Source organism: Accipiter gentilis, chromosome 18 (genome assembly GCF_929443795.1).
Source record: "Accipiter gentilis chromosome 18, bAccGen1.1, whole genome shotgun sequence".
NCBI classification, from domain to species: domain Eukaryota; kingdom Metazoa; phylum Chordata; class Aves; order Accipitriformes; family Accipitridae; genus Astur; species Astur gentilis.
The window spans coordinates 26138822-26656161 of record NC_064897.1 but is presented as its reverse complement, the minus strand read 5'-3'; the positions used below and the strand labels follow the sequence as shown (position 1 = coordinate 26656161).

At 46.4% G+C, this 517340-nt stretch overlaps 11 protein-coding genes and 1 long non-coding RNA gene across 34 annotated transcripts; 11 read left to right on the top strand and 1 right to left on the bottom strand.

Annotated features, from left to right (window-relative positions):
- The first annotated feature begins 11458 nt into the window (after positions 1–11458).
- PVALB (parvalbumin) lies at positions 11459–24201 on the top strand. 2 transcript variants are annotated; one of them, XM_049821732.1, is made up of 5 exons: positions 11459–11522; positions 15183–15250; positions 17189–17321; positions 17735–17844; positions 23222–24201. In XM_049821732.1, exons 2-5 carry the CDS (start codon positions 15190–15192, stop codon positions 23248–23250), a joined length of 333 nt encoding a protein of 110 aa, XP_049677689.1. In that variant the 5' UTR covers positions 11459–11522; positions 15183–15189; the 3' UTR covers positions 23251–24201. The 2 variants fall into 2 exon arrangements, with proteins under 2 accessions (XP_049677689.1, XP_049677690.1); XM_049821733.1 differs by lacking the exon at positions 11459–11522 and adding an exon at positions 14857–14875.
- A 10404-nt stretch (positions 24202–34605) lies between these two features.
- Positions 34606–42189, top strand: IFT27 (intraflagellar transport 27). 2 transcript variants are annotated; one of them, XM_049822108.1, is made up of 8 exons: positions 34606–34691; positions 38101–38180; positions 39246–39305; positions 39970–40029; positions 40922–41039; positions 41351–41460; positions 41672–41782; positions 42096–42189. In XM_049822108.1, exons 1-7 carry the CDS (start codon positions 34658–34660, stop codon positions 41768–41770), a joined length of 561 nt encoding a protein of 186 aa, XP_049678065.1. In that variant the 5' UTR covers positions 34606–34657; the 3' UTR covers positions 41771–41782; positions 42096–42189. The 2 variants fall into 2 exon arrangements, with proteins under 2 accessions (XP_049678065.1, XP_049678063.1); XM_049822106.1 differs by lacking the exon at positions 42096–42189 and having other exon boundaries at positions 41672–41804.
- Positions 42190–42912: 723 nt separating this feature from the next.
- CACNG2 (calcium voltage-gated channel auxiliary subunit gamma 2) lies at positions 42913–112080 on the top strand. Of its 3 annotated transcripts, none has more exons than XM_049822104.1 (5): positions 42913–42949; positions 60443–60588; positions 107139–107222; positions 110903–111043; positions 111500–112080. In XM_049822104.1, exons 2-5 carry the CDS (start codon positions 60447–60449, stop codon positions 112033–112035), a joined length of 903 nt encoding a protein of 300 aa, XP_049678061.1. In that variant the 5' UTR covers positions 42913–42949; positions 60443–60446; the 3' UTR covers positions 112036–112080. The 3 variants fall into 3 exon arrangements, with proteins under 3 accessions (XP_049678061.1, XP_049678062.1, XP_049678060.1); XM_049822105.1 differs by lacking the exon at positions 42913–42949 and adding an exon at positions 59241–59899; XM_049822103.1 differs by lacking the exon at positions 42913–42949 and having other exon boundaries at positions 59241–60588.
- A 14203-nt stretch (positions 112081–126283) lies between these two features.
- Positions 126284–134052, top strand: EIF3D (eukaryotic translation initiation factor 3 subunit D). 4 transcript variants are annotated; one of them, XM_049822155.1, is made up of 16 exons: positions 126284–126416; positions 126774–126908; positions 127225–127270; positions 127660–127796; positions 127895–127980; positions 128452–128524; positions 128664–128776; positions 128994–129126; positions 129753–129900; positions 130155–130285; positions 130749–130834; positions 131062–131191; positions 131678–131820; positions 132630–132910; positions 133170–133268; positions 133933–134052. In XM_049822155.1, the coding sequence occupies exons 2-16, from the start codon at positions 126786–126788 to the stop codon at positions 133944–133946; spliced, it is 1743 nt and encodes a 580-aa protein (XP_049678112.1). In that variant the 5' UTR covers positions 126284–126416; positions 126774–126785; the 3' UTR covers positions 133947–134052. The 4 variants fall into 4 exon arrangements, with proteins under 4 accessions (XP_049678112.1, XP_049678113.1, XP_049678111.1 ...); XM_049822156.1 differs by having other exon boundaries at positions 128661–128776; positions 133173–133268; XM_049822154.1 differs by having other exon boundaries at positions 128661–128776.
- A 193-nt stretch (positions 134053–134245) lies between these two features.
- Positions 134246–144537, top strand: FOXRED2 (FAD dependent oxidoreductase domain containing 2). Its single transcript, XM_049822359.1, has 9 exons — positions 134246–134345; positions 134925–135470; positions 137057–137308; positions 137800–138069; positions 138776–138942; positions 139599–139764; positions 140295–140536; positions 141431–141601; positions 142382–144537. The coding sequence occupies exons 2-9, from the start codon at positions 134947–134949 to the stop codon at positions 142645–142647; spliced, it is 2058 nt and encodes a 685-aa protein (XP_049678316.1). The 5' UTR covers positions 134246–134345; positions 134925–134946; the 3' UTR covers positions 142648–144537.
- A 271-nt stretch (positions 144538–144808) lies between these two features.
- TXN2 (thioredoxin 2) lies at positions 144809–153119 on the top strand. 2 transcript variants are annotated; one of them, XM_049822360.1, is made up of 4 exons: positions 144809–144907; positions 145672–145871; positions 147510–147633; positions 152376–153119. In XM_049822360.1, exons 2-4 carry the CDS (start codon positions 145672–145674, stop codon positions 152490–152492), a joined length of 441 nt encoding a protein of 146 aa, XP_049678317.1. In that variant the 5' UTR covers positions 144809–144907; the 3' UTR covers positions 152493–153119. The 2 variants fall into 2 exon arrangements, with proteins under 2 accessions (XP_049678317.1, XP_049678318.1); XM_049822361.1 differs by lacking the exon at positions 144809–144907 and adding an exon at positions 144960–145019.
- A 3788-nt stretch (positions 153120–156907) lies between these two features.
- LOC126047999 (uncharacterized) lies at positions 156908–171138 on the top strand. The gene is made up of 4 exons (XM_049822362.1): positions 156908–157401; positions 165082–165157; positions 167731–167815; positions 168266–171138. The coding sequence occupies exons 1-4, from the start codon at positions 157128–157130 to the stop codon at positions 168533–168535; spliced, it is 705 nt and encodes a 234-aa protein (XP_049678319.1). The 5' UTR covers positions 156908–157127; the 3' UTR covers positions 168536–171138.
- Positions 171139–175735: 4597 nt separating this feature from the next.
- On the top strand, positions 175736–248156 carry MYH9 (myosin heavy chain 9). The gene is made up of 41 exons (XM_049822358.1): positions 175736–175901; positions 191668–192020; positions 197711–197867; positions 208242–208269; positions 209074–209167; positions 214408–214500; positions 215191–215254; positions 215811–215909; positions 216786–216929; positions 219116–219211; positions 220290–220408; positions 221521–221673; positions 223512–223685; positions 224487–224660; positions 225244–225358; positions 227737–227930; positions 228268–228389; positions 228772–228841; positions 229798–229958; positions 230687–230795; positions 231776–231907; positions 232581–232787; positions 233290–233427; positions 233932–234055; positions 234923–235094; positions 235683–235895; positions 236345–236489; positions 237017–237223; positions 238203–238307; positions 239546–239698; positions 240052–240300; positions 240917–241129; positions 241843–242055; positions 242411–242572; positions 243248–243376; positions 243714–243802; positions 244005–244128; positions 245190–245398; positions 245832–245940; positions 246290–246462; positions 246636–248156. Exons 2-41 carry the CDS (start codon positions 191688–191690, stop codon positions 246751–246753), a joined length of 5883 nt encoding a protein of 1960 aa, XP_049678315.1. The 5' UTR covers positions 175736–175901; positions 191668–191687; the 3' UTR covers positions 246754–248156.
- Positions 248157–264612: 16456 nt separating this feature from the next.
- On the top strand, positions 264613–437937 carry RBFOX2 (RNA binding fox-1 homolog 2). Of its 11 annotated transcripts, none has more exons than XM_049821574.1 (15): positions 264613–265119; positions 302159–302209; positions 378729–378953; positions 389456–389602; positions 403681–403734; positions 412972–413064; positions 415818–415878; positions 418257–418310; positions 418470–418562; positions 419677–419809; positions 427847–427889; positions 430282–430358; positions 433387–433475; positions 434434–434506; positions 435667–437937. In XM_049821574.1, exons 1-15 carry the CDS (start codon positions 264874–264876, stop codon positions 435719–435721), a joined length of 1494 nt encoding a protein of 497 aa, XP_049677531.1. In that variant the 5' UTR covers positions 264613–264873; the 3' UTR covers positions 435722–437937. The 11 variants fall into 11 exon arrangements, with proteins under 11 accessions (XP_049677531.1, XP_049677532.1, XP_049677533.1 ...); XM_049821575.1 differs by lacking the exon at positions 427847–427889 and adding an exon at positions 425181–425220; XM_049821576.1 differs by lacking the exons at positions 418257–418310; positions 427847–427889 and adding an exon at positions 425181–425220.
- Positions 437938–463972: 26035 nt separating this feature from the next.
- On the top strand, positions 463973–469601 carry MB (myoglobin). The gene is made up of 3 exons (XM_049821587.1): positions 463973–464137; positions 467825–468047; positions 468745–469601. The coding sequence occupies exons 1-3, from the start codon at positions 464043–464045 to the stop codon at positions 468889–468891; spliced, it is 465 nt and encodes a 154-aa protein (XP_049677544.1). The 5' UTR covers positions 463973–464042; the 3' UTR covers positions 468892–469601.
- An 8794-nt stretch (positions 469602–478395) lies between these two features.
- LOC126047660 (uncharacterized) lies at positions 478396–488352 on the top strand. 5 transcript variants are annotated; one of them, XR_007508661.1, is made up of 7 exons: positions 478396–478539; positions 478639–478817; positions 478938–479156; positions 482102–482190; positions 483444–483548; positions 483758–483962; positions 485228–488352. It is a non-coding gene; the product is annotated as an uncharacterized LOC126047660 (long non-coding RNA). The 5 variants fall into 5 exon arrangements; XR_007508660.1 differs by adding an exon at positions 482351–482500 and having other exon boundaries at positions 483444–483962; XR_007508658.1 differs by having other exon boundaries at positions 478396–478511; positions 483444–483962.
- Positions 488353–499437: 11085 nt separating this feature from the next.
- Positions 499438–509552, bottom strand: RASD2 (RASD family member 2). The gene is made up of 3 exons (XM_049821586.1): positions 508113–509552; positions 503803–504082; positions 499438–502266 (listed from the first exon to the last, which is right to left on the bottom strand). The coding sequence occupies exons 2-3, from the start codon at positions 504071–504073 to the stop codon at positions 501737–501739; spliced, it is 801 nt and encodes a 266-aa protein (XP_049677543.1). The 5' UTR covers positions 504074–504082; positions 508113–509552; the 3' UTR covers positions 499438–501736.
- Positions 509553–517340: the final 7788 nt, after the last annotated feature.

Here is a 517340-nt window from a genome sequence, read left to right as displayed (position 1 = left end):
ATCTTCCTCCTCAACCTACTTTCCTCTCCACATCACCTTCTTTTGTCTTTTTTTGATCCCTATCTCACCCTTTATTCTTCTAGTCCTAATGATCCTGAGTTGGAAAAGAATTCTTCAAGGCACCTCCCCTAAAGAGCAGCTAATGATTTGGCTTTGGGCCTGTTCCTGCTTTGTCAGCTCTCTCTTGTCAACAGGTCTATCAAGTGTGTGGGGAAGCTTTCGAATGACCAAGAAACCCATAAACTGACCTGGTAATCCCAGGCAAATCCTGGTCTGCATTCATGATTCTTCTAAAATAAACAAGAGAATTTGATGCCTAAAATACCTTAGAGCAGCCTTCCTCAAACGTTGCCTGAGACTTCAAATATTCAGTGCTTGAAATGGGAGGTGGAGGGGAATATGGCTATCATGAAAATGGACAGAGAGACTAAACTTATGCACCACACAAGCACTAGACCTGCAGTAATTTTATTAGCAATAAATACAGTTCTTGAGGTTTTCTTTTGCCTTAGTAGCTTGGCTTCCATTACCCTCAGTCTCTTTATTCTTGTTAGTACTGTGTCCTTTAGACCCCAAGAGTCTTACTGTAAGAAATAAAATGGTTACAGAAACTCAGCATGCCTGGCTGTATGTCTGAGACAGTGAAAAAAAAGGATGAAGAAAAATTTACACAAGGTGAAACTGGACTCTTAAGATCATTAACTAGTGAGTAATCAGAAAGGCTGAAGACTTTTATAAACATACCTGGTTCAGAGAACAAGAATCACAGAAGATAACAATTTTACCACATAACTACGTAAGTCCAATTAGTATTTCAGAGATATAATTTGAAAATTCAGAGTAATTTTGCTTTCAGTTATGGAAGAGTCACTGTTCACGTATGTTTGAATGCCAGACATAATGCTTACCAGTCCACCTATGTCATGATGTAACTATACAAAGAGTTTATGAACATCAGAAATTTTTATACTAGAAAATTTGTTAGTTTCTCTCACTCTTGAATCCATATTTTGATTCATCAGAGCAGATCTGTATTCCTACTCTGAACACTTTCTTTCCAATAATGCTTTATTCCATATGTTGCAGAAAAAAATTGAATACAAAATACGCTTGCCTTGGCAATATAGTTCACATTCTTACTCCTACTGATGATTGTCTTATGCTTTCAGAGTCTATCAGATTGAGCTAGGCTAACAGCAGATACTCTACTTTTACATATAATCCTTCTTCAAATCTCAATAAACTCTTTGCTGAAATAATAGCCATCCAGCTGCTAAACCCACAAGATAATTAAACCCTGTGTGAAAGGACATTTCTTTTTAAGCAGATTTAAATTTTATCAAATGATTACTCCATCTTAATTTGAATAATAATTATTCAAATACTTTTTTCTTTCTAACCTTTTCTCACCTAAGTCCTTTCCTGGGCCCTTGGGCAATAGAAAAACTAAAAAATGTAACTGTGGGATAGCAGAAGGCGGCACGAAAAGGGCAAGGAAAAAAAAGGCATTAAATAGTTACTGGATTCTCATTTAGGCTCCAAATCTGGCTTCAGAGGGACTGTTCAAGTTTAAAAGTTAAGCATAAAGCAGAACACTGCAAGATCACAGTGCCTTTGGCACAAGAATTGTTTCTCACTATGAGGCATATTAGTACAATACTTATGAAAGGCACTAGTTACAATTGGATGTACAAAATTTGATGCAGTATAAAAACAAGTGAGAAAGAAGCATCTCAGAAAAGAAATGTCTACTAATTTCTAGTAAGTCTATTCTCCAATTAAATATCTGACTGGGTTTTCTTGTATTGATTTGGTTTGAGTCTCCATTTTTGACTGCACATTTGAAGTACTGATCAACAGGTCTACTTTACTATCCACAGACAGCGTTAAGATGCGGTAGCCATGCTTAACAATTCACACTTGAATTAATGCTGCCACAGAAGTGCAAAGACTCTATCTAAACATGACAGTCTATAAAAAGATGTAATGGGGAAAGGACTTAACAATAGCTATTTTCTATAGGCTAGCAAACTATCTGGAACTACAGGAGAGGGGTGTTTGCTATATGCTAGTGATTCCAAACAGGATATCCTTTCCTTCACTTTGTAAAGGGAACAACTCTGAAATACTCACATATTTGGTTTTCTTTCTCCAAGTGTCTATATCTACAAAAATCCCTTCTCATCCAAAAACAACCTATTTATTTCCCTAAACTATGACTGTGTGATGTGCTACCATTCTAAGTGAGACTTTAGCAGATGTTTTTGTTTTGCTGTCTCATCTTCAGGCTCCTTTTAAGGAGCTATTAGTCTTTAAGGTTCCCTAATCCCCCAACTAAATTTACCAGCAGTTGATTGCAGCCAAGAGTTAAGCTAAATTAAACTTTGAAATCCCTGTACAGTGTATCAGATGCACTTCTGGTAGGAGAGGTGAAGCAGAAAGCTCCAAATGTTCCACTTAACAAGAGGCAGGAGAACCATGCTTTTCTCTCAAGGTTTCTCAAAGCTTCCACATGGTTTTCAAAATGACCACAATTTCCCTGATTTTATAAGAGCAAGAACTCAACTATTGAAACAACTTCTCATTTAACTCCATATCAGATGTGTGCATGCATACTTGTGTGCATAAATTTGCACACAGGTACATACTTTCCTCTACAAGGGTGTATATTATATATGGAGGAGTATGTGTACACACACACTTAGGTTAAGGCTGCATGCACATGTGGTGAAAAGGTATTTATCTACATATATACACACATATCTCACATACGAACACATGTATGTGTGTGTATGTATGTACGTGTCTGTTCCCCACTCTTTGCCCTCACACTATCATACCCTTGTTTGCTACTCTCACTCACACTCGTAAGTAATTATCAGAACAGATATCACTCCTGCTCTCACTCCTGCTCGTAGTAAGTAGTAAAATACACAGTGCCTTAAATAATTTGCCTGTCAACATCAATAGTTGGATAGTTTTGATGACAATATATGATAATCCCTTACTATTCCAGAACTGTGAACCTCTATGGTACTTCTATGTCAGAAAAGGGACAATAATGTATCCTTACCAAAAAAAAAAAACAAACCAAAAACAACAAAAAAACTCCACACAGAACAAAACATAAAAAGGGACAGTCCAGTATGTACTCTTTCTTAAAAAGAAAAAAGCACATACATAGAAAAAATACGGATACTTAAGAGGAAATGGCATAAGACACAGATTTTTACCTGTGGCCCAGTAAGTGCAATCTAAACCATCGGTAGTTTTCAGAAGTCACTGATATCTAACAAGGGATCAGTACCCACATCGATTGATGGTGTCAATCAAACGCCTAGCAGATTGGCCTTCTCTCTACAAAGTAATTATTCCATGGTACTGACTGATCCCCATCTCTGCAATTTCTGTAAAAAGCTCTAGAAGAGGCACGTGGTGAAATCTCCATTAAAAACACCAGAAAGAGTCCCAATGACAACAAACTTCATCTCCAAAGACTTCATAGCCTTTACTCTGAGGACACATCAAAGATTTGTTTCCAAAATCATTTGTCTATCATTTTCACCAGTTTTTTTTTTCAGGAGAGAAAGTGTGTGTGAGAAGTGTGATTTCTGCTGTCTGTATCCCCATGGCTACTAGAAACAGCTAGAAAGGGAATTGGGCACATCACAGCACACAAAATGTCAGGTTAACAAATTCCAACACAACAGCTCACAGAAACAGACGCTTGCTTTCTCCCACCTTCATCCTCCCATATCACATTAAAAGAAAAGAAAAAAAAAAGTCAACAACAGAAAACTAGCCAAAGCCATGTAAGGGAATCAAGTATGTCCTTCAAAAACATAAACCTCTCTAAAAATAGGACGAAAGGCTAAACAAGCCACTTGTTTTTTACTCATAACAGTAATAAAGGTTCTTTGCAAGGGATTCACACAAGTTCTGTGCTGTTACAGTAGCATCTGTCTCCTCATTGCTGGAGAGGAATGGTGAAGAGGATTTAGAGTATGTGTAACCTGAGAGAGAAATCATCTGTCATTCCCTCACAGGGCATTAGCAAACTTTCCCTCTCCTAGGAGAAGGAAGACCCACTCTCCTTCCCCTGCCTCTTGACAGCTTTTAGCATTATTATAATACAGATGCTTATGAATAATATGAATAATTAGAAAAAATCGAGTTCTATTACAAAAGCATAAGAAAAGCCTAGTTGAAAAGAGACCACATTCTATGCAATACACAAGGTGAACCTGGTAGCAAAGAAGAGGTCAAGTAACAAACAGATCCTCTCCGTGAAAGGGATGATCCCTTTGCTCCACCCAAGTGAAACTGCTATCACAAGCTATACTTCTCACAATCAAGATCTAGAGCAACAAAAAAAGAAAAGGGTGGTCCATTTTGGGAGATATTATCCCAGAACAGGATGCAACATGCAATTTCTTGTGCCACTATATTGTGTGGTCTCATGCAAACAGTTGGTGTTTCAGTCATCTGCCCTTTAAGAGGATAAAGTGTTGCTGGAAAAATAAATCCCAAGACAGTCAGACAATAGTAATGGAAGACATGGAGGTACACTACCTCACAGATCGATGAGGTTTTTAGTATGCCCTGCTACTTGTTTTTATTTTCCCAAATTAGAGTGTAGAAATGTCAACAGAAGTCCAAAAAAATAACAGAGATGATACATTTCAAAGAGGTAAAATGCTGCCAATCAGTACATCACTTGTATCTTGCGAGTCTCTGCTTCATCCAAAAGCAAGATATTAATGATCCATTTACTGAAATACCTCCTTCTTCTGTGAAGCTGTGAAGCTTCTTCACAGCAGGTTCTGTGTCCCACTGAGATCAAAACTCAAAAGGCTTGGGAGGTACTGCCTCTTAAAAATAACTGTCAAAATACGATAGCATGAGCTAAAAGTGCTGTTGCATATCATTCAGATCTGTACCACATGCTATGTTGATGCTCCACTTTTAGATTACAACATTTCTTTTACCTACACAAGGAATATTCACAAAGATTTGAAAGAAGGAATGCAAAAATGCCCCGCAATAAGGTGATTTATGTAAGCGATTGCCCCTGCAAGCCTTTTTAGGAAGGAGAAACAATACAAACATCCAAGAAAAAAAAAATGTGCCCATAATAAGCATCAATTCAGATGTGCAGAATATAAAAAAATGTAATGTAAGTTTCTATAAAACTATTCCATTTTTTGCAAGTAATGTTTTAAATCATGGGAATAAACTTTTTCACATTGCCTAGGGAAAAAAAGAAATCCCCATACATAAGATTATGAAAAAGAAGGAATATCTAAAAGGGAGTTGTAAGAAGAAATTGTGGTACGCTGGTAATGGCAGGGAAAATATATTTTCCTTAGGAATATGCCAGTGAGTCTTTCTTTAAGAAAATTCTCTCCAGAAGATAGAGGATAAGGATGTTTCAAAAGATAAGCTTAAATTTTCAGTTTGACATTTACCTGAGGGAATCCCAGATAAAGCAGAAGTGAATGCTGCTGTATAAGCTAACACTTGAATGTCCATCCATTCTCTTAAGAAGTTTAGCATAGGTAACAAGAGGGGAGATTTCCTTCCTGCAGTCCTCCCTTTAGGCAACCTAAAGAGATAAAAAAGAGGAAGTACAGGAGAATTCAGTGTTTGGCTCTGATTCAGGCTGTGAACTACATGGAAGTATTCTTTTAGTGCCAGTAAGTTTTGTTTTGTGTGTATCTGTTTATTAACAACTGGACTGGGACTGTTCAACTCATTTCATGAGGGCAACTGAAACAGTACTACAGAATAATGACTTATTTACTGATATTCTCCTTGGCTGGAATCAAATCATGACCTAAGTGTGAGAACGTATCTCATTTACTAATTGTGTAAGTGGAAGAATTGTTTTCTAATGAAATATTGACAATAAATAAACAGCTGACAGAACCCTGCTCCTTTTCTGCTGCTAGTTATAGACTTTCTTAGCCAGCAATTTCCACTTGGGAGGTTGGCAGGAAAAGCCCCAACTTGCCATTTGAGCATCACTGCTATAAAATTCTTCCCACTCACTATTTACCCAGAAAGATATGACTCCTTTACAAACCTCTGACTTTTAAATCCATCTCACTGTGCACTAACAGCTCTGAAACATATTATAAGAGCATAAGAAAAAAAAACCAAGAGATTCATTAAAGAATAACTATCAAAATTTGGGTTACCACAGGATTCCAACTGCTAAAACTAAAGGCAAATTTCCCCCAAAGCTGTTTACCCTGATCTAAATGCTTTGACTGCTCTCCTACCAGCAGCCTAGTATAAATGGGAATAAGTAATGAAGCTATCTTTCTGCTGTGATAGTTTTCTGGAATATAACCCCTGTGGTAATAATTACATGGGCTTAGCCATCCCAGTGTGAACAACACCAGAGTGTCAATTATGACAAATGTCTGATACCCACAAATGTCTGTTGTAAAGAAAACCAACTGTTTCCATTCTCTTAACCTTGGGGTCAGGGTTTCCCACTGGGACTAACAGCTTTTTTTCCTGCTGCAAGTATCCATTTGAGAGTTGCTGGGAGGTGTTAGGATACACAGACCTACTGTTTCAGCACTAGCTTTTTTCTTGTTTGGTAATCTGAGCCTAACTCTCACCAGGGGTTTACACAGAAAACACCTATTGCTGTTTTTCATTTGTATCATCTCCTTTGGGTGACACTGTTCAAGACATTTCACTTTCTTTTCCACACCATTTGCAATACAAGCTGGAGAGTCCCCAAAGCCCACTGGTAGCATGGACTATTAGTGACCTACTTCTTGCCTCTGGGGTATCTCTTGTAGTCACTTTCTATTTCCAGCTTTTGAGCCAATTATCAGAGGAGTCGTATGTAAAAATGGAACCACTAAGCTTTGATCCTAGGAGTACAGTCTTCTCTCAGGCAAACCAAAGAATAGTCCACTGCATGAACTGTGAAGAAGCGATGGAACCTAAAAAGCCTGAATCAGTCTCATATACTCGATCTGGCAGAAGGAAATGATAATTACTATATACAAAACAAGGGACATTTTCAGTCACAGAGTAGTAGTGTAAAATATATGTATACCTGAACAAATACGCTCCTATGCAGCCTAAAGAGGGCATATATGAACTGAAGAGCAGCATATAAGCGAAGAATCACAGTAAACATGGACTCAAGTTTCCTGTTTTATATTAGCAAAGAAAAAGTTTTTTTTCCTATGGGTTCTGTGAGTTGTTCTTGTAACTGATTTATTTTTCATGTACATTCTGTCCAGCTGATTCTTCCGCTTTTCACACGTGTGTGGTATTATAAACTACACTGAGGAAAATAAGTTAAAAACCACCACACCAGATCAAAAAAAGTTTCCTCTAGTCCACTAACCCAGTATCCTGTCCCCAACAGTGGCCATAGACAAAAGCCTTTCAAGGAATGTAAGCACAAGGCAATCACATTATAACACTTTCTCCTAATCCCCCAATCCCAGCCACTTTAGCTCAGGAGCTTCACAAACTGGATGTGGCTTGTATGAGTTTGGTAACCTGCAATGGATCTCTCTTCCATGAATTTGCCCATTCTCCTCTGCAACACATAAAAGCTCTCAACATCACAACATCCTTGGCAGACTAAATTTAATAGGTGCTATACTTATTACGATGTAAAACTATCTTTTGAAAAAGCTACAAGTTGTACTCACCAAGATGAAAGGTTTAGCGGTACTTTTGCCAGGAGAGGTTTATCCTAAAATTCTGGACAACTTCTAATGTGAGTATTGACATTTCATCTTCCTAATAATTCCCAATTGTGTTATATTAATTAAAACTCATAATTACTCCTAATTCTCCAAAAGTCTTTTGGTACAGGGTTTCTGGAATCCTGAATCACAGCATTGTATAGCTTATAGTTATACAGAGCACCTACAGCATGTCATTTCAGCTAAGGATAGCAATGTGATATTTCTTCCTTTTCTAAGAAGATGAAAGAGGACAATATAGCTAGGACCTTGTAAGAAGGGGCAAGTCTGATAGCAGGAGGAAGAAACATACATTTATATCATAACTTACAGGAAAAACACCAAAGAAAATACTGCCATTGTAAGGATTTCTATCCTGCCTCTAAACATAGGTGAGACCAGCACTGAGCTTTGCCTTAGAGGAAAATGAAGGAGTTCCTATATAATGAATGTTGGATATAAAACGCTTCAAAATGTTTTTAATCAAAATATTTTAATACATTTAATACTTAATTATTGAATACAAAATATTTTTAAAAAGACTTTAAACTGTTGCATGAATTCTTTCCAAATCAAAATGCAATGTGGATGGGTACTAGATTGTATATACATCTTGGACTGCAGCAAATTCAACCTAATTTGTCATTCTTGTCTTATATAACAGGTTGGAGACTATAATAGATACTTTAGAACACTCTACAAGCTCAGACAGCAAAGAAACTCCATATTATGCTGGGCACCACAATACCAAGAAGATGCCAACAAAATCAAAAGAATACCAAAAACAAGTAAGAAAAAATGATTACAGGTCTAGAGAGGCTGATTCATGAGAAAAGATGTAAAATAAATAATTCTATATAGGTTGGCTAACCCAAGGACTGGAGGATATTATAACTGTTTGTAAAATCAAATGAAAGGCATAAGCACCAAGATGACAGTGAAAAAAGATGGCTGGTCCAGAGACTTATTTGAAATATTGATGAGATGAAAATATGTAAGAGAAATTTTAACTGGCGACCAAGAAACATTTCTTATGAAACCTCTAAATTTTAGAATATGCTTTCAAATAAAGGAAGTCATATGGCTTCTTTAACAACTAAGTAGGAAAAGAAATGCACAGCGAGTGAAAGATGGCTGACTGGTATCCCTGAAGACTGAAGTTGCTTGTCACAACACATGTACTAGACATGGGAGATAGCAGCAGGACAAGCTTTCTTTTTAAAGTGCTATGCTAGCACTATGATGATAACATCAAAAATTTATGGTACATTGGCTGATATGGACCTGGAGCACCTTATTATTCAGATTAAAGTTGTTTATGTGTGGTGGGAAAGAGAAAAAGAAATTATAATGGATGAGCATCCCAATTAACTCTGTAGTATATATGTATCCTAAAGGGAAAGCCCAGTCCTAATCTTTTCCTGAATGAACCTGACTGAGATGATAGCAAATATGTAACCACATTACTGAAACTGATGAGTGCAGTAACACAAACTTCCTTCCTAAATTCTGTCACTTCACATAGGTGAACTCTCAGTGATCCTGTTGCCACAACACTTTTGCTTCAGGCAGATTTGTACGAATAGCCTAGAAGTGTCAGATTTTGATGGTAGTATTCATACCACAAAAAAAACCCAACAACAAAACCCCTTTTAATGAATTAAATACTTGACATGTAACAAAGACCTCACTGTATGCCTGATGAGGTCATAAATCTGCTTCTCTCTTTGTAAATAAGCCTTAGGAACTAACTAAAAGGATAAGAACGGATTTCCACTAATCAGGATTTCTTTCACATGGCTGAATTACACAGAGGAATCACAATGACTAGCCCTGCACTGGCTCTCCTTTCACCAGCAGACAAATGCACTCATTCCAATGGAGCAGACAGAAATGGAAGTCACACTCCAGTAGCCAAAAAGACAGTCCTAACAATCCTTATCCTCTCTAAGCTGCCAGAAGAAGGTAAAAGAGAAAAGTTGTTCTGCCAGCTACCAAATGGAAATAGAGCATCCAGCAAACAACCACAAGATACTGGTATCTCTAAACCAGAATCTAATCTTGGTACTACATCAAGAGTATATTTTATGTGAAAGTGTAATGCAAACCCCACATCACTGAATTTAGTGAACAGCACACTATGAATCATACTGTTCCAAAGGCAACACATCAGTTGGTTGAAACATTTGGACCCACAAGAGTCAGCTATCTCACACTGTAAGTAAATACAAAGTCTCACCTGCTCTGAGCTAGGGCACAGACACAGTCTTTGTGAGAAATAAAGGAGGCTACCTGAAAAGTAGTATTACTTCCCCTACTACTGTAGCACACTGAAAATTCAAAAACCACTACAGGAAGTCTAATAAATAAGAGAGAGAACATTAAACTGATTGAATTAACCTTTGTCATGTTTGATTCAATAAAGCTTCCTCTTCAGAAATTATCTAAAGCTGCTGGAGAATTTCCAATTTATCACAGAACTCAGCATCAAAATGATACTGGCAATAAAGAAACATTTTAAAATATTCTTATCCCACAAATAGCTCAATTAGCTTTCCTCCCTTCTAGGATCAATTAATCAAGCTAGAAAAAACCAAATCTCCCTTTTCCAGCACCCGCCTTTCCCAAAAGACAATTTCAGTTGTATCACAACAGCCTTGGTTGCTTTTTAACCTAAGAACTGTTGGGTTTGAGTCCTGAAACAGAAAAGATTTTTTTTTACTCACAGATATACTCCAGATAAATGCGATTCATAGTCCTTTATAAAATGTTTCCTCTTGCCAGAAAAACATTAAGTATCAGGAAAAGCATCCCCAGATGGATTACAGAATGGCAAATAGGTCTCAATGGCATTTTTATTGTTGTTATTATTGCTTGACAGAGTAAAAATAGAGGTGTCTTCAAAAGTGTCTTTGCCTGGAATGAGCAACTCAGCATAAAGAGAATTTATATGCTGAAAAGGTTACAGTCAATGTATTATGACTGTATGTATAGTTTCTCTTCATTTACAATGCCCCGCCTCTCCTAAGAAAGCTCAGGTTGTAAATTTTTTAGACTTCTACAGCGCCTTGCCCAATGCAGCCCAGAATGGAGATTTTTTTTTTTTATCCGCCTTTAAGTGTGAGCAACCAGAATTACACAACTGAGTTTGCTGTTACCTGCAGGAAAAAATATTTCTGCCTTCCTTCAAGGCCAAGAAGTAAAGCTGAATGTTGCAGCTTTGGGTGCAGGAGGCAGTTTACAGCTGTTCTCTCGTTTCGAGTAGTATCTGCCAGGGCTAAAGAGAGAAAAGGACAAACTCCTAAGCGTGTCTTCACTTTCCCCCACTCTGATGAGGAGGTTGCATCTTCCTATTCCCTTCCTTCTGAGCAGGCTCCCATCTCTCAAACTGAACCTCCTGATACATTGTGATCTCCCCGATGCCACCTGCATCTGATGAAAGATGAAGCACCTATTTGCCCCCAAATAGTTCATTCACATCACCTGCCTCCCCCCGTAACAATGGAGTTTCCAGCAGACCGCCAGTTTGCCGAGGTAATAGGTTTTCACAGCCAGGGGAAGGTGAGCGCCAAGGATTATTAATAGTGTTTCTTGATAAGTTAAGGGAAGGATAAATGTGACACCGCCACCAAAATCCCTGAATATCTGATACCAGTGAGGAGTGGGCATCACCTGCCAAAAATAGAGAGAGCAAGAGAGATTATATAAGTGGGTTTCCTACCCTGAGTTCCACCTCTTTTTGACCACCTCCATATCTAACACCCTTTTCAAGCGTGCTTAGGAGAGATCCAAAAGGTAAGTAGCAAGAAAATGTTCAAACTTCCACAGCAAACGTAGATTCGCCTGCTCCTGGCAGGAACCCAGGATGTTCGCCTGAAGGAAAGCAGATAAGGATATCTTCCATCGCTCTGACCCTATCCCCCTTCCCACAAACAAAAGCCCAGAGACACAGAGGTGCAAATCTCCCAAACAGTGAGGCATGGCTTCCCACAGAGAAGACTCCAAAGGAGAAGAAATGGCCATTAAAAGGAGGAAATGTGTTAACACAATGAGGGGCAATAAGGAGAAAAGGAGGGGAGAAAGTGAGAAAATGGAAATAACAGGGAAGGGGAGGGGAGAAAGTGAACGAGAACAGGAGCAAGGACTCAGAGAACAGAATTTATTGAAATGCTCAGTTGTGAACCAAAGGCAAAAAAAACCCCTTCAGAAATGACATCTCTCTTTATGCACAGACGATCGTAAGCGATGGAATGAAGTTGCTCTCTTTGGTGTGGCGATTAGGAAGATAAAGGCAATGCGTCACCCTGTTTTGCAAAGGACCCCCGGCTTTCTGCTTCAAGTTTTGGCGTGGGGGGCTTCTCGCTGTTCATGAAATTCTCCCTGAATTGTTTGCTTTTGACAAGGGCGGGTTGATTTCTACTTAATTTACTTAATCGTTTACTTAGTAAGAATATCATCATTCTGGTGCTGGTGGAAGGGGGAGTTGATCTATATGAAAGCTTCTGTGCAGACAACTTGGAAATTCCACGGTGTGGATTTTGCAAATAGTTCGGGCAGGAAAATTGGCAAAATCTCAGAAATAAAGAAAAACGCGTCATTCATCTCACAGGGATGATGAGAAAAAGGTGAAGGGTCGAGCGTGAAACTGCCAATTCGTGAAACGCCTTTTACATTAGAATAACATAACAGTTTTGACTAAAGCTTGGTGATTAAAAGCTTCTAGAAGATTGCTAGCTGTCCTTAAAACATATGCACTGCTGAGATTAGAGACAGGCCTCGGCCACTCATCCATGTTAGACCCCAACTCTCCCCTTCGTAAACCTGTATTGTCGTTGCTTTCACTCTTCTGGCCATGGATGGTACGGCCTCTCCACTTAGGAACAGGGGACGGGAAGCCGGGAGAAATGTTATTTACGCTATAGGAATGGCTCCACCTGATCTGAAGCCTCGTTTTTCTGGCGCCTCTCACTTTTCGCCTTCACAGCATTATTAGGCCATAGCAGCCTGACAGATCCGATGACGAGGGAAAGCGGGGCAGTTCGCGCATCGTTAGGGATGTGGAGGGACCTACCAGGCTCCCAGCCCCAGGACAGGGGCACGGAATGGGCCTCCCACGCTGGGTAACGACGCGCCTCTGGCCGGTTTGCTTGGCATGAGGCTAGTTAACCTGATCGGTGTCTGCCAGCACAGCAGGCAGCCCTGCGCATTGCCTCTGCCAGCTCCCGGCTTGAGTTCCCTCCGAGGGCAGCCTTCCAAATGTGCTCTGCACTGTCAGCAGAGCGGGGTTGACACCGAAACACGAGTCACCCGCAATGACAGCATCTTCACTGGCCGATGGTCAGGAGCGTTCCTGTTTTTAGGGAGCTAAAAGGAGGCTCTTGTGGCTCCGAGAGCGACAATGCCTCAGCAATGGGTTTGCAAAAGGTTCGTCAGAAAGAAAAGAAACCGGGGAGACTGAGGCCCAGCTCCTTTGCAGGCTGCACCGATGCTGAACTTGGCAAAGCAGGGAAGCGGACAGCAATGTCGTATCAGGCCAGAGGTGTCTGCACTGGAAACAAGAAGGGACTCTTCTCTCTTCCGCCAGTTAAGGAAAAGTAAAGGGACACCAATTACATAAGATCGTGCACATTCGTTTCTCTTGTAAATACCGATGGGTCTACACTTCACCTAAAACAGACTAATGATTGGCTTTTAACCTGTGCTACACCAGGCTTTTTCAGCTTGGTTCTCCGAGCTGAACTCCGCTAAAGCAAGAGACCCGAGTACTCTCTGTACTGCACCCTTTCACCTCCCAGCTCCAAAACAGGGCAACTGGGCTAGAACTGCCCCTGTGGGAAGGTGCTCGAAGCCCTTCTGTGGGGCTGCAGTTCATCTCGGGTCAGCATCCTAGCGCACAGCTCCTCTTTCCTTGTAGATCAGGGAAAGATGCGTTCAACCTAGGGAGAGGGATTCAGCTCCCCCATCTGTCTCCTTGTTTGTCCTTGGTGAAAACTAAGCCTCTCTTGTACCTCAGGAAATACACGGAAATGGCGTGATGGGTGATGTTCCAACGAGAGAAAAACGACAGTCCCTCCCACAGTGAAGAGTCCTTGTTTAAAAAAGAAAAGGGGGAAAAAAAGGGAGGGGGAGGGGGACACCCCAATGTCACCTCCTCCTCCATCCTTCTGCGCTCAGTGGCATGCTAATGACTCACCCGTTACAGCTCAACTTGGGCCGGGGAGAAAAGGATGGGGGCTCGAACTTTTAAAAGCGCCAAGGAATTACTGTCAGAGCGAGCTGAGTTTCTGCAGCAGCCCCCTCCTTGGTGAGGCCGCTCTCTCGCGGTCCCCGCTCAGGATAAGGGTGCAATTGCGTCAGCAGGATCGGGCTGTACCCGTTGATGGCAGCGTGGGGATCTCGCTGCCACTGCTCTGCCCTCCCCCGTCTTTCCTGAGGCAGAGATGCCAAAGCTCCTGCAGAGATCTGCCCTACTACTGGGCCCTAACCTGCGCTATCTCAGTCTAATGGCTCCTGCCCAAACTCCGAGAACGAGTTGGACTGCTTGCCATATTTCATGTGAAAAATGGGCACAGGTCCTTGGCAAAAAAAACAACCCTAGAAAATAACATTACAATTCTCAAATCTTTTCTGATGATGTCGGGAAGTGCCCGGTCCCGCCTGAGAAGCCCACCGCTGCACAGGAACTCCGCACGAGCATGTTGTCACCCCGCACCTCGTTTCCCATATCATATCGTGGAAGATTCTGCAGCATATTGTGCATTACAAACGGGATCTGTAGGATTCGCAGGGATGTGATAATTAATTCAGTGAGGATGATGCTTAATATGGACTGGCCCAAAAGAAACGAGGTCTAAAAAGAGTATGTGTGTGAAGGGGAGGGGGGAGGGAGAAGGGGGATGTTTCAAGTGTTTGAACGGTAATGTTCAAAAGCTACATTACACTTGCCTCCCGACCTCAAGAGCAGCTTGAAGCTTGGCATATGCTGCAGTTCCTTACTCATCACCGAATGGAACTGGTAAAGCTCGTCCTGACTTACTAAAGGAAAAGGCTCTGCTCTGCACCACCAGCTCTTCCACCGCACCCGAGAACTTGACCTTGGCACAACTCTTTCTCCAGCCAGTATCACGACAGACTCTGGCACTGCTCCAGTAAGGCTTAGGCTCCAACCTCCCAGGGAGCGACCCCCACTCCCATCTTCCCCCACCCCTGTCCCCGCAAAGGCATCCCCATACCCTCTCTTTTAGCCAAACCCTCGCGTCTGTGGACTACTTGGTGCTCTGCAAACTGGAGAGCGACAGCCCATGGCACTTATCCACGCAGAGCTATAGAGCTGGCTCGGGTCCAGCCTCTCCCGGTGTGCCATCCCCACACAGCACTGCAGCTTTGGTCATATGAGCAGAAATGATGAGAAAAGCACTTTTTAATCTTTTCGCACTTGCTTCCCTGTTCAAACAGTTGCAGGATGGCTATGACTGATGTGCTCAGCGCTGAGGATATCAAGAAGGCTGTGGGAGCCTTTTCAGGTGAGTGCCTTTTTTTTTTCCCCTCCTCTTTTCCCCTCTTTCGTCTCTTCAGCTTAGGATAGCAGTGCATTTATTTAAGCTCAGGGAAGATTAGAGGATACGACTAGACAAAATATCAAAGGAGGACGCGTTTTCAGAAGTGCAGTGAAAGCCTGACAGGTTTATCAAGTACAGGGCTGCATCCTCAGCAAAGTTGCCCTGCACATTACGGAGGTGAAGTATTTATTTTAAAGGAAGGCAAGCAGTAACTGCAGACAGACTTTGCTTCTACCGAGAGGATACTTTCAAAAGGAACAAAACCCTCGCAGAACCAGGGGGGATTATATCTTGATGTGGGATAGGGAAGTCAGCCGTGGATGTCAGCAGCTTCCCTCTCCCCCCTGCCATTCAGTTTCAGGTATTACAGAACTGCTGTTTCTCATTTCAAGGACATGAGAAACTGCTCTTTTCCCACTTCCTATGCTGGAGTCCCCGGGTGGGCTTTGCTTTTCAGGATGGAGCAGAAGGCAACAGTAGAGCAAGTGGGTGCACTGCTTGACTGCAGAAGCTTTCTGCAGGACGAATGGCTGCAGCGGTCCATACTTCCCTCTCAGACTCCTCCGGGTTTCGGATAGTCCCTACCCCTCTAATTCATCGTGACCCCTAAACTGACAGCAAACCCTCTTCGTGCTTACAGAGATTCAAGTAGTTAAGGTTGCTCTCAAAGAAACGCCAGAAATCCTGCTCCAGGATGCACATTATCTCTCCCCTTCCCCCCAAACTACCTGCCTGATCGCACCACCCAGGAGAGCCGCCTCTTTCTGCCCTGGTCTGTGCGATGACCTTCCCAAACAGACAGAAGCGCAAAACCCGCTGAGCCCGACTAAACTCAGCAGCCGGGGAGTTGAAGGGACCAACAAACTGCTTTGCTCGATCCAGCAGCTGTTTTTCTCATTAGCTTCCATTGTTCTAGGGCCATCTCCGAGTCCCGGAGCAGATGCAATTAGCAGCAACTAATGACAGATCTCAGTCAGGCAGATCCCGAAGGACTGAGCCTCCTTAATTTTATGTAATAGGAAAAGCTGCGGCGGGAATAAGGATGCATGGGGAAGGAAAAAAAAAAGTCCATAGCACGTTTTGGAGGTCACTGTATTGGATTTCTAATCCACACCACAGTCCTTAGGCTACAGGGGCGGGACAAAAGCGGGTGCGGTAAAGGACGGGAGAGGTGGAGCAGGTAAACTCATTTATCTCGGCTCCGATTTCAAGGGCTCGGGGGTTCCCCCCCCCCCCCCCGCCCCGGCGATCGTGCCTCACAAGGTCTTGCAGGCAGCGTACAGTACAGCACTCCCTTGCAGCATCTGAGCTTGCGAATCACGACTGCACATACCTTTAGCGGTCGAAATGCAACACTGATTTCTAGTAAGTCTTCAGGAAATAGCCATGTGCTCCGGAACACTCCTCATCAGTGCAAGGCTCCATGGTTGAGCAAAAGCGGGTTGTTTTTTTCCAGGGCTGGAAATGTCAAAAAGTGACAGCGATCTAATAGTCACAGTCTGCTCTCAGATGGCTGTTTTAGCGTAAAACTTAGCAAAAAAAAAAAAAAGGGGGGGGGGGGGGAGGGGGCGGTAAGGCACTGAAATGAGACCAAGCAGGTTAGACTTCAGCTCCCAACACTATCACAGACTTCCTGTGTGACCTTGGGCAAGTCTCCATCCCTCTGTAGCTCAGCTCTCCCTGCAAAACGGAGACACTGCCCCTCTCCCCCTTTGTTTATTTCAATGAGTGTCTGTGAAGCGTGGACGATTACAATGCGCACATCTAGCTCCTACCAGAGCTGCGCTCGACTGTGCCTCCCAGGGTAGGACACCCAGCAGTATGGCAGAAAACTACGGGTATGTGTTGGTATATGTTTCAATGATTTTTGTAAGCAGTTCTCTGGCTTTTCATCTCCTATAGCGGCTGAATCTTTTAACTACAAGAAGTTTTTCGAGATGGTAGGACTGAAAAAGAAGAGCCCAGAAGATGTGAAAAAGGTTTTCCATATTCTTGATAAAGATCGAAGTGGCTTCATTGAAGAGGAAGAATTAAAGTAAGTAAAGATACGTCCTTTCTCAAATAACCTCGCCTTAAGAGTCTAATCTCCTGTTTTCTTTTTTTTTTTACAAGACTCTAGGTATTTGCATACAATTCAATCTCTTGACTAGTATTTGTGTGCAATAATCAGTTGTTTGCTGATTATATGATTTAAAGTGTGTTGGATGTAGCTAGTTGTAACTTTTATTGCAGGATCCCTGGAACACATGAATGATCAATACCTTACAGATAGTTCTCCAGTCAAATGCAGTTTCAGAGTAAAGCGCTCCTCCTGAATGTTAAAGAAGGTCAACAACAGAAGATACAGCCCTGGATTCCAACTCACATATCAAAGTAGTGGTACAAATAAATACAAAGTAAAACTGTTCTGGAATAAAAACTTTCTTTTTTTCCATGCCTCCTCTTTAGGTTTGTACTGAAGGGCTTTACCCCAGATGGAAGAGACCTATCAGACAAAGAAACGAAAGCTCTTCTGGCTGCTGGAGATAAGGATGGTGATGGTAAAATCGGCGCTGATGGTATGTGATTAGAGGAGTAAACTTTGACAGTAACAATCGAATATTACTCTTGCATACAAGAACTGAGGAAATCTAGGAATCACTGGGGGCTGTGACCTTCTGAAGGGCACAATTTGGATTTTATGAAATACCAAGTCCTGCTACATTTGCCATACCTTGCTTGCAGGCTTTAGGGGAAACAGCAGCCGAGTTCTGACACTAGAGGGGGCAAGAGTTTACAGAAACCGAGATATAGTTAAGGCACACTACAACTCTATAGTACAGGACTAAGTACCAGTCCAACTTCTACTTCATTTAGTTTAATTTTTCTGATTTCAGTGGGGAGAGGATCAGGACACTGAGAGTTCAAAGACCCAGGCTTGACTATAAAGCTTAGAAAAGACAAAGAAAAAAAGCTGAGTACCAGCGTTTCTGCTTGATGATTAGTAAATAGGAAAGTAATGCACGACTTAGCAAAGCGATGCTTTTAAAATTCAAAGTACCGTCAGTCTGCTACAGAATTTCTATACAATAACTGTCCATCCAGCTTTTGCTAGAGTTTATGTGGGTCTTCACAGCTAAGAAAGCTTGTCATTCCCTTCTACTAAATACAAGAACTACAAGAAAAGAACAACTTTTCCTCTCACAGCATTGCTTAAAAAATTACTGCTGTTTTCTATTCCCCCTTGGGATGAATCAAAGTAGCCCACATACAAAATTTCTCCTTTTTCCTCTTTCTGTATCCCTGAGACACACTGGAAGAGGCATGAAGAGATGCATTTCTGAATTAAATCTTTCTTCATTGCAGGAGGTAGTAGCAGAAGTTTGTGGCCAGGGTACTGAATCACCTAGCAGGCAATTGCTAAGTTTTCACCATATTGATAAGCCATATGATAGGTTGAAATCTGAAAAATATCTAAAAACCCTCCTATCTCTCTGTCTTACGTGATCTCTGGGATTTGTAAAAATCATTGTTTCCAAAAAAAAAAAAAAAAAATTAAAAAAGGAATAAAAAGCAAAATGCAACTAACATAGTCTCCTAATTTAGAAGCTGAAAAAATGACACACAAAATCAGACACTGACATATTAGTCAGGTGATATATTAGCTAAACTGTCTGTTCATAGTGCACTGGCATTATCAGTGACTATAACCCTGTTTCTAGACTGAAGACTCTTAATTTCTCAGATCATATTATGGTTGCAGAGGAACAGCTGCGAAGCATGTAGGGGAAGTTCCTGCTAAACTTTAGCAGTGCTACTAAACCCAATGAGTGTGTCATTATTTGAAATTTCATATGCTTTATTATATGGGTCCTCCTTATTCCCATTAAAATTAGTGGCAGTGGTACTAAGATCAGTGGGCAAGATTTTCAGAAGAAAACTTGATTCAGGTAAGTAAGCTTACAGCTGATCCACCAATCTCGTATCAGTTATTTTCAATTATTCCCAGAAGGCTGCAAAACAAAAGCAGCATCAATTGGAATAAAAGAACTATATTGCAGAATGATTTTGGCTTACACAAAAGAATACAGCATTAACTTTTTTATTTATGATTGGCCATAACTTAAAAAAAAAAAAGTTGAAACAATGCCTGAAAGCCAGTACATTGTAATAAAGCAGTATGAAATGCCTCTTCTCCTTATCTCTTTCTTCTGCAGCTTTTACCCTTCCTTAACTTTGAACTGGAATTACTCTGAATTTATACTCAATAATGAGAATAGAATGAAGGGCTTTTTTTTTTGATTCTTCTGGCCATATCCCTACTGTACAACATTATTGGTTGCTTTCCCATTTCTTAAATTTGACTCCAACAGTAAATTGTTACACCAGAAAGGCTTGAAATACATGCAAATTAACAGCTGGGACTGTGACCAAAGGATGAGGATGACAGGTACTTTCCAGCTTTTCCTTTGGTTCATAAATCCAATTCCAGATTAGAACCGCCTATGTAAATAAAATGTAAAGTCATGAATGTACGTCACATTCATATTCAGTATTGCAATGCTGTGTTTCTGTTGCAAACCATTTGTTTGTTTCCCTGTAACTGAATTGTCAGGCATCACTTCGTACATCACTAAATGATCACAAACATGCAGCCTTTCACAGGGGTTAATGTGAATTCACTAGATGGCCCTTGAACGCCGTCCCTTAGGAGCCCATAGCAGTTGTAAGAACTGATTTTCATGGATTTTTAATACCACAGAGCCATCTTTCTCAGACGCATCATCACTAACGTTAATCCCAACCTAATCAGCGTTTTTCCAGTTAGGGTCTCACATTACAAATTTTCTCTTAGGTCTCCTGCTTTAAACCTTTATCATTCCTGCAAGACCGTTCAGCTCAGAAGTAGTTTCACCAGCTTACCTCTTGTCCAATCAAGATTTGTAATTTGTGGCTGATCTGCCAGTTTCAAACAGGCGAAAATTTGCAGTCTCTCCATGCAAGACATGACCATCTTCTGTGTGATGTCAAGCCCCCTACATCTTCCACTGATGTGAACAGAAGATGATGAATCTGAAAAAAATTGCAGGTCAAGGCCAGGTTACCTAATAAAACTACAAACATTAGCTTCCAGATTGGATTGGGAAGTGATGCTGAAGCAGCTCTGTCAGCTTCAGGAGAACGTTTATAAGAAAGAGAAGAAAAGAAAATTAAGATTTCTGCTCACAATGGTTTTTTAAATCTATTTTGTGTATTAGCACTGGACATGCACATCATGCCTTTCAGTTTCTTGATATTAATAGACTTGAGAAAGTCCATAGAGAATTTTCAAAGATCATGCACTATAGACAGAACAAATCCAAATTTTTATCCCACTAAGTCAAAAACTTTTCTTGATACAGCTCAACTTCTGCAAATATTTTAAAATGTTTCAATTATTTTCTTTAAATGTTGTAAAAATGAGACATCAAGCATTCAAAATTACAACTGATAAGTCATGACCTTGCCACAGGTAAAAGTCATGACAAAAAAGAAAAACCTTTTGGAAGTCCTTCTTTTCTTATTCCTCTTTGTGCTCTTGTATCTTCTAAAATAAAGTAACGTAAGTCATTACTTATGAAATTTCCTAAACAGATTTGCTATTGTACAGATAACATCAAAAACACCATCTGATGAGAGAAATCATTAGCCTACATGTTCTCTGTAATTATTTCTGTTATTTCAGTAAAATACTACAGGGTATGCATTAGGCTGGTATATACTACTAAACTATAGTGAATATAGTGAAAGAGCCTTCTTTTAAGTCAGAGCTTTGACACAAGACAGCTAGTAAATTATTTTACAGGACAAAATAGTCTAAATCATTGTTATTTAAAACTGTTGTTTGTGCAAAGAAAGATGTAACTTAATTTTGTTTGGAAGGAGAATTACAACTGGAAAAGAAGATGTAGTCAATCACAAGGACTCTCTCACTAACAGGCCAGTCAGGGGCAATAACCATTTACAAAAATGACCAACAGGCAGGGGCTAATACACAGTGCTTTATTGCAGAAGTTTTGCATATATGAATACACTTTGTAACAATGCCTCCACAAGCCACCTGTGGTTGGGCTAACCTTCATATAAAAATACATAGTGAACTAGTTTACAAGATTATTCAACTGGAAGATCTTTAAAATATTTAAAGTATATTGAAAATCCTGGAAAAAGTATAAAGCATATAGCATGAAGGAATATTTTATGGTTTGCTGGCTATCAGAAAGTACCCGTGAAATATATTGCCATTAAGTGATAATATCACTATCATAATGTATTCTAGAAAATATTTGGCTGCAAATCTGAATTACCTTTTCCAAATATATTCTGTAGATACAAATTATTAGAAAAAGGATTTAATTTAGTTGTAGCAACTATGACAACTTGTTCTAATAGCATATGCATAGTTAGTTTTCCCTTTTGGAAAGGTTTCATCCATTGGAGTTCATGTTTCTCTCTGCAGGATTTATTCACACAGTGATTTAATAATCATAGCCTTTTTCCTTTTCTGCCCAGAATAGTCTGGGTTTCTATCACAAGCACTTTATGTTATCTCTTAAATTCAGTTTGCAACACTTTCGATCTATGTACCCACCGTGTACAGGATTTATACAGGTTTTAAGTAATCTGCATCACTAATCCTAATTTGGATTTACATCTTTCAAAATGATGGATAAATTTGGATTTCATTTAAACCCTCTGATGCTTTTATTTCTCAGTCTGGTTTGTCAGCATTTGGCAACATGGTTTTTGGACACGTCATCAAAAGTGCTATCTGTTTGCATACACCAGTCAGTAAAGATCTCACTTGTTTAGAGTTTAGCATTTTGCCACTGAACATTAGAATGTTCTTTAAAATGCCTAATTTTCATCTTCTATCTTTTTTCAGTTGCAAGACATTACTCTTCATTATGTCAAACTTCAATAATTTTCTCTTGAGCCTTTACAGATGACTGCCTCCCCTATTTGTCATTTTCCTCTCAACTGATTATGTTAAACCCATAAACCCCTCTCTCTGTATACTCTCTAATCCTTTTATCGTCTTTGTTGCCCTTCTTGGGATTCCCTCCAGTCTGTCATTTTTAACGCTCTGAGGCACACACAACTGTGCAAGGTATTCTCATGTGTAACTGCTCCAAGGTTAGATGGAGTTAGGAATTATAACCTCCTTGGGTAATAGAGTATTCAGAGTGCAGTATGCCAGCCAGCTATTCACCAGGATACAAATGTGCCTTTTCCGTGCTTTATCACCCTATGAAAGGCATTATATATACCAAAGCATAAAATAACCCCAAACTGCAGATAGATACATTTATGTAAATATTATGGATGTAACACTAATAAAAGCCACAGGGTAAAATCCCAGCCCTCTAAGCTCACAGGAATTTTTCTCATTATCACCAATGTGGTCAAGATTGCTATGTAGGTAGGTGTCAGCCTTCTGTTTTTGTAATGTGTCATTTTCAGTCAATTTGCCATTACAAAATTGAGTTTAAATGTAATATATTTATAATATAGGGACATGAATACTCTGAAAGACTCATTAATGAGTCTCTTTGCCAAACTCTGATATAAAGGAAATTTATCTCACTGCAAAATTAAATTTCTAGTTCTTGCCTTCATCCCATTGAGATTTACAAAGGAATAACAGGGAACTAATCAAGTTCTTCAGATGAATAGCGGTGGACAGTCTTGACAATCTCGCATGTATAGCATTTCTGCCCAACCCTCAAAAAATCCTTTCATTTCACTGTAAGATTTCCCAAGTCATACTTTCCCTTTAATTAACTTGGATTTCTTTGTTCTTCTGTTATTGTGATGTTTCTGCTACACCAGTGACTCTGTAATCAATCTAATATGCTTCCTCCTTCTTTACATTTTCTTTTTTTAATATTTTAAAACAATTTTTCCCTTCTCCAGAATTTGCAACTATGGTGGCTGAATCATAAAGGCTTTGACCAATGCAAACCCTTCACCCATCCTTCACTGCCCAATTCCAACCACCTCCTGCTGACTGCTTTGGCTCCTGTTCTATTTATTTATGTTATTTTATACTCCAGCTCTGTTCTCTGCAATCCTGCAACTCTGTAATTGTGCTGAAAGACACTGTTAAAATAATAAAGGTCACATCAATCTGGGCTTTATTCTCTCTCACTATAACTTGTTTCTTATTTCATGTAGGCTTGGCACACACTGAGAGAAAATTTTACTCTTTTTTGCTGACATCCCTGCTGCTTTATCCCTAGCTAGGGTAAAGTGGGAAGAAATTTAAAAAATTATTTGGGATAAAACATGCATATAATGAGTCATTCAGTCCAACTTCTGAACTGTGGCAAAACTGACTGCATTATTTTTAAGCCATCCCTGCTAAATGGATGCATACTCATAGCCTGGAAAATCTCTAGTGATGGCAATTACCCAACTTCATTTGGCAGTTTGTTCTTTCAACTTAATCAGCGTTATAGCTTAAAAGTATTTCCTAATATTTAACCTACATCTCCCCTGATGCATTTTGGTGATCACTAAACTGATTCTTGTCTGTATCATTTGTTAAATTTGCCTGGTGCAGGGGGATTTTTGGATAAAAGGTTTGACAGGAATATCAGTTGGTGCCAATCATGCATGGGGATAACTTCGTAAACTATTAAAAAGCGGTCACTTCTGAAACACAGTGTATGTTTACTAGCAATGTTACACAACTATCTAGGACAGGAGGAATGGAATACTTGCAACAAACAACAGTATGAATTTCAGGAAAGGGGACACCAAGATTCAGGTGTGATGCTGCTGTTGACACTCCCACTGTTAAAATAGTATCTCAAAAAATCCCAGCAAAAAACATTTCTCCTAAAACTTCACCAGAGAAGTGAGTATCTTTTCTTTGAGTTACATAGAAGAAACTGAGACTCAAGCTAAGGAAATGACTAGCCAACAGTAAGCCTATGACAGAGCCAAGAGCTACTTGTTTCCCAAATCCTGTTCGGTAACTTTGGCACCAAGCTCATGCTTTTTATCTTGTTTTGTTTTGCTTTGTTTAAGCAAAGATTAAAGGGGGGAGGGAGGGGGGAGGGAATCCTTTTAGACAACATCTTCCCCACATCTTGACAGAACATTGATTACTACTGCAATAAAAAGGAAGGATATTTGCTGTTTCTAGATTCCAAACTATTCCCTGCAGCAATAATACCTTATTCCATTCAGATTTACTATCACTAATTTAGTATAAACAAAAAGATAAGGCTGAAACCCTGTCACCATCACGTTGTACAAAATACCATTCTCTGCCACAGCGATTACCCAGTGCTACCTGGGAAGCCAATATACACTCCCTAAACCATTCTAGATTTTCACTCTGTAGTAACTTACAAGGAAGACTTTTTTCTGAAGCTGCTGTGCGTTCAAAAGAAATGCTTTGGTTTTGCACAATGTATATACGGATCTGAAGAATGTATTGATTTTTAAGTATTCTAAATAAAGCAAATGAAAACGGATTGCAAGGAAGCGAGTCTATTTACTTCTTTTTCTCGGCAGCTGCTGACCTCAAGTGGCAATAAAGCGTAATTACAGGAATATACAGGGCTACAAAGAAAACATTAGGAGCCCAGCTATTGAAGTATCACGAAGGATCCACAGAATCAGAGAATCGACATAAAAATCGCTATATAAACAAAGCCCTTCATAGTCTTTCTCTGTTCTTTGAACCTACAAGGATTTATATTTTAATGCTTCTCTGGATGGCACGAAAGCTGAATTTTTTTCAGGGCTTTAACAAAAATAGCACAATCGAACAAATACCAGATAAACACAGACATTAATGAGTCTAAAAAATTATTTATACTACATTATGTGAAATAAAGTATGTTACAGCAACATTAATAAGGACATTTTATTGGCATAAAAGTCTAAAGACTCCGATGATTCCTATATCAGTCTTTCTTCACATTATTCCCTCAATCACTCCTGAACAAGCAACGCTGAGTGCCTAATTTGGCCTGAAATTTTTCAGCTATATGGTAATGGGTAAGATGAAAAGAAATATCCTTTACTTTCAAAGTGAAAAAGTTACAATGGGTAGAGACACCTCCAAAACACCATCTTTACTTTTCATGCTAACAGTACCTGATATTCCACACATGCATTTGGTCAGTTTATTCAGATACGCAACTGGTATACTCAGAACCTATGTGATCAGAAGTCTCATAAAATCTGTTTCGAACCACTTTTTTTCCTAACTGTATGTTAAATTCAAAGTTCAAGTTTCAATATTTCATGCTTCTATCACTGAAGAAAAAAAAAAATCAAATGTGTGTAATATAAATAAATCTCTGCCCAAACATAAAATTACTTTTTATCAATTATCATCAAACTATTACTTTTTTTCACTGTTGGCTCTTCAATGTTTATCTTAGACTCTTACTTTTCCCTCCCAAATTCCTTCCAAACCTTCCCCAAATCTTGAATGTTTTCATTTCCAATTAATAAAAATTCTCACAATTTTCCTGTTAGGTGGAATTTATCTAGTTGTGGCTCAAGATGCAGCAAACAAATGCAACATTTTAAGTTACAATAAAATATAAAATAAAACATTATACATACAATATATTAAATTATCCATTTTCATATCACTCATTTTAAGGTCTTTAAGACTGTCACAGAAACTACTGTAAAGAATGAAGAAAGCAGAATTTGCTACAAATTTAATCAGGCTTTCAGCAGAGTGTGGATTATAGTACGCTTGACAAATACAAGAATCCACATTACCCTGCAATGTACTATTTCATGAAGGAAGATGTTTTAATTTTCACGTGCATAAGCAAGGGAGCAAAACTAAGTTTCTCCAAGAAACATTTACCTTAAATTTCTTTATTGGCATCTTACATCTTCTTTGTCCTGAACAGTAAGTGTTCTGTTATTTTCTCCCCTGTTGTAATGCAGTAGAAGTTATGAAAAAAACCCAACTCCAGCCATCATGCTGAAGACAAAATTTTAAATCATCAGTACACATCCTTTCTTTAGATTCATAGCCACTGGTTTGTAATGAAACACAACTGGATGATTTAAGATATGTAAATTATGTTTACACATGCAAAAAAAAGACACTACTTGTTCACATTGGTATTATATATTGCTAGGAAAGAAATACAGCTTGCTCTCAGCTACAACTCAAAAGGAAGAAGAGCCAAATCCTCAAGTTACAAGACAAACCATCATCTCCTGACAAATTACATTAGCATTTAACAGAAAGTGTTTGTACCAACAGACCATCACCAAATCTTAAAATTTCTCTGATCACCATTTACCATTATCAAACCCTTAACCAACAAATCCATAATTATTTGTGCTTTAGGGGTCCTGCCAACCTCTTAATGGAGTTTCATGGATCAACAATTTTCCACATGTCTTATTTTGGGAATCAATGGACTGGAGGCCATAACACCTGTTCACTTTGCAGAAGCTGAGCTGGGATTTATATTTACAGTCTATCCACCAGTCCTGAGCTCAACACTGCCTAACGTCCTATGATTGCTTCCACGCTTTGTTCACTCCATCAAAGCAAAAACTTGCTTGTTTGCTTCTTTTGCCTTTTCTGACTTTGCATATTTTGAGGGGAAGTAAGGACACTTTTATCTAGTTTCTAAATACTTTCAAAGACTGGAGATGCAGTTCATGTTCTCCTTTCCAGCAACACACACATAGTTTTATTAAAGCCTCTGTGCTATAGTACCTAAACATTAACAATATGCTGTCCAAAACAGAGTTAATATTGTTATGGAATTAAAAAATGCAGCATTGCACAACATTTGCAAGAAGTTCTGCCTCAACAAAATAACATCAAGGATTACGAATTTACACAAGGTTCACTGAAGACACAAATCAGTCCACAAAATTTTTATTAATGAGCATAAAGCACAAAAGAACTTCATTTGACTCTAAAATCTCAGATTGAGATTTAAGTGGTCAGTGCATAAAGAACACATTCTTTTATTTATAAATCAATTGCAAATGAAAATGAAATTATATGGCATGCATTAACACACCAAAATTCAGCTGTGGTTAAAGCATGCGCTGACATTCTTGTTCTAATACCACCCAGGAACCATTGGCAACACAGACACAAGAGCACAGGCTTTAGCATGTGCAAGTGATTAAAATACCTCCTCTAGGACCAGGACTCTCATTGCTAACATGTGCTTAAACCTGAGCTGCTGCACCTTCATTCTGAGAGAGTATTTTAGCAGATTCTCTTTTCCAGAGAGATACACTCTTTAGAAATCCCAACACTCTCTAGGGCTCCAACATTTAAAACAGCTTTTCTCCTAAACAAGAGACAGTGAAGCCAAACGTTTCTAAAGGGGGTTAGCTGTGTGCATGAGAGATAAATCGTCAAAACTTTCCCAGACCATAGGATCTCCTAATGTGGGAGAATTACTTCACAAGGGAGGAAGTACAGTTCTGGTTAATAAAGTAATAAAACTTAACAAAGGTTGATACGCTTTTAAAGAGAGAAGTTAATATAAATACAAATACCAGAGTCCCTTCTCCAGCCACCAGAAAAATAGACAGGACTGCATGAGCTACAACAATAAATGGATCAGAAGATCCAAATAAAAATACTGAAAGGCACTTAACAAGCCTATGGAACATGCAGCTAGAAAAGATGTTTTTTTCACAAACTCATTCAATCTTCCACCTAGGAAAATCTAAGTGAAAGGATCTTGCCAGTGTCTGAATCAGAATGCCCAACTCTTATTGCAACAACAGTTCTTAATTCTAGGAGATGCTTGTCTGAGCAATTAATGGTTTATGTACAAAAATACAGTCAGTTTCACTGATGTTACAGTGGCACAACACTGGCATTAACAAATGGATACATAGGCCTTCAGGTGTGTAAGAACACAGTAACTCCCCCAACTTTGCCACTAGAGCTTCCAGACAGGCCGTAAGAGGCACAGGACCAGAGGTCAAATGCTTAACTGTTGGCTACTGGAAGGAAGGTCCATGGGTTGCTGAAAAGCCAAATGGTTCAGAGACATTTTCAGGTTTTGGAAACGTTGCCTAGAAGGATTTTTTTTTAATTCTAACATTTGAATTTTTAACAAACTCCACCTCCTGTATTTTCATAGTGCAATGCAGTTTAAAAAAATGTATCACTAGAAAGATATTAAAATATATAGGTAATAGCAAATTGTCAAGCACTTATTGCTGTTTTAATATAAAGAGGAATAAGAATTATGTGGCTGTGCTAATTTTGTGCTTCCTTCTGCAGATGAATGAAGATTTTGTGTCTTAAAACATTTGCATTCCGCCCCCCCCCCCCCCCCCAAGTAATTTTCAATTCTGCTGGATACAGCACAATTGCATCTACTCTTTCAGCTGCAATGGGTTGTTGAAATTGAGCTATTGCCCAGCACCTGCTCTTAGTCAGACAGCTGAAATCAGAGGTTAGAGGAAAAAATAAAGATTTTATGTCATTGTAATGCAAGTCTCCTTTTAGCTTTGCTGCAGTCAGTGTTCAATTATGCTCTGTAACAATCTCCATTACTAGAGCCAGTGTTTTTCTGTTCCTCTCTGCATGTATTAACTTTCTTGTTCACACGTGATAGCCTTCTTAGCAAAGCAAAGGTGTCTTAAGAGACATTTGCCCACAGATTTAATAAATCTACATCTTTTTTAGCCTGTTGAGGATCCTAGGGTTCAAATGTATCTTCATCTTGAATGTTCCAAAGGAAGATAACTGATACAATAGAACTTAAATTATTCCTCACTGAAGGCCTGATAGGTCAAAATTAACCTGAAATTTCATCTAGTCTACTGAATACAAAACACAGAACACGTAACAATGAAAGACTCCCACATAATTTTTTTTCCTGGGTGTATCCTAATTTTTAAAAGCTCAGGATCCTTCTCATTCAGAATTTTTATAAGTTCACTGCATAGCCCAGATGTTTAAGGCTTCATCAGAAGCAGGAACCAAGGCCCTAGATCTGTAGGAAGAAAGCTACAGAGATTTTGACCAGCAAGACTGAGCAGCAAATGGGAAGGAAGTAGCTGGTGTGAACAAAAAGGATACTGCAAAAATTTAATTAGGAGTCTCAAATATGTCTCTTATTTCTCCATTAAACCTTCAGGTGCTGGAGTCACATGGCTGACTCAGTTTTCAGCATGGGGAAAAAAATTCCAGCTGTCATGCCTGCAGAGAAAACCTTGAACATTCACACCCTAAAACCACAAACAGAATATAAATCAAAACATAACCTGTTATTAATAAATCTCATGAGTTGAACGTAGTCTGTCTTACAGTTCTTAACACAAGATATAGCATCAATATAAACCTAGGAGCTGCTTTCTAAGCAGACAGCAGCTAGAGATCCAAAAAAAGATTCCCAGCTGATATTATAGTCATCATCACCACATAATGACTGGCATGCTGGAATTATGGGTAGCTCATTTAAAGATGCCATGTATTCATATATTCTGTATTCGACAGATTAACCCCTTCCCTGTGATGCAGAAGCATACTCAACACTCACTTACCAGCATCCAATCTCCCTTTGCATGACTCTGTGCAGAAGAGCATGACAATGATTGTTCCAACAATAGCATACTCACAGCTGGGAAAGGTTCAGGCCATGCACAAAGCCACAGCAAGTCCTCAGCCTGTCACAGATACTCCCCCATGAAGAGATCTATACAACAGTAAGACTTTCTGTATGAAGTTCCAGATCCCTGATCAACTATCCACGTCTAATGCTTTGGGGTATATTGTTAAAAACTAAAGATTTAGGTTTTGTTCCCAGCACTCTTCCTAGCTTCCATGTGCAAGAACACACAAAGATTCAAGCTGGAATTTTTCCAGACATACACAGAATAATTATTTCTCCAAAATTCTCATCTTTATCCTTGCGGATTCAAATGCATCCTTCAGAAATCTATCCCTCATTCCATATTCATCGGAAGAGAGGACATAACAGTTACAATTAGCATACTTCAACCAAGTTTACAGCCTTGTAGGGGTACCTACCCTACATCCAGTAATTTACCACTTTTCATTAATGCCACAACTGCCATTCATTTCTAACTTCCACTTTCCCAACGTAGTAGATCAGAAACAACTGATGGATATGCCAGATCAGTCAGAAGCGCTGTTGTAACTGCCAACAAATACTTTGGCTGATACAACCATTTCATAATCATCTTGCATTTCAGTGCACCAAGCCTCAGCCAAAAAGCCGTTGTATCTGTGTCTCAGTTCCTACCACAAAAGAGCAAACTCTGAAGACCTGGAACTATAATGCTGTTATCAACAGTGATACAGAAAGCATCCAAATTCATACTTCTATGCCAATAGCCCCACTCTGAAGAGAAACAAAAGGCAATTTTGGGTGATGCCAAATGAAGTCACCCTCAAAACAGATCAAGTTTCTATTTATTCTACTGGTTGGGGAAACTCTAAAGAACAGAAATCTACAATAAAATTTACCCATCCATTCTTGCAGTTTTCAAAGCTCTCCAGACATATGAGTAAACACTTGTAGTCAATTCTGTAAGAATCTATACAATTTCAAAAGCTGCATGAACTGTGAATATTCATCCATTTGCAAGATTTCTGATGTTGTTTTGTCACACTGTTTCATTTTAGTAACATAAGATTTTAAAAACCCCGATGAAATGCTTTGTATTTAAGGGATTTCTTCCAGAAAGATCTACTCATTCCTTTCCTTAACATTAATGCCCTCCTAAGAGGCATTGCTTACTTGAAGGAAAGCTACATTACTTCCTCAGTAGCTTTTATTAGGCAGTACGTTCAAGTTACAGGTTGTAATGTGCTCAACCCTGAACATATCCAGAATGTTTGCATTTATACATGAATAACTATAAAAGCAAGTCCTAGGAATATTAGTGAATTCTGTATCACAAAAATCACTTTTTAACCAGTGTATGTTGTGAAGGAGACAATGAAGTGACCTCCACAGTGCCCAAGAGAATCTGAAGCACAAGCCATATATCAATCTAAAAGACTGTATGACCTTGGTTTAATCCTCATGGTAAAGGCTTACCTTGCTTCTGAAATTCCTTGCTCCTACTGGAGCTGCAGTTCCACCATCGCTGCCTTCTGTAGTCTGATGAAATGCGAGCCGCACATAGACCCGTGCAGTTTAACTGCTGTTTTGTGACCATTGCCTAGACGAATGTGACTTCAAATTTCAGGGTCTTGTGGCTGTCAGGGCAACTTATCCTGCTCACACTACAGAAGGGGCGCTTCCCACTCACAGGAATCTTGCTTTATTTGAGGAAGAAATGAAATGTGTGAATAAAAAGAGTGCTCTATTTCTCCTTAGCTGGTAAATACAGGATTTAACCTAATAAACACTTCTCTAGGGTAAAAACATCATCCTCTATTGTTGGGGTTGGTTTTTTTTTTAAATCCACAGGGTTTCTCTTCCCCTCTTTCTCACATATTCAAGATGAGAAAAGCTTCAGTGAGCACAGCTACCAGATTCCAATTTATTCAGCAGCAACCCCTGTGGACTGCTAACAGCAGACTGTGATTCTGTTTGGATTACAAGGTGTGGATAAGTAATTCCATCCTTAATCTATCACTGTCAATGCCAGTAAGGGAACAACTTTTACCTGCAAGAAGTCAGGCAGAGGAAAAGATTGAGATTGGAAAAAAAAAAAAAGCACGGGGCAAAAGGACAGCAGAAATAGAGAGGACACAAGTCCATTAAGAGCTCTATGTGCAAGTGCATGCAGAGGTAACTAGGAAATGAGGGAATGGGACAAATGACCAGGGTGCTAATAGGAAAGTAGCAAACAGAAAGGAGATAGTCAGATTTCAAGCAGAATTTTTCAATAGCAATGAAAAAATCTCACTTCCAACATAATCTATGCTTTGTATTACACGGATCCCAGTGTAAAATGGTAGAGATGTTTGCAACCTCAGTAAATGCTGATGGATACTACTACATTACAGCCACGATCAATAAATCTCAAGTTCATCATAATGGAGCCTCAAAGCCTTTGCATACAGACCTGTCAGTAAACTGGGACAATATTACAAATAGACAACAAAGGATACTGCAAAGATCACAAAAATGGAACAACACAGAGACAAGGGAATTTCTTGGAGGATGGAGTGGAAGGCAGAAAAGATGAAAAAGGAGGTAAGCTATTTAGACATAAGTGATGGAGAACATCAATAACCGCACACCTGGTTTATATGATGGAGGATTCAGGAATGGAAGAGAAAACAGTGAAAGCAATAATGAGACCAAGGATTAATCTTTCTTTTCCTTTTTAAAGGAACCCCTAGTAAGTGACTCCATCACTATACTTCACTACAGTCATCATCTACAATTAAAGTCTCTGCCCACTCAGTCTAGAGAAGTCCCTTCCATATCTTTATCACAGAAAAAATGTTTTTTATGTGCATATAAAAGACTCCCTTGATTTTGCTATAGGTACTTATTATTTTTATATTATTTGCTTGCCCGGCTACGTATCTGGCAGATACGTCACATAATCTCAAACACATAAAATGGGGCGTTCATACTAGAAAAGACCAAAAAAGCTGCTTCTAAGCAGGCACTACCTTGTGGTTAAAATAAAACTTGGAAAAATTTATTTTCAACCAACTCTACTCTTGGAACATCCAAACTTAAACCCCAAATACAGATGCATTATTCTCTTCTTCCCAAGCTTACATACTGCTTTTCATAGCAAGCAGATTCTGTGTTCCACAGTAAACAACCTAAAGTGTAGCCAAACAAAGTGTATACCCCTAGAAAGTATTGGGTGGGTTTTATTAATGACACGCTTTCTAACAGCTTAAGATCTTTCAAAGAAATGGAAGGAGGGGAAAAAACAGGAAGATTCACAGTCTGCTTTTTCAGCTCTAACCCAAACCCATTAAGTTTGACTTGGACTGCTTAAGGAAGACAGAAGATCAGTTTAAAGATTAAGAATAGGGCATAGAAATAGCTTAAGAGTAGTTAAGGAAGATCTTAGTAAAAATATTTGAAAAAGAAGAAAAACAAATAATTAAAGGAACCAACCTACTGCAGTGTGAAAGACTAGAAAAATGTAACAAAGAGAAAAAAAACAGAACAAAATTCTTGAGATACTAAGAAGAAAGCAACTAATAAGTTGGTGAACAAGAAGAGAGGTCTCCCTCGGAGAACAGTAACATTAACATAGTCAAAAGCAAGAAGCATGAACTGGAGGAAAGGATAACCGCATCAAATGCTGGGCCAGGTTGAGGAGAAACATTGCTCAATTTCCACACTGGACACACAGGCCTCATAAACGGGCTATTTTAGACATGTTGACCCAACCGACACCGTGGAATTCAGATTTTTGGCCGATTTACAAACAGCAAAGAACAAAGAGGGGCGCAGCTCCAACTCCCGCTCCGATCTGACTCCAGCTCTAAGCCCTGAGGTAAAAGTGACCCAAATCACGGGACTCCCACAGCCGCTGACAGGACACAAACCCCCTGACCTCTCCTTGTGTGAGCCCCACAGCCAGCCCGCTCCTCACACCTGCAGGACAGACAGACGGACACCAGCCTGCCGCTAACGGCCAACAGCACGCGCAAAGCCCGCGCCCCTCATTCCCCGCCCCCCGCCGTTAAGCCGTCTGCGCAGGCGCAGAGCAGCCCGCGCGGGGCGGGTGAGAGGAATAGCGCGTTCCCGCTCCGCAGGACAGGAGGGCCGCGGGCGGGCGCGGGGGGTGGGGTGGGCAGAGAGGAGCGTGTGCTCGCGCGCATGCGCAAGGAGACACTCAGCCAGGCGTGCAGGGGAGGCCGCCTGCGCACGGACGATCGCATTCCGTGGGATCATAGGCGGGAAATGGCGGCTTCTCTCTCTCGCTCTCACTTGTGTTTTCCTTTCTGGGTGCTGCCGCGTCCCTATTACACAGTTCTTTGCCCGTAACTTTATTATTTTCTGCCCTGTCCGCAGTGGGTCAATTACGGCTCCGTGGTACGGTCCCCTGTGTTCTACCCAATAACAAGCCGCCTCCTGAAAACGCACTTAGTTGCTGGGCAGAAGCTACTCCGTTGTCCCCGTAACGCCACGGCGCCAGCCGCTGAGCGCGGGGCCCCGCCTTAGCTACCAGAAGGGGCGGGGAGGCTCGGGTTTGAATGACAGGACGCTTGGTGGGCGGGAAAAGACAACAGAACCAATAACAACCCCGGGTAGCATTGATGAGCAGAGCTCACAGCCAACCGAGCTGGGCGGGCGGTGGCCTCCTCAAGGAGGCGGGGCGCTCGGTTGCTATGGCCGCGCCGTTGCTAAGGCCGCCGCAGCCGCTGCCGCCATTCCGGCCCGCCGCCGCCTTCCCCGGGCCGGGGCGATGGTGAAACTCGCTGCCAAGTGCCTACTGGCAGGTGAGTCCGGCCCGTCCGGTCCCATCCGCCTCGCTGGCTTTAGGGGCCTAGAGCGGGCTCCGTGGGGTGGGGCGAGGCCAGCAGCGGGGGCGGCGCTGGGACGCCCGGCTCCCCTCAGAGAGGAGGGAGCCCCGGAGCGGGGCCGCGCCGGGAGGCGGCCTGGTTTCTCTCAGCCCCTCGTCGAGGGATCGCCCCGACGGAGAAGAAATGGGCAAAGAGGCGACAGGAGAGGGGTGGGGACCTCAGCTCCCTCGGGACGGGAACGGTGGGAATGGTGTTTGTCGTTACCCACCCCGTACCCTCTCCCTCCTACGACATGTGGAGAATCAAGAGCTGTGTTCAGGGAGGGTGTGAAGCGTAGTCGGACCAGCTCAAATGCAAGGACAAGATCTGAAAGAAGGAAAGGAGGGGAAAAAAAGAGTATTTCTGCAGTGTGGAAAGGTGGGCTGAGGATGGGGAAAGTGTGAAGGGAGCAGGGTAGGCAGCCCAGTCCTGTCTCATACGGGAGGCTCCTTTTGTGCTGGAGGAAAAATTCACGTCAGAAATGGGGATGATTCTGAGAGGGTGATAGGAGGGCAGAGTCTTAGCAAAGAGTAGAAGGATGAAGCATGTGCGGTTCACAGAGGCGTCTTTTTCCCCAAGCAAACCAGAGGTTAACCTGAAAAAAAAGTGAGGTGAAGACACCAGTCTATTTAGTCAGGATGGATTATGGAGGTGCTAAAAGTAAGTACAGCTGACTGTTAACACTGCGGGAAGAAAAGGTTTTCTTTTTTTTTTTCCCCTCCCTCTACATTGAAGCTCCATGCAGCCTCAGCCAAGAAGCACAAATCCATAAAACCTTTGTGTGCAGACAACTCCCAAGTTTAACTCTTTGCTCCAAACCTGTTTTGTTTCATCCAGAATAAGATGTTTGCCTTTTTTTTTTAACCTCAGAATTAGCTAACCATCAACTCGCACAAAGCCAGGTGTGATCTTTGGCAAATGCAAAAGAATTAATCTCCCTTGTGCCTCTGTTGACAGTTACTGTGGACAGCACGAGCATCTTGCCTGTCTTCTAGATTTGAAACTTACACATTGTTTCCAATTTGGAAGTTCCCAGGTCCCAAAACATAGGTTTTGCTTAAGTCTTTCAAGTTTTGTCGTTTAGTGTTACCAAAGGCCAATTCGATGACCCTTTTAAATTCATATAGGTTTTCTTTGGATGACCTAGTTATGTGCTTAATCCTAATGGGGTCCGGAGCTGCCTTTTCAATTCTGTTCACAATGCAACAGGAAGGTTCTGTCCCATATGTAGTTCTCCTAAGTGCTACAATAATATCCATGTATTATTAAAAATAATAAATTAATGAAGCAGACCAGGCAAAATAACTTCCCTCTTGCAGAATAGACCAATATAGTGAAAGAGGCATAAGAGATGAGTAACCACAACAACCTAAAGGGAACAAGGAAATGCAATTAAATAGGTAGGAGCAAAAACATCAGAGATGGAACAGGGAACTCTTGCCTACCTAAGGAAATGGTTAGGAAGAATAGAGTAGCTCACAATATTGGGAGCTGCACCAAGGTCAAAGAGAACAACAGGGGAAAAGGGCTTTTATTAGCAAAAGAAAGTCTACTAACTTGACAATAGAAAACAATTCCTGTATTATCTCAAGGATGATTTACAGACACACAGTAGAAGATATTATTGTTTAAGCTTTACTATGGAGACACTCTGAAAAGGTTTTCATTGTAGAAAGACAGTTGGCAGTAGCAGGCATTTTAGAGACACACTACAGATTCTGGCAGAGTAACAGAAATATGGATGGAATAAATACTGTGGGATGCAGTACTGGCAGATGAGACCAAACTAAATGAAAAGGGCAAGGAAACTTACTTTGAGAAAGTGTAGTGATGTAATGGGCTAAGAGGATGACAAACAGTAAGAAGAGGGAAAGAACAACTGGGGCTGGCAAATTGAAGAAAGGCAACACATTAGTTAAAAATTTGCACTGAATGATGCCTGCACAGTTTGGAGCAATGTATGCTTCTCTATCTCATTTTACAAAGACGGATCTAATTGTCTATTGAAACACAGAATAGCTTCCACTCAGAACAGAGTGTTGTCTTCAGCACAAGCTTGAACTGATCAGGGAACAAACAAGCTGACTTACCAGATTTTCCTGTCTAAATATTATGAGCCCAACTCAGCTCAAAGTAAGCAAGCATGCTAAAAATGTTTAAACAAGAACTACATTTGGTTAATGCATCTAGGAGCAATTGTCACTATCCAAAACACCCTTTCTCCTCTATAATATTACATGAGCAGATAGCTTTACCAATTTCCTTCAAAACACCATCTAGGAAGCTGTAATAGGGTCAAAATATACCCATTTCTTGGTTTATGTATTAACAACATAAGGTAAAAGACTTGTATTCCAGGCTTGGCTGTCATGAGTGTTCCTCTAAGGGTAAAGCTAGAACCACTGAGGTATTTAATTCCTGGTTCCTGTCCTTTGAACTATCCAGGCTACTGAGACAGTATGTGAAGAGTGGATAAGCCCTTTGGGAACATTAAGTTAAGTCTTTGTTTTGCAAGGATTATGATATTTTTCATGGAGTGATATGGGCATATATGAATTCTGCAGTCCTCTGCCATTGCTTTGGATCTTACAGAGTTTTGTAATGGTGGGCCAAAGCAGGCAGCTGCCAGGTTTGCCCGAAATGTTGTGCAAGCCGTACCAGAAAGCCTTGGCTCTAGAAGAGCAAAAACTAAAGTCCTTTGGTTTTCCTTCCATATAGGGATGAATCAGCAGGCTCTTTCTCTCCAGCCAAGTGACGTTTGCTTCTGTTATGCCCAGGATGCAACTAATGAGCCACCAGCAGCATTGAGTCAGCAAGAGTTGCTCTCTTAGCAGGGTCAGCAGGAAGAGTTCATCGAGGAATGTTACCAGCTTAAGCAGCTTTATAGTATATAAATGACCTGTCTCTTCCCTAAATTCAGTATATAACAAGGATTTGAATCTGGAGAGATGGATAATCTAAGGAGAGAAAGTAGCTTCCTCTGCAGCCTAGTCTCCCTTATCACACCGTGTTTTTCTCTACATGACAACATACCTGGGAAATTTTAATTCTTAGGTAAAGACTATAGGGTAGGCATGAATTTTAGGACAAACAGCAGTTCCACCCTGATCTGGGGGCCCTTTACTGTCGTTCATAGAGCAGAAATCTGATGTCAACACCATTATGCATAATGGCAATATTAATTTCCTCACATGGGTATTACCTTTTAGATTGTTTTGTGCTTATTGTGACAGTTATTTTGCCTGTATTCAGAGTTACAGCATTGAAACTCTTACAGCAATAGAACTGAGGGAAAATAAGATTCTGTAAGATGAAACAAAAATCTTGTATGTTTTTGGTTTTGCAGGAGATCCAGCTGTGGGGAAGAGTGCTTTAGCCCAGATGTTCCGCAATGATGGGGCTCATTTTCAGAAGAACTACACACTGGTAAGCATACAACGGGCTCAAACTGCTATCCAACACTTTTCTAAGTTGCATGAGAAAACTAAGAAGGTCTAGAACAAAATAAATAATATGATTTTAAGTTGAGGCATTCAAGATACGGTCTTACAGGGTTTTCTTTCTCTTACACCCTAGATTCTGAAGAGAAACCATTTACTATTCTGTAAGTCTTTACATTACATGAGTGCTGGTTTTGAAACTTAATGCAGCGTAATTTACTTAATTTTATAATTTTCCTGCTGAACCAATGTTTTCACAAGCTTTTGTGGTGTTAGAGAGCTTCCCTCTTTAGGGAGTGCTCTATGAAAAAGCATTGCTGAAGGAGAAAGCTTTTAATTCCAACTATTAAGTGTGCATGTGGACAGTGCGCTTATCACTATGCAAACATGAAGATGTGCTGCATAGCCCCAAGATAATTATAATCTACAGAAACTGTTCCCAGATGAAGAGGATACAGTTTGCAGTCTTTCAGTGTGAGAATCAATGGTGATGACTAATCAGAAGCAGGATAAAAATAAAAGTAAATATAAGTAAAGTAAAAAAAGGAAAATATGAGTGTGGAGAAAAAATCCCCTGAAATATGTTTATTCATTCAAATAAGAAGGAAACCAGAAGTTAAGGATAGAAATAGAACAAACAAACAAGCTACAAAGCAGAATAAGATAAAAGGTGGAAGAGGCACAAATAACCTCAGTCCCATATGTTAGCTGATCACATGTTTGGTGCAAAACGTTGTAAGGCATGCTTTAGAGCAGCAATGTGATAGTGAACGTAGCCCTGCAGATTTCAGCTAGTACCCTTAGTTATGTATGAGCAAATCTCTGGATGTTGGTTCTTCTCTGTCTTTTTCCTCCATCAGAGCAGATCTGCGTGGCTTTGACATGTAGGTGGGAGTATGTTACCAGCGTTATGAGGAGTTCCCAGCAGTCTATGTTTGATGGGATTGTAATGATTCACAAGAATTGCCTCAGTCCAATGCATAGTTGGTATACAGTCGGACAGGCTCTTAAAAACTCCTCTGATCCTTGTTTTCCTGATTTTTCTTGACAGACAACAGGCATAGAACTGTTGGTGAAGGCTGTATCAGTTCCGGAGACAAGTGATAGTGTGGTGAGTTTTTCTGTGACATAAGTTGGGTCAGAAAGACATCCAGAGCTCAAACCTCACTTCAGTCTCATTCTGGTGGAAGATTGCTCTGCATGTTCATAAAGCCATTAAGTTGCATTAAGGAAATGAGGCTGATCATGTACAATTGCTGATATTCCAGGGTTAGTTTAATCTTAAAAATAGAAGTTTTACATACTTTTATCCAACATGACATCTTAAACCAAAGCTGTTGCCAGCTTTGTTATGAATCTGTTCTGTCCTTTGGGGCACTCAGGTTTAGTTCATGTTTCTTAGAACTACAGAAGCTGGAACTTACCTGTTAGGGTCTCCCTTAATGCCCTATACTCCCACTAGTGGAATGTGGACCACGTGTATAATTTTGTATAAATAGCACAGGTTACTTTCCTGCTCCACATATTCTGTCTCCAGTAGGGATGGAAACCAGACTTGGAGCCTTGGAGGTAACCCTTTTATTGGTTATACATGAAAAATAGCTATTTCTTTTCTCATACTATCTGGAGTATTGTCAGTGCGGGGAAGTTGTCCCTTAGGGACACAACACTGCTGTACTGAATGCAGGAGTTACAAGTTCCGGTATTTACTTTCAAAACCTTTCCCTACACTGCATTTTTCCTGGCAAGAGCCTTCTTTCTGCTTCTGCTTTCAGGAATTCTTCATTTTTGACTCTGCAGGAAAAGATCTATTTTCTGAAATGCTGGAGAAACTGGTAAGTCTTATGTAACTGTCCTCTTCTTCCAAAGAAGTGCTTTTGCTTTGAAGATCTGAACTCCCCAGTCTGGCAGATGTAGCAAACTTTGTCTTCAGTGTAAATGGGAGCAATTACCTCAGTTGCCAATGCATCCTGTTCTACCTCTCTAAAACTTGTAAAAGTACTAGAATAAATACTTTACAGAGGAAGGAAAGCAGACAGTCATTCAGTTTTCTTACAAAAGAAATAGGAATGTTTAACAGAGAATTGCTGTGTATGGTTGGTTAAAGTTATTTTTATTTCTTAGAAAAACATCTATTTTGATGCTATGCCAACAGTGGGGTTTTTTTGTGTTATAGTGATGTGTTTGATCCAACAGGGCTCATTTTTGTCCTTGAGTATAACACTGCCCTTGGTTGTTTCCTTCACACATTTGTGTCCTTACCTGTACAGTTCTCTATTGTGTTATCTCATTTTGAGAGGTAGAATCAATTAATTGATGTGAGGTTTCATAGGATGGCTAAGGCAACCTAATGGTTCATTGCTCTACAAGAGGTAATTCCACTTTTGCCCTTGCACTACGTCTGGTTTGCAAGGGACCCCCCTGTAGAAGCCGATTCAGCATGAAGAATCAGCTTCCCCAGGGATCAGATGAGTGCCAGAGCCAATACAAATAAAGGAACAGGACCATGCAGACAGGAATGGGGAAAGAGATCAAGACTACCTCTCCCAGTGCCAGCTATCCATTTAGTCAGCTCAACTGAAATGTGAAACCTCAGCCAGGGCATAGGATTCCTGTATGTTAGGCTTTTTATTTTTGTCTTAGCATCTGTGTTTGCTGTGTTCACGGACTGGCTGTTGACCACATCAGTTTCATTAGAGCTGACAATGTTCCTTTCTTGCTGTGCAGTGGGAGCAACCCAACGTCCTGTGCCTTGTGTATGATGTCACTAATGAGCAGTCTTTCAACAACTGTGCCAAGTGGTTGGAGAAGCTGAGGGCTCAAGCAGTTGGAGTGCACATCCCAGGTAAGAAATGAGTGAGGTTCTTGTTATCTGCTCCCCTCTTGTACGACAGCTGTTGTTCCCATTGAGATGTGGCCTAGAGCATTTATTTTAAGCCAAGGGCAGGCATGGCTTTTTCCAACCCATTTGCTTTTATCACAAAGCAGATAAGGCATGAGTATGTTTCCTTTGTGGAACCTTTTCTAGGTGGTTGTAGACTGTTCTCCACACCTCCAGCTTTTTCAGCTACTTCTGCAAATGTTCCAGCCTTTATTGTTAACAAGTCAGCATTTCTGGGTTGTTGTTTTTCCTGTTTCATGGGTTTTTTTCTGTAGGTGTCTTAGTGGGGAATAAAACAGACCTGGTTGGTCGTCGAGTTGTGGAGCAGAAACAAGCACAGGAGTGGGCTGAGAAACATGGCCTGGAATACTGTGAGATGTCAGTGGTGAGTATCTGCTCCTTCCACCATCTGTGGAAGTGGGTGTTTGTAAAGTTAAGTTCTCTTTCAGGTAAAGAAAGATAATTGGGGGGTCTCTTCCACTTGTTTGTTGTCTAACTCACCCTCAGTTGTAATCTCTCTTTTGTGAAGCCGTTAGAGCAGAAATAGTCAAATGCTTATTCCATCTGTCATTCACAATTTTCTTATTTCTTTACAGAAGGAGATGAAAAATTTTGAGGCCCCTTTCCACATCCTGGCAAAGTCATTCCACCAACTGTACAAAGAGAAAGTGGAAACTTTTCACTCACTAGCTTGAGGGCCATGACTGGTATGACTGATTTACCCTCTAAGCTTCTTCTAGAGCCCAGAATCCTGCAGGATGGAATACAGAGAGAAGAAAAAAAGATGAGCTATTTACTTCTTTATGGTCATCTTCTGGTAATTCAAAATAAACTCGAAATAAGCAAGTGGAAAGACACTCTTCTGAAGCTGCTACCTCAGCATTCCTTTCATGTCCTCTAACTTGGTTCTCTGCTCACTGAAAGTCTGCTAGGTTGAAGGGGGCGGGGAGTAAAAGGGGAGGGCAGAATGGAAATTGCCAGCTCTTTGCTTTGATACTGTCATGTCTCTTGTCTGAACAGACTTCCTGCTGCTACAGGCAAGGATTTAGAGGTTTGGAGAAGAAGAGAGGAAGCTGACAGGATGTTTTTCAACTTAAGCAGCCCAACCTTGATATGTATGTTGCAGGGCAGGACTGATTTGGCCATGCTGCTTGAAAAGCATTTTTGGTAGGAGGCCTGTGCCCTACAATTAACACATGGAGACTGAGATGTGTGGGGACCAAGCTGGATTTAGGTGTGTTTCTAGGAGTGCCCAGAGTTTGAGGCCTGTTTTAACAGTGTTATTCTTATCAGTTGCAGGACTGATAAGCTGATGACTATTATGTGTTTCTGACTTCCAGAATCTGGTTTCTTTTCTTCAACGTGGCTCACTTTCACAGCCTGGTAGGAGCCGTCTTGCATCTGTACCGCTGTCCCTTGGTAACGCAGTGCCCTCTGCTGGTCTCAGCGTTTCTCAAGAAGCTACCTCTCCTGAAGTGAGCAGGACTTCCTACAGTCACATCCAGATTGGCTTATCTGCAAAATGGGGTTAGATAGCAAGAATACCTCTCTTATTCTAAAGACGAGTCCAAAATTTAAAACAAATTATCTATCTTTTCTTCTTCATGTCTTTGTCATCTTATGTGGTTCTGTGTCATTTTTCTTTTCGTCAGCTGGATTTGGCAATACTGTGTTCTCATTAAGTTCACTTCTCAATCCCTTTCTAGAATCAGAGTCCTCTTTGTTGTTAAATTTTCCCTGCTTGTCCTTGAATTTCGGATTAAAGACCACCACTCTGATGTTGCTAGTGGAAACAGGACTAACGAGATGAAAGACAGCCTGGCTAAGTTACTCTGACTCAGCTGTGTCTGGCTACAAGTTTCGTATCAGAAAAGGTAAAAACCTAGAGAGAACTGCTCTTTTGTGTGGAGTACTGATGTTGCATATGTAAGAGTCTTTTTGCTAATGCAGTATGTGAAAGCATCCATGGTGAGGTACTGCCTTGTAACTGAGCCTAACACTGAGAAGTTCAACACTGTAACCTTTCTCTTCTCCCAGATTATGTTAGCCTCCCTTGGGCAAGGGAAGCTGAATTCTGTAGAGAGCAAGCACTGAGTGATTTTTCAGGCAGGCTTTTCAGGAATCTGTGTTTCAAGTCTTTTATATGTGCGTTTTGAAACCATTTTTATGCCTAGTGCTAGGAAAAAGTACATTGGATTGAACATAAGAAATATGGCTGCAGATGTTGTAGCAGAGTTTATGAAGCACTTCAAGAATCTGGAGAAGCAGCTGGGCTCATTGCACTGGCAACAGTGTGTTGATGCTGGGAATTAGCTAGGGAGCATGAATACCAGCTAAAGAGGTTAAGTAGGAGCTCAGCCCACAAGAAGAGAAAACGAATAGGTTCTCTTGCTAGAAGCCACCTCAAAAAATGACAGAAACAGCTGGGAAAGCCCCTGCTTCCTCCATGGGCTTAGGGTGACTAGGAGACTCCCTCTTTTTTGAATTGGATTAGCATTACTGACATTTGTATCTTACATGGGTTGTCTTGTTAATCCTGGGGGGTGTCTGTTGATTTACATGGGCTGAGTGGAGTCTTGCCTGCAGGTGCTAGTACCTCTATTAAGAATAAAAGTTATTTCGGATGCTGTGCTGATCTAGTTAAAGGTCTGAAGAAGGTTTGTTTTGATTTGGTAGCTCATTTCCCCCTGGTTCTATTGATGATGTGATTACAACACAAGACAGATATTTTTCCAAATTGAAAATAGCATGCCAGGTGTGTATGCCGCCTGTGACGTGGTATGTGGGGGGTATGAACGCCTTGGGAATGGGTGATAAAGTGGATCCTATGCAATCTTTAGCCAGGGAGTTCAATCTCTCTGCACCAGAAGAACCTCCCATAACTTCAAATAAACAGTCTAAATGCACCAGTAAGATGAAGATTGGTGAACACTGTTTTATGAAATGAATGCAAAAGCTGGAGGATCTCATTAAGGGAATGCTTGCAGTGGTGATTTGTGATTTATAGGGAAGCTGCTTTTGAGAGGTTAGTGAAGAAAAATGCATCCCATGCAGGGAAAGATGTATTGCCTGAGAGAGGAAATGTATGATCTAATTAGCTAGCAGTAGGGATTCACCCACTGCCCCTTTCCCTGTTTCCACAGGCCATGACTAGAATTAGAAAAGAGGTTGTGTCTAAAGCATGTTGCCCAACTTGCTTTTTATAGGACTATTTCAAGCACTAATGTAGACACAATTTAATGCCCTTCAAAATGGTATGTTTGACAACAACCATCTCAGTCCTTCCAAATGCATTTTAAAAGCATAATATATTGTCCTTCCTGGCTAATGTCCTATATAATACCAGCATGATGCAGGTGATGCTTATTGCTGTTTTCCTAGCTCATTTGTGACCTTGATTGTGGAGTCTAGTAGTGAAGAGTGGGTAGAGAACATGGAAGCCAGATATGGGAAGGCTGTGGAAAATAGTTTTGTGTCTATGTGAAGGAGTTTAGGGTAGTGAGTAGGTGAGCTGGACAAGCAGGATGAGTAAGAGTCTGAAGTAGTTATTAAGTTCCTCTTACTGTGTTCAGTAACTGTTGCGGTAATGTCTGTAGGGTGAGGATTCATGTTTGCTGCTTATAGCCTTAGCATCACTCTGAATTACAGACACCGTGGAGAACAGTAGGAGGAAGGCAGAAAGACTGTCTGCTGACCAGGAAGCTTGTCTTCTTATAGCTCCCCTACTTTGTCCAGCTGTGCAGTGCTGCAGGTGCTCAGCATGGGTGTTTACAACCCAGAAGAGATCCAGCTCAACCAGAACTGAAATTTCAAAAGAAGGGGGAGGAAGCAAACAGGCCTTTAACCATTTTTAAGAGATACATAGTCCTTTTTCCTCCTTGCTTTTTTGATTAGATAAAAACATTCTTTCCTTCTTGAAGTCCCTCCTTCTTACCTTTCCTTTGGTCCTCCTGGTTCTGCTGCACAGAATCCCTGTTACACTTGTGCCCTGCTTTACTTAGCTTGATACATCACCAGATGATTTTTTTTATCCTTCTAATTTCTGCATTATCTATTCCCAAGGCTGCAAGACATTTCTTCTTGGAGAGATTAATAGACGAAAGAAAACAAAAGTGGAATTTTTAGCTAAATTGTCTTGGAAGAAAAAACCTTAAGAAGCTGACTGACATTCTGAAATTTTACTGGAAATTCGTTTGTGTAAAGTTGTCATATTAAAGACGCTTTAATGGTTTTGTTTTGTCTTGCCAGACATATTCTACTGTGGAGTGAAATGCAGAAAGACCAGGTTTTATTGTGGGAGTTAATAGGAGTTTCAAAGCTGATCATACTGTGATAAGATCTGTTCAGTCTTAACAATGGAGTGGTCACTGCTGTTCATAATAAAGCATTAAATATACTGAAATGGGGCTGTCAGAACAGTTTCTTCTAGAGATTTGTTCATTTTAGAGACTTAAAACTTAAGAAAGGACATCTTTCAGAAAACTAATCTGATAAATGACACCATTTGGACCAGGGTTATTTCTGATACAACTTCAGTGACTTAAAGGGCTGGATTTAGTCTTTTATGCCAATTGACTCCCTTGGGTAAGCTTCATTTCTTTACCCGCTATACATCTTGGACCGATCTGACCTGATAGCAAAAGACACATGATGTTGTTGAAAATGAAATACTGCCTTGGGGCAGAAGGATAAACTGTGTGGCCTCCTGAGGTCCTCCCAGCAATACTTTCTATAATTCTATTAGATTAAGTGGGGAAAGAAGTAGCGTGGAAAGCACAAAACAGGCTAAGTCATAAACTAGCAATTAAACTGGGAGCTGGGCTGGGCTACAGCAGAAAATGTACACTCTATCCCAATTAAGAGCTGTATCTCAAGAGAAACCAGGAGTCTGACGCAGGTGCTGACAGCAGGGAAAACACTGCATTTCTGTTCTGTAGGCAGCAACTGCTTTCTACTGGTGCTTACACAGATCCATGGGGGTCCATACCCCGCTCAAGACTCTGCTCTGCTTTTAATAATTACCGTATCTATGATGTTCAGGTGGCAACTGCTTGCAGTTGTCTCATCTGCCTATATAAAGCCAGCAGTGTGATGGCAGATTATCTGCTACTAGCAGGAAGACCTTCCCATTCCTGCCACCTGCATGATGGGGCCCCTCTCTCCCCATGCATTCTCAATCCTTCTTTTCCTATCTCATATCCACTTCTTGACGGAGAATAGCCACCTCTGCTTGTTCTTAGCAAGTAATTTTTCCATCTTCCAGATGGTACTCCATGGAAGCTAGAGCTAAGGGACTTCTAGGACCTTCTGCAGCAGAGGTGGAGTCTGAGCAGGAGCTCTTCAAGGGCCATGTTGGCCCCCCGCAACGTCTCTCTTAGCCTAAGGGCACATCATCTCGCTGCTTCTCGCATCCTATTTCCTCCTCCTGCTGTCATCTTGCCTTGAGAACAATATCTTCTGTGCCAGTTGCCCTTGGCTCTGTTGACCCGGAACAACAATGCTTGGGGGAGGGAGAAAGAAGAGAGCTACTTAGTCTCGAGTCTTTTCAGGGCTCTTTAGCTGTTGTGACTCCCTGTCGAAGCCACCTGAGAGATGGGGATGTTGCTCAGTCTAGAGTGTAATTTCCTGGCAGGAGACCCCCAGCTGAGTCCTGGCAGCCTCAGCTTGGCTCTTCAGAGCTTGCCGCAGTGTAACTTTCACAGACACTGGCTGTTCTTGTTCTGATTTGAAGTTTTGGTGGTTTTTTTCACTCCTTGGGGGTCTTTCTCTCATTCTTCTGTCACAGCTTCACATATTTCCTCCCCTAGAGCTGTTTGTTAAGAGAAGCCTGGAATTGCTCTCTTTCCTAGTCTCTGAGATCAAATCCAAATCTGGCAATGTTTAAAAGGGAAATGTGACAGACCCTACATGTCAAGCTGGGGTCAAGGATGGGGTCAGTTTGATGAGTTTCCCTCCAGCCAGATATGCATCAATTGGAGAAATGTGGAGCCTGTAATCTTCTTGAACAAGTACTGGAAAAATACACAATATGAGGACTTTGAGTTAGGGACTGTGAGCAGAGTAGGTATATCAGCAGAACTGGTCAGCTGCTTTGTCCCCAACAGGACAAATGCAGGAGCAGGAGGGGAATAGGAATATGTAGGAAAGAGCGGGGTTTATATCCCTTCTTGAAGAGCCCAAAGGATTAGCTGAGGTGGAGTGGGAGGGTGGGGAATCAGCAGTGGAAAGACGTAAGGCTTTTCCTGGCTTGTAGAATGATGTATGGAAATAAAGTGGGAGGAAAAGTAATTTTTGCCTGAGCCATTGAGGGAAAATGAGGATAGAGGGTAGAGCTGGATGACACTGCAGGTGGGAGGGCAGGTAGTAAGAATAAATAACTGAACAGAGATTTTTGAGGGCCAAGATCTTGGAGCCAAGGTTGGTTTGGGGAATTCAGAGCCATGATGAGTAAGGTCAATGGTGGCCATCAGTTTCGGTTCAAGATGTAGGGCCTGCATTAGAAGAAGGGTGGGTTAAAGTCTGCATGACAGGGTTGACGTTGGGATTTGATAGGGCAATGGCGAGAATCCAGAATGACAAGCCCAGGAGTAGTGTGGGGAGATAAGAACAGCAAGCTGTGATGCTGTGAGGAGCAGTGGCTGGAGTCAGCATATCCAGGTGAAACCAGAAAAAATAGAGTAGGTAAGCTAAGGACACTATCAGACTATCAGGGTGGAAGAGTGTAAAGAGATGTTGGAAATTCAGATTGAGTACAGTTCTTCCAAGGGGATTTCTGAGTGGAGGGAAATAGACGCCTACAATTGTTACCTACACATCTTTGTATCATTTAAAACACAAATTAGTTCCAGCGCTATGTCTATTTTCTTTTGCCAGAAAGTGGGGTGACCTATTTGCTTAAACCTTCTTTTCTTTTTTTTTTTTTTTCCTGCGGGGGGAACAACAACACATAAACTTATGCCTAATTGTGCTGCAGCATCCTGAATACATTATATTCATCTGCTCACCTGACCAAGCAGAATTGTCCACTGCAACTTGACATCTCACAACAAAAACTTCATGATCAGTTCATACTGTGGAAGACATCCCCAGAATATCAATATTTAACCTCAAAAAAATAGAAAAATGCAATGTGTGTGAGGTCAATGTAAAGCAGATAGAAATCACTCTGTTCACGAATAAATTTACCTACAATAAAAAATGCCTTCAGCTCTGCATGGGAGGAATCTCTTTTCTGTGTTGGTTTCCTTTCTCTGCTTTTGCTAATTTATTTTGATTCCTGTGAAGCATCACTTTCTCTTAGTCTAACAGCTGTGCATGGCCACTGTGTGCTATTTCTAGGACTTTGTTTTCGTGATGTTGGGTGGCTTCAGTTTGGGGACAGTGAAACTCAAGTTTTGGAATTCAGGTTGCAGCTGAAGCATCAGGCATAAAATCAGCTTGTAAGGACAGCAGAACAGAGTGTCTAGGAAAGACGTCTTACAGGGTTAAGATGATGCTTCTCAGTGCTGTTGTCAGCAGAGAGAGATCAGGCTGCAATGAATGTGAAAACATTAGATGGGCAGGGAACGCTGGTGGGTAACAAGTATGGGTTTCTTGTAACTGAGGTAAACGCAGAGGAAAGGATGCTGCAAGTCTCTGGTTGCAGATGTCTAGGAAGGTAGCAGAGGAGGTAAAGGAGCATTCTTGGACAGTGTCATGAAACTGGGTAAGGGCAGGAGGACAGTTCTGGTATGAGCAAAAGCAGAGTAATGCAGACCGTCCTCTAGGTTCTGCACCTACTGAGACCTGGGGATATTTCCCTTAGGTGGACTAAGTCATTGCTCTGTATGGCCCTCCCAGCTAAGACTGCCAGTCGGGTGGCTTTCCTTCTTCGCCAAGACAGAAGTGATCGCTGGATGCCATCTTGGTCCACAACCATTTTGATATCTGATTCTTCTACTGTCTGTAGAGAGGCTGTCCATGCCTCTTGCCTTTTTCCTCCTGACTGTCTCTGCGCATGGGGGGCTTATAACCATATGTCTCCACAATTCTGCTACACCTCCCATGCTAATAGCTCTCCCCATTACCTTAAGGCTGCTTTGATCCCCCCCATGTACTGGGGTTATAAGCTGCTATCAGAAAAAAACCCACTGGTCTTTCTATCCATTACCACCCTCTCCTACCCCTCTCCTCTCCATCTGGTACTGCGGTAGAGCTTGTCCCTTGTTCAGCTGGCTAGTTCTGGCATGAAACTGGACTGGTATAGGAGCGAAAGAGCGGTGCCCATGTTGGATGTGTGTCTCTGCACGGGCGAGGGGCATCCGAGGCAGGCACCCTTTCCTCCTTTTATCAGACTGCGCTCATTTATTATACCATCTGTTTTCCCAGTGCCGAGATGATGCTGGGGATATGTGACTTGGGGCACTCAGGCAGAAACTGGCCTGCACAAGGCCGGCCATGTGTTTGCCTCCTAGCAATGCAGCGGTCAGCAGCAAATTCTTTGCTGCCGCCTCCTCTCAGTATGGGAGAGAGCAAGCGTGGGTCTGGGTGTGTAGGAGACACAAAGAGATGAAGTGTGTGAAGGGGGGGGAGAAGGCGAGAGAGGTGGACTGGGGTACATATGCATCAGCTGGAGAGAACTGTGGGAAGCGGGGACGGACAGACAGATGGGCAGAGTGGGGGAGAAGGAAAGAGGAATGGATTGTAGAGAGGGAAGGACAGAAGAGCTGGGCAGGGGGAGACAAAGAAATGGACTGGCTGGGGGACAGCGAGAGAAAGGCCGTGGAGGAAGGAAAGACAGGCAGATTTGGCAGGTGTGTGGTGTGGAGGTAGGTGGGTAGGTGGGAGAGAGGTGTGTGGCAGTTAGGTAGTACAGTAATAGGTAAGTGGATAACTACAGAGATGGAGATAAGGGGGGGTGTGGGGGTGTTTATATAGGCCTGTGTAAGGGGGAGCTGAATGAATGACAGTGAGGAGGAAATAGAGAGAAAGCAAAGGAACAAAAGAGCAAGGCTAGAGGTGAACCATGGGGAAAAGAGGGGCACGGGAAGGCAAGGCAGCCCTCGGAGCGCAAACGAGAACTGGGATCAGGCAGAGGGAAGGAAGCGGATCCATACGAGAAGAAGGGAGACCAACAGCGCTTGTGTTTGGGGGTGAGGTTTTTTTACTGGGACCTGAGAGATGATGCAGGGCAGAGATCAGAGCGCAATTCCCCTGTACTAAACAGAAGGATTTTTATGTGTGCAGGGCTCACTGCCAGTGCACAGACAGACCCAGTGGACCGAGGAGTGTAAATGCCACTGTGCTAGTGCAGACTGCTTCCTGCCTGCTGAACTGCAATGTGTACCTGAGCGTTTGCAACCTGTGGACTGCCTATTTCCAGTGTACCTGCTTGACTACTAGGAACTGTTTAAGATGGCAGCTCAGGCATTTATTTATCTTTTTCTACCCCCTCCTCTTGCCCTTTTCCTCACAGTGTAGTCTCAGTGGAAAAAGAGACGTGAAAAAGCAGCGCCCAAATTCACAGGCACCTTAATTCTTTCACCTCGCGTCTTAGACACCACCTTGCTTTGCTGCCTGACTGGACCTCCCCCTCTTCCCTTTGACCATTTCTTTCCTCTTCTGTTCTTTCCTCTGCCTTTTTCATCTCCTTCTTTCTCTCTGCCTTCAACTTTCTATCATTTTAAATTTTTACTCTTCCCTGTAACTCCATCCCCCTTTCTCGGTTGTGTCCTAGACTCCTAGTTTACATGCTTTCCCTTGTTGTTGCGACTTATTCTTTCTGGTTGCCCTGTTTCTTTTCTTCTGCTCCTTTTTATCTCTCCCGGATTCCTCTGTCTCCTCCCGTCTGTGCCTGTCTGCCTGCTTTCTCTCACTCACTGTCTGTCTCTCTTGAACTGGGTTGTGAATTCTGTTGGCATCAGAGCGGGACAAACTGTAAAACCGAGGTTCCCGGAGGGCCAGGTTGTGATCATTTTATTTTTACAATGTCCTTGGATGTGTAAAGGTGTTTGTTTGAGGGGGAGGAGCAGTGCATGTGCTCCATGTGGGAGAAGAGAGCGGAGTGCAGGCCAGAACGAATGAAGCTTATAACTAATATAGGTCAGTTGCAGAGAAGAGTCCCAGTGGTCTGTGAAATAGAGAAGTGCTTTGTAGCTTCAGACTGGCTACTGGAAAGATGGCAACCGACTAGTTTTATCTAACAGACACAAGCAGCCTGGAAAAGTGTCCTGTCAAAGAATGCGGTAGTGGCCATAAGGGGAGGAGGACCAGCTCTGCACTGGGGACTGCTCGTCTCCCAGCCACCCCCTTAACCCAGGGAACAACCGGCCTGAGATTCCATTTTCCTGCTCTGAGCTGCCTTCTCCCGTGCATGTTCCTGTGTCCCTGACAGGGAGGGGGGAGCATGGCTGAGATACGCTTCCCTGTGCCTCCTGCCAGACTTACTGTGTCAAAGCGGACAGCAACAGAGCAAAAAAATTAGAGAAGCACAAAGGAGAACCATAACTCCACACCCTTGGAGGACGGGCTGGAATGTTTGGCTGGTCGGTGACCCACATAGCCAGCAGAAAGGCATCATCAAGGTCCTGAGCTTGGGCTGGTGGAGCTGCATGAGTCAAGTACGCTGCTGGGAATTGCTTTGCTCTGCAGTCCATTCCTCACTTCCCATGATTTTCCATTGTATGAGTAAACTCTGCTTTCAGACCGTTCCCAGAAATTTTCACAAGTGGTCAGTAGCTGCAGTGAATGACTGAAAGTGGTCAATCCCGATGAGCCCAGCATTTGGCCTTGGGACTTCTGATTTCATTTCTATTAAGAGTTTTGTTGTTATATGAGGTCAAAATCAATCTGCTAAGATGACATTAAGACATCAAAACAGAAATCCAGATTTCAAGAGGTATTTGGAGCCTCTACATCCTTGCAAAACCAATGTGAGATGCTGACTGCTCAGCACAACTGAAAATCAGGACAGTTCTTCGATGTCTAAACACGGAGTTAGAAGCCTAAATAGACGTATGTGTGTTGCTTTCTTTTTAAAATAGGCCTCTATTCCCAAGGCAGAGAATATCACCTCTCTACAATTTCTATCCATGGTATACTCTTCCATGCACCACCATAATGCTCCAGTCTAGCGTCTGACCAGCTTAATCTCGTGTGTTTAACCTACTTCCTCTATAGGAATTCACATTGGGGATCCTAAACCGTTACAATGGTAATGTAAAACCAAATCCTAGGAATTCATACAATAGCTCTGTGGACACAACACACCAGCTGGCTTCCTCTGAAATAGTGTCTAAAGTACAAGTACAGCTCATGGGATGCCTCCCTGACTATGTGGGACTACAGAAAGAAACCCTTCTCACATTAAAATTGGTGGCCTGTCACTGCCATCAGTGGGACCTGGTGTTTTTGAATTTTCTAAGATTTCCCACTCACTGAACTCCTGAACAGGTGTTGGGATACATGCTTCTCTTGATGTGTCCCACTGAAAAGTCAGAGGGGCTGAATAACCTATGCCAGAGACTAAACATTTATCTTGTTTTTCTTAGGGTGCTCCTTCAAGAGTCTCTTTTAACCCTGATTTATTACGGAGCATCAGAGAAATTAGAAGTTCAATATTCCTCTCCTGATACCCTAAACTATCTGACAGAAGAAGAGCTAGGGATGTCCTAAAGAAGACAAAAGTGTGTATCACTGGCTTGCAGAAAGGTTACCTGTGTCAGTACCAGCAGACCTGGGAGAGCAAGTCTGCCCGTACAGGGAGCCCCAGGGATGCCTCTGTGGCTGCTGAGGACCAGATGGCAAAAGCTCATGTTTGGGCTGGATTGTGGCTTTAAATGGTGATACTGAATAGATGAGGCTGCACAGGATCCTCTTCTCTGTCCCCATCTGTGCCCTTAACACTGGAAGAAAGCCTGATATCACAGAATATCGATCAGTGTCAACACAAACCATCCCCACTGTAGGCCTCACCTCTTCCTCAGCATTTATGATTGTGCTGATGCTACCAGGAAGATTCCGAAAACCTTCAGTTCAGAAAAAAACCCAAGGCCTTTCTCTTTCTTGCCTTATTCTTTCCTCACAGGAGTTTCATAAACTGGTTTGCCAAGAAACGATGAGGTTTTTGACTCTTGGATTCTGAAGTTGACCAGGAGGGACCATTCTTTCCATGCGAGGCAGATCAGGAGTGAGAGTCTATTCTAGTTATAGGCAGTGGATGGATGGACAAAGGCTTTATTGGGAGCAAGGCAGTTATTTGTGCCCATATTTCATGCACAATGGGCAGTGAGACCCATTGCTTCTCTGATCCATTCTGGAGACCCCCTCTCTGTGCCCTGACCTTAGAGCAGATTCTGATTACAAAACCTGTGCCATAACCTTTTCACCAACTTTTTGTTTCCTGGAATATGCTTCCAGGGTTGGATATATATGGATGTCAGTGGGAACTATCTGTGCCTGGTTTTGGATATGAATGGGAAGAAAAGAAAAGGATTTCCATGAAGGATCTGGGGATACAGCAAAGGAGAAGGAATGGCTGTATGCTTGTGAATAATGAGTCTCAAACTGGATTTCTATGGTGTATGGTTTATGCAGGGGTAAGGGTGTGTAGAGGCATGTATTTATTTATATACAAGAGTGTCCAGCACAAAGGTAGCCTGGGATTGTAGATCAAGTGTAGAAAAATGTGTGAATTGGAGTGGAAAAGTATGAGGGATAGGATTGGGGTGGGGTGGGGGGGGGGGTGGATAATATCTTTAGTTTAACATAGTTACGCAAATACATGGGGATAGACATGCTGGTGGGAGGGGGAATGTTCTCACAACTTATTTTCTCTACTAGTCTTATTCAGTAAGTTTGTAGGTATATGTATCCATATATCCTCACTGAGGATGCTTTACCAAATACTGGAATTTCAGCTAGAGTGACTTGTTATCAGCCTGCTCTCTGTTAGAACTAATGGGTTGCAAGCATTGATTTTTTTTTTTTTTCTATTCCTATTGATTAGGAGGCTGCTGTACATATAAACTTCAGCACAGCATGGAAAGAGAAAGGGAGGCAAAACAGTTCACATCCCAGCTATTCATCATGGTGGAAAATTCATCCTGGGAATCCCAGCTTTCTCCCACTATCTCTTTCAAGTAAAGAAGGAAGCGTTTCCCTTTCTGAAGAAATAAACCCTCAGGGCTCATCAGACGACACTTTTTTTCCCCAACCATCTTCAAGTAGCAAACATTTCAAAGGTTACCATTCAATGGAAGAAAAGGTTGCATGAGAAAAAGGAATCTTGCATGGAAAGGAAAGGAGTTCTAGCTTCAAGACTCAGTCTGGAACAGATTTCTTGGGTATCCATGGGTACACAACTCATTTCTAGCAGCCCCCAGCTCCCACTAATATCAGTGCAAATACTTTTGCTTTGCTGGGCTTTGCGATTTTGTTCTGCATTTTTCAGTGCCTCAGTGCCTTTGCAAACTAATGAACATGTTACTTTGTAAGAGTGTTATGAGGCTAAATGAATTGTTTGCACAACAGTTAGCTTGGAAGAGGATATAGGTCAGAAACTGAGGGAGTTATGTATTGCAGCCTTGTAACCTCATACTTGGTCCCTGCCAGCGTTCCACTCCTGTCTAACACAGGAGATTTTTATGCACTCCCAGGGCAGCATGAGCACCACTTTTGCATGGAAACCTACTCATATTAATTGTTAGACCTCTGTGCCTGTATCTCCCTTCTTCTTTCTTCCTTTCTAGTCACAGTGTTACACTAGAGATGACTCTCCTGTAGTATTTGAATATTTGATGTTTAAACTGTCTTTTATGTTGATCCTCAAGTTATATGAACCTGAAGATAAGAAGAGAGGACCACTGAGGCTTTTTCCATCTGTATTTATCTCCCTATCTCTATCTCATCTCCATCTCCATCTCTGTCTCTATCTCTGTCATCCCCACCTGTGATTTTCTGGCAAACCCACAAATCTTCTTTCCTTAGTATGCTAGTTTGTTGTACTGGTCTAGGAAAACCACCAGCATGCAGATATGATGTGAATAATGTTTCTTAAGTGCTTTGGGACTCTCAGCTTTGGATACTGGTGATGACTGCTCTGATCACCCCCTCTGCTTGTCTATCTGTACAGATACGTGACTTTTTTTCAACTTTCTCTAGTGAAATCTCTTAAATTTTCATTCTTTTTCTTCACCATATCTCTCTTCTATCTTCTCTGCCCCATTGGGCAGAGAACTGATTCCAGTTCTATAATCATCACCCTAACCCAAATTTATTTTTCCTAACATCTCCTCTGCTGGTGCATCTGTCTATTAACACCTCTGCTCTGCCTGCGAATACAGCTGCATCAACTCTCTCTCTTTTACATCTCATTACAGCAGCTTCTTCTGAGCTGGCCTCCCCAGGATGAAGATTCCTAGATACCAGTTTTCATATATTATTGCTGTCTGATTTTCTCCTATGTGCCAAAAACTCCACTGCAGCACTCAATCCACAAACACTTTATTTAGTTCTGTTACCATCCCATGGAGTTGCTTCCGACTTCGTGCCCTTCATCTCCCTTCCTGCATCTTTCTTGTGCCCCTTTTTTTCCTACAGCACTGCCCCTTCTCTCCACAAATAGCAGCACTCTTGGTTTGCCATTGGAAGCAGACTTCCTGCGGCTCCCTGTCTCATCAGCTTCTCATTTCAAGTAATTTAAAATGTAATTTAAAATCTCTCTATTTCCTCCAGACTATTAATTTCTCTCTCCTTACTCTTCTATGGATGTCATTCTGTGTTGCGCTATTCAGTAAGATGCGACTGTTGTAAAAATCTGCCACAGTGTTTTTATTCCATATTCTTGTTTTGTATTATCATTTTTAATGATTCTTTGTAGGAAAGATGAAATCTCAGCGCAGCATCTAGCCACAGCGCAAGCAGTCACACAGGACATTCTGGCATTTGCATTGCCTTTGTTCCATTCTTCTCCTGTGGCATTTAGAACTGTAGAGGGATTATTGTGAATGGCCTAAGAGTATATAAGTAGGGTAGCAGGAAGAGAATTATTTCTGGAAATTGGGAAGTGTGAGGCAGGAAGCCGTGTTTAGTCCTGATCCTGAGATGTGCTGAGCCCTCATAGGTCTCAGTCCTCTTAGCCAGAGATGAAAGAACTCACTGCCCTGCAAAACTGGCCTTCTGACACTGGCAATTTCTTTGGGGAGAACGTGCCCCTCTCCTGTTGCTGTCATCACTTGAACCCAAACTTATCAAAGCTGTAGAAATATGTAATAAAGGCAACAGTTCTGGACTGGTTTGAGGGACTCTGTTTTGGCCCAGCTGCTGCGTCATCCTATGCATCTGACTGGATCCGTTAAATGTAAAGATAGCTAATCCTGCTATTTCAGCAAGATTTTTCTTGTTATAGATGAAATCTGTAATTTCTCACCGTGTCGGGACTCCCGGCAAACCCAAATCCACAACCTCTGCAGTGACTGCTTGCTCACCCTGCTAGTCTCACGAGACTCAGACACCAACAGAAGCAAGCTCCTCAACCCAGAGACAACCCCAGTCTGCGCAGCCCAGCCTACCCTGACCCAAAGCAATTTGTAACAGTAAAATAAACACTTAACCGCATGGGCTAGACAGGTGAGCCCTGAGTGAAAACACATGGCATCACCCCTTCTCTCCTTCTCCTCTTTGAACGACCCTGGTGTGTAAGGATGGGTGAGTTTTCAGAGGGCCTAAGCCCTTTTCACTTCCACTCACTCCAGCCAGGTTGCTTGTGTGGCATCACTGGAAGAGCTGTGCTACACTTTTTTGAGAGGACAGAGTAACTGAGGAGCCCACCTTCCTTGGAGCCACGAGCTCCACAGATTTCCAGAGTGCCTTTCCCATCCACACATGTGATGTTGGTGCCTGATGGGTTTCAGTGCCAGAATAGCCGGCTGAAGTTTTTTCCTCTTCAGAGTCTTTCAGGCTCCTGGCCCAGCTTTTGTACCTTCCTTTGAAGAATGAGAAGACTTGAATACTGCGGTAGGGTTGGAGGAGAACCACCACCAAGACAGAAAGAAAATGGCTCAGAGTCCCAAGAATTACTTATTCCTCCCTTAAGCCTTCCTTCAAGGCTCCTTCCTTCTTTCAGTAGAAAGCTCTTGGAAGGGAAGGAGAGGTCCTCGAGTGACCTTCTCTAGCTTCCCCAGTTAAGACCCTCAGAGAGCCTCCTCCTCACCACAGGCCATCCCTGTAGAGCCATAATCTCCCACCAGCTTAGGGGGGTTCTCTGCTTCTTTCTGCCTCTCAAATTCCTTTGAACGAAGAGCAACAATTCAGAGAACCTGTCCACAGCTACCAGCCTCCACACACTTGCAGCAGGCTGTACTCAGAGTGCTAAAGGTGCATTGGGGCCACCTCCCCCCTTGCCCTTCCTCAGCTCTTTGGCAGCTCCATGAGGCTAGAAAGAGACCCCCAGCTCCTGTGGCAGAGCGCAAAGCCAGGAGTCCCCCAGGCGAGGCTGGGGACTGTGTTTGTCCCCCCCAAAATGTCTCAGGGGTCTCAACCTGCTCTGTCTCCTACCACCCCGCCCTCCATCCCTTCTGCTGGTGGTGATCTGCATACGGCCGATGCCAACACCATGAGTGCTTGCTGGTAAATACCTCTGTCTCGGTCTCAGCTGTAGGGGCAGCCCGGTCTGTGCCCTCCAAATGGGGGGGATGAGCAGTGGTCCGTAGGGCAGCCAGCGGCCCCCATGCTGCTTCCTATAGAGCCCTTCACGTCCAACAGTTCTGGGGCAGATTGTCCTGAAATGGCAGTCCCGGTCTGTGCCCAGAGAGGGATGAGGGAGGACAGATAAATGGAGTTAGGAAATTGCAACGTGGCTGAAACCCTCCGACTGGTTCAACTTCGCAGCACCCACTTCCCTCGGCCCCGCTCCCCCGCACGGAACAGCAGTGAACCTAAAGCAGCTTTTCTGGTCTCTCTTTCACAGAACAATGAATCCGATCAGAGAGAAACAAAATCGGTAGCATCAAGAATTAGATTGTTTCTTTTCTTTATGATTGTGGCATTAATGAGCAGCTACATGTATAGAACCAGGAGGTGACTAATGTAATTAACCTGGTGTAATGATATTGCTGAGGAAGAGAGAGAGGATTATGACACACTTAGAGGCCGGTATTGCACAGTTTTGTATATGTTCCCGGTACTATCAGGTTTTGTCTGACACAGGAAACTTAAGCAGTGATAGATTTCAGTCTGCATCCATTCAGCTCACGCGTCTTTCTGTGTAAAACGAGGATGTGAGAGGTGGATTGATTTCTGGGGGTTGGGGGGGGGGAAGGGATTCAGTTTTGGTGGTTCCTTTCCTTAACAAAATCATAGTAGTAATAATAAATCGTCCTTCCACGTGAAGAATCTTCCCAAAATGTCTGCTTCTTGGAGCAAGCACTGGGGTTTCAGAGAAAGCTATAGAGACAAAGTCAGGGCGCAGGGATTCACATGACACTGGTCAGGGGGAGACAGAGGGACGGGAAACGAGCAACACCAAAACACATGCAACTTGCAGCGAACCTGAGAAGAGTGAAGAGCAAGCCCTTCAAAACCCGTAACCCCGCCGATAAGAACAGCAACGCGCCCTTTATCTTGAAACGACCCTTCCACGTTACGTTTCACCCGTCACCCGGGGAGAGCTAAATGGCTGACCCAAGTTTTCGTGCGGGTCTAAACCGCGGCGCGCGCGGGCTTGCGCTTGCGGCTCTGGGGCGCGTACGGCGGGGGCTGCGAAGGAGGCTGAGTTTTGGGGGTGGGGGGCAGCGGCGGGGAGAGAAAGCCAGAAAGCGAGAAAAGGGGGAGACCCCCAACTACGCCTTCCTCCGGGCGGCTGGTGGGGGGAGGGGGGGTGGCAGGGACCCTTCCCGGGGCTGGCAGCTGGTAGGGAGGGGGGAGGCTACCCCCCCCCCCCTCCGCCCCTCCCTCTCTCCCTCCCTCCCTCCCTCCCTCCCCGCCCGCCCAAACCCGCGCAGAGCGGAGGAGGGCGGCCGCCGGCCGCGGATGCTGGGGCGCGGGCGGCGGCGCGGCCAGGGCGGGCGGCGCGGGCAGGGGAGCTGTCCTTCAGCACCGGGGACCCGGCCGAGCTCCTCCCGCACCGCCGCCCGGGGAGCTGTCCTTCAGCACCGCCCGCCGCCCCCACCGCTACCGCTACTACCGACCCCGCGGGGGAACCGGCCGGCTCCGCGTCCCCGTCCCCGCCGCCGCCGCCACCACCGCCGCCGCCGCCGCCGTCGCCGCCGCCTCCATGCCGTAGCGGCGTCCGGGAGTCGCCGGGGAACGCCGCGGGGCAGGGGGTGCAGCAGCCGGGCTCCGCTCCGCACCCCCCGCCCGGGAGGGGAACAGCGCCTGTCCCCCTCCTCCTCCTCCTCCTCCTCCTCCTCCTCCTCCTCCTCCTCCTCTTCCTCCTCCTCCTCGCCGGTCTTCTTCTTCCCCCCAAGCCGCCTCCCCCCTCCTCCTCCTCCTCCTCCTCCTCCTCCTCCTCCTCCTCCGCCCCGCCGCCGCCGCCCCCAGGAGCCCCCCTCTCTCCTCGCCCACCTCCGCCGGGAGCGAGCGCCGCGGCTGTGCGGGAAAGCCATGGGAGGCAAGACCTCGGCACCTGTTCAGCTGAAATCAAGGGCTTACAGTATACTGGGCGGTCTGGCTTGGTGGTAGGAGCGAGCGAAAGGAAGGAGAAGCAAGCGAGAGAAAGTGAGAGAGGATTGGAGCGACTGCCGCTGCCGGGAAAAAAAAAAAAAAAATCATAAAAACCCAAGGAAGATAACTGGGAAGGAAAAGGATTTTCATGGCGCAGGCTGCAGAGCTAAGCAAGAAGACTGAAGGTTGCATCTCTGCTCTTACAGTCTCTAACTGTCTAGGTCCAGATAATGAGAGATTGTGTTGAGGATGCTGCTGCTGCTCCCCTGTTCACTGTGGAAGCCATCTCCAAATTAGCCATTACATATGGAAACTGGAGACCAGAATTTTAGAAAAAGGGATTAAGGCGTCTCGTTTTGGGGGGGGTTCTCTCTTTATTTGTTTGGTTTTTCTTGGTTCTTTTCTCTCTTTTTTTTTTTCTTTTTCCTTTTTCCTTTTTTTATATTTCAACCAGAACGTTTCCGATTTAAAAGGCAAGCCTCTTCCCGTGTGGTCTTTCTAATTTACACTCTTTTCCGTGGGCTTTCTTACCTCCCTTTTTTGATATCTATCTCTCTATATATACCCATTATATTATTAGTCGGAATTATTATTCTTTTATTTTATTAAACACACACACCCCAAGAATCAGAAGGCGGTTGGGTATTTGTATAATGAAGAATTATGGGGCTCTTTGACAGAGGTGTTCAGATGCTTTTAACCACCGTTGGTGCTTTCGCTGCCTTCAGCCTGATGACCATAGCTGTGGGGACCGACTACTGGCTTTACTCCAGAGGGGTTTGCAAGACTAAAACTGTCAGTGAGAACGAAACCAGCAAAAAGAACGAGGAAGTCATGACCCATTCTGGATTATGGAGAACCTGCTGCCTGGAAGGTATTTGATTCTGGATCTCCACACCCTCCCCCTTTCCTCTCCCACCACCCCACGTTTCTCCCCCCCCCCCCCCCCCCCCAATAAATCCCTCCACATTCCACCATTTTCTCACTTCATTCCTTTCACCACGGATCAGGAACGGTGGGCTCAGTTACTCAGGGCACAGAGGCAAGAAGACAGGCAAAACATTCTCTGCTCCGTTCCCTTCTTCCTTACTCTTCCCCACACTCCCCCCCCCTCCCCTTCCCACCAAATTCACTTCCCCCCCCTCCAACTGGAATAATGTGTGCGTTACAAAAACACCGGGAGACCCTTTCAAACAGCAACTGTGGGGTCTGCCTGTCTTCAGCTTGTTTGTATTGCCTGGGAAAGCAATGCCCAAATGCTGTATTATTGCTGTGCTCCGGCTGTAACCACAGAGTGAAAGAATTGCTCTCTTTGCAAATGGCTTATTTGCAAAGACAAGACCGGGAGTGAGGGGTGATGTGGGGAGGGGGTGAGTGCAAAGCACTTTGGATGCAATTATCAGTTCACTTTAGGAGGGAAAAAGAGAGAAAGGCAAGCAACCCTGTTATGTCCAAAATGCCTCATACAGTAAAGCTAACGATTCCAGTCATCTCGAGCCAGAGTTCAGAGCATTTCGTAATGTCTGTAAGCAACCACATCTCACTGGGCTGGGTGCAGAGGGGTCTAGTTGGCGGCTGATCAGTTTGGTTTGGGGCTGGGATTTTCCCCCCATTTCTTTGTTGCTGGGGGGGCTGGGTTTTTGTTTGGGGCTTTTTGGTTTTGCTTTTCTTTTTTTTTTTTTCTTTTTTTAAGATTTATGGTAAAGGCTAAAAATAAACAAGTCTCTGAATGGAAAAATCAGCCTAAGTCTGATGTGGTGAAACTGAACAGCAACTCAGTGACATGTCTGATGGCAGAAGAGACACCGCCGCAGCCAACTTCTGGAATCAGACGTTCCTAAGGGAGGGGGAAAGAAAAGAGGGGCCAGTGATTCGCTTTTAAATATGTGTTGCTCAGTACTGCTATTGGCGTACGTGTGGGCTGGGGAGGTGGTCTTCAGCCTGTGCTGGAGGGATAGGGGCAACCGATGTAAATGCGTGGTTTATGTTACACACATAGCGAGAAGGAGCGAGCGAGAGCAGAAGAGCGCACATTACAGCCTATTGTAAAAGCCCTGTTTATGAATCAGCTCCCAGCCGGAGGGGTGGGCTGCCGGGGGTTTTATGGACATCCAGGGATAATTTCTGCGTCTGTCAGTGTCCACCAGAGCTGGGTGTGCCTGGAGCTCCCCGATGGGAGAGAACGGGGAGTGGGTACCGCAGAACTGGTTTTCTAAGACCGGCACTGGGAGATGGAAGGCAGGGGGGGGGAGGGGGGAATAAACTATGTATGTTCTGATGTCTCTCACCAAAGCGAGCTAAAGCTGCTGTTTGGAAATGGTTGTGTCCGGGAAGAAGCGCGAATTTCCCCCCCGTTCTTGGTGCAAACGGTTGAGTGATGGCTGGACATGTTTTGAATAGCTAAGTGACTTCATTGAGCGATGGTCTATTTGACGCATACTGCATTTAGTGCCCTTTGTCAACCCAAACTGCTGCCTTTTAACATATCCTGCAGAGGAGCTCTATGCTGAATACTATATGCTGTCTCCACGCCAGAAAATCAATAGCAGTAAATTAATGGGGGATATTTTAAACACACTCGCTCACACGCACGCACACATTTCCTCCAAATAGATAAATATATAGAGGTATATATTAACAAAAAATGAAAAGCCTTTCACACAGCTATTCATTACAACCGGGGAAGGAGACGTCTCCTTAATTAAAAATTAATGAGAGAGGGAAGGGGGGGGGGGGGAGGAGGAAAAAAAAAAAAAAAAGGAAGCCCAAACGCAAAGCCATGCGGGGAAGGGAGGCTGCGGGGAAGAACTCCCTTCCTGAGCCGTGTCCCCAGGCTGGAGGGTGGAAGGATGCTGGGGTGGAGGCAGGAGATATGAGGACCCCGGCCGGGAGAGGCAGTGAATTCAGATCATGCCTATCTGCCCAAGGAGCCGTACCCAGAGGGACGCGGTCTGAGGGGGAGGAGGAAGGGGCGGGTGAGGTTTGTCAGATCGGAGGAGCTCGGGGCTCCTTCTCCTTTACATCTGACAGGACCCCACAGGCACTCTGGAGAAGTGGCTTGCACTGCAAAGGAAAGCGCCAGGATGCTTCCAATTAAAAGCTCCAAAGTGCCCCCGGCCCCCCCTCGATGCTGTGCCGCCAGCCCAATCCCCCTGCCCTCCCTGTTGATGCTCTCCAGCGGGCTCCGACTGCAGCCTTGCACGAGGGGTGTGAAATGCAGCCTGAGCACAAGCTGCATGGCCCTGGCAGCCTTTTCCAGCTGTGTAAATCTTGAGCTGGCCCCTTCCTCCAGCCCCTGGGTGCCGGGCAGAAGTGGCGAGAGTGGGGGGGTAGGAGGGTGCAATGCACCACACCGGAGCTGAGCCCAGCTCTGAGTTCCTAGCCCGAGGGCACAGGTTGCACCAAAACTTGGATAAAGGCTGGGTAGCAAGAGTATCTCAGCAGAAAGCGACACCAGCCCTACGGCCACATGCCGAGCAGGGCCTGAGCACGGGTTTTGCTTCGCTGGGGGGGGTACGGCACAGGTCTGGCACCGGGATGCCTCCGTTTGGCTTCCCGCAGCCCCACAGCCTGCATGGGCTTGTGGCTGGCATGTTCTTGCTCCCAGAACAGCACAGCCAAATATCCCCACCGGCCCCTGGACAGCGGGTCTCTTACTGTCACGTCTGATCCCCTTAGAGGGGGGGTTATCTTCTTTCTCAGCAGAAGGAATCAGAAAGGTGTCCCTGGTTGACTCGCTTTCCCTGGTGAAAGCTGCCTGCTTGGTGAGCTGGAGGGAGAAGGGTGCAGCAAAGGCTCGTTTCCCCCGTGATACAGAGCGGGGGCAGATTTGTGGAGGGAAGGGCTTGGTCCCAGGAGGCTGTAAAAACGGCAAAACCCTCGGACTTTGCCACAGGGTGGCAAAGACACCTGAGAAAGCGGGTGGGACAGACGGGCTTCCGCTGCCTGGGGTGGGTGTCAGAGCAGGTCTATAGGGTGAGGGGAGGTAGTGAAGGCAGGAGGCTTTGTAACGAGAAACTAATCAAAGAAAGAGCCCAAACTGCCTCTTGCTACCGGTAGGAAGCCTCTGATGAGGTTGCCTTCATTTCTGGGGATGCGGGGGAACGCTGGCATTAGTCAACACTGTAGGCTGTCAGAGATGGTGGGCTCCTCGTGTTCAAAATACGGTGCTAAATTGTCTTTTGTCTTCTTGGCCAAGATATCCAGTAGCAAAAATGGACGTGGGGACTCGGTCTCAGGCCGTACACACAGATACGCTGCGGTCAGAATTGCAAGTTCCTCTTAGAGAATTTGGTCCCTGGAATTTTGGGGTTCCTTCTCTTCAGTCATCCTGTTCCCCACAGTGGATGTCAGTCAGCGTTTTCAGATCTTTGTGTTGCTCCACAAAGGAGTGTCATTTATGATGTTCCTCCTCTGTCAGGATTTCTTTCCCCCCTTTCTTGTGCCCTACAGTGAGCCCCTGCGCCATGGCGGGGCCAAAGCAGCAAGGTGGTGTTGGTTCCCATTACTGCAGATCACACTTCTGATTTTTTTTTCCTCGTCTTCCTTGAGATAATCCTTTCTCAGACTTTGGGGTTGCCCAGATGTGTCCCCGGGCCATTCAAAAATCTTTGCCCTTCAAGAAAAATGGCCTTTCCCAGCCCTTTAACTGCGTAGGCACAAAACACACACGTACACCAAGCAATTGAGATCTGCAAGCTCATGCCACACATGGATACTGCACCTCTTACAACTTCGAAATGGCTGCGGATCTTCCAGCCTAATTCCTTCTTGGCATCCAATGTTTTAAAACCACTTTTTATTATGAGTGATGCCTTGTCTAATTCTTTCATTAGCTCCTGTAGATCTCCTGCAGGATCTCAAAAAGTGAGCGACGATGCCTTATCAGGGTCTTACGAAGCAAGCAAATGAAATGTATTTTATATCTGTAGGTTATTAGTTTTGTCATGTTGTCATTATTATTAGGAAAGGGATAGGTCTGGGAGGCTTTTATACCGAGAAGGAGGGAGAGAAGAGTCCAGGGCAGGCAGGCATGAGTGATGCGCATGGGGTTAGACATCCCTGTAGATCTGACTGGTGTGAAGGCAAGTAATTGAATGGATGTTGGTGCAGAAAATAATTCCTGCCTAGAGACCCTTCCCAAGGAAAATTAATGAGCTGATCTGTTCCCTTTCCAGCTTGTTATATCTGAACAGCGCATGAGAGTTAAGTGCAGTTTCAGTGTTTGCAAAAATGAAGAGCTGACAGCAAAGTGAGGCAGGGCACAGGCAGTGGACAAGCTTCTGCCAGACAATTCTGGCGCTGCGTCGCTTCCTCGCACTGCTTTCTCCCACTGCTCTTTGCTCCCGGGGCACCTCTTTCCTTTCACGCCCATCTTATGAGTGGGTTTTTTCCTTATCTTCCCTCTTACCTTTCCCGATTTCCTTTCTTTTATCCTTCGTTTCTCTCAGCATCCCTCGTTTTGCACTGCGGAATTGCCTGCCGTCCTACTTCCAAGGATCCACAAACCTACCGGGGTCCTTTCCCCGACTCTTGCTGTCCTAATCCAGGGGCTTTTCTGAACTCGTAGTGAGAACAGCAGTAGATTAAGTCGGGGTCTCCGTGTCTTCACGGTTCAGGACCAGGAGCAGCCTAGCACAGCCGCGAGATGCAGCAGGAGGCAATGGCCCGGCACAGAGCTGATTGCTGCCGGCATTGCATCTGCCGGGGAGAAGGAGGATGCAGAGCCGGACAGGCCTTGGATGAAGAGGAAGACAAAGGATTTTAAAAAGTGGGGTGGCAGACGGTGAGGGAGAAAGACTCGGGATCCCGGGCTTGGGTGGGTTTGGTTTGCAGCTTGAATTCACACCTGACTGTAAGTCACCGAGAAGGCAGGGATTTGAGGGGCTGAGACCTGCAAGCTCAGTTCCTTTGTAAGATTTGACAAGGAAATGCTGTTCCTCACCAGAGAGTTGCTAGAACGGACTTTTAAATTGCTTTTAGATGACGAATCTTCCTACTGACAGAGAAAGAGGAATGGGTTAATATTGTCCTGAAATGCACCAGAAATTGCCTTGCTGAAGAGAGTGAGAGCGAAATGCAGTGGGAGGGACATGGAGATGCAGTGTGGCAGCAGTAATGTATAAAGAAATTACACAGAGACAGAACAAATGTCTCTTTGCCAGGAAGACCAGGAGCTATTCCCATCCAATGGTTCCTTTTTAACCCATCCCTTTCCCCACGTAGCCCTCCGAGCCCCCGTCTCACTTCGCTGCGCTTTGGTACGATCTAAGCCAGAGTTTGGGGGGAGGAGGACGGCTGAGGTTTGACAGCAGAATCTCCATATTTATTTAATTTAAAAGCAGTAGCGAGGAGGTTGCCGGGGGGAGCAGGGAACATTTCAGGCTCTCAGATGGCTCTGCCCCCTGCCCCTGTTTTAAGAGCAGATTCCCAATCAAGCATACCCGGTTTATCCCAGGGGGGAGCCCTCGCTGCTCCATTCTGCTTCTCCCTTCCATATTGCACTCGTTGTCAGGGGATGTGCCGCTGCCTTTCGGGGGCAAGAAACCTTCTCCCTTGCAGGGGGCTTTCGGGGAGGGAAGGGGGCTTCTGCCGGTGGAATGGGTTAGCAGTGGGGTTCTTGCTCCGTCTCCTTCCCCCGCAGCCTCCATCCCAAGGCGACAGCTACCCGGCAGGGGAAACGCAGAGCACAGAACAGGTCGGGCATATGCAGAACGTATTGTAAATACAGTGCACCTAAAAGTTATTTTTCCCTTGCCTGTATGACCCCAGCTTTTTCCTCACCCTCCATCTTTGACTCATTCTATCCATCTCCATTTTAATTTGTTCTCGTTTCCCTCCTCTGTTTTTCCTCTTTGTTTTTCTCTTTCATCTTCATGTCTCTTCTGTGCTTTCTCTCAAAAGCAGCTTCTCCTTCATTATTTCTGCCTGTTTCTCTCCAAGTTCTCTGAGGCCCATCCCCCTTGCTCTTTCCTCTGTTATATTATCTTGCCCTTGCTCTCCTCTGTCCCCTTTGCTCCTGCCGCCTCATCTCTCTGTCCTCTTTCCTGCCATCGCTTCCCCCTGGCTTTCCCCCATCTCCCGTAGGGTCATTCCCCCCCCCCGGCTGAAGGACCCCGTCCTTCTGGAGCCGTGCCGCTTCCACGCTCTAAAGCAACTCTTTTCCATCCCCTCTCCAGCTCTCCCCCTCCTCCTTTCTCTGCCCAGTGTTCCCCCTCCTCGAAGCAGCGTATGACACCAGTTGCTGTCACTGTCTTCTCTTGCCCCCCAGGACAGCCCGGCTGCCTCTGAGGGGGGGTGAGACCCAAGCGCCTCCTTCTGCTCCCCTCATTGCTCGTTGCCTGTGGTCAAGCCGACATCCCTCCACTTTGCTGCCTCCAACCTCCCGTGGCCGGAGGGCTCACTGGCAGCTCAGTTGATGAGCTGGCTCATCTGCATGCAGCCAGCTAACTGGGCTGGAAGGAGCTCACAGCAGCCCTAAATACCCTCCCTGGCAACTCTCAGACATGGATCAGGCCAGGATCCAAATGGAAAATAAGGGTCTCTGTAGCCATAACCCTGGGGCAGTTGTTGTGCACTACAGTGAAGGCTCTCCGGTTGTCAGGAAGAAGTGGCTCAGCAAGCAGTCATCCTTTTCAAGCTATTTACAGGGGGGTGGTTTTTCTCTGAGATGCTCAGGAACGCCTAAGGGGGTGAAACGGATGGGGCTGGGGTCTCCAGGCCCCGTGGATCACAAAGATCAGCTGAACGAACCTCAGTGAGTCAGGTCAGAGGGTGCCTGTTGGGAAAAGGGGGATTGCGTACCGTGCAGGGCTCTACGTGAACCACGGCGGCTCACTGGATGCCAGAAACCGGGCTATTGCTGCTAGCGGCCCAGCGCAGCACATGGCTGTAGACAGAAAATTCACCGCCAGCAAGTCCCCGGGCGTAAAGGATAGAGCAGGGGGGACAGCAGAGAGTGCAGGAGCAAGGGCCATCCAAGGGGGGGGGGGGGTGTTGCAAAGTCAGAAGAGGGTTCGTAAAAGGGGGACAGGGAGGAGGAGGAGGAGGGAAGACCGTGCGTATGAAGGCAGCCTGCAGGACTAGACATGTTTGCCTGGAAAAGGAGGTGAATGAGAGGGAAAGCGATTGGATTGTATTGAATAATGAATGGGCTAGAGAAGATGGATCAGTAGCTCTTGATTTCCCCATTTTGTAGCACACAGACAAGAGGACCTGACGTGAGTCACCGGAGACCCAGTTAAAGCTTTCTCATTTGATGCGTATCAGGGCTGTGGAGCTCATTGCCACCGGAGCTCCCGTGGCCAAGATTTTAACAACATTTAGCAAGCAAGTGGGCATTTACGACAGAGTTCACGAAAATTAAGCGTCCTCCTAATGGATGTGAACAGCATTTTGGGTGTTTCATAATTCAGCAATTAAGCCAGTCGCCATAAAAACTAGGATAACATTTCACAAGGGCAGTCTATCCCCTATCTGACTGCCATGTGGTTCTTGCCTCTTCCCTGAAACATTTGTCAGGGATTAAACGGAGCTCAGATTTACTTAGTCTGGCATTTCTTTTGTTTCTAGATGTTATGCTACACAGTTGCAATATAAGATGCAAACTAGGCCTACGTTTCTGCTGGTGTCAATGACTGCCCTAATTTGACAAATTAACAACGAGTTTAGGTATTTCTATCATATTTTGCTGGGAAGGATCTGGGATAGAGAGCAATTAAGAGCATATGGAATTAAGTGGAGTCCTTTTTCTTCACACCCCAGGGTATAAAGTAAGTAGTTAGCAATGAAGGTGCTATATATGTGCGAAGAATTATTATTGTTGAAGTCCCTGCTTCCCAGAAAGCAATAGGCTTTGGGTCTCTTTGATGCTATCATGACTAAATTAGAAACAAGGTTGTCTCGTTTCTCTTGTATCTGTGGAAATGATTACTGAACTGGCATCTGATGACGTACAATACTGTAGTGTTTCTATGCACAAGAGATGAAGGCCTGATCCTCCCCTCGTTTGCACTGATGCAACCTCACTGACTGGGATGGAGCCACGCTGCTCACGCTGGCCGTGTAGGCAAGGGGAGAATGAGGCTGAGAAAGGGCTGTGCGTGCTTTAAACAGCCGTGCCCCCAAGGTCACTGCATGTCCCTGCTTTGCCAGTGCCGTACCTGACAAACCAAGGGCTAAATTCACTTCCAGCGTGAGTGAGTGAGCCCCAAAGTTAATGAGATTCTGCACTTCTTGATGGCAGCGGTTCATCCAGTCCAGCAGCTCCTTTTTTAACTATTTCCATTGTCATCGTCTTTCACCCTCGTTAGAAAAATTCAACCTGGCTGCCCTCCCTGAGGGGCAAAAATCCTCTTACGGACTTCCTCACCTTGGATCGGTGAGCGTGTAAAATGGCAGAGGTGCCCATGAAGCCCCTGGCATTCACCCTTCTCTTTTTCTTCTTTCTGCATTTCTATCTTTCATTGCATCTCTTTTATTTACTGACAGCTTTCTGTCTCCCAGCCCCATTTATCCTCTTTGTGTTACAGAAAAGCTCTCCCATAAAATTCCAAACGACACAATCAGAGTTTTCATAACAAGCCCTGCAGGATAGGTGAAATCCGCTTCTGTTTCTGTGGCAGAGGCCGCTGAAGTTTTTATACTAGCTTCCTATCAAATCTATAACTCCCCAGAGAAGCGTATGGCCTTTATCCTGCAGCTCCTATTCCCCCAGAGCATATACCCCTACAGGCTAGCTGTGAAAAACAGAAAATGAGGAAGGTATACAAAAACTTGTGAATGCAATGCCATCCTATCCACGGGTAGGATTTTTTCTGATGTGTGTTTTTTGCTAGAAGCAAACAACTATAAATTTCCGATTTAGCTTGTTGTAGAAAGTATACATTCTGTCAAATAAAGAATAACACTATCCACCTCCGTTCCCTGGATTTTCTATCCCTTTCTGATTTTTCTCTTCCTATTTCTCAGTTTTCATTCTCCTGCTGAACATGATTTTTTTTTAGTGTCTGTTTTATTTTCCTCCTCCCACTGCTTCATAACTACATTTCATTCTTAAATTTGCTATCGCTCAGAGAGCTTCTCTTTCTTCAGGTCTTGTTTATACACCAGTGTAGCTGCAATGCAATGGATCACACTTGAACACTGAATATTTCCCAGGTTTATGGTCATGTTCATTCAGTATCATAGACCAAGCACTGTCAATCAAACCACTTTTGATCCAACCCTATTTGCCGACTCCTGCAACCTTACTGTGACCTGTCCATTGTAACCAGTAAATTTCTGAGAACCTGTTCCTGGACCTTTATTTCCTCCTGAAGATGTGGCCTAATAACTTTCTTTCTTAGTGTCAATTTTTTTTTTTTTCGTTCTTGGTTTCAATTTTTCTTCATTCTCTCCATCAGTCACCTTCAGAATTCACTGTTTCTTCTTTTCTTCCCTTTTTTCTCCACATTATCTCTCATGTCTTCCATTTTCTCCCCCAGCCCTTCCCGCGATGACATTTCTTCTCTTTCCTTTACATTTCTAGCCCATAGTCCTCCTGGGTAGGAACTACTCCCCTTGATCCCATCCCATTCAACCTCTATGGGGAGGTGGTGGAAAAGGATTGACAACTAAGTGTGTTGGGGTGTGGGTGTGTGCACCCGCACACACGTGCGCACGTGCGTCTCCGTTCAGACGTGGTCGGTATGAAAGCGTGGTGGTTGAGATGAAGTGGCCTGGCTCTGACTTTTGCCTTTCAGCCAGCCATGAGGAGTCATTTCCAAATGCAGATGCCTCCCAGAATTGCCTTCAGAGTACAGGGTCTCAAGGGATCAATCATCACGAATTTCTGCTGCTTCCTTTTAGATTCAAGCATTGCCCTTTTCCTTAGGCTGAGGGTCATGGGTTTTTGAAGGGCAGTGGCAGAATCATGAAAGTAGACATTTTTCTCTTGCTCATTTTTGAGTGAGGAAGTGAATGTACTGTGATAAATATTTTTCTGTATATAGCTAGAGCTGTCTCAAAGAAGTGGCAGAGGAAACAGATGGCAGAGGCCCTTTATAGGCAGCTGCTGTTGTCTCTTAAGGTGTCACCATCACAAGAAAAGTGGTTGTAATTGGGGAGCTTCAAGATCAGTAGCGCCTGAAAGGACTCGAGCAGAAAAGAATGTCATCTCCCGTGAAGGCGGGGGTTGGAGACAGAAATCAAATACTCAGAGACTAAGGAATGGTGCTTGAGAGGTGAAACAAAGTACAGGTTGAAGCAACTATGAAGTTTTACTGAATGACATGACTGCAGGATGGATGGTTTCCCTGCGTTTGGGCGTTAATGCTTGGCCACAGACAGTGGGAACATTGTAGGAAGGGTGAAGAGCTGGTTTAGAGTCTTTGGGGGATAGAAAGAGAGGCTGGTGTCCAGAAAAAACAACTGAGTGAGAGACAGAGATCCCCCAACACACTCTGGAAAGGCAGCTGGGGGAGAGGAAAGGTCCAGCAATAGCTGTCTCCAGGCTCCTACCTCCTCCAACTCCCCTCAGAGCATCCCTGCAGTGTATGCTTTTGGGATGAGGGGGTGCTAGTTTGGTGTTGAAGCCTCTGTCCCAGATATTCCTCAAATAATTTGCCTGCCTGGAGCCCTATCACCTCAGTGTGTGCAGCACAAAGAGAAATTGTAAGTTGACCTGTAAAACAACAGAAGTGGAGACGTGTAGCTGCTCCCTCAAGAAATAACCAGGGCTAGGTTCCTTCCTATCTTCCAGGCTGGGAGGTACTGCACAGTGGGCTAGACCCCTAAGTCTTTCGATCGTGGAGTTTTTTAAATCTCTCCTGCTTCCTTTGTGTCTCCAGAAGTAGGAGCCGTGTATGCCTTTCAAGGAAGAGAAAATTCATAGAAAAGTTCAATAGGAGGTTTGGGAGGAAAACAGCGAGGATGAGAGGGTCTATCATGAAGTGCAATGGTTTGGGGTAACAGAGCAGCTGTGAACAGGCTTGATGCTGGAGATTAATTGGAGCTGAACATTGCACAGTGTCCTCTAGCTGAGACCCCTCCACTGCAGCCGTACTCAATAGTCTGGAAGGAAACAACTGCCAAGAGCAGAGCAGTGCAGCTGTTTTGCTGTTGGGAAGGGGAGCAACAGAGAAACGAACATGTCTACCCTGCCGAGCGAACTGCAACGCAAACAGCAGCACAGCACACAGGAAAAGCACGGGATCGACAATTTTCCTAAATTTCAGGTGACCACCTAATTGTTGCACTACCCTTCCCCAGTCATCGCTCCGCTCTTCCCCGCTTCAGTCATCACTTTGTCCACGTGTTCGCAGGAAAGCGTAACTCAGAAAGGCCAAGAATGGCTTTCCAGGAATTAATTCCAGGGGCTGTCTAAGATCACAGGAGAAAGGTGTTTTTCTGTGTGCTGCATCATTACAGCTTGGCCCACATTTACAAGAACAGCGAGGGGGAAAGCATTCAGAGCAAAGCAAGACTGCGAGAAAGAGCACTGTGAGGATGTAAAGGCACCAAGGCCAGGGAGGATTTGTACTCTTATGCAGAAACTGAAGGGATGGGTTGTTTCTGGGAGTAGACTAACTCGGCTGTGGAAGAAAGCACCTCTGCATGCTGGAAACAGAGGGACGGTTGGGGCTGGAAGGGTCTGTGGCAGCTGGAAAGCACAGCTGGCCAGAAGGAAACACTAGGCAAGAGAGGACCCAGGACCTGGCCACGGCACGCCACGGGGAGGTGGTAAGAGGAATGCAGCATGAGTGCTAGGAGGAGGTAATTGAGAAATATGGTCTGAAAGAGGAGGGCGAGTCAGGAGAAACCCCGGGACTCAGAGGTAGGAGAGACTTGAATTGCTGAGAGAAGCAGGAATATCAGCTGGAGCTGGTGGATGGAGAGACAGACCTCCTCATCCATCTTCTCTGCCTTGTGAAATGGGATGGATTTTCTCTTGTCTGATGCCAGCATCTGCCACCCCTAAAGGCCTTTTCTCCCTCTCACTCCTCCTCCAGCCTGTGGGAGAAAGAAGGGCTTAGACACACATAGACAGGGCAGGATCGATCACACAGGCCAGCCAACCACGGACCTGCAGCAATTTGGAAAGTGTGACCAGTGGTCATGGCTTCATGCTGTAAAGTCTGACAAAGGAAAGCTGGGGAGAGGAAGAACCAAAGGATCTGGGGTATAAGATTTTTGTCAGGACTCGATGGTACCGAGAAATTTATCTATATCAGCAACTCAAGACAGATACGGCCGCCTCCTTCCCTGAGGCATCTCTGCTGGTCTCACAGCTGTAAGCACATGAATTTGTCCTTCTTCTGGAGGCCTGAGGTACAGTTTTCAAACCCGTGGTTTGGCCAGATTATCCTTGGTAAAGCAGGGGAACCAAAACTTAATGTTCCTCTCTGGCTGCTGCTCTTCGGCAGAGGGTTTCTGAGTATTTCACCTCTTATTGCCATTACGCCATTGCGTCTGCATCAAAATGCTTCACGTAGGGTGGGAACACCTTTATGCTAGACACTGTGCATACAGAAAAGCTGTCGTCCCTACATCAAAGAAGTGACAATCTAAGATGACAAATGACATATGAAAGGCAGCAAAGCAGAAGACAGCAAGCGTGTAGAACTTGTTTCTGCATTGTTGCTTTTGACATCGGTAAGAGGGTATTACACCTAGAATTGACTTCACCTCCTTCTCCAGGCAGAGCAGAATGCCAAACAGGGCACGTCTGCCCAGCACCAGAAGGAGATGCTACCCAAATAACTCCAAGCAAGCTCGCTTAGGTATTTCAAGCCCTAATGGCTACTCAAGCATGGTGCTCTGCACGGGCAAATTAGCAGTGTGTCTGGGAGCTGTCAGGACGCAGCGCTTACTCAGGTGTGCTGCTTCCAAGACCCATGCAAGGTCACATTACCTTGTGCCATGGAGATTTATAGTAGCAGCCTCTCTCAGCTCTCAATCCAAATCTAATTCCCGTATCCCTGGACGGGCACGCCTGTGTGGTTGGAGGGGTTTTTTTCCCCCCATACTTGGTAACCACAGGTGGTCTGAGAAGAATGAATGATCGCATCTCATTCTGTTCCTATGGGAGGGGTATTGTATTATTTGGGCTTCTGAAAGGGAGCTTGGTCCCAGACATGTCTCCGAGTGCTTGAGAAATCTGGAGCCAGAAGATGCCATCACAGCTGGATTTCTCCTTTGCAGTTTTAGCAGGCAGGGCTGGAGGACACAGAGACTAATCTCCGTGTGACCTGCAGATCCTGTCCTTTCACATGAGGGCTGAAGCTTGCTGAAGAGGCAATGCTGGAATGCTTTTGCCCGTGTGGTATCTGCCCTGGGGATACACGGCCACTTCTGTCTCTAGGGTTGTCGCTTACCAGGGAAAATTCATTGGATTCATAACAAAACTGCAGGATTTACCAGCAAAGAAATAGTTTGTTCTGAAAATAAATAAAATCTGATCTGGAGGTGGTAATTTACTCAGACACCCAAGAGATCACTTATTTTGAGTAGCTTGTTTAATTCTCACTGAGACTGCTAGTTTTCTGTCATTCTTGATCTTAGTTTTCTTGGAAAAAGGTGTAATGTGGTACATGGCTTCTTCCCCGCAATACAAACAAAGGGAAGGACTCAGGGAGAGGAAAGCTCCATGGCCATCACTTCACTGAGCTGCACCACAGCAGGGACAGAGGTTCAACCCACATCCAAACAAATTCTTGAGACCTATACGAAGCCCTGCTCTTCTTTAGAATCCACGTGAAGAATTAGATGTCTGCAGCAGATACACAGTCAGTAGCTTTTCCCAAATAATGAACCAATCAGAAATACTAAAAATAGGCTGCATTGGAACATCAGTTCAGCCATTTGGAATGTAGAGCAAACGGCTCTGAATGTGTTTAATGAAGCGAAAGAGCTTTGTTTTTGATCACTGAGCTATTGATAAATTGTTGATAGGTGATCAAATGTGGACTTTGCTTTCAAATATTGTGACTTTATGAACCTGTCAAGACCCTCTGAAGCCACCCTTGCTCCATCCATTGCTAATGTAGCAGGACTTCCTGCCCTTTTCAGGACCTAAAATAAGAATAATTGTAATGTCGTCTTTTTTTTTTTTTTTTTTTTTTTTCCCCCGGATAACAAACATTTAGCCTCTGGGCCAGTGATCAATTTTCAAGAATAAATGTTCATAGTTGTACAAAATCAGACCCTGGGAACTGGGTTGGATATGTGAGAGGAGATGACAAGATAGGAGGCAGATCAGTTCACATCTCTACATGCTGTTATAACACCAGGGCATTAGATTAGGAGGGTGGTGAGAGCAAATGAAGGAGAATCTGTTTTTTAATTGTACAGCAGCAAAATGAGTGGGGAATTGGGGTAGAGACTACAGCTGAGGGGAGATTTAATTTTCATGCAGGGAAGGAAGTGAGCTGGGACCTCATGGATGTTAGACCAAGGGACATGCAAAAGAAGTAAGGGAAACTGAGGTTCTAACAGGAAAAATCAGGTCTATCATGAGGGCTGAGACAAAACTATTGAACCAGTTTAGTTCATGACAGACCCTATTGGCTGTTCTTCACGTGTGGACTAGATCTTCCAGCATGTCTGGATTATAATCGGTCCAGAATGACAGAGGAGAAAAGAGTCTTAAACTACCATCGCATTCATATGTGCCTGAACTTATGTCATTCAGGATTTCCCCTACATACAGAATGTCTTCAGGTGAAATTTAAGCAAAATTCTTTGCTGTTTTGTGCTATTAAATGGGGTAAAACAACTGGAATGAATTTGAGGACCAAACTATAACTACGCTCTGGCTGACATATGCTAATACATTGGTGATGTTAGTGGGCAGTTTGCTATGCACCTTGAAGTTGTCTTGTCCTTCCAGTGGAGAAGAACCACAGTGTCTCTCTCATGGTCTGCAGGAAAGCTCAAACCATATTTGAGACATAGCTGACACGCTTTAGAACAATGCTTTAACACTAGTTTGCTTAGTACACACAGTCCTTAACAATTCTATGTTAATGTTATTGGGGTGGGGGACATCATCCAACCTGTGCTAAGCCAGTATGGTAATTAATTAGCTGATTGAACATTTGTATTCTGATTATAAACTCACAAATTATTCAACTCTGTCCTATTAGGAACCAGGTTTTCCTTTTAACCTCAACTGCAAACCAGCTGTCCATCAATTACAATGTGCTCATACCTTAGGGTGATGAGAGCAGCAGAAAAGCCTAAGTGGGTTGCTAGAAAGTGCTACAAGTAAAATAGAGATGTATTTCATTAGCGTTGGGAGGATTGGCCGCTCTTTAATTGGATGAATCACCCAATGGGTGTGTTGCCGAAGCCAATCAGAGCATGCCAGTTCAGTAGAGCCACAGTGAGCAACGCTGTGCTGCGTCATTCGGCATTCTCCGGTGAGTGATTAAATCCATGTCATTTGTAATAAGTCAAACGTTGTCACAGGGTCAATCTTGTGGGTCATGCCAGGTTATCGTGGTGATTTTGCAGTGGTTATATCAGGTACTGCTGTGTCATACGGGTTTTTGCTGGGTCATGGGGTCGTGCTGGGTTCCTCAGATACCATCTCTTGAACTCACCAGGAGCCTGCGTAGCCTTCTAGTGCACCCGGTTACGGCCTCTTCTCAGGGCTGAAGTATCTCTTCCCTGAAAAACGCGCATTTGTCTCGTTTATTAGTTTAAACAGACACGGTGACTTTTGTGATTTGTCCCCTCCAAAAGAACGCCCGCCCAAGGCCCAAAAGAGGCAAGATCTAGTCTTGAAGCCAGTGACTGCTTTTCTTCAGAACAGAAAACATCATGCCGTTTCAGTTAGTTGTATTGCTGCCTGACTCCATAGAGCCAGAAGGAGATCCTGCCCTCTGCTAACATCGCTGGGCATTGCTGGTTTAAGTTCCCTGCTATATGGAAACCCCCACATAGCCAAGAAATGCATAAACCTCCCCTCAATTAGCAGATGTGGCCAAAGGACGAATAGTACAAGTAACAAGACATCATGTTCCAAGAGTCCCCTGCTTCAGTGAGACCTGGTTTTGAATTATGATTTGGTCAGGTATATATGTTAGAACAGCCCTGAGGTGGCTATAACTTGCATCAGAGACTAAGCTAATCTCTTCTGGTCTGATGGTCAGAAAAATACAAACGCAGCACAAAGCCACCTTTAACCCTCACACCATCCACCCTGTTTCAGATATCACTGAGAAAGCTGGAAATCCACAGCTTCGCTATAGAAGTTTCTTTGAATGGCAAGAGTTTAAAATGTTGACATTTTTATGCATAGAAAGACTAGTCTAGTATTTTTTTTAAAGATCATTATGGCCTCCTGTGAGGCCTGTGTGGTTAGTTGAGTAGTAACTGATGCTTCTTTTCACAGAGGAGGAACATAAGAATGGTCTCAATAACACTTTTAAACCTCTCAAAATAAATTTATTTTCCATTACACACATGGCACCTCCAGGATAAGGAGTGGCAGATCGTGGTATGAACGTTTTACTGGTACCAATCAGGACGACATTCCCAACCCACTAGTGCCATCACTGGTCAGGTAAACAAAGACTAACAGATGATTTACTGAAGGAAATGTCCCATTTTTCATCAGCAAAACCGATGCTGCTGGTGAGGTTTCAACTTGTGCTTTCTATGCATGCCATCGCCGTCCTCTGCTCACAGCAACAGCAGTCATTCTGCCAGTGCATGGTTTTTCACTCCTTGATGGATTTCATCACCCAGTGTCCCTGGAGCACAAGAAAATGCTCCCATGCCCATTCTATATGTGGAAAATTTCAGACACGGGAAGGTTAAGTGGTTAGCCGAGTATACACAAAGACTGCGGCAGAGCTGAAGTCACTTTTCGCCAAGTCTTAAGTCCGTATCCAGATCACTCCACCATCCTTCCAGCGTGCTATTACCTGGCCCCATTGCCTATCTATCACACCATAGAAGGGTATTGCCTGTTTTCCAGGTGTGAAGTACAAAGATGATCTCTAAAGCACTGCGGAGATGTCACGGATTGCAATCAGTAACGTATTAGAGCCGATTCAAGCTCTACAGTACTTCTTGCAAGCTCCCAGATGCTTTGAACATGGGAGGTCTCTGCAGGAGTCGCATCAGATCTTGCTGGTCTTCTATTGGAGTCAGTGAGTGAGCCAGGAAAAAAGTTATTCCCTCTGCAGTTGAAATCAAACTTATATTTTCCTCAGCAGAGTTATTTTAAGTCATTCATTATTATCTTTTTTCTCTCCAAAGCAAAGCCCGTTTGATACTCAGATGTTGTTAGAACCAAAGGGGAAAGAGAGAACACTGGGGTATTGTTCTTGCTGCAACTGCAGACTTACTTGGTACCTAAAAAAGATTTTATTAAAAAACAAACCAACTCTACAATGCTTTGAGTGAGAAGAAGAAAACAGCAAAGGAAAAAAAGCAAAAGAAACTCCATGCTGTTGAAGTCTTGGGCAGTGTCAGGGAAGTACAGCCTGAAGTTGATATGTTGGATCAAATCCACAGCTACTACAAGTGAGCATAAGCCACTGATCCTGACGGTCAGCGACGATGCGTGTGAGGCTAAGATGCAGATTATCTCATTTAACCTTTGTGGTGTAAGAAGGATCCAATAGTGAGTTCCTGTGTACATCTGTGACAGATGGTGTTTAATAGCAACAACAGTCACCGTGGGTATGCCTTTCCACGTCTTGCTGGATTCCAGGTTTCTCCTCAGGCTTTCCATGTCAGTTGTAACTCACCTGCAGAAATCTTCAGGTGTGTTTTTCTACTGCGAAAGCAAGACATGGAAATGCATCCATCCACATTAACTCGCCGCCGCAGCGCAGCCTCATGTGTGCTACGTGATGCAGGCAAAGACACAGTTTGGCACCTCACATTGCTTGCTTTCTTCCACACACCAGCACAAAGAATCATCTCACCATCATCCATTCATTTCTTTCCCCACCTGCCTGCCTGTGGGGTTTTTTTGCTTTCTCATTCATGTTCAGCAGGTGCCTTCAATTCCCAAGCATGTTCCCAGATCTTTTCCAATGTCAGCTGTGGAGCTAAAAAGGGATTTTCTGAATTTGATTGATCAGGTTGTCACAAACCTGGCCGGGAGCCATTTGTTGGACACTAATCAGATTGCTGCCGCAGAATCCAGCTGCTGAGTTTCCAATGTGCTTTTAGCCTCTGGAGCGTAAAGAGAGACAAAAGCACTGCACCTGACTGGGCATCTCCAGGGATATTTGAGGGGTACGGAGCCTCTATCGACCATCCCTTCCTGCGAGCTTGACCTCCTGCTGCAGTTGCCTCTCCCTGCAGGCTTGCACAACTTCCCCAGGTAGCTTAAGTGCAGCCTTTCACAGAATCCTATCATGAGGCACAAGCCTCCTGGCTTACACTTTAATTCATCAGGCGCCGCTAGATGCAACACATGTGTGATAAAGATGAACTTCGCACATAATGTCTGAACCCAGCATCTCTCAGAAAATAGAGATCATGAGAAAACAACAAACACAATGTGCCCACCCGCTGCTCCCTCTCCCTTTGACTCAGTGGGGGATCTCCTGCCTTCAGATTGCCAGCTCATAATTTGTCTTTTCTGAATGTGGTTGTTCCCTTCGCTAAATTAGGCTTTTTTCTTTCAAAAACCATTCACTCCCCTCTCTGTCATCCATTCTTTCCTGTCTTTTGATGAAGTTCCCTGTTTTGTTCCCTGCCCAAGTCTTTCTTTAATCCTTTCCATCCTCACCTGGCTTTGTTCGGCTTTTCGTAATGTGCATAGGGCTCAGCGATCCCACCCCGTTCAGTCTCACTCATCACCCACCAGGGCTCAAGGACCAGCTACTGTCAATGATGTATGAAGAACATCTGCCTAACAGTGAGCAGACACCCGCACTGAGGCTACTTCCATAGTTACAGCGATGTAGTAACACCGTGACATCAAGAAGAGCGTGCAACTCATGCAGAGGTCCCACATCAACATGAGGCTCAGGACCAGCTGTTCAACAGCTGGCACCCAGAGAAGAGGCATCGAAACCTAGCGCTATTCTAGGAGCATTGCAGGCTCACTAAGTGCAATGACTTTGAAAGAGGTAGAGAGATTTATCCCAACAAGCGAGTGGGACCTTCAGCTGCTCATCTGGCAAGTGTTCAGAGCTGCTGGTTCTGGAGGACACCTGCCCACCTGGATCTCCTCCACCCATTCAAGTTCCCTGCGCAGGAGCTCAGAGCAAAAAAGACGAGATCAGGACACGGGTTATCTTCTAGCTGTTCCATGAGTCAGGGACCCAGCACGCAGCATGACCTGCTTGTTTTTCTAAAAGGAAATAGGTGGAAGCATCACGTTATCTGTGGCTGCAGCTCAGCAGATGCTCCGTTTGCACACTACAATTTATGAGCCATGCTGCGGTATGATTTACAGGGTAGAGGACGGAGTGCTTTGGTTTCATCGGGGACGTGGAGGTAGGGGAAGGCTTCCCATGAACGGGCTGTGAGTACAGCTTGGGGTATGAGACAGTCTTCCTACGCTGACATGCCCACACACAGACCAATGCACAGATCACCCTTGGAGTAAGGATGACTCGATGGGCTATTATTATAAATGATCCTTGGCTAACAACATAGACAAAGTAATTTATGGCTCTTCCTGCATTTCTGAATAATCTTTAGTAGGTTGAATTGTCCATAAATCTATTGCTGTTCTTTGGATACAGGTGTGAATCCAAGGACTCTCTGACTCTTAAAATGATGAAGTTTGGCAAGCAGAAATCACTTTTTAAATCAAGGATTCGCTCTTCTCTCATTTAAATACTGCAGGAAGTGGTGACACACTTACAGGAAGTAAAGTCTGATTCTGGTAAACTGGGCTGAAATAACTTGCCATTTTCAGAGCGGGATGAAACACATGGCAATTATAACGCAAGAAGCTTTATGAGGATGTAACTGTTTAAAAGCTGATTAGGAAAAAGAGGGACTTGGCATCCAATCTGGAAGGGTAGTAGAGGGAGGGATGGCTGCATGGCAGGACTCCTGTTGCTGTATGAATGTCTGCGCCATGGTGGCATTGTTATCCCCTTCTTGTCCTGACAATATACAGTCAATGGCACTTCAGGAGGTGGGTGGGGGACATCTGGTTAATGAGGAACAGATGGACATCATCGGACGTGCGCTATACCTGCTCTTTCCTTTGCTGCTGCCTCCCTCGCTCTCTGATTTCTCTATTCTCCCCTGCAGCTGAGCGCTTCCTTCTCCTTCCTTTTAAATGGGAGGGAATGTTTGTGTGCTCCTGAGAAAGTGCAACGAACGGTTCTGCTCAGAGCCAAGTGCAGTACCAGCAAATGCAGTTAGGAAATGTCTCGGCTGTAGCGTGTGCCTTCCTCTGGGATCCCTACGTGCCGTGTGGGTCCCCACTGACCGCGTCCCCTTCCCACTCCAGTTCCCAGAGCCATCATGACAGTGGGCAACAGAGGCCACTTTCTCATGTGCCATTTCTTTGATATGGCCTGTTTAATGATTTGACAAGGACTTTCTTGAAGCCCATTCTTTGGGACTTGGCAGTTTACCCACTGTGAAAAGGTGTTTGTTCATCCACCCAGGCTCTCTTCTCCTTAGCTCGTGGGGGTGATTTTTAGAAGAGGTGCAGTGATTAATGCGGCAAACCTGAATTTCCCTTCCATCCTTCTGGTTTCCTCACAGCACGTAGGTAGGATTTGTGTCTGTGCTCATGTATTCTCATCCAGTTAACAGGTGCCAGTAAAGTGGGTTCGTTGGTCTCCCATATAAATCTGAAAAGCTGAATACAAACCAGATCCTGAGAGAAATACAAATTCCCAAAGGCTTGTGCATCTCACAGCTCAGAGGAGACAGCACGGCATTCCTAGATGTGCTTCTACAAAGGAAATCTTCCTAAATCCCTGTATTCCAACCAACGCTGACAAAATGGCAAAATAACTCCTATCAAGTTCCAGTTGGCTTTCATTAATACTGGTGGCTTTCATTGAGATTTTCTCCCTGAGAGATATGACAGAAAAGTCAGTCCCCTAAACCCCTTCTCACTCCTTCTTGTAACAATTTTAATTCACTACAGTTATGCCTGCTCACAGTTACAGAGTTGAACTGATCCCTCAGTTTAAGTTACATGATGTGCTTATGCAACATCAGGACCAGGTTTTCCACCTTCCTCTAACTCACCAGGTATTTTAGTGTGGGTGAGCAAAGTCCCCTGAATCAGTCCTTTTCAAGGGCAGCAAGCAGAGGTATAGTCAGCAGTCCAGCCGTGCTACCTTCTCTGTCTCTCTAATCTGAGAGCTGTTACAGTGTCCAAAAATGGGATTAATTTACGGTGCAGGTCTGTTTTGGATAAAAGGCCTCTGTGTCCCTTCTGTGGTTTCTACTCCAGCTGCCTTTGAGACACATTGGATTTTATATATATAGGGCACAAACAAAGCGTGAATGAGGAAGGAGAACTTCAAAGGAGGATGATTTAGGTTGGGTGAGGTGGAAACCAAGTTAATTCACTTGAGTTGATCATTTCAATGAGGAAAATGGACCGAGTCCCCGTGGTATTCTCACCACAGCACACAAATGCTGAGTTAGCATCCAGGTCCATCCTCTGCCAGGATCTTGACTTTATGGGCAACTCGGAAGTATTATTCAATATACATCCCAGCCAAAGCATCATGACTATATCTGATTGTCCTTGGCTTTCCTTCCAAAATCTTTTCCGTACTCCCTCTCTTTCTGCCTTTTCCCAAACGAGCCCTCACCTCTCTCTTATATCCATGGGGAGTTAACGAGCAGATTCTAACACCGTGAGTTAGCAATACCTCAGCAGCCTTACAGAGTCCAATAGCTACTGGCAGGATGGGGCAACGAAAGGAAAAGCCTGTCCATCCCTCTCCTTTTGCCATTCATCAGAAGCTGAAGCACGCCCGTCTTTTAGCTTTGTTCTGTATGACCCCCCCCCCGGGACTTTATTCCTGCCTGGGACATTCCCTTCGTTACAGCGGAGGAGTGAAGATCCTGACCCCCGCCAGAGTAACCTCTGAAGTCCAGAGTGGCAAGACTGTCTTTAAAATACTCCTCTCCCACAAGCTATTGAGCATGGCAACACAGTCTGGAACTGGTGTATGCTTCATTGACTTCGCAGGGAGATCCCAGTCTAAGGATCCCATCCAGAAGTCCTCGGGGAGAGAATGTGCTCAGCCATCCCTAGCAGCTCATCTCCAGGCTTCACCGTGCACATACAAACGAGCCTGTCAGGCCAGTCAGTGCTACCACTTTCCATCTGCTTGGATGGCTGTACACTTCTTGTTTCATCTTAGATTCTTTCCTCAGACACATCTCCTATCTCTCCTTGGACACATTCCACAGGGGCAACAATTCTTCATGAAGCCCTCCTCCCCTATAAAAGAAGTATCTGCTCAAGGTCACTGATCATTCAGTCCTCCTGCTGCAATGGAGTTGGGGTGGTCTGGGAGTTTCTTACCAGCATAAGCTCTCTGTTTGACAGCTCCTTTCCCTTCAACCCCAGGGTGCAAGTCTTGGCAATAATGCCATTTTCAGTGTTCCACCTCTAAATAGCCTTCCATCTGCTGAAGAGTGAAAAATCGGTGTCGGTGCACCTGAACTTGTTCCCTTGCAGGGAGATTTTCTATGCACTGCCCCAGATTTGTCAAGTCCATTATGAAGAATCCTGTTGTGCAGAACTTCGATTCGAGACACACTGCTTTGTAAGATAAATGCAGGTTGAAAGCGTGCAGCTGCATTCCTAGAGAAAAGGGCTACAGTTCCCCGGAGACCCTCGAAGGTCCAAGGTAACTGCAGTCATGACCTCATTGCCTGCACCACTCTTATCAGTACAGTAACGTTATGAACTTGTACAAGCCCCACTGGAGAAGGGACAAAACTAATAATCCCGATCCTCTCTTTTACAGCAAGTGCATGCCCAGAAATGACCTGGCATGCCTCTGAGGAAACCTTATGCCCAGGGCTGGAGAGGGAAGGAACTGGGGTTTACTGATGGTTTTAAAAGTCAGTGGATCGTGGATTCTTGCTGCAATTCCTTGTGAACTACAAGCTGATTTTTTACTTTCCACCAGAATGCAGCAACATCCAGCGAAGGGCATTGCTTTTTGGTTGTTGAGACTGTTTCGTTGGGACTTCAGTGTTCCAATTTCCCTGCTCTGCGCACAGCAGTTCTCAAATGTGGTGGGACGCATGGTTACCCCAAGGAAATCAAACTCCCCTGGCCTGAGTTAGAGTTCAGTCTCAGTCCTTTTTCTCTGATTCAGTTTCACTGGTAAGTTGGAAATAATAATGCATTATAAATCTTAGCTGAAGTCTGGGCTTCCATCCCAAAACATTCTCAGAGGCTTACCAGTTATGAAGAACACCGTGACCAGGCGATGGGGTGGATCTGCTGGAGAAATTATCCTTTCCTATCTTTAGACTAGCATGGAAGTTTCTTTTACCTTAATATACGATGCACTGACAGAAGTCTGTCAATATGTTGCCAGTCTGAGAAAGTCTGTTTTCCCTTGTACATGTTCTTCAGTCATCTGATTGCTTTTCTCCTTGTAAGTTCTAGTTATAACACAAGTCTCAGCAGCTGGATCCTGTGGCAGGATGAAATTTTACAGTTGCTCTGTAGGTATTTTTAGTCTGGTTGTTACTGTGCTGCATATGTATTTTAGCGGTGGCTTGCTGGGCTTTGCAATGACATAGCACTGACTTTCACCTCCGTTTGTGCTTGTTTATATACACCCTCCCATCGCAGGGCAGGGGGTGTTGGTAAAGAAAAAGTCAGTCAGCCAGTTGTGTTAGTGAAGTTTGAATCATAGGATAACTGAAGCGTTCAGGTGAGAAGGGACCTCACGGAGTCTCGAGCCCAAGCTACTGCTCAAAGCAAGGTCAGCTGTGAGGTCAGGCCAGTTTGCTCCGGGCTTTATCCAGCCGGGGCCAGGTTTGATATTATATCCCAGCAGAACTTCAAATGAACGTGGTATATCACTGAAGAACAGCCATGCCCAAACTTCCAGAGGCATATGGCTTTTGAAAAATCAATACTTCGGCCTTAGTGGTTTGTGCATCACACTTTTGAAACTTATCCCAGCTCCTCACTCTAGCAGTCCTCAGTAGGTTCTGATCAAGAACTGAAAATAGCCCATCTTAGATCTCAAATCAATACAAGCTGTAAGCCCTGCTTGGGCCATATACTTGTAAGAAAGCCAAAGGGAGCACCTTGTATGACTTTTCCTAGGTGGTGCACACAAGTAGAGAGAAAGCAGTGCCTCATCAATCTTATCACAATAACTCAAGAGTAACCAGAGAGTAAGAGATGTTGGAAAACGTGATATGCAGTATCAAGTTCCTTGGGAGCTCACTGTGCGCACGTTGGAGGCTGTGAACCCATGGGAACATCTCTGATGCCTCTCTGCACCAGTAGGTGAAATTCCACGTACCCTATTTTTGGTCCCTGCGGTCAGATGCCCATGGGGCTCCCCTCTGTCCTGGGGATGAATGGGCTCCTCTTTGTGAGCCATCTCTTACAGGCTTTTGCTCACCTAACAGGAACTTACGCCTTTCTGTTGGCAAAGGGTTAGGCTGGAGGAATCACCATATCATAACCCACGCGGGCCACCCTCAGGGTCCTGGAAACAAGGGCGGGTGTATGAACCCCCTGAAGCTGTCTCTGGTCAGCATGGATGCTACTGGATTTTGGGATTCCTGCACCAAGGTATAATGACCTATCGTGAGGGACAAGGAGAAAAATATCCCTCTGAAATCTCATTTATTTGGCTTCTTATTCAGGAAATTGTACAATAGCTCAGGGAGTATACTACTCTCATTGCACAGTGCAAAGTGGACAGGAAAGTTTTAATAGCAACACCAACCCATTTAGCTGGTTCAGATAAAAACTACTTTTTTTTTTTTTTCCTAAACATGACAAGGGATCATAATCCCCATGTGCTGAGGATCTACTGCTGTAGGTCTCAGAGCTGCAAAAATGTGTCAGCCAGGGCTGCTCAATAGTTCAATGGTCTATTGGACAAATGAGAGGATGAGAAACAGTAAAAGGCAATGTGAGACCACGTGAATGTCTGCCAGCCACCGCCACCGTTCTGGAAAACCCTGGGTTGTAATTAGAAACAATAAGTATTTCATAAAGCAGTATCTCCTACTGTGACGCATGTTAGATAAACACACAAAAAGGGCTTTAGGCTGGCCCACTGGATCTAGTCCAGTCAGAGCAGTCAGACCTGCAGCCCGAGGAGCCTTCCCAAACTCCGGGCTCCCGGGAGAGGCTGCAGTTCTGGGTGGTACCGCACGCCGATGCTTCGGAGACACCGGCCGTAGGGCTGCAAACAGCTTTGTGCAGACCCCTGCTAACAGCCTGGGCCTCTCGTAGGATCGGGACCTTTCCCCCTTGGCCATACCAGTGGCTGCACTGGTCGCAGGCATCTCCTCTTTACCGTCACCTCCAGTAATTCCTTGCACGCACATGTAGCGGTCGCTGTTAATCCCATTTTCCTGGGGCTGACTGCCCAGGCCAGCTAGGAAACAGAGCTACGTTAGAGATACTGTACTCCAAACCGAATGCTGTGCAGCCAGAGGAACGCGGTCAAATGACTTTGCAAACAGCCCCAAATTTGCTTGCTCGTATTCACCAGTACGCCCCATGGCACAGAGTGTCACTGCGCTACATATGGTAGATGAGCACTCGGTGTTTTGTTGGGTTTGAAATGCCTGTGATTCCCAGGGCTGCTTATCGGTTTTATAGCTGGTTTACAATCTATATGTTAGGCATGTAATGGTGTACAGTAGCATCATTGATCCAGAGCTAGATGTGGTGACACTGTCATCTCTCTTTTAAAGAGTTCATCAGATGTTTGCAATGTAAGTTTCCAATACCAACTTTATTTACCCGAAGCCATTACTTTGCAGTGCAGCCATTTCACTGCGCACAACATCTGGGGTTTAATTTCAGGACTTCTCCACTCAGGAGCAAAGCCCTTTCATCCAGCTAGCTGCAAGAGCAATTTCACTGGCTCAGATGGAGAAGATGGAAGTTTATAACTAATAAAAATGCTGGCAAATTGTATATATTTGGCTGCATTCACAGCTTGAGCTGAGTGAATTGGAAGCAGTGTGAACTGCTGTAATGTGTCATTTTCTCTGTCCGGCCAGCACATAACTCACACAACTTAAACTATCTTAACTACCGCTGGACTCCCCCGCACTTGTCCCTTGCTGCCCAATAAAGAGGATAGTGATGTGGTGCTCCTAATAGCACCTGTAGGACTACCCTGTACTACAACAGTAGCGTTCCTGGAGCAGCCAAGAAAAGAAACATAGCTGGACAGACCAGTAATTGAGAAAGCTGATATATTTCCACCAGGAGAAGGTAGCAATTCATACCCTCTACCTATCATTACCTTTAAGTATTGATTCTCCAGTCACATTTTCTTTGTTAAATGGCTTATTTCATCAAGGAGGGATTCTGCGGTTGCAGTCAAACCAGGACTGAGCGTATACGTGCATTTGGAGTGAAAAGCGTATGTGACCTGAATTTTAGACTAACCTCTAAGACTGCCCTTTTAATGAAAACTCAGCATGCTGCATCTCCCACTGTTGGTTAACTCCTACCATTTGGAGGGACAGGTTACGCTCTGATGGGCCTGTTGTCGGGATGTTGTATCTTACTTTGCAAAAATTACGTGGTGGTTATCAGATGGGCAAGGGAATAGGTTTCAGTAAATATCACATAAAATATTTGTGTGTGATCATTCAGTTTACTTTAAACAAATTTGCTTCAATTGTGTTCCCACTCCATTTGTCTGCCTTCTGTGACTGTTCCAGCAACATATTTACTGGCACGGAGTTTCACTCAAACAGCAACATTTAAGTGAACATGTTTGTAAAAAGCAAATGTTGAATCTATAATCAAAAAGTATTCACTCTGATGAGACACTACTATTAATGAGTTAAAGCCACTACCAAATTGTTACTGGAAATTTTTGTCTGAGGGAAACTTAGAATTTACACACAATGACAAAACCTGCAAAAATATCCGGTTTTCTGGGTATATTTTTGATACGTTCTTCCTTTGGGGGGGGGGCGGCAATGGAAACTAAAACATTTTCCGTTTCCAGTTGGTGGCATAGGATAAAAGTCATTTAATATGTGTTCAGTCAGAAAAGAACTGATTTTTCACACCTCATATACTTAAAGCAATGCTGGCAGAAATGAATTAGCAAACAAATCAGAGGTTGAATTGCCCTTGTGTTGTCAAAAGATGTCAATCAACAAACAAATTAAGGGAAATTATTATCTTTCTCCAAGAATTATTTGAAAACAGGTGGGAGTGAGTGTTAATAGTTTTGAGGGAGTGGATGTCTCCCAGGTTCTTCAAAAGAGAGAAGGGCTTTCTGTTGATCATGCGTGGAATTGTACTTTTACATTGCTTTTCAGTCCCATCTTTTGTAACATCTGTACCGTGTGCTAGAAGAACGCAGGCTGGCCTGGGTTCACAGTGGAAAAATACAAGACTAAGGTTTTAAAAAACAATTCAAAACAAATCTGAGATCAATTGAAATCAAGACAGAGGGGAAAGAGAGAGAGTCCAAAAAGCAGAGAGACGGAAACATTAGTCCAGGCTAAGGAAGCAGTATTGGAAAAAATGTGTCAACAGCTATTGCTGTGGGACGCTGAGGAAGCCGGTGCTAGCAGAGAAATGGGAGTAAGGGCACAGACTGGAGCAAATCAGCTTGGAAAATAAAGGAGAGGAATTTGAAAAATTGCCCCGAAATGAATGGGAAACCAAGAGTTTGAGATTAAAAGGCAAAGATGTAATACCAGTTGTGTTTAGTTTAGAAAAGCCCTGAGTAAGAACATTTCAAAGGTCAGACCACACTGTAGACATTATGACTAGTAGATTTGCTGTTGTGACATACCTAGGTAGAGAAGATAACTTAAAAATTGCCAAAAATGCTCAGGTTATGCCTAGCATATGCAGAATGGGTTTCAAAGAGGGACAGGAAAGAAATATGGATTATTTGAAGCATTTTAGATTAAGAGGAACTATTCTACCTGTGGAGGAGTTAACTGAGAAAAGCTGATAGAAATCCAGAAGCTTTCCTAGGCAAGAGAGGCTGCAGGTAAGCAGGGAAGAGCCAGTGCAGTTATGAAAGGTATGTGTGTTTGAGTACTATTGACATTAAAGTGGCTAGTAGAGCTCACAGGAATTTTTTACTGAAACACATTTTTTGACTGCGAATGCCAGTTTGTTGAAGCTGACACTCTGCAGGAACATACTTCCTAGTCTCAGCGGAAAAGATTGCTTAGATCTGAGATGGGATCACTAGTCAGAAGGAGAGAAAGAGAAGAGGCAATCAGAAGAGCCAAACAATTAACTCATCTAGAATAGAGGAGATGCAGGGTGAAGTCTTTGCTGGGTGAGAAGAGGAATTTTGAACCAGTCTCCACCATTTTAATATTAAGCCTAGCTGCTAGACCACTAGTTTTTCTAGGGCAGGGTTGTTTTTTCCTTTGCTCACAGAGAAAAACCTGAGGAGGTATGGATATGTCACAGTACGAACTGCAGATTTATTCTGAAACTTCTAAAATAGCCTGATGTGTTGCACCATCACATCTCTCCACCACTTAAGGCAGAAAGAAGACCCTGAAGCAGTAGTATTCTCATGAATGGAGGTCTCTGGCTCTGATGCCAGAAGTAACTGAGCTCTGTGTGGTCTTGATCAGATGGTATACAAGTATATTTTGATGGGTACTCATTTTTCAGAGCCTCATCTGAGATATTTTGCTCCTACTGTTCTATTCTGTAGTGTTCAAAGGTGCTGAAGACCTACTGCTCCCTTTCAAGTCCTACAGCAAAGCAATTAGGTTAAGTTATTTCAGACTGGGTTCCCAGAAATGAAGATGCATAAAATGAATGAACACATGGAAATATTGGCCCTAATATCTCTGTGACTCAGCTTTTCCATCTCTACAGTGGAGAAAATGATGCTTACTGATTTTGCAGAATGTTTTGAGCTCTATGGATGAAAGCAGTATGAATGTTAAGTATGATTATAAGTTTTGTTAGAAAAAGATTTAAAGGATCGTTTATCCCCGGAGAAGGGATCCCAGCACAGAAGAGGCATCCCTGTCCGAAGAACTACTTGAAAGTTGAGCAGTTGCTTAGAAACCAGAGTACCTTCATCGCAATGAATACCCCGAGACGGATGGAGTGGGCAACCCTTTCACAAGGCTGCCACGAGGTAGAAAAGAAATGGGACCAGGCGTCATTAGCAGAAAGGAGATCATTAGATTTCTGCACTACGGTCTGCATGAACCTACAGCGAAAATGGACGAGGACAGTCATGTAGGAGAGATAAGAGAGAGTGACTCTCTTAAGTGCTCTATGAAGAATAAGGAGGCTCTGGGTGCTTGTTAAATGGAACGGCGGTGTCGATGGAGGAGCCTGAGGACACAGCAACTAATGGCTTATTTTCAAAGAGCTGAGCAGAGTACCAGAAGCTAAGGAATTACTGGAAACGGGAGTAAAGTAAAAAGCTGGAGTAAGGAGATAGGCCTAAATGATGAGAGGTACCAGGGTCAAGAGAAGTAGTTGTTTTCTTGAGCGACTGAATTATGTCAGATGTTTCCAGGGCTGCAAAAAGAGTAGGAGGAGAGGCATGAGAAAGGCTCAGGAAAGGGGGGTGTTAAGTCTAAGTGAGATAAATCAGGGCAATCTGTGATTGAAAGATGAAAAAAGTATATCGTACTTGTCTGGAAAAGGGTTAGGAGGTGACAACAACATGGGTGTGCTGGGAAGAATACCAGTGTCAGAGACACAGGCAGGAAGGGCTAATAACAGCCTGAGAAACAAAAAAGGAATAGGAACAAGACTATCCGTAATAAACTGCCCTAAGTCTCCTGCTGGACATGGAGGAGGGATTCATACTGTTGTTTCTGAAAGTATAACCCAAATGATTGAAAATCAGAGGCTGGACAAAGTATCCTGAAGAAGATCTTCAAGTGATGGATTTTGTTTGCGTTTGGTTTTTGGTTTTTAATGCGAATGGTGTTGGACAGAAACAGAGATTAACACAGCATTGCAGGTATCGCCATAATGGACTGAGAGAGGAAAGGAGGGAGCCAGTCAAACTGCAGATGAGCACTAAAAAGCACATGGGGAGAATGCTTGAAGGGGATCAAAGGTTTAGCGTAATCCTGAGGTGAAGACACAACAGGGAGCGGTGCAGATTAAGCAAGGCAGCACTGGGTAGGGAGGGAAATGTTGGGCTCATTAGATCTGAGTCCCAGAGATCAGGAAGCTGAAGGTGAGAAACTGCATGCCAATAGTTGGGAAAGAAGGAGAAGAAAGGGGAAGGGACAGCATGAAGAAGTCACCACAGTTGGAGTAATAAAGCAAAGACTGTAAGAAGTCTGAAAGATCACAGAAGATAAGAAAATAGAAGAAATTCACATGCAGAAAATTGCTTCAGGAGTGAAAGGCGAGATCAGCAGTTTAAAAAAAAAAAAGACATAGGATCTATTCAGAATTTCAGAGATGGGAGATGGGGCTTCTCCCGGGAGGGATCCACAGGAACAGGAATGTTTCTTGCTCGTGCCAGCAGTTCTGTCCTGCAGAAACTACCCTTGGTAGGACACGATCTAGGGAAGCTGCAATAAACAACAGAGACAGTGGTATTAGCATAGAATCATCGAATGGTTTGTGTTGGAGGGGACCTTAAAGATCGTCTAGTTCCATCCCCCGTGCCACGGGCAGGGACACCTTCCGCTAGACCAGGTTGCTCAAAGATTGATCTCCTTGGGAACCTGCAGAGTCTGGAAAATGCTCAGCTCCTGGGATTATCCCCTCGGTCGCCTTTTCGGGAGGTCCTGAGGTTGGAGGCGATCCCACTGCTTTCTTCTCTGTAGAAATGCTCCGCACCCTACAACCTCTGGGCCAGGATGGGAGACCCTCGGTGTCCTGTTGTTCTGCTGCTGCGATGGCACCCATCCCACCGCCCGCAGACAGCCCTTTCCCTGCGACTGCCTCCCCTGACAAATTAACACTCCTGATGGGTGGCTGATTGATTAGGCAAAAGCAATACAGAGACAATGCTTTACCAAGCTATTTAGACCAGATCACGAAAGCACAAACCCACTCAATTCTCAGAGCCAGAGAGGCCCAGCAGGACTATCGGGGAGGCTTAATACTCACACTAAAACACCCAGCGTGCAGCAGCTACATTATCTTTTCCTTACCTGCTGTTCCACTTGTGTCACTCTTTCTCCTCGAATGCCCATGCCGACTCCCAGCCTCCTTCTGCATCAAAGTTCAGTTCCTCATTTCATCTTCAAGGCCTCACGTGGCTCTGTCGGAGCTCGCTCCCTCCTTCCTCTCCCACCCTACTCAGTGCTTACTCAGCACATCTCCCCCTCCCCAGCCCCCCTCCGCCTCCCCGCAGCCATGACTCTGCTCCTCCTCCTCTCCTTTCGCCGCACAACCTTATTCACCTCCCTCGTGCCTGCCCTCAGGACTCATTTACTGCAGCTAGTCTTCCCGCGTTAATGACTTCCACTTCTCCTACGCCCTTGGCAAGCTTTGCCCCTTCTGACTATTAACGTTGTTTACTATATTACGTCTTTAGAATGAGGAATGATTCAGAGATACCCAGCCAAAGCCAGGAGCAAACAAGACATGAACATGCCATAGCTCAGCTTGTGACCTTTCTCAGGCACTTCCTTCCCTCATTCCAGCCTGCACGTCTCAGACCTAATCTCATCCCTACTGGTTTCCCGCTGACCTCACCAGAAGCAGGAGCCAGGCCTTGTTGTTGCTGCCTAACGGCTGCCGAGAGCCTCTCCTGAAGAGCTGAGCATCCTCGCTTGCTAGTGCCCCAAATCCTGGGGGGGGCAAGGTCCTGCCTTTTTAGCTGCTAGTAAAACGCCGTGTACACACGATGGCATGTGGAAATACATAATAACGCTTAACGCTACGAGCAGACAGCATTAGCAGGGAAAGGCTTTCCCCTCCCACTCACCCTTTGTCTATCTGTTTCTTTCCCGTTGTCAAAATTTAGCATCCTCCACTGAGAGACTCAGTTTTGCTCTGATGCTTGGAATGCATCCAGTCCCAGCTCGCTCGCTTTCCCTGCCAGTCTCCACAGGTATTCGGTACACAGGGCTTCCAGCTAGTCAAGAAATGCTCTCTCTTCTCCACCCCGCAGGGGGAATCTCCGAGTGCCGGGGTTGTTACAGGATCCCGGTGGTTAGGCAAAGTCATTCATTCTTGCTGTGATGTATTAACCACCACTGCTCCGCCGCACACCATGAAGTGCGCTACAGCAAGAGACGAGCCCTTCAGTAGGAATGGAGGGCAGCCCTGAAGAGGCATTTACACAACGCATGTGTTATGTCAGGTCACAGAGGAAGCGAGAGGAAAACCTGCACGGTTTTGGTTCTAGCTTGGCCAAAACTCATTCTGGTGCTCACTAAAAGTGGCTCCAGGAGAGACGGTTTGGACCAGAAACTAACGCATAGTCTGAATTTCACGTTTGAGGTTGACACGACTCTAAAGTTGGCTTGGCTAAACCAAGACCACAGCCTTCCAAGGCTGTGCCGATCAAGAGGGCGTAGAGGACGAGGTCTTGGTGCACAATGTATCTCAGAGGTCGGTTTTGAAGAAACAGACTGATAGACTGAGATGTGGCAACGGCGGGTAGAGTTAAGTGGACAAGTGGTCCCCAAGGAACAGCTGGCCAGCTGTGCCTTCAGCAGCCACAGCTGTCCCAGCAGGACCCAAAGAGAAGATGCAAACATATGCTAAGTAAGGTGCATGGTAGCTGACGTGAAGTCAGGTAGGTGCAGAGACCAGGCTGGAAAAATACAGAGAACTATTTTCCTGTCCCACAAAACTCTGAAATTACAAAGCTTCCAGTTCTACATCGGGGTGGGACAAAAATGGGTTTTAAAGGCTTTCTTTTAGACCACAACCATGAGTTAGATGCACTGAAATTGTCAGGAAGCCAAGAGTTCAGGTATTCACCTTATTCAAATGGGATTCAGGTGATCAGGTCAAAGTCTTTGTATCCCTCTGGGGAAATTTTCATTGAAAAACTCTGACCAACTTCAAAGGAGAAAGATTTTCAGCAGTGGCTGTAGCATGGGCAAAAAAAGGATTTACTCACGGAGAGACAAACACACAGTGAGACTGAAATGCTGCCGTTCTTTGATCACGGCACATTTCCTGACTGGCAACTCCAGTTCAAAGGTAAGATAATGAGGTTAAGATCTAAGATGCAGCACAACAGTTGTTGTTGCTTCACAGTCTGCTGTAAATTAGAAACTAGCAGTAAACTAGAAACTGAGGAAGGGGCTGGAATTTCAGACTGGTGATTTCAGTGAAAAACTGGTAATTTTTTCCAAGGAAAAGTGGGCTAATCTGGAAGGAGTTTGGGGTTTGGCAGTCTTTAGGAGACAAGTTCTTGGTTTACAGACTTTGAAGCAGGGAAGTTTCAGTTCTGAGACCTACGTTACTCCGTGTCTGGGGTAGGTGGGGAGATTTGGTATAAGAAGGTCTGATGGGCTTGTCTCCAGGTAATACAATCCTGGCCACAGAAGGTGGCTTGCTACCTGTCTTGGACATGATTCAAAACCCTGAAACGGCCTTTCAGGTTTCTAACTGAGTGTAACTGGACCAGATGACATTAGAAATAATATTCCCGAGTCTAGTATTGTGAGTAAATTTTATCCCATTATGAATAGCCTCCTCCCCAGGACGCAAGAGTAATGTTATGTGTAGAGTAGCTCAAAACGCTTCAGAGATTAGCCCTAGCACATAGCTCACACCTACAGACTCTTCCGTAATAAATTAGCGTGCTCAATGGATGAAAAAATATTGGTGCAGCAGCACGGCTTGCAGTCAAGCTTCAAAGGGGTTATTATGACTGAGCAGCAGTACCTGCTCCCCTGCCTGCCTTCTCTGGCTGTGCCACAGGTAGTTTCACACTCCTCCTTTGCAGCCTCCCCTTCAACCTCCCCTTTCGAAATCATCCTTCCCTCGCTGACCTCCGCTCACCTTTCTCGCAGGCACCGTCCCTAAATCTAGCGCACTTTTCCCCTCCACGGTCTTCTTTTTAAAAGCCGGCATAAACTAACAGGATACACAAGTACCCACAACCATAAATGTCTCATGATCCTGTGCTGCTATAAACCTCCCTCTTCCAAACACCCTGCTGGCACTGTTTGCTTGTTAAATAAGCCCAGTGCTGTGCTTAAGTCTAACTTTTGTTGTAAGCACTTCAGGAGAGGGCCAAGTCACTTTGTTTCCTTGTAAATCACTGGGGTACCTGCAACCCAGAGGAAATAACAATAATAAAATTATTAATGTGCTAATCGCAGCCTCTAAAAGCTAACACCACTTGCAAGGCTTGGTATTTGTTTCTTGCTCAGCTGCATAGAAAGGGGCCTAAAATCAAATCTGTGCAATATCTACTTTAACACCCAATGTTTGATATGGATTATGAATAAAGCAGCAAGTTGGAACAGCAGCAGCTCGTCTGGAGACATTGAGAGCCACAGCGTAGCTGTGCTAATGCAATTTGATCAGACTCACGTGGGCCAGCTACCCTGTTTGGCCCTGTGGGATATAGACTGTGTTTACCAACACTTTCTGAACTGCAGCGACCCAAGGGAAAAATAAGCATGACGTTCGTTTTGTGTGTAACAAAGCAAACTCTGTGTCCTGGCTCTTTTAGCACAGAGCGCACTGCTTTCCTACAGCTTTCACAGACCAGTCTGGTTGTTACTCCGGATTTTTGCCCTGCCAGCAATTGCACCAAAATAATCCCAGGGAAGCATGAGCCTAAAATTGTTCGGGAGGTGTACACACAACCCGCACGCCTCTTCAAATCCCGAATCCCAGCATAGCTGGGAAATGCAAGAAGGGGCTTGCTGTACATCAGGTCAGCCCTCCACTCTTCCCACCCTGTCTTCCCTCCGGTTTCTTATTCTTTATTGCTTTAGGAGCGTTTGGGAGGCTTTGGATCGTTTTCTGAGCGAGGTCCAGGACAGGAGTGCATTTACCGGGGGTGAGCATCCTAAAGAGGGTCGGCACGCCCCCCCGTTCCCCCATCCCAGGGTGCTCCCCGAAGCACAGCGCTGGGTAGCCCTGACCCAACTGGGAAGCTGCTCCGGGTTGGGCTTCTCCCGAAACACCAGTGCTGCAGGGCGAGACGTGGCGACTGCTAGAGGAAATTGCAAAATTAGCAAGTCCTGACCTCTTCCTCGGGGTTTTCATTTTCTGATTGTGGGTGGTGCATTTCAAGGCAGAAAAGGGCACAGGGCAGAAAAGCTCCGCGAGTGCGTGGCCCTGCACGTTGCAGCTCAGCCCGAAGCGCTGCAGTCAGCAGGGCTTTCTGCCAAGGAAATCCTATGCCGAGTTCCCTCCTGGCCATCTCTGGTGGGCTGCCTGAAGGGACAGCAAAAATCTCAGCACGCTGTCTGAACGGAGTAAGGGATAACCAATATTCCCTGCCTGGGTAAAGCCGCCTCCGCTCTCCGAGGGCAAGCGTGTGCGAGCTCAGTGAGCACGTAATGGCTGCCATGCTTGTCTGCGGAGCCACTGCGTTGGGGGATCTTTCTCAGTGTTGCATGAAGGGCTTTGGGTTCCCTGGGGTATAAAAAGTGCTAGAGAAAACCCAGCCCTTCCCTTGTTCCATTTCCTGGCCGAAAATAAACTTCACACTCTTCTGCTGGGCTGCAATAGCCAAAACCGGTGGTACATCCCCAGTGGAGCCACTCACCCCGACTCAGGCGACCATGGTCGGACCCCCAGTTTTCACTCAGAGATTATTAAAGAAAGCAAGCGGAGCCTACCTGCCCAGTCCTTTTCCGAGGGGCAGGGAGAGCAATGAGATGAAAGGCCCTGAAGACCACCAGGGCAGAGTTGCAGTTTTCCCATGGGAAGCAAGCTGAGGAATTCCCACGCCTTGCTATTCCCCAAAATTGCTACTGCTGGCTGTCAATTACGTTACAGATTTGACAAGTCCTACTGCCGGCTGACGATGTTGTGTGGGAGAACACAGGAGACTTGCTGAGACTGCCAAATCGCTAAACACGTGCGAAGGGGGTCTCTCCCTTCCTCCGTGTGTCTGAGCCTTGGAGAAGAAGGGGGAGGAGAGCTTAAGTGGCGCAGAAGAGGGAGGATGGATTGAAAACTGCCTCTGTCATTGACTTGCTCCATTCTTTGGATTATTTCCCTGAGGTTCTCAGTTATTTTTATTATTAATAACTAATAATAATTTTTATATAGCGCTTTGCATCCTGAAGGACCCTAAAGCACACCACATAATTCATAAGCTAATTACCAGCTGTGAGCCTAATTCCTCTCTTGGTTGTGACCATAGCTGCTGAAGGAGCAGCTCAGAGTCACACTAGATTTACACCAGTTTAACTGAGGACAGCGTCTCCCTATAGATCCGGCTGGGTATGTCAGAGACAAATGCAGTGTGGAGTTGGAGATGAAAGATTTGAATTGCCTTTTCTCCTCCTTCGTAATTTAAAAATGACTAAGGAAATTGCACTCCAAAAGCCTTGTGAACACGGCGTTACAACTGCAAGATTCAAGATTAGGAGTTTGGGAATACTCAAGCCCAAGTTCCCACCTGAGTAGGAGCTCAGCCTGCCTCTGAACCGAGGCACTGCACAGCTCGTGGCTGTGTCCCAGGCTGCGCAGGCCACTTTTTCACGGTGTAAGGAGGGCTGGGTTTCCCTCTTTTCTTGCCTGGTAAATCCGTGCCTGTGTGCAGTAACTTCCAATCACCCCTAGAGTTATAGTCTCAGCACTGACCCAAAACGTGACCTACTGTACAAGGTGAGCCTGGCTCTGTCTTCTGATGCATGCTCATAGATCAGCAACACCCTTATATCTGAGAAGAAAAATGCAACCCAATAAGATGAGCTGAAATTTTCTGGCTCATGGATTTCCTCTGTGTACTTCTGGGGAGAGACTAACCCACCTGAATTCTGGGTCTTAGAGTTCAAGTTCAAGATAGTTCAGTCCTTATGCCCTCATCCAGCTAGGATGTTGTTTACATGCTCTAATTTCTGAGAGTTTGATGGTGTAACCCTATATGCAAAACCTGTCCTAGTTACAATATTGTTGCCATGATAGGGAAAAAAAAAAAAAAAAAGAGAGAATCAACAGCTCTTAAATACTCCCTTCATCCCATCTACCCCTTTCTCTCCAAGCTTACATCAGTATCTCCCTTCCTCTGACATCTGGATGTGCAGCCGTGGATTGGGATTGCCTGTGATAGCTATGGAGCATCTCCTCTCCTCCCACACCTTATGCACATCATTTTTCTCTCACTGCAGATAATTGCATCACCCTTCCCGTCACCCGGCTCACAGTTGTAGTGTCACATTTGACTCGTTACACACACACACAAATGTTCTCGCTACAAATTGCCAGATTTGTTTTTTTTAAATCCTCTGTAATATCTTGATTTCTTTCACTCGCCCTTTCTGTTTTGCTTGGACTTCTCCCCATGTCCTGATCAACTTCTGCCTTCACTTTTCCATCCTCCACCCCAGCAGCTCCAGTACTTAAGTTGTGCTCCTGGAGTTTAAAACCCAACATCATGCTACAACATCCGACCACAACTATTTACAAACCCTTTTCTCAATTCTTTTTCCAGTTCCGAGCTCATTTAAAGACCAGTTCTGCCTCTTCTTGCAAGGCAAAGGCAATAGCTTTTACTGACTGAGCTGATACACCTTGAAAACTATGCAACAGGGCTCATATGCCAGAAAGTTCATGTTTTTCTTACCTGGAGTGACACTAGTCACTCTAACAATTGTAAAATAGTTTCTAACCTCTCTGCTGAAGAAGCAGAGGTATTGTCAATGCTTTACACATTCACTGAATCACACAGGAAAATATCAGTTAGAAAAATTATTTCATTGACATATACATGAAATCATAACATGCATTTGTTATATATGTATATATAAAACTATTTTCAATTCCAGAATGCCAGCACAGACGGGAAATGTGAGAAATACAACATTAGGAGGAGCAAAGTTACCCACAGCTTTAGATGATTTAGATGAGCCTAACACATTTTTGTGTTTAGTGCTATATTCAGAAGAAATTCAATTCAGGTTTGATTCTGGCAAAGTCTAGAAAATAGAGGCAATGGTTTACCAGGGGAGGTGTTTGTACTGGATGTATGCAAAAAGGATTTTTTGAATTATTTTTATTATTGCTTTGTTGAGGTTTTTCATTTATAACTTGGACTGATCTCTAGCAGTCCCTGAAAACCAGCCACCCACAATGTTTCAGCTTGTAAAGCTCAAACGTGCCGGATTTGTGTTTGCACCAAAACGCGTTCAAGAGCCTTTGCCCAATTTTCCCAGCCAATCTCACTCTCTGCCTGTGACAAAGCACGGGAAATTTCGAGCCGCAGCGGGGATATTTTTGAAAGTTACAACCCTGTAAAAAGAAGGTGTTTATAAATGGAAATCTTCATATAATCTTAATAATAGGTTTTGCTACCACTGCATCTCCACCCACGTACAAGGAATAGCTATAGCCAGCTCTGAAGGCAGAGTCTACCGGCGACTTAGCAGCACGCCGCAGCGTTACGGAGCGGGGTGGGAAGGCGAGGAGCCTGCCACCCCCAAGGAAAAATGCAAAGCGATTCAAGGCTGAGAAGCAGGCACAGGGTCCGGCCGTCACGCAGCGCGATTCCCCCCTCCGCCGCCGCAGCCGCGGCACCGGGCAGGCGGAACGCTGCGGGGGAACCGGGTGGGAAACGCCGGGACGTGATGGGGATCTTCACGGCGGGGACCCAAGCCGCCTCCGGTGGCACACGTGGTGTCTTCTGCTGTCGTTAGGGCCCTCTCCTTCGCTGGGTGACCGTCAGGGAGGGCTGCAGGGAGCAAGCGAGGAGGAAAAGCTGAAAAAAAAAGGCAGAAGAGGAGCCTGGTGTGGACTTGGATGGGACTTCTCTCCCCCGGTGCTCGGTGGCCGGTCGCTCTACCTCTCTCCTGCCACCTTGTCATCTCCTCCTCAGTGCTACCCCAAACAGGCTTCTCCCACTTTCTTCTCCCCTGCCCATCTATGTCTGCGTTTCTTTTTCTATTTATTAACCACCTCCTGACTCAACTCACCTCTCCAGAATTGGTATTGTCAGGCCATTTTACTGCTGTTGCCTTGGTCATTGCTAATGCGCTGCGATATAGCCCTTCATTTGTGCTCGTCAAGGCAGCAACGGTCTGTAAGGCAGTGTTTGTACCATTTTTACTGCAGTAAACTCCCTTTATCATCCGGTCCTTGGCAACAGCTGTAGTAAACATGATTATTAATAATAAGGTGAGGAGAGCTGGTATAATGGTTCTACCTTGTAGGCAGGGGGAATATTCTTTCATAACTATAAGATCAGTTTCTATTTTGCATCAGTTCTTTTACAGGCTTCTTCACCACAATATCTGAATGATTTCCAGTGGCACATTAAGTGATGGGGCTTGATATCAGTCACATGCGGTTTGTTCTTTTATCCTCTCCCCAGGGAGAGAATTATGTATGCAACATACTGGTTATGTTGCTAGGGTTTTGTTTGGTTTTTTTAACATATGCACTGCTGCATGTTTATGTTGGAGAACACCACATCAAAGCAGGTGCCTTGCATTTGGACAGGAAGGTGGCGAGATTTCTGATGGTCCTTTGTTCCCATCCGATCCCTGCTATTGTCCCAGGCTTATCCCCGCAGACCCCACTGAGTTTCACCTCGTAGTGGAAAGTTCCTCTGTCCCTAAGGAGAGCTGTGGACTTCTCGGTCTTAAAATTACCCGCCTGAGGCAAAAGGTATTGCCGGTAGCAGAGCATTCCCTGCCGCTGTGCAGCTTCAGAGCTGCTAGAGCAGCACCTGCTCAAGCCCCAAAATGACCAACCCTTGTGGCACAGTGGCTATGTTTGCTGGTATAACCCTACACCCTGTCACCAAGGCCTTTAAATGCGTACCGAGGCACGTGAAAAGATGGCCTCATTTTTGTAAGGTGCTATCCATGGAGAGATTCCCCAAGAGGGATACTGAGCACTTCTGAAAATCCAGCCTTTCTTCTGGGCATGTCAGCACATGTGGGTAAGAGCAGATGCCCGCGAGCACTGTCTGTGCTCCCTGCCACTGTGCTCTTCATCAGCTCCAAATTCCCCAAAACGATGAGTGCACTCAAGTGCTTCATTCTCGGAAGGGTGGAGAGCAATCAAAATGCCTTTAAAGGGTTTTTCTTGTGCTCCTCTTGGCGCTTCATGAAACCTCAGCCCTTCCTCTCGAAGTCGTGTCAGGTTGGGCATTAGCAACTCAGTGTTACTAGTGTCATTTTTTGACAGGGACAGCAGACCTCCTCTCCCAGTTTGGAGACCCTTTCCAATACGTGTAAGAAAGATACGCTAACAGTTTGCCATGTAGCTATGGAATTTGTCTTCCCAGCTCAGAGGCTGGCTCTGAGCCCCACTTCACCACCTGGTACCAAACGGACTCTGCTCAGAAACAGGGTCCTGGAGCAGAAAGAAATGTTTGTATTTGTGTCTGACTACCTGCCCTTTGTGCGCCGTTTCTTGCATTTCTTTCATGGGTAGATAGCAAATATTAGTTTAATCTGCAAGGAAGATGACTTCTAAGGCAGGAATCACAAGTGTGATTTTGGGAGAGCTTTCATGTGCACGCAGCCTTCATGTTTATCTGGGAGCGGGTCATATCAAAGATGAGCACGTTACGTCTGAACTGGAAGGTGGGGAGAATCATCTGGCCCAAATGATCCAGTGTGTGATCATTTTCATATTTTTAATATAAATATCCTCAGGCTTTTTCCCTGAGGCAGGCAAATACCACTATTCCCATTTTGAGTGAAAGAAGAGGGGGGTTAAGTGACTTGCCTAAAATGATAGAGGGAGCGGGTGGTGGAAAGCGGTACTGAAACCTTGGCCAACACCAAGCCATCTTTCTGAGCTTTTAGAGACCACAGCTATATCCAGCCCCCTTTATTTATTTCCCTAGAAGCCACCATGCCAAAACCTCTTCTAAATTAGAGAGTGAGACTGAAGGAAAGCTTTCAGTGGATTGCTTTTTTCCATAAATGGAAATATCACAAATCATTCTGGGAAAACAGGTCTTTCTGTTCTCGTCCCTCTTTGTCTGCTTCTCTCCTTTTGGACGTCTTTTCCTCTGCCTCTGGCTCCCAGTTTTCAGATGTACAGTCCTGACCATTTAAAAGTGTTCCTACCCTGCAGGAAGGGAGTAGCTTTTCATTCTTTGGAACTTACTATTTTGCGATGGATTGCACTCTGCAGGCAAGCGAGACTTCTGAAAAGAGACAGGGCTGCACAAAGCCGCACAAAAATAAACCGTATCACCAACAATACCAAGCCAGGTTCTCATCAGGGGTAAAACTCGGTCTGACTCTCACTGCAGCAGAGCTGATGGCTGCCAGCTGTCCTGGATAGACAGCATGTACCCAAACGATGACCTGGCCACGTTGGAGGAGGTCTCTCTGGGGGCTGAACGTGCAATTAACGTTGATTTTCATGCGTCTTAGACATTCAGTCCCTCTTGGCAGTATGGCAGGTTGTCTCTGCTCTTAATGCGCCAGCTGGGCAACTTCTGTCCTGGTCCAGGCGCTGAGCAGGGTGCCTGTTGCACCAATCCTAGCTCCTCCAGACTGCATTTTCCAAAGCTTGGGCAGGCGACAAGCAAAAGATGGGGAATCTCATCTAAGAACTCCCAGTAATACCCAGGGGACCTGGGGGGCTGCTCAGAGATTTTCCATGGACTGGGGCACCCCCAGCCTTTCTGTCCTGAGATGAGCCAGAGCTCCTCCCCACCTCCTTCCCAGCCTGCGCATCCCGAAGCGGGATGCTCGAAGGATGCCAACACCAATACGCCAGAGAGGGGGAGGTGGCTGCGATGAATGAGAGAGACTGAGAAACAGGAGGAAGATCTGGTGGGTGAGCACGAGGAAGAGGATGAGGGGAGAGCCCGAACTGCGCTGGGAGAGCTGCAGGGAGGAGGTGGAAGCGTCTGGCTGAAGTTTCTCAGAGATGCAGGAGAAGCCAGAGAGCTCAACACCTGCCTGTTTCAGGGTTCGCAGCATGAAGTAGCTCAAGTTGGGAAGAATGAGAAGGGCAAAGGGACACAAGTACAGAGGACACACATTGCTCTTACTCCCTTCAGGGGCTCTCAGAGCCCTACACGCCCTCCCAAATAATGATTTGCTCTTGCTCAGGCATTCAGGGCTATTAACTAGAGGGTGGCACACGGCTTTTCCCTCCCTGGCTCCCCAAGCCACACGTGCAGCACAGAAAAAGGATGTTGTGTCCATCCCTCCTCTCCCCGCGTGTGGCCGCGGCTTTTCCACCAGCACAGGTGCCGGGGAGGCTGCTGCACCGTCTCAGCAGACGTCTGTCAGAGAATCGCCGAGTGACCTTGGCGCAAGAAGTGACATCGAGGCCTTCCCCTCACCGAGCGGGCGCCTGAACCGCCGCCATCCGTCGCTCACCTCCTCCGTGTGCTTGCTCAGCCGCTGGCGCCGGCGCACCCACGCCGTGCCCTCTTTAACACGTCCCCGTACGGCACGAGGCAGAGGAGTGCCGTCACCCCCGCTTTACAGGGTGGGACTCTGAGGCAGGGAGAAGAAGTGGTTTTAACAGCACGCCTGTGGCAGAGCAAAAACCGACTCTCGTTCTCCTATATTCCCAGTTAGCGCGTTAATGACCTAAATTCTGCATCCTTTCCCCATCCGTTGCCCAGAGGAGCTAGGAGGCATTGGAGGAGAGGGTGCGGTAGCACAAGAAGAATAGTCAGCATCCAGCGTCACGGCGGTCTGTGCTCAGCACAGGCAACGCAGGGGCTACGGTGGGACCAGCACTGCCCACCCTGCTCTCACGAACGCCGAGCAGGGTTGAGCCAGGGAGGAGGATCAGCCTGGCGCAACGTATCAGCCTGCGGTGAAGGGCAGCTCCTCAATACCACAGCATTTTAAGCAAGCCAAGGCTGGCCACCCCAGTGGCCAAGCACCCTGCTGAGTCAGATCAATGCCTTTTGGAGACTCAGCACCAGGAACAGATTTGCAAAGAGCCTGCATGTCCCCTCACCCTGTCTAAGTGGCTGAACCTCTAACTAGCTTTCCCACACAAGTCCATGTAGACGACACCCTGGACAAGATGCGGCATCTTTCCCAAGCAGCTTGATTCTTCACGTAGGAATTAATCAGGCTGAAATACCGCAAGAAACGAAGCAGGGGAGAGGGAGAGGGAGCAGGGAAAGAAAGGATGGCACAGAGTCAGGGGGGGTCCAGTTGCAGTGCCTCTTCCCTCCCTGGCTGATTCCAACTGGGGGGCTTTGGCTGCGCTCCGGCAGCCTCACCTGGGGGGTACACGCAGGCTGTGCCTCCTTCCCCAGCGTGTACGGGCAGGAGGCACTCAGCGTTCGGGATCTGCTGGGCAAGGAGCAGAAATCTGGGGCTGGAGAGCAGCAGCGTTCACATGCACCGTTGTCATGGTTTAACCCCAGCCGGCAACTCAGCCCCACGCAGCCGCTCGCTCACTTCCCGCCAGTGGGATGAGGGAGAGAATGGGAAGAGTAAAAGTGAGAAAACTCGTGGACTGAGATAAAAACAGTTTAATAGGTAAAGCAAAAGCCACGCACGCAAGCAAAGCAAAACAAGGAATTCATTCCCCACTTCCCATGGGCAGGCAGGTGTTCGGCCATCTCCAGGAAAGCTGGGCTCCATCACGCGTAATGGTGACTTGGGAAGACAAATGCCATCACTCCGAACATACTGCCTTCCTTTTCCTTCCCCCAGCTTTATATGCTGGGCATGACATCCTATGGTCTGGAATATCCCTCGGGTCAGTTGGGATCAGCTGTCCCGGCTGTGTCCCCTCCCAACTCCTTGTGCCCCCCCAGCCTGCTCGCTGGTGGGGTGGGCTGAGGAGCAGAAAAGCCCTTGGCTCTGCGTAAGCACTGCTCAGCACTACCGAAAGCATCTCGGCATTATCAACAGTTTTCACAGCACAAATCCAACACAGAGCCCCATACTAGCTACTATGAAGAAAAATTAACTCTATCCCCACCAAAACCAGCACAACTGTACAGCAGTGACCGCAGCCAAAGGTGGTGAGCTGCTCGTCTGCTGTGGGCAGATGGCCCCAGGCAGTCAGGGACAAGCAAGGGAAAGGAGCCCCTTCATGCTGTATCTGCCTTCCTCACAGGTATTTAAGTGGGCAAGTAGCAGGGTGGGACTGTGGCAAGGGAATTTGCTTGGTTATGAGGCTTTCCTTCCAGAAAAGCCATGACTGAGAAGCAGATGCTTCTTGAACGAGGTAATTGGATTGGGGATGGGTGATTAATAACCTCCTTTCCTAAACCACAGTTTCAGTGCGGGAATAACACTTCAGAGGTACATGGAGAGGCTTTGTTTCTGCTTTTTTCTCCTATTGCTTACCTCCTACATACACACACACTCCTCTCTGCTGTCTCTAGCTTCTTCATGGAAGCTCTTTGAACTAGTAGTTAACGGTGATAGGTATCTCAGAAGCATCAGACACAAGCCCACTGGATGCAGAAGGAGCTGAGCTTGGGGGCTGACCTAGAGGAACCCACCTACCTGCCTTCTATAGCTCTTTGCTCAGCACTGCCTCCCAAAGCATCCCAAACCTTGATCCAGCAAGGCTTGGCCCCGAGAAGAAACTCAGGGCTTGAGCTTGGTCCTTCTTCCAGCTATTCCCAAATACCTGAAAGATCATTGGAATTCATCTGGAATAAACCTTCCAAGACATGACTTGGGGACTTGACATGGTCTCTGCAGGTCTCAGCCTGGGTAGGGTTGGCCTGGAAGAGCTCTGGGTTCCTCACAAGCAACCCTTCCCAGAGGCAACAACCACAAGTGTGGTGGCTTCATTGTCCCCTCAACCCGTGCACCCAGTTGCTCCAGTGGCAGGGCCAGGGCGGCAGGTGGCTTTCCCGGGTTGCCGCAGCATTTGTCACTCTCCAGACTCAGGCCCCAAACACTTCTGCTGATGGGTCAGTCAGCATCAGCCACTTTGGTGGCTGATGTCTGGTGAGGGGGCCCATGGGATCACCATGCCTATCCACACATGTCATGTGGACACTGCATTCCTCCTTTCTGGACAGATTGTGTCCATCAGTTCTGTGCTAATGGAGAGCCAGTGCAAGAGTCCAGAAGGAAATGTAAGGAAAGGTGGAAGAAAAAGTTTGGGGGAACTCCAGGAGGTATAATGGAATTGCCTGCCATATGGTCACCCCTGTACAAGCATGAACAACCTGATCCTTTGAGATACTAGTCAACCGGTGGTCATGATGATGACGTGGCTTGAAGATTACCTCTCTGGAGTGGTATTTCTGATTTCAAGAGGAGAGAGACATGAATGACAAAAATAAGAGCCTGGTAGACATCCTAGATGACAAAAGACTGAGAAGATGTCACTGGCCTCCTGCTGGGATAGCTTTGTTAGCCGTGGGGTGTGTGAAAAGGGTGCCCCATGACTAAAGCTAGCAGAAGGCCCTGTACATAAACCAGCTGGGCAAAACTGAGGGTGACCAGCCCAGCTTCCCTCACTTACGGTGGAAGATTTTTCTCCCCCAGTGCAAAGGGTGTTTTGCGGCTGAGCTGCATATGCACGCTTGCACCAAGCTTCTTGTAGCCTTAGTCTGTCAGAGGACACAAGAGGAGGCCTGATAAAGGTATGCAAAACCGAGCAGTCATACAGAGAAAGTAGATTAAGAGCTTTTGTTCTTCTCATACCGCAGCAGAACAATGGGATGTATCCTGCCCATGAAACGAATAGGCAGCAAACTCACAGCTGGGAGAAACAAACGCTTTTCCTCCCAAACCTGATCACCCCACCGGTGGTACACAGCACTGCCGGGATCCACCAAGGCCACGCCAGGTGAAACACAAACACCCACAGTTACGCCGGCCAATGCTGAGGGAAGGGACCCCAATCCTCTTGCTTCGCAGCGTGACCCAGTCTCCAGCTCCTCTTCCCATCCCACCTCCTCCGAAGCGGGCAGCGCTCTCCTGTCCATCTGCGGCAGGAATCGTGCCGGCCGGCCAAAGCCTCTGGTGCTCTCCAGCGTCGAGCGAGGGGTGCTGGGCTAGGTGGGCATCAGGCTGGATCCAGATGGCAAATCCCACGTTCCTCCGCAAATAAGAGGGAGATACGTGTGCGAGAGTGCGAGGGGAGTACGTGGGCATTTAATGGGCATCCATACAGGAGCGGGCGTGCTGCCTGGGAGGAAGGCAGGGCGGGCACAGAGGGCGATGCAGAGGGCAGCTGTTTCTGCGAGGCAGGATTTGGTGTTCTCATTTGTTCTTTTTTTTTCTCTTGTTCCCTAGGGAATTTTAAAGGTCTGTGTAAGCAAATCGATCACTTCCCTGAGGATGCAGATTATGAAGCCGATACAGCAGAATATTTCCTCCGTAAGTCCGCAGGCTCTTCTTGCAATGGCTTGTAGGTGCTAGCGTCGGGTGCCTTTTGCTTTCTGCAGGTAGGGTGGTGGAGAGGCTGGGACCCGTGAGGCTCAGCGGGCCGGAGGAGGTGACCCCAGAGCCTCACCACCCCCAAAAACGGCTCCACTCTCACCTCCCTGGGCTCTGCCCATGAGAGAGTGCAAGGTGTGAACTCATAGTAACAACCAGTGGCATTTTTCATTAACGGCAATTAATTAGGATATAAATCCAGAGGCTTCAAATCCATCAGAGAGCTGCTGAGTGGCCATAAGGTCAGGACTGCGCTGGCTGGGGCAGTGTGAGTGTGCGTGAGTGTGTGTGTGTCCTCCTAAAGCAGAGGAAGTTTGTATTTCCTTACCTGATACTCCAGTTGTATCAGATTTAAGACATTAGCCGGATGGTGTCCAAGGAGCGCCTATTTCTGTCTTCACCTTTCCCCAAACACCGCTTGCCTACAGAGGCTGCAGACCTGATCTTTGCTGGTTTTAGCGATTTTAGTGATGGGAATGGGAAGGAGGAATAAGGACAGTCAGAGCCCTTTGAAGAAAAGACCTGATGCTCACCCAGAGCCCCTTGGGGAGGTGCTGTACCCCAGGTACACGGCGTCTCCATAAAGAAACCTAACCTAAGCTCCGAGTCCAGCCTGGGACGTGCAGGTAAAGCTTGCACAGCTTCACACATGGGGACAGGGAAGGCAGCCTGGCCAGCAGGACAGATCCACATCATGTGTTGCCCTCCCTGATCGCAAGTCAGCATTTCCACCTGCCCCAGAAGCAGGAGCTTGCTCTTCCTTTGGCACAGCTGAACAGGGATCACTCCTCCTCTTAGGTCCCCACCTCGCTATCCTGCCCTCCCTTCACAAGCCCAACGCGTTTTGGCATCATGAGATCTTCTCCTTTCAGAAATCTGAGATAAGAGCTTTTGACCTCCCAAGGTTAAGCATCAGAGGTCTCCAAAGGCCGGGAGTCTTTCAGAATAGCTCCTTGTCATCTGGGCATGCTCCAAGCCAGATGTAGAGACCCAGCCCTGCAGCAGGGATGAGAGAGATAATTTAGGCTCTGTGAGGCTCATTTGTATGTGAAAAGAGGCAGATCTTATGCTGCTTCCTCTCGGTTTCTCAAACAGTTCTTCATCCACTGTAAATTGTAAATAACCCAGGGAGATTGCTTCTTTCAGATGCCTTTCTGCAGCATTGGTCTCTTAATCGCTGCGTGGCCCCTGAAGAGCAGAGCTGAAGACTGGGGTTTGATCCAGTTTGGCACAGCGACTGTGGAGGCTGCCTCTGAGGGCAAACCAGCTCTTGCAGAGTTGTTTGGGAGCGAGGAAGCTGCCTGCAGCGTCAGCTGCACTTCAGAAAGAAGAGTTGGAGGAAGGGGGCGAACATCTCAAGAAGGATGGGTCTGTTCCCTCAGAGGGAACAAGATCTGAAGACGACGACTGGCCCAACGTCAGGACCTGATGGTGTCCCCAGGGTAGCGCCCTTTTTAAGAAAGAACGAGGTTCAAAGAGGGATTTGGCAAGTCAGTAAAGGACTATTTGGGTCACTTCTGAGGGAAGTGGGATTTCTGCCGGCTTAGACCTAACTGGAGAGGGACCCCACTGAACAGCTTCTTCCCAGGATTTCTGCCAAACCGGAGTCCCTGGGCGCTCTGCATGGGTACTGGCAAGAACAGCTAGGAAGTTGTTTATTAGTATCAGACTAGGCAATTCCCACATTCAGGGGACCAGGACGATCATGGGGCAGTGTCCATGGCCTGGCTAGAAGGGCTTAGACTTTATTTCTGCCAGCCATCCACATAAGGTGCCTTAGGCTTTTCGAATCAAATGCCTGTTGTCAGAGAGGAAGCAGAAGCATCCCTGCATTTCTTTGCTAGAAGACACTTGAGTTAGAAAGTAGACAGATGATATGATATGAGGGAGCATCCAAACACCATCATGAGTCCCCTTCTCTTTAGACCAAAGGCTCCAGACCCAGGAAGGCTGGATGAGATTCTGCCCCTCTCTTGCTGGTGTGGTCCTCCTGAGGGACAGAAAGCGGGGGCTGAGGGAGGCTGCTGTCCTCCCCCATCACATAACGCCCGCAGCTCCCCATGTCAGCCAGCAACTTTGTGTTCTCCCAACAGATATCAATTTCGGAATTAAGACCCAGATAAAACTGATGTGCTCAGGGCCAAGCTGTGGGACTGACCGACCATCCCTCTAGAAACCCTCTGAACAGCGGATGTCTGCTCGATGTTTGCTTTCTGCCATTCAAGCTTCCCATTGTCAAATCCCACCTTGCTTTCCAGAAGCTATTAAGATGGTTATTATCACTATCCTGTTCCCTGAAACATAGCCAGGCAGAACTGGAAAGCAAGCAAGAGAGGTTTCGCCCTGCCTTTTGCACTCCCCACGCACAGGCAGTGGGCTAGGGCCCCCCTCAAAGAGCCGATTGCTTGTGCGTGGTAGGATCCCGATGCTGACAGGGTCTCTGCCTGCTTAGGAAAAAGTCCTGTGCTTGCTTCAGTAGGGTTCATTCTTACAGGCGAGGAGGGATTAGCTTTCATCCCCCCTTCCAGGTCTTTGCTCCACAAGCAGAATTGCACCAGCCCATCTGATACCTTTCTTTATCAAGCAAGGCTTCATTTCACACTTTAACAGCTTACTTTCTCTCGGGAAGGGAGGAAGGAAGGCCTTCCTAGTTAAAAAACGTGAATACTGGCAACATGAATTCAGGCAGATTGTTGGTACCCGCTGAACAGCCCACGAGCAGTGTGTGCGTGCGTGGGTGTACGTTTACACAGTCCTGGCCTTTTGCAGTGTGAATACAAGAGAGTCACCCCAGAAGCTTTGGGGTATGTTTTGCACGTGTGTATGAGCATATACGTGCATCTATACCCTTGCCCTCTGCTGGCTGAGCTCTTCCCGTATCGACCGATGGAGAGTGTGCGTGTGTGGGAGCTGGCACATCCGAACCCATCACTGCCCTCTGGAAGGAGCCCAGCCGTTTAATCACTAGGATAAGCCCCACGATTCTGCACGCAGGGCTGGGACTTTCGCTTCTCAGTCCTCGCTGCAGCCGCAGAGCAGTGCACAGCACCGGGAGCTCCTTCCCAGCCCTAAAAAAAAAAAAAAAAAAATAAATTCTCTCCTTGAGATGCTCATGCCCTTTCAGGAGGATTCGAGATTGAGCAGCTCCACGGGAAGCATTTGGGTTGCTGCTCTTTGAAGAGCAGGCTTGAGTGGCAGCACCCTGCAGGAGGAGAGACGGGATGGTGCTGGGGCTCCCCCTCCAGCCCATAGTCCCCCCAAAAGCAGAGGAAAAGACAGCGCGAGGGGGGACAGGCAGCACGGGCAGGCTCCCAGCTCAGCCACCAGCCCCACAGCCCCCACCAGCAGCAGTAGCCAGGACACAGTAGAGTTGCTTCGGACCGCTCTCTTTTTCTGACGCACTTTGTTTCTCTCTCCTTCCCTCCATCCCCCAACACCTTTATCCCTCCTCGAATTACTCCCCCCCGACACGTTGCCCTCCATCTCTGCCCTTCACCCCCACCCACGAAACGTGCTCGCTTCCCCCCGTCCCCTCGCCCCGGCACCTTTTCCGTGCCCTTTTTTTCCTCTCTCTCACACCTGCGCTGTTCTTTCTGCCCCTGTCCCTCTCTCCTCCGCAGGGGCTGTTAGAGCCTCTAGTATTTTCCCGATCCTGAGCGTGATTCTGCTTTTCATGGGTGGACTCTGCATTGCAGCCAGCGAGTTCTACAAAACCCGACACAACATCATCCTTAGTGCCGGCATCTTCTTCGTGTCTGCAGGTAAAGGGATGCAGAGGGCCTGATGCCCCGGAGATGGGCTCCGGGGCAGGGGGGTGGGGGGGGGGAACCTGCCCAGCTGGAGCATCCAGCAGGAGCATCCTGCTGCCTAGGCAGGAGCACGTATGTTTCCCAGCCTGGATGAGCCTTAATTGGGGTGAAAGCAGCCTCCCAAGGATGCCTCTCCACCCTGCCTGCTGCTTGGGAGCTGCTGGAGGGAGAGGGTTTCCCTACATCCAGGGACCAGCCAGGAGCGCAGTCCAGGGATGCAGCAGGCACGCGAGGAGGGTCTTGCCCCATTTCCCCAAGGAAAGCTGCCCACCGGGAGGGGATGGGTGGCTGGGGGACCTCCCGTCCCTAACTCCTGGGGGCAGGGGCCCAACCCCACGGCCCCCGCTGCTTCCATGGGTGACCCTCCTGACATCTCCCTCTCTCTCTCCTCCGCCGGCCGGCTGGCAGGTCTGAGTAATATAATTGGCATCATCGTATACATATCAGCCAATGCTGGAGACCCCTCCAAGAGTGACTCCAAGAAGAACAGCTACTCCTACGGCTGGTCCTTCTACTTTGGGGCCCTGTCCTTCATTATAGCTGAGATGGTGGGAGTGCTGGCCGTCCACATGTTCATAGACCGGCACAAACAGCTGCGCGCCAACGCTCGTGCCACGGACTACCTCCAGTCCTCCGCCATCACCCGCATCCCCAGCTATCGGTACCGCTATCAGAGACGCAGCCGCTCCAGCTCCCGCTCCACCGAGCCTTCACACTCCAGGGATGCCTCTCCCGTCGGGATCAAAGGGTTCAACACCCTCCCATCAACAGAGATCTCGATGTACACCCTGACCAGGGACCCGCTGAAGGCAACCACCACCCCCACCGCCACCTACAACTCCGACAGGGATAACAGTTTCCTCCAGGTTCACAACTGTATCCAGAAAGAGAACAAGGACTCTATCCACACCAACACAGCCAACCGCCGGACCACCCCGGTATGAAGCCGTCGCCAGGAGCTGAAAATGGGGCAGGAGCGGGCAGGAGGAGATGGGGTGGGCTGCGGGGTGGGGAGGGTGGAAGGGAGCAGGGGGCAGGAGGGGGGTGGGAAGGAGGAGGTGGAAGAGCCCCTTGGGGGGGTGGGAACCTTCCCAACGCAAAAAAAAAAAAAAAAAAAAAAAAATCCACAAAAAAAACAACAAAAACCAACAAAAAAAAAAACACAACAAAAAAAACAACCAACGAACAAGCAGATAAGCAGACAAACAAGCGAGCGAACAAAAAAAACAAACAAACAAACAAAAAGGAAACGCGAGGAAAGAGACGACAGTGAAAAAAATTGTTTAAAAAAAAAAAGAAAAAGAAAAAAGGAAAAAAAAGAAAAACTTTAAAACCGAGAGAAAGAGATTTAAAAAATAGAAATAAATTTAAAAGAAAATGCATGATTTCCCATGTACCATTATTTTAACATTTAATAAAAACAGACTTAAAAAAAAAATAAAAGGGAACCAAGAAATAACAAACGACAATAAATCAAGTGGGAGGAGGAGGAGGAGGAGGAGGAGGAGAAGGAAGAGGAGGAGGCAGCTCTTTGGATTTTGGGGGGTTTTATTATTTAATTTTACTGTTTGTTTCCCACTTACCTTTAACCCAGCATTGGCTCCTCAGGCGACAGGGGATGGGGGTTCAGGTGGCAGCCGCCTGGTGTCCCTGGGCCAGTTATGGAGGATCCTGGGGTGCCGGGGTCAACCGCGACCCGCTCCGTTCCCCCGGGATCCGTGGGGATCCGCTCTGTTCCCCTGGGATCTGTGGGGATCCGCTCCGTTCCCCCGGGATCTGTGGGGATCCGCTCGTCCCCTGCGGGTCCGTAGGGGATAAGAGTGACTCCTGTCCCTAGGGATTCCAGGAGCCGATGCTGAGTCACCCCTCTGCAGTGTCCCCGGGGGGGGGTCCCCACTTCCCTGGCCGTGGGGACCCTGGGGTTAACGGTGACAGTACAAAAAGCAGACACAGTAAATAAAGATACACACACACACACACACACACACAGAGACAAAAAAAAAGGACAAAAAAAGGTTTCTTAAAAAAAAAAGTGGCAATTTTTTTAATAAAACAACAGCTATAAATAAATGTAAATATAATAAGTGGATTTACTTGCAAGAAAAACAGACAGTATTTTTTTCTTTTCATTTTTGTTTTCTCCAGCTTTAAACTGTGAAAAAAAAAAAAAAAGAGAAAAGACAGCGGGGAGCGGGGTGGGAGGCGCAGGCAGAGGGTGGGGAGCTGACGGAGGGGAACGGGGGCTCCCATCCCTTCGGGATTCTGCTGCTGCGGCGGGAAGCGGCGGGGGGAACGCGGGAGGCCAAAGCCGAGGGCAGCGTGCCGATGGCGGGGAGGGCGGCACTCGTGCAGACACGCTCTCCTGTGAATGCTCCGGAGGCTCCCCAGGGCAGACGCGTGCCCCCCCCGGTCCCACAAATTTGCCTGCAATCCCCCTTAGGTCCTGCCAGCGGGGCTGCGGCCATGTCGGGGTACGGCGAGGCCCACCCAGCTGCCCCACAAAATGGCTCCTCGCCCACCCTGGCCATGGCCAAGCCCCCCCCGCCCCCGACCCAAAGCTGGCCGCCGGCTGCTCGGCCTCGACACACGAACCCCCTCCGGCCTCCATCCTGGGGAGACCCCCGCTCTGGGCCTGAGACCCCCCCACAAGTCGTGGCGGCCATGCCAGGGAGAGGCGCGAAGCCGTCGGGCATCTCCATGTCCGCTGGGTTTTACCCTCCTCCCCCACCTCGCTGGGGTCCCACGCCGGGACCCCTGGCCTGGCTGCAGCCCCCCTGCCTCCCTGCCATGCCTGGGGGGGTGGAAAACGGGGTACCGGGGGTGCCAGGAACCGCTTTTAATCCAGCTCCCCCTACAATGGCCGCCGTGGATACAAGCGGAAGGGGAGACAGCGGCAGGGGAGCGTGGAGGGGGGGACCCCACTATGACACCCCCATGAGCCGCCGCAAGGACGGGACCCCTTTTGGGGCTGCTCCCCAAAAGCAGCAGCACCCCGGGGGCAGGCGCGAGGCCGAGGGTTTGCAGGATGGGGCCGCCGAGCCCTTGGGCAGCTCAGACCCACTTTTTGACTGGTTGTTGGGTTTTTTTTTTTCCGTCCCCGTTCCCGCTGCTCCAGTTTTAGGAGCTGCGCAGTCCCCCGCTTCGCATCCCAGCGGGTTTTTCTTCTTAAAAGCAGCCTGATCCTCCCTGCAACCCCCCCGCCGCCACTGCTTTAACCCCCCTCCCCAGGTACAGGGCGGGGGGGGGGGGGCAGCCTTGGGAAGGGGGGGCCACCCCCAAAAAACGGCATCACAGGGCAAGAGGAGGATGCGAGCGGCTCGGCTGGGTGTCCAGACCCCCGCGTCACTGAAATCCCCTCCCGTGACCCCTCCAGCCCTTTAAAAAAGATTCACAGGGAACCATCCCCCCACTTTCCGATGCCCACCAACTTCCCCAAGGAATAAGTTAAAGCTGGTTTCCCGGACCCCGGCATCGAGGGAGAGCGGCGTTGGGGTTTCCATCCCCAGCCGCCCTCGCCCGTCCGACGCCGCGTGGAGCTGGGGAGCATTCACAGGGCCGAGCGTGCCCCCCCGGGGCCAGGTGGGAAAGGGGGAGAGCGCGTGCGGGAGGTGAGGGCTGGCGGGGAAATTTATTTTTTTTTTTTCCGAGGGTGTCGCTCATGTCCAGCTCAAACCAGTACGAGAAACCAACCTCCATTTTCTTTATTTTGTGGTTTTTTTCAGACTGTTAAAAAGAAAAAAAATTTTAAAAAGAGAAAATGACAAAAAAAAAAAAATCCTGGTACATGAAATAAAGATTTTTTTTTTTTATAACTTGGTCCTCGTTTATGTGGATTTATTGGGGGCGGGATTTATTGTTCTGCTGTGACAGAGGAGCACCTGGAAACCCAGCAAGAGAATCAACCATTGCCGACAGTTTTGTCCTCTTCGGCGACTCAGTGGACGGTCTTGCTTCAACCGCTCTTCTCAAGCCGGTCTTCGAGGTACAAGCAGGAAGATAAGGCAAGAGGAGAGGGCTTTGCCACAATTGTTTTTTGAAGTAAGTGCGGGTAAACCCAAGTCACGCCTGTGGGCTTTCCCTGCTGCCCTCCAAAACATCTGCTCCAGCCCCCGTTTAGCCCCCAGCGTCACTCCTCTTGTCCCGTTCCTCCCACGGTGGTGTTACCATGAAGCATGATGCCCCAACTCCCACCCAAAACCAGCAGCTCTTGTGGCGGCAAGCCAAGAACCGCCAGCAAGCTCAGAATTCCCACAGGCTTGAGGGCTCAAAAAAGAAAAAAGAACGTGGGCTTAATGTCATTTTGGGGTTTTGTTCAGCCACTCATGGGATTTCTGGTGATTTTCCTCAGTAGCTGGGTTGGAAGTAGCTGCCTGGTGGAAATGCTCGGCATCGTGCCAAGATCCCCGTGCTCTCCACTGGGGTCCCGCTTGCTGTGGGACCCTCCGTGGCTTTCTGGAACGGACCAGGATCCCCACCAGACCCTGTCGGCACTGGATTAGAGGGGTGACAGGGAAGGGCAGACACCTGAGTGACAAAGCCCATCCGAAGTGCGGCCAGGGTCTGACCCGTGATGGGCCAGCGAGACCACGAGCTGAACAAGCAGGTGGGACCAGGGGGGTTAATTCGTCAGTGGCAGGGGGGCAATGGGGTGAAGGCACACCCGGCTCCAGATGTCCCGGCAGACACCCACGGGTTGCAGCGCGATCACGGCACCACGGTCCTCCCCGCTGTCCGATGAACCTCGTGGGATCCCACAGCCGGCACCAGTGGGTCCCCACTCTGACCCTCCCAGACCAACCCCTCCTCCAGCCCAGCCCCTCTCCAGCTCACCCCTCTCCTTTGGGACCCCGGTAGCACCTCGCAGCACCCCCCAATGCCTGCCAGCACACCCCTTTCACGGACCAGCCGGCGGGAGGCTTCACCGCCTGGGTAATTGGGGGCACCCGCCGCCCCATTTCTGCTCCCCCTCCGGGGACCCTTCCCGGGAGCAGCAGCCTTGCCAAGAAGGAGGGCGCGAGGAGGGGAGAGGCAGCAAAGCGGGCCAGGCGCCGGCTCCGGGGGACGCCGGGGAGCTCCCGACCCTGCCACGTGCACGTCTAGGACGCCGCTGCCTCCCCGCCTCGTCTAGCTCAGAGACCCCAAAAACCTTCTCACCCCCTCCTCGTCCCCTTTGCCTGAAGCTGCCACCATGGGTGGGATGAGCTGGAGAAACACCCCCCCTGCATCTTCTCCATCCTCCCGATGATATTTCCAACCCTGGCTCCGCTGCAGAGCTGGGGGCAAGAGGGTGCTCCCTCGTGTCCCCCCCCATGCCAGTGGCGCACTGGGGAGATGCAGCTCTGGTTCCCACACGATGCCCTGTCTGGAGCGGAGGGGGTACATGGCTCAGCCCCCCCAACACGATGCAGATGGTCCTACTTTTTCCTCTCTGCTTCTCCCTTTCTCCCTCTGGCTTTTACAGGATGGGGCAACAGAGGGGGAGAGGCGGCGAAACAGCACCGGCCTGAAATTAGCCGTGGGGAATGCTGCTCAGATGGGGCCAGCCTCCATGCCATAATAATTAATACTAATACTCAGCACTTATACAGCACTTTTCATGTTCAAAGCACTTTACAAACATTAACTAATTAATCTGTCATATTAAGTGATGTCTTAAAGGGGCAGCATTGAAAGCAAAGGCCTTGTGCGTGGGCGGGAGCCCTCATTCCCCCTCTCTCCCAGGGCACATTAATGCCTGGCTGGGTGCGAGACCCTAAAATGTTACCCTGTGCCCCTCCTGGGTCTCGGTGCTCCCCGTGCCACTTACTTGCCTCTCCCAGTGCTGGCTCTGTTCTCTGGCAGGGCCTGGGTATACCAGGGGTGAGCAAGGCACCAGGGTCTTCTCCTCCACAGCACTGAGCCACTGAGGTCCTGAGGATGCTGGAGACTCGGGACAGAGAGCTCAGTTAAAATATTTGGGTTGGAAAAGTCCCCCTGCACCAGTCAGAAGTCCCAGCAGTGGAGGAGGAGAACCAGCAGGGCCTTTGCAGTGCAGCAGGAGCAGAGATGCAGCAGGAGCAGAGATGCAGCAGGCAAAGCCTGATCTGATGCCTTCAGCCAGGTCCCCGTCACACCCCAGCCCTGGGACCTCTCTGGGGGGCAATGGTCATTCCTTGATTTCATGAAAGCAGCACCCAACCCTTCATAGGGCTGATTTCTGACAGCCACCCCACCTCCAAATCTGAGGACACACTCTCAACTGCTGGCTGGGGATGGGTGGAAGGCAGGCAGGGCATCTGCCAGGGACAACAATCCCCTAGGATGGCTCTGGCGAGGGATCCAAGCGCAAGAGAGCACGCTCTGCCCAAGAAATGCTGGCCAGAGCTGGCAGCGGTGCGAGGTCTTCCATAGCTGTGGAGGCAGCGTGGATGAAGAGGGGGGTCCCTTTGCGGGACGGTACGGGGCGAGGGAGCGATTCCTGCTGAGTAATGCCCGGCTCCTGGCGCTGGTGGGTCTGTCGTTAACGTTGTGCTCACCGTTCCTCTGCTGCCTCTCTCGTATGGACCACAGCCAGGGCTGGCTGGGTTCTGCTTCTGTGGGAGATGCTCTGAGAGCTCCTCATGTGGGGAAACCCAGATACTTGGCTATTAAATTAACGCCGGGCATTTAACAGCATCATTGAAATGGTTTAAACACCTAGGAGCCATAATTAGTAATAATGGTTTCGTGAGGGAGGAAATTAAGACCCAGGTATGGAGCCCAGTACTTTTCTCTGCAGATAATTTTTAGTGCCAAATGACTACAGAGAGAGGCCAAGCGTCAGACACACAAGTCTACTGTCTTGCTTGCGTGTGAGGAATGACACGGGGGAGGAAGACAGACACATATCTCACCTTTCAAAAGCCCAGCACCGAGGCCAAGGATGGAGAGTGGCTCGAGAAGGAGAGCTGATGGAGAAAGGGGGTCTGTGAGGAGGTACAGTCAACCTAACAAAAGCCGGTAGGTGAGCAAAGCTGGCAAAGGACAGGCCAGCTGAATGTCCTGGAGGTCTGTCCAAGAGTAGAGGTGGCTCCAAACGACTCGGCATTCCCTCCCCGGGTGCCTTCCAGCTGCTGGGGGCTTCTCCCCTCCTCTCCCCAGGCCCTTCTGGACACCCCCTGGAGAGACAGAAAGAAGAGGCAACAGTTTTGGTAGGGAAGGGAGGCAGAGGGAGGGTAAATTTTAGGAGTAGCCAAGGACCTGTACAGATTAAGGGGATAAGAATTAAATGCCACCAACCTGAGTTTTCCCTCCAAGAGTGGAGAACAAGCCATCACTCTCGCGAAGCTAAAGCATGGAGCTGGACTGTGCGGGGGCTGCTGCCCACTATGCTGCTCCTCATGCAGGCAGGGCATTTACAAGAGCACCGAGCACACCCATACCACATTTCGGTGGCTCCGCAGAGCTCCAGAGCAACTGTGCAGCCAAAATGCCCCATGGAGAGGAGAAACTCCTCTCCAGCCTGGGAGAGAGGAAAGGGACTTGTCCCCGGGACATGGGACAGGTCCTTAAAAGACCTTTTCCTGGGGATCTGTGCCCACAAGGGTAGGGCAGACATCTGTGATGTCCCAGTGTCCATGGTGGCTACTCCATCCTAAAGCCAACAACCACGGGCTGGTAAAGGGGTGCCGAGGACCTGCTGAGCATGGAGCTGCAGTGAGGACCCTGCCAGAGAAGTCAGGACCCCGATGGGCCATGCTGCTTCCCATGGGCACAGCCAGCAGAGGCAGGAGACTGGCGGCTGGGTGCTCGCTCACCCCTCGTCTTCCCAGGCTGCAAATCCCAGCTTTGACCTGGCTCCGGCAGAGCCAACGCAGATGTGAACCGTTCTGGCAGAGCGTTGTCATTTGTGCCAGTTTTACGCCGCAGAGAGGAGTAACGTGCGAATGACGCCAAACCCTGCTGGCCTCATTTCGCTTGCCCTTTATTGAAACCCCCGGGCCTTGCACCCTGGGCATGGAGCGATGAGGGTGCAGCGGCTCGCGTGTGCAACGAGGGCTCGGACCAGGCGGCCTCGGCATCCTCCGCAGCGGTCGGCTCTTGACATTGCGGAAAGTCCGCGGTGAAGGAGCTGGCTGGCCCGGCACCGGCAGCTTTAGCAAAGGGGTCAAGATATACGGATATGGGCTGAGTCCCAAAAACAGATCTGCAAGGGCAAAGCGCTGGGCTTGGGAAAGGGTTTTCTCTGCTGCTGCTCCTCCTGCTGCTCATGATCCCCTCAGGGATGGAGAAAACAAGGGACTTTGCTCTCTAGGGACCTGTCAATCAGAATCTGCCACCACCGTTTAATTTGCTGAATTTATGCCTGCCAGGAGCGCCGGCCTGGCTGCCCGTTCCTGAGCAGGCAGTGCCATCCCGTGGGACGAGCTCGGCACAGCAGCGGAGTCTCAAAGCTGCACATTGCAGGAGCTGGAGCATCCACACAGCTCCCACAGGAGATGCAGCTGTGGGACCCTTGCCCAGTGTCCCACTGGTGCACAGGGGTGGCCAGGGACAATTTCCAGCCTGCGGGGGCTCTTCACTACCTGCTTCCCCTCATTCCCATTTTTCTTCCAGCAGGGAAGCTCAGAGGGGACAGAACGATATAATTCACCTGGACGTGGGGGTTCAGCTCGCTCCCACCCGGGACAGGCTCCAGCCAGCCCACAGGCAGGTACGACTTTAGGATGGGAGGGCAGACCACAAAGCTCCTACCCTGAGCTTGGTGTGGCCGTGAAGTTCAAGGCGGCATGTACCAGCAAGCTGCCTGCCAGCCATCAGCAAGTCTCCCCACCTCTCCTCCCCAAAATTTTGCAGCTCCTCTGGTCTCCGGCTGGTGCCGAGCCAGGGATCATCCAGGAGTGTCTAGCAGGGAGATACTTCACGCATGCAGAGGAAAGAACATTCCCACGGAGCAGTTCCCAGGTCAGGGAGCCCCACGGCTCCCCCACATCTCCCCCTACCCCTGCTGCTCTCCCCTGGGGGTTTGGCACTGCTCGTGGACCCTTTTGGGGAGTTAGCGGTGCTGGGAAGGTCCCTTCCCTTCCCAGTCCCAGCCCCTTCCCATCCCCTCCTGCAGAGGCCACAGCAAAGCCTGGACACGACCTTGGGAGTCAGCTGCGACCTTGGGAAGTGCCTGATCCAGAGGGACAGGCTGCGGACAGGAAAGAGGAGAGAAAGAAAGACCTTGGGCTGCTGCAGTGGGAGCTTTCTGGAGCAAGGCTGGGAGCGTGCATCCTTCCCGGCTGCCTCGGGGTGCCTGACGCCCGATGGGGGACATACGCAGCACGGCTTTGCCAGAAGGGACAAAAGCGCCCGGCTGACTCCTCCAAAGACAGAAGAGAGCAGATGGTGCTGAAATCTGCTCAAGAGGAGAGGAAGAAATAGCCCCGAGGCTCCGTACTCCCTGTACCCCGAGAGGCACATTTGTCCCCGGCCAAGCGTGTCAGCCAGCCCTGTCTCTGACTTACCGAGGGGCAGGGAAGGGAATGGCGACCGCGGGCTCGCTGGGCTGCTGCATGTCCCTTGCCACTGTTCTCTTTTGTGGGGACTTTCCTGAGAGTCCCTGGGAGGGAAACAGCATGTTATACATAGGTAGCATCTGCATTCGGCTCCTTACTGCCTTGATAACTAGGTGTTGCGCAACCAGGGTTCGGCTGTGCTCCCTAGCAGAAATCTCCTGGACTCTCTTTCTGCCCCCTGACGTCCTGCTCAGACCTCTTTGCCTGGCTGGCATAAAACAGTAAGCTTTCCAGAGGAGGGACCAGGCAGGCAGGAGCATTTGCAGAGCATGTTTAGCCCCAGAAGATTCTGATTTTTCACAGAGGTTATCGTAACACCGATGATGTTGAAGGAAATAACTGTGGGCGCTTCTGTGCTGAGCAAGGGCCCTTGCAAAGAAAGCCCGTGTTGCCTGCGGTTCTGCTCACACACACCAGGATCTTTTTCAGGGCAGCGCTGAATATAACTCAGGCACTGGAGAACCGCAGGGCACGGAGCGGGGCTCCCGCAGCTGAAAAGCAAACCGCTAATTCGGTGGTGAGAAGGCACGGTGCGTCTCACACCCTCCATCACCCCGGGGCTCGTCCTCTTCCCCGCCGTTGGTCCGGCTGGATCTATGCAGCATTTCCCAGATGCTGCTTCTGCCTCTGTTGACACAGTTCCCCATCACCGCGGTAGCTTGCATCTCTAATGTATTTCTCCTCCGGTGAGGCAGGGAAAATGTTGTCCCTCCCTGTGCAGCATGGAGGTGCTGAGCTCCCACTGGGGAGGCTTACTGGGGTGGCCTGGAGGACACAGCCGCAGAGTGGGGGTTTGCAATTCAGCCTGTGGACGCCGAAGCTCATACCCCAGCCACTGCACCAGCCTTCCTCTCCTTCCGCAGGCTCGGAGCCAGCAGGGACGCTGCCGGCGCCAGCTGCTCTAATTGAGCTTTGTAGAATAAACTTGTGGAATTAGCCTGTTGGCTGCTGGGATAAAATCCAGTGCTGAGCGCAGATCAAAGGAGGCAATCTTGCTGACGGTTTGCAAGGAGACAGCGGGACCCGGGCTCCTTCTACAGCTCTGGAAAGGGCAGCGTTCGGCAGCCGAGGATGAGGACGGAGCGTGACACACGCTGCCTCTTCGACGATACACGTGGTCCAGGCCCTGACAGTCAAAGCTACGGAAGCCTTGGGAGAGATCTGACACTGGTGATAAAAGTGGTCAAAGCCAGGCAAGAGACAGCACTAATTCAGAGAAAGACAATTTTCGGGTGCACCATAAATTCGTGGCTTTTCCTGGTAGCATGGAAGGAGCAGACAACACAAGGCCAGGCTCTGAGCCCAGCCTACAGAATCAACGTGGTTCAAGAAGGAGAAGCCTGCCCTTGCCAGGTTTCTGTCCGTCCTCGAGGGCGAGACACTCCGGCTGAGCAGCCGTGGGGAGAGCTCAGCATGGCAGGAGGAGGAAGAGGGAGAAAGGCTCACAGAGAAAGCACTATCTGCTGGCAAGCATAATAAGCTCAGCACATTCCCTGTGTGGACCTTACTGTATGGACATGGCTGGTCTGAACACACGCAGCAAATCTGCCAGGTGCCACCTGCTCCCACCCCTGCCAGATCGCACAGGCAGCAAATTAAAAATCAGATTCGCAGCACGTGCACAGTAAAGTTGCTTTATGGCCGTTTTTCCAGGGTTCCTGAATATCCAATCAAGCACTTCCCTGAAAAAGCTAGCGAGCAACTGCCACGCGAGGAGGGCAGGTTTATATTTCAGCCTCCAAGACACCCAGGAGAGGGATGAAGGTGCTGGAAAGGAGGCCACGCGTCACACCGAAGCACCTGGCCGGGGAGAACAGCAGACTGAGAAGGCAGATGAAAGTGCAATGGGAAAGATGGGATGCGAAGAGGAAGGCCAGGGAAGGATGGAGGGCTTCCCAGCCTGTGAACACCGGCCTGTGGCAGGAGCCAGTTCACATACGGCCAAGGTTGCTTGCAATGAGAGCCCAGGAGCCAGCAGTGAGTTTTGCTGCTTTAAAGACGATGACGATGACTTCGGAAGAAGAGTCTGACCTGAAGAGGTGTGTAAACATCAGGTGTCTCCGCCGGAGGAAGGCGTTAAGGCTGAAGACTATTTCCTTTGGTTTCTGGGTTTGTCAAGAGGCGCAGGGCAGCAGAGACTAAGCATATGGCATAGGCATACGGTGTGTTTGTTGTTTAGTGAGGAAAACGAACCCAGCTGGCTATTTTTGATGCATTTGTTATAAGAGTGAGAAAAGAAACTGCTGGAAAATAGTGTTTTAATGTGAACATTAGTCTTCCAATCCTCAGCTGCCTCTCTGAGTGGAAGTACAGTCACCCAAGCTGGAAAGCAACCCCTGTTTTAAGGCTTTCCAAGGCATCTTCAGCCAAGGCAGAGGTGATCTATTTTCTAAGGAAAGGTCCCTAACGGGTTGGGCACTCAGACTTGCTTTCCTTCATCTAAACCTGTCAAACCTCTGGGAACACTGCCTGAGCTGCATCTTGTCATCACTCAGGAGGAGGAGGCTGCTGCTCAACGCGGAGCCAGCTCACAGCAACAGCTCTCCAACAAACCCCAAACCATGGTGGAGGCTGATGGTGGTGAAGGCTTTGGACTGGAACGAGCCCCTCTTTTATGGATCTGCTAACACCAGCACAGAGCCCAAAACCAGAGAAGTGGAAGACAAGAACAGAAAACCAGATGCGAGCAATTTATCCTGGCTGTTCTCACGAGCGTCTTCCAGGGAGGAGTGATTAGCCTTATTAACTGATTAAGTGATTAATTAACTGATGAACTGAAATTATGGATCAAGGATCAAATGATTGCAAGCAAGTGTATTTTGAGTACTTTTCCGGGAAACGACGTATCTCACGTGCCTTTAACGAAGGCTGGAGGCCGGGCAGCGGTATGCGGGGCCAGCAAGACGGGACAAGAGTCGCAGCACGGCACAGGAGACGGGAGGTGCGGTGCCTGGCGTGAAGCAGAATGCGAGACAGACCCGCTCCCTCCCCTCTTGAGTAAATTTGACCTAAATGTGGCAGCAAATCTCACCTGCTTCAAGACTGGATTTTTTTCTTAGAACCTTTCTTCCCCTTGATAAGAAACTGGAAAGTTATGTCCGTGCCCAGGGGACCATTTATCCCGCCCCGGGCACTCCCTACTCATACCCTTTCCTCCAACCCATTCCTATACCCAACTCTGTCCCCAGAAAAGGTAGTTTGATGGGCTAAGCCCAAATTGCACATGGTCCAACGTCTCTGGGAGACAGTAGCAGCATTACATCCTCTTGTAAGCACCTCATGCAGGCTCAGGAGCAAAGAGGAAGCCATGGAAAGGATGGGATTTTGGTTTATCAGTCCATTTGTCATTGCTTCTCTTCATTCACTCCTTAGTCTAGTTTTCTCTTCAGAACTTCTTGGTCTTTTTATCACCATCTCCTAAGCAGTCAGCCCCTCTGAGCTCGTTGCCCTGCCTCGGGAGGGCGAGCGATGGGCACTGTGGGGGTCACCTGGAGCTGTGATCGCACTGAGCCACCGCCAGCAACCAGCGAGGCAGTTCCAGCACTAATGGTGTTTGTCTCCAAAAAGGCTGTTTAGGTGAGACAGTTACAAATTGTATTTTATAAACTGTATTTCTATAAGTGGGTTTTTTCGCTAGCGGGGAAAAGTGCTTTAATAATCCCACTTCTGATTAATGGCAGGGTGTCTTGGCAAAGCAAAGACTGCTGCGGCTTCGATTCTTTCCCAAGGAGGAATTACAAGCGGTAAATAAAGAAGAAAATGCACACCTCTCTGCCTGGAAAATATTGATCTAGACTCTTCTTAGGTAAAAGATACCCAGTAAAATTCTCTAAAGAGTTAGTTTTTAGCTGAAGAGATGTGTAAACTGGATCCTGCTCTTTTTAGGGGTAGAGAAAATTTCAATCACTCTGGCATGTGAACGTCTGAGATTTAATGATTTATTGCCCTCACTCCCTGCGAAGAAATACTATGCCAATTATAGAGACAGGGATCTGAGACACATGCTGTATTAAATTGCTGGTTCATGGTCTAGAGAGGCCGCAGGGCTGAATCCTAACTTCCAGCCCCAGGTCTCCCCTCCAGCAGGACAAGGAAAACCATCAGGGACAATGCAAAGACCTTGAATACCACACTGCGAATACAGCAAGGGCAACTGCAATTCTCATTCTTTGCACATCTTTACCTCTCAGAGTAAGACAAGTGTTTTGTAACAACCTCTAAACGCAAAGTCAGTTGAATGATCATGCAACTACTACCTGAAAAGTACTTGCTTTTCTACAAAACCATTGCAGAGTTTGGAATATATTTTTATTTCAGGAGGCTGTGTGCGTGTGAGAAAATTAAGAGGCATAGCATTAAGTCATGTTTCCTGTCCTGACACATGGCTTTATTGATAGACGCCTTGTCCAGAGCCCTGTAAGTCTGTTCTCTATCAAAGCCATAAATCTCTTAACTTCCATCTCCATTTTTATCTGTCAAAACAGGAATTTACCTGCCAGACTTTACAGTAACTCCATATCATGTCTGTAGAGCAACCTGGCACAACTAGACGGGGACTGCATGCTAATAGTTGAAACCATCATTTGACTAAGCTGAGGATCAGCATTCTTCCAATACACGATTTTAGGCCATGTAATTCGAATTTAAGTTCTTCCAAAGGAAAAAAAAAATATTCTTGAGATTGGGCTGTCCTTTGTGTGGTCGCGAAGCCCAATTTACCTTCATAAGAGTAGAGGATAGACGGGAGGAGGAAATTTGTTAAAACAACTTATCCCATCCCGTTGCCGTCGGGCGAGTCATTTACACCAAAACCATTCCCAACAGACATTTGCCTACCATGGGCTTAAATACTTCTGCTAAGAGAAGCTCCACATTTCTAGAAAGTTTAATCATTACCACTGGAGAAGATGTTTCCAACACCTCGCCGTCGTTTGTTTGAGCTGCCGTGCTTTCAGCAGGCGCAGAAAACACTGTTTTCTTCCTCTTTGTGACAGCCGGGTGCAAAGTAAATGGTTTTGTCATGTGTCACCCCCAGCTTTTCTACTCAAAAGCCGAACCCAAGCTTTTCAATCAACAGAGCAAATTAACTATCATTAACGTCACTCTCTTCCCACTCCTACGCGGTTTTGGTACCAAGCGCTCATTAAGAGGGAGCGAATTGTCAGGAAATGATACTGTCACGACAGAAGGCACAATAAAGGGGGAGACACACGACAGACAGACAGACAGACGGGACACACACCCTCACGGCCTGCGTGGGCCCCCGCGCCCTCCCCGCCGGGCCGCCACCCGCGGGCCCTCAGCAGCAGGGACAGGCGGTTCCAACGGCCTCGCCCACGTAAACCGAACACGGAAAGAAACTCCGGCGGCCACGGATGGCGTGACCGGAGAAGGAGACACGGCCACGGGCACCGCCGCCATCCCAGGCCCGGCCCGGCGGTCCGCCGGCGGAATGGATCATAGAGACGCTCGCATCCACCCGCCGAGCACCGCGGCTTTTCTAGCCCGACCCTCCTGCACCTCTATGGTCGTAACGTACTGCGCACCCTGCGGGCGGGGGACGCTTTACGGCAGCCGCGCTCCCCTTCTTTGCGGTTTGGTTGTCGGGTGGGGTTGGTTGGGGGGGGGGGGGGGGTCCCCTTTCTAATTTTACGACGGCGGCGCTTGGCGGCACCGCTGTCGCGCGGCGCTGACGCAGAAAGGGCGGGCCGGGGCTGTGTGAGGCCTCTTTTCTCGCCCGCTGCCGCCGCCGCCTCATCATCCTCATCATCATCCGCTGCCATCGGCGCCGTGACGGGGCCCCGCAGGTAAGGGGGGGTGCTGGGGCCGTCCTCCGGTCCTTACCGCCTCCTTCCCGCGGGTATCGGGACCCCCGGCCCCGCCCCGGCGCTGCCATCGGTTCCGGTGGGGGCCGGCTCCCCGTCCCTCCCCCTACACACGGGTCTCCCCGTCCCAGCCGCGGCCGATCCACTCGGTACGGGCCCGGCGGGCAGAGGTGGCCTCCCCGCTTTCCCCTCACGGTGGCACCGCGCCTTGGTCTTTGCCGGGACAAGGCCGCGGTCCCCGGTGACCCAACTGCAGCGGGTGTCACGGCGTGCGGCAGCTGAGGGTTTGGTTTGGCTTCTTGTTTTGGGGGTTTTTTTTTGGCTTTTTCTTCTCTCTAGAAGTTTAAAAAAATGGCGAAGTTTGTGACACCCGTGATCCAGGACAACCCCTCCGGTTGGGGCCCATGTGCTGTGCCCGAGCAGTTCAGGGACATGCCCTACCAGCCCTTCAGCAAAGGAGACCGCCTGGGAAAGGTACCTCTGTCGTGCCACAGCACGTTGGGCTGCTGCCGAACGAGCCCTGTGTGCCTTCTGCGCGCTGCTGCCGGTTCTTGCTTCTTACTCCTGTGGCTGCTCATTTGACACCCTTCGTAGTGCGTCCTGACACATAGCACAGTTGTGAACGATTAGCAGGGCTGGGGAGCGGAGGTGGGAGTTGAAAAGATTAGTTCTGGAGCGTATGGCGGTGTTTGCTTCCACCTTCTTGAAGTCCTGCATAAATAAAGTCAGAGCTGGGGGGGGAGATGTCACATTTGACTTGCTCATTTTGACTGTTTATGCTTGTCCTTAGGTGGCTGATTGGACAGGAGCCACATATCAAGATAAAAGATATACGAGTACGTGTTGTGTGGTGGCTGCTCCCGTGGTTTATTTCCTACAAAGTTTTCTTCGAGTGTCATTCCTGCTTTCATGGCTCACACCCACTCTGGTGGTTACCTGTGCACCTCAGCAAGAGAGGCTGCTTAAATGAGGAAGTGTGCCTCACGCTTGGGAGAGCTCTCCCTGTCCTTAGGGCTTACTCCTGATTTTTGTACTGCCTCATGACTGGGGCTTCTCAGGGAGAGGCTTGGAGGGGGGAGAAAATATGCTGGCGTAAGGCAGGAGTGCCGATTTGTGCATCAGACTTAGGTGAAGGCAGTTGGAGGCAATTCCAGGGGATAAAGGGGCAAAGTGTCAGGGTTTTTTCCTAGAAGCTTGGTGTCAAGATGCTTTGTTTTATTTCCAGACAAGTACTCATCGCAGTTTGGTGGCGGAAGTCAATATGCCTATTTCCACGAGGAGGATGAGACTAGCTTCCAACTGGTGGATACAGCACGAACGCAGAAAACAGCGTACCAGAGGAATCGTATGCGATTTGCACAGGTAATGTCTTTTCAGAAACGGGCTCAAAGGAGAGCCTCAGCAGCACAGAATTATTTTGCAACTAAAATATTCTTGTTTTCTTTCCTTTATTTCTGCAGAGGAACCTCCGGAGAGACAAGGACCGTCGGAACATGCTGCAGTTCAGCATGCAGACGCTGCCGAAGAGTGCCAAGCAGAAGGAGAGGTGGGACTGCAGACATAAGCGTACTGTACTTGGGTTGGAGTCCGTGAGCAGACTGTTGATAAATTTAGGAAGTTACTGTAACAGAACCCACTAGAGTGAACAGTCAGCAAAGAGGAATTTCAGGACTTTTCAAGCCCGACATTCTGCTGATGTCAGCGATAGTTACAAGCATGGACTTCAAACAGCTATCTAAGAATTTAGGGGAATTTTTTAATCATATTTAGAAAGTAAATACAGCATTTTAAACTTCTGAAAACTGCGCTGCAATATTTAGAGATGAATATATTTGAAGAGTAAAGAACAGAGCTTTTAATGCCTTGAGCATCTTGATCAACAGCTCAATAAGTGTTTCAGCAGCTCAGTGCCTAAAAGCATTGCTCCTCTGATGGTAATTTGGAAGCATAGGAATGGTTGTGGCGTCTAGGACTCAAGAACTTCTCTTCATGGCTTTTCTCATATTTCTCATTTTAGAGATCGTTTACGCCTACAAAAGAAGTTTCAGAAGCAGTTTGGAGTGAGGCAGAAATGGGACCAAAAATCACAGGTAAACTAGCAAGCTTTCTGCCCCCTGTGATGGTTTGGTTTTTCTGGCTGCGCTTACGGGGCAGCTGTTCTTGCACAAATCCTGATGTGCTGCGTCTCTGTTTCTCTCTCTATCTGTCCTACCTCTGGCCGCACAGCAGAAGCCTCGTGACTCCTCTGTTGAAGTTCGCAGTGATTGGGAGGTGAAAGAAGAGATGGATTTCCCTCGGCTGATGAAGATGCGCTACCTGGAGGTGTCGGAGCCACAGGACATGTGAGTTCCTAAGATAGCTGTTTGCTTGCTGCCTGAACTGACCAGATTTTTGGAAGGCAGGAAGGCAAGGGCCTCCTGACCTGGTCCCAATGTTCTCCTTGAGGTACCCAAAGGAGGGGAAGATAGTGGAACACCCAACAGGCCCCTCAGTTCCCTGTGATTCATGGGTGGTGGTCGCTGTAGGGAGGGTATCGAGATGGTTCTCTTATCTCTGCAGAGAGTGCTGTGGAGCCCTAGAGTACTATGACAAAGCCTTTGACCGCATTACAACAAGGAATGAGAAGCTACTGAGGAGTATTAAGCGCATCTTCCATACCGTCACTACTACTGATGACCCAGTTATCCGAAAGGTGTGTTTACTGGTTTGTAAAACCCAATAGTGTTATTTCTTAGTGCATGCTGTTGTTAGAGACCAGCTGTTGCCATCAGACCAAAGTTAAGGGCAGAAAAATTCCAGATCCCTAAGCTTGCAGAGGAGAAGAAACATTAGCTGGTATAGTTATTTTTCTTATGTCCAAGGCAGAGCTAGGTTAATGCCAAACTAGGAATGCTGGCCAAGGAAAAGCTGTAATTCTGGAAGGGCAAGCAGACTGGTACTTGAGCTGTGTTGGGAAAGAAACTTCCATGTCGGAGACCTGTTTCTTGAGGTTTCTGCTTTTGGAGATGAGGAAGGCTTGGAGATTTCTCTCTGTGACCCGATTGGCAATAAGGAGCCATGCCTTTTCCCAACAGAATTAACTTTTTGTAATAGTAGTTTCTTAGTTTTTCCTTGTTTAGGTGAGGGTGGGCCTGGATTGCTGGGTAGTACCTCACACTTTGTCTAACAATCGGTGGTGTACCTACCAGTCTAGCTTTCTCACCATGGGAGAAGAAATTAATAGTCTGGTTTGCTAACGCTTCTTGTACTGGCTGGGGAAGGGAAAGGGTGTCTGTTCTTGTTGCTGAAACAGTTTTTCTTCTCCTCCTTTATCTGTAGCTGGCCAAGACCCAAGGGAATGTGTTTGCCACAGATGCCATCCTGGCCACACTGATGAGCTGCACTCGCTCTGTCTATTCCTGGGACATCATTGTCCAGAGAGTTGGATCCAAGCTTTTCTTTGACAAGAGGGACAATTCAGATTTTGGTGAGGAAAAGTCCTTAAAGAAATTTCTGTTACAGTAGGTAAAGGGTCTGATTTTCTTTACTCTTTTTTGAGTTTATTTTATGTCTCGGTGTCAGAAGACTGAGACCCATGGAACAACCCGATTGCTGCAGTACACTTGCTAGCTGTGAGCGTAACTTCAGTATTGATCTGCTGAACTGTGGGGCTAGAGACTCACTGAAGCTGACGTGGTTACTCCCCCAGGTATAACCACTTGCGTCTGGTTTTCTTCCCAGACCTCCTGACAGTGAGTGAAACAGCCAATGAGCCCCCCCAGGAAGAGGGCAACTCCTTTAATTCTCCACGCAACCTTGCCATGGAAGCTACCTACATCAATCATAACTTCTCCCAGCAGTGTCTGAGGATGGTAAGGTCGAGCAGTGCTGGGTGGTAGGGTCTGTGTTTCAGAGTCTCAGGAAGAGACATCACTAAGGCTGCTTTACTACAGCATAGAAGCGTTTCAGTTGACAGAAGTATGTTGCACTGATGTTCTTTCGGTTTTGGAAGAGGTGGGATTACTTCTTGTGAGCAGTGTGACTTTGTTGTTGAAAGATTTTCACCTTTATTCCGCAAAGAAGCAATCCCACTCCTGTTGGTGAAGCAGGCAGGCTTCGAGTACACTTTGTGAAGCTGAAGTGCCAGTAGGAGTACCGCTTACAGCAAAGTGACTAACATGAAGATGAGGCTTCTCATCAGCTGTCTTTTAATATTTTAGTGGTTTTCTACATAAGGGAAATTAGCTACTGGTGCTATAAGAGAATATTTGTCCAGTGGGGGAGAGCTCTCTCAGGTTTCGTCTCCTAACATTGCCCTTCCGTTTTCTTCTGTAGGGAAAGGAGAAATACAAGTTTCCCAACCCAAATCCCTTCGTGGAGGACGACATGGATAAAAATGAAGTAGCCTCTGTTGCATACAGGTATGTTGACCTCTCTGATGCCCAGGTTTGGCAGGGGGGCAGGATGTCAGGGTTATACAGAGGCAAAACAAGTTAGGAGTCTTATTGATAGAAGCTTCACCGTGAGAGGCATTCCTGGACATCCTCACAGTGACCTGATAGAGGGGGGAAAGGATTTTGCTGAGGGCTTGCATGGATCTGGAAGAGAACAAGGGTCAGAAATAACCAGCTGGATTGTTTGTTGGCAGATACCGAAGGTGGAAGCTGGGAGATGATATAGATCTCATTGTCCGCTGTGAACATGACGGAGTGATGACAGGAGCTAATGGAGAAGTGTCATTCATCAACATCAAAACACTGAACGAGTGGGATTCCAGGGTGAGGAAGAACGAGATCCCAAAGCTAGCTCTAACTGCTTCACTGCTGCCTGACATGCCAGGTACAGCAGGCAAGATGAGACAAACATCTGGCGGTGTTCCCCGGGTGCTTACCTTCCACCAAAGGAGCATAACTTTGGTGGACAAGCCGTGCTGATGGGATTCTCCCCCAGATGCAGGGTAGCTGGTTTGAACCCTCTTGTCCCCAGGTGTCTAGTACAGTAGCCAGTCTGTTCCCATGCTTCCTTCGTGAACTCTTCCCTCACAAACTTCTCTTCCTAACCAGTGCCGCAAACGTTGGCCAGTCCCCACTCTTTGCCCTTCTCCCTTTCCGGTGCAAGGGCTTTCCCTGTAGGTTGCTGTTCGCGTTCCCTTTTATGGGATTGTAAGGTAGACAGAAGGAACTTCCCTGCGTGATGTCAGGATGGCTGAAGAGATGACTGCTGCTGGCTTGTTGGGTTGACCCTCGTTTTGATTCTCCCCTCAGTATTGCAATGGAGTAGATTGGCGCCAGAAGCTTGACTCTCAGAGAGGAGCTGTGATTGCCACCGAGCTGAAAAACAACAGCTATAAATTAGCTCGCTGGACATGTTGCGCACTGCTGGCTGGATCAGAATATCTTAAACTCGGGTAAGATGGCATTTTCACACCAAACATCTTTCAGGTGCATTTTCCATGATTTAACCCAGTATATGTCAAAGCAAACCACTTGTAGAATGAGTAACCATAAAATCACCCCGCATTTTGAGTGGCCAAGAGGGGAAAGCTTGCGATGAGCACACCAGCCTTGGTGTAAGCTGCATCCCCTCAGCATCTGGCTGATGTCCCCCCCATCATGACTGACCTTGTGAGACCTCAGCATGTGACAGGCAGGTGGCCTCCACAGCGCTCTCGGCCTGTTTGCTGAGATTGCCAACAAGGGAAATAAATGCAGTGACTGTGCTACCTGTCAGGAATTTGATTTGAGATGCTTGGTGCCCTGTTACTGAGAAATTGGGTGAAGGGGAGGTATGACCACAGCCCTTTTTGAACTGTCGGCTTAAAATCAGTTACGCCTGTGCGGTCGATAATGAACAAGAGGCATTTGCTAACTCGGTTCTGGTGGTTCTGCAATCCCAGGTTCCGTCCTTGGGTGTGGGACTGATGCATTTGCATCTGTTTAATTCCAAACTCCCAGCTAATCATGCTGTCGCTTAATTTTTATCTGTGGGACTAACCTGTATCGTTCATAGCATCCCATCTGATTTGGGGTGGTGGAAGGATTCCAGGTACATTAATGATTGACAGCTTGTAGCCAGGAGGTCCTCTTAGCTTTCAGTGTTGGATTTTTCAGCCCAGCAAACAAAACTAAGATGATCACGCTGCTTTTCTTGGAGTTGTTCTTCTGCTGGCTGGGCTTAACCTCCTGACACCCCTGTGGTTTCTCCTTGCCCCCCTAGGTATGTATCTCGTTACCACGTGAAGGACTCTGCCCGCCACGTGATCCTGGGCACGCAGCAGTTCAAGCCAAATGAGTTTGCCAGCCAGATTAACCTCAGCATAGAGAACGCCTGGGGCATCCTGCGATGTGTCATCGACATCTGCATGAAGCTGGATGAGGGGAAGTATCTCATCCTCAAGGACCCCAACAAGCAGGTGATCCGGATCTACAGCTTGCCTGACGGCACCTTCAGCTCTGATGAAGATGAGGAGGATGAGGAGGAAGAAGAGGAAGAGGAAGGTTCGTAGCATACATGGTGATTTATGCTTTTCATTCTTCTGCTGGTCCGGATGATAAAAACCAGATCTAAAGAGTGAGATCTGACTAGTGCAATGACAAGAGGGGAGCGAGGCTGGAGGATGCGTGGTCCCGAGGATGGGCGCTCGGTGGTGGAAAAGGCGTGGGTGACGCTGGGAGTAACGCGGAAGCAAACCGAGCGGAGAGTTGGAAATGCGGATGTTGTGCCTCTGTATGGATACTGAGCCAGGACTGATTTTAGCAGGGGTGGGGGAGAGGACCCAGGTCCAGAGCACCGACTGGGAAAACGAAGCCTGCCAAGGAGCCCTTCGTTCAACGGCCCCAGGATTTGGGGGAGTGGGTGGGTGCCGATTTCTATTGGTACTGGGGTATTTTTTTGTACTACAGTTTTAGAAACGGGAATGACTATAAGATTAAGACATATTTAAAATGCGTGGGGACCTAGCCTGACTGAGGTAACTCGGTGAAGGCTTTTACCAAGTGACTGTTGGAGTGGAGCGATCGCTAGTCGGTCAGTCGCGGGGTTCGGAGGGTTGGTGGTGCCGCAGCGGAGAACCGCTGCCTTTGCTTTGCTGCCGAAAACCGTCTGCGCTCCCCGACGCGTGACCTGCATGTGCTCTGTCAACAGTGGGAAACCGCTGGGACCTTGGAGCTCTTGCTTCTGTGATAGGGAAAACACCTTCCAGCTTTTTTTTTTTTTTTTTTTTTTTTTTAGGCTGTAAGCTTAGCCTGGCTGCTCTGGGTTTTATGGGAATTTTAGGTCGTTGCGTAATTTGCTCTGGAATATAATTTGTGTAATTCCAAATGACACATGTGTGGTCTTGGCTGATGGACAGGTCTGTAGGTGGGGGGGGACAGGTACAGTGAGGTGGCAAGCTTGGTTTTTTTTTCTCATTCTTTGTGGCATTTCCTTGACAGAGAGGGATTATTTGGGTGGGTTTGGGGTGGTTTTCTTTCCCCAGCCGCACTCCACTAACTCCATTCCTGTTTCTCTTCTCTTGCAGAGGAGGAGAGCTGAACCCCGCGGGCCGAGCTGCGCCTTCGCACCCGCCTCTTCTGCAGAGAAATCTTGAAGGGGGTCGGGGGGGAGGTGGAGAAAGCCCAATAAAGTCACTTTTGCTCAGCGGCGCGATGTCGTTTGTGCCTGGGGGAGGGTTACGGGTACCCGGCCCCGGGGGCGGGAGAACCTGCTGGAGCCGCTGTGCGGCTCTGCCCGCCTGCCCCTTTAAGAGCGCAGCCCCGCCCACCACCCTCCCCCAGACACGTGGTACGGTGCGGGCGGCGGGAAGCGGCGGCGCCGTTGTCATGTGACGCGGGGTGGTGGCTCGGCGGGCGGCCCTGCTCGCTCCTCCCCCCTCCCCCCCGCCCCCTCTTCCACCGGCGGCGCGGGAGGAGCGGCGCGAGCTCTATGCTGCAGGTGCGGCCGTTGGCGGGACGGGGCCGGCGGGCCCGCGCCTCACGTGCGGCGCCTCGCGGGTGGCGGCCACGCCCCGCACGCCATTGGGCTGGGGGGGGGGGGGGTGGGGAGAGAGAGAGAGAGAGAACATCGAGGCCGAGACCGGTCCCTATTGGCGGGGGAGTGAGGGCAACGCGTGGCACCCCATCTCCCATTGGCCGATGGGCTTGCGCCTCCTTTCCCATTGGTTGTTGGGGCGCAGAGGTACTGCGGGGGGCTGGTGTCCCACAGGTGTTGCCCTGCCTTCCCACCTGCTGGCCCCACGCTGTCTGCTATTGGCTGGGGCAGGGAACCCTGTGTGCCCATTGGCTGGAAGACCTGGGACCCCTTTTGCTATTGGCTGGTAGGGAGCAGGGCCCCGCCTCAACATCCCCACCCAGGCTTGGGGCCCTGAGGGGCTGTGGTGGCAAAATGGCGGCCAGGCCTGGGCAGGGACTGGCTAGGCTGGGGGGGGGGGGGGGGGGGTCTCTTGTGGGGAGGCCTGCGCCCACCGGGCCCGCTTGCCCCTGGGTGACACCTCCCCGGTCCTCTCCCCCACAGGGGCGGCTGTCCCGGCCCCGTTATGGCCCCGGCGGTCTGCGGGATGCTCCTGGGGCTGGCCTTGTACGCCGGCAGCCTGCGTGTGGTGAGCGGCACTGCTTTCCTCTACCACGACTACTGCATCATCGGGGCCGGCCCCTCGGGTTTGCAGGCGGCCTATTTCCTCCAGCAAGCCAGCCGGGATTACGTCGTCTTCGAGCGGAGCCACTCTCCCGGCAGCTTTTTCGCCCTCTACCCTCGCCACCGCAAGCTCATCAGCATCAACAAGCGGTACACGGGCAAATCCAACAGCGAGTTCAACCTCCGCCACGACTGGAATTCGCTCCTCAGCCACGACCGCCGTCTGCTTTTCCGACGCTACTCCCGCGACTTCTTCCCCGACGCTGATGAGATGGTGCGTTACCTGGAGGATTTCGCTGCCCTGCTGAAGCTGCGGGTTCAGTACAACACGGCCATTGTCCATGTGACGCTGGAGAGGAACGCGCAGGCCTGGAACGGCCACTACTTCCTCCTCACCGACCAGGACAGGCAGAACTATAAGTGCAGGTAATGGGCAAACCCGGGCTAGCCATGCTGCTCTCCACAGGTGTCTTTGAAGTCGCAAAAGCGCAGAATAAGTTAGATTGGAAGAGACCCATAACGGTCATTTCGTCCAAGCCCCCTGCCCAAAGCAGGACCAGTGATGTCGCATTGCTCAGAGCCTTGCCCTGTTGAGGCATGAGTATCTCCAGGGATGGAGGTTTCACAGCCTCTTAGAGCTTTAACAACTATCACAGGGGAAAAACGTTTTGCAGGGATCAGCGGGGTGGGTGGGTGGAATAACTGCTCCTGGGAAGGCATTGCCTTTCACAAGCCACTTTATGCCTCGGACAGCTGAGGAGCTGGCAGGGCCGACACAAACTAGCTGTGATTGCCATCACCGCAGGTTCTATCCTTGATAGGTGAGCTTGAAATCACTTTTGGTTTGGCACTAGATAATTGCTCTCTGTGGAAAAAAAAGTAACGTGGTCGTACTTGTTGTAGCCACTGCTGCCTTTGTTACAAATTTGAGTGAGTCAGTGCGGGGACACCTCACCTCCGTTAACCCAGGTGTGCTTAGACGTATGCCCCAGCCAACCGAAGCCCTGGGCTAGCACAGAGCTGGCAGGGGGGAATGAGAGAAAAGTGGGGCTGTTGCAGCAGAGGGAGCCCACTGGGAGAAAAAAACCTTTGAGGCTGCTGGTCCCTGAATTCCCCTTCCCCTTGTCACACTTACGCGTGTGTATCCCGTACCGCCACTGAGCTACGTTCCTAAAAACCTAGAAGTTACTCGTGTGAACATATGGAGTATATTTCTCACCTCTCCTGAGAACCTCAGCTCTACAACAGCAGGTCGTGCTGGCTGTCACTTGGAGGTGTGCTGGCTGGCAAGCTTGGAGGGGACAGAAGGCAATCCAGGACACCCACGCACTGCAAGCGAGTTGCTCTCAGGAGCTGTGTGAGCAAGGCTGGGACAGCAGACAGTCGCTAGCCTCGGCTGCCTGGTGTTTCTGTCTAAGTCAGAAAAATTTCCTTAAGATTCAAGTAAAAGTTCTTGGAGAGATATAAAAAGATTACTGTATTTAATTTTAGCATTAACAATTAGTGATGTTTTTAATGTGTTTTTGTGACTGAGAGTTACATTTTAAAATACCAAAACCATTTTCTATCCCTCTTAAAAATTACTTTTGTTCTGTTGCATTAAAAGGCAACATAAATTTTAAATCAAAGTAATTTTTTATGCAAAATATAATCAACCTGTGAAACTTTAGTATTATATATATTGTCAGTAAGTACGTATGAGTCGTACTTGCACATTTATGAACAAAGGAGGGAGACATATATGTACAGCACCCACACTGACTTTTGCTTTATATAATGACACTCCTAGTTGTCTTTGCTGGCCTGAGGATAGGGAAGAGAGGAGCAGGTCATTAGGTGAAGCTGGGGAGAAGTTTCTTTTGAAACCATAACCTGTGCAGCTGACCCAGTGTGGCTGCAGGGGGCACATCACAGCCATCTTCCACAGTGGGAGGAGGAAGGAGTGATGAGAGGGAACGATGGCCCCATTCCTGTAATTCCTGCATTTGCTAGTGCTATCCCTGTTTTCGCAGCTCTTTGTTGGTCGCCACTGGGACATGGGTCCCCAACGTGGTAAACTTTCCTGGTTCAGAATATGTTGAGGGTTACGAGACCGTGTCCATCAGCCCGGAGGATTTTGCTGGTCAAACCGTGTTGATCTTGGGCCGAGGGAACTCGGCCTTTGAGACGGCAGAGAATATTCTGGGTGTCACGAATTTCATCCACATGGTGAGCCGGTCCCGTGTGCGCCTCTCATGGGCCACCCACTACGTCGGGGATCTGAGGTAGGAAACCACTCCTTTTCCTCTTTCTAACGCAGCTGCAGTGCGAACAAGGAGAATTGCTTCTTGCCCAGGCGATATGCCACACTGGCACAGGAGAGGCCGTGGTCCTGGGGGTGGCAGAGGAAACATAGGGTGTTCTACCTTTAGGCCCTTGGTTTAAAGCAGTCCAGGCTGCAGTTGCTGAACACAGGAACTTGATGAGAGCTCTTCAAGGTCTGTGTGAAACAGGAAAATGTCCGCTTGGAAACTGTATCATTAAAAAGTGCCAGCTCCCAAGTTGTTCACTTGCTTGCAGTCACAGAGGAGAGCTGAGAGGTTGTGTTACCTGTGCTGTTCCTGTGAGCCCTGAGGCTCTGGGGATAACCTTTGCACTGAAGGGGAGTGTGGGATGCCTGGTGAAGGTGTCCCATTTTCAGCAGCTGAGACAGAATCATGGATCCCACCTCTCCTCCTTTCTTTTAGCCATTCTTACATTCTCCTTTTTTTCATAGAGCAATTAACAATGGCCTGCTGGACACCTATCAGCTGAAATCTCTGGATGGGCTTCTGGAGGGTGACCTGGAAGATCTGGCTATCATCAAGGACAACAAAGGGAAGCTGCACATCACGCTCCGGTTCTACATGGAGAACAGGAACACCAGCGCAGGCATCGACTCCATCACCCTCCCACAGGACGAACTGGATAATTTTGCCACCCGCGCACCTTATGACCGTGTCATCCGCTGCCTGGGCTGGAAGTTTGACTTCTCTATCTACAACAGGTGAGGGAGAAGCAAGATCTCCAGGGAAGCAGGTGTTTAGAGTGAAGGGCCTGAGTGGGGAGGAAAGGGAAGGTCAGGTCCTCTCCTGGCAGCATTGCCCGGATCTCCATGTGCTCAGAGCTACCTGGTGCTGCTCAGTCCTTTGTTTACCCTGCAGCTATGGCCATGTCCCAGTGCGAATGTGTGTGCCGCTGCTCTCTGACTGACAGGCTCTAGAGCTGAGCAAATGGCAATGTTGGGACCTGGATGACACAGAAAAACTTGTGCCTTTTAGAACTTAACATCCTGACCTGCCAGATCAGATGGAGAAAGGCTAGCAATGTTTTGTGCTGGTTTTGGAATGAGCATGGTACAGGTACATACCACTACAGAAAGGTTTTGTCTGCTTATTTTCCCTGAGGATGCAACCTTCACTCCACCTTGGTTTGTCTACTAGTACATCCTGCAGTTGAAAATGGTACTGCTACCTTCGCTGTCTCCAAAATTCACTGTCAGCTGGAATTTGATCTTGTCCAGAGCTACCTTGAGATGAGCACTCTTATCTTCTGGAAGATCCTTGCTGTAGTAGTAAATCCCACTGAAGGCTGTGGGGGCATGAAGCAATGTCTTAGAGTGGCTGGAATATAATGTGTGCCTTATCAGAAACCCTTTTTATTTTTCCTCCCCCGCCTTTCCTGACAGCATGCTCTTCTCTTTTGCACATCAGATCCCTTAGAATGATGCCGGGAAAAGGGAATAAAAAGAAGTATCCTCAGATCAAACCCAGCTACGAGTCCAGGGGCACTCGGGGGCTCTTTGTTCTTGGCACTGCTAGCCATTCTGTTGACTTCAGGAAATCTGCTGGGGGCTTCATCCATGGATTCCGGTATACGAGTGAGTACTAGGCTGTACAGAAAGGGCAGAGGTGGGAATTGTTCCTCCCTTCGAAGGAAAAATTCATAGCTTGCTGCTAGAAAGAGATTACCCTTAGTCTTGTGCTGGCAGTAAGAACGGCAAAACGCAGCCAAGCTGCAGCTGCATCATCTAAAGTGGAGGAGAAGTGACTTGGGGTCATATCTGAAGTTTTTGGTTGTCTGTCTTTGTTTTGTCTTGTGTCTCTCTTGCCCATTGTCTCTTATTTATGTAACAATAGATTTCTGCCTGCCAGATGCGCTGCCTCGTGACAGGCTGTGGGTGAAAGGTCTGTGCTGTGGAGTTAAAACCCAGCGGCTTTGGGCAGTAGAGAGAATTTCCATCTTTATGTGTGTGTGCCCATCCTTATCATTAAAGGACTGCTCAGAAGTAATGAAATATCCCCGAGGACCCCCCCACCCCCTCAGCAACCACTTAGCATCACATCAGCTTTCAGAGGGCATCTCCACTGCAGTTACCAGTGCTTGGGGTGGGAGATCCTGAGCAGGGATGAGCTGTAAAGCTTATTTATTGTGTCCTGCAAGTATCTGTGTGTGCCGCAGCAGAGCGATCAGATTTCTTAAAAGTGTAAGCTTAGATTTTTAAATAAGCTGTCTTTGTTTCTCTCAATGTCTTAGCTCGTGCAGTCCACCGCCTATTGGAAAACCGTCACCATGGTGTCCCCTGGCCATCCACAGTCTACCCTATTACACAGCTGACCAATTCCATCATCAAGCGGGTGAACGAGGCCTCAGGCCTCTACCAGATGTTCAGTGTCCTGGCTGACATCATACTGCTGAGAGAGTGAGTGAGTAATTATTCCCAGCACTGCACTCCATCATTTCATTCCTTTTTCTTTACCATTGCTTCCTGTGGTGCCACCGCACAAATTGTTCTGTTGCTGCCATTACTGTCACATAGACAGCCACCTCAAAACCTGTACCACTGCTGCAGCTGGTGCCGGTACACCCAATTGTGCCAATTACTTCTCTCTCTTAAAGGGCTGAAATGGTCCAGACCTTCCCTCTAGGCTCAGGGGTGTAGTACCCTTTTACTGTCCCCAGGGAAAAGCTTTCCTTGAGCAGTGCTAATGTAGAGAGGAATCCCATAATCCGGGAAAATAATGGAATCTTGTGACAGTATCGGCAGCCTTTGTAAGCTCTGTGGCAAGCCCAGGCCAGATCTGTAATGACCAAAAATAATTACTATCTGATGGCTCTTTGGCCTTAGCCTCAACCAGCTGAGGAGGTGTTAAATCTCAGCTGAGGGGGTGTTAGATCCCAGCTGGCTTTTCTCTGGTGGAAAAGTCCGGTGGTTTTGGTTGCAATTCACAGGAATGCCACAGCATTTGAATACCTGGAAGAGTACCCGGTTGGAGTCCTGGCCGAGCTGGAAACGCAGACGGGAAGAAAGGCTCCCAATGGGCTGTTTGTCGTCATCATGGAGTATGGGAGGAATTTCTCTGGGGCTGACAAGGATGTCTTCTACTACAACCGAGCTGTGGGAGAGGCACAGCATGCCTGGCAGTCCAACTTTTTGCACCCTGTTATTTATTATTACAAACGCCTCCCAACAGGTAAGCTTTCCTGCATCTCCCTGCTAATTATCTGATACGAGCAAAACGGAGAGGGATGAAGATACTTCAGAGCCAAAGGGGAGGGGGGGCTGGTACCTGAAGACATTGTACACCCTTCTCCTCCACTTCCTTTGTGTCTGTCCTCTGGGGCATCTGCCACCGCTGGGTGAGCTGAAAAAAAAGCTGGGAGTTAGCAAGAAGTTTCCATCAGTCAAACTGATACGGGAAGAGCTGGCGGGGGTGGGGGGGGTGTTGTACCAGAGACCTCACATTTGAGACTAGGAACAAACAGGCCTGCTGCGAATTTCCCCATTCCCAAAAAGAGGAACGTTGCTTCCCTTTGGCTGGCATCCTGCGTGTATTTTGCAGGGTCCCAGTGAATGAGGCTGGCTTATCGCCAAAAGAAAGTTGCTCTATGTGGCCGGCCCAGGTCTGAGAGGTCACACAGCGATAGAGGCAGCCAAAGGCAAGGGTTTGAAGATGAGTGTTACATCCAGCAAACAAATACGCTCAGAACAGATTTCCTTGGGAAATGAGCGTGCTGAATCTTCATCTCCAGAAACCTAGGGTCAGCGTCCAGCCTGCCTTGCGCAGACAGAAGCGTGATGGGTAGCAGCATTAAAGCTTGAACGCGGCTCAGCCCGTCTGGCAGTCCTTGCCCAGGGGGAAGGGGAGTGAAGTGACAGGAGGTACTGCGGGCAGGGACAAGGGGCAGCTGTGCAGTGGCAGGGCTGTTGAGGACAGAGCTAGCAGAGGGGATTGCAAATGAAAGTAAGGTAGGGATTAAAAGGTCAGGACAAAAGCTGAAACAGCTGTCATAGCTGCTTTCCACTCCCCGAGCTCTTTTTAATACCATTTTGATTCTGAGAGATTCCCTTAATGTTCTCTTGGCAGAGCGCGAGATGAGACTTCGGCCCCCAGATTGGCCTCTCCCCCGCCCAGATGCCGTCCATCACATTGTGGAGGACTTTCTGACAGACTGGACGGCCCCGAACGCTCACATCCTGCCACTGAGGCGGTTTTTGGAGAACTGCCTTAGCACTGACCTGCGCAATTTCTTTGCAGGTAATTTGAGCACAGGGTCGAGGTGGCAGGAGGAGGAGGAGGGATGTGAGGGACAAGCGACGGGAGCGATCTCTTCTGCAAATAGCCGAGATCTCCCTGTGGCGAGGTGGTGGTGTCACCATCAGTCACACCTCTTTGGTGCAATGCCCAGATGGTAAAAAGTGCCGGTGCTGTGTGTATGTTCCCAAATAGCCTTTGTTCTTGCTTACTACCAGAAAGAGACTGCCCCAGGCACACCTGGATTTAGGGAAAGGTGTATGACATTGGGTTCTATCCCTTTTCTAGCTGTAGCTTTCTTGCTTCCTCCATTATCTGAACGTTCCTTTGTGCCATCAGGTACCAGATCTCTTTTCGGGTACTGATGATGGGATTGCTTTCCCATGAGAAATGGGAGTGCTGGCATGTGAGAGCTGAAGAGCCTCTGCTGCCTCCCTTCCTGGTCTGAAGACTGGTGTGGGAACCTCCTGCAGAAACCTCACGTGGCACACAGAGGGAAGTGATCCTTTGGTACGAAGAAGATGCCAGAGGGCTGCAAGTTCAAATCCAGCTCCTTTTCCTCTCGGAGTGCAGACTGGAGATCCCACCCTGCATCTCCTGAGCTTTGCAGAATTAAGTCAATTACTCTGCTGCCACCCAGGGCAGGGTACTGGGTGGGAAACTCCAGTCATCTTCCCTCACCCTCTCTGCCTTTTGTTTTCAATGAGTCCTCAAGAGTTTATGGGAATTTTTCTCTGGAGGGTACCTCTGCTTGAGCCTGATTTTTGATCCTTTCCCCCACAGAGTCCTGTTTCCTCTTTGCCTTCACTCGTCAGAAGCTGCCTCCCTTCTGCCAGCAGGGGTATGTGAGAATGCAAGGGCTCGTGGGGAGCGAGAGGCTCCGGCGCCACGCGGTAGATGCCGGCCTGCTGGAGGATTACACTCCCACAGACTTTTTGGGCGACAGCCCTCCTGACAGCCAGGAAGGGTCACAGGACCAGCTGCTGAGAGATCACACAATACCGGTTCGTCCGCTGCAGCATCTTGTCAACAGCAAGGACGAGCTTTAACCTTTCTCACTCCACACTGAAACCCATAGGTGCTGTTGTGACAATATTGTAACGGAGATCCACGGCAGGATTCTACCCTTTCCCGTGCACCTTTTCCATCCCCACGCCTTCCACCGACCGCGAGTTGCCAAAGACCTGCTCGGATCTTGCTGTTACGAAGAGGACCAACGTGCTCTGAGGAATAAGCGAGGGGCCAGAATCCAGTGACGCTGAGGCTCCTGCGTTGTCCTTGCAGGGTTCAGAGTTGCCTGAAGATGGTGTTTGTGTTTATCTTGCAGACCAATATCTGCAGCGACGTCCAGGGGTCACACGAGAGAGTGCAGGAACCCCTGGGTAACTGAAAATGTCACGTCCCTCTTCGGAGGTGACCCGCTCACGCCCCACGGCAGCCCGGTGCAGGCTCTCTGCTCCCTGGATGCTGTATGCTGCGTATACTTGAAGATTGTTTGTGCACCGAATCCCGAAGTGGTACTCCAGGCAAACTTCCTGGTATTTTTGCTGCATTTGAGTTAGGGCAGCTGTGTGGCTTGAGTGGAGAGGGGTGTTTTTTAGTTACTGTATAGGTTGGATAATTTGTCATTTCCCAGAGAGCACTACAAGGGACCCTTCCCTCCATGAAGGAGGAGCAGCTTGCCTGGAATGCCTGGGACACAGAGAATTACGCTGAGTTCGGCTCTACTGTCCTCACGTTTTTCTTCTCCCGCACCAAGCAGCCTGAAAGGTTAGCCCCTGTCTTTTATAAAGCATGACCAATATTTCTCCTATTTGCACTATGTCCCGTCAAGAAAGTTTTGGGTGGACTTTGATGTTGTTAAAATGCTCGTTCTCTTATTTGATTCCCCTCCCGTCACCTTGAGATCTTACCAGCAGTGACTGGGAGGCCGTCTGCACTTTATTGCTCCCCTCTCAGCCCCATGTGTTTGTCCGTCGCCTCCCTGCGGGCTCCTTCCACGGCCCTGGAGTTGCAAAGCAAGAGCGGTTTTGAGCTTGACCTTAACAATGTCCCTGTGATTTCTAGGAAATAGAGGAAGGGCGAGAGGGAATCGGCTTTTAACTCCACACACATTTTCCAACCCCTTAGCATGTAGAAGAATGTACCCCTCTGCACTTGTGCTTCCCGCTACCCCTGATTGTGGGGCAGGGGGCTGTACCTACATGTACCTAAAACTCTCCCAATCCTTCAAATTCAGCTGCTGTTTCTGTAAAGCCCTGGTTCCTACCCCGCCTCTGCTTCATCCTTGGAGAGGCTGGGGAGCAGAAGAGGTGGAGGAGATGACAAACGAGTTCTTGCTCCTCTTTGGGAGTAGCGGGCTACCCTAGCGATGCTGCTGCCAGAAGATCTTGCACATTGATGTGCAGCTGGAAAGGGGAAACGATCACCTCCTCCACTGGCGTCGATCAGCAGCCCTCTGTGGGCATTACATCCCATTGCCCCCGCTCCAAGGCCAGCCTGGCAATGGCTCTCGTGGCCTGTAGTCATCTGGGTGGTGGTGCCGTGACTTGCTCCATCCTTGGCAGCGTGGGCTTTTTATTTTGGGATTGTCCAGAGGAGGAGAAGGGCCTGTGACTGAACTGGGCTGACTGGCTGTCACCAAGAGCCTGCACATGCCTTCTCTGGCTATTTCCGCTTCCATCCTCGGATTCCCACGCAAGATCTGCAGGCTCGTTGGCCGCATACGTGCTGCCTTAAATTGCGATTTTTCATAAAAAAAGTGAAGATTTTAAAAAAAAAAAATCAAATAGCACCTGCCAACTCTGTCAGCGTGCTCGGCACCGGTGCCAGCAGCTCCCAGGGAGCAGGAGCTGAGCCCTCAGCCTCGCTCCCGCCGGGCCCGGTGCCGTCGGAGCGATAATCCCCGTCCGGTTTGTACTCGCCCCCGCCGGGAGCCGGGGTTGCAGGTTGCTCCCGGTGCTTCTTCGCTCTGTCGTGCGGACCGGCTGGCCACGGGGCCGGGTTGGCAGGGCTGTGTCTTCCCAGGAAAGCTGACAGAAGCGGTCCTTCGCCCGGTTCCCAGCCGACGGGAGCCGCTGACCGCGGGCGACAGGCACCGGGACCGGCACCACGTGTGGGAGGCGCGCCACGCCAGGCCCCGCCCCTAGCCCCGCTCGCGGCGCCCGTTGGAGGGCGCCGCCGTCAATCAGCACCCAGGGCTCGCCCCGCCTAGAAACAACCTGCCGATCCCCCTAGAGGGAAAGGGATTTGAAGGACGGCAACGGGCCACCAGTCAGAGATCGGCGTTTGGTAGGCGGCAGCCAATCGGTTAGTTCCGTTATTCGCAGCCTTCCTGCGGTGGAGGCCAATCAGCGCGCGGGTGGGCGGGGGCACTAAGCGGAAGTCAGGTTGGGCGGGGGTCACCTCCGGGCCCGGGAAGGTGCGGGATGGCGGCTGGGCCCCTGGATTTTGGGGGGGGGGGGGGGGGGTGTCCCGGATCCGTCCTGTGGCGCTGGGGGAAGGGGACCATCCCGGCTAGGGTGTCCTGCCCTCTGGGGCTGGAGCGGGGAGTCGGGCTTCCGTGGTTGCGGAGGCGGTTCCTGCCTTCTGGAGAAGCAGCGGGGCCCCCGCGGCCTGGCAGGGGTGTCCTTCCCCACCGGGCTGGGGGGGGAACCAGTGGCTCTGGGGGTCCTGTCTCACTGATGGGAGCTGCTGGGACCCTCTGGCTGAAGGAGCCGTGCCCCGTGGTGTCAGGGGAACGGGGATCCCGTGGCTGGGGTGGGGGGACTCTGCCCCGTAGAAATGGGGAGGAAGCTGGAGGGCTTTATAGCGGGTGGGACCCCGCGGCTGTGGGGCTGGAGCTGCAGTGGGGTGGCAAGGGCTGGGCGTAGGGGCAGCAAGCACTCCCGTGTGAAGCCCCTTATGTTTCTATCTAGGGCATCTCCTGGCTTGGGGGCTGCCCCACCGAGGGCACTCTGCTGCAGTGGGACCAGCTGTAGGGTCCCCACATACGTTCTTCTCCCCCCTTCCCCCCCCCCCCCCCCCCCCCGAGTATGTGTACCCAGTCCACATACGTTCTTCTCTCCCTACAGATGGCCCAGAGGCTGGTGCTCCGGCGGCTGCTGTCCCTCACCCCCAGGACGCTGTCCCCACAGGGCCCCCCGGCACCCCACGGCAGGGCCTTCAGCACCTCAGCAGGCTGCAGGAACACCTTCAACGTGCAGGACGGCAGCGACTTCCAGGACAGGGTGGTGAACAACCCCAAACCCGTTGTGGTGGACTTCCACGCGCAGTAAGTTCCCCCGTGTGGCTCTTGCAACCCCTCTGCCGTCCCATGTGCAGGTGTGTCCCTTTCCTCACACGGTGGCACTCTGGGCGCGCCGGGGAGGTGAGTATGCCCCAGGGTTTCCCAAACTGTGGAGCTGCCGACCGCCCTGCTGAGCGTCTGGTGTTAAAAGGTGCTTCTGCCCCTATGGCACAATCCGTAGAGGTTTCACTTGTCGGGTTGCACGGCTGTAGGTGTAGGTACACCCTGTAGGAGAATAAAACACAAGTGCCAGGAAAGCATTCCCCAGGGCAGCAGAGCTGCACCTCCCAAGTACTTGGGTGTCACCCTGGCCCCAGCGTTGCATCATCCTGCAAAAGACACTTCAAGAAAAAACTCTGATATCTCCCTTTTTTAGCTTTGTGGATTAAATGTCCTCTTAAAAACACTAAATGATGTTAACAGCCGTGGGAGAACGCTGCGCTTGGTAGGCCCCTGCACTGTCACATTGTGTCTTTCCAGTTTTCTTACGCTGTGTGCTCTTGAGGCAGGGCTCTTGACAGCAAATGCCTTTATATATTAATAACAGCCATGTGATACCAACGGCAGCAGTTGCCATCGATAAAAACGTTGTCATCCTCTCACCAGTAAAAATATTCCTAGATGTTATCTGCTGGATTAAGGATGCTGCTTATCTTTGTTTTCTCACATATTTTCATAGTCCCACAGTGCTGTCACGTGAGCCTGTTGTGGCTGATTCTGGGCAAACAGAGTATGAAACAGCCCAAAAACTTCTGCTTTAAATAGACCAAACTGACAAACCAAAGTGAATGTTCATGGGGATCATCCAGGGAGGAGAGGACAAATAACTGAAAGCCTGAAACCTGATGCAGAGGGAGGCTGAGGAGGAGCAAAGTTTACCAGAGCTTCAATTTTAAAAGAAAAGGGCACTTAGAGCTTTAACTCTTGTTTTTCTTGAACTGAGTAAGTTCATGCCATCCTAACTGGTGCAGTTAGAGGATGCAGGGGGTGTTTTCTGTATACGGGGCCTCACAAAGTCTGCTGTTGCTGCACCTGGGTTTGGAATAGGTGGTCTGTCTTTGAACAGATGGGATGTCGTTGCAAGTTTTGCAGCTAAAGGGAAATTTCTGTAAACCCTGTTATGAGTGCAGAGAGGAAGTCTATGATCTGATGATTGACATAACGTGATTTGAGTGTGGGCTGTGGCCCCTGCACCCGGCAGCAACACTTGCTCTAGGGCAGCTTTGTGGTCAGCAGGGTCACAGCTCTGCACGAACACACCAGCGAGGACGCAAAGCCAGGTAGGAATGAACAGGCAAGATGAGGGGGCAGGAGGACCACCAAGGCTGGCAGAGCAGACTGCGGTGTGATCGAAATAACACCAAAAGCACCACGAATGCTGAATGGTGACCTCTTCTTCCACTCAGGCCCTCCCCACCACACATGCATACGCAGAGAAAAAACCCTTTGACAGCTCCTTTGTGAGAGAAACGTTTTTCTAAGCTGTGGTTTGGGAATGGTGTTTCCAGGCTGGCTCTCAAATGGAACGGTGATGGTGGTAAAGGCAGTGGCGTACCAGCAAGCCTTCCATGGCTGCTGCTGCGCTTGCCTCCTCTAATGTCCCCTCTCCTCTTTCTCCATCAGATGGTGTGGCCCCTGCAAGATACTTGGCCCCAGGTTAGAGAAGATGGTGGCCAAGCAGGAGGGAAAGGTGCTGATGGCCAAAGTGGACATTGACGATCACACAGACCTTGCTATTGAGTATGAGGTAGGAGCCAGAAGAGTGCGGACTTTCTTTTGCTGGCAGTGCAAAGAAGGTCCCTCCCTGGGGAGAGGTGTGCCTGCATGGCAGCGACATTGGTGGGGAGGGGAAGCCCAGTGCCTACAGGTTCCTGATCCCTCAGGTCACTCATTAGTAGGTGGATTTCGCTGCTTGGCTCTCCTCCAGCTCTGCTGCTAGTGTTCAGCATCCCCACTTCTAATTCTGCAGAAAGGTGTACTCTAAGCCTTGCAGGTGTCTGTCAAAGTGAACGCTTGTCTGGCTTCAAGGAGCCTGCGGTTTTACTGTGTGCGTGGGCTGCCCAGGTGCAGGGCAAGAACATGAAGTAACAAGCCCCAGTCTGCTCTGCTCTTGAACGTGGTTTTTTGTGCAGCCAGCCTGTTGTTTCTTACCCTTCCTTGTTCAGTATTTCCTGATGGGTGATAATGTCCTGTCCTTCAGGCACAGCATAAGCAGACACTGTGAGTTTTGTTTGGACAAGTAGAAGCCAGGTCGGAGAACACACATAAGCAACAGGAGCATGCATCCCCCTCTTGACAAGCGCGGACCTTGCTGCTTACACTAGTGTTTTACACGCCTGTTGGGTGTGTTCCCTTTGCTGCCTTGCTCCCAGGAAGGAGCAGAGTGACTGGAGAAGGCCACAGCTTTGGTTTACATGATTCATTTATTTTTACCCTGTGTCAGTGATTGGGTAGTTTAAGAAATGCAAAAACTTTTCTGACTGTGCTTGCCTCTGTTGTCTCTCCTTGTAAACAACAACTCAGTCTATGAAGTCAGGGCGTCCTGCTGCTGTGTTTTACAGGGAAGAGAGTGCTTAATTTTCACTCGCATATCATGCAGATGGATCTGCTCCCCTCTGCAGATGAAGCCCTACTCCCAGGGCGCAGGCTAGCACAGGAAGCTCCTCAAGTTGCCCAGCAAAGTGCGAACCATCTCCCGAGCGAGCTGTCATTTTGTTGAGCCTGGAGGACATGCTCTGTGCTGTTCCCACACCCTGCCGAGCCGGAAGGAGAAGGAAGCAAAAACAGCTTGTTCCCTCCCACTCTTTCCCAAAGAGACCTTTCTGCCTGTGCTGTGGTGGTGTTCTACCCAGCTGGCGCCCACAAATGGGACTTGCAGCTTCCACAAGCTGAGCATGAGAGCCTCCGGTGCTCTCCTCGGTGGTGACGTGCTGGCAGATACGCCCCAGGTCAAGGAAGATGGCTGCTGGCTCCTGAGCAGGGCTGTGTGTTGCAAGCCCGAAAGCTGCGTAGCTTGAGGGTGCTGGTGAGAAGAAGTTGAAGAGGGTGAGGTTGTTTCAGTGGTGGTCAGAAAGTGCGTAAATCCTAATAGATGCAGGCAAGGTTCTGGTAGCAACCACCCTAAGGAGTAAAGGAGAGGAGAACAGAGATTATTAGCTTAGCTCTTATATTGTTCCAAGCCTTCCAGTAGATCAAATTAGCCGGGATTACAAGAGGATAATCTCAGAAGGTTGGAAAATGGCAAACAAGAGTGTGTGCATGTGAGGAAAGGTCTTTAAAAAGAGGCTGAATGTTCCCGAGTTGTGCGGGTTTGACATGCCACGTGTGCTCTCCCAGTAGATGATGAGTGGGCAGCTGCACAGCCAGCTGTGTACGTGCATTCGTCTTCAGGGTCGGCCTGTCCTGCAGCCCTGGTGGCATAGGTTCAGGCACGGTTGAGGCTGCAGGCAAGGGCCAGCTTCCAGCAATTCATTTTGGAGCCTTATGTACAAACATGTTGAAGTTTTTGTTTTGCAGGAGGGCCTGGGGATCGTTGCTGTGTCCTCCACTCTGAGTGATCCGTGTATCTGATCTTGACCGTTATCCCCATGGCTAAAACCCCATCTCTAGGCAGTGTCTGTGAGTAGGATAGCTGCAAACGGGTAGGGGTAAAGAAGAAATTTTTGCTCTGATCTTCATAGTTTGGGGCATCCTTTTCAAGGCAGAAATTTGGTTCATGTGCTGAGTGTGTGCTTGGTTTTGCTTCGTCTTGGGGGAAGTTGTCATGTAAGAAGATGTGAGCATAAGGGCTGATGGGAAGACGCCAAGTCAAGATCAAAGAGGGACCAAAGGTAGTGTTTGGGAGAGATCAGGAAAACCAAAGGTGGTATTTGGGAGGGATCAGGGAAGATTTATTTGTTTTAAAGCCATTCCATTGGGGATCAGATGTCTGCAGGCTCAGAAAGTTTTTGTTTGGGGGGGTTTCAGCATCTATGCCACCCCTGGAACTCCTCCACTAGCTGCCAGGAAGTCTTCTTCCATCCATGTTTATTCCCCTACCCACACAGCCCCTGGCTTGTTGCCCAATTGCACAACATCCTCTTCAGCAGCCTCCTTGGCTTCGGGGAGGCAAGGCGAGGGGGAGAGAAGCCCTGGAAGAGCCGAGGAATGCCGGCACATTCCTTCACATGCGCTGCAGTCTGCCCTTGGCTCCCAGCCGTCCCGGCTTAGCACGAAGCGGGGACGCATTTCCTGGGACTAGAAACATTCCCGGCGCCCTTCCCTGTCCGGTTATGCCCAGCACAAAAGTTGTTTCTCTAGGGATTCCTCTTTTTATCTAACACATTTCATCTCTGGTTGTGGCCTTTCTCCGCTGCTCCAGCCCGCTCCTGACCTCTTGCCCTGAGAGCAGAATGGGAGAAGGAATACTTTTGTTTAATCTGCTGTCTCTTAAAATTCTTTAGATTCATCTCTTGCCTTGGCCTGTTGCCCGCACGCGTGGCCACTGGGAAAGGGCAGCCCCTTCTCTGGCTGCTGCGGGTGGGCAGCTCCAGAGAGCTGCTGGATACAGGGATGGTCGTTCATCAGCGGAGCTCGGTCCTGTGTTACACCTCGTTCTGGAGCCTGGGTGAAATCCTTCCCCCTGCTTCATTGTGTGGCATCTGAGCTTGTATAGAAGCCCCAGTTTCAGATGGCAGAGAATTCCCTCAGTACGGGTGCTGCCAGGAATAGGCTGGATGGCCACGTTTATTTATTTATCTCTGTGGTCAGTACTGATCAAAAGCAGCCTGACTTTTTCTCTAGAAATGCTCTTCAGGGAGGAGGAGGGTTTATTTAGGTTCAGTGCAGATGGGACCCAAAAAAAAGGGGGAAAAAAAAAAAAGCCCCAACTTTGCATTCTAGAAATTCCTGTGACATTTTCTTCTCAAGCAGCAAAACAAAGTATGTGCTCTGTAACTCAGTGTTAGCTGCTTCTCTGTAGCGCTTCGAAGAGTCGCCTGTTCCTCACCCAGGCCATAATGGCCTGATGCTTGCTGTTGCTGGTTGGGTGTGCTGGTTTTTTTGGTTGGAGCTGGGGCAACTCTGCTCATTATTAACCCACTTTGCAAACCAGAGAGGAGGCTCAGTGGAGCTTTGCCCTTCTCGGGGAGAGACCAGTTGAATGCAGTGCTGGTACTGTCCTTTCTCACCCTTAATATCACAAGGGAGCATGTTGGTGGCACCATCCTCAGCGCTGGGGCCCGGAGGCCTCCGGATCTGCTCCCACCAGTCACTAGGAGGAGCTGAAGATCGTGTGTTGCAGCAACCCCAGCGCTCCCATCCCTTCAGATGAAACTGCACAAGCCCTGGAGAACAGGCTGCGGGGAGCCACGCTGGACTTGCCAGCTGGGACCCAGTGGGAAGGGAAGCACAAAATGTCCCTTTCATCTCAGGCTCCCTATGGGAGAAAAGCTAGCCCTCTCGAGGGTTTCCTGAGGAAGGATTTGCAGATCCTTGCTGGCAGTGGGGCTGACAGTACATGTGGGAAGGCCCAGCAGGCTAGCGGGGAGGCAGCAGGTGACATAAGGACAGGACGTGTTTTGAGTGGGAGGCTTTGCAGAGATAAGGGCACCGAAGCTGTGGGGTCAGAAACACAACCAGATCTCTCTGCCAACGCAGCTCTCCAAGCTCTGGTTGCTCCTTCCCTCAGTTTTGTCCCAGGGGTCTCTTCTGTCACCAGCCAGCCATCAAGTCCCTGGGGAGCATTGTCATCTCCACCGCTGTTCTCTTGGATAATTCCCAGAAAATTTTGTTCTGGGCTAAAAAAGCAGCGCCCAGAGCAGTGCAGCTGCCTGCTGTCTCTGGTCAGAGGGACTTTTTCACTTCTCACTTAATCATCAGGGTTCTGTAGTGGACAGCCACTGGTGTCTGACCAGCTAAACCACTGAAAACAGAAGCAGAAAAGGAAAGATGGGTTGGAGGGCGTTGTCATTACCACGATAAGATGGAACAGGAAATCTGCCTGTGCAGTGATGCGGGGGGTGAACCTCCTCCAGTTCCAGTCCTGTCTGGGGAAGAACATGGTCCAGTCCGATACCACCCTGGCCATAAAAAGTCCAAAGGTTGTCATGTCTGAGAGGTGCCCTGGTAAAAGACTGGGTTTGTTTGCTTATGATAGGACAAAAGGGAAGGAGAATAGGAATTTGTACTGGAGAGGGGAGAAAAGCTTTGCCTTGGTTTTATATTAGCTTTGGTTTTGTCTTTAAAATTTTGGGTCTGTCTTAAACTCAAAAAGCTCAGCCTTGACTTAAGCAGTGTGACGTAAGTCACTGCAGAGATGAGGCCACGGGGAGAGGAGGAACACAGAGCTCAGCTGGCCTGCGTTTTGCGGGTGGACATGTTACCCTTGAGCAGCGTATGCTCAGCTCCCTTGTAGCCACTTCTTCTGTAGAGCTCCATTTGGGGCCTGGGTGCAGATGGGCTTCCCGCAGCCTCTGCTTACCTGTGTCTCCTTATTTCTCTTGCTCGCAGGTGTCAGCAGTGCCAACCGTGCTGGCTATGAAGAACGGAGACGTTGTGGATAAGTTTGTGGGGATAAAGGACGAGGATCAGCTGGAGGCATTCCTCAAGAAACTCATCGGAGCCTGAAGTACAAGGGTGGCTGTACCCCTGCCTCTGGACACGTCCATGTCCTTGCCTGAGAGAGCTGAGGGGCACATGAACTGTTTGCCTTGTACAACCTGGGGTTTTCTTCTGGTTTGGGGTTTTTAGGAGATGGACAGTGTTGTAACCCTTCCTTTCCACTCCCCCTTCTCTTGAGCAGCAGTAGTTGTAAAGGGCACAGAGGAGCGGAGCTGCTTATTCTCAAAATGGGGAATGCAGCTGGAATTAGGGGCCTGTGTTTATCAGCAAAGAGCTGACGTGCGGTGCTGCTGCTGAGTTAAGAGGAGGAATGTTTTTCTCTTTGCCTAGCATCTGATAGCCCAGAGCAGAGGGCAGCTGCTCCCTGCAAGATGTGGGTACATACCTGCCCTGGGTGGGTTTGTTTAAAGCTGAGAATGCCTCTGCCTTGTCTGTGAAACCTGTCTCTCTGTCCCTCTGTCCTCGTGTTGCTGGGACAGGTACAATTCCTCTACCAATCCATGGGCTCCTGTCATGATTTTATAAGAGAAAATAGAAGTAGTTTATGGATCTCCTTTTGTAGGTCTGTAATAAAGAGAACTTTATTGGTTGCTGCTGTCTGGCTGGAGAATAAAACTTGATTCTCAGAAATCACAGGAAAGTCCCTTTTCTGTCCAGAGAGGTGAGAGGGAGTATCAGCAGCACAGTGGCTGGTTTCTAATGATGGGCTGGGAGAGCGCAAGTTGTCACTTGATCCTTACTAAAAGGTAATGTGCTGAAAAACAAACAAGTGGATAACTTTCACAGGGCTTTCAGTGCTGCTTCTAGGACCCCCTCTGGGTGCTGTGGGATGCCGGAGGAAGGACACGGCTCATTGCACACAAGGACCTTGAGGTGTGCTTGCTCCCCACCCCCACCCCCGGTGTTTTTCTCACTCCTTTCTTGCCCAAGGAGCCTGAGAGCCTCCTCCTCCCTTGCGTGAATGATTAAATCTGCTCACGCAGGTGAGCCCTGCCAACAGGCGGTCTTTTGACTTCAATTGCCCTGACCTTTAGACTAAGGGAGGCAGTTGTGTGCTCAGTATCACAAGCAGCCTTCAGCTCTTCCCTTCTCTTCCTCCTCCTCCCCATATACACCTGTTTCCAGTCAACCTGGCTTCTAAGTGCTCCCGGCCTCCTCATGCGCTTGTAGGCAGAGTACAGCACCAGGGCTGATGCCTTCTGTAATGCTTAATTCCACTTTGCTTATCTAAGCTGCATGAGAACATTGTAAGTGCTTAATAACCATGTACAAGCTGCTTTTCTTTTTTTCATTCCCAGCTTCTGTTTCCTTCAATCACTCTTAACCCTGCTTTGGCTCTGCTCCATTTCACCTCCCTGGCATAGGTTGCTACGAACGGCGAGGCAATTTTTTTTTTCTGCACCTTTGCAATAACAATTTATGACCTTTGAAAGAGCAGGGAAGTGGCGATCCAAGTCCTGCGTGTCCTTCCGCAACGGCAGTGCTGCAGGCATCGCTGTGCCCACCTATTTCCATCGCCCCTGGGGCCTGGGCAGCAGCACGAGGTGGTGCTGGTTCCCTGAGATGGGCACCTCCCTGTCCAGGCTGGGCTGATCTCACCCCCGGTGTGCTGCTAGAGGTGATGTCATTTGGATGTAACACGGTAAAGAACTGTTGGTTGGTTGTGATCAGCAAAAACCAGCATTTTATTTTATTTGGGAGACCACAGAAGCTATGCTGTTCATGTCCTGCTCGTGTTTCAGGCTGGGCAATTTGCCCTGCAGTTTCAGTGTTCCTGCTCTGTAAACACTTCTAGTAAAGACTCCCCATTTTCCTGCATGAGCAGGAAAAGTAGGGGAACAGCGTCACATACCCGACAATAGTCAATTTTCATGCTTCACCATCCTACAGAACAGGAAAAAACACAGTGACTTTGCATTGTGTAATGAAGAGGCAGTATAAATTAGCTATTTTATCACTTCCTTCTAAGGAAAAGTGGAGCTGAGGTGCCATTCAGCTATTAAAGTGCCAGCACGCTTTAGGGTGCATTATGTGAAAGCCACAACTGTTCCTTTGAGATAAATGCTTAAGACCCACCTACGTGGTGCCCTGTGGAAATCCTTCAGAAACAGCGTAACTGGTGGAGAGGAGGAGGGGTTTGGGGGCAGCTTGAGATTCCTCGAGCGCTTTGCCCGGTTTTCACCACAGGACAGGGCTCAAAGCACAAGGATGTTTTTTGTGGCAGGATCCTAATTCAGCTCCCTGTTTGCTGACTGCTGGGGGAGGCTTCAGGGATTCCCACAGCTGCTGTTAGTAACAGAGGAGGTGCAAGTGGGAAGCACTACCAGCCCTGTATTTACTTAGCGGTTAAAAGAGGGGTTGCACAGCAATTTTCGTGCCACCTGAATGTGATGTTGGTCTTTCCTGAGAGAAGAGAGCTGAAGCAATAGGTAATTCCTCAGCAGTAGCTGCTTTCTCCACGTCAGCTGCGAAAATGTTTCCTCTCTGCTCGCTCCAGCAAGGATGCCTTTCGGAGTTAAGCACATCGAATGCTCCTCTGCTCTGTTAAGCATTTGCTCTCTCCTTTCCGAGGCTGCCTATATTACAGCAGCTTTCTCAGCTTCTGGTGTTCCTGGTTTCTATTTTAAGAGGACGTGGTGGTTGGAGCCTTCCCGAGGGGAGCAAAGCTCAGCTAAACCCGCTTCTCCCTCCCCAGGTACGTTCTGAACCCGACATAAGGTCTGAACCCTTGCAAAGGTCAGGCGCAGTGCCTGCATCCTCACAGTCTTGGCCAAGGTGCCCGATTCCAGGCAAGCGGAGGTTTTCCTTTTGTTTCTGTTGTCTTTACGCTTGCATCAAGCCCTAACGCAGCTGCTCCTTCCCCCAGGACGTTTGTGCCTGCCTGCTGAACTCCACGTTCGCCTCCCACCGCTCCGGGCCACGGCGAATGCCTGCAAGGAGGGAGAGCTGCACTACCTTCTCTGCTAGGGGTGCTACGCCGAGACCAGCTTCGAGTGCTGGAGGAGGATGGAAAATTCAGGTTGCCTGGCTTGCAGCGCACAGGGGGCTGCGTAGAGGTGGTCCTCTACAGCTTCGAAGGGGACGGTTTTGGCCACGGTTGGCTCCAATGAGGTCTGGCCTCAGCAGCCCGGCCACCCAGCGCTGACAGTAAATCCTTTGCTTTATCAACATACGATGCGATTCCTCCCCTGCAAAGAACGAAACAAAGACCGGCTCCGTGTCAACAGGGAAGCGGCCGCCCCTGACGCTGCCATAGGCAGGGCCTTTCACCAGCCCGGCCAGGCTGTTTGCCCTAAACAGTTTGTTAAATCACTTTGAGCTTCCCCCCACAAGCCCACCTCATTTTTCTCAACTAAGTAATTATTGCCGATTCTGTCCGAATCCTATTAAATTCTCCAACCCTGCAAGGCTGTTAGCAGCGACGTTAAACTCAGCGTTGTTCAAAACCGTTGCTGAATAGTGTCAAGTGCTCGGTCGGAGTTTCAGCGTCCTGCAAGTTAAGGAATAACAGCTTGCACAGCTGCAATATCCTAAGCAATAAAAAGATAAGATAAAAACTACCATAGGCTTGACTGCCAGACCAAAACCAAACCAGATCACCTGTTACGCAGTCCCGGCCTCGTTACCTGCCCCTGCAACCCACCCAGGCTCAAGTCCATCACTGCACAAGGGTGCTTTCCTGCCGTTCTCGAGGAACACGGGGCACGGTTGTGAGCTTCGTGGTTTCTCTGCCTCTACAGCTTTGTAACTTCAGCAACACTTTCCCTCTTAAAACCTTTCTCAGACAAAAAACAGAGGCTGCAACTCATGGCAAGAGCAGTAGCTGCAGGCTGGGTGCGATGCCGGAGGTGGCTGCTGTGCTGAGCGGCTTTTTTCGTTGCTTTTTTCCTCACTGTGCGTTCTACCATCGAGGGACGGATGGAGGCAGGAACAGCAGGGGAAACCCCGAATTTTTTACACCCAGAGGAGCCAAATGGGTGGAAAGCAGAGACCTCCAGAGAGCTTGAAAATGTGACACCCCGCATCCCAGCGGGGATGGAGCGAGGAGAAGCCCTGTGGCTGCCTTACTGGTGGCAAGAGGTCCCCCCGGGCCCTGAGATGGGGGAACTGGTCCTGTGAGGAGAGGCCGGAGAAGGATGCTGGAGCTGCTCCTCATGGCCAACATCCCACCTGCCTGCATCGACTTCCTAGGCCCTCATAATCCAAAGAGTCGCGATAGAAATGCACTAAAATTTATTGGGTTTTCTCCATAGCCTGCAGCTTTTGTGAAGTAATGTCCCTGCACATATATATATATATATATATGTGTGTGTGTTTATCCACTCCCATACTTTTGTTCTCTGTTGTGGAGAGTGCCAGGAGCTTCTGGGGCTCACAGATGTCCCCAGCAGCTGTAGCTGCTGACAGAATTCCAAGGACAGGAGCCAGCCTGCTCGCTTTCCCACTCGAGGGTACCCTTCTCGGCACACGCCGCTCATCCCTCTGCTGCTGAAAGCACCCCGGCTCCATCTCTCCTATGAGCAGAGCGGTTCAGCAATACTGAAAACCAGGACATTTTTGCAGCGCGAGTCCTCACAAACATCCACGTCAAGTTGTCCAGAGGGTACAAAATACACAAGAATTCGGTGGTTTCCGGAGAAGATGGTGATCTCCGGCCGCCCGCGTGGTTGCAACTCCTCCACGCCGGTCCCACGCAGCTGGCAGCGAGAGGGTGTTTGTCCCGGCCGGTTCTGCACGCACAGCTTCATGGCCTCGGGACCGAGAGGAGCTGCATCTCCCGAGGTTGCTTTCTTGCTCCGTCACGAGGCAATAACGTTTCCCCGCGGGGCCCGTAGCCGTGGGCGCGGGGACTGTGTGGCTGCTTTCCTTGCAGGTGGCTTTAACCGCAGGGCCGTGCCACACCGCAGCCAAGCAGGTAACGAACGCCCTGGGTCTGGCTAGCACAGCGGCTCCGACCGAGCCGTGTACTGCATGCAAGCTGCAGCACGCCCGCCGGTATTTGTAAAACATTGTTTTGCTTTAATCTGGCTTTTTAAGTAAATTGTCAAAGCCCTTTCTGTTCACTAGGAACCTTTTTCTTTTCTTTTTTTTTTTTTTTTTTGACTGCAAAGTTTTGTCTTTCAAAGCTTGGCTAGTTTTGAGTGATGCTGAAAAACCCCATTTGCAGTGGCTTTTTGTTCCGTGCTGGTATTGTTCAAGCAAAAGTGGTTGTTTTCTTTTCGTCCTGGCATAGCTCAGGAGTGACTGCATGGTCTGAGCTCAAACTTTCTAAAAATACTCACCCGTGAGGAGAGATCCAGCACGGCAGTGTTCAGACCCAGAGATTAACGCCTTGGAAAGGTGCAGTGGTCTGAAAAAGAAGCCGGTGGCAGCGTCGTGCCAACTCTGGGCGCCGAAAGCCCCGGAGCTGCGACGCGTGGCAGGCAGAGAGGATCTGCCAGAGTGCTGCGGGTCTCTCTGCGACGCCGAGACCCAGGTACGGGGGAAATCCACGCAGCGCCTGCAGAACCAGCCCAGGGGAACTACTGTTTGTGGGAAGGCTGTCGGGTGATTCAGAAGTCATAAAGAAAAGCACTTCTTGCTGCTTGGAGAAGCAAGGGTGAAGGATGAGCCTGCTCCTCACCAGAGGCTGGTCTTGGTGACCACATCCTCTTGTCGGAGCGTGAGACGGGCGGCTCTGGGGGAAGGGAGGATGGCAGGGACTGAGCAGAGCGGAGATCAGGCATATGACAAATTGCAGGAAAGCATGTGGGAGCTCCTTTTTGTCCTTCCACTGGCTGATTGCAGGAAGCTCCCCAGGTGACGGCTTTAGCAGCTGCTGGGACAGGAGACCTTATTGTTCTGCGCTGGCGTTTACAGCCGTGCCAGTTTTTGGCAGGAAGCTACAAGACAAAACCCTCGCGGTCTTCTTTCTCGCTCGCCGGGTTTGCTCTCAAGGGGCTGATCCCTCAGCTCGGCTTTTTCAGCTTAGCTCGCCACCTGAGGAGGTCCAGCTTCCCCTTCGCAGCCGGGCCAGTCCCATGGGCTTCATCCTAAGATCCTGGCAGGAGCATGGAGGCTTTTCACAGAGCTTGGCCAATATTAAAGGTTGTCATGCCTACCACTGCATTTCTAATGCTAAACTATGCGGTCACCCAGCATACCAACCCCCCCTTGTACCTGTCTGGGCCCTGTTCAGTTCCCGTTCCCTTTTCCCTGGCCTTGGGCTCAAGTTCTGTTCTCAGTTTGGGTTTTCTCGGTGACGCGCAGAAGAAGAACATTTGGGGTTTTCTTAATCTGTCTGGCATCGCATAGGAAGGCAGAAGCTGGCAGTGCCCTTGAGATGAAAGGATGTGGGAACACGAGGGAACCGTCACTGCTGGTCTCACTGGAGCTTGCAGCGCGGAAACTGGCAGCACGTGGCCGTGTCTGCAAGCGAACTCTTTAGGTTGCTGCCATCTACCCTGTTCTGCCTCTCCCCCACGGTGCTGTACCTCCCCGTGACACTGTGCCCAGCCCGTGGTGGCCAGCAGCACGTGGCTGACCAAGGGCACCGTTTCCAGCCCCTTCTTCTCCAGCCTGTGGCTAGGGGCACGGCAGCTGAGCTCTGCCGGTGTTAAATCCCGAGCCTTGTTCCTCTGTCTCCTTTTTCCTCCCCTCCGTGGGGTTTTATACCGAAGACGGGAACGACGGTCACGTCCCCTCCGAGGAATCACCAGGCTGCGGCATTTCCAGCCAGGGCGGCTGCGCGTCGGATGCTGCCGGCAGCAAATCTCCTCTCCGCGGGGGTGATGGGGCAGGCAGGTTGGTGTGTCGCCGGCTCTGCTGAGGGGTGTCAGCCGGGGTTTTGCACGGAGTGGATGCGCCCGGTGTTGTAATCTCACCTGGAGAGCACCTGGCTGCGGTTCAGCCCCCACCACGCTTGCCTGCGCCCGTGATCTCACGGGGTTTTGCAAGCCCAGCCAGCCCACGGGGAGCCTAGGGGTGATTCAGCCGGGGAGCCTCTCTCCCAGCTGAGTCAGGCTTTAATTCCTGCGTCTCCGTGCCCCGCTGCGGGGAGGGGGATAGGTCTACAAATTGCAGGAGCCCTCACAAGCTGGGGTCTCCGCAGCACTGCTGCCCTTTTGCCCCCCTCCCAGCCCAGCATCCCGGCCAAAGCTGGCTCCCGCTGTAGCTCCTTCTTCTCCGCGGTACTGCTGTGCCGAAACAGCTGCATCGTGTCAGCCCATCGGGCTGCGCCGGCCCGGTAAATGACCCCGTTCCCGAGAAACGGGGATGGAGCTGCCAATGTACAGCTCCCTAGATTGAGGAGAGGGCAGCGGACGGCCCAGCTGTGCTCTGGGGACCTCACCGTGCGTCTCGTCTGTGTCTCCCACCACCATCACATCTTTCGCCGCGCATACGGCAGTGTGGGTAGCGCCCAGGGTGTTTAAATCCGTAACCCCTGCTTTGCAGAAAGGGCGAACGGGCTTGCGGGGTGATTGGCAGCACCGTCGGCACTTTGGAAAGCCGCGGCCAATTCCTTGGATAAAGAGGCTGAGCGCCTGCAAATGGTGCCCACGCAAGGATGAAGGAGGGGCCGTCGCCCACGGGCCCCTATCAGCAGCCCCCCGAGCTCGGTCTGGGGGCACTAGGAAACAAAATGCCATTTAACGGGGCGTTCTCCTGCCCCGTTTCTGCCCCAGCCTCCGCCAGTTCTGCCCTCTCCCATCCTGGGGCAGGGGGATGGGACAGGAAGGCCCTCGTTATTCAGGGCTTGCTAATTAGACGGGAATGTTATCTCCAGCCCAGATGTCAGCTCTGACCTCCCTCTAACCTTCTGGAAATCAAAACAGATGCAACTCTGTTTGTTTTAAAATAATAAAAATAAGCATTTGGGGTGAAGCAGGAAAACCTGGCCCTGGGGGTACGGCTGGGGAGGGAGGAGGGCACGCGACCAGATAAGCCTGGTGAGATACGCCAGGCTGCAGAGCTGGGAGGGACAGGCCACCCTGCCCTGGGCAAAGTCCCATGGCTTACGGTGGCTGTGCACGTACTTTGGGGCCTCTAACCTATATCCAGCTGTGGCGGTGGTGCAGACACAGCTTCCCTTCCCATCCCATCCCGGCTGGGACCAGTAGATCCAGAGGTGGAACTGATGAGGAAGGTCAGCTGAGTTTGTATTTTACCTCCCTGCCTTGGCTTCGGGATTTATCAAAGGGTCTCAAAGGGAGATGTTGATCCCTGGAATGAGCTCTGCCTTTCAAACCTGACCGCCTTTTGGTCGTGCCACCTAAGGCAGTCCCCAAATTGTTTTGGACTAAAGGGAACTGGGTGACGTGAACAGCTGGTGATTCTTGTCCTTGGCTTGTAGCAAAAACTTGTTTTATTGCATTTCTGTAATAACCTTCTGTAGTTGGGGAGCAAACTTTGTCTGGCTCTGAATTGGGCTGGTCCTTTGAGCACCTCACCCTACATTAACCCAGGTTTACACCTCTGTTCCCCGTAGCAGACTACATCACTTTGCTTCCTCTTCTTTGTAAACCCACAGCTCCGGTCTGGAGCTTAACACCCAGGAGGTCTTTACCCGGCACCTTCTGTGTCGGACATCCAGGCACCCTGAGCTGCAGCACCTAAATTCCTGATGCCGGAGGCTTGACGGCAGTCCTTGCTGCAAAATGAGGATTGGATGTGACCGGATAGCCGCTGGTCCAGCCTTGGCTTTATCCTGCCCGGGCCATCTACACCGCAGAACGGGAGCGTGGCCCGCACGGAACTGCCTCAAGCCCCCTCTCCAGGGACTCTTCCCGATGGGATTTTCAGCTGTGTAAGGTAGACTGGGGAGAGCTGAGCTGCACACTCAGGCGGCAGAGCTGAGGTGCCCTCTCCCTGCCTCCCTCCTCCCTCCCTGCCCGCAGATCGTGTCCATGACCTATTTGTCAGCCTCGTACCTGACATCTCATATCCTTGCGTAGCGCTTCCCCCATCCAAAGCCTGGAGCTCCTCTCGGCTCTCCCCATTTCCCATCTTTTATGAATACTTCAGAGGGATTGCTCATCACGCAGCAATCCTGATATTGCAAAAGGCACCGCTGATTTGCAGTCACACGTCATTTTGCCTACCATTATCCCCAAGACAGCAAGCAGGTAAAAGTTTGGAGGTTTCCCTTCTCACTTGCCTTCTGTGAAATCACCTGCTGGCCCACTGAGTAATGGGTGGTTTTTTTACGCTCTGAAGGTTGTGCCTCACAGTTATGACATCACGGCAGTGATGCATTGCCCTCCAGCAACATCACCAGAGCAGAACATGATTTCTGTTGTCTTCCAGCCCTAGCTACCGCCTGGTACGCCCTGTCTCCCCGAGCTTCAGGGTTACTGAAGCAGAGTAATAGCTGACAGGTGAGTAATCGAGAAGCTACCTGACCAGATTTAGACCTGACTGTAAACATCGTCTCCGATAACAATGCGAAGGAGGATCCGTGCCTGCTAAGGTGCAGAGCTGCTGAAGGAGAAGGACGGTGCACAGACATCCCCGGACACGCACACGGACAGCATTCACGCAGCACACCTGCAGTACAGCTCCGCTCACAGAAACCAGCACAGCTCCCTGGACTTGAGTGAATTTGCACCCATTTTTATGACCTAAACTTCTGAGCCAATATTTACATGATAGGCGGACACACCAACTCGCTGCGTGACACTGCGTACGCGCACTGACGTGCGCTGGTACGGTGCACGCAGACGCCAACAAACGCACTCGCAAAGGCTCGTGCTTTTACAAGTAGGCAGAGACACCTTCTCTCCTCCAGGAGGTGAGACGGACAATTCCTCAGGCTGCTTCAGGATGGTCCTTTACATTTGCAAGAGGGACATTAACAAACTGGAGCAAGTCCAGTGGAGGAGCACGAAGCTGGCACGGAGCATCTGATGCGTGAGCAGGGGCTATGGGAGTTTGCAGAGGTTTGTCTTCTACTACCCAAATGGGGGTTATGCAGAAGGTAGAGCCAGATTGCCAGAGGTGCTCAGTGAAAGGACAAGAGGCAAGAACAGAGACTGTGGATTTGCCATCCTCAGAGATTTTCAGAACCCAGCTGGATATGGCCCCGAGCGCCCTGACCTAACCTTAAGGCTGGTCCTGCTCTGAGCAAACGCTTGGACTGGAGACCTCCAGAGTTACCTCCTACACTAAACGATGCTGTGATTTTGGTAATCCTACAAGTCTGGCAATAGACATTCCTTAATTCAGATACTGATTGCAACCACTTGCATGTGGGAATGCTATAACAACCCCTGTGACCAGCCACGCAGCTGGAATAAATTCATTCACAGTATCACTGGAAAGGAGGCTTTCTGGCCTCTCCTGGGCGGCGATTCCCTCATAGTTTCTGACCAGCTTACATCTGGCTGCCCATGACCGTGCATTTCCAGCACCTCTCTAGCACTCAGGCAGTCAAATGGACCAAGGAAATGATCAAGCTGGAAACATCTTTCTTTTGGTTCAAGTTTTTTTCCAGCTGGATCAGCTGGCTGTGTCATCTGGGACTGGCAGTGGGAGTGTGAAGATCAGACGAGGGAGAGGAACAGCCCCCCTTCGGGGACCGCTCAGGCTTGGGTTGACCTAATGCAGTCATCAAACCCTGACCCTTGTGAGGCTGAGGAGGAACACGATGTTCCACCCTTGCAGGTTAACCTAACTCGTGTCACTCCTCCCGGGGGAAAGGGTGCACAGCTTTTCTTTCTTGAGCCACAAACAGCCTGCAAGTAGTTGAAGGGTGGCTGTTGTGATAAGCTCAGGAGAGGGGGGATCACCTGAAATCACTCCCACAGCTCCTGCCCCCCCCCTTGGCTCTTAAAATATGTGGCTTGAGAACTACAAAAACTCTGTATGCGGTAGGGAAGGTCATTACATCTGGCAGCTCATGCACCTCTCCGCAGACCTGGGTGTCTGAGAACTGGTTAACCCCCGTAGTAGCATCCAGCCCACCCAACCCTGCGTTTCTGCGACTTGAACATAGCCACGACTACGAGAAGTGTGCTACAGAGGAAGCTCTCGGCGCCTGTTTCCTCTCTTATAAAACAGAGATAGCTGCCTCCCGGAGTGCTAAATATGGCTGGTTTTGGTAAAGATTGCTGAGGGCTGGCGGTCAGCGCGTGTTTTATCCTCTGGAAGGCCAGCCTTCTGCAGCTCGCCTGCTGCTCCTTCCCGAAACATGCCAGTGTTCGCAGAAGGAGGTGGGTTCTGTGACATCTTCTTTTTTTCTTTTTTTCCCCCTCCTATTGGGATAAATTGAGTCACGCTGGGATGATGTCCTACAGGCTGGCAGCAGGCCCAAACCCAGAGTTACAGCCTGAATCCTGCTCGCCGTACCCCCCTCCCCATCCCAGGCACCATATGCGTGTGGCTTAACTTTTCATGTCCTTGGTTTAATAAACTCGTGTCAGGAATTTTATGTGCATAGCAACCTTATCTGATGACAGTGACATTTTTAGCATGTTTATGCTTGGTTTTATTTGTAACCAGTTTCCAGCGCAGTTCAGCCGGGTGGATTGAAGGGGGTTGAAAAGTGTAAGAACCCAACGCGCACACTGACAACTCAGCCAGAATTACTGGGGGGGCTCCGAAGCACATCCAGAGGCAAAAGGATCTGCAATGGAGTTTGTGCACCAGATTTGCCAGCTGCAGCCTTTCACACAGTCGCTAGAGTCTGACAAGCAACACTGGGGGGGCCGAGGGGAGGGTTGTTTGTTTTTCCTTTCTTTTTTTCTTCCGGTTCTCAGTACTATCACAACCAGATGGGAATAGGATTCCCACGTCGGATGCGGGGGACTCTCCAACCCAGTGCTCCCAGATACCCACAACATGACAAATACAGACGTTTCTGCTTCACCACAGCTCCAGCTAATAGGAGTTATGGGGGTGGGAAGGGGAGGGGGGCCGGGTCGTTTTGTAGTTTGAAATTTAAACAGCTGGATTCAGCGAGGGTTCCCAGGGTTTTTCCCAGGAAGGAGGTCAGTGGCTCGTGCAGGCAGATAGCCTGGGAGCAAGCATCAGGAGTGCCCCTCGAGGCTCCACCTCCGCAGCTCTGCCTCGAATGGAGCACTCTTGCCCGTATAAGGCTGTGGTTGTCGCAACGAAAAACAACCATAAATAGTCGTGTGATTGTTACCTGCCTCGCTCTGTGCAAGATTGGGCACCTTCCCAAGTCAGACTCTTCCTGCCTGCGGCTTCCAGCGCTCCCCTCCCCACTTCAGCTCCAGAAAGGCAGTGTTTCCCATGTCTCTGCTCACGGATGTACAAGCCCAGGACACGAGGTCCAATTTCTCCAGGTGCTTTGCCCTTGGACTGTTCGAAGTGTAGAAAGCCTCCTGCCCGAGGCTATTCACTTGCTTTGCAAAGTGCTCCGGGAGGGGGGCTGTGGCTCATACGTCTGCGTGCCTTTCTTCAGCAGCTCGTGGGCCAAAAGTTTCTTTAGTTTGAAGGAACTCGTTCTTCATCTTCTCTCATTCTTCAACTGAGAGTGTACGTACCAGGGAAGCTGTAGGAGGAGAAAGAAAATTAGTACAGCAGGGCAAAACAGGACACTAGCAGAGATGGTAAACAGCCCTACGCAAGTTGTTTCTGTTTTCTTCTTTTCCAGGGTGTGAGATCCCACAGGAGAGGACGCATCCAGGCAGAGGACTGCATGACAGGGAAGGAGCTGTGCTGACCAGCATGTAGGCAGGGATTGTACCACCTTGCTGGGCTTGATCCTAATCCCATAGCATGGCTGTGGTACTTCTCCTGGGGGGGGGTCCCCTGCACCCTGCGCAGCCCCTGGGGACCTGAGGCACATGGGGACACGCAGTGTGGGAGACTTTGCTGAGCCGTGCAGCTCCTGCTGTCGGCGTCGAGGGAAGAGGCTGTCCTCAGGGTCTTATGCTTAGCATGTGAGCCTTCAAATGGCCACCTTCCCCCCATCTTTTCTCTCCAGGAAAATGATCTTTCTTTCTGAGATGCAGGGCGTTCCCATGGGGAATACCTAAATGCAGAGGAGACTTTGCTGTCTCCTGGAAGGAGAAGCTTATCACAGTGAGCCCACACTGTGGGCTAAGCAGCAGCAAAGTCCTAGAGCAGCAGACCTGGTGTATCCGTCAGACAATTATTTGCCTGTTTCCTGATGTGGCTGGGTTTTACTCCCTCCCCCCTTCTCAATTTTTCTCTAAGTAATGAAGCAATTCATTGTCAGTGCATATTTTAAACACTGACTCTCTTCGTTCCTGTCTTAGACCCGGCACACACTTCCCAAAAGTTTCCTGTGGGCCCCAACTACAGCAGTTTAAACATTTTCCATCGTACGTGAAGCAGCTCTGTGCTGCCACGGGGTCCTTGGTTCCCTGACTTGCCTGGTCAGTCGGGGTAGTATCCTGCACCCAGGTCCTGCCTGGGACCTGCTGCAGGCATTGGGGCCAGTCTCAGCCCTTCTTCACTTCTGATTGCTCTCTCACACTGAATTTCTTTGGTCTGTTTGAGCTTGAAAGCTTTTGGGGGAAGGCAACAGGAGCTGATCTTGGCTTGAGAATCAGTCTTTGCTACCGCAACGCAGTGACAGAGGAGGACTGTGGTTTGATGTGCAGCAATAAAGGGGGGAATGCCTATCTTTGCTAGATGTCTTCACTAGACTATCAGTCTCTTCCAGAGAGGAGAGGCAAGGTTGTTCCCAATGAGACTGCTATACTTGGGAAGCTGCCACTGAGAATTATGAGTTTTCCCCTAGACAGTCTTTTCCAGGTCTGCTGGCAGGCCAGGAGACACAGACCCTGGTGGGACTGTAGCTTGAGCTACTCTTTCCCCAGTCCCACATAAACACTGCTCCACTGCTTTCTGGGCAGCTTCTTGGACGCAAAGGCAACCTTCATGGAACGCACATGTAGCCCCTTGAATATCTGGGTGCCTTCTACATTGAGAAGGTCTTGGGCAAGCAGCACTGTCACAGGTGACGAGAAGTGTGACACTGACTGGAGACTGAACCGTAACAGCCTTCTCCTGGTACTGTGGGTTAAAGTACCTCGCTCCCTTTCTCCAGAAGTTCAACAGAGAACAAGATTAGACAGCAGCAGCGTGAAAGGTTTCAAACCAATGCAGGGTGTAAAACTTTTAGCATTAAGACAGCGCTTGCCCTTAGAGTACAGTTTTCCATCATTGGGATTGCCTTTTTTTGAGGCAGAAGGACTGCCCCAAGCCCCTGGGGTTTTTCCTTCCCGTGCCGGGAGGCAGAGGGAGGAGAAGGGTACCAGTGCCAGGGTGGCTGGCACTCCCTTTTGGGACAGCTCGGTGCCAAGAGGTGAGGTCATTGCCATCGGGACCAAGCGTAGCGTTGGCAGGGAGCAGGGCAGGGGCCTCTGCCTTCCCAGCTGTTGTGTGTCTCCGGGGCTGAGCAAAAAGATGTCCCGCAGGGCAAGCGGGGCCCTCTTTTTAAAGCAAATTTTGCTTTGCAGATGGAATGGATGGAGAGGGTCTGGAGGAATTGCAGCTCGCAGCCCCTCTCCGCTTTCCTCTGTTTCATCCTCTTGCGGGTGTGAAGGTAGCACTCATTTCAGGGCACACGAACCCACGTCAGATTCTTTCCCCGTCCCCAGGCTTTTACACCCAGAGTCACTTGCAGGGGACCATAATCTAGATTTTCAGTCTTAAAGGAGACTTTACAGCGATCCAAAAAGACCTTGGACTCATATATCCTGAAGAAGCACAAAAAAAGGCATCTTTAAGTGCTCCTAATTATATCTTTTTTTTTTTTCTTCTCCTCCTGCCTTACACATTTTCCTGCTTAGGTTTTTTTTTCTTGTCTTTGCTAATTAGAAGACTAATTTTAGAAATTAGTCTTGTCCACTCTGGAAAACTAATAGAAAATTAGTAAAAACACAGTAGCATGAAAATGAAAGCAAGCCTGGGGAAAGGTAATTGTTTATAACTGAGGGGTTTTGTTAACTCCTGTGCCTAATTAACACACTACAAAGGGGAGCCTTTGTTGAAACTTCCACACCCTGCTTTCTCAATTAAGGTACAAGAGAGATCATAATAAAAAGAACTTGGAGACAGCTGGTATGTCCCCTAGCAAAGCTAAACCTGATTTAGCATTCCTTAAATTAAAAAAAAAGTAAAAATCAAACAAACAAACCCAAACATACACATATCTTCTTTTCCTGCATGTGATTCTTTTTTTCTCCATGTAATGCAAAGCTCTTTCTCATGGATACCTAGTAGGAACAAAAAACTTAAATTATGATCCTCATTGCTGATGTGTTTTTAGCCGACAGGAAAAAAGGGCTGGGATGATTATTTTCAGGGTTATGATGGCTGTTAGAAGAAACTTTGCAGGAAAGCTGAATCATCGGGTGAGCATCTTGTTTTCATCTTTTTGTGTTTTGCTATCCCACATCTAAGGGGCGGCTTATGAAAATTCAAAAGGCTTTTATACATGTACATTCCTCTATAAAGAGTCAAAGAATTATAGGCCTCTGTGCTGTCTCGCAATTAGCCGCAAACTTATGTAGAGGTGTGTGTTTCAAGTTCAGTGTTAGATGCATCTGTAATCAGGAGAAGGGTAGAGTAGCAAGAGGTTTAAGGATGCTTTTACTCCATGTGTAAACAGAAAAGACAAGGAGGGAGTGGACAGGATTTACCCTGGGTTGGTTGCCTTGACCCACTAGGTAGAAGAGAGCAGAGCTATCTTCTTATTTTGTGTTTTAGATTTGTATCACGCTTGGGTCTGTAAGTCAAAGTCCAAATATTCTCTTCACAAAAAACCTTTTAACCTCTTCTTTTTTTTTTTTTTCCTGAGCCAGTGCAGAAGGCAGCAGTGCTTGCAGGACTCCTTACATCCCAGCCCAACACAAGCTGCTACCTCATGTCAAGGAATTTCAGAAGAAGCCCCTGAGCACCTCTGTCCTGTGGGTTTGATTCCTCTAACACTTTCCTGTCTCCTGGTAGCTGAGAAATATTGCAGAGCAGGTACTAGCCTGCAGTTGGGCAGCTCAGTAGCCTGCTACTCCTCAGTGAGGTATCGATTTTCGACAGGAACTTTGTGTTATGCAAACATGCAGGGTGCCCAGTGAGTTGCTTTCTTTGTTCCAGAATAATCCCAGGAAACGATGCTCTGATATATGGGAAAGAAGATGACTGTGTTAAGTGGAGCTCATCTGCACCTCGGCTAAAAGGTGGTTTCCCACAGCGGTGGCACCTCATCTATCTCTCTTGGTATTTTCTCCCATCCTACAAAGCTAATGCCTCAGTAAGTCCCGGCTAATTTTCTGCCTTCTGTGCCAGCGCTGTCAGTTCGGTCTCCTGGTCCGTTCACCTGACCCAAACGCAGGGCTGAGAATAAGGGCAACGCACGGATCTTTTTTGCGTCCTGCACTGGCCCATATGTTTCCGAAGGCAGAGCGGACTGGCAAAGCTCTACAGAACAGTCCACGCGGACAGTGGGAGGCCGGAGGAGCTGGGAGAATTGAGGAGGCTCTCAAGGGAGCAGGAAAAAAGTCCCAAATGTGGGAGGGAATCTTGGCAGAAATGAAAGGGGGGTTGTTGAGCAAAGCATGCACTGGCTCCAGACGTACAGAGCTTGCAATATGTTACGCTGAGAATCTGTGGGTGTGTTTATAAGACCTGCCGCTGACTTGCAAAGCACAAAGGATGTAGCCTCCTCTTATCAGAAAAATGTGGCTTCAGTCTTGCAGAAGAGGGAGAACGAACGCTTGCATAACTTCATATTGAGTCTTCTTTCTGGTTGTAGCCCGACAGAATGGTCCCGAAGTTTGGCTTTGACTGGACCGACTTTGGTTACTGGCAGACAAAAGTGGTGTCTTTAATTGTGGCAGGCTATAAACGAGTTAGTTCCCCTGCAGTTCCCACAACAAAGCTACAATGAGAAACTGCATGACTTTCTACAGCACTGGAAAAATCCCTTGTTCCTAGCATCTCTTGGGCATACTAGAATATTTCAGGCTAGTTTCACTTTGTCCTCAGCCAGTTCCCTGGAACGAAAACCACAGAGCCACTTCATTTGAGCAAATATTTGGCCTTGATTACTATTGCAGCCTGAGCCCAAAAACAAACAGCAAACATGAGGTAAGCAGAGAGGCACCATTAGCAGAGCAAAAGCTCACACGGTAACCTCAAGAAAGGCAGCAAGCTGAAAGTAGGGGTGCTCTCTTTTTTTTTGGGGGGGGGGGGGGGGGAGACTAAGATCCTGCTGGCAGAGGAAGAGGGAAATGAACATCCAGATACACGCCTTTCATTTAGAGGTCTGTTAAAGGTGACCGATGCTGAAAAGTAATTAAAACAATGAAAAAAATTGCAAAGTAGTTAAACACTATCACCTTTACGTATTCTCTGAACTTAGTCCCGTTTTCCAAATAAAACAGTCACCCTGCTACTGAATTCTTGGTTCTGTGAAAACACAGCCCAGCCCGAGACCTACGGAAGGAAAAGAGAAGCAAAGATGCCATAAAGCTCTCCACAGCCCTACCTTATCAGGATGAATTAAACAGCGTTTAGATGGATTTGTCAATCTCTTTAAAGTATTTTTGCCTTATCAATAGCTGACCCAAGCCTGGTGTGTTTGCTACCTGAGCATCACAAGCATGACAGGTGCAGGGTGACAGAGGGGCTGGGGAGGGATGTTATTCTCCTTTCAGCTTATCCTCTGCCGAGTAAGAAGAATGCCCCCAAGCCCTTTTAAACTCAGGAATCTGAAGCATTTCTTGCCCCCTCTGAGAAAAGGAGAAGGAAAAGGAGGTATTTGAGATGTTAATAAAGGCTCCTTAGCAATTGTTGAACCTGGGAGCTGTGAGGCCAGGACAGACAAGCCTAAAATTACATGCATCGTACTGGCTGAATTATCACTGAAGGAGCCAAGCTGTAACATTGTGTGAAAATGGTTATTTTCTGCAGCAAAGAGTTGCCATGCTTATTTAAAGCAGGTAACAGGATATGTTCTGCTGGCATTTTGGACAAGTCTGGGTAGGCCCAAGGTGGAAAACTCAGATTCCAAATCTTGGTTTTGGGGCAAAGATACTTTTGCTGGATGGCTTGTATAACGGTGTTGGATGCCAGCTTTCTCCAAATTTAAAGCTGAATAGAAAATAGTGAGCAGCAAGAGAACAGCGCTAGAGGAAACAAGGTTAGGAAGGAGATATACTGAACTAAAAATGTCTGTTGCTTAGCATTGTGCTTGCATTTAGTTGCTAGAGATGATTATATTAGAATTCCTTGGAGGTAAAGAGCTCTGGGCCATTATTCTTAGTATGCCGGATCAGGAATGTGGTGTCTCTAACCATGCATAATGGAGCTGTAACCTCATCTTAGGGTTTGGAGGGACTCGCAAGCTCCAAGAAGTTTTCCTCTGCCTAAGACAGAAGTTTTCATTTAGGTGTGTTTCTGAGGTTACTTCCATGTCTGTCTTCAGACGGAGCGCAGCTGTTTGATACCCTGCTTCCCCAACAAAGGTCCCTTCTACAAGATTGTGTCACTCCCATTTTATTGAAAGCAGGGACTTTGCACAAGACAAATATACTTACAGTGCTACATAACCAATGGGCAGAGATTTATGCCTCTGAATGGTATCCCAAATGAGCAGAGATGCTGTATGTAAATGCTTTGTTTTTCACCTGAGGATCTTGTCATTAATGTGTTAGGGAAGTAAAACCATGTTCCTCTTTTTGCTGTATGTAAATGCTTTGTTTTTCAGCTGCAGATCTTGTCATTAATGTGTTAGGAAAGTAAAAACATGTTCCTCTTTTACTAAAGCTGAAGCAAGAACCACAATGAGGGAGCAGGAGTTCAGCGGGTTGTTCACACGGGCCTGTGTGGGTGGAGGGTTGGGGAGAGGTGAAAAGTAGAATAACTGTTTTAAATGCTAGAGTATGCCAGGTACGGCTCCTCCCCCGTCTTGGGGTGCAGGTATAGTTCCCTCTTAAATTTTCTCCATCAGCAGTCAATTTGAAAGACTCCTATCCCAGTGCCTCAGTTTAATCCCTTCAGTTGTGCTGATGCATCTCTCTGTGGGCCTATAAACTAGATCAGCGAACTGATCTTTTTTCATAACCTTCTTTTTTAACTCTACTTCAGTGATCCAGTTTACAATATGGCTTTTGGAACATCTGCATCAGCACCACTGGAGCAGTGGTAAGCTATGACACAGCACTAGGAACAAACGGCTACTGGGAGAATAGAGACAACATCTTAAACCAGCTCTGCTGATAAAGAGGGCATGACGGAATCGCACCCCGCCATAGGAGAACGAGCCAATTAAGCCGGACCTTTCCCACAGCCATGCCAGAAGTTGGGTAGTCATGCTATGGGTAACATCATTCTGTAAAAGGGCTACTCTCCTCCTAGTACCTGCTACTGGCTGCTTCTGAGACAGGTTACCGGGCCACGTTTCCCTTACTCTGGTCCAGTGCAGCACTTTTATGTCAGCTGCTCCTGGTGGAAATTGGATGAACAGAGCTAGAACTTGGGTTTAAATGGTTATTCACTAAATTTGTAAGCTCTGACCCCCCCAGTGGAAACATCACTTGCTTTCACCCCTTCCATGTCTTGAGTTCATGGTTTTCCACCTTCTTACAGTTTCAATTTGGCATTCGTTACGGGAGCAGAACAATAAAGAATCGGTATAAGGGGAAAAGGAAGTTGTGTGCTAATAGATGGTGCCTAAATTGCAGACAAATTTCAGATTGGACAGAGGACATAGGTGTTAAGTCCACAGACATATGCAGCTTTCTTCTACAGACCCACTGCCAAAGAGTCATTTCGTTTTGTTACAGTACATGAATACCCTTCAAGTTCTCATCTCCATTTATAGCTGCTCCTTTGTATGGGTGTATGTATTAAAGCCACTCCAGGGCTGCTTTTTTTGAGAAATTCTAATTATGAATCTGCACTGAAACTAGTGATGTTTCAGGCTTTTGCAAAAGCAGAGCTCAGGCTTCTTAGCAATACCAGATTGTGACATTCTCCAGATCTGTACAACGTGTGGTTTCTGTCTAAACCCACTGTGGTTAACATTTAGCAATGTGACTTCTCCAATGAAGTAAACACCTTTTGTCTCTGTCACTCTTCTTGTTTCACTCTCTCAAGCTTGTCAGTAAGAAATTGGTTTTGGAAGAGATTTCTTCTGCCTCAGCAAAACATTGGAAATTATTCACCAAAATGAATTTAGCCACTTTGTTTGTCAGATACAGAAATCAAATGTCCCTGCATTTATTGTTGATCACAGAAATCCAGGCTTCTCCCAGGGACTGCTGTTTGCCAAAAAACATAAACCCAATTGCCTTGGATTAGACCAGTGTAGGGGAAAACACTGTAGTACAGCAAAGTAGTCTGCAGTTAAGGCTGGAAAATTGAAGAGGCATCTCTGGATGCTCACAGCTTAGTAGATCCCCCCGAAATACTACAATGCCATTAACTTACTCCCACCGAACTGGTAAATGTGTCTGCTGTTGACATGATTTTTTTTCAGAATTCAATGACCAGTACAGGTTTGTTCTTCCAAAGGATGCTGGCTTGCAAACATTGATGGAAAATGTGAGTGAAGTTGATCAGAAAGATCCAAATAAACATCCTGTGAATTTTTAGAAAGTAACAGATGTATAAAATTAATATGATAGCTTTTTTAGTCATACTTGTTTCTCTCTGAGGTGTGTCTCCTTTCCTGGGTAACTTCCTGCTACTGGATCAACATAACAACCTGTTGCTCTTACTTTCAAAGTAATCAAGGTATGGAAAACAGACATTTCCAATCTGACTTGCCTCAACTACCACCCATCTACAAATCTGACCATGAGGGAAATACAGTGAGTTTTCAAAAGAGTTGGGATACACTTTTTATTAAGGGAAAGGATGGTGTAAACCTGCAGCACTCTTTGTTCTGAACTCAGTTTTGACACTTTACTGCTGAAGTCATCAAGAAAGTTTTGATTTTGACTAAACAGGAGTGGGAGCAAGTTCTCAAATTTAAAAAAAAAAAAAAAAAACAAAAAAAAGAAAAAAATTGCCAAACCTTAAGAAGACAGTCCAGCCTGACCTTAGACTTAAATCTTAGAATCAGGAAAAGCAGAGTACACATGAAAGTATGAGAGTCAGGAAAGAATAACAAAATTTTAAATGCCCAGTATCATGTACGCTCTTCAAAAAAGACTTTGTGGCAGCCTTTTTATGTCTGCATTTCATGGTTGCAGTCATTATCTTTTATTTCCCACATCACTACTGCTGTCAGTTCATTCTGCCTTATGTATTTGCTTTCCCAGCTAAGATCTGCTATTCCTCTCCTTTAAAAGCTTCATTTAGACTTGATATTGACTGCTTTCCTTCGCTTACCTTTCCTTTCTCAGTCACTTGGCCGAAGAGGCAGCCTCTGCTGTTCTTAAAAAGCTTTTGATATATGTAGTTACCTCCACTATTTTCGTTCTGCTTCATTTTCGTGGGAGAAGTTAAAACCCTGTTGTTCAACCAGTAGATATCCTTTCCATATGTTAGTCACTTTTTTTCATGGATCAGAATGAGTCACTGGATACTGCAGATCATTTCACCATCTAAGGTATCTGATTTTGTAGGTATCTCTGGTTGTCACAATTCCAGCTTCCTTTAATTTTCTGCCTTGATGTACTAGTGAAGACCTACCCTGTATGTTCCCTTCCCACTGCCAACTTAAATTCTCATTTCTATTTTGTACCTGTATTTACATTCCTCATCTCTGCCTTTAACAATGACACCTCTGTATCCCCGATACTCAGCTATACAAACCTTTCAGTGATTTCTCCCACTGCCTTTTGTGTCTTGAGATACAAAGGTCTAGCATTGTTTCCAAATGGCTGCAGTGAATCTTTCTAAGCCTGAAGTGTTATACTTGGGCAAGAGATGCTTACTCGAGACACTTCTCTGCTAACTTCTCTCTTTATTTAAGCCTCTCTCACTTCATTCGCCTCATCCACTTGTAACTTTCGGTATTGCCATCGGTAAACCTCACCTTGCATTTTCTGTCACTGGTGCCTACATCTGCAAATCTGCCCTCCTTGCAGAAGGCAGGAAGCCCCAAAGGGAGGGAGCCTTGTATTTCTGCCTGCTTGTAAAACGTGCAATAAACCTCATCTGCATAGCTGGATCCGACACATGGACTTGTATACGCTGTAGTCTTTTCAGAAGGACTTTTGTCTTACATCTTGGCTGCTGCTACCTCCTGTTACTCATCCCGAAGTTCAGCCTCGAAGAGCGCTGTAGCAACTGCAAAGAGGCAGAACTACACCACCCACCTCCACCTTTTCACACCTCTACTGTTTTGGCGTGCCTTTTTTCAATGCATTTTGAGCCTCCTGTAACGCACACACTGGCTGTTTGGACACCTCAGCAGCATCAGGGGCTGCTTACACCGACGCTTCTGCTTGCGCTTGCCTCAGTTCTGCCCCTTTATCAGATGAACTTCAGTTCCGACTCCCATCTTCCTATCGCGGTCATGCTGCACTGCGAGACAACAAGGTTGGGCGGGCAACTTCTCGACCGGCTGGGGAATTCCCTCCCTTCCCCGTTACCGAGGCCTTCAGGCACGGCCGCCGGAGAACGACGCCTCAGCCCACCGCCCTGCTCCCGGAGGCTGACCCCGAGCTCCCTTCTCCCAGGCTAAGGCCAAAAACCCGAGGCCCCTCCGTCGTGCACAGACGAGCCAAACCTCTCCTGAGGGGGCGAGAGGCTGGCGCGAGCCGCCGGTACCCGCCCGGCGCGGGGCATTGTGGGGTTTAGTCAGGGCACGGCCTGGCGCGGGGGGTTGTGGGAACGGCTCGGTACCGTTCGACCCGGGACGGGGAAGAAAGGGGGGGGGAGGGGAAGGATGTGTGGGAGGGTGTGAGGGGGCTCGGGGGCTCGGTCCGGCCCGGGGGTCGGCGGGGAGAGATCGGCCGCCCCTCCCGAACCCGTCGGCGGCCGCTGGGCTGGGCTGGCCCGGCCCGTCCCGTCCCGCCGAGGGGCGGGGCTCCGCGCGCGCCCAGGCGTTGCTAACGGCAGAGGGCGCGAGGCACCACCCCCTTCTCCCCCCTCCCTCCCTCAACGGCTCGCCGCTTCCTCAACGGTTCGCCTCCGCCTCCTGCTGCCGGCTCCTTATTGGCAGGGGAGGCCGTCAGCTTTCCCTAACCGGCGTCTCTGATTGGTTGACGGGTGATCGGCGGCGGGGTGAGAGGCGGGACGGTGGCGTTGCTGAGCGGCGGCTCCTCCTCCTCCTCCTCCTCCTCCTCCTCCTCCTCCTCCTCCTCCTCCTCCTCCTCCTCCTCCCCGGCCGGGCGCCTCGCAGTGCCGGTAAGCGAGGAAGGCGGTCGCGGTGCCTGCGGGAGGAGCCGGCAGCGTGAGGACGCCGATTCTCTTCTCCGCGAAGGAGCGCAGCCGCCGCCGCGGCGTTTCCCTCTTTTCCCTCCTTCCTGCCGGAGCCGGGCTCAGGTGAAACCGGTCGGGTGGGGCGGTGGGCGCGGGTGGTCCCGGTTTGTTCTCCTCACACACACCCCGCTCGCGGGTTTCGCGCCTTTTTGTCCAGCCGGGTGAGAGGATACCGCTCTCCTCCTCCTTCCCCGCCGAGTCGGGCGGCAGGAAAACCGGCCGGGAGCCGACCTGCCGCGCCCGGGGTGTTCCCCGTCGTCCTCCTTCCCCCCCCCCCCCCCCCCCGCCCCGTCCTCCCCCTCTCCTTCGGGGGCGTGTGTGCCGCCGCAGGGTTGCATTATGCCCAGGGAGTTGCCTCTCTCCTCCCTCCACGCCCTGGTAACTGGCCTCCTCTGAGGTGGCGGGGTAGCGTTATCCCCGCTCTTTTTCCCCGGACCGTCCTCTTTCCCTTCCCTCCGGTGCGTCTCCCCGATCCCCCCCCCCCCCCCCCCCCCCCCGCCCCTTCTTCGCCTTTAAGTGTCCCTCCTTTGGAAGTAACGGGCAGGGGAAAATGGGACCGTTTGGCAGCTGTCAGGGCTGTAGCCTGAGTCACAGGCTGACAATCCTCCTGCAGACATTGCGCTGGGCTTGGCTTCCGCCCTCAGATCTCGACTTCCTCGTTCGGTTTGGTCTGTAGAGTGAAGCCAGGAGAGAGGGAGGAGGGAGTGACAGGGCAAGATGAAGCTTGCAGGGAAAACTCTTGTAGATAGCTTGCGCTTTCAGGCATCACCTCCAACCGAGTAGGAAAAGTACTCCGGCTTTTAGGGATATGGTTACCAACCTGTCTGCAGTAGGTGTGGAAAGTAACAAGTTCCATAGCCCCCGAGGGTGGTGTGTACCCAGGGGGTTTAATAAGGATTGCTCCTAATTTGCCTAAACACAGGGTGAAATGAGTTTTAAAGCAGTAACGTGCTTCTGGCAATAAAGTGGAATTTTTCAGAAGTAAACTGCATCGGTCAGGAAGCTCTTCATGCCATGGCTGTTAAATTCCCCCCGCCCCTTACAGTTCCTTTCCTTCCTCCTTCCCTTCCGCCTTTTTTTATTCTTGAAACACCGTTTGTGTTCGTCATCTTTCTTCTTCCACAGGTTTTTCTTCTGTATCCTATGTCATCCTGTCCTGAGCCACAGTCCATCAGAGCGGACTAAGAACCTAAGCTTTTTTCTAAGTGAGCAGGTCTGTCCTAAACAGAGCAATCTCTCAAGTAATGCGTAAGAAATTTGTGCTTCAAACTTGAAGAGATATTTTAGTAGATGGACTTTGCCCTGCAGACTATGATTTCTGTGCCTCTGCCCTACACTATAAAGAAATATAAGCTAATTTGCATGGAGGCTGTTGAACCATGGTTTGAAAGATTAAATTACACATCCTTAACTCTCATATATGTCTCCTGTCTGTAAGGCTAGATAGGGTAAAGTTTTAACTCTAAAGTAACAGCGCTCTAATCAGTTACTGCTTGTGTAAAGATGCTTTTGAAATTACTCACTAGGTAACAATGTGACTAAGTTCACTTATCCATGGCATTCCAGTAAAAATGGCAAATCATAGTGCAGATACGTATTGACTCACAGATGCACTGTCTGCAACTGTAGTGCTCTCTCCCGAAGTTTAAATGAGATAAGCAAATATTTTTGTTAACTAGAAAGTTGTAATGAGGAGGAAGCAATTGATAAATGTAAGTGGAGTTGTCTTTAGCACAAAAGAGTTTTGAAGTTGTTAATTGCAATTGCCAAAACTGTATAAACACCAGATTATGCTGCTAATCTGACCTTGTAAAAATAACTAAAGTGAAATCATGCAACAGTTCCGTGAAGCTCTGTGTCAGGTGGAACTGTTTAAATTGATGTGTTCTGCTTCTTGACAGCTTTATTTGTTGCGCTTATTCATAGTGTGCACACTGTCTTTCTGGAGGTGGACAGGCAAAATTTTCACTAACCCTAAGGTAGCTGCAAAACTGCTAGTAGTGGATAGAAATGGGGGTCTCAACATCTCATATTTACTGACCTGGAACCTCAAAGTGAGTATGACCAGCACCAAGCTGGTGAGTTACGTGGTTCTTTTTGTAATACGGGGTCATCTCTTGGATACTTGACTTGTATAGCCAAGATCTGGTTTTGGAAGTTCTCTGGAGAAGAGACTTCGACCTCAAAAGTTTGCTCTGCCAGGTAGCACGTGGCTCTTTCTGTATAAACAGGAAGGCTAAATAGTTAGGTTCTGTCCGTCCCAGAAGAATGGGTGTAGAAACTGATGGCCTTTTATTGGACTTTGTTTGCATAGATTGTTAGATATTTCTGCTATGGTTCTGGGATTATTTTTTTTCTTTCAGGTCATTCTCATAAGAAAAAAGTTGCCAGGGTGATATTTTTGTCTGAAGAGAAAAAGAAAGAATAAGCTTTTTTCATTATTTCCTCTAGGTGGATTTTTGATATGCTTCAGAACGTTTTAAGACAAATGGGTTGTAAGAGGTACACTTTAATCTTTTAAGTGAATCAGTAATGAATGATTAATAATAATACAAAAAAAATATAAAAATTACTTGTCCAGTAAAGTTGTAGGAAAGATTAGAAGAATTTCTCACTTAGGAGGCTGAAATAATCTATGTTGTCCAGCACATTACTTTGGTATTATGAAAAAGTTGGCGAGTGTTCAAACTGTGTAGCGGGTGGTAGCTCTAATACTCATCTTTGAGTTGAACACTGTGGTGGAGTCAGATGCCACAGGTGCTTAAATCTCTTTGTAACAGTACTTGGCACTGCAAATATTTCTACTACAAATGCGGAGACTTACATTTACCACTGCAACAAACTATCTTGAAAACTTGAACCACTACTATCTTGGCAGGTCTTGAAAAATAATGTGCTAAATGTTTATAATAATTAATAATTCACAGTTTAGTCCTCTGTCAGACCGTTCACATGCAGGCACAAGGAAGTGTATGTGTATCCGCATGGCTACTAACTACATGAAAATATACTTCAGTTGTACTGGGAGATTAAAGTAGTCTGTCTATACCCAAAAATTCAGGTTTTGTTCTGTTAATCTCCAGGATACCGAACAGACGGGACAGGACACGTGTCAGAGGTATTGTGATTTCTGAGCTGATTCTGCTGAATCTTCTGCTTCTACCCCCCATCCCTAGGCCTGTGTCTTGCCCAGATTCATGTTGTTTGTGACTTTGTGTGGCTATAATAGGGTGAGATTATAAGCGGACCCACTGGAGGTACAGGAACCCATCTGGTGAATGCAAGGTTTACTGAAAAGGGAAGTCAAAGTTAAGGTTGTCTTATCCCCCGCCCCTGTGCACTACATCTGCTTTCTTGCATGGTAACTTCAGGTTATTGGGTAATGTGCTGAAGCTCGCTGATGGCTAAAGTGCATTTTAGAGGCTTAGAGTTAGTGTGCACACCTACTAAAAGGTGTCCAAAACTTTAATCCTGAGTGTATGATTTAATATGTTTTTGTTTGACTCAATAATGCACTCGGTGCCCTCTAACATCCATTTTTGTCTTTGATTTCTTGTATAAATATCTTACTAGTCTTTGTTTTCGTAGTTTGTAATTGAGGCACAGCTGTTTGCATGTTAAGTACAGAAATTGTGCGCCTGATGTTAAGTCTTCTGTGGGTTGGAACAAAACTATAATAGCATAGGATTGCCTACAGCGGCATTGTTTTTGCTGGCAATTGCTCTAGCTTAATGGTGGCTTGGTGACCTTGTACCTTAAATTTCTTTTCAGTTAAAGCACACTGTGGTTCTAATTGAATTTCCTAGTGTAGAAAGAGATGGAAACTAGCAACCTGATTTAAATAGAGTGTGAGGAGACAAAAACACAAATGCAACTTCTGCCCTGGAAGCTAATGCAAATGGGTGTTGTCCAACTAAATGAAATGCATCAATTTACAAGTTCATCTTAATTATGGTTTATCCGCTTCACTTTTTTCTTTAGTGGCTGTGAGAACTTGTTCTGAGTACTTGAAGTAATAATCTCAACACCGATTTGTCTTGCAATCCTAGGCTACTGTAGTGGCTTAACATCTTCTGACCTCATTCCAACCCAGTCATGTTCAGCGTAATGGACTAGTCCCTGTTTTTGGTTAATGACCCTTTGCCGGTTACTATTCAGCACAATATATTGCCTCTCTGAACATCCTAAAAAGTCTAAAGAAATAATAGTGTCTACAATTTTCCAGTGGTGGAACTGTGATTGATTTCACTGTATGATACTTCCAGAGCCACTACTGCTAAGTCATGTTCTTTTTAAACATAGCAAAGTGGAAACTCTAAAATTGATCTGGCATGCTTGTCTACTGCAAATTATTTCTTATAGAAGTATCACAAATGTATTGCTGTTGGATGCAGAGAGGTATAATGAAATATAGCTCTGCATACTGTGGTTTGATTCCATGACCTCTTTATGAAACTTATGCCTCTAGAGTTTTGTACATAGGGTTTGGGTTCTGCTTGTCTTCATGACTAGAAATTTAAATTTCTCCTAATGCATGTATGCTGACTCTACTGAGAGTGGTAAATAAAACCACATGGATGAGTGATTTCAGTAAATTCAAGCTAATAATTAATATATGTTGAGGGGAACTTAACTTGGAAATCTGTATCATAAAGTGTCCTTAACTGATGAATACTTCTATTCATCAAGCACTACCATTTTAATGAGTCTTGGCAGGAAGTCCATTGTGATATATGCCTCAACGCAGAACTGGAGTTCTGATTTGAATGAAAGCAAAGTAGGCGTTCAGATTCGTAAGAAAAGAGGTTTAGAGAAACTTTACAGCTCAACTTTGACAGTCCTGTGCAGTCAGGTATTTTTTTTTCTTCCTGTTGGGCAGCTTTCTGTTTAAAATGTAAGATTTAAAGCATGCTCTTATAATAGTTTACTTCCCTTTTTATTGTTTGTAGTGATGAGCGTATGCTCATCGGTGTTTTTCTTTTAAGGTCAAGACTTCCCCAGTTTGCTCGAATTTAGGCTTTTCTAATCCACGTTGGAAGTGCAGTAGATTTGACTTTGGTTAAAGTCCGTTTTGGCCAACACTTGATCCAGCTAGTTTTACTGACGTACATAGAGTTGATTTAAATATCCAAGGAAAAAAAAAAAAGGAAACCTACAGTGAAATTTCCATGAAAAAAAATTAATTTCAGTTGCTTCTGTCTTTTTCTCCAAATGTGACTGACTTGAAACAACTGTTGTGTCAGTTTGTAGGTAATTTTTTAGTCAGTAAGCTCTTTTTGGCAGGAACTGTTACACTGTAGGTCTGCTTGCCATTTAGTGCAAGAGATTCTAGTCTTGCTGTGCTCAGAATCGATAAAATCAACTATTTTGAAATGTGTGAGTATAAATTAATTTTCACTGATAGTGTTTCTTTTTCTTAAATTGGTAGCCCATCTTAGGACTTAGGCATATTTGAATGAATACAAGATGCTCAAATGTTAAGAATTTGACAACAAATACTGAATGTAAATCTGAAGTCAAACCAATGAACTGGATGAGGAAAGTTCCTGGCTAAGCACTTAGAACTAGTTGATTGATGAGGTAAATTGACTTTTGACAGTTTTTTAAATGTAGATGAAGAAAAATACTCTGACTTCCGTTTTGGCCATGTCATTCATAGTTTAAAACGTAGAGGAAGGTATTGACATTCTTTGGTCTTTTTTCTTCCTCTTTTTGGGTGGTTGGGGAGGTAGGTAGTTGCGTGTTTCACAATTAGTGGAACAGACCAGAAGGGGTGGATTTGAGATGAAGGTGTCCAGAAACAGGCAACTTAATTCATAAATTCCTGATTGCAGGTAACTACCTAGAAAACAGTTTTCGTTACTTTTTGCTTGTAAATGCATCTGAAGTGGTCCAAGAAATAATTTTTTTTATTAATGAATTTTATTTTTTTAGCAGAGTACCACTTAATGTATTTTATTCTTCATAGGTGTTCAGATGTCGTTGTTTCTTTTGTTCAGAGATAGGGATGTTTTTATCTCTTTTTGACATCAAGCAAAATGTGTTCAGGTTTTACAGGATTGTTTACATAATTGGATATGGGAGTGTGGATACAGGTATATGGTAGACTATTTACAATAGTTAAGTAATTGGATACTTGAAACTGTCATGTTTCAAATGGATGTGTCTGTTTACTGACAAAGGAAATTTTCTTTCTTAGATGAGCATAAGTATAAAATAAGATTTCTCCACAGGCAGAAAAACTCTTTAAACTGTGACTTAACATTTGTGATTTAAACCAGTTCACTTAGCTTTTATCATCTGGGTTATATTGCAGTATGAATGTTTATAGCAGATACTGAAGTCTTTGACCTTTCATTACGCAGTAAATTATTCTGAATTGTTTTAATGGCCCTTCCCAAGTCAAAGTTTTGTGCAGGTGAACTTGAGTTTGCAGTTTAATGCGTATATGATGAGAAAGGAGAACGCACAAATGGCATGGGGAAGGTATATTAGTCATAATTTTTCTTTAAAAAAGGGATTGCCAATTTATTAGACAAACCGGTGTAACTTCTAAAAATTATCTACATATTGTCTGCATAGCGCTGTCATATACATGTGCACAGTCAGTTTATCTTTTCCTCCACATAGTGGGAGTTAATAATTTTTGCACATGGCAGATTTTAAGTTTTGGGTTTTTTTTCCTAAGGGACAGGACTATATAGGCAGATTTTTAGTTCTAAAAACTTGATGTAGATTTAACTGATAAATGTTACCATGCTGTATTATACCAATTCTATCAGGAAAAAGTACAATAGCAGTAATGGTTCAGCTCTTGCTTGTGTGGATAACGAGAACATCATAGAATCATAGAACAGTTTGGGTTGGAAGGGACTTTAAAGATCATCTGGTTCCAACCCTGCTGCCACAGGCAGGGACACCTTCCACTAGACCAGGTTGCTCCAAGCCCCATCCACCCTGGCCTTGAACACTGCCAGGGATGGGGCAGCCACAACCTCTCTGGGCAACCTGTTCCAGTGCCTCACCACCACCGCACCGTAGTGTATACGGTTGTGGAGAAGTTAACAACTATGGTGGAGGCGCATGAAACAGTTCTGCTACTCTGTGGTCAGTGTTTCCTCAATGTTGTTTTTTATCCTTTTATGCCAGATAGCAAAACTTTGTTGGAAACTGCCAAATTATATTTGCCTCCTCTTATTGGTACTGTAGAATGTCATAGTATGTCAGTTGCCTACCAGAAGGGGATAATTTTTTTTTTTTTTTTTTTTTTTTTTCCAAAAAAAGTCTTTTCCTGTAATGCCAGAACGGAGAAAATTTTATATGCCATATAGCCATGATTGTAACAGTTCAGACTAGGTTCCTGCTATCAAGTGCCCCTGCTTTTACTCATTTGAGATTGAAAGATGAGTCCTTTCTTCCCCTTTATTACAAAAATCAGCGCTTCAGAACATCCAGACAGGAGGGCATGGTTGGCTGAATTCTAAAATAAGAGATGCCTAATGCTGTTCCTTTTTAAAGACTGATATATTTGACATTTAGGGAAGAAAGCACATGTCAGGAAAGGAACAAGCTAACCAGAAAAAAAGCATGAGGCTGAGGTGTACAGACCAGACAAGCGTTCCTTGTGCGCTCCACTGAACCGGGGGCTTTCTCTAGAACATTGGTTATAATGGATAGCTATGTAAGGAGCCATGAAGCTGTGCAAGACCTTGAACGCAATAGGGAAATGTCGCAGTTGGAGTGTTTCAAAGTTTTTCAGACCATCTTGAACTTGATATTTATTTTCTGTGAGGTTGTTCTCAACCCGGCCTCCTTATACAACCTGGAGCTTAAGGCTATGTAGCTTTTCCTTCAGTGCAGGAGTTGCTGTTGTTCCATGTCCAGAGTGAGTCACTCTCCTCCTTCCCCCCAACTCCAAGATCACCTTAATAGACAGAGGTAGGTCCTCTTAATGAATCCCTGAGTATAGCTAGAAGAGTTGAGAATCAAAGTTGGACCCCGTAAAGGTGGTAGACTTCTCTGTGCCAGGGTTTTTGCCTACCATCCCCACAGCTGCTGTTAATGGTGCAGCAGAACTATTTGAAAAAAGAACAAAAATATGAGATGTAGCAGAAGGCTGTTTGTGCATGATCATAGTTTGGCACAGTAGGTTGAGCTGTAAGTGCCTAGAGAAACTTGGTTCCCTGCTGCAATGTAAAAATAATCTTTTTTTTAAAATGGTTTGCCAGACATATTTGCATTTGGTTCTTTCCAATATGAGCTGGAAGAAAATTAGTATTATTGATGCTGAGATCAAAGCAATTTCTCAGTTAATGTAAGTGAGAATAATTGCTCCTGTGACTTTATCTTAGCCACATGTGTGCTAAATATTTGTCTCTAAAAGAGTGAACCGGAATTGTATTTTTCTTCTCTGTATTTCGGTGTAATTGTTTTGTTCCCTGTTCCCTCCTGTGATGAAATGAAACCTGGAGCTGACAAAGACGACAGGGAGTGCTAATTGATATAGAACTGTGTACTGGAAGAGCTACCTTACACTTCAGTGCCCCAGAGAGTTCTTGGAAGTTACCTTCTTAGCCTTAAATCAGAATATTAGGGAAGGAATGAAAAGTGACCCTGAGATAACAAGGACAGGCTGAAACTTTCCAAGCTCTTCCTCCTCTTTCATGCAATGGCCCTAGGGAATTCTGCATGCCTGATCAGAACTTCTGCAGTCCATTATGCCTCCTGAAAACAAGTCTTCCAGCAAAACAGTTTGAACAGCAGGGATGGGCTGCAGTTTTCTGAACTACAGCTGTCTCCTTAAGTGGGATTACTTTGCTGAGTGGTCACGAAGAATGTGTTCTCCCCCTGGAATGTTTTCCTTGTGGGCACACTGTCTCTGGAAGAGGAATTCTCTCCTCTGCTGAGAAGGCATGTACTGTACGAGCACTAATGAGAAACAACAGTTGCAGAAAGTGTATTATGCAGGATTGTAAACTTTGAATATTTATTCAAAGTGAATGGGGTTGGGTGGCAGCCAGCCTAGCTTTGTCATGCTAAAGACTGGACTTGAAATCAACAGAAGCCTACCCTCCCCCTCCCTAAACCAGTGTTTGGTGTGTTTAAACAATGTGCACAGGCTTCATAGAACTGATTAACTTTATTGGTGCCATGTACATGATAACGTGTCTTTGTGTCTCACTGAACTGAGAAGGTGCAATTAAAATAGGGGCAAGCATACCCTCCCTAGCATTAACTTAGGGAAGCTATGCCTGGCCATATTTGCCCATAACCTACAGTGGTTAATTTCTTTACAGCATGCAGTGCAGTTGCCCAAGATCATTTCTGTGCATGTATAGCCCATGGTGAAGCCTGCGCTATCCCATTTTCGCTCTTTGGTACCCAAAACTAGCCTCTTCAGATTGGCATTAATTTACGTTACATTTACATGTGCTGTGCTTGTAGCTTCTGTTCTCCCAATCTTGCCTTACTTGTATATAGCTTTGTGGCCTTGCAATTTGCCATGGAAAGTCCCAGCTTCACAGAGCAAACCTCCTGTGTCAGCTGTTACAGTAGAATATGCAAGTGCTGCTTCACACATACCAGAAAGTGGTGCTTGACAGATGATGAAAAGAGCTGGACATGCAGAAACTGAGAAACATTTATTCTATGTTTGTTGTTCTGAGGATGCGTGCCAGGTACCTTTAGGCCACCTGGAAGATACAGAATACCCTTCAACTTCTTTCTTCTGTCTTACGTGTAGTCTGGTCACTTGATCACCTCTGTGTAATACAGGCATCATTTATATGTTAGATAATTAGATTCCTCCTTCTTGATTCTTGGAGCCCTGTGCATACAGAGAAGGCGCTTTAGTGCTCTACCTTTGAGTTTAACTTACAGTAATAAACATGGTAGCTGGCAAGTCTGGGCAGCACTACAGTCAAACTGAATATGCAACAATAATTGCCAGCAATCTGCATTCCAGTTGTGAAATAAATCTTTCAACAATGTATTGTGTGCGTCAGACTGTGACTAGAGAGGAAAGCAGTTAACTACAGTAAGCCTAATAGCAATCATTATGAATCCCAAATAAAGCTGAACTAGATGAAATGAGTCTGCGTGGTGGCACGGCATTCTGAACAAAAAGGGTAAGTGTAGCTGAATGCCTTCAGCTTGGGGGACTATCAGTGAGGGAGTATTAATTGCAAACTTGTGTGCTTGCCTGATGTTGTATTCTCTAGTGGGATAACTGAAATTCATGATTCTTCAGTCTGAAGCATCAAGCACTGATGTGTCACAATATACTGAACTTGAGAAACGAGCAGATAATAACCAGTCCATCAGTTCAGCTTCCTGCCAGCTTTTCCCCTTCCCTTCCTCTCGCCCTCCCCCCTGCGATTCATTTCTCACCCTTAGTGATTCAGACTTCAGTTTTGATATAGGTGTTACTTCAAAGTTGGAACAGTTTGTGCTAACAAACTTTGCAGTTTTCTTTCCCATAAACATCCTGGCATGTGGAGCTGTGAAGTGTCAGCATAGTATGTCCTAAACAGATGAGATCTGACTGGTTTGTCAGTGAATACAAGAGAATTATAGGGAGGGTTTTTTGGTGGGTTAGGTTTTGGGTTTTAATGTTGTCTGTTCATGGTCACTGTAGGCAGTCTGGCCACTAAAGTCTGCTTACTGTGCTTTCTAGCTGCACTTAATGCAACTGTTTCTGTTGATTTGATGAACTGTATTCAGCTGGCTGGGGAAAGTGAAATAGTTGAGTTTGCAAAAATAATGCAAGTATTAGCTGTTCAGATTGTACGTGTAACAGATTCCCATCGTATGAATGTTACTGACCAAACTTAGTTTGAATCGTTAGCTGCTTCTCAAAGTCAGATTATTGTTTAAATGCTGTGTATTAACAAAGAATCCAGTTTCTTCACTGAGGACACTTTAGTTGTAACTGAAATGGGACTGTAAGTGACCAGTAGTGCTGCGATTTTCTAGTGTAAAAGTCTTGTCTTGCCTGTAGAAATAGTGTACATTCCTTTTGCTCTGTGAAAGGGCCTTTTGTCTTGTATGCCATTCTCTCACAACCTGCTAAAGGTAAGCCAGTTTGGAAAATGGCATGAGAGTTGTGTTCCTGAAATACTTTTAAAATGTGAACTGTATAAACAAAGGAAATTAACTTGTTTTAGTCTAAATGTGTTTACTATTTATTGTCCATTCTTTTTGTCACCCTGATCTTTAGGGTAGTTCCTCTTGCACTGCTAGTATAAAGGTTACTAGACAAACCCTGTGGGGGGATCATGTCATGTGAAATCACAGAAAGTTTTTATAACAGTGCCTTACTGGTGGATATGAAGCAGAAGAAACTTCTAGTAATTACCCACATATGTCCCTTTTCATGCAGGCTCAGTCTTACAGCAAAGTTCTGAAATGGTGATCTGAATCAGCAAGTATACAGTACATGTATCTAGCTATCTTATGTTCTCTGTAGCCCAGTACTTCACAAACTTCTCATAATTCATTAAAGTAAGGAAATGGTTTGTGATTAAAGCTGTCTATTCCAATGTAGTAAATGCATCTTTGCTAATGATGAGGTTGAAGCCTAAAAAGAACAGTGTGGGGATCCCTACTTTAATGGTGGTTCAGATAAACTAGAAGTGCTTTCCTTGCCTAGCTAGTGCTCTAATACTTGTTAGCAAGTGTGATGCTTTAACTGTTGCCATTAATGCTCTTCTGAATATATTCTGTTTCTACTTCAGGCTGTTACCTCGACAGTTTAGCATAGCCCAAGCTCATCTTACTGAGCAGTGGCTCAGTCCCAGAATTATGTGGCTGCTGACAGAGTAAACATTTGGGGGGGGGGGGGGGCGGCGAATAATACAAATAGTTCTGGAAAATTAAATTGCAAACAGATAATGTTCTATGCTTTAGCAGTTGCAAAATGCTGTAATTGAAAGGAAGGGAACTTATAGCAGAGGTAGCTTTTAGACCTTTCCAAGACAGACAAGGTGTTTGTTTCCAGGTTTTGGGGAAGCACTTGATGGTTTAAGTAGGGAGAGGAGTGTGTGAAGTGTCTTGTAATTCAAGCCTTAAGGCTATGAAATTGTAGGAGGCTAAGGCGAACTTCTGTCCATATGATTGTATTCAAACGAGCGTTTGGGATAATTCTGCCTAGTTCAAAGGTAGTACATGGCATCTTAACTTAGAGCCAGTGTTTAACTTGTTCATCTCAAAAGAATCTACAGGGAAGTATGTATGTAAAGCATTATTGAAAAATTTTTTAAGGCTGGACTACATATTATTTATGTCTTGGTCCTGTCCTATTCATGGCTGTAGAGATCGCTTTGCATCCATCTGTAACTGTATGGCATCTTTGTGGCAACTATGTAGTTAGTTAAATGGCAAGAGAATGTCTTTTGGCACCTGAAATAATGAAAAACAAGCAATGTTTGACTAGTCTGTTCCTCAGACTGCTACAAACCACAATAAGGGAGCATACTGGGTTAACAGGGAAGTGACTGCAATATTTCATTTTTGGAAACAATACTAGGAAGGAGGCATTTAAACTCAAAACAAGGATGGTCTGTCTTCCTTCTGGATTTTTTTTGGTCTTCTTGCCTGTAGACTGGTGTTGCATCAAAAAGAATATTGTTAACGGTATTCTCATCTGACAGTTGCACAATAGCCATGTAAAGATAAATGTCCTTGCTCCACGTAATTATCTACACCCGAAATGCAAACTACTAGGCAAACAAATTGCTTCCTAATTTGTTCCTAAAATGGTAATGACTTGCATTCGTTGAGAGTAGCTGTAAGGCTGCAAGAGCTTACTGGGCTTGCTTCCTTGACCACTTAAGGCGTTTTTAGAAGTGCCCAGTGAAATGTGGCATAAGCTAGGAAGATAAGTTTTGGAGCCCATGAGTTGGAACTTGCTGAATCTGATTCCTCTGGTACTGTTCTTGTGGAGAAGGCAAATTAATGGTTGGTTTGTGGTATTGCTAGTTTAGAGGCCCTGTGGGTTAGAAGTCAGCCTTGAGAATAGCACTAATACCATGTTATCTTAGCATGATCCTCCATTTTTTTAGTTCTAGTACCTGATGATTCTGTTCTGGAGCACATGAAAACTAGTTTGAGATGGTGATGCTTGCTGCTTCCATGCAATAGGGTAATTTTCAAGTCCGTTTAAAGTTGGAGGTGCAGACCATCTTTGAACCTCCTCACTATTTGGTACTACTGGCATAAAAAACCCTAGTGTTTGGTGAGATTTTAGAATGGCCGTGTTAGGCTATTTCTCTTCTTACTGTAAAAGTTGTTGTTTTCAGTCCTGGGAATAAAAAGGGGTAGATGCTATAGAATGATCCCTTACTGGCTGAAGAATGCAGTCTTGCTGTATGTGAGATAATTCAGGTTTCTCCTCCTGTGAGGAATTTGATTAGCCTCTCTGTGGCTATCTTCTTCCCTTAGTTCTCTCCAGATCTAGAACTGGCTGGGGATACCCCTTGAAAGATTTCATGTGGTCTTACATATTTCTTATCCAAAAAAAATTAGTCTTTATCCCAGAATAAATCTCCAAGGTGTGTTGAATGCATGTACTCTTAACAGTAAGGAAGTGAGGAATATGTTTCAGTGTAATACAGGACACTTCAGATGGCTGGTTACTTCGGATTCCTCAGGAAATGATGAAACTGAATTTAGCTGAAGCATACTGCCTCTGTGTCCTGCCTGATTATAGCCAAAAAAGGCAACTGGTTAGATTCTGGGAGTTGCATAGGCAGGAAACTGTGTAATGGAGGGTAGAGCACAGCTGTTGCCTTGCCAAACCTGATACAACTCTGAACACAATTGAATATTTATTTCTTTTTTTTTCCCTTTTCCCCCTCCTTCCCTCCACTCCCTTTTTTTAACTGTTTGACCACAACCTGCAGATGATACTCTGCAATGTCATAGAGTCTCAATATCTTTTGTTGAATTGTTAGTTTTCTCTATTTCCTACGCACTGTCAGGCTAGCTGTTGTAGGGTGGTCTTGGAGCTCTCTTGACAGCTCAAATTTTTCATGGCAGTCTTCTGATTGCTACATCTTATCTCTGCAATAAACCTCTTCATCGTGTACCCATTAAAATCTGGGTTTTCAATAAAAATACAAAAAGCCAGGGAGGAGGAGCTGCTCTGAGAATCACTGTTGTGGTTATTGAGGTGGAAGTGTCAGTGACCCTGTGGGGAAGGAAAGATGAGATAGAGTGTGGAGTAGCTGCTTGGCATATCCTATAAGGCTTAAGACAAAGATTTTAAACTTACTTTATAAATAATCATTTCCTTTAGCTTAATTTTCTCTTTGTTTGCTAAAGAATTTCTGACTGTGAATATACAGCTATCCATACAGTATCTGGCACAAAGTTGCATACCACCGACAGTGATACATTTGTTGAAAGGAATTTCCCTACATGCTTACAAATGACTGGTGTGGGCATTTGTGCCCATGGTTATTATAGCTGATGTTTTTCTGGCATCATTCACTGCTTGCTAATGCTGGGACTCAACATCTATTGTTGCTCTCATGCATATTTTGAGAATTGAACTGCTTCTGTCCTGCTCTCAATCACTTTTTGTCTGCGGTATCTATAGTCAGACTTCACCTATTTGATTTGCAGGCTGGTTTGTAAATATGGGTATGGTCTGTAGAAAATTTATCTCTGTAGATCCTGACAGCCTGCCATGACATGAATATTGATATTTTCATTTCCTGTTCTTTTGGTGGTAAAGAGCTCTAACTTCTATCCAAGTTACAAAAAACTTATATTGAGGACACTGGTATCTTTGTGAGGAAGGATCCAAGAAGTAATGTTTATGGGACCTTGTAAAGAGGCTGCTGCTACGTGGTTAATGAGCCTTGACGCATGCAGTCCTTTCTTCTGATTGAAAGGATTTCTGAGTGGCACCAATAAAATTGCTGCCTTATAAACTGGAAAATCCCTGGCGGTAGTGTTCTGGTTTTGATGAAACACTAAATCTAGGGTGCCATTTTCTGAGCATGCTGCCTACATCTCCCTCTTGTAGGGGTGGTACTCTCTCCTCTACCTGACCACAGCTTCATAGAAGGATTCCAATAGTGGATTTTTGGCTGTAAAATTTGCTGACCACAGGTTTATTCTGTTACTGCCTTGGAGGTATTTTGCTACTGAACATTATCTAGAAAAAAGATACAAACTGGTGGGCTGGGTGTTGCTACTAAGCTGGTGATGGAAAGTATCTAATGTCGGTCTTAACTGGTATCCACAAATTATCGATGATGTCTTTTAGAAGCAAAGTATGCCTCATGTATTGTCTAGGCTGGTATATGGCATTTCTAAGAAGTTGCAGTATTTGATTTGTAGCTTATCAGAACAAGGAGATAGGAAGTGAAAGCGTTGATTAAACATTTATGATTATATTTCTGACCTAATATCTCTACCAAGTAGAGCAGTGAAGGGCTAATCTTGACTTGAACATTACTGACATAGTATCTGATGCTATGAGTATTGGCACATCTTACAAATTGTTTGATGCTTGCCACTTTAATGTGCTTTCTCTTTTCTGCCAAATAATGGCTTCCAAATGCTTAACGGTCAGTGTTTTGTTGTAGGGTTTTTCTTAACTGCTTGCTAGTTTGTTTTTTTTCATCCTCTTGGCAAGCCAAACCGTGACCTTATTGGAAGTTTGACAACTTACCAGTGCTTACTAACATGAAACTAAAGGAGGGGGAGGCATGCTCTGATGACCAGGGCCTCAGAGTACTTAGCGTGTGCCTGTCTGCCTCTAGGAATTTGCAAGGCAACTTGAGGCTTTAAAAATATTCTCCCCCTTCTCTTTTTGCAGGTCCCCAATTCTAAAACACAATGTCACAAAGAGATGCAGATAAGTACCTTTATGTGGACAAAAACATCATTAATAACCCCCTGACTCAGGCCGACTGGGCAGCTAAGAAGCTGGTATGGGTTCCCTCAGAGAAGAATGGGTTTGAGGCAGCTAGCCTGAAGGAAGAAGTAGGAGATGAGGCCATCGTGGAACTGGCAGAGAATGGGAAGAAAGTGAAAGTAAATAAGGATGACATCCAGAAGATGAACCCCCCCAAATTCTCTAAAGTGGAAGATATGGCGGAGCTGACATGCCTGAATGAGGCTTCTGTGCTTCACAACTTGAAGGAGAGATACTACTCGGGACTGATCTATGTAAGTAATCTTGTCTATTGGGGTGAGAGTTCTTGATTACATAGTATGTGAACTTACTGTAATCACTTTGCTTCTAAAATGTGTATGTTAACCTTCCATTGCCCCTATATGCAACTCTCATGTGACTTAGCTTCTTCCCTCTACTTAAAATCTTTTCACTAAACTATGCCAATCCCCCTCTAGTTAATGTTGAAGCTTTCAAGGAATGCTGTGGTAAATCTGTCTTTAACATTTTAATGTCTTCATTTGCAGGATGTTTTGAATGCCATTTAACTTTCTTTTAGCAAGAAGTGAGAGCAGTTGGAAAGCGGTAAATGGGGAGTCTGATCTGGACTGAACCAAATAATAATAAAAACACAGTCCTGATATACCTAACATCTGAACTGCATTTTCCCACGTCTGGAGCTTCAGTGGGAAAGAATGCTAATGCCAAGCTTTGTGTTACAAAAATTCTGGATCTCGGAGTGTTTTACTAGAGAAGGCACATATGTGCCTGCGTGTGCTTAGACATAGGAAATACTTCCTTTTCTTTCTACCCCAAAATGGACAAGAGCAGAGATTCCTGCTTCTTATTGCTGTGGAAATGAGAAAGCTACCATTTATGGGACCAATGGTCCTACTAATGAAGCATGCAGTAACTACTTGTGAATACCAAAAGCAATGAATAGGAAAGGTGAGGAAGGAGAATTTGGAACCTTGACCTGGTTCTTCAGTTCCCTTCTGATTTTCCTCTTCCTGTGGCCTGTGTTTAGCCAGCAGATGTTGGTTGTGATAGCGCCTATTTTATTGATACTCTGCGGGCATAGAATGAATGATTAAACTCAGCGGTAATGTAAAATTTGGGTGCAGTGACTAGTTGAAACAGGAACGAGTGTTTCTTGGTTTGTTTATTCTCAGGCTAGCCTCTGCTTACATAATTAAAATGGGACTGCCTGAGATGGAATCCTGCAGGATGTAGAAATGCCGGATGTTCAGTATTTTTGGGCACTATGAAATCTTCACAGTAGATTAGAAGATCTATTAAAATAAAATGTATTAAAGAATAAATTTAGTATGTAAACATATATATTAATACAGTCCTTGAAGAAAGTCTGTCTGCATTTCCTCTCTCCCCTCTTTTTGTGCTGCCAAAACCCAAAAGCTGCCTCTCTTGTCATGTGGAGAAGACAACATAAATAAAAGCTCTCTGCAATATCCATCTGTATGTTTGGGGTTTTTCTGAGTGCTTACTACTTTATCATACCCATAGGGATATAGTCTTTTATGCAGTCATCTTACATGGCAAGCTATAGATGATCTGCCCTAACAGGGACTGGTGGTATCTAAGACACCACATAGCAGAAAGTCACCCTAGCTATCCACCTTGGGTAGAAACCTTTGTGAACTGTTGCCTTCTAGGTTAACAGAGCATGAACACAAGCTAGCAACTCCCACTCTGGCTAGTGCTGTGACCACTACTCTTCCGGAGCGGCACAAAGGCATATAGACAACTGTCGCAGAAATTAACAGAGAACATCTGAAGGATGCAAAGCTGATATAAATTTAGTCTGACTCCCACTGTCTGATCTCAAAATTTTGAGAGCTAATGTGGTTGGAGGTTGATGCAGTTAATTATTCTGTGTAGTCAATAACTCCTCTGACTATTGGTCAAAATCTATTCTCAAGAGGGAAGAATCTTGGTATTGAGATGAAATAGGATGTGCAAGATCACATGTAACATTTTTAGAACAGGAAACATTGCTAGGTTATGTAATAAGTTGTTGAAAATAATTCAACAGCATCTTGAAGTCTGTTGTGCACTCTGCAACAGGCTGTTTCATGTATCTTGCGAGATACTCTCTGAAATTTCAGACATAGTCTGTGACTGTAATAAATTGAGTTCTTCTAACTGGTTTGTAAGAAGTATTAAAAAATCCCCACACCCTTCACCTAAGCAAGTAAACCTAGCATAGTAATTCTCTATTACAGAATCTTAGTCTTGCCAAAACTGTTTCTGTGCACTTGTGAAATGGACTGATCTCACCTGTCAGCAGTTCTCAGCAAGTCAGAAGATTAATGCAAAGGCTTAAAATACTTTTATTGGAGTGGCTGTTGATCATTAATCCTCTTGAAAGAGAATACATGCAATGTATCTCTAGCACAAATGTCTCTGGAAAGATCATAAGCATAATTTAGTTCTGCTCTTGTCCTTTCTCTCTTCTTTGCCAGCGGGGCTGTGTTTTTGTGTCTTTTTTCTTTTTTTTTCTTTTTTCAAACTTTATTCTTCTGTCTACCCATCATATAAACGGAAGGGGAAAATCTTACGGCTGGTGCAGACAAATTTTGAGCAGGGAGTGTCAAACATTTCAAGAACTAAGAGCTTGAGTCTGACACCAATTTGCTGTGTCCATGTGCTGATTGGTTCTGCACTGAGGTGACTTGCTAATAGACTGGCATTCATATTAACCCTTTCTATTTAGAATGCTTCACCAGAAGATCATTTTCAGCTTCTGTGTTGCTTACCTGAACTGCCTTGTTTGTCTTCAGTGTGAAACTCAAAACTCAACCTTACATGTTCCAGTTATTTCATTGAAGTTAACAGTTCCTGGAAAATAAACTTTTTGATGCTGTCAGCTTTATGCCATACTGCAGATGGTCCTTTCAGCTCTTCAGAGCTAGTTTAGCAGTTAAAAAAATAAAGCTAGTTCCAGTTTGGCCCATGTGTTACTTGAAACAGTTAGTGAAAGGTAATGCCAGAATTCTATTTTGAGATAGTAATGTCTGAAACAAAGTACAGAATTCCAAGCCAGCTACGCTTATAATAGATTAGCCTTTCAATTGGAGCCTTGGGTTCAATTCAGAGGTTTATGCATATAAGTCTTTAGTTGTACTTTAATAAGATGAGGATGACGCTTGTCTTCACTGTGGTAGGGCTGGCAGCTTTTGCTCAGTATATTTCAACTTGCTTGCTATATAAAACTCTGTCATTGTGCTTGACCAGCAGTTGTGACATGGTGGTCTAGCTCAGTTGCCTATCCCAGCCATGATTAGTTGCCTCTATTAGACAAAAATATCACCTCACACATCTGACTGAGATCATTATACTGCAAAGAAACTTCCCTTAGGTATTTCTCCTGGCAACCAGAATGCTGGAAGGAGGTGATGGCTTCTTCCTGCATACCTGCTTCATGGCTTCATCACTGTAATTGAAATTAATGTCTTCCGTTTTCTAAACTGCTGCTTTTGCCCATAAGACTGCTTCAGCCCAGCTTCAGACTTTTACACTACTCTTACTTAAAAAGCAACAATTCTAATTTGTTCAGTACACATGGCCATAAAAAGTCACACAAATACATACAAGTAAACTTTACATTCCTTGTGGAATATTGCCACAGTAGTTGCTACTGCTACCACTTTTTTTTTGCTCTCACTTCTAATTCCCCAACAGCAGCGAACAGGCATTTAGCTGTATTAACCTCTTCAAAGGAGAGGAAGGTTCAGTCTGTGGCCTGAGTTAGTTTTGTTGCAGAGGGGAACAGGGACAATATAGGGCATCTTCTTTTGATTAATATGTGCAGGTTGCTGCTGCCATGGGATTTGAGGCAAGATGGCTGCTAATACAGACAGCTGGAACTGGCAGCCTAGAGGGTTTTTGTTTACTTGTTTTCCAGAACTCAGATAAAATTATAGCTTTCCTTCTAACAGTTCATTTGATTCCAATGTCAATTATTCCCACACCAGCATAAGGAAAAGGTGTACTGCATGTACTGTGAATGTGCTGCTCTTGAGTCGACTCCTTTCTGCCTCTTGGTCCTACTGTGTCTTCCACTAGTGTAGTCAAAGATCAGGAAAGCATGACCCAGTCTTTCAGCTGCTGTTCTGTGCTGTAAAAGTACTGTCTGATATGATGGAGAACTAAGGCTGAGGCAAAAGGAACTAGCATTGCCAAGTTGGTTTCTGCAAACTCCTTAAACTTCCTTTCAAGCACTACCTCAAACCTAACCTGACTAGAATGTCTCACTGAAGTTTAGCTTCCTAAAACTTTAGAAGGCCTATGCTAAAAGGTTTTTAGCCAACTTTTGTAGTTTCCCAGTTTGGAAAGAGATTTAGTATTTTCTGTAAGCTATTCAGATATTCCTCAAATATTAGAAAAATAAAAAAGAAAGTAGGTCTGGAAACATACCCTGATAGTTTATGCTGGGGTGTGGAAAAGGAACCTTAAATACCTATAAAAATTTTGCTTTCTGGGAGACATAGGGTGAAAGCTGTATCTGAATCTGCTGCATATAAGAGTGGGCTGATTACTTAATGTTAAGCCAGCGTGTAGAAAATTTGGATATAAGACCATAAACTCTGTAGTAGATGCTATTTTCACCCTTCTGATCACTGTAGTCTAATCCTTACCTTTATCTAGCTAAAGAGGCTAAATCTGATTAAGTACTCTGTGCTCATTGTGGAGAACTCTTTACCACTCCGAAGCACTCCTCATTGAGCAAACAATAGAAAAGATGGTAGCAATAGAAATAAAAAGTGCCAAATGTACTCTCTTCTGGTAGCACTGCAAGTTGCTGTAGAAAGCTGCTCCTCTCTAGATGTTTCAAACAGCTGCCTCTAAAATTGACAGGGAACTAGGGTAGCTCTAAACCCCAGGAGCAACACTTGGAATGCTATTCTTAGAATATCTAGAAAATATCTAAGAAACCTCTGCTCCTTCTATTCCCTTTGCAAGTAAAATGTTTGTTGAGGGAGGGCGGGGTTTAGGTATTCAGATCTCAAAGATTTTTTTTTTTAATTTCTTCTTTTTTCTTTTGAGAAACTTAATATTTTCACTAGAAGTATTTTGACAGTTGTCTTCCATTAGAACTGTAAAATATAAGCCAGTGGAAACCAATTGAGAAATTGAGGTTTGCTGTCACAGATCAACCAATTAACCACTTGAGATGAATTAGAAGTAAACTTTGGCAAATGTTGCTGACTCTTCGAGCATGGAATACATTAGAATTGTTTCCTATATTGACTAGTTCAGAACTATACTACATTAATGACCTTACAGTTTTGAGTCTAGTTCTAGTTACACTTGTTACTTTATAAATCATGACAGCTTTCAGGCTGGAAGGGCCTTTAGGAGGCCATCTAATCCAAGTTTCTGTTCAGAGTAGGGTCAACACTGAATTCAGCCTAGTCCAGTGGTCTTGAAAACCTCTAAGGAGTACACTGGTCTTATTTTTCTTTCAGTAACTATTTTGGCTTGAAGTTTTATGTTGTAGTTGATCAATTACTGGATAAATCCATAGCAAACATGAGGCAGAAGATAATAAAATGCATGTTTCTAGGGGCTGAGCACCTACCTTATAGAGTGAAATAGACGCTTGACTTGAATATAGGAACTTTGAAGGGAAGAAAAGCCAGTCCTAGTGGACTGTTAATTAGCCAGGGAGCAGGCCAGTTTGATATCAGTGTGACTAATGTGTCAGCTGATGCTCTGTGCATATTTGGAAAGGTTGAGTACTAGTCAAGTTGATATGACTTTAGCTGTTGCTCAGATTCTAATATTGCTTAGTGGGAAGCATCCCACATGGCATCACTGAAAGGAGCACTTAAAAAAGGACTGGTTGGTTTGTTTGTTTTTTCCAAGTAATATACTGTTAAAATGTGGAACTATACAACATTTTTAATTCCTGTCTTTATTTGTTGGGGTATTTTCTTTCCAGACCTACTCAGGCCTGTTCTGTGTGGTGATCAATCCTTACAAGAACCTGCCCATATACTCAGAAGAAATAGTGGAGATGTACAAAGGCAAAAAGAGACATGAGATGCCCCCTCATATCTATGCCATCACAGACACAGCCTACAGGAGTATGATGCAAGGTGAGTGCTGAGATAATGACTCTTGTTGAAATCGCAAATCAAGGTTGCAGTCAAAACACTGTAAGAGAACAACTCACTGCTATCAAAAGGCACTGTTGCCCCTTCTGTCCTTGCTTACAGACACCTGACACCTACTTGGTACCAGCTTTTTTGTTCAGGTGAATGGCTTTCTCCTGCTCTAGTGGCTTGAAGAACCTTACAAAGAGTCTGGCAAGAGCTAAACTTGACAAAGAACAGACTGGTGTGAACGCACAGGGTTCAGAGAAGCAGGCAAGGACAACCGAGGTAGTGAACTTCCCCCTCTCAACGATGAGCCTATGGAATGATAGCTGTAAATGGTCAAGTCCCTGTATTGGTTGATAGAGGCTTTTAACAAAAGTATTTAAAATCCAGTTATATAGTCTGGTTGGGTGAAACAAGCTTAGTATAACCTGCATTTTGAAGTGTGATGATCAGTGGTAGTTTTACTGATCAGGAGTTGTTTGGTTACATTCTTATTCTGTTAAGAATAAAACTTACTATCAGGCAATATTAAATACATCTCTTGGCCTTTCATAGAATAAAAGAAAGCAAGATTGACCTTCCCCCCCCCCCCCCCTCCCCCCGTATACAAATGAGAAGTAAAGAACCATATATATTATCTGCTGCTTGTTTGTCACTTGAGGACTTTTATATATGGAACTCTGAATGTCCTGTGCATATGTGCATATCCCCCCTTCTGAGAGAAGGTCTTTCACAGAGTCAGTGCTTGCATTTGGGATGCTTGGAGAGTGTTCAGGTATGGAGGTATTTTGTGCTTTTCTTCCTGTTTGTAGCTGGGTTATATGAAGAGGCATGCTTTGTAAGGTTTAAAGGATGTAATGGACAGTTTGATTTGGCATGGCTTGTATGAATTTGATTGCTCCTTTATTTTCTGATGACTAGCAATGATTAAGGGGTTTGCCTCTCCTAGGTCTTGTCATTAGCCTAGCTTTTTTTGAACAAAGGCCAGATACAATAAAATCGTGCTTTAAAATTCTAATTAGACTCAATTTTAAAGAGTTCTGCTTTTCCCCTGGCCTGGCTACAACTTGCACTTCCAAGAACAGGAGGACTATAACAATATGGTTCCCCAGAGTGGAAAGCGAGCAAGAAAAATTCCTTCCACTTACCTTTGTTAGTGACTTTAAACAAATTTTACATGTGAAGAATGCTGAGAAAGGTTGCTGAAGTGTGGTGCATGCAGAGCAGAGCATATGGGAGAGCTAACATGATGGGTCGATTAAGCTATATTTGTAAAAGCCTTGGGTGGGGAGAGGTGAGCCAGAGAGACATGCTGGAGTGGACTGGTGGCAGGGTACTGATGGCAATTTGTTGAAGATGTGGCAGGTCTTGAAGAAATACAGCTGATATACTGATGGTTACTCTGAAAGGAATGTTGTATCCAGAGGAAAAAACCTATGAACCTGGACCCATACAGGACCTCACTTCCCTCAGACAAAGACTGGATCTGCCATGAAAGACAAGGACAGATGCACTGCCTGTACTATATGTGACAGCATGGTTGTCCATAAACCTCACCACTGTTTTGCTTCCTTTATTACTTCCTTCTCTACCTTGCCTACTCCTTGTCAGCTCAAGTACCAACGCACATTTTTCTTAAACACTGTCAGAGTTACTCTTCCCTAAAAAGAAATCTTGTCTACGTCAAATGAGAAACAGTTTCTTTGGCGTTGTTGTAAGGAGACTGAAGAAGTCTTTTTCCCCTCTATAGACAACAGTTAAACCATTTGGAACTGCACGTGCATGCATCTTGTCCTTCATCCCTCTCAGATATATCAGTACGTGGCAGCGGATATCCAGACAGCTGTAATTCTGCAACAAGGGACAGGTGACCTTTCCTGGTCTGATGGTGGTTCAGAGCTAGTGAATAATCTACATGGATATTTTCTTTCCTTTTGAAAAGAGAAGGTGTTTTCATCAGACCACTGCTTGAGTGATGTCTAAAACTCAGAAATCCCACTTGAATTGCTTTGGTGTACAAAGCTAAAGAATGGCAGCCCTGCCTCTGTTTTCCTAGCACAGGAAAGTTGCTGTGAGCTCAGCTGGAGTGTTTACCTTTCTCAGAACAATTCCAGCTATGCAATATTCTCAGCGGAATTGACAGTCTAGAGGTTTACCCCAGCTCTTCTTTGCCTGGTTTGAGATATCTTGTCGCTGACTTTTTTGAATGCTTGTTGGATGTGAATATCATTCCCAGTTAGCTTTTGAACTAGCCTGCTTTGACCTGTTTAACTAGGTTTGGTTTTGTGTGTGTGTTGCTTCACATGTCTGTATGTGTGCTAGCAAGAACCCTAGAGATCGTTTTAGGGTTATTTGCTGCCTTATTTCCTTATTGTAAAGGATAACAGTAGCATTCCAATGTCTGCTACTGGGAGTGAAGGTGAAGTAGTTGTTGCAGTGTCTGTGGTCCTGGCTAGCCTCTAGGGCAATGGAAAGCAACATTCCTATTCCACTTTCTCAGTTTTGCTTAGCAGTGGGGGAGGCTTGGTGCAGCAGCCCGTGGTATGGCAGGAATCTGTACAGAGAATAGAAGATGAAAGGGTCCAGTGCTCCACATGAGCCGGAGGCATTTAGGATTAGGCTGCCTTCCCTAGGTTACTTTCAGAGCCCTGAAGACCGGGAATCCTTCATGGTCTGGAGAAGGATAGCAAGCTGTTGACTCTGACTTCTGTCAGCATGGGGTATAGTTATCTCTTAAGCTGACAGAGCGGAAAAGCCTTGCATGTTAATTGATTTGGACTCTGAATTTTTTTTTTGCTTTTCAGTCAATTTATGGTATTCTAATAAGCAGGCCATTCAAAGGGACATTCATCAGGAAAGGAATGGGGAAAAGAGAGGAAGATGAGAGCTTTATTTCAACCTCTGCTAATCCAGAAACTATTTAACCCTTTTCAGGCATCTATGCTGATGCGCTATGGGTGAGCTTGGTCCTCTTTTTGTGTCTACTTTGGTTACTCCATTCACGAAAATGTCATGTGGCATTTATTTATTCCAAGAGGTTAAATTGCTTTTTGTTATATTTCATCAGAAGTACTTCCTTTGAAGCAATAACATGGTGGAGAACATGTTCAAAGCAATTTCTTTCTTTTTTTCCTCCTTTCTCTGACTGAAGACGTAAAGTCTTGGAACTGAGACAAAACATTATTTTGCTGCATGGTACTTGGAGAGACTTCCTGTGCTTCAAGAGCAGAACTCTGAAAAAGTGTAACATTTTTGTTTTCGGAGAAAGCAACCATTTGTCTTAATGTTTCGGTTCCCTGGGTAACCTGAATGCCCGAAGCCTCAGGTCGGACAGCTTTCAGAAGAATTACTCTTCTGGTGCTGATGATTGAAGCACAGTGCCTGCAAGTGGAGTGGTGTCTTGAGCAAACAAATCATTCTTCTAACGCAACAGATGTACACTGAAGGGGTACATTCTTTTACTCAATTCATAGTCTCCAGAGGATCTATTTAGAAAAACATATTTTAAAGCTGTTAAACAGCACCTGTTTGTCCATTTGGAACACATACAGGGAATTTTCTGTGTCAGAGACTGATAGAAGCTAGAAATGTCATTGGTATCTGGAGCATGATGGCTGTTTTAATGCCAGTGTCTGAAACTTCTGTACTAGGTTAGATCAGAATGGTTATTCTGGTCTCCAAAGCTCAACCTCCTCAACTAAGAGATAGGTGGGAGAGGAAATAGACAGCACATTGCTAATGAATGTACTCCATCTTCTTTCTCATCCAGTTTCTCCACCTATTAGTGTAGGGATCCTAACGGTTCACTGAACAAAACTCTTAAATCATTGTGCAGTGATTAAACCCTCCTTGACCTTGATGGATTAGTCTGCAAAGGAGCCTGTGCAGCCAGCAACTTGCTGGTATTGGGAGCTAGGTAGTCTCTGGGTTTGGTGATTAAAAGAAAAAATGCTGAAGCGTAGTAACTTCATGATTTTTATTTGCCTTGTTACATTAAGGGAGGAAACAGTGTTAGCTATTGTAAGACAAATCATTTGCTGTTGTAGATCTTCACATGGACCTCAGGCCCAGTTGTGATTTTCACAGTCCTTAGGTCTGCTTCTATAGAACATGACCTTGAAGTATTTTATTTTTAATCCTTAGACATTTACATAGTTCTTAAGTTTCTGAGCTAGTAGAACACTTCTGTTTTAACTTCCTTGATCTCAAGTCTTTCTCATCTTGCTTCTTAGCATTGGTCTGCTATGCTGCACTGTATATCGCACTGTTCCAAAGTGCATCTTTATTTTCTGTACGGTATTCTGTGTGTGCTTACCAGTTCAGGGATACTTGATTGACAGAGCTGTTCAAATTATGTAGAGGCACAGATGTCTTTCGAGTTGCGTATATAGGTCAAGTTCTGTTTCCACTAAACTCAAAAGAATATAGCCTGTGGTTTCACTAGTTTGTTTCCAAGATTTGTCCAAATTTCTGATGCAAAGGGCAATGTTAAGTTTGGATACTAATTATGGAGGATGTTCGTTTTGATGGTCTTTGGGTCTTTGTATACAAATGGCAAGAAAAGATGTACGTAGTTTCTGATTGTCTTAAGAAATGTTTTACATGCTTTGAATAACTTGAGATTTCTAAATGCAGCTCTCAAAATCTGTGTCTCACTCAATGTGGTTTTCAATAGAACAAGGAGCTAAAAAAGAGTCCGTTGCCCACTTGTTTTTTAGTAGTTACCACACCCTTTTTGCTTCATTCCTGTAAACCAAAGCAGGAGCTCTCTGGCAGTCACTTGTGTAATGGTTCAGCCCTTGCTGTCAGTCTTCCTACAGTTCACTGTTTCAGTGTGATGAGCTGCCTGAGCTTTTGCAGGCTATATACCAGTTTTTCTTTCGTGTCAGAACTTCATAAACATTTGTGTAACGTAAAATTACAGCCTAACTTGTTTTCCTGTTTTGCTATCTCCAGATTCAGTTGAGGAATGATAGAGAAAGGGGTATGGGCTCTAGTCCAAAAATGGCTTGGGGAAATAAACATTTGCATTTGACCCAGTAGGATATACTTCATTTTTCAAAATGAGACTTTCTTTTCTTCTTGTGACTGTCCTCAAACTTCAGCTAATGCAAAGCTGAATCTTGGCACTGCAGTGTTCCTGCCAGCTCAAGTGATTTTTCTCTGGGTTTTGTTGTTGGTGATGGTGGTGGTTTTTTTGTTTTTTTTGGTTGGTTTTTTTTGTTTTATTTTTACATCTTGAAGTTCTATTGTTGAGAGCTGTCTTGGATATGCTATGTTTGTCCTTAGTTTGATTTCTTTTTTTTTTCCTACTTGACGATAGGTTATTAGCATTTTGAAACTTCTCTGTAATGCGTTCCTTAAATGATAATGCAGAAACAGGCTCTCAGGCTCTGTTCTGGTGTTCCCCTGGAGTGTTTTTGATCCTACTCAAACCAACATGTAGGTTAAAGCACCATGGTGAATGTATTTGATTAGAGTTTATGCCAGTGGGGTGGTTGCGAGTAGCACAGTGTGTCAAGTGCCTGGGGCTCCTCCTGCATTAGAGCCCTGAAGGAGCGACACTGGTTGTAAGATTTATGTTGAGGTCAGAAGAGAAGTTTGAGGAGAGATTGAGGAACTGAAACGATTGCACAGTTGAAGCACTTAAATGCATTTAAGACTAATTCTTGCTTTAGGTCAACTCTCACTTGGTCAGCCAGCTAGTTGCCTAAGTTGGGCTAGAGGCATTCACCGCGATGCTGGGGGAGCAGTATGGTAACGGAAACCTAAAGGGCCAGGCTGCTCAGTTCTGCCAGACGCTTGGTGGTTAGGAGGTGGGTGGTACCATCGAGCTATGGTTAAGCTTTTAGCCTTAATGAGTCAGCTATAGGCAGGGGACTGCAAGCCAACCAAGCCTTTGCCTTTCAGCTACACTTCCTCTTAGCCGGAGAGATGATGTCACCATTGTGAATGCTATATTACTTCTCCTTTTATGGAGATGAACGGGCTTGAAACTGGAGTCACTCATGCAGAGGAAGTGGGTGATAAAGGCCTGCTAGGATGTTCTGAAACTGAGATGTGGAGCTTAAATCGCACATGCTCTTCCAGCCTCCCAACCTTTTTCTTCTCCCATCCCAAAACATCTAAAAACAAAATTCAAGAGTTTGGAGCTCTGTTAATTTATCGATTACGCCAATATATTCGACCACAGTAGTTCAGCATTCATTCAGATTCGTTGTTTTGCAGTAGAATCTTTGGCTGAGGACTTTTTATGTACAAGATGTCTCTCTTGTGAAAACAAATTTTGGTCGAATTAATTTTTTAATGTATGTCAAAGGTCCTGGAAGCAGTCTAAAATGTGGTTTTTTATTTTTGGACTGAAGAAAGTCAAGAATGAGTTAGTTACTATGTTCTTGTTATATAGTAAAATTAATCTGCTGATCTTACTATACCATACTGCTGTATAGCTTAAATTTGAAGGATGTTTTACTTCCTGAATTTCTGGGTGCTTGAGGCTGCTGCTGCTTATGATCACTTGAATACTATGGTGATGAGAGCTAAAGAAGCGCCTAGATAAAAAGCTTTCCCTGCCAGCTGGTCTGAAATACAGAACTGTTGCTATAATTAACTAATGAGTTGTTATTCTGGATTGTTTTTAATAAGTGACTCTGTTTAGGATTGAAAAGCAGATGCAGATTTCTTTTAATCAGGCGTTTCTTGATTGTGTTATTATAAGCAACTGAGTTTATGGTACCCAGCACATTCCCTTTTGCTGAGTAGGTTGCTTGCACAACTGACAATGGAGTAAAGGCAAGTGCTGACTGAAGTTGTGCAGTACGCCCATGTCGAATGATCCTTTTTAAAAAAAAAAAAGAGGTGTGGAGGTGGCCTCTTGTCTGGGCAACTGAACTCTGATTCGTGATGGCACAAGTCAGTATTGTACAGAGAATGAATATTGGCATTTAAGGCAATTCTTAATTGGAAGTGTATCTAAGAGTTACGCTTTTGTATGCGTTAGCTCTTTGGCCCTTTGGTCGGCTCCAGTTTCCTGTTGCTCAACACATTATTTGAGTTGTCTGTCTGTACACAATTAGAAGAATTCCAGCTATCCCAGTGACTGCTGCTTTGCAGTCCTGGGAAAGAATTTCCCCCGGATTGCAAACAGGAATGTTGCCTTTTATGGCAGTGTCTGCACACCGCCGGTGACTTGCCTGCACTCGCAGGTACGTTCCTGCTGGCTTAAAGCAGAGGTGACTAACGCAGCTGCAGCAGGCCACCGGGAAAGTATGCTGGGGGAGGAGAACGTAGTGCCAAGAGGATTTTTTGAAAACTGTCTGTGACTTTTCCTGCCTGAGCACCTTTCAACACCTTGTTCTGTGTTAAGGCGTGGAAAAATCCTGTGCTTGCCCCTTTGGGACTTCCTCGGGTCACTCCGGGGTGCTGTTGCTACCTTACCTCGTTGGAATGAGGCTCGAAATAGCTTCTCGACAAAGTAGGACAAAACTTGTCATGATCAAAAAGTGTTCAGTGCCAAAGAGCTGCTTAGTATTATCTGATGTTGATCATCTCTTTTTCTGTTGGGCAGTCGGTTTATCTGTTTGCTTACCAATGTTTTTTTGCTGGAATAAGGGTCTTCTGGAGGAGAGGGATTGGGAAGGCATGTGCTATTCAAGTGCCTGGGGCTCCATTGCTTGTTCGAGGAGCCCCAGCTCATAATTCCAAGACCAGAGCTGGCTACCAGGAATAAGGAGCACCTTCCTTAGGGTTATTCTCTCCCCCGCCCCCCCCCTCAATTGGCTTCTTAGAAGAGCCTCTGTAGTACCTGAATGCGAGTATAACCTTTTCTAGGACAAGCGGGCTGCTTGTTTATAGTCAAGCTTTCAAAAGTCAGGTGTTATTCAGAGGCACAATCTCGTCCTTTCACATAGCTGCTTGGTGATAGAGGACTGCACCCAGGTGTCCCACTACCGAAGAATACATTTCCTTAGGCAGTCCATAAATGAGTCATTCATTATTCCCCTGATCCACCCCCAAAGTGCCCCGTCATGCAGAGGGCTGGTGTGTGCCTGGTGTGTGCCTGCTGAGCCCTTGACCCACTGGGAACCTTGAATGGGAGGGGCCTTCGGAGCTGGCTAATATCTACTTGTAGCCTGTCCCTCAGCAAAAGGGGTGCATATCTTAAAGGCAATCAATAAAAGTCAGCACTTGAAAAAATGAGTGTGCAATGCTGGTAAAGCTGCAGTATCTAGTCTTGAATGCTTAGGAATTTTCCGGGCCAAAACCATTTGAGTGATTATTTTCTTCTGTTTGCTTTCTTCCAGTCTTAAGGCTGATCAGCTCTTTCTGAGAACAGTATTAACAGGGATAAAGCAGATTATTTTCCTCTATTTTTTTGTGCTCATCTGTGTACGGTCAGTTTCCAGTAAAGAAGCTTAAGAGCAGGAGTTGCCTATCCTGTAGCATGTGCACCTAACGTTTCCATTACTGGTTTCAGAATAACTTAAGAAAAGATAGAATCTCAAATTTGGTATGTTTACCTGCTTTCCTTATTCCATGAAAATGTGCCCAAAGGCTAGACATATTTCTCTCTTTATAAACTGAGTTTATAGGAGATTTTTCTTGATGAATATGGCATTCATGATGTTAGGACTGAAATGGTAAATTCACTTGCAGCAGCAGTGTTTTAAGGGTATAGAAAGTGGTTTCAGGTGCTTGAACTCTTATCTGACTATAAAGCCTTCCCTAATAACAGCTCAATCTCTTTTATGTTGCGCAAAACAACTTGAATGGTGACTCAATTATATTGCCTAAGTATTCTCTGGTGGGGAGAATACTGAGTGCACTTGGGTTCTCTAAGCTACTGGAGAAAGGAATGGAAAGAACCAGTAGCTAAAATATGGAGACAGTCATATCCATAAACATACAGGTGAAGGTTACCAATTGCTGAAACAATTTATTAGAGCAATCCAGTGAATTGTATACTCTCATGGATGTTTGAGGTTTGCTTTTTCTCTCTTTGGAGATTAGCCTTTGGTCCAACACAAAATTGGGGCTCAGCATGGAAAAAGGAAAGAATGACAATAACTGGATGAAATCTAACTGCTGTGTTACTGAGGTTCTCAGACTGGATGATCTGATAGTCCTCTGGTCTTGATCTGAAGCAAAAAAACCCCACCAAAAATCAAACAAAACCAAAAAACCACAGCCAGATGGATGATTTGCAAACTGATGGGTATTTTGAGTTTGGTGGCACAGTCTGTTCTGTGAGTGCCCCAATAGCTCTTGTGGACTGTCTGTGAATGACTTGCTGTGCCCAGGTCTGTTCCATGTCTGAACAGGTCTCGCTGCCCCTGTGATGACTACAAGCTACTAAGGCTGTTGTGGTGTAGGCACAGGCACTCTCCAGTCTGCCCAGTGCTCCCAGCTGGGTCCTGGTGGCATGGGGGAGGAGTGGGATGCAGACTGGAGGGGGAGGGCACAGAAACCAAGGCAGAAGCAGGGGAGTGTGTTCACACAGAAGTGGTGGAGGAACAATGGCTGAAGGCATGGTGGAAGGACTAGTCTGGGCTGCATATGAGGAAGTGGAATCATAGGTGAAAGCTGAAAGGAGGTAAAGATGTGGGGAGAAGATAGTGGTGGATAGGCTGGGTGAAGTGAGCTCTCTAACTGGAAGGATATTATCGTCCACAGCTGGGAATTGAGCACAGGAATTAGTTGTCTACTGGTAAGTCAACATGGAAAAGAAAAGGTTTCTACTGTTACAGCTGCTGTGTTAATGCAACAGGGGATGGTGTCACAAACAAATCAGCTGTAGAGGACTTGGGCTGCTGCTCAGTGTTGTAGTTTTCAAGTCCATTCTGTAAAAAATAAGTAACAAAAATTTCTCACCGAGCTTCCAGTGTTTGTTTTGGGGGTGAAAGCCTCCGTCTGATGTGAGTTTTTGGCACTTTGGGATTTGTAATGGTTGCTGTCCCACTTCCCCCCTCCCCCTTCCATTTCCACTGCTCTGCTGATAACTTTTGTAAGTCAGTATGGGCTCAGTGTAATAGCAGGGAGGGGGCTGAAGAACAAGTAGATGTACATCAAACTGTAGCTCTGTGGTAAGGAAACATTCAGTGGGAGACTTCTGTATTGTTTGTAGAAGAATTGTAATGCAAACAATATTCTTTCTGGATGAAGAAAACTAAATTGCTGTGGTGCCATTATACTTGGGCATATGGTGGGAGGTTGGGGTTTATTGCCAGAGAAGGGGTTACCTGGCCATATTTCTGAAGATAACTTGTCAGAGTTTACTAGTGCCTGGATTTGTCTTTGGTGTTGATTTCATTCTGTCACAGAGGTTTAATTTCAGAGTCTTAGTCTGACTACTTTTTTAAAATCTTATTCTAGATCGAGAGGATCAGTCCATCCTTTGCACGTGAGTATTTACAGTTGTCAGCTTGTCTGGATGTCAAAATTTGTGGGTTTAAGTTCTGGGTTGGAGGGCTTTCTTGTAAGTGCTGGGGGTAGGCTCAGTAAATCAGGTAATAATGGAGAGTCAAGGAAGGTCCCACTACAGTTCCTCCAATATATATTTAATCCTTTCTGCAAAATAGTTTTTGTAAGAAGTGGAGGAAGAAGGGAGGTTTTGAAACAGCCCCTGTGCTCAAACTCCTAAAGAAATACAGCTTTGTCAATGGAAGAGGCTTGGAGAAGTCCTTCAGATTTGATGCAGCTGTTATGTTTAAGTACGTTCATACTGATGAGGCCGATATAGTAACAGATACTCTTGATACAGCGGTTTCTCTTCTAGGCACAGCAAAATTGGTTGGCCCTAAGTTCTTAAGGAATTGGTATGTTTCTTCTTGCAGCCAGGAGGCTTCCTTTTGAAAGATTCACTTCATTACCTTTCACTCCTGCCTCTACAGCAGCCTCCGAGTTATTCCTCAGCCACTGGGCAATCTTTGTATCCAAGTGGCTAGAAAGCATAGTTCTTTATTGCCTTCCCTCCTCTGTGCACGCATGTGGAACCTGCACCCAACAGCAAACTGGCTGAGGGCTAGCCTGCAGTCCAGCTATACTGCTACTGCTTGCCAGTATAACTTGGTTTTTATTGGTTTTGAGGGAGGTACTGCAATGGCCAGAATGCAGTTAAGGAGCTCTGTAGCCCTTTTGGGGTTAGAAATACGAATACGTCCCCCTACGTCTGGTTTGTGAATGAATTGCAGATTTTTTTTTACAGAGGTGAATCGGGAGCTGGTAAAACAGAGAACACCAAGAAGGTCATTCAGTATCTGGCTCATGTTGCTTCCTCACACAAGTCTAAAAAGGACCAGGTAAGACCTAGGTTTAACGATGCTTTATTGCTGCGCTGACTTTGGACAATAGATTCATATTGGCTGATGTTGGTAAAATCTATATTGCTCAATAAAAGCCTAGATACTACCATCTATCAGGGGACTGAGGAGGACAGTGAACTATGAAACAATAAAAGTTTGTCAAAAATTGCAAGCCAGGGAACATTGTTCTAAGTCATAACTCGTTTGAATTCAGTGGACCTACAGTGGGGATAAACTCATCCACAACCTCTTGGATTCATGGGCAAGTGCATGGGCAAGAGAAGTTATAAATGAAGCATCACCCGTACTGATTTTTCACACGGATGTATTGCTTATAACCAGTCTAGGCAGTTGAAAACTGATCCTTCCATGGAGGAGTTGTCTCCTTCCCTCTGTATCATTATAGATTAGGTCTGGCTGTTATGTATACTGTCTCAAAACTGGAGAACACAGTGATAGGCTAGTGGACATGAGCTGAAAACTTTGAAATTGTAGGAAAACATTAAAAGGGTGGAAGACAGCCAAGCGTTAGCAGCACATTAAAGGAGGGTGGTGGTGATGGTGGGAGGACTTTAAAGATGTCTCACTTATATTTTTTTCCCCCTCCCTCTCCCCCGATGGACTATTGCCGAATTCGTCAGTTGTATCCTCGTAGGTGAGCTGCACGTTTACTGCACGTTCTGCACCAGGAATGCGTTTTCTGTCCCATTGTGTGATTTTTTTGAGCAGCTTTTCACTCCACACCAATATCACTTTCTGCAGCTAAAACAAATCCATAGACAATTCACAATTTTATTTTTTTTGTGTGGTGCACAGTAATCTTTTTGTGAGGATGTTCAATTGGAGACTAAAGTAATATCAAGAATACTTGTGTTCTGTGCTCAATATTAGTTTGCTTTTAAGGTTTTTCTTGCAGGATTTTCCCAGATACACCATTTGAGAAGTATTCCTTCAGAGCAATAGGACTAGACCAGGCTTTCCTAGAATCATAAGCGTCTAGTGTGTGTGGTGTTCCTAGTAAGATAAGTGTAGTTAGGTGTTTATCTTTCTGTTCCCTGCAGCGACATGTGGCTGCAGGTTACAAGGAAAGGTTGGGGGGAAGACTGCCCTGCAGACAGGGTGTTCCAGGACTGTGAGCTTGTTAGCCAGAGCTGAACACGTTGGAAATGTTCACTAGTGGAAGCCAGATGCCAAATGTGTCCACTGTATCTCTACATAAGAGTTTTCCCATAGTAGATTAATGTGTAGGCATGTCTTATGTATGTAGAGTATATGAATAAGAAGGCACCTCTGCACGCAGGCATACCACGTGTGTGCGCACACATAGTAATAAGTAACTTCTGGAATCAAACCAAAAAAAAACTTTCTATGTGCCAAACTTCCAGACATATGAAGGCTTTTTCCGTGGTCTGTCAGTAGCTGTATTTAGAAACATTCTCTTTTTTTCTTTTTCTTTTTTTAAGTGTGGAAAATAGAATCATGGGGTTGAGTTAAGCATTCTTCCACTGCTTATCCTTGAGCAAAATTTCAACCACCAAAGCAGGACAGGCAGTCTGCCTAGGAGAATAAAACAGTCCTAAGTTGGACTGGCTGGTGATTTGCCCAAGTTTATTATCTCCCCCCCCCCAAAGTTTTGATTCTTCCAAAAAGTCCAGCAGCTCACATTTTGCTCCAGTTTTGTGATTAAACAGTAGCACTGACCTTACCAGAGAGGATTTAAACCTGGAGCCTTTGAATGTTAATTGGTAATGAGTGCTCTATGGAACAATTCTTTACAAATCTTAAACTTGGAACCAGATTATAAGGGTTTATAAAGATGAATACGTTAAATTTTCTGAGGATCTCAGGTATACTGGTCAGGGCAAATTTTTTTTCTTTAGGTAGAACGTGATAGTGTAGAACCTTTTTTCTGCAAGACTAGGCACGGAACTTAACCAATGATAATATAGAAAGCAGTGGTGCTTTGTTTACCAGGAAGGTTTCTTGACTGTCACCTATTAGAAGTTTTGGATGTAAACCCCTGTTTTTCCAAGTAGTGGAGCAAAAACAGGTTTATAAAGCATATTCTTCAATATTAGTGCTCTTGTTTTGGAGGTAGTGGCACCTTCCATTGATCCTAGTGCATTAGTATATTCAGCTAAATAGCTTCTAGCTGCATGGTGTGACTACTAAGCACATTAAGGCTGCTTTTGGGGCGTACTGAATCTGATTATATAAACACTTTTTTTCCATTTGATGAAACTTTATTTATGGAAATTGAGATTGATGTTTTCCCATGTTTAGTCTCTGCTTCTCTACTGACTTCTTAAATCACGTAATAGTTTTTCAAGATGAGAATGTTATTTGCAGCTAATCAGAAATTCATGGGTAAGAGTGGCTAATGCTTAAATATTTGTAAATGAAAGTTCAGTTACTAATGGTCTTTTTCCCTTCCCCATCCAACTCACTGTTGTTGGGCTTCAGTTATTTGAGAATCTCTCACATGACTGCAGAGAAGAATGCGAAAGCAAATCCCTAAAGTGTAAAAAACAAAACAACAAAAAATCCCACCAAAACAACCAACCCCCCCCATCTTTTAGTTTTTTAAATTGCATGCTGTTAAAGCTAGCTGTGATTTCTAGATGCCTTTCTCCATACTTCCTGAAGAATAAATGGCTGGCAAAACTTCTACCTTGCATAGAAATCATTCCAAAAAGTATATGAGATGCAAAAAATTCAGAGTTAAGGATAAATGTCAAGGATTTTTGTTGCTTTAAAGTGGTGGTGTAACTTTAGAGCAGTAGAAAGAGAGAGTGTGCTGAAGAGTGTGTGCTGCCCAACCACAGGCTAATAGATCCAGTGGCTGTTTCTGCTTCTGTTTTCATGAGGAATATTGTACATACTTCAGATGCATGCCAAGTATTAAGCAAATTTGTTTCAGGTCAAGGAATGGCAATTACAGGTGTCAGAAAATTGGCAGCGTCTTTATGATAGGAACCTTAGAATTTCTAGAAAGCTTCTGATGGAGAGCTCTGTGTTGTACTGGTTTTGCTTTGCAGAATTATCCACTGCATGCTAATAATGAAGTCTCTTCCTTCAAGTGAAAGATGACTGTCAAAATTTAAGGTTAAAAACCCAACAAAATCCACCCAAAAACTTCTTTAAAATTTTGAAGATGATGGGATTGTCTTTTTAAACAAAGACAGCATACAGTGAGGAATGGATACATTGCAGTAATCAGAGCCACTTAATCTTATGTACCATTGCCATGGCATGCTGAGAACTTGATCCTCGCACTCTATCATGGTGCTAAGGCAAATCATGAGAGCTAACTGACTTGACCAACTCTTCAGCATTTTCCTTTCCCCACAGCTTTATATTGCTGGAGCCTGAGCTGGCATTCTCTATGCATATTTCTACCTTGGTGGTTCAAGAGACCTAATCACCTCTGAATTACAGTTTACCAACACCTACTTGACACTAATGACACTTTCTTCCCGATGTACTAAATAACAGGAGGGGCTATAGTATGGATTTCTCTAAACTTTTGATCTTTGTGTAGCTAATCATGACCTTAGTTTTATTTTTAGCCAAATAATTAAAATAGATTTGATGTTAAAGCCTGACTTCTGTTTAGAGGAAAAAATGGGCTTTTTTTCTCTTCCCTCCTTGTTCCATAGCTGGGTTGAAATGCTTTGTTGAAATGCTGGTTGAGATGCCAGCATAGGAGGGGATACTCACTTGCGTAGTAACAGATTGCAGTCACAAAGGCATAGGACTTCACTGCAGGATGGGGAGGAGGAATGGGGTGAGGGAAGATTGTTCCAACATCAGTACACGTGCCAGAATAGGAGGGGAAATGTGACTGCCACACAGTTTCAAGGACTGAACCCTATTTTCAAGGTTTTCTCCTTACAAAGGCACATGCTGGCTCTACTGTGTGAGAGCGGATGTCCCAGCTCAGGTTCCCTTCCGAGGGCTAACCCCCTTGTTATGTATACTTGACAGTGAATGAAAGTGTTTGCAGCAGCTGCCCCTTCTGTATATGTGCAGTTCTACAGGGACTGAGGGTCTTGTTTGGCCTTGTACTTTGCAAGCATGAAGTGAGGTGGTTGTGGAAGTAAGAAATAAAGACTTGTAGTTCTTTGTACAGTTTCTCATGTATCTTTCTTTTTTTTTTTTTTTTTTTTTTAAATTGCATGTATTTTTAGAGAGACTGTGTAAGGACTAATCTGTTTTATAATGTACTTTGAGAATGAATGGGAACAATTTTCCTTTAGAAATATCCTTAAATAATTTGCCCATAAATTCGAGTTCTTGAGAATCAAACTTCATTGCCATCCGTTATGCACAGGAAGTCTTGAGTACTTACTGAGAACTGCTAAAAAGAGAAACATTAATCTAAACTGTCATTTTCTGTCTCTAGAAGCTTTTTAGGTAATATTGAAATATATAGAACTCCATGCTTTTAGCACAGAGGACAAGTAATTTTTAAAAACAGCCAGGGATATATCTAGAGCCTCCAGGGAAAGGTGTATATGCTTCAATGGTCTAGTACTTGGCAGGGATAAAAGTTCTGAATTTTCTTTTTCTACAGCTGCAGCATTTTGTGTTCCTTGAGGGGAGGAGTGTTCAAATACAGCAGCAGAATGCAAGTGATCATGCAGTTTGTGGGATACCACTAATTCTCTTTTTTTGTGTGCCTCCTTACAAAGGAGGTTTTTGCTTGTTTGTATTTTGGAAGATGCAGACTCTTAGTGCAAGCTTTTTGTTTTGTTTTGTTTTGTTTTAAAAAAAATATTAGACCTTTTCAGACTAACTTCTTAACCTACTACTAGCAGAGTTCAGGGCTGTCTTGCAGTAGCAAGACAGGATATTCCTCACTCTTCCAGCCTAGATGGCAAGACACTTCTGGGATGAGGGCCTGATCTTGGATGGTACGGTGTTTCACTTTAATCCTGGGAAGTCTGTGGGGTGTTATGGCCGAGTGGCTTTGAAGGGCTTCTTGTTAACAGAAAGACAGCACTGAGATGCCCTTGTATTGAGGAAGGGAATAAGGCATATTTGTGACTGTTTCTGTTTTACCCAGATAACTAATGAGTCTCCTTTGAAGGTTTAAGGGATCATCTTCTAAGGTTTAATATGGCTTCTCTACAACAGATGCCAAGCTAGTATGAATTGAAACTTCAGCGCTGGTTTGACCCAAGGTTAATGCAGTGAACCGCTACCTTATTTATTAATTTCTGTTTTCTCTCTAGGGAGAACTGGAAAGACAGTTGCTCCAGGCTAACCCCATCCTGGAGGCCTTTGGAAATGCCAAGACAGTAAAGAATGACAACTCTTCAAGATTTGTGAGTATTACTATCCGGCCTGGGTGCCAGAGGGAAGACTTGGTCTGCTTTTGGGTGAATTGCTGTCAGGGATAGGACAACTGTCTGTGAGTGACTTCCTTCAAATTAATCTGGGAAGTGAATTTCATTCAGTGAATTATCCAGAATTAACCTGATAGGCCTCTGGAGTGAAGGAACCTGACCCTGTGCCGGGACCATCTATGCTGATTTTTATTTTAAGTTTGTTACAGTCAGTTTTAGTTTGGAGAGCAAATACTGGTCCTTATTTTGCTTGCTCTGGAAAGCAATGGACGGTGTCTGAGAGGCAGATGGGAGAGCTGGAGCTAGAGCTAAATGAAGGTGGTTGAAGTTAACATTGAGGGAGGTAGAACTGTCTAGACCAGTGAAGGGTGAACACATGAAACTGAAGGGACCATGGCTGTGGGAAATCTAGGCTGAAACATAATGAATTTTGAATTGTAGGCTGTCTGAATGTCAGAAATGTCTGAAAGCATTTGGTGTCTTGTTTGTTAAATTGCTGTTGTGGTCAGCAGGCATTGCCTATTGGCTGACCGTATGTTTTGCCTAAAACCTGCCTGACAGGTTCTGAATTTCCTTTCCTGGGTTAAAAAAGGAAGGTTTACCTTTGCTGTTTACTGCTGTTACCAGATAGAATAAATACTAATTTTAATGCTATTATCTTCCTCTTAGGGCAAGTTCATCAGAATCAACTTTGATGTCAACGGCTACATTGTTGGAGCCAATATCGAGACCTGTATCCTTTCTGTAACCACTTAAAAGGAGAAGTTAAAGACTAGAGAGGTGGCAATAATGGTACCTAGCAATCACTTCACGACTGACTTTCTACTTGTCAGGTTGAGAAAGTGGTAGGAAGCACTGAAATTTATGCTAGCAAGATTACTGTTGTCTCCTGTTTCTTCGTATAGTATTTTGTGACCTTTGTGATCATGGTGGGAGTCCTTTCTGAATGAATGAATTCTAATCGTAGGAGGCTAAAATGGAAGCATAAACTGTGATAAGATGAATAGCTTTGAAATTTCATAAGCCGTTCTCACTTCTGTCCAAGGGAAGGTAGGGATGGATGCCAACTGTTTTTCTGGTTTTCATCAGTTAAGTCTCTCTTATAGCCATCATTCAGAGGCTAGCAGAACTGAGACCAGAAGCTCAGTGGGTTGTTGACTGACAGTGATTACTAAATCAATACCCCTGTTAATTGGCATGAGAAGAACATAGGGTAGTAGGAATTTTTTCTCCTGCCATAGAATAGGAAATGATTTGAAAGTCCTGCCATATGCCTTCACTCTCTGAAGATCTGCTGGAGAAGTCACGTGCAATTCGTCAAGCCAAAGAGGAGAGAACCTTCCACATTTTTTACTACCTGCTCTCTGGGGCAGGGGAGCATTTGAAGAGTAAGTATGATTTTGTTGTAGTTACAGGTTTCCCTCATCACAACAACAGAGGGTCCAAAACACTCGTAGACTAGGACCTGTTCCTTCATAGTTTCTTGGCTCTGCCTTTTAGGTATGGTCAACCCTCCTCCACTTCTTCCGTACACTCATGCATCCCTCTGCCCTCCCCATGCACTTCTCAGTTCCTGAAAACTTGCTTCTCTGGTTCCTTCCTGCACTTGTTTCCTTGCCAGCAATGACTCTACGCCCTCTGTTATCTAAACCACCGTCCCATGTTTAGTCTCATCTTGCATGATGTAAACCCTTCTAGTGCAGGAATGGTCCTACTGTGATGTATTCGGCATTAAACTGAATGGAGCAAAGCTGCTAACACCTAAGCAGCTCCAGAAGTCTAGGATCCTAGGGCATCTAGCTTTAATACCTCAGCCTAGTAGTCAGGGTCCATTTTGTGTGAGAGCTGCAAATTGATCTGGAGGAAGGACAGGAGGAGAGGACTTTTCTCATAGTTGCTACTGATTCAAGAGCTATATATTAACTTTCACCTGACTTGAAACAAATGAGGTGTCTGAAATGAAAGGCACATTTACTTTCAAGTTAATCTCTGCTTCTTAGAGACTTAGGGCGTAATGATGATTGACAGTACTTTGGTGGAGTAGTCCAGAGGAGGGAGTAGAAAGAAATAAGGCAGAATAACTCCAGTTTTATCTAAAATAAATTAAATGTTCAGCCTGCAGTAAAATTGAGTTTAATCGCAGATTCATCCAGCACCTGCTAGCATATGCAAGTCAGAAATTTGATCTCAGTGGTAGCTTGTTGTCTATTTAAAAAAAGGAAAAGAAAAAGCCATAGTAACTTCTTTCTCAATTCTTTCCTAAGCTGATCTGCTGCTGGAGCCTTACAACAAATATCGCTTCCTTTCCAATGGGCATGTTACGATCCCAGGTCAGCAAGACAAAGATATGTTTCAGGAGACCATGGAGGCAATGAAGATCATGGGCATTCCAGATGAAGAGCAGATAGGTATGAACCCTCTGAAGGGCTTGAAAATGCAAGGAAATGAAAGAGGAGGGGGTCCTTTGTTTGTTTGTTTGTTTGTTGTTTGTTTGGGTTTTTTTGTTGGTTTTGTTTTGTTTGGTGTCCATTCACCAGCCCTTCCCTAAGTGAACAGTGTGCAAGTAATATACTCAGTGGCTTTGGAGTGACCCACCTCAGGATCTACCAGCACAGTTTCAGTTTATACAATTAATGTTAGAAGTCAAGCAGCTAAAGAAAACATGCTTCTGCTTGCTGTTTTTGTTCCCAATCTGAGGGCTCTATATCCCGTTTATGAATAACACATCCAAGATACAAGAATCCCCTCATTCTCTTGTGCAATGCGTGGCTTGTGTGCTCCCCCTATCCCTAAGCAGTGGCTTTAAAGTATCTAATCCAACCACTGCTGGATTAGTACTTTGAGAATGGCCTGGTCATAGTGCCTTTCTTTCCAGCTTAACACTGAACTGCTGATCAGAAATTAATATTGTCTGATTCTGGGAGCACAGTACCATGACAAGTGAAGCTCAAATTGCATGCAGCCAGCACAAAGTGCAGTGATACGTATTCACCAGAGCTCTGTGTTGTCTCATTCATGATCTGTCTCACTGGTTGGGAACCAGTGTTCTGCAAAATCTCAGTTTCTAAATGTATAAGGTCTTCTAAAACTAGGACTGTATTTGCTCTACACTGAAGCAAGCATTTGTGGTGGTTTGAGGTCACCATCTCCTCTGCTGGAGGCTGCAGCTCTTGTGGCTGTAGGGAATATGTGCCTGTGCCTTAACTATTGCTCTTCACAGTCCAGCCTGCTGTAAATCCATGCTGTCATTACCCACAGTTTAATACACTTTTTGGTATCCTGAATCATCAGAGACTGAAACTGCTGCATGGAAGTGAAGATAAATTTGTCTAAACCGAATAAAAGAATTGGCAGCCTAGTTTACTGTCAGGATGTTCTGCTGTGCTCAGTTTTTTGAGTTGGGTTTTTAATGTATGCTCTAGGGCATGTCTTTGTTGTCACACAGATGAGCTATTGGTTCCAGCCACTACAGCGAAGATAGATTTAGTGTTTTGCACTTGCTGTTCAGTGTGAAGTGCATTAATGTTCCTCATAGGCTTAGAAGAATAATACATGCAGTAGCTGGCTGGATGGTAGGGTTGCTTAGTTTTGATGTAAAGTCTAAACACTGTCTTCGTTTATGAGACAACATCAAAGCTGTCTGTCCACGTGCCAGGACAGCAGATTCAGCTGTCAAACCACTGAATTTCATAACATGCCACTAGGAACACGTATGTTTCTTTTCTATTAGTCCTGCTGTAGCATATATAAAGCCTTTTGTTCACTCCACTATCAAAAGGATATTGTTTTAAAACAAATGTTTCTGTAACAGGTAGAAATAAGGGGACGAAAAAATATTTGGTACAAGATCCCCATTGCAAGTCCCTGGCATTTTACTTTGCTCAAGGCAACTAGAAGCTATTATGTAATCAGCTTTGATTGATACAAGGTGAAAATTGAATTGATACTGTTGGCATTGAAAAATGTCTTTCCTGTCCTAGCATCTGATGCTGCTTTTGTGACATGCGCTATTCGAAGAGTATGTATATATCATTAGCAATGGGTGGGGTGCTTCAGCATGTAATAATAATAGTTATGATACAGGTACTTTTGCCCACATCCTGCTGCCCTTCATACATTGTAAAGTATGTCTGTATGGACTACAGACCTTGGTCAGGGAGCTGAAAGTGATACAGGGTTAAAGGAATAAAGTCTTCCTTCTCTCAATTGGTTTGTACTCTTAATAACTGTCTCTTTCCTGTGTTTAACAGGAAAATAGTGAATTTTGGCCCTCTAACAGAGAACAAATGTTTTATGAAAAGATATAGATGTTGTAGGGTGGCGCATTACTCTCACTTTTGTCTCCCACTTTACTGTAGTGATATTGAGAATGGGTAAATTTCCAGGCTGTGTAGTCTTGCATAGGAGGGACAGGGAAAGTCCTGTGCCCTGAAATGAAGTCATACAGAGGAATTACCTGTGGTGTTTTTTCCAAATTCCAGAAAGATCCTTGGGTTGTTGAAAAGGGCCTCTTAACCATGTCAGGAAAGGTAACTGGGTCATATCAGGGCTTTTGGTGATGTCTGACACTAAGCTATTATTATTACTTTAAAAGGTCTGCTGAAGGTTATCTCGGGTGTTCTTCAACTTGGCAACATAGTCTTCAAAAAGGAGCGTAATACAGACCAAGCCTCTATGCCAGACAATACAGGTAACCAATCTCCTTTCCTCCCCTAAAGAAAAAAGCAGAAAAAAGCCTACAGGAAGTTCTTGCAAGTAGAAGAATGCATTACAGTGTGTAGGGAATGCTGGAGTCCTGGTTTTCTATAAGGTGAATTATTTGTCAAAGGAGCTGTCATGTGCCTTCATACAAAGGAGCATGTTTTGCCAGGCTTGTGTTTGCAGCCACCCATGGGCAGGAATGTGGTACTGTTCTTGTGACAGGGCTAGGCGGGAAGTACATGTGATGACCAGATGAAAAGGATTACTCTACTGGAGTATGTAGTGTGTGTGTGTGTTTGAACCAAGCTAGGAATAACTGCCCCTACAAAGCTATATTATCAGACTTCAAGGAATGTTCTCTGCTGACTTTGAAGGCAGACTTGTAACTGTAAGATGGATAGTGTCGTGGTGGGTATAAAGTACATGTACATATTTTAATTGCACTGCCCATTTTTACATGTGTAAATAAGTACCATGTTTCACATGATGGAAGGCTATCTGTTGGAAGACTTAACTCTTAGACCTTCATTATAGATGTACTGCAGAAATATAAGAGGTTGCCAGTTTGAGTGTTTATATTTTGGGCTCTTATTATTATGGAAAATATGCTCTAAATGGCATTTTGAGAAGGAGAGTAAACCATTTGGGTTTTGGATCTTGAATCTGAAATACAGAGTTGCCTCAAAGACTAATCAGTAAATGAAGACAGAACAATTAGCTTGATTAAGAAATCTGTTACTTGATACATCTTTAAATTGATTACAGACTATGAACTTCCTAAAGCTTCCGTGTTATGACTTAGTGGTATGTTGCTTCAAATTTACTCTCATGGCTTCTGGAGAAACTCAACAACCTGTAGTATGGGTTGCAAGAGTTTTTTCGGGACTTTTTCATTTTGAAGATACCTTTCTTTGTCTCATCAATCCGTTCTTCATTTAACGTTTTTTATAAGCTGTTTTATGACTCTCTCGGGAAGGCAGTTGCAGGAATGTTTTTCTTTCTGTTGCTTTCTGTGAGAAAAATAAAAGAACATTAATCTCTTTGTTGTTTCCCCTTGCTGTCTTTAGCTGCTCAGAAAGTGTCTCACCTTTTGGGTATCAATGTGACGGATTTCACTAGAGGTATCCTGACTCCTCGCATCAAAGTTGGGAGAGATTATGTCCAGAAAGCTCAAACCAAAGAGCAGGTATGCATTCTCTAAAAATGAACGAGTACTTTAGTCTTTAATCTTGCCGCCACAAAGCTAACAAATGTATTAGAGGTTTCTGTAACATTTAATAACCATCGTTATGACTGCAGTGTATGTCAACCACACTTGAATAATGTAGCATACATATTGCTTCTAGTATTTGCTCACTTGATCTGTATAAAGATAGAAATCACCCTGCCCCTGTAGCACTTTTTCTCATCTTAAAAAAAAGAGAGAGAGAGAGAATGCAGCTCCTCTGATTTTGGTGACTGGCTGTCCCAAGGGAGTAAGTTCATTCAGTCCTGTGTGCAAGGATAACATTTTCAAGTTGCTGTAATGCAGAAAGCACCGGTTTTTAGTAGGTCAGCTATGAGGGTGGAAGAATTTGCTGCTCACCCTTGAAACTAATTGTAAATTTTGTAACACTCTTGACTCAGGTTGTGCTCTAAATGAAGCCTGACCTAGGAGCTAGTGGCTTCCTGAATGGAGCAAAGCCCCTGTGCTTACTTACTGCATGGCTTCTTTATGAACACATCCTTATTCTGGGTGTAAATAAACATGCCCATGTAACACAGAGAAGATTAGGAAGAGAGTGAAGTCTAGAAATAGTCACAGGTTGCCTTTCCATGCTGCCTTTCCATTTTGATATTTAATTTCTTACTATATATAGTATTTTTGTGTCAATTACAGGTAGGGTAGTGGCATGGGAGGGAGGGATTTGGCTTCACAAAGCCTAAATTACACAAGAATTTAAATGCTTTTCTTTGGGCCTGTGAAACATGCTGTGTTACTATAGTCTTTGGAGGTGACTGGGCATAATTTTTCTTTCTTGAATACCAGGCGTTGGTTTCTCCAACAGGCAGGATCCTGAATTTTGGCTTTGACACACTAATTTAGTAAGACACATTGTTTGCACTTGTTTATGGAGTATCACTGTGCCATCTACTTTTCATTGGGAATAACCTCTGAAATGAGCCTTATTCTGTGAGTTTGGTGGTAGAGAGAAAAATCTCAGACTACAGTTGGGCCATTAGATGCTGAAACAGTGTAATCTCTGCCTTCCTTTGGATTATAATGCAACTCCTGATCTTTGTCTTTTTTCTATTTAGGCTGACTTTGCCATTGAAGCGCTGGCTAAAGCCACTTATGAACGTATGTTCCGGTGGCTGGTTATGCGTATTAACAAGGCATTGGATAAGACCAAGCGACAGGGTGCGTCCTTCATTGGAATCCTTGACATTGCTGGCTTTGAGATTTTTGAGGTAAGGAGATGTCAAGTCCCTGCACTCAGCACAGTTTACCATGGAGCAAAGACCGCTGAAGAAAATGGCTTTAAAACTGGGAAAGAACAGTATAGTTTTGGAAAGGATGTGTATTCTGCTTTTGTTATTTGAGTTCTCTGCTGATTTGAACTGTCAGATAAGTTATTAACTGACTTAAGTGGTTCATTCTTTAGTATTTTATGTATTCTGCAAATGTTTTGTCTCATTGCTGTATATTCTGATGCTTACATCCTTTTTCACATGTGCATTAGAATTATTTTAATTTCACAGTTCCAGGTATTCGTGAGGTTTTATAGCTCACAGCTTAAGAGTTTGCTAACCTACAAAAAAGTCTTTTAAAATGTCATGTAGAGTTATGGATCACCACTGGACTTAAAATTTTATGTCCCAAAACATTTAAGTGATGACCCACTGAAACCTATTAGCGTCATTAAAAATTGTTAGAAATGGTTTCATCTTCCTGCTGATGAGTTTTGAAAAAGACAAAGACAGGGTAGACCAAATCAGATTCAACAAATTCTGACCTATGCATGCTCCTTTCTGCAAGAAGCCTGAAAACTGGGGATCAGAGTGTGGTTTCACATACAGTGAAACTGATTTAACAGCAGCTTCTTGATGCAGCAAAGGAGTGAAATTGCTGCTTTTCCCTTTTGCTGCTCCTGGCTGCAACTGCTTGTACTGTTCACCTCTCTAGCTCCGTGGAAAATATTTTCTTAGGGTGTTTTATAATTGAATCAGTCTGCAAAGGGAAATCTGAGTATAAAAACTGATGCAAGATAAATGTATGAGAGGAAGAGCTGAAGGAAAGTTGAGGGAGAGATGGAAAAAAGGGGAAGTGGGAGCTCCCTCTATAGGTGGCAGTGAGCTGTTAAGCTAAACCCTTATGTCTATGAAATGACAATTGTAGAATGTGGCTTTGCATTATACTTAGTCTGAAGCAACCACAGGCTGCCATCAGAAAAGAACTATCCTGCCATTATTCCAGCCAGGCAGATCATATCAACCTGTGTTATGCTGGATCTATCTCATGTGCAGCTGCAAAGTGAATTGGACCAACTTATTCATGAAATGGAAAACTAAGACACAGAAAAGTTGATTGTTTTTTTTTCTTTTTTCCTTCTTTCTTTTTTTTTTCCTTCCCCCTCTCTGATCAGTCTACCTTTGGTTTTATGGTTGCTAGATCTCATGAAAAGGAGGGGAGTGGAAATACATGGTTAGGAATTACTGAAACATGGAGGAAGTGGAACAGGACTTTTCTCTTTAGAAGCTGCATTATATTTAGTGTAGTCTAACATGCAAATGCACCGTGGGTTATTAACCTTGTCCTTACAGTTTGAAGAAACCTGGAGAGGTTGAATAAATTTCCCTCACTTTCCTTGCTCTGATTTTATATATGAGGATTAAAAAGGGAATTTCCAGCCCACATGCTTTTAGGAATTTATCTTCAGGCTTCTGTTGCTGCTTCTTTCTACAAAGAGGAATTGCCAGCTCTGAGTTTGTGAGAAAACCAGAGTCTTTTCTGTTCCCGGGTTAAGCAGCTGCAGCAATTCTTCTGCTGTTTACAACTAAACATTCTTTTGCAAAGTCTGAGGAACAGTGTGTTTGAACTTCCCTAGGGATTGCAGCAGTGATGCAGTGGCACGTGACAGGAAAGGCAGTTCATAACCAAATGGGATTATTGACAAAGGGCTATCCACCCCAAACACAACAGTAGCTTAAATTCCTGAACTATAGATGTGATCCTTTGTGCTAAGAGAATAGTAGGTGTGTCTTCAAAAGCAACTGTTCAAACATCTTTCTACTTTTTTCTTCGTTAGCTGAACTCCTTTGAGCAGTTGTGTATAAACTACACAAATGAAAAGTTGCAGCAGCTCTTTAACCACACCATGTTCATTTTGGAGCAAGAAGAGTACCAAAGGGAGGGCATAGAGTGGAATTTCATTGACTTTGGCCTGGATCTGCAGCCCTGCATTGACCTCATAGAGAAGCCGGTAAGCTTGTTCTTCTACCATCCAGCAGCCAGAAGTCACTGCACTAATTTTGTCATTGAGGACATAACCTCTATGTGTAGACAGGAAACTAACTTTCTAGCTTTTGTAATCCTCTACTGACACTGTGGTAATGCTTAAAAGCAGAAGGGAACAGTTTTCTCATTGTCTGAAAGTATGTCACCAATAAATCTGTTAGTGTCAGTTCTGTAGGAAACATTGCATGAAAATAGATCTCGTCAGCCACTTTTTCCTCTCACAAAATTGTCTTCATTTGTGTAGATCTGCATGGTACTACATGTATGTGTGGCTTACCGTAAGTGGTGTGAACTTCCTTACTTAACTATAAGTGTGATAAGAAGCTGTGAATTTCTGTTGCTTTCATTCTGCTCCAATGAAACTTGGAAATTTATAAATTTCATAGTAGATGTTCCAATAATAAGGACTAGTTTGTGAAATGTTCTGTTATGTTCTTCTGTATTTAGACACCTGGATATTTGGAGAATACTGTGATAGTGTTCCTTTCGTTAAAAAGATATTTTTTTTCCATGTAAAACAACCTAGACAAATGTTATGGAAAAGACCTTCTCATAAAAATGTTCAGAATTCAGATGAGGATTTTGAAGAATTATTAACAATTTCTATTAGTATGGAAGTAGTTGAACCGATACCACACAGCAGGTGAATGTGGTGGGGATCAGTCTTTAGGTATCTTTTTCTTTTTTCCCCCCCTAGCTATCTAAAGGTGTTAATTATTGGTGTAGTCATGTATTTAATGATGTTTTGATGTTTTCCTTCTTTAAGGCTGGGCCTCCTGGTATATTGGCCCTGCTGGATGAAGAGTGTTGGTTCCCAAAAGCAACAGACAAAAGCTTTGTGGAAAAAGTTGTACAAGAGCAAGGCACCCACCCCAAATTTCAGAAGCCAAAGCAGCTGAAAGACAAAGCTGACTTCTGTATCATACATTATGCTGGCAAGGTAAAGAATTAGCAGCTAAAATGTGAAGATTGGAATGTCTGCTGTATTTGCTAATGCATAACCACTGCTTCTTAGAAATGGCTACTTACCAAAATGGCTGCCTATGGGAAACCAGTGGAAGATTTCACTATGTTGTTCCACTGCTGTGGACCTTACAGGGCCTAAGGGCATTTGCCTGCAAGTTACATATGTATAGTCGAAGACGTGTCAAACTGACACCAGTTTAAATTTGTTCTCTGTGACTTGATGAGATTGGAAGTATTTTTCAGAAACCTTCCATCAAGACTTCATCACTAAAAATGATGATGCAGTTGTTTTTCGTGTCACAGTCTGGGTGGTGCAAACTAACATTGCAAATCCATTCCCTTTACTGACAGAACAGAACATGCAGCTGTCTGTCAGGGTTTGAAATTTGTAGGTATGCTTGCTTAGATGGCAAATCCAAGAATGATTAGGTAATCTGTTGTTGTTGATTGTGCAAACCTCGGTGCTACTTTTATAGACTTTGCAGGTTCTTGTTGCATCTTGTGCTGCAGAAAATTCCCCCCCCCCCCAGGTTTCTTGATGTGTTTGTCTTCTCCAGGTGGATTATAAAGCAGATGAATGGCTGATGAAGAACATGGATCCGCTGAACGATAACATTGCTACTCTTCTCCACCAGTCATCGGATAAGTTTGTGTCTGAGCTGTGGAAAGATGGTATGTAATTAAACTTAATCTCATTTGTTTTCTCTTGTTTTATGTGGAAGAGTTTGTTTGATCATCTAAAGTCTGTGATGAGCTGCGTTTGCTTTCTTCCCTGCAGACTAAGCCACCAAGATGAGCATTATCTGGAACATCCTTTGCTTAGATCATGGTATTTCATTAAAAGTTCATTGTAACTCAAGAGAAAGATTCACTTGCATCAACCTACGTTAAGCTCACTGCATATATAGCAATTATTTCTTGAAACCAAGAATGCCAGGGTAAAATATGAATGCATCATTATGTCCCAGCAGCTTGCATAGCTGCAACACTCAAACACAAGATCTGAGGTTGAATCTATGTTTTCAGTCCTGCAACTAGTGTGTTCTTTTTGCAGTGTTATTCAGTATTTTACTCTATCTTCTCTGGATTTATCTGCTTTTGAGTCTTACTGTTGCTGTCACTTTCTGTGGTGGGTTTTCTTTGACGTCTCTGTCTGTTGCAGAGATGCAGAACGTTCAGAGAGCCTATTTCTATCAACACTTTCCTATTCTTCATCTAGAACCAGGTGACTGAGAAACCCGGCTGTCGTGTCATGTGTGTAATGCATCCTAGAGCTGTGCAAGAAATGCTTCTGTTAACTTCTCTTTGTCCCTTTGTTATACCTGCTTGTCTTTCTTGTTCATTTCCTCTGCTTTGTGCTAGTAGCTCCTCAAGGACTTTAAAACAAAAGCAAACTCACCTTGCAAGTGGATACAAGAAAAATATGGACATATTCAGGTGCTAAAGGTTGCTCTTGCAAGACTTGCATAGGAGCAGCTAAAAGCAAATCCCTGTCAACTGTTTGAACGTAGAGCTAGCAAGGCAGTATTTCTTGCAAGATTTTGAAGGAAGATTTCTGAGACTGTTTAAACTGAAATCCAGTTTAACCTTGATTCTAGTATTGGGATTTGACTTCAGCTGCTGATCATTTAAAAGAAAGTTAGTTTGGCAAAGGAACTTGTACTGTATGAAAAATGACTGTCAGCCACTTGTGCCTAGCAAGGCCTTTGCTGTGTGGGACTCCTTTTGGACTTGAAATGTCGACTGAGCCACAGCTTGTCAGTTCTCATTTATTGTTCTTGGCTGGATCTTCTGTTGCAAGTGACTGTCCTTTTTGCTATCTTGATGTAGATTGCAGGGCTCAAGATTTTTAAGAGGATTGTTCCAGCTGCGATCTGGGACACTCTTCTGTGGATTTCCCTGTGATGTCATCTAGTAACATAAACTTCTTTTCTTTCTGATAAGACAACCTTGACCCTATTCTAACAGCTGCTCTAGAAGTGAGCAGGTCTAAACTAATATTAGCTGTAAATCAGAGTATCCTTTCTTGTTTCTTCTTTTGTTGGGGTTTCTCTTAGTTGTTTTTTTTTAATCAGAAGCCCATTGAGCACAAGTTGATGTATTTTCTGAAGTGAACATTGGGAGCCAGAGTGTAGGCATCAGCCAACCACTGAAGATAAAGTGTAGTTGCTTGAAGCCCTTCCTAAAAATGCACTGGGGGTGTGGAAATTTATAGTGATACAGTTGGTTTTGGTTGGGTGGGTGAATTTTGATCTCCATGTAGCAGAGCAATGGGAAAAAGTTAATGCTTTAGTTTCTTCTTGGCCCTGCTACTCTCAGATCGAGTTGGCTTCTATTGAAAAAAAGGATCTCTGGAGTCCACCCATCAAGGTGATAGCTTCATCAGTGCTTGGATGTCACTGTGGCATAGTGGAGAAAACTGTTGGGGCAGGGAGTTCTGACTTGCTCCTAGTGGTATTGTTTATGTCTCTGTCATAGAATACTCATACTCCAAAAATAACTCAAACAGTGGTATCTTGAGGTTTGGTTTCTATCATGCCTTTTACCATGTTTGCTCATTTTATAAGTAGATACGTCTCTTCTGATCACCGGTCATGGCAGTTCTGCCTGTAATGCAAGAGTGAAGCTGGGCTTTTTCTCTAACTGTGGCCCCTTCTGGGTCAGAGTTAACTAAAAGTTGACTCTGCTGGGCTAGCAGCTAGAACTCTTGTTTTGTTGTTTTTCATTGTAACCTAAGCAAGTAGAAGCATCTGAAACTTACTTCTAGATTGCTCTCCCAGAGCTGCCATCCAGAGCATCAGTAGAATATGTTTGGGAGTAAGTTTGACTCCATCACTCAAACTTCCTGTAGTGAGCTGTTGCTTTTTTTTCCTTCCTGCTCCTATCCCTGCACAAATTCTGTACAGGAGTCTACACCTGTGTAGAGATGAAGCAAAAAGGATCCTGCAGCTCCTCTCATTTATCCTGTTCTACCCAGATGTTCTTTGTACGTTCCAATGCTTCCTTTGTTTGCGGCAGAATTTTAATGCTCTTTCTTGTGCTCTCTCTAGTTGACCGTATTGTTGGGCTGGATCAGGTAGCTGGTATGTCAGATACAGCATTGCCAGGGGCTTTTAAAACCAGGAAGGGTATGTTCCGAACAGTGGGACAACTCTATAAAGAACAGCTGGCTAAACTGATGGCTACCCTGAGGAACACCAACCCCAACTTTGTCCGTTGCATTATCCCGAACCATGAGAAAAAGGTAAAGACTGTTATAACAGCACAGCCCATGCGGTCTTATGTTGGCTTCCTGGGGCACGTGGCTGGGTTGCTATCTTTTGTCAGGTTTTACAAGAGATTTTAAAGAGGTCCCGTTTTCTCTGGATATCTTTTTAAGATCATCCTAGATAACTGTATGCTTACCAAAATTTTGGAGACCGATCGTTGCAGTTTCTCTTAAGGTGGCATAAAAGCTTTCAATTGCTTCTAACTGGAAAAGAGAGAACTGGCTGCTTTACAAAAAAAAGGGGGAGGCAAGGGGGTAAGCCTCTTTTGTAAAAGCTTTGTGGTATTTATAAAGTATACTTTTTCCACACTAGGCTGGAAAACTAGATCCCCACTTGGTCCTCGACCAGCTTCGCTGTAATGGAGTGCTGGAGGGAATCCGTATTTGTCGTCAAGGTTTCCCCAACAGAGTTGTATTCCAGGAATTCAGACAAAGGTAAGGCCTAGAAAAGAATCTGAAGCAGTCTTTACCCTGGCAAAGTTAAGACATAAGTGCAAAAATGGATGTATTTTATTGCAACTAGATTGCCACTGTTTTCAAAGGCAGCACGTCTGTCCCTTTGTATTCCCTGGCACAAAGCCTCCCCAAAGCATCTTTGACTTTCTCTACTAAGCGTGTAGTTAAGGTGAGGTGTAGAGGACCCCATCGAAGACTGCTGCTTCATGCTCTGTTGTCTAGAGATGCAACTTCTCTCTTGTAACAAGACTGTAAACTGTCAAACTCATAATGGCATAGGAACGCGTTACTGATTTTCTTTTTTTGTTTGTTGTTGTTTTCAAAAACTAGTGTAACTAGTCTAATGCTTTCTTCTTTTCAGATACGAAATCTTAACTCCAAATGCAATTCCCAAAGGATTTATGGACGGAAAGCAGGCTTGCGTGTTGATGGTAAGACATCCCAGAAACTCTGCTTGAATAGAATAAAATTAATGGGTGCGGTTTGGAAATCAGAGTTGTGCATGTTAAATATATCTTGTACTCACAGACCAAAATTCCAAAGTCAAATGTTTTGTCTGAGAGGAGCGTGCAAAAAGCTTTCTCTTGGCTTTGCAGATGGAGGCTTTTGACTAGCATGAGGTTCAATAATCCTAGGCAAAGAGGATCTTTGTGTTTCCACAGATGCATACACTTTGAGATGCCAGCAGTATTCATGGAATCAAAATGCTTAGAAGCATTAATGTTATCTTTAGTACATGCTTAAAGTATGAGCTTCAACAAACTTTTTGTAATGGCCTGCTGATGACAAATGCTTTCAGTGAAGGCTCCAATGAATTTCTGCGGAATTGCCTGCTTCAAAGGGAAAGCTTTGGCTCTGCAGCTTGAAGACTAGGGCAGACTGAATTGAATTTGGCTGTAAGGGATTCCCTTTTTTTCTGTCTTAAAGGAGTATACCTTATTCCTCCTAACAATTAGAAGTGTTGACAGCAAATCCTTTAAAGGGCGGGAAAGTTGATTGGGGTGCCTTTTTCTGACAAAGATTAGGACTGGGAAAAAATAAATAGGAAGGATCAACAGATGTGTTTCCTTTAGGAGAGGAAGAGGGCTCTTGCGACTAGGCGTATGTTCCTCACAGCATCCTTGTAGTTCTAGGTACTTGATGTGTTGTTGTATTAAACAATGCTTTCTATCATATTTTCTGTCTCTGCTTACCTCATGCTGTGCTTGGCTGAGCTCCAGCTCCTCTAATTGGGACAGGACTTCGTTGGGAGCTAGCAACTTTGGTTGGCCTGAGTGGCTCATTGTAGGGAAGGGGTATCTTACAGCCGTGACACACAAATATGTTTTATGATGTTTCACTTGAAGCAGTCTTTGCAGGAGATGAATTATTCTCTCCCTCATTTTAGATCAAAGCATTGGAGCTGGATTCCAACCTTTACCGAATTGGACAGAGTAAAGTGTTTTTCAGAGCTGGAGTCCTTGCTCATCTTGAGGAAGAGAGGGACCTGAAGATCACAGATGTCATTATTGGCTTCCAAGCATGCTGCAGAGGCTACCTGGCCAGGAAGTAAGGACCATATTTGTCAAGTACATTATAAGCATGTGTATTTCTCCCATTCAGGTATAAGTTTCTCTTCAAAACCAGCTGACTAGAAAGTATTTTTTGTCAGAAAGGCCATGATTTATTTGTTGTGTATAACAGTTGATGGTGTTTTAGCATTTTCTGATCTCTGTAATGCTGGACTTCTGGCATCTGCAAGAAACTCCATGTGCTACTATCCCACATACTATCAGAGCAGTAAAGTCTATTGCTCTCTATAGGAATACTATACAGCAGGCAAAGTTTTTGACAGAAGTGCTGCAAACTGCAAATGTGAAAATGAAAAGGTCTTAGTACAGTATTGATCCAGGAGGTATAGGATTTCTCTTAAGCTGTTGGATAGGACTGCAAATGGTATGGTTTTAAAAACAAAACTAATACCTGTCAGATTGGCAGGAAAACAGACCTCTGTTTCAGATCTCCCTTTTTTGAAGTGAAAATAGCAAGGCTTTTCAGATTAGAAGGTATTAGGGAAAAACTTTATTAAATAGGAAATTGAATAAAGGAAAGGATAACCACTCTTACCTGAGCAGAAATAAACTTTAAAAGATAGAGGAAGTTCATTGGAAATTTTGCTGGTTTTTTTAGGAGGGAACCTTCTAAAGTGAAAATGTAGAGGTATCTAAGAAAGGGCTTGGTGGAGAGAATTGCATGCTGCTGCGGGTTCCTTTGTCTGACCTCCTTTTACCTTGCAGAGCCTTTGCCAAGCGCCAGCAGCAATTGACAGCCATGAAAGTGCTTCAGAGGAACTGTGCTGCCTATTTGAAACTGCGGAACTGGCAATGGTGGAGGTTGTTCACCAAGGTAATATTATTTTTTTTTTTGCCTTTGCAATTTTGACAATTTTGTTGCAATTTGAGCTTCTCAGGTTAAACCAGAGCACAAAAGCTACTTCCTCTACAATCAGGCTGGCTTACAACTACACTTTGATTCATTTAGGCAGAGAATATCATAGCATATTTTATACCTATGCAGTATGCCTGCATAAACCAAGTGCAAGACTATATCCAAGTAATGTTGTGGAAAAGCAGAAGTCATCTCTTAATGCTTTATGCCCAAGAAAAGTAAGAGTATTGCTTGCTTTGGTGGTATGGCACTTCAAAGAGTCACTTATTACATGTCTAGTCAATTTAGCTAATCAAAAATTGTTAGTATGGGGATGGCTTGCCATCTCTTTCTCCAGGGCTGTAAGAGCAGAGGAAAAGCACTGAGCTCTGATCTTGCTGTTAGACTTTTAGATATTTTACATTTACAAGGACAATGAACACATGAAGAAATGGTCTTTGTTCTGAATGTATGTGATTTCTTGCTTTTTAGCCATGAGGCTTTGCAGCTAAATGAGAGTTGAGAGCAGCATTTAAACTTTTCTTCTGTTTCATATGAAATTACTTCTGAGGGTTTTTGATGGGCGAGCATGGAGATGGGTGGTGTTTGTTTTTTGTTTACATTGACCTACCTGTGAATTTCCCCTCTCTATGGCAACTTTTTTATTCTCCTGCTATTACTACTTAGCCCTTGAGGGTCTGGAATTTACCCAACCCTTTTCTGATGCATCCCATCCTGGAGAAAAAGTTGGGCAGGCAGAAAGTGTGCTATTGGCAGAGCAGATGATACCTAGTCCTCTGTGATCCTCCCAGTGTTCATAACAAAACAATTGGTCAGTCCTTCAAATATCACACTTATCTAAAATATTGTTTTAGTCAATGCTTATCCAAGTACAAGAGCATTTCTTCATGTTTTCCTTGTTTCTTATACAAGTCTCATTCCCTTGGTTTCCCTTTCAGGTGAAGCCCCTTCTGCAAGTAAGCAGACAGGAAGAGGAGATGATGGCAAAGGAAGAAGAACTGATAAAGGTCAAGGAGAAGCAGCTAGCTGCAGAAAATAGACTGAGTGAGATGGAGACCTTCCAGGCCCAGGTGAGTTTGCAAATCTCGTGTAAAAGTCATCCTCTCTCTACCTGGCCAGCTGCTTGAGAGCACCTCCTTTGCTTTATTGGTCTGACGGACAAGCTGCAGGATTCCACCTTGTTGAAATAGGTGACTTGGCTGCCATCTTGTTCAATTTCCTTTGCCCTTCTTCCCAGCTCAGTTCCTCTAGCAGGGCATTTTGTACAGTGACCACCTACTGCCCTTCTACAGCCTTCTACAGTGAAGAAAAGTCTCTTTTGGCTGAGTATTAGAGCAAGCTGGTTGAATTCAGCCTCGTCATTAATGGAATCCTTTTTGTTTGGAACACAGAATGTGGCAGCAGGATGGTTTTTCTGTAGGGCTGATAATTATTTGTGTTAATTTTGCAGGGGAAAACTAGACAATCTCCCTATTTCAAATGGATGTGGTCTTGAGAAATTTGTTAAGGCTAACAATGTGGTTGCTAGTTAAGGCTAATATGTAGTTGCAGTGCATGTTTTGTGAAGGAGAACAAACACTTAAACCCTATGTTTTGATATTTAGCTTTTGATTAGCAGCAGGAGACTGCTGCAATGATTAAGACTATCTGGAACACAGGAGCACATAACTTCACTTAACACAGATAGCCAAGTGCTTTGGTAAACTGGAGCTTGTCTTATTTCTGGCTTTGTGTCCAATGTAGCTAATGGCAGAGAAGATGCAGCTGCAGGAACAGTTGCAAGCAGAAACTGAACTCTGTGCTGAAGCTGAGGAGATAAGAGCCCGCCTGACAGCCAAGAAACAAGAATTGGAGGAGATTTGTCACGACCTGGAAGCAAGGGTGGAGGAAGAGGAAGAACGGTGTCAACATCTGCAGGCTGAAAAGAAGAAAATGCAGCAGAACATCCAGGTAAGCTGTCTCTTATCAGTAAAGAGGATAGTAAGAGTTAGAGTCATTGTTTTGTCTCAGCTTGGAGGGAAACGGGAGAGAGAAAGAACACCAACAAAAAAGCATAGAAAAATCTATCTGTGGAAATAGCAATAGAACACAGCGATTCTGGTGCTGAGCCTGAGGCCTTCAGTCAGTCATCTGGAATGAACTGTTCCATTCCTGAAGATGAAGATGATGGCCACTTGTCAAATAATTAGACAAGTATTTGCTTAAGCCAGGTGTTTTAGGATGGTAGCATTCTTCTTTGCAAAATAGCATTGTTTATTCTGCTAGAAAACTTGTTTGTTAGAATGCAGTGTGTTGCATTAAGTCATGATAGAGATGTCACTTCTAGAAAGTAATAACAATACCTTGAAAGAAGCATAAAGAAACCTTCAAGTTCTAGTATTGCTGCTGTGCTGTTACATTGGTTAGTGAGCAGCACTGACAAATGCCTTGCTTTTCTGTGGGTGTTGTGAAGGAACTAGAGGAGCAGCTGGAAGAAGAGGAAAGCGCAAGGCAGAAGTTGCAGCTAGAAAAAGTGACCACAGAGGCCAAATTGAAGAAACTGGAAGAAGATGTGATAGTTCTGGAAGATCAGAATCTCAAATTGGCTAAGGTAAGACTCCTGCAGCTTCTTATGCAGGCTAAAGATGCACAGGTTTTTCTCCTGGAGCCACCCACCAAAGGGTGACCTTTCCCATATTACAGGGAAACGTATGAATGAATTCCATCTTGTCTTTGACATCTCTGACCTGAATTTTTTAAATTAGCCACCTGCCTGTATTCTTTACATGTCAGTATCATACGATATTTAAATAGCCTTGACTAAATAACAATCCATGAGCAAATGTTTTGTGATAGATTGTTGTGCCAAACAGTGTCAAGTTACTTCATAAACAGACTTCCCATTCAGCTTTGAAAGGTAATCAATCAAATACAAATCTTTAAGTAACCATTTATTTGAATACTATCTGTAATCCTGAAAGGATTTCTTTTATTCCAAGTTTCCTTGTAGCAGGAGTGGGCACTCATGACATTGCCATCTTTAAGCACAGTCAACTTTGGAAAAATGTCCTGTAATTCCAGAAACTGCTTTGACACTGCCTTTTTAATTCTGCAGGAAAAGAAACTATTGGAAGACAGAATGTCAGAATTTACAACAAACCTGACAGAGGAAGAGGAGAAATCTAAGAGTTTAGCCAAACTCAAGAATAAGCATGAGGCCATGATCACAGACCTTGAAGGTGGTTTTGGTTTTGTGTTTGTGGTTTGGGTTTTTTTGGTTGGGGGTTTTTTTGTGTTTTTTTTAAAGGCAGATCCTGCAAAGGACTTGCCTGTTTAGTTTAGTTTTAGGTGGTTTCTTGTTAAAGTTTGTTGAACTTCAGTTTAATTTCTAGAGTTTTAGTCCTCTCCAGTTTCTGAGGGGTTAAAAATTAGTCTATAGTGTGTATGCTATTGATCGGTTTGATAGAGCTGTTCAGTGGCTGGCTGAAGGTTATGTGCCTTGTCAGCTGAGCCCTTGATCTAAATAAAAATCCTCTCCAAAGCAGCAGGCCAATGGAGAAGAGAGGCTGGTTCTCTTTCTTCTCCTGCTGTGGAAGTGTCTCCACTTTTCTACTTCCAGCAGCATCAATCTGTCAGGGTTAGTACTCTTTCTGATATCCTGTTCACACAAGTTCTTCAGAGTTCAAGCTAGAGGCACTTCATCTGGAGACCGCCCAGGTTAATGTAGCAGGAGACAGCCTATTTAGTTTCAGTAAAGGGAGAACAGACCTTGTGTTCAGCATCACTTAATGAGTGGTTATGCCCGTGTGGTGTGGATGTTGGGAAAGACTGGCATTGTGCTGGCACTGTTTACTACAGTGAAAGAGGGGAAGGAGGTTTGGCTATAAAATGAGGGAAAGGGAAATTGCCCAGGTATGTTTTGAGGGCAAAATATGGGGGCAGTTGCATGTATAGGTCCTGACAGAATAATGCACTCCAGCTACGGTTTGGCCAGTTGTATTATTAGGAAAGAAAGTATTGCTTAAATAGCTTTATTTTCTCTGCTCGTACATCGTTCTTTGAGTATGTGTCGTTTGTGTAACTTAATGTGTCCCCATCTCCATCAGAACGTCTGCGACGTGAAGAAAAGCAGAGGCAAGAATTGGAAAAGACTCGTCGAAAGCTTGAAGGGGACTCCAGTGATCTGCATGACCAGATTGCTGAGCTGCAGGCTCAGATTGCAGAACTGAAAATGCAGCTGGCCAAGAAGGAAGAGGAGCTGCAGGCAGCCTTAGCTAGGTGAGAACCTGACCCTGCAGGGTTCAGGGACCACCAGGTTGGGAAGTATTTCTTGTCTCGTGTGACTTTGGAATAGGGACTAAATGGAATCTGTGGCTATTGTATTTCAGCCTGTGAACTGTTAAGATCCATGTCCTCGGCATCAGAGTTCGTTGGCTGCTGCTCACTGCCACATTGTCTGTACAGAGCTAGACTGTGAATATAATGTGCACTGCATGTGTTTCACTGGAGCAGTAAGAATTCAGAGGGGGTTCAAAAGTAGTGGCAACACACTGCCTCTCTGGTAGTTGCTACATTCATCTATTCAGTAAAGTGTCCAATTTCCAATGTAAAATGGTGCTTTCTCTTCTGCTTTCTTCTGTTGTCAGTCTCTCTTTGTCCCCTTCTTTAAGGTAAGTAATTGTGCTCTCTCAAATATTGAGAAATAGAACTTAGAATTTGTAGATGATGTATGGATCAAAGTTTGAATGTAATATTGTAGAGCTGACCAATACCAGCTTTTTTCTTTATTATTCTTAGTAGGACAGGTGGTTTTAATTTACATACAGTTTAAATCTGGCTCTGACCAGAACCCTATGTTGAACACAGGGTGGAAGAAGAGGCAGCTCAGAAGAACATGGCCCTGAAAAAGATCCGGGAACTCGAATCCCAGATCACTGAGCTGCAGGAAGACCTGGAGTCAGAGAGAGCATTCAGGAATAAAGCTGAAAAACAGAAGCGGGATCTGGGAGAAGAGCTGGAAGCATTGAAAACAGAGCTAGAAGACACGCTAGATTCTACAGCTGCTCAGCAAGAGCTCAGGTAACTCCAGCATGTAGATGTGTCGTCTTACTTGGTTTTGGTTTTGACTTTTAATAAATGCTGCCTCATCCAGTCTCTTACCAAAGCAAGTCTTTGCCTTTATCAGGGTAGGCTGGTTAGCAGCCTCAGTGGGTAGTGTGCAAGCTGTAGTCAAGACTGCATTACCTGCATTTCTGATGTGAGAAAGTTAATTTGCTCCCTAACCATACTGTTAGTGATACCCCTGAAACATTCATACCTTCAGGCTTTTCCTTCTTAGGCTGAAAGTAATGCTGCCAGCTTGAACTTAAGAAGGGTGCGATGCTAAGTTCTAACTTTGAAAAGTGTCTTTGTAGCTCAAAGGGCTGAGCAGACCTTGGCATTTTCCTGCATTAGAAATGCTGTTGGTGGTTATACACATCTGTTTGATTCTTTCCTTGGCATCTAAATGGACTTTGTGAATTTTGCAGGTCAAAGAGAGAACAAGAAGTAACGGTTTTGAAGAAGACCCTTGAAGATGAGGCAAAGACTCATGAGGCTCAGATCCAAGAGATGAGGCAGAAACATTCACAAGCTATTGAAGAGCTAGCAGAGCAGTTAGAACAAACCAAACGGGTATGTGGAACAGAAAACACAAGGCCAAAGCAGTCAACCTCCCTGAAATGATAGCTGCTCTATGACAATATCTTAAAGCTGCAGAAGAAGATGAAGTATTCATGATACTAGGCTTCTGATACATGTGCTCTTCTTCTTCCCTTGGTAGATCATTTTTCACTATGAAGCATATGTGAAGTTGTTTTAAATAGCTGCATTAATTCTTTTTTCCCCATCAGGCATGTTATACTGCATAGCCAAGACATTCTTTTCACTGCTAGTACTTGTTGACTTGTACAACCTTTAATTTGGAAATCTGATGGTGCAAGACTATCTCCTGTATTGTCATCTTCTCTGATTGTTACATTGTCTCCTGCTTATCAGTGACAGGCTGTCAAATTGTTTTTTCTGAGTAAGCAGTCTACAACTTATCTGCTACATGTGCAACATTAGCTTGCTTGTTTGGGGGGTGAGAGGGGGAGTACTCGGTGGAAGGATCCTGCCATATCTAAAGTCTGAGGGGTTTTGCTGTTTTTATTTTCCCTCAGGTGAAAGCAAATCTTGAAAAAGCAAAACAAGCTCTGGAAAGTGAGAGGGCTGAACTATCCAATGAGGTGAAGGTTCTTCTGCAGGGTAAAGGGGATGCTGAGCACAAGCGGAAAAAAGTAGATGCTCAGCTCCAAGAACTGCAGGTGAAATTTACAGAAGGTGAGAGAGTGAAGACTGAACTGGCTGAGAAGGTTAACAAATTGCAGGTGAGTGGCACAGGTTTTCCTTAGCTTCTGATTCAGCCCAGGGCTAGAGAGAAAAGGTTGTAGGATGGTACGTCCCCACAGCTAGTTCAAAAATCTTGTTCCTCCTGAGGATAAAGTTCCTACAAAAAGCAAATCCATAGTTTGCTTCCCAAGGACTATGCATACTCCTTAACTCACTGCCAGGGCAGGACATTTGGATTGATGTTGCTTATCATGAGCAGCCCTGAGAAAGTGAAATAACCAGTTGCCATTTGAGTTTTGAAGCCTTAAAGTATCAGCATGTCTGCTCCCCTTCAGCATGCAGCAGTTTGTGCAGTACAGTTCTGTAAACATTCAGCTGCTTGTGGACCTGAAATGGCACAAACAGACTGATGATTGTGTAACTAATTTGGAAGACAGTGTCTTGATGCTTTGTAATGTGGTTGATGGTGATGAGGGGTGGCTCAAGGGTGATGTGGAAATTTAGGGTTTTCTCCTCCTTTCTTCAAGGGAACAACAAATCCCTTTGACTCACGTGGAGCATTGTCTTCTGCCGTCTCTTTTATGGAGGGTTGTCATTAGAAGTTGAGCATTGCTAGTGTGTGCAGTATCTTTTGGAGTGTGAAAATGTAATTTTAAGACTCTAGATGTAGTCCTGAAGCAGATAGCATAAAATAGAAGAGAGTTAGTTTAATAGAAGCTTTTAAAATTCTTGTCAGGCTGTCTAAAATCTCATATAGGCCTTAAAAAGACCAAAACAACCAAAACCAGAAGGCTGTTGCAACAGAGGTGATCCCAAGTAAAAAATCTGTTTTCAACTTCTCGTATTTCATCCCTGGGACTTTGGAAATGATGCATTCATTCCTGTGAGAGATTATACACATGCTTTACTGTTGAGAGGTGCCTCCGTTTTCACTTTTGGGTCTCGTAACTGCTTGCCTGTTCCTGGCTTTGTTTTTGCTGATGCATTTAATAATTGATGCTCTGATCTCTCCTTCAGGTCGAGTTGGACAATGTCACAGGTCTTTTGAACCAGTCTGACAGCAAATCAATCAAATTAGCAAAGGACTTCTCTGCTCTGGAATCACAGCTTCAGGATACGCAGGTAAGAGCTTTGGAAGCCAAGGCAGCTGTGTGTGGTGCAGCCAGTGTCCATTAGAAATTCTAAAGTGAGAAATCACTCTGGACACCATTAAATACTGAATATACAACACTTCAAAGGATTGGATCTGGCTGGTTTTTGCTAAGGGGTTATATTGCGTGGTATTCAGAGCATTTCTGCAGAAACAAGCTGTTTATCTTCCTTCCGCTTCATCAGTATGTGAAACATATGTAACTTTTCCTGTCTTAGATTTAGAAGTCCTCCTTTATCACCTTTCTGCTAGAGAGCTCTTTAATGCTAGAACTGCACTGGAATGCTAAGTTCTTGTTCGAGATCTTCATAGTCAACATTTGATAGGGGTTTTGTTTGTGTGTGTGTGTCTGTGTGTCTGTGGTTTCTGGTAAATTTGTAAAGTTAAGCAGAAAATTTTATTTCCCTGTGCATGTTGGGGAAGTGATAGATTCAGATAATTTGGTATTTTCTCGGGAAAAAATCACGCTTAGTCTTATTCTTTGGGATAAAACAACCATTTACAGTTAATAGAATATAAGTCTTTTGGTAAAGCATGGAGTACCAAGCAGAAGGTTGGAAGGGAAAGAAAGGAAGAGCATGCCAAACCTCAGATACTGAGTAACCTTAAACAGTCATTGATGTTCTGTCTACTTATTCCTGTTTTTAAAAAACATATTCAAAGGTAGTGCACTATACAAAAAATTATGCACTAGTTTGAAGACTGGTCTTATTAGTCTCTACAGGTCCTTCAGCTCAAGCACTCACAGCATAAGTCAATAAATGCTGTTGATAAATGACCAGTGTCTTACAATTCTGCTAAGACTAACGTTTTTGATCATGCTAAATCCCTTTAGCCTGTTGTCTGTTTCTTTGATACTTGAATATGAGAAAGTCATGTAGCAGAGTACGGTCACGCTATTGTTGGGAAAGGTTTTAATGCTTTGTGTGCTACTCAGAGGGCTCCAGAAAGGACTGTGCATGGCTTGTGTAGTAAAGTAGTATACTTTAATCATTAGAGTGCACGAGAGAATAGGACCCTTCTGAATATTTTGTTTCTATATGGACTATCTGGAAGACAATTATTTAAATTCTGGCTTTGGTTGTCTTATCTGTGAAATAAGTTGCATACTTAAACTCAACTTCAAAAGTACTCATTCTGGAGAGAGTGGGTGAGGATTGTGAGCCTTTAAGGAGCAGTGCTGAATTCCACTGGGCTATTTGCTTTATAGGAGCTGCTGCAGGAGGAGACTCGCCTAAAACTGAGCCTCAGCACTAAGCTGAAGCAAATGGAGGATGAGAAGAACAGTTTCAAAGAGCAACTGGAAGAAGAAGAGGAGACAAAGAGAAACCTGGAGAAACAGATCTCTATTCTTCAACAACAGGTACAAAATCTGCATCCCGTAAACCAATGACTTTTGAGAGGAAGCATAAACATAGGTCTGTCTTGAAGGAAGTAAAATCTAAATGCAGAATTGACTTCTAGTAGCAGAACCCTTTCTGGGAAAGGGTGATCCTGCTGATTTGGATGAGAGGGGAAATGAAGAGGTCTCTGATGATAATCATATGAACTGCTTGTAGATTTCTATCCAGGAATCCCTTTGGGAATTCAGTCGTACAGTATTATTTGAGGGGGGAGTAGTACCTTCAGAAATGAGCAGACTTATTTCCTCAACTTCTGGTACTGTATAGTGTTATCTGTAGTGTGGCTTCATGTGCTATCTTTTCTCTCCTTCAGGCAATAGACGCAAAGAAGAAGATGGATGATGGTCTGGGCTGCCTTGAGTCAGCAGAGGAAGCCAGGAAGAAGCTGCAGAAGGACTTGGAGGGCTTGAGCCAGCGTTATGAAGAGAAGACAGCTGCGTATGACAAGCTGGAAAAAACGAAGACCCGCCTGCAGCAAGAGTTGGATGATCTCGCTGTGGACCTCGATCATCAGCGGCAGATCGTTTCCAACCTAGAGAAGAAGCAGAAGAAGTTTGATCAGGTATGACTTCAGTCACTGGGCATTCGGTAGGTGTATCTTATCATAGCATCACAGAATGGTTTGGGTTGGAAGGCACCTTAAAGATCACCTAGTTCCAACCACCCCTGCCATGGGCAGGGACACCTTCCACTAGACCATGTTGCTCAAAGCCCCATCCAACCTGCCCTTGTTGATGGGTCTGCTTTAAGAATACCTAAGCAATGCTACTTGGAGAATGCATATTATTTCTGAACTAAGGCATAGCACATAGAGTGGAGAAATAAGCTTTCATAGAAGTAAATTAATACTGTTCCATGCATAACAAGTTTAGCGATGCTCCTTTTCCCAAAGGGATAACATTTATATCAAGACCAAGTTCAAAGGTGTTTGCAGATCATCTTTGAGGGAAGGTTGGAAAGAATAGATTGGAGGCCTAGAGAATCAGAAGTTTGTTCATTTGGGGTCAGCACAGTTATTAAAGGTGGGGTGGCATGCTTCGTTCGTTGAAGCTGCATTTTCTTGGTTCCTTCTGTCCATGGCAGAACACTATCAAGAAGGCAGTAAAGAAAAAATGCATGTTTACCTTGTTAGAAATTTGTCAGTAATGTCTCAGAATACTGATGCTGTGCTTTTGTAGCTATTGGCAGAGGAGAAGAACATCTCTGCCAAGTATGCAGAAGAACGGGACCATGCTGAGGCAGAAGCCCGTGAGAAGGAGACCAAGGCCCTCTCCCTGGCCAGAGCCCTGGAAGAGGCCATAGAGCAGAAAGCTGAGCTGGAACGAATCAATAAGCAGTTCCGCACAGAGATGGAAGACCTGATGAGTTCAAAGGATGATGTTGGGAAAAGTGTAAGTATGAAGTTGAAGTATCTGGGCAGGAAATGTCATACAGGTGATACTGTTAGTTTAATACTGCAAAAAGCTTATGCTAGTGTGAACACAGAGGGATGTAGTAGAGAACACCGCACACGTTGTGAGTTTTTGAATGTTATGTTTGTATTACATTAGTAGGTGGGAAAGATGGGTTGAAAGAGCTTGGAAATTACCCAAATGAGGTAGTGGCAAACTGAAAATTAACTGGTATCATTGTGACAAAGATGAAGGTATGATGTGAGCCTGATATGTAAAACACAGGGATTAGCCAGGCAGTGGAAGACAGTAACCCCAATATTTCAAGACAAAAAATGTTATGATAAGCAGGAAGGAAAAAAAAAAAAATAATCAGAGGCTAAAAATTATTTTCTTGAATTCTGTCAGAACCAGAGGTGTCCAGCTCTGATAAGTCTGCAGTAGGTCAGGACTGGGCTAACAGATGCTTTTCTTTTTCTCCCACCACCACACATACATGACCAGAACTAATAGGTAATCACGATTCATACTGGCAGCTTGCAGGCATGCAAGCAGCTGGATTTGAGGGGTATCTCTGCCCTAATACAGGGGACAGATTCAGTGTGTTGTATCCCATCTCATGTGAGTGGCTGTTATTAGACTTTTTTGCTCTTAGGATAGGTGAAATTGTCTGCACTCTTTGAGGAAACCTCATGTGTGGTACTGTGCTGTAGGTCCATGAGCTGGAGAAGGCTAAGCGAGCCCTGGAGCAGCAGGTGGAGGAGATGAAGACACAGCTGGAAGAGCTGGAAGATGAACTGCAGGCCACAGAGGATGCCAAACTGCGTCTAGAAGTGAACCAACAGGCCATGAAGGCACAGTTTGACCGTGACCTCCAGGGACGCGATGAACAGAATGAAGAGAAGAAGAAACAGCTGATTAGACAAGTAAGAATTGCTCTGTAAATCTTGAAAGTGTTCTGTACACAAAAGCACTTGTGTCCAAAGATGGTTAGACAGACACTGCCAATCCACAGATTCTTGTTAATGGTAACTCCTCAGGCAGCGCTGCAAAGCTGTGAGAGACTTTCCCCCTTGTGTGCATAATTGTTCAAACAGCCTTCGGATATCAAAGGAACCCGTGTAGCTTTATTAGTGAGGAATGTTAGCCCCATCCCCCTGCCAGGAAGAATGAAAACAAGTCACATGCTTGCACTTCTGTACAGTTTGAAAGGGGGATGCAAAAAGCGGCTGTTGGGAAATCAAGGAGCTGAAATGCTGATGCCTGTATTTCTCCATACAGGTGCGAGAGATGGAGGTGGAATTGGAAGACGAACGAAAACAGCGCTCCATTGCTGTAGCTGCCAGGAAGAAGCTAGAGATGGACCTGAAGGATTTGGAAAGCCATATAGACACTGCTAACAAGAATCGTGAAGAAGCCATCAAGCAGCTCCGCAAACTGCAGGTGAGACACTGCAAGTGTTTAGCTGTCAGTGTAGAGCATTTACCCAGGGAAATGGGATACGAGATTTCACCTCATGAGAACCATGCTTCACTGTCACAAGAGCAGCAGAACCTTGTAGCAATTTACTGCAAAAGATTTATTGACATTTCAGATATCCTTCTAACCCTGATCTGCCTGTTTAACTCCCTGGGAGACAAGCTGTAGGGAAAGTCCACTCTAGTGCTTTGCCTCATGTCACTGGTTTGGAAAGTATTATGGAGCTGCAATGCTAGAGGGACTTAAATATCACTTAGGCCTTCTCCTGCCCCAAGACAGGTCTGTTACGCCTTTGTAATTCCTACAGGTATTTGTCTGATCTGTTTGTAGGAAAACCTCCAAATCGTCCCTAGGCTGTCCATTCCATTGCTTCACTAGAAAGCTTCCTGTACCCTCCCTTCCCCCCTCTTTTTTCCTGCAATTTAAGCGTTCCTGTTTCCTTCCATTACTACTTCTCTGTGTTACTTGTGAAATGGGAAAAGGATGGTTCCTCTTCTTTTTAGAGCAACCTTTTTGGTAGCTGAAGATTAATGAATCTGTATTTCCATATTCCCTCTCCGTGCTTCCTGTAGGATAAACAAACCCAATTTGTTAATATGGACGCTCTGAAATTCATCCTTTTTTGTTCTCCCTTTTCAGGCACAAATGAAGGATTACATGCGGGAACTGGAGGACACGCGTACTTCCAGAGAAGAGATCTTGGCACAGGCCAAAGAAAATGAGAAGAAGTTGAAGAGCATGGAAGCAGAGATGATCCAATTGCAGGAGGTAATGGAATATGCATGCAAGTCAGGGTTTGTTCATTTTCTTTGGCCAAGAACAAAGTGTAGCAGTCTAAGCTGGAGTGGTTATTTCCTTTCTTTTGTAGTTTTTGCTCTGCTTAAATACAAATTCCACTTCATGCAGAATTTGGCCCTTTCTTGACAGCTATAGGAGTGTGCAAAACAAAGGAAGCTGTGGGGTGGGAGGGGAGCAGACCATGTCTTATAATTAAGTCTGGATCTAGCTAGAGACCGTACCACCCATTACCAGTAACTACTTTTTCCTATGCTGCATTAATTGGTAGCTTCCCATTGGATCACTGACCGTCTCGTTTTCATTCCAGGAACTTGCAGCTGCTGAGCGTGCCAAGCGCCAGGCCCAGCAAGAAAGGGATGAGCTGGCTGATGAGATTGCCAACAACAGTGGTAAAGGGTGAGTAATGTTCCCTGTCTAAGGGTGGAGGAGCTGGTTTGAGAAAATACTTTGCAGGCTGTTATTTTTATACAGACTGCAGCATGCCCTCTATCCTCTCTGCTCCTGAAAGACTGAGCTTATTTTGTAAAATGAGAAGTGGCAAGTTTTCCCCAAGGCATTAATGCCACCAACACTACCTTAATGCTTCTGTGTCCTATAGAGCACTGGCCATGGAGGAAAAGAGACGCCTGGAGGCCCGGATAGCTCAGCTGGAGGAGGAGTTAGAAGAAGAACAGGGCAACACAGAGATAATCAATGACCGGCTCAAGAAGGCAAATCTTCAGGTACCTGTTCAGGCTGCATGTGCCAGTAGGGGCTCTCTAGTCTGTAAATTGTCAGACTGCACTCTGAGTAATGCCAGCTGCTGCTTTGTGTACAGCACAGGCCCTCAGAAGTCCGTAGATGCAAGCAAGATGAAACACCTGAATGCAGGTGGGCAGTCAGAGCTCGTACTAACTCACTGGTTTTGATCATTTAAATCATTGGGTAGCTGGAATAATCTCCCAAGTTTATAGAAAAGGGACTGAGAGGTTGGTTTTTTTCTGTATTAAGGGATTATGAGAAAGATGATCTGTAGCATGCTGCTCCAACTTGGCATGCTGAACAGTGCCACAGTATGTTTGGAAAATGACTTTTCTGCCAGTTCTATGCTTCTTCAAATGGACTAACCATATGGAATTTGTTAGGCTGCTATAGAAACCATGATCTTAATCTGCCTGTTCTCTGCCATATTTTATCTGCCTGACTTTGAGAGTCAGGCATGTTGTTTTCTTAGCGCTCCAAAGCCAAGGAGCTAGGCTGATGGTTTTCCAAACGGTTTTTCACTCTGGTGGATGAGAGCATAGTTCTTTCCTTGGTTGACTGTCAGCCAGAGCCCTGGCTTGGAATTGGACTGAGTTCTTGCCCTTTCACCCTTGAAAGTCAGTATTTTTGAGCTGCTGCTTTGTAGTGGAAGTAGACAGACAGCAAATAAATGATAAATTAGTAAAACACACATTTTGGATCCACTTGCCTCAGGATTTTTGTAATTCACTAAGACTGATAATTACTGTGTTACGTGCCAAATTGTGGCCTTCACCCCAGAGAGCACTGTACGTGATTGGCAAATTTAGCCCTAAGAGGAGGTTGATAAACCTGTTATTCAAGGAATTACTTTGAAAATCTGGGTAAACTTCAGATATTTTGATAAGTACCCTGCCTACAGACAGCTCCCTCTGCATCAGAGTTATTCCAGGTATTTGGCTCACCCTGAGGGTCCTTCTTCTTTGCGTGTCAGCATGTGTCTGAGAAATAAATGGGCCTTTCAGGCTGGAGCGCTCGATATGCTGAGTACTTCTCTCTGCAGATTGATCAGATGAATGCCGACCTGAATGCTGAGCGTAGCAATGCGCAGAAGAATGAGAACGCTCGCCAGCAGATGGAGCGCCAGAACAAGGAGCTTAAGCTTAAACTGCAGGAGATGGAGAGTGCAGTAAAGTCCAAGTACAAGGCTACCATCACGGCCTTGGAAGCAAAGATAGCACAGCTGGAAGAGCAGTTGGACATGGAGACAAAGTATGTCCTAGTAGAAACTCCATCTGGTTTATGAGCCCCCACCCACTCTGGCATTTTAAGCTCTTTGAAACAAATTCTGATTTGTCTGAGTGAGGACTTCATCCTAGAGATACTGGGTAGTACAGCAGTAAGATCTGGTGAACCTTCCTTGTTTTTCACCGTAGAGACTTCTAGCTTCTTCCAGACTTCACCACCCCTAAAACTGCAACTGTGATACACTTGCTGCCCCTCTGTAGCTGCAAGAAGGGTCGTATCTGTATGACATCAGTGCCTTTTGGTCATTTCTGTGAAACATTGTGAAACCCATCCCCTTTTTACTAACTTAGGAGGACTTTTGCCATCTTCCTTGTTTCTAGCTTGCCCGAGTCAGGTCATCTTGTTGGGGACAACAGGAGATTAGTTCTTGTCTGACCATGGCTGTATTTCTGTGTAGGGAGCGCCAGGCTGCCAGCAAGCAGGTGCGCCGTGCCGAGAAGAAGCTGAAAGATATCTTGCTGCAGGTGGATGACGAGAGGCGTAATGCTGAGCAATTCAAAGATCAGGTGCGTATAGTTACCTGCAGCATCGGTGAGTCTTCTGGTGGGAGGATTTTCCTTCTATGACCAAGGCATCATCTGCATGTAGTAGGGCTCTAGCATTAACCTTCCTATGGATTTCTCTTCTTTTCCCTGACTGTGATAATTACAAGATGATACAGATGAAAATGTAATGCTTTTAAGGAAAAGCTTGGAGCTGTCAAGTCCTAGGAAGCTCCCTTCAGACAGGGAAGAGGGGGCTTTGGAAACTCTGCTTTTTGCTGTTCTAACTACTGTGCTGTAACTCTGGGGAAACACTGATCTCTTTTTTTTTTCTTCTTTCCTTCTGTTTTTTCCCCCTTCCATACACGCTCAGGCGGACAAGGCAAACATGCGCTTGAAGCAGCTGAAACGGCAGCTTGAGGAAGCAGAAGAGGAGGCCCAACGAGCCAACGCATCCCGTAGGAAGCTCCAGCGTGAGCTGGAGGATGCCACTGAAACAGCTGATGCAATGAATAGAGAAGTCAGCTCCCTGAAGAGCAAACTCAGGTAAGGCAGAGCATTTTGTGCAATACCTTGGCAGCCAGTCCAGCGGAGTCTTGCTGTAACTGCCCCCAGTAAACAGCGTGGCCAGGTACTTCCTTACCGCTTTCCAGAGCCTGCCCTGTTTGGTGAGTTCAGTGAAACCTTGTGTTGCTGACGTACTGTCTGTCCTTCCCTAGGCGTGGGGACCTGCCGTTTGTCGTCACACGTCGAATTGTCAGGAAGGGTGCGGGAGAGTGCTCCGATGAGGAAGTGGATGGCAAGGCAGATGCTGGTGATGCCAAAGCTACTGAATAAGTCCTCCCATTTGACCCAGGTTACATGTGATGGAGTGACCCATCCACCCTCCCCTCTTCCATTGGACTTTCAGCAAACCGTCTCCTCCTAAATTGGCTGGGGATCTGCAGAGCAAGCCCAGCTCTGTGTATCTGGAGCCATCGGGCATCTGTGTTCCTAGTTTACTCCTCTTTCCAGTTTCCTAATCCTCTTTGTATTTAATGCCAAAGAGTCGGGGCTCTGAAATCTGACCAGCAGTTTGGCCGCTACAAAGGCCTGTAGAACTGTCCGTGCCATGTCTGCTGGTGAATCCTTACACAGTTTGGAGGGAGTGGGGTTAGGGAAAGATTATTTTTGCTGTAAATCTCCTTTCGTCTTTGATTCTAGCTGCAGGGAAGCTCCTTCCTGTATTCTTTCCCCTCCCTCTTTGTTTGCTTTCGGCAATCATGTTCAGTGACCTCAGACTTCTGCCTCTTTTAATCTGCCCACCCACATGGTTTGGGAGCAGTTTCAGGAAAAACGGTGTGCTTTGGCCATGGCAATTTGCCCTTTCTTCTTTCACATGTTTCCAGGGAGGGGTGAAGAGGGAAGCTCCTCTCAGGACCAGTTACCTGGAGGACTTGCCAAAGTTGTCTTTTTTTTTTTCTTCTCATTTTTACTGTCCGGACAGATCTCTGAAGTGCAATGATGTCCTGTTAGTGTCTCTGCCTCTGAGCGGTTTCATCTAAGGTAGCGTGGACCAGTAGTTAATGACAGGCTGGGGAAGCAGAACAATGTCCTTGTGCTTGTCTGAGAATCTCTGGGGGACCAAATATATTTAATGGTAATAGACAGAATCTAGGGGAATTTAATAGGGTAGTGGGCAGAGGGTGGGGATAAGGGGAGGGAAATCCCTCTTTTATTGACATGTCCAAGCCTCTTGCACCTGCTCTGTAACCAAGGGTTGGGATTAGTTATTGTGCACCATTGACTAAGAGTATATTAAAAACCCTTTAATCTGCACAGATATATGTAAGGCCTTTGTATCTCTCGTAATAAGTAATTAAGAAAAAAAATAAAGGTCTTTATCACTGCCTTTCTATTGGGACCATGGTTATATATAGATAGTCTTTACTTTTCTACACCGTACACTGGTTGCTGGATTTACCTGTATTCTTAACCATATTGTATATGCTGCATTTAGACCTACTTATGAGCGAAGTAAAAATAATTAAATATGAAGCACCATACTGTATGCCTGAAGCGCTCTAAATGCAGGAGCCTCGTGTCCCAATTGCTGTCACAAAAAAAATTAATTTTTTTTTTTTTTATATATATAATAAAAGTGCCTTAGCATGTGCCTCAGCTGTGTGTCACCACTACAGTCAGTAATGGTTTACTGGTGCTCCACTGATGTTACCAATAAAGATTATCCATGTGCTGCAGTCTGTGTGTGTGTGTTGCCGTTCCCTCCTTCCCTAGGTGCAGTGAGGACCATACGCGTCGCCTCCAAAACCAGCGGCTGCGGTGTCAGAGCATCAGCCTGTCCCGTCAGCAGCGCTGCAGACCTCCCCTGAAGCTGAGCGACTCTCTGTAGCTGAAATCGGGCGTTACGGTACCTTCGGCGTATCACCGGGGCAGCTGGCAGTGGCCAACACCGGGGATTTTGGAGGACGATAATACACCTTGTTTTCATGCTCTCGCAGAGTTAGCTGTTCCAAACACGAGGCTGTGAGTTTGAGCCAAGCTAGTTCTGTTCTTGGCCTGAAAATGGTACTTCTGAGTCCGTAACTAACAACTGTGCAAACAAATGCTCCTCTTTGCTTTTATTTCCAGTCTCTGGAGTCAGCAGAAGGTAAGGTTAGTGGAGGAGGTGATAGATAAGTCGAGAAGTCTGTTTTATCACTGGATTGGCAAAACTGCTTTTCACTCATCTTCCAGCTTGTCCTCAGAAAATCTACTTTTTGTTATGTTTCTGCTATAAATTGAATAAGGAACTCGTGTCTGTATTCGTCTTCTGGTCTGCGGCCCCTTAAACTGCCCCAGGTGCTTGTGTGCTCTGGTGCTCCAGCCATGGCATAAAAAGCTGGAGTGTGACACCAGCACCTGGTAATTGTAACCTCATCCCTCTCATCCCAGGTTGGCAGAGTTTTAAACCTTGATGAGAAAGTCTGAGTTGGAAGTTGCGGCTGGCGTTTGCCTTGAGGGGTACGGGGGAGCAGGGAGCTTACAGTAAAATCCTTCTCAGGGGAGCACGCGTGTCTACCCAAAGGGTGGGATTTCTGTCTTGGCAAATGTTGAGAGGGGAAAAAGTCTTCTCATTAAGAAACTTAAGTGTAGGTAGAATTAAAAAAAAAAGGGGTGGGGGCAGGGAGATGTGCAGAAGGAGGAGGCTTGGAGATTCACGGTGCGTTGCTGTGTGTGTGGGTGTAGTCACGTTAAGGGGTCAGCGTGAGCGTGAACGACTTGATTTTATGTTACACGGGCTGCAGCTTTTGAAAGCCTGCATGGGGATTAATGTGTGAAGGGATGGAGGTGCGTGCGTGGAACACAGGTGCTGCGGTGCTGAAGCCTTGTGCGTATGCGCTGTTAAAAGCGGGACTGGAGTTACTCTCGTCTGGGAGTTTACTGGTTCAGATACTTCAACCTTTTTCCAAAGTGTTTTGCAGAAACATGTAGGGTATCTTTGTCAACAGCGTGCCCTTTAAATTCCATTAAAATTGCTTTCCCATCATAGGATCATCTTAAAATAATGCCAGCTGGCCAGGCAGTGCTGTGGTACAGAGCAGAACTGCCATAACACCTTTGTGCTGACGGCGTGCTGACTCTTTTAAGCTCGGGCTGCTTTTTGTGTCCTTTGTGTTGCTGTGTGTGGGTCAGTGTACGGCTTGGATGCGGCTCTGTCCTGTGCAAGATGGAAAGAGACTTGTATCTTTTTTTCCACTGGCACAGTACTTTCCTTCAACTTTCCACCTCCTTGTGCATCCCCGGGGAAGGGCCAAAACTAGTCTCCTGCGACATTTTCCACTTTGCAGAGTGCAACCTTGAGCTAGGAAGTTCTGATGGCTCCAGGTTAGTTGCTCTTCTGTGGATCTCCAGAGCTGCTAAGTGCCTCACAGAGGTTTTCCTGGGATTTGGGGGGTGGTCAGAGTAGGTGAGTGGTTACAAATGCTGTAATAAACAAGAGTGGAATAGAGATTGAACTGGGAGCTGGTCTGTGGGCCCTACAAGAGAGTTGTTCCTGCAAGCTGGTGCTGGAGCTTTGTTTGTTGTCTGCACCACCCGACCTCAGGGCTGATCCCAGCAGGTATTGGAAGGGTCCGAACGAGAGGGTGCACATAGATACAATTTCAGAAGATGCAAGGGGTGATGGTGAAGTTGATTTCAAACATTCCATTTCAAACACGGGACGGACTGTTGTGCTGGCACAAGGGATCTGTAAACCAGACCATTAAATATAATAAACCTAGCTAAAAGAAAAATAATTGATGCAGGTTACAGCGTGGCCCTCACAGGCTCTTCTAACAGCAGAACCGAGGGGCCGAGCAATCAGCCCTGTCCCAGCCTCGGGGAGGTGGAGGCAAATTGCTAAACCTGCAGCATCTAGTCCTGCTGCAAAGAGCCTGCCTGCACGGAGAGCAGCCGAGCTCTCAGCTTGTTCCTGCTACGGCTTCCCCCAGGGCAGAGCGAAGACAGTGGCCATTACAGCCAGTTCCAGCTGGGTTCCTGGGCACAGCAGCGCTGACCTGCCAGGTTTAGGAGTTAGCCCTCTTCCATTTCCTCCCCAAATTGTCTCAAGTACCACTTAAGGTAAATGGAGAATTGGTTTGTCAAAGCCGAGGGTGCAGATTAAATGGCTACGGGCGCGGGAGGGAGCTATGGTGGAAAACTGCAGCCTTCCCTGCCTGGTGGGTGAGGGACGCCTCAGATGGTTTGAGTGCGCTGAAACTAAAATACAGGCTGCTGTGGCCCAACTAGAGATCAGCGAGCAACAGGCCCCAGGGGCATTTAAAGCATTAATTGCTGGCCTGTGCTGTCCAGGAGCATCCATCCGTGCGGATGCACAGCCTGGTTCGTGGCGCTTGGTGCGGGGAAGAAGCTCCGGAGCTGGTGAGGGTCCCCCATCCTGGCCGGCTACGGGGCTCGTCTGGAAGCCCAGCCCAGCCCTGAGAGCTGCTCGGCCTGTTCTGGAGAGGCTTCGTCCCAGAGCCAGGATCTGAACTTTGCTGGGGGCATGTCCTTTTGAACCTTGTCTCCAAGCGCAGCCGGAGACAATATTCCCGGTTCCGGGACAGATAACTAATAGTAGTAGACAACTGTTTGCTGTCTGTCTGGACCTAGGTTTTTTTTACCCCTGATGCTCCAGCAGCGGGAACTAAAGCAGAAGGAAAAGGAGAAAAAACAAAAACAAAACCCCTCCAGTCCTAAATTTGTGACTCTCCCATCCTTGTTACCATCTTGAGCCAGCGTGGCTGAGCAAAACAAACAGCTGAGCAGCAGTGCAGCAAGAGGAAAAGAAAACCGTGAAACATCTTGAACGATGATGGTCTGGCACGTGAGAGGAGAGGAGCTGGAGTCCCTTCTCACGCCAGCTCCCTGCGGTGGGGCAGCCTCCCTCACCGAGACTGGGGAGGGCTGGCCTACGGTGCTTTACAATTTGGGTAAAAGGACACTTAAAAGTCGATTAGGTATAAGTACGGTCACTCTTTGGGCTGGGCGATCGCTCGGTCGTGCACGAGGAGCGTTCACGGCAGGCTGCCTGCTCCGCTCACCGACGGCGGCTGAGGACGCGTGGAGGCGGCAGAAATCTGCGGGACGCGGTGCTGCCCGGGTGCCCCACGGGAGAGGTCTGGTCTGCATCGGAGGTTTCGCTATTGCTCAGCACCCCAGCCCCAAGGAAGAACGAGGGAGGAAATGGAGAACTGATGATGATGGAGTGGCTGACCTCGCAATGCCGTGTTACTCATAATATGGTTGCATGCTGCTAATTAATCTGGAATTATACTGTGGATGGCTTCATTCGCTACAGCCTTAATTGACTTTTGATGGAAATTGTGCAGAACCTCATGGAAGGGGGGAGTTATGGCAGGGTATATCACTCAGGATAAATGGATTGCTTCCTCAGGCTCCATTTTAGGAGAGGAGCCATCACTCAAATCCCTGACCTCATATAAGGCCCAGCCTAAAGTGGGGCTCTGTGGCCAGAAAAAGTCTCACTGGAGACAAAGTACTAGTGGAAGGGACTGGTTGTGGTCAGCCAAGATACTTGCCTAGAAGCCACGAGATGCCGAACTGTATAGCCAAGAGACGTGCTGACCAGCCGGCCCCGTAGGGCAGCCTACACCAGCTTTGTGTGTGAAGAGATAACTTGATGGAGAAAAAAAAGGAGGAAAAAAACCCCAACCAACCCTTGGAGCTGTGATCGAAGAAATTCGCTTCCTGCTCTTCATTCCCGCTGTATCCAGGGAAACATCACCCTGTGTTGCCTTATAAAGAAACAGCATCGCACCAAAGCCGAGCCCACCTTTCACTTTTCCTCCCCCAAACTCCTGGCACCGAGCGCTCCTGGTGCGGCAGCAAGGGAAGCATCCTTCCTCCTAACCCAGGTACAAAAGCACTGAGGCAGTTTTGGCTGCCTCTTCCCAATCCTGGGCTGTCCCTGGGAACGGAGAGGACCCCTGGCAAAATTTTCCAGCCCTGCAGGCTGCTGGGTGGCTGCAGCGTTCCCAGGCTGCCCCATGGCCAGCGGGCATGTGTTGAAAGCTTGTTGTTTCATTTCCTTCTCAACACTTCCTCACCGGGCACTGAGAGGGGCATGGGGGCTGCACGCACTGTGCCCGTGCTGCCAAATTCATCCCGGCTCAGAGACGGCTTTCAGACCCTGTTTCTGCCTCCCAAAACCTCCCCTGCAGCCGGTGCAGGAGCGAAGAGCTCATCTCTGGAAGAGAGACCGGCTCCGGTCTCGGGCAAGGCTCTCGGCTTGCCTAAGAAGTGCTAATGTTGTCGCTAGGAACTGCAGCAGGCTTTGAAGCAGAGGCTTCGGCACAGCCAAAAAAAGGTTTTAATGAGGTAACACGCAGCCCAATTTGCTGCACAGGCTTTTGATCCTTTCTGCTGTCGACACGATTGCGTGTTGCGCAGCTTGCAGTGAGCCAGCTCATCGTTTTCGGAAGCACGAGGCACCCAGCTGTCTTGCCCTGATGTGTCCTTGTGGGTGAAGGCACGGATAAAGTTCTTGATCAGCTTCTGCTTGAAGCCAGGCTCACCATTTCCCTCTCACCTGGGAAGTTTCTGGGAGGCGACTTCGAGGACACGGCTTATGCTCCAGCGAGGATCTGCAGTTAAGAAACTGCGGTGGGACCCCGCACGAGGAAAGGTGCGGGGTTTGTGCTGTCCGCGTTTACTCGAGCCCTTGCTGTGAAGCTGAAGGGAGTTTATCTGCACTACAACCCCGCTCCTTTGCCGAGGGAAGCGCTCACCTCTCTGCTGCAGCCAGGGAGTTTGGTTCAGCGGAGAGACGCTCAGCGCAGCCGGGAGGCCCGTTCCGCTGCAGGGTAACTAACGTCAAGTATCTCTACAGCGTAGGAGGAGATCTACGCCAAGAGTAAAACCTCACCTGCCCCAGAGGTCGTTTGCCTGAATCGCTTCCGCGGGCAGAAGGTGAGAAAACCAGAGCTGTTGGAATAGAAAAGCTGGCGGAGCGGCTGGGGACAAGCGCCTGAATTTGCGGAGCTGACTGGTGCAGGCAAGCGTCGGGACACGGATGGGACCAGCGCAGGCGTTCCAGCGACCGAGGATGCGGCACCGTGTCCAGCGTGGCCTGCAGGGCTGGTCCTCCCCTCGCAGGGCAGAGCACGGCGCTGGCGTAGTGTTGGGGGGATGCTGAGGACGAGCAAAGCCTGGCACCACGTCCCCGTGAAGGGACCTGGCTTGTTTGCTTTGGGCAGCGGATGAATGAGGGTTAGGGAGAAAATGATGGAGGGAGACCGGATCGCAGCTTCTCCAAAGCGATATTTCAAGGTCTTGGTCCCCTGAGTGGACTGAGCAGCTGTTCCCTGCTCTGCTGTCCAGGATCTGACGGAGCATTCCCCCAAAATCTTCCCTCAGCATCCCTCCGGCAGCTCTGCGAGCTGTGCCACGGGACGCCCACCCTCCCTACGGCTTGCCCGGCAGGAGAGGCTGCCTCATGACACCGCCATGAACTATTAAAAGCAGCAAGACGATTAAAATAAACTGTCACGGGACACCCGTACTAAACAAAAAGCACGAGCTGCACTCCTTCATTTCCTAGGGAAGTTAAATCTATATTTGCAGGCAAGGGAGATGCCCTGAAGTCGGCCGGGCGATGCTGGCGGGAGGCTCCCCAGACCCATTTCTCTGTCAGCAAGTGGTGTGTGGGCAGGAACGCTGCTGCGGGCAGCTGACTCCGGTTTCCCCCATTTAAGAAAGCCTTTCCTGACCGCTGGGACGGAGGAAGGAAACATCCCGCGGCAGGCACCGGGGCTGGAAAGGCCGGTGCTCTCCTCCCGGCCACGGCAGAGCCGTGGTCGTGCTGCAGGAGGGTGAGAGGTGCCTGGGTGGGAGCCCACGGGGCACCTCTCAACCACCGTCCAGCTTGCTGGGGCGCAGGGTTGAGCCCTGTGCCGGTGTTTTTGGGGTAGGAGGTGTATTTCAGAAGCAGGAAACCCTCCGACCCGGCTCTTGCAGGGTCAGGCATGTACACCGCAAAGGGTACGATGCGATTTCAGCCGTGCTTCCCGGTGTTCCCTGCAGCGGGCGAAGCACGGGGCTGAGGTCTGCCGTATGGCCGGGTCCCTGCCGGCACCAACAGCCCCACGGGCCGTGCTCGCGTCCTGCTCGTACGCTTTCTCGGGGCTCAAAGCTGTTTCGAACAGCCCCATCCCACCAAGGCAGAGAGCACTCCCTGTGACTTGGAGCGGGCTGGTAGGACTTTTGTCCACCCCGAGGCCAACCAGAAGAGCCCGCAGCTCCCTTCTCCGCTCAGTTTCCTCCAGCACAGGTTAAAGACTCCCTGACATCCCTCCAACTGGTCCCAGCAACCCTCCTGCCTGCCCGACGGGGCCCCTGCCTCTACGTGGGCAGGTAGCCCCTCTACCGTTACTAAAAATGAGGCGCTTTGAGGCTTTTGTTTAGGCTGGGGATAAAGGCTTGATTGCCACCACCCGAGTACCTGCAGCCGCCCAGTTCCCAGGTCGACCAGTCCCACGTCGCTCCTCGCGTGGCTGAAACTGGGGACCCATCCGCGCACGGAGCAGGGTGAACCCTTCGTGTTTAAGTCACCAGGTGAGAGCGAACCAAGCAGCAGCGATGGGTTGCACAGACAGGAACATTTTGCTTCGACTTAATTTGTTCCCTTTACCTGCTTTGCTTTCAGGTGCTGCCTTTTCTTCTCCGTGGTTGCAACCAGCACAGCCTTTCTGGCTAACCTGGGCAGCTACTGCGCCAGGATAGCGACTGCTCTCATGTGGTTTAGATGCTACTTCTTTCTGGTTTTGCTGAGCGGTGAATAGATAAAATATTTACTGTCTTTTCTCTTTTTCTCCCCCCGCCCGCCTTTTTTTTACTTTTTTCTCCTCTCCTCTCTGAACTACCCAGCAAATGCTTTGATGCTAGAGCCAGTCATAGCACAACATTTCACAGAAAGTAAGAAGTGCTCGTGGCAATTTCTGCTCTGCAATTTGAACTTCTGTCCTCTTTATTAAAAAAGAAAAAAAGAGACAAACACTGATGGGAGAAAGACTGGTCGTGAAAATATAAAACGTGCCTTTAGCAAATGCTCCCACCAGTGTCTGCAGCTGGGCATAGGCTTATGCAGAAGCTGTCGGGTAAAATTTGGTGATGTGTCGATCTGGTAAGGTCCTACTGCTAAATTACAGCCTTAGAAGATTAGGTGGAAATTGTGGATGGAGAATACTGGCTGTGACTGATGGACCGGGATGCATTTAAAAATTATCTCAGAAAACTAATGAAGAATCGTTTTAGCTGAAGAAATTTCTCGTGGGTCAAAAACTGGAGGAAGGGGATGAGTTATCAGCGATACAGCAGGCAAAAAGGGGTCGCCTTATTTATTTCCGAAGCACAGCGGGATGCGATGTGTACTTACCTGTGTTGATTATGAGCCCCGCTGAGCTTGATTATAATCCGTTCTCCCGGGCGGGCATGCTGCGCTCGGTGGCACGGAGGAAGTGCAAAAAGAATTTATCTGCGCCAGGATGAAATGTGATTACCAGCTGCACGCTACAGCAGGGGCTTATTTCTGAGGGTTGGGGATCCCACGCCTCTCAGCTAGCCTATGAGTCCTAAAGCACACAGGGGAAGTTTATTGCAGCTGGTAACTTTTTTTTGGCCTGTTTCTGACTGGTTTGGTGCTGTGACATCAAAGCTGGCATTTTGTCACAGCACAGAGCTGATGGCGTGAGGGGATCTTCTTCAAAACCAAGCAATGGCTTGAGAATAGCTTTATATTAAACTGAGAGTTTCGCTATAAACTAATTATAAAGCAGCCGTCCCGCAGAAGTAGAGGAGCTGAAGACCGCTTTAACAGTGGTTTTAGCTGGAGCTCGAGCAATTTAGGAAAGGGATTACCTGGCGTGTGGTCTGTGCTAGCAGGGGTCTGGGCTCAGTGATGCAGCACGGCCATGGGCAGCATGAGCAGAGATTTTGGGTGCGCTGCGGAGGGATTTTGGGTATGCTGCCGAGACGTTGATGGGTGCCAGGGAAGAAGAGGGCTGAGCAGAAGCAGGGCAGCGAGCCCTCGGCTTGTAGGCTCATGCTCCTGGTAGCTCTGGAGCTTTGAACAAGGTTTTGGCAGCGGAGGGGTGAGTTCGTGCCTGTTCACGATCTGAACCTCTGGCTCTTGTTTCTCCTCCTCTCCCTTCCCCTATTAATGGCTCCCAAGGGAAAGTTCCTGCTGCAGGAAAGGGGAAGAAAAGAAAACCCACAAAAACGGAGGGGTGGAGGGGGGGAGCGACCTGCAAGGGGCCGGCCCGCCGGAGCAGACGCAGGGATGTTGGCGAGGGGGTTGCAGTGGGGACAGACACCGAAACCAACCCCCCAACGCATCCAGGCTTGGGTTCCCATCGGTCCAGGCCAGCAGGGAGCTGCACAGGAGGGTGCAAGTCAAGGACGTGTCCCCAAATCCCTAGCCACCTTCTAACAGCCGGAGCCCAGAGGTTCCCTTGGGATGCAGCACCTGGTGCCGCGCATGGTGGTGGTGGGGGCCAGAGCATCCCTCTTCCCAGCGGGACGGGCAGCTGGAGGAGATGGAAGCCCTGGGAGAGGCACCGGTGAGGGATGAGCAGCCTGTGTGCTCGAAGCAGCGCTCTGAAGGAGTAAAGAGCAGTGCTGAGGCTGTCTTAAACCCTTAGGTGTATGCGTGTGCATGAGTATGGGTGGTGTGTGTGCATCCGTGTACGTATAAGCTTACAGACGGGTGTAAACAGACGCACGTACGTCAGTTTGCGTTCGTGGATGTTATCCAGGGTGAAGTCCGTCACGTGAATGTAATTAACCTCTAAATACGTACTGCAAACTGAGGAACCTCAGCGTCGAGGTCGAATACAAAGTGTATTTGGTAAGTGTGTTAGGGTAAGAGATGTACACCTGAGGCACCCAAACAGGCTGATGGCTGGAGAATGGGAATCAAGGGGAAAAAAAAATCAGTGTAAGCGAGTCCGGGAGATAAAACTAAAGTGACTCTTCCAGAATTACGTGGTTATCGCCCGGTACCGAAATTACATTTATACAGCTGCCCTACCTCGTGCATTCCTACTGCTGAGGAATATACTCAGATTGCTTCCAGCTTTCCCCTCCGCCCTAAGTTGCCTGAATTTATAGCACATACCCGGGAGACTATGGCAATTTCCCCATTCCATATTTAACCCACATTACCCAAACCACCTTAACTCCATCTGAGTGCAACTTGGGTGAAGAAAAGCGGTATTAATAAAGTCAGAGGCAAGCCTCTGGTGGGAGCAGGGCCAGCACGGCGGTGGTAATCCTGAGTCATATAGCCGATTTCTGGGTCAGCCGGACCCTACGGAGCAGGGCTGGTGTCCCCGGCCAGCTCCAGTGTCACTCAGGCAGGGATTTCCACCACGGTTTTATCATTGGCTTCGTAGGGCTGCGGCTATCCCCTTCTGAATTTTGCGTGGGCCGGTAACGTTTTATTTTGGTTTGAATTTGTAGCCCTGCTCGCCTTCCAAATGGCTGTTCAGCAGGCAGGAACAGGAGAAGGGGCTGGAAAACATGACTAAATATGGCTGTGTTTCTGATTGCTACAGACTGCGGGATTAGCGGCCCCTTCTTGCCAGCAGCCACAGCTGAAGTTCCCAAGGTTTGAGGAGCACCGAGAAGAGCTGCAGTCCAGCCCCCCTCCCCTTTTTTTTTTTTTTTTTTTTTTTTTTTTTTTTTTTTTTTTTTTTGTTTTTGTTTTTGGGTTTTTTTTTTTTTTTTTTTTTGTTTGTTTTCCACAGAGAAATCTGCAACCTATTGTGTGGGCTAGCAAACTTGGCATCCTCCAGCCGCCTATAAAATTGCATTAGGCGTTTATATTTCCTGTAGTGGATTATGTGTTGTCTGGATTTTTGGATGACTCCGGGAGAGAGGGTTAGCCTTTTTTTCATTGGGAGCTACAAATTGCATTTGAAATAATTTCATTTTCTCGGTGATAAGAGAGCACTGGCAATTGGCAGGGCAGACGGACATGTTCCGAGACAGATGTAGGCAGCTTCCCCCGTCTGCAACTTGCACAGCCGCTCTGGCCGTGTACGCGAGGCACAGCCCTGATTCAGCCTGGCACCAGAGTACTTGCCTTGTCCAGAAGCGTGTCAATAACCTCATTGATTGCAATGATATTTCCCATGCTTAAAGTTAAGCAAGTGCTTAAATGTCACGCTGAATCACAAGAAAAGGATTTCTTTGCGCTTTCGCAGAGTCAGTTCTCTTGACCTAGCTGGCTCCGTGTTCATGCACACATCGGGTTTTTATGTGAACTCTTAGTATTTATGCAGATGTAGCACGTACAGGGGATTTTCTTTACAAACTAGGGTTTGCCTAACTTTGAAAATATCCTTTTGGCTCGTATGTAGAGTATTTATTGTGCTTTATCGCTGTTTTCTAATTTGGATCTGAAGCCAAAGAGGCAGTAATGATTTCTAGAGTGGAGAAATCACATTAAAAAAGAAGAAGTATGTTTTCAAATCTTATTTGAAATCTCTGCTGTATCAGAAACAAATAGCGTTGTGAAAGGGTGAAATCAGATTGCAAGTATGTATCGGTATGATGTTATCATAAAGTCACATAGCACTTTTCTGTGCAAAGGAAAACTGTTAATCTTTTCATACAAACTAAGGGCACGGTGTTGCGATCATATTTATATAAGTAGTATGTGTCTCGTAGTCCCTCTGATGCGAATGCTGGACTACTGAACAGCCAGCAGGTGGAGTCATCTATAATGTACGTGTTGTGATCCGGAAAGTTGAGTAAGTCCGACTGGACACGTGGAAATTTCAGTTGAAAGTTGAGACCAAGGAAAATATGAGGAATGGAACTGGAAAACTCTGCGAGCACGGAGGACACAAAGAGCTAGGACTTTAGCAGCAGAAGAGGAGGGGCCTGCAAAATGTTTGGAATAGCGAAAAGCTGGAGCAATCCTGGAAACACTCCTGTGGCTTGGATCCTGAGGCGTAATTCATGCTGTTGTAATTCGCGCAGATGGCGGCTGTCTCAAGGGAAGGCTTGAACAGCTGGGAAACATCAGGGTGTGGGCCCGCTTCAACCGCACACCCTTTCTTTATCCCTGCATCAGTCACAGAAGTGAAAGGTGATACAGGGATCCCTGTAGGAAATATCTGCAAGCTATTCAGATGGCTCCTCTTGCTAGTTGAGTCGTGTTAAGGACCAGCTTAGTTTGGCATTTTGTGTGTAACAATGCACTTTCAGATGCTTTTCAATAAACCGATTATGGAGAAAGAATCAGCCTTGCCTCCAGAGATCAGCCATGTAGTAAACTGAGTTGTAGCTAAGTGGCCTTAATAAACAGGGTGCTTCACCGAAAACAAACAGGAGTTACGTGGTAACACCCGTCCTGTTCGCATGATGTGCCCAGCCACCACAGCGGGTGTTTTGCTTCGTCCTTCGCTCCGTCTGCCTGTTACACCGGGAATGAATGTGGCCTCCAGCGGGGCATTTGCCCTTCTCGAGCTGCGCAGCCTCCAGCCTATTTGGAAACGAGCAGTTGCAAATAACGATTCGTACCGTCTGTTTGTCTGTGTGCCCACGTAGGCTGAATAACAACATCACGGCCACTCGGATGCAACAGACTCACGTCTGAGAGAGGAGAGGGTGGCACAGCCCTGAGGTACTCCAGAGACACAGCCAGGGATGTATTTACGCAGGGCCCGTGGCTCCAGCGAGGCTACCAGAGGACTGCATCAACAGCCGTCACTGCTGGCCCGTTGATGTAGACTCCAGCCTCCAGCAACCTCTGGTTCACTCATGACAGGCACCCGAGGGGAATAAATGCCAGGTATTTCCCTGCTTCTTGATCTCTGGCACCCAGAGGGTGGGGGAGAGCCAATTTATTTTTTTTTTCTTCTGGTCTGCATCCCCATGCACTCCCTGTGGCACCTCCATGGCTCACGCTATTTATGTTGAACCGGTCAGCCTCGCTGTCTCAACAGGAAAGCAAAAGACCTTTCGTTTCCCGGACACGCTCTTCACGCAGTTTCCTATTATTATACGCTTTGGGGATATAGTGGGAGGCCCCTTCGTATTAGAAGTGCTGAAGGACCTACTTTATTCCCCATCCTCTCAGGCATAAGCAGTGCAGGCAGACAGCATTCTTATGCTAACTGCATATACACAGATAACTGCATCTGCACTGCAGATGTCATACTGCTTTAGCAGCATTGGTATACCTGAAAAGGCGCGACTTTTGTACACGACGATACCCCACAGAACCACAGACCAAGCAGCAATTAGCAATGATAAATGCGCTGCAGCGATGTTTGAAGCCAGCAGGAAAATGAGTCAGGAAAGTCTTGCTCCGAGCTGTCTGGTTGATTCCCAGCTGTTGACATCGCTGCTTTGCCAGAGCACCGAGGTGCTCGGTGGTGTCTCCTGAAGCCAGGTGTCCTCATTGCAAGAAGTGGCACTGGGAAAAGACCGGGTGCCTTGTGGGTGTTGACCCACTGACTGACAGCTGCCAGCACCCTTGCGTCAGAGTGACATATCGATATTGGCCTCCTGCCACTGCTGGGGGACTGGCATCCTTCCGGCAGACGGTTTAAGTCCGGTGACAAGGTTTTTGGATTTTGTTGACTTAGGTTATTTATTTTTGGCTGTGTGCTAATTGGTGACAAGAAAAGGCAGCTTCTGTTAATAAAATTTTGTAGCAAAGAGCCCGCCCGAGATAAGCAAGGAGAAACATTTACCCACGCTCGTTGCTACGGAAAGCTCCATCATCGCTTACTACGAAACCAGGACCAAAGTGCAGGCTGAAACTTTACCTTGGCAGCACTTCATTACCTGTGGGAGTACTGCTGTCAGGAGGAAGAGTGTTTGGCTCCAGGAACTTGGCTGGCAGGATAGAAACAGCAGGAATGAGCAGGGTTGGGCAAGCCACTGAACCTCCCGTGACCCGCTTAGCAGAGAGACCAAATCTACCGGGAAGGGGAGAGGCAAAGCTGCGGGAGGCTGTGAGGGCAAGCGGGAGCCGGTCAGCAGGATGAGACATCATGAGTAGATGCTGGAAGCAGCAAGAAACTGTTCTCAGTTGTGGTGGTGGAGAGGAGAGATTTGCTTTGAACTGTTTCCTAATGATTTCTATGCCTTCGGGTCAAAGACTAATAGCCGAGTTTGTGCCTCACTTCATGCCTGTGCCTTAGAACCTGCATGAGTCATTGCCTCTGCTCCATCCGAGCACGTCGTGGGACCCAGCTCCTTGTAATTCCATAGGCATTTCACACCCAGCATCCTGATGCCACCTGATTTCCAGCCCAGCAGGAGCACCAGCACATGTTCCTTCAACGAGTCCCTTCAGGGGGTATCTTTTTGGGGGGAAACCCCCACAACTTTACTCTAAAGGATATGAATCTGTTCAGAAAGATATATTCCTCATACTAGCTTCTGAGGGCTTTCTGGAAGGATAACATTTCTTATAGTTGCCTCTCATTGATCCGTCAAAGATCAAAGCACTGTTGAGCACTCTGCAAACTTGGCCATAAAATCATGGCACGTAGGAGGAGCCTTTGGCAAGAGTGTTGTGCAGCAGTGGAAGGGTTAACAGAGGAGTCAGCTGTCTGTTTAGTATGTCTCAGATGTCACATACAAATACCTAAAAGGCAACTGGGTTGTGTGAAAGGAAATCAACGGATTAAGACTGCAGTCCCAGCTCAAAAGCTTTTATTGTGACTTCAGGAATGCCTCATATCCCATCTGTTAAATGGAGATAATACCTATCCCATAAGCACACCGTGAAGATTAATTCATTAATCTTTTTTTAAAGAGGAAATGGAAAGAGCTAGAGAAAGAATAATATGAAATATCACAGCAGCAACGAGAGAAAGCAAACGACAGCATAGAGCATGGCACCTGCAACTGCAGGTCAGTTGGGTAGGGAGGGCGCAGTACCCTTGCCTCATCTCTTTTCACCCACACCATAACTGAGGGTGCTCTATGGTGGTCCCGGCTGCTCTGTTGGCAGGTCTGCTACAGACCATGGCCAGCTGAAAACGTCTCGCCAAGGGACTGGCCTACGGCACTGCCAGCTCTCCCGGGCACTGCTGTGTGCCACGGACGGCGCAAATGCAGGATACGAGGGGAACTGGCAGCAGCTTTGGTACCTGCACGGCAGGAGATGGTGGAAATGGGGTTAGGGGAAGATGAAGAGAAAAATGGAAGCTGGGCACTGTAGAGCAACTCCTTCTTTTGATATCCCTCAAGGGAAGTACCAGACAGACACCTAGATCACAGTGAGAGGAGTGTTCCCCAGTACACACATAGATTTGTCTCCAAACTGTTTACTCCTAACTTGTCTTCAGGTTGAAGACTTCTGCCATGCCTCACAGGCAGCACCTCAACCTGTACCCTTCATCTAGAACCCCTCATTAAAATTAGGAGGAAGACAGAGAAATGTTGCTTTTCTCTGAATGAGTAGCATCCCCCCACAAGAATCTCAGCTTCTTTTCAAGCCAAGAGTGGACTGAACATGTTCCTTCAAAGTTGTTTGACAGTCTGGCTCATTTTACCAAACCCAGTCAAGATGAATGAGAGATGTGTTTACCCTTGGTGGGTGAGCAGAGAAAAGCTGCATGCAATTGTCCTCTGGGTGCCTGCCACTCCATGGGGATTTGTAATCACTTTGAAAAAAGAGATCTTCCCCATCACTGGAGGAGACAAGGTGGCACCTCAGCACAAAACATACCACTTAAAATAGCTTTTAATGTGGCCTTGAGAACTATTTGTGGATCAGGAAAAATGTGGTGTAAGGGAAGACTGCAGTCATGTATTGTAGCTGTCACTCAAAACCAAAGGCTCTATCATTTCATAAAGATCAGCACATGTGTAAAGACACACCAAGATAACCTAACTGGTCCACAGGCTTCGTTACACATGGTGGCATTTGAGAAGTCAGGAAGGGCTTCCTCCTCTGTCCATGTGCATTGACTCACAACGACCACCTCCATTCCTGGTTTTCTCCCTTTTCTCCAAAGTGTGGACAGGCGGAGAAGAGTGCCATTCCCATCCCGTAATAAAGCCGACCGCAGATCTGTATTATGATCTGCAGGTTAGTTCCCCATCAAGTTGCCACGGCTTCCCGACTACCTTCAGGATGGTACAGGCTGCCTGTGCATCCCTCGTTCTAGAGCAGACATCGTCGTTGGTACTACCAGCCAGCAGGTGTGTAATAAAATCTACTTCACGTTTCTGTTGAGGATTCTGAATTTTGTTTCTCAACATCAAAAACATGGAGACATACAAAAGGGCTGATGAACAGGCTTCAGGTTTTTGAAGACCGCTGTCTCCATCTGGTTGGAAGTCATCTGCAGCGCAACGACTGAGGAGTTTATATACAAAAATGCAGGAGAAACCCACGGAGGCCATTAGGAAAGTGAAAGCGGATCAGCCCCTTCCTCAAGAAACCAGACGCAGACTGGGGCTGTGAGGTGAGCTCTGGGGTGAGTCGCCCCGAATGGCATGGAGGAAGCCTGGAAAAGGGCAGGAAAGCCCAGTGCCATGGAGGAAGCCTGGAAAAGGCCAGGAAAGCCACGTGCCGTGAGCGATGGGAGGTTGCGGTGAGCGGGAGCAGCATCGGGTACCGAGCTGGGCAGCACAATCCGCAGGAGGGGGACGCTCCTGAGGCGGGGGATCAGTCCCCTCACCCCAAATTCACCTCAGTTCATCACCGCTCCTTACAGGCTGACCCGCAGGAACCTCACCGGGGGCACGAACGTGGCTCTGCCCGTGGCAGGACAAGACGCCCCGGGCCCAAACCACGAAGCCTTCGGCCCAGCCCCGTGGCAAAAAGACACCGGCAGGAGCGGGCAGAGCCTAGGCCACCTTCGCGCCTTAACCCTGCGGCCATCTCCCCCCCGCTCCCCAGAAGCTCCGCTCTCGCCTCAGCCCAGGCCGGGAGGCTGTGTGTGAGGGGGACGAGGCAGCCCGGCCAGCGGGGCAGGGCGGCCGCCGCCTGAGGCGAGCCGCCGACCGCCATTTTCCACCGCCCCGTCCGCCTCAGCGGCGACGGCGGCTGCTGCGGCCGGCCCCGTGCCCCGCGACGGCCGGGCCCCGCCCCGCCCCGCCCCGCCCCTCCCAGCGCCAAGCTCCGCCCTCGCCCCGCCCCTCTCCGCCGAAGGTTGCCGAGCGGGGGTCGTGCGTCTCCGGCGGGCCCGACCGGCGACTTCCGGAGATTGCCGAGGGGCTTCGGCCCCTCCCCAGACCGCCGCCGAGCCCGTGACTGACTGAAGGCGCTCCGGTGGGTCGGAGCCCGCCGCGCTCGCTGCTCTGGTCGCGGCGCGGGGCTCAGCCTCCTCCTCCTCCTCCTCCTCTTCCTCCTCCTCCTCATCCAGCAGCGCCGGGCGTCGCAGTGACAGAGCGGGGCGATCGCGGCGGGGGGCGGCCGGGGCTCCGGCGGCGCGGATGGCGGAGGGCGGCCAGCCCCCGCAGCAGCAGCCACAGCCGCAGCTCCTGGCCGGCGGAGGCGGTGGAGGCGGCGGCGGCGGCGGCGGCGGCGGTAGCAGCAGCGGCGGCAGCGGAGGGGGGGCCGCCCGCGGCGTGAAGCGGGAGCCGGAGCTGGAGCAGCCCATGCCCGGTGGGGACGGCGCCGAGGGCGGCCACAGCAAGCGGCTGCGGACGGAGGCGGAGGCCGACGGCGGCGGCATGCAGGTAGCGGGCAGGGCCGGGCCCGGTGGGCCCTCGCCGGGTCTCCCGCACCGGGGCTCGGCGGGAGAGAGGAGGGGATTTTGGGGCGGGCGGGCCGCCTTTAATTTCGGTTTAGCGGGATTCAGCGCGTTGCTTATGGGCCTGCGGGCCTTCGCCTCCAGCGGGAGCAGCCGCGGGGGGAGCGGGTCTCCTTGCCCGGGGCTTCCCCCCGGGCCGAGGCCGGCGGCTCCCGGGGCGCAGCCCCACACGTGGGGAGGAGGAGGAGGAGACGGCGGCGGCCCTCAGGGACCCGCCGCTGGGACCGGCGTTCTGCGGTGGACCCTTGGGAGAGGCCGTGGGTGGCGGGGCTGGGGACGGGGGGCACTGGCGGGTCTCGCCCGGAAAGCATCGGGAGAAACCCCGGGGGAAGCGCGGGGGGGGTGGGGGGGTGGTCGGGTGGGCACCTTCCAGGTTGGCACGGGGATATTCGCGTTCCTGTCGTCTGCCGGCAGCCCGTGTTGATCGTCCCCGAAAGGCTGCTCTTTCCAGGTGCGTTGGCTTTTGTGTGCGTGGGGCGATGCTGGCAAGGTATTTCGGCTTTCCTTTGTCTGGGTGTTGTACAGGGTTGTTTTATTGTGGCAATCGCGCTGGCCTTTTTTGCTTCCGTTTCTGGTGATGAGTGTATCGGAGCTCTTTGGAAGCAGCGTGATTTATTAATCTGAACTTGTTTCTTTTCTCGCTTTTTTGGGGGGTTGGTAAGTGCCCCTGATAGTTTCCAAGGGGAGCATCCTGTCCTCTCCAACGTGCTTCTCATCTAGATGCCAAATGCTGACCGGCAATCTCCCCTTTTTATTTCCCAGGCTGTCCCCAGTTTGCATGCTCAAGTTTTGTTTTGTTTTGGTTTTTTTTTTTTTTTAGATAGCTTGCAGCGGGACGGTTTTGTTTGTGGTTCTATTTGATGTTCAGCCTTCTGTGGTGGTCCCTCCACCTCACCACATCCCTTTTTCCCCAGCGTGATGGTGTGGGCTGAACATAGGCTGGAGCTTCGCACCCAAGCGCTGCCTCTTGTGCTCCTGCAAGGGCCAGCGAAAACCACCCCGTGCGCTTTTATTCCTTGAAGTAGTATCTTCTCCCACATGTAGGTGTCAAGTATGACTCAGACAATGTGTATAATTGCAAGGACAAAGATGCTCAGCATTGAAGGAGTGCTTATAGATTGTGTCTTGCTAGGAATTATGAATGAGCGCACGAACGTGGTGACGTGAAATTCTTCCGGCTCTTTGGAGTTGGAACTGAGGCTCAGGTCCTGTGTAGCTACAGGAGATGCACCAGTTTACCTGCGGTTAGTGGTTAAATGCTTGTTGATGTAAGCCCGTGGTAAATCAGCTGAAAACTTTCCAGGAAGGGACTTGAACTGGCTTAACCAAACAGTCTTAAAATTTTACTTTTTTTATTGCGAAGGAGTACAATTTCTGTACACATAAAAGGCTCCCCTCTGTATTTACATCGAGGAAAGTGTTTTGTTATCTGTTCAGGGAATAGCACAGGATACTAAGCTTGCAGCATTTGACCCTGCGTGTGCACAGCAGTGTGTAATACTGGTGGTAATGGTAGCAGGGATTAATTGTGGATCTCAGTGGAAAGTTGGATTTTGTTTCCATATCAAATGCTGGCAAACAGTGGAGAAATTAGGTGGAGAAGTGCAACTAGTGGAGTCCAATTTTAAAGTTAAGTGTGTTTTATAGTCAGTATAACTATTCTTCAGACTGGGACCCCCATATTGTAGTTACTTGGTATTCTTAGCGTAATTTTAATCTTTCCGTGTATATATGTAAAAGATTTTTCAATATAAATTATGAAAATAACCATATATATATACATATGCATGTATATATTTATGTATGCGCACACACATTCCATTATGTCCAGAAGTTTTCCTTGCCTTTTTTTACTGTTAAGGAGTATGGTTTATTTATTTGGAGAATCTTCTCATGGTTGTCAGCAAGAAATACCAAATTCGAAGCCAAACTTACAAATAATATCAGAGCTAGGAAAACTGTGTTCTTTATGTTTGGGAAGTTCAATATCTTTTTACCTAAAAGTCAAAACACAAGATTGCCTTTCACGAGGATTTCTGTTCAGATAGTGTGTTCTTCTGAAGTACCTTATTTTAGAATAACTGGTTCTTTTTAGTAAATTCTCTATGGTTAACTGTACATAATGCTTACAAGAGGAATAAAGAGCCTATTCTCTGATTATTTTTTTTACCCCCCCCCCCAATGTACTAGAGGCTTTCTGGAAGCTGGAAATAACACCAGCAACTGTTGTACCTTGTTTTTCCTGCAGATCCTGTCAATTTTCTACTTCCTGTTCCAGAGCCACAGGCTGTTGCTGTGTAAACTTGGTGACCTTGTGTCTCTGGGCTGATAGCAAGGAATCCTGGGGTGCCACACTCACCACAGTTTCTTCTTTGCATAACCCCTACCTAGTGATGGTTCGGGATATGAACATGGCTTGTAATGCTGCAATAAATCATTTAGCTATAGAAATTACTAATGCAACTGTAAAACTAATAGCTTTTTTTGGAGTCTATTAAGATGAAATATAAAAACTGGCTTATGGGAAGATAAGATAGTAGCTAGTTATTAAGAACTTGGGGCAAAGGGTCCCTTGAAGCTTAAAGTGGCCCTTAAATTTACTGGGCTGCTTGTTTTCTGCTGTCTCAGGCCAGCATGCTCAGACAGCTTATGCAGTTAGGGTTTCATTATCTAATCCATCTTTGATCAGGCCGGATAAATGGTGTTTGGCCAGTGCTGATCTTGTTAGGAGGGTGGTGTAAAGCTGCTTGTGTTGGGATTGGGACAAATCGGATCATGGCTGCTATCTGCTTCTGGGACATATTTCAGTTAATCGTGGCGTGGGAGGAAAAGGTCCAGCACAAACTGCTGCTTTTTAGCTCCCTCTGGTCCATAAGTGGCAAAAATCAAACGCCACCGGCCAGGAATGTCTCCTGGAAATGTTTGGATATGTTTGTAAGTTTTGGAATTGAAGGGCCCCAAAGGTACTGCTGCTTTTTAACTGTATAAATACTAGCTAGGAACTAGCTTGCTCTCTGTTTGCTGGCTTGGATGAGTTGAATCATTTGGATCAGTTTGCTAATCTGGGTAAAAATAGTCCCTAACAGAGGGGAGGAAAAAAAAAAGAAAGTTATATTGGCCTAAGTCACTTGTGAAACCGCACCGAAATGCAGTTGTTGATGCAGCTGTATTTGCTGCGTGTCAGAAGAGGTTGATTGCTGCACAGATGGAAGAGAAAGTACCTTTGCAGTAATCTCCCTCCTCCTCCCTTCCTCGCATGATGAAAGATGAGAAATGTTGTGGCTAGCTGGGAAGTGTCCCGTTCTCTTTAGAGCTGCAGACAACAGTGTAATTCCAGGCTGCTGTGTTTGTCTTCCCCATTGAGGTGCTAGAGGTGTACCAGCCAGATTACACTGCTGACGAGAAATTAGTAAAATATCTTCTGGTTGCTTTGCATGGGGCTGAATGAGTTAATCAACTCCTCATTCCATATCCGAGCTGAATTTTTATTTAACTTTTTTATGGGGTCTGGGTTGGTTAGTGAATTAAAATTATACCTAGGGGTTATATGTGGTTGGAATTAGATGCGAGGTGTGAACAGAGCCGACCCTTGTTCTTCTTTCACGAATGACTTATGTGTTCATTATCCCCGAGTATTTGGGGGGAATTGCTCTTCTGCAACCGTGAGCATGGCCGCCTGGTCAGGGAAGACAGTTAATGCAGCTGTGGTCTATGCCTTAGTCAGTCCATGCAAACTTTTAGTGGCAGTGATGAGTGGTGACTTTGCGTTGTCATTCAGGCATGTCTGCGTAGGGTTCATGAAGATGACTAGCGGTGTTGAGATCAGTCCCCTGTGACTAAATAATGACGTCATAGATGATAAGTCTTCACTGCGCAAGAAAGTCTGTGGTTTCTCTTCCTACCGCGAGCCAGAAGACGGTCTATAACACCCTCTACCAGCTTGATTCCTTCCAGCACGAAGACTGGAAACCTTGAACGGCAGCGTGCCACGGGAAAGGGAGAGCGGACATTGCTGGCGCTTCATAACAACCAGTGTCCTCGTTCAAACTATGGCCTGTTTGTGGTGCTCCAGAGGAGGGCAAGAAATCAATCTGCTGATCGTTTCCAAAGACAGGTTTGGGTTTTACAAGTAAGAGGGCTGACTGGGACTGTAATCGACAAGGGGCCAGTGAACAACAGCTTTTGTGCTGTGGGGGACCCTATGGAAATCTATATTTTTAAATCTTACAGAAGGGAACATCGAGTTCCAGTAAATCGTGGAGAAGCTGTGTAATCGGGTTAGCTTTTTCCTCTCTTGTATTATTCATGGCATGGCCGTCTTTGTAAAGAGATGCAGAGCAATACAGGGGATACAAGATATTCTAGGAAAGAAATGAAGTTCCAATTTTTAGACACTGACCCATGCCTTGGATCCAGGATGAGGTTTCCTGGGATGCTGTTTGGACAGACTGTTGCTGATATGATGAGACATAATGAATCACCTTTAAGTTTGTTGTTATTTCTCTATTTGCTTCTGTGCTTTGGTTTTTTTTAAATATTTGAGTGTTATGAGTTAGACCTGACAGTCTGGAAAGACTTAGAAAATCCCCAGTTCAAAGCAAACGTTTGGCAAACAGACTGAAAGTCGGGATTTTAGAGATGATGAGAGCACTTTAATGTTGGCTCTCTTCTTGCCATATTCAGGAAAATGGAAAGCCCAAGTAAAGTATTCTGGATGCTTTAGTACCCCTCCAGGCTCTGTTGGTATTTCTCTTTGGATTTCAGAGGTTCGTGTTTAAAGGTGATGGCCGCAGTTGTGAGGTTGGAAGCCGAACAGAGGTCTGGCTCTTCTGGAGATGGTTTCCTTCTGTGTATGTGTACCAGCTGTAGACATATGCTTTTTATTTTTCCTTTTCAGAATTCCCACTTAGAGACATGAGCGTGCTGGCGTTTTGCAGAAAGCCTGGGCTCTCCCTTGCGTTTTGAAAAGGTTGCCCACCTAGCTGAGTTCGGAGCAGCGTGTCTCTCTCCCAGGCACGTCCTGTGAATTACCCTCTGTCGGCTTTTCCTCCCAGTGACTCCCAAGGCTCCCACCTTGCCCTTTTGCATCAGGGGTTCACACCTCTGTTTTCAAGACTGTTTCAAAGAAGTGCTGGTCACTGAAGGTTTAGCAGCTGTCTTGCCGTGCTAGCTGTGTGCTTTATTGTGGCTGCACTGAGGGCTTTCAGCGGCTTTGCTGTGGTGAGGCTGGTGGCAGCCGGAATACCAGAACACAGGAGATGCAAAGGAGGCAGCAGTAAAATAAAAAATTTAACTGCTTCATTTGCACTAGTGGCAGGGAAGCCAAACTGAAGTCGAGACGGACCTGAGCTGGATTCTGTGTGTGGTCCGTGGCCCCGCCCTGGAGACTGTTGCTGAAGGACATACCCCTGTTAGCTTGGAAAAATAAAGGCTGTAGCTAGCAGCCTTCGGTTTGCTGCACAGGAACCTCTGCCCCTTTGGAAAATGTTAGGGGTCGCATTGGTTGAAGATGTTTTAAAACCTGTCGCTCTACGCTGCTGACTTGTCTCGTGGTGTGGGACAAACCTTAGTTTTCATATGAAGCGGAAGAGGAGGGTAGGTGTTTTGGTCGGCTGGAAACCTCTTATTTAATTTGCCCATCTTGGATATTACTTGACCTTCTGTGTGTGTGCTTTAGAAATGCAGTGGCTGAGGGATCAGAGGAACATCCAGAAGCGAAGTGAGAGAAGCAATTAGAAGTAACGAGTTCCAGTTCACTGAAGCATTCTGTTGATCTACATTTTACAGTGGTATTGAGTGGACGCTGGAGTGTAGCTGTCATGAGATAATCCCGATGTTTAGGGATTAGAGCTGCTTGACTGCATTTTGGGCCTTCACTCCCTTTGCTCTCCAGTAAATTTAATTTGCCAGCAATCTTTTCTAAATTCAGGAAAATGCTAGTCTGAAAGATGTGTATGTATTTTCTGCAGCATGCTTCCCCCTCCCTCCGCTTCACTCTCCTGAGCGCACCTCCTTTTTTCTAGGTTGAATTTGAGATGTTTGCAGGAGCTGAGCCCACCTATGGCAGGGGCTGTACGGAACAGCCCTCACCGTGCCACTGTCCTGACCAGCAGGGCTCTGCCGATCTGGTCCCACTGAGCCATGCCAGGACACCTCTCCTGCAGGAAAGTTTTGCTGTCTGCTGGACTTTGCTGAGAAGGGCCCATTGTAGGTTGAAGTTTCTAATCTGCGTTCTTGGTTTGCGAGGTTTTCCAGGGTGTTTGGGAAGAGGCTTGTGAACTGTTCAAGTCTCTCTCTTGTTTGGCTTGTCACGCGTACATATGGCATCTATCGAAACCACCCCTAACAGCTCTTTTGCTGGACTGAAGGAAGTGGGACACTAACTCCTTAGCAGTGATATGATGTATTTAAGTAGCCGCCAAGTGGGAAAGGTCGTATACAAAAGCCCTCTTGTTTAATGAGGGGCAACAGCTGAACTTGAGCTGGATCCAGCATCTGTTTGGGCAGAGCAGGAAACTTTGGCAGTTTCTGCCAGCTCAGTTGGTACGACATTGGTGTTCAATCAGCTATACCATTGCTGCCTCCTAACCTTTGGAGTGTGGGCAGAGTGTACTTGTGATTCATAGCGATTAGGAAAGAGGTCATGAGATCTTTTACTTGCATCTCTTGGGTAGGACAGTGGGATTCAGTCTGGCATGTTTTTGAAGTGGCTGTGCGTTCCCGGGGCTGTTGCTTGTGTTTGCATTTGTCTAGGAGAGTTCATTGTGCAGGAAGATTGGATGCTTGCTTCAAAGAGTGTGGGCTAGAAGCAATTGTTGCTTTTTCTGTATGACTTTCTTGGGTTTTATCTGCTCATAATTGCCTCGGCAATAATGCAAGTATTAGCATAGAGATGGCGAAGAACCTGCACCATTTAAGGGGGGGAAAAAAACCAACCCAATGTGTCAGCACTTTTTACCCTCTGGCTGTACGTAAATTTCCTTTAATAGAGAGGCTAAAGAAGCAACCTTATGTGGCATTTGTGTGTGTTGCAAATATCAAAATATTCTCCCCAGAGGCCTTTGAGGCCCTGGGATCTGGATCCAGCTCAGGTTTCTTCAAGGGACTGGAGTGTGCTCTTTTAGCTGAGGCTTTCTGCACAGCTTTTCTCCTGCTATTTCTGCAGAGGATTCTTGCGGATGCTTGGGGTGGTTGTCACTGTTGGGGGCGATGCCCGGGAAGAAAATCCCACCAAGGCGTCACTTAAAAGCCTTGATTTAGTGCTGCGTGGGCTGAGGAGAGGCTGTAGCTGGGATCTTAAGCCTATAATTTGCTGCTTGTGGTTGCCATTCCCTTACCCGGAGAGGGGTGGGAAGATCGCCTTTCCTCCAGCTTGCTCGTCCCCCTCGGGCAGGCAAGGCAGGGGGGAAGGCTGGGCTCTGCCATGCTGCTGGGCTGGTAGCCTTCTCCCTGGGGCCTGGTCCTGCAGGCAGCATAGCCAGGCATGACTGTCAGAGCAGCTGCTGTGAGATGGTGCTTCAGAGCCATCTCTGCCTGGCTTTTTGTTTTTATTCACTTAGGTGGCTTTGCTTCCTTTTTGTGGGAAAAAGAAACGAGGGGAAGTGCATGCATTAAAGGGCTTCTCCATTACCCTTTGTACTCTCCTGTCCTGGAGAGAAGGTCCGTCAGAGGCTTCTTCCCTATCCTTGTTTCATGTTAAAAGCTCCGTGCAGCCTTGGAGCAAAGCTGGACCAGGATGGAGTGTGTTTTGTAGGTGCTTCTCCTTGCCTTTATGCACCAGTTCTTCTCGAAGCTCGGTTTTGGAGTAACATGGTGGGGGGGTTCCTGGGATTAAAGACCACTCTCTCTAAGTGATGCTGCTTCCACTCCCATGAGTGGGACCAGCCACACAGCCTGGGAGTTCGTTCAGGGAGGCAAACTTAGGCTGTGGTGTTGCCGCAGCAGACTGAACCATGGGGCATACCGAAGGAGGTGGAAGCTGGCAGCGTGGTTTGGGCAGATGCCCTGGGGCTGTTGGGATGCATAAGAGTGGGAAGCAGGAGTTTGTGTGATGTCGGCCTCAGGAATGATCTGGATCGTGGAGGAAACTGAGGCAGTAAAGCGTACACATCACTTCTGCTGGTTTGTTGAGATCTGAATGTCTCTTGGGCAGCCTGCAGGAGAAATCAGTTGACTTCTGAAGCTCCTGCCCGTCCTGTTACTTGTTTTGTCCAGGAGTGGAAGTTGAAGTGTGTGAAAACGCAGAATGCCCTCAATGCTCCAGTTTTAGGAAGGGGTGTGTTATGCTATGGCGGTGCTGTGGGAGTTGGTGGTTGTCCTGGGTGGTCTGAAGCTGCTGGGTGCTGTCTCCTCAATGCAAAGGGGTGAGGGGACAGAGAACGTGCCAGAGCGAGCAGCAGTGCTGCAGCTGGCTGCGACCAGGGGAGATTTAATGCGTGGTGCATCCAGCATGGTAGGGGCTGGAGCTTATGCCTGGCAAGTGCCCAGCAGGAGGATGTGACAAGAAGGCAGCATGTGAGGTCTTAATTATGTGGTTGTACATTTTATGTTTTTAGAGATGACTTCATCTCCGTAAGTGCATCAAATGGATAACGCTCACTGAGGCACTGTTAAATCTAGCGGGAGTTTTGTTATCAGTTAAAATGGGTGTGAGGTCAGGCTTTGGACTGAGAGCTATTCAATATTTCATTTCTTCCTTTTCATCTCATGTCTGACCCCAAACTGAATTTACTGCAGATAGCCTAAACCTTGTGCTGAATACAGAACTATTAATTTTTAATGGTCTCTTCTACGGTGCTCACCACTGTAGTGTGGGTGCTTTGCAGATACTAATGATCTTATTTCTGCAGTTTTCCTGAGAGGTAGAAAAGGTATATTATCTCTTACTGTAGAAATGGGGAATTGATGTACTGGTAATAAGACCAGTTTTGCAAAAATCCCATTGACACTTGCAACCTGATTTATTTTTTTATTTATATTTTTTATTGTAGCTGGTGGGGTTTTGGTAATGTTTAGATCCTTGGTCTATAGCTCTCTACAATTTCCACTGTATGTATGAACACCTACTACTTCCACTGAAGGCTGATCCTTAAGTGTGTCATGTTGGGCAAATGTAAAGTGATGTTGTCTTCATCTTTAAAAACAGCGGAAAAGCTTTAATTAAATAACTTGGTCATCATCGTAACGAAACTTTACTCGGAAGATGAGGTCTGAAAAATAACTTTTTAAGTAGAAGGGATATTGCTTGGCCTTAACTACAAAACCACATACCTTTCGGTTTCTGCAGCTGTTTTTCCTGCTCAGAATGCAGTGCTTCCTAGGCTTGAATGAAGCAGAAGTCAGGAAAAAGTAGCATATAAGCCTGATTTGTTGTAACATCCCTGTGCATGAGGAAAAAAGAGTGGAAGTTGCATGGGTAGCTGTAACTGGTGTTTTTAATCCACAGCCCTTGACTTTTGCAATTGAAATGCTGTTTTAGGAGGGAATGTAGCTACCTTGCCCTTTGAGTTAGAAGCCTGTTTCTGTCTGTTAGCAAGCAGAAAGCTGCTGTGTGGACAGGAAAAGTCAGGAACTGGCTCCCGACCCATTCCCTGTGCTGGCTGCGTGGGGGACCGGCAACTCTTCCCCTTCCTGGGGACACAGGTCTTGGCGTGGATGCTTGTGGGGTTAGTGGGGAGAAGAGGGAGGCAAACTAAGGTATGTTTTGTTGGGGAGGCTTTGTGACACATCTGGGTTGCAAAACAATCCTGCTACTTGGGATTTGGGCATCTTGGGTGAAAAGTACTTGGGTGATCATGGACTTGGTATCTCTTTCCTTTTGCTTGTGGAATAACGTGTCCCTGATGCATCCCGTCGCTGCCTGCTTTTTATTGCTTCTGCATGGGTGGTTGGTTCTGTTCTCTTCTTAGAGAACAGCGCTGAGAAAAGGGGGGAATAGAAATGTGCTGTATGGTTGGGGCTCTGTCATTTGCAGAGAGCCCTGGAGAACAAGACCAGGATTTCGGACTGAATGCCTGATCTTGTTGCCAGGATTGTCAGGCTATGACACTGGAAGTAGTATAAAGCTGTAGGGAAGGAAAAAACACCACATCCCACTGCTTTTTTCCCAAGAGGAGATGAAAGACCAACCTGGCAGTGGCTTCTTTGTGCCTCAGCGTGTGTTCTAGGACCTCTTGTTGCCTTGAAGTGAGGGGATGAGATGAGGCTGGAGGCCTCTCCAGTGCTCACGTGAATCCAGTGGAGACCAGGCATCTGCTAATGTCACCAGCTGGATCGAACAGCTTTTTCTCTATATGACCTTTATACCTAAGCACTTCTTGGAAACTTCTGGCTTCCTGGGCTAGTTAGATTTCCCTGAGAGCAGTGGTCTGCATGCAGAGTGCCTCATGTTGTGAGAGCTGAGCTGAGAGGTCATGGTCACAAAGAGCGGAGGCAAGGCCATCGTTTGCCAGGGTGGGATGGATTCAGCAGGAGGTGGTAGCAGCGGTTGTGAACAGTGCTGTCTGTGTGGTGGTTAAACGTCAACCATGGGCCGGAGAAACCTTCAGAGGAGAGAAGAAGGGGAAGAAAAAAGGAAATGGACCAACTGTGGATTTTGATTTTTCAAATAAAGAGGGTTACAGTGGGACTTAACTCTTTGTAGTGTTTCCATCTGTCCGTTCCTTCTTCCAGTGCCCACTTCTGACCTGTGAGTTAGTCTTGTCCAAGAACTGGACTGGTGTGATGGACTTGGATGTGGTGAATGAGACTGAGACTGGCATTTCAGTATATGTTGTCTGACCAGTTACCTGATACATGTGTTTATATGTATGTCTGTGTGTGGCTATGCTAGGAAATTGAAATAATGCTTGTAATTAGGTCTTGGGTTTTTTTGTGTGTGCCTCTGTCCACTGATTGTACCCTTCCAGGAAAGACTTGCTGCATTTCACTATCTTGCCCGATCTCTTCTGTCTTCTTTCAACGGGAGCATCATGTAGTCGGTGCCAAATACTGCAGATTCATAAAAATAATTTTCCTCTGTCAATAAATCACAAATGAGCACCACTAAGAAATCTTGATGCTTCGTATTCTGTCCTGAAACCTCTCTGTCTATGGGGTTGAGAACATATCTGAGCATATCTCTTCCAGCCAGACTGTGACCAGTGTGTAGGTTCTCCTGGGAATGGGTGTTTCCCATGGGGAAGGTGTTGACTAGAATAGATGGAGATGCTCTGAGACTTTTTTGGTGTATGTTTTCCTCCTATTATTCAATGCTTAAAAGGGTGAGTAAGGATTCCTCCTCTGTTGGTCAGCGAGTTGATGTTTTTATCTTGAGTGGTATCAGGTATTCGTGACTGTTTTGCATGCCAGGAGGAGCATGGGTTGGATTTGCAGCTTGGACCACGACTCCTTTAAGGACTAGGAATTTTTTGATGAGTGATTACACTTAACTCTGGGCTGTTAGTTGATGGATGTAGATGGAGCATGTCCATGTTGCTTGGGAAGGTTTCCTTAAATAGGCATGACCTTTCTAGCAAAAACAGGAAGATAGTTTTTGTGTTGGGTTTTTTTTTTTTTTTGAGCTTGGCGTTTGTTTCATTTTTGGAACTCATGATTACTGCAGGCATTTACCATAGAAGTAGCTCAAAGTCTTGGTAGCTTCGTGGGGCAGGGTTTGGCAGCTCTGTTGGAGTTTGATAGGGAGATTGGCTTGCTTTGCAGTGCAGCATTTGATATAGCATTTGTTCATCCTTTCTGTATTTGTTCCATCCTCTGTACCAGCTGCTATTCTTCACCTTTGGTGATCTGGTTCTCCTTCCTTATCATGCTGGCATCTGAAAATCTGAGGCATCTCTATGTATAAGGAAAAGACTAGCCAGTCTGCATATTTTAACATGTAGACGGGGAATAGATAGCGTTTCACTAGGTCTGGTTCATCCTGTGATAAAAATGTTCCTGTTTCTGTTGGGTTTTAGTATTTGTTGGTGTGGGAATTGCAGGCAAATTGGGGAGAGTGGTCCTGTCCCCTCAGAACAATGAACCCACTGGCTACAACGTGAACGTGGTGACTGTCTGCCCAAAGTAGTGTCTGTCCCTGACCATCCCTGGGAGGTGTAGCAGGGGATGGGTGGTTTTGACTCCTGTGTGCATTGAAATTTTCCAAGATGCCTGGTCTCAGCTATTGTGTCACTGTTGCTGGCAAGGCGTTTGCAAGCTCCTCTATGAACTCTGTAGTCTATGTTTGTCTCTAAAAATAAAATCGCTATGCTTGGGCTCTCTCATATCCATTGTAAGGTATTATGTGGGGTTGCTTCTCTTGGATTTGGTGATTGAAAAAGAGATGATGCAAATACTCTGGAAAAGGTGTAGTACAGTGGACAAACTGACCAGCCTTGATGGCACAGTAGTATCAAGCGTTTTATTTAGCTTGTGTGGTTTACTTGATCCTCAGGGTTAGTCTGAAATACAATTTTTATGTCCTTTTCCTGAGCAGTTTCTTATTCTAGGTCACCAATTTCTTGATCCCTGAACCCTTAATTGCAAATTGAGTTTGCAATTAAGATTCAGAGGTTTGTAGATCTGTCTGATTGGTTCTGGGATTAGCAATTTTTACTTTCATTTCCAGATTAGGATTTTAAAGACAGTCCCTAAATCTCTGGGCCCTTTGGGCATGAGTGAACATGTGGCATTGTTCCCCTTCCATGGGTGAATTCCTACCATTGTAAGGCTTTCTCTGCCTCTGACTTCCTAGACAGGATTTTGGTGATGAGTGCAGTCATGATAAGTAGTGAAGAACTTCTTAATAGGTCACTTCTCAACTGTAATTCCTAGGTATTTCTCTGTCTTGTATGGGTTTTCCTAGGGTGCTGGTTAGCTTCACTCTCTGAACAATCTGCTTAGGTACAGATGGTTACTGCATAGTGCTCATCATGGAGGCAACTATTTCCATGAAGTTGCTAGAAAAAATTACAATTAATTTTGTATGGGCTGTGTTCGAACAGACACACTGTGGAAGTGGGATTGCATTGAGAAGGAAGGACAGGACACCACTCATCTCCCGAAGGCTGCTCTGTTCCACTGGAGCCAGGGCAGGTGGAGGACTTTCACCTCCAGCTACTGTTAAATTAGCCCTGGGTTGGAGTTGCTGGAAGTTTGTCTTGTCAAGTGCTAATTCAGCATGTTATGCATGAAGCTAATTGGCAGGGTAGAAAAAATGATGTGCCTGTAGGAAACTTTCTTCTTACCTGGAAGAGCTTAAACAGTGAAAATATAAAATGTCCAGTAGGAAAATTCCTTCTTCCTTGCATGGTTAGCAGCGATAACCAAAAGCAAATTATACAATGCTGTGTTCAGAGCCCTCTGATAGTATTGTCATGGCTTCTGCTTCTGTTTACAGATTTCCCATGTAGCCGAATTAAATTAACAAGACTGGTCAATTCATTGCTGCTATATTTAACCTCCTGGGCAGCAATGAATCTGGCAAGGATGGAGCATCATTTTCACGTGCTGCTTGGACAGGGAGGATGTGCAGCAAAATGAAGTAGTGTTATTGCTTGGGGGAGAGGTTCACAGTCACAGCTCAGATGTCAGATGAAGGGAATAGAAAAGGTTCCCAGAAGTCCTTTTACTCCAGCACTTCCAGTGTGACTCGGTCACTCGAGTGAGTTGGGTAGCGTGAGGTTTTTTTATCATGTGCAGGCTAGCCAAAGACCAAGTATCCACAGAGTTTGTTCAAGGGAGATAGCATTACAGGAATCAAAACACATCTCTTGGTTCCTGTTCATAGATTTAATCCTTTGTTTTTAGCAGTTCAATATCCCTGTATTCTTTAGCCTAGCCTCCATTATCACGGATTTGAGCCCTTCTTAAATCCTAATGCATGTAATTGCATAGTGTTCATGTTAGGAAGAAAAGTGTGGTGCAAGGCAGTGCACAGAGGAATGAAACAATTTCACCAGGTCACCTGTGGAGGAGCAGAAATCTCAGAGCACTGGGTTCAGCAGGCCATCCTTCCTCCCTAATTTGAAGTAGGTGGCCTTCTTGCTTAATTGCTGCCCACTCCATCTAAGGATGGCCCTTGGAGAGTATTGGGAACACATGGTGAGCTTCACACTGCTACCATCCTGGGCTGCGTTGGCTTGCTGTGTTTTTAGAAGGTAAGCTCTGCAGCATTTTAACTACAGCACCTTTCCGTAGCACCAAAATTCACTTAAAATATGTATAGGGGTCTGCATCCTGTTGTTGTTAGAGATGTTGTGTGTTTTCTTTAGACTTGTGTAAAACATGTGGTATAGTGGTAAAGGTTGTACGGGTTTATCTCTTTTTTTTTTTTTTTTTAATGCCCTCTCCCTTGAGTCTTCATAGCTTGTGAGACTGGGATGATACTGTGTGCTTAGCCTTGCAGCTGATTTTGGAAAGCTGGGCTTCACCATGCCACGCTTGCTTTTCTTGTCTGTTTACTTCAAGTTTTTTTATGTGGAGTTTACAGATATTGGTGCAGTTTGCATAGCAGAAAGTGTCCCTTTGTAGCAACTGATGAGTGGTTGACAAACAGCTGATTAAGCCCAACCTTCAAAAGGCTTTTGAAAAAAAAAAATATTAAATTTATGCTTTGCAAATGTTGTATCAGTACTAGTGGGTTAAGCAGTGTTAGGCCACCTGGTGAAGGTTGGTCTGACTGATAAACACCCCTTTGCTCTGGGCCACCAAGGGCTTGGGTCCTTGGGGTATGTACAGTAGGCACAGCCCCTGTGTAGTGACTCCCGGTGTTGGGGTGCATGGTGTGACACCTTACCTCGAGGCTAAGCTGATCTGATGGTAAACAGCTGCTGAAAGAAGCAATGATTTCCCTCTGCTCTCCATTTGGCTCCGAGTTCTTTTTTTGTGATCTCATAGAAAATGAGTAATGCCAAAATGAAGGAGTTTATCACTAAATCCAGCCGACTCCGCTGTGGTGGATGTTGTGGCTGTCTGCCTGCTAGGTCGTGTTTAAAAAGAGGGGATGGCTTGTGCACCCACTGTTTGGGGAAGGCTGTGGAACTGTGCCTTTTGGATCCTGCCAGGTGTTGGAGTAGTTCATCTGTAATGCACAACTTCGCTGTCGGGGTGCAGCAACTCCATCTTCCACAGTAGTTTAAACTCATCTGCAGATTAGCCTGAGGTACCGCAGGCCTGACCTCTGTGCCGTGGTGCTGGGAGCAAGGGACATGGGGCACCAGCAGCTGCCCGGGGAGTTGGGGTGTCCTGGGGGGCTGTGGCATGCTGGAAGGATGCAGGTGCCAGGAGGGTCCTGCCTGTGGGTGCAGTGAGGAGGAGGGAGATGCTTGTAGCCGAGACCATGATAGGTAACCCCAGAAGTTGAGGGGCTAACGTAAAGCAGTATATCAGCAGGGTTTTTCTGTGTGCGCACGCAGCAATGATAGCAAAACTTTTCTCCTTAATACTGATCTTTGTTTGTTTTTTTTTTTTAAACCATCTTGTTTTTTAAACCAAAGTAACTGCATGTTGACCTTCTGGAGTTTGGGAGATGCTGGGAACGACCTGAGGGGAAACTCTGGTAGTGTTGTAGAAACAAAAACTGTTGAAGAAGCTGGGTTGCCTCTGCCATCCCTTCGAGAGGGATGATGGTGCCGACTGCTTGCTGTGCCTGTCTCTCTGGTGCCAAGAGTGGCAGTGCATACGTTGACGTGGCACACTGTACCCACAGTGCAGCTGCATGTCACTCCTGTCACCGGGGCAGCATCTGTAGCTCTTGCAAGGAGAGCCCTTCGCGTGTTTAGTACTGCCACGCTGCTGTCAACCTCTCTCATGCCCGTACTGCTTAGGAGCAAGCGGTTGTCCTCTCCTGCTTGCAGAGCAGGGGGATAAACGTTTGTTCGTCTGCGGTTTCTCTGATTAACCGTGTTTTCAACTCTGCCTTTGTAGCTGACGGCAGGCCCTCCTTCCCCTCGGCGCGCGTCCGCAACACGCTCATGTGCCGGCACGCGTGTGCTGCCCTTGAAAACAGACCAAACTTATTAAAATCATTGCTAGTTGCCATGGCAGCTGTTGTCGCTGTGGGCTAATAGGAAAGGCAATTACTGCTGCATGCTGGGGAGCGTATGGGGAGGGTGTGGGCAGCGGGGGACAGGCGACTGCATGCTGATGAGCTGTGTGACTGATAGATTGGCTGTCACAGTGAGCAAGCAGCAGAGGAGAGAAAGGCCGGAGATGCCCTGTAACGAGGTTTGGCCAAATATGCCGTATTTCCACCTCCTGGGCAGGCTCATTGAGAGATTCCCACCCTTCCTTTGATTGTCAAGGGGAGTCTCGGGGTTGAGATTCATGTTTGCAGCTGGGTGCAGTGCAGTGCTGCTCGGTGACTCTTCAGCTGGCCCAGGAACAGAAACAGGGAGCTGGAAGACTTCATACATGCTGAAGATACTCATCTGGCCCCTTTCCAGCTGTTTCCTCTCTGTAAATATTCCTCCTCGGCTCTTACTTTGCTGTTTCCTGTAGGTTGAAGGTCATGATGTAAAATAACTCCAATTTTCTTCGAGTGAGGAGCATCAGTTGTGAAAAGTGAGGTCACTTATATTTCAGGATGCTTTGCGGGTTCTTGTGTGCTGCTGTGCCAGTAGAAAGCCAAAAAGTTTTGCTTACAGACCTGTGTGTAGACGCCTGTGTCTCTGCAGGTGTCGTGTGGTCATATGGCAGATGCTGTGTTTTCTTGCTTTTCATAGCGAATTTAAAGCTGAAGGGAAATTGTATCCTTCGTCTTTTTTTCACTGAATTTGGGTAGCGTGTGCCCAGGCAGTGCCAGCACTATTTGTGCCCAATGCAAACATGAGAAAAACAGGGACATTTCATAGTGAGGAGCTTGTAGGAAATCAGTAAATTCCTTGAAAAACATGAGTTGAAGAATTAGGTGAGAGCTGCAAGTCTGCAGCTTCTAGAAAAACTCAGGGATACCAAAAACTGCTCTGTCAGTGTTTGACAGAGCCCTGCACCCCCAAATTGCAACCCTCCATCCCCTCCAATTTGTGCTGCTTTCCTTTTCCCTTGTGCTAGGAAATGGCCTGAGACCTCGCTGCACAGGAGCTCTTCCAGGTGGCCCTCCCTGGCCAGCAAGAAGCATGTCACACAAATTTCTTCTGGCTTCTGGAGTCCATCATGGTGTCAGGGAAGATAAAACGATGGTTGTAGTCCGCTTTGATGGGGCGATAGTCCCAGGAGTTACGGGGGAGGCTTGTGGTCCAGACAGAGCGAGAAGAATAAAACAATTCTCTTGGAGCAGTCAGAATTGGGACCTTGTCTGAATTTCTCTCCCTGTTTCGGTTGATCTCCCAGCAGCTGTTTCCAACTGCCCTCCGGATTGTGCCCCGTTGGGATAGCAGCGGTGACTCACTCAGCTGGGATGGTTTCCGCAGCATGGGAGAGCCCAGCTTCCCAGGGAGCCATGGCACCAGGAAGGGGAAGGGTTCTGGTGTGTTTGATCCGTCAGTAAAGATTATGCTGTGTCTGTTTAATTAGAGACTGCTGCTTTCTTTACCGGTGTACTAAATATAAATGGAGGAGCTGGTCTAATATACTCGAAGTTGCAAATGTCAGGAGTCAATAGCTTTATTTTCCTCTCGCCAAATCTGATTTGTTTTTAAGTACTGCCACTAAATCTAATGATGCAGTAACTCCTGTTTGTTAAAAGGAATGAGAGATTTAGACCGAGAGGGACTTCATACTCCTCTCCCCCCTCTCTCTCATCCCACGTCTCTTTATGCAGAAAGAGCTACTGGTTTGCAGGTGTTTGTACAGTACGATCTGAAGTGTCAAAAGGCTTGATCTAAATATGCTGTGTAGTAAGTTTGTATTCAGCTAAAATACAGTTGTTTTCTCTCTGCGCGGTTTTTTGGTGCAGATTTGTACATTCCAAACATTACCTTTGTGACAGCAGAGTGGCAAAAATTTAAAAATACAAAAAATACAGTGAAGCTAAAGAAGCTGCTGCTGGAGCCCAGGCTTGTGAGGATTAACTTGGGGCTTCATGTTCGGTTTGGGATTCTTTGTCTGCTGAACTACAGTCTAAGTCCTGGCAGGCCCTAGGGAGGTCTGTAATGGGACAGACATCTGTGCTTAAAATGCCTTGCCCTGTCCGTCTGTCTGTGCAGGAAAAGGAGTAGGTAGCAAATGAGATTTCCACCCTCACCCCTCCCTGGTGCTCCTACTGAGCACAGTGGACCTGATCTACATCCATCTGCTTTGCCTCGTACAGTGCCGTTGCACCACGCTGTTTGCTTGAGCTTTTCCACGCGCTGTAGTGCGATGCGCGGGAAGTACAGCTCGCTGGGACGGTGCTGGCGCTGCCGCCGTGTGAAGTGCTTGGCCCTGAATCAGTCGGCTGAAAAGTCCTTGAGCAGAAACGATGGGGAGAACTCCTCATGGTGAAGACTGACTCGGTGTTGTTATCTGCCGCCCACTATGCAGTGAGGCTCCGCATCTTGCCGTCGGCTGCTGTTAACTGCTGTTTGTTCATGCCCTGGCCGATTCGGTGTGCTTTTGTTCTGGCCGGTGGGATAACGTGGGGTACCTGGTCTTGGGGCAAAGCTGGCTGCTGGGCTGGAGGAGGAGGGAGCACGCTCATTATGTGCTGGAGGCATTTTTGCCATGTTGCAGCACATGCTGGGGAAGGCATGCCTTAAAAATGGGAGCGCACAGAACAGCGGGTTGATCTGCCAGGTCTCTTCTGGCCTCGAGACTCGAGGTCTGGCAGAACGGTTTCAGCATTAGGTGTGTTTTTGTGGAAAGGGGAAGAAAGAAATCTGGAGATACTTTTTGCCCTTCTTGAGGTTTTCCTGTTCCTAGTGGTGGCAAGAAGATACTGTGTTTCTGGAGTGTGTTGAGTTGTAATCGGTGTCTGTTCTCAGTCTGGGTAGAGGAGATGGAGACTCTCCCCAGTGTTTCTGCGTGCTCCTGGTCATCAGTGGATGTTACTGACCAGCACGGAGGATTTTTTCCGAAAGCGGTTTCCTCTGCTGCATGATGCAATGTTGAGTCAGTAACCCTGTTGCTTTGAAGGTTAATATTTTTCATATCCCCAACACTTCTTTATTGTCTTCCCTTATCCCTCTTTTTTTCCCCTCCAGCTTTTCCTATTTTTGATAGACTAATCTAACGGTAGCCTTTCCTAGGGCAGAGCTGTGGCTGCGAGAGATTAGCCTCCATCCTCTTCTGCTTTAAGCTTCGGGAGCCGAGCTGATGGAGAGAGAGCACATGACCCTCCCGGTGGCTTTTCCTTCCCAGCGGGACACAGGGAGCTGTGTGCGAAGGGAACAAGCGGTGCTGTGTAGCGCGTCGGTGCTCCGCTCCCGCTGGTGGCAAGGGCAGGCAGGGCTCGCCAGCTCCTGCCAGCGTGGCACGGTTCGGTGAGCTGGCAGCTTTCCCCGGCAGTACTGCGGGGCTTGCCCACCCGTGTGCTGCTCAACACACCGGCTTCCCTTTTCGACCCCAAACGTAAGCGCACGGGGCGGCCGAAGAGCGATGCAAGCTGGCTTCGTCTTTCCTCGATGTGGTGTAAGCGAGCGGAGTGCCTGAATTATTCACTCCTCCTCGGCCTGCTGTTCCTATTGAATTCCCCGTGTGTCGGGGCACCCTGCCAGAACCCGGTGACGAATTCATTGCTGCGCCTGGCCCGGGGTCACCCCGCGCCGTGTGTGTTCGGGGGAGCGGGGCCGGAGGAGGGGGGGGGTGGCCGCTTGTGCTAGGCTCACCCTGGAGTTTTGTAGCCGCAGGTCGGTGGGACTGGGTTGCCCTGCGGTCTTTCCGTCCGTGGTGTAGGTGGGTGCTGGCCCTTTCGCTACTCGAAGGGTTGTTGGCATGTTTGCCTGTGTTTATATCTGTCTCTGCCTTGCAGCCGTCCTGAAGTCTGCCCGGGCTCCTGGGTCCTAATCTTTTCCTACCATCTCTCCGTATGCGGTATCTGGTATTGTATCGTGTCTGTATTTCATCTTTGTGGCGTGGATTTCTCTGCAAACCGCGTCCTTATTTTTCACACACAATTTGAGGTTTTCTTCTTTCCCGCATCCCAGGTTTTCAGGGGTGGTTGTGCTAAAAAGCAATCATATTTCGCGTTTTCTGAGGGGAAATGTTTCCTTTATTGTTCTAATGGAAACCATTTCCCATTTGCCTATGATGTTAGTCTTACTAACATCAATCTCTACTGTTCACATTATCACAACTCATAAAAGCTGCCAGAGGCACGTTTTATACTTTTGGAGGAGATTATCACTTCTCTGCAAGAACTTCTTGGGGTATGTTTGGTACCATCTTCATTGTGCTGATCCTCTGCTTTGTTTCTCTATACTTTCTTTTTTTAAGCAATTACAGCAGGTGGCTGGTCCCTGGGGAAGCTTCCTTTGACCAGAGTGCTCTCTGGTCCCAGTTGATGGGGTCGGATGGAGTTTCAGGTCCTCCTCCTGGCTGCACAGAGGAGTGTTTTTTCACCTCTAATTGGATCATGTAAATCAGCCCTTTCTTTGTCTCGTCCTCTTTGTCCAGAATCTCCTTCTGGTGATTTAGATGAATAAATCAGCCTTGATGTTGGATTGAATTTTTGTTTAGTAGTTATGTTGGTACTTAAGAATTAGTGTATCTGACAAGCAAAATAGGGGTAATAATCAGAATTATGACCACTAATTTCCTTCAAAACATGATTTCTGTAGTAGAGGTGATATGTAAATGACTGAGTACAAAGTGGCAGGGGCTGGCACTTTTTTTTTTTTAGAAATCCTGTGCTCTTTACAGCCCTCTGGGATTTTAGTGTTTGATAAAGTACTAAGGGATCCCTAGGGTCTGACAGATGCTGGAGAAAACAGAGCTCCCTTCTAGAGAGAAACCCAGTCCTTTCACGGCAGTGCAAATACTGGGTGCTGGAGGGGTGCACCTTTCTGCTGGCCAGTGGAAAGCTTTTCCTGCTGAACGTCATCCCCTCGGCCAAAGGCAAAGTCTTTCAGAGTCGCTGCTCGTCTCCTTCGCCTCAGTTTGCAGTGTGTGGCTGTGATGGGCAACCTGGGGGGAAGGATGTGCTGTCCTTCTCTTCCCCCCTTTGACTCTGATGCCTGTATCAGCGGAGTATGCCGTTACTTCTGAAGTGATGGCTGCAATATTGGTTGCTGTGGCTTCTCTGCAGCAAGCAGCAGAGGGGACTTGAAGTGATTCAATGGAGGGAAGAAAAACAAACTGCAGGAAAGCCTAGGTCATTGCATGTGTCCATGAACATTGACTGGTTATTGAATCAAAAAGGCTAGAAGGAAGGGAACAGGGTGAAGTCACCTGTTTTGTCCTCCATACAGGCAGGAATGGAGAGAGGTATAGTATTCCCTGTCAACAGAGGGTAGGGAAATGTATGAAACAAGCTTCCTCCTATTGCTTTTAAAGTTGGATGAGTGAAAGGGAGACAACAAGTTGCAAAGGTGTGAAGTCTGCAATGGTGTTCATGCAACAACTGGGAGAAAGTCTGGGGCTGCATTCCCCCATTAGCACATAGGGCTTGCAAATGTTTTTGCTGTGGGCAAAAGCATTCAGCCCTTCCAGAAGTAAATACAAAAGCTGATGGACTGGGACTCATGAATGACAAGGCCTACATGTAGTCAGTTGAGAAGCTAAGCCTTATTGTAATACGTGGCTTCTAGGATGTAGGAGAGAGCTAGAACTGCCATTGCCAGAGTTTGGGGCCATATGCTTTTATGTTATCTTTGTGTAGTAGAGATTTTAAATTTTGGAGCTTCTCATTTATAGCCCTTTTGGCTTTAGTAATGGCAGCAGGAGAAAGGGAATACTTGTTCTTCTTCCTTCCCTCTTTTTTTCTTCCCCCAGGGGATTTTTGACTGTTTCCAGAAGGGAGCAGATTTCCAGCTCTTTCCCTCATCCTCCTGATCTGATTGAAGAGCAGTAGGGGAGAGAAGCAATCTCATTCAATCTGTGATTTGCATGTGTTCAGCCCTTCTGTCCTGAATCTCTACAGTGCCTTTCTTTGCGGCTGATAACAGCTTTCCCATGCAGCAGCAGCATCTGTGTGAAATTCCAGCATCTTTTAATTTTTTTTTTTTCTGCTGCTGCTTTAAAGCTGCAAGTAATCCTCCAGGCACCAGCACTATCTTTCAATAGACTCTGAGTGATGCAATGCTGTCTTCATATGGGATGGGATTTGGGAGGTTCGTTTTTTCACCCAGGAGGATTACAAGCTTCATTTTGACACAAACATTTATACACTGCAGGTGGTAATGTTGGTGCCTCAAGACTTGATTTTTGGCAGTAGGAAGTTGCACTGCAAATCCAGCAACTTTCCTAGGCCTTTCTTCCTTTCTGAGACAGTTTTAGTGCTGCAAAATGCCCACTGGTGTTGGCTGTGGCCTAGAAAGTTTAGGGGTCTGTTATGTTTCAGTTTTGGTCAAGTTCATACATAGATATGTGTAATAAATATGCACAAATGTATATTTTATATACACACCATGTTATCTTCTGCAGTCATAGTTTGGGTGCTTTCTTGTAAGGCATTAAGCAATGTGCCTAATATAATGAGATGATGTTTGTTGTTTCCTATCCTCTTTAGGAAGAGCAATATATGCTCCTTCAAGATTAGTTTTTGAAGCCTTCTGTTCACTTTTTTAATGTAAAAGAAAGGTTTAGGGGTTTGTTGTTGTTGTTGTTGTTTGTGGTTTTTGGGTTTTTTTGGGGGGGAGAGGATTTGAAGTAAGCATGTGCCTACCACTCCTGGAAAGTGATGAAGTTTGCAATGCTCCTTGGCTTCAAGAGTAGTGTGTTTTGCAGTATGACCTGTGTAAATGTTCACCCTGAGATCTGCTTAGCCATTTGTATGGAGAACTGCAGTGGTTCAAGGCATGAAATTGTCAGCTCCAGTTTCTGTGTGATTTGGAGTTTCCTAAAAGCTGATGTCTTGTGCTGTCATTGTCACCATGCTGTAGTCCAGCTGAGAGGTAATGAAAGCATTAATCATTGAAGCCAGGTCATATTCTAAGGTGGGGTAGAGTCTCTCAGCTCTTGAATGCGTGCAGATCTTCTTGTTGAAGGCTGTAGCATCAGGCTGAGAAGCAGGAACATTTCTAAAATATCAATAGCACTGATGTCAGAGGATGCGTACTTTTAGAATGCTTAATAGGTGACATCTTCTACGTGCCTCATCCTACCATCAACATCCTCCCCAGAATCAGTGTCAGCCAATACTTCTGCAGCTGGTCTTGCCAAATCTTTGGCATCTCTTTGTGACAGTGGTATATGGGCCTGTAGCAAAGTGCAGTGCTTTTTGTCTGAAAGTCATGGAGGTCACAGATCCAAAGCACTGAAAACAGAAGTGGCCTGTGTGTGTTTTTGCAGATTTAGTGGGGAAAAAAAGTTAGCATCTGTTTTTATAGGTCCTCCCCAGTTACTGATCTGAAAACTAGCTACTAAGTGTGGGTAAATTTATTCGATAAAAATGCCTTTTCCCTCCTGGATTCTCACAACTCTGTAAATAATTAACAGACAAAGCTTGACAGCTTCGTTTTGGATACCCATGGCTACTATCTGCAGAGCATCCCTTTGCTCATGCAAGCTCACTTAAGCAGCTCCAGTCTTTGGTAGAGCAGCAGCAGACTTGAGTTGCTCCCTGCTTCCGAAAGGTGAAGAAAGGAGAAAAGAATGAGCAAACATCACGCATATCTGGTTAGGCCATACAGTAGTGGAGACATTTTGGCATGAGGAAGGGAAGCCGTGAAATATGATCAGAAATAAGACTTTCTTCTGCTGCCTCAGATGACTGCTTGATGTTTCTTTTGATCAATTCTTCAAGGGAGTAAAAACTCTGAATCTTAAAGCAGTGTTACAGATGCCTGTGTAAAAGGCTCTGAAATGCATGGAGGTCAAGGATTGGTAGTTTCCAAGAAGGAGACTTGTCAGCAAAGCTCACATTGTTGCAGTTTCATCACTGGTTTAAGCTGATCTAAAACTATGCTTTCCTTGAAAGACGAGCCCTGCCTTCTCCCTGATGCCAACCATGTGGTCCTACACCCTCCCGTGTACAGGTGTTAGAGATTACGTGGCCTGTAGTGACCACCTTTGTTCATGAAGTTAATCCTTCTCCTTTTTGAGGGATTAGTTTTCAGGAGGATCAGCAAGCTGATCTGACTTGCCGTGTTCTTCTGTGATCCCTACTGTGCATGCAAGAGATGAGGTAGGGTTGCAGATTTGGGAGCAGGAATGGAAAAATCAGGGTGATTCACTTTGTTGGTAGTGTGATTTTTTTGAGGTTGACTTAATCTGACTGTAGAAACCATGCTCTTGGAAGGTTTTTTATCACTTTGTAGCTCAAGGGAGTTGAGTTTTAATCTCTTTATACTTGGGCGGAGCAGTTGTTACTAAGTGTGCAGAAGGAAGGAGCAAGTAGAACTGAATTTATAGAGCTGCAACTGTCTAGAGCTTTGAATAAAATGTTGGCTGTATTTACAAAGAAACCTTGAGAGGGGAAAAAAAAAAGGCAAGTGGTTCTTTGGCATGGTTTGAAGCTTTGACTGGCCCTCTCGTCTGCTGTTTGCCACAGTGCTCCAGTTCAGGGGTTTGCTATACTGCCAGTTTCTCTGTACCTAATTTAAGATGTTTATGCATTCAGTGGGAGGGTGGCTCCCTTTTTTGTTTCCTTCATATGAATGTGCCGCATAGGAAGATACAGGATACTGTAATTTCAGGAGCTGAGTGTTTTTAGATCTCTTCTGTTCTGCATTTCATCTGTTGTAGGCTCAGGGAGGGAAATGTAACTTCTTAATGCAAAGAAGTCTCCAGGGATTGCACACAGAAGAGGTTTTCAGACTAAATTGTGACGGAAACAAGCATTAGGTGAATGTGCTGTGACAATCCCTTCCCGTATGTGCACACTTACAAACCAAGTGGTAGTTTCAATCGCATTTAAAAGTTGGGAGAATTGTAGTGCTATTGCCTTCCTAAAAGCTTCGTGAAAAATGGCGATGGTGTGGGGGCAGGCAGAGATGCACAGGCAAGTGCCCCACGGAGGGCAAGGTGGTCAGGACTTGTGGATTACGCGTTCCATATGGAGCAGGTGGATGGATCGGTTTGGCCATGCCATGGTGTGTGCTGCCTTCTGCCCGGCAGGGCCATGGCAGGGGACACGGCGAGGGGGGCTGTGGTTATAGCTGCGGGAGGCTGGGACGGGAAGCAGCCGGGGGGGGCAGAGGGTACAAATCTGCAAGGAACTAGTTTCGGTTAGTTCCACTGCTGGTAGAGTGGCTTTTTTATTACATTGTCTTGCAGGCGGGGAAGGGAGGGGGCTTTGATGCTTTTGTGTGGTGCTGGCAGGATTGTGCAATCTGGGGGTTTTGAGACCTCCTGGGAGGGTTGTGGGTCATTTTCCAGTGGCTTTAGACTATCTCTAAAGACAATAGGGTGGAACTGAGGCTCTGTAAGGAGGTTGTGTGCTGTTTCTGAGGACTTCCTGGGCTTTAACTAAACCTAAAGCTGGTAAAAAGAGAGAAATGCATTGCAGGCTTGCGGGATGCTGCAGGCAAGAACTGTGTCTATCTCCTGCCTGTTCAGCAGACCCAGGCCTTGCAGCCTTCGAGGTGCCCGGGGTGCAGCAGCCTGGTGCTTTAATGCTGCAGTCACCGCAAAGATCTCTGGCACCTGTCTTGAGCTTTCACAGGTCTGATTTGTTCATATGACCTCTTGCTGTTTAATTGCAATCTTATTTTTGTGGTTGATGGCCATATTTAAACACGGGATGTACAATAGTATAAGAATATCCAATGCCTGAGACTGCTGGCAGTCTCTTACTTCATTTTTCCATTAATACATAAAGTTCTTGGCCCTTCTGCGTAGAATGCAGGCAGCAGCAGCAGCAGCTTTTCCCTTATAAGCAAGGCTAGCACTCCCATCTGGGCCAAACTGGAGAATTCAGACCACTTACAGATACCTCGCTGGATAATTTTGCTCTCCACAGTAACACAATCCTTCTTAGAAACGCCTTCAGAGTGACTTGCCTTGCTTCTGTGTGCAATGAAATGGAAACAGTAACTTACTGTAAATGCCTGTTTTGTCCCTATAGCTGGGTTGGGTGGTGTTTTGTTTTGAATCTTCCTCTCTTTGCAGAGCACTCTCCTGACTTTTTGGATGCAGCCTTCCAAATGAAGGGCAGGTCTTTCTTCCTTTCTCTTAAAATTTTGAAACAAAGCACGTACTGAAACTCCTCTCAAAACTGTTCCTTAGAGGAGGTGTCCCTCCTTTGGGAGGGAAGGAGATTCTTTGATTAGTCCTTGCTTGCTCCCTGTTTTAACCCTTTTCTAGCTGTGTCCATTGCCTGCACAGGGATGCTTCATTCCTCCTGCGTAAGTTATTTGGCTAGGTTGGGGCATCTGCTATAGCCTGCCATACTGGACAGTTTGTCTAGGGTGGGTATTTCTGGTGGCTTAGGCAGGATTTCTCTCTTTTTATATACTCAGTCGAGAGGTGCGACCACAGCTACCATGCTGGCATCTTGGGGCAGTCATGTTTAGCAATAGTTAGCTTTGCAGCAGCAGTGAGGAGGTTTGTATAACAGAAGTGGATTCCAAGGAGTCTTTGGTTAATGGCTGAGAAAACCTGTTATTTTAAGGCTTTTAAAAATTTTTTTGAATTGCACTCCGGTTATAGAGGGCCTTGGCATGTGGCCACATCCTATCCAGACTGTCTGTGGCCTGTAAAGAGATGGCACTCAGTTGCAGGGTGAAAGTAAGGAAAATAGCAAAGGGGTGTTTTCTGTAGTGGAATGGCATTGTGTTATATAGCAGGAATCGCTCGTGTTACTTTTCATATGTAATTGCTTAATTGGGATGTGGAAAGGTTAGCTTTGATTTTGTTTTGATATGTTTCTACATTTTTTATAGGCAAGCGTGTAGCACTTGGCTGCCTAATTAGAAGAAAAACCCTGAAAAATACTGATGTGTGGGGGAGAGGTGAATAAAGGTAAAGGCAAGGAGGGAAGAATAAAAGTCCTGCAGGCTTTACGTCATTGTGGAGATAGCAACCCTTGCAAGGGGAGTACCTCTCTAATAAACTGTTATATGGGGATTTATTCTGGTAAAATTCAACAGTCATGACCTCTGCTTTTCCCTTTTAAAATACTGATGAATGGCATTTCGGAGACAGACACCCTCTTTGTCTCCAGAACATGTACTGAGGCACTAATGGGCTGTCCCAGTCCTTACTGGAAGGAGCCCTTTGGGAGTTGGAAATGGCTGGATCAGTCTCTGTCACCCTTTTGATTCTTCGTACCTCCGAGGCAGCAGGGGAGCATCACCACAATTATGTGCTTTGCATCGTGCTCTTTCCGTCCTCTTAAGAACAGAATTAAATCTCTTGCGTGTGTCTGGAATACTCATCTCTGCTGGAGTGGGTTCACTCACATCCATGTGCTAATTTATGGCACAGAAATGAGAGCTTCCAAGGGGCCAAAATTCAGGATAAGCCCTCAACACGCATGGCTCCCATTTGGTGATATTCTAGCTGTGGAACGGCTTGCTGTGTTTTCCCTGTGTTTGTCTTACGAGGTGCGATTAGTGCCCTGGATGCTCTTTCACGAGGGCCGCTTCTGCAGCAGTGTGCTGCCCAGGAGATGGAGGGTTTGGCCTTTCTCTGTCCCTTGTGATGCCACTTTGGGATGCTCCTCGTGAGCAGAGGGAGCTGCCACGCTGTGCAAGTTGCCCTCGCAGCACTCGAGGGGGTTTGTTCCCCTTTATAGATGCCCTTTTGTTCCCTGCTGTTGCAGGGAGAGGAGCTTTCCAGGAGGGGGATGAAGAGGCCAGGCTTAATGGTCTTAAGAGTGGATTTTTTTTTTTTTTTTTTTTTTTTACTTTTGGGATGGAAGGCCTGGGAGTTGTTTCTCTCTAACTGTTTCCAGATGGTGCTGCTGGAACACAAAGATTTCTAGTGTGTTTGGGATGGCGGCAGCCGAGACCCCCCAGCCCCCCTGGCGCTTCCTGTGCAGCTCCACAATCCTGCAGGCTTAATCAGAAACAGCCCTGGCTGCCGAGGCGCTCCTGAAGCCTGCTTTTTCTTCACCCTGTGCCCCAAGCCCTGGGCTTTCTCCCTCCTCTGGGCTTTTTAACCCCTTGCCATTACAGCTCTGGCCCGTCAGCCTGCCCGCCTTGCTTCCCTCCTTTCTCGGGCTGGCTGTGGGCACTTGGAGTGCCCTGGAGATGAAACTGTATTTGGCTAGACTGCTCAAAGAAATTATGTCTTTGGGAATGGGAAGCTGGTTTGTAATGCAAACCTGGGAAAATAATTTCTGTAACTATCTAGGGCAGCTTATGCAATCAGGCCAGCATGTCCAGGGCACAGAAAATTTCTCTTGCACCTATTTGCCTGCAGCACTTGGTATACAGCATGATTTCGTCTGAGTCATGTGCTGTTGTGCCTCTATCTTTTTCGTGTCAATTTTCCCAAATCCAAGGCAGGTTTAATTTTATATCACAGCCTCTTCACACCCAACCAACAAATTAGTTTCAGCCTTCTCTTCTGCAGGTAATGTAACAACTATAATTTTATTCTGGGAAGTAGGAGTACTCTTCTTTCCTTTTTAGCCTTTGAGCAACAGCCTCTGAATATCTGTAAAATCAGCCAAGAAGCTTGTGATCAACTGACTTCCCTTCTGGATCTGAGGTCTATCATCTCCCTCATCCTGTTCTCTCCCATATTCTCCATCCTGTTTTCTGAGAAAGCAGAAGCAATGAAGCTGTCTACTAAGGCAAAAACTCTGTAGTCCTCTTCATCCTGCGAAAGCTTGTAGCTGTCGTGTTTGAGCAAGCTGGATTTTCATGCCGTGAGCGTGTTGCCCTGTAATGAGTGGCTTAGCATGAATTATGTGTGAAATGCTTCTTCAGCCCCATGTAAAAATTATGGCATCCAAAGGTGCCCCCAGTGCTGGATTTTAAAGCCTTGTTATGAGCCCTGTCCTGTTCCTGTTGAGTAAGAATGGAAGTGAAGATGAGCTGCCATTTTAAAATGCTTCTGCCTAGTAAAAAAGCAGGGAAATCAATATTCTGTGCTATTGACTTCTCTGCATGCAGAGTGTCCTTGTATTTGCTGGATCATAGACGTCATGCTGTGCACAGTATTCCCAGGGGCTTTAACTCGCACTGGATCTATTGTTGCCAACGTAGGTCATGGACCAGCAGAGACAGGCTGTATTTCCTTTATGCCTGGAGCAGTATGAGGATGCTGCCATATGTAGTCCAAAAAAAAGTGTGTATTTTGCACATTTAAATTACACTGAATTAATGAAACCTCATCTCTTTGAGAAGCTCAAAACACCCCTTGGCTGATCTGGAAAATGAAAAACCCAGTTGGTGGAAAGCTGCTTCTGACCTCCAGAAAGCTACTGCCATTATTTTAAAAACAAAGGGGAAAAAAACCCACAAACTCAGGGAAGAATCTGCATTGTTATAAAGAATCTCTGTAAAATACTTCAATTTTAGCTCTTCCATTTTAGCTGTGGAAGTGCTTTCTGTGTATGAAAGTCCCCCTTATCTTTGCAAAATTAGACATCTGTATTGTAACTTCATACGGACACTGTCAGCTTAAAACCTGAGTGTGCATTTGTAAACTTGTTGTATACTGAATTTTTTTAAACAGACCTGAAAGTTTAAATACCATTTTCCTACATGATTTGGTCAGATGTGTATTTGTGTGTATTCTGTTCTGCGGCTTGTGCTATACCAGCCAGTTACTGTAGTATAGATGGGGGTTTCGCAGAACAGAAGCGCCAGGAGGTTGGAGTTAAGAAAATATGCATTTCAAATACAGAAAATTGCACCGATGTGTTTGGGCGTTGGACAGGGACGCAGCCTCCCCCCAAGTCGCCCTGTTCTGTCTTGCTGCCCACCTCGTGGGCTTGCCCAGCTAATTGCTCCAAACTATTCAAACTCTGGTCGGGGCAGAAGGCTATTTTTATTAATCTGACATCACCTTCCTTTCTCGTCTTTACTGTGTCACTGGGCTTCCTGCCCGGGGAGCCTCTGGCCAGCCTGGCCTCCCTCCGGCTGGGGCCCTGCCCGTTAACGAAGGCCGAGAGGGGCCTGCAGGCCCCGCGGCGGGTTACGGCCTGCCGGGGGCTGCGGGGTGCCGTGTCCCCGCTGCAGAGGTGGGTGTCCGGCTTTGGAGAGCCCTGGGCTTGCAAAACCCTGAGGCCGGTGCAGGGGACCCCCTTCTGCTGGGGTCCGGAGCGGGTGAGAGGCCGGAGGTGGGGAACGCCACCAGCCATCCCCACCGGGGGATCCGGAGTCCTGGGAGATGGCGAGGGCCTGGCACGGGAGCTCTCCCCATCCCACGCGTCCAATGTCCTGCTGAAAACACGATATTTTTAGGAGAAGGGGAAACCTGGAGCGGAGTGCGTGGGGGGCCAGGCCGGAGGCCACCGTCGCTGTGGCAACGGGGCCAGAATTCCAGGAAGGAAGAGGGGCCGGATGGGCCTCCATCCCAGCTTCCGTCCCGGAGCGGGGAGCCCGTGGGCGCTTCACTGCTCCCGCGGGGGCGGCCGCCGGCATTGGGCCTCCTGCGGCCGGAGCTCTGCGCTGGCGGCGGTACTTGTGGTTTTTCTGTCCCTCAAGAAGTGGCCTCGGTAATTTGGGCGGGCGTGGGAAGCCAGGGCCGTGTTAGCTGGCGTGCGTCTTCCCAGTCGTCAAGGGCAGCGATGTGCAGCGTAATTGGTGTGGTGGCATTTATCGAAATCTTGGGCTTTTCATCCCCAAATACACTTAAAAAAAAAAAAAAAAAAAAAAGCATGGGTAAGGAGTAAAATTTAAGTCCTGCTACTTGCACCCAGAAAATCATGCAGGTCGTTGATGTCAGGACACTAGCAAGGAAGCAAATAAATGGAAGTCCTTTGCTAGATGACGTCTGTGCGTCTGGAAACTGGCCAAAGCCGGAGAGCAAGTTTAATTGAAAGTGAAGACAGCTGAAGGGAAGCGTCCCACGCTATAGATGCAGTTATTGGAACTGCAGAGTGATTAGCAAGAGCTATATATCAAATTAGGGTAAGTATCAAGGGAGAAGGGTGACATTAAGTTCCATTTAAAAACTACTTTAGTTCAGTTTTTCATTAATAATCGGTAATTCAGCCTTAGATGCTGCTTTTCCCATTAATTTTATCCACAGACATTTTGGGGTAGGGAGATGGCACACACAATTGAGAAAGCAGACTGAATGCATCAGATGCACTTGGACAAAGAAATGGATATTTCCTTTTTGTCTATATGCAATAATTTGTGCAAGTAAGGGTCTAATGAAGAATTACCTATTTTCTTGGTAGCTGATAAGAAGGTCAAGGCATTTACAGTTTTACTAATGCTCTGCCACAGTAAAGCACTAAAAAGCCTTTTTCGAGACACCACCCCCCCTCCCCCCCCCCCCCAGCACAGAGTTTCTGTCTTTCCTGCTATGCAAGATGTTTCACCATCTTTTTTGCTTTACAACTGGGTTGTGGTGAACAGCGCTGGGATTTCTGCCTGGCTCGTGAGCTTTACTTTTTTGCAACTTTCACTTTCAGATCAATAGCTTACTTGGCAGTGTTTTCAGCTTTTTTTTTGGGTAAACATCTTACTCTCTGTGTCCTAGAAAAGTGGCTTCTGTTTTTCTAGCACAAGTGTCTGATAAATGTGTAGCTTGTGCTATCTCCCCACTTCAAAATCCCGTTTTGCTTTAGAGAGGAACAAGTAATTTCTTGTTGCCTGTATTTCGTTGCTCTGTGTAGTCCAGGGGTTTCTGGCTTTCCGGAGCTGGGGCTCTCCCGTGCCACTTCAGTCCGAGCCACCAGGCTGCTGCGCTGCCGGTAACTCTCGGGGGCAACTGAAGCAGAGGCAGATGAGCTGTTCTCGTGTTGTTTTTACTGCTGTTGCTCAGAACCCAGGAGGCGGTTGTGAAACTTGAAAGATTTGCGTTAACTTCACTCCACTTTTCCCAGTGTTGTCAGGAAAGCAGGCATGCCGCAGATCCAGGGAAGAGATTGCTTGGTCATGTTTCTGAGGTTATCTTTGCAACTGAAAGGACTTGACGCTTCAGATTGAAGCTTTGATTTAGCAGGAATTGATTCTCCGGCAGGGGAAATACGGATGAACTCACTAAGCTAAGAGTTCCTACTGGCAGAGTTTTAATCTAGAGGTTTTAGGTTTAGTTTGGCTGTCAAGAAACCACTGCTAACCAGGCCTCACTAATTGTTGCGTCTGGCAAAATGGCGAGTCCATAATGTAAAGTTAATTTGTTCTGGGGTCAAGTTAGGTCAAAGAGAATTATTGCCTCTTTAAGCTAAAATTTAGTTTTATTTTTAAGAAAAGGGTAAGAGGATTTTAAGACTTTCCATTATGTGTTACAGCTGTAACACTTCCTCCAGAGGACTGACTCTACTCCAGTCCTCTATGGCCTTTCATAAATTAATAGCACCTGCAGAGCTGATCACTTCTTACTGGTGTCCTGGTTTATTGACAACTTCTCCTGTTTTCAAGATGTGTCCAATTCAGCAACTTTTTCAAATTTACCAGGTTGAGAGGTGGCAAAACCCCCGACAACCCCAAAGCCTGGCTGTTCTGCTAGTGCAGGAGTATCTATCTCCTTTGCTTTTCAGTCATCTGCAAATGGCTGTACTGTGTTTACCTTGTGACCTGAGGTGGTACCTGCGGCTTGCAGTTTGCGGCAGACCTTACTATTGCAAATGCCAGTGGAAAAGAATGTGTATTAGTAAGGCTGAGAAATTAAAGAAGGGGAAAATTTGAAGTAAAGGGGGGGTTGGGTTAAAGGCTTAGTGGGTTTGACTGAGTTTCAGGACTTTAGTCTTGTTAAATCCAGTTGGCCGGCACAGAGGCTATTACTGGGGTACAACCACAATGCTCACACATCCTACAGAAGCGTGGAAGCCCATGCGCGAGATTGTCAATACGGTTTGAATAAAATCACAGAATGTGTTGCAGAAAGCTGATGTGCTCTATTAGCTTCTAGGTTTTTCTTCTCCCCACCCCAAAGCAAATCGCAAGTACCTGAGAAACGCCTTTCAGTGGTAAACAAAGTAATGAAACATCCCAGTGTCAGTTTGATTTGATTTTGCAGGCTAGCACTGCCCAACTCAATTTCTTTACGAATGTCTGGTTGCATGTTGGTATCAAAAGAAAAATGTAATTGGCAGGAGGGAGCAGCAAGAGAGACGGAGTTATCTGGGGATTCCCTCTCCCACCAGGCTGCTGCTAGGAGGCAGGGTCTGTCTGTGTTTGTGGGCAGGGTATTTATCTGTGTCAAACCTTCCCTCTCTCTCTTTTTGCTTCCACTTTGTGAGATTAGTTTTGTGCATGTGCAGGCAGAGGAGGAGATTGAACTCTATCGCCAGCCTCTGCTGCCTTAGATCGCCTGCTAACTAATGGGGTTTTCTGTCTGGAAGTTGCTGGACTGTCCTGTTCCAGTTGCAGGAGTTTAACGCTTTCACTTCTTGCTCTGTTTAGTTTTCAACAAAAGCAAACTCCATATGGAATAATCATGCAGCAGGCCCCGGATTCACTATTAGTGACCTGTAAAATTGGCAGCACTGGAGATTATTGGCGGGAGATGGTTTCCCTAGGCGCTTCCTGCCTTCTCTGGGAGAGTTAAGTTCAATTAGAGCAATGATACGCACAGCGGGGATTTTCCAAAGAGTTCACTACTTGGTGGTAGCATTGCTGTATGAAAGCAGAGATATCTTTGGCCTTTTTGTGACCTGAATGCTCCAGCTGCTACCCTCTTTCTAACCTCTACTTTCTCCAAACTTTCACTTTCCTAATGTAACCTTCTTTCACCTCTTCTTTTACCTTCTGATGCAACCATATCCCTCAAACATTTTTAGTCTATGATTTGTGGGGTTTGTCTTCCAAAAAACAAAGTGGAGATTGCTGGCTGTGGTTTTGTTTTTTTTTGGTTTTTTTTTTCTTTTTTTTTCTTCCACTCAATATTTCATGTTTCTTTCTGACCTCTTATGTACTGTGGACTGCCCTTGATCTGTGTAATTGTCTTTCCCTTCCTTTTCACATTTTTATGATTTGCTTCTATTTAAGAAACCATTCTGTGTCTAGAGGTGGTTTCTGGGCATCCAGGTCCTTTGACTTCAGGAAAACCCCACAAAGTTCGGTTTTGTCTCTTTTCGGCCACAGCCTTGTGATAGTCCCTTTTGTTAGTCCCTGTTGTGAAGAATGTCATCCTCAAAATAATGATTTCTTTTTCCTTTCTTCTTTATAACTTCTGGTTGCGTTCACTGCCCATATCTTTAGTATCTGTAGGGGCAACTTTTCCATTTATCCCTTGTTCTCTGTGTGGAAATCTTTCTAGTTTCCAAGGTCTTAAGAGAGTCTGGAACATAAGCATGTTTGAGGTACTGACCTTGCAGGTGTGTGTACAAGTACTGTTAAAAGCATACCTGGAATGGTCTTTCAAGAGAAGACCATTATTTCCTGATACAAGGTGGACATTTGTGGCACTTGTATCTAAGTTTAACCTCAGCCAGCAACTAAGCACCATGCAGCCACTTGCTCACTTTCCCTCCTCCCCCCAGTGGGACGAGGGAGAGAATTGGAGGGAAAAAACAAGTAAAACTCATGGGTTGAGATAAAGACAGTTTAATAGAACAGAAAGGAAGAAAATGATGACAATAATAATAAAATGATAATAATAAAAGAAGTGGAACATGCATTGTGCATCACTTGGTTTGTAATTGCTCACCACTTGCCGACTGATGCTCAGGTAGTTCCTGAGCAGTGATTCCCCCCACCCCGGCCAACTCCCCCCAGTTTATATACTGGACATGATATCACATGGTATGGAATACCTCTTTGGCCAGTTTGAGTCAGCTGCCCTGTGTCCCTCCCAACTCCTTGTACCCCTCCAGCCTTCTTGCTGGCTGGGCATGAGAAGCTGAAAAATCCTTGGCTTAGTCTAAATACTACTTAGCAACAACTGAAAACATCGGTGTGTTATCAACGTTGTTCTGATACTACATCCAAAACATAACACTATACCAGCTACTAGAAAGAAAATTAACTCTATCCCAGCTGAAACCAGGATAGTTCGTAAACTATAGTGTAGGAGAAACAATCACAGTACTTTCTTATAATGTGTACTTATACTGGCGGACAAAAGTACTAGCTGTGTGTTTTCATTGTGGTGTTGCTTGGTTTTTAATTAAGTTCACAGTTAAAACCCAAAAGCTTTGGGTGGTGCTGTAGCTGTCAGTTTGCACTTGCTTCTTCTAACTTCTGTGTCTTTCCTTCTGTTTCTGTATTATTTGTGGAGTTTTGTGCTTTACCTGCTTGCTGGCTATTAGTATTTGAGAAGAATGTACTCGCAGGGTCATAAACGTAATTAATTACAGTTAATCCCCAAAAAACTGGCTGACAGAAGTTTTGTTGTCCTTGAAGCTCTCGTACTGTGCCTTCTATGGTAGCTTTAGTGCGAGAGCCTTAGGAGAGGCCGGGTGTTTCCTGGCAAGTTTCCATGGAGAATCCCTTGGGCAGGTTTAAGGTAAAGAGGAAGAGGGGGAGGACAAATACAGAGTTAAAATAGGATTGCCAGTCCCTGTATTGAAATATTAGCACCTTCCTTTTTAGCAGAAGTTGTGTTAAAGTGTTCTTGTGTAAACTGTGAAATTGTGCCAGCAACCAAATGCTCTGTGTAGGGCAGAAGACCTCTCTCTGGTAGGAGCTGGCCTGTTTAACCCAAATACCACAGCACAGAATCCAAAACATCTCAACAAAATCTCTTCGTGACAGCGATCATACATCTCTGTCAGCTTCATGCCCAGAATATCTTTGCTTTTGACAATTTGGGATTGTTTTGCTGTGTTTTGTCAGGGTCTTCCCCTTGGGCCTCTCTCTCCCCACCCTTCCCCAAGAGCTGCTGGAGAAAGTGCAGGGCTCGCTTCTGAGTTCCTCCTCGCAAGTCATAAAAAGAGATAGGAACAGACTTAAAAACTGATTGTGGAGGGTGGCTGCCTCCTTTCCTGCTGCTAGCATTCTGCTGGGAGTTGCTCATGAATGCACGGGGGTACCAGGGTGCAATTGATATAGGCTTTCTCTAGTTTAGTTTATCCTCCACCCAGAGAGAAAGATGCACGCATGGGGCGTGTGTGTGTGCCCTCTCCCCGTTTCGAATAGGAGGTGTTGGAGGGAGAGTAACAGAAAATAAATTAAGAAAAAGAAATAAAACATTTCAGAAGTGTCGTGAAGTATGTTACATTAATCCCCACTGTGCTGCTAAAATAAAGACGAGTCTGGGAATTTCATGGAGAAATTCCAAAAGTGTTGGAGGTTCATATATTCCTGTGGAGCAGGGTGACGGGGCTGCCAATAACACAAAACATGTAGGCTTAGAGCCCCTTCTGGGGTGAAGGAAGAAAAAAATCCAAGAGGATTGATTTCCTGTCGGGAGTGTGTGAGGTATTGCTTAGGCTTGCTGGGGTGTTTGAAGTTACACTGACTGCCTTTTAAGTTCATGTTAAACTATTAGTATAGTTTTGAAAAGGAGAAAATTGACACTTTAATGGCTAATGTTTAGGGAAACATTTCTTCAAGAGTGGGCAAGGTGGGCAGTAGCTTCTGTAATTTTATGGTCTCTTTTGTTCAGTTTTCATGATGGTAAATGAAGTTTGCATATAAAAATTCTTTGGAAAATTACAAGAATTACGCACAACTGAAATTACAGAGGGTAAGGTAGGGTTAGTTTACGCTTATTTTATGGCTTTGATTTCTTTTTTTTTTTTCTTCTGCACAATTTGGCATATGCAGTTGAAAATGAATTTTAAGCATAGTGGCTTACAGGGAAAATAGTAAGTTAGCAGAATACTTTAATCTTAGCTCATTCTTCCCCCATTTCATGCAGGTTCTTGTTTTTGGCTGAGTTAAGGCAGACGTATAATTCCTTGGGTTTTATTCCCTGCAACCACTACACTCATTCTTTGTTTTCTTGTCTTGCAGAACGAGCCTCTGACTTCAGGTTATCATGGATACCCAGCAAGAGACAATCAAGTAAGAGCCTGATTGCAGTAAATGTGTGTGCACGTGTCTCTATACACTTATGGATGTTTTGTCCGACAGCTTCCTGGCTGTCTTGTTATGGAGTGGAAATTGTTTTGTTCTGTTGTGGAATGCTTGTGGAGATACATGTGGTAAATTGAATGTTTTTTATGGCCTCCAGCTGTATGTGGCAATGTGCCTGGTAAGGGGTTAAACATGATCCACATTACCAACGGCTCAGGAAATTCTTTATTCTTAAAAACATCGTAACTTAAAATCCCTGTCCTAAACTCCGACTATATCTCCTCAGTGTTAATGAATGTAGATGTTTGGTGCCAGTGCATGCTTGGCCCTGTTTTATGCTTATTGCTGTAATTCTAGCATCTGGGGAGCAAAAACAACACCGAGTTTTTCTGAGAGTCCGCTTTGCTCTTGGAGTAGGGAATGATGTGTCCTGTTGGGTTGTTTCTAGTATTTGTGAAGTTGCCTTGCCTTCCTTTTGAGTCCTGCCAGGCCCCTGCCCCTTCCTCTTATTCAGGATATTCTCCTCCTACAGCAGTAAAAATTACACTGTTCAGTGCATTGCATCTGTAAGCATTCTCTTGCCTCCTAGCAGAAGACAGAGAAATCCCAGTTGATGAATTTGCACGACGGAAGGAGGAGATGCTTTGGAACAAATGAAATTTAATGGGTTGTAAGATACAACCGTCACACATTAAATCTCCCTTAGAATGAAGTTTTTTTCAGTGTTCTGCAGTGCTACTGCAGAGCAGAGTATGATCCAGTGTAGCAGGAAATTAATATGCACCGAAAATCAATAATGCAGCACATTTCAGTAATGAGCAAATAACAAAACCAGAATCAAATTCTTTAATACTCTCAGGTACCGCTATATAAAGAAAGTGATTTTCATCGTATCTTGATGAGGCCTGGGTATATGTAGCAACAGCTTAAGGGGAGATGTTTTTATGAAGGAAGCGCAGCATAGTGCAGCCTCAGCAATTGAAGAGCTCGAATCTTTGGTGCTTGTAACGTGTGTATGAATTTCCATATAGGAGGAAATTATTCAGAATGTCTACTGGGATATATTAAACTGTTAACTAGCACAAATAAATATTACACGCTGGGATGCTGTGAGAATTGTGTTCCTACTCTATCCAGGCTGAGTAAGGTACGATAGCTTGAGAGGCAGAGCCAGTCCCAGATCCTTAAAGCAGTTCATAACTGGTTTCAGCTTTTCCATTCTGGTGGCACCCTCTGCCCCCTGTTTTGCGCTTCACGGTACGTACCCATTTAGGGGTGTTTCTGGGTGTCTTCAGGTATTTCATTTTGGTGGCTACCACTATGTCCTGCTCCACAAGTTTCCTCTTTCTCATCCCTTAACAACTCTTCTGATTTGAAAGTCCAGAACTGCTGTTGCTGGCAGTTCACCAGATCAGCGGAGATGGGCACGGGGAGCTGTACAGCAGCCGGGGTGTGAAATGAGAATTACAGCCTGCGCAGCCCCGGAGGGCTCTGTATGGGTGAGCACAGAAAGTAATGTGTATTAGCAAGTATGCATATGTGTTTCAGATGGCAGATAGCTTTGTGGAAATATTTTAGTGGACAAACAGCTTCAGTTAACTCTGGTGTTTTCATTTTAGTAAATACTTGTAAAAATCTTTTTTGGCTGCGGGTTTTTTTTTTTTTTCTGGTCTTGGTAACATCTTGATCTGTGGTGTTTGTCCTTCTGTCTTTTGGTCCTGAAGCAGCTTAAATTCAGGTCTGGTTTTCACTAATGAGGTTTCAAGGCTTTTAGCTAATCTGATTGGGAGCCTCTAGCATGACAGCAGCAGAGAAAGAAGTCTACTGTTGCCACAGACTGGGGCTGGTGTGGGAGAGACAGCAATGTCTGATCCATCACCTGCCTTTCTGTGCTGGGGAAGGAGGAAGGAAGTGGTGTGGGAGCATGTGTAGTGATCCTGACCCTGTAACAAAGTAATTTAGAGGTGCAGGAGCAATTGTGTCAGATTTCCTCAGATTAGGAGCTGGATTTGAGCTAGTGAGCATAAGTCTCTGTATCTTTCTCTTTCCCATTGCAGTTCTTGATTGTAAATACTTGTACTGTGCTTTTTACCACAATGTTTTCCTTAGCAGAAGTAGCAAAGCAGAGCTTTATTTTTAGGGCTTTTCATCGTGTGACCACACTAGTCCTGCTAGAAATTCTGTGGATACAACTTGCCCTTTCTTTCAACTTGCGTAGCATCCTACTCCTTCACTTGTTTGTATGTCCTTTTCGATCCTTCAGGCTCTAAATGCCGTTAATTGCTGGCTGCAAACCTTTCACTATGCTGTTTTTACACCCTCTAGTGGTTAAATCATAGCCAGATGTTCCAGATTATTGTAGTTTTTCTTCATTCCAGTGGAAGTGTGTGATTGGTCCGAGTCCTCACTTTGGCCATTTGGGAATGCTTAGGTCTACAGTACGAAGTTTATTTTGTATCCTTTCCCAAATATTTAAGCATTCTGTCATTGTCACGCATGGGCAGCTGCGCTGAGGGAAGTGAAATGGGTTCATATCAAGGCTGTGTTCCTCTTAATTCTGGTGTTGCGTGATTGCTTTGTGATGACCCAGAGCTTTGGGTTGTTGCGCAGCCCCCTCGTTCCTCACCTGCCCTGCCAGAGCGCTGGCTTACTGGACTTTTTGTGGTGATAGGACCTGAGGACCACGTGTGCTAAATCACTATGGTGTATGTTTGCCTAAAAAGAGAAGACTTTCTGTTGCTGAAGTGTTGCACTTCTGGGTCTACATTATAGCCATGTAAAGAGCTGGAGAGTTCTCTGGGACTGTTTTCAAGAATTCAAGGTTTGCTCTGTGGATGTTCAATGCACATACAGGAATGGCAGGATGCCCCTCCTTTTCCCCAGAGCTAGGCTGATGGCAGCGAGGAAGCCCTCAGTAAAGGGAAAATAAGGGAAGTGTTAGTGTAACATTGTTAACCAAAGACTTGGTTCTAGTCTTTTAGTGAGGAGAGCTTATTCTCTGGGGACTATTCAGTTCTTTATCCCTCTGTTGGGCCTGCCAACAAAATGGTGTTTCTTTTTTTGTAACACAAATGCCTGCCTAAAATGCAGTGAACCAAGACTTCCTTGCTTCATTTCCCAAGCTGTGACAAACAGCTCTGAAGTACTATGAGTTGGTCTCAACATGGAAAATGACTGGTACAGCTATACTGATACAACTCTTACATATAGACAAAGTCATCAAGAATAGATACTCTGCTTCCAGAAAGCTATTCCATGCTAACTGTGCCAGCTCATTTTATATATAGCCAAGGCCTGTCATATTGCTCTAGTGCTTTTCATGTCCAAACGTATTAGACATGATACCTGAAATTGTTTGACTGCTGAATACTGGCACTTCTGTTGGTTGCTGCACAGAGTGATTTTGTTCCCCAACAGGAAGCAAAATGAGCAAGAACACCTTGTTTAGCTGCCACTGAAGGGAAGAGAGGAGGAGAGAGAGTTTATGGAAGCAGGAGGTAATTGCACGTACCAGAACTGGGTCAGGATGTTAGAGCTATTACACCTCTTCTGTTATGGAAAGCGATCCTCAGCTATCACAACGGGTTAGGATGTTGGTTTGAAGCCTCTTTTAAAAGCTTGTAGTTCCGTGAGTACAATTCTTAAATCAAACTGGGCCATTGGCTCGTTACTAATGTGGTGGAAACATCATTACCTATCACAAGCGACACTTCCTTCAACAGCTTAATTTCGGTGGCTGGTTTTCCATCTGAGCACTCACCAGGCCTGACCTGTTGTTCTCGTTATATGTAGATGAGACTGCAGCCCAAGGTAGCGTGGGTGCCCATGGCAACTGCTAGGAACAGCTTTATCACTATCCCCTTGGTTTGAGTTCAAGCTTAAGGTGAAATGCTGTTAAATCCTCTCCGATTGTCAGCCTTTTCCCCTGGGTCTTTACTCACTTGCTGCTTTGGAGTTATCTGTTGGGGCATCGTAGGCAGCAGCCGGCTGTGTGCTTTCCCCTCCCCTGGACCGCAAGCTGCTCTGGTTGAACTGAACAGCGGTGGTGGCAGTCTGTGAGAACAGGAAACCTCCCCTGTTGCTTTTTCTCCCCCCGTTTGTTTTCTTTGCCCAGTCCCTCCTGATGTGGGGAGTTGAGCAAGGAAGTCCTTCATCCTAAGATGTGAAGGGTGTGCGTGAGCTCCCGTGGGGAGGCAGGACAGCAGGTCGCCGGGCTTCCTGTTGGATCTGGCCGCACGGAGGTACTGCTGTTCCTGTCGGTGGTCTCTCTGCAGCGAGCAGCGGGGATCTCGGCAGAGAGTTCAGAGGGGGAAGCCTCTGTCCTCTTGTCTGTGTGGTCTGAGGCTCCTTCACCGATCTTCCTCTTCTCCGTCATGTGGATGAAGCATGAATTTGGGGATATTGCCAGAACTTGATTAGCAGCCTAGTGGTTCAGTATGGATTAGGATATCCATAAAAATCTCTTGGTTTAGTATTAACAGACTGAGATGCTCTTGTCGTAAAACAAATAAAAAGTGACCTTCTGGAGGAGAACGGTTTGGCCACTTGTTTGTTTTTATTTGAACCATGATAGCACCAGCCACAGTCTCTCCAGTGCCCTACTTTGTCGGTCTTGGAACAAAGACTCCCTGTCTCAAGAGTTTAAGTCTGTAAGTAGTGTTCCTGAAAAGGGTTTTGGTTTTTTAATTTGTTTTCCTCCTTGTAACTGACCATGAAAATAAACCCTCTAGTGTGTGTGCTGTCTCGGTAACTGGTGAGATTGTGGCAGTGGAAGTGTTAAGTTATTCAGGAGCTAAGAAAGGAGGGTTGTTTGTGGGTTTTTGGCTTGTTTGTTGCTTACACGTTTGGTTTGAATAGTGTATTTAATACAAATGCATAAACTGAGGAACAGAGGGAGGTTCTAGAAAGGCCTTAAATAAAGTTTTAACACCTTACTCCTTGAGTGAATAGCCAGGACAAAGTTCTGGAAGTGTCTGAGGTCCTCCATATAAAATGAAGAAGGCCAGGCTTGGTGTTCTGGTGCTTCTGAGAAGTGCCTCTTTGCTTGAAAGCAAACAACCCAGAATCTGGGATGAGACCAAGCTAATGAGGAGAAACTGTTCTAAACATCTTCCTTATGTTTAAAATGAGGTGAATTAGGATTAAGACTGCCAAATCTACTGCTTCCTGGCTTCCGCCACCTCTCTTCGGGCAAGAAGTGAAATGTTTCCACTCTGTACTAGACAGGTCTGAAGGGATATTCTGTTACTGACCTAACTGCAATGTCCCATAGAAAATAACGAGCTTCACTTTAGAGAAAGGCAGTTTGGGCAAAACTGTCCAACACGTTCAGGAGATGGGAAGCATCTGAGGCAGTTGCACTCAGAGGGGGTGTATAGTGGGATAACTGCTGGGGGGTTACTGTTTAGCACCTAGGCTGTGAAGGGTGTGGGACAGTTAAGACGTGTTATGGAAAGGCATTTAACACTGCAGGCGGGAAGGAGTTTGAGAAATTCTTTACCGGATTGCATCCAACACTGCTTATAACTCAGCACATTCAGAAGGTAAAAAAGTGTTGATAGAGTGGAGAGAGTTAAGTTAAAAGCAATGTAAATCATGATATCTGAGAAGGAAAATAGACAGCAGAGTGTTTAGCTAAAAATTGAAGGAGGAGGTGGTTACAGAATAAAGTTCAAAGAATCAGGGATGAGTTGGCAGAGGAAAGATAAGATCCACTGAAACTAATCTAGTAATACTTCCCCCCCCTGAATCCAGAACTGTCTTGGTAAGACACCTGGTTGATCACTTGAAGTGCAAAGTGGTTCCTTGTTTTCTCAAGCCCAGACTACAGCCCTAAGAAACTGTAGGGAAGATTCAGAAATTGGGATTAGAAAAAAATTGTAATGCATACACCACTAAATAACTGAGCTTGTTATAAATCTGCTTTCTGAAATTTCACTCTGAACCAAGTCACTGAGCTTATTTTGGCCACATTCCCCCAAATCTCTCCTTTTCTTTCTGTTTAGCTAATTTCCTACCATCAAACCCCTTAAATAGTACAGGAAGCACGGTGTCTTGCAGTTGACACAAGTCTTGCAAACACCTCACACTGGCTGTGTATTTGTTTCCCTTTTCCCTCATGTCTGCTGCATTTCTAGCCTCTCTGAATACAAGGCAGGGAATCCTTTCCTTACAGAACCTTGAGTACCTTTCATAAACACCTCCAGCGAGCTCCATACCAGTGCATGCCTTGCTGTGACTCAATAAGAAGAGAGAGAAAAAAATAACCACGTGGAGAAAAGTTGCATGAGAAGAAGTTAAGGAGTGCATCTAATTCATATACGTGGGAAGACTTCCTGACAATAAGCTCCTTCAGTCCTATAAACAGCTTCTCAAGGGAAGTAACGATTACCTTGCTGATGAATAGTTCGGCCAAAGCTCTGGGGTTGTAAGGCGTTGGCAGGAAACGGGCTGGATGATGTAATACAAATTCCTTTCATGTTTGAGTCCTCCGATGCGAGCAGTTTCTCATCTCTGGTTGGGGTTAAAGAAAGGAGATGTGAGTCATCCTTGGGAGAGGACCAGGAGACCACTTTTTCTCCTGCGATGTACTTTTTGACCGTTGAAGTGTTACCCAATGTCTGCAAGAGTCTTGGAGACTCCCAAGCCCCTCAGTTATTTTGGCAAGAGGGACAGCATCTTGTTTAGATTTCTCCTTCTGACTGATAATACGAGTGCTAGAGACTGTGGCACGTGTTGTAGAAGTAGACTGTAAAATGATAGGTTGGAGGACCAAAACCAAACAATGTAGAGAAAACAGCCTGTTGATGGATATTATATCCTACTGAGGACATGAAAGCGGCGATTCTGGGTCAGACAGAAGGTCTCTGCCTTCCAGTGTTCTGGCTTTGACAGTGTCTAATAGCAAGTACTCAAAGGAGAGGGAGCAGCGCCAAGACTGGGTGATACTTCCCCTCCTCTGTACTCTTGAAGGAATCCTGTGGCTTTGGGATTTCCTGGCCATAGATTACAAAAAAAAATAAAAAATCCCCGTGATAGATTTTTTTTGTCTTTATTGAATTTGTCTAAGTGGCTTTTGAGGCCGTCTAAATCTTTGGCATCCGCAACATCCTGTGGCAATGAGTCCCCGCTTCAGGTATGTTTTATGGGGAAAAAGTTCTTCTGTGCGCAACTAACTTGAAACCGAAGTGGTTTTAAAGCTCTCGGGTGAGCGGGGCTTGGGGTCCTCGGCTTAGAGTCATCGGGTGGGTGACGATTTTCTTCTCAACTGGAAGGGAAAAAAAATTCAAACCAACCCAGAACCAAACCGAGCAGAAGTAGTTTGTGTGCATTTAGTATCTTTTTATTATTTTTTTTTTTTCTGTTCCTGAAGGATTATAGTACCTTTGCAAAGGTTATTTCCAGATAGCCGTAACTTCACGGGCGCCGGCTCTTTGGAACGCCCTGCTGCAGCCTGGCGGCGGGCTGACCCTGCTGCGCAACCGGGAGAGCTCGGGAAGGAGGAAGAGGAGGAGGAGGAGGAGGAGGAAGAGGAGGAGGAGGAGGAGAGCTGTTGGTGCAGGGGGTCAGCCCCGCGGGGGCCGGGGCCGCTCTGACGGCGGGCTGCCAGGAGAGGGCAGCCGGCGCCCGGCCAGCGCTCGCCGCCCCGCCCCGCCGGAGCTGGGGCCCGGCCGCCTCTCCTTGCCTCCCTCCCCGCAGCCTGCCGCTTAGGTTCTCCTCTGGCATTAAAGGCCGTGGCCGGCAGGAGAGGGAGAGAGGAGGGGAAGAGGGTTCGGCTTCTTGCCGCCCCGCAAGCCTTTGGGGGGTGGCTGCTCTTCGGTTTCCGTGCTCGGCGAGGGAAGTTTTGTTTCAGGCCGTGTCGGTGTCTGCAGCCAGCACGGGGAGCACGCAGGGAGGGCTGAGACAGGCCTTGCTGCCCCTCCGCAGGGCCTGCTTAAGGCATTGGATTCTTCGAAGAGGCGAGGAGGAAAAGGGTTTGCTCTGCAAAGTCTTTGCTCTGTTGCCAAAGGTCTCGGGGGGTGAGCAGGGGGGAAATACAGGAGGGATGTTTGAGGAGGGGTGCTGGTGACAGAGAGTTGCTTTTAGAGGGGAGCCTGAGCCGGCAGTCCCTACCTAGCGCTTTCCCGGCCTCAGCAGGCTCCTGGCCAGAGCTGGTTTTATCAAAAGGCACATGTGCTGCACAGCACTGCTTCTGCTCGGAGGGCAGTGCAAGATGGACGCAAGCTTACGGTGGGGGTTCGGGGATGTCCTCCTTCAGGCCGGTACAGGCCGTGCTTGAGACGGTTGTCTCCAGCACATATACTTCATATCATGAATTCTCACAGCTTTCAAGTGAATGAAGGTAGTGTGTGTGTGTGTGTGTGTGTGTGAATAAACAGTATTCTTCCACCCCACCCCCCCCCCCACCCCACCCCCCTTTTTTTTTTTGTTGTTAAAGGAGGCTAGAGATCCCAAGAAATACAACTGGTCAGTGTAGTAACAGAACCTGGAAAGATGCTCAAAAAGATCAGATGTTTATCGTCAGATCTTTTACTAAAGGAAATTAAGGCAACAACAGACAGACATTGTTAATTTTTAAGGACCAATCATGTCAGATCGATTTAATTTTCTCCTCTGACGTGGCAGCAGGCCTGGCAGATGGAGAAAGCTACTGGCTTTGGACCTAGTCCTGCATGACCTTTCCATAAACTAGGCAAATGAAAGGTGAAATTAAGAAGGGGCCGAGCACCTCATTAGAAAACAGTATTTAGAGTAATTATGTCATGCTTTTCTCTGGGTGTGCGATTTGGAGTCTTGACATGGTCTGCCCTGGCTGCTCTGCTCTTCTGTACTGTTCATCAAACATCAGAGTAATGAATTAGTGACTGAATATATGTATGTGGGGGGCTGGCAGCCTTTGGAAGGTAGGATTAGATGTCAGAAAGATCACAGTAAATTGCAGACATGGCCTGAAATCCAACAATGTGAAATTAACCAAAACCAAGCTGTATTAACAAAAGGAACTGTATACGCAGTACAAAATGGAGAATAGCTGTAAAAAAGCAGTAATATCGAAGGGAAAGATCTGGGGGAATAGGAGAAAACAAACTGAGTATGTGGTGCTGGTTTTTGTGATCCTGAAAACCTGGAATGCATTTCCAGGTGTGTCGAGTAACTGCAGAAGGTAGTTATTCTTCAGAGCTCAGCACAGCGAGCGGAGCACTGTACCTGGTTTTAGGCACTTCAGGAAAGACATAGGCAGAATCTGGAAAAAGTCCAGGCAAGAACAAGAAAAAGAAGCCCAGAGAGCCTGGCATAGGAGGAAAATATTGAGCTTGTTTGTTCTTCAAAAAAAGAAAGAGTAGAGAAGTATGGAGAATGGGGATTGATTATTTACAATGTCTATTGAAGGCAGCTTAATTTGCATCAAGGGAGGCTTAAATTGGATATTATGGGGTCAAACAACATTTTCTGATTCAACGTAGTGAAGCACTGGAGCAGTAATTTAGGGGACTGGAGTTCCTGTTCCTAGGAGTCTGTAAAAACAAGTCAGGCAATTCCTGATGGATGTTTGTCTAAACATGCTCTGTGTTGCCTCTGAGCATGGAGGACCTCTTGTCTCCCCTGCCCTGTACTTGCATTCTTCCGTGACATTCAAAAACCAGTTGTTACATTTACGTAATTCCACAGTGTATGACTGCTGTTGTCTCAGGCCTTTCTCTCTTTTTTTTTTTTGTGTGTCTAAATTGATAGGAGGCTCCTCTGCTCCTGTATGATCTTAAAAGTGCCAGAGATCCTTTTTTTGTGACAGCTGCCTCATAGCTCTATTTCTTCCTGAGCTTGCTTATTACTCAAAGGGTGCAGGGTGTTCAGCATCTCTGAGTCAGTCCTTCCCTCTGTCTCACAGTAATAACATGTATCATGTATGAATCTTGGAGCTGTTTGATATCTTGATTTCCCTTTAAGCTCTCTGGCCAGATCTCCATTTCGGGCGTGCTTAGAGGAGATTTTTTTTTTTTTTTTTTTTTTTTTTTAAATAATTGAACAAACACCTCCTTGCTACCCTACCTGCAACTGCCCTTGCACGAAGACAGGACTGAGAGAATTGAGCAGGAGCATTTGCTCAGTCTGGGCAGGGAGTGTGCTTCTGCCTGCCTGCAGTTGGGATCTGCTGTGGGAGGGCAGCCTGTGTGCGTTACGCTGAGTACGTACGGTAACTGCTTCACCGCCCCGCTCGTGCCGGCCGCTTCAGCAGGACCCTGAGTAAATGAATGGGATTGCTTTCTGTTCTGCTGACTTCTCCTGCATGGTGAGTGAGCAGCTCTGCATTGGCTGGGGAAGGATGCTGCATGCAAGCAGACTGCCTCAGCAAGCTACGCAGATGCTCCTGAGAATAGCTGGTGGATAGAAGATGGTTTCATTCTTCTCAATATTGAGGGAGAGGTATTTCCAGCAGTAGCATAATGTTGCTTGGAGCAGGCATTTGCCAGATGGTTTTGCCTCCCCCGAGGCTTTGGGATGTGAAAGGGAAAGGGCCAGGAACACACTTTTGATTCATTCCATTAGTAGATTAATCGGCACTGTCCTGGCTTAATAAGTCTCTTAGATTTCCCAGTGGAAATGGCACATGTAATTCTGCCCAGGTCATGCTCTGCACACCTGTGTTGAAGCTTTCACAGCAAGAAGCTATGCTGCTGCAGGCAACATCTGCAAAACAAGACTTGGGAGGGGGGCAGGGTTTTTTGTGGGGGGGAAAGGTGAGAAAATCTTTTTAATAAGTACTGTTAAATAATGCTAGTGGGAACAAGATGGCTTGTGAGAACATGCTTGAATTCTGCCATTTTGGTGGGGGTTGTATTTAAAAATCTTGCAGTGGTAATTTGATGTTATGAAGCTTTTTTTTTTTTCCTTCCCCTCCATTCTGTATTAATTGCTGGCTAGATTGTGATTTCCAGGAAGTCTGTGATTAGAGGACAAGGGTGCTCTTCCTGATAAAGGTCAGAGGCTGCTGTCTCGAGAGGTTGGCGATAAAATGAAGAGAACTGTCTCGCTGATTTTAGCTGAAAACCTGAGCAGATGCTGTGCTGCTATTTACTTGGGGGGGCTGTCCCCCATGACCTTCTCTTCCCGCCTCTCTTTCTGCAGGCCAGCCAATTGTTGGGGAGTGGATTTAGTTGCTGCTGCCGCCCACACAGGAGAAGGTTTGTAGCTCTTGGCAGTTTTAGCAGGAATCTGCGTTTTTAACTCTTCTGGTGCCTGTGGATTGCGATGAGCTGTGCTTTGATGTCACGGCAGCCCTGAGCTGTGCTTGCTGCCAGGCCTAATGAAGGTTTACTCGTAGGATTGTATCTGATGAGACCCGTTGAAATGCCTTCATGCTTGGATTTTATTGAGGAGAGACTTAAGGTACTGCCAGCAAACACATCCTCGACTTTTCTGGTCCATTGTTCCCAATACACCTGGAGAGCACGGGCTACCCTTTCTTACAAGTCAAGAGGACAGCAGTGGCTAACGTTGGCAACAGTTTGATCGTCCTCTCTGTTTCTGGGGCACCTGTCACCCTGGCTCCTTGCCATGGTCTCCCCAAGCTAAAACAGTGCTCCTCGATTCCAAGTGCTCGGAGGACATCTTGTTTTCCAACCATTTATGGCAGCTAGCTCCAATCCTTTGCAGGGTCTGGAGAAAGACTGACAGGGGCCAAAGGAGTAAATGTCATGAGACCCTGGAGCTTTCTGCTGAAAGCTGAGATAGAGATATTTTACGTCCCGCGGTATATGTAGCCGGATTTAGGCTCTCTGGTATTTCCAGTAGAATGGCATTTCAGAACTGGGAGGCTGAACTCTGACAGCAGTGTTGTCCCCAGTTGCTGCCAACTTCACCCCAGACAGAGAACTGCTGTATTTCTTGAGCAGCTGCTGCTGTGGAGCAGAGCACGGGAAGAGTTGATAGTCTCTGAAATAATTTGAAATATACTGGCAGAATAGACAGATAGAGCCAGCCCTCTGAATTTCACTCAAGAATTAATCTAATCACTGTGTAATATGTTCTTACTGGTCTATCCTACCTAAAGGGCAAACTTAACTACATTAGGCACAATTTGGAGCATTTGATTTCCTTCAGACTTAGAATTAGGATACAGCTGACTATCCATGTACATATTTCGAGGTTTCTGGGCGTCTCTAATCCAGTTTGTAGTGACATTAGCATTAGATAACCATAGCAAGGCCTTTATCTGAAAGGAAACATGCATTCTTCAGGTCACACAAGGATGAAAAAAGATTGTTCTGGTCACTGTTGCTTTCTGGGAATTTGGGAACAGGGAAGAATTTAATATATTGTTGTTGCTGGTTGCTTTGTTGTCAAAGTCAGTAGTTTCTCTAGTGGGTACAGTAGTTGTCACATGGTATGGCTACACTTCAAAGCTAAAATTTGGATTAAGATGAGATGAGAATGTGTTGCATGGGACCTAGGGCACAATAATTGCACATGTTGACTGGCCATAGTTACTTCATACCATTCATCTCATCTAAACCAAGTGTGAGGGAGCTGCTACTCATTCAATTTGTCTCGTAGAAAGGGATGGGAAGAGTAAGCATGTTGTAGTCAGTCTCTAATGGAAGAGTAATTTTGCCAGGATTTGATCAGAAAAGGCATCAGAATGGAATTTACAGTAGGTAAATTGTAAATTGTGGGTTTGGGTTTTTTTGTGTCATGACAGGGTGTAGGGGAAAGAAGGGAAGGTAGAACAGCCTTAATACGAGCTCAGATGAAGGTCTTTGAGGGTCACAGTATGTACCCCACAGACTGCAGTGATGCTGAAGACCAGATCTATAGCTGGTCTGCTCCTATGAGGGCCAAAATCCTCCTGATTCAAGTACATCAGTTGACCCAAGTGCCAAGAAATACATCTGAATTTGTTGGAACATCCCACGTTACAAACTCTGGGTGTTGCCAGTACTCACTGCATGTGAGATCTGCAGAATGGTAAAATGCCTTGTTAAAAGATATAGGTAGGTATCTATCCGCATGCTTTCTCAGAAGTCCCATATTAAATATATACACTAAAAAGACTTTGAAGAATGGATTATCTTTTGCTTATAAAGCAGGAAACAAGTAGTGCAGCTAGTGTCTACGTACACATGCTTTTCTAAATTGTCTTATGCTCATAATTCCCTGAGGAACCAGTCAGATGGAGGGAGCTGTTTGCTGCAGCCATGAGAATAATCCAGCTAGATGGTGGTGGCACAGGTATGGTTAAGGACTGCTTTGCCCAGAACAAGATCAGAAGCAGAACTGCTATTCTGACAACTGACCTTTGCTGATCATTGTGAATTGAAGTTGGGGATATTGTGTTCTATAACTAAATTTTTCCAGTAGCATTTCTGTCCTCTAGAAATCTTCCTCTGTATTTTATATCTATTTATGCCTCTTGTCTTATGCTTTGTTAACGTCTTTTACATTTGAACAGTCTGCTGTTCCTTTATGTGGTTTGACAACTGCCAATGCCCCTGTTGAAATATTTTGCTTTTAGTTCTGTTAATCGCGATTTTGCCTGGATTTTCTTACTACCGTTATGTAATGGAAGTATCTGCAGTCCCCTGACATGTGTGTTTGGTCTCTTTCCACCCACCCTTACTTATCACAGGTTGATGCTGTGTTCCACCAAAGTCTTTTAGCAATTTAGTTTTGTTGTTTTCTCAGGAGATGTCATTCAGTGTCTATCGGTGTTACCTCTTCATTAACTGGAGTAATTCCTTTCTTCTTTGCTGATTATATACTTGTGCCATTTCTCGTACTGAAGCCATATTTCAGGCATTCAGCTATTTTGTCTTCATTAGGTATGTAAGGCTTCTAGGTAATGTCATGGATTATTTTTCTTCTCAGAGGGTCAAATGAAAGAATGTTATTTGAATAAAAGAAGAAATAAAGCAGCTGTGACAATAAGGATAAAAAAAAGTGCACAACGTAGTATTTGTTAAGCTGCTTTCTTCCCTCTCATAGATGTATTTGCAGTCTACTACTATGGTTTATTAGTCTTTGAGTCTTTCTAAGTTGGAGAGAATGCATTTTAAACTCTTAAAAAGGGATGTTAAAACCCAGTCTTTAAACTAAGCGATACAGGATAGAATTTTATTCCTGTCTCTAGCAACTTTACTATCCCAGGATTTGTAAACTGCTTTCCATGCCGTAGTAAATTGGATCCCAGCAGTACAGGGCCTCTGTAGATAAATATAGTAGCCATTATACCTTGATATAGTTGTATTGCCTAGGAAATTACTACTGTTATTGAAAAGGAATTTGCTCAGGGCAAGAGGGTATCCATTACTTCCTGAATAACTCGCTAACATTGTTAACCTTCCTTTGCACAAACAAGCCAGAAGGAGTCTCTTACTGCAGGATGGTATTGTTCTCTGTCTGTATTCCCCTTTATCAGCAGCAGGCCTAAGCCAAAGTTTCGGCATATTAATAAACCCCTGTGTGGTCCAGGGAAGAGAGCTATGCCCTCTCTTCTCCTTTCCCCACTGTTGCAATACTCTCATCTTCATATTCTTTCTTAATTTGCTGTGTTGTTGCCGTGCTGATGAATTGCTGATGCGGTACAGCCACTTGACATTGTAAGCATGAAGACAAAAAATGCTATAATGATGCTGTAGCTCCATTGATGAGGTATTTGAAGCGTTTTTTCTTTTGCCACCTGCAGTCTCACACCTTGAATAGGATAACGCTTGGATGCCATCAGTTCATCCTCTGGTATAGCTTCGCTTGTGGACAATAAAGAGATGAGTTGTTGATGTAGGAGCTGAGCTGCATTTTTATATTTATGACTTCCTCTTCAAAATCCACAGCCAAATAAATACCCTATTTAGCACTCTAAGTCTAGGGCATAGAAAATCTTTCTGCCCTTTATCAGTTCAACTGGATATTGTACTCCTGATTTGACACTAAAAAATATACTTTTGCTGGAGTTTGATGCTGTGTAATACTTTCTCCTACTTCATGGAAGAATTGAAGGGAGATCAAACTTTGTTCTTTGGACATTGCTAGTGAAGATATTAAGGCAGCTATTCATTAACTAAAGTTTAAAAATAAAGGTTTAAATACCAGTGTTAAAGCTTATTCTGATCCCTTCTTACAAGTACCTACATATATTTGCTATATGCCGATTCAGTGTGGACTTCAAACTAGATCCAAGTGTGATGGAATGGAGAAGATAGAGCTTGAAAATCAAGCCTGGGGTGGCAACACAGCTGCAGAAATGCTTTTTCTTCTGCAGACCTTTAGCTTGCTAGCTTCTCCTCAGATGGTATTGGAGGATTGCAAACTTCACTCCTGTTCTGCCATAGTAACACTGACGGGTGTAATTCATGGAAATTCCCACTTGGCTGCCCAGACTCATGTTTGCTATGTCCTGGGAGCAGTTGCATCACCATTTCGTTTCTGGAGATGAATGCCCAAACCAGTATACTGCAGCCATAAGAATTCCTTATATCTAAATATTTGCATGCTCTCAACTGTTTAACTTTGAATTCTCTGGCTTCACAGTTTAGTTTTGTTGATGTGGGTGTTCTTGGTTTTAATTTAAAGGTGTATTTTTGTCTGGGAGCACATTTTCAGCAAAGTACCTTTCCTAGTTACTGAGCTTATTGCAGTTCTCTTGAAGGATTGACAGTGCCTTCCAGAATGGTGCTCTTGAGCATACTTGTGAGGAGAAGAAAATCCCAAACAAAGTCTAAAAAGCTTTTCTTGGTACCTGTTTCCTTCCCCCCCATACTTGAATGATAAGCCTGTGAATTGAGACCTTCTGCAGTTTATTTAAGGACTTACATTTAATTACTATGTCAAGTCAGTAGCAGGACAGTCCCTGAAAATTGTTGGTTTTGTTTGCGTGTCAAGTGTTTTATTGTTTCAGGCTTTCTGCTTTTTGTGGAAGATAAACTAGCCCTTGATAGTTTGCTTTTAAATAAGTAATCTCTTTTCAGAAGCCTCTTGCTGCGTAGCTGAACCATACCTGCAGGAGAGAGAATAGGGAATCCAGTTTTCCAGTAATGAAATGGGTTGCTCTATAACAAAATGGTTTTTTTTCCTTGTAATATGCCAGTGTTTGGCTTATTTCCTTGGCAAAACATCTAAAAAGGATTGTGGTATTTTTCTGGGTGATTTATTGTATGCATTTTGTAGTCTTGCTTCCTTTCACAAACAGGATAATGCAGAAAGAGGCTTCCTGGAGTCCTTTTGGATGTTGAGAGGAAATCTACCTTGTGGTTCAGAAATTCTGATAATCAGAGATAATGCTAGGATCCTGAGCGGAGGGATTCTTCGCAAATAAGCAGTACTCTGCCACCAGGGTAGTCTCCAGCGGCACCCAAAGGAGTAAACCAACCTCAAAGAAGATCCTCTTATCTCCATAGGAACTGCATGTGTGCCCAGGGCTGCCTTCTGTGCCGCTCCCCAGATAGCTCCCAGCCCCATCTCTAATCTTCTTTTTTAAAAAAAAACAACAAAAAACCACCAACCAACCAACCAGCAAACAAAACAAAACCCAACCAACCAAGCAAACCAAAGAAAAAACCAAGGCGCAAGGCATGCCCAAACCCCACAAGTAGCATGAGTCTGATTCCCTTGTTCTCTTGCTGGGACGTTCTGCTGGAGTCAGATAAGCCATGGAAAGCAGCCATTGAGTTGGAGAAACTTCCCTCTGAGCACCGCAGAGCACGTCTCCCTTCCCATCTCCAGTCAAGACCTTTTGTAGATGGTTCTTGAAGTGTTTATCATGGTGAGACAATGATGAAGTCTTCATCCTCAGTCTGAATCCGGCTTCTGCGTAAAATGTGAAAGCTCAGTCTGGGTCTTGGCTGAGAGCGCAACTGTTTTCCTTTGGTTTGAAATGAAAATTCCCTCTTCAACCTGTCCCAGTCTCAGAGTACCTCCCCTCCCACTTTTCAGCCAAGGAAAACTGCACAGTGAGGAGGAACACATAGATTCAATATCACTTATTAACCATAAAAGAATTTCATCTTATTTTAGAGTTCAGGCTGGTTTTAAAAACTACTTTATGGTTTTGTTTTACAGGAGAGGTTGCCAGGGAGCCTTATTAAACATCAGGAGTAGACATTTTTATGATCAGTATTTTTCATTCATGTATCGGAATGCTCTCCCAGATGCATTCAGGTGCACAGTTTAATTTGCGCTCCCCTACCTGAGGCCTTCCACCTGCATCTTTGTTCTGCAAACCTCCCGTTATCAGACCCCACTTCATTTTTCGCTTTGCTCAGCATTGGGATGTTATTTTAGCTCTCATTACTGGAAGAGTTCCAACCTGGATGCTTCTAGGAAAACTCAGATGCTGAGAAAATTGGTATTGGTGGCTTTACCAGTAGCACTGCTTTCCTGATGCAGTCTTCTGGTGTTGACAGAGATATAATCTTTTGGCTGAGCTTAGCTAACCAGCAGCAGGTCTTTAATAAGACGGACTCTAACACCTGCATTTGGGTATGTCATTGGATCACAGTTGTACTTTTGGCTTTACAGCAGGTTTAATGTTAGCACTGGAGTTAGGGCTTGTTGGAGCTGCAAATGCAGGTCACGCAGTTTGATGCAGACTGCAGGCCTTCCCGAGTGCCCACATTTAAATATGTTCATGGCTGTAGTTTGATTAAAACCTCCTTGTTATCTGGTTACATCCCTTCTGTTTGTAAGCTCGAGCTAGGTAAGAGGACGACAATGCTGTTTGTTGGGTAGCTGTTGGAACATCTTCCTTAGTTACTGCTGGAATGGAAAGCATTTTGTTATCACAGACTGCAACAGCTGACTCTTCTCCAAATATAGAACAGAAATACGTATTGAATGCTTTGGCTTTTTTCTTCAGTATTGGGGATGTTTCTACCTTTCCCCTGTAGTAGCAGGTAAATGCAATTGCTGGGGTTGCTATTCCCGAGAAGCTTTGAAAAACTCATTGTCATCTTCCAGCTCTGGCTGTGGATTTTGCCTCCTGTTGTTAGGATTCCCTTGTAAATTTTATTTTTTCCTTTCCTAATTTCCTTTCTATTTCTTTCTCTCAGCTTTTCTTTTTTTCAATTGCTAAAATATATACAAGCGTTCAAGTGTGGGGATGTGACAGGGAAGCCCAATAAGCAATCTGTCTGCCCAGGAAAAATATGCCAGTGTACCTCTGGTCCCACTCAAGTGCTGAGTATGTGCGTAGATACACTGGTTTGGTGTCTGTTCTCCTTCCATATATCCAAATGCAATTGTCACAATCATTTTTCCCTAAGTTACTGCTAATTTCTATTTTTACGATTGATTGCTCTTTTCTGTCATGATGGGTTCTAATATGGAATTGCTTGTTTTCAATGTAACACTTCTTGAACTAAGAAATTGTTTTCTGTAATTTAGAAATTTTGAGGGTGTTCTTTGGCATTAGCTCCCCGACGCCTCCCGCAAGTGTCGTTGCATTTGAAATTCCTGGTGATCAGATGGGTTTTTCCCTCTGTTATGAAGAGGTGCTTAGCTAGCCACTCATCCTGCGTGCTATCTAATGTGATTTCAGTAGTGTGTAGCAGACACACCAGCTTGTACCCTGTCTTGAGCTTTATCTGCTAGAATGTTAATCCACGAGCATTTGAAATCATATGCCTCTGAGACACAATCAGCTAGAAACAGATAACGTCAGTTTGAAACTGTGCCATACCTATTCCCCATTTGCCCACTCAGATCTTTCCTAAATAGGCTACAACTTTTTGTAAATTATTTTTTAAGCATTTGGCTTATTTGAAACGTATATACCAGCAGTATTTTTGGGTTGAATTTATGCACATAACTGAGCAGCCACAATTATTCTTCTATGTCATTAAGGCTTTTGATACTGGTAGAAAGTGGGTAGAATTTTTTTTCTGTTTTACTAGTGCCTCTTATTTTGACAAATACCTTAATATAATATTAAATAGGTGGTTACTTGCTCCCTTTTTTCTCTTTCCCCTTTTGTTGCTTGCTAAGACCTTCCCTACCTCCCTCACAAGCATTAATATATTTGCAGACTGCTTTCTTCCCCCTTCACTTTGATTTACACAACAGTCTCCCATCAGAGGGACCAATGTTTCACTAGGCTGCAGCTCTCTGAACACTTTTCTCTTAGCTCGGTATATATACATGTTAAAATCTTTTTTCTTTCTGCTTTTAATCCTTTTTGAGACAGGAAAGATCCCTAAGAGATCATGTGTATTTCCACACACAGCAGCGTTCCAAGTTCCCTGACATGTATTCTGTAAAGCACTGTTGTTAGAATTAAGACAAAGCATTTGCAGAGGATCCTAGCTACCTGTTTCAGAAGCCTGTCTCAGTCATGACTGGCTTTGTTTTTCTGGAATTAGACTCACTAACATAGAGTTGTCCTCTTGCTACTTGCAGAATATTTTGTGTTTTCTTAGGCTAAATTTTCCAAAAAAATACCATCTTCTATTGATATCTTTTACATACCAGCTAATGTAGTTGAAAATCTATGCAATCTGAATAAAAACACAAAGAAGGCCTAATAGCTCATCTAGTTCCACCCCCCCCCCCCCCCCCCCTAATTATATTGGCCAAGTAAATCTTTTTCTTGCTTATAATCTGAGGCTAACACAGTTACCACACTGCCACCAGTACTGTCTGCAACTGTGGGTAGTCTGGGGCATGCACTTCATATTCTTGGTGTTGGTTTGAACCTCTGGGCAGCAGCAGCTCTGTTGAATCAGAGCGGTGGTGCCTCTAGAGGCATCCCACAGCATCATCTCCTGACCGGCTGGGTACTTCTCTCGCTGCTTGAGAATATTGAGCGTTGAGAAACCTGCTCTTGCAGTTCCTCAAAAAGTGCTCCAGCGCTTCTGCTTCATCACCAGCAGTCTGCTGTGCTCAGTAATCTTCCTGTATACCTTCCATGGAGAGGTGGTGGCCCAGTGGCAGATGAATTTTGAGCCAGTATTTGGATGATTTGAGGAGGGTTCGTAGGTCTTGTTTTGCTTCAGAGGTTGAATGTGACCTGTCCAACTGTGGATTTGCTTGGATGACTTGTAACGAGTCTCAGTTGTTGAAATTAATGAACAGCCTTATTCTAAAAGTTTTTCTTTTCTCTCCCATTGGAAGAGTGGCCTAAAGGATGAGAGAGCCTGGGGAAGAAGGGGGATAATTCCCCCCACCCCCCTTTTTTTTTTTTTTAAATTAGGGAGCTTGTTGGTTACTCTTCAGCGTAGTTTTAACTGCTCATCTTTAAGTCCTTTATGGAAATATATATGAAGTAGGATTTATTTGGGTTTGCTCACCAGGTCCACGTGTCCTCTTACTTTCTCCTCGGCATACAAGGAATCTCAGCTTTCATTAAGGTGATAGTATCATTTTTGGATCAGGATTTTGAATCAGAAGAAAACCTTGAAAGTGCCATCAAGGTTATGTGATGCAGAAATGTTTGCCTGTGTCTGCAAGCTGGCTGAACTAGGAGCTACTGCTGGTGTGATCCTACTGCTGAAATGTAACTGAAATGTCTAACCGTGATGCAAATATCAGCACTGCTGCTGTTTCACTCCTCTCAGAGCATTTGAGAACAGGTTTATGGATCACACGCTTCGCTGTTTGGAGACCATGGTGCATAGGCTTTGGTGTAGTAAGTGATTTTTAGGAACATTGCTTTTCACTCTGTCGGCCTGCCCCGTCATGCCAAAAGGTGAGAGCAGATGGGAGGCCCGAGAGCTGCTGTAGTTGAACAATCCCATGACATCCGAGCTTCCTGAACCATGACTCCTGCTCCTTCCCCTGAGCAGCAGGGCTTGGGTTTTCCTGGCTGGGAAGCCAAGGGGTGTCCTGTCTGTCTCTAACGAGCGCATCCCTGTCGCTGCTATATGGTCACGATGATAAACCTTTTCTCCAGGTTTTTAGGCAGGACTGCAACAAGTCATGTATTTCCTTAGAACCCATCGGCATCCCATGGATGGGACAAACCTGGTCCAAGGTGCGTTTGCGGCTTGCTGAAGGCGAGGAGAGCCTGGGGAGCACGGCTGGGATGTCTGCGCTTGCTGCGACAGGAGCCGCGTCTGTTTGTCGCCCCGCGTAGACAGGGCTTGACTTGTCGGTGGAGCACGGCAGGCCACATGGCTGCTTGCTTTGCTCCCGAGCCTGCTGGATCGCGTTTAAGAAATCTGTAAGTAAAGGGAGTAGAGGTGATATGTGAAAGAGCACCATTTCTATATCTTTAGCTGAGATAAAAATATTTCTTGAAAACTCATTTCCAAGGAGACCAGTGACTCAATGAAAACATGATCTTTTTTTTTTTTTTTTTTTGTTTTCTCCTGTTTGAGAAGAGGCCAATTTTAACTTAGCGTTTGGAGCCCAGCAAGGGAGGCTGATTCTTCATTTCGAGGTGGGAAGGGAAGGGGGCGAGAAACCCGTTTTCCTAGTTTGGAAGAGCTGTTTAACTGATTAATGAGATGAGAGGTGACACTTGTCCTGTGGCATCGGGCATGGGGGATGGGATGAGGATTCGCTCGTGCGGGGAAGGGCTTGCTGGAGCTTGTCGAGGGAGCTGGGGCGAGAGTGTCTTTTGCTCAGTGTGCCTTTGCCGGGGCTGCCGCCCCACCGGCAGAGCTTTGCAAACCTGAAACTGGAGCAGGCTGGGAGCACAAGGCTGCGAGGGCACTTGCCCCATTCAGACTTGGGGGGAAGCTGCCTCTGGGCAAGTGGGAACCCGATATACTCGGAGGAACCCGAGCTAGCTGCTGCTTTCCCTTTGGCAATATGCAAGTCTGTAAAATAGTCATGCAGAGCCACCTGCGAAAGCAGATTAACCCCTTTATCTGTGAGTCGCTTCTCTTCCCCAGCTCACGCCGACAGTGGTTGTTTCTCCTGCGGGAGCTCCAGGGTGGCTGGCACACCATAGATTTTCTCCTTAGCTTCAGGATCCCTGTAGTTGTGCTCCTCGTTGCCTGTCAGTGGTTAATGATTAAATACAGCTACTGAATTGTGACCAAATTGGGGGTGTTGACTAATGAAGATGTAGCAGAACCTGACTATGGCACCCTGCATGGCTCCCACATCTGCGGATGGTTTCTGGAGAAGCAATTAGCGGGTGGGGGGGAATGGGTCCTCACCCCCAGTGACTTTGGAGGACAACATGCTGCCTCGTTCAAGTCTAAAGATCCCTTTTCTAAAGTAAGCACGCTCCGGCGCTGGGAGCCGGGCTGCATTTATTACTAACCCCACCCATCCCTGCCTCTTGCAAGAATCTTGTGAGGCCGAGATTGTGTTTTTAGAAGCAGAATGACAGAGAGAAATTCCCTGGAGGCGAATGCAGAGTGTGTGCTGTGCACGCCAGTACAGACACACGGGGCTGGGAACTCCCAGGGAGAGATTAAGTGCGAGAGAAGAGCGCAGAGCAGCCAGAGCTGGAGGAGGGGGGTGGAGGAGGCGAGACGCTTTCTAAGCCTCAAACTGAGCTGTTTGGATTTTTTTTTCTTTCCTTAAAAAAAAAAACAACCCACAAAACACCCAACCTTGGTCTCGACAATCTTACTGAAGTACCTCTTGCGTTGCTGGATCATCTCACTGCTGGGTTTGAAGGACCCAGGCTAACATGATGTACCTCTGGGTGAGTAGAGAAGCGTGTGTGAGGGCTTGCACACTTTGCACATATAAGGAATGGAAAGCTGAAGGACTCTGCACTAACGTGAGCGGCCTTCGCTGTTGGGCTTAGCTCTCTGCAGCCTCTACACACAGTGGGCTGTAGTTTTCCCGTGTAAAAAATAATATTTAGAGCGAGTACTGCTAACTGGGTATCAAGCAGGCTTTTCCTGCGGTTTTAAGTTCCTCTGGAGAGAACAGTTTTGGGCAGGTGCCTCGGAGACAAAATTTTTGGTATAATGCTGCTCGCTGTCTGCCATCTGAGAGACCTGTATATATATATATTTTTTTTTTTTTTCATGCGTAATACTGTTCCCATGTGCCTCTGCTTTATGGGATGTTGATGTTACTGAGAGACATCCCAGGTAGTGGAAGAGTGTTCCTGAAAGGGATCTGTAGTCACTGAAGGTTAAGAGAGGAGCAGGGAGCAAATAGTTTTGCAATTTGGGGCTTTGGGGGTGGGGGGGAAGAAGCTGTTTTGACAAAAGTTGGATGCAAGGTTGTTTTTCCAGAAGTGGCACAGTTACTCAAGTTTCTGGTGGAGTATGGAAAATAATGTCAGGAAAAACATGTGTAAAGTGTTATATAGATCCAGCAAGCAAAGTAAAAACATATATAAAAGCATATATATTTTCAGCCTTTGAGCAAGGACTGGAATTTCCTCTGGAGCAGTCAGCTGTTAGGCTGCTCAGTCATCTACCGTGTAGTTTTGTCTGCTCCTGGGCACCCTTGAGATCAGCAGTTTGCCCTTGGGTTCCTTACCTAGATACATGAGGTGAAGAGTAGTTGGTTCCCAAGTTTTTCTTGGTGGTGGTGGGTTTTATTGTGTGTTTTTTTGTTTGTTTTTTTTTTTATTTTTTTTTATTTTATTTAATCCGTTTAACTCTGAAGGTGGGGGCTCTCACTGCTGCTGCTTTTAGAGTCCAGCTTCCCATCACTCCCAGGAACAAACACTGGTTTATTTTAGCAACAAAGCAAGCCTTGGAGCCCCGGCAGAAGGATTTTACTTCCCTCCTTTGCACATACACACGCTATCTTTGTTGCAGGGTAACTTGATTCTGCACTGGGGTATGCACACTTGCCTGGTTTCGTCCAGCAGGCCCCGCTGGCAGGCACGTCCACCTTCTCTGCTCTTCCCCGCTCCCCACAGCCTGCTGTGCGGGACCCCAAATTTGGGGTGCTGGTTTTTAGCAAAAAAGGCTGGGCGGGCCCCATGGCTCGGCTAAGATTTGTGCTTCGTTTGGTGGGTGGGGTAAGAGGAGAAGTAATTCAGCCGTGCTGCCGATTTCAGATAAGCAGTAAACAATGGAGATGTACCTTACCCGGCTGAAACGTGGAGGATGCTGGCGAGTATGGGAGCTGAGGGGAATTGTCCTGCTATCTCACCTCTTCCCGCTAGCGAGGGGTGCATGAGCACTGTAGTATAAAGTGGAGGTGTTAGCCTGCGTCATGACCGGCTTCGGTCCAAAAGGTGAAGCGATCTCCCGGATTCTTAAGAGAGGGTTGAGTTTTGGGACAGTTGCCGACAGATGAAGACCGGTACCCCTCCGTGGGCTGCTGCTTCTGCCTGCACCCTAAACTTTGGGCAGCACTGTTGCTGCGCTTGCGTTGCAGTTAAACTATAGAGGAGTGGGGAAATTGAGTGTTAAATGCTTGAATAGCTGAAGGGGTTTTAAGGGCATCATCTGGGCATTGTGCCATTGGTAATTAAAAAAAATTAGTGAATTTGTGCTATCTGGATATGATCTTTCCTTTCTCAGTATGTCTTACCCTATGACTTTCAGGGAATCTTCCCCTCCTCAGTCCTTTCAGGAACCTTTTCCTCTGTGCCCATTTGTGTTTCTGCTTTAAGCTCTTTTTATCCTGACGGGCTACATAACCTTTAGCGGTGAGAACAAGGAGCCCCGAGTGACAGATCTGGTTTGGTGTGGGGTTTGCTGTACCTTGGCTGTGCCGGTTTCTTGCTTCCCTCCTCGCAGGTTCCCCCCCATTCCCTCCTTGTTCCCCGTGCTGTGTTTTTTCTGTTCTGTGCCTCTTGTCCTTGGAACGTCAGGACTTCAGTAGATGCATGGAGATTTGTACTGAGTCATTCCCTAATTCAATGCATGAAGCTACATTAATGCAATGTTAAATTTGAGGTTTTAAATATGCAAGTCCTGAAATCCAGAATTAAGGTTCCCACAGCAACAGTAATGTGTCCCATCCCCGTTCCCCCCCCCAAGGGGTGCACGTTACAGAATTATCTTCCTTGAAGAGATTGTGCAATATTGAATGCTGTCACATTTGACAAACAATAAAGTAAAAAGGAAAATGTGCCTTCGTCTGCAGCTGCAGTATGGTATGGATACGAAACCCAAAAGTGCAGGTTGCCTGCAACATCAGTCTCTGACTATAATGCTGTCTCTGAAATGAAGTGGTGGTGTAGCCCTGGTTCAGACTGACATTCCTGCTTGCTGAACTGTGTTCCCTCAGGTGAAACTTGTTGCAGGATACTCTTAAATGAGGGCCTTGTAGACTGCAGGGGATTGTGGGCTGTGGAGAGCTGGAGAGTGGGAAACTTAAAATATCTGTCGTGGTGACCTAATGCTTGGCATTGTGAGGGAAGTGAAGGCGGCAGACTAGCTGTGCCATTAAATATCAAGAGAGACTATTTATCTTAACACTTTTATTGTGTAGGATGCAGTTGTATAAAGTCTTTCTGAAGCAGAGACGGTATGATAGTCTTTCTGATGTGGCAAACCATTCGGGTGCATGCGTCTGATGGTCAGTGTTGAAACGCAAGCTGGGTGCTTGGCCTTACATATGGGAGGTGCATATAGGACTTCTGGTTTTGCAGACGGGAGTATTTTGTTTGTAGGGGACCATCTAAATCTGCCTTTGTCTCTTCTCTCACTCATCCCCATTTGCCTGCAGCTGTCTGGGCTCCTGAATTGTTCAAGAGGGCTCCTAGTCATCAGTTCTCTGGATGGGACATGGGGTAATTCGGGCTACGAAGGCGAGAGGGTCTTTGCTCGGAGGGAGGTGTGTACTGACAACATGGGGGCAGGCGTTCTGCTGGTGACAGCCAGGAGCAGAGTGGTTTGAGTGTGGGAAAAGTGCTCAACCCTTTTCTGGATAAGAAAGCCCTATTTTTTTCATTTATGAGCAGATGAATCTTTGTGTACTGTGAGTCATAAGATATAATCTAGAGTCATTTCATTCCAAGTATTTTCTAAAGAGCATGATGTGTTCTGAGAGTTGCATGTATGAATGTTGCCTTGTTGGAGGTCTGTTGTTACAAGAAAGGTTGAAAGGAAGGGGCAGCAGCCCTAGCAAGCAATTTATCAACCATCCTTCTCCTGTGCTCAAAGACAGCTGAAACTATCAAAGGCAGGAGGGACCAAGGTAGGGGACATCCATGCTGTTGCTAGGCTTCTGGTAGGAAACCACTGGATTCATCGCTCTGATCTCAGATTATAGTGGCTATAGATAATTTCCTCATTTCTCACAGCCATGTACAGAGTACATGCTGAGTGTTTGTGAGAGGGCTGGCTGCTTATTGCAACTAGAAATGATTTCTTTCTCTAGAGCCCTGTGAAAGTGAAGATCTTACCTAGACCTACTAATTACCTACCATACAAGCAAGAATAGTGCTAGTAAGCTTGCCAAGCTCATTTTGAAATATTTTTTGTTGGTTTTCTTCCTGACCTGCCTTTTACTTGCCTTTTTGTCACTTAAAAGCCTCTCTTTGCATTCACTGGAATAATTTTTCCCTCTAGGCTCCAAGCTCATCAGCTTTACCACCAAGGGATTGGAAACCCAACTCTGCTGCCAAACTTGGGTCTTAGCAACGTGCTCTTCCTCACGCCTTGTCTTTCTATTATTTGTTTGGTTGTTTTTTTGTTGTTGGGTTTTGTGGTGGTTTTTTTTTTCATGAGAGGTAGCTACTGCCAGTGAAAAGTATGGTCATTACGGCGTGGTTTTCAAAGTATGCATTTGATAGCAGCAAAGCAAGTGGCTATCCAGGGAAAACGGCCTCCCTGCTCTGTTCCGGTGCCAAGCCTGGGGCAGTTATTGCTGGGGAAGTCTGGCTGTGCCTGTAGGTCTTTGGCTGGAACCTGTTTGGTAGGAATGGCAAGTAACACGTCAGCCATCCACTGGAGCTCTGACGGGATGGAGAGTGTGCAGTTGCTGCGTGCAAGTGGTACACACGCGGTGTGGTCGACGCGAACAGAGGTTAAGATGTGGTAGCCTCTGGGAGACTGCGGCTGTGAGGGTGCAGGACGGTTTTCCTGAATGCATGTTAGAGGTCAGGTCTGGGTGAATTTCTGTGAATATGGTAAAAGGCACTTCGTGTTAATATAAACACCGATTTTGGATTCTTGCTCTGGAGCAGGAAAGCCCTGGAAAATCATAAAATGGAGCTCATGCAAAAAGCCCCGAGCTAGTAGGCTGTAAGCTGATTCCCCAGCCTGCAAGTCCCCGCGGTGCCATACTGTGGCATGCATATGTAGCAGCTTGAATGAAGAAGTAGTACAGTAATGTTTGTCCAGCACTGCAACTGAGATAGTGAGTTCTGCTGCTCGATAAGGTTTATTAGCTTTGGTGCAGCACCTCGTGAACATGGTTACGCTGCTTCCACACCCGAGCTGCTCCATGCACAGCTGGTTTGGGGATGTCTGCATTGCGTTCCCCTGGGAGTTAGTGTGACAAAGCAACTTGCATCTATTTGCATCTAGGGTTTTATACAGGCTTTGGAGATTTGGGAAAAAAAGAGAAAGAAGAGTTTATGAAAGACATTATATAATGTGACTGCCTGTGTTACTAGAGGGCTAGAGTTGATAATCCAGGTGATCTTTTCCAGTTCTGTGTTCCTGCAAGCCTGTAGTCCTGGAAGATGCCAAGGTCACTACTGAGACAAGTATGCCCCATGCAGTTCAAAAAGAGAAGGCATTTCAGATTAAGGTACTGGCTTCAGAGAAGGGAGATTCAGAATCAGGATGATCTGTTCTGTAGGCTAACACTTGGTTAATATAAAACCACATAAAATCGGTGCCCAGCACATTGCCATCACTTTCAGGAATTTCCTTCCCTGATTAGTCTAAACAAAAGAATTAGAGGGATGTAAGCTGGCTGAGTTGGTGTGAATTTCTCCAGTGGCTCTTCTGCCTGACTGCTCTATTCCCACCTGTCCAAACAGGGATGAGCACAGGGGACTCTGTTTGCTGTAAGCCTGTCCAAGTCTTGGGAGACTGACAGGGACCAGGTCCTGTTTAAGTTAGTTTTTCACAAAACAGCCTGTTTATCTTGGAAGGAAAAAAATAAACCGTAAGAGAATAAGAAGAGAATAAACCTCAGCCTTCCTGGTTTCCAGCTGAAAGCTTGAGGAAGAAGACAGATAATAGTGATTTGAGACTGAACAGCTGTGTTTCCTGCACTTCCCATGGTGCTTACTTGCAAATCTTAATTCCAGCAGCGCCAGAACTTTACCCTTGTACTAGCGCCCAAGGTTACGGCAATGGTCTAGGAAAGGTCTTTGAGTTGATCTCAACTGGGATGGCTTTTTTGGCACAGCTCTAAGCAGTCACTAGGGTATCAACTGTATATGTGTGCATGTTTAACCAAAATTATGATTAGATGGCTTGTGCGATTAGCTGGAAGAGATCACTTTGTCCTTCAGCAAGGGCTACTGGGTACAGCAGGAGTTTCAGTCAGGTTGTGGGGTCAGATGAAATGTTTTCTGTAGGGAGTTGTCAGTTCGGAGGAGGATCTGCGGTCTGTATCCGCAGTACTGCGGCTCTGGATGGTACTCTGTACTGAGGGCAATACGATGCATCCTGTGGCTGTGCATCGGAGAGGCGGGCTGTGCTGATGGACCGGTGCAGATAGTTACATGCTGGAAGTAAAAACAGACATGCAGAAAATTAAGAAATCAATGGAGGATGTGCTTTGTGCCCTCTGGTGCTAAATTTTTTTGCTGAAAGTGTTGAAGATTCCTCAAAGCTGTGAAGAAGCTTAAACAAGTAATTAAGTTTCCCTCCTCTGTCCCTTAAATTTAGGTTTCATTGTTCTCAGAGTCCTATGTCTCATGACTAATATACTGCCTCCACAATGCTCTGGCTCATTTTTTACCAGATGGTTCTTGGGTCTGTAGTCGAATCCAGGGCAAAGGCAGTTAGTTTTTCTCTTGCCTCAAATGAAACATGCTGTCCCCCACACAATGCTCTAATTGAATCTTGGACATTAAGACAACGATGAAGTGAAAATACTTTGACCGGATGACAATGTTTTTAGATATTCTTAGGGATTATTATTCATTGTGCTTTAAGGAGCTGGCATGGGATGATACTGGAACACTCCTCTGGATTTTCTTTATAATTTATAAATCATCTAGTGTTGAAACAAGTTTAAATGCAGAAAAATGCTGAAATTCAAATATGTATACGTGGCTAGAAAGAAGAAAATGTGCAGTGTGATCTGCCTGTTGCTATTTTTTAACTTTTCATTTCTGTTTTAACGGCCTCTTTTTTCATCCCACCCTCAATCACTACGGTGCTGTCTGCTTGCATCCATGACGTACCTTTTGGATCGAGAACCCTTCTGAGTAAAGACGAAGCATCTCTCAGGAAGGTGGCAAAGCCTATTTGGCAGCATAAGTAGCTCCATCAGGACCACCTCAGTAATGTTGCCGAGTAGCTTTGCTCACAGGCCTGTTGGATCCAGCAGTAGTTTCAGCTATTCTGCCCCCCACCCCGATTTATTACACTGAGATTTTGGCTGCTGCTTCAGTGAGGAGGAGCAGTGAATGCCGATGACTTTTTTTTTTTTGTCTAACCAGCTGAAAAGGAGACGCACATTCAGCATAGGTGAGGCTGTTGATTGTGGCATCTTTTAAGAAATGAACGGTATCTGCATTTTAAAATTTCACTGTTGGGGAAATTTTTCTTTGGCAGCAAAAACTTTGCTGGAGTGTATATGGTGTACGTGTAACTGCTGTTTTTAAACACCTTTAGGAATCAGAAGTGCTGTAGAAATACGAGATGCTTTAATGCTTTTTCCTTGCACAGGGAGTGTTGCTCTTCAATGCAGCTGTTTAGCCGTTGCGAACAGGTGTGCAATAAACACCCCTTCCCTCTTCAGCCAAGCAGGGTGGTGATGGATACCCTCTCATTTAAACATGCATGTTTTTCTCTCCAACAAGAATAAAAACTTTAAAAATAGTATACATACCTAGAAAGAACCGAGTGCCTTGTCCCGTTTCCTTCTTTCCCTTCCCCCAGCTACCAACTCAAATTACCGGCAAGCTTTGGAAACTTTGGGGCAGGGGAATAGAGGTGCAGCTGGCCTGCATGTGTTGCACCAGCTGTAATGCAAATGATACATGCTGAAAGAGGCTTTTCTCACTTTTGTAATTCTTGTATATTGTTGTGCAACGGGGACATGCGACAATTTGTCTTAAATGTGTTTGCTGATATGTTCCACAGAGTATACTGTGTCCTTTGTTCCTCTCTGGGAAAAGACAATATCAAAATCCAATTGCCCGTCGGCAGCATGGCTGAATGCAGCTGGGACTGTCCTCCCGGCTTTCCCATCAGTCAGTCCTGGGGTGATCCCATCGCCCTTGATAGGAGTTAATTTAGAGCTGGCCGGAACACAGTCTTTGGTAAATGGTCAGCTTTCTTGACTGTTTGGACAATTTGTTATAAACCACTTTTTTTTTTTTTTTCCCCTTTGTTTCTGAAAGCAGCAGTACCTATTGCTCTTCTGCTGTGAGAGGGCTGAAGGGGGAAGTGCCTGGCAGACTGGCACACCAGTTGTCTATAGGTACCAGTCAACTTTTCCACCGCTTATCTAAAACGGTAGAAGAACGGGCATTGGGGTTTCAGTTGTGTAAAAACAAAAGCTGATGTTGATTTAATCCCATTACATTGCGTTGATCTCTCAACCACTGGACTCTTAGTAGGATTCCAGCTTTAATCCTGTAAGGATCAATCTGGCCCGTTGCTTTTCTGTCCTGATCCTAAATCCCCCTTTAATCTTGTTAATTATACCAGGCCTTTTTTGGTTTCACTTTTTTTCCCTTGTGGACCAGCAAAACCGCATTAAATCTTCATGTTGCTGTCTCTGACCCGGCGTTTTTACCCTTTATTCATCCTGTTGAGGACCGAGGTGCTCCTGAAGGCTGGTTTCACCACTGCAGTGGTGCCACATCAGCCTTTGGTGGTCTGGCGTCTGCCACTTCAGACTCCTGTGGAGTCACCTAGTCACGCTGCTGTGCTGAATCCCTCCTGGTTCTGCCAAGATTTTTCTTTTTTTTCATCCGTTGTTTGATAATGTGCTTTGTGAAGGGGGTAGGGAATCATGGAACATGAGACCCACTTTCAAATTGCTTTCTTATTTTAAAGAAAAAGATTTTTTGGAACAGAATGCCTTTGACCCTGGTATTGAGAGCTTTGGAGGAGAAGACCGTGTCAGGGAACATGGAGCACTCCTAGGGTGATGGGGCAAACTCTCTGAAAAGGGGGGTCCTGGGACAAGGCTTGGGTAGTCCCATGGTCCGCAGATATATTCTGAAGGTCATGGAGAAATTCAGCTGCTTAAATCAGCCTTTTTATGTTTACGTGTGTTCGGTGGCTTAAGGAGAGGAATAATACGCATTCAGACTTGAGGCTCTTTATCTTCACATTGCACTGTCTGCAGGCCTGCAAAGCCAGCGCTGCCTTTTCTGTGTAATGCACAAGGCCAATTTCTCACTGTGACAATCTGCTCCTGGCACTTGCAATAATAGAAACTAGCTGTGCTTAATGTATTCATCTCTGGTATTTCCTATACCGTAAAGAAGAAAACCAACCCAAAATTGCACCTACATTTGCTGTAACTCGATCAAGAGCTGACAGATCATTTCTGGAACATGTCTGTGCTGGGATCCTGACTGCTCTGCCAAATTTTATGCCTTTATCTTGCAGTGCTGCTCCTTCCCTCTTCCCTGTCTGTGCTGCTCTGCCTCACCCAGAAGAGGCTTCTGCTTTTCCAGCCTTTCGGCCAGATCCCGACTTCCTACCATCTTGGCAGAGCAGCACAGGTCTGATTTTTCCTCCTTGCCAGAATGCAGGCTGTAGGGATGGGTCTGTCATAGAAGTAGCCAAGCTGATTCCCTTTTAAACCAGATAGAGGGGAGACCGGTTTTGGATCACGGAGGATGAGCTCTCTGGATGCATTTATTCTAATTAAAGCAGCCCTCGTGCTTAGTTTTTGGAAAACACTTTGAGCCATGACAAGAGGTGACAATTGCTTTTAAGCAAACGTGGGCATTTTCCCAGCAGTTCTAGGGTTAAGGAAATTGCAGAGGGGTGACATGGTGACTGTGTTCCCTATTTCTGTGTGTTGCCAGTAGCGAGAAGGGGGAAACTTTGATTTCTAATCCGCTTTGGAGGAGGCTCTGTATCAGGGCTGCACAGAAACATCCAGTCAAGCAGCTCCTTTATCATAAAGGGGATTTTAATTAAAACTGTTCTCGCATCATGAGCGGAATGAGCGTCAGTGCCAGCCAGCCCTGTACTGGGCATTTATCTCCTTCAAACCACATTACCAGTAATTGCTGCATTAAATCAAAGTCGAGGGAGATTACAGGTCTGAATTGGGCAGGCGGCCGGTGCCAGTGTGGGGAGCTCCGTGCTGCCGAGCCGCTGATATGGGAACCCCCTCTACCCCCCAGTCGGGGGTGAAGAGTCGGAGGGCTGCTGGATCCCAAGAAGCCCTTCTCATTACAGGGCAGGAGTTTTTGTCATAACCTAGGAGGAGTGGCAGGCGGTACGCTTGGAGCATTTTAAGCTGCTGGTGTTTTTCTATTAACTTCCTTTTAAAACAAACAAACCCAATAACAAAACAAACCCTGTGGCATTGCCATCCCACCCCTGTCTCCTGTTTGGATCCACTGCAGACATTTCCTTTTGTTCATCTTCTACGGCTTATTCCAGCTCTGAAACTACAGAATAAATCGCCTTGCCTCTTGGTATGTCCCTTTCTCTCTACCTTCCTTGCCACGGCTCTGCTATGAAGCTGCTAACTTGGTCCCTCTCTGCCCTGACATGGGAGAGCTTCTCCCCTTCTTCACTTCTCCCCCCGCTGAGGAATTGTATCTTCCTTGACCTGTGGTTCCTTTGCCAACTATGGCTCATTAGTTCGTTTAATTATTTTTCTAGGTTTTTAAGCATTCTGTTGTCTGTAGCTGTAGAGCAGCTGTTTCCCTTCTTCTTGTCCCTATACTTTGACCTTGGTGGCTCCAGAAAACATCTGATCATCCTAGTGTTGCTCTTGCTTCTACTCTCCAGACCTCTGGCAGGGCAAGACTTGAGGAATGGCTGTGGCCACGTGAGGTTTTAGGCATGTGGACTGGCTGACGTAATTAGATCTATGTGGGCAATCAGTGAACTATCAAAATGTGACAGCTGGATTTCTAGGGGCTGTTATTGGATCTGTCTCATAATTGTAAAGAAGGTAAGTCAGGAACAGAATGTGCAGAAAGTGTGGTTTTGTTGTTTGTTTTTTTTTTTTTAATGTGGCCGTCATTTTCTTTGTTTTCATCTTGATGGCGGTTACTTATTTTTCTCTTCTGTTGCAGACAATCTGGGGCAGTTGGGTGGCAGTGACGGTTTTTCTTTATTTTGCCCAGAGACGCCTTTGGCAATCTGCCGTTCTGAAGTTTGCTTCCTGCAGGGTTTGCGTATCTACCGCATTCTCCTGCTGCAGAAGAGGGTCTCATCCCCAGCACCGTACCGAAGACCCTGTAATGTATGTGAAAGAGGATGCTGTAGCTCAACCTGTCTGCTAAGGCAGTTCAGTCGCAGACTGTAGAGCTGTATTAGATTTTCAAGATTCACACAAGTTTCTCAGAAGCTATCTAATTCAGAGCGGTTGCAGGAGGTGTGCCTGCTGTGCCCCTTCAGAGCTTGAAGTTGCAGCTTTTGCTTCATTACAATGTGAGCTTGAGATGCAGCTTAAGTGTTGCCCTACTTTAACTCTGGCCTATGCATGAATCTCTAGCCTGAGATAAGTGGTTCTTTTAAATTCATGCTAAGAGACCCGTAAAGCCGTAGAGGCTGAAGTTCGAGTGCTGCTGATATCCAAGCCGATAATGCAAAGGGGTTGCAGTTAATTTTTGCGTTGGTAGTCCCGTTATCATGAAGTGAGATTACCCCCGCTGCAGAGTTACTGGAGAGACGTGCAAGGTACGTGAGCCAAGTCTTTGGTAGAGATTTCTTGATAGCGACAGAAAACAGAGATTAAGGGTTTTCATGGGAACCAGGTAACCATCTTTATGGCTTCCTGGTTTTTGGGACAGAGGAAGCAGACAGTGGCAAATTGGGGTGAATGAACGTGCATGAATTTTTTTGTTGAGGTCACAGAAAGCTGCTGAGAAGAGCAAGTATCTTGTTCGTGCAGGTGGTGCAACGGGAAAAAGCCCTTGGTGGTTGTTGTCCAGGGGTTTCGGCTGCTGTGGCTTGTTTTAGAACTTGCTGGGAGTTGACGCTAGCCCGCAGGAAAGGGCTTTGGACTGAGCCGTGTCAGGCTTTCTACCGTCCTCTTGGCTCCTGGGGAGAAGTGTGGGTAGCAGTTGGCTTACGTGCCCACAGCAGACCTCTGTGCCCACGTCTTGGGGGTGTGTGTGAGAATGGAAGGACTTCCAGAATTTTGATCACTCCTGCTTTCTCAGAAATAGATGGGTTTCAAAAAAACCCCAACCAAACAAAATCTAGGTGTTTGCTGCCTTTTACTATTTTTGTCTTAATCTGAGGCAGAATGTGATGTGAAGACTACTTTGTGCCTAAGAGCTGGCATAACTTCAGCATACCTCTTCTGTTCACCGCAGCCTTCTACTTCTCCACTAAAACGACTGGAGGAGGGACACAGCGATAACCAGCACCTCTGCCCCAACAAGAGTAGTCCCTGGGGTCACTCCCTACATTAAAGCATGACTTGCTGCTGTCACCATTCATTTAGCGTGTCTGACTTTCCTCATTCAGGGTAAACTGCGTCGTTCTTGCCAAACCTCGACTTTGCGTGCTATTTCTGGATCCTTTCTGTGCACTCAGCAAATGCACCAATCTCTTAACTGCAGCACTTCTGGTATTTTGCTCTTGAATCTCTTCGGAGCTGCCTGATTTGGGGATTTTTAAATTTTTTTTCTCTTCAAATGGGAATGGGGAAAAAGCAGGATTCCTTATCTGAAGCTTAGCAGGGTGAGCAAGATTTTGAACAGGCCTACAGAAAAGAATGGACAGATGCAATTCTTCTATCATGAAATTGTCTTTGCTGAAGGTGTCGTATTCTGTATACTGCCACGCTGGAACTGTTTCCAAAGGATTTGCTGAGATTTTTTTGGTGACCTGCTGTTGTGGCAGCTAAAGGTCCTGCCTGCATGATGTTCTTCAGTTCCTCAGTTCCTGCCGGTAATGCAGTCTCAGACCCGGCTATCTCATGTGGATTGTGCTGCCTGTTTATTTCTCTTTTACTTCATTCAATTAAAAGTTTAGTTTAATATTTTTGACATGTTTTGTTTCTTGCTTGCATGGTTACAGTGTGTGGGCAGCTGCGCTGCTATTCTGGTTGAACCAAGTTGGACAGGGAATGCCTTTGCTCCTGTGTCAGAAGAGCAAAATGCTGCCTGAGAAAACCTTTTCCCCAAATTCTGCTTTTGTTTGTGTAGCTGGGAAGCCATACCGCTCTAAGGTAGGGATAAATTTAAGTCGATACTAGCATAATTTATTGTGTGGACACTATTTAACTTGGAACAAGTACCTTTTTCTATTTTAGTTTGTCACATGGAAGCAATTTGATAAGCTGGGAGGCGAGGTAGGGGGGAAAATCCATACCAAAACCATCTCCGTTAGGGAGCGAGCGAGCACTCGGTTTAGATGAGTGAGACATGGCCACGTACTGCAATTCTCTGTGATAGCTCATCATGTGCTCCCTTCACCCCAGGCAAAGGCGAGGTAAAACGTGTTAGCTCAAACCCTCGGCGAAAGTGGTTTATCCCGTGAGCGTTTGCTGGGATAGACCGGGAATGCACGTGGCGTCACCGACGGCCCCGCGGCTGCCACGTGGCAACTTGCTGGTGGGGCTGAGATAACGGTGTAACTATACTTACACTACGGGGGAAATCGCCATTGCAGTCCAGGCCTAATTTGTGATTCATTCAATTAAAAATACTTGGTGAGAGTATCTCTGGTACTACCATCTGGTGACTTTTAATAATATTTATTCTTAGGAAGATATTTCTTTAATTAAGGAATTAACCGTAATTTTTCTAGGCTTAGCATAGATCTGGAGAAATGCTCAGGCTTAAGCTGCTGTATTTCGTAGAAGAGTCAGGTCTTTCTTTTTTGTCCCCTTAAGGATCAGCTAATTGAACTGCTGCTGCTTGTTAAGTGGAAAAACTAAGTGGGAGTATGAGAGACGAAACGGACAAATCTTTTCTCTGACTGAGGTTCTGGAGCTAGCTGATAGATCTAGCAGGAAAGGCTAGCTGCCTCCACGCTATTCTTTTTGTTTCCTCTTTCTCCACTGTCCTCAAAGGAATATAGAAAGGGAGCGTGGCTGTCGTGTAATGTCTAAACTACCAAGAGAAAACTCCTTCTCGTCTTTGATGTTGAAATTCTGCATCTGGACACCTTTTTGTTTTTCATGTAACAGGCAAAAAGCATTTTGATGGACATGTAGCATTACCAAGATCAGTGCGTACACAAGTGGTCCCAAAAGAAAGCTGTGCTACGATCTCCGCCTTTGCCAAATGGCTTAGCCCAAAAGTACACTTACTTTCTTCCTGAAGTAGTGCCAAGCACTTAGAGTTCTCCTTGAAAGGAGGCCCAGGCCAAACACACGGATATATTATTTTTTTTTCTGGAAATTCTGTGTATACTTTCTTTTCCCCCTTTATACTGTGCCTCTGGTAATAACTAAGGTGATGGAGCCTGTCTGGTTTTGGAAGCTCCTTTTGGACTTGTTGCATGTTGTACTCAGGTGTGCTGGAGTCTTCTCAGGATGGTGTAATTAAAACCTGTTTTGTAATGTGTGTAAAGCGATGGTTTGGGGTAGAAATGAAAGTTGAAGTTGTCTTCTCTGTGGCGCTGGTATATCCAGACTGCTGCCAGCTTTATTTTGCAACTTAATCACTAATATGTTTTTGTGAGTTATTGTTCTGTTAAAGCTGCCTTTCTGGGAGCCAGCTCGTTAGCTAGCGTCGTGCGTAAAACCTCGGTTCTGGGAGCACGGTCTTCTGACAGAGAATTTTTCAAACTTCAGATGAGTGTTCATTGCTGCCTTACATTTTTCCTTTGTAATAATTTCAGAGACAGACTTTGGGCAATCTGAGTTTTGCCTGAATTGACTCCAGCTCCTTGTCTGGCAGCTGAAGTTGTGTGGCCAGGATCTGTACTTCCAACTTCAGGAAGACTCTGCCTACATACATCTAACTTCAGGATCAAGAGTCTTTACTCTCTCGCAATTTCACCAAGAGTCTTTGTCTCTCTTGACAGCCGTGACTCTGTAGATCAGGTACTCGGAGAGCTTAGTTTCTGGTTGAGGAAGATCCAGACTTGTGGTTTCATGAGTTCTGTTTTGGTCTGTAGGTTTCTGGAGTTTGCGAATGCTACTGTTCTACTGGATGGCTGTAAGAAAGCTCAACAAAACAAAAAAAAGCCAGTTGTCCAGCAAACAAAGGTCTTGCAATATTGTGCTTTAGCAGACCGACATGGTATCCTTGCTCTGCCTCCGTTTTCCAAGTCCTTCCTAAAGCAGAGTTTGTTGAGGCTTTTAAAATAGTGGTACTTAAGAAATAATTATTTTTAATTCTGACCTGTCCTTTTATGCTGTGTATTTGTAATTGTGTTTTAAAGCTGTGCTAGTTTTCCAGTCTAGACAAACCATTAATATTTAAAAGCTATGCGTAGATGATGCAGTGAAGAGCTGAGGGCGGTAACAAGATGCAGGTATCTTACGCCCATCATTTAGAGTGTGCACAGCGCCTAGCTGTTAAGCCATTTTAGATCAGTTTCAGGACTACAGAGCTTGGGTGGGGAGTGTTCAGAGCGGTAGAGGCAGATGCAAACAAGCTCCATCACTCGTAAGTAAATTGTCTAGCAAATAGAGAATGTGTCGCAGAAGAGGATTGAGAAGGGAGATCTCCAGCACTTCGAGGGGAAAGGACATGACCAGGAGCTATTTCAGAGCTTCCATTCTATTAAATATTGTCTTTGGTATTCTTCTCCCTTAAATTTTCTTGAAATCATGATTTTTTTCTGTGAAACCTGGAATGTGTAATGACTGAGGTTCCATTGTCTGCTTGAGGTATTTCCTTGGCAGAAGCAGTGAGTGTGATGGGGCTATATTCTCTGCTACACGTAACCTAGTATTTACTGCTTTGTTTAGCTTTGGGCTTCTTAGGCCTTTTGCCAGAGGGATTTTAGTTTCCTTGGATTCAAAGTGTATTTTTGGTAATTTCATTTGTGCTAATGTGTTTTAGGAACATTAATCCTAATGAACATGAGGTATCAGTAGCACTAACTAATCAGACCGGGTTCAGGCAAGCAGTGGCTCCTATGGCTTTACCAACACATTGAAATTCTTTCCTGTGATGTCCTTATTACGCTAATCCAACACGCTCTCGTTTGCTTCTGCTCCTACTCCACATCCCCCAGAACTGCTGGTTCCATTTCTGCCTAATGCATCTCATTCCTGATCTTCAGCATTTGCATGCTTAACATGTTTTACTCGCAGAGAACGCGCTGGCTTGGTTATTTGCTCTCCTGCATAGCTGATCCACCACCAGATCTTCTTGCTCTTGAGATCAGGACACCTATGTAAAACTGCCAGGTTTCTGAAATGTGAGGAAAAACAATTTGCGCAGTCACCTATTTGTCATCATCTTTGCTTCTGCTTGCCATTTTGGAATACTGAGCTTTCCTGTGCATGCTCTGCCTACATTTATATCCTCCCCACTTGAATCTCTAATGATTTCAGGGTCAAAAGAACAACTAGACCATATGTAATTTTTCTAGTTGTTGGTTATATTAAAACTGGGCAGAAAAAAATCCCATGCAGCTTTTTGAAAAATGTTACACCTATTCAAACCAAACAAGCAATACAGCCCAGAAAATGTAGCCTATAGAGGACTGATGACTTTCCAGTATAAATTCTCACCTGGAGTCAGTGAAAGCCACCTTTGTGTTCAGGACATGGGACTTGCATTGGTGCAAAATGAGAATCTCTTGCAGCTCTAAAGATGTAATCTTGGTACCGTGTGCTGTTTGTCTAACACCGGTACAAGCTGGCTGAGCCGCTTGATCTATTTAGCTGCTATGGAAATCAGCACATACCCAGCCAGAAAATGCATCCTTGCTTGCTGGCATGTTTCCTACATTTACATCAGTCTTTAAAAAGCAGAGACATATTGTAAGCTGCTCATCAGATCCCTGATGACCCAGTTTAGCAGATGTAGTGATTGGCTAATTGTTAAAGATGCCATTTTTGGTGGGTGAGAGGAAGAGCATCAGCCAGGCTTCTAGCGATGAAGAGTTAGAATCAGCGGAGGTAAGAGCTCTTTAGTGGGAGTAACTAGATAAGGCTTGGATTAATTTGTCTGGAGAACAGAGAATTATACTAAAGATTTTATAAATTCAGTTTATAAAATGAAACTGTTGGTGTAATTTCCTTAGTAAAGATCGATGTGGTGTAATGACTGTGCAGCATGGAAATATCTCGGGCTCCATGCTATATTGTTGTGTCCCCACAGTACCACGGTTTTTAGCAATTTAAAAAAAAAAATAAAAATACATAGAAGATGTCTGGAACTACCATGGCTGCACTTCAAGCATAGAGAGGCTATGGCTAGCTTATGTTCTTATAGCTGTAATTGTAATTGTGACTTAGCATGCTTGCTATAAGCAGTCTGAAGAAAGCAGGGAAGGCAAAGCCCAGGGCTGTGGTCTTGTATTTTCCAAAAATGCTCCTCAGTCTGCAGACATCAAAGAGAGCAGTGCATGTGAAGGAAAATACTGGGTTTTGAGAATGTTGGGAAAAACGTGCGTAATCTCCATGCCTTGCTTAGTACACAGAAAGAGGAAAATTAGGTAAATGCTGCTACAGTAGCATGTAAAACAGTATCTCTAGGCAAAAGGATGGGTAGGTAGGAGATGGAAAACAATAAAATTCAATGTTATAAAAAGAATAATAAAATTCGGCAGTAACTAGATGGGTGATACTCATAGTTGAGGGAGCTGGGAGCTGAGTGCACAAACATATCAGGGGTTTTTTTGAGCTTCTGGCATTAGAAATAACAAGTAGAGGAACCAGAGCTATTGGTGCAGAACATGAAACTGGATATTATAGGGATAATATCAATCTGCAAGAATAGTAATCATGGCTTTAACATGCATTCAAGATTATGTGTGGTTCAGATAGGGTAGATGTAAAAGGTGATAGGCTGTATTGTATGCACTGGACTGTAAAGAAGAAAGAAGAGTAATACTGATAACGCAGGATCTGTTTCTGGTCAAAATTGCTGTGGGGAAGAATGGTAAAAGAGGTCCCAGAGGGAGTACTTTGAGTCTGCTGTAATCCCTCATAGGATTGGATTCAGATACAAACGTGAGGCTCTGAAATGATGTTATTCCCAGTACCATTAGAGAGATAAATATTAGTATGAGAAACTTTAATTTCTCAGATATAGCTTGGAGGACAAATGCTACTAATTATAATAGGGTCAAAAGATATCGTCACTGTAGCATCATCACCTGTTGTTGAGACGGTGAGTGAATTATTGGTGCTATGACTATTACAGGAAAACAAGCTGTTCAGAAGCCTCCATGTCCCCACCTTTGGATGGGTTGATCATGATGCAAGCTTTGATACATGAAGCAAAATATTTAGTGAAGCCAGGGAACCGGATTGAAAACTCAGACTTGAATGTAGAAGTGTGTGGTTTGGGTTTTACTTGTTGTTGGGTTTTTTTTGTTAGAGGTACTTTGGATACAAATTCTTGATGATATAAGCAAACGGGGAAAAAAACTGGTAAGAAGAAACTTCAGCCTAACTGGAGGCATAATCACCTTATAAAGGCTGTTGGGTGCAAGAAAAGAATTTACAAAAGAGAATTTATCAGCAGAGATTGCTGTGCCTTTAAAGTCAGTAGGGCTAAAATGAGAACTGCCAAAAATCAGGCTGAGTTAAACCTTGCAAATGTTGCTAAGGAAATCAGTGACAGTTTCTCAAAATACAGTTAGAGAGAAGGGAAGATGAGGGGCAGCTTAGTGTTGGGGATGGGGTAGTTAATGAGGATGCTCTCGTGATTGCAGAATTGAACAAATCTTTTTGTTGTTGTTGCTGTTGGAGTTGATCATGGGAGCAAGGGCAGGATGGGTAACGGGCATGAACCTACCACAGAAGCAGCCACGTTGGACATTTCAAAGATGTGCAGGCTGGGCTGGGGAGCAGGGTTGCCTGGGGAAGGGTGATGCCTATTCCTGAAAGTGAAAGAACCGGTTCAAGAAGTTGCAGATCTGATACAAGTTTTAATCTATCAAATCAGGAGTGCTATCGTATATTTGGAGAATGGCAAGCGTAATAGCCCTATTGGTGGTGGGGGTTGATCTGAGTAAATAGACCTGTTAGTCCAACCTCAGCTGTATGCTGACACAAAAATATTAATTAAAGGCTTGTACACAAATGAAAAACGCAAAAAAAGGCAACACAAATCCATCAAAATAGGGTTGTGCCATATCAGCCTGCCTGTTTTTAAGATAACCAATTTTCTTAACTTGATAACATGCATTTTTCTTAATGGGGTGGCATGTCTTACTGTAGACAGGTCCTACAGCTTCTGATGCGGTGCTACAGAGGAAATTACTAATGAGGCTAGAAAAGATGCAGTTTAGTGCTGGAATTGTGAAACGGATTAGGAGCTAACAATGTTGTTCTGAGTAATGTCTTAAAAAAAAATAATAATGATGAGCACAGGCTAGATCAGGTGCAAGAAAGGGCTGCTAAAGATAGGGGAATAGTAAACCTGTCGTGGCAAAAGACTGGAACGGCTGCTTGTTTAGATGGGTAGAGAGGGGATACATGAGGAAGGTTAATCGTAAGGGAAACAGAAAATACAGTTAAACCAGAAGACGGTACTGGCACAAGAACAATGAATAAACAGAAATTGCTCAGGAATAACATTAAGCTGGAGATGAACAGAGACCCCAGCTGCTGGGGAGTGCTGTTCTAGAGCAGCCCTTTGGCTGGGGAAGTGTAGCTGCAAAACCCAGTTCTAAGATGTAGCGTGATAAATTTTATGAAAAGATTCGATGATGTTGTATGATAGCAGTTGATCTGATTGTGTGTGTCAGGAGGTCTTTTCCAGTCTTAATATTTCTGTAATTTTAAAATTATTCATATGTGTAAGCGTTTGCAGGAACAAGGCTATGATTTTATAGCAGTTACCTAACTTGTGTTACTGGAAATGCATGTGCATAGCAGGTTATATGGTAATGTAGTTGGGCCTTTATCTCAAAATAAAATTATGGAGTGCAGCGCCATCTTACATTTGACTAATATTTGTTGCAAGTCAGTGTGCAGCAGTAAACCAGCCATTACGGCCAGCCTTGCAGAAAATTCAGTAGTTTATTACTGGTCAATAAAGTCCTGCTGAATCCATCTTGGCATATACAAGTTTAAAACTAGTTTTTGTAATTTAATTTTCTGTGGGGCACAGGAGGTGCGATGCTTTGTTACCAAAGTGTCACCCAAGTATCTTAATGCTGGTTAAGGCAGAGTATTTAAATCTGCATCAAAAGCTTTAAAGCATGGCAGTTCTATCTGGATCTGTAGTTAAAACAACAGAGGAGCTTAGGTGGTGCTCCCTGCTCCCCCTCCTTGTTTTGTTTTGCCCATCTGATGGTTATTTATAGATAGTAAAGATATCTGCACTAGGATTTGGAAACACTTTATTCGCCTGAGGCCTGGTTGGAAATGACAAGAATTGGATTGTGAAATAAATGTAAGGTTTTTAACTTAGTTAGGGATTTGGTTTTAAAACCTGGGGCAGTAATATGGAGTAGCAAAAAACAGGCTGTGGAAAAGACTTTGGGTTTTTATAAATTAATGCCTTTTCATAAAAAGATGTTATTGGAGATACTAAATTGCCTGAGTGCATAGTAACGAGCTATGCATAAGAATGAAGGGCAGGCGCCTATTGAACGTGTAGTTACAGAAAGAAGGAAAAAAAAAAAAGTATTGGTCGTTCAGAGGAAACCAGATACTGTGTCCGAGAGCAGGGCTTGCAGGGGGAGTGCTGAGAGGTGGCTGAACAGCCCTCTGAAGGTAAGAAGGAGGCATAATGTGAGCTTCAGAAAGTTAGTTTGGGTCTGGGGTGAAATAAACTGGCCAAAGGCAGAATGAGCCGAAAGTTCATTGTGGGAGCCTCATCCTTTTTCCCCAGTGAAGAGATCTAGAAGCATAGCTGCTTTCCCATTTATGGGCAATTAATTTCTCTCTCTGTGCAAATCTTCACAGAGAAACAATGGCTATAGAAACTTTTTTTTTTTTTAGATGTAGAAAATGTCATGCTTTATACTCCCCAAATTGGCCATGCTCCTTGTGTAAGGAAGAAGCGGCCCCGTGGCCTTAGGAAAGATGATGAGAGTGGGCGGCAGCTGCTGTAACCACTCACCCAGCTCCTAGCTGTCCTTCTCCGAGGTGTCTCGGAAAGAAAGGGCAACGGGAGCAGAGGACGAGCCAAGAGCTGTCTGGTCAGGCTGGGTGGGTCGGAGGGTTGCGGATTAGGCACCCCTTACCTAAATTACAAAGTGCCGCACCTGCAAATTGTGCTAGATAATGAACCATGTATTAACTTTTTTTTTTTTTTTCCCCCGAGACCTTAAGTTTAACTCTTTCTGAGGGGGAGGAAATTACCAGTAACGATGGAAAGGCAGCTAGCCCAGAGCTAGGCTGAGGTAGCTGTTTGGTGGTACGCAGCAGCACTACAGAAAAGTTAAAGATTAGAAATGCAAAAAAACCCCCGTCCGTATGCGTTTAAAATTGGGGGGTGGGTGGGAATTTGCGTAGCCCATCTCGGGTTTGAGCACTGTAACATCCTTATTTTTGAAACCTCGGAGGGAGGGGTTTTATCATTGCCACCATTTGGAGAAAGGTGGGAATCCTTTGTGGTTTGGGGCTGTTAACTCTTCGGGAGCCCGGGTTTTGGGCCAGTGTCAACCCGGTGCAGTTTGGCGTAGCGATGGCCGAAACCTCACGCGGTTTGCTACAAGGAGGTGTCCGTGTTGTGTGTCCCGTCCCCCCCAGCCACACACCGTGTCTTCTAAGAATCAGCAGTGGGCTCTGGGGTGTCCGGTAACGCGTCCGGCACGCAGGGCCGGCGGGCTGAGCCGGCCGGCCTCTGTCCGGGCAGCTCTCCATCTGTCCCCGTCGGTCAGGGAGCGGATTCCTCCCCGAGAACAGGGAGGTTGGGCTTCCTAAAACGGGCGCAACAACTGGCCTTGCCCAACTTTGCCCCCTTCTCCCCGCTGCTCACCGTCCCCCCGTGGCAGAATTAATCCCCCACCCCCAGTTTGACTGGAACAGCTGAGGGAGGCAACCCACCGGCGTTGGGCCGGGCCGGTGGGGGCCATCCCGGAGCCCGGCTCCCCCCGGCAGCCCCGGTTCCGGCAGCTGTCCCTGCCCGCCTCAAGTGCGGAGGGAGGGAGAGGCGTTAAACGATACGGGCACATACTCCCTCGTGAAAGAGATCCCTTCAGCCGAGATATCAATGTGGCTTCTCCCCTCTCCCTCCCTCCCCGACACCAAAGGGTTTTACTACGCTAATCCCAGCACCTGTCCCTGCCGAGGACGGCAAGAAGGGTATGGGGGTGGGGGAGGAACGGTCCCATATGTTTTTCCCTGTCCTGGATTGGGAGTGTTCCCTCTGACGCACCTAGAGCCCAGAACATATGCTCTTTTCAGATCCTAAATGCTGTTTGCTTCCTCCCATCCCCGGTGGCGGTGGCTGCGAAGATCCTGGGTCCCCCTCTTCCCGGCAGTCGCTCTGTTTGCTGCCCGGGAGCCGTAGGACGCTCCTCGGTCGAGGCTTGCAGGGCCGTTTTCAGTAGGGGATTTCTAATTTTAGGAGCCTCTGCCGCCTATGGTTGAGCGCTGCCTTGCTGGATCCCAGAAGAGAGGGGCTGAGCTGAGCCAAGCCAGGCAGCTCCTTTTTATTTTCAGCTGAGCTAGTGTCAACCTGAGTGGCCCCAGAGGCCCGAGCCAAGCACTGCGCAGGGCTGCCAGAGTCCTTCCCACAAGGCTGAAAGACGGAGACTCGGGTTTGAAGCTTCCAGTCCTGTGTCCATTTGGCCTTTAGCTGGAGGATCTTTGGCTATGTATGGTGTGTATTGTATGGATTACCAATACCCAGTCGTCCAGGTAAGCAGAAGGACGGTGGCGACTTTATAGAGTCTTGGTGTTTGCTCTCTGTTCCTTGGGCAGAACTGAAGCTTATGTGCTGGTTTTGTAGAAAGACACTGCTTCCGTGCCGGGCTCCTTGGCTTGGTGCATCCCAGGCCTCAGCAGCCTGGAGGCTCTGCGGAGGGTTTTGAGGCTCCCGCACGTGAGCGGTACTGTTTGACGCTTTAACTCCAAGGTCTGTGTTGTTTGAGACTTGTGTGTTTTGGTTTGCGTTTTTGGCTTTTTTCTGAATCCCACCCCCCACCCCCCCCCCCCCCCCCCCTTGTAGGGGGGTTGAGCTGACAGCAATGCCATGCTCTGCAAACTAGTATGTTGTTGCGTGCCTTACTGCATTGTCCGGGCGCATGTGACTTGTACGTGTGACTGCAGCCTGTCCCGCAGGCATGGCGAGCCACCCAGAGCAGCTCCTCACCTATTTGCCTTCTCCCTCCTCTGAAATCACCCACAAAACCTCTGACAAAGTCTCATTCGCCACCTTTTTGCTTTTGGAGGTCCAAGGAGGATGTGTAGGGTGATAGGAATGGGTGGGTTTGAGAGCAGAGCTCGGGGCAGGGCGAAGCCTGTATTGCAGCTTCTGCTGGGGGAGGGGGCTATATTTGGAGCACACGTGAGATTTGCTGGCCTGGCGTGTGGAGTCTTGGAAAAGCCAGAGGCCACGGGTCAGGCTCAAATACTTCTGGAGCCAACTGAAAGATGATGTTCTCTGCACAGTCCTTGGCTATTCAGTGTCAGCATTCCTTGTCCTCGCAGGCACCAAATTTATCCAGAAAACGTGAAATGTAGACTAGCGGCTGAAGATTATCTACCCTAAGATACGTCAGATAGCCACTAAAGAGTATTTTGTTAGGTTACCTTGTACCGGGGGTTTTATTACGCACATGAATAGAATCCACCAGCAGAAGTGTGTCTTTTGGTTGTTAAGATTTGTTCCTGATAAATTGGTTCTTTGCACTTGAAACTTTTTTTTTCCTCCCTCTGGCCTTGATCCAGCTGGCAGGTTTGCTCCATCTAAACTTGAGCCAGCATAGAAATGCAGGTAATGGGATGTTAAAATTGAAGGCTGTGCTTGCTTTCCACCCTAGCAGCAGAGGGGAATTATAGGCATAGCGAAAGAAGAAGGAAGACAAATCCTGAAACTCACGGAAAGCGGAGTACTTGTGGCTTTCTCTTCTCTCTCCGTTTCCATGAGTCCTATGGGTATTAAACTAACCCAAGCATTTGGAAGTGCCCGTGTAGACCACTTGGTTAGACTAGAGGTTAGTTCTTCATCTGTGCTCTCACCAGTGTGATTTCAGTGGCCTTGTCCTGTCACCTGCTGCATAAACATCTTTCTCCAGCTTATTTTCCATTAGAATTCAAATGATAGGAGCTCACCAAAAAACCATCGTGTACATCCGAGTGAACACAGACAAGAATACAGAAGTGGCGCAGACGTGCTCAGGTGGGAGCAATGAGCTTTGCCTGGCCTGATAAGGGTGATAAGCTGTGTCCTGGCACTGCAGAGGCCGACTAGTTAAATTTGCCATAGTTATTTCAGAATGCTACTTCCACAGCACGGTAATGAAGTTTCAACGCATATGTGCCTGTGATGCACGAGAAATCATGAGAACTCCTAAGCATTGGCATCTAGAGCCGTTCTGAGCATGTTGCTTTTTGAATAAATGCAGTAAGTAGGAAGGGATGATCTCATGGCTCTGAGCTGCATGTTCTTCAGGCTTCCAGCCTTCAGCTCTACTTGTGCTCCTCTGTTGTTTTCAGCAGCCTGTTCTGCAGTTTGAGCCTTTGGTTTTGCTCAGTAGAGGGAGGCAAACAGCGATGGTAAACTGGGCGGTGGTTCCATGATTTGCACGTAGGAGAAGCTAAGTGGAGGCCCACCAAACTTACTTCACTTGGCCACGAGACAACATCTGAACCCTCAGCCCTCAGTGAGGAAAGGCAAGTCGCACAGATTCACCAATTAATTTATCAGTCTTGTTCATTATCAGGTATTGCTTTGTGGGCTGCAGTAGAGCCCAAGATGACAAAAGACCTCAAGTGTTAACCGTGTCGGATCATGTTTTTTCCACGGTATTCTTGAAGCTTTTGAAACTCTGTATTGGGTGTTCATTTTGGCTGTTTTTGTGGCAATCCGAGCTCCTGCAGACCTGCGTTTCTTGTTGCCTGAGCACATCCATTGGAAGTTGGGGCTTTTCTTTCGCTAAACAGGAGCAAAGGCGGATATATTCCAAGCATGGGGGAGGAGATGCTTTCTGGCCTACAATGGAGATGAAAGAGGGAGACCAGCAGTAGATCGCACTGAAGGGAATTCCCACTCTGCTGGCACATGAGCAAAGCAGTCGTACCATCTGGGTGGTGGGAGGCAGTGCAAGGGAGGGTTCAGTGTGCGGTTGGGCACCTCTTTTTCCTTGGAGGATTCTTTTTGATGGCAAATATTTCTAGAGGTTCCTAAGGTGAAGGCCAAAATGGATCAGGAATGATGCTATCCTGGTTAACAGTGGTGAGGTGGTGGTAGCATGTTGTTTCTCCGTCCTGAAGGTCTGTGCTATGGCCCTAGATCTGGGACAAGAACTTGTTAACCCTATGGCACAGAGGAGACTCGGTGAACGCAATAATTAAATTAAGTGGAGAGAATAAGGAGATTATCCTGAGTGATTTGCAGATGTCTGGTGAACGAGATGCACGTTGCTGAAACCTGGTGCTTTGGCGTGGCAAAGGTATAAGGATGTCACTGTGGGTTTGGCTGCTTTGAAATTGAATTTACACTCGATCCAGAATCGTGCTCCAGAATCTCAGGTTTGTAATAGGGGAGGGGGGAAAAAAAAAAAAATCTAATACTTTCCCTGGTTTTACAATATTGCCTGTAAACCTGTAGTATCATAAACTGCAGGTTAGCAGAGAGGATGAGATAACTCGGAAAAATGTGGGCTCTGACTCGGAGCCCTGCGGGCAGCGGCTGTGAAGGCTGGCTCCTTCCCAGAGGAGCCCACACCACGGCTGAGCGTTGGGTCGCGCGGGGCGGCTGGCCTGTGGCTCTCTGCCTCCGTGCTCCGGTGGGACATAAGGGTTGTCCGTGTCTCGGTCTCGGGCTTTTAATGCCGGAGGAGTGAGCTGGGCTGGGATGCGTGCTCCTGCTGGCCTTCTGCTGAATTAGGAGAGAAAGGGAAAGGGAGGGAGTGAGCCAGAGGTCAGTTTGCAGCGAGTGAAATTGGGAAACTGAAAAGCACCGTGGGTCAGCATGGGCTGCCTGGAGAGCAGCGCCGTAGCAGAAGCCCATGAAGCAAAACCACTAGGCTTTGCTTTTTTTTTTTTTTTTTTTTTTGGGTGTAAATCATAACTGGGCATCTTCAGGCAAAGGAGAACGCGTGGGGATGCAAAGTGTTACTGCACTGTAATTTGGCTTTGCTGCTGCTAAAGTCTGGGGAGCCTCTTGAGTACCAGGTGTCAAGAAGAGACGCATCAGAGGGGCAACTTGCCTGAGCGGGTTTATCTCTGCGTCATGAGCCCTGGAGCATCAGCGCAGTCCTCATGTCTGACCGAGGGATCGGCGGACCCCGTCCGTGGGTTTCCGTGGGTGCGACGTTGGGAAGAATCAATCGGAGCCTCTCTGATCCCGTCCGCCAAATGGGGTGGCTGCGTATCGGTCTGTTTTACGGGGTCGCCGGGAGAACAAACGCTGCCAACCGTGGCGTGCTCAGGTGTTGGAAGGCCAGATGCTTACTGAAGATAAATGGGAGGGGAGAAAAAAAAAAAAAAGGCAAGCTGGGAAGGAGTCCAGCGATCTCCCAGTTTTTATGATGAAAGAAATGCAGATCCTGGCACGGATAGTGCTTCCGGTTCATCCGCCGCACCGGGTAACCCACGCGTTCTCCCCCTTTGTGGCAGGAGGGGGGTCTGTGCGGAGCTGACAGCTCCCCCCGAGCATCCTCCCGCGGGGAGATGCTCTCTCCCCTCTCCTGAGCTCCGGCTGGGGGGGAACCGGACCGCTATAGACCCGACCCGCCGGGAAAAGATGGTAGGTGCGGAGGAACCGGGCCCCGGGGGGGGGGGGGGGGGGAGCAGCGCTTTTGTTCCCAAGCTCGGGTTTTGGGGGGCTCACGCCCTGGGGGTCCCGAGGAGAGGGGGGCCGGGGGGGGGGGGGGGGTCCTGGCGGGCAGGCTCAGGGGAAAAGCTCGCCCGGGGAGCGGCGGCCGGACTCGGAGCTTTGCAGCGGGTTGCGGGGTGAGGAGGGAGGGGGGGGGGGGGCCGTGCCGTGCTGAGGCGAGCCGGGCGAGGCGGGGGCGGTCCCGGCTCGCATTAATTACCTTCGGCATTCGGGGCGGTGCTTCCCGCAGCCATCTGGCTGAGTCGGGGGGGGGGGGAGCGGAGGGAGGGAGGGAGGGAGGGTGGGGGAAAGAAAGGGAGGAACACGGGAGAAGAAAGGGAGGAAAAAGGGCTCGGGGGGCACCGCGCCGGCGAGGCAGCGCAGCGCAGGCACCCGCCGCCGCCCGCCTCCACGGGGCTGCCGCTTTTTTTTTTTTTTCTTAAATTATTTTGGTTTTTTTTCTTCTTTTTTTTTTTTTTTTTTTAATTCCCCATCCCTTCCCCCTCCCCACCCCCCCCCTCCCCCTGCGGCCGGGCTCCCCCATTTTGGTTTATGGAGAAAAAGAAAATGGTAACTCAGGTAAGGCTAGCGGGTGGGCCCGGGCTGCCGGGTACCGCGCCGCCGCGGCTGCCTACCCGGCTTTGTCTGGGGGGCCCGGCCCGGTACGGAACGGAACGGAGCGGCCGGGAGCGGGGCTTTGCCCCGCCGCCTTCCCCCCCACTCCGCCCCGGCGCTGGGGCGGGAGGGAGCCCCGCTGCTCCGGGGAGCTGGGTTGGGCGCTTTTGGGGAAGAAGGGGGTTCCTGCAGTCCCCCTGCCCCGACCGAGCAGCCTGGTGGTGGTGATCCATAGGGAGAAAAGGTGCCCGAGGGACGCGGGTGCTCCTGCTCCCGAGTTAGGCTAAACCCGCCGGCGAACGACGGATCCCGGCCGAGCACGAAGGGTAAAACGTCTTCCCAGCCGTTTACTGGGTCCGGCTGCCGGTCACCGTGAGGACTGGGAAGCCCTCGGCAGGGAGCTGTAAACGCGGGGCTGCCCGTGTCCTCCCCGGGGGAAAGCGGCTGACATTGCCCGGGGAGCGCACCCAGGGCCATCGCGTTTCCCCCTGCCTCGCAAGGGGATTTTCTCGGATAGTGCTCGCCTTTTAAGGCTGCTATATGTTTCTGGGGTTTTAATTTATTTATTTTTATTTTTTTTTGGCATGGTTATCCGCAAGTCGCTACCGGAGGGAGGGGGTAGAGGGAGGAGGAGGAGGAGAGCGGCATCGCGGAGCTGGAGTCCTTTGGAGTTAGGCATTATATAATGTCCCCGCAGTGCCTTGCGGAGCTGGAAACCTTTGGGGGGATATTCCCAAAGGGGGTGGAGGGAAGGACTCCCAGAAGGAACTTTTCTTCAGATCTGGGTTTCACAAGTGCTGTTTTTCTGTGGAGCTTTGCAGGTTTTTAGACTAGATGCATGCTGTCTTCGTGGCTTTCCTTAGCCCTGGCTGAATCCCCGTTTGCTAGCTGCTACCGAGATCCTGCGTGTCCCACTGCAAGAGGCAGCGCTTTCGCGGGTGCCTGGCTTGGAATGAGTCTGCTGCAAGAAGTGACACCCGCTTTGACCCTTTCCGTTTCTCATCTCGCATTGATTGCCAGCGGCTGAAAAATAGGTCTCTGTCCAGTCTTACGGTATCTTCCCAGGCTCCCAAGCCCCACTTTCTGCTTCTGCTATTTAGTCCCTTCCATTACCGATTCCTTTTTTTCTGGACCAAGGCTTTCTGTTTTGAGACAGAAGAGCTCTGCAGAAATCTCCTGAGGCTTTCTGTGCCTATATTTAGTTTAGCGAACGATGCTGAAAAGCTGTGCCTCTGCGGTCAGGGTCCATTTGCGTATTGCTGCGTACTCGGAGCGTGCCCGGTTAGATGGAGGTGTATGCCCCTAAGCTGCAGATTGGCGTGTGCACATTTCGGAGAGTTGTCCTGCGCAGGCTTGTATTGCAATGTGCTCTCGGCCACAACTGTTACGTGCAGAGCCTGTGTCTGCGTGGTGCAGAAAGGTGCCTGGGTCACCAGTACGCAAGTGTGTGTAGTTCGTGCGTGCCTAGGACCGAGCACCCTGAAGCACGAGCTGGTTGGCGTGGAGACGTGCGGAGCTGGGAAGGATGGGATTCTGCTGGAGCACTGGCTGAAACAGGAGGCTATAAACTCATTTAAAGGTTTGGGATGTCCTCATAGACTTCAGGGAAATCTGTCTTCCACGGAAATTGTTAATTTACTGAAGTGGGGAAGGAGGCATCAAGACCATACGTTATTAGTATTGGTTGACCTTGAATTGTGACTGTCTTAAGAGTATGTACCACTTAGGGTAGGTTTTCAGGCTTTGTGCTGCAGGATTTACATGCTGATGCTAGAGAAGATGCATATTAAAATAACCAGTAGGGGAGGAGAGCTCGGGCTGTGTCTCAGTTGGGGTCTCCAGATGAATGACGGATAGCCCTTTTATGCAGAGTTGAGGAAGACAGCGAAGGTGGGTTCAGCTGTAGCATAGTGCTGCTTCTTGCAGAGGGAGCATTTGGCTTGCTAGGCTGGTCCTTAGCAGTACTTCACTGCAGGTTTGGCTGCGTGTGGGGCCGAAGGAGCATGGCACGTCCAGGACAATACCCTGAGCCACGCTGTTCTCATCCTGCAGCGAAGCAGTGGAGTGGGCCTTACTCACAACCTGTGAACGTATTTCACTGGGGCTCTGTCTCATTTACGAAAAGTAAATGTTGTCGGTATTGTAAGCTGGTAATTGCCACTGAATGAATTCAGCATCGCTACAGTCTCTTGCTCTGTTTGGTTCAGTCTCCAGACAAGGTTTCCTGCCTGGTCTGCATTCTGTTGTGTGTTTTAGGGAACAAGCTTGCCCATCTTCCTTGGAAATCTGCGAGATCAGCTTCTCTATAGGCATGAGAGGCTGGTAAAATAAACGGGAGTGCGTGGGGTGGGAAGACTAGAAACAGTGATAGGAAGAAATGGGAGAGGCTGGAAGCTAGAAACGTGCTTGAAAAAGAGGAAACCAAAAATTGCTAATGAGCGCAAGAGCTCAGATTCATTAACAGAAAGTACTCTGGTCTTATCCCCCTTAATCCTAAATCAGTGAAAATGAGTGTTAAACGAGGCCTGGTACATCATGTGCTAATTGCAGATAAAAGAGAGAGTCTTTGGTGGATGGGAATTATATGCTAAAAGGCTTCTTCTCTGTGTGGTGCATGGTGAGGTTGCTGGCTTGCGTGGAGCACAAAGCCCTCCCTTTCTTGGACAGCCCAGTGCCTTGCTGGCGTTTTCCTCCGAATCTGTTTCCCATCAGGGCTGGGAGAGGGGGAAGGTGTCGAGCATCTCGGAGAGTGGGAAGGGAGCTGCTGCCTCCTTAAGGAGTCCCGCCAGCCCATGTGGCAGCCGGCAGTGCCGAGCGAGCGTGTGTGTGTGCGTGTATGTATGTATGTATGTATGCCTTTGTAATGAATCCCCCCGCCATTGTCTGCTCCCCTCCCTGCTGCCGGCGATGGAGCCTTTCACCTGGGCTGCTGCCTGCTGGCGGGCCTTCTTCCAAGATGGGAAGAGGAGGAGGAGGAGGAAGGGTTGCTCGTGGTAATTAAAGCCAGACCAGGGAGAGCTGCTGTTTTCCGACTGCAGCACCCCATTTTCCCTCTTTCTGTGTCTTGAGTTCCCAGCTTTTGATGTGGGTGTAGGCAGGAACATCTGAAGGTCCCCTTTTGTGCAGCTGTAGGATCACCAGTCTCCATTTTGTGGCACCATTTGAAGCGTCTTTGCTGCCCTGCCTGCCAGCGTGCCCCCTCTTGTCCCCCCCAGCACCCCTCAGAGGCTCCAGCCAGCGCCGTTTATCTTGGCACGTGTTTGACTTGCTACGCTCTGCCCAGGGCTCAGGGAGGTGATGGCGTTTGTGGCTTTGAGACTAATTTATGTCCTTGTTAAAATGAACCAGCAAGCAGCCTCATTTTTTCCAGAGGTTTTCTTCCCTTTCCCTTCCCCCTTCCATAACCCTTTCCCTCCCAGACCCCATGTGTAGCTGTGAGACAACCTTGTGCAGCCAAAAGTTGCTTGCTCAGTCAGTGATTTTTTTTTTAATTAAAAAAAAAGAAAACCACAAAAAAAACGCAGAGCTCCTTAAATGGAGATCTTATTTAAATCAGAGCAGCGGCTGACTCATTAAAGGCTTCTCTGTCTCCTTTTCGTTCCTCTGCCTCATTCCCTTTCCCTATCTTTCTCTACCTCCTGTTACAGTAATGGTGTGATAAAACGGATCTTTGTCTGTGCTCCATGTGGGGATCATGCAGGGGGTGCATATTTGGAGGGGGCGGAAGACAGGAGACGGGGAGCCCTGTCACGACAGCCACCTTGTGCTAGCTAAAAATGTACAATGCATCCCATTATAGGAGACCGTCCTCCTTTGTTTGAACAGTCTGCAAGGGAGACTGAGTCCCAGAACAGCCTCCCCCCTCCCATCCCTTTACGCCCGCTTTAGGATCTGTTCCCCTCCAGGCAAGCTGGATGCTGCAGGATTCTCCTGCCCCCCTAAAAGAAATAATTAAAAAAAAAAAAAAAAAAAAGGAAAAACCTAGCTTTTTCTATGCATTCTGGAAGGCTCCCCTTTTCTCTGTCTGACTTCTCTCAGGAGCTACCACTATTCCCCTGTCCTCTTTCCTTGCTTTGAGGATTGCATCTCCCTTTTCTTTCAGGCCAAGTGTCCTTGCTGTTGGCTCCTCGGTTTGGTGTTACTCTTGCAAACTTGCATGAGCTGTCTGAAGGGGATCGCTCTCTTCTCTGTCCACGGCCTTGTGCTCTTCCCCTTTTTTTGCCGTTCAAAAAGCGGTGCTTGTTTATGTGGTACCTGACTGTGCCTATGCCTATCCCCTAGTTTTTGCTTCCCTTCTGCTGTTTGTCATAGGACTTTGTTTTAGCGCTGCAGAGACCGTGTCAGCAGCAGAGGTTTGTGTGAGAGGAATCCTGGCCAGTCACTTTTCCAGGAGAATCTCCCCTGGGAACTGAAAGATGGATCTGCGGCTCACTTTCCCTGATGTAAGGACATGGTTGCTTGAGGTGGGCCTATGGGTTGTGTCTGTAACTGCTGTGATACTTAAGAGATTTAACTGCTGGTTGAGAAGGGCTTATTCTTAAGGGCTTAAAAATCAGTGGGGCCTGTCAGAACCCGGTGAGTGTTTTTTTACAGTCCTTTTCTCTTTACCGCCTTTGCTGAGCACTTTCAGATGCGTTGGAGTAGAAGCGAACCGCAGAGCAGCCTTGGGATGGCAGAAGCTGCATTCGATGTCGCCTAGGCAGGATGGCGATGTAAAAGGGAACTTGATACAGCAGTGCCATTTCCTTAAGTCCCTGTCCTAGAAATAACCTCGCTGCTCCCTAATGCATTTCTTCTGCAGGTGACTAGGTAACTATCCCCGGGTACCTGGGAATTGAGAAATGAGGATGCCTAAGTTTGCCACAGTACGTGCTGTGATGTTCAGATGACAGGGCTGTGTAAATTTAACATGCTGTTTTGTTGTTATTTTAAGAACTATTAATTTGTGAAGTATCTGGTTTAGTGAAAAGGTTGTAGTGAGCTACCAAAAAATAGTAAAAGTTGAAGGTTGAGAAGGAGGGAAGCCCTTAAAACCAGCAACATCTTTCCCTGCAGGTTATTAATTCATAATGGCTCCGTTGCACTTAATTAGTATTGACCAGCCTTCTGCTATAAAATTCTAACACCAGTGCAAAAGGGGGCTGCAATAGCGGGGGGCTGATGTTATTTAGACCTGGATTCTGGTCTTACTGCTTCAGGTAAAATGCTTGATATTCCTGTTTTGAGTACGTTTTCAGCAGATGATGTGTGCAGTTAGCTGCCCCTTTGCAATGAGTTCCTTAACCTATTTGTCTACCAGCTGCAAAGTCGCAAGATTCACTAATGGGCATCCCTTGGAGGTCTAAGTACCAGGGAGGAGGTGGTTAACTTGCTTCAGTCTGCTCTCAAATATTATTTAAAAGGATGTAGCCAGGTATTCTTTCTATCTGATGACATGTTGCCTGGAATCAGAGTAGAGAAATGTTAACTTGCCTACCAAAAGTATTTTGGTTTGTTCCTGTAGAGTTATCCTGAGCCGTGCAGGATGGTTTTTTGCAGGGCTGCTGGAGGTTGTGCTGTGACCAGTGAGGGCTGGAGATGTATAGGCTGGTTTTGTAGGGTTCACAGAAGCTAGAGCAATTAATGCTCAACTGAAAGCTTTCTGAAAAAATAGAGTGCGCTTTGCCTATATAAAAGAAAATAGGACAAATGCTGGGCCTGTTCAACAGTATGCTTTGTTTAAAATATCTCGTTGTTTTTTTGTTGGTGGTTTTTTGGTTGTTTTTGTTTTTTTTTTTCTTTGCAAAACTGTCCATTGAGCAATATTATTCACAAACTGAATTGAGAGTTATCAAGATGGTAATGGGAAGGCACTTCAGTTCCGGGGCATTTCCATATTTCAAGTTGCGAAAGAAACCTTCATTTGTTCTCTTTATTTCTGTGTCTATTTATGATAGTCTTCAATCACATGATTGCATGCTATTTTTTTCCACAAGAAAGGAAAGAAAAACCAGACAACCCTCCACCCGTCCCCATCAGCTCCAGTGTATGTGGCACCACAATGACCTCTGCAAGTATCAGTAGCAGGGTTGGCTGTCCCAGATGCATCCCACAGACCTCTGCCACTTACACTGAATGTGTAATTAGCTGTCATTTTCTATGCAGGCCAGCTCGATCTCTGTTTGCCAGTTGGTTTTGTATATTTGCTGACAGCAGAGGAATGGTGACTTTTTGCAATATTAGGCTCTGGTTTAGGCTTTGGGAGTGTATGCTAGTAGGCACATTTTCCCCCTCTCTTCCATCCCTGCATGACCTCCCCTGTCTCACCTCTGCCACCCATCACGGATGGATGGATGGGTTTTCTTCCTCTCACTCTCTCCTCATGATCCGTGGTCAGTCCATGCTTGTCCCATGCAAGTCCATGTCCATGCTGTCCCTGTCTCCATTCCTCCAGTTACGTGTCGTCCTGTTTCAGCACACTACTTTTTTACCTTGATCGTTTCAGTTCTTTCTCAGCTGATTTTTAGGCCTGCTTATTCTTTCTCTGCTTCTCCTCCTCCTCCTCCTCCCTGTCCTCACTACTGTCTCCTTGTCATATGCTTTTTTAACTTCTCCACCCACTCCTTGCATTCCTCATTTAGTTTGCCTTTTCTGCTCCTATTGCAGTCAAACTTGTCTGATCTATCCCTTTTCCCCCCCATCACTAAGTCTGTCCTGTTGGCGCTCAGGCTTCTTGTCCCAATTTACATTTCTTCCGCTACACCGCCAGATCTCTTTCTTGGCTTTTTTGGATTTGAGGTGGGTAACTGCTGCTCCATGTTACTTGATCCCTACAACGGGGATGGTGCAAAATACAGGAGATGGGTCATCTCCCTGCTGGCATTGATCTCCAGACCTGGATCTGACATGGCCAGTATCTCCTGTGAAGCTGTGGATGATACCTGAATGAGAGCATGAAATCACAGAAAATGGGGTGCAAGTGGCACTGCCAACCATGCTCAAAGAGCATCTCTCTCTCCTGTTAGAATAAACTATGACTAAACCATTCCCAATGGGAGTAACCTGCCTTAAGAGCATTTACGATGCCACTGCCAGCCCTGACAATCCAAGCCCTTTCCTTTCTGAGCATTGCTAAGTCTTTCCTAATATTTAATGTAAAGCTTGTTGCCACCATTTGTTCTTTCCATGATAAGTATGAAGAACAGATTGGTTCTTTCCTTTTCGGCAGGTTTTGCATACTGGAATGTTCTCTTTTTCTTGTTTTTAGCCTTTTTGGGCCATCATATATGGCTTTACTAGCAGATTTAGTTGATAAAATGTAAGACAAGCACTGTAGTTTTCCATAGTTTTGTTATAATGTTGGTCAGATTTTGGTGTCTTTTCAGTATGGTTGCTAAATACAGATTCATGAAATGCAAATTTTTCTGTTAAATATGTAGTCCTCATAGGCTTTTCAAAGTGTGTGGGGTGTTGGTTGTTCCCCCCCCCCCCCCCCCGCCTTAATCATAAACAAGACAAAATATTCCCCCTACTTCTTTCTCGGGTTGGACTGATACGGCTGAAGTAAAAAAAAAAAATTACCAACCCTGAAATCAAATGCAGATAGCATGAAAAAAATTCAGTTCAAATGGTTTCTGAGAATTATAAACAAGTGAAAACGGGGTCTTAGAATGGGAAGTATCAGCTAGCATGGCTCTACCAGCCCTGCCTGTGATGGAGACTTTCACCCTGAGTAGTCTCTAAGTACCTAACTGGAATTGCAGTCCAAGTAGCCTGTAATCTGAGGGTGCATGGAGACACCAAAAATGTCCGAGTAATTGCGAGGGTAATCTTCTAGCCGCTTCTGAAGACTGCCCTCAGGCTGGGGAGTCTTGAGTACGGTTAAAACCCTCTGAACTGTCCTCCCGGTTATCCTACTTAAAATTCATAGTCTCTGGAGTTGTGGTCTTGTGGAGTTTAGGATTTCTGTGTGCTTTATAAGTCCTGGACTCGCTGAGCTATCTGACTTGGAGGGCATATTTGACTTTCAGATAATTGCTTTTGATTAACCAAGATTTAGATAATCAGAGTTTGACCTATGCAGTGCATAGACCATCATTCACCTATCGGGTCTCACTGAGGCTCCTTATCTGAAGCCTACGCTCTCCCTCCAGTCCTAGTAGCAAAACCTGCTTTAAATTACTTTAAAAGACTGATTTAAAAATGCCTTGGAGAGGAGTTCAGGTTTCTTGGATAGTACTAGACCTCCTTTGTCTCACGTATCCTTCATGAAGAGTGAAACCCTTAATTTGATTTGTTGTTCTTTGTAGCTTTTCTTATTTTTGCTATTGCAGCATATGAAAGGAGGTTATCAAAACTGAACAATTATGCAAAGTACTTAGGAATATTAGGGAGCAGGAGTAAGAAAGGCTTTTGTTTTCCAGCGTGTGTCCCTTCCTGCTTTGTAAACTGTGGTTGAGATAAATAGAGCAGCAGGGGGAAGGATATTAGAGTTTCAACAGGCAGTGGTTTAGATCTATGTTATCTTACAAAGGATCCTTCCAGCCTGAATCAGGAGGTAGAGGAGGAAGAGCGTGGTAATTTAGTGAAATTAGTGAATTAGTCAGATTGTTGACTCTTGGTTGGACTGTAAGGTATTAGCTTTGCTTAGTGTTCAGATATTTAACGTGTGTTAGTTTGCTTTAACTCCCCCCCCTTCCTTTTCTTTGTGTGTGTGATGAAGCTGTTTAATGTTGTTACATTTGCTTTGCAAAACCATTTTCTGGTCTGTCTCCACCCTGTTGCAGGATGAAGCTCTCTTCTGTCTCAAAGCAGTGGGAAGGGGAAGAAAAGTACTTCTAGGAATCCCTCTTATAGAAGTTTGGTTGGGGGGGGGGGGTTTGCTGTTTTTTTGGGGTCACTTTAGACTGTTTGATGGAGCTAATCTGTGGCAAAGAGTGTAGTGTGGTGAGAAACAGGCTTGAGGAAGGTGGTGACTGGAGGCTGTGGTGAGAACTTGGGACAGTTCCCTGCTCCAGGTGTCCTTCACAGGGACATGGGTGACAGACTGTGAATGAGCTAAGTGCTGAAGAGGTGTAGTCAAGGAGGGACTGACCCTCTTGGTGGCAGAAAGAATTTAGGTCATCCACAGCCAGCTGCAAACCTTCATCCTAAGAGAAATTTTCCGAGGGACTCTAGATCTTCAAAGCTTCTTTTCGACAAAATGCTGCGAGGGGTGTGAGAATGAATTTATCTGGTAACGCGGGCTTCAGAAAGGTGGAAGAAATACCGTGGAGATATCAATGCTTTGTCAGAAAGCAAGACTTCTAAATGCCTTGTCTTGCTCAGTGAAATGAATCTAAATAAATCAATTTAAATCAGATTAAAGATCCCTGAGCTGTGTTTTCCATCAAGTCTGAAACTAGCTTCGAGCAGCCCTATGGCAACTTTGGCCGTAGACAAAATGAAGGTCCTCCTGAAATCAGCCCTGCTGTGAGGGGGGTAAGAGAGGCGGTGACGTTACTGTCCCTTTCAGCTCAAATGTGATTTCTCAAGACTTTTTTTTGTTGTTGTTAGGAATACTCTTAATTGGTTTTGACAACGAGCTGCAGGAGTTCTGCAAGGGTGGCACAGAAGTCAGGAGAAAGCTGCACCAGAGGCTGCGGACTTGAGCTTCTCCCTTGGGATCCGTGCCTGCCCTGCCTGATGGGTGGCCGGGGTCCTGCCCGGCAGCTCAGCCCCACGGCCAAGAACACGTCTCGCGGCCAGGCCTCTGCTTAAAGCAGAAGTAACCAGAAAGCCAAAGTGGGGTTTTTTTAGTGGGCGGGTAGGAAACTCTGAGCTACGTTATTTGTAACACAGAGGTGAATAGCTAGAGCTGAGTAAGAGGAATTTCTTAATGTTTTGGAGGAGCGTAAAGGAAGATAAATTTTGTTCTTCTAGGGGGTTTATAGAGGACTGTAGTGGCTTTCAAAAGTGTAGTAGGCCGCTAGGTTAGCTGTGAGGCTCTGTGTGTCACCATACAATTATTCTGAGATACTGTCTGGCCTAAATCTAGGAGAAAAGAAGCTGGTGGCAGGAAGGAACCACGTTTGATTGACATGATTTAAATGCAGAGCTGAGATGAGCCTCCTGGCTACTTTTCTGGCAATCCTAGCAGAAGAGTGTTAGCGGGGGGGCAGCCTCCTGCAGCCAGTCCCGCTGTGTAGCAGTTTGGGAATTGCCCTCGGTTGTGTCCATCCCAACTTTCTGCTGGGGGTTCCTGTGGCTGTGTGAGCTGCCCCCCTGCACCTGCGTGAGGTGAGGTGCATTAGCCCCGCTGTTGCTGAAGTGCATGATGATGAGTCCGTTAATTAGGTCTGATCTTGGTAGTACCCAGCAGAAGCAGAGCACAAAGCTAGAGGCGGGTTGCTTAAACCATTCTGTCTGTCATCAACCAAGATCGACTACAGCTATAAAATGCAGGTGGTCCTCGTACCCCGTGGTGCCAAATTCTCGGATTCTGGAAAGGCTTTATGTCCTGGATATGCAAGGGGAAGCTATACGAGCAATTTTCATCCTAAATGATTTAAAGGAAGTTTTTCACGTGTATCAGTCTTCCCGTGAATCTTCTAGTTGCATTTTGAAGGCCTAACAAAACAAAGGGACTTTAGGTGACAATAAATATGTTGGCTGTTGTGGGCTACTGCTCATGCTGTCATTGGCCACTTTTGAACATTAACTCTTCCTAAAAATTTAAGAGGACACAAACAATGCTTAGTTTGTGATGAGCTTTACCAGCCCGGATGCATGAAGTTGGAAAGGATCACCCAGAACAGAAAAAAGAGGTTACAGAGCACTGATTTGTTGTTGCGTTCGGCGCCTGGCTAGTCCGGTAAGTTCTCCGTGTTGCCTACTCTTCACTTCCAGCGGAGCGGGGCAGTTCAGATCCCTTCCAACGAGATGAAGTTAAAACCAAGTGCTGAGGGCTTGTGCTGAAGAACATTTCTCAGGTTTGACAGGGATGAAGTATATCTGTGGGCTGTGCTGGCCCATCTGGGGGATGATTGCATGGAGCCCATCCAGCAAGCTGGGTCTCCGTCTTCCCAAGCCGAGAGCTGTTGGGTTGCAGACGGACATCTGTTTTGAAGGAACACGTTTGTAGAACAAAGCAACTGTCCGTCTGTCTGTTCATGTAGCAGCTTCAGACTGATGAGAAATGATTCTGGTTCCTTATGTCCTCATTGCTTTGGATCGAAACTTTTACCTCTTCAAAGGAACAATTCACTTCTGCTTTCTACTTGTTTTCATTTAATTATGCTCGTTCTACAGCAGTGAGGATTATCATTTTGGCCGCTTATGTACTTGTGCTGCAGGATCTCCTTCCTCCCTGACCTCAGTTACAGCGTTGTGCGTTTCACACATCTCATCTCTTAAAGGAGGCGGTTGCACCTTTGAAAATTAGAAGAACTGTCAGAGTCTGCTGAAATCTTGTGGTGTTTTAGGTCAGCTGTCAGTGATGGTAACCTGATCTATGGCAAATCTTTCCCTCCCTCTCCCCAGGGTGCCTGCTCTGCCCTTTGCGTGCCAGTGGGGCTGATATGATCCAAATTAACTTTTTCATCTGTTTGCATTTATTTTTCTGAGTCATGAGAGGTCCTCAGGAGCCGCGGGATTAAATGTTGTTTTCCTTCCTATCACTTGTATTGTAGCGAACATTATCTTTTCCTTCTTGCCTGGGATCAGATGCTGGTTTTTTCCATGTTAGTGTGCTGCTGGGTATGTGGCCCATCATGGGAATAACACAGAGCTGCACAGTCAGCAGAGGAGCACTCGTTATTTTGACGTCTGCTGCAAAATGGTGGCTCCTGTTCTAAATTACTTGGTGAGGTAACTGTTCATCTTCCAGGGTATTTTGCTTCCTCTGTGTATGAGGGCTGTTAATAGGATAGGAAAGTACAAGGTGGTTTTTTTTTGGGCCAGGTTGGGTCTGACTTCTGACTGGATCCTTTAGTTTTAGTGATATATGAAGGACAGTTGGGGTGGTGGTTAGGAGCAGAGGTGTAAAATCTCAGGACTCGCTGCTGGCAAAGCAGCGGGATTGTTGTCACTCCCTGAACTACGCTGCTGTGATTGCTATTTTATATTTTTAATACAAACAGCATCTTTCTGGTGGTGTGGCTGATGGCCAGTCTTGAAGGAGGGATGCTGCTGCTCTTCCAGGAGCCTCCGGTCAGAAGGGACAGAGGGTGGTGGCAGGTGATTGATCCACCTATTCAGTAGGCAACTGCTCTTCCTTGAAACGCTATCTTAAGAGAGGTTTTGCCGTTTGACGGTTTGATATGTCACTTTGGAGCCAATTTGTGCAATAGAGCAGGGGGATGAGAGAGAATTCCATTAATAGGAAACGGGCTACCCTGAGCAGGCTACGCAGCACTCGGATGCTGCCTCGGTCTCTTCCCTTGAGCATGAAGGACCACGGATGAGATAGCAGGAGCTCCGGCTTGCGGCAGGAAACTCACTCTTGATGTGCTGCAGGGCCCTTCAGCGCCTAGCAAAGACCCGGCTGTTCCCCTTCAAAGGTCTAAAAGCAGCTGAAATGAGTCTGCAGGGGAATTTAGCAATTTAAGCCAAGATTGTGCATCTGCAGACCTTGCTGAGTTGCCGCATACCCTTGCACGCGCCCTGCCGTGCCCAAGCCGTGACAGGCTGAACCATTTGGTGTCCAACTTGTACCTTAAGCTGGGCCAGGATCCAGGTACGAGAAGTGTCTTCTCCTTGTGCAGGCCGAGAGGCATCTTTGAGAACGTGTGACGCACTGAGATTACGGTTTAGTTACCATCGTCTTTTAAAACGTGGACACCAGGAAAGGCAGAGATGCCTCTTTTTTTTATATACTATTAATTCTAGCCTTTACCTGGAAAGGAGATGCCCTGGTGCAGCTCCGTTAGCCAGGGCAGGCTAGCTTGTGCCTGTCACTTAGGATAACCCTTTGGCTGCTGGCTGCTCTTTGTGAGGGTGTCTTTTTGGCTTCCTTCCCTTCACTCTGAGTAGGCTTAACTGTTTCTGAAGGCTTCTCCATATAGTGTGTGACCAGCAAATATTTTATGGTTTTTTAATCTGGTGAGATATGCAGTGGAAGCTAGTATAAAAGTCCATTTTTTGAGCATGGCCATGGCTTTTATGGCCCTATAAATTTGATCCTGAACAAGTGTCCTATGTGTGATTTTGACTTCCTTCAAAATTTACTGCAAAATTTTAGCTATGCCCTGAAATTTTTTTGTTTTTTTTTTTTTTTAAAAAAATAGTTTCTTGATAGGTGAGAGCGTAGCGAGGGCATAGCTAAGGTCCTAGTAAAACCCCAAGCTTTTAGCACTATGAAAGACAAAATAGCTCCCAGTACATGAATGACATGCAGATGACAGCTGAGTAAATGAATGCATTTTTCTGTTTTGTCCTAAACCTGTTTTCTAGTTGATTTTATTCGTGCCAATGATGGCCAAGTTGTGTACATCTGTTAGCATCCCACAGAGAGCCCAGCGGAGCTGCTAGCAACCAAGAAACACCCGAATAAATGCGCCGCTGAAATTGAGGGAGGGAGTTGGGGGGGGAAGAGATGGGCTTTCACGCTTTCTCACTCAACCAGGCGCTGGTCGAGTTTCTGGGTTTGGTAGCGTCGGTTTTTTGCTCTTGCAGGTTGCAATATTAAAAGATGTAGTACCCTGTGGGGTCTTAAAACAAATTATTTTCTCCCTGATTGTGAGCACTACACCCTAAATCCAGAGGCTCCAGAATAGGTGAAAGCAAAGCCATGTGGTAGCTGGATTCTGCACCTCTCTGGAAAGCAGAGCACCTTTTTTACTTTTTTACGGTGTTCTTGCTTGTTTGGAAAGTAACATGAGCCTCATGAATATTTGAGGCTCTCAGGTGCCTTTTGAGGGCTGGAGGGCCGAGGGAGGGCAGGCAGTGCGGGAGCCAGAGGGGCAGAACAGGGAGCAGCCCTGGCCCTGCGTGGTCGTCTCGTCTCTCTTATGCTAGTAGACTTCTCATCGGGATGAATGTGCTCTGAAATATTTATTGCCCTGTTTAAATATTCATCGCTGCAAAGGCAGCGCAGCCTGATGGCAGCAGCAGAGCCTCAAGGGACAGGGGCTGCAGCAGTCCCTGGCATTTCCTTTCAGTAATATGATAAAAATATATTAAAAAAAAAAAAATATAATCGGGCATTCCCCCACTGCAGATTGACAGAAGCAGTCAGGCGTACGTCTCGGTGTTTCCTCTTCGTGCCAGAGACTTGTGTTTGCTCTCAGGCTCGTATGCCGGGGTGCTGCTCTTGGTTGCCAGATGCTAATGCTTTTTTTTCAGGCCCGTATCCTGGAGCGAGCGGCTTTGTTTAGCCTGACACTGTATGCGTGAAAGGGGATGTACAGAAGGGGAGGCCGACTGGCTGAAAGGGTTTAAGTTTTGCGTAGCCTGTTCTCTTGTCTTTCTGTAGGTGTGAGCAGACAAACAGCGAGGAGGGGGAAAAAAAGGACCTTTAATGCACTTGGCTGTAGAAGGTGGAGGTCTGCTGGGAATTATGGAGGGGTAAATTTCATGGAACTCATGCGATAACATATTAATGGACCCGGAGACGCTGACAGGCGTGCCACTGAAATGAGATGCTCTTACATCAAATTAGCTTTTAAGGTTTATCGATTTAACTTCAGTAAAATAGAGCAGTTTAAAAGTGGGACTACCAGTAATATGCAACAGTTTAATGTGAATATTTGGTACATTGCTGTTGTTAAACCCACGCACGTTTTATGTGACCAAGGCGCTGATGCAGTGGTGACAAGGGAGAGCAGCGTGCTTCCAGAGATGCTGCCGAGTGCGGGAGCTGCAGGAGCTGCATTAACGACACCCAGGCCAGGAGGGTGGTGATCGCCATCTGACAAGCGGTCGAATGCGCTGCTGACCTCGAGCTTCACCTTCGAGCTGTGCAGGTGGCCTGTATAGGGGAGAAGTCTGTGCTGGTTTGTGGTTACAGCAGGAATTCGGTAAACATACGTTAGCTGGAAGGCCTGGGGGAAAGAGGCTTTAAAAGGATTTTATAACAAAGGGGAAATCTTTCCTGAGATACTTGACAAATTCACTGTGTATAAACCGCCTTTATACCGGCTTACACGGAGGCGCTCTAAAGTTAAGCATAACCAAAGCAGGTAGTGGCAATAACATATGCTAAATGTCCATGTAACCTCTTGTTCTGGGATGAAGTGGCTTTCAGGTGCATTTTCAAGTTGCGCTTAATGTAGCGTAACTATGGGCTGCTGTGAGAAGAATAGTCCCCCTCGTCTCTCTGCCCTGGCCATATGTTCAGCCTCCTCACCGCTTTGGGCACTGCGCTTAGGCAGATATAAAGTGAGACGGTTCAGTTTATGACCAAACAGATGACTATTGTTTGGATTAATTTTCTGGCTCTGGCTGTGGCATGACTGGATCTCACAACAGCCGGGGAAGGAAGCAGAGCCGCTGCTTCTGAGGCCAGTTGGTAGTTTATCACGTTAGGTGGTACATGAAACTGCACCTATACTTCTCAATAGCTTGTTCCTCTCCGTAAGGTGAAGTCATTTTACTTATAAGTGTGTCTGCCGCTTAGTTTAATCTGCTTTAATTTATGTGCATTGACTTCCACCAGCTCTTCTTAGCTTTTTAGAATATTGTCCTTTAGTCTCTTCTGGCTGTATGTGCATTGTAGGCCATTATGTCTCACTCGGGTACCTCTGTTTTGAATGACATAATGTTTTCAGCATGAAGGCATGAAGAGATGGGAAGGACTGAGTCCTTCTCACGAGCTGACTTAATGACTGTCATTTAGAAATCAGTAAACAAAATAAAATGGTGTCTTTTACCAGAGCTGAATTTATCAGACTCAGCTTCTGGCTATTGGTTTTCTTGATGCCTTTGTTCATTAGATTAAATGTTATTAGTGCCTACTTCTTTTTTTTCCTCACCATTAATACACTTTTACAAAATAATCAGTTGCCACTTAATTTTTTTTTTTTTTTTTTAATTATAAGCAAAATAGATTAGCCTTTTCAAGTTTTTCAGTGTACAGCCATGTGGCTTTTTCCAATCTTGTGGTCATTTTTCTGGCTCTTCCATGTTCCCTTTTGATTTTTTTAATTCCCTTTTTAAAATTTGTATGTGGAAGCATGTATCTTATCTTTCATCTGACTGAGGCCACGTACGAAAGTAGCAATGCTTCCCGCATCCTGCTTGTTGGTAATACCTCTGAACAACTGTAGTCAGTCTTTGTACCAGGCTACTGCACTGGCGAGTTGCTTCTCCATGACCCTCTGCTCCTTTCCAGAACCTCTGCTTTCCAGGACACATAGTGGAGGCTTCCTTGAAAATGGAAAACTCTTCTTGGAACAAATGAGTAGCAGGAGATAGGAGAATGCATTGCTGGAATGGAAAGTAACTGTGGGAAGAAATCTGCGTTTTTAAACCGTCAAATTTCTGTTCTCGAGCGTGTGCCAAGTCAGTCGCAGATTTCCTCCGCCCCGCACCCTGAGAGCAGCTTGATATAATATTGTTGCTGTGTTACTGAGTCCTGGCACTCGACTCACAGATGAGTCCCATTTGCCTCGGCTGGGGCTGTGCGCATCTCATCCCCTATCTTCTGTACCGAATTCTGACCGTACCCGTGATAGGCCAGTGGCAGTGAAAAGGTGACAGGGCTGAGATGTTTAGCTGCTTGCATTAAAAAAAAAAAAAAAAAAAAAAAAGCCCCAAGAGGAGCTCTGGTTTTGTGTTTAAGCATGCTGTATACGTCTCGTCCCCCACCTTTGCTCCATAGTCACGTCCGAACGCGCAGCTCCTCGCTATGGTTTCTGCCAGCTCTGCAGTTCTTTCCGAGGCATTCAGCGCTCTCCAATTGATTCCAGATGTGCTCTCCCCTTCCCAGTGCTTTCTCCCTTCCTCCTCCTCCTCCTCCTCCTGTGCTGGCAGCGGAGGCAGGGCTGCTTTTTTCCTGTGAGGTGCTGGAATTATTGCAGGCAGGTGGGAGGACTTTCCTGCTGGCCACTGAAATTGGGGGAATTCAAGGGGCCTGTGTAAGTGCTGTAGAAGTGAAGCTGCCTGACGGGGCTTTGAGGTTTGTCCATCCTTCAGGAGCCAAAGCCAGCCCAGAGCAGCACCTCTGCACAGCTCGGTACTGCCTTCAGCTCATTCCCCTCGCAACAGGGGAGAGGGGGACAGGGAAGCCTGATGCCAAACGTGATCTTTGAAATCTTTCCTAGAAGACCACTGCATATATAGAGAGATCTGGAAGAGTCTATTACAGATAGCTGCATCACACAGTAAGGGCTTTGAAAAATTTCTGTGGCTAAAGTAGATACCAATCTTTCTAAGGGGCTGAATGAGCTTCATGAGGATTTAAACATTCAGGAAAGCAGTTTGAATTCTTGAGGTTGCAGGAATAACTCTCCACACCCACTGAGATTTGGTGATGTGCTTGCAGATATAGGGCAATAGTCCGTTCGCAGAGCAGGGACATGGGATGAAAAATCACTTACCAGTCCAGCTCAGGTACCTGACTGGGATTGGAGAAGCAGACACTGGTTTTTTAGGAATACGTCACCTGGAGAGCTACTGTCTTCCTTGCAACAAAGCCATCTGAAGTGAGCAATCTGACTGCAGAATTAGCTGAGGTGACAGTAGCAGTGACGCTACCCTGACAGCCTGGGCGAGAGTTACCGCGGGACCAGGTGGGTTTTTCTTCCCTGTTACATTTCCGTGTTCTGCAGTCCTCCTTTTACTGGGCAGCACCAGGAGTCACTGGTGAGCGGTCAGGAGTAAGGCAGAAAACCCAACACAGGCAGGTCCTCTGTGCCATCTCGGAGTCAGGTACAAGAGTGCCCAGGTGCCCTGCTGCAACCATGGAGGGCTCCTGGAAGAGCAGTTACCACTCTCCTTCCCCACCACCGGCCTCTGGTTCCTGCTGCCTCCCTGCGTGAGAATCTGCAATCATGCAACTGTGAGTGTGATCGGTTTGCTAATCTGCTGAAAAGCTAATCACAGTTAGCTTGGATTAAACATACGCGACACATCTGCAGCACACTGTTTCTTAGCTATGATTCATTTGAATTCTGGTCCAAAAGAAGAAACTTAACCCTCTTCGCCCAACAGTAATCTCACTTGTGTGGGAGATGCTTCTGCCACTCTGGGTGCCTGCTGGATTAACGTGTGACTAGATTCGTAGTATTTTGAGGCTTTATTTTCACACTGATTTGTTGAAAGCTAGTCATCTTATGGAAATCTTTTTTCCCAAGAACATTTGACTGTGAATGTGAAGTGGAAAATACTCACTTGGAATACTGCAGAGGTGGGAAGCACACAGCCAGGGTAGGTGCTAAAGGACCGATCTGGAACAAAAAATTGAGCCTGAGCCTTTCTCTTACGTGCTGGCTTTGCTGCTGAGGACATATCCATCCTGGCTGGTGACTTTTTCCTTTGTTCCACACCCCCACCCCCTTCTTCCCAATAATTCTTGGAGGTAGTTTCATTCCTAATATGGAATGGAAACAGATGTTGAGACCTCAATGTCGTCTCTTGAAGCACAATTCTCTCTTTCTAATCAACCCCAGAGAGCGTGAATTGATTGAAAGCGTTTGTTGGGATGCCTTTGTGCCAGTAAAATTTAACTATTTTTTTTTGGAACAGTGAATAACATAGATTTCGGGAGCAGAAAATCAGTGCTTTTTTAAATCAGAAAGGTATGTTTCAGGCTGGTAAGTAGATGTAGCTCTGGGCCTTATTAGTATTGCATAACTCTAAAGCTTTGGCTAGATCCAACAGGAAGCCTCTTTGCAGGTTGCCCAGGGGCTTCTTAATTAAGCGTGTATGCGTTCAGCACCGAGAGCCTGCATTTGTGCGTTGGGATAGAGCAAAAGTTGACCATTACTGGAAATAATGACAGCATGGGGATGAGTGTGTGCTTCCTGTGTATAACAGTAAGATAAGACTATCATTTTCTTTCGTCCTTTCTTACAAAAGAGGGACTTGAACATCTTCTCCATGAAGTTCTTGAATGCATTTAAAAAAAAAAAAAAAAAAAAAGCCAGCTGTTTTATTTTACAGAACGGTTTTTGGTGGCCTGGAATGATAGAGTGTATATTGGAAGATAACTTGTTCTTCCCTTGCTTTACATATCTAGGAGAAGGAAGGGCAAGATTAGATAATCTAGTGCAAGCTTGCACCAGGAAGTTGAAGAAAACATGCCTTTAAATGGTTAGCTAGGTGCAAGCCTAAGTGCAGGCATCTTTTTTTTTTTTTTTTTTTTTTTTTTTCCACCCGGTGGAAGATTAGCTTGTTTAGTTAACTCAATGCAAAAAGCGTTTCTTAAAATTATTACATCCAATTTAAATTCAAAAAAAGAATGCATACGTATACGTTTTCCTGTTTTAACAAAACTAGCATAAAACTCCACCAAGCTTTTGCAAAACTACCCATAGGTAGAGCACTGCTTTTGGGAGGTTTCAGGAGGAATTGCTCTTGTGCTTACGGTAGTAGAGTCAAAATCCCACATCCTATTACCCCAATATGTCATAGATCAAATGAAGATCAAACTCCAGACATGCAGATGAAATACAAAACCTCTTATTACTGTGGTCCACTTCAAGGACCTTTATGATCAACCCACATCAAGAAAAAGAGTGTTGATTTTTATCAGTCTGGGTCGCCAGACAGACATGCCAGTCTTGCTCTCTGGAGTAACAGAAATGCCTTTGTAGTGTGGACTATGGGTGTCAGGGTAGGGTCACATACCCCTCTGAATCCGGGAACAGGTTTGTATGAAGATGAAGAATACAAGATAACTTATATCTTTTGAATATATCCTTTTCATCTCCAAACTTCCTTTCTGCAGGCATTTCTTCCCATTCAGAAACTAACCCATAATGAAATGGCCATGATGCAGAAAGTGTTATTACTGCATTTTAGGGTTAAGAGCTTGTACGATGTTTGTGGGCACCCGGAGGGTTTGCGTGGCTAGGTCACTATTTTGGCATGACTGGGGCGTTGGAAAGCCATCACTTCATCATCCTGTACATCACTTTGCCTTGTGTTTGAGTGTCTTCATGACCCTGAAGAGCAAAAGCACAGTCTTTAAAATCAAGGCTTAGGTTCCACATGCTGTGAGAGCTAGCAGTGGGGTTTATCTCTGGTGTAATGTCCCAGCCTGCGGTTTTCTGGAAGGAATAATGCTCAAGTTCCTCATGGGTCTTGGAGCATCCCTTAGGCTGCTTTGTGTCCATTCCCCTTTGGGAAGAAATTGCTTGCTGATATGTTTATTATCGGTGGGCAAATTGTGGGATTGCCTGGGGAGAGGGTTAACAAATGTCGGAGACTGCGGCTCCCCAGCAGCCTGAGCTCATCCGAGTGCTGGTGCCCATGGCTCTTCCCTCCCCAGCTTCTCCACCCCCTCTCCTTTCTGGCTCTGGTTCTCCTCCAACTCCTTGCCAAGCCGTTTCAGCACTCTTAACTGGGAACAAAACTAACCTGACAATAAAAAGCGAGTCTTTTTTTTTTTCTTCTTCTTTTTTTTTCCTGGGATATGTGCTGAAACGGCTCAGCGGAGGGCGGACGGAGTGCCGTGGCTGGCAAGGGAGAGAGGGCAGGAGCGCAGAGCCGGAGGTGGGACGGCGGCAGCTCCGGCCAGAGCCCCTCTGGACCCACGGCCGAGAGCGTGAGTCCCACCGGAGGAGCCCTGGGAGGGGAGGCTGTGTTGGAAGGGACTGGGAAGGGAAGCCTGCCGGGGAGAACCCCAGCCCATGTTCCTTATTAATTCTTTCGCTCCTGGGCAGCGGCGTTGTATGGTAGGACCGTTCTCTCCCGTCTGCGTACAGCCGAGGAGCAGCGCTTGGCCGCTTCTGCAGGAGGCTGTGACCTGGGCTGGAGGAGGGATGGTGTGGTCCCCGCATCCCCCTCGCTCACAAGGATCTCTTTCATGCAGAGAGCTGAGGGCAGGCGGCGGCTCCAGGTTGAACGATCGCGTCAGGCTCTTCAGATCCGAGCTACAAACATTTTTGCTGTTTACGAAAGGGATTAGGTTAGCGCAGAGAGCAAACAGTCGCAGCTTGGAACACACACTGGTCTTCACAAACAGGTTAATTGCCCCTGTTAGCTGCAAGTCGGTCGCTTCAAGGCTTCATGAAACGAGTTCAGTGAAGGCATACCTATTAGAAACCCCATTCCAGTAATAGGCTCTGCTGGTTTTGGCTGGGATAGAGTTAATTTTCTTCATAGTAGCTAGTAGGGGGCTCTGTGTTGGATTTGTGCTGTGAAAACTGTTGATAATGCTGAGATGCTTTCGTAGCTGCTGAGCAGTGCTTACGCAGAGCCAAGGGCTTTTCTGCTCCTCAGCCCACCCCACCAGCGAGCAGGCTGGGGGGGCACAAGGAGTTGGGAGGGGACACAGCCGGGACAGCTGATCCCAACTGACCTGAGGGATATTCCAGACCATAGGATGTCATGCCCAGCATATAAAGCTGGGGGAAGAAGAAGGAAGGGAGGGATGTTTGGAGTGATGGCGTTTGTCTTCCCAAGTCACCATTATGCGTGATGGAGCCCGGCTTTCCTGGAGATGGCTGAACACCTGCCTGCCCATGGGAAGTGGGGAATGAATTCCTTGTTTTGCTTTGCTTGTGTGCGTGGCTTTTGCTTTACCTATTAAACTGTCTTTATCTCAATCCACAAATTTTACTTTTTTTTCCCCTGATTCTTTCCCCTATCCTAGTGTGGGTGAGAGCGAGCGAGCGGCTGTGTCGTGCTTAGTTGCCAGCTGGGGTTAAACCATGACATAGGCATATACTCATATCTATCCCAATGATTTGGGGCTTACCAGAGTTGAAGGGCATATTTAAGAGATAATTTGATGTTTGCATGCTGTAGCATTTCTCTGCACCTCTCTCGGGTGCTTCTGACTCACAGCAGGGTTGTGGACAGCACAGGCCATTTACCTGGTGGCAGTTTGTATGGAAATGCCTGTACAGCAATTGTACCAGTTTAGCTTTATCAGGATTATAATTTTTATTTGGTTGGTTATGCTTTAATATCTATGCATATTACAGCGTACCAATACAGAAGGGCTCTGGAGCTGCATTGCTATAAGGCTCCTTTCATATCCTTGTAATTACACTCCTTTCTCTAATGAGCAAAACAAAACAGCCCTTCACAAAATAGACTGATCTTTGACAGTTTTATGGGAGTAGGAGGCTTTTGTGTGCGATTCTGGTGTTCGCTCTTGGTGCTCCAGTGCCGTGATCTTGGATCACCACCTGCTGTCTGCTCAAAGAATTCATCCTATGTCGCATTTGCTGAGCCACGTTGCTCCTCGTTGAGATATTGTCCCCAGCTCCCACCCTTCTGCAAGTTACCGCTACATACGGTTACTTACCATTCCTCGGCTTAGCTTAGAGCTACAAAGTTTGTTAATTAAGTTAAAGCTGCATAAACTCTTAGAAATGTGTCTCCATTAGGGATTTTTTCACTGGTTTAGCTAATTTGTTTTTTAAACAAAACATGGGATGGGTTTGTACTGAGCTGTGTAGGCAAAACCCTGACTTAAGGCAGGAAGGTGGCACCTGCGAGGACGTGACTGGACCTTTGTAGGGCTGAGAATAGGGGCCTGAAAGGGCAGCCCAGGTGGGTATCCCGTATCCCTCTTGTGCCCTGAGGGCTTGGGTGCTGATGAATCAGCTGTCAACATTTTGCAAGAGGGGAGCTGCTTTGAATTCCTATCTGGTGTGGATCAGTGATTTCTGTGCGAGCAGAGCAACAGAATGAATAGGAGTTGCTGGTTTTGTTTGAACTATAGGTTACCGTACGTTGTACTGAAGTTTTTTTTAAGGAGCATTTTTTTAATTACATTGAGTTCCAGTTGCACTGAACAGCCTTTCCCAGTTTGGTGAGCATGGGGTGGCAGCTAGCATAGTCAGAGCATGGCAACAAAAACTCGTGGAGGGAATTGGTTAACCTGGAACTGCTGAAATTATTTCTGCAGTCAAATGTCCCTCAAGCTCCTCTCCTGGGGACGGCCAGCCACCCTGCATTGTGGCTGAGAGAAGTATCTGTCTGGTCCTGAACATTAGTTAAGATTTATTTCATGCCTTCACACAAGTTGTAGCCGGGCTTTCCTAGTGCTGTGATGGCATCCTTGTGTGTGTTTGGGGATGGTGACTACTCTTGGACACGGCCATCTCGGTCTGTTGTTGCATTTGAGTCAGAGTTTAAGAGAATTTCATGAGCTAAAACGGGCAGGATTGGCGATGCAGTGAGGTATGTTGTCAAGACTGGATAGACAAAATACTTTCAGTTGAGTCTCTCTTCCTACGTACGTACCTTCACCGGGAAGTTTGGGGGTTTCTCCATGTTCTTTGTACCTCCTGAGAAGTGGGAAGAGCAGTGCTTCTGACTGCAGGTTTTTCCCTGATGGGTTAGAAGTAGGGAAAGGAGTTCAGATTCTATGTTTGAAGATGAATGGGATTTCCACCCCCCTGCCATGTGTTAGTTCTTGAAAATATGAAGTGTTGTGTAAATGTTGAAATTTGGTAGAGTAACAGAAGAGGTAGAATCTCCTCTGCGTTTGGAGGATATCAGTATGCTGTGAAACCTGCAGAGATCTCATCGGGAGTCCTTTTCTGTAGACACTAGTGGAAACAGCAAAAAAAGTAATTCTAAAGCATCAAAGGAAATTAAAATAACCAAAAAAAAAAAAATATGAGGAGGGAAACGTGTACATAATCATATAAAGAGAAAAATAGTTTGAGATACAGATACTTCATGGGATGATGAAACCTGGACAAGCATAATGGTGATAGATCTTACAGCTAACCTGAGACATTAAATTAAGGATACATTTGTAATAAAAGATATGATTTTTATATGTTAGTGCGATTGGGGGGGGTAACAGTGGTGCTAAAAGCATTTCATTCTGCATCAGAAATCCCTTATTTGAAAATCTTAGGAAGGGCAGGGAGAAGTAATAAATAAAGTTACCAGGATATTTTGGCTTGTGAGGTGTGATTAAGCTCAAAATAAATATGTATCATCAAAACGCCACAAGCAACAGGAGAGAGTGAGCATTTTTAATCCTGCAAACATTTGTAGATAATTGAAGAAGGAGAGAAAATATTTAAAAGGTTGAAACGCATTTAAAATGGAAGGAACAGTATTAACTGAGAGGTAAAAACGTTGAAAATGAGATTATATAAGGTTTATGGGCTGGCATTTTAAGTGGTCTAAGAGTAAGATTAAACAAAATGCTGGAGTATGTCCTTTGGGGAGCAGCCCTGCACTGTTGAGAGAATGGCAGAATAGGTTTTGTTTGTGGCTAATTAGCATTCTCTTCGTCCTATCTGGGGTACTACTGGCTTGTAAATCTAGCTTGTTTTAAGAAAACTGGAAATAGTTTCTGCTACTGCATGTTTCCTGGGATTACTCTATAGATTTCTGAAATTTAAACCAAAAGAAATCAGTTTCATATTTAGCTCCTATTTTAAACACAGGAAAGGGGCAGACAACGTGGGCTGTATTGGAAGCACGCAGACAATTGGATATCATGAAATATTATAAGCAAAAGAGCTTGAAAAGGAGGCAGTATGTGGGCAGAGTGGAGCTGTCATGGCAGGGGATAAACAGTCCGAGTAGGCGAGCGACGGGGTTGCCGATACCCTGGTTTGCAGCGGGATAGCCATCGTTCAGCCTCTCCTCCCTCCCGTTTGTAAAACTCGCCCCGCGGATCTTGGTGATGGTTTAGGTCGAGCCAGAAGCTCTTTGCTTTGAGGCTGAGAATGGCAAAGGAGCGAGCAGAAGCGGAGGGCCGGTGGAGCTGCCCTCCTTTTGGAGGGCGGAGGGGGGGAACCCTGTCCCGCTTTCAGAAAATGCGCTCGGTGTGTGAAAAACCTCCGCAGAGCTGCTAGCCCGCGACACAGGGCCGCAATGGCTGGGGGGAGTGCGTGCAAGGAACCGAGCGCTGGCCGTGGCCGGCATGCTTGCCTGAATTTTTCTTTCTCAGATAAGGCTGCGGAGTTTTGTGTTTCTGCAGGCAGCGAGGCTTTGCAGCGGCTGGACTTTAGTTAATGAAACCGTTCGACGCGGGCCAAGGCTGCGGCTCGGCTCCGCTAAGTGGTATTGAATGCCCTTCCCTCTCCTTCTCCCCAGCTGCGGGAGCGCGTGGCCACGTGGCCCCCAGGGGAGGCAGACCAGATAGACTAATGTCAGAGCAAATTTGGGATTCAGCCAGTGTCTGACTGACCCGGTGCTGGCTGGAGGTACGCTGCATTTATCATTGTTTCCTTCGCCCGGAAGGGAAAACTGCAGGTAGGCTGATAAAGGGACTGAAAGGTTTGTCCGGCTTCACTGGAGGTCCGTCAGCCCCTGCATGCTCTCTGCTGAAAGGCTGCTTGGTAATTCCCACTCTGCCTTTCCTGTCCGCAGGATAAGGTCTGCTTCTCTTTTACTCCATTGATTTAAGCGTGCTGGTGTCAGAATAGGCTCGAGCACCTCCGGGCTTTGTGGGGGAGGACCCAAGGCTGGAACAGCAGCCAAAATTTAAAATCAGGATTAGTCTGTTGACACACACATAAATCAAACAGCCCTCCTATCATCAATCTTTTCCGTGGATATTTTTTTTTTTTTTTTTTTTTGCTGCGGTGGTGGAAGCAGTAGGAGCGGTGCAGCAGCCTGGGCTTCCCAGGGTTGGGTTTCAATGTCAAGGCTGTTCTCCTTCGCCCCAGGTGGCTGAATGCAGCTCCCTGCTCCCCCCTCGGTGAGATCCCTGCAGCGGCTACAGGGCTGCATGCTTTCGTGTTAGCTTTGGGTGCTTTTCAGGCGTGGTGGGGTAGGTTTTTTACTGTCTTTTGGGAATGTCTTTTGCATGGTCAGCTGCCTGTTTCTGAGTCATCTGGTTAGTGTCAGCTACGTCTAAGGCAGCGCTAAAAGCTGCTAAGAAGCCCACTGTCCTAGTGTAGAGGTCTCTGTGGGAAACCCTAAGCTGAGGGAGGAGTGGGGAATTAATGCCTTCTGTGATGGCAGTGATTCTCAAGACTGGGGAGAGAGCGGGTGTGCTCCAGGCTTGTGTTCTCAACTCGGGTCCCACAGCTCTTCGGTGTCTTCCGCGCAGGCAGCACAAAGCAAATGGGATATTCTAGCGACTGGTACCAGAGCACCCGTGCTGCCAGAGCAAAGCAGGGGGCTGCTGCACAGCTCGGTTTTAAAATGAGTACTTCTTTCTGTCACTGTAACGCAACAGAGGAGAGCGTGCTCTGAACCACACGAGGTGCTTGCTCGTGAGCAGAGCCATGAGGGTCAGGCTGGAGGAGATGGGCCCAGATACGGTACTTCTAGGCATATTGAAGAACCCTGTTCTTCTGTCTGTGTTTCCTTCTGCATTGCAATCTTTCAGTGCCTCTTCCCCCTTCCAAAATAATGCCTTACTGTGTGTAAAGCCTCTTGTGAGATTACAGGGATATGCAATTTGCAAGCCCCGTAATTTGTTCTCCATATGGCACCTGGTAGCGAGAAAGTTGCCCCAAAAAGTTTAAGAAAACAGTATCATGGCTCAGAGGAGCGAGGCACGCTCTTTTTCGAAGAGAAGATAATAGAAGAGTGTGCAATATTATGGTGGTGGTGGATGGGCTGTTCGCGTGAACACGTGTGTGTATATCATTTCTCGGGCTGATGTTTTGATCCATCTTCTGTAGTATAAAGCTGTTGTCTCCTTTTCTCTTTCTTCAGGGTAACCAGGAGCCAGCAGCAACTCCTGATGCAATGGTGCAGCCATTCACCACAATCCCATTTCCACCACCCCCACAGAACGGGATTCCCACAGAGTATGGGGTGCCACACACTCAGGACTATGCAGGCCAGACCAGCGAGCACAATCTGACGCTCTACGGAAGCACGCAGCCGCATGGAGAGCAGAGCACGAACACGGCCAGCACGCAGAACGGATCTCTTGCAGTAAGTGCAGAAGGGTGCAGAGCCAGGAGAGCAGCACAGTGCTTTGGGAAAAAGCAGCCATTGATTGGATTGCTGACTGCTTCTTAAGTATTGAGCAAATCAGCGGTAGACTTGAAAAGGAGAGAATTATAAACAAAGCACAGCTTCTGACCTTTCATTACTGGCTTTCTGTCTTTTCCTTTGTGCACGTTCCCCTTGTAAATAGGTGTCTGCGAAGAGCAGTAGTGCTTGGGACCATGGTGGTTTTGCCATGGTGGCGTTGTCCGAAGACAGTGCTTTACAAAAGTGTTAATTACCTTGTGTTAATTGGCAAATGGTTCCAATGAATGTGATGGAGGCAAATTCTGGGAGGTTGACGGTACGAAGGATTAGGGTGAGTGCATGCATTGTAGATGTAATCCCAGAGTGGTTTTGTTCTCAGGAAGTTAGCAGAGTAGAAAAATACTTCTCTTTGTCTTTCTGAAGATGGCAGGGAGCTTCAGGGGACAAAGATAGGAGAGGACCTCTCAGCTACTGGGCATCCATTGGCCAAACAAAGATTTTTCACCACCTTATATATTTTTTTGCTTTCTTCTTCCTATGGCCTGGAACTGGCACTGGGCAACATGCTGGCAGATTATCCCAGGAAAAGCTTTATCCACCCCTTAAGCCACTTGTTAAGACTTAACTTCCTAATAAAGAGCCTTATGGTGAGAGCCTTCGGTGCTCAGGGGCGGATTTAATCTGTTAATGCTTTCAGTTTTACTTGTAGTTGGGCGTTTGGCTCGTAGAGATTATTTTCCCCCCAGTAAGTACTGAGTGAATTCAGTGCCAATGATTGGAAGAACTGATAGTGCCAGCTTGAGTGTGCATGGTTCCCGGTGTGTGCCTCTGCTCCTTCTGCAGTGGGAAGTGGCTGCATGGTTGACACCGCTGGTTATGACTTTGATAAGATATCTCTGAGTTTATCCAGGGAACGCCGCAACTTCAGCATCTTGAAGAAGAAAAAGAGCACAAACCCTGTAAAGCACATTGATAGTGTGTAAAAGGAACCTCAGATGCCTTACTCGGCAAACACGCGCAAATGTAGATGAGAAGAGATCAGGCTGGAAATAAAACTTCGAGCTGGTGCAGTGTGCAGAAATGCAAGTCACCATTTTAGTACCAGATTGTCTGATGTTGTTCCAGCCTGTGAGATCTGGGCTGCCTGTCTCCAGCAAACAGCTATCTCGAGCACTGCCAGTTGGATGGGAAGGCTGGAAACGGGGAATAAAACCGGGCAGTGGCTTTCCCCATGTATTTTTGCTGTTCCCATCCTTGCCCAGAGCTTAAGAGTGTTTCTTTTTAATGGAAATGATGCGAGCCTTGACCTTGGATAGAAGCTCCTGCCAACCCTCCTGCTTCTCTTCCATATTAGGAGCCATCTCCGTGGCACTGCGGGGCCGAGCTCTGTGTTTCATCAACTCATGCCGGCTCCGAGGAGCCCAACGGCGCGCGGGGAGGCTGGCGAGCCTGCGAGGAGGGACTGGGAGCCCATCTGTGCGGAGGGAGCGTTGCTGGGAGACTGCTGGGAGGCAGCGGTGTTGCCAGGAGGCTGCGGAGGGAGCCTGACTGGCAGGGGTTATCCGAGAAACAGGCCGAGTAACACGTAACGCTTGTACTGGCTGTGGGAAACAGGTGGACACGTCTGGTCTGACTGTTTGACGTGGTTAAAGATGCGCGAGCCGAGCGTGTGGAGTCGGGCTCGCAGACCGTAGCTAGCCGGGAAAGGGTACGGGCGCAGACAAGCTGCTGCTGTGGCTGGGGCTGATCAGACCCGGAGGATCCCAGACGGTGGCACGTGAAGAAATCCAGGGGCAGGGGGAAGGTGCCTCAAGGGCCTTTCACGTGCCCAGGGTCCTGGATGTTCGGAGTCCCTTTATCTTTCTGTCTAGGACTCCTGTATGAAGTTATTTTGATTCTGTGGGCTGCCTTGGGATGTAATTGCTTATAACTTTTCTCCTTCTCGGTATGCTGATTAATGATGTAGGAACGAGGGGAAGGAAGAAGGCTCAGTAGTTACTCAAGCTAAAGCATGCTATTAAAATACAGCAGAACGGATTGGTTATTTCACCTTGAACATCTGCAGCTAACGTCAAGCATCTTGTCCCTCACGTACGCTGGTTGTTACTTGTTTGATATACATGTTCAGTCCATGTGGACTAGACTGCTATGCTTTAAGGCATCTTTTCCTTTCACCATTTTGTTGTCTTGCTCAAACAACAGTGCTAACTCTAATAGAGCAAAAAGTCGTCCTGAGTGATGTATGATCCTTCCCTCCCGTTATTGGGACTGACAGGCGCAGCTGCTGTCATGTGTGTGAAGGCGATACCCCAGACCGAACAGCCGGTGGATTTTTTAGCTGCGGGCTTGAAGCCTGTGCTCCCATGGGATAATTCAGAAATTCCTTCAGCCAGACAGATAAGGTCTCTCCTTGCTTTTAAGAACAAGGCCTGTGCTTGAGCCAGTTGGCAGGACAGAGTGAGATAGCGAAAGGTGCGCTCAGATGGCGGGGCTTTCCTGCTTTCCAGGCTGGTAGCCTTTAGGATAATCGCAAAAGTAGGAGAGAATTTGGGGTGGCTTAAAGGTCCCTCGTGGAAAGGGGAGTTTCATCTGGTTGGTAAGACGTTATGCAGCAATGGAATGGGGTCTATAACGGAGTCCCTGACACACTGGGTGGGAGCACCATTTCACAGAAACTCTGCGGATTGTGGTGGGCAAGTCAGATAGAATGATTTGAGATCAGCTGTGGTGTCTGAGTTGATAGACAGTGGTCTGGAAGCCGGAGGTCAAACATCAGCAGTGAACTTAAGTAAAATAAATTTTGAGGGTCAAAGTCCGTGCCTTCCTACGCAGTCTAAAAGCCCTGAGCGAAGGGGAATGACTGGTTGGTGTCATCAGCTAAGGACGAGCTTGGTTCTGGAGGTCTGAGTAGCGGAAAGCATTTAAAGCTCTCGGAGCAGGGGCATGGAAGAGAAATTGGCACAATAGGTGGTGTAATACAAACAGCTTAATATTGTGGAATCTTTTTTTTATTTTAGGATCAAGCCTCATCTGTGGGGCTTTGTTTCTTGCCTGGCATGTGGGTCTCCCGATCTCCATCTCCAAGCATCTGTCCTTTCTCTTGATACTGTCCCAAAGCACAGCTGAAAAGACCTGGATTAAAAATAGACTGAGGTATCGGACCATATTTGGCCTACTCGGTCTGCCTGTTGCAGCCTGTCTCTTAAACCGTTGACGCTCTGCATTTCACTCGTACGGTGCTGGGTCTTCTGGTTTCTTCCCCCTTCCCCCTTCGTGGTTTACATTAGTGCGCTTATCCCTAACGGAGACGCCCAGCACAGATAGCTGCAAGTGGAGATGCTAATTAGGCTGCAGTACCTCTGGCAGCTGAGCTGATCTAAAGATTCACCGCTGTCAGAAAGGAGAGATCTGGCTTCAAGCGCAAACTCCCACTCCTATTTACTGGCTCTGGCATTCCTTACGTGAGCCACTTTAATTCACTGACCTGGCAGAAAGCTGTCCAATTCTTTTGCTGGGTTAATGAATTAGAGCAGCTCTTGGAGGGATCCAGCAAGTGCTGTTGTTGCAAGGTAAGCGTATGGAGTGCATGGCCAGAAGCCGAGAGCAATTGTCAGCTCTCTGCATCTCCTGGTACTCTACCCGTGGAGGGAAGATTAATCATCCACTGAACTAAAAAACCTTGCTTGATAGTAAATGCAATGCACTTAATACTGTGAGCTGATTATTCAACTCATTTCTCTTGTTAATGTCAGAGGGAAGAATTTGTGTGTCTGTATAAATTATGGAATGCAGCTGGAGGTACAGAAGTAGAGGAATAAGTTTATGTAAATTACTTTGCATGAAAATGGCAGGTGCTGTCGCCTTGGTGTTACGTTGCCATGAAGCAATATAAAGCATTATTTAATTACAGAGCATCGCGTCTCCCGGCTTCTTGACGTGCCATACCGAAACACATTTAACTCATCTGCTATACCATAAAGGGACGTTGCCTTTCTCATTTCTTAAAGGAAACACATCTGTCGTGGGGGACCCCCACGTATTGTGTTCAGAAGCAGGACAGGGGAGCTGCTCGGTCATCCAGCTGTGCCCCATACATCTAGCAAGGGTTTGGAAAGAAGGGAGCCAACGGCATCAAGGGTTCCTCAGCTGACTTTTGTAACACACGGATGATGTTATAATGATTACTTTCCCTTGGGTACTTCTTGCCTAGTCTGAGATTGCGGAATTTTCCTCTGTAATTATTTTTGATCACTTTAGTAATTAAAGCAATTGCTCATGTGAGGTATTTCAGGTGAAGAGTATGTTTAATGAATATCCTCACTTATCTTTTGATACTGCTGAGCAGGTAGACGTGAGGAAGAACTAGCTTCGAATAAGTAGCTAGCTGCTGATTGTTTGGCCACCTCAGCTTGGAAATTGCTGTCTGGAGGTAGTAAACTCTGACATTTAACATCAGGAATTTGCTTTGAGTACGAGGCAGATTATTTTATTATTTTGAGTATGAGGCCGATTATTGTCAGCACTTGTAGACTTGTGTCTAGTGAGGCAGATCTAAAAATGATTTCGAAAGAGAAATAGGAAATAAATCAGCAAATATCATTATGTTAGAGTATACAGCTGAGGTACTTCTGCATATCTCTGAAAGGTTATGGCAGATCTAGAAGTAGTACGGGGAAGGATAATAGTGGTGATGAAAGGGATGTAGCAGGTTCTTTATGAGAAGAAATGAAATCTTCACTTATGAAAAGAGCTGACAGGAATGAAGGCGTATGACAAGTACATAGAATATTGAATGGTATGGGAAATAAAATAGGGAACTTTCCCTTTTTCACTTACTAGGGCTCAGGCAGGAAATAACTGGGTGCCACGTACGAAAAAACCCAGGTATTTGTTTCTTGTTTTTTCCATATAATGAAGAATTTAGCATTGGAACTCTTGCCCATAGGATGCTTTGGAAGTTGAGACATCAAGTGGCTCAGTTTGCTGGAGGCTGTGCTGGAGAAGAGCCACCAAACGTTTGCCCTGTTCTTACATTCTTCCACAGATGCCACAGATTTGGCTGCTGTCAGAAAGATGATAGTGGGCTGGATGGATCTTAGTCTGTCACGGTGTGGCTGTTCTTCTGCCACTGTCAATGGAGTGGTCCAGGGGTGGCCACTAGCTCAGGAAGTCTTGCTGCTTCCTTCGCCTTGTCAGGGCATCCCTGTTTTGTGAGGAATGGGCTGGAACTGCTCACAAGGGGTTTGATGTTGTGACCAGCAGAGCAGGCCTTTCAGGAGGCTTCATTTCACCACTTTGTTGAAAGGGAAAAAAAAATATTAAAAAAAATAAAAAGAAGGCACCAAAGAATCCTATTAAAAAATGCTGCTCAGCAAAACAAAGTAATTTTAAACATCATGACATGGAAAATGTTATCTGACATATCAGAGATGTCTTTGTTGTGCAGGATAGGTAGCAAAGCTTCCTATATGCTTTCCTATTTTAGGTTTGTGCTCGACTTCAGGTGCCGTGTATCTTTATTTAATGAGGAAAGTGAACAAAATGACTTAAGCTTCAGTATGTCTGAAAACAGGTAGCTAACAATCAGAAAAAATACGCCCTGAATTAATCTGACTATACTGAAAATAGTTAAAAGCCTAGCAGAAATTATTTAGTATGTCCTTAGCGATTTTTTTTTTGTCTGGTTTTTGGCATACAAAGTAGTTTTGCACGTTGTTAATTGTGCCTGTAGTGTAGCCCAGTTCTTTTCTTAACACTGTTGGCATCTCTGAAAAATCAAGTACGTGGATATAATTCTAAAATTAAGTTTACTGCTGTTGAAAGGTGATTATTAGCCCTGTGGTCTTCTGTCTGCTAAACAAGTGTCATTAAAGCAGCAACAGTTCCCATGCCCTTTGCTCTGGGATGTGTAGGACCTCAGCCCTACTCTGGTAGAGCGTGGTGGGGCAGGAGAGAGGGTTTGTGTCTAGTGCCTAACGCTTCGCTCGTTTTGCCACCGAAAGGGCTCAGTGGATGGATATCTGTTCACTGGTGGGTGACTGGTTGTTTTGATGTGGGTTCTTCCCTGGAAGTTGCAGAGATCTTCCCATGTTGACTGTACTCTCCTTTGCAGTGGGAAGATTGCCTTCTGCCAGTCATAGCTTTCAGTCCTTGTCTCCACACGGTTCCTCAAGCTCTTGATCCAAACAAGGTCTTTTTTTTTTTTCTTTTCTTTTTTTTTTGGATCTGAGACTGGTCTAGAAGCAGTGGAGTGAGCAGAGTCTGTCTCCCGGATTTTGTAAACCACCCAAGTCCCCTTTTAAATATAGTTGTTAGTTACAGTTTGTATTTTGTAAATATTTTCTTTGCGGTGATTTATGGCTCTTAACCTCCTCATTATGATTTGCAACATTTTTGGACCGCCTGCTTCCTGGGGGAGAGGATGGGGGGGATGTTTTTTTGCTTTTCTATAACTTGGACCTGAAGCGGTTCCAGTTCTAGAAGCAAGTGGGAGATGGAAACAGCATGTGCTGGGTATTAATAGTCTCTGTGCTGGCCTGTCGCATTGGTGTTTGGCTCGTTGGGGAGGTAGCCCTCTGTCTGGCCGTGCAGATGGAGATCTGCTCCGAGCTCAGGTGGTGCCGGAGCCCCTGCCTCCCTCCCGCCGAGGAGAAATTCTCAGCGATTGCTTGTTCACCAGCTGCTTTAGGACAGAAGAGTCTAGTTGAGAAGTGGGAAGATAGCTGTAGAGCTGCCCCTAAACCTTTCAGAACACCCTTGTGTTGCCAGGTGTCCTTCTCCCCTTTTACGTGCGTAAGTGCGCACGTATACATCCGTGCTTCTCTTTGCAGCTGCCTCTTCTTGCTTAGGGTTTCCTTACTGCTGGTGGGTGTAAGAGAGGAGCCGGCAAGGGAGCACAGGCAGCAAGTAGTTAAAAAAGAAGCACATACTGCGCGTGTCCTGAGCTCCGATACGTTTCTCGGTGACCTTGAGCAGAGCTCAAAGCTTACATGTGCAGGCGTGAATGACATTATCACCTGCATAAGTATATGTTACGCAGACTATGCTGAGGAGGTAAGGTGGATCCAGTGCTGTTCTAAACGCGGGATCTTTGCCGCAGCATGTCTCTGCGGTGCCTGACGACAGGCATTGAGACCTAGGGAACATGGATTAGCTCCCTTCCGAGCTGAATTGCTGTCTGTGGTGAAGGGAGAGGGCTGGTTCTTCACTGCGAAGTGTTGACATGAGGCCAGAAGGAAGGAGCTGAAACTCGGCGTGGGGAAGGAGTCAGGGTGGGGAGTGGGTGCTCGGTGAAATGCAGGCTTTTATCATCTGGCTTGGTCAGGGTGGTGCTGTTGCCAGTCTCCATTATGTGCTGCCTGAGAACAGGCTCCAGGCCCTTCCTTTCATCTCCTTCCTAATGAATTAAGACAAGGAATAACTATAAAAGGGGGAGGGGGAGCAAGATCTGAGGAGACTATTTCTTTCGTTTATGTTGTAGCTGAACGTGTGGCAGTAGACAAAAGTACTGAGATAATGTTATAGTGGCTGAAAGTTCAAATCTTACCTTAGGGCCATGGATGGTAGAAATGAGGGAGCTACAACATCCAGAGAGAGAAGATATTTAATGTTAAACTACTGCTGAAAAATCAGGATACATGAAAGCCTGAAAAGCATTTGGGGGCTCATAGTGTAGTCAAAAAGGTAAGAGTGGACTGAAATCCCCTGTTCTTTCTATTGTTTCTCCTGTTTGAAGCCTTTGTCTTATTACACACATCACATGTGCTGCAAAATGACTCCTGTGTGGCAGCAGCCCTCTGCCATATGCAGGAACAGCTGTGAGTGGTTTTGAGCAGGCCACTGTACATGATACATTGCACCCTTGGTAAGTAAGGAGTTCTGCCCTCTGCCTGCAAGCAAATGGATGGGAGAGGAGTGCAAACAACCTCCCGGCTTCCTCCCCTGTGGAAGCAGCAGATCCAGTCCTGTGCAACCTCTGTTTGAATTTAAAGACTAAAACATCTTTGTCGTCACCATTCAGAATCTGTGCCTTTCCTCATTCACACTGCAGAAGATACACTAGCGTTTTGAGGATGCACCGGTGTGCATGGGTGTTTGCCTGCTTGCCAGTTCCATGCAAAGCCGTAGAAAACATGAGATTTGGCAAACTGCAGCAGCAGGGCTCCAAAATGGATTGTAGAGATCCCTTTTAGCAGGAGTGTTGATGATTTGGGGGAGTTATTTTGGAGCACTCACTTGCAGGCGTTGTGTGTAGTGGTGATGGATGGGGCTACCCCTGTGTTTTGTCCTTCTTGGACAGATTTGCCCTGAGGAGCAAAGGACTCTGATGGAGCCATAAAAATAAAACCACCAAATAGCATAGTGTGATTTAATCGTAAGCCAGCTGCATCGATTCTTCCCCTAGGGTGCACTCTCTGGATGTTTGGAGATGGATTTTGTCATAGCGGTGAGGACAGGAGAAGAGGAGGAACTTGGGGAGGGGGAGGCATCTTTTTAGATACGATCAAATGGAAGTTTCAGAGGTTGTTCTTGAAAATTTGATGTTTGGGGGATGGATGAGTCTTAGCCAAATAAAAATGCTTCATCCTGCTAGGCTTCTCCTGAGACTTGCATGGCTCTGGGGAGTAGTATCCATCTGGGCAGTATCTCCATTTTTCCTATCACGGCTTAATTTATACTAACCAGATCAAACATGTTTTGTGCTGCCTGCACAGCCCTACAGAAATAAAATGGAAAGCTGCCACTGCTTTGCTCAGCATGACAAGACCCCAGTGCTTACTGTTTGCTTGCTCTTGTTAGTGCTTTATAACCAATACATAAGTTCAAGGTCATGTCTGTAAGAGATATTTCTGGCCAGAAGAGGCTCTTTTAATGTCGCCAGTTTAGCTCGTCTGTGGAGAGATGTTTCTTTCCAAATATTCGTGAAGTATTGTATATTGAATGATGTGCAAAGCAGTCTGGCAAGTCCAGCCAGTGGTTGGGGAGTCAGTGTGGGCAACTCTCCTAAGATTTCTTTCCTCTTTGGTATGCAAATTGTGTTTTTAAAACCCGAAAAAAAAAAAAAAAAGAGGCCCCCAAAACAATAAAAAAATCCCTACTCTTAATTCTTTAGTTTTAAGGCCTGTGTATGTTCTTGAAGGTGCCTAAAAAAGGCTGACTCTAGCAATTATGTGGTCCTTGCCTTCTCATAGAACTTCTTTTCACTTGATGGGTTAAGGAAGAAGTCAGGTTGGCATCTAAAGAAATGAAATGACACTTGAAAGTGCATCACACAGGTGGTCAAAACATGACTCCTAGGAGGCTGAGGCAAGTAGCAGGAGATGGAGTGAGTGGGTGGGTGCTTTTTGACTACCTTGGTCTGTTAGTGCTTGCCTTGGAAAGGGACAGAGCAGTTAAACCCATCAAATTGCGGTCCACTTTGTTCTGTAGCTGCGAGTTTTTTGAGGTAATTTTTCTGACTATGGTGCGAAAAATACCATTTTCTCATCAAGCCATTTTGCAAAGGGGCCTTGCCTTTATATTTAGTGCTGTGCTCAAATTTTACCACCTTTTAGTCTAAGCCCAACACAAGTAGCTGAGGTTCTCATCCTTTCTTCTCCCCTGCCTGTCATCTCTGTGGGGGCATTAGGTCTCTCCTCTGGCACGCTCTGGTCTCCCTTATTCCTCTGCCCCTTCTTGCTGTACTTTTTCTGTGCTCCAGTACCCCTTGACCTGGCTTTGCTGTACCAGTCAGTGCTTGGGAACGCTGGAACAAATTCCCTTGTTTTAGCTATGGAATTGGTAGCAGAAAGTAGCGCTTGGACTTTTTATAAATCCTGCAGTGGTGATGACTGTTTCCTGTCCCTGGGCTGACTTTTAAATGTACAAGAAAAGTTAATCAAAGACATCCGTAAGCTGTTCATATATGGATTTTACCATTTAATTATAGATCTTCTTTTGGGGTAATGTTTCTCTGAAGGGAGCTTGGCAGAGCAGATGCCGTTTTGCCTGGGGATGCATTTCTGGTATTGGCCCGGTGAAGAGCTGCCACTTCAGCTGTGGGATTTTGATGATTGCATGAACATCCTGCCACATGAGATTAGAGTGGCGGTACTACCTCCCAGCTTCAGGATATGAAAGATCCGCCTCTTCATTAGAGCTTTCATATGGTGGCAGCTGAAGTGAGGAAGAACAGGGAAAAGAGAGAAGCAATTTAAGAAAACCAAAGGCAAATCTACTAAGCTGAAAGGTGATCTGAGGGGAGGGAGGCTGAGATCTCATTACTGTTTACTCATGGGAAGGGAGGGCAAGAACAACAGATCAATTGTTGAGCATTACTGGCTTTATCAAAATAATTGTCAAGCATTCAGAAACCGCAATCGCGAGTGTAATATTAATACCTAAAAGGAGATAGACAAAGCACGTGAAAGGAATTTGTGTGGTTTCTATTCATGCGCATACTTTTGTCTTTCTGATTTCAGCAGACAGAAGGAGGGGCACAGACAGATGGACAGCAATCACAGACACAGAGCAGTGAGAATACCGAGAGCAAATCCACTCCAAAACGACTTCATGTGTCTAACATTCCCTTCCGCTTTCGAGATCCTGACCTTCGGCAGATGTTTGGGGTAAGTTACCAGCACCTTTTAAGACACAGCAGATTCTTCTTCCCCACGGACAGGACACATGGTGCTAGTGTTTTCATGTGAAGGAAAAGGCCTTTCCCCTCCATTTAGTCAGTACACTGTAAAATATTTGCAGGACTAGGACAATTGGTAATGTTTACCTCAGCTGGTAAATACACATGAAAACTATAACTGTGTTGTTCATATCTAGATGTTGAGTGTAACCTAACAATTGGTTTGGAAAAAAAAACAAAACTTCACCTTATTTCCCAGTAAAGACTAGGATTAAACATTGACTTAATATATCCCTTGCAAAGCACTGTTTTTCAGTTGCTTAGAAACTTGTTGCAATATTTATGCCTCTCTTCATGATCCACTTCTGCGATGAAAAATTGCTGCAAGAAATTGGCCAGCTAGCTATTGCATGTGGAAAAGCTGGTGCAAGTCAAATGGTATTTTACATTGTGTATGATGTACATTCTGTTTCTTTTGACCAAATAGTTTGTCTTTCCTAATCTTTGTATGCTATTCATCATTCTCAATTTGTAAGTCCTTTGAGGAAGAGTTTATTCACATGAGTACAGGTGGTGACTCATTCCATGTGGACACAGCGATAAATGAGTTAGATGCTTCATGACCTAACCTTCAGGTGAAGTTATCTACATAATCATCATCAGGAATCCTTGACCTGTTGCTATGGTGGTAACATCCTTGGTTGGTGGCATGTTTTAAAGTCTTCAGAAATATTTCTTATCATTTATAAAGTTAACAGACTTTAAATGTTGCTCCCTGTTTAAGATGCAGTGCAGAGGACTTGAGTCAGGAAAGAGCAAAGCTAAGGTTCCTCTTGCTACCTTAGGCTTTGAGTGTATACCTTGGTCCTAACTGCATAGCCAGCTTCTCCTCCAAAATCTTGCAGTGTTCCTGTTTCAGTTGTTCCATCTCTTGAGCCATCTGTGTGGGTGTGTATGCATGCACACACACTTTCACATGGAGAGTAACGTTACAGTATGTAATTGTGTCAAATTCATGGTCTCCAAGCTTAGGCTGCTATAAATGAGAGAAGAATTGGGCTTATCTGTTCATAGCTTGGACAGTACAAAGTGAACAAAGTGTGCAGAAATGTTAAAAATTTCACTGCTGGTCTTCAGCAAGAGTCCCAGTTGGTATATATTGTGAGAGATCTTTGCTCTTTGTTCTTGAACTTTTCCATATCCTTAAGAAGCTATTTTGTGGATGAGAAAAGGGAGAGGAGTGGTCAAAATGTAGAAGGGCAAGGCTGCTATTCAGGGGGACCTGGCCAGGCTGGAAAAATGGGCTGACAGGATTCTTAAGATACTCACCAAAAGCGAGTTTCAAGCCTTCCATCTGGGAGGGAGTAACCCTGCAGCAGTACAGGCTGGGGGCCAGTTGTCCAGGAAGATGCTCTGCAGTAAAAGACTTGGGGGTCCCGATGAACAACAAATCGAACACAAGCAGCAGCGTGCCCTTGCAGCAAAGGCATCCGACTGTGTCCTGGGCTGTGTTAGTGAGTGTAGCCAGCAAGCCCAGGGAAGTGATCCTCCCCCCCCCCCCCACCCCCCATCTTCAGCAGTTGTTGGACTGCGTCTAGGATGCTGTGTCCAGTTTGGGCTCTCCAGGGCAAGAAGTGCACTTCGTCGAAGTGAGATACTGGAGCAAGCCCAGTGGGCACCACTAAGATGTTCAGGGGACTGGACAGCATGGCATGTGAGCAGAGTCTAAGACCTGGGCCTGTTCAACTTTGAGAAGAGAAGGCAGAGGGGGGATATTTTTGTTTTCTGCAACTACCTGATCAGAGGATATGGAAAAGATGTGGCCAGGTTCTTTCTGGTTGTGTGTAATGATGAGAGGAGAGGCAACAAACACAAGTTGGAACATGGGAAATTTAAATTAGATATCGGGTTGTTTTTTTTGTTTTGGTTTGGTTTGGGTTTTTTTTACTGCGAGGGTGGTTAAATAGTGGAACATGTTGCTGAGAGAGGTTGTGGAGCCTCCATCCTTGAAGTTATTTGACTTGACTGGACACAGCCTGGCCAACCAGGTCTCATTAGACCTGCTTTGAGTAGGTGTTGCACTAAATGACCTCTGGAGGTAGGTCCCAGCCAAAATTGTGATTCTGTTGCAAGAGGCCTGGGTTTGCTTCCGTGTTGTTCCTACATTAGATGGTCACACTCTTGACATCTGTGGGAATGTTTTCAGGGTGAAACTCTGGCAATCTGTGACTGCTGAATCTTCTCAGTTGCTTGTTCTGCTTTTGTGTTTTTTTGCTTTTTGCTGTTGCAGGGCTGTGCAGTAGGCAGTTCCGTCCGGTTTGGATAAACCGGTTGCTGAAATCACAGCCAGTTCTTGGACCACCTGCTACAATCTGTATTTAGCATGTCCTGCTCTGCGCTACTGCTACTCCCCTCTCCTGGGAGCTGCATCGCTTACATAAATTGTTCCATGTTGTTGCTGCCCCTTCCTTTGGGACCGCTGCTTGGCTTGATGACTGGCCTCTTTCACACTCGTTCACCTTGATGCTGTTTCTCCCTGTGCCCCTGGTGTGGGGGATATGGATGAGACAGAAATGACAAGAAAGTCCCTGTCATGGTGACTCTTATTTCTGCTTTCCAGATTGGGAGACCCAGGCAATTTGAATGAACTGCTGTCCTGAGAAGTGACTTGTAGAAAATGCAGCCTAACTGCTTGCATTAAGGCTTCCTATTGTTTTTTGGGCCCGTACAGTGCCACTTGTTGTACATACAAGGGGTGGGAAAATACACTCTATGAGTTGGTTTCTAGTGGCCCTCAAGTTATTTGTTGTTTGTTTATTTTTTCACTAAATATCATCTCCAGTTCCAGGACAATGATGTGATTTTAACAGGGTAAATTCCCTGTAAAACCTTTTGCTGTAGTTCACCTTGGCCCTGTGCTTGCTGAGAGGTATGCCTTCCAGAAGAGTATTCTTGTTTTGGGACACAAAAAAAAGCCATGCGCCATTTTCCCATAATAGAGATCTTTGCTACTTTGCCACAGAAATAATCAATGGTTCTTGCTCATCTCTGTTTTTCTCTCAGTGCTGCTTCTCTCAGCATGCTCAGAGCCTCAAGCAGGAGAGTGTTTCTCTGAATCCTCCTTGCTCCTATTTCTTTTTCAGGATCAGGATGCTTTCCCTTGGGTGACTCACTGAAACCAACCCTTTCTCCTACAGGGGACTCATGGTTGTCTGAGTCTTCAGCTGTGGCTAGCCTGTAACCCCCATCTCCTCCCTCTGCCTTCTGTGTGTCAGGTCACATCTCCTCAACGTCATATCTGAGAGACTCAAAATCCTTGCCTGGAGTCATTTTCCCAAGCTACTGTACAAAGAGAGGAATTGGGTAGACAGCAAAGCCGTGGAGGAAGAAATAAATGTGATGGTAGGGAGGGAGTAAAGAAGTCCCCTGAGGATGGAACAGCATGCAAGAGGTCAGCCCAGTCCTGGGGTGCAGAACACTAGCAAATGCTTTTGTCCAGACTTGAGTAGAGGTGGACTTCAGATGTGCTGTCCCATGTGTGATTAAATGGATATTACATACTGCTTTCTAAATCTTCACTGTTTGTGAGAGCTGCGGACATAAGGATTTCCAGACAAATTCAAGTTATTCGAGTTTGAAACCATCTCTCACCTGTTAATGTGTTTCTAACAGGTCCCCGAGATATCCTCAGGAATGGAACAAACATTTCCTTATGTATATGCTTCTTACAGGGAGGCAAATAAAATAGGCTGCTTAAAACAGGTAATATTTACTTGACATTTCATGATGCCAATAAAAAGACTTCCAGAAAGCTTCTAGAAGGAATAGGTCATTTTTTAATGCACACAGTTCTGCACCCACTGTGGAATAAATCAATAGTTGACCTTGTTCCAGCAGATAAAGAAGAGTTAATGGCTGACCTGAAATCCCACGGTTGCCTAGGTACCAGTGATTGTTATTTGTCTGTATTTACTTTGTGCAAACAGAATATGGCATCAGGCAGTAATGTAAGGAGCTTTAGAAAAGTCTGTTTCTTCAAGTTTAAACAATTGGCAGGATAACTGCCTGGGAAGATACCTTTAAAAGGGGAGTGTTAATGGAAGCTATAAACAATTCAACAAAATCATACTGATGGCCAAAAAGGCATGATTCCACAGCCACTGAAACTGTGTTAATAAAACAGAAAGCATTCTCCACATTAGGCAGGGAGGATGAAGAGGAGGAGGAAGTAAACAGCAGTGAATGTAATTGCAAACTTGAAGAAGCAGGTGAGAAAGGAAATGCTCTAATCATGGCGATATTGGTGATGTAGGTTCAGAGGAGAAGGCATCAATCTTTTACATGCAAAGAGAAAAGATCTAGGTGTAGGTACAATATAAAATTAGGAAATAGTTGTGTGTTTGGGGGGGGATGGACACACCCACAAATAACAACAAAACAAACAAAAACTAAACAGAAAAACCAACAACCCCCCCCAACTTGCAGTGTTTATGATTTAAGAGGAGGTTATTTATACCATATCTGGTTTTGTATATAGTTTATAAGAAAGGAGGATGAGACAGTGCTTGCTAATATTTAAAAACAAGCAGATCTAGATAAGGTATGTCCAAAGATAATAGCCAAAGCAAGGAGCTCTTTTATTCATTAATGTTAATTTTTAGCCAATTCTTTTAAGCTAGGGGAGTTGCAGAAGGCTGGAACGCTGCCCACCAGGATTCACTATTGAAAAAATTGAAAGAGATGCCCCAAAGAGCTACTAACTATGCATGCATACGTTGATCCAAGATAAAAACAATTTTGGAAAGTTTTAAAAAGCATTAGAATCTGAAGAAATGGTGTAATATCTCTTCAGCATGACTTTGTATAAGGTAATACACATCTTTTCAGAGAAAAACTGTCTTGTCTATTTTGACAACCTTGTACAAAGCAATACTTAAAATCGCTGAACATTGTTCAACCAATTGAGTTTGTCAAAGTGACTAATATTGATTTTTAAGAAAAAGAAGACTTATCTCAAACACAACACACATTAGGGGGATTAAAAACCTCTTTAATGGTAGGTAATAAAAAGTAGTAGTTATTGGGGGGACTTTAGTGATCAAGACTGTTTCTAGTGTCAGTTTCCCCAGGGATCTGTTTGAGTCGCAGTCCTACTCAGTATCTGTATCAACCCATGGAGACAGGACTATTAAAACCTTGCCAGTGAGGTTTGCAGTTAAAAACTTATCTGAGGAGGAGGAAAGAGAAAGATAAGGTTACTCTTAGAGAATGACTTGAAATGCCTGGTTAACTGATGATAAATCCCACAAAAACATGTTTGGTGCAGCTCAGTGCAGAGTACGGAGTATGTGGGAACCAGGCTGTGCTTGTAGGATGGAAAGCTTTCTTTGGAAAACACTGATTTGGGAGAGTACTAGAGATCATTGAAGATAGCTGCTTCAGCAAGGCAAAGGGGGGTATTAGGCTGAAGGAGGGATGTGATCTTGCTCATGTTCAAAGTTGACAAGACGGTGACTGCCTAATTTTGTTCAGTTCTGAGATCAGTTTAGGACCAAAAATATAATCTAGGACTTGGAAGATGAGTGGCTTTTTAACCGTGTAAGGTGTTGGGTACATGATTTACTCAGCTTATTAATGAGAGGTTGGGAGATGACAAGTCTGTTCTGTACAGGTGCTTATGCATGGATGATACCTACTAATAGGGGGTTTAGGTCTTGTTTGTAGTCATAATAAGATTTTCCAGTTGGAAGCTGAGAATTAACACAATTAACCTTGAAATAAAAGAAAAATTCTTAGTCATTTAGGCTAATTTAAACAATGGAACAGCTTACCAGGGAGTAGAAGAGTTGCCATCAGTGTTAAAAACAAGTTAACAACTCTTTTTAAAAATCTTATTACCCAGTTTGAGGGACATTCTTTGGCTAGTGTGTGTGTAGGGACTCTGACGTGATGGTAGTAGCCTTCTCCTTAACTGCTGGTAGGCTGTCCCCTTCCTTACTGGACTCCCATTTCCCTCGGCGTGTCTCCAGTCCTTTCAACTTTGTGCTATGATAGTGTCTGTGCTGGTACCTCATGGCTGATAGCTTCAGTCCTTCCCTCTCCGGCTTCAAGAAGCAGTTTTCCTCCCAGTATAAAATTGACCGGGTTACTCTGGTCAGTTCTGGACTTCAGAGTCTCCTGGGGAAGATGGAGGCCGGGTTGGACTGCCTGCAGGAGGAAAATCCATCTGTTCTCAAGCTGAATCATTAATTGCCTCCACTAAACCAAGCAAAATGGATCGTTTTGGTAGTTCATATGGGTGTCTGTGCACTAAATCCTTCTTATCTGTTGTGAGAGCAACAGTATGAGGAGGCAGAATTGACGTTTCTCAGAATTAACCATGGTGAAATGCTCTTTGCTCAAGAATCTTAAACTATTTTTAAAAAAGGAGATAGTATAAGATAAAAATAAGGACTGTGTTGATGACGATTGCAGGTGCAGGTGGGATAGTACACTACAGGGTGTGAATTCTCTCGGGCTCTGGCTTCAGATGGAGACATTGCCTTTTTTACAACATGCTCACTCCATTCCTACTAACTTGTAGGCTGTTAACTGCTTCTGTTGGGGAATATCATCAGCCCAGCTGATAAAGGGGTTTTGTGTGTTATCAGCTACAGCAGTAATAATGCATAGCTGTTTTACATGTTGATGAACATTCTGTCACATTTAATAACTTTCAGTTAATGAAGTTATTAATAATTTCATTTATTAAAGGTGACAGAATAGTAGCTACTTTTTTTTTTTAACATTAGATTTTTAAGGCAGGTAATGTTGTTATCCTTTTCCTTTTCTAAGCATAATTCATGTCCCTACTGCGAGGTTCTTGATGGTATATGTTTGTGGTAGACCACTGCTTTGTGTGACCTAAACAACACAGCTCGGGGAGCTCAGATATTTTTGGAAGCTCTTGTAGCCTTCAGATCTCGGCCTCTGGGGAAACATTTTGGCACTTTGCACTTCCTAAAATATCTCCGTGGATATAATTTCTCATCCAACTTCATTCTGGTGTCAAGTGCAAAACATCTCCATGAGCCTAAAGTTTGAGGCTAAACCAATAACAAGTTAAACTACAGCTCTTTCTCACCAAGAATTTGGTAGAATTTGAAGTCTGTATTTGCCAGTAAATAAATTTAAATACACAAGTAATTTATGATACATAAGTATTGGCAGTGGCAGAAAACGACTCATTAGGCGTTAAAGTGAGTAGGTAAATAATGCAACAGACCAAGAAGCTCTGACCTGCAGGTGTTGATGCAGTGAGGGCTGAAGTACAGCAGTAGGAAAGTTGCTGAAAGGGCCTCTGCTTTCTTCTGAGTGGATTGGACATCTGAAGGAGGAGGTCCTGTCTTCTGTATAGCGAGATGTATTTTAGTTTTTTCATCTCCAAATAGTACTGGCCACCGAACACGCATAACAAGGTCCTGCGCGCCAGTATTGGAGAGGAAACATTCTGACACAAGGTGGCCTCTTTGTGATAATTCTCATTTCCAGGCTCTCCCTGCGATGAGAGCGAGCTCCAGCCCTGTCACAGGGCAGGACTGGTGCGCTCTCTGCTGCTTGAGGGTCCTGCTTTTTCTGCGCGGCTGCGCTGGCGACCCTGGTACTTCTGCACAGCGGTACCTGTGCTGCCGCAGCCGTCAGCAACTATGGTACTGTCTGTCTTGCTCTGCAAGAACCGTGTGCCGACGCCAGAGGACATAGAAACTTCTGTAGTGACTGTCTGGTGGAAGGCAGCGATGGCTGGATCATGCTGTTATCTAAGATTTGTTTAGGTTTTCGTATGAGTTACTGGAAGAGTCTGCAGTGAGAGTGGTCTGAACATCGTTTGGGAAGCAGTGCTGTGCTGTAGCTGGATTTACTTGCATAAAAGGCCTGGATAAAATCAGATGGAGTTGTCTTTTACAACCCAATTTTACATGGATTCAGACTACATGTGTGAGTCCTCTCAAAGTGAGCTTTGAATGCATGCTGCTGTTGTGGGCATGGGTTCAAGTGCCTTTTCTGTGGCAGCAGGACCAGGTTGCGGTGCAGTCCCACCTCTGGGGACGGCGCAAGGCAGGGACAAGGAGCTGGAAGTGTAGACCTGGAAGCTGGCCTGCTGTTAAGACCTCTGGAGCGGTACCCTGTGGTACTGTTCGCCCCCGTTTCGCTGTTTTGTGTGAAAACCTTTTTATTGGTGAGTCAGACGATAACAAATGCCTGAGAAAGTATGTTCCTCGTCACTTTGTTTGCTGGGATGGCTGCGATCTGTAAATCCCGTTAGAAATCTGTACTTTTCGTGCAGCTTCCTTTTAAAGTCTGGTTTCTTAGAAAACATGCGTTTTATTGGGCAACAGGTCAACCATAATAAGGACTTGTTGGTGCTTGTTGACTGTCTGTTCAGTTGGTAAACTATGGTAGTGCTTCGGTTTATAAATCCTCAATGTTTCTGTCTTCCTGTCAGCAGAGCATGCTGGTGCCGCTTGGCTGAGCAGGGTTGGCCGTAGCAGGGTTGGCCCCGCTATTTTGAAGAGATGTGACCCAGCTCTAGGTGAGGAAGTTCATGCACTGATAGCCGCGTGTAGCTCTGGCAGACCCCGTGCTGCCATAACTAAGCACTGGCTGATACACGCTCGGATGGAGCCAGCTGTTCTCAGCTGGAAGGATATCCCGTGGAGCTGGGAGTTGGGGTAAGGACTTTCTCTGCAGCATGGACCTGTCCTCCATATGAAATGCTCTTGCTTATGCACCAAAAGCCTGAGGACCTGAAATGGTTTCTTGTATAGAAGGTTGGTTTTCTGGCTATTTTGAATTTTCACCATCTTTGAGAATGGACTGTTTGGCACCTTCGAGGTTTAGTTAGTTCGCTGCACTCATTTCCGAGTGTATTTTGTGGGGCCGGTGCAAAGCTGCTTGAGCATAGAGTTCTCTTGTAGGGCTGCCAGGTTGTTGAATGGTGGCTCGCGTTACCTTTTGTTGTTCCGTGATTTCTAGAGAATTCGCCTGGTACTCCCTGGTTTTTGCATCTTTAGGGTTAAATTATTTGTCTGGCATGTTTTGGAGCTGATTTTGAAAGCTCTAGACAGGGAGAGGAGGCAGGGCCAGCTGGAATGGAGCATACAGGAGGGGCCCTACCAAACTGTCAGTGCCTTGGAAGGCAAATGCTCTCTGGTGCCAGATCTCTCAAATTTATTATATCTAATGTAGTTATGGCCTCTGCTGGAAAAATCTGCTGCCTTCATGTCATCTGTGTGGAAAGAAACACACAGCATGCATATACCCTTCCTTGCACAATGCCCTTGCATCTATGATAAGGTACATCATGTTCAAGCAAGAAAATTGGTCTCTGGTCATAGCTGATGTCTGTTAATAACTTTATGCCTCTTAAAACTGTTATTTCCAACAGCCCCTGCTACCGTTGTAGAGGAGATGATTCTCATTTACCTGCTTTACAGAAAAATAACTAAAAGCTGGTACAAGGTCAGTCCAGGGAACGGAGGACTAAGATAGAACAGGATGCTGTAGCTCCTGTGCCACAGCATGACTGGAAGCGTGTGTGTTTGTCTATCTATCCGTCATACGACGTGTGCATGAGCAGTTCGTGGAGGAGGCTTCTTCCACGACCTGACGTGTGTTGGGGGATGCTGGCTTCTTGGTCACATAGCAAGCTTCTTAAGTCATGGTGGGAAGCATGTGGAAAAGGACTTGGGGGTATTAGTGGACGAAAAACTCAATATGAGCCAGCAATGTGCGCTCGCAGCCCGGAAAGCCAGTCGCATCCTGGGCTGCCTGAAAAGAAGTAAGGCTAGCAGGTTGAGGGAGGTGGTTTTGCCATTCTGCTCTCATGAGCCCCCACCTGCAGTACTGCGTTCAGTGCTGGGGCCCCCAACATAAGAAGGACATGGAGCTGTTGGAGCGAGCCCAGAGGAGGGCCACCAAGATGATCAGAGGGCTGGAGCACCTCTCCTATGAGGACAGGCTGAGAGAGTTGGGGTTGTTCAGCCTGGAGAAGAGAAGGCTCCAGGGAGACCCTGTGGCAGCCTTCCAGTACCTAAATGGGGCCTACAAGAAAGATGTGGAGGGAGTCTTTATCAGGGAATGTAAAGATAGGATGATGGATAACGGTTTTAAACTGAAAGAGGATAGATTTAGATTAGATATTAGGAAGAAATTGTTTGCTGTGAGGGTGGTGAGGCACTGGAGCAGGTTGCCCAGAGGAGCTGTGGCTGCCCCATCCCTGGCAGTGTTCAGGGCCAGGTTGGATGGGGCTTTGAGCAGCCTGGTCTAGGGGAAGGTGTCCCTGGAACACCCAAACAAGATGATCTTTAAGGTCCCTTCCAACCCAAACCATTCTGTGGTTTGAGATGTGTAGTCCTGCAATGCTTTCTTCAGAGGTGGTGAACTCTGCTGAGGAGTTTTTTCCCCTGCTGCTGTGCAGGGTTGTAAGTAGACATTCTTGGTAATCGTTGAGTGAAGAAATCCTGTGAGAACAGTGATTCATGTCTTCAAGGTTAGAGACTAGAGGGTTAGTCTTCATGGATGACCTAAGCATGGATCTCGTTTGATTTGGCCAGACCCTCTGTCTGCTGGAAAATACAAACATGCCTGTATACATGATTTTAAAAAATTACTATGGATCCATGTCCATTTGGCGTTGACCCTTTTATTTAGACAGCCTAGCATTTTCCATACAAAAATTGTGACCTTTCGCTAAGGAGCTCTTAAAACTTCCATTGTTTGCAGTAGGCTGTTGACATTTGGTAGGGGAAGCACCATCAGAGAACAAAGTGCCTTTTCATGTTCCACTAAATTAGATTCAGATTTGAAGGAGATGTAAACTGTTAAAATGAACTAGTTCTTTTTTTTTTTCCTGCTTTCGTTCTTCAGGAAACTTCTGGCACGCTACCAAAAAAAAAAGTGCCTCCAGTGCTGGACCTGCTGTAACGGTCGCAGCAGTGAGGACAAGAGCCGCGGTGTTAGGAGCTGTCGGAGCAGCTGTGGTAACGGTTGCGGCAGGGTCTTGAAGAGCCCAGCGCACGTTCTCCTGCCTCGCGGCCATGCTGCTTTCTTCCAGGGAATTTCACGGAGCAGGAAACTCTTGCCCAGCAAACCTCGGTTCAGCAGTCAGCCCCTGTTGTCTCTGTTCCTTCTCTCCCAAGCAGGTCCTTCCCTCCTGCCTCTTCATACACCCACAGTTCCTAGGTAGAAAAGAGATGGGGCGGTTTGCACGGGTGGATGTAGCCCATTGCAGTAGACGTCAAGCGTGCCCTCGCTGCAACCGCAGGATTTGGTGATCTTAATTCTGTCATCTAGAAAACCACGTACCTCCATCATCTACGGGGCAGGGAGGCGGCCCTGCCACCTCTCACGGAGCTAGGTCAGACCGCTCGTGCTCAGCGTTACCGCCAGCTTTTTGTCAACCACGAGAAATTAAACGCACGAGACAGGATTTCCTATTGGTGTGGAAAGCCTGCGCGGTGAGCTCAGCCGCGCGGGGCTGGCAGGCGGTGCTGGCAGTCGTACCCGAGGATCCAGGGCCAGCTGGGTGTGGAGAAAGGGGAAGATGGCACGGCAGAATTGTGCACCAGAAGCTGCACAGTTTGTTCTCTTTCAAGACCATTCTAATGAGGTAGAAAACGGTGATTTTTTTTGATGGCTTTGAAGATTTGAAAATAATTTTGGCATTTGCGTTTATCGAGAGCCCGGCTGTTTCAGCGTGTGTCGCGAGGCTAGGCAGCTGAGCTGATCCGGCAGGGACAGATCCTGCTCTCGGGCAGGGTGTTCTGCTCTCTGCTCCCTTTTGCTTCTCAGAGCCCTAATGCTCGCCTGACCCTTTGAAGCACTTCAGATCAGTAAACGGTCAAAACCCTTGTATTTATTCCTTTTGTTGGGAATTTTTTTGCAGGATCGGTGAGCTGTATCAGTTTATCTACAGGTGAGAATGAAAACTGGGGCCAGCTTTAGGAAGCTGGGCAGACCAGACAAGGAAGGACAAGGGAGCAGGGACAGCCCTTCAGCAGCCACGAGCTGTTAAATTGGTTCAGCCCCTGTCGTGTAATGACACTGAAATAGCCTACCAAGAAAGCAAACATGACTGATTTCTTTCATGGCAGTGCCCAAGCCATATGCAACAAAGACAACAAAAAGCAATCAACGGCTAATCTCCTTTATAGACAAGCCCACACCAAGCGTGGGATAGAAATAGAAAATGCATTTTAGCTGTGATTGGCACAGCAGTGGTCAAAAGAGGATCCAGCATGGATCAAGCCTAAGCTGTCGAGATGTTGAGGTTTCAAGGAAGATGCATGTTTACGTTAGCATTATTCAAACTTCGTGTAACGTGGGATATTGTGAATTCAATTGTTCTTGGGATGAATAGAAGATCAAGTATTGTCCTTAAACAATAGAACAGTAAAAACAACATCTGTGAACCAACATTTGTAAAAGAATACAGCTATCTCCTTTTTAAGAACGGAGAATGGAAGCAGACAGAAGCTATAGCTAAAATTGTTGGAAGCGTTTTGTTTGCTTAAAGACAGTTGTGGAATACTTGTTCGAGGGACTTAATGGCTTTTTATTGCTTTACATATTCAGAGCTTCTCCTCAGCCAGCATGGCTCGCTGTTGTAAATGTTCCATGTTTGCAAATCTGGCCACAAGTCTTTCAAGCAGGGCACCCACAAAATAAGCATGATACCCATTTGACTCCTAATAGAAATGCTAATTTAAAAAAAATGGCAAATAGTATATTAAGAGCACTGTGGCGAAGTGGAGAGTGTCCCAGTGCCCGGAGGCTGTGTTCATCATCTTTCCTAACTGTAAAACCATCCTTTCTTTTCTTGTTGACCCTTCCTTCATTTGCTACCCCCTTTCAACCTTCTGCAACCAGCGAGATCACAACCATGTTGATGGAAGCTTTTGTAAATAATGGGGCTCAGATACAGCATTGGTTTGAGTGCAGTATACGTCTCTAGAACGAAGACTGCTCCGTATGTACGCTCCTGAAAATGAGATCTTAGACCTGTCTTTCTGGAGAGCAGAGCTCCAGTTTGGAAATAAAACATCGACACTTCTAGAGGACAGAGCATTGCAGGGCTCCGTTGCAGTGGTCATGGTTTTACCTATAGGTTACTGGATTGAATCTGGCCAGTTCAATAAAAATATTTTAATATGTTCCAAGGTGAAGGTTGTGATCTATATATGGTTCCACAGAATGTGGTAAATCTCCTTCCTAGGTTGTAGCTCTCGTTTCCCACTTTTTTTCTGTGCCAAGTAGGGAGCTCTTCGGAGGCAGTTGTTGAAACAGTGCAGGGTGGTGGGGCCCTGCTCTCCTCGGGGGCTCCAGGCAGAGGTCAGACTTCTATCGTATGCGATAAACTTGCCTAGGTTATCGACAGTCTCCTGTACATCACAGGTTGAAGTGGAATGATCTTTTTCTGAAAAACAAGCTGTTGGGAGTTGGCCGTTTTCACGGTTTCTGAATCTGCCACCAATTCTTTTGAAGGCTTGGAGCTTTGGAAAGTAAAGGGAGGGGGAGGGAAGGAGATTCAGAGTTTGGAATCCCTGAGGTTGGAAGTCTTATGTGACTATTCCCTCCAGAGAAACAACATCGCTGTTAAGTTTCTCTTTGTGATAGCCACTTCAGGAGGAAGATGAAATGCTGAATTACATTTGAGAAATGTTGTTAGATGTCTGAGATGAAATCATATAGCCATGTCTTAGATGAAATAGTAGAATGAGGGAGAAAAGAATTGTTTAGATTAAAAGGGGGGAAAGAAAAGCTGCTTCAAATCCCTAAAACTCTTCTGGAGATTGTTTTTCTTCCTTTAGACTTTTGTGAGAAAATCTGGGGTCTGTGACCAAGAGGACCCACATGTCCTAACCCAAGAGAACTGGGTCACGTCACTGGGATTTTATGCCTTTGTCTGTATGCTAGAAATGGAAATATTCTCAACTCCCTTCTTGCACTAAGCCAGCCCCCAAAAGGTAGGAAAAATGGATTGCCAAAAATAAATCTTTTTTTTTTTTTTTCCCTCTTGTCTCTCTGCAGCAATTCGGCAAAATCCTTGATGTAGAGATAATCTTTAATGAGCGTGGCTCGAAGGTAAGTCCTGTTTCTGTACCCGCTTCTCTTGTTTTGATTGCAGAGTAAAAGGCAGTTCATTGCCTAGAGAATATACGCTGTAGAGATCAGCAGGAATTAGTGTGATGGGGGAAGGGAAAAGCTATTTTGGGGACTGTCTCCTGTTCCCTCTGACTCCAGACTCTGAGCATGGTCATTTCTGGGCAGCATGTACAAATGCTCCTAGACACTCCTGTCTGTAACGTGGGATCAGGTTTCCCAGCCTTTTGAACAAACAGGGAGTCAGTCCCTTGAGCCTTCATGCCAACCCGTTCCCATTGCACTAGTGCCCTGTGGGGAAGGCAGAATAAGGTAAAACAGCTTTGTGTGATGGGAGACTGGAAGAACAAAGCCTAGCCCCCCCCACCCCCCCAACAGGTTACATTAAAATATTTCTATAGAAGACCTGTCATATCTCATATGTGAAAGGATTTTATCTACCCTGTTTTGCAGACTTACTCAGCACTTCTGAGATACTGACTTTTCATGTTTGAGATATTTGATGCTTAATACAAGCATCCTCACTCCACTTGCCCTGCCCCACGTGGTCTTCTCCCCACTGAATTTGCATTCACAGCCCTATATATTAAGAGGGAGGTTTTATTGAGGGTTAAAAGATAATTTATTTCTCTGGAGGTGAGATTTCAAATGTTGCTCAGGTCAGCTGCAGAGAGATTCAGTGATCTTTGTCCTAATTGGCAATTGGTTCTCATCACGTAACCAGTATCACCACAATGACAAATTGATGTGATTCTCTCTCTGCCCAGGAGGTTCAGCACTGGAATAGCAGGGAGTTTTGCAGGTCAGGAGCGAGGTGCATTGCCAAAGCTCTATGGGGGTAGCTTGCACAGTGCATGTCTATACTCTGCTTGACTTAATCAATGCTAAGATTCCCATTTTCAATTAAAACAAAGTTTCCCTCCTCCCCCCACACACGTGTGTGCACATGTGTGCATGCACACAAGAGATTTTGAAGTTGCAATTCAGCTAAGCTAAGCTAAGTTTAGAGTCTATGCCTTTCGCTTGGATTTGAGGTTCACAGTCTTAAGATGGCCTCTTTGCTTCAACATATATTCTGGGGTATGTTCATGTTCAGAGCCCTCTGCAAATTTCCGCCCACGTTGCTCAAGATGCATTCTGAAATTCTTCAGTCTCTGTATTAGCTGGAAACCAGAAAGCGGTTGATCTGTACACAAACGAAATGAGTGTTAGCCCTTTCCCCATCCTTTGTTTGTGCTTAATACCATGGTTTTTGTTTTGGTTTTGTTTTGTTTTGTTTTTTTTTAATAAGACAGTCTCAACAAGTAAATGTCTATATGGCTTAGTTAGAGAGCTTTATTTCCCTGTGTGGATAAAAATCTATATGCTTTACCAAAACAATCAGCTATGCTGAGTTTGTAAATATTTATTCTGCTCTCTGCTGTTCTTCTGATATTTATAGGCCAGAGCTATCTGTGAATTAGTCTTGATTTTAGTAATTTCTATTTGGCTTTGGGAATAGCCTCTGGCCTCTACCAAATCCCTACTTGTTTGGATGTAATTGCAAAAGAAAGAACAAAAATAACTGGCCCGGCAAAGTGGTGAGCTCTATCCTTCATCCCCCACTGCCTGTGCTTTCCAGAACAGTGTTTTCTTCTCCACACATGAACCTCATTCTCTCTTTTCCATCCATACAGCCCTGTATTAAGTGCCTACGGCTGCTCTTTCCCCTTCTAGGCAACACTAACGTTGGAGGATTTCTGCGAAGACTTGATTTATGACTATGAAAAGTACCTTCTTGTGCAGTTGTTAAAGCCCAAGGTTTCTGGTTTTCAGTTAAAACAAAAATTATAGCTGAAGAGCTCCTTGACAAATTTTATCCTGAGCCCTTAATAAATATATAAAAAAGGAAAGCAATCCAAAGATGTGTTCTTCAGTCCTTGACCATGCCGTTTTCTACTGCTTTTTTGTTGTCTTACAGCAAAAAGCAGTTGCAAAACTGATAGCCTGTATGAGGGATGGGGCAGAATCTGAACAGAATGAGAAAACACCCAAAGCGTAATTTTGTGGTATCTTTGCATCCTTCTCTACGCAAAATAATTCCTGTTTTAAAAAGAATGCAAGATTATTCCTGCTTAGCATGAAAATGGGAGCCCCCAGTGTTTGAGTGGGGTGTAGCTGCACGAAGCACCTGGTATTCACTTAATAATGGAAAAACAACAGTTTGGTGATCTGATGGTGAAGCAAAGGAAATGGATCTTTCTGGAGGCCACTCACTCACTCTTGGGTTCTTCCTCCACCTCAGGAAAAAAAAAAAAAAATCTGAATGCATTTTCCTGCCCTGTGGTTTCCATTCTAATCTAATGATATGAAACCTCTCTCTCTTCTTCTCCTCCTCTCTCTTGGGAATCCGAAAGCAGATGCTCCTGCTGCCTGCCTTGTGCTGTGTTCTCAATGCTCCCTTCCCTTCCCCGGGTTCCTAAGGGTTGTAGAGATTTGTGTATATGTTTTGTAACTATTTAAAAGGTACAGTGGTAAATCCCAAACTGTCCTGGGTTCGCCCCCACCCAGCGTACGATGGGGTTGAGCAGCGCTTTGTCCCTGCCGAGCCGTGGCAGGAGATCTCTGCTGGGATCGCTCCAGGGCTGGTCGGTCGGAGGGACTGGAGGAGGCATGCGGGTTGCATTCTTCCTTTTGAATCCACCTGAGATGACCAGGCAGTTTTCTTCGACAGCCTGCGGGACGTGTATCAATCTGGCCGCATCTTCAGGATCTCTGTGTATTTCGGAAGTTCGGTGACCAAAGAAAGCGCAGCGTGTGTCCGTCAGAGCCGCCTCGCACGTCGGGTTCTTGCGTTTGGCTTAGGAAATGTTATTTGTTGACTTTCTGTATCGCAGCAGAGTAGGGAGGAGGTTAATAATTAGTTTTGCTGATTCTCCTTTCAGAGCAATGCGAATTCTTGTTTCCTAACTCGATTTCTGCCCAGATTCAATCTGTTTAGTAGGGTTATATGGGCCCTGGTAGACTTCACACTGATATTGCTTTGCTACGTATGAGAAACAAGATACAAACTTTAAACATCCCTTGAATTTCATTTTGTTTTATTCTTGTTTAATAGGGTGACATCAGTCTTCCCTTGATGCGTTTAGGTTTTTTGCTTGCTTCCAGGAAACTAGCTGTTTGTTTCATTTATCCTGTTTACCGTTACATTTCTAGTTCTGACCTGTTTAAGTGCCTTTAAATAGCTTTCTGCTCATGGTTGCAGTTTACCGTGCACTTCACTGAGCAGTGAATAAAACACCTCCAGAGGAGGCTGAGAGAGAGGATTCCTGCTCCTTTTGTTAGTGGAGATGTATCCTCTAGATACGTATTTTGGCACTGTTGTGCTGAACCGAACAAGTGGACATATTTGCAGATTTAATGGAGTCTGCCTGCATAACGAGTACCCCGTGGCATTCGTAAAGCTGCGGGGGAAGAGAATCCAAGCTCTTTGCTCATCAGCTGCATACCGTGTGGCATTCCAAGATGTGCCCTCGATGACATTCAGAGACCAAGAGTGCGTAAGCACAGAGCGCAATCTTGGCTGAAGAGGGAGCTTTTTCTTTTTGTTTTTTTAGATTTTTAAACGGTAAAAGTTCATATTAGTGCAGATTGCAAGATCGTGTTTTCAGGATAGTGTAAGTTGATGTCCCTCACTGCCTTCCACTTGGGAGACCCAGATCTCCAAGTTCTCGTATAAGACTGAAGTGTCTCAAAGCGCTTCATATTTATTTCAGAAATTGGTTGTATAGTAGCTTACATCTTGTCTCACAAAGAAATTGCATCTGTTGGTGAGTGGAGTTGTGTAAGTAAACCTGTGCTAACCAAAAACTTGTGCAGAAACCTGTGTGGAAACACTTAGGGGGTTTTTGTGTTTGCAGTTACCTATTTATGTTTTGGTAACTGTGCCTAGAAGACTGTAGGTTTGCATTTATTTCTTCTTTGAATGGATTAGGTGCTTTGAGTTGAGCCACTCTTGTTCTGGAGTTAGTTTCCACTTGTTGAAATAGATACAACCTCTTGTTACATAGAAGAAATTAGAGGTCTTGTTTTCATTTGAATTCCGTTTTTATAATTTTTGTTCAGATGTCATCAGTTGAGCCAGAAATACAAATAGTGTTATTAACACAAAGAGGCTTCATAACAAACTAAGTACCAGCATCAGCGTCGCTTTCTCAGGTCACCACATCCCTTTGTAGTGCCAATGGCGTGAAGGAGACGCGACCTGCGTCCCTTTATCCTCGTTCAGTGAAGTACGATTTTATGCCTTCAACTCTGCGATACTAAACTAGTGAGTTAAATTAGTCCCTATACTGAACTGGTTTGTTTAGACTCGATTAATTAAGGCTGAAGTTGATGGCTTGATAGTATAAGCTGATGTACCGCTCCTGTGGGAGCGCCTTCCCAGCGGTGCTCGTTTCACTGTGTAGGGAGTTGAATCCAGGGTGCTAAATTAGCGAAAAATGTGATGCAGCATGGAGACAGAGAGAGGAATGAGCTTGTCTTCTGCCAGCTTAGCTAGTTGAACTCGCAGACGACACGGTGAGACCATGATCGATCGAGGGAGGAGGAGGAGAAGGAGGAGGAGGAGCACCCACCTGGGGACAACGCGGGGCCGTGAAGCCCCTGACCCGACTTGCCCGGAGCGGCTCGGAAGCCCGACGATGCCGGCCGGGCTCCCCCGCTTCGCTCCTCCGTTTTGCAGGAGGGATCGGCGGTGGAGCAACACGACGAGTTGAACTGGGAGGAATGATCCAGCTTCAAAATAGCCCTGCAGGTGTTTTTTGAAGATGCGTTTATGGTTTGGGGTTTTTTTAGCCAGATCAATTCCCGCATCTGATTCCCCGGGTTGCACGGGGACGGGCGCTTTACGCCCCTGCGCCCTAATGCGCTCCGAGCGCGGCACGGAGGAGCTGGAAGAGCTGCTGAAACGGTGGCAGCTTGGTTGACGCCGATTCCCTCACCACTTTAAAGCGTGCGTTTGCGTGTGTAGCTTCAGTAACGTGTTCCTGAACTCCGTGCTGTGTTGCTGTCGGAGCATTCAGCCCTGCTCATCTCAGGTGGATTATAGCTGAAACCCTCCTACTCTCTCCGGATGCCTTGGAAACAGCCTAAACTGTTGTCTCCTTGGCCATTTTTTCAGGCTTCTAAAAGTTTGTTTATTATGGGAATTGGGGGGGGGGGGGGTGGGGTGGAAAAGAAAAAAACTTGGTTAAAACCAAGCCCAGCAGCAGCTTGACAGCAAGGCCGGTTGGCTGCGTGCTCCAGTGGTACAAGGCAAAGACGCTGCTGCTGGGGTGGCTGGTCTAAACTCCGTGACAAATGAAGGGTTAACAATGCATGGATTTCAGGGGGCTCTGTTTAGTTTCCTTTGGTTTTATTTTCTTTTTTTTTTTATTTTTTTATTTTACTTTATTTTTTTTGTTGTTGTTTTTTGTTTAATTTCTGTGTTCTGGCCACACCCAGGAGAACCGTCTGCTTTTGATTTCTCCCTTTACGGTTACATGGTAAATTTTCTTTCTCATTCTTCAGAGATGGAAACATTCAAATACTATATATATACATTTATTATTTTTTTTCACTGCTCATCATGTTGCTTGTTATTTATTGCAGAGTCTGAGGCCAGACTAAAAGGGTGGCAGTTACTCGGTCTCTTCAGGCCCTTTGAATAAACCTTTGGGTGAAAAGGGGGATAGTCTGGCACTGCGAATTACACCAGTCCTGAAAATGTTTGCTGGGGTTATTTAGCATTTTCTGGGTACACTGAGGCTTAAACTTATTTTCTGCTTGGGAGAAGTTCCTGGCAGTTGCTGGTGGAGAGGAATTGTTGAAAATTTCAGCCTTGTTACCATAACAGCATTATTAAACTCAAGCTATTTGTGTAATCTAAATATTGGAAACCTTAAGCCTTTTTTTTTTTTTTTACCCAGGATTGTATCTTCCCTTCCTCTGGCTCCATACCTACTACTATGGAGCAAACCAGTACCTGCTATAAAGCTAAGCTAGTAAATATTGGACATCTGCCACCTCTTTTTTTCTTTCTTTCTTTTTTTTTTTTTTTTTTCAAGGGCAAGACAACCTTGGGAGTCAAAACTGAGAATTGTTTGTTGTATATGTATTTAGGTACAGATTAATCCCTATTCTTTACAGGTCATCTGTGAGAAGGAATTAAAATTACATGTATGTGCTTTTTTTTCTCTCCCACATCAAAAATATGTATATATATAATTGCTAGGTTTTAAACTTAGAAATAACAAAAATGACAAGCGTGGCTCACCTAATTTTCTTCATGAAAATTTGAATGTCTAAAAGATGAATTAAGACGACAAGCCAAGGGGGCACAAATACTGACTCTGCCATAGTCAACTTTGTAAAGCATTAATTCAGCATTGACATTAAATGGTTCTCAACAAAGAGAGTTGCATGAGCTAAGGATTGATCTGTCAATAAAACAAAAATTGTGGTTAATTAGTGATGTTGTTCAGAATCAGATTAATTCTGGTTTAATTCACATTAATTATTTTCATACAGTCTGCACGTGGATTGTACCCTACCTTGAGTTAACTTACTACAAATATTGAAAATTCCTGTTTAGTTTAAAGATATTTAATGATAATGTGGTTTTTAAAATCCCGTACAGACTTCACTAATTGCGAACAAATGTGAATTAAAATAGTCTTGGTTTGGTTCTAGCCTGCACAGATTAATGTCTAAAAAATTACCTTCCCTCTGCTCTCCAGCTTTCAGTTCACATCATCACCGAAGACATAAATTTCATTCGGTCTCCACAGGCTTGTCTAGAACAAACAGAAATTTTAATGTAAAAAGAGAAGAGGGAAATAGAGATTCCTCTTGCAGTCTTTACCTCTCCTCCTCCCCCAGCCTTTTAAAGATGCTTTTCCCCCGTTATATAGAACCAGAGGGAAAGGTGGTGTTCTATTTCTCAGTCTTGCCTTTCTCTGTAGGGGTTCTTTGAAGCAGACACGATACCCTACCCCTTCATCATCAGCTTTGCTATTACACCCCCCGCACTCCCCCCACTTCCCCGCATCATATTTGAGTTACATGCGGTTGGGCTGTTTTATTAGCCCCTATCCTTGTAGCTCCAATTTTAATTCATTTAAACAGAAAACTTTTATGCTGTTCTGAAAAAGGCATCAGTCAGTTATTTATATAGCTTTTTATTTATAGCTGGAGAAATTAAATTATCTGAAGCTTTAGATTATTGGGTTGGAGCCCAAAGGAACGCTCTCGCTGATCTCAACATTGCAGTACTTGGCTAAATTCTTTTTATTATTGCTGTTCAGGGGAAAAAAAAAAAGAAAAAAAACCACCAAAAAAACCTAAAAAACCCACCCCCAAAACCAGACCAACCTGCATTTTACAAATGTCTAAGTTTTGTGCTGGAAACCTAGCTGTGGATGATAAAGGCCAGCATGTGCAAACGGCTTGGGCTTTTTAAGATTAGTATTGTAAAGACCTTTAAAAAGCACTTGAAGAATGATGGCTTGCTTGTGTCTTGTTGCTGACAGTGCTTGGAAATCAAGATGCTATTTTTTTTTTTGGGTCCAGTCCATACGTATCGACCCCGAGCTGCACGGAGGGAGCGGCGAGGTAGCATGCCATTTCCCTGACAAGGCATAGCAGTAGATCACTCGCATCGCCTTGCTCTCCAGTGAATATCGGGAGTTTCCATTGCATCAAATGCAAGCTTTGTTCTTCCTGCTCCTGAGGGTATTGAGCCAGCAGAGATTGCTCTGTGTACATTAAGCCGGTATTTGATTTATACCGATCCACAGGAGCCAGTTACTCCTGTTCTTAAGGTACCCTAAGAGCAGAATGCAATGAAGTGTTTTGTTTGGCCCCGCTCTCTGTCATGGCATGAAGAATATCTCATCACAGTTGTCTGTAGTAAGATACCATTTGTTACTAGTTAAAATCCTAATTCACTTAGTCACGTTGGCTCTTTTTGAATGTCAGCGCGCTCATCTCCGTGGAAGAAGCATGATCTCTTCCCTGCCCTGTTACGCAACTGCATGAGTTGGCAGCAGCACGAGCATGTAGGACAGGCGGGTCGCGTGCGCCTTCGTGATGCGGTAAACCTAAATTCGTCTAACTACAGGGCCGTTTTAGTAGTCCTCGAGCCTTTGTGGTTGCTCCGAGCAGGGCACGTCAGTTTTTCCTCAAACTTGGTGGTCTAACCGGGCGGAGATTTGTTGCTCTCCACGGCGCAGAGGTTGCCATCTCAGAACAAAGCCAAGTAAGACGGGAGGCAGGGCGGGAGGGACGTAGCAGCGGCTCAGCGGCGTCAGGCAAATCCTACCTTTCCCGATGAATCGCTATTTCAAGTCCAACACAGTCAAGTCCAACACAGAACTCGTAGATAGGAAAATTTTGAAACCGGAGTACGGGATACTCGAAATCTTCACGTTAAGTACTCTTTATTTGGTGGTGCCACCTAGAAGCCCTGTGTACTTTCAGGGCCCCGTGCGTTATTAGGGAAGTTACAGGCGTAGGAGTAGACATGAGCTGTGCCCCGAAGAGCTTACAAGGGATGCTTTACAAACAGCCCTTCCTCTCAACAGTTTTCTAAGGTAGGTAATTATTATTGTCTCCATTTTACAGGTGGGAAAAGCAAGGTTCAGTGTTTGATTTGCCCAAAGCTTCGCAGAATTCCTGGTGCCAGGCGTGAACTCAGATCGCTGCTTGCTCTCATAGCAGTTTCTCAAGAGAACGAAGTGCTGCTCAGTGTCGATGTCCTGTACTGTGTCTGGGGTGGGCGGGGGGGTCCTGCAAAGCATGCGTGTTAATTAGCAGAGGGGAGAGAAGCCCCGCTTAGGCTCGACCAGCTTGCCTATGTCGGAGCAGGGTTTAGTGTTTTTAAACAAACCAACCAAAAAAAAATTGTCTCGAGTAACTTTGTACTTCTTTTTTGGTCTGGCCTCAATTGCTTTTATGTTTTCTTTTTTTTTTTTAATTACTCTTATTATTCTTATTATGATTACAGTTCCTTTATTTTATGGAATTTAATTTCTTTCATTTATGAAACATGCATGAACAACAATGTGACTCTAGGAGGTTATTGCTGAGTTGTGCTGATGTCGATTTCATACTGTGATATTTTTTCTCTATTTACCTAGAGATCAGTATTTCAATATATAACGATGTGCATGTTTTCCCCCCTTCTCCCGCTGCATGCAGGGATTCGGGTTCGTAACTTTCGAGAATAGTGCTGATGCAGACAGGGCCAGGGAGAAATTACACGGCACCGTGGTAGAGGGCCGTAAAATCGAGGTGCATGTCTTCAGTAATTCAATTTCTTCTTTATATTTATTCTTTTGGTTTCTTTTTGTGTCTTGCCTCACTTATTTCACATTTGGATCCCAGTCTCGTGTGTGCGTGTGTGTTTGTGTCTGTGTCCTTCACCTCCCTGCACTGAAATGTATAAAAGTTTACACCCCTTACGGAATATTTTTATTGTTGTTTTGGGTATTTTTTTTCTTTTCTTTCTTCTTTTATTAAGTTTTTTTCCCACCCACTCCAAATTTTTGCCCTTCTGCTGTCTTGATTTTTTCCTTTGCTTCAGTTCGCGAGGCTCCGATTTCCTGTTACCAGGCCTGAACAAAACTAACTGAAAGAGTACTGTCCGACTTCTAACTCTTGTGTCCAAAAAAGAAAGCAGGGGGCCAGCCAGTATCCTCTCTTTCCTCCGAGGCCAGTTCTCCTCCACGCAAGTGTGAGATGATGCCCGTGGTGGGAGGGGAGGGGAGAGCCGGGGCAGAAGCCCGCAGTGGGCTGCGCTATCCACACCGCTGGCTTCTTGACCTGCCCGCAGTCAAGAGTCGGCTGGGTGAAAGCTAATCCTTAAAGTTTCTAGCTCTCACCGCAGGGGAGTGAAGGGTTAATGTTGGCTGGCCAACGTGGCCATATATTGGGCATGCCCAGTGTTGACCGGTTTGGTGTTCCACTGTGTTGAAGGCTAACTGGCGTCTTCCCTCTCTCCCTCTTTCTTTAAAAAAAAAAAAAAAAAAAAAAAGTACAAATATTAAAAGAAAAAAGCCGCCGTTTTTGAGTAAGATGTCTGCATATTTTGCTTTTTTTTTGTTTTGTTTTTTTATTTCCCTTTTCGATGGTTTAGCGTTTAGGGCCCTTCACTTGACTCACTCTTTCCATGGTAACTATACACAATGCTGGCGATGGTACGAGTTGGCGGTAAGTGAAACAAAAGCGCTAGAGAAGAAGCTTTTTTTTTCTTCTTTTTTTTTTTAATTTTTCTTAAAATTACAAAAAACCAAAATTAAATAAGAAAGAAAAAATCCATCTGCCATCTCACATTAACACTACGAAATGTGATTTGACTTGTTGTCCCCACCCACCTCCTTCCCCCTTCTCCCCCTTTTATTTTCAATGCTGTTGAGTAATGCCGCCTGGACTTTGGATGTACATATCGTTTTGTAGCAGTCTGAGCTGTTTGATTACTGACTTCATGGTGATTTCCCCTTGCACATCTTACTCAGAGTTACTGAACTCCAGTTTGGCTGGTTTTTATTAATGCACCCATTTCCCCTTCTCTCTCTCCTGCCCCTTCTTTCTGCTGCTCTCTCTTTCTGAGACCTGTTTGTAGCTGTTACTGTTTGTTTTCTCTCTTTTTCTTTCTCTCCCTCCCTCCCTCCCTGATTTATTTCTTTACTCTGTTAAATGCAGCTGTTGGTCTCTTTGCTGACTGGTGGTTTCTGATCGGTTCTGGCAATTTTTCCTTTAAGTGCTTGTGTTGCACTTTGCTGTAGCAGCTGATTTCAGGCACTCGCTCCATCTTAATGATTGTCTGTGAGACCCTATCTCCTCCCTCCTCCCCTCCCCACCCTCTGAATCAATTGTGGGGTTGTTTTTTTTTCTTTCTTTTATCTGTGTGTGTTTAACTGCATGCTCTCAGTCTCATCATTGTTGTTTCCCATTCTTTCTTTTTAAATGTGTAATGTTTCTATTGTTTGGGGGCTGAAACGAGAGTAAAATGTAGCTCCAGACTCCCCACCCTGCGTATGCTCGCCATCCGTAAGTCTTCAGGGCCTGAGGCAGCTTTTATTTTTATATCCTTTTTTTTTCTTTTTCTTCTTCTTCACCCTGGCCTCAATTCCCATTTGGCATGGGTTTTGATAAATTATTGATTTTGTATAAAGACTTCACCCTCCTTGCAAGAACTTTGAGGCTGTCTGACACGGGGCTGCAGTAACTTGGCTTCCAAACTGGTCCATCTTTTCTTTATCAGCACCATCTCTGTGGTAACACCCCACTTGCTTGAGCAATCAAACCGCTTGGAACTATGCAGAGCTCTGTAAAGAGGGTGGAGGGCACAATAAAACCAAAGACCCAGGTCTACTGCTACGTATTTCTTCTTTTTGCTCCATGAGATTTTTGACAAGGAAAAAACAATCTGGAAAAAAGATTTGAAAATGATGGGGAGGAAATCGGTGAACGTAGACCCTCCAAACGCTTGGTGGCATTCCAGAAATCTCGTCAAGTCTTGGGAGTTCCAATCTAAAGCTGATGGACTCCAGGCTACCTTTTTCTATCTAAAAATATGCCTGCCAGTCACCTGCTGGGTCCCAAGCCCATCGGTGAGCTTAAGAAACAAGTCAGCTTGTGAACCTGGTTCAGTTCTCCTGCTCTGGGCTGCAGAAATTATCGCTGCCTCTCGATCAGAACCTGGACAAAACCTCCAAAGTTTTGCCCTTTCGATCAATGAGCTGAAAATAAGCATGTGCCAAGGGGTGGCAGGGCGGTGGAGAATCTGCACTTTACTCTTGTTGGCCTTTTGTTTAATGCATAGTTTTGAAGTGCCACGTTTAGCTGTAACTTCTATAATTAAATGGCAACTGTTAAAAGTAATTTAAAGATTGCATTCTTGTAAAATTAGTTGTTTAATTTTTTTTTTGCTCAGAGAAGTATAGTGTGTGTGTGTGTGTGTGTGGTATCTGACAGTTTTCCACCGTTTTCCCTAATGTCCTATGCTTCCTTCCCTCTCCTCCCCCTCCCTTTCTTACTTTTAGGTTAACAACGCCACTGCGCGAGTGATGACCAATAAGAAGATGGTCACACCTTACGCAAATGGTAAGAGAGACTGTTTGTACTAACGATGAGCTGAAAGGTTTGAAGAAAGACAAAAGGAAAAAGTCGTGATCTCTCCCAAAAGAAACCAATAAAACCCCCACAAACCCTGATTTATAGCGTTATTCTTCAGTATAACCTTTAAGCATTTATGGAGGAGTACCATTTAACAGATGGAGAAGTGGGGACAGAGAGGAGTAGCGACATGCCCAACGTGGCCAAGCTGGGTAAAGAAACCAAAGACTGATGGCTCGCCCGTCGCTACTGCAGGCTGATGCTGTACAGTGGGATGTGCGGTACTCCTGAGCCTCATTGCCATCACGCAGATACCTAAATGCAGAAGCATAACTTAAGATACATAATTGGATATAGCTCAGTTTGGATTCTAACTGTAAAAGTACAGCTGTGCCCAGGCAGTCGGGAAAACAGAGGCGTTGCGCTGCTTGTTTGCTCGCTTTTTGTTACAGACTGTGCCTGTGTTCAGTCATTTTCCAGTGAACCTGAATAGAGAAAGACCAAGTTGTTTGGGTAATGAAGAATCCTGTTTCATCGGCATATCTTGGGGGTTCTGTCTGTGCAGTAATTTCATTGCATAGGCATATATAGCATAAAAAGGCGTTCTTCTCCCAACAGAACTGAATGCTGCTTTGATAGAGATTTTGAATCTGAGTCCTTGTCCCAAAACAGGCAGAAAAGTTCTTTTTGGTCTGAAATGTTTCTAAACAGCTTCAATAGCTCAGGAGGCAACGTATAGGTAGTTGCTAGTGTGAGAATCCACCTTGATTACAACATAAGACTCGGAAGTCAAAAGGTAGAAGAATTCTATTTGTGGTTCCGCTACTGACTTGTTGCGTGGCTGTTGGCAAATAAATCTGACTTTGGTTACAGAACCTGGGGAAACAGGGCCAGGCAGAAAGGCTGGGATTCTGAGTCTCAGTGTCTGAAAGGAACCAGGAGATTTTGTAGCAAAAGGCAACGCAGCCACGTTATGTTATCCTGAAAACAAGGGCAGAAAATGCATATGACTATTTGGTAAGAAAACTTGGCTTACTTGTGAAATCCCGATAACGGGCAGGAGTATTTTGCTTTTGCAGCCAGCAATTTAAAGCCAGCTTTAAAGCTACTCAAAGGTATTTAGTATTACGCCAGGCTTAAGGCATACTGATGAGTGGTCATACGACTGTTAAACTTGAGGGTTGATCCCAGTCCTCTCGTTGCCACCACTCACGCGAGTATTTTGCCATCAAGGTAGGCAGGGCAGCAGCAGCGTGCCCAGTCTCGCGGAGGGAGCGGGCATCGCATCCCTCATTGATACTCTGCCAGCAAATGAAGGGTTGGTGTTGACGGGCTCCAGTTCACACAGTTGTTCATACGGTTTCTAGGCTGGTTAGAGGTGTTAAAGTGCAGTAAGTGCATCAGGACTCCAAGACAGAGGAAGGGTATGGATTTATTTAAATAAAAATACCTGTGCGATTGCTAGCTGAACAGCTGAGATCTTTCCTGAAAGGAATGCTTTGTAGAAGCCAGCCCAGATCTTGTCAGCTTTACACCCCTTCTCTCCCTCGATAGAAAGGTTGGGGTGGTGGTGGGGGGGGAAGGACAGATAAGTTTCTAGATCTGACTGGAAATGTGTTCCCCCTCTTAGCCCAGTGATGACTTCTTTAAGTACTATTCTCTTGTAGGTTTTATGTTGATGATTTGCAGTTCTTGCCAATTATCCAGGTGATATTAAAATCAATGCTCTGGGAAGGCTTTCACCTGAAAAGCAGCATAAAGAAGACAGGAAAGACTAAAATAACAGAGAGGAGAAAATGTGAGATGAATAGGCTTAATTGCTTTTCTGCGCCATAGTCGTGTAATTCAGTTAATGAGGAAATTCAGGCGCTTGCTTTTTAGCAGATCTCTAGCAAATAAGACAGAAGGGTGTTTTGAGTATTCAAGGCTATAAATTGACTTGCCCAGGATGACAGTCGGGGCCGGTGGCTTTAGAGAGGTTTGAATCCGCGGCGTTCCTGGTGAAAGCAGGCAGGAGCTGGAGGAGCTGGCAGCAAGGTTCGTGCAGGGAACGCAGGGTCGCACGGTGCTCGTGGCGAATATGCATATAAGGTAGTTGGCATTCCCTCAGCGGTGCCTCTGCTGTGCTGCGGATCAGCCGATGTTTTGCTGTTCCCTCCGATACAGCGACCTGTACCTAGAACTTGACATTAGAAAAAGGCAGTTGGCCTCCATCTACACCAAGGGGGATTGAGGCGAAGCAGAAATTGGAAAAAGCTGTGCATGTGAAGCTGGGGCGCATGCAAGAGACCGTTCCCCCTACCCACGCTGCCCGCTCCTTCTCTTGGTGTAGATTTTGGCATTCACTGCAGTCTTTGTTGTTTCAGGTTGGAAGTTGAGTCCTGTGGTTGGAGCGGTGTACGGCCCTGAGTTATATGCAGGTAGAGCTTAAGTAGACACTTCCACTTCTGCCATTTAACTGCAGTGGTGTTTGTTTATGTTCTCAATCTGCTGTTTCTTTATAACCTTTTTACGTTTGTTTGTTTTGTTTTTTCTTTTTTTTCTTTTTTTTTTTTTTATTCTTTTTAAAATTAAATTAGCGTCCAGCTTTCAAGCAGATGTCTCGCTGGGCAATGACGCCGCAGTGCCCCTGTCAGGAAGGGGGGGTATTAACACTTACATTCCTTTAATCAGTAAGTAGCCCCCGTTGGCCCCTGTATTGTTACTGTGCTTGAGTTAACGATGACCTGTTACCCTTCTTCTCTCCAGTCTGTATAATATATACTTGAAAGGATGGGTCTCGCTGGGAATGAGTTTACTTTGAGCCAAAGTATACTGTGCAGTTGCTGTAACTCGTTCATCTGCAGTGTGTTTCTGTACTGGCGAATGGGTCTGAGCGATGAGGAGGCTGCAGAACAAGGGGAGGGTGCGTGTGAGGAACAGGCCATTCCCTTGCCCCCCTCCCCCTTTCGAAATCAAAGAAACCAAACAGACAAATCCCGAAAGTACATATTATACAAGCTGCTAAACCGCGAGTCTGCAGGGCCCCCAGTGGCATGCACCTGGACGCACGTTGGGTTGGGTTTGCGCCCTGGGACTCCTTCCCTCTCGGTATCTGTTTATTACGTGTTTGCAGATGCCTCTGAGGTTTTACATCGTTTCATCACGAGCCAGTTTACTCCAGCGTAAAGCGTAATAAAGCAGGCCTCGCTATACACAGAGCCAGTTATTGGTCACGCTTGTTAATTGAAGGTGGGCTCTCAGTAAACTGGCACTTTATGGGAAATTTCTGCTGCTGTTATATGGGCTATCTTGTCTTTCAGGCTTTAAAATGAACATACAGAGGATTGGGTGGCAAAGAGTGGGAGGGGAAAGGAGGGAAGAGACTGATGTAAGTTGGTTGACTTTAAGGGCCTCTTGACAAATTATTTTAAAGAGCCTCTGCAGTTTTGGAAGAGCCGCCTGCTATATTGATAGTAACTCTCTGCGCTTCTCAGACTCTAACCAGACTGCATGGCGGTGTCAAAAGGCGGGGGGACTTGTACCCTGTTTGTGGTGGGTGAGGCATGCCAAAGCATTAACCTCTTGCATGCCAAACCTCTCTGCAACCCCTCTTCCCCCAAAGGCCATGGTGTAGCAGGAACGATGTATGGGATGCTTGCTGGGATATAAGCATGCCCCTCTGCAGGATTGATGCCAAATGTCCCACCGCTGTGGAGCTCTTGTGTCACTTTGTTTGAAGCAGACGGTTGTTGTCTGGGCAGGAGCTCGGATCCTTTTCACCCTCCACCTTGTCTGTCTTTACAGTTCCAGGCTTCCCCTATCCAACTGCAGCCACCACAGCAGCCGCGTTTCGGGGAGCCCACCTGAGGGGCCGAGGAAGGACAGTGTATGGGGCAGTCCGGGCAGTACCTCCCACAGCCATCCCTGCCTACCCAGGGTAAGCACTGGTCACGAGAGCAGAGTGCTCTGCACAACCGTGTCAAATAGCTCATCGGTTAACCAAAACATAACTAAAATTGTCTGGATGGTGAGAGTCAGGGTATTGCTAGTGCCAGAGCATTCTGCACACGATGGCGTCCAGTGGGGGCAAATCTAAATTTTTCCGTGTTAAGTTCTTGACTGAAACAATTTTCAGTACTTGCAGCAGCTTGAAGTGCTGATGGATTCCTTCTCATAACTTCTCAATTTGTCTATACGGTATTCGTCATCCATTGACCCAATATGTTACAGTGCTGCTGAGAAGGACACAAAGAGAGAAGGTCTAAAGTTTCCAAAAAGGTTCTGCTCTTTGCACTCTATTTGCATTTTAATATCCAGGAATGAGGAATATTGTCCATTACCTTCATGCCTCACCATCTGGCAGTAGGACACAGAAGAGCCAGTTACCCACAATGGATTTGCTTTCTTTGTTGGAGACGGTTTAAAAAGGTTTAAAACAAAGATTAATCAAGTCCATTAATTTAAAGCTGGGAGTGTTTGGGATATAGGGAGAACGAAAGTGCAGCGTTCTTCTAACTGTTGTACGAAGCAATGGTGAATGTGTGGCCTTAGCATTCTTTGCCCTCTGACATTTCACTAGTAATGCAGTGGAACAGATGCTGTTCCAAAAGAGTATTCTGCTGTTTAAAAGTACAGGGAACTAGGTTCGTATGTGAGTTTTGTTTGGGGTTTTTGTTCGTTTAAGTGTGACGGAATGGCAGACAAATCAGCAAATCCAAACTGTCTCTTTTTGTTTCTGATTTTGAGGATGCTTTATTCTTATTGCCCGTCTCTGGAATTTTACTTGCCATATTTTCCAGGCAACTTTTTCAGGAAGAATAGGAGTAGGAAAGAATCCTCCAACACAGAGAAGTGGACTTGACCCTTTTTTCCTTTAGATTAGACCCAAAAGGGAAGAAAATAAATGATAAATCTTTTATTAAAAAGGGAGGTGGAAGCCACACACATCAGTGCAAGGAGCTGGCCTGATATACGCTGGATAAGCTTGCAAGAGCTTCTGTAGCAGCTTAAGCGGTGAAAGCTACTGTGGCCCTTTGTTTTTAGAGTCCAGTCTGATATTTAAAGTAGAGCTCAAGGGAGCAAGCTGCAGTGGTCATCTATCTGTCTAGCTTTGCTCTCCAGCAAATCTGGCAATGTTTGCGTTTAATTCACCGCAAGACTTTAAATGAAACCTCTTGTCTGAACACATTGGCCTTCTGAACAGACGGTTTCTTCTGGGTTTGCAGATCCACCTCTTTTTTGCCACCGCTCCTAGTTCATATTCTGTATCCTCCAAACATAGCCTCTGACCTGCAACTTGTCTGTCTGTTGCTCTAAAAATGACCCAGTCTGGTTTTATTGGGAAGCGCTCCACAGTGAAACAGAGAAGCAAAGCTGAGCTAAGTGCTGCCGTCAAGCAGAATATGAAATATTCGCACTGGGGAGGGGGGGATGTGCTTTTCATCCCTGGAAGTAACGGCTGGAGCATTCCTAGCAAGAGGCTGTCACGAGTGGTGCGCTGGGAGGGACTCTAGGCTTGTTTTTGATATAAATCCAGCCTGAGTCCCGTATAAAAGGTTTATTTCCATTTGGAATATGGGCCAAGCTCCAATGATTATCCCTTCCAAATACTGCCTCGTGACTGTGTTTACTTACATTACGTTGAGTTCGACCCCGCTGACTGTTTTCATGTCTTCATGGGCAATGTACTATTCAGTAAACATTTGCAGGGCAGCAGTAAATAAGGCAGGCTCACAAATGACCCAGAACTGTCCATAGTCGCAAGCACTGGGATGTCCTTAATGAATTCTGGTGTTCATTGTCATCATAGTCCGAATCTCTACCAGATATTTTGTAGAGGGAATTTGATTCCTCATGGAATAATACAAAATGTGCTATTCAGTTCCATGTTGCAGTAACCTGGAGGATGGCCACCGCTCCACGTGGGCACTGTTGAGCTCCGTGGAGTCAGGGGCAGGCAACATTCCTGACACCTTACGCTGCATCAGTTGCTTTTTTCCTGGCCAGTGGAAAGATGACACCGTAAGATCAGTCAGCAATACAAGTGATCGAGACGTAGTGAGTAATGTGGAAGAAGAGAGGGAAGCAAGCTGCAGGTTAACTCAAACCTGGTAGAAAGAATTGGTTTTCACAAACCTCGGTGGTGGTTAAGTTACAAAACTTAATGATATCACTGCATTTGAGAGCTTAGCAGAATTCAAAAAATACAGAATGTAGATTAATAAAAGCTCATTGGAATTGCCATACTGGATCAGACCTGAGGGCCATTCAGGTTAGAGTTAAGTTTTGACAGCGTCTAGTGCTAGATACTCCAGAGGAAGGTGCAAGAAGTGGTATCGTTCTTAAGAGTTTTAACATTTATTTCAAGAAGATTTACTAATACATATGTGGAATGTAAATAGTTATGTACAGACGTGGATGTTTATCCAGGGAAGGCTATTCACACCCTAGAAAGCAATCGCTCAGACCACTGGAGAGGATGTTAGATAGTCACCTGAGCCTGACCTCAGAATACAAATGCAACCTTCAATTTATAACCGAGGCAGCGTTCAGTAGAAGTAAGGAGATGTTATAACCTCTGATATATAGCATGAGTAAAACCTGTATTGGAATATTGCCCTGATTTGTAGCAGCCATGCTTTCTGAACAAGAGTGCTGACAATTTACACTTCAGACCAGAAGCTGGAAGAATTAAGCCAGTCTGAGAAAAAAACTTGCCTACTTGTAAAACTCTCAAAACTAAATCAGTTTTATTTCTCAAACTATAGGTTAGGCATTGACTTGTTCCTGGTCATTAAGTACCTATATGAAGAGTAGGCTTGCCATAGTAAAGAGTAATTTAGTCTAAGAGTGTAAATATATAGAGGATTCACTGACTCAAAGCCAAAAGTAGATAAAAGTCAGACTAGATATAAGGCAGTAGGGAGCTTTGGGGCTTTGGAGTGGGGTTTTTTGTTCCTTTTACAACACAGTCAACTGTTGGTACACCTAAACAATTATGATGGCTGCTTTACAAAACCAGCATATTTCTTTTTCTCGTGGATGTGTTTTAGCTCAGCTAGTGGGCTTTTTGCAGATACCACTGAGATTTGATGGGCTCCTGGGCTGCTTTATGCTTCTGGTCAGTCTACATAACCAGAATGGTCTCTGTGGTTCTCAAATAAAGGAATTCTCTCAGTTTTTCCTAGCGTTAAGTATCACAAATGCGGATGTTCTAGCATATAAATAAACCTTGCTAAATTTCAGCCCTGGCAGTCAATGTCAGTCAAGCCCTAACTGAAGGAGAGACGGAGGCTGCACGTGTGCTTGGTTGTTTGGACCCAGGGAGTCTCACTCTTACCTGTCATTAGTGTCCCTTGCAGTTTTCTCTGGAGAGCTGATGCTAGCATCTCCTGCGGCCAGGATTCTAAATTACAGGAATAGTGGCCTGATCCAATGTGGTAATGCTTATATTCATCCAACTGATTGTGTTTGGAATAACTGTTAAAACTGCTAACCTGTTCATAAACCAACAGTCGCTTCCTTTGTCATGCGTTTGCCTTTCCTGCAGGAGCAGGTGGAGTATCACTGCTAAAACACTCCTGGTCCTAGATAGAGAACCCAGCAATGTAAGTCACAGCCCCAGGAGCCAAATTCTTTGTTATGTGGTTGTAAAAATTTAGCTTCAACAAACATGATCTTATGGCCTGCTTCTCCCTGCTGAAGTGGCTCCCCTCTTCCTCTAACAAGGGTCTCTATCTTCATATCTGCTCCCACCGCTCTTGGAGACCATAGTAACTCTGTCCATTGGGAATGGAGTGTATTTTTCCCGGGGAAGACAGCAAGACTAAATTATTCAAGCAGTAGCTAACACTGCAACAGATTTTTTTTTTAATTTTATTTTACGTTTTAGTAATAGCATGCAGAATTTTGGCAAGATCTGCTGGGCTTTTTTTGTGTGTGCGTGCCTTACAATAGGTGGGTGTCTGAGGGTGGCAGGCTCTTGGCAGCATTTCACATTCCATCTGATGAGTAAAAAATTATAATCCAAAGGAAAGCTAGTGTTCCATACGTTTCTTGTTCCTTAATGCTGCTGGTAAGTCATGCACATCAGATCCATGAACATCACAGATGGTGGGGCTAATGCTTTTTAAAGCCTTGAGCAAGTTCGGACGGAGCTATTCAGAGGACAAAGGAGGAGGAAATTCCTCAGTCTGAAGCACGCACTGAACTCAAACGGGTGGGGGGCATCCCCTCTCTTCCTCCCTCATCCTTCCCCGACCCCTGTCCCCAAAGCAAGCCGCGTAGCCTTACGCTAGCGAATGCTCTGGTAAGAGCGGCTCTTTGGGAACCCCAGGCTCTGGTTTAACAGTTTTCCTGCTTGAAGTTCTGAGAGAAAGAAAACTATGGCTTAAAGCAGAAAAAGCACCATCCCATGGAAACCCTTCCAGTTGCTCCTCTCTGCTACGGAATAGGTCGTTACTACCAGGGACTCCCACTGCACCTTTCAATTCTCGGACCTTGGACCAGTCACCTAACCTTTTTAGCTCATTATCTCTGCTTGTGAAAGCAATGCATTGTGGGTATTTTTGGTTTTTTCTTTTTAATTACATTTCTCTGTGTTTACTTTGATCAGAGTTGATTGACTTGTTTTCCTGAGGTGTTGCATCGGTTCTTTAAGATGCTGAATAATAATACTTTGCATGCTTGTGTGATCAGCCAAATCTTATCGCATGTCTAATGTGCAGGGTAAAAGCAGGTGATGTATGGATGTCAGAAACAAAGTTATGCAGCCCTGTGAAGCTCGAAATACGTAATCGTACAGAACTCTCTGAAACGTGCTTCTGACATAGGTGACTTCAGCCCCTGTGGGATGCCTTCTGAGGGGCTCCTCGATTTCACAAACCCACTTCACGAAGCCAATGTTTCCACGTGTTTAGGGGGGTAACTAAAATCATTCCAGGAGAATAACCAGAGCGGAGGTTTCTAAACCCTTGTTTCTCTTCTTCAGGACATCCGATCTTTTTGAGTCTATTTTTACTGTACAAGATGGTGGTTCCCCTCCCTCTCTCCTTCGCATACTGTCTCCCCCTCTGCCCGCCCCTTCCCCTTTGCATGCCGTGGAAGATGACTTGGAGCCGTCTGGCGTGCGTGCGCACACACGTTCTCTTGCTGATTTGCTCCTGCCAAAAGCCCAGGTTGTGGATTCATACATCACCTGCCTGTGTAAAACGCATGTGCATGCTGCCGTCCTCAATAACCGGAATGTGTTTTCTGTTCTTTTGTTTTTTGTTTTTTTGTTTTTTTGTTTTTGTGTGGATTTTCTGCAGTGTGGTTTACCAGGACGGATTTTACGGTGCTGACCTCTATGTAAGTACACACACCGGAGCCTTCTCGTCCCCAACCCCTGACAAGCCAGCCTTTTTTTTTTTTTTCTTTTCTTTTCTTTTCTTTTGGTTTGTTGGTTTGGTTTGGTTTGGTTTTTTAAAATATCATTTACTTTAATTTTCTTCTTCCTTGTGGATATATATATTTATATATTTAGGAATGCAAGCATGCTTCTCTGTCACTGCGCTTGCCCCTGGGTGCAAGACCTAAGCCTTTGGGTTTCCTGATCATTGCCAGGGTCAGTTTACTGGGTGTCCTGTCCCCCACATGCACACTGCTACTAATCAACCTGAAAGATGATTAGCGAATTAAAATTTCTCTCAACACTTCTCTTGTTTACATAATTTGGATATAAAAATAACAGGACTGGTTTAGCCTCAGACCTTCCCTTTCCTTCTCCCCCTCCGCCCTCCCCTTTCTCTCCCCTCTTGGGGCCCTTTCAGGTTTGATTTGTGCAGCCCACACTAAACTGAGCGAGCTGTATGTTTAAAAACGTTCATGTGCCACTGGGATGTGGAGATGATCCCTTTGGGGAAGACACTGGGGCTGATTAAAAATGGAGACCAGGATGCTAGAGTGAAAACTGACATCTCATTTTGCTGGTAGAAATGGTACCTAAATAGGCTAGATTCTCTTGCCTCTTTGGGGAATTGTAAAGTACAAATACGTGGAGATGTTCAGTTAGAAGAGTCAGCAGCCTCCTCCTGTCTGGGAATTAGCTCTGATACCACGGGAGACTTTGTCCTGTCATTGTCTTTGTCCTACCCAGCCAGGCTGTATTACAAATCTCCCGGGCATCGGTGTATACGTAGGTGGGTCGTGGATGGAGGGATTCTGACTGGCCAGCGAGAAAAGCGGTTCCCTCTCCGATGGAGAGCTGTTGCAGAGCAGCTATGGTAGGAACGTGCCTTTCGAAGCCAAAATGTTCAGGTCCGCTACTGCCATTGCAACTCGTGGCCTGCCTAGCTCTAGCAGAGTTCCCTTTCGTGGGATTGTAGGTAATAGCTCTTTGGAACTGGGGGAGTTTGTATTGGGCAGCAGCAGAGTTGTCAGCATGGATTTCACATCCCCGCTCCTTTGAAGGTGCTACCCCGGACGTTTATGAAGAGGACCCTGGGGTTAGACTCAAGATAATGGAGGGAATTAGGTTTGGGATTTCGTTGGCTTATACGGAGCGTCAAGCCTCGTAAAGGCGCTTTTCCTAACGCAGTTACAGTGGTTGGAAGATGAGCTCTCTGAGCATAGAGATATTGGGTGCGTTCCTTCATTCTTACATATACTATCGCGTGCGCAGTTCTTTAAAAATTGATCTGCCTAGTCGAGTGTTCCTTTATAAAACTGTGTAAAGGACTACAGAGCCTTCTGGGGTTTCCCACTCACTCCTAAAACACCAGCTTTACAGACCACTGCCTTTGCTACAGCAAGTAAGCAAGCAAATGAGCAATGCTTAGTCCCTCTTCCCTCCGAGTATGGCGTATAAGAGGCTGTCATGTTGAAAGGGAAGACTGTCCAGGGTTACTCCTTATTTCTTTTGATAAAGCTCCTTCAGAGCTTTATCCCCCATTGCAGGTGGGGAGGAGAGGCGTATTTAACATGTTTTAAGGACAGAGACTTCAGTAATGAAGAAACCCCGTAACCAGGTGGTGCTGCAGTGCAGTAGCATCCCGTAACACAAAACCAAGCCCCCAAGTCAGGTCAGAACCATTACGTGGACTTCTGATGACTTCGCTGTTGGTGGCTTTGGTCTCACCGTCAGAAAGCAGGACGATAGAAGAGGGGGCTCACCCAGGGAGACGGCAGTGGTTTTTCCGATGTTATTGCTGCCCGGAGCCCTCCGATGGAGCTCAGGGAAAAAGTTCTCGTAATCCTAACATGAAGTTAACGCTTCTAGTTTGCTTGGCACAGGTGGAATGATGCCAGTGTCCCTGTGCCCCACTGCTTTGTCACGCTTTTCACTGCAGTGCTTCTGGCCCTCTGGTTGCTGTGAAAGGCTTGTCCAGGTTGTGGAAGGGATGGCAGAGGGTGCTTCGTTTAGGACTGCGGGGAAGGTGAAATTGAGGTTCCCTAAGGTCTTCTGAGTCCGTAAGGGTTGTGTCAAGGAAGGGTGGAAAGGAGCTGAGCTGGCAGGGAGTGGTTAGTGGTAGGCGAGATGAAGGGGAAGTGTCCCAAGTTTGGGCTGCTTTTTCTGCATACATGTTATGCACCGATTTCTCATTTTCCTCCTCCTCCTCTTCCTCACTCCTTTTCTCTTTCCTGGGGCAACCATCCTGCTAGCCATTTCTTCTGTGAAGAAGGCATTCCATCTCTTGTTGGATGCATCCCACTCTGGCAAGACACCTGAATTCATAAAACAACCTGCCCCAGGATGCAGAGGGCTTCATTTCGGATCATAAGAAAGGTTATCTTTCTTCTACAATGGGGTCAATCTGGGTGGCGGGGGGGGAAACCCAAACAAACCCACCCATGCGAAGACTGCTCCTGCCTGTGAAAAGCGTGCTTGCATCCACTGGAAAGAAAAGGCTGGTGAGCCCCGCCGCGGGCTGTTTGTATGATTGTTTCTTTCCACAGCTGTGTTTTTTTGAACTGCTCTTCCTGTGTTCTGTTATAGAATAGTCTTACAGGAACCAATCATTAGCGCTAAAATACCTCAGGTAGGAGTGCCAGTGTGACCTGCCAACCGATCAGATTGTGGATTGCAGTGGAAAAAACTGAATTATACTAACCATTCCAGCACCACATTAGAGATGGGAACAGAGGCTTTTTTAGGGCAGCGCAGACTCACGTGTGATCCCAGCCCCCGCTGTAGCAGGGTGGCGTGTGTCCAGATTTCACACCGAGTGGCATTTCATTGAAAAAAAAAAAATAAAAAATAATGTAAATTCAATGGAAGGGTTAACAAGGTCATGCTTGTCCCATTACCATGTAGAAGCACCTGCTGCAATGGACACCGTTGTCCTGTCACCTCTTTTAATTCATTCATGCTCATTCCTGGTGCACATATGCCACCCTTCTAATACAGAAATACTGGAAATGGTTCTAGCCCTTTCTGCTTCTTAACTTCTGTTATAGGGCAGTTTGGGGGTGGAGAGGACACATCTGAGATACGACAAATACAAGATCCTAAAATGGGGCTCGCTGCCTAAGCCTGGCAGGTGGTCAAACGTATCTCGCTAGCCTGGTCCCACGAGTTACACATTTCTCCAGGGGTATGGGAACGCTTGTGTCTTAGTGGCATAAAGGCTCTTTGTAGTAAAGAGGGCCGGCAACACGCTTTGTGCGCCCATCTAAGGCAGCCAAGGAAAAAAGAAAAGGGAGGTTTATATCATAGGATACACTGACATAGTAAGCTGTAGTTTTGGATTTCCTCGTGTTCTCGTTGGATTGATCACCTAATACGGACCTGAAGAGTGGAAAAGAAGATGGACTTATTTTGAGCTGAACTGTATAGTCTTAAAGTACTCATTTATCTACGTTAACATGCTCAGTAATTGGAATGCTGCTTTAGTTGAGATTGCAGCTTCCTGTGTATGTTGTTTTGCTGTGTTTGTGTTATTTCAGAGAATATATGACACTATTGAAAAAGCTATTGTCTAATGTTAAAGAAGGAATTTTAAAAAAAATATTTTCCTGCTTCATCGATGAGCCAAGGATGATAACATCACAGAAGAGTCATTTTAAATTGGGGCTTTTGTGAATGCCTGAGCAAATACGGTTGTTTGACAGTCGAGATCTATAGGCTCAAGTGCTACATGTTCACATGGGGAAAGGGGTTTAGCACAGCCCCAGCAGCACTGGCAGGACATCCAGAGAAAGAGAACTTGAATTAAGACAAGCAACGTGTAGGGTGGTATTCATCTGTCTCCCATGCTCCCCAGACAATCCAGAAGACTGTACCAGAAGGGACCAATCTTGATTTAGACAGTCCTTTTGGTTGTTACTTACTGCCCAGTAAAACTGCATAAGCCTTTTCCTTAGTTCCCCTATTTCCTTATCGAGGCAGTGTTTAAACTGTCCCTTCGATAGAAATGTCTCTGACTTAACATCTTCGCAAGAAGCTCAGCCACACTCATTTCTTTTGAGATGAGGCTAAAGATTTTAAAAACTGAACGTAGATGGGTAAACCTGTCCCTGTGGAATCACTTCACTTAAATAGATGGAGTGGGAGTTCGCACGGCCGTCCTGGGTTTCAGGGACTGTGCCGCTCAACGGTGGCTTCTGTTGCAGTTTGGCTGTGGCACTGGAGGAGTGTGGTGCAGCTAGCAAGGGCCTTTTTTAAAAAAAAAAAAAAAATAAAATTATTTTTTCTTTTACTGGGAAACACGATTGTTCGTGTTTGTTGAAGGTGCTCTACTCTGTTACAGTTTATATTTACTGGAGTACCCAAAGTGAGTGGCATCAGAAATCACTAAGGGTGGTAGTACTGTGTAGCTGAGGTTACGGATGAGCTCTGCATACCAGTTAAAGTTGTGTGTGAACAGGAATAGCAGGAGAAAATAACTGGTGCACTGGATGAGCTGAGCAGGGCTTTGATGGAATTATAGGAGGGTCCTGAGTAATGGAGAACAGGAGCATCAGCTGGGTAAGGCAACCTGCACAGTGTCTCCCTTGCTGTGTACCGGTCCCGGAGTTGGGTGAAAGCATTTATAAAATAACGAGTAATAGTCGCAACTTCCCTCCTCTTTCCTTTACCCTGTTTTGGTGTATTTGGACCTGCTGGTCATGCTAAATACATCCCCGTGTCAGAAATCCCCCAGCTGTCCACACTCATTGCTCCTATGACAGGAACGTACCATGGCCATTATAATCCCCATTTTTGGTTTTATTTGAAGTACACACAAGTAGAATTTGCAGACCGCTTTGAGCTCAGCGGGTCTGCCCGTGCGTGTGTACCTCTATCCTGTGACTTTTCTTTTTTTTTTTAAATTAACAGTAGCTTCAATTTTGCATCAGTGCATGGTTAAAAAGCAATACACATGTCAGCTATTTCTTAACTTCATTTCTCCAATGAATTATTTCTCCTGTTTTTTTTTGTTTGTTGTGCAGTTGACTGAAGAAATGTTAACATCCCGCTCTAAATCTCTCAGTGGAGTCTCTGTTCCCTTCTCTGATATAACAGATGGGTTATTGCTTGTTATAATTATTAACATTGTGGTGTGGGACAGGGCTAGGGTGGGAGCCATTTTGGGGGGCGAGGGCGGGAGGCTGCGGGAGTCGTTAAGGTTGGAATGTTAACTCCAGTGGTGACTGACTGTTTCCGTAATAGCAGGTTGTTGTGGCTGCACGCTCTAGTACTTGAGGCTGTGTACTTCACTGAGCTTGTGGTAGAGCCTAGGGCGAACTGCTGTCCCAAGAGAATGCTGGGATGGATAGAACTAGCCAATATGAGTCTGAACGTGGTGACTTTGCTGGTTGTTCTAGCTCCAGATGTCAGCATGCTTAGTTTTTAATTTTGATTAATAAATGTTACGCCATTCCCCCCTCCCACACCTGATTCCAACCCTTCTTTTCTTTTCTTCTTCTTTTTTTTGTTTTGGTTTTGTTTGGTTTTGTTTTCCTTTACGAGAGAGATGAGTTAAAAGAGAATTACATGATAACCCTTTTTGGTTTCAAACTGCATCTTGCTGTCATGTTCAGAGTATGTGCCAGGCACATTTGCAACAGCTTCTGATCTGAAATGTGGCTGGCGAGTGTGGGGCAGAGTGGGAATCCGGGTGCACGCTGAAGCCAGCAGCCTTGCGGAGGGTAGTGCCGGGCAAAAATGCCTCGTCCACTGGGCGAGACCTCAGCCAGAGTTCAGGAAGCTTGTAGGCTTAAGGGAATGCCACGATGACATTGGTATGAAGTTTTGTCTTAATTTGGTGAGGTCGATGAAGGTTTGATTTGGATTAAGGCTGCACCTCGTTCTTCTCGTCTCCGTCGTGTTTTGGAGGTGGGAGTAATGGCGGTGCGACGATAGCATGCCAAAAGCAAGCTAAACCTCCCCAAACCGTCAATCCAAAATGCAGGGATCGAAAGAGCTAGATGAGATTAAAAGGGCAAAACTGTAACGTGACATCTCTTCTGGGCACTGTGGTGATGTTTCGGAGGTGTAGATTTGTGTTGCTCTTTCTTCTGTTAACTAGAAGATTGAAGAGGCTGTAAGTCCCTCTCCTCTGGAGTAGGAAAGGGTCCGTAGGCGCGTTTTGGATAGCATGTTAGCCTTCGCGGGGCTAACGCAGGCCCCGCAAAAGCAACCACAATTAATTTAAAAATCATTACTTCTAATTTAAAAGCTACCTAGCCCAAAACCGAGCACCGCTGAGCAAACACACGGTCCTGTAGTAGAGCTGATCTTGTACTCTTAGTTATATATACGCAAAAGATCCATAGGGAAGAAGCGGTAGCGGTATGTTGAGCTGATTCTGGAGGTGAAGAGCGTAAGTCTGCCTTCTGGTCCTTCAAACTCTGAAATGTCAATTGGAAAAAAACAGAAAAGCCAGAAGCAGTCTGGAATTTTTCTGATGTTATTTATGGCTCGTTGTGTTTCTAGCAAATCAAAGCCACGGTTCGTTTACCGTTGCCCCCCCAAGTTAACAAGTTAACAGCAGTGAGTTCAGAAGTGTACAATAAAGATGGAACCTGGGCTTCCGAGCCCTCTTTGCTGCCTGCCAGGCAGCCTTTGCCCCTGCTCTGAAAGGCGCCTGCCCTCCGTCCTTCCTTGCTGCAGGGTGTGCAGAGCCGCCTGCCTGAGCCGGGTCTTCCTCTGGGGCAGGATTCACGTTTTGCCAACCCAGCTCTAAGTACCTTTTTAGTAACTACCTCTCATCAGCGTAAGCATTTTCAAGACCTTTAGTACAGGTGTGTAGCATGGGCAGAAATGCAGCAGCAATATAGACCGTTCTGGTATCATTTCCCCTGACCCGTTGGGGTTTAACCCCAGCCAGCAACTAAGCCCCACGCAGTTGCTCGCTCATTCGCCCCCCCCCCAGCCAGTGGGATGGGGGAGAGAATCGGAAGGAAAAAGGTAAAAGTCGTGGGTTGAGACACGAACAGTTTAATAGAACAGAAAGGAAGAAACTAATAATGATAATCACAATAATAAAATGACAAAAATAATAATAAGTGGAATATACAAAGCAAGTGATTCACAGTGCAGCTGCTCACTGCTTGCTGACCAGTGCCCAGTCAGTTCCCGAGCAGCAATCCCTCCCAGCCCCACTCCCCCCAGTTTACATACTGGGCATGACATCCCATGGTATGGAATACCCCTTTGGCCAGTCTGGGTCAGCTGTCCTGGCTGTGTCCCCTCCCAGCTCCTTGTGCCCCTCCAGCCTTCTTGCTGGCTGGGCACGAGAAGCTGAAAAATCCTTGACTTAGTCTAAACACGACTAGCAACAACTTGAAAACATCGGTGTGTTATCAACATTGTTCTCATACTGAACCCAAAACATAACACCATACCAGCTACTAGAAAGAAAGCGAACTCCATCCCAGCTGAAACCAGGACACCTTCTTACATGGAGGGAGGGGAGAATGATCTGGTTGGTATCAATGTCAGTTTGCTTATTGCCAGCCCTGAGACCGCCAGGGATTGTCTTCTCTGACCATCTTTTCCTGATTGATTTTTGGCTTCTCTGGCTATTGATACTTCTACACATCTGGACCAAACGAAATTCTAACCTTTTGGGGTTCCCAGGCTTAAAAAAGAGATAGAGGGGAAAAAAAGCACGAATTTCTCTGAATGGTCCCCTTTCTAAAATACACCCCTCACAGAAGTGCCCACCTCTGACTTCCCCAGCGTAAGAGGAAGGGGACATAAAAATTATGTTGCATGCAAGATTTCAGCTCCCTTCTAGTTTTCAGTTCTTCCATGTCAGATTTAATTTCCTGCAGGGATATAACCATGCTCAGGCTTGCTTTAGTTTATTCCTTCTGCTAAACGGGGTGATGGACCAGGGAGACTCTTCCTTCTGAGGAAAGGAATATACATGAGTTAATGGGCGATGCTTGCGATAGACATGACATGGGAGCTGATGCAGTTTGAAACACTTCCTCTCCTTGTGATGTGTGTGACTTTTTTTTTTTCTTTTTTTTTTTGGAAATTTTATTTTTTTATGCTCTGCGTGGGTGGACAGGTATCTGTAAAGTCAGTTCTCTTCTCTCCTGCAGGGTGGATACGCAGCCTACAGATATGCACAGCCTGCTACTGCAACAGCAGCCACAGCTGCTGCAGCCGCTGCAGCAGCTTACAGCGATGGGTATGTAAGGGGGAGGTGTCCGTGGGGGCTAGCTTGCTGTGCTCAGGGATTCAAGGAGCATTGATCCATTACAGTACTTCTATTTCTTTCCCCGTTTCTTTGTCTTACTTGCACTCGCACGCGCACACGTGCATGCACAACCCAACATGAAAAGACTTGAATGCACGGTTTGTCTCTGCTCCCGGGCAGTATTGCCCTCCGGTGTATGTGAGCTGGCACGCATCCTGGCCTCTTCCCTGTCCTTGTGATTCTCTGCACGGAGGAGGCGGCGCGGTTACGGCCTCAGAGTCAAAAGACCTGGCTCGTCTTGCCAGCTCCTTGCTCTGCGACTCTGGGCAGGTTGTTTAATCGCAGGGTGCGTTTCTCTCCCCATCCATAAAGTAAAAATTGCTCAGCTCATACAGTACTCTAGGATGCTTTAACGTGCGGCTCTGTATAGGATTATCGTCATCAGAGTGCTTGCCTTGAGATTTTTTCATCTCCTGTGCAGCGAGGCCCTGTTTTAATCCTAGCACATGCAAGACCATTAAATTTTATACTCCCTTCTCATTCTGGAGAATCCCTCACTGCTTTCCATTTAGCAGCTGTTACCGTGCCAGTAGCGTTAGCGCCAGCAGTCACTCTCCTTCCAAATTGCATCACGCGAGGTAAGGGATGCGCTAGCCGTCATTTCGAAGGTGCTGACCTCTTTCCTACAGGTCAAGCTCATGGCTTCTGCCACATTCCTCCTTGCAGGCCGTTCTCTCGCCCATCTCATACGATGCATGGCAGCATGCCCGTAGGATCTCTTCGAAGAGGGGCTGCCTGCGTGCATGTGTGTGCATGTACGCATACATGTGTGTAGAAGGGCATGCTGCTTCCTCCATTGCCTGTGGTCAGACGGCTGTTTCTCTGCCCCTCCAAAGTGACTTTTTTCTCTTTTTTTTTTTTTTTTTATATCTTTTCTTCCTCTCTTCAGTTATGGCAGGGTGTACACAGCAGATCCTTACCATGCCCTTGCTCCTGCCGCTAGCTACGGAGTTGGCGCTGTGGTAAGTGGGATTTTCTTTCCTGTGCTCTTTCTCATTTGCGGCGTGGGGAACAGCTGTTCACTGGGTATCAGGTAATGAAACGTCGCCCAGAAAAACGTTTCTATTGAGGGAGGAAGGAGATCCTCAGCTGCAGTGCTGGGTTCCCAGTTGTTCTGCATTCCTATGTTTGTGTGTGTGCACTAGGAAAGGAGCCAGGTTGTAGGAGACCAGTTATTACTTGGTCTTGCACATCACCTAGTACGAAGGAGATGGTAGAAGAATGACCAGAAATTCCAGGAGGCAGAACATTATTGGTGAATCAGTAGAACTGTATCAAGGTGATACATAGAGCAAAAATCAGCAATAGTTAGAGATGCAAGACACCCTTTCTTGCCATTTCAGTTAACTTGAAAGGCTCGTGTTGCATGTTGAGAATCAGTTCTAGGAAGCAAAGGGAATAAGTTGTTCTTGCAACATCTTGCAGCAAAGCTGCTCCGCTCGGTTCCCTCTTCCACTAGTGGAAGGATGCGGTGTCCTGCCTGCCAGCAGTAGTTATGCAAAGGCAGGAATGAGGTATGCTGGCATCGGAGGGGAGCGGAGCAGCTTGCTGAAAACGCGTGCTTGCCCATCTGCTTCTAGCCAGCGCAGTATCTGTGTTGTTGCAAAGGCTGGAATGCAAATGTGTTCGGAGAAAAAGACACCTAAATATAGCTATCTGTAGCGTAGCACCTCTGTTTGAGCCTCAGCTTATCATGTGGATTCTCTTTAGGGTCGATGAAGGAAAAGCAGGTACTTCTAGGATACCAGACCGTCATGTCTATTTTAGACCTTTACCTTAAGGTGAGGTGAAAAGCATCCTAGAAGTCCTGGTCTTTGCTATCTTTAAAGGCAGCCTGGCTCAGAGATGAGGACTCGAGAGCCCTCTCTGGGACTGCGCTCCCTTTGACCGAGACTTGCCAAACTTCACCTCCAGCTGGCTGGCCATGAGCATGTCCTCCTGAGCCATGTCTTTGGTTTTGCAGGCAAAGTTCTCCTCTCTTGCTTCTTAGAGGTGCCGATGGTGGTGGGTCAGTGCCAGGACACGTCTGTTAGTCCTTCCAAGATCGTTCGGGTGCTGTCCTGAGTATTTCTTCACGGTTCTCCCCCTAACAACCTCTTCTTCTCTCATTTAATTTCTACAGGCGAGTTTATACCGAGGTGGCTACAGCCGATTTGCCCCCTACTGAAGTGACGTGAGCCCCCTGCAAGTGGGACAGCCCCCCCAGTTCATGAGGCCTGGCTATTGCAATATTTACTAGTAGAGGAACTCTATAGCAAGACGAGGAGGAAAAACAAAAAAAAAAAAACAAAAGAGAAAATACTTTTTTATACCTCACTATGTTCTTTGAATATGTATTTTTTTTCCTTTAAATTTCTGCCTTTAATTCTTTTGTTCCAAAGATTGTGCATTTTTTTTGTTTTTTTTTTGTTTTTTTGTTTTTGGGTTTTTTTTAACTGTGGTAAAAATAATGCATTTCCGTGTCTGTATGTTGGTGCATAGCTTATCCTACCAATCACGGAAAAGGCGATTAGCGATAAGGAAAGCTGTTAGAAACTGGTATCATGCAATTAATCAGGAACACGCAGACAGAGTTACTTCCCTGGGTCTGGTGCTTGGTGCCTGTGAGACAGGAGGACGTGAGGGAGAAGTCTCCACCTGCCGTGTTTCTGGTCTGCAGAAGGAAGCGCTCTTTGGCTGTGGCTGGGACCTAAATGCTGGTGGGAAATAGTCATTTACATTTGGAAATGGGGGAAATGCAGAGACTTTCCTCGTTTTTATCACCATCTGATGCGCACAGGTTGGGACAGTTTCAGCAGTGTCAGGATTTTAGACTTGGCCAAGAGAAGATTTCCTCAACCTGCCCAAAGACTTTGGCTGTTATCTGCTGTATAGGGGACAAGACTTTGAAAGGAGTTTTTGATGAGGATGATCCTTCCCCCCTACACACAACTTACTCTAGCTGATTGTTGTCCATTGCTGGTGGCTGTAATTATATTAGTTTTCCTTCCTCCTTTTCAAGATCTTTCTCCCTTGCTGTCCCTTTCCTCCCCTTCTTTCCTCGAGGAGCGGCAGATGCGATGCAGCATCACACAGAGTACCTCTGTTGTGGACAGCAAGCGGCTAAACTTGCGGAGGTGAAGCGCACGCAGCCTGGCAGAGGAAGAAAGTTGGCAGAAGAACCTGCATCCGTGCCGTGCTCGGGCGCTCCGAGGTCCAGCGTGCGAGGTCTCTCCTCCTGTTCGTCCTGAGCTGCTTAGGCGCTTCTCCAAGTAACCTGTTTCAAATAACATGAGTGAGGAAAAAAACAAGTCGTGTATAAGCTGCTTGAGGCGAGGGGCAAGCAATGTGGGTTTGTGTGGGGGAAGAGGGTCTTTGATATCTAAACGTGATTCTGAAGTAGTTTTGTTTCTGTCAGGAGTTTAAGGGCAGGCAGAAGCAGGTTGTGCAAGCTCTGAATTCATAGGAACTTCCCACCACAAGCTATCTCAGGCCCTTACGTAGTTGTGCTGGAGCCCCTGGGTCTGTTTTGCCCAGCCTCTCATAAAAAGTTGTGCACCCGGTCCACTGAGTCCATATAGACACTACATATTGGAAGATCTGGAAGCAGAGAGACTAGTTAGGGGAGGGCTCCACGACTCCCAGGACCATCTCCCTCCCGCTCTCACGTACAGTGATTTCGCTGTGTTTCAAAGTTAGCATTTTTAGATGACTGCGTGAGCTGTGCCGTGATGGGGAGTTGCTCCTCTCCAGACCTCCCCTGCTCAGCTGCTGGCTCCTAGAGTGCTCCCAGTAACCCCAGTGTTCAGAGGCAGGGTCTCTAACCACATGGTAGAGAAATGCAGAAGCGAGGGGGTTTTTACGAGGCTGCCTCGACTCCCTCGATCGGTACTGGGGTGAGCTCACCACCCCCAGAAGGGCTGCTCGGAGCGTGGGTTTGTTGGTGGAGCCTCTCCAGCTCCTGTCGTACACCTGCTTCTCCATCCACCGCTGATACCACAATAGGAAACCTCCTGCATTTAACACTAAGCAATGTCAACAAGCGGAGCTCCCGGGGAGGTGTCCTGGCCCAGCCACGCACAACCACGCTTTTTTTTTTTTTTTTTTTTTTTTTTTTGCTCTTCCCCAGGGATACACATAGTCTCTCTGTGTGCAGCAGAGAGGAGGCACCTCAAATGGGAAGGATGGGGAAGCCATTAGTTAAGCTAGAGACCCTGAAGCTATTGATTCTCTGGAGGAATAGCTAGATAAAGGGGACACCAAACTGCCAGCCTGTTGGCCACCTGGTTGTTTTTTTTGCTTTCTGGTTTTGTTGTTGGTTTTTAACTTTTTTTTTTCCAAGCCAAAGTTTGGTTTGTTGCTGTTATGACAATTTTTTTTGTTGTTTGTATATAAATATTTTAGTTAGCTTGAAAATGGGGAGGGGGGAACAGGGTGTTGGGGCTTTCACAAAATCTAGGAAATGAGGGGGACTTGGGGTGTTTGGGGGGCTTTTACTGCCTGAGTTGGGGTAGGGGAGGGGAGGACTTGGGGTAGAAATAGTCATATTCAAGGGGAGCCATTTCTACCGCAGGGCAGCCCAGAGGACTTCTGGAGCTGAGATGCAGCAAAAGCTTCTACCAGACTTGCTCTACCCACCTGTGGGCAGAGGGGCTGAGCGTGGCCGTCCCTTCCCTTTGCCCGCAGGCAGTTCCCCGCGCAGCGGGTCCACGGGCTGCGAGCCGGAGGAGCGCAGCTTGCGGAGCCCGCCGGGAGCTGCCGCTCGCCCCTCTGCCCCTTTCCTACCTTTCAGTTCAGCTGGTTCTGACTGCAGCTCCTTGAAAAAGCTGGGTTCTCCTTCCCCGAGTGCCCTCCCCTGCCCTGGCAGTGCTGCCTGCAATCCTCCCCACCCCAGCCACTTGGCCTCTCTGGGAATAGGGAGGCCAGCCCCATTTCTGCCTCCGAGCAGAAGTCTATGCATGGCAGCTTCAGCCCGCCCGAGTTATATTAGGAATGTGAGGGGTTTAGTGCAGAAGCGCCCAACCTTTGCGGGGCTGTGGGTCCCCTGCTCTACGATCTCCGAGTAATACCTGCTCTAGAGCATTCAGCCCGATTCCTCCTGTATCCGAGTCTGGACTGCTCCGGTCGCTCCCTGCCAGGCTCCTCCAGTGCATTAAGCAGCCGGTGTCTCCTCGACTCCGTAGTTTTCGTGCTGCAGGATCCCTGCCGACGCTCCCTTGTGAGCTGCAGGCGGGATGCCGGGACTCTTGCGTGGCCGGGGGCTGGAGGTAGCTCACTGGTTCCAGGTCTCCGGAGCACCAGACCTCCCAAAAACTTGCACGCCAGCTGGAATTTTGCAGCGAGGTTTCTCGAGTGAGTGTTGTGCCGTGGCGGGAGAGCTCTTGAGCCTTCCTTCCCTCTTGGCAAACAACAGCTCTGGTTTCACTCAAACGTGTTACGAACTGGCTTAAGGTGCATTCAGCGTAGCCACGCCGTGGCTATATCCATCTTCTGAAGAAGTGAGGACAAAGCCTATATCTCCCTATGCAAAATGATTTACACTTAATGAATTAAACTGGGCCCTGGCTTATTGGACCGATGGCAGCTAGTGCTCGTCCCCGAGACGGGTCTGCAGTCCCAGGTTCCTCGCAAAGCAGAGCTTGGCTTTCCGAGGGAAACCGCACAGGCAGCCTGGCAAATAGCTTGCTGTTTGTCACCTTCTAGGCTGGTGGCATCCGGGATTCCTCTCGATGTAGAGGAAAAGGTGTTTAAGTGTTGCTGTTTGTACTGTCTTGCAATACGTCTGGCCAGCACGTGATATTATACTGATAAAATTTTGGATTGAAGAGTTGATTTATTTAATGTGCTGGTCTGTCTTTCCTTATGGGTACAGTTGTGCTGGTACAAAGATGACGGCCTGTTCTCTACTGGGAATAAGTGATATTGATGCCCAGCACGTTAAGAAACTGTTGTTCCTGTCCCTGTGCTAGGGAGGCTGCACTGTTGCAGGTGGGTTAGCTTTTCTAAGAAAAGCCACGATGGGACCCGGAGGCAACGGGGAGCTCGGTATGAGCCTGTTATAGCCAGCTTTTCCCAGGTTAAGCAGTTCTGTGGATCGTGCATCGTGAGTTCAGATAGACAAAGCCATGTTTTAAAATAGCTGTGGCTTGGCTGTTTTCAGTGCCCGAGAGAGAGCGGACTTGCCCAGCGAGAAGGAGCCCTAGCTCAGGAGTCCGAGACGCGTGTTTTGGGCTGGGCTCTCTCGGCGATCCTCGAGGGTCGGCGTGGAGCGGTCGTGTCGCTGCTCTAGACTTCGCTTCCCCGTCCCTAAAGTGAAGTGAGAGTGTATCCCCTGTTCTCGCCCGTTCCGAGATGGGTGGATGTTGAAGGAGGAGGGTTATCTGAAGAGCTGGCTCGAGTGCTAGTCGTGAAACGGTTCATGAAACCATTTCCTTGCCTGAAAAAGAGACGCTGCCTGCTGGGCTTTTAATTCCAGCACCCAGAGCTTCGGCAGCGGGGAATACAAAGCGGAGCCTCCCAGTTCCTACCCACGTTTTTCCCCAACCCGTCCCTATCTGTATCTTCCCATCCCGGCCCTGAAGGAGGAGGCGAGCGGAGGACAGGTTTGGGGAGCACCTAGGAATTGAATAAAGGGAAACCCAAACGGCAGCTCTGGGGAGCGCTTTTGCTGAGTCTGGCTCTAAAGGGAAAGCACAGGGGCAGCGGGGGGGGCTGCCGGTGACCCTCCAGCCTGGCAGGGGCAGGGGAATGCTGTCCTTGGTGCAGAGGGGTGATTTTTTTAAAAGTGTGTTACCTGTTTGCACTGTTTTAAAATAGGAGGGGGGGGGGGGGGGGGGGGGAACAAAAACAAAACCAACCTAGTGAACAAGATGAACATCCGATGTAAACTTCTTTGTGTTTTTATTTTGTCATGCTCTTGGAAAATGTCAAACATTTTGTAGTATACACCAGTGAGACTTGATTCTTTGTTGCATAAAACACTATTTTTGGTGATGTTAATGTCTGAAAAGCCCCTTCCCCCCATCCCCACCTTACTGATTGCCCTCTCCGCCCTCCAACCCCGGTAAACTTCTCTTCTACAATGAAAACTCCAGTCAACAAGGCAAGCAGGAGTCCGATAGCCAGAGCGTGAAATGGGGCCCTTTTCAAGCCGGCTCTGGGGTTCTCCCCGGCGCGCTTCGCTCTAGCCAGGAGTTGGCAGGATAGTCCCCGTCCCCCTGCAGCGACGGCAACCTAAACGGGATTTGGGATGTCCCAAGTCCCGTCTCCGTTGCCACTGCTAACCCCGAAAGGCAACTTCTTGCTGGTGGTTGAAAGCGCCGGCAGCGGTTGTCCTCTCCGGGCGGTGGGCTGGGGCGGGAGACCAGCTTCCCCCGCTGCCTCTCGACTCGTGGTACAGAGCAAGAACGCATCAGCCAAAAATCTTGCCTGATTTCGCCAGGATTGCTGGTGTCTGAAGCCGTCCACCCCAATAGTCATTTGGCTGGCAGTCAGCAAAATGCCAGTTAGTCTTAGGAATGGTTTTTCTTTTTTATTCTTTTTTCTTTTTTTTTTTTTTTTTTTTGTTTTTTGTTTTGGTTCTGAAGTGGGTCAATAAATCTCTTGCCAGATTCCCAGTTCTCTGCTGGTGGAGGGGCTTGTTGCTTCCCCAAAGGAGTGAATTCCTTACAGAAATCAGGCCTCCCACATTAGTTAGTAGTCTCAGTTTTGGTCATGGTTGTTTGGGGTTTTTGTTTTTGTTTTTCTTTTTTTTTTTTTTTTCTGTTCACAGTATTTTGTGTGTGCGTGTGTTGTAGTTTTGGCAGCTTGATTTGGCTGCGTTATCAAGTGACGAAATAATCCTCTTTTACCCCAGGGGATATGATTTGGGTTTGGTTTTTTTTTTCTTTTTTTCCTTTTTCCTTTTTTTTTTTTTTTTTTTTTTAATATGTATATGATAAATCCTGCCTGTAAATAGCTGGAGCTAAAACCTGGGGCTGATAGCAAATGAGAGCCAGGGCTGTAGAGCGATACGGAGCTGGTGGAGTATTTTACTGACCTCACAGGCTGATCTACTTGAGACTTGGAGATTTTCAGTGCGAGGCTGAGATGCCGCAGCACCTCCAACGGCAGCGACGGACTTGCCCCTTCACGCGGTCTCCCCAGCACCTCCCATTGCCAGGTACCGCCGGGGAACAGGACGCGTCCCCGGTGGGATGCGTTCCCTTCCCCTGGATCATTTCCTAGGACGCCCGAGCCGCTTGCCCAGGGTCCCATTTCCCTGCTGACTCTGGAGAAGCAGTATCTGCATCCCAGGGCTTTGTGACAGCCTCTAACTTCCCGCCCTCCCTCGTTAAGTATCATATTGTATAGTAGCTTTCAGACCATACAGTATTCATTGGGTTATTCCTATTATTATCAAGTAGCTGGAATTGTGAAGGTCGGAGTAGTTAGATCTTTAGCTTTTATTCCTTTTTTTTGTATTACTATCCATGTGTATAAATTATTGATCATGTTGCTGGCTTTTATAAACTCTAAGCAAGGGGGGAACCCTTCCTAACCCTTTGCAAATGGTAATGAAGCACTGTTTTTAAATAAAAGAGAGAAACACCAGTCTGCTGGCTCCCGTGTGTTTGTTTTTCAGTGCCTCTGGTTGAATTTTGCTGGTGCGTCTGCCTGGCAGGTAAAAACGCAAAGAAGGGAAGCTGGTTCGAAGAACGAGCTGGGAGATGGGATCTTCTTAACGGCGACAAAGGGCAAAGCCTTGGCAAGTCACGCTGCCAAAATCCCAGCCCTGTCTGTTCATAACGCCGAGCTCGCCGTAACCCCACGCCTTTCCCTGCCATTCTTCCCCATTGCCGCTTATTAGCAGGAAAGGGCCGTTTGGTATTTGATAAGGAGCCTTTTTTCTTTTTTTTTCTCTCCAAGCCTAATCTGTGTTTGAACCTGTTAGTGTGGAGGGAGAGACAACGATTTCAAATTACGGTATCAGCATTTTCTTTAATGCCTGTGTAGCCAACCTCCCGCTGTCTGTGTTAGCACAGGTTTAATAGTTAACGCACACAACTGGAAGCCGGTGTTCCTGTGCTTGGCATAAATTTCCTCTGGGAGTTTGGACATGTCTTTTAATCACTGCTCCTGTTGTCCTGCCTGTAAAAGGAGTATCGCTGCAGACAAGCAGAAGTTCATTCATATTCTACAAAGTACTTAGAGATCCTCAAGTGAAAGATGTCATGCAAATATATATTCATATAATCAGATGCCTTTTCCGCTGAAATGATCCTAAAAATAACAAATAATAAATCCCTGGGGCCAATTTGCAAGTAATTATGGAAACTGGTAACTGAGAAAAATGATACAGTGAAATATGCCTAATACAGTTGAGGCCAGTGCAAGATGTTACTGCTTTTGGAAATGCAAGGTACCAGGAACAAAAGGGGTGGGATAAGGTGTGTCCCCGGGTGGTAGGATTGTCAGTAATGATGCGGGAAGGCATCCTTACGCATTCCTTCCCGGTATTTACCAAGGAGCTGCCATGTGTTCCTGTCAGATGATCCTCATTTCATTCTAACAATAACTCGAGAGGATGTTCAACAGCAACTGCTAAAATTAGGTGCCTGGAAATCAGGGCTGAATAATCGTCGTGGAAGAGCTGGTAAAGGGATTCTGCATCGGCGAGACCGGGAAAGGTCTTGAAACGAAGCTGCGCTGTGCTGGAGGAAAGGTAATGCAGAGGCATGCTTCAAAAGTGAAGCGAAGGTCCTCTGGGTCTTCCAGCCTGCCTTCATTTCAAGGCAAAGCCATAAAATGGCTGATCCTGGAATTCACTAAGAAGTCATTAAAAGTGGTGTAATATCTCTGCCTTGCTGAACGTGGGGTTTATCAAAAGTAGAGCTCGTCAAAGGAAGCAGATGCGGGTCACGGCTGACGGCGAGCCACGGTGCATCCACGGAGGGCGAGGGTACCGCTGCCGCGTCACGAAGTACCTCGGAAGAGGGTTTGGGAATAACCGGGATGATCTGGGCCACGGGGCTCGGTGCTAGCCCAAGGTCCACCAGCGTGGTCGCTGAGCGAGAATCCCTGTGCCATGGTGGGTGTGGTGGGGATTTAGTCAATAAACGATAACGTTTGCTGGAAAGCGTTTGGGTCATATTGAAATGATACACAAATTTAAACTGAATTTGCAGAAGAGCTCAAGGGTGAGGTTGGTGTGACTGCTAAGGCTGTTGGCTTAGTCTGGCACTGACAAGCCACATCGGGAGATCGGAGCCCAAAAGCCCGGGAAGAAGCCCCAATCCCCGTGCCAGTGGAAAAGCTGTCCTGTTCTCAGGATTTTGCTGCTGGCCCGCTATGGACTCTACTGGCTCGGGGACGGCAGCCTGAGCATCCCGCTGACAGGAGACCTTAGCAGCTGGTGTGGGAGGGAGAGTTATTTGCATGCTTCCTTTCTGTCTTTATACAGAAAATGACAAAGTCGTAGAATAATTCGGGTTGGAAGAGACCCACGGAGGTCATCTAGTCCCACGTCTTGCTCAAAGGTCAGTCAAGTTCGTGTAACTGTAGCATCTTCAGCAGGAGCTTGGAGGTGAAATGTGTTCTGGAGTGCCAACAACTTCATCACGTCCCGGGAGGCGGGAGGAGACCCGTGGCTCCCGTGCTTGCCCGCAGCCCTGTTTCTTTCCCTGCAACGTGCTTAACTTTGATTCAGACAAAACGTGGTTTTTGTGGTTGCTCTCGGTTTGCCTGAAGCATGATCGTTTCTGGTGTAGCGCACCCGGCGCTGGCTCCTGTGGCTCCAGATGAGCTGGGAGCGGGTCAGCGGAGAATTTCCAGTGTGGTTCGAGGGCTGGAGGTGGGGGCGGAGAGAGGGGAAACAGTGCAAGAGCTCATCTGGGTCTTGGTCAAGGAGGACAGTTAATTGCTTTCTAGAAGCACCTTGCAAGGAACAAAGAGCTCACTTTTCTAGGTCTTTCCTACCAACCGGTGTCGTAACACGTCCCGGCGCTTGGGAGGTGAGGCCAGACAACTCCAGCCTTACCTGTGGGTTAAGGGACTTGCTGCAATGAGTTACTTCTGAAGCGTTTCTAAATATCAAATCCTAATCCGGGAGCTTCCAGTGACTCGTGCTGGCCGGCCCTACTGCTAACCTCATTGGGGATGAACCGTCTACTGTCCCGGGTGCTCTCTGTTCACCCTGGGCTCGCACCGACCCCTCGGCGACAGCCCAAACCTCTAACCCTTGGGTGCTGCTCCTCTTCCCTCGGCTGGATGATGGAGACAGCCCCACAAACCAAGTCCTCACCCATGGGGCCAGCCCAAGCGTGCTGCGACCAGCAGCATGACTTCTCTCACGACTTCTCCTTGCAGCAGAAATGAAGGCTCCTGGCTTGCGTGAGCCCTATGACCAGGGAAGCAAAGAGGGAACCGGAGTCGAAACTGGAGGATTTCTGCTGCTGGGAAGAGGCAGTCATCTTCTGCAGGTCTCTGAAGGTGGAGCAGGGACTCTTTGGCTCCTGAGGGGCAGTGGCCACCAGCCCATGACCAGACTAGGAGTCAGCCTTCTCGCCTGGAGAAGCCTCACGGCGTTCGGCTCCTTTCCCGCGGCGGGTCGGTGATGCCGGGAGCCCCGGCGCGCACCGGGGAGGGGATGTGCAGAGCCGGCATCGGGAACAGCTGTCCCAGTTTGCGGAAACTTTCTTGCCTTTTTAAGGACATGCTGAGTGCTGTGCTCTAACTTTAGCACAAAGGTATGGTTGACTTGGCTTCTTTTATTAATGGGTGGGTATAAATACATCTGCTTTCGGTGCCTGTCTTGTTCTTCCGTGTGTAAACACTGAGCTCTGTCCCAGCTCCTTTTGATGATAAATTCCTCATCTTTTGAATCACAAATCACCTTTTTGTGTGTCAAGAGGAAGCGTCAAAGCCCAAAGTCACTTTGTTTTTTATAGCACCAGCACTCTCCAGCTGAACTCCACCCAGAAATCACCAATTTCACAGAGCTCTGCAAGAGCAGCAGAGCTGGCATATTTACAGTTTTATTGAAATAGCCTTCGCGCTCATCTGGAGCCCTCCTGCCGCAGAGTGTTGCAGTCCTCTCTTATTTTTGCAAGGATGTCACCCGTCCTCCCCGGTGGGAGGCTGGGAAACCTTGTTTTGCATTTGAAACACCGGGGTTTTTCTTTTTTTCGGTCAGTGCACCCCGGTTCTGCCTCCTCCGCTCTGAGAGAAGCTGCTCTCCAGAAAGAGCTCCCGCGTTTGGCCGAGCGCAGCTCGCGTGGGCGAGATGCCGCTGGCTGTCCCCGTGCTTTCGCTGAGCATGGAGGCAGATCTCCTCCCGGCAAAGGGTGGGCGCAGACGCCGATGCCCTGAGGGCAGGAGGCTGGGGAGAACTTTCTGCTCGCCCCAGCACGAGCGTGGGCAGGTACTGGGGTGAGTTGCCCTCTCGGCTGCGGGGCTTTGGGGGATGAGAAAGGAAAAGGGAGAACCGGCGGCATCCCATGCAAAGCTTTGTGCAGGTGGTAGGAAGCTTCACGCTTTCATCGTAGGGGGCTGAACAAACAGTTTGGGGAGGTGGAAATTAAAAGTTCAGGCTTGGGGAAAAGCCAGCGGCTGCTGCGCTTGTGTGCTTGCCTTGGCAGGGAGAGGGCTGAGCTGGCTGCAGGGCTGTGACCCGGGGATAACACTCGTATTGCTGCTCCGCGGACCGACGGTGGGGTTCGTGGTGCAGGAACGGATCTGACCCACCCTCGCTTGCCTGTAATGCCACAGCATAACTGGCGCTGAGGCGAGAACCAACGCAGCCAGAGGTCCGGAGAGGTGAGTCTAACACGCTCCTCAGGGTCAAACTGGGTGAGACTCAGCCCTGAAGCGGCGGAGATGACAGGTAGCGGTGAAGCCGACTCATCCCTGGTTAAGATCCAGGTCCTGCTGTAGTTGGGAGGGTTGTTAGCTCTGGCGGGGAGGTCAGGCAGAGCCCAGCTCGGCAATTCAGGTCACTCGAATGGCTGTGCAAAATGCCTGTTCAGCCCTGGGTTCTCAAATAGCTTTGATTCGAAAGGAGCAAATACCTAGGCTAACAGCAGGGTTGAGTGAATTCCCGTGCTATTCCCGCAGGCTTGTTAGTGACATTAAATACCTCCTTGCAATATGGAGTTGGGACGCGTCAACGCCAGCACGAGTCAGTACCGGGGGCCTTTCTGCTGAGCGGCATGAATGCCAGTGAGTTGCCGCTCCCCAGCATTATCAGCGAGCGGTGGGACACGGTGAAACAATTTCTCACCGTCAGTCGGTGTCCTCACACCGAAACTGGGCAAAACCCCCGTGTGTAGAGCTAAGGGAGCTTGCTCCGGTCGTCCCCCTGGGAAGTAGAGCGTGGGAGGCGGCCGTAAGGCAGCCTTAGCACCGAGGGGGATCATAAATAACCCCAGGGATGGGATGCCAGACCTCCTGGTTTTGCTTTGGCCAAGCCTGGAGCCTTCAAGCTCTCAAGCACGTTGCGTTTCGCTGAGGAACGGTGCCCTCAAAACAAAAAAAAAATGAGGCTGAAAGGGAATGTACACGTTTGCGCCCGGACGGAGCTGCTTAGGATTTGGGAGCGGTGACCGTCCGATGGCTCCCAGCAATGGCCGGGGGTGCTGAGCACCATGCCAGCCCTCCCGGGAGGTGCCTCAGGTGGGACATCTCGGCACCTGCAGAAACCCCACCACGATTTGCAGGCCAGGTATGACCTGGCGCTGCGGCAGGGAACCGGGGAGATTTTTCTCTCGGTGGTGGTGAAGTGCCGCTCGGCATTTAGAGAGCTTTGTTTGCTGTTTTTCTTTGCCCACGTGTTTAAATGTTTTTCATTTTGGGGGAGAAAAAGCACATTTGGAGCATTTGAGTTGTGGCGGGGGGGTGAGTGGCAAGCCTCCCCTGGTTTTTCGTATTGGGAAATAGCAATAACCCCCTTCCCTACCAAGCGGGCAATAAACCCACTTGTAGAAAAATAAATGAGTGCTCTGGAGCCTTGCCCATCTTTGGCCTGCTCTCATCCTGCTTGCAAGTCCCCGGCAGCTGGTTTTCCCCAAACCTCTCCACTTGAAATGAAACACCTTCACAAAAATGATGGGGTCCTGTAAGAAACCCCTTGGCTGAGCATCCCTCTCCCCGCCGGTGACCGATGGCACTGGGGCCAAGTCCCGTGCGGCCACGGTGCGGAGCCAAGAGCCGGGTTGTCCCTGTAAGGCAGCAGTGCCCAGCCCCACTTGGAGCTGGGCAGATGCAACGATGGATTTATACTCAGCTTTCCTTGGGAAGATGAGAAATATTTGATTCTCTGGTGTCCTTGTGTGGCTTCGTGCCCCCTTAGTGGGGACCCTCACAGCTGAGAGGCCCCAAAAGCCCGGAGGAGCATCCGTACGGGCACTGCCACGGCTGAGATCCCGGCAAGCCTAGGCGTGCAGAAAGAACATCTTGAAAAACAGCCTGGTCCTGGTACGATACCTCCCTGAAGCAAACCCTGGAAATTTTGCTCACAGCATGCATCCACCCCACTCCCTCCTCAAAACTGCCGCTACATAGGTCTCCTGGGGCCACATGTTTCTAGATCAGTCACCAGCACCGAGTCTGGTCATCTGTGCCCAAAATACAATGAGAGTTGCCAGGAGGAGAGAGAAGAGGCGACGGGTGAGTCTCCTCTCTTCTGCTTTGCAGATGATCAGGTCCTGAGCTTTGAGCTCTGCTACGCTGCGCCGACTGCTTGGCACTTTGGTAGGTGGCTGTTCGGGCAGCGCTGCAGAACGGGAGTTATCTTTTCCAAATCTTTCCCTTCTGTCCTCTGGCAGCCAGGCAATCCCCACAGGACAAAGTCCTAATATGCCCAGAGCCGAGTTTCATGGCCAGAAACGTTTCTGGCCTCAATTTCACTCCAGGCTTTGGGGAAAAGAGAGCGCTTTTAAAGGCTGCCATTTCATCGTCCAAGTCAGAGAAACCGCATGCCATGAATGTGCCCAAAGGAATGACCCACGGGAACGACAAGGCTTGAGCAGTCAGGATGATCCAAGGCAGCAAAAGCAGAAAGGCAGATTTTGAGTGGTATTTTAATAGTCTGCACGTGTGGATAAAATTAAAAGGAGAACCCAGGACCAATAAAGCCAGGTCTAGCCTACCTCCCAGGACACAGACCATTCCCTCTCGACTTGCTCTGGGTGGGGGTTGCCTGGATGTGGCTGCAGGACTCGGCAGTGCCCTGAACGCCCGGAGCTTGTCTTACCCACCAGGGCGGTCAGGACCGTGATGTTTCTGGGGTTCCTCTAATCGGAACAGTTATTCTTCCCATGCATCTTACAATTTACTTTTTTAACGCCTCTTTTCTTTTGCTCGTGTCTGTAAACAGTCTGGAGAGGTCCCAGAGCTTGGAGTTATCAGCCCTCACCTCCCAAAACCATGGTAAGGCACCTAGGTCTGTGATATCCCAGTATCTCCTGGCTTTCCATCCATAGGAAGGCCATTTCCAGAGCCAGAGCTGTGCTGCATTGCTGAGGCCCTGCGGTCTCGCCGGGAACAGGACTCCCTTCTCTCTCCAGCCTTGCAAGAATCACCGACCAGTGAAGACCAGCAAACCCAGGACCCAGCCTCACGCCTGGCCCGCTGGTGGTCTGATTACAGCTGCTTCGTGCAAACAGAACAAGCCCCTGGGTGGGAAATCTGGAGGACCGAAGAACTGCCAGCATGGTCCTAACGCTAAAAATTAAGTTAAAGGGGCTGCCAGAGGATGAAGGGACGGCATAGCCTGGTGAGTGGGGCAGGGTACCTGTGGGGAGGCATCCTGGCACTGGGGCCTCCAGGAGGGATCAAGAGGGAGGGTGTCTGGGAAGTTTCATCCCAAATCTGAAGCACAGGAGAGCAGGGACAGTCCCGTTTGCCCCGGTGACAGCCGAGGGGAGGAGGCTGGTGTGGAAGGACTGATGGGGCGCAGGCTGTGTCTTCTGGGTGGGGGCATCGCCTCCTCCTGCCCACACGATCACTTGGTGCCTCCTGCTCATCACTTCCATTTGAAAAATGGGGCTAGTACCTCACGCTTGAAGTTGGCTTCATTAACATTTGTGCTCTAGAGAACATTTCTGCAAGGAGCCACTGATGTTCATGTTTTCCTTGCCATCGCTGCAGTTTTACGTGTTTCTGGTATCAAAACATGTGGGTTGTTAGACGTCAGGATGACCTCGTGGAGACACTGCATTGCTTAGTTAATGTCTTTCCCAGGATGTGGATGCAGCAACTCAGCGGTATTGTGTGATTTTCTCACTTATGTTTTCCCATCCCAGAGCTACTTCCTTTAGGGTTTTCCTTCTGTATATCGAATGCCATAAAAAGCCCTGCTCGTTTCCCACGTGTGGAGTGTGGGTAGAGAGGTGGGTCTGCAAAGATTTCTCATACCTCTCATCTCCAGACTGCTCCAGGTCGTGCTGTAGCTGTGTTTCCCACGCGGAGCCATACACACATCTGGTCATACCCCTTCTCTCCCGTAGGGACCCAGCACAGGCTCTGGCCGCTCCGTGGTGGTTTTCCCCTGCGTGGATGCTGTGTGGCCCTAGAGCTCCTGTTTCCCAACCCCTCTCGCCAACGTCGGGGTCGTGCCTCCATCCCCTTCTGCTGCAAGCTCAAGGCTGCATCAGGAGCACCAGGGTTTGAGCCAAAGCTTTTGGAGGGGGTCGATCTCCAGGCATGCTGGGGGGACTTGGAGCTGCGAAGGGGGTGCTGCTGCTCCTGCGTCTCTCTGCTCCTCAGCATCTCTGGGGTGTGAACACTTGGACGTGAGCTCCTCGGTGTTTAAGGGTGAAAAGGTTATTTTTTTTTCCACACTACCTGGCTCTCACCTGTCATCTGGATGTCACGATAACTCAGATGTGGTAAAGGTAGCAAGAGTCATTTTTGGGTCTCTCCCAGCATGCCAAGAGTTGGAGGTCAGCTCACGTGCATAAGGAGACAGGCATTTCCCTTAGGTTTTCAGGAAAGGCAGGGACTCAGTTTGGAGTCCCAAAACTGGAGCAGCTGGGGAAGCCCTGCCACGAAAATGTGCGTGTGCTGCTGCACTGGTGTTCACACGGGTTTGTCACAGCAGCACCCACGGAGGTGGGCGATGCTATTCCACTGCCGCCGGGTTCAGCTGCCATGCAAATCACCGATGGCATTTTACAGGAGACGTTTGTCTGTGTGGCGATGTTTGTGCTTAGGGTCATGTCTATTTTTGCTACTACACCATGTATTTTTAAATTGGGTTTGAACGGCACACAATGCCTGCAGCGCAGCTCCTTTCAGATCATCTGTCATGTCAGAAAATGGTTTTGAATGTCTGTCTGCTCATTTCAAGCTAAATATTTATTGTGTAATTAGATTGTTTTGTTTCAATTTAAAAAAAAAAAAAAAAAAGAACGAGAAGTCAGTATTAGGCTGTTTAAGTGTGATGGGAACATGTGGCTGGAGAGCAAAACGCTTCTGCAAAGCTGGTGTGGCCGTTTAGCCTTCACGAAATCCCCTTCCATTTCTTTTTTCCCCTGGGCTCATCACTGTGAAAAATCTGCTCTATTAGTTTCTAAGCCAGGACGTGCTGGGGAGGGATATTGCAGCTGTGTGCATGGAGGTGAGGGAAAGGTCTTCAGCCCAACATCTCCCCACCTGGCCGGGCTCCTCAGTGCCGTCTCCCCAGCTGGGCTCTCGTCCCTGCGGAGCCGTTGATGCTCTGGCCCAAGGATGCTCTCTGGGTCCCCCCCAACACGGGTGCGATGCAGCCCCTTGCGCTGTGGCAGCGCTGGAGGCATCTCTGCGACACGGCACCCAGCGTGCTGAGCAGGGGTGAAAAATGATGGAGATCTGGGGCAAATGTGGTTTAATGTTTTCCTGCTGCAAGAGTACTGGAAGTCATGCTCTTGCAGTGATGGCGGGAGGAGGATGATGCAGGGAGGATGATGAAGATGCATGCGCACATGGGCAAGGACAGAAAGGAAGGAGCAAGTTTCAGACTTCACCAAGGCACTTGAAAAGCATTTGTTGCTGGTGTAATTTCACTCCTGAGGTGGCCAAAACCGTGGCTTCTGGTTCACCTGCAAATTCATAGTGGGGGGGGGGGGGGGGGGGGGATAAAGAAAATGTTGATGTTGACTTCCCTTAGGCTGAAAATATTTCTTTTTGGTTCCTAGCAAGCCAAAAGTCTCCTGACACCCTGGCAGTGTGTTGCATCTACATGGTTTGATTTTGCTTTCAGACAAAGAAGTTTTATAGGAGCCCTTGTTCCCAGCTCCAGTCCCAAGACAGGTCTCCTTCTAACCCTTAATATACTCCTGAACTCCAACCTTCAGGTCCTGCATCGGAGCAAACCACCAGCCAGCGTCGCAGCTGCCTCCCCGCTGTCTGACGCTGCACGACCCGGGGGGGACGACTCCTTCTCCCTGCCCGGCGATCCCTGGGTCTCGGCGATGCGCACGAGGAGTTGCCGCTGGATTTCAGAAGCTGCCCGGTGAAGAACAGTATAAAACGGGGGATGTTTGCCTGTTAACAAGGGCAGGGAATTACGAAATTCGTGGCTACGTGGATAATAAACTAGCGAGAAATTAAAGGTAAGAAAGGAGGATAATGGTTTAAATGTAAACCTCATGTATTACTTCAAAGGACACAACAGGTAGCTAAGCTGCTGGGGAAAATGGTCTGAAGTCTGGGGATTTGATTTTGGGAGTGTCTACAAGTGAGAGCTTCCCCGTGGACCTGAGTTCAGTGCCAGGGAACTCTGCCTCAGAGCACAACCTTTCTTTTAATTACTTCTATCTTAATCTGTATGAAGTAATTGTATATTGTTAAATGATCCCACTCAACATAAGATAATTTTGTATTAGCAGTAGAGGCTTTTATTTCTCTTATCCTACATAAATAAGACATATATCCACTGGCTGTTTTGTAAATAACCTCTCTCTTACCCCTGCCAAGGGGTGGCCCTTCTCTTTCTTCTGCACCTTCTCACCTCTGAAGGCTTTGGGTTATGTTTTATTTCCTGTCAGCATGCCTAAAGCCAAGTTAAAATATGCCGCCTACAGTAGTTAGTCGTATTTGCTAAGCCGCTGCTTACACTGTTGTCCTATTGTATCTGCTCAGGTTACCCTATACGAGCAGGTAATGCTGAATAAGACCCTCTGACCAACCGCAAGAGCTGGGATTAGGTGCTGGTTCTTCACGCTGAGCGTTTCTGCACCCGCTGGATGGTGATAAGCTGCTCTAAACAGCTGGCTGGGTGCATGAGCGTGCCCAGCCCTAGAGTTATAATTTGGAGCAGAGCAATTAAGGCTTTGGCTTACAAGAAAGCTGGCATCTCTCTCTCCTCCCTCAGTGTTTTCTATAGATTTGCGTTCCCCCCTTCCCTCTCAATGTGCAGCGTCTTTCACAACGGTGTGGATGTCCTGCAAGGCAGGTCCTGCGGGCGTGCTGATAAATCATCTTGCTTTGGACGCGGTACAGCTCTCCTTGCCCTGCTTGTCCAATGCCCCCGGCTGGGCTATGGACCACGCTCGCCGCTGTGGTGAGCTGTTTGCCCAGCGGTCCCACTTAGGAGCTCATATGCTTGCATGTCAATGTTTCTTTCCAGGGCAGTTTTGTATGCAATGCCTGAAATGTTAATACCAGCGGGCGCAATGTGCTTCAGAGGAAGCAGCCATAGCTTTGTTCCTCAGGCTGGAAATCCCTCTACGCCGAGGGAGCCAGCAGCCCCGTTTGGCATCGCCTCTCTGCCAGCAGCTCCCCTGCTTTATTCCTTTCCCCCGAAGAGCTGATTTTTCCCCTACACGCTTGCAGAAACACCACTGGCTGCTGCCGCCACCACGCCGCAGCCAGCTGGGGACAAGCAAGGCTTGCTCTGGCAGTCGGAGGCTAATGGTGGCCAGAGGGTGGCCAAGGTGCTGGGAGCCACGCTTGGGGGTTTTGTGGTGATCCTGGTGGCGTGGTTCATATGGATCTCCTCTGGATACATTTCTCTAAGCTTTCAGGTTAGGAAACTGCCCCAGGAATGATATGAGCTTCATTACAGTTTCTGCTAAATCAACAGCCAAAATCATCAAAATGTATCTTGAAAGCTTTTGGACCTGGTGGCTTAGGGATGCTGTTTGTGGAGCTGGTGGGATGATCCCACTGAGAAAAATCCCGTTGGTGCTCCTGCTGTGCCAGCACCGAGGAGCACGTCCAACCGCAGAGGCTGCAGAGTGGAGAAGGTCTCACCAAAACCCCGATGGAAGAGAGCAGGGAAGAAAAGGGAAGAGCGAGATCAGCTGAAGCTGGCACGGAGCCCTGACTGTTCGGGGTGGAGGATTCACCCCGGGAAAGGCTGTATAGTGCCAGGGGCACGGACCGTGGCAAGGGAGAGACACGTGGACCTGCAGCTGGCAGGTTCTAACCCCTATCGCACATGGTTGACCACTGGTACATGCCTCCTCCCTGCGTGGATGTGAGGGCGGCTGGAGGGAGGTAGGGAAGGGATCAGCTGCTGCCAGAGCAGCCCATGGTGCGCCCAACCCGCACGGAGCTGTGGAAACGAACCCGAGGCTGGACATCTCTCTGGGGTGGGATGAGCTGGAGGAAGGTCAGTGGTTTGAGGGGCTGGTGCTTCATGATCTGGGGGCTTGCTCCCAGCCTCTTCAGATGTGGCTGCATACACAGGCCTTGACCCACGAAGCAGAATTGGTGCGTATGAAGGAACTTCTTTTGGCCATTAGGTCTCTTGGCTTCACCTCTCCCGGTCCATCCCATCCACTGGTCGTTTCCACATCACCAGTGTCTTCTGGTGCTTCTTCACAGTAAGCTTTGTCCTGCAGAAGCTCGGAGACCTCTAGGCTCTTGTTGCTGGTAGCCATCAACTATTTTTGGAAAATGGATTGAAAATCCCATGTCCCAGTGGGGTCTGGTTTAGGCCTGGGGCGTTGAGGCTGAGCACAGAGCCCAGCAGAAATGGCCAGAATTTTGTTTGTGTGCCCAAGGAGGCTATCAGGGCTGCCCAGAGGAGCCGATGTGGAGTGCCACCTCCGGTGACAGGTTGGGCGAGAGGAGGGGATGCCTGTGCTGGGGCTGGCGGGGGTTACCCTTCCAGCACGGCACAACGAAAGTGAAAGGAAAGGGGAGCAGAGCAGCAGCGAGAGCAGAGAAACCGTCTTAATCACGCCTTAATCACAGTACCTTTCTGATGGCACCATGTCTAGTGCCTGTATGGTGTGGCCTTTGGGCATACCCCATGCAAAGAAGATGAAATACCGGTCATCTGGAGAAAGAGGAGGAGGGAAAATGATGTGGGAAGGGGAATCTCTAAGAGAAGGAAACATTTCTGCTGGGTGAAGTGAAGCAAGGGGAACAGCTCTCTTACAATTTCCAGGCAGCAAAGCGCCGTTTGCACAAAATCACCGTTGAGACTGGCACCAACTCTCCCTCTTGTGGACATTCCCCTATATTTTGTATTTATTTTGGTAGCTGCCAGTGCTGCTAGAAGCCTTGAACTTCTGATGGTTTTATCGTAAGCTGTAATGAGATGGTTGGATGTGATGGTTCATATTAACTCCTGTATTAAATATCCCTGTGAATTAGGCCAAGAGATTGGGCTGATCTGGAGAGCCAGCACTCGGAGTGCCCTGGCATCGGGCTCATCGCTCAGCAGCCAAGAGGCACCTCTCTGTCCACAAAATGAAACACCTGAAAGCAGGACCCATAGTCCTGAAAAGGGAGCAGATACTGAATCAATGATTTCCCATGCTCACTCCTCACAGATCAGACTGGCCAGGATTTCGCTTTCCTGCTCTCCTCTCACGTTGCTCAAGTCAGCCTTTTTTTTTAAAAAAAACACACCCAACAAACCAAAACTTGCCCATGTTCCCACCTGAACTCTCCCCCTGACCCCAAAGACTCCCTCTTAGCCCAGGTTATGCTCAGTGGGTGAAATCTTGGTAATACCTGTTTTTTCCCCACAAAAGGTCTACCTGCTTTTTCTGGTCTACCTACAGTCCCATTTCTTCTCCTGACTCTTTGATCTGTGGTTGCTGCGTTGTCCCTTGCCTGGTTTGGTTTTTTTTTGGTTTTTTTTTTTTTTTTTTTTTTTTTTTTTTTTAATGATTTGGACCCTCTTTGCCCCAATATACAGATGAGGCCGGGTCTGTCCTGCAGCAGGGGCCAACACACCTCTCTCAGCTCTATGAGCTACAGGTTTGCAAGAGCAACAGATAACCACTGGCCTTTTGCACAGGAGGATAATAAATCCAGTGTAATTTGGCCCTTGCTGTAAACTCATAGATAGACAGAAAATGAATGCCAAAATCCAGAGAAGGAGCATGGATTCATTTAGAGCAGAGAGCCACCACGTGTGGCGAGATCTCTGCTGCAGCTGACGGGGAAGGAAATAAAAGGACCGCAGGCTAAGATAAGCAATTTCCAGGCAGATGCTGCCACAGACCAGCTGGATCCATCCAGCTGAGCCACCAGCACTGGAGTGCTTAGCGGAAGGAGGAAGATCAAAAAATAAAACCATGGTATCTGGGGAACTCACAATTAAAAAGGTGCCAGAGGTGGGAGCCCTGCGTGGTACAGAGATCTTCGAGGGTAATGAAGTTTCATTTTTATTATTTTGGGGTTTTTTTTTGAATGAGCATGCCTTGAAGCCATTTATGAATGGTTAGAAAGGGATTAGCAGATTTTTGTCTTTGCGCATTGGTTAATCTGTTGCAGAGTCACCAGGTCGGTTTTAACAGTTTGACCTAGTAAGGCTGCAGCCATGTCTGAAATATGTTTTGGGGAGCATTAAAAGAGGATTAAAAAATTATAAACTCATGCAAAATTCTGCCTAAGGCTGTTAAACTCAAGCATGCAAACATAACCTTGGGAAGTCCTTTAGCCTCAGGTTGCTGTGATGGAGCAGGACTGTTCCTGCTTCTTAAGCTTTTCCTGGGCATCTGCCTCTAGTGCTGTTGGGGGAAGAGGAGAGATGAGCTTCTAGAGGTCCATGGATCCTGTGAATGTAAGATGTTTACAGGTGAGCTTTCCAAAGGTACCCAGCCTAGGACATCCATATATGCAACCCTATACCCCCCAATAGCTGAGAGGGCTCGCCAAGCTGGGCAGGGGTGCTGTGTTACACTTGTACCACTACCAAAGCAGCCGCAGGACCAGGATTCTCAGCGTAGGTGAGATCTTCCAGTACTTGTTTTTTTGGGCCAGTACGTTGCGGCCAATATCAAGCCCCACCGCTGTGGTTGTCTTGCCAGCAGGACCCTGAAGTGGACAAGGCAAAAAAATCTGATTGCAAGCACAGCAATGAAAACGAGATGAAATTGCAAGAATGACAATAGCGGGGAAGAGATGCAGAACAGGGACCCCATCCCCAATTCAGTCGCAAATGCTCTGCTCGGGCAGCCAGGCCACCAGCACCGTGTTTAGGGAGCTCACTGCCACCCAGTGTTGATCTGCTTGAAGAAAACATTTATTTTTTGCCAAGTATTTTTTGCAGAGGGACCAGTTGCCCTGCAGACGTTCCCCATAAGACCAGCAGAGCACAAAAAGCACTACTGGATTAGGGACTGCTTAAATTGGTGCTGCTTCTCAGAAGAGAAAAAAAACCTGGTTGTCCCTCTTCTCCCTAAGGGAGCGCTTGGCGTTGGAACGATAATGCAAAACGAGACCGTGAACTTTGAGAAGGGCCAACTGCAGCTGGAAGCGAGAACCTGTTGGAGCTCATTAAAAGGCAAGTGTCAACATCGATACAAACGAGGGGTAGATCCTGGCTTCCCTACGGGCTCTTATCTTGCAGAAGCTCTGTGCTTTGTGGATGAGAGGCTGTTTTGCAGGCAAAGGGAATAAAAAAGTGTGTCTGTTTCCTTGTCTTTCACCCCATGGAACTCGGGTAAAGGGAAACACTAATTTGTGTGTGCTGTGCCACCAGTTAGACACTGCTGCCTGGGGTTTTGGAGGATGGCTTGATGGGTGTTTCTTTCACAAGCGATGCCTACGTAAGTAGCTCTGCCTCCCCCTTCTCTCCCGCCGGCGTGTGTCGGTCCGGCTGTGTGACAAACCAGACGGCGGAACTGATCTGGCCTCGAAATAAACTCACCGAAAGATAAATGCAGTGACCTTAATCTCAGGCCAGTTCCTTGATCCAGTTCATTTCAAGCCCTCATAAAGAGCTGCGCAAGCATCCCGGGGTGGGGCAGGCTCTGCTGGTATTGCCTCCAAGTCTAACTTAAAAACATGCACATCCTCATATTAAATGCTGGTACCTTGAGGGCTACTTGCCTGCCCACTGGGGCTGGGTGAGGCGATTTGCAGCTGTATCTCCCAATTTTTCCATGCAGCGATGGGCTCTCCCACCCCTTTTTGGGAGCCTGAGAGCCCACAGCTGAGCTCTGCGCTGTGCGTTGTGGTTAACTCCTCTTCCTCGAGGAGCAGCTCAGGCATGAAGAATTTTTTATTCTTGAGAGAGTTTAACAAGCAGCCAGGCACTGCCAGCTCCCTGCAGACTCTGGGCACGTGTTTACGTGTGTCCCAAGGAAGGGTGGGCTGCAGAAAGGGTGTTTATTTGCACGGTGGCTCAGCTTTATCACCTCTGATGCTGCTTTTGCTCTGGTCTTGGCCACGCTGCGATTGCTGCTGCCTTTGCAGGCACGCAAATGCCTCTCCAGCAGCATTCAGCCGTGCACAAAGCAAACCCCACACTCTTGCAGGGTAAGGCACCTTGCAGGGTGCTCCTTGCACCCGTATTCCCAAGGCACCGGGAGGAGGGGGGGGGTGAGGACCCTCTCTGGCATAAGGCATGGTGTGGGAACAGCCACCCCTTCCAGCTGCCTGGATTTCAGTCTAACCTGATCATGAAATCCCAGCCTCTGCCACACTGCAAGCATCTCTGTTACAGCTTCCTACGCGTAGCTCTGAGCTACAGAGTTCAGGGTATCAGGCAGACACACGATACTGGATGCATGCTGATTGCTTGGCTTCTTTTGCCCATAGGTGTTTTTGCGGCCCTTGCCTTTTCCAGTTTTCCCTTGGCAGGCTCTAGTTACAGTATTTTATCGGTGGTGAGGGATGAGGGAGGAATTCCCCTCTGGCTTTATTATTTCAGTAAGTAGTACACAAATCCCTGTGTGCCATTACGGTGTTATGAAGTTTAATCCACCTGAAGGGACTGCTGTATGCCACGGTTCCTTCATGTCTTCCCACTGACTCCCGGACGTCTCCAGGGTCTCACTGGTATAATCCTTGTTCTTACCTCCAAAAAATAATTTCCTTCCTTTGCTCCTGGGATGGGCAAGGCTTTAAAATCTGCCTGTTGTTTTCTAATCATACTCCTCCTTCCTTTAACTGCGCTTACAGTTTCCCACAGAAATCCTCAGTCCTTTTGTGCTCTCATTTCCCAGCCCTTCAGAGGAGGTTTGTATCCCCAGAGACGGTTCATGCGGCCTCGGAGACAGCCTCAGCTTCTATATTGGAGCCTAAATATTCTGGTCCTGGACTGCCCTGCTGCTTTCCTGCTTGTTCTCCCACTGAATCCCAGTACTGGTCTGCAATAAGTGTCCTGCTTAGCCCAGATAAATGTTTTGTCCAGGTGCTGTGCAGTGTCACGTATACCGTGAGATGCCTTGATGATTGCACGGGAGCTGTGGGTCATGCCTGCGTTATCCTGTGCACCTTCTGGAAAAAGAAAATGACTGAGTCATACAGTTGCCTGTCTGATAGTCACCAAAGGCTGGATCCCGCGAGCACTGAAGCGAATGTAAAGTTACCTCTGACTTTATGGCACAGAGCATGATCTCTAAAAGAATCCATGCTGAGATACTGCACAGCTCTGCAAACTCACAGCCTAAGTCTTGTCCTGATGCTGAAATCTCCTCCTCCTAATCCTTCCTCCTCTTTTTTAAGCAAGCAGCTCAGGTCACCTCTCAGCTGCTGAAATCCGTCAGTGTGCCGGAGCCCTGCCTTGAGGCGCTGCTAAGAATAGTGTTTAAGAGCGAGGGGAAGAGAGGAGTGAGCCTGGAAGGGATTTGGCCCCTGCCACCACCGGCTAATTAGACTCCACCTTGTTTCCTACAAGCAGCAGAGGCTATGCAATGCCTGCAGCTTCATATGGTGCTCTTATCTGACAGTCTTCCGATCCTCCGAATACTGAAGTCAATGGCACAGCTGCAGAAAACCCAATGCTCTTGCCTTGCTCTGGCTATAAGATCCCGTTACTATCATCGCCCTTACCTCTCCAGCTAATGCTGCAGGGAGCACGGGGTCTCACCTGCCTGTCTGCGGACTGAGCTGCAGGCTCCTGAAAGAAAGTGCAAATGATTCTCTTAGAAGTAGCCATGTATCAGCAAAACGCCATAGAAACCACAGCTGCATTACGAAGGGCCTTTTCCCCAGCATTATGCAATAGGCAATTATGTAAGTTGGCGTTATATAATATTCCTGGCTTTTTCGGAGAGCCAGCCTCCCCCCCCCCCCCCCCCGAGTGCTCCCCTGGCACAGCAGCGTGTACCACGCTTACATCACACCACGCTTTATACAACCCAGGGTCACGGCAGAGCTGCGCCCAGCCGCAGGACCCTCGGCTGCTCTCAGGTGTTTTTTTTTTTTTGTTTTTGGTTTTTTTTTTAAATTGTATTGTGGGAGAAAGGGCTGATTGAAAAGAAAAAAAGTATTTGGTCAAAAAATCTGTTTGTCCCTCTCAGCTGGTTTGCTGTGTAAGCACATAAGATGGTTTGGGTTGTTTCTTGAGGAAAATGGATTGCGTTTTGGAGCATATCTCTCCTTGCTAGAAAGTTTATTTCACGAACTGAGTTCAAATGAAAAAAACAACCTGTGATTTCTGCTAGTGCCTCTCTCTTGGGTACACATTTCCCTACTTGCAGCAGGTCTGGTTGCAGAGAAGACAAGGCTAGAAATCATTGGTGATTTGTTATATCAACTGCCAAGGCAATGTGGGGGACTGCTGGGCTCTCCAATATTCACTTTACAGGCCAGGGTTGGATTTCTCTCTTCACAACAGCAATACTCTAATAAAAAAAAATTGAATGTGGCCAAACAGACTCGGAGCTGGGATCCTGTGGCTGGTGTGCGATTCCTACCGTGCCTCCCAGCTCCACCTGGTCAGCTGTGCCCTGTATTAATAACCACCAAACAGCTGGTGTTTCTAAAACCATACCCAAGAGCCAGTCCTTGCTCTTTTACTGGTGTGTCTGTGGGCTCAAGCGAGTCATAGAACCTCCCTGATCCTTCATAAATGGGGAAAACAAGAGGCGTTTCCGTTCGCGGGATTGTAGCGTGGTCTAAATTTATATTAATGAAGCGTAGAAGGGTTTGACATCCGTTGAGGGAGGAGCAAGGCAGTGGTGAGATTGCATCCACCGTTTTGCCAGAAATGGCTCTTCCCCCTGCCTGCTGTGCCTGTTAGGTGGGGGGACCTTGCCTGAGCACCTTTTGGTAACATTTTTTGGGTAGAAACAACCCCCACGAAGCTCCTAGGACAGTCTTCCTCCTTGGCAGTACCCTGAGGCTCAGCTGTGGCTCTGCTGCTGTCCCATGGGATCTTCCTCTGCCCCAATCCCATCATCCCAGCCCTCCCCAGTTCCCAAAACTGGGGGGGAAGGCGCAGCATCCACCCCATGCCAGCGACCCGCCGCAAGGCAGGGAGCAAAGCCACCCGGCCAGCCCAGGGCCCTTTCCGAGGAAAACTGTCCATCTCTACATGCCCCTCACTGAAAACGAGCCCCTTTTACCAAAAAACCCCAAATTCTGCCCTCTGTCACCCAACCGCAGCGAGAGTCCTGTGGCACTGGGATGCTGCAGTCCTGCCCGTCCTGGGGGGTCACTCCGAAATCTGAGGGCTTTACACCTTGCCCACCTTCCCGAGATGCCAAGTAAGGGTTTGGAGGTGGCCTCCAGTCCCCGTGGCTTTGTCGCCCGTGGCCACTAGATGGTAGCAAGCCCTGGCCGACGGAGCCGGGCTGCTGCGGCTGCTTCTGCCCGGGCAGGGTGAGCCCCCGGGCGGGTACCTGCGCCGGGTGGTCGCGGTCCAGCCCCGGGGGAATGGGGGGAGGCTTTGCACCGAGGCGACAGCATCCAAGCATGCACCCCAAAACGTGGCCCAAACTATTGACGATACGTTTAATGGTCGTTTAGCGAGAGCGCCTTAGGTGCGTGGGTGCAGACTTGAAACGGGTTATTCCATCACCCGGCGGTTTTTTAAAGGGGACAGCCGATAAACTTGGCTTTCTGTAGTCTGCATTAATCGAGATGATTATGCAAGTGATAGATTTTTGCCCCGAGGGGGAGAGGAGAGGCCGGTGGATGCTAAAACGTTACGTCCTTTTCCCGGCTGAAGGGTTGAGGGGCGGTCTGGTGTGCTCTAAAGCTTTTAGTAATTCTGTAGACTATTTATTTAAGCTCTAGGGAGAAGAGCTTATGATTTCGTTTCATTACGACTTCACTTGTAAAAAAAGCAATATGGAATCCCATACTCTTTTTAAGCCTTCTGACCATTTAACATTAATGTCCATACCAGGACCGTTGGCTTCACAGCCCTGGGGAAAGCTACAGAGAGCAGAGAGTCGACCAACTTCAAATGAAGTTATTACGGCAACTGAGTAGTTTCAGCTTGGGGAATATGAACAGAGCTTGGTGCATAAGCAGCAGCCTCTCGTGTACCAGGAGCACATTTCTGTCGTGTCTGAAACACGGTGTAAAACAGTAAGGTCAGTATTCAGGATCCTACCCAAGGGCGAGCCTGGGATGGTGCAAATGCTTGTTTACTGCTATAAGTACTCTGGGAGGGAGGCCGCAGGTATGTGAACTCTCCCATCTCAGCCCTGCGCTGTGGAGAACAACATGAGGAATGAGACGGAGGGGCCCTAAGCTCTCTTCCATCAGTTTAGCTTAGTCTGGGTAATTGGTGGCGGTCTGGTGTTTGCATGGGTAAATCAGGATGAAATCTTGGCCTTGAAGTGTTTAGGATGTGGATTTGGGGATGTGAAGCGAACTGGTGCATAGAGAAGGGGAAGATTGCAGGGTCACAGGTTGACTTGGCTGACAGAGGCTCGCAACATATAACGGCCAAAATTCCCTTACCTCTAGGCTTGGATGCCAGCTGACACCTCCATTTGGCTTTTGCCACCCTTCTTACCCAAACTATTCCCTTTAAATCTGTGCGTTTCTGAGGGGTGTGGGGCTCTGTGCCTCCATCCTCCTCGCTGCCCGGTTACCCTTGTAGGTGGGCACTTCTCTCCCCTCACAAGGCTGGAGCAGGGAGACTGTTCCCGCGTTGCAGAGACTGGATGGGTGCAGAGGCAGTGATGCACCTCAGGTTCTGCAGTACCGTGGCAGGGACCGTGGGGTTGCGTTCTCTTCTCCTGAGCCCCAAGGCAGATGTCTTCAGCCCTCGGTCGACATTTCTCGCCTGCCAAGGCCTGTGGTGTGTGCCCCTTTGGAAATGTCCTGAGGTAGGTGCACACTTCGGGACAGCAGCGCTAGCTGGGCTTTGTTACCGGGCTGTGGTCTGACTGCAGTCACCCCCTGGAAGGGACTAATCACCCCGCTGGTGTGCCAGGCTGTTTTCAGTCCGGACAGGGCTGGGAGATGTCCCAGGGCATACCCACGTTGTTTGTCAGCCCAGTGGCTTTTCCTCCCAATACTGATATTTGGCTTGACAGAGGTAGCCTGAGACCTTAACCGCTGGCTGGATGCACGTTGAGTGAAGCCCTGCTGTGTCCTTGTGTCTCTGGCCTGCTACAAATCACCCTCCTGGCTCAGCTGTACGTCTGTTAGCTCCGATATCCAGGCTCAGCCAGCGGCTAATCCTGGGCGTTCCCCGGAGAGGCAGGCAGAAGAATCCCAGCAGGCAGATGCAGGGGAACTGGCTCTCGTATAGCTTTTATCCCCTTCATCCCTCCTGCAGAGGCTGGTGAGATGACTGGGTCACTTTGAATATGGTTAGCTCTCAAGGACACGTCTCTTCTAACACCGTGCTCTTCCCTATTAGTAAATGGTGTGTCTTACCCCAGGGGAAAAGGAGAGTGAGATCAGCATGGGAAAGGAAAGGCGTTTGGAAGCAATGGAGCCGATGCTACTGACTGTCCTGGCCTTTTCTCCTGCCTGCCCTTGGAAGGCCAGGGGAGAGGGAGGCGGGGTGGCCTTGCAGATGACAGTGTTCTTCAGGAATCTCCTGCTATACGGCTTGTCACTGTCTCTGGGTCCTTGGGAACCTGGGGCAGGCTCCTGGCACTGTGTTTCGGCAGTGCCCTTTCTGTCTAGAGTGGGACATGTGCCAGTCCAATACGAAATGCAGAAATGATGCCATCAGTGGCACCCACAATAGCACCTGACCCAAAATAGCTTCCTAGAAAAAAATAGGGAGGCTGATTATGTTAGACAAGCCTGAAAGAGAGCAAGAGGTCCAGCTGACGATTGACAGGTGTAGGTCTGTGAGCAGGGGCTATAAATCCCACGGGTGAGCTCTCCAGACACCCTTTGGGGAAAGGCAAACGGCTGTGGGGAGCACTTGGGACCTGCCTTCGGTGAACCATGGGGCTCAGTGATCAGGAATGGCAGAAGGTCCTGGCCATCTGGGGAAAGGTGGAGTCCGACCTCGCCGGCCATGGGCATGCAGTTTTAATGAGGTAGGCAAGAAGCTTCGGTCCTAAGAGTAAGGCTGAGGGCTTTTGATGAGAGACCAAGGAAGGTGTACATTTAGTATGGGGGCTTGTGTTTGGCAGTGTTTATTTCAACAGGCTGTTTTCTTTGTTATAGGTGGTGGTGTTTCCATTGCTATGGTTTCTGGGTTAAAAATTACTCACTGTGTAAAGTGGCTGTGCTTCTGTCTCTCCATCTGTCTATGGGTGCAGGAGCCGGCCAGTGCTGCTTTCAAAAGATGGTGGGACTTTATCACTCCCTCTGCTCCTACTGGCAAAGCTCTGCTTTGCATCCTCATTGCCCAAGCACCACGGCAAGAAATGCTGGAGTGAATTGTGTGTCCTGGGCCTTCAGATGCTCTGCAGCAAGGATGTGGGGAGGCAGGGACGGAGAGGAGAGGAAAATCACCTCTGTGACAATTTTCTTGGAGTCTATGATTCCAGTAAAATTAACTGTGAAGTACCTGAGTGTTTCCCTCTCCTGACTTTAGTCTTACCTGCCAGAGCCCTGCCCATCCTGCTTTTTGGCCAGGAATCTGGGTGGTAACGCTTGTCCACTTCCTGATGATGAATTTGAGGTCTGGGTGTGAAACGAGGCACATCCTTCCCCCTGCTTCCCTCCTTCATGATTCCAGTGTCAGAGTGGGAGTGCTTGTAAGGTCTCCGTCTGAGACAACCCCTGCTCCCACGCTGTCCTTGCGGTCCTGGCCCCCCGAGAGGGGAACACCCCGGGGGCCAGCAGCAAGTCACCGAAATGCAATCTGGAAGGGATCTCAGGACTGCGGAGTGGGAAAAAACATTGGGTAGGCGCTGGATCCTAGCCTGTCCTTAAAGACCAGCAGGGATGGAGACTTTGAGGAGACTCTTTCCAGATCTCCCTCTCAGCCTGTGTGCAGTCCGATGTGCTGGAAGGGCGCGGACACTGAGGAGAGCAGTGGGGATATGGCACCCTCCTGGGGAGTTTCCTAGCCTAAGCACAGCTAAAGAAAGGAGCCCACACCACCAGGCAAATCCACTGAAAAGCTTTGAAAAGCTTTTTCAAAGACGAGCCAAAGCAGGGGGCTGTTTTATTTACCTTCTTTATCACGGCCCAGTTCAGCTGCCACTTGAAGGGAAGGGAGAGATGGGGGCAGCCGGGTGGCAATGTGATGGCTGTCCCCTCATGCGGTCCAGAGCAGGCATGCTGGAAGGGCAGCAGGAACCTGAGCCCTCCCCACAGTCCATCTCTGTGAGGTGGCTACTTTGGCTCTGGAAGTGCCACAAGACTGTAAAAGCTGTTTCCAACTGAAAAGGTAATACCATTTTTCTTACAGGTATTGCAGGGCAGAGCGTGCCATTAAATAAAGAGATGACACCCCTCTCCCCTGTGACTTTGTGCTCCCCAGCCAACCCAGGTCATTTCATGTTCCTTCAAGGGGTTTTTGAGGGAGGAGAGAGGCAGGGGAAGCCCAGCAGCTCTTAGTTTAGAAATGTGTCTCGGTGTGCATTGTTAAAGACTTCTTAGGTAGATGTTGCATCCTGGGAATATGTTTAGAAAATATTGATTCAACCAGATGTTTTCCAAAGGAAGCAAAAAAATACTCCTTGGAAGAATTTTCTAGAGTCTTGGGAGTATATCATCTTTGGCAGACATGATTCAGCCATAGCCAGACACAATGGAGGGAAATGTTTAGAAATAACTCCATCCCATTTCAAGGTGAAAGGTTTTTTCATCTCTCTGGGTGGGACACAACCTCTGTCATGGAAAGATACAGGATAAAAGGAAAGGCTGATGGTGGTGTGCTCCGCACCTGGTAGAGTACAGAAATCCCTTGGAGAGCTTTGAAACGAAACGCCAGCAAAGACTGGTCACTCATCTACAGAATCTTTTTGCCGTAGAACATCTTGTGTTTTCCACGTGCTTGAGGTATTTGTTAGTGTAGTTTAACCTATACTTACATCATACAGTGGAGAGTCTGGACCTCATGGCAACATACTTAAGAGGAATGTCCAGTTCTAGATGGAATGCAGGCCCTGGTAGTCCCAGCACCAGCACACTCCCGAGGGCAGAGCAAGTGTGCAATCACTGTGCTGTGGGAGGGAGGCTGGTTTCGTGGCTGAGGTCCTGGGCTGGAGCTCCAGACGCTGCTGCAGGTAACTTGGGTGAGCTGCTTCATGGACATAAGCTGTAGGGCCCTGGCTGTAAAGACAGACATCGCTTTTGCTGGTGCTTCAGCTAGTTGGATGATGCCCATCAGAAGGCATAAAACCTGAAAATAAACTTGTGCAAGGGAGCTGATGTCTCTCAACACCTAATTATTAGACTGCTCCTAATAATCACAACAAGCAGTATGCCCTTTTAACCTTGACTCTAGGAGCCTGGCAGGGAAACGAGTGAAATTTCCCACTGGTTTGGTTGCCAGTGGTGCCTGCATCCTGTCTCCTAGGAAATGCAGCAGGGAGGAAGCAGCGGGGACAACACTAGCCTGTCTTTTAGACACTCTTCCACCTTCTTGATTTCATTTCCATTTCGGGATCAGAGTGCCTATGTATAGCACTGCATGGCGTGGCACCAGCATGCCTGAAGGCCCCGTGTTCTTGTTACCCACTTGCTCCCAAGGACTCTCTGTGAGGTGCCACGGTTCCCGGTGGAGGAACTACACTGCTGGCAGTGAGCTGGGTTGAGTTACGGGGTGGGAGAAAAGGGCAGGAACCAAATTCCTCCATGTCTGCAATCATAGGGTGGGGGCATAGTAAGGTCTCCCAACCAGCTGGTGTTCAAGAACACCTGAGCTCCAGATGTGAGGGACCTGAGGCTGGAGGCTGCTCCATTTTTTTGTGTATGAGAAGCCTCTAGAATTTTCCTTTCTTAGTCAATGCAGAGATGGGCTGGGAAGAGGGTCCTGGTGAGAGCCACGGGTCTACAGGTTGGCTCCTCAGCAATAGTAAGGCAATGAAGACAGGTGGTTTGGTTTGCTTTGGTTTTTCCTTCACATGAATGCAAGAATTTACCTCTCAGTACCATGACCAGCCTTGGCTCCTGTCTCTATCATAATACAGTTGACATAACCCAGGAACTGGTGCCAACGAGTTAGCAGAGCTATATAAAAAAAATTGTGGACACTTGCTCTGTCGCTCTAGTTGGACACGTTTAGGGCAGTGTCTCTGTCACAGCCAGAGGGAATGGAAAAACACAGCGGAGATCATGTTAGGACATGTGTACGAGAATGGGATTAAAGTAGAAACAATACTCAAAGGGAGGTATGTCAGGACCTTCTGCTCTCCAAAGACAAGAGGGTTTTTATCATTTGTTAATGACAAAAAGCAGCCTGTACAAAATAAATAAAATGAAACTTCTGCACACAGAGTATCATCAAGTTGTGGAACAACCTACCAGAGGAAAGATAAAAAACACTTAAACTAGATTCAGAATAGGGTCAGATGCTTCCTTGGCTTATATATGTGCTAAAAGGAGTGATTGTGAATGGTGATAATTTGGAAAGGATCTAAAGTGTCAGAGTTCCCAGGCTGAAGTAGCCTCTGCTAACAGGGTGTAGCTTAGAGCTTTCTTTGGGGAGAGAAGCGGGTTATCACACCTTTGCCTGTCCATATACTCTGAAATACCTGGAGCAGCTGGACCTCAGCTCTGGTCTGGATGACACCTCTCTCAAGAAGTCCTTCTACTTTTGTCCACAGACTCTTTCAGGACCACCCTGAGACCTTGGATCGCTTTGAAAAGTTCAAAGGCCTGAAGACTCCTGATCAGATGAAGGGCTCTGAAGACCTGAAGAAACATGGACTTACCGTGTTTACCCAGCTGGGCAAAATCCTGAAGCAGAAGGGTAATCATGAGTCAGAGTTGAAGCCCCTGGCTCAAACCCATGCGACCAAGCACAAAATCCCTGTCAAATATCTGGAGGTATGGAAAAGGGCAGGGAATCTTGGTGTCTGATGTGTAGTGAATGTGTGCAAGACAGCTGTGTGAGAGCTGCGCTTTTATTTACTGATGGCTAGTTGGACTTCAGTGAGCTCTCCCTCAAGTCCGAGGTCTCTGTGTACAGGCAGGAAGAGGCACAGAAAGGGCTCATGGTATGCGAATGGTATGTGAATATCCAAGTTTAGATTTCCCATTCCAAACACCACATGCAGTCTGAGCAACCCTTGACAATAATAAACAAGCCCAAGCAGCCTCTGCATGCCTGGGAAACTACATTACATAAGAACTGTCAGTGGCTGGACACGAGGGACATACAATTTTAGAGTAAGCCCTGGAGGATCCATTGGAGACCAAGACCCACAAAACTAAGTGTTCTACAAACACAGGGCATGAATTTTCAGCCTTAATGGATGAGGCAGACAAAGAGTGGGAAGGGCCATGGTCTACTCAAGGTCATGAAGCAGATCAGCGTCAGAGCTAGGAATAGAGCCCAGTTCTTCTGCCCAGCCCAGGTTCCTTGCATGCTAGACCTCAGTGTCTCTCCAGAGACTGTGGGAAGGGCTATTGAATTAGCTCGAAGATATTTCCAGGCTCTGCAACCTATTTCTTAGTCTGGCTTTTCTGAAAATAAATCTTGAGTGTCCCTTCAGTTTTTCTCTCTCTCTTTCCTTCCTCACAGTTCATTTCTGAAGCCATTATCAAGGTCATTGCCGAAAAACACTCTGCAGACTTTGGGGCCGATTCCCAGGCTGCGATGAAGAAGGCCCTGGAGCTGTTTCGAAATGATATGGCCAGCAAGTACAAGGAGTTCGGTTTCCAGGGTTAGCACATACGCACAGAGGAACACCATGGTGGAGGCCTGGCCATGCATCTTAGAGTAGCTTCCCCAGCGCTGTTTTGGACATCTCACAATTGGCCACCCAAGATGTGCGGGAAAGCTTTGATGAGAAGCCAAGAGTCACTCCAGGCAGCGTAGAGGCACTCAGCGATATCCATGATAAACCATTGTTTCCTGGCTTCATGTATACAAGACAAATAATCTGCTTTCTTAGGAAAAATAATGTAAGGGGTTATCTGTAAGCTTCTGCCTATCCTATCCCCTTTTTCCTTCTCCCTTCCCAAAACCTAGTCTCACCTGAGAGGTGAATGGCATGGCCAGAGATGAAGGGATGTGGAGGAACAAGGGGAGCTTTGAGGTGTGTGGTGAATGAGAGTGTGAAGGGATGACTCAAATGGTTTGAAAGGGATGTCAGGATGGGAAGCAGGGGCACAGCGTCCCATTCCTCCCATGGGAGGTTAGCAGGTTACTGTGGAGAACTTCCAGCACAGTATTACCTTGCTTTGTAGGGTGAATGCAGCCAGTCAGTCTCCAGGGTCTGCCAGCTCAGAAACTTGCATTAGTTGCTAAACCCACAGCAAAACTATAAAAAGCAGTACTCCCTGCGATCTGTAGGTTTCTGGTAGCCGCTGCTACGCATCTGAAGTTCTGTTGCACTGGGAAGTAAAGTATGTGTTTCTCAGAAAAATAAAAATTCCTGCACCAGTGTCGTCTGTTTGCTCCTGGCTTTACAGGCACTCCAGTGAGAAGTGGGGGAGACGGAGAAAGCAGAAAGGTGTTTTGCATACGTATCCAGCTGCACCACATCATGCGGTGTCAGCCCATGACTTCAGTGGCACGTGGCATCTCTGTCAGCCAGGGGACTCGGGGCACTCGGATGTCACCATGGGGTCACGACCTGGTTAATGGACTTCACAACACAAAACAGCAGCCTAGGCTCAGTGCCTCGGAGCTGAGAAGTGCTCCCTGACTAACAGCCATGGCCACTTCTGTGATGGGGGGAACGTGGTGAGGGAAGGCTCTTTGATTATGGGGAGGGAGCACGTGCGAGCAGCCTCGGGTCCCAGCAGCAGCACAGCGCGTTGCTCGCTCCAGGCAATGGAAAGCAGGGCTGATCGGCCTGGGAGGAAGGTTGCAACGGTAGCGTATGCTCTGAAGACCCAAGCTTTGGTCTCTGTACCGTTTTGCATTTTTGCTGAGGTGTCTCTGCAGTGCATGCTGCACTGTGTTTACAGGTGTATACCCGTGTCTGGTGGGGGATCTTAAGGGACAGACACAGCGGCAAGGCACCTACCTCTGCCCGTTGCCCTCTACCCATCCTGGTACCCCAGTGAGGTACAAGTGACCAAATTTTACTGAGGTGGGGGAGAGGCTGAGGACCACATTGTGCCTAAGGCTGTCCCAAGGGTTAGTCAGAAATGGTTGGAGCCTGAAAAGGGGTTTTGAGTGCAAAGTCTTGACCTGACACCCGGGTTCACAGTGGACTAGCTGGCTCTTTGGGAATTGTGAAGTTTCTCTGGGTGGACCTAGTCGGAGGGGCAGTTATACCCCACTGTGAGCACTGGGGTCTTCATTCCCTCCTCTTCCTCCATCCCTATCATCCAGCTCAGGGCCTCAGCAGTAGGGTGCTGCAGTCTCTTCTGACATATGCACTCATGCTGTCTCCATGCAGAAAACAAGGTGGATGAGCAGCATGCTGTCTTTCTGTATATTTGCACAGGGTTGAGAGCACTCACGGCAGGGTCACGTCTTTGCACAGCGGTGGGATGCTACAGAAGCAAGCAGCTGGGTCGTGACTAGGGGAAATGCGTGGAGTCGACACGGCTGCTCCTTTCTGGTATGGTGAAAGTAACGTGCCTTATCTCACAGAGATAGTGTGAGGGTAAGCATGAGAAAGAGAAATGAGGTGCTCAGTATTAGAAGCTACTAGCAGGGTCTGGTTCAAAGCACCCCCTGCTACACTGTGTGTAATGGAGACAGAGGAGGAGCCACCAGCTCCCTTAAAAATCAATCCTGAACCAGCGTGATCTGCTGCGTCTTTGGTCAGGGCAAAGGCCAGAAAATTTCAGTCTCTGAAAGGAGAAGGAATGAATTCCTTCCCAGAACAGAGCATCTCTGATTTCTTGCTCTTTACAAATCCTCACTTTACCTCTGGGAGCTTGCTTGGGGTTTCAGCCTTTCAGAGAGGGTCACAAAAGCATATGCTGTCACCTAGATGAAGTTACAGCCAGGTGGTCCCTGGCTTAAGCAACTTCATCTGACTCCAGTCTAGTCTGTCTGGCTTTGCAGGGAGGGCAACCTATTTAATTAAGGTCTAGGATTGCCTGTCCAACACAATAAGATTTCCTGCCAGTGACAACAGGCTCTGCTTTAGGATTAAAAGCTCTGCTAGAGCAGCTGCCTCTGTCAGTCTGAGTGGGACCGGAGTCGTCTCTAGATATTTTTATGTAGGGCAATGTGGTGGAGGAGGGAAGGTTTGCATATATGTTGTGCCTAGCTACTGGTTATTAGGTACCTGGAATAAATGTGGGTCCACTGGGACTGCTGACCCTTTGTACTGCCTGCCCTACCCTGCTGTGTCAGTGTACTGGGGACTATTCTTAAATCTGTGTTGGTCAGATATAGGGCCTGATGTAGGTTTTCTGGTTGTGCTGATGGCCCGGTGAAGGTGTGCAAGCTGAGGTGAACCAGCAAGTTCAGATACCAGTAACAGTGGAGCTATCGCCAGCAGGCTCAGCGGGTTGGGATGCTTGTGGTGAAATCCACGTGTCTGCACCTTTGCTACTCTGGGTACCGAGTATGCCCTTGGCTGCAGTTCTGACATAGTGTAGCGATACATGTAATTCCCACACAGTGATTCCATAAAGCTTCTGCAACAGCCCTTGCTTTAGGGACAGGGGAAGTTTCCTAGAGGAAAGGGGATGGTGGGGAAAGGATTTTTCAGCTTCATGTTACATTGATTCAGTATCTTTGTTGGAGTCACCCTTTTCACCGTACTACTAGCACACGTGGCTTTTCTGGTTCATGTATGGGACAAAGTCCCTTAGTGGAGATAAACCATATCAGCATAAGCCCAGAAATTTTCCTGCCTCCTTTCCAGGAATAGCTTTACATAAGGAGGATGAGTCCCAGGGGCTTGTGCCCAGCCCCGCTCCCCGTTAGCGCTATTTGGTGTCACATACACGTTCCTGGTTACACGATGGGATGTGGAGTGTGTGGCTGCCAGCCTCCTTGCTCTAGCACGTACATACTGACTACAGCCAGGTCTGGCTTATGGCTGTCCTATGCTTTCCATGCATTCCTGCAATTTCTTCTATGCTAATAATGCTGTTTCTGGCAGCAAATGGGTTATGCACCTGCAGCCGTCTTTAGGTTGAAAAACATCCTTGCTGCTTTGCACTTGACATACTATTCTTCTCCTACGGCCACGGTTTCCATTGCATGGCAGAGCTCCCTATGGCACTGAGCCAGTGACCTGTCTGCGTTCTCTCGGGCTTCGGTGTCAGATGCCGGCAACTCATCAGGATCTCAGACGTGGGGAGCAGGCCCTCGCTTCCCAGGCGCTCTGCAAATGAGCCAGTCAGCCCCAGCCAGGGTGCAACACTACTGCAGGCTGCGGTGCCTGTCCACCTTGTCTTTACCTCTGCCTGCTGATCCTGCCTGGCTCTAAAACACCTGCCAACATGGCATCAAGGAGCAAGTGCTGGGGACCATATTATTAATCCTGTGATCTGTCTCTGGGTCACCTCAGTGGGAGAAAGGGATGGGGCTCCAGTGACTAATTAAGTTAAATATTCAGCACATTAGCATGAAGCTCGTGGCATTCTTCATGTTTGCGTCTCCCTGCAGGGCTAGCATGAGGAAAGGGCAGTGAGGTTTCCAGTCCACATCAGTCACTGAACAGATATGTCTGGTTTCTGGTTATTGAAGCACAGACACTGCCTAAAGGATGTAATGTCTATATGACACTGTAATTTAATAAGGAGACTCAAATGCTCACCTACACCACATGCTTGCAGACAAGGATTATTTTTGTCATGATCCCTACGTTTTCTACCACCTGGCCAAAATCTGTCCCGTATGTCATGCCACTGTGGAAAACAAACCTATGGTGGAGCCAAGTGTTTCTTTAATGTAGATTTGCTTGCCCATAACGTTTTTTTCCAGAAGGTGTATGGCCTCAGAACATGCCCTTCTCCTTCCTGGATTAATTCCTCTCAGGTTTGCTCAAGGCTGCATCCTTGCTTGTTCAGGCTGCGCAGGGCTAGACTATCAGAGTCTGTGCTGCTTCTCAGACTGAGCACACACACACGCGGATATCTATACACAAGCACCAGCTTCACAACACACATCATTAGCAAAGCCCCTCTGTACAAATCCTTCAGATTCCAGAGTGCATGTGTGCTGGTTCTTCATTTGAGAGGATGATATATATTAGTTCTCACATTGTGCTTAAATGAAGTATGGCTGTGAAACCAAGTTTTCTTAAGGTCTAACTAAGTGAGAAGACAGACTGTGCAAGGACATGGCACCTGGAGAGTACTGGTAAGTAGGGGGCTGTTAAATTTCATGAAGGTGTGCTGTCAGAGTCAAGGAAGCCACCTGGAACTACAGTAAGTGAGAAGAGAAATCCCAATCAGCCTCTTTTATCCAAGAGGCTAATAAATGAGCATTTATGAATATGAAAGAGTCAAAACAATGCAGCCTCCTTGACTGGCACATAAATCCCTCCCCTGTGATCGTAGGCACAACAAGCCCATCTCCCAGTCCTGTGACTTCCAAAAAATCCTTATCCAAATGTCAGTAAAGGTGACCTTGTGGCTTTTTAAAGCAGTACTTTATAGTCACTTGGCTGCACTGTACCAAAGTCCTTTCCCAGTTTGGCTTTCATGCCCTGTAAATATACAAACAGAACAGGCTGCCTCTGCCTTACCCTGCAGCCCTGTATAGACCACCCGCGGTAAGCTGTGTCACACAGAGGCAGGTCTGGGGCTCTGTCGGGCAAGGCAAGGCAAGCCCTGGCACAGGGCATACCAGCGTAGCTGGGTGGACAAGGCAATGTATATTTGGGATGGGGAGGGTATTGGGGTGTCCGTCCCTCCCCCCCACGTCCCAAGAAAAACATTTCATGCCGAGAGAAACAGCAGTTCAGTGGTCCTGAGCTGGTCGAATGGTCATTTGAGTTATGGCCATGCAAATGTAAATGCAAGTGCTGCGAGGTCGGTGGGGACAGCCTGGACATGAGGCTATTCCTCTTCATTTAACGCACTGGCTTGCGTACATGTCGTGGGGCTGGTTTACTGGATTTGCCCAGAGCTGGTGAGAGGAGGCCATTGCTGCAGTCCTGCAGCTTTCCACTTAACTACCTCAGATATTAAAAATGAGTGCAACACAGATACCCTTGTCTAGGAATTTGTGAATTTCCCCAGGTTGCAGGGCTGAGAAGGGGGCTGTAGCTATGCTGTTATTGGTATCCAAGAAGGCTACTTTAAAGCTAATATTGGCATGTATATCTTAGCTGCAGCCTTATGTCTGGAGTAGAGCTTAAAGAAAATTATGCTCGTTTCCAGTTTCCCTTCTCCAAGGAAAGCTCCGTATGGATGCAGCTGCTGGGTGCTTGATCTTATTTTAGATCATCCTTAAAACAGGTTCAAATGTTCCAGTGACAGAATAGCTTTGGGTGGAAGACTTTCTGGATTATTAGCACTTAATTCTCTGTGTCTCCATGCTTAACTTGTGGATCTCCTTTTGCTTCCCAGTATGTATAAGTAATGGCACTTTTATTCACTGAAGTTTTTCTATCATCTCCTGTCCTCTCCCAACATGTCTGTCTGTTTCCTTCTTCAAGCTAAATTCCAGCATCCAAGCTCTCACCAAAGGGGTGGAAAATTCCTGGAACTGACACCCTCACTAAGATCTGGGATTGCTCTGCCCAGGGCTTGCATGACAGCAGGCTTGTCCTCTTGGAGAGATTTTGGGTTATCTGGAGAGTGAGCTGATATGGTGTCAAAGTGGGTCTGTATTTTTTCATTCACTTCTCAGCTGGTTGAGTAGTCTGGTGCCCTTTGAGGGATGTAGTATGTCATGGATTAACTGTGAGCTGGTTGGGGAGGAAGGAGAAGAAAACCAACAGAGCTTTGCCTAAACCAGCCATACTATGTCCCTGCAGAGTCTGTGGGAGAGCCTGCACTGAGCAAAGAGTTTGTACCAGATATGCTCAGACAAGCTGTACAAAGATGGAGGAGAAGCAGGAGGGCATGCCATATGCCACCCTTGTGGTTACCCCCCTCTGAGGGCAGATGTGTCTGTGGGGTCTTTAAGGAAGAATGAAAAATGAAATGCAGCTGGGACATGGAGGCACAACCGCCTCTCCCCAAAGGCTGTTTTCTGCTATCAGTGCCTCATCTGAAGAGCAATAGCATCATTCTGACAATTGCTTTGCTGTAATGCGATGGAGGGAGCTTCCTAACACAAGCTGATAATCTGTGTGGTTTTGTATGGGAAGAAGGATGGACTTGGAGTTTTCTCATGGTGTTAGCACTATCGATGTGACTCTTTCAGGAATCTGGCCCATAAATCATGAGAAAGAAACTTTTTGTGCATTTTGGTTTTGCCTTGATAATAGCAAGTATTGTTAACCCAGCTAATCCCAGCATGTCACATTCAAGCTGCTGTCCCTATGTCTTTTGCTATGTTCCCTCCACAGCTGAAATGACCCCTCAGTGCATAAAGTCATCAATATTTTTCATTCCAGTCAAAATCCTCTTTCCTGAAATGGAGCTCTTTGTAACAGTAACAAATTGCTAGCTCATGACAACAAGAATCATTAGAAAATAATTTTAACATATTTCCTACTATGGTTTTTCTAGTTCAGCTGTGCTGTAGCTTCCTTGTCTGTTTTAGATCAGAAACTTGTTGACTGTGAGTGTCATCTGGGACAAGCTCTGTTCTGGTGTTTAATGGTAATTAAGAACTCTGTTTAATCCAGTTTAAAAAACTCTCAGTCTATAAAATGCACGATATCTGAAACAGCACCCTTCTTAAAATATGCCTGAGTTATTTGCTATGCTGTTTTTACCCTAGACCTTAGTAGAGACCTATCTGTGCTTTCCATCTACAGTACTGTGCAATTAGCCCCATTTTATAGAGGGTAAACTGAGGCAAAACCAGGCACCAGTACGTCCATTGTTTCATGCTTTGGTCATTCAGCTGTCCACTAGGCCAGGCTGCCAACTGCATGACAGGGGATGTTTGTGAGCTTCTTGTGTAGGAAGACATGTGAAGTTGTGCCATCAGCGAGTAAGCAGTTCTTGCTTTGATGTGGTTGCATTTCAGCAGTTGTCAAAGGACATCCTGTATGTAGATGTTCAGCTGAAACAGTGGTGTGGTGTAAATACCCAGATAGATTACAGATGCTGCATGCAAAGCAAAGCAGTGTAAAGACCTTTGGGCTGAACTTGGAATGAAGTGCTCTGGAGATTAATGAACTATGCTATCACTTGGGACACTGCTAATCTTCTCACTTCCAAAGAAAAAGGCCCTGGACTGAGATAATAAAGGACTTAAATATCTAAAACAGGTTACTGGCAGAAGTGTGGTCCCTAAATCCAAGTGTACGAACCTCAAATCCTCCTGTGTAATTCTTTACATGCTTACATTTTCATCTGCAACCCCCCCCCCCCCCCCCCCCCCCCTTGATTTCTAGCATTCTGTCTCTGCTATGCCTGATCTTCCACCAGCATGGGTGGGTCTAAGCCAACCAGTGTTCATCTGCCTAAATTAATTTAGGATCCTCAGAAGTGACCTTCCTCTGCCAAATCTGGCAGAAACCAGTCATACGTTGCCTACATTTGACCTCCAAAAAATGCAGTTCCAGCTACTTTCTTCCAACAGTGTGGTTAGTGAACAAGGTTCAGGTGCATGCCTGTTATCACGTGGAACACTCAGCTCATACTCCTCTGGTCTTTTAAAAATGAGCTGTGCCTTGCAGTTCACTTTGGAAAGGGCTTGCTTTCAGGAGACCAGGTCTGGGTGATGAATCCCTGCCTGACCTGGGTGCCTAGGCTCTAAAGGAGTAGGCTTTAAAAAAAAGAAATAAAACAGAGTTGGGTTTCATACTGGCTGTACTTAGATAGCCCTCCCCACTCAACACTTGGCTGTCCGAATCCTTTCTGAACGACCAAACTCTCTAGCGGTGTGCTGGAGTCCTGGGCAGGCAAGTAGCTCAGCCTTCGTATTCTACTCCAGCAACTAGGGCTGTCTAAAAGCCTTCATACACCTTTGAAGCTGTTACTATCTTGATTGGACCACTCCTTCCCAAAGGGAGTCTCTTTTTGAAAAGTAAAATGGAGAGAGAAAGGAGAAAAGATTTCAGTGCCTAGCATTAAATGACATACTGCAAAGCATGAAGGATCTGTTTGGGAACAACACGCTATGTGAGACCCTGCTATATGGTGTTCAGAGAGTTTGGGTTTTTTTTTCCTGTGAGCTACACTTGCAACTTCCCCTCCAACCTCAATGACAGTAACATCTGGACCTACCCACACGCACAATTCTCTATGAAAGAGAGCTAGTGCAAGAGGAGAAAGAGGTTTTTATTTTCTCATTACTCCGTTTTGGGGATAGCTTGCAGCTGTGCCTGACTGGAAGGAATTTACAGATCTCATGTACGATGGCTGAGAAACATTTCCTTTCCTAACTTCATCATGTCCATGTTCATACACATAGTGCCTCATAACTGGGAAGTCTTCAGTTCCAATCCTTCTGGCAACATACAGTGGAGAAAAAATAGATAGAAATGGAAGCAATGCTTTTTCTTTCCACCTACAGTCAGGTTGGAGATGGACAACACTGCATCCACCTCAGTAAAGGGGTTAATTATATCTGTGAAGAAAAGTGTGTTAGAGCCTCTCAACATTAGAAATAATAGACCAAAACAGAGTAAGTGCTGCAGAGTACATCATCCTTTCAAGTACTGGTGTTGGTGAGATAAGAGATAATACATACTAGAGAGTATATATTGAGGGAGAGAGAGATTGAACATACATTGCTTGTATCTTGAGGGCACAGCATCTTAGAAATAAATTTGATGAATAACCTTCCTTCAGGCATACAATTTCACTCCTGTTGGGAGTGCTTAGCTTACAATTAAATCTGTGATGAGAGTGTGTGTGTGGGGGTGTGTACGTATGTATGGCAAAGCCTATGGTTAGTACACAGAACTAAATGTTTTGTTCTGGAGCCCCAAAGGTACACAGCCTCTCAACACTCATTAATTTCAGTGGGGGACCTTTCAAAGACCTTCATTCATACAGCAAACTTTTCGTCACAGCCTGGGACCAACTCATTTAATTCTGCTCATGATACAGTAGAAACTTGGAAACCAGCTCTGCATCTATTCATCAGGTGCAGTATGAGCCCCTATTATTAGTGCCTTTTGTGGCAATAGCTGTAATCTATTTAAAGGGCTAAGGCTTCAAACTGCTGTTCCCTGCAGCAGAGGTAGTAGAAGCAGATATCCGCGGAAATGAGTCAAAATGAACTCATCGTGTTGCTGCTCAAAGGCCAGGCTCCATCCCAATCAGCGAGAGTTACCCAACTCCTGCCATGTGAAGATGGGCTTTGGCTCCTTCTTTGGTGGTTTGGGGCTTGGAGGGAGGCTAGGTTTCCTGGGAAGTCTTGCTGCAATTTATAATCCCTGTTTCATATTCACTCTCTTTCATTTCTCCCCCTTAGAGTGCATTCCAGGAGAAGGAGACACTGCTGTTCTCGTGGCCTAGCTCTGCACCCTCAAAGACGTCACGGCTAAATCCATGTGATATGACTGCCAGCCTCAGTCCTATGTTAACAGCAGCAAACTCATTCTCAGCTCAGCAGCTGATCCTTAAACATGAACTTTAAAGCTGCATGGGTGGGTAAGTGTTGCAGGGAACCAGAGAGGCTAGGCCACATCCTTTTATAGGAGAAACTGCTGAGATGTTTGGGTTTTTTTTTCTTTACTAACCCCTTTATTTATCTCTCATCCTCTGTACTAGACTGATTGGTATCAGAGCTGGCCAAGTGCAGCGTTTCTCTGCTTGGACTATAGCCTGGTGAGATACCATGGAGGGCTATTAAGAATTCTGGATAGTAAAGGTTTGGCTACAAATTCCTGTGTAAACCAAGACTCATATTCATGAGAGTTGTTCCCTGTTAGGCTATTCTCACTGGGGTGAGCCTGGAGCAAATGGAGAAAGGAGCAAAAGTTGCACTAGGTATGTACTCTGTGGAGGCTGAGTGGTGTCCTTGTGGTGTGTCCTGACCATGTAACGAGTGGTGTGCTGCAAGGGTCCATACTGGAACCAATACCATTTAATATAAATACTATTTAATATTAATGGCATAGAGAGTGAGATTGAGCGCCTCCTCAGCAAGTTGGCGGATGACACCAAGCTGAGTGGTGCAGCTGATACTCTAGTTGGAAGGGATGCCATCCAGAGGGACCTTGACAGGCTTGAGAGGTGGGCCCATGTGAACCTCACGAAGTTCAGCAAGGCCAAGTACAAGATCCTGTACCTGAGCTGGAGCAATCCCCAATGTCAGTACAGACTGAGTGATGACTTGAATGAAAGCTGCACTGCAGAGGACTTGGAGATAGTGGTGGATGAAAAATTGGATGTGGGCCAGCAAAGTTGGCTCGCAGCCTGGAAAGTCAGTTGCATCCTGGGCTGCATAAAATGAAGCATGGCCAGCAGGTCAAGGGAGGTGATTGTCTCCCTCTACTCTGCTCTCATGAGACCCCACCTGCAGTACTGTGTCCAGGTCTGGGGTCCCCAGTACAAGAAAGACATGGACCTGTTGGAGTGGGTGCAGAGGAGGGCCACAAAAATGATCAGAGGGCTGGAGCACCTCTCCTATGAGGAAAGGCTGAAAGAGTTGGAATCATTCAGCCTGGAGAAGAGAAGGCTCTGGGGAGACCTTATTGCAACTTGTCAATATATAAAGGGGGCTTATAAGAAAGACGGAGAAAGACTTTTTGCCAGGGTCTGTAGTGACAAGACAAGGGGCAGCAGTTTTAAACTGAAGGAGGGCAGATTTAGATTAGATATAAGGAAGAAATTCTTTACAACGAGGGTAGTGAGACAGTCAAACAGGTTTCCCAGAGAAGTTGTGGGTGCCCCAATATTGGAAGTGTTCAAGATCAGGCTGGATGAGGCTTTGAGCAACCTGATCTAGTGCAAGATGTCCCTGCCCATGGCAGGGGCGTTGGAACCAGAAGATCTTTAAGGTCCCTTCCAACCTAAACCATTCTATGATTCTATGTTTCTTTTCCGTACTGGCTTGTCACTCTGCTTTTTCCACTGTGTCCATCTCATCAGTGCCTGGATGAATGAAATGATCTCACCCTCAAACAGGAAACAAGAAATAAAGCATTTAAGTACCATGCACAGTACTATAAAGTACTGTAGCATCACGGCTGCAGCCTTGTTCCTGTAGCCCACATACTGACATGGAAGTTATAAGAACAAATGCAATTTATGCTTGCTCAGAAAGAAAAAAAATGTGGCTGAGAATCAAATTTTTAAGCCCCTAGTTTTTGCATAGCAATAGCAAAGTATTTTTGTTTGGGAGAGGTGTGGGCCACAGGGAAGAGAATAGCCACTTTTTCTCCCAGAATAGGTTCTGTATCTTGGTTTTGCTAGTCCAAAAGGGCTTCTCTTGTGTTTTACCAAGCTTTGTGAGGCTAATTCAGGAGACAGGAGCTACTGTCAGTATGATACAACCAGACTAAAGAGCCACCTAGACTTCCCAGTTTTTCCCTTGCAGCCACGCTGTTGGTGCACTTCATGCTCAGCTAGGTGGTGGTAGAGGGAACCATGCAGTTCACAAACAAACAGTGAACATCATGGGGGGCTCAGAGGAGAAGGCTAAGATCACATGATACCAAGGCTTGCTCCACTCTTGAGTTGTAGACCATTGTCTCCTAAGAAAATTCCTTTTCATGGAGTAATTAATGCAAAACCCCAGTACAGCCTAAACTAGTTGTCATGACATCACTTGTTTGTTTGTTTTTTTTTCCTGAAATATGTTGGAATAATTGGGATTTGGCTTGTGACAGGGATAGGAATGGGAAATATGTTTGCCCACACAGGCTGCAGAGAAAGATTATGAATGACGTACCAAAAATTAGTCAAGTAGCAGTTTGAGTCACAACTGGTACCACAGCACAGCGAACTCAAGAAGCAGTCCTCTGGGGAACTGAGCAAGGAAAAATGAAAAAAAAAAAAAAAAAAAAGAAAGAAAAAAAGAAAGAGCTTTAACTAGGAGTGACTAGTTCTAGTTCTTTCTTCTCTTTATTTCCTTGGGATTTTGTCACCTGCATTACTGGAGGAGATATTGTTTGGCCCAAGTATGAGGGACTTCTTGCTCCCAATCCCTTCAGTAAATCCTAAAATTCTTTTCAAACCAAGACAGCTATTTAGCTGAGACCCCTGGTTCAGACTCTTTCTCCCACTCAGTCAACTGTTACTGCCCAATGCCCCAGGTGTGAGACAGCTGCCCACACAGCAACTTCTAGCCAGATGTTGGACATCTGGTTAGACACTGGAATGAGAACTGGGGTGGGGGTAAGGACATTTTTATCTTCAGGTTCAGCCTGCTTCTTGACCACAGACATAGCAACAGGCTATGTCAGTTCCACATTCAGATAACTGGCTACATAATTTCATTATACAGCACCTTTCCTAGCTTTCCACAAGACATCATTTGTCTGAAAAGGAAAGAATGAACGTCCTTTCTCAATGAAGAACTTTTGATCTGTTTGAGGTATTACTTTTATTATAATTGGTGAAGGGCTGACAGTGTGTTTGGACAAAGCACAAGGCACCAAAGATGAATAGTCCCAGCTCCACAGAGACCTAGACAACCTTGCTGAGCTGGCTTGCTCTTGCCAGTGAGGGCTGCACCATGACCATTTCCCAATAAGGTAAAAGTAGTCTGCTTCACTCTACACTAATGTAAAAAAATGAGATGAGCGTGACTATCATTCCTTAAGCTATCTGCCTGTTTTCTGCTGGAGGTTCACCTTTGTGTTGACATAACTGTTACAGAAGACCATATGCAGTTTTGTAGAGCAACTTCTAATGTTCCTCAAGAAAAGCTGGGTGTAAGCATAACCTGCCTGAAATGCAGTTGTTGACTCCTGCTGTTTCTCTTCTAGGTGTAACCTGCTCCAGAAAAGGCCATACGCTTCAACAAAAGACAAACTTTGGCTCATTTGCTTCCAAACGCTATGTTCTGCTGCACAATGTGACATTATTTCATTACATGACTTCATTCATACACTCAATGCAGCTTTAAACTGTACAGAAGCAACACCAGCCAGACACAAAATAAACTCAAATGGATCTACTTGTTCTCCACACAACTCCTTTGAGTGGTTGTGAAAGATAACACACTGTATCTGTAGGAATAGGCACCATGACACAAAGGACTCCAAAGAGTGATTCAAGCAGATAGAAGGTGTCAGGATAAGAGGCAGCTTGACTTGGATACAGAGGAGCCAGGGAGAGGAGATGAAGATTCAACAAAACTGAATTCAGTTGCAGATAAAAAAAAGGTATGACAAACTGAATATTAGCTTGATTATGAGCTCAACTGAAAGTTTATGGAGGGAAATTCTTTAGCTGTGCCATATTGAAGGACAGACAAAATGACCTCAGATGTTACAGAAGATCTCCACTACTTTCTGAAGAAAAAAACAAATCTGTTTTTCTAGTTTAAGATCAGAAAGGCCACTACAGCACTTCTGGTGACTGTTGTTAAGAGTTAACCCAGAGAGGACAGAGGACTGGATGCAGACAAAGCAGGATATGCGGAACAGCTCCTTATGTTTTCAAAACACGTGCATGACTATGGGATGTGATAATTTCAACATACAGGAAAAGAAACAAAGAGATGAGATATTCCAAGATATGAGGTTCATACCTAGCTCTGCCAGAGTGTCTATGTATGTCTGTGTATCACTATGGAGCACACAGAGCACAAGAGTTCCTACAAAGAATCTTACCAGGACTTGTCTAAGGCACATTTGCACTGATGTCATAAAGAACAGAAATAGAAAGTTCAAAGGCTTCTTCTATGGGGAATTTTGGAGTAAATGTTGCAATTCCCTTCACTGTCTCAGATTTTAAGGAAAGGTTTTTATGTGAATTTGCATTGGGGAAGGAAAGGCAACAGAAGGACAGATATTTTCTCTAGGGAGTGCCACACCTGATGCCATGCCATATGGCAGCCCATATTACAACATTGGCTTAGGAGAACTGTAACCTCTCAGAGGAGCTCAAACCCAGACTTGGATCCCAGTTTGATAGGAGGCTGCTCTCTGGTCTAATGTAGCCTTTTCTTTGGCAGCAACAGCAGCACCACCGGGGTAACCTATAGGCAGGAGGGAATTTGCCTTCCCTAAAGAACTTGAAACAATCTTCTGAGGAGATCAGAGAAAAGAAACTGCATGCAAGAGTTTATTTTCCATAGGTCTTTACCTCTCATGTTTATTTCAGAGTACACAAGCAATTCCTTTGCCAAATCTGACTTAACTACATTGTCATCTTTGAAGAAAAGAACCAGGAAAAAATAAATCCAAAGGAGATAACTACACTTGTAAGGTACACCAAAGATGCTGGTGCAAAGATGAATGTCGGGTGAGGGGTGCCAAGTTATACAGACGATGTTGTGGTCGATACTGTCACAACAGAATTCCCTCCCCTTAGCAGATATGATGGGTTGCATTGCCACGTTTGCAGTCAAGCCAAACAGCATCAAACCATTCTCTGGGAAGAGACACTTTCAAATGCAGGTGCTCTTCCTCTTTCAGCCGTGACTCATTGCATTGAGTCCAATGACTAATAAGGTCAAGAACAATTCATTCAGAAATGAAGGTACCAAACCTTTCTTTCAGTTCTGCTGCTGCACTTCGGGGTTATGCTTGGAATAAAGCTTGAGAACTCATTTTCACCATCTTCTCTTCCTGAGCTTTGGGATCCTCATAATTTCTCCAAATGTTGGCTGAGCCCTCTGAGGTGAGCACAGAAGACAGTATCTGCCTGACAGCTGCTCGACAGCTGCTCAGAGACTTTTATTTTGCCTCCCTTCTTACTTCAACCAGAATTCCCATACCGGGCCATGGAAACCTTCCTGTAACACTGCCAAGGCAAGCTGCCCGTAGAAGAAGACCTTACCGCTATCTAATTTCCCAGTTGAGAATTTGCCCACCTGGCATATGCAGCAAAGGGGCAGTTACTCAGGCTTTTAGTTACCAGCACACCACCGGCCTTCACAGTGGTTAAAGTGGTTTTCTTGAAAAGCATGAGGTTTAACAAACTGGCATTTGAACAAAATGGCTAATTTGAACCATTTTTTTCCAGAAAGTTCCTCCTTGGTCCACTGGGAAAGCTGCATGCCGTGCTCGGTCCTGGGGGTCAGAAACGTGGCCCCGGGTGAGCAGAGCTGGTGGAGGGGCTGCCATGTTTGCACAGCTGTGCTCCCCTGGCTTGGGGTGCGCGAAGGATGGGAGGAAGGCACCTCTGTGTCCCCAGTTAGGTGTGATCTTGAGGTGCTTTATTTCAGGGCACCACTTGGAAAAAAAACCTTTTTTTTTTTTTTTTTTTTTGCTGTCGCTAAAAAGGTGAAAACTCCTTCCCTAGCACTTCAGCTCCTCCCTGTGCCCCAATAACCCAGTCCCTCCGTGCAGAAACCTGCAGTTTGGTTGCACCCTGGAGGGAGGGCAGCGTGGGGCCCTGGCCCTCTCACCGAGGGGGACAGCCACCGCCCGGGCAGGGGGAACGAGGTCCGCGGGGGGTGAAGGCCAGCCGCCCGCCTCTGTGCACTGTTACTGGTGGGGAAGGCGCCACAAGATGGCGTCCTGCCGCTTCCCGCCCCTCACCACAGCCACCCCGGCGAGCAGCCGTGGCGGCCGCGGGTAACGGGCCCGGCGGTCACCGCGGTTTTTTTGTGGGTTTTTTTCCCTCTTTTTTTTTTCTTTGGTTTTTTTTCCCCCCTCAACCTCTTCCAGAGACAGTCTGGGGAGCTATGCAGCAGTCTCTGGGTGAGGGAGGAGGGGGGCTGCGCAGCGCTGCGGTGCCCACATATCCCCACAGGCCGGCTGCGGAGGGCAGCTGGAGCCCCTCTCCCGCACACCAACCCCCGCGGAGGGGCTGTGGCAAAACAGAAGCCCAGCGAGGGTTTTAGGAGGCTGGTTGACTTTGGGATAATGGTTTCCCACCGGTTTGCAGACTCCTAAATGTTTCTGAGGTTACTGGCAGCATGCTTTTCCCTTCTCTTGCAGTAATCACAAGGTGGCCCCCGGACAGTCGGGGGAGAGCACCCACAGTCAGGGTCAGCCGGCCCCGGATTCCATGCTGATATCCAGAGTGGCTCAAATCCATATAATGCGTGGTGATGGCGAATTGAATCTCCCCTGTCCTCCTTCCCATCCTCTGGCCCCTGCTGGCACCTCTGCCTGCACCACTGACCTCTCCTGCGTTTGTGATTGCCCCGTACCAAGGCTCACGCATTGGGGGATGAGGAGCAAAGAAATAATGAGGGCTGAAACCCTGGAGAAACCTGGTGCCAACACAGCTGGACAACTCCAGCCCAGCACTCCGGCAAAACACACTTCTCTGGGAGGATTTTCGGTTCCTGCCGGAGGCTGGGAAGGATGGGGACCCTCACCTCCGTCGGACTCCAGCACTCACTGAAGAACGGTAATCCTGAGCCGCTAAAGGTGGAAAAGCCCAGAAGAAAGATGTGGCACTCAAACACCCCAAGCAACCAGACCTGCCTAGCGTGCACCTGCTCCAAGCGGCTTCCCCTTCTTGTCTCCATGTGTCCTGTTGTCTTCACCACCTCCAAGGAATGATTGCACGTGAGGAGTGCAGGGATCTCTGCTGGGAAGAAGGATCTGCTTTGTGAAGTCTCAGCCTTTTTTTCCTCATTAGAGGTCATTTACTTCATGCCAGGACTGTTGGATTGTCGTGGTACTTTCTCAGGGGTGTAAACTAGATCATTGCACTAACCTCATCTTAGAAATTTTCACGTCACTTTATCATCCTTAAGAGCACTTAAAAGCTCACAGGCCCTGTTTTTGGGTCTTCTGTAACAGATCTTAGATCCACTGAATTACAATAGCACAAAAGGATTTGGGGCAAAAGATGGAGTGGAAAATGTGATAGCTGTTCTGTGATTAAAAAAAACAAAAACAAATAGCAGAGACTGTTCTTTCTACACAGGGGGTTTCACGTATAGGACTTTACTAACTCAGTTAAAAATAAACCAACCCCAAATTGACTGACATGAAAAGTCAGTTAAAGAAAAAAAGAGAGCTTATAAACTGTAGGAAACAAAATGATTTTTGGAAACATATTTTCCCTTAATTGGACATCTATTTCTAGATGGAGTCATTTGTGTATGGAATCCAGCTGTATGGCTTTAGTTTGACAGTGAGATGATCAGTTCCTCAAAGTGTGAACATCATGTGGAGAACCCCATCAGTGCCTTAAAAAGGATTCCTGCCCTAGCAGGGCTTTGTCAGCAATGTCAGAGGGTGCTGAATCAAGCTGTGTTGTAATTCCTAATTGTATGTCATCACATAATGGCCTTTTAATGGTAGTGATGGCTTTGTGGGTTGTAGTTAGAGCCCCAAAGAGGGGTGGATTCCCATGTGCTGGGTGCTGCAAAGGGCAGGTATAGCACAGAGGCTGTTGGTTTTACAGGCCTTACAGGAAAGGCAAGTTGATGTGGATCTGGGTATAGGCAGGACAAGCAGCTGCCTTGAGCAGCAGTCTGCTGGGTAGACATAAGGCAGCCCTGCTCCTGCAGCTGACTTTGCCTCTGCTGGGACCCTTGAGGAGGGCTGGGGCTCCTGACAGACTTTGATGGTGGTGGGGTGATGACTAATGCTGGGAAGAGCAGCCACCGCCCCCAGTACTTTCCTCCAAAAGACTGCAGGAGAATCTACCCCTACTCTTAAGAGCTCTGCCAGCCCTCAATCTCCTTTTACATTCTCTCTTCTTAACTCTTCCCTTCCCACAGCAAAATTGACCTGTCCAGGCTGCTCATCCCGCAGATGTCAAAGCTCATGAGACTCTAATGATAGGGATCTTTTAAAAGCCCAGTCCAACCAGATCGCAAGCCTCCCCGATCCCCTTCCTCCGCTCTGATCTCACTGCCATCAGTGGAAGTCATGGGTGCTCAGCATCAGGCATGCCCACTGTTGTTTGACTTTCAGGTATCTCTTGGGATGGGTGTTTGGTCTCCCTTGTACCCTTTTCCAAGTGTTCCTAAGCCTCACACAGTGTCTATCTGAGCGATATTAACAGTTTAGTTTTACAGAAGGTGGAACTCATACCATACAGTTAAATCTCTGTCCCACTGCAGATAGGACTTTCCCTCCTTTTGCTCCAAAAGTCCTGACTCCAAATGCGCTGAATAACCACTTAGCAACACAGATATTTCTGTCACACCCCAGTCTGAGGCATAAATTCCTGTTCTTCATCTTCAACCCCATTTAACTGGGGACCCTCCAACCCCTTTCCCTACTCCTTAACATCCAAATTAACCCTTCACAGGATGGTGACCACAGCTCCAACTCCCAGGCACAGTCAAGCTTTGGAGAGATTCCAGTTCCGATCTTTGCAGCTCAGCACCATTTCTAGCTACTGCATGTCACCTTTCCTTAGACCAACCTTTAGCAAATCCTTCTGCATCAAGCTTCCAAGATGTTGGCTGTCAGCATACAGACATGAAAACCAGCCTCCCACCTCCCTCCCCCTTCCTTCCCTACCTCTGTATCATACTGCAGAGTCTCTTGGGCTCCTGCCACATGGAGCTAATCCCATAAAGACAATCTAGCTATCTCTGGCAGATGGATATTGATCACCTGCCTTCACAGGCACCCTCCACAAGTAGCATAATTTCCTGGTATATTCCCCCACCCCCTGACCCTGAACCATTTTGTTGGCAAGACATCATACAGTGCTCCTAAAATCAACCTACCTTCTCTCTTCCCCTCTAGTAAACGAGACCATTTCTTTTTTACAAAAAATAAAAGCAGCCATGAGTCCTTCAAGGGAATGATGTTTTCCTCTCCTTCCCCCACCACCTACGTGGCATGAATCTTAGGCTGTATTTCACATGTTTGATTTGAAGTAAGTTTCTTACTGCTGGCAGAATCTGCCTCCGCGCCCTCTCTGCTCATTTGGTGAGTGACACTAATCAGCGGTGTGGGAGGTAGGGACAATATCAGGCACTGAGGTGATTGACAAGCCTCACTCAGATTGTACATGTACCCCAATGGGTATGTGAGTGTGAAATAGGGTGGAGCCATCAATCTCTTTGTATCACTGCCCATCACTGGCACAGTTCTTCATTGAAAGTAGTAGTTCACTGAGTGGAGAAGAATAAACAAAGCAAGTTCCCCCCCCCCCCCCAATCCCTATTTGGTGAACGTTTTAGGGTTTGGGGGTTTTTCCCCTGTTAAATGAGCAAATGCCTCCATATTAATCACAATATGTAATCAACATGAAAAATCAGGCCCTGCTGGGCAGGGAAAGATACTTTGAATTATCTCAGCAGGAGAGCTGGCACTAATTTACTGCTGTTGTGCTCCAAGTACTTCTGATGCAAAAGATGAATGGAGCTGAAGGTTTGTAACTTAACTTGCAACTACTGCTAGGCTTTCTGCATAACATCAGTGGGGTGATGTAAATTGGCATGAGACCCTTGAAGCATGGTTAGTCAGCAACCTAGTCCTGTATGACCTGCCCTCATGCCTCATTTTCTTTTATTTTTGAGCAGTCTTCCTTCCCTCCTCCCCACCACGTATTTTTTTTGCCTCTTCGGAGATCTACATGTAGAAATGTACTGCTGTTTCTCTGCAGTACAGGGTGAGTTTCATGCCTGTTCTAATTTATTTCCATGAGTTTGCCAGTGGGCCATTCTGTAAACAGAGATAGAGCTGAAGGAAGCAGACACAGCTCTGTTTATCAAAGAGATGTGAAGGATGATGATGTTTCATACTATGAGCAGGTTACATCAGAGATATTTCCAAACCCTGTAACCTTTTCTACCCTGCTCCTTGAATGGTACTGTAGGCTACAGTTGTACTAGAAAATTAAATGTAGGATCTTTCTCTGGCACTGAAACCAACTGGAATGGAAAGGTCTGCATTCACTTCATTAAACCTCATTACCCTCCAGGAGTGGGCGGCTGCCTGCAAACCCCTTAGGAAGAATTGTTCCTGGCCTGGGCTAAATCAACATACTGCTTGAAGGGATTGTCTGGAAGGACCCCTCCTTGGTCCGGGTCAAAACTGTGCGAGGGAACGTACAAACAATTTAACAGAGTGGGTGATTCAGTTCTGGAGTCTGGGAACACATCCTGACACCATTTAATGTATTAATACAGTCATGGCCAAGGTGCCTCTTGCCTTTGAGCATTTGATTTTGTAAATTCTCTAACACAACTGCCACCTTCAAAGCCCTTTCTTCTGTGTTGGGGTGAGAGGTGACAGTGGACCAGAGAAGGAAAGATGGAGGCAGCTTAAGCCCTGCTGGAGGGGAGCAAAAAAGAGCAGCAGCCAGGAATCTCCCATACACGATCTCCCTCTCTGCAGGGCAGAGACTTGTGTTGCTCCACCTCCTAGCAGGAGAACACCAGAGATTGTAATTGCCCAAGTGGGAAATGCTCCCAGCTTTCTTGGTGGCATCTGTTTCTTAGTCTCCCCCTGCCTGAATGTGTGTTTGCTGTTTCTGTGAGGAGACAGGAGGTGGGAAGCTGCGCTCCCCAGGCTGGGGAAGAAGTCAAGGCTTCTAGCCAAGGATGAGACCTGTACTTCCAATAGATAAGTTGCCACTTTAACCACTGTTCAGCTTCTCAAGTTTTCTGGTCAGATATAAAAGAGCAAGTCTTTGGGGTATTAGCTTCCAGTGTCTTTGGTTAACACTTGAGATCAACACCTCCAGCTTTTTGGGCTTGCATCAGTTTATATGCTAGTATGGGCTCACCCTGGCAACATGTTCTTACCGCTAATTTGGAGGCACAGGCTTTTGTGATACCTTGCACGGGCTGGTGCTTTCACATCAACCTAGCAAGTCACTGGTGCCCAACTACTACTGCTGGCCTGATGTCAAACCCCAGACCCCAGGAATAGTACTACTGGTCAGTTAGTTAAAGGGGACGTCTGACATAGTCATCTCCTTAGACGTTTTTTTGCTCATCTGAGTTTGTTCCCAAACTCTCCTGTTTTCCTCAGAATTACTTCTGCTTCAGTTGAAACTAAAGGCTTATTTTTCTTTTCTTTTCCTGTCTCCTTCTGAGAAGAAGAGTGCAGCCTGTAGACAGCCAGAGCCCGAGCTCAGGAGCGCAGTGCTGGAATGCCTCTCCTGGGTCAGGGTGTCCATTTCCTGACTGCAACAGCCTATCATGTCACACAAGCTCCTTCATAATGCGTCAAACTTATCTTTAAAAATAGTCAGGCTTCTTGTCTCTGGCCCCTGGAGCAGACGCAGAAAGTGAAACTTTTAAAACTATCTCGAAGAAACATTTCCTGTCCACAGGACAGGCTTCACCCGGTGACAGCTCTGTTTGCTTAATTTTTCCCAGTTCCTGCACACTTCTTCACGTATTCTCTTCTCTGCCCCTTCCAGGCTCCAGAAAGTAAATTGACTCTAGCCGTTTTGGGGGAACCTGAAGATTAACTCTTGCCATCTCTTGGCCTGACCTTTTTCGATATACTCAGCTGCTCCCTCTCAGCTCCTCCTGGCAAACAGGCAGACAGTACATCCCACCACAAAGCAGTTTCTGGCTAAATGCCCATATTCAGCTGGAGTCATGTCAAGGCATGGGCCACTTTGACGTTTTCTGTAACAGCGGACAACTGTTGGACCAGTTATCATGCGTCAGGCCTTTGTGAGATTGCTGCCTTGCTGGCATAGTGTCAAAGACCTGTGCATCCCAGAAGTTATCCTGCTAGCTTGTTAGTGTGGTGCCAACATACTCTGGTCCCTCTGAGGCTGCCCCCAAGCTCTGGGCTCAGCTGTGCTTTTCTGTAAGCATCCCAGGATCAAGCTGTTTGAACATGGCACAGTTTACTCAGTGAGCCTTGCATAACTGGCCTTGCATAGCACTGCAAAGCTCCCACAGTGCTCTCTTTTTGACTGCTCACTTCTGAAGTTAAAGTAATTTTGGCTGGCTGTATACTTATTTCTGGGATGGTCTGTGGCTGTGCCCCACAGCGGACTTGTTGGAGCACGCTATGCATCTGTTGGAGCATACTACGAGTCCCTTTTTAGTGTATTCACCCAGGCTTCCTTCCTCTGCAGACCAAAACAGTGTGTCATGTCTGGTATGGGACACAGGATAAGCAGTGTGGCATGGAAATTCAGAAAGACTTCTGTAATCTAGGCTTACTCTTTACAGTACAGTTTCTAATGTTTTGCCTGGCACCACTGTTCACTTGTGTGAAGAAGGATAAGCCAGGGGAAGACCCTCAGTTCTGGCAGTCCTTTGTCACTCTCTGTGTTGTTGCCATAGCATGAAATGACATCTGATGGTGTTGTGAGATGGGATACAACCTGTTGCAGAGAAGAGTCACTGTGATGTGTACGAAAAGCCCTTGTCTCCTCAGCCAACTCCCTGGAAGTGCCAGAAGGGAGTAGACTCTGGAAACTACATCTGTGGAGACTCTGGTAGCAGGCTTGAGCATACCTTCAGGGTTATGGACTAAAAGCCATCAAGCAGGCACAAACATGGCACTGCAGTACGCAACAATGTGCAGGTGGTGAGGACAGTCAGAGCACAAGGGCTGACATGCAAAATGGGGAATAGCTGGCAGTGTAGACACAGCTCAACAGAGCCATTTGGTTTCCTCTTGATTCTGGCTAAGCAGAAAAAAGAGGAAGCTTTCACCTGAAGTTTAGGAAGGCTAGAAATAGCAGGTGCTATCTTTCCCCGTCTGGACTTTTTGTGAAAATCTAGAGGGGAACAGAAGAGGACAGGACCTTTCTAGAGAAGAATGGTGGCTTACACAGGACTTAGAGCTAATTTAGAGATAATTTTCCCACTCACTTGCTAATGCTGTTCTTCCTACTGCCTCAAAGTCTTGGAGCACCCCACATACCTCTAGTCAAAATCAAACTGGCTCTTTTATCTGTTCTTGCTTCAGATTCTCCTATAACCAGTGAGGGAAAAGATAGAGGTAGGGAACACAGACCCAGCCAAACCCAGCTGGGGGCACAGATGGCAGATTATGTTTGGGCCTCCAGTGCCTCTTTTGCTTTAATTCCTCATTGTCAAAAAGATACCATGGAAAAAAAAAGAAAAAAACACATTTCACTGTGGAATACATTCCTTGTCTCAGTTCTTTTAAGAAACAGCAAACTTCTCTTTTTTTTCTAATGTAAATGAGTGGGAAAGCAGAAGCCTCTCAGACAGTTCTTGTTATACTAAGAAAACCTTCACTACTCAAGCACCTCTCATGCAGAATCACTCATCTTTTCAGTTTTCTCTTTCAGTGGAAATTTGGTTCAGAACAATGTTTCCTCCTGATAAATCTCAGTCCTTAAATGCTCCCTCTTCACACAACCAATTTGGATAAAGTTGAGAAAGTGCTGAAGTGAGCCTAAGCACATCTCATTTTCAAAAGTCAATTCAGAGTCTGAAGTCTCATGGAAAATCAGCAAAACTCAAGGCTCCTTAATTAATGAGGTGCTTTCAGACATTTTCCTCTTTGGCAGAATTCTTGTCTGAAAAGAGAAAAATGCATTGGGGAAGATGTGTCAAGTCCCAAGAAGAAGGGATAAAAAACATCCCTAAGGCTCTCCTTTCCACCAAGGGCGTTCACTTTTTATACATCTGCTCACTGTCTAGCACAGTAAAGTGTCCTGCTGCTGCTGGGATGCTCTGCATCAGCATCATCTGGAAGGGTTTTACCATGCATCTGAGGGCAGACTTTTCTCCAACGATCATGCTGTGGAGGGAGGAAACAAAGTTTTAGGATACAGTGAACTGTTTTGCCAAAGCCTTGCCAGAGGTACTCCTCTCTGGGAGGTCAAGGACAAATAACAGCTCTTGTGTGGGCTACAGCAGTACAAAGGGGCCACTGAGGAGAATCTCAGTCCTCTCCATGCTTTTTCACTACTTTCAACTTTAAATTCTGTGAGTGGCTAAAAACGCCTTCTGTTCCATCAATTTGTATTTCAGAGGTGGGTAGACACCCTGCTCCTAGCAGTATATGACCCATTTCTTTCCCCTGAGAGCTATGGGAGGTCCCGGCATGGCTCAGAGGCAAGACAGAAGGAGACATCCCTTGAGGCATCACCTGGTCACTAAAGGAAAGGGCAGTCAGCAGGCCTTTGCCATGACTTGGCAATGTCAGCACTGCTGCCTCACTTCTTCTCCCTGCCCAGATTCAGTTTCATGACAGCTGTATATAAGGCAGCTCCGCTGCTTGTCACAGGACACAGTTCGGAGTTAGGTCTGAATTACCCTGAGCCATGGCTGGCTTGGGGCTTGCACAACCACAGGACCACCAACAAGGCACAAAGATGCTCTGTCTACCTAAGAGATGTCTCCTTGGCAAGACTGCCAGGAACCACTGCAAGAATAATAAAGAATTTACCCATCCCATGAGCATTTTGGAAACAGTGCATAACCCTTACATCTGCTTTCTCTGTTTCAGTAAGTCCAGCTGAAGGAAGAGCACTACTGAATTATACTAGGTCATGGTGCTGCGACGACCACAATGTCGTTACAAGGTCCTACAGAAATAATTAGCTCTCAGAGGTTAATCAGGAAAGTGGTGGATTAATATTGCATACAGCAGTTCTTTCTCACTTTAGGTTACAGATAGGGTGCTCGTAGGAAACAGGTAGATAGCCATCATAGGATAAGACAAATGCTGTGAAGCACAGGGTTGATATGGCAGATGTAGTTAACGACTAAGATTCTGCCCTGGCCTTTGTGTACATTGGGACTTTCTATTTGTTGTGCATTTGTATATTTTCTGGTACAATTGGGTCCTGATCTGTGGGCAGGGCTCCATAATAGAAATAAATACCACCATGACTAATGACAGACCTTGTATAACTGCCCCAAACTCAACAAAAGTTGCAAGCAGTCTGAGTCAGTACCATTGTGTAAGGGGATAATTTCTGCTTTGGCAGTGTTGTGGCCAGCTGGAATTGTTCTCTCTGATAATTGCCAATCTGGATTTCTCCCAGATGGCAGCATCTCATAAAGAGTATCTGAGAAGAGCTCCGGTCTGCTCTCTAATAAGGCTCCACGAGAGAGCTGTTCATCCCTGTCACCCGTTATCCATTGCCTTAGGCAGGTCTCCTGTCAATTTGCAGAACAAGTTGTTGCTCTGTGTTTATTTTTCCTTTTTATTTTATTTCTTTTTAGAAACTTGTATTTATTACCTTGGCAATGAGCCACCCAGCATGGAACAAACTGTTTTGTGACAGAAAAGATGAGACATTCTGCCATGGACCAGCCAAAAGCAATGCCACTGATCTTCCCTATGCCATCCTCTAACACCCCCCTGGTTGTGTTTAACAAGGCTGCGTTTCCCTGAGGCACGCATTTCTCCAGCAGAGAGAGAGTGAAAGCAGAGGTTATGCTGTGCATCCACCCAAGGGTCTCTGAGCAAAAACCTTTCTGCAGCACACTACTCTTTAGCACACAGGTATGTAGTGATTGAAGAGCAAGGGGATAGCCCGTGTGTAATTTTAATCCTGAGGCTCCTGGGACTTGCCAGCTCAGCAGATGCTGAGGAGGACAAGACTGTAGGTAGTACAGAAATCAGGGATTATGCAAAATGTAATTGCTCTTCTGTGTAGCTGGCACTGCAGCAGCTCAGCTCCTGATTGAGGTGATATTTGTTTCTGGTCTGCCTCTTCACCTTTTAAAGTGTTTATCCATCATTGTGGTACCCAAGTGCCTCGCAGTCTGGAAGGTGTTTATCCTCTCTCAGCACTCCTGTGAGTGCTGCTGGCCCTTTATCAGGGATGGGAAACCAAGATGCTTATTATGTAAAGAGTCTGGAAACTGGTGGGGCTGCTCCTAGGGGCTGTTAGATCTCTGACCTGAAGAGTAAGACAGAAACCCATGGTACCTAACACCCAGTTATTTTAGTAACTTTAACTTATTTTAACTCTGAAGCTCCTGGGAGCTTTGCAAAGACATTGAGTAACTAGGTGGGATCTGTCACAGTCCTGATGTTAAGGGGGTCTGAAATCCAAGATCCAGCTCCACTGCTGGGACTGTGTATCTTGTGTTTCTGTGTTGCTTTGGTTCCCAGTCTAACACAGAAAGACCACAAGTCCCAGTTTAGCAGAGTTGTGCAGTTTTCCAGATAAGGTCTCAACATATGAAGGAATTGTTTATTGGAGCCAGAATTTTATTCCCACCCCCCACCCCCCGCCCTTTCATTCACCAAAACCTAGAGGTTGTTTTCCTTTTTTCTTTCTTTCTTTCTTTCTTTCTTTCTTTCTTTCTTTTTTTTTTAAACTTCAAAATATGGTCTCAAGACATATCGCTAAAACCAATCTAAAATATTCAGTGCTCTCATGTGTGAGTTGGTGTTCTACACTAACTGCTGAAAGCCAAACGCTTTTAAGAGGACACTCTTGAATAAATACAGTCCATCTGAAATCCGTCTTTCAAGACCCTGGAGCGGAGGAATGGGCTGGAAAGAGGGAGTTTTCTTCCCTCTAGGTCAGAGCGATGTGAAGACACATTCAAGTTGGAATTTTTTTTCATTTATATTCTTTTACTCTGCTATAAGATGACCTGAAACACAGTGACCTCATCCTTCCTTGTCTTCATGTTTAATCTGAACTAATCTTAGTTATCCACTGCAGCCAAAGCGCAGGACACGTTTGCATAAATCATTCATCAAATACTTCTGAACAATAAACAAATGCACAAGAAGAAGGAACTGTTTGCTGCAAACAGTCCAGGGATCTTTGTGGAAATGGTCTAAAAAACAGGGTCTGACGTAAGAAGTCCTGTTTCTATTGTTAGTGGTCTGACTGGAGGGGACTAGTGAACTACGAACCCTCCACTTAGGGGGCTGGGAGCATGTGGTGAGGACAGGCAGTCTGAGGAAATTTCTTTGAAGCAGACTTGGGATCAGGCTCCATCACAGAAACAAGTGTGAGGAATCAAAATAACCTACTGTCTCAGCCAGTCTAGCCCACTGCCAACACCAAGTTACCCCTGTTGGCTATGTAGATTTCAACGATTTTCCCAGTGTTTTCCTAATGGGACTTTCATGGCATCTCTTAGAAAATTTTCCAATAGATTCCACTGCCCCAAAGTCTGCCCTGCTCTTTTGCCTACAATTTCCTGCTTAATACTCTTGTTCCCACTGAGATATCCCACTATCCAACTCTAAATAAAGTGCTGTCTCAGTTGTCATCTCCACCTTTCAAACACATCTAAGGCTTTTCAGCCAGCCTCTCTCAGACTTTGTTTACCTACATGGCACAGAATTATCCCTTTCAGAGTTTTCTTAAGGCTTAGTCAAGCCAATCCCTCCAGGCTCATAAAATGTTTATTCTTGCTAGTTCTTGGCCTCCTTCCAAACTGTCAATAACTTTCTAGGAACGTGATGCCTGGGACTTAGGGTGGTTCTGCATGCTATGGATGGCCAGTGATGGTAGGGGCAAGGAAAGGTCTTTGGCTGATGTTGTCATAAGAGCAAAAGTAAATGTTTTTCTGGGAAATCTCAGGCTCTGACTGTACCAGATGGTGGCCTGTAAAGACACAGGGAAGAGAGAAGTTGGGCAAGGCTCATAGCTAGCTCTAACCAAACCGGAGTACAGAAGTTGGGTTTATAGCAGTTTGCGATGTGTATTCCCCATGTCAGGTACTGTGCTGGGAGCAATGCTCCAGTTTACAGTCATATCATGGAAATTACTTTCTTATTTATGGTAGCGTATCCATCCCACAGCTTTACCAGACATATTGAGTGGTCTGTGAAGTAGGTCTGGCTGATGGTCTTTGTTTCTCCACATAACAGAAACTGAAGGGAGGAAGAACTTCCCATGAGGACTCAGAGGTGAAAGATCTAGGGCAGAGCCACTGCTACGCATCTTCCCCCCTGCAAATTCTCTGCTCTTTCTGAGTGCAGAGAAGAGGCTGTTGCTATAGAAACCAGTGGGGAAAATGTACATTATATCACGTTTTATATATTTTTCCAAGGAGACCCTTTATTCTGAGCCTGCCACCATGTAATTTTACAGAAACAATAATGCTAATAAAACCCCCAAGAGTGGTAATGATTTAAAATTAAATCAAATAATCACCACTTACTTCAAAAACACCTCTGCCTATAACCTTCTACCCTAGCCAAGACACTGGGACAGGGCTAGCAAGGCAGCCCACAATATGGTACATGACAGGAGGGTAAAGCTAAAGCAACAAAAAGTGTGATGAGAGGTGTGGGCTGGGTCCTACACAGCGGTAAGTGGTGGTTAACATTTGAGGAAGTACAAAAAAACTAAATAAAATGTCTTCAGATTTGACTTGTGTGTAGAGAAGGATGAAATAAAGGTGAAAGGTACATTTTATAGCATACACTCTAGCCTGTCTTTTCTTTATCCACCCAACCTCCTATTGCCATCCTACCTTTGTGAGCCCCCTTCTGAAGCTCTTTTCTCTTCTGCTGCCCTTTTAAAAATAATCCCACCATTTCCTACTTGCCTTTGTGATAATAACAAGCCCTTCAGCCTCCCAGACAATCAGACCTATTGCACCCTGGGGTCTCAAGGAGACAATGCTCTTTGTGAGCTGCACCATGAAAGCCTCTCTCTAGCATCAGGCTGGCCTGGTGGCAGCAGTTCTCCTGGGGATCCTTCAGAACAGAAGCCTAATTTAGTCCACTGGATGTCAAAACAGGCTTTTGCTCTGCCCTTCCCACCCTCAATTTATTTTTTACTTAATTCACCATGACCACCATTTCCTTCCTGATTTGTACTGACCCTGTGGCTTAATTAGATTTTTATTATTATTTATAGTAGCTCCTATAATGTGTTGACTTGTAATTTCTTCAGGACAGGACTTTCTTGCTGTGTAGAGCAATGCACAAAATAGATTTGAGCCCTGTCTTGTCCCACGGCTGTGACTGATCCTCAGACAGGTATATGTCCCTGCTCCTTGTCCTGAAAGTAAGTAAGCAAAAGACATCAGTGAGGCTTTGTATCACTAATGCTAGGTTTTATATACTGCAGTGTAGGACAAGGTAGCTATTGGAATAAAGCAACTTAATTATGCTAGGTAAGACCAAGTAAGGGTACACCTGCTCACAGCATCTTTGCCGGATGGATCCCTTCCTCCAGACTTGCCCTTAGTCCTGTGCATTTTCATGACTTCTTGAGTTACAGTAAGTTCTGTGCAGGTCCCTTGAATCCCACGGGGGAAAAAAAAGTTGTTTCTCTTTCCATTGCCTCCAAGGCCTGGCTGTAGGTCTGCTCTTTGCCCCTTTCAGGGTCTTGCAGTTTCTGCACACACACAATTGAGTTTCCCATGAAGCCCTTCCCTTCTCTGTCTTACAGTCAGACACATTCAGCAGTCAGCAGGGAAGGAACAATTCCCCTTTCCTCTTCCTGCCTTACCTTATACCCCCTGTGCAGACAGGTAGCCTTGCTCTCTGTTTTCCAGTCCCAGCCCTTTTCACAGAATGTAATGGCTGCTAACTGTGAATAAACAACTGATACATATACTGTCTGGTTTAGGGCTGTAAGCACTTCTAGAAACCCCAATAATATATGAATATTAATAGAATTACTCTAATGATATAAGAAAAGCAAAAAAAATAAATGTCCTCAGGAGCATGATAATCTAACTTCAAAAGCAATTACCATCAGTAACAAAATGCAGAGAGAAGACTAGGATTAGTTTAATAAGATTACTTGCTTATTGTCATTTGTTTCTGTGGGTGACTGTAATGCTGCTTCACCTTCATTCCCAGCCAGTTTCTCAGATGCTTCTCATCCTGAGCACTGGCAGGCCAAGCTGGACTGTGAAGCTGGGACTCACTGGCCTTCCCATGAGATCCAGCATATCTCTGTGAGCACCTGCTCCTTGGTCTCCTGCTACCCCTACTCTTCTGCCCTTGTTGTCACTGCAATGTTTTTCCATGCCCTGTGGCTTCATATTCGTGGTGGAAAAGGCAGGAATGGGAGGACTTGGAAGGGTGAGGAAAGCTGATGTCTTTGTGGAGATGGAAGGACAGTAGGGAAAATAATTGTAAAGTCAGTGTTGTAAGACAAAGGCAGAGACTTGATGATTATGAAGGTTCTTTAAAAATTCAGCTTTATCCAGCAGGCTGGGGAGAGCAGACATAGGGTCAGTAAGGCAGCACATGGTCTATAGTGCAAAGAGTTCTCTTTTAGCTTCCTGAAGCCCCTTAACCCAACCAATGGCCAGTGCTCATACCTTTCTCACTCAACCCTCCCCATGTCGCTGTGGCATGTGAGTCCCAGGGCTTGATCACTGGTACATTCAGGAGTCATGCACTTGGGTGGAGAGTGTAGAGAGGTGGGCATGTGCTCAGGGGGACCAAGACTCATCCATCTGAGAGGTGCAGATGTTAGGATGGAGAAACTGCTGAGAGCAACAGTGATGTCTCTGCAGAGACCACGTTAGATTGCACCAGGGATCAGCATGCCAGCTCTGTGCATGAAGGACAGAGTTGTCTTGTGTTGGAGGCAGCATGGGAAAGAGTAACTGTCTGCTTCTGCTTGTGAGGATAGCTGTATATATAAGTTAATGTTCAGATAGACAGAAAGATAGAAATATGTAGATATAGGCACAGTTCTGTTCCAAACAGACAAATGTGTAGCCCCTGGTGTCTGGAGAACATAAAAGGCTCTTACAGAACTTTCTGGAGATCTCATCAGGGCTCTCAACCCACAACTCACATGCCTAGCTGTAGCTGCACAACAGAAAAATAGGACCTTCCTCATTATTCTTGGAGAAAGTAAAAAGGACCAGGACACAGCTAATAAATAAAACAGGTTTAATCATAAACCATCTGCATATTTATAGATAGGGAGGGGGACATGGTCTGAAAGGTGCTGCTCTGGCAACAGGAATAAAAGAACAGTGTATTTTACCAGTCAATATACAGTACCAATGAAGGGTGGAGCTGATAAATGAATATGGGATTTTGAGGCCCGGAGGCTAATTTTTACAGACAACCATCGTTCTTGGTTTCCTGTCAAATTATAGCATGAACTAGCTCACCGCTCTGCCCAGGACACAGCAAGGCAGATACAGCCAAGAACAGAATTTGAGGGTGAGGGAGTAACAAGATACCTGAAGGTCATTTTGAGGTATATATAACATATATACTTTACTGTTGTGTACAGTCTTGGGGCCATGCTTTGCCCACAGTTCTGTGTGCACACATCTCATTCAAGTCAGCGAGAGTGGCAAGCTCACATCTGAGAGAATATATTGGGCTTTGAGGGCATACAGGAGCATGTTGAACAACAAAGCCAGAAGCAGAACAGGGAGAGACCTGTAGACAAGGAAGCCTGGACTGGGCTGAGAAAGGTAAGACGTGAATAGACAGCCCCAGATTTATCTGGCCAGCCAGTTCAGCCCTGTTTGGACAGCCAGCACAAGGCTTCTGTTCTGAAGGACTTCTGCAGTGCAAAGCTTTCCATCAAGGCAACCTTTATCAGACAACAGGGAAAACCATGAACAAAATGACTAAAGGCATGTTAACAGAAGAAATGTGATGCAGCTGGCCCTACAACTGTTCAGTTTTTAATTTTGAAGGAAAACCCAGTCCTACCTCTGAAGTGGTCTAAGCCTACACATGAATCTGGTCAGTCTTGGCTGATACAAGCAGAGGAAGGAACCATTGCTCTGGTGGCCAGCAAGGCAAAGGGTGGCATTTGTACTATGGTATTCAGAGTCGGTGTAGCCACTTTGAGAAACAATATCACACCAGGCTTGCAAAGCAGTCAAATGTATTGGCTTTTTGCAGAACAATTTCACTTTCAATCAATGTACATATTACATAGGTTTACAGATGAAAAACACCTTTCACTGCTAGAAAGTAGACACTGTTTTGATATCAAACGAACGCACTTGCCGTCTGATTTTGCTAAGAACCCACCCCCACACAATAAAAAAACACAAATCCCAAATAAAATCTATAATACAAAACAACATTCATGTCAATGTCAAATGATAAGTGTCCCAGCAAACATAAAATCAAGTTCTTCTTAACGCAGGTCCCCTCAGAAGCGAGTTAGTCATGTGTCCGTATATAGAGTCCACTCCCAATCTGGGAAACCTCAGCTGAGGCTGCTGCCCTTTGAAATGCAAGTCCCATTTTTTTAAAGGAGTGCTCCACACATGCATGCACACAGACACGCAGACTCACACGCACACACGTAACCTCCTCTCTCTTAGCAAGAGCTGCATGCTGCGTAATTGTTAATGCCTTCTGTGCATTTTGACCTACTTTGTAAGGATGAGGTTGAAATGTCTTTACTTCTCAGGTCTGTATTCTTTACACAAAAAGGGGGATGAAGAGGAACTACATTACAAAGACAGAGAAATGCACTCATATCTCAGGCATATGATTTTTCCCAGTCATTTACGAGGACAATGTTATTTACATTCGTGACTCAGCAGAATCTGCAGGAAGAGTTATCCTTTCTCCATGTTGGGTTTTCTCGATGAACCCCATGAACCCATTCTGTGCTTCCACAGACCACTTTTCTTTAAGGCACTGCATGTGGATGATGACTTCAGACAGGAGTGCAAGCCCCCTTCACTGGATCGTGCATTTCTCTCTCTCCCTAGACTGACCTTCCCTAAGAACTTTTGATTTGATATACTTCAGGTCACTGTTGACGCTTGGCCGGCGAGCAAAGGGAGAGATCATGCCGTAGGCATCCATGTCCTTGACTCGGCGCATCCGGAAGGATTTCTGTTGGAAAGTGTCACCATACTGGATGGAGATTTTCCTGTGGAGGGAAGGGCTCATCTCATGAGGTAGCTTGGCCATGCTGAAGAGGACATAGAACATCTCATCCACATTGGTGTTCTTCTTGGCTGAAACTTCGAAATAAGCGCAGTTTTCGTCACTGGAGACAAGGTTCTCGCCTTCATCTGAGCGTACCTTGCGGAAGACTTCACTGTGGTCATTTTTGTTGCCGCAGATCACCATGGGGAGGTCAGCTGATTCCTTGGTCTTGTTCTTCAGGCAGGATTTGACCTCAAGGATCTGTTTCTGGAGCCTCTTGACCTCATCAAAGGATTCTCTGTTGTCCAGGCTGAATACCAGGATAAAAACATCCCCTGCAATTAAAAAAAGATACTGAAAAAGCTTGTTGGCTGCAGTCTGTGTCAGAGGGGCTAATTTTAAAAAAGCAATAGGCTTATTTGCCATCTCCTCCCCATATTTTTTGTTTGGTCCTTTTGAATCTATTCACTCAGCTGTACTTTAATTCCAGTTCTTTTAATTCAACTCCCCACACCTTTCCGTAGTGCTATGGAAAAGACTTTTGGCTATAATGTTATTTCAGTCACATCCAATTTTGTTCCTAGGTTGCACTGGACTTGCAAGTTATTGTCCCTTTTACTCTCTTTTGTAAACGTATTTCTATCTCAGCTCTGCTGCATTGCTTTTCTTTTTTCTTCCTTTCATTCATATCTCTGTGTAAAACACAGCCTGTTCTGACACCAGGAAGAGTGGAGAGCTAGTAGCCACTCAGCCTTGGCCTTTTGATTACACAATACACAAAGAAACACCTGAACTGAAGATTTACAGCTAGTCAGACCCAAATGCCTAAGTTAGGAATGAGAGGTTTCCTAGTGTGCAGTGCTCTTCTGTCATTTCATTTGCTTAAGAGAAACAGACCATGGAAAAAAAGAAATACATAAATGACACAGATCCCCTGGCATTTCCTTTTGACATTTCCTGACTTACAATTCCTTTTGCAAATGTAAAATAATGCAAATCATTGCCTGTTGAATGACATTCATGTGGAACATGCTAAGAGAGCTTTCAGGGACAAAAGCTCACATCCACATGCCAGAAACTGGCCGTAGGACCTCACTGAACGTGGACGCTAGCCTGGTCAGACGTGAACGTCATGTTTCACTGGCTAGCTAGAGGGGTAGATAGCAAATCCAGAAAGCAGGTTTGTTGTGAGCTGTGGCTGAATAGATCTCCACTGTCATTTTCAAAATTAAAGAATACTTCTTAGCTCACAACAGGAATTGCTTGACAATGAGAATGTACAAAGCAAGCCCGCCATTTTCCTTTTTTTCCCTTTAACACATTTGATTAACCATAGACCAAGGAGAAAGGGTAAAAGTAGAGCTATCCTTTTACTGGAATATCAGATCAAGGGAATCAGGCTGGAAATTTTAGGAAAAAAAAAAATCTTTGAGATTTTCTTGGTTAGAATTCCTTTCCTGTCCATTTTACATTTGTTTTTCACTGCTTGTGTCTTGTACTGACATGCTTATTTTGTCCTTTGTTGCTCTTTATGCCCATGATATTTTATTCAGCCGTTTATTTGTGACTACAATAAAAAATATGGAGCAGGAGGGGAAGGTAGGAGGGAAACAAACTAGGGTGAAACCTCAATTTTGAACCTTCACCCAGTGGACTTCTCCTCTGTGGCCAATGCACTCCCTATAGTGCCTGGAGCATCCTGGCCGGGAAATATCTCTCTAGAGAAGTGCATCTTACAACCAAATCAACCAGTCCCCTTAGCTACCTCCCAAGAAACGGTCATCTCCGGGCTACAGTTTTCAAGCTAATGTCTATCCTTATAATCGTTCACCCACTGTTCCCCATCTGCAAAGTTCCCCCCACTTTCTCACCTGTCAGGATGGAAAGCCTCCTCATAGCAGGGAAAGGGTGATTCCCAGAGGTGTCCAGGATATCCAGCTGATACATGTCTCCCCGGATATTGTAGACCTTGCGATGAAAATCCTCAATGGTGGGAGTATACTGGTCCTCAAAACGACCATTGAGAAAGCGTGAGACGATGGAGCTTTTCCCCACCCTGGAGGCTCCCAGCACTACCATGCGGTACGAGTTCTTGGCTGGCACGTTCAGGGTGCAGTTCCCACCGGACATGGTCTTCATCATTGCTTTGTCCTGAAAGAGGAAATAACAGAGTTTAAGGAAAGACCAGAAACTAAAAGGAGGATGGAGTACGGCAGCTCCTTATCACAAGCTTGTCAAAGAGTGCTCTGGAGCACAGTCCTGGTTAGTAGATCAATGGTCCGTACAGAAGTCTTTTCATTGGAAATGCTTAATTTTTTCACTCTAATTTCCAGGGAGTGGTTTTGTGGTTTTTTTTTTTTTGTTGTGTTTTATCTTTTCTTTTAAAGTCATATAAAAATGAAGGCATTTACACTGAAAATAGCATGGTTTTGAACTGTAATTTGCTATTTCATTTCATTTAAACATTAAGGGCTAATTTTATCAGCTGTGCTTCAACTTAGACACTAGGTTCCTTCCCACTATTTGCGTCACTTAGACACTACCAGATTTTTCAGTAGAGCTTGGTTCTCATTTAGATACATAAACACAGAGGTCAGATTTCCCAACATACTGCATCCACTGCAGCTGCCATTAGAAGCTAGACCGCCACTAGAAGCCTAGATCGCTTTGTTTGGTTGCCTAAATAGGAGCTGCGCATAATACTCATTTTCTGAGAGCAACCAAAAGTCGGACAGAAACAAAAATCATGCTTGACATCAGTGAAAGCTAGATATCTCAGTAACTTTAAATAGCTGGTCCCATACAACCGTCATTGCTGATGCAGGGAGTTGGAGCTACAAAATAACACTGGCCAATGATAAATTCATAGATCTGTGCCTTTAGTGACCTTTTAGAAACCAGATTTTAATCTTGCCGTTTGGACTGGTGGTGTGGGAACTCCCTGTCAACAAACTGTCAGCATTGCAGCGGGATGGCTGGCAATGGATGGAACTGCAGAAACGTAGATTTCATAGGACTTTCAGTCTTTATACATACACAGCTGTTGTGTCACAGTCTTCACAGGTGCTAAGTACAAGCAGGAGAAAAGATGAAGGACAGCCATCTTAAATAGCTATTAGACAAGATTTCCAATCCCTGACAACTAAAATGAGTCTCAAGACCTTGGAGATTGCATTTTGACGTAGCACTCAGATGCAGAAAACTTTGATGAAAAAAAAAAAGAGGGTTGCTCAAGCATTTTTCATGTACCAGTTCAAATGAATTGTGTGCTGAAAGGAAAAATATAACCCCTGTGTGGGGAAAGGTAACCATTAAAGCAAAGGAGGCACATTTTTGACAGAGTTTATTTTAGTTACTAGGATCTTATTAAAGAATAATCAAGTTCCCACTGTGGCGTTTATTTAACTTAGGTGTTGTTTATTTAGTATTACAATGCGAGTACTTTATGTACACTGAAAGATCTATTCTGTGTCCAGATCTGGATTCCTATCTTTCCCTTGAGTGAATTTTATCTCCCAAGCTTTTATGTAGCTGACACTTATCTCAGTCAAAAGCTTAAAATCTTTTACTTTGTTTAACATGTGCTAAGCACCAGAGCAGCAGTGAAGATACAGTCACTGCTAAATAAAGAAGTCTCTGGAATTCTGATCCAGCATCATTACAAGTGCTGTGCTATAGCCCAAGGCAACCGCAAAACGCTATTATTTATTAGTATTGCTATAATTTGCTGCACGCCATCAGCACATTCAGCCCTATCTAAAGCACAGAAGAAAATGCAACGCTTTTCTCAGAGTAGCTTACACCCTGAATTATAGTCAGTGGGCAGGACAGCATAATATTAGAGCCAGACAGTAATGTCAGAACATAACTTTGAACGGACACACGCATGCAGAGTTATGGTACTGTTAGAATTGCTGTGGTGGAATGACAGCAAGGAGCGCACCTGGTATTTGGAATGGACTCTGCGTTTTATTTAGAACAGGACCCATCTCCAACACTGCAGAAACACCAAATGCAATCTCTGAAACAACACTGCCACGTACCCTGGCTCAGCCCTTTCCTACATAGCCAGTCAATACCGTCTTGCATCCATGGGCAGACAAATGGTGACGGAGCTGCTTTGGGATGCTTCCTTTCACCCTCTCGGGCTTTATTTAGCTGACAGAGAAAAGCAGGGAGATAGATTTTGTGAGAAAAACTACAAACTTCTCTACAGCCCAGGTTCAGTATTTAGAAATGACTCAGCTCTTCAGACTGGGATGGACCAGTGGAGCTGCATGAGGGCAAGTGGACTGTGTTGGTTCACACCTGCTGAAGATGAGTTTCGTACAGCTTGGTGCAGCAGCACCTGGGAGTGAGCACAGTTACGCTTTTTAAGCAAATGCCTTGTATGTCCTGTACAGAACGTGCATGCTGGGGGACCTGATCCTGGTCAGCAGCTTTACAAGCCAAAATCCTGCAAATTACACTGCTGACTGACAGGTAACCAGCGAGCTGCTGGTGATTAGAGGAACTCCTGTTACACAGCTAAGGAGGTGGTCTGTGTCACTGCAGCTGCTTGGAGGGTTATTTTTGCACTTTTAGTGCACTTCTGTCCTCCACCTTGAAATGCATTCCACTGCTTTGGACCTCAGTTAATGCCACTATATGCTGAACAGCTTGGAGAAGGAATTGCCACCACAGCTACCCGCAGATGGGGAGAGTGAGGCACAGGGAAGCTGTCTGACCACCCAAGGTCAAACAAATGGGAAGTGTGAACGCCTTCTGGGAATCCTACCTTTCAACCTCCTTCTCCTTCCCAGCTTTCCTCACCCTTGCATCTCTGGTCATTAAACCACACTGCCTCCCACCCCATCAAAGGCAGAATCCTGTGTGCGGATACATGCTCATTTCAGGAGACTTTGTCCCAAAGATGTAGATGTGCTGAAGGGGAAAAAGGGGTGTGAGGACATGCAGATTTTAGTGTATTAAATAGTCACTTCATGAAGCCCTTGTTCCACCTGTCAAGGCATTCAGTCAAGTGCTCTGGTGCTTTCCTGACTGCATTTCATTTCACATGAAGTCAAAAGATGCTTTTCAGCACTTTGATTCATGGGGTTGCTACTCATCTCATCACCTCTGCTGCAAAGCTGACTCAGAGTGTTGCTGTTGAACCGGGAGTTTATGTTTGTGTTTTGTGCTCTCTCTTCTTATCCCCCCACTCCAGTTTTTCTCCAGTTCAATACAATCTGTCTTATTTCCTCCTCAGAGAAAGAATGAAGCTTCAGCCTTCACACTCAGGGGTGGGAGAGAGCACAGGGACTCATACATTGAAAAAGATTAAAGGCAGAAGAAAGGAAACAGAAAGAGACCACATGTTCATGTACTAAATAAAGCAAAATCAATCAGAAGAGAGTGAGGAGACAAACAACCTCCAGCTGGCTTTAATCTACATCTTTTCCTTCCAGTTTATTAAATGCTTAAGCATAGATTAATTCCCAGTGGTACCTTCTGTTTTATGCACTGGCTTGATGCTAGAAACTTTACATTAGTATTTTATATTGGTACAGCACTGGGATTTAAAAACGTCATAGAAATGTAGGTAATGAGTATTATCTGCACTTAATAAAGGCAAAAGCTCATATGCCCAGAGAAAGCTGAAACAGCTGTCCAAAATCAACATTAAACCCCATTTCTTTGGACTCCCTGTGTCGTCTTCTACCTGCTAACCACCCCTGCTTGTCTCATAGGCAGACAGCGGAGTGAATGACAATGCACCTGCTTTTGCATGCTCTGAAGAGCACTTGTCTGAATTCCGGTGAGGTGCTGACAAATTTGATCCTGAGCATCTGGGGAGAGATATCTAAGGAAGACATTCCTCATTCAACCTGCCTAAAAAAGCTTTTACACCTTAGTTTTCTGTCCATCCGTCGGGGTTATGCTCCCTACCACTCCCTATCCATGAACAGACTTCTGAACTACCTCTCTTGCACTCCACAGTCTTCAGCTCTGTTTGCCATCCCAATGTAATTCACTGCATCCAGCTAAAAAGGGCATAGACAGAAGCAAACTGTGCCATGTATAACAGACCTGTCACTTGTTAGTCACTGCTAGTAACCCTGTAATTTTCATGCACACCACAATCACTCCTGTGGGATGTTTGTTTCCTACTTTCATCCCAAGCCCTGTGCTACTTTCTTACCTCTCTTTCCTTGGAGGAGCAGTCCTGGGTCTTGGTGCAGTCTGATGAAGCTGATAATTTTAATCAGAGGCGGCTGCTGCTGTAAAAGGTTGTTGTTCTGCGGATCCCACGTTGCTTGCTCTGGGCTCAGTTCTTCACCAGTATTTCCTGGGAACTTAGCAGGATTGGGAAGGACAGCAGGGCTCTAGAGGGCGTTCCCCCATGGATGGTAAGTACTGGATCAGGCGACCGACATGGGCTAAAGAAGGGTCTCCGAACCAGTGATAGCCTTTCCCTTTGGTGAGATGAACTCTTCTTCTCACAGCCTCAGTTGGAGAGAAGGAGAGGCAGAGTCTCTCCCACTCCCACGGGCTTTTCTTCCAAGCTTCGTAGGCTCTGCTGATGGGAAGGGTCTCTGGAGCAACACCTAGTCGCGCAGGATCCTGGGTGCATCCAGCTGGCCCACGCTGCCTCTGTACCGCCTCAGACCCTATGGGGAAAAATCAGTGGGGGCATGGAAGTTGTCTATGGTGAACCTACCCTTCCCCAGGTCTTGCCTGGCACACCCCCACCACCACGAGCTTCTTTTCTTCTGGTCTGAGATTTGCTTTAAAATATTCTCTTTCTAGGACAGAAAGGGCTTTTCTTTAGATTTGCCAATTAAGTCTTTCTTCTTCCCTCCCTGCCTTTCTCCCTCTCGCTCTCACAACTACTGGCAAATTGCAGATTTTCCTTCTGTAGGACTCACAGATAATTGGCTCAACTCCTCCCTTGAAGTCAGTGTCAGACACAGGGGAAGGAGGGGTGCTGAGGGGGTGGGATTTTGTGCCTATTGAACAAAATCTTTTCTTTTTTCCTCTAAACAGAAAGTTCATATGCATTGCAGACTGCACGTTCCCTGTCTTTCCACCAGAGACCTCTATGTATGCATGTGTGGGGAATGAGTTAGCGTATGTGTACAAGAGACACAGAGACTTCACTTACTTTTCAAGCTGTAAATTCATAAGCTGTTTCTAAAGGCTCTCTACTTCCGTGCTGATCTTTTCTGCTAGACAGAAGCAGACTGACTCATTTCCCAAGTAGGGGCTTTCTGTCCATAATTCCTGTAGTTCTTTTGCCGTATGGAATACTTTCTCCTGTTCCCTCAACCTCGAAGATGTTACGTTAGGATTGCTGGTTGGTTTGATTAAGAAATAAGAATAATGTGTAACTGCTGTTCTTTTAAGAACATTTAAATAAATGAAAAACTAAACTAGAGCTGGGTAATAAAAATGTAAAAAAGAGGTCAAACAAACTGCAAGTGTGGGACCAAGGGTCAGAAAAAGAACAGAAACAAAAAAAATTAAGGTGAATTCAAGGAGTTTGTTCAAGCCCAAATGAAAATCGTGTTTGCAGTTTATTTCACTTTTTTTTTCCTCCTTTTTGAGCTGAAGTAATAGTTTAGATCTACAAGTCTATTTTAAGAGATGTCAAAAAGATTGATTCTGAAAGATTTGAAATGAAGTATTTCAGCATTTCCCACTTAAAACTCATAATCAGAGGGGGAAAAAAAAGAGGAAGAAAAACACTGAGATTTTCAAGATATTTTGACAATAACAAAATGGAAGGGAGGCATGATCTCCCAAATCCGAATATAGTTTCAGGTCTCCCACAATTCTCTCTCTTTTTCTTTGAGTAAATTTACTCTTCGCTGAACACAAAGATTCCTCCAACTACCTCCTCTGTTTCATCTCCAGACCCCCCCAACAATTCCGGCAGCTTTTGAGGAATTCCTGAGATGCTTTGCTTTTTCTCCTCCTTCTCCTCCGAGCACAAGGAGGTTTCTGTTGTCACTCTCAGAATAATGCTTCCCTCCTTCTCCCCTGCTCCCGGCGCTGCACAGCGGCCCTCAGCAGAAGTTGAGTAGGGTACCGCGGCTGTTGCAGGCACATGGTCCGACGTGCCTGTACGTCCCTCTGTGCCGACAGACTTTGAAGACCACAACCCATGCTATGGGATGGGTCCTGCCGTAACCCTCTGCAAGAGGCAGCAGCTCCCGCTAAGGTCAGGACAGAGCAGGAGGTGGATTTGGGGCTCCCAGGCTAACGCAAACTATCATTGATTGAATTTGGGAGGCAGCAGCTCCTGCAGACAGCTTTAGATTTGGGAAGGAAGGGCACGGCTTGGCACAGCACCACTGAAACACTGCAGTAGTAGTGAACTGGTCATGACCTGAACTGAGCTCTTTTTAGACCACAGTACCAGGACTCCTTTGTCAGCTCCTGAGCCTTTTCTCTTTGGCAAAAAGTAGAGGAGTATTTTTATGGCTCAAATAAGTTTTTGAAATAAGACAAGATGCTTTCCATTCCTAAGTCATTGGTTCACATCAAACCTGGACCAAAAGCTCCCATCTTTGGTGTCTGGTCAACTGTGTAGCTTAGATCCAGAGTGACCAGCCTCCTGGTATCATTGCCATGGGAAGAACTGCTGCAAAAGTAAAGTCAAGTCCTGTAGTGTTACAGAGAATAAACTCCTCTTTCATTCCTATAGCTCACATGTTGAGTGTATGAGTTCTCTGCCAAAAAAGAGAGAAGTGTAGTCATCATGGAGACCTTCTCATCAGCTTGGAATCTCAGCCTACTCAAGCTCTTTTGTAAACCAAACGCAAACTCTTGCCTAGCTGGCTTCTCCCAGCCCAAACTCCCACTCAGCTGTCCTCTCCAGCATTTAAAGTAGCCAGTCGAGTTCCTCAAATTATATCAAAATAAAATAGAAACATACTTGACTAGACACCTTGGCTTTATTTGATCTCTTAGCAAACAGCTAGTAAAATAATAAATTACTTCTGAAGTAAGCCTTTGAATGATAATTGCTAACTATGAGCCTTCAGAGGCTTGAGAGGTGTTGCTGTAGATTTTAGGTTGGGGTGTTTTTTTCCCACTTTTTTTTCTGGTGTGCTCCTAGTTCAGGAGTTGATGAAAAGCCAGTCTTTCATGCATTCCCTCAGGGCTCAGGACACCAGAGCTCAAAAAAAATCCCTGCTTTTTCAAAGACCTCCTGAGGGGCTGTGGTGGAGAAGTCATATTATATCTGCCCCCATCTGAGAAGCAGGGATGGCAGCACCTCGTTGCTTTTAGGGTTATAAAGGGAATAAGTGGATCAGAAAGACAAAGTCACTGCCAAAACAAGAGAAAAAGTTCCCAGTCTCAGCAGTTTCCTCTGGTTAGTCAGACACCATCAGCCTTTCTTAGAGCTTACAGATATTTACCAATTTAAAAGCCAGGCTTACAATGAATTAGTCTCTGGAGGCATTTCTCCCTCCTACTCCTCCAGTCTATAAAGAAAGCCTAAATGAGGTTTTTATCTGGCTAGGGCCATCTCAGAGCATGACAGGCTGTGGCTGCAGAGAACCACCACCTCTACGAAGGGCTGTGCCTGCCTCGCTGGGTGACACTGGCTGTGGCTTGTGCTGCAGTCCTCGAGTCTGGGTGTCCAGTGTGAGAGAGAAGAGAAACAGAACGTGTGGCAGATGAGTTATATCAGCTGAACAATATGGTTTATATAGGACTAACTGAAAGCAAATGACCCCATTGATGCAGCGGCTCATCAGCACATACAGCTCTTTGATGCTGGCATGTGGGTCCTGCCGGCTCATCCGTGGGGCTGCCTCGGCTGCGGAAGGTGCTGCAGATGTTGCAGATGTGGTTGGTGGACAAGACAGCTGTACTTATTTTGGCTCTGCCTAGACTGTGGCTGAGCAGAGAGGAAGGACTTGAGAGGCCAAGTCGAGGGAAGGGGAAGAGAAATGTTGCAGGGAGAGGCTGGGTAGAAAGAAATTCCCCAAAGGAATGGGGAGAGGCAAGGGGAAAATAACTACCGATGTGTGTTGCACTAACCGCCTGGTTCCGAGTGGTGAAGACCTAAAGTGAAGTGACTTGCTCTATGGTGGGACACAACTACTCCTCAGACCCCTCAGAGGAGCTTCCTCCTCTCTGAAGAAGCAGAGGCAGCACACACGCTGACCATGCCGGCACCAGGATCTGGGGCAATGTGGGCTCGTGGGGCAGAATTGTCACCGTCATGAGTAATTTATACCTTCTGCAGCTCCGGGTGCTGGCTACGGCTGGAGATGGAGACTGTTGTGATGGGCTGATGCAGCTGGACCAATCTGTTTCTCTCCACCTTAAGGCAAATGACAGAAGTGACAATCACATGCCGTTCATCTCTGGTCAGAATTAGTTCAAGACAAAAGATGTTCCAAGGCTTTTGTCTCCTCTTCAAAAGCAAATGCAAGAGAGATTAAATATTTAAACCAGCTTTTCTCTCTCTTTTCCCATTCATTTTCACTCCCCTCATTATTCAGTAAAGCAGGCTCATTTTTCCACCCCCTCACCTTCCCTCCCTCCCTCCCACATTCACTTCTCCCGCTTGGTGCCCTTCCCTTCAAACAATGCTGAAAAGTTGGTGTTCAGGAGTCAGTAAACTGCAGGTACCAAGTCATATTCTGAACAGCAAGTAGATGAGCAGCCACAAGTATTACTGCCCCTGCATTACCTAGATATTTAATCTCAGTGAAGGGCTCACCAGGGGTGTTACAGTGACTGGGAAAATAAGTAATGATCATCAGTTATGAGTGAAAACAGTAATACTTGGGAGAATACAGCTGGAGAAGACATACATTTGAGAAAGTGGTGGTCTGACTTATATTCTTGGTCCTGCCACAGAATTTGTGTATGAATGTAATTTCTCAGCATCCCAGGATATAAAATGGGTTAATAATATTTACTGAGTTCTCTGCAAAATGGAAAAGCATTGCTTTGCTGTGGAAAACATCCAAGTCACCTCTTATTTGCTGCATTTGCTGTGAATAATTTCTTCATTACATTTTAATGAAATATTTTTGAGAAAAGACTGTATTTCTAGTCCCTCTCCTTTCCTTTTGCCACTGAGACAGCAAGTCCAGATTTCATCCCCAGACACACATACACCCTTACATTTTCATTCCACTGTTGAAACTTTTTAAAGCTTTCCTCACCTTTGAAAAATTGCTAAGAAGCAAATTAAAGCTTAAAAAAACCCCCCATTATTCAGAAAAGCTTCAGGGTAGAACTTGGGGGAAAAAAACCCAAAGTGTACAATTAATTTCTTTACCCTCAGCAAATACCAAGGGGGGGTTGGTTTATAGTCTCCCGGGCCCTGATGGAGGAAAAGCCACCCCCACCACATCCATCCGTGTAGCCTATGATCCTGCCGGAGCGGAAGGAGAAGTCATGCACTCACCTGACAGTGACTACAGAGTGCTGTGTCAGCCTTTCAGGAAGGAGTGGGAGCAGGTACACATCACGTCTTTCGGTCTCTCTCCAGCATCCCATTTCCCTAACTACTCCAGGGCCCTGTGTCCAGACAGATAACTCCACACCTGGGAAGGAGCCAACGCACGTCTCTCCTGCTGAATGATGCTGGTAGGAAGGGGTTCATTCGAAAGGCCCCCAAAGCTCTCCTCTGGCTGGCACCATCCCAGTGCTTCCAAAAGACAGAAAGGGAAATGATCCCTTTTGGGCCATTTCTCGAGCTGTGTCCCCACTGCTGTTACTTGGCTCCCCAAGATATGTCCTTACTTGTTCTCTTTTACCATCCGTTCTGACCCCATTACCAGGGCTGATGATTGTCTCTGGAATACTGTTACCTGCGATGGAATTATGAACAACTAAGGAGAGCAGAGGAGAAGGAGGAGTTAGGAGAAGACAAGGAGGACTGGGGAGGAGAGCCCTGTAAGTCTTCACAGCAAAATCTCTGATCAAAAGCACAATGAAGGCTCACTAGATACAGCTGAAAACAAAGACAAAACAAACGGCACAGGAGCAAGAGGAGATGCATGAAAAATGCATGAAATGGAGACTGACAAGCCAGAGGTCTCTGCAGCACACACGATGCTGCCTATGACCAGCTATTCTATTTTGGTCTCCATTAAGAAGTAGCAGTTACAAGTCTGGGCCTGGCCACTATATGTGGGATCAGCTGGGTCCATATAAACACTCCCATTCAGAAGCCTTGCGATCTGTCAAGTGCAAAAAATTGCTTCTCTAAGGATCTGGTTTCTCACATTCATTCGTACCCCACCAACACCTTCCATACCTGTGCCCACAGAAAACAGGAGAAAATTCACCTGTAAAACCTGATCATCTTTACAGGTACATCTTTCTAGCACAATTCTGTCAACACCGTTGTCCATGCCTGGGAGACAGACTTCTCCAAATCCACTGCTGCTCCCTGAATCCATGCGGGTGTACTGCACAACCTCGAGCTGATCGCTCGGACGATTCCCTTGGTTGTCTTCCTGGAGCCAAAGCCTGAGCACCGAAGGTGTCTTGTACTAAGTGATCTTCTTGGGTTGCCACCATGGTGGCTTGGGCTCTCCATCTGCATGATTCTGCGCAGGTTTTGTTTGGCACTTGGTTTCACTGTGGTTACTTACAAGAAGAACAACAGCGACGTGGTGATGATCAGTGTGAATTAGGGCAGTGTCCTCACACTGGGTTAATTGTTTCTGTGCCCTCTTCTATCTAAAGGACCACTCCTATGCTAGAACCTGGGCAATTACAGCACTTGTTCTTTTTTTTACTGTTCCTTTCATTATAACAAGAAAGTTTTGGGGACTGAAAAATGCCTCATTCCTTTGATCTGAGAGATATCATACAACTTTATTTATAATCCAAGGAAGCCAGTGAATGGGAATCATTCTAGAGGGAAGAACAGGTGAGAATGACAGATTGTTCTTTTATATTTCTTTTTGTTCTTGTTCTGTTTCCGCCTCTCAGAGGACTGCAATCACATACTCAAGATCCAAAGTGAAATCCATTATAATAATAATAATGGTAATACTATGTACTCTTAGTGTAACTTTTTTGCTAGTATCTCCACACATTCTGCAAATATCTAGGAAGCTAGGCTCAGCCCCTCCTATGGAGGAGGAACATAAATATTTTAGCAGTTTACAAATAGAAAAAATGAATGTGCATACAGGTTTTAAGCAGTTACTCCCAGGTGACTCGGGGTGAGCATCTCCAGACATGAGCTCCCTCTGCCCACACTCCAAACTAACTAAAAACTGAGCAGCCATTACTAATGAGCTGTTGAGCATGAGTTAATTGGTCCTGTTGAGAGATTAGATAGCTGTTGGCCAGTTCAGAGCATGAGCAGGTGAGTTGTACCTGTCTGCAGAGGGCCACGCAAATAAAAGCCTTGAGGCTGCAGGACTGACTGGAAATAGAGTCCTCATCTCCTCGTCCCCAGTCCCGGGCATCAGCTGTATGGCCAGGAGCTAACACAGCACACAGAGATGTGTATATAACAAACGCTCGCTGCAGAGTACCAAAACCTTCCAGGGAAGTATAGTTAATGGACATGTCGATAACCTCAGCTGCGCCCTTGAAAGGAACCAGAGCACAAAACTGCTTTGGCCCAGTTTTTAAGAGGCAGTGTTGCCTGCTACAATTGCTCCACAAATACACGTCAGGTCCTCAAAATCATGAAACAGACTTAAAAATGGCAAGATTAAAACAAACTACGTAAGAGGAAAGAAGCCCTCAGGGTGCTGCAGGGTTAGGTTTTTCTCTGCAGCAGCAATGACTAGCACCTTATTTTTTAACTAAAAAATCAGAGCTCAGACTAAAGCTTCTGTATTTGCACATATTTACTGACAGGGGCCAAATTTGAATGCTTCCCTGTAGTTAATGTGAAATTGGAGAATTTTCCTGAACCAGCCTGGTTCCTCTGCCCACAAATCTCTCTGATGATCTGGAATCGGGACCATTCAGATTTTTTCAGTGACAGCTACAAGCAGTTCTTGTTTGTATGGAGCCAGCAGTGACGCTGCCTGCTTCCTTAGGGGCAAGACTTCAAGGCTGCGGAGATCCACCCTGAGCCTCTGCCCTGATGCCCTGCCAAGCAGAAGCAGTAGGGCAACACCAGCCTTTCCTTGCTGCAAGCCTCTTTCTTCTGCCCAGGCTCCAGGCTGCGCTAGCCTGCCATCCAGTTTTAGCAATGTAAAAAGCTATCGTTCTGACATGAAAACCTGTCAAAGTGGCTTTTACTCTGGTGTAAATCACTAAGCAAGCTGCTGAGTCAAAGGAAATAAAATCTAAGGTGTTTTCATAGAATCATAGGATGGTTTGGGTTGAAAGGACATTAAAGACCACCTGGTTCCAGCCCCCCTGCCACGGGCAGGGACACCTTCCCCTAGACCAGGCTGCTCAAAGCCCCATCCAGCCTGGCCTTGAACACTGCCAGGGATGGGGCAGCCACAGCTTCTCTGGGCAACCTCTGCCAGTGTCTCACCACCCTCACAGAAAAGAATTTTTTCCTAATATCTAATCTAAATCTACACTCTTCCAGTTTAAAGCCATTACCCCTTGTCCTATCACTACCTGCCCTTGTAAAAAGTCCCTCCCCATCTTTCTTGTAGCCCCCCTTTAGGTACTGGAAGGCTGCTGTAAGGTGTCCCCGGAGCCTTCTCTTCTCCAGGCTGAACAACCCCAACTCTCTGAGCCTGTCTTCATAGGAGAGCTGCTCCAGCCCTCTGATCATCTTGGTGGCCCTCCTCTGGGCTCGCTCCAACAGCTCCATGTCCTTCTTATGTTGGGGGCCCCAGACCTGAATGCAGTACTGCAGGTGGGGGCTCACGAGAGCTGAGTTTTCTACGTGTTTGTTCTGGCTGAAGGCTCAGAGGACGTGTACAGGAGTATAAATTTACTCATTACCTTCTCCATCACTCTGCACGGTCCCAGCCTCCCTCTGTCCAGAGAAGCTTGCTCCTCTTCAGATAATCTTACAACAATCCAATTAGCAAGAAAACTTTCCGTCTTAAGCTCTGGATGAGACTACCAGATTATTAAAGGCTCCCGTTGGCTCCGACCTGCACTTTGCTTCAAAGCAGAGGGCAACTGCATCTATGAAATGAACAGAAGGGACAAATTTAATTACTGGCAAACTAACCCATCAGGATTTCCACTCCTGATAGTGCTGGACTGTAGAGAAAAGGGTCTGTGGTTTATGTGGCAGGTCGAACAAAGAAAGGGAAGGGATAACCATAAGAATTTGTGCTGGAAATCACTGCTAATTAGGACAGGATGCAAAAACTTGGAGCTGCTTCATCTGCCAGGCTCTTCCACGTGGTACAGACCTAAGCCACACTGCATTTTTGTTCTGTCTTAAGGATTTGGCCCTTTTGTCATACAGCCTAAGCCTATATAGTGCCCTTCTTAAGGGAGG

What these genes read in the sequence shown, in the direction of transcription:
- PVALB (XM_049821732.1), top strand. Translation starts at nt 15,190, where the DNA reads ATGGCTATGACTGATGTGCTCAGCGCTGAGGATATCAAGAAGGCTGTG. An exon ending in ATTGAAGAGGAAGAATTAAA is followed by an intron (nt 17,322 to 17,734) that starts GTAAGTAAAGAT and finishes CCTCCTCTTTAG; the next exon opens with GTTTGTACTGAAGGGCTTTA. An exon ending in TGGTAAAATCGGCGCTGATG is followed by an intron (nt 17,845 to 23,221) that starts GTATGTGATTAG and finishes TCCCTTCTCCAG; the next exon opens with AATTTGCAACTATGGTGGCT.
- IFT27 (XM_049822108.1), top strand. Translation starts at nt 34,658, where the DNA reads ATGGTGAAACTCGCTGCCAAGTGCCTACTGGCAG. An exon ending in TGCCAAGTGCCTACTGGCAG is followed by an intron (nt 34,692 to 38,100) that starts GTGAGTCCGGCC and finishes TTGGTTTTGCAG; the next exon opens with GAGATCCAGCTGTGGGGAAG. An exon ending in CTGAAATGCTGGAGAAACTG is followed by an intron (nt 40,030 to 40,921) that starts GTAAGTCTTATG and finishes CTTGCTGTGCAG; the next exon opens with TGGGAGCAACCCAACGTCCT.
- CACNG2 (XM_049822103.1), top strand. Translation starts at nt 60,378, where the DNA reads ATGGGGCTCTTTGACAGAGGTGTTCAGATGCTTTTAACCACCGTTGGT. An exon ending in GAGAACCTGCTGCCTGGAAG is followed by an intron (nt 60,589 to 107,138) that starts GTATTTGATTCT and finishes CTTGTTCCCTAG; the next exon opens with GGAATTTTAAAGGTCTGTGT. An exon ending in CATCTTCTTCGTGTCTGCAG is followed by an intron (nt 111,044 to 111,499) that starts GTAAAGGGATGC and finishes GCCGGCTGGCAG; the next exon opens with GTCTGAGTAATATAATTGGC.
- EIF3D (XM_049822154.1), top strand. Translation starts at nt 126,786, where the DNA reads ATGGCGAAGTTTGTGACACCCGTGATCCAGGACAACCCCTCCGGTTGG. An exon ending in ATCGTATGCGATTTGCACAG is followed by an intron (nt 127,797 to 127,894) that starts GTAATGTCTTTT and finishes TTATTTCTGCAG; the next exon opens with AGGAACCTCCGGAGAGACAA. An exon ending in TGAACGAGTGGGATTCCAGG is followed by an intron (nt 131,192 to 131,677) that starts GTGAGGAAGAAC and finishes TTCTCCCCTCAG; the next exon opens with TATTGCAATGGAGTAGATTG.
- FOXRED2 (XM_049822359.1), top strand. Translation starts at nt 134,947, where the DNA reads ATGGCCCCGGCGGTCTGCGGGATGCTCCTGGGGCTGGCCTTGTACGCC. An exon ending in GACTTCTCTATCTACAACAG is followed by an intron (nt 138,070 to 138,775) that starts GTGAGGGAGAAG and finishes TTTGCACATCAG; the next exon opens with ATCCCTTAGAATGATGCCGG. An exon ending in CCTGCGCAATTTCTTTGCAG is followed by an intron (nt 141,602 to 142,381) that starts GTAATTTGAGCA and finishes TTTCCCCCACAG; the next exon opens with AGTCCTGTTTCCTCTTTGCC.
- TXN2 (XM_049822360.1), top strand. Translation starts at nt 145,672, where the DNA reads ATGGCCCAGAGGCTGGTGCTCCGGCGGCTGCTGTCCCTCACCCCCAGG. An exon ending in GTGGTGGACTTCCACGCGCA is followed by an intron (nt 145,872 to 147,509) that starts GTAAGTTCCCCC and finishes TTTCTCCATCAG; the next exon opens with ATGGTGTGGCCCCTGCAAGA. An exon ending in ACCTTGCTATTGAGTATGAG is followed by an intron (nt 147,634 to 152,375) that starts GTAGGAGCCAGA and finishes TCTTGCTCGCAG; the next exon opens with GTGTCAGCAGTGCCAACCGT.
- LOC126047999 (XM_049822362.1), top strand. Translation starts at nt 157,128, where the DNA reads ATGGTGATCTCCGGCCGCCCGCGTGGTTGCAACTCCTCCACGCCGGTC. An exon ending in GGAGCTGTGCTGACCAGCAT is followed by an intron (nt 165,158 to 167,730) that starts GTAGGCAGGGAT and finishes ATGTGTTTTTAG; the next exon opens with CCGACAGGAAAAAAGGGCTG. An exon ending in CAGGAAAGCTGAATCATCGG is followed by an intron (nt 167,816 to 168,265) that starts GTGAGCATCTTG and finishes TTCCTGAGCCAG; the next exon opens with TGCAGAAGGCAGCAGTGCTT.
- MYH9 (XM_049822358.1), top strand. Translation starts at nt 191,688, where the DNA reads ATGTCACAAAGAGATGCAGATAAGTACCTTTATGTGGACAAAAACATC. An exon ending in ATGACAACTCTTCAAGATTT is followed by an intron (nt 214,501 to 215,190) that starts GTGAGTATTACT and finishes TCTTCCTCTTAG; the next exon opens with GGCAAGTTCATCAGAATCAA. An exon ending in AGAGGCTACCTGGCCAGGAA is followed by an intron (nt 229,959 to 230,686) that starts GTAAGGACCATA and finishes TTTACCTTGCAG; the next exon opens with AGCCTTTGCCAAGCGCCAGC.
- RBFOX2 (XM_049821574.1), top strand. Translation starts at nt 264,874, where the DNA reads ATGGCGGAGGGCGGCCAGCCCCCGCAGCAGCAGCCACAGCCGCAGCTC. An exon ending in CGCAGAACGGATCTCTTGCA is followed by an intron (nt 378,954 to 389,455) that starts GTAAGTGCAGAA and finishes TTCTGATTTCAG; the next exon opens with CAGACAGAAGGAGGGGCACA. An exon ending in GCCATCCCTGCCTACCCAGG is followed by an intron (nt 419,810 to 427,846) that starts GTAAGCACTGGT and finishes GTTCTGTTATAG; the next exon opens with AATAGTCTTACAGGAACCAA.
- MB (XM_049821587.1), top strand. Translation starts at nt 464,043, where the DNA reads ATGGGGCTCAGTGATCAGGAATGGCAGAAGGTCCTGGCCATCTGGGGA. An exon ending in GGGCATGCAGTTTTAATGAG is followed by an intron (nt 464,138 to 467,824) that starts GTAGGCAAGAAG and finishes TTTTGTCCACAG; the next exon opens with ACTCTTTCAGGACCACCCTG. An exon ending in TCCCTGTCAAATATCTGGAG is followed by an intron (nt 468,048 to 468,744) that starts GTATGGAAAAGG and finishes CCTTCCTCACAG; the next exon opens with TTCATTTCTGAAGCCATTAT.
- RASD2 (XM_049821586.1), bottom strand. Translation starts at nt 504,073, where the DNA reads ATGATGAAGACCATGTCCGGTGGGAACTGCACCCTGAACGTGCCAGCC. An exon ending in GAGGCTTTCCATCCTGACAG is followed by an intron (nt 502,267 to 503,802) that starts GTGAGAAAGTGG and finishes TTTTAATTGCAG; the next exon opens with GGGATGTTTTTATCCTGGTA.